This window comes from Odocoileus virginianus, chromosome 17 (genome assembly GCF_023699985.2).
Source record: "Odocoileus virginianus isolate 20LAN1187 ecotype Illinois chromosome 17, Ovbor_1.2, whole genome shotgun sequence".
Lineage (NCBI taxonomy): Eukaryota > Metazoa > Chordata > Mammalia > Artiodactyla > Cervidae > Odocoileus > Odocoileus virginianus.
Genome location: NC_069690.1, coordinates 23,235,930 through 23,805,319, shown reverse-complemented (window position 1 = coordinate 23,805,319; position 569,390 = coordinate 23,235,930). Strand labels below are relative to the sequence as shown.

The 569,390-nt window shown below is 47.7% G+C and overlaps 11 protein-coding genes, 6 long non-coding RNA genes and 3 other non-coding genes across 36 annotated transcripts in view; 11 read left to right on the top strand and 9 right to left on the bottom strand.

Moving 5' to 3' along the window:
- The window catches only part of TEKT1 (tektin 1), a 16,413-nt gene extending 4,597 nt beyond the window's left edge, over positions 1-11,816 (top strand). The window contains exons 4-8 of the mRNA XM_070478905.1: positions 1,814-1,942; positions 2,489-2,632; positions 4,901-5,123; positions 10,620-10,816; positions 11,557-11,816. Of these exons, the coding sequence (XP_070335006.1) occupies positions 1,814-1,942; positions 2,489-2,632; positions 4,901-5,123; positions 10,620-10,816; positions 11,557-11,764 (901 nt within the window). The 3' untranslated portion in view covers positions 11,765-11,816. The remainder of the gene's footprint in view (positions 1-1,813; positions 1,943-2,488; positions 2,633-4,900; positions 5,124-10,619; positions 10,817-11,556) is intronic.
- Positions 11,817-23,344: 11,528 nt separating this feature from the next.
- On the top strand, positions 23,345-26,607 carry GGT6 (gamma-glutamyltransferase 6). The gene is made up of 4 exons (XM_020882844.2): positions 23,345-23,851; positions 24,450-24,652; positions 24,746-24,859; positions 25,166-26,607. The coding sequence occupies exons 1-4, from the start codon at positions 23,718-23,720 to the stop codon at positions 26,185-26,187; spliced, it is 1,473 nt and encodes a 490-aa protein (XP_020738503.2). The 5' UTR covers positions 23,345-23,717; the 3' UTR covers positions 26,188-26,607.
- A 1,285-nt stretch (positions 26,608-27,892) lies between these two features.
- MYBBP1A (MYB binding protein 1a) lies at positions 27,893-42,614 on the top strand. The gene is made up of 26 exons (XM_020882834.2): positions 27,893-28,135; positions 28,313-28,411; positions 29,137-29,220; positions 29,311-29,385; positions 29,486-29,593; positions 30,630-30,805; positions 31,001-31,168; positions 31,282-31,399; positions 32,442-32,737; positions 32,968-33,078; positions 33,572-33,697; positions 33,908-34,075; positions 34,165-34,264; positions 36,293-36,389; positions 36,748-36,899; positions 37,239-37,325; positions 37,403-37,561; positions 37,658-37,837; positions 37,908-38,068; positions 39,016-39,268; positions 39,498-39,623; positions 39,698-39,766; positions 40,268-40,381; positions 40,584-40,685; positions 41,544-41,692; positions 41,791-42,614. The coding sequence occupies exons 1-26, from the start codon at positions 27,929-27,931 to the stop codon at positions 42,368-42,370; spliced, it is 4,065 nt and encodes a 1,354-aa protein (XP_020738493.2). The 5' UTR covers positions 27,893-27,928; the 3' UTR covers positions 42,371-42,614.
- A 245-nt stretch (positions 42,615-42,859) lies between these two features.
- SPNS2 (SPNS lysolipid transporter 2, sphingosine-1-phosphate) lies at positions 42,860-132,309 on the bottom strand. 6 transcript variants are annotated; one of them, XR_011492184.1, is made up of 23 exons: positions 131,835-132,280; positions 128,025-128,090; positions 122,910-123,046; positions 122,105-122,256; positions 121,329-121,395; positions 120,474-120,622; positions 119,375-119,527; positions 115,071-115,260; positions 96,010-96,075; positions 89,636-89,734; positions 89,365-89,536; positions 64,908-64,973; positions 54,896-55,032; positions 50,719-50,870; positions 50,439-50,505; positions 48,774-48,916; positions 48,322-48,474; positions 48,007-48,196; positions 47,625-47,690; positions 45,696-45,794; positions 45,437-45,600; positions 44,960-45,120; positions 42,860-44,417 (listed from the first exon to the last, which is right to left on the bottom strand). XR_011492184.1 is itself a non-coding variant. In XM_070478902.1 (23 exons), the coding sequence occupies exons 1-22, from the start codon at positions 132,028-132,030 to the stop codon at positions 44,964-44,966; spliced, it is 2,727 nt and encodes a 908-aa protein (XP_070335003.1). In that variant the 5' UTR covers positions 132,031-132,278; the 3' UTR covers positions 42,860-44,417; positions 44,960-44,963. The 6 variants fall into 6 exon arrangements, 3 of the variants coding, with proteins under 3 accessions (XP_070335003.1, XP_070335004.1, XP_020738494.2); XM_070478902.1 differs by having other exon boundaries at positions 44,960-45,006; positions 131,835-132,278; XR_011492185.1 differs by lacking the exon at positions 119,375-119,527 and having other exon boundaries at positions 131,835-132,278.
- Positions 59,380-64,897, bottom strand: LOC139039057 (uncharacterized). The gene is made up of 2 exons (XR_011492188.1): positions 62,171-64,897; positions 59,380-59,439 (listed from the first exon to the last, which is right to left on the bottom strand). It is a non-coding gene; the product is annotated as an uncharacterized lncRNA (long non-coding RNA).
- On the top strand, positions 88,734-95,902 carry LOC110130681 (uncharacterized). Its single transcript, XR_011492187.1, has 5 exons — positions 88,734-88,899; positions 89,405-89,497; positions 91,243-91,433; positions 91,951-92,048; positions 93,533-95,902. It is a non-coding gene; the product is annotated as an uncharacterized lncRNA (long non-coding RNA).
- An 18,727-nt stretch (positions 132,310-151,036) lies between the features above and the next one.
- Positions 151,037-152,617, bottom strand: LOC139039055 (uncharacterized). Its single transcript, XR_011492181.1, has 2 exons — positions 152,440-152,617; positions 151,037-151,219 (listed from the first exon to the last, which is right to left on the bottom strand). It is a non-coding gene; the product is annotated as an uncharacterized lncRNA (long non-coding RNA).
- A 10-nt stretch (positions 152,618-152,627) lies between these two features.
- Positions 152,628-155,778, top strand: LOC139039056 (uncharacterized). Its single transcript, XR_011492182.1, has 2 exons — positions 152,628-153,075; positions 153,951-155,778. It is a non-coding gene; the product is annotated as an uncharacterized lncRNA (long non-coding RNA).
- Positions 155,779-179,723: 23,945 nt separating this feature from the next.
- UBE2G1 (ubiquitin conjugating enzyme E2 G1) lies at positions 179,724-267,749 on the top strand. The gene is made up of 6 exons (XM_070478899.1): positions 179,724-180,109; positions 239,061-239,163; positions 247,444-247,541; positions 250,495-250,673; positions 254,032-254,154; positions 264,685-267,749. The coding sequence occupies exons 1-5, from the start codon at positions 180,064-180,066 to the stop codon at positions 254,116-254,118; spliced, it is 513 nt and encodes a 170-aa protein (XP_070335000.1). The 5' UTR covers positions 179,724-180,063; the 3' UTR covers positions 254,119-254,154; positions 264,685-267,749.
- Positions 200,655-200,761, bottom strand: LOC139039222 (U6 spliceosomal RNA). The gene has a single exon (XR_011492545.1). It is a non-coding gene; the product is annotated as a U6 spliceosomal RNA (small nuclear RNA).
- A 3,943-nt stretch (positions 267,750-271,692) lies between the features above and the next one.
- ANKFY1 (ankyrin repeat and FYVE domain containing 1) lies at positions 271,693-343,067 on the top strand. 3 transcript variants are annotated; one of them, XM_020882063.2, is made up of 25 exons: positions 271,693-271,770; positions 286,873-287,065; positions 291,139-291,257; positions 303,695-303,830; positions 308,188-308,311; positions 309,423-309,572; positions 311,073-311,238; positions 316,981-317,185; positions 318,593-318,661; positions 318,863-319,062; positions 321,281-321,378; positions 324,369-324,600; positions 325,808-325,906; positions 326,146-326,299; positions 327,750-327,918; positions 328,853-328,971; positions 329,629-329,785; positions 330,706-330,906; positions 332,363-332,539; positions 334,439-334,586; positions 335,052-335,142; positions 335,443-335,567; positions 337,219-337,365; positions 338,357-338,447; positions 338,974-343,067. In XM_020882063.2, the coding sequence occupies exons 1-25, from the start codon at positions 271,761-271,763 to the stop codon at positions 339,104-339,106; spliced, it is 3,513 nt and encodes a 1,170-aa protein (XP_020737722.2). In that variant the 5' UTR covers positions 271,693-271,760; the 3' UTR covers positions 339,107-343,067. The 3 variants fall into 3 exon arrangements, with proteins under 3 accessions (XP_020737722.2, XP_070334997.1, XP_020737727.2); XM_070478896.1 differs by lacking the exons at positions 271,693-271,770; positions 286,873-287,065; positions 303,695-303,830 and having other exon boundaries at positions 291,177-291,257; XM_020882068.2 differs by lacking the exons at positions 271,693-271,770; positions 286,873-287,065; positions 291,139-291,257; positions 303,695-303,830 and adding an exon at positions 303,837-303,922.
- Positions 343,068-343,086: 19 nt separating this feature from the next.
- On the bottom strand, positions 343,087-353,721 carry CYB5D2 (cytochrome b5 domain containing 2). 4 transcript variants are annotated; one of them, XM_070478897.1, is made up of 5 exons: positions 353,100-353,721; positions 351,847-351,912; positions 349,552-349,692; positions 348,293-348,479; positions 343,087-345,402 (listed from the first exon to the last, which is right to left on the bottom strand). In XM_070478897.1, the coding sequence occupies exons 1-5, from the start codon at positions 353,350-353,352 to the stop codon at positions 345,039-345,041; spliced, it is 1,011 nt and encodes a 336-aa protein (XP_070334998.1). In that variant the 5' UTR covers positions 353,353-353,721; the 3' UTR covers positions 343,087-345,038. The 4 variants fall into 4 exon arrangements, with proteins under 4 accessions (XP_070334998.1, XP_020737728.2, XP_070334999.1 ...); XM_070478898.1 differs by lacking the exon at positions 343,087-345,402 and adding an exon at positions 346,814-347,777 and having other exon boundaries at positions 353,100-353,695; XM_020882069.2 differs by lacking the exon at positions 351,847-351,912 and having other exon boundaries at positions 353,100-353,717.
- An 82-nt stretch (positions 353,722-353,803) lies between these two features.
- On the top strand, positions 353,804-446,269 carry ZZEF1 (zinc finger ZZ-type and EF-hand domain containing 1). Of its 2 annotated transcripts, none has more exons than XM_020882059.2 (55): positions 353,804-354,278; positions 362,052-362,196; positions 365,499-365,693; positions 367,218-367,389; positions 368,724-368,923; positions 370,319-370,529; positions 372,458-372,574; positions 373,488-373,666; positions 376,729-376,827; positions 378,034-378,125; positions 378,502-378,650; positions 382,682-382,793; positions 384,284-384,499; positions 386,537-386,637; positions 387,203-387,372; positions 388,188-388,321; positions 391,657-391,724; positions 392,678-392,792; positions 395,186-395,345; positions 396,491-396,612; positions 396,721-396,843; positions 397,724-397,890; positions 397,975-398,056; positions 398,749-398,950; positions 400,299-400,447; positions 402,141-402,381; positions 405,302-405,381; positions 407,874-407,967; positions 408,914-409,382; positions 410,001-410,165; positions 410,613-410,732; positions 411,435-411,596; positions 413,436-413,565; positions 415,219-415,357; positions 417,234-417,399; positions 417,998-418,260; positions 419,068-419,237; positions 421,190-421,340; positions 422,747-422,886; positions 423,240-423,517; positions 424,321-424,495; positions 425,216-425,348; positions 427,378-427,577; positions 429,102-429,221; positions 431,274-431,465; positions 432,463-432,563; positions 433,836-433,971; positions 434,090-434,449; positions 435,380-435,523; positions 436,995-437,163; positions 437,312-437,410; positions 437,827-437,992; positions 441,164-441,317; positions 441,839-441,910; positions 443,703-446,269. In XM_020882059.2, exons 1-55 carry the CDS (start codon positions 353,925-353,927, stop codon positions 443,781-443,783), a joined length of 8,904 nt encoding a protein of 2,967 aa, XP_020737718.2. In that variant the 5' UTR covers positions 353,804-353,924; the 3' UTR covers positions 443,784-446,269. The 2 variants fall into 2 exon arrangements, with proteins under 2 accessions (XP_020737718.2, XP_070334995.1); XM_070478894.1 differs by having other exon boundaries at positions 391,654-391,724.
- Positions 355,544-355,617, bottom strand: TRNAE-UUC (transfer RNA glutamic acid (anticodon UUC)). Its single transcript has one exon. It is a non-coding gene; the product is annotated as a tRNA-Glu (tRNA).
- LOC139039356 (U6 spliceosomal RNA) lies at positions 376,483-376,589 on the bottom strand. The gene has a single exon (XR_011492662.1). It is a non-coding gene; the product is annotated as a U6 spliceosomal RNA (small nuclear RNA).
- Positions 446,270-465,634: 19,365 nt separating the features above from the next.
- Positions 465,635-478,680, bottom strand: LOC139039053 (uncharacterized). Its single transcript, XR_011492180.1, has 3 exons — positions 478,397-478,680; positions 477,100-477,297; positions 465,635-466,509 (listed from the first exon to the last, which is right to left on the bottom strand). It is a non-coding gene; the product is annotated as an uncharacterized lncRNA (long non-coding RNA).
- ATP2A3 (ATPase sarcoplasmic/endoplasmic reticulum Ca2+ transporting 3) lies at positions 477,810-511,768 on the top strand. 4 transcript variants are annotated; one of them, XM_020903029.2, is made up of 22 exons: positions 477,811-478,075; positions 487,555-487,572; positions 487,817-487,899; positions 489,670-489,774; positions 489,958-490,096; positions 490,356-490,436; positions 490,691-490,776; positions 492,537-493,001; positions 493,833-493,921; positions 494,094-494,196; positions 495,253-495,384; positions 495,761-495,886; positions 497,331-497,549; positions 497,716-498,051; positions 499,665-499,885; positions 500,858-501,060; positions 501,656-501,741; positions 506,116-506,249; positions 506,683-506,800; positions 507,342-507,459; positions 507,709-507,799; positions 510,348-511,768. In XM_020903029.2, the coding sequence occupies exons 1-22, from the start codon at positions 477,958-477,960 to the stop codon at positions 510,409-510,411; spliced, it is 3,135 nt and encodes a 1,044-aa protein (XP_020758688.2). In that variant the 5' UTR covers positions 477,811-477,957; the 3' UTR covers positions 510,412-511,768. The 4 variants fall into 4 exon arrangements, with proteins under 4 accessions (XP_070334991.1, XP_020758688.2, XP_020758687.1 ...); XM_070478890.1 differs by lacking the exon at positions 510,348-511,768 and having other exon boundaries at positions 477,810-478,075; positions 507,709-508,211; XM_020903028.2 differs by lacking the exon at positions 507,709-507,799 and having other exon boundaries at positions 477,812-478,075; positions 510,351-511,768.
- Positions 511,769-514,099: 2,331 nt separating this feature from the next.
- On the bottom strand, positions 514,100-518,618 carry LOC110143410 (uncharacterized). 2 transcript variants are annotated; one of them, XR_011492179.1, is made up of 3 exons: positions 518,395-518,618; positions 515,949-516,027; positions 514,100-515,520 (listed from the first exon to the last, which is right to left on the bottom strand). It is a non-coding gene; the product is annotated as an uncharacterized lncRNA (long non-coding RNA). The 2 variants fall into 2 exon arrangements; XR_002315578.2 differs by lacking the exon at positions 518,395-518,618 and having other exon boundaries at positions 515,949-517,366.
- Positions 517,132-535,587, top strand: P2RX1 (purinergic receptor P2X 1). Its single transcript, XM_020903025.2, has 12 exons — positions 517,132-517,759; positions 527,973-528,120; positions 528,423-528,494; positions 528,978-529,047; positions 529,274-529,370; positions 529,683-529,763; positions 530,033-530,174; positions 532,617-532,744; positions 533,181-533,271; positions 533,685-533,750; positions 534,062-534,163; positions 534,276-535,587. Exons 1-12 carry the CDS (start codon positions 517,623-517,625, stop codon positions 534,339-534,341), a joined length of 1,200 nt encoding a protein of 399 aa, XP_020758684.1. The 5' UTR covers positions 517,132-517,622; the 3' UTR covers positions 534,342-535,587.
- A 4,539-nt stretch (positions 535,588-540,126) lies between these two features.
- On the top strand, positions 540,127-568,926 carry CAMKK1 (calcium/calmodulin dependent protein kinase kinase 1). 2 transcript variants are annotated; one of them, XM_020903022.2, is made up of 16 exons: positions 540,127-540,284; positions 548,008-548,409; positions 549,262-549,309; positions 550,067-550,120; positions 550,522-550,573; positions 550,820-550,953; positions 551,378-551,414; positions 552,246-552,267; positions 553,525-553,613; positions 557,363-557,562; positions 559,421-559,474; positions 560,188-560,261; positions 562,127-562,214; positions 562,411-562,539; positions 564,494-564,597; positions 566,868-568,926. In XM_020903022.2, exons 2-16 carry the CDS (start codon positions 548,050-548,052, stop codon positions 566,938-566,940), a joined length of 1,518 nt encoding a protein of 505 aa, XP_020758681.1. In that variant the 5' UTR covers positions 540,127-540,284; positions 548,008-548,049; the 3' UTR covers positions 566,941-568,926. The 2 variants fall into 2 exon arrangements, with proteins under 2 accessions (XP_020758681.1, XP_070334981.1); XM_070478880.1 differs by lacking the exon at positions 540,127-540,284 and adding an exon at positions 542,588-542,611.
- The last annotated feature ends 464 nt before the right edge of the window (positions 568,927-569,390 follow it).

Here is a 569,390-nt window from a genome sequence, read left to right as displayed (position 1 = left end):
ACTTGTATCTCATTGACCAGAGCTTAGTCACATGGCCACACCAATAGAAACTGGGAAATGGTGGTTTTTATTTTGGACAGACAAAGCAGATACAATTGCTGGAGGACAAGCCTGCCTGCTCCCATACACAGAGCACATGGAAGCACTTCATAATCCAGAGAACACTGTGCTAATGTACCTTTTAACTATAATTTCCCTCATGTAAGTACTATGAGCAGGATGCTCCTCTCTGCTTTGGGGTGATTCCGATTCACAGACCTGATCCCCATAAATCTTCTGGAGCACCCTAATAAGTCTTGTTGCTGCCAGCATAGCCCCCTCCAATTGAGTGCATCGTCTACACTGGCTATTATGTGAACTTACCGCAATGCAGATCTTTCCAGGTCACTCCCTGGCTTTAAAATCCCTTCATTACCACCCTATGCCCTAACACCTTCAAGTTCAAGTTCAAACTTCTTAGCTTCAAAAACAAGGTTCATCATGGTTGGGCCCCCAGTGAGCTCTCCATCCAGTTCTGCGTCTCATCCCCAACAGTGGGATGCACTTGGGGTGTTGAGCTGCTTGCACTGTGGCACTGTCCACTCTGTTCCTCCTCCTCAGAAAGCCCTGTTGCCTCAGTGAGCTTCACCAGGACCCTCTGCAGCAACCAGGCAGCAACTCGGCCAGATTTAGAGAGCTGGTAAAGCAAAGGAAAGTAGCAGGTGATCAAAGAAGCCAACATCCTGTTGGCTCAAGTCCACACCTAAGGGTGATTAGGATATAGATGTTGCTAAGGCGGTTGAGTACATGCTACCCTGTGCCAGGTCCCATGCTGCCTGCTTTCATATCTCTTTTTGGCTCCTTGCTACAACCCTAGGAAGTACTGATAGTTATACCCATTTCACAGAAGAAGAAACCAAGAAACAGATAAATTATACAATGTGCCTGAGCCCACACAGCTGGTGAGTGATGGAGCCTTCCTCATAAGCACTATCAGGGAGGTGGAAAAGAACAATCAGATAGTGACCGATCAATTTTGGGAGGAAGTGGTTAAAAGCATGTGTAATGCCCAATTCTGTGACACAGGATCTGTAACCTCTCTGAAACTCAGTTTCCTCACCTGTAATTGAAAGGTTATATGAGAATGAATTTTCACATGAAAAGCTCAGTACAGTGCATGTCTCATGGAAAGTGCTCAGTGGTGGAGTATTATTGATTTTGACATTATTATTATTACTATTATTATAAAACATCTTTTTCAATTCAACCCTTTTTAAAAAACAAGACTCAAGGAAGAAAACATATGTCTTTAAAATTCTAAGTCAAAAGACAGTCTTTCCAATAAATAGGTAAGCAGGAAAAGCCTTCTGAATTGATGGCAAAATTGAGGCAAAAATGTCCAGCTGGCATTTTTCAGACCAAGTGACCAATCACAGATTCATTTTTCTTCTTTGTGTTTTGGATATTTTGAAGTCAAATAGACACCAACTAATGTATATCCCAGTGGCTCAGATGGTAAAGAATCTGCCTGCAATGCAGGAAACCAGGTTCAATCCCTGAGTTGGGAAGATTCCCCTGGAGAAGGGAATGGCTATCCGTTCCAGTATGCTTACCTGGGAAATCCCATGAACAGAGGAGTCTGGTGGGCTACAGTCTATGGGGTCACAAACAGTTATACACGTCTAAGTGACTAACACTTTCACTTTCAATGTACATCCCCTGTCACATCATCCAGATGGATTGGGTGCAGTTGTCTTGATAGTTTTAAAAGTCAGCAAGTTTTGAGTTGTCTCCCTCCGCGCATGGGATGACCGTCCACTTTTCTCCCGGCCAGGGAGAAGCGGGTTGGCATTGACCTGGTCCATGATGAGGTGGAACAGGAGCTGATCAAGGAAGATGAGATCATCCGGGGAGTAATGACCCTCCTGACCCGCACCCTGGAGGAGACATCCGAGCAAATCAGGTACTGCCCCTGCATCTCCACTCGGTGTATCTAGGAAAAGCTGTGTCCAGCAAGACCATGCTCCCTGGAACAGGAAGAATAGAGTTTAATATCCTACAAGCACTCTCCATGCCCCCAAGGTGGCCAGGGAACACTCAGAATGAGACCTGGACCACCTCTCATGCCTAACAGTTGCTTTCTGGTGATGGGCTGGGATGCTGCAGAATTTCATCCCTGATTAGAAACTGGAGGGCCCTGGAGCCATTTCCTGCCCAGGCTCACCTCTCACAACAGGATGCCACAGTGACGTCAGAAAAGGTCACAGTTGAAAGGAGGACTTCAAAGTCCAGGCCTGGATACGTTAATTGGTCACCAGGCATGAATGGCGCGCTCGCGTGTGTGTGTGTGTGTGTGTGTGTGTGTGTGTGTTGAGTGGATGAGAGGGTGGGAGGAAGTGTTACCGTGTTGCACTAGACCAGCTTCATTTTCCAGGGTCTCCCAAGAACCTGACATAAGTGCTACTTGGGCACTCCAGAGGAAGAAACCCAATTTACCTTCTCCCTTCAGGCTGAACCGCTCTGCCAAGTACAATCTTGAAAAGGATTTGAGGGACAAGTTTACAGCCATAACCATTGATGATATCTGCTTCTCACTCAACAACAACTCACCAAACATCAAGTATTCTGAGAACGTCGTGAGGATTGAACCAAAGTGAGTGAGTCCCTGCTGGCCTGGCCACACTGTCCTTCTCCCCACTGTGTGATGTCCCAGTGCTTCTTGGAGAGGCCAGCGGGACCTAGGACATCATCCTGACCTCAGGCTGGGAGCTGGGAAGAGGCAGGTTTCAGGCAAAGGTAGGCACTGAGCAGTGACTACCCTACAGGGCCCAGGGGTGCCTCAGTCCTCCAGGCTAGGCCCCACTTTAAGAAAGTCTGATGTTAAAAAAAAATTTTTGGCTGTACTTTGTGGGGTGCAGGATTTTAGTTCCCCGACCAGGGCTGGAACTTGTGCCCCCTGCAGTGGACTACCAGGGAAGTCCCTGAAATAAAATCTTAAAACCTCTCAAATTTATTCATTTACCTATTTGCATTTTTAACAAGTAGAAGAATTTGAAAACGTATAAAGAGCAAGTTAATAGTTTCCCTGAGATAGCCAGTGTTTCCTGTATGTTCATACAAAACATACATATACACTCACGTACACAAATCGTTTTGTCACAAAAATGAGATTATACTCTTTACCTTTTCTATAACATCTGATTTACATTTTTCAAGTAATATTACATCACAGACCTAACTCATTCTAATTTTTAAAGCATTCTTTTTAAAGTAAAACATACATACAGAAAACTGCACAGGAATTCCTTTTTTAAAGTAAATCATACTTACAGAAAACTGCATACGAATTTCCTGATCCAGTGAATGGGACAGTGCTTTCACTACCCAGGCCCAGCTTCAACCTCTCTTTTGGGAACTAAGATCCCACAAGCCAAAAAAAAAAAAAAAAAAAAAAACCAGAAAAGAAAGAAAATTGCACAAATAATAATCAATGGTTTAATGAATTATCATCATTTTAGTTATCTTTTGCTGTTACCAAGTTACCCCCAAACTTAGCAGCTGTAAAACAACAAGCATGTTATCTCCCAGCTTCTGTGGGTCAGGAGCCCAGGCATCACTCAGCTGGGCGCCTCTGGCTTACCTCTCTTCAGGTTGTAGTCAACCTGTCAACTGGGGCTGCGGTCTCATCTGAAGGCTTGACATGGCAGCTGATCTAAGAGGAAGCAAAAGAGAGAAGGTATCCAAGAGAGAAGCCATAGTCTCCCTTTTTTCAACCTCATCTCAGACATGACCTCTCATCACGTCTATTCGTGAGAAATGAGTCAATGAGTTCATCACACAACTCAAGGGGAAGGCTCTGTGCAAAGGTGTGAACACCAGGAGACATAGGGGGTCATCAGGGACCATCCCAGGTGGCAAACAGTCTCCACGTAACCACCAACCAGGCCAAGAAATAAAACATTACCACCAACATCAAAACCTCCACCCCACCCCCTCTTGATCAATGCCCCCTCTTCCCTCCCCCAAAAAGAACCATATTCCCAGCTTCTAATAGGTTTGTTCTGCCTGCTTCTGCATTTATTAAATAGCATCATATACTTATATTTTTGAATGTTGTATATTTTGTCATATATGTAGTATATATATAGTATATGACAAAATATACAACATTCCATAATGTTGAATCTCCCAATCAACATTATTTTGAGACTCCTCAGTGCTATATAAGCAGTTCCTTGTCAAACTAGCAATTCTTTTTTTTATGGCATTTCAGTATACACTCATGATTATCCTATTTTTTTCAGTGTATTATAATCTGTGGGCTTCCCAGGTAGCTCAGTGGTAAAGAATCTGCCTACCAATGCAGGATAGTGGGTTCGATCCCTGGTCTGGGAAGGTCCCCTGGAGAAGGAAATGGCAAGCCACTCCAGTATTCCTGCCTGGGAAAAACCACATGGATTGAGGAGCCTGGCAGGCTACAGTCCACAGGGTCACAAAGAGTTAGACACAATTTAGCAACTGAACACATACTCACATTATAATTTGTGACTACTATAATTTATTTTGATACTTTATTGTCCCTACCTGTGTGATGTTGACCAGGTTACTCCATCTTTATGAGCCTCTGTTTTCCACATCTTTCAAATGGGGGCATGAAAGCCACCGCACTAGGCCAGTATGAGGATTAAATGAGAGTGTCTGTAAAGTGCCAGCCTGGCAGAGAGTAAGTAGATTTCCCTAGATGGCAGCTATTGCCACTGACAGACCAGTATTCACTCTGTCTAGAGATGGGAAATGTTCGGGGCTTCCATTGGTGGAGAGACGCCTAACTTCCCGCTGGTTTCCAGTCCCTTGTCCTCCTCCCCACACCCCCACGCCAAGTCCAGGTATGCTATGAATGAGTGCATGGGTCCCGTTTCAGCTCTGTGAGTCTGGAAGACTGGCTAGACTTCTCCAACACCAACGTGGAAAAGGCTGACAAGCAGAGGAACAACTCCCTGACGCTGAAGGCCCTGGTGGACCGAATCCTGTCCCAGACCGCCAATGACCTGCGCAGGCAGTGTGATGTGGTGGACACCGCCTTCAAGAATGGGCTGAAGGAGACCAAGGATGCCAGGGACAAACTGGCTCTTCATCTGGACAAGGTGAGCTTCCTGGAGGGACTATGGATGAACTCATTCAGAAGGTTTCACTCTGGAAACCTAGAATGGCCTTTAGGGCTTGTGATCCTGCATTCAGTTCAGTTCAGTTCAGTCACTCAGTCATGTCCAATTCTTTGCGACCCCATGAACTGCAGCACACCAGGCCTCCCTGTCCATCACCAACTCCAGGAGTCCACTCAAACCCATGTCCATCGAGTTGGTAATGCCATCCAACCATCTCCTCATTTGTCGTCCCCTTTTCCTCCTGCCCTCAATCTTTCCCAGCATCAGGGTATTTTCAAATGAGTCAGCTCTTCGCATCAGGTGGTCAAAGGATTGGAGTTTCAGCTTCAATATCAGTCTTTCCAATGAACACCCAGGACTGATCTCCTTTAGGATGGACTGGTTGGATCTCCTTGCAGTCCAAGGGACTCTCAAGAGTCTTCTCCAACACCACAGTTCAAAAGCATCAATTCTGTGCTCAACTTTCTTTACAGTCCAACTCTCACATCCATACATGACTACTAGAAAAACCATAGCCTTGACTAGACAGACCTTTGTTGACAAAGTAATATCTCTGCTTTTTAATATGCTCTCTAGGTTGGTCATAACTTTCCTTCCAAGGAGCAAGCGTCTTTTAATTTCATGGCTGCAGTCACCATCTGCAGTGATTTTGGAGCCCAGAAAAATAAAGTCAGCCACTGTTTCCACTGTTTCCCCATCTATTTGCCATGAAGTGATGGGACTGGATGCCATGATCTTAGTTTTCTGAATGTTGAGCTTTAAGCCAACTTTTTCACTCTCCTCTTTTACCTTCATCAAGAGGCTCTTTAGTTCTTCTTTGCTTTCTACCATAAGGGTGGTGTCATCTGCATATCTGAGGTTATTGGTATTTCTCCTGGCAATCTCGATTCCAGCTTGTGCTTCCTCCAGCCCAGCGTTTCTCATGATGTACTCTACATAGAAGTTAAATAAACAGGGTGACAATATACAGCCTTGACGTATTCCTTTTCCTATTTGGAACCAGTCTGTTGTTCCATGTCCAGTTCTAACTGTTGCTTCCTGACCTGCATACAGATTTCTCAAGAGGCAGGGCAGGTGGTCTGGTATTCCTGGATGCTAAGGAGTAAATATCATTCACCTCTCTCCGTCTCGGCAGCAGGCTTTGGACGTTGGAGGACCGGGGGGGCCTTGGCGCTGCTCTGGGCCTCCTTTGTCACTTATTGTTGCAAAGAGCAGGCTGTCTCTCTGCTTCAGGCCTGAGTTCCTCCTTTGTGGAACACGGAGATGCACTGTATGCTCTTAGACATTCTTTATGACTCTGAAGTTGCATGCGCGTATGTGTGTGTGTGCACGCGTGTTTAAGTTGCTTAGTCATGTCCGACTCTTTGCAACCCCATGGACTGTAGCCTACCAGGCTCCCCTGACCATGGGATTCTCCGGGCAAGAATACTGGAGTGGGTTGCCATGCCCTCTTCCGGGGGTCTTCCCAACCCAAGGATCGAACCCGCATCTCTAATGTCACCTGCACTGGCAGGCGGGTTCTTTACACTGCTGCGATTTCTGTCGTGGTCCAGTGGCTAAAACTCTGTGCTCCCAAAGTAGGGAATACAGGTTCAATCCCTGATCAGGGAAACCAGATCCCACATGCAACAACTAAGACCTGGTGCAGCAAATTAAATAAAAATAAATGTGTTTTTTTTTAATTGGCTGCTGCTACTAATAATAGTAACCACAACAACCATAATAGTAACAATGATAAACATAGCCAAATATAGTCAAGAGGCTTCCTGGTGTAGTAAGAACTTAGTCCAGGCCTCAAAAGATGGATCTGAGATAGGAAGGCAGAGGTTGGAAGGATCTGCTGTAATAAAAAAGGCAAGAGGCCAGTCTTTGCAGAGGCCTGTGAGAAGCCCCGTCCTACCAGAGGAGATCCTTGCAGGAGCTGGGGGCTGTAGGGCTGAGGCCTTGGAAGCCACATCTAAAGTGAGCACCTGGGACTTCCCTGGCGGTCCAGTGGCTAAGACTCTGCACTCCCAATGCAGAGGGCCCGGGTTCCATCCCTGGTCAATGAACTAGATGCTGCCTCAATTAAGAGTTCATGTGCCACAACTAAAGATCCCGCATGCCGCAACTGAGATCTGGAACAGTCCAATGAAAATGAAATCAAAATGAAAGGTAATAACTAGCTTTTTAGAAAATGGTCTGGGCAGGCCGGAATGATGGACTAAAACAAATCAGGTGAGGTTCCCTGACCCCATCTGGAGATAGGGACCCAGCTCTATGAGAGAAGTCTCCACCTGCTTTTCGTCTGGTCAGAAACCTCCGTGGTCACGAAGAAACTTGACAAACTGAGGAGACGACCTTCAAATTAAAGCGTAGGGTGGCCCCCATTTTGATTTCAGTGACATGATCATTTCCATATTGAACGAAACGTATTTTAATTCCAGCTATACTTAGAATTTAGTACAAGAATGTTTAATCTAACCCAGGGCTTCAGTTACCTTAATGAGTCAGCAACATTTTTCTATAAAGGGTCAGAGGGTAAATATTTTTGTTTCTGTAGGCCAAGACGCAAGATCAAAGATATTACATAGATATTAATATAACAAGAAAACAAATTTCCACAAATTCTTTATTGGCCAAAATTAAAAGTATAAATAATTATAACTGGGTGTTGTTTTTACAGATCTTCTGGTGAGAAAAAGGGGGTTGATTCTTTTGGGGGGAAGAAAACAATTTACTTTGCTGGGGTTCAAAGTTAGTATTTTCTACCGAAACTATCGCAGAGGTTCACCTGTTAATGCTGACCTGTAACGAAATTTTTGTATATTTCATCTTTGAAAGCATCCATTCATTCGGATAGGCGCTGCCAAGTAGACATAGCCACCATTGAGCATATGATTTTAATTGAACACGCTCACTGCTTGGAAGACCTTTATAGAATCCTGTTAAATTGTTCTCCTGGTACAGTATTTGCCTTTTAGTATTTCATTATATATCAGATTAATCACTCCCAGTCGAAGAGTAGTTAGAAGCTCTTAATTGCACAGTTAAGTGAATTTTGAAGTATGGAAATTTCCTTTGCACTTGCTTTGACGTCCAAAAAAAAAAAAAATTTCCAGAAATTGGAAAAATATTTCTTTGGCAAATGTGTAGGGGAATGGAGGTCTTACTTCATGTTTTAACTTTTGGCAGCACAAGGAGCAAATAAAGCAACTTGATTCTACTTGTGACGCAAATCATGTCAGTTGTTGAAATGACTATCGCAGCCAGTGTATGAAAGGGCTGTCTTGCCTTGCGATTTTAGGTTGACTCATTTAGAAATATTTTTAAATGTGCAGCAAAAATGAACTTCCCAAGCCACTCCATGTTTGATAACAGAGGTTGTTCTTGTTCAGAAAAATTTTAATCTTGGCCCCAAGCTAAAATAAACCACAAGAACATTTCACCACTGCTAAACCATTTTACTGCTGAGTAGCATGACAAGTGAGGATAACCAACTTCTATTTCTGACAAAAATTCACAGAAATGAAGACAATCAAGTCCATGGAAGCTAGTCCAAGTGAACTTCATGGTTCACTGTTGACGTTATTGGTTCAATAACACATGATAGATCCACATCTCTTCTGCAAAGCACTTTCTAATGAATAACCAGCCACAGTCCTTAAAACACATTTCCACGAGCTCTGTAAGTATGCTCAGCTAAGCCTTTTTGTGCTCAACATGTATCCACATCATCATCAGCTCTAACACTTAATAGATTCCACTTTAGGTTGTACTGAGTTCTTGTTTTCTTAACTTTTTGAAAATATCCTTACCTATAATTATTTCATGCAGTCATTCATAGAGGCTAACTCTTTAGTTACTTCAAACTCAACATTGGCTCCTTCAATAAACAACATTGAACAGGATCAGAACACCTGCCAACTCACGAAGAGCGGAAGAAAACCATCCAAATCCATATGCTTTGTGTGCTTTTAATTAACTATAGATGCTGTTCCTTGTGTCCGTAACTCTTCAAGCAACTATCCTTGCAGACTAACAGTCTTAAAAATAATTTATATTCCCCGGACACTCTTTCTCAGCTGCTGCAATCAAACGTGATTTAATTAGCTCACCCTCAAGTGAATGGCTTTCCTTACTTGGCTAACACATGAGCCGCTTCGAATCTTATTTTGATAGAAGCCTCATTTTCTGTTTTGTGAAGGAATTCTGCAGTGATGAGATACTGTTTCAAATTTCCAGTTTTCCTGATCACTGCTCTCCTGTGTGTTGGGAATATTGTGGTGAATGCTTAGTCTGGTTCCGTTGATGTTTAGTGTATTCTTTCAGTACAGTTGTAGTGTCCTTGCATAAGAAACACAGTGCTTTGCTCTCTAATAGATGGACAAAACCTACACTTCGCTCTGCCTTACAAGTACAACCCACAAAGCCCACTTTTCTTGTCTTAACATGATGGGCATGCACTGACAATAAAAAATAAAATAAGATGCCGCAGTATGGTGATATATGTAGCATTTGGAAAGCTGTCAAGTTATTACCATGTCTTTGGGATTCACAGTCTGGGCAGAAGCGCAAAGCAATGAGAACATAATGTACACTGTCTGTTGCAACTTCTTAACTCTGCTGCTATAGTTCAAAAGCAGCCATATATCAGTGAATGATCATCACTTAAGTTGATGAGTCTGTGAGGTTCGGTTTACTATCTATTTTCATGTATGTTTAGAAATTCCCATGATGCAAAGTTAAAAAAGAAAAAAAAAGGAAGAAATAAAATCTTAAACTAGTTAAACATTAATCTTGTAATTATCTTCAAGTATTAAATATTAATATTAATATTTAATATTAATCTTCAAGTACCTTGATGGCATCTTTTGTTGGCACAAAGCCACCATCAAAGAAACTAACAAAACTCAGATTAAACTGCTCACTCCTGCAGCAGGCAGAACTGGTCCTAAGTGGGTGGTTTGGTAAAGAAACAGGCAGAGGCAGCTTTCATGGTACAAAAGTACAGGATGTGTAAGATGTGTAAGTACAGGTTCAGTCTCTGGGTTGGGAAGATCCCCTGGCAGAGGATACAGCAACCCACTTCAGTATTCTTGCCTGGAGATTCCCATAGACAGAGGAGTCTGGCGGGCTGTAGTTCATAGGGTTGCAGAGAGTCAGACACAACTGAAGTGACTTAGCATGCACACACCAAGGTACATGGGCAGCCTCCAGCCTTTGCTGGGGTCCTTCCCCAGGAAATCCACATATTTGAGAAGGAGATGAGGCAACAATGGCCATCCATGTCCATTCCATCCTTGAGATTCTAAGGTTGGGTGAGTTACCTTACCCACCAGCAGTCACTGCTCTCGGGAAAAGAGATCAGACCGATTCAGGTGGCCTGCGTGGATAGATAATCTGGGGTCCCCTCTTCCTAAGCCACTAAGAGTGTCTGCTGTCGAGTTTTAAGGAACACAGCCTGGCCTCACCTGCTCTAACCCTTTTTGGAAGGTCATGGAAGAGATTGCCTCCCAGGAGAAAAACATTATGGTTCTTGAAAAAGCCATCCTCGACCAAGAAGGGCCTGCCAAGGTGGCTCACACGCGCCTGGAGACCAGGACACACCGGCCTAACGTGGAGCTGTGTCGAGATGTTGCACAGTACAGGCTGATCAAGGAGGTCGGTGAGATCACCCACAATGTTGCAAGGTAAGCAAAGAGCTCCTAGAGGAGGGCATGGCAACCCAATCCAGTATTCTTGCCTGGAGAATCCCATGGACAGAGGGGCCTAACAGACTACAGTCCATAGGGTCGCAGAGAGTCAGACACGACTGAAGCGGCTTAACCACTCAGGCAAAGGGCTGCTGGGGCTCCATTCAAACCTGGACTGTGGGGACTTCCCTGGTGGTCCAATGGCTAAGAATCTGCCTTCCAGTGCAGGGGACAAGGGTTTGATCCCTGCTCAGGGAGCTGAGATCCCACATGCTACAGGGCAGCTAAGCCCATGCAGCGCAACTGCTGAGCCTGAGCATTCTAGAGCCTACGCTTAGCAAGGAAGACACTAAAAAAAAAAACCTGGACTGTGAGCAGGGCTAGGCAGTATCATCATGGGTGAAGCCAGCTGGGCATAAGGACCTTTGCCCTTTGCATCTATCATGTTTAGGGGTTCCTTTCTAGAGGAACCTACTCCAACCAACTGCTGCCATGCAGGGCACGGACCCCATGTTGACGTTTTTCTAAAGTCCAAATCCAGATGTTTAGGTAAATTCTAGTTTTAAATGTCGGAAGTTCACTGGTTTGTCTGCCTTGTGAATCTGGTCCAGGACCACCGATGGGAAATTTCTGTCTTAAAGAGGAGAGAGGAAGAAGACACATCAGTTTGAGTCCAGCGCCTGAAGCAGTGACATGGAGCCATACCTTGTTCCCTCACATTCTTCCTCTCCTCCTAGATTGAAGGAAACACTAGCCCAAGCTCAAGTAGAGCTGAAAGGCCTGAACTGCAGGCAGCTGGCTCTGCAGGAGGAGATCCAGATCAAGGAGAACACCATCTACATCGACGAGGTGCTGTGTATGCCCATGAGAAAGTCCATCCCGCCTTGGGACGGGGATGACCACAGGAAGTGGGCGGGGGGCTCCCATCCCGAGGCTGTCTGCTGAATGGGGGATTCTCATTATGCTGTTTCTCATTAAACCATGTCCTGAAACAGGAGCACAGAACTCTCCTTCCAGTTTGGCAGAACTTCCACGCAGCCCACCCGAAACTCTCGGCTGGGTTCCGGGCCTGCTCAGGGCCTGAGATCTGGTTCTGCTGCGGGTGGCGGTGCTGTGGTTGTTCAAGGGTTAAATTCTGTGACTTAGGCTCTCCTTATACCATCACAGGACTTCAGGCCTGGGGGAAGGGTCCGAGGCATCTTAGATCAGATTTATTTCAGTTCAGGAGCTAGGCTGGCTCCCCTGTTCAGACCATGCCCATCTTACTTAGGAGAAGGTGAATATTTCTCCTGGCTCTCAAGATTCCTTTTCCCTGGGAAATGAGACGGTGATTGCTGACTGAGGTCCCTGGTTGGTCCACGGGATGCATGTTCAGGTCATACGGAACTGAGAGGAGAGGAGAGAGGCGCGGCCCTGGGTGAGGAGTCCCCTTAAGATTTACTGACACCTGTGGGCATCTCTCTGGGCCTCTTCCTCCCGCCCCCGCCTTCCTCCAGGTGGTTCAGTGGTTAAGAATCTGCCTTCCAATGCAGGAGACAAGGGTTCAATCCCTGGTCAGGGAACTAAGAGTCCCACATGCTGAGGGGCAACTAAGCCTGAGCTCAGTTGAAACAGATCAGCTGACAGGCTAGGACCTGGGACCCTCTAGTGGAATGCTTGCACCTGGACGAGCATCTCCCCAAGCAACAGAATACAAAGAAACTATGAGGGGCTAAAACTAACTGCATGCACAAAAAGGCCACAGACCAACCGCCATTTCTGAGGTGCTGGGAACAAAAAGCAGGGTACTGAACATGATCCTTGCACAGGGGCACCGCCAGTGGCCTGGGCAGACCCCCTGAGTCACCCCTCTGACCCAGCCCACAGACCTGCCCCTGCGGTTAGCCCAGTTAAGGAACTAGCTCCTGCAAGCCCCCGTCGGGGAGGAGCAAGGACACTGGGGCTCGTTTTCACTCCCTGCTGCTGCGGTTCGAGTCAGAGCCTGGCAAAGCCTTGCCTGAATAATCCTTATTGATTTCCATCAGTTAAAGAGTCCAAGGACCTGTGTCAGCAACCAAATAAAGAGGAAGGCTGGGATCCAAGGGGCCCTTCTGCTCTTAACAAGTTACTGGTTGAGAAGTGGGTGAGCCAGGTGGCTGCTTTCTGGGCTCATGGTCTTACCAACTCGGGTCCTTGGGCTCTTTAGTCAATGCAAATTGATGAAGATCAGATGAGAAATTCAAGCAAGGCTCTATTGGGATTTGTGCTGTGGCACTAGGCAGCAAAAACAAGTCCCAGGTGCCCTTGCCTTCCTTAAGCAAGGGCGAGCTGGTTTCAGCTAGAGGGTGCTAGGCAGGTATTCAGATCCCAGGAAACTTAGTCTCAAGATTGTCAGTCTGGGAAGGAGGGAGAGAAGTAAAGAGAGAAGCTTTTCCAGCCGGCCTTCCTGGCGCACAGTTACCTAACTGACCTAACAAGACCAGGGTTCTTGACCTTCCCCAACCAATCCCCAGTGGCTCAGCTGGTAAAGAACCCGCCTGCCAGTGCAGGAGTAGGTGCAAAGAGACGTGGGTTTGATCCCTGGAGAAGGAAATGGCAACCCACGCCAGTTTTCTTGCCTGGGAAATCCTATCGACAGAGGAGCCTAGCAGGTCACAGTCCATGGAGTCACAAGGAGTTCGATACGACTGAGCACGCATACACAGCAATCAATAGAAATTGACCCCAGGGGCCAAACAAGAAATTCTGGCAAGGCTTTATTGGGGTCTCTGCTGCAACAGGGGGAGCGAAGACAAACAAGCTCGCTTCCAAATGTGGAGGGGACAGCAAACTTATTCCTTATGTGGGGTGAGGGTAGGGGCATGCCCAGGGGTTGGGCTGGAGGGGTGGCTTAGGCGTTTTGCCAGCCCCTTAGGAGGTGATGTGTGCAGTGCATATGTTCAGTATCCTGCTTTTGCTCCAGGCTCTTCAAAGGTGGCAGTTGGGTTTGGATTTCCTTTTTTTTTTTTTTTGGTTTTCTTTTGTCCAGAATTTGTCCCAGCTGCACATGCACGCAGTTATTTTTAGTCCCAAATAGTTTCTTTGTATCTTGTTGCTCTAGGAGAGGTGTGTCCAGGTGCAAGCACTGAAGCAAAGGATCCCAGGTCCCAGACTGTCCCAGCACTACCACGTGAAAAGTGTTTCTGGCTTTTATTTTCTCTGATGAATGTGAATAGAGTGTGAGTTTGCTGTTGGTTTTCTGACTAATTAGTAATCATTTGTAGTATTTTACTGTTAATGCTCAAGTAATAGTAAAAGAAAAAAAATTACGTTCTTACCACAGATTCAAATCAATGGCTAAGGGTTTGTGTTCTGGAGCCACACAGACATCAGCTCAAGTTTTCCAAGCATACCTGCCTCCCAGGGCCCATGGGCGATGGGGTGAGATAACTCCTGAGCAGGGGCTTAATACAGAGCTTGTCCCAGGAGCAGCAGGCAGAGAAGGGACAGAGTCCGGGTAGTCTAGGAGCTCTGGGGCTTGGTGGCTGCTTGAATATACAGGACAGGGTGGGGGCAGGGGGAAGGAGCTGAGGATGGCTCCCTGGTTTCTGGTGTGAGTATCAGGGTGAATCCTGGCTACTTCTGCAGAGAGGGAATGTGGGAGGAGGAGGGTGGGTGTGGGAGAGAGAAGGTGATGAGCTCACACGTTGAGAATGAGGACCTTGTGGTCAACAGAAAAGTCCAGCTGCAGCCAGAAGCTGGGAGACACCTGGAGAAAGGCGATAGTGGTGGATGCCAAGGCATCAGAGCTCAAAGAAGTGGTCTGGGCCTGAGCCCCAGCAAACCCCAGCACTTCCCGGTTCAGTGAAGAACCAGGCCAACAAGGAGATCTCTTATAGAACATCCGAGGGGCTGAAGGAGGCCAGGAAAGCACAGCATCACGGATGCTGAAGTAGGAGAAATAGGAGGATATTTCAAGGCAGTCAGCGGGTCAAACACTCCAGGGTCAGCTAAGAAAGGAAAAGCATCATCTAGACTTGGCAGTTAGGCAGCCACCAATGACACTTTGCCAAAGGCAATTTCAATAGGATATTGGAGAAAGAAGTCAAGAAGTGTAGATGCTGAGTTTTCAAAGATGCTTATCTTATCTCAGAATGTGCTAAGGAAAGAAAATTGGGATTTCCCTGGCGATCCAGTGGTTGGGACTGCTTGCTTCCACTGCAGGGGGCATGGGTTCAATTCCTGATCAGGGAACTAAGATCCCATAGGCTGAATGGCACAAATTTAAAAGAAAAAAAAAAAGGTTTTTAAACCACTGTTAACCACTGTTCTCTGCTGGTACATATTCTGCCTCAAGGACCAAGAAGCTGAGAGGTGGGACAAAAATAAGGAAGCTCTCCACGTGAGCCTACAGTCACCATCGTAAGATGCCATGTTAATCTCTCTCGTCTTGGCCCGTGTCCTTGAAAAATCAGCGTGTCCTGGAAGTCATAAACCCTGACACTATGAATGCAGACTTTGAAAAGTACCTAGTCCAACTCAGTCATTGTACATCCAGGAAAACTGAAGCCCAGAAAGGAAGGGACAGAGTGCTAGACCCAAATAATGAGATCTCATCCATACCTACTGTTGTGTTTACCTTTACACGTAAATTAGGTAATGAAATTATCACAGAGCACCAGATACTGGCTTGGTTTGAGCCTCGGTAAACTGTGGCCTCGGCATGTTCTGAAAATCCCAGAAGAAGACAATTTCTTTATGAACTATTTATTTCTCACTGCATTCCTTAAATCATGATTGGCACTTAAGTGGACCATCTCAATTAGGTACGAAGACTCATTCATGGAGGGAGTTAGCGTCTCTCAAATTTATTGAGACAATTAAAATTAAGGAAAGCATGGCATTACATTAACAGAGGTTAACCCATCAGTTACAAGCCAAATCAAGGAGCACTTGTTTCTCAAGCAGACACATACTCTGTTCTCTCTCGGTCTCCCAATACCATAGTAAAATCCTCTGTATTTGAGGCCTTGAGGTCTATTATTTTGTGAGCAGCATAGGGTGAAACATGCTGGGTCTCTGAGAGATAAGTCCTTGGCAGTAGTAAATCACTCTGTCTGACAATTTCCTTATGTTTCTCAGAACCTTCTGGAGAAACCTCAAAGGTTTAGCTACTGGGTGGTGGTGGTAGTGGTCATCGCTAAGTCGTGTGTGACTCTTTGCGACCCCATAAACACCAGGCTTTCCTGTCCTTCGCTATCTCCAAGAGCTTGCTCAAACTCATGTCCATTGAGTCAATGATACCATCCAACCATCTCATCCTTTGTCGCCCCCTTCTCCTCCTGCCCTCAAACTTCCCCAGCGTCAGGGTCTTTTCCAGTGAGTTAGCTCTTTTCATCAGGTGGCCAAAGTATTGGAGCTTCAACATCAGCCCTTCCAAGGAATATTCTGGATTAATTTCCTTTAGAATTGACTGGTTTGATCTCCTTGCTGTCCAAGGGACTCTCAAGAGTCTCCTCTAGCACCACAATTTGAAAGCATCAATTCTTTGGCGCTCAGCCTTCTTTCTGGTCCAACTCTAACAATCCATACATGGCTGCTGGAAAAACCATGGCTTTGACTATACGGTTCAGCTGGAACCACCATGTTTACACCACCCAGCCCTGCTCCTCTCCAATCCCTGGCCCACTTGGGTGGGTCAGGAGTGAGCCCCGCTCCCCTGAGGAATTTGCACTTGGCCCTGGGAGATTTCAGTTCCATTCGGCTGCTCTCTTGAATAAAGGAGATGTAGGCTTTGGAGGGTGACTGACAGCTGCTGTCTCTCACATGGATGGGAAACAGCCAGTTTGCAACGAGAGGGAAAACAGAAGCTGCTGCACCAAGAGAAAGAAGAGAGAGCTCCCCACAGCCCTCCCACACTTGGCTCCAGGCAGTTTCAGCTGGTGCAGGGTTTTAGTTTCTCTGTCTCTCTCAACTGTTAACCCCAGAAAACATGGCGCCTTGGCTATATTACCGGCAGGGTGGGTTGAGGAAAGGTCTGCTTGCTCCCCTCCTGGAGTGAGAGAGAGAGGTGGGAGATAGTCACCTGATATTACTAGGCTGTCATATAAAAGGGCTATGGTGGTTCAGCCACTAAGTTGTGTCTGACTCTTGAGACCCCATGGACTGTAGCCCGCCAGGCTCCTCCGTCCATGGGACTTTCCAGGCAAGAATACTGGAGTGGATTGCCATTTCCTTCTCCAGGGGATCTTCCCACCCTAGGGACTGGACCCGTGCCTCCAGCATTGCAGGGAGTCTCTGCTTTGCAGGCAGATTCTTTATGCTATAGATGCCCTTGTATTGTGTAATGCCCCTGTGGTGTTGATTTCACAGCAGGTTGGGATCTGTTAGCTCGAAAGTCACTGCTCCCACCCAGCCCGGAGCCAAACTCAAATTTATACACACCCAGTTGCTTTAGATATAACCCTAATCATATTTACAGCCCCTTAGCATCTGCCTGATTTACACACTCTGTAAAACTGCACCCAACATCTACCGGCCATAGGTAAGACAAACTCCAGAGCTATGAAAGGCCCCAAGCCACTGCTCCTCTCTGGAATTCTCCGATCCAGGGACTCATCTAGACACATAAACCCCCTCTCAGAGTGCCTTCTCCCTGGGGAGGCCCCTTGCCCTCCTCCTCTCCAGGGGGTGGCCCCAGGAGGGCTCCCACAACGGGGAGCCTGCCCTGACTGCAGTCCTGTCCTGACTGCAGTCCTGTCCTGGAGTCGCTCACACAACTCGTTGTATGCTACTGCTGTCTTGTGGTCCTGGGTTTTTTTCCTTGATCAACACAAATCCACACATCATGGGGTGGGGAGGAATAATTCTCCAGCAGAAAAAATCTGGATGCTATTAGCAAGAAGTAGTAGAGAGAGGAGGCAGCCTAAAACTTGACAGACCCACTACCGGAAGTAACATCAAAGATAAATGGGGTTCTCAGCAGCAGGAGAAGACTGGCACCCACAGGCAACTGGAACACTTTTTACAGAGATGAAAGCAGTTTAATCTGGTTAATTACAGAACTAGATGCTGCCAGGAAGGGATAACAGAGTTGCTTCCTGATTCAGGCTTTCTGATTAGGAATATTCAGAAAAGACACTGACCACGTAATGACTTCTGACTGGAGCTGAAGTTCCCCAATTCTATTTCTGGCTCTCAGACGCACTCTTCCGCTGTGGAAAAGGGCACACAAGTGGGCTAGGCTCACCCATTCTAATATTGCCTCCTCTGGGTGGCCCAGTGGTAAAGAATCCACCTGACGATGCAGGAGACGTAGGACATGCAGGTTTGATCCCTGGGTCAGGAAGATCCCCTGGAGCAGGAAATGACAACCCACTCCAGTACTCTTGCCTGAAGAATCCCATGGACAGAGCAGCCTGGCGGCTATAGTCTATGGGATTGCAGAGTCAGATGTGACTGACCACATGCACACTATCTATTGAGGCTGTTCCTGACTTGCTCAAAAACCCTTTTTGGTGCTATCTGCAACTGGAATCACTTTGGCTTCTTTTTGTAATTTTTTAAATACCAATATTCTGATTATATCACAGTCATTTTGCAAGGAAAAGCCAATTCTTTCACCCCTACCACACGTCATTGCCTCCAAGTTTATAATTAGAGTCGAATCTCAGTATGTCCCAGGGTCCAATTATAAGGTCATGCATGCATGAGTATGCACAGTCACGGCAGGTCTGAGCCAGAGATGGTGAGCAGGAAAGTCAGCTAGAGGGGACTGGAAAAAAGCTGGCTGTTGGGCCCATATCCTTCTTTGCCCCTTTTGCAGGAGCAACCAGGAGTGCTGGAGGACAACCCACCTTTGGCTGTTTCCAGGCTCCTCACTGCCCTCTCTCAGCAAAAAGGCACCCAGTGAATGCCTGATAAATGCACCTATTAGTAGAAGAAGCAGTTCTCAAATCTGACCACCCACTAGCATCTACTAGGGAGTTTAAGAATCTCTTTTAAATTTTTCATTTATTTAACTAGTTTTTCGTCTGCACTGGGTCTTTGCTGCCGCATGCAGGCTTTCTTTAGTTTCAGCCACTAAAGCTGGGGCTACTCTCTGGTTGCAGTGCTTATTGAGGCGGCGGCTTTTGTTGCAGAGCATGGGCTCTAGGCTTCAGGGCTTCAATAGTTGCAGCACGCAGGCTCAGTAGTTGTGGCTCACAGGCCCAAGAGCATGCAGGCTTCAGTGGTTTTGACACTCAGGCCTAGTTGCTCCATGGCATGTGGGATCTTCCTAGACCAGGAAGGGAACCGCAGTCCCCTTCATTGCAAGGTGGACACTCAACCACTGGACCACCAGGGAAGCCCACCTGTGGAGCTTGAAAAACTATTCTGATGACTGAGTTCACTTCCAGAGATGCTGACTCCATTGATGTGGGACTGGGGACGGGAAGGGATTAGCTTGTTGGTACATATATTTTTTTAATCACTGGAAATTTTTCTAGTTGCAGAAATCCCTGAACTAGCAGGCTAGATCAGACAGAGGTTCTCAACCTTGGCTGTACATTGAAAACACCTGGAAAGCTTTTAAAAAACACCTGGAAAGCTTTTAAAAACTGGTGAATCTCCAACCTAAAGATTTTGATTTATTTAATTGGCATGCCTGGATATTATTTTTAAGCTCACAGGTGATTCTAGTGCATAGAACCATTAGGATGAAGTTGGGACCTCTTAGGATAAGAGAATGAAGTCGTCAATATAGCCATTGCAATAACTTTAAATGGAGTATGACTAAAAATATTGAATCACTGTGTAGTACACCTGAAATTGATATAATATTGTAAGTCATCTATACTTTAATTTAAAAATTTTTAAAAATAGATGAGGGCATGAGTGAATCTATAGTCCTACACGTCACACTTAGAGGCATCCGGTATATGTGTGAATGTGTGCATGTGTGTGTGTGTAGCTGACGAGGTAAAGCTTATCCATATCATTTTAGCATTATAGATCAATGGTGGCCTCAACGGTCAGGCCACTCAAGAAGACTCTTCTCTTGCTCTCTATTCATCCTCTGCTTGTCTGGTCTCTGCCTCACCTACACCCTACTCACATGACTATCCAGTCCCCTTAATCATAATGTTCTTGCCCCCTGCCCCAGCCACTTATTTCCCTGGTTAACTGATGAGCCAACCTGATGTCAGTTCCCTCTATAAATGGTAGTCACCTTCTTCCTTGAATAGTGAAGACTGTTGCTGTGTTCAGCTTCCCATCCGGTGTCCACGGTAGGGTGCAGTTCCAGGGCTTTGCTTCGGACTTGTAAGATCCCTACCCAGTAAATCACTGATGTTTTTGTTGCCATCTCTGGGCTCTTTCCTTGGTCTTGTGGCTGGTCAATTATGAGGCTTGCAGATTGGCAGACTATAGCCCAACAGAGGCCCATAGAACAGAGAGGAAGGGACTCATGTTTTTCTTTTGTTTTGTTTTAATTTTCTGGCCTCACTGCACCACATGTGGGATCTTACTTCCCCAACCAGGGATTGAACCTGTGCACCCTGCATTGAGTGGTGAAGTCTCAACCACAGGACCACCAGAGGAGTCCTAGGAACTGAAGTCTACTGGGTACCAGGCACTGGCCTAAATGCTTTAAATGTACTTCCTTGTCAAATCCTCACAACAATCCTGGGAGGACAGACCCACAGAGGATCCTATTTACAGAAGTGAAGTCAAGACACCCAGAGGTTAAATGACTTGCCTGCAGTCACATAGCAAGTCAGTGGCAGAAACAGGACCAAACCCTAGTTTCCAGAAGCTAGTTCCACTCCCAACTCCCAGTGAAATGATTGGCAACATTTGCCCATTGTCCTGACCACCATTCATCCCCAGAGCCTGTCTGGCATCTACTTGAAGCTTAGGTAATAAGCATCTCTGGGGGTGTGGGCAGTACTGTCCAGGCCCAGAGCTGTGGGAGTGATAAAGACCACCCAGGAAAGGTCCCCCAGACCCAGTCAGTGGAGGTCTTGGTCCCAAAGAGTTTTCCAGGGCATAGTTCTAAGGACAGAGGAAGATTGGCTGGACAGGCACCAAAGAATGTTGGCTGGGTTAAGGGAGCCAGTGCCAGGAGCCCAGAGGCCAGGCTGAGGACGGGACAGTAGATACACAGGGTTCCCAGCTGCCTTTCCTTAGGAATAAAGGACTGACTTTCATTCTGACCTTACAACCTTCCCACGTTGTATTTAACAGGAAGTGAAATTATTTTTATGAAATGAGCTCAGATCATAATCGTGACCTCTTCACTCAACCCTTGGCAAAATAAAAAGTTGGCCACCCTATGCTGGTATCTCCAGCTGGTTGATGGGTTATTGGTCCAAGAAATCACAAAACCTAGAGACTGAAGGTTTTTCTGGCAGGTTGGGGGTGGACACCAGCTTGCAGTGGGTGGCAGGGTGGTTGTGGTGGGCAGATAGGCAAGGAAGTGGCGACAGCGGGTGTATTTTTTTTTAGATCGGTGCTCATTTCAGGACTGGCGGCAGTAGCATCACCTGGGAGTTCAGAAGGCAAATTTCTGGTCCCTACCTCAGACCTACAAAATCAGAACTTGTGGGAATGGAGCCTGGCAATCAGGATTTAACAAACCCCTGTGCATGCGTACTAAGTCTCTTCAGTCATGTCTGACTCTTTGCGACCCCAAGGACTGTAGCCCACCAGGCTCCTCTGTCCATGGGATTCTCCAGGCAAGAATCCTTGAGTGGGCAGCCATGCCCTCCTCCAGGGGATCTTCCCAACCCAGGGATCGAACTCTCGTCTCTTACATCTCCTGCATTGGCGGACAGGTTCTTCATCTCTAGCACCACCTGGGAAGCGCTAACTCCCAACACAGCAGTTAGAGACCCACTCCACCTGCTTGTGAAGAGGCTGAGAGAAAGAGGAATGGCTGGAGAGTCAAATGAGATGAAAAGATGATTTCTGTGGCTGTGATTCTAATGGAGAAAATACTCAAGCTTTCTCAAAGCTTTTTATTGAAATGCAATATACCTCCAGAAAAGTGCACATGTCACATGTAGAGCTAGATGCACTTTCACCATCAGGAACCCATGTAACCAACCTCAGATGGAGAAACAGAATATCACCAAGCATGCTAGATGCCCTCTCTGCCTCTTCCAGCTGACTGGTAATGGCAGAGGCTGGTTTCACCTGTTGTAATTTACACATGAAAATTGCTTAGTCATGTCTGACTCTTTGCAACCCCATGGTGTATACAGTCCATGGAATTCTCCAGGCCAGAATACTGGAGTGGTTAACCGTTCCCTTCTCCAGGGGATCTTCCCAACCCAGAGATCAAACCCAGGTCTCCCGCATTGCAGGCGGATTCTTTACCAGCTGAGCTACCAGGGAAGCCCAAAAGACAAGGTGGACAGGCTACGCCCCCTCCACCCCGAGAAGGGTCTTTAAACCTCCACACCAGAAACAAATATGTGCGCTTTCTGCTTTGGTTTCTTCCAGTCCTCATGTGCCTGTAAGATCCATCTATATGATCGCATACAGTTGTAGAGCCCTCATTCTCTCCACTGCAGAGTACTCCCCTATGTGACCACACCACTCACTCTCCTGATAATGGATGTGTGAGCTTTCAAATATGGGACTGTTTCAATTCGTGCGCTTATGAACATTCTAGTACGTGACTGTTGGGCACATACCTAGCAAAGGGAGTTTCTGGAGACTGGACCCTGTTTAAATGTTGAGAAGGATCCCGTAGAGAAGATGTGAAACTACAGGAGAGAAGGGGTCAGTGAGAGAGTGAGCTCCCTGGGGAAGCAAGAGGCAGGAAGTGGGAAGGCTCGGGGCCAGAACCAGAGGCAGAGAATGGCTTTTCGACTGGAGCCGTGTGAAGGTGGGTTTGTAGCTGGGGGTTGATATGGGGGGGGGGGGGGTCTTTGTGTCGGCTTTGATTTGTTATGTGAAGGAGGAGGACAGGTAGTCTGCCGAGGGTGTATGGCAGATGGTTTGGGGCTTGAGGCCCTCATAGTAGAGCGTGGTTAGGAGAAAGATGACTGGAAAAGGAATGAGACTGCAGCACTCTTTGGAGTTAGATAACTTTGCCAGAAAACAGCTCCTTGATGTGAACTCCAGAATGAAGGAGTCTGGGAACACCTGGTTTCCAGGCTGGGGCTCCCCAAGAAGTCTATGGCGCCACCTGCTGGACAAGATGTTCATGACATGCCCAGGGAGGTACTGATACCTTCACCACCCAAGTTGCTTCCCCAAATAGGGAGGCCCAGATCCCTGGAGTGGCCTCAGGCTGAGCCTTGACCCCAGTCAGAGACCAGACACCCCCCATACCGGAACCTAGTCACATGCTGAGCCCTGATCCAAGTCTATGTACTGCTGTCCTCTCCCCTGTCCCTAAATTACAGCCTGAACAGGAGAGCTTTAGAGGCTGCACCCCCTAAAGGGGGGCTTCCCCAGTGGCTCAGCTGGTAAAGAATCCGCCTGCAATGCAGGAGACCTGGGTTTGATCCCTGGATCAGGAAGATCCCCTGGAGAAAGGAACAGCTACCCAGTCCAGTATTCTGGCCTGGAGAATTCCATGGACTGTATAGTGCATGAGGTCACAGATTCGGACATGACTGAGCGGCTTTCACTTTTCTTCCTTCTAAAGGGAGGGGCCCACGGATGTCCTGGGTCTCAGGGCCTATGGCTGTGGCCCCAGGACCAGGCTCCTCCTCCCCTGCATCCCCTAAACCAGGACCCCTGCCACGAGAGCCCCTCAGGCTCTCTGCCTTAATGGGGCAGGCTCACACACAGCCTCCCTGGCCCCGTGCCCTGCCCAGACCTGTTCTAGATTCCACACCACCCTTCCCCAGGGCTCCTCCACCTCCCACCCACCAGCCCGGGCAGCGCCTCCTGAGATTCAGCCTGGAAGACCGGCAGGCAGGAAGGCAGGCACCGTGGGACCATGGAACCCGAAGCAGGGCCTGTGCTCTACCAGAAGCTGCGGGTCTGGGAGCCGAGCTTGGAGTCCGAGGAGGAAGAGGAGGAGATTTCGGAGCAGCTGATTCCAGATGCTTCCGGGCCCCACGACTCCTCTGGGTGAGTCAGGGAGGGGTCTGGGCACTCAGTGACTCAGGCCTGAGGCTGGAGAGTCCCTCCCTCCGGAGCCTCTAAGGAGGGCCAGACGACTTTCTGCTCCGCCAGTTCCAGGAACCTTCTGGTTGAAGGTGGGGACCCCCCCATGAGCTGCAGCCCCAGGCCTGGCCAATACCAGTCAATCCAAGGTCTGTGCGACTGAAGGGACATTTGTACCAAGTCAGCCCTGCCGGCTGTTCTGCCAAAGGCTCCCAGCCCCCACCCCCTGGTGCAGGAAGCACCTGCTGGGCAGGTTGGTTCTGGCTACACCTGGCCGGGCCTGGCTCCTGGAGCCTTCCAAGTCCCGCTCAGGCATCCCTCTGGACTGGCTGGACCCTACCTGTCCAACCCCTTCTTCTCCAGAGACTTTCCCCAAGTTCCTTCCCATCTCCATGTCTCCATTCACAAGGCTGTGTCTTCTGCCAGGAGAACCTTTCTCCTTGGCAAACATTTCCTCCTCCTGCAAGCAAGACCAAACCTTTTGGGAATTAGTCCCTGGGTTCTCCAGGAGTTTGTGGGCGTCCTCCTGCCTGGCCCTGGCTCAGGACATTGCTTTCTGCAGGAACAAGGCTGGCCGTCTGCCCGGGGCCTGGGCCCAACTGGTGGCCACCCTGCTCTTGCTGACCGTCGGCTTCTCCCTGGCCGTGAGGCAACTCTGCAGCAGTGGTGCCTCTCCAGGAGCCTTAGGCGCTGGGGCCCCTCCAGCCAGCGGGCACTCCCACAGGCCTGGCGTGTACCACCACGGCGCCATCATCAGCCCAGCAGGTCAGTGCTAGGAGTAGCTCAGGGAAAGAAGGTGGGGGGGCGGATCACTGGTCCCAGCTCCCCACCTCAAGACAGTCCCCTCTCTCACTGCAGCTGAGTGCTCCCGCCTGGGTCAAGAGCTGTTTGTTGCTGGGGGCAACATCGTGGACGCTGGAGTTGGAGCAGCCTTGTGTCTGGCAGTGGTCCATCCTCACACCACAGGGCTAGGTCAGTAACCCACAACCCCAGACAGCGACCCCAACCCTGGGCCTCAGCAGTGACCTGGAACTCGGGCAGTCAGCAGCCCTGACCTCAAGGCTGGCTGGTGAGCAGGACCTAGGACTTGGGCAGTAGCCCCATCCCTAGGCTGTGACCCTTGATCCCAGATCAGTGTGATCTTGACCCCAGGCCTGGTTACTGATCCCTATCTCCAGGCCTGGTCAGTAACCACTAACCCCAGGTTAAGTCAGTGACCCTTCCCCTGGGACTACTGAGTGCCCCTGACCCCTGTGTGACCCCTTTGTCTCCTCCCAGGTGCCACGTACTGGGGCCTCTTCCACAACAGCTCCTCGGGCAACTCCACTGCCCTGACATCGGGCCCAGCCAGGACCCTGGCCCCCGGCCTGGGGCTGCCCTCAGCTCTGCCTGCCCTGCACATGCTGCACACTCACTTCGGCCGCCTGCCCTGGCCACACCTGCTGGTGGGCCCCATCTCACTGGCTCAAAAGGGCTTTCTGGTGGACACATCCCTGGCCAGTGCCCTGGCAGCCCAGGACACCAAGGGCCTCTGTCCACTACTTTGCCATGCTAACGGGACACCCCTGGGCCCCGGGACCCGAGTCACCAACACCAAGCTGGCGGCTGTGCTCCACAAGGCCTCGCTGGCCCCCACCCCAGACCTCTCCGGGGATGCCCTGCTGAGTCTGCTGGCCGAAGACCTGGGGTTGGAGGGCCCCTCAGTTGGGCCCAGGCCCACCTTGGAGCCAGCCCTGCAGCTACCTGTGCCCCAGGGCATCCTGTTCACCACCCCCAGCCCCTCAGCTGGCCCAGAACTGCTGGAGCTGCTGGAAGCATCTCTACAGTCCCCAGGGCCCAGCCCTGCGCCCTGCCCAGCACTCCCGCAAGCTGCTGTGGCCCCCAGGAGCAGTGTCCTGGCCACCGTGGACAGCGGCGGCTCTGTCCTCCTCCTCACCTCCTCCCTCAACAGCTCCTTTGGCTCTGGACACCTGTCCCCAAGCACCGGGGTTCTACTCAGCAACCTGGTGGCTGAGTCTGCAGCTGGCGCCTGGGCCTGTCCCCTCATCTTTCATGGCATCTCAGATGACACAGAGGTCAATGTGTTGGGGCTGGTGGCTTCAGGGACCCCTGCAGCTGCCAGAGTCACAACTCACGCTCTGCTCAGCCACCTGGCCAGGCCCCAAACCCCAGACCTGCAAGGACCAACAGAGAGCCCCAGAGCTTGTGGCCAGGGGACCCTGCTCCAGGTGGCGGCCCACTCAGAGCACGCCCATGTCTCCAGTGTCCCCAGTGGCTGCTGCCCCTTCCAGGGGTTTTAAGGTGGGGCAGTGTCTGGCAAGGGTGGACAGGAGTAGGGGGTCTCAAACCTGGAGGCAGGGGCAGAGAGCCCAGCAGCAATGGCGTGCATAAAGAGTGTGTGTCCATTATGTGCTCACCGCTGGCTCAGGCCCTCACTTCCGGCCTGATCTGTTGTCTGGAGTTGAGTTCCAGCTCTTTCTTTAGCTAAAGAACCTGAGGATAATGAGGAAAGAACACCAAGAACCTGGGGACAGCCTTGAGTTCAGATCCAGCTCCGGGAAGGACAGGTGGAAGAAAGCCATACCCCTGCCAAGGCTCTGGGCCCCTGGGCAGGGCAGGCAGATCCTGGGGGCATGCTGGAATCTCCATGCTTCCTCCAGGCCACACCACTGATCTCCCTCAACCAGGCTGAAAACAAAATAAAGATCAAGTCTCCTGGATGCCATGTGCCACTCTCGCTTCTTGGTTAATATCACATCAGCCTTTAAGGCGTCTGGGCTCCGACCACAGGGAACACAGGCGACTGCCACCCAGGGATGCAGAGCCAGGCTAGGGTCTTTCTGCTCCTCCCTGCTCTACTCCCCTGCCTCCTGGGGCAGCACACATACAAGGTAAACCAGTTTTCACTTTCTGAAACTGATGGAGCAAGGCAGGGGTTTGAGACGGTGACTAGGAGGTGTCCCAAGGGGGAACAAAGCAGGCTGGAGCTGGATGTGTGGTTTCAAGGCTGGGGTTGGCCCTCACCTTCCCACCTCCAAGAAGGGCTGGGTTTTCTCTGAACTTCCTCCATAAGTCAGTTCTCAAACCAAGAAACGGGTGGCCATTAGCACTCCTGCCCCACATTGTAAAATGAATATATCTCTGACTTACTAGAACTCAATCCGGCCACCTCCCTCTCATTGCTTCCCACCCCCCCCCCCCCCGCCCCCCGCTCCCAGACAAAGAATTCCTCCCCCAGCCCAAATGGTACCACAGTCTACCCACTTATGTTAGCCCCAAGCTTAGCATCCCTCCCGCTTCTGTCACCTCCCACCTGTTCCAGATTAGCTGGAATTTTCTCAGCACTTTGATTCAATCCAGCTGGTATTCCTGCTTCTACTTCTGCTTTCCTTCAATTCATCATCCACACAGCAGCAGAATAATCTATTAAATGTGTAAATAGGGGAGTTCCCTGGGGCTTTCCTGGTGGTTCAATCGGTGAAGAATCTTCCGGCGATGTTCCATCCCTGGGTCGGGAAGATCCCCTGGAGAAGGAAACGGCAACCCACTCCAGTATTCTTGCCTGGATAATCCCGTGGACAGAGGAGCCTCGCGGGCTACAGTCCATGGGGTCGCCAAGAGTCGGTACACGAGTGAACGACTAACACTTCAATTCACTAGAGGTACAGTGGTTAGGACTCGGCTCTCTCACTGCGGAGGGCCAAGGTTCCATCTCTGACCCATCCCTGGTCTGGGAAATAAAATCCCACAAGGCGGGGGGCGTCGAGGGGAGTTACACAGGACCAAGGCTTGTGCCTGCATAAAACCCTCCGGTGATTTCCTATCACAATCAGAATGAACTCCGAACTCCTGAGCTTCTAGAGAGGAAGAGCCACACCTCCCCGCCCTCGCCCCGCCCCCTGCTCCGCCCCCGCCACGCCAGCTCCGCCCCCGCCCCGCCCCCGCCCCGCCAGCTCCGCCCCCAGCCGACCCAATTCAGTGCGCGTGCGCCGCGACCTGACCTGGAAGAGGCTGTCTTCCGAGCCCACGTGTTCGACGAGCATGGCTGAGCCGGAGAGTATGGAAGTCGCTGAGCCTGTGGCTCCGGGGGAGGCCCAGAAGAGCGGAGCCCGGCCTGCCGATCGTCATGGCCTGCTCAAGCACAGCCGCGAGTTTTTGGACTTCTTCTGGGACATTGCGAAGCCGCAGCAGGAGACGCGGCTTGAGGCCACAGAGAAGCTGCTGGAGTATCTGCGCGCAAAGCCGAAGGTATGGTGGCGGGGCCTGGGGCAGGAGCAGCAGCGATCCCGGCCAGTAGCGGCGGGCTTGGGGTCACGTGGTCGCGAACCTGGACGCCCCAGGTGAGCGCGCGCCGAGGAGCGGGCATGGGCGGGTGCCAGACGACCCTTCTCACTGGTACACGTGGGCATGTGCTTGGCTCCTCAGGGATCTTCCGAGATGAAGTACGCCCTGAAGCGCCTAATCACTGGGCTCGGGGGCGGACGAGAAGCGGCCCGGCCCTGCTACAGTTTGGCCCTGGCACAGGTGAGGTGGTGGCCCCTGGAAGGGGTCCGCCTGTGCTGGTCAGAATGGTGGGGAGTGAGCAGAGTAGATGTCCCAGCTGCAAGGGAAGTGAGAGCTGAGAAGTAGGGGTAGCATCTTTGGCCAGCCGATGGGAGGTGTGCCCACGTGAATGCGGAGAAAATTGTGTGAGCAAGGCCTATGTGCAGAGAAGCCCAGGCAGGCGGAAAGAGGGAGGTTGAGGCTGCTTTTGGGTACCCGGGTTGACCAGCCTCCGAGGTACAAGTACTGGGGGTGGTAAGCTCTGGGGTGAGTTCTCTTACCTCTGCAGGGTTCAGGACCCTATTCTCCCAAGAGGCACTCAGCTAATTATAAGCAGCTAATTTTAAGCCATATCTAAGGAGTTTGGACAAATGGAAGGTCTCTAGAGACCCAGTCCTTGAAGACCAGTCTAGGGGGAGCTCAGAGCTGGCTGTGGGGACAGGGTGTTTGGGAATCACAGTCTAGTGGCCAAAGCACCCCAGCTACGCATGGGACAGGAGACAGGGTTCAGCTCCATTCACAGCTGTGTTTTATCATCAGCACTGCTCAGAGGCGAGTAGGCAACTTCAGAGGCATCCTTGGGGTGGGAGCAGGGGCCCAAGGCCTGCTCCCAAGGGCAGAAGTTGAAGGGAAAAGTAGAAAGAGATTGAGGTCTGTCGGGATGTGGCAGGCTCACTCCCCCTGAGCCCCTCTCTTCCTCCTGGCAGCTGTTACAGTCTTTCGAAGACATCCCCTTGGGCAGCATCCTGCAGCAAATACAGGAGAAACATGACCTGCAGAAGGCTAAGAAGGTGAGAGTTAGCAGCCCCAAGGATATCAGCAGTCCCCCAGGGTGGCAAATGCTTGGGTCCTTCTCACGGGTGCCTGGAATCCTTTTCTAGGGGATGATGAGACCTGCCCTCTTTGGAAACCTGTTTGGGGTGCTAGCCCTCTTTCAGTCAGGCAGGCTGGTGAAGGTAAGAGTTTTGAGGGTTCTGGGGGTATGTGAACTGGCCTGGAGTGGTGGGGCAGAGTGGCATACCATGCTCATACCCTTTCTGCCTCTGGGACCACCAGGACTCAGAAGCACTGATGAAGTCAGTGAAGCTGCTGCAGGTCCTGGGCCAGCATTATAACCACCTGCAAGAACAGCCCCAGAAGGCCCTGGTGGACATCCTCTCTCAGGTATGGGCTCACCAGCTGTGGGACCTTAGGTAACTAACGCCACCCGTTATAGAAGAGCGTGGAGAAGACACAGATTAATTCATGGAAATGCAGTACCGTCCCACAGAAGCATAAGTGTGGAACATAATGTTCTGTAATAATTTCACTTAAGAAGGAAAAGGGATGTGGTTTAGTAACATTGTTTAGTCTAACATCTAAAGTATTTTCATGTGTGGTCAGTATCAAAATATCTATAGAGGTTTTTTTACATTCTTTATCGTGGTAAGTCTCTGAAATCCAGTGTATTTTATACTCACCAGCATATCTCTATTCAGATTAGCACATTTTACAAGCTCAGTGGTAAGTCTCTGAAATCCAGTGTATTTTATACTCACCAGCATATCTCTATTCAGATTAACACATTTTACAAGCTCAGTGTCCACATGTGATCAGTGGCTTCCATACTAGACCATGCATTTGTAGAACAGTGCCTGACATGTGCCCAGTGGGTTAAACATGTTTGCCATTGCTGTTTTGGGCAGAGCTGGCCCCTCAGGGTCCCCACTGACCTGCTTGGGAAGTGGAGGTGGGCTAGTACCTAGAATCCTTGCTATTGTGCAAAAGCCAGGGACTGGCACATCCCAGGTCAAGGCTTTCTGCATAGCCCTGGCCACAGAGCTGGAAGGACCTGAATTCAAATCCCAGCTCTTCACTAGGGACTCCTTGTAAAAAAAAAAAATGAAAAAGGCTAGTTCTGAAAAACCCAAAAGAGGAATAATTAAAAGGGTGGTCCTGGGCTGGTTAGCATCAGTGGGGTGCTTATTTAAACCCAGTTTCCAAGGACTTGGGAATTTGAGCTTTTTAAGAAATCTCCTCTGGTGATTCTGTTGCCTGACAAGGTGGATTGTGACTGTCCCTTCTCAGGCTGTAGCTATGCCAGGGGCCTTGGGGGCTAGCCTGGGAGGTAGAACAGGGCCCAAAGGGCTCACCTCGCAGCAGGAGAGACAAAGGATGCCATGAGGGCGCCTCCCCCCCACAACCTGTCTCCCCTTGCCAGGTCCCGGAGACCATGCTGCAGGAGATCCTGCCCAAGGTCCTCAAGCCCGACTTGAATTCAGTGTTCGGCTCCCCTGAGCACCTCGAGCTCTTCCTCTTGGCCCAGCAGAAGGTGCCCAAGAAGCTGGAGAAGCTGATGGGACCAGTCAACCTGTTCTCAGACGAGAACATCCCCAGGTGTGAGGGAGGTGGTCAGGTGGACTGTCTGATCCTGGGGGCTGCCTCTCCATCCATAGGTTTGCACAATGACCCGGGGTCGGGGGGGGGGTGGGGGTCGGGGGGGGGGGGGGTCCATGTGGCCCCAGGCGCCTGGCCCTTGTCTGCTGGGGAATGCCCCCTGAGTCTTTTTCACTGCACCCCCCACCTTTGCAGGCTGGTGACTGTGCTAAAGACGGTGGCCAACTCTGTGAAGAAGGAACGCAAGCTGCCCACCGTGGCTCTGGACCTGCTCCACCTGGCACTCCAGGAGGACAAGTTCCCATGGTTCTGGAAGGAAGTTGTGGAGCAGGGGCTCCTGAAGAAGCAGTTCTGGCCAGTCAGGTACGTGGGTGCTTGACCTCTCTCTGCATCCCATCCCCTCTCCCCTGTTTGATAAGCAGGGGCGGGTCAGGGGGCCGAGGGCTCTGACCAGGCTCTGTCACGCACCCCCTCAGCTACCTGTGCTTCCGCCTGCTGGGCGCGGCCCTGCCCCTGCTGTCCAAGGAGCAGCTGCAGCTGGTGATGCAAGGGGACCTGGTCCGACATTACGGGGAGCACATAGTCACCGCTAAGGTGAGCGCCGCCCCCACGGCCCAACCCTGCGCAAACGGGCCAGGCAACTGGGCTGCTTCCTGCCAAGGGGAGGGAAGGGATCAGCCAGCTTCTGGAAAAGAGGGTTGTTCTTGGTGTCAGTGGTCCTGTCTGGGATAGGCACACACAGCTGCCCCTGGGAGGAAGGGCTGGGGACCTGGGTGTCCCCCACCTCTGGGTAGAGTGAGCTGCCTGAGGGCCGACCCCCACCCCTCCATTTTCCCCTATGAGCTGAGAGTGGCAGGGTCAGCCCTTCTGCCCCCAGGCCGCTCAGCCCAGGCTTGTAAAGCCAGCAATCTGTCCAGTCCCCCCTCCACCCCCAGCTGGTGTTACAGTAACACTACCATCATCACCGATGCTGTTCTGAGTACCGTCCACATGCCACACACTAAGCTAAGTGCTCGACAGAGGAATTGAGTTGTGGTTAAGAGCAGAGAACCCGGGACCAGACTGCTGGGTTCCCGTCTTGACTCCGCTGCAGCTAACTTTGTCACCTTCCAGTGGTTGCTCCCCTCCTCCGTGCCAGCCCCTGCTTGTCCATGAGCCAAGGAGCAGGACCTTCCTTAGCGTCATTGTGAGGATAATCAGGCTAATATCCACAGGCGCTTAAAGTAGTGCCTGGTGTGCAGGAAGTGCTTCTGGGTTTGCTTCTAGCTCATTCCATCTTTACTACCAGCTTTGGAGAGCTGCCATTCCCCCAAGTAAAGGACAGGCTCAGAGTACAGAGCAGGGGTTAAGAGCTCCACGGACTGGGGCCAAGTCCCAGCTGCAGCAGTTTTAGCCCTGTGACCCTCAGAAGTTGCTTCCAGGCTTTCTTATGCTTCAGTTTTCTTCATCTGCAAAACAATTAGAGGAGCCAGGACAAAGGGTTGTCCCAAAGACTAAATGTGGGGGTGCCCGGGTGACCCAGATGGGTACAAGGGAGGGGACTTCCTAGGCCCCAGGTAACCTGTTGTGAAAGAGGCTGGGGGTGTGTTGGACCCCTCTTGGCTGGTGACCCCAGCACTGTGCCCAACTCTCGCAGCTCCCGAAGCAGTTCAAGTTTGCCCCGGAGATGAACGAGTACGTGGGGGCCTTCCTGGAAGGCTGCCGGGATGACCCTGAGCGGCAGCTGGCCCTGGTGGTGGCCTTCACGTCCATCACCAACCAGGGCCTCCCTGTGGTGCCCACCTTCTGGCGGGTCGTGCAGTTCCTGAGTCCCGCTGCCCTCAAGGGCTACGTGGCCTGGCTGCGGGACATGTTCCTGCAGCCTGACCTGGACTCCTTGGTGGACTTCAGCACCAACAACCAGAAGAAAACCCAGGACGCTTCGTTCCACGGGTGAGTGGGCCTGTGGGGCCCAAAGGCCTGGATCCTGCCTCCCAGATACCGTGGTTCCTTGGGCCAGGGAGGAGCCACACCTTCACTCTTAAAGGCCTCTTTCCTCACCCGTGGCCCTGTGCTGGGGATCAGGGTGTTGGGGAGCCTTGGTTGGTTTTCCCATCTCTAGGATGGGAGACACCCATTTCTCCACCTCTAAGTGGTTTCTGGGATTTGTCTCGTACCCACAGGCCCGAGCGAGCTGTGTTCCGGCTGCGGAAGTGGATCATCCTTCGCCTGGTCAGTATCGTGGACAACCTGCACGTGGAGAAGGAGGAGGCGCTGATCGAGGAGGTGGCCAGGTCTGGTCCCAAGATGTGCCTGAACCCCAACTTCCCATGGGTGCGGCGGCCTCTTGGTCTGATCCTGCTTTGGGTCCCTCCTGGGGCCAAAAGCCTGAGGGTCAAGTCATTCTTGCCCCTTGGGCAGGAGGAGATTGGGGGAAATTCCCCAGGGAGTCTGGGTATGCTGGGGTTGGGGGGGCTTCAAGGTTCAGGCTGGCTCAGTGTTCCCCCCCCCGCTGCTACTCCCCCTCATGGCAGCCATGAGAGGGACAGGAGTGGCGATGACCTGGCCGAGGCCACACAGCCTCGCGTCTTTGGTTCCAAGGGAGGGATGCTGGTCCTCTCCCGGTTCAGGCTGGGCTCTGTTCTGCTGGGGGTCCAGGCCTGAGAAACGTCCCCTCTGACATCATCGCCTCCTGGCACCAGGCCCTCGGTGAGGCCACCCGAGAATGTGCTATTCAGGATGGTGGCACTGACCGAGGGAACACGGCTATCCTCCCACCCTCCCCAGGTTTTGTTTCTTCCACTCGTTCTTCGAGACAAAGAAGCCCACGTCGCAGATCCCTGAGTCCGAGCAGCACTTCTCCCTCCCCTTGGATGGCCGGACGCGGGAGGTGGTGTGCAGTGCCTTCTTCAGGTGGGCACCGGGCAGCCCGGGAGATGCCTGAGGGTGGGCGAGTGGGCAGGGAGGTGGCCTCGGGGTGGGGGGTGGGCACCACTCTCTCCAGCTCTTCATCTGGGGCCCAGTGAGTTCCAGTGACTCAAAGTGTGGGGATGGAGTGGGGTGGCTGTGTTTACCAGCCCAGCCCGTGACCCTGACTGCCCCCACCCACCCCATCACCGCCAGTCTGCTGCAGACCCTCAGCACGCAGTTCAGGCTGGCGCCAGAGCAGACGGCAGACGGGCGGCCCTGGACCTACCATCTGGTGCAGTTTGCAGACGTGCTGCTGAACCATAGCCGCAGCGTGGCTCCACTGACAGCCTTCACCACGCAGCAGCGCCAAGCCTGGGACCGGTGAGAGGGCGAGGTTGCCGCCCGTGGGTGGGACCCCCAGGGGTCTGACGCTGGCCATGGTGACCTGAGAACATGCCCGTCTCGCCCAGGATGCTGAAGACTCTGAAGGAACTGGACACCCTCTCTTCAGAGGCCAAGGCCACTGCCTTCCAGCACCTGCTACTCCTAGTGGGCATCCACCTCTTCAAGGTACGGCGGCCTGGAGTGGAAGGGGCTACAGACCTAGGGTCTGCGGGGGCCAGGAACAGCTCTGCGGAGCTGAAGGTGACAGGTTTCCTAGGCTGACTGCTCCTGGTTGCAAGTACAGCCCAAGGGAGAAACCACTCCATCCACTTACTGGACACCAGCTCTACCCTGGGCCTAGACAGTGAAGAATCAGTGCGGGAGACCCGGGTTCAATCCTGGGTCAGGAAGATCCCCTGGAGAAGGAAATGCCTGCTCACCCCAGTATTCTTGCCTGGAGAATTCCATGGACAGAGGAGTTTGGCAGGCTACAGTCCGTGGGGACGCAAAGAGTCAGACAACTGAGCAGCTAACACACGCGCTCTATCCTGAGCTTTCCAATCAGGGTCCCTTGTTGGTATCACCCACAGTTTGGAGGCAGGCACGTTTCTGACAGGTGGGATAATAGACTCACAGAGGTCAAGGACCTTACCCCAGGCCACACAGCTTTTGGCTGGGATTCAAACATGGGGCTCTGACTCCGCTCTCTCATAGGACTTCCCCAGACTACCTTACTGGCCAGGTGTGGTGGATGTCAAGGAGGGTGGGGCCTGGCTCTGGACAGACCCATCGACCAATGGGGACGCTTCTTCTGTCTGTCTATGGTCAGTTAGAAGTGGGGCGATGATTTTTCTACTTAACTCTTGCACATTTGGAATCTACAGTGGTGAGTTGAGGGTAGTGTGTTTTTTTCCTGGTGCCTCCCCCTCTCCAGCCCCTCCATGGGGTCCTGTGTCCTGTCAACTTTATTTCTCATGTCACGGGTACCTCTTGTCATAACCAGTTCTCTAAAACCCACTCTGTCTCCTTTCCGTTCTTTCCACAAAGAAATCTTGACCATGTGTGGAGCTTAGTGCCGACAGCTCTTTTGACCCTTGTGGTTTCCTCTGGCTGTGAACCCAGGTCTCTGGAGGTTTTCCTCTCAGTTGTACAAGGCGCTTGTGGGTTGCTTCAGGTCTTCAGTAGTCTCAGGAGACAGGACTCCCTTCTGGCTTCTCGGCTGAGGTTTTTGCTTCCAGGCCTTGGGCACTCAGCCCAGCTCGTGGACAAGTGGTATGGGGAACAGTCGGTCACCATGCCCCTTCCAGTCCTTGGCACTGGACATCTGATAGGGGCTGCCCAGACCCCGGACCTCTGAGCTTGATGTAGATGAAAGCTACCCGGCCACAGCCAGGGCGCTAGAGGCAAAGATGCCCAGGGCTTTGAGCCCCTGTTCTGGCCTTCCTTCCACCACCCCCACCCCAAACATTGAAGCTGCCCTGTGATGTTACAGAGGGAAAGTCTGCTTTTTTAGTACCAGTAGTCACAGAGGTTATTTTCAGCTGACTGGCTGGTAGCTTATCTTTCAGCAAAATAGACTGAAAGTGACTGAAAGTCGCTCAGTTGTGTTCGACTCTTTGTGACTCCAGCTACTATACAGTCCATGGAATTCTCCAGGCCAGAATACCAGAGTGGGTAGCCTTTCCCTTCTCCAGGTGATCTTTCCAACCTAGGGATTGAACCCAGGTCTCCCTCACTGCAGGCAGATTCTTTACCAGCTGAGCCACAAGAGAAGCCCAAGATAGACTTAAGTTGGTTTAAATTAAATTTGTTAAAATCGGTCATTTCTGGTTCTTTTTGTAACAATGTCGAGCCAGGTGTGGGAGGAGGAATCTGGAACTGCAGATGAGGAGGCAGGGACCTGCTGGTGCCCTGTGACCCTGATCCAGCCAGCCTGGTCAGGCTCCCCACCGCCCTGGGCACCGGTGGGGAGGTTGGGCTTCATCTTCCATGAGGCTCACAGACTGTGTGTCTGGATGTTTGGGCATCAGCTCTTGGGCTGCCCCTGGGGTCTGGCTACAGCCCTCTGCCCTAGAATGTGAGGGTGACTGGCCAGGACAGTCTGGAGTGTTTGGGGCCCTGATGCCAGCCCCTCCCCCTCGGTCACTCCCTCTCCCAGCTGAGCAAAGGCTGGGCCTGGGGCCTGGCCCCTGATTTCTGTCCTGTCCCACCTAGTCCCCTGCAGAAAGCTGTGACCTCCTGGGCGACATCCAGACCTGCATCAAGAAGAGCCTGGGGGAGAAGACCCGCCGGACCCGTTCCAAGGCCACCAGTGGGTCATCGTCCCTGGGGCAGGGGAGCGGGTGATGGGCAGACAGTAGGACCCAGCGAGGGGCGCTCAGACCTGCTCCAAGGCCACCAGTGGATCGTCGTCCCTGGGACGGGTGGTGGGTGATGGGCAGACAGTAGGACCCAGTGTGGGGCGCTCAGACCTGCTGCAAGGCCACCAGTGGATCGTCGTCCCTGAGGCGGGTGGCGGGTAATGGGCAGACAGTAGGACCCAGTGTGGGGCACTCAGGCCTGCTGCAAGGCCACCAGTGGGTCATCGTCCCTGTGGGTGGGGGGGGATGATGGGCAGACAGCATGGGTCACTTGCACCCTGCCCAGGCTCACCCCTGCCCTGTTTGCAGACCCCCAGGAGCCACCATGGGTGGAGGTGATGGTAGAGATCCTGCTATCCCTGTTGGCCCAGCCCAGCCACCTGATGCGCCAGGTGGCCCGAAGCGTGTTTGGTCACGTCTGCTCCCATCTGACCCTGCGTGCCCTGCAGCTCATCCTGGATGTAAGTGGGGGCCTCTGGGGACGTGGGTCCCAGGATGGGGCTCTCGGAGCCCAGGGCTCTACCAGGGCTGCCACGTCCTTGCTGTGACCTGCATGGTTGGAGGGCGGGGGCCTCCTTCAGAGTCTCCTGCTGTGTACCCCTGACTTGGAGTCAGGTCTGAGAGGGATACTGGAGGGAATGGCTTTCTCTCCCAGGCTCCATCTTCCTCCCTAAAATGGGGACCTTTGGCCAAGACTGGATGGGAGGGGGAGGGAAGGCAGTTGAGAAGGTCCCAGGGCCTGAGGGGTTGGTGAAGGGGCAGGGACAGCAGATGGGATGGCCAACTGGGACTCCCCGCAGGTGCTCAACCCGGAGGAGAGCCAGGACGAGGATGACAACGTGGTGGTGACGGACGATTCCGAGGAGCAGCTACTGGGGGATGCGGAGGTACTTGTCAGTAAAGGGCAAGTGGCGGGCGGACACGCATGGGCCACTGGGAGGCGTGACATACGGCCCACCCACAGGACAAGAGCTCAGATGGCGAGGACAGCAAGGGCAACAAAGGCTCGGAGAGCGAGGAGGACAGCGACGAGGAGGACAGCGATGAGGAGGACCGAGACGGGGACGTGGACCAGGGCTTCCGGGAGCAGCTGATGGCTGTGCTGCAGGCCGGGAAGGCGCTGGTGAGTGGGGGCTGGGCTTGGTGGCCCCTGCCCTCTGCACCTTCTCTTGCACGAGGTGGGGCTGTTCACCAGGCCTCTGTCCCCTGACCCCCCAAGGGTGGAGCGGACAATGAAGATGACGACGATGATGAGGAGCTAGGGGACGAGGCCATGATGGCCCTGGACAAGAGCCTGGCCAGCCTCTTTGCTGAGCAGAAGCTGCGCATCCAGGCCCGGAAGGATGAGAAGAACAAGCAGCAGAAGGAGAAGGCGCTGCGGCGGGACTTCCAGATCCGGGTGAGCCCCGGCCCTGCCCTCCCCCTGCCCTCACCCCCACGCACGGCTGAGCTTACCCTTCCCACTGCAGGTCCTAGACCTGATTGAGGTGCTGGTGACCAAGCAGCCCGAGAACCCCCTGGTCCTGGAGCTGCTTGAGCCTCTGCTGCTCGTCATCCGGCGGAGCATGCGCAGCAACAGCAGCGCCAAGCAGGAGCAGGACCTGCTGCACAAGACAGCCCGCATCTTCACGTGAGCACGGCCGGGGGGGGTGGGCCCGGACAGCCAGGCCGGGGGGCTCCCGGAGAGAAGGGGTGGGAGCCAGGGGCCTACATCACTCAGGAGCCTTCACCCATCTGTTCCTGCAGTGCTTAGCACCGCGCCCCCAGTCCCACCGATGCCCTCAGGGTCACTGTAGTTGGGAAAGCAGACTTGGTGCCCAGTTGTGACAGGCCGGGGCTGTGGCAGTGAGTGGACAGGAGACGGGACACCTAACCCAGTCTTGAGGGACCAGGGAAGGCTTCCTGGGAGAGGTGTCAGCAGTGCTGGGAGCCGTGGAGCTCGCTCATCGACCCAGAGGCCACAGGCAGAACAGGAAGGCGTGTCTGACGCAGTCAGAGCATAAGCAGCTTGTGGCCCGGCCGACCTCAGTGTTGAGGGGCCACAGTGGCCTTTGCAGCAAGTGCAGAGGTGGGGTGTGGCAGGGTGGGTGCTGCTGGAGCAGGGAGCCCAGCAACGGAGATGTAGGTAGCAGGTAGAGCCCTGCCTCCTGGGGAAGAGGGGGGAGTATGGAGACAAAGTCCTAACAAGGACTTGAGATGGGGGGTGCGCCCCTAGTGCCCCACCTCGACCGGCCCAGGTCACACTTTCTCAGCTAGTTCTCTGCCCAGACACACAGTGTCCTGAGCACACAGACCCTGGTTGTGCTTTATAAAGGGCCCAGAAGCCACTGTCCCCTGACAGACAGGTGCTCAGGGGGCTGAGAACTACATCAGGGTGTTGGCCTATGGTGGGGTGTCACCCAGGGAGCCAGTTTCCCTCCGGCTTTTCCTCGGTAGATCTGTGTGTGGCCCTGGGCCTCCCCCCGCAGCCTCGGTCAGACCTCTGTCGTTAGGGGTCTGTTTCCCGCCTGTGAAGTGGGGCTCGGGTCTGCTGGGGTAGGGGGACGTTGTGACCAGCTCTGCCCCCGCCCCCCCCAGGCATCACTTGTGCCGCTCCCGGCATTACTGCCGCACGGCAGGCGACCGCGTGGAGACCCTGTATGCCCGGCTGGAGCGGCTGGTGCAGCAGGCCAGCCAGCAGGCTGACTCCTCCGTCGCCCTCTACCACTTCAACGCCTCCCTCTACCTGCTCCGTGTCCTGAGGGGCAGCACCGTGGACAAGTCCACCCGCAAGGCCCAGAAGAAGGAGAAAGCCAGCAAAGACGCCAGCTCCCAGCCCCAGGGCCCGGAGGTGAGCAGAGCTGGCCCGGGGAGGCTCGGCCTGAATGTCCAGCTCCGCTAAAGGGGAGCACGTCCCAGGAGAAGGTGGGGCAGTCAGTCTACCCGTTTCACAGACCAGGAGGTGAGGCCGCAGCTTCCCCGGGACCCAGCCTTCAACCTTCTGAAGGCAGCCCAGGCTGGGCTCCCGTGCCAGGCCCCCGCTCCTTGGCATCACACCAGCTCTCTCTGCCATGGCGCAGGCTGCCAGCTGCCTGGACTTGAGCCTTGTGACCCCGATCTACTCGTCAGCGCTGAGCTCCTTCCTGACCAAGCGTAACAGCCCCCTCACGGTCCCCATGTTCCTCAGCCTCTTCTCCCGGCACCCAGTGAGTATCGGGCGAGGCCGCCCCCTCGGGCCCCTGCTGGGCCCTATCCTCACTGCCCACCGTTTCCTCCACAGATGCTCTGTAAGAACCTGCTCCCCATCGTGGTCGAGCACCTGACAAGCCACACGCGGCCCCGCCATCAGGTAAGGCCTTCCCAGATTCCAGCCCCAGGTTTGTGTGCATTACCCGCTTGACTACGTCTGCTCAGCTGTTGGGGAGATTCAGGAATGCTGCCCTGGGGGTCAGGGTGGGGTGAGCCTGCCCCTCCAACCTGGCCAGTCCCCCCCAACCACGCCACTGTAGGCCCAGAGTAAGTGGGGGTGGGGGGGCACTTCCCACATGGCCTGAGTCCTCCGGCTCCTCAGATCACGCCCTGGCCTGACGGGTATGCCTGGGGGCCAGGGTAGGAAGAGGGAGGGGGCTGGAGAAAGATGTCCTGAGTTAGTAGGGGGCCAGGAACCGTGTCTAGCTGACCTCCCTGCTGCCCCCCTCGGCCTCAGGTCTCCCCACTACCTGAGAAGGGCGGGCAGGAGCAGGCGGTGGTGACAGCTGAGCCTAGAGCTCCGGTGATGACAGCCCAGGCGGGCTCGCGGGGGTCACCCAGCGTGCCAAGGCTCCTGGTGACCACGTTGCCCCCACCCCAGGTCCAGGCCTGCCTGCTGCTCCAGAAGACCCTGCCCACACGGGAGCTGCGCGTGTGCTTTAAGGACCCAGAGTGGAAGCAGCTGCTGGGCCAGACCCTGGGGAAGGTCACCGAGGTAACAGCCCTGGGCTCTCCTCCCCCACCGGCTGGCTATGGTCCTCAGGAACCCAGGGGTGAGGGTTGCTGGACCCTGCGCCTCGGGGTGGGTTTGGGGTTCCCCCAGGAGACGTTTCTTCCCCGGAGACCCTAGTCTCACGTGGGAGACGAGCTTCACGCAGCTTTCCAGAGTGGCTCAGCCCGGCCACCTTTTCCCCCAGACCCTGCGGACACTGGGCGAGGCTGAGACCAAGTCGGGGCACCAGAGGGAGCTGGCGGCCTTGGAGCTGCTCAACACTCTGTTCAGGAATTTCCATCACACGGTGAGCACTGGGCCCAGTGGGAGGTCGCCAGGCGGGCAGAGCATGCAGTCTGAGCAGAGGCTGGGGGGCAGGTGGGACATCTGGGGAAGGATCTGGATGCCAGGGTGAGGAAACCAGGCTTTGTTTATTTGAGGCAGGCTACTGCTACAACCTGTGCTTGGCCAGGGTAGGGTGAGCTGGTGTGCCGTTGCCGTGCTCCAGTGAGAAAGCTGAGAAGGGGCTGGGAGGGCTGGCGACCGCGGGAGGACGTGCTGTTAGGTGGGAACCCCAGCTCCCAGACTTGCAGAGACGGAGCAGGGGTATGGCGTGTGAGATGCGTGAGGGCCACGGGGTGGCTGTGGGCAAGTCTGGTTCCCCCAGTCTGGCCCAGAGGGAAAGGTGTGGGGGTCCTTGGTGTAAACACTGATCAAAGCCCCAGTGCAGGGAACCTTCCAGGAGGGTGCCGCGGGGGCAGGTGCTAAGCAGCACCGAAAAGCCACACGCAGAGTGGTAGCAAAAAGCCAGGAGAAGGACCCATTCTGGAAGCCAGTGGCTTTCAAAAACACCCCACCCAGTACGTGACAGGGAAGGAGAGATGGGAAAAGGGCCTTTGGCAACCCCAGGGTCACTGCATGGTGCCCCCTGAGGTGGGTGGGCTTTGGGCCATGGAGGAGAGAACAGACTTGGCAGCTCGGGCCCTTGTTTTCTCCCCGGGTGAGAGAGGCCAGGGAGGCGCAGGCTGAAGGGGTGGCTGAGGGTCCACACGGGTGGGCTCGCAGAGGCAGTGACGGCGAGGGTGGGAGGAGTGGCGCCGGGAGCTGGGGAGAGGCCGTGCCTCTGCTCGCCACTGCAGCCACAGCCTTGCCCGCCTCTCCGCAGAAGCTGACCATGGACCTGACCGCCGTCCTGGGCGCGCTGCAGAGCCGGCAGCCGAGGCTGCAGCAGGGCCTGCAGCAGGGGGAGCACTCGGCCGGCTCCAGCCGCCTCCACGACCTCTATTGGCAGGCCATGAAGTTCCTCGGCGTCCAGTACGTTTCGGGGAGGGCGGGCGCTGGAGAGACCCTCATGTTGCATGCGCTCTGATATTCTCTCACCACGTTTCCTTACTCTGCTCACTTCCCCCTAGGCGCCCCAAGTCAGAGAAGGATTCCAAGGAGGCCCCTCAGGCCACACAGCAGAGCCCCGTTAGCATGAAGCGGAAGAAGAAGGGCTTCTTGCCAGAGACCAAGAAGCGCAAGAAACGTAAGCCGGAGGCCACCACGCAGGAGGAGGTGGCGGCCAAGCCTGAAGCCGCCAGTGGGGACCAGCCCCCCAGCACCGGCAAGAAGAAGAAGAAGAGGAAGAAGACGAAGAAGACCAAGTCCCCGGCCCAGCCCCAGGTGAATGGGACACCTGCCGCCAAGAGTCCGGCCCCAGAGCCCCCTGCGGTGAGCCCCAGCACCCCCGCCAAGACCCCAAAGCCACAGAAGAAAACCCAGAAGTTGTCCCAGGTGAACGAAGCCACTCCCCTGCCTCCTGAATCCCCCAAGGAGCCGGCTGCCAAAAAGCGTCAGAAGAAGCTGCCCCAGAAGGGAGTATCAGGCAAGTCGCCACAGTCCGCACTGCCTCGGAAAAAGGCCAGGTTGTCCTTGGCCAGCAGGAGCCCCAGCCTCCTCCAGAGCGGGGCCAAGAAGAAGGTGCAGCTGAGGAAGGCGAAAAAGCTCTGAGTGCCCCCTTCCACCCTGTTGTGCTCAATCCTTTCCGACTCCTTGCAACTCCATAGACCCACCAGGTTGCCTCTGTCCATGGGATTTTACAGACTAGGATACTGGAGTGGGTTGTAATCATTCCCTTCTCCAGGGGATCTTCCTGACCCAGGGATCGAACCCACAGCTCCTGCATTGCCTTTCCCACCGCATCACCCTAGAGACTTTTTTTCACCATGATTTTAATAAACCAGCTACTGTCTAAGGTTCTACCTTCCGTCCTGGGGGTAGTGGGTCTACTGCAGCAGGCATGGCCTGAGAGACCCTAGCCCTAAGCTGGGCCCCGCTGCTGCTCTCAAGCACAGAACACCCTTGGGATCTTGGCTCCCAGATGCTGTGGGCCAGGCCCAGGGCTCTGGTGTCTATGTGGGTTGAGTACAAGTGTGATCACACCTCGTGACCCCCGCCCCCACCCCTCCAGGCTGCTTTGCTGCGGGAGCCACCAGGGCATGACTTAAATAGCTTTATTTCTTCATTTACAAGAGGAATATATTTGGCTTCTCTCTTAAGACTCTTGAGATTCACAATCAGCAGCTCTAAAAAATAAAGGAGCAGTTTGGCTTCCGGAAGGAAGAGGAAGCAGCACTTGGACCTGGTTCTTGTACAACAAGAAAACATAGCTGGGGCCCCGGGCTGAGGCCGGGGTGGGAGTGGAGGCCAGGCTGGTCTTCGGGGGAGCCCCACCCCCTGGTTAAGCCCCCCTCCCAGGGTACCCCAGAGCTTGGTGGGGAGTGGGTGCTCCACCAACTTACCCACCCCTGAAGCCACGCCAACCAGCAACTTGAGCAGACAGCACTAAGCTGGCTGGCTCTTAGGATCTCCTGCCAGCCCCACGGGACCCACCAGACCAGCACCACCTTGATGTGGTGGGGAGGGAGCGTGTGGAGCAGAGGGGACAAGCGGGGGCCGGGGGGGGGGGGGGGTTCTGATGTGAAGTTGGCAGCTGTACCCTGGTGGCGGGGCGGGGGGAGTCTGGGCCACATGGAAACGTGTGAACTGAGTGGCTGACATGCGCAGGGAGGTGACTCTTTTGAGTGCTGGCCTCTCCCAATGCGCCTCAGCCTCCACCAGGCTCTCCCCAGGGACAGGAAGCTTGGAGGATGGCTGCTTCCTCTGGCAGCCAGAGCCCTGGCTACTGCCCCACGGATTCTGGGAATACTCCCCTGGGCGCTGCCCCTGGAAGGGGCCCAGCCTGGGGGCAGGAATCAGTTCCTGGCTTCTGTGGGGATGGTCAGGCAGGGGATGGACAGTGGGGGTGCTTCAGTGGATCCAAGGAGCCCTGTAGGGGCGGGGAAGCCCCAAAGGTCTCAAGCACGGGGCACAGGTGGTGCGTTGCACCACCAGGGCCTTCACTCCTGGTGACGCCAGCTCCCTGTCAGCCTGGTCCCCCACCTGGGACCAGCCCCAGTGCCCTCCAGAGTGACCAGCCGGGCTGGGAAGCGCCAGCAGCTTGGGTGCCCGGCTCTTGCCGGGTTGAGTCCAATGTCCTCAAGGTCAGAGGTCCTCATGGATCCGGCCCTTGGGGAGCCAGAAGTGCCGCCCTGAGGCCTGGACCCCCTCCTGTCCGTGTGGTCCAGGGGCTGTTGGGTCTTCAAAGCTGCAGCCAGCACCTTGCCCAGCAAGCTGTATGGGAAAGTCCAGTCCCCTGACCCCAGGGTCTGGGGAGGGCAGAGACCGCCCCAGGATCACATAAGCTGGGGACAGGCCAACCTCTCCCCACACACCCATGGGGGGCTGTCTCCTTCCGGGACCCCAGGGCCCCTGTGGCCCGGACCGGGGCCTGGGGGCGGCCTGTCCCAGGGCGTGGCTCCAGCACACACAGCCTTCCAGGTTAGTTGAGGACACAGCTTCTTGGGGCCACTGCCACCCAGCAGTCCCAGACCAGAGCTGGTGGGTGCCCCGCTGTGGGCCACAAGGAAAGCTTCGGGACAGCCCTGCAGGGCCAGGGTGCCGGGGGACGCCTCCCAGACCAGGCGGGAGGCGGGGTCCTTCATTATCCCAGCGGCACCTGGAGGGAGGGGGTCAGAGGTCAGGTGCAACGCCCAGTCCAGGACTCCCCTCCGGATCCTCCCTCTGGGCCCCACTGGCTGGGACAGCAGATCTGCCACGGCTAAGGCGTGGGGGCAGTGACCTTGGACTTTCCTCTGCTGGGAAGCTAAGGCCCCCGGAGGCCAGGCCCAGAGGAAGGTCCAAGTAGGAGTCAGGCTCTGGCACCTCCAGGAGGATTTGGGAGGATGGAACCCGGAACAGCAGGGAGTTCCTGGCCAGTCCCCACCCTGACCTGTGCCCCCCAGCCCTTCTGAGGAAGGAAGGGGGAGCTGATTTACTGGAAGAGGGAGCCTGTCCGCCCCCCATCCCGTGGGTCTACCGGTCAATCCAGGCAACATTACTGGAGGAAGAGGACCAGTCCCAGGGCTGGGATGTGCTCAGGCAGGAGGCCACTCACAGGGAGTCTAGAATTTCCCTCTGCACAACTAGCTCCCCACTCCGAGATCCCCACCCCTTCCCTCCCACAAGAAGCGCCCCACCACCCACCCAACCCACACTCACTGCCTCAGACTTTCACGGATGCGGGAGGCATCACCAGCTGGTTCACCCTGGGGGAGAGACGGGCGGGGGTCAAGGTGGCACATCAGCGGGGGCCGGGCCCGGGCACTGCTCTGGAGCATCGCATCGCGGGGGCCGGCGGGCCGGACGTGCTGGGCAGGGACCTCGTCAGCCCCAGGGGGAGGTGGGAGAGCCCAGGAGTGGGGAGAGGGGAGAGAGAGAGAGGGGAGTAAAGAGGAGAGGAGAAAGAAGTCAGACGGTGAGAGGAAAACGAAGGGGCAGAGCCCCAGCCCTGAAAACCATTCATTCCAGAGAAACACTGTCTAGACCCACCACACAAACCCCGGGGCCACCGTGGGCTCCCACTAGTGATGCAGGCCGCACCTCTTGGAGGCGGGGACCTCATCGGCCAGGTGAACCCACCCACTTCACCCTGTCACAGCCGCAGCAGGCCCACCCCCACCCACGCCACCAACTCACTGCTGCTCAGCCTTGGCACGGTCGCTGAGGAAGAAGAGCGCGGTGGCCAGGAAGAACATGCCACCCAGGACCACGACGAAGGGGCACAGCATGAGGGCATAGCCCAGGCTCAGAAACTCCCAGAGCGGGGAGTCCTTGGTGCTCTGGCGGATCAGGTCAGAGATCTGGGGGGTGGAGGAGCCAGTGGATGTCAGGATGGGGCCTCCTCCTGAAGCCCCCCGAACCACCCATCCCTGCCCCTCCAGTCCCTGGTACTCACAAAGCCAATGAGGTAGGGGCTTCCGGCGTCCCCCAGTAGGTGGGAGGTGAAGCTCTGCAGGGCCACGGCAGTAGCCCGCCTGGTGGGGATGACCACATACTGTGCAAGAGGTGGCAGGTCAGAGGCCAGGAGAGCCAGGTGCAGCCACCTGGCCTCTCCCCAGGGGGCCGACACTTCTGCAGCTCCCATGGCCTCCCACGCAGCCCTGCCCCAGGGTCCTCACACACTGCTCTCCTGGGCCCTCCTCTCTTCCCCACCCCCTCCCCCAGCTCCTGAGTCCACACTGCCTGAGCACCTGCACTTGGCCCTTGCCAGGGAGCCAAGCGCACCGGTCATGGGCAAACCGAGGCCCAGAGGCACAGAGATGGCCCACGGCCGCCCTGGGACCAGAACCCCGGCCTCAGGCTTGCCCTCACCTCCCCCGCAGGAGAAAGACCCATCCTGACTGCCCTGCCGAGGCCCAGGCCGGCTGAGATGGGCGATGCTGGTGAAGAGGACCCTGCCTGGAAGAACCTCCACTTTCACCCCCAGCACCGACTGCGAGAGCCCCTGGGCCCCCAAAATCCACCTTCCCGCCTAGACCAAGCAGGTCCTGACCCACAAGGGGGCCACAGCTCTAAAGCTGGGTGGGCCAAGGCCAGACAGAAGGGCTGGTGGCAGAGGAGCAGAGGGTGCCCTGGGCAGCCCCCTGCCCCAGAACCCCACCCTTTGTGGACAGATTATGACAGCAGCTAGTGCCCACCAGGCACCCAGTTGCTAGGGGCGGGGGGAGGGGAGACCTCGATTGCATGGCCCCGTTTCCAGGAATAATTAGTCACTTAGCTGTGACACTTAATAAAATGGAACACAATTTCCCTGGGACCCAAACCCTGTCAGCAGCTGGGGCTGCCCCTGGGGGTAGAGGCAGAGCAGGGGTCCTGCCTACCTCCAAGGGCACTTAATTCAGTCTCACTCCAACCGTCACTCCCACGCGTGCAGTGACCCCGCCCTACCCCTGCCATGGTAGGTAGGGTGCCTGGCACCATGCTGAGGTGCAGAGCTGAGTCAGACCTCCCACTCTTCTAGCCATGGGCTGGGGTTAGCCAGGGGAGACAACCCTGGGTGAAGCAGATTTGCAGGGAAGCTCGGGTGAGGCAAGGCAGGCTTCCTGGAGGAGGAGAGATGGCAGGGGCCCGACACCCAGGCAGAATCTGACCTCCTAGGCTGACCCGTACTCTGACAGCAAACCCCAAGTGCCCTGAAGGTGGCCCCGAAGGAGTCCTTCCTCCTCCCTTCCCCCCAAGGGTCCCACCCCCAGCACCTCCCAGACACTCCCCACCACCAGTCCCCCGCATATCCTCCTCCCAACCCTCTCCTGGCCCCGACTTGGAGGATCCCTGAGGTCAGGACCACTTGTCACCCCATTTCCAACCACCACCCCCAGACTGCTGCCTGTTATCAAGGCCACAGGCCCCTCCGGGTCCATCCTAGACTGCTCCTGTCCCTGCCCAAGGACACAAATCCCTGCCACCACTCAGACAGCCCTTTGTCCCTGGCTGGCTGGTCTGGAGCCCATTGTTGGCCCTGTGAAGACAGCCTCTGTCCACCCAGCCCAGCCGCAGGCATCGGGCAGGCGCGCCCGGGACCCGGAGGTCTGAGTCCACAGGAGCTCAGACCCTGGGGGCGGAGCACGGGCAGACAGCACCACGCTGGTGCCAGCCTGGCACTGCCAGCCTCCCGGCCACAAACCTAGGCCTGCAGACATTACCCTTCTGCACCCAGTCCCCACATTCCCTCCCTTCTGCCTGCTCAACCCTCTGATTCCAGGCCCTGACCCAATGCAGACCCCCCAAAATCCCCACTGTCTCCCTTCACAAGTCCTGCAAGCTCTCCCACCCCTTCACCCGCCCTACCCAGCTGCCCTGAGCGGTCAGCCATGGCCTGCCTCACCATGAGGATGTCCGCGGTGATGGCCCAGTTAGAAAACAGCAGCGTCTCCCCTACGAAGATGCAGATCTGTCCGGGGTTGGGAGAAGACCAGAACAACCATCAGGGGGCACTCTACCCACCATCGGTCCCAGGCTGCTCCCTGCACCCTGGCTGCTGGCAGGCAGCCCCCCACAAGCCTCCCCCTCAACTCCTGAAGTCAGGCTCCTGGGAAATCTGTGGATAATCTACAGGCTTCAAGCCAGGCTCACAGCCCTGAAGGGCACCCAGAGCCCTTGTCAGAGCAGGGACAGAAGACTGGAGCATCCAGTTGGCGGGGGTGGGGGGCACCTCCTACCCCCACATTTCCTGTTCCAGAGCCCCTGCACCCACCCCCAACACTCACATAGGCCCCCACGATGCTGCTCTTGGCGGCCACGAAGATGAGGCAGATGAAGATGGCAGAGCCCAGCATGCCCACAGCGCACACCAGTGGGTCAGCCCTCTGGGTCCGCAGGCGGCACCAGCGCGTGGCTCCTGCCCCCGTGACCACACCCAGAAAACCCGTGAAGCAGGTGATGGCCCCAAAGATGAGGCTGCAGAGACAGAAGACAGTGGGGCGCAGGTTAAGGGGGCAGAGCTGGGGTACGGGGGCTGACCGCATCCCTCACCACCCACCCCCCGCCTGCCCCCTGGCACCGACCCCCGGGCCTGGCCCCACCTGTCCTTGGCCCCACAGGGCGGGCTGCTGCAGGTCTCTGCCGTCTTCTGCACGACTTGGGCGCGGTGCAGGTAGAGCGGAATCCACATGCCGAGGGCCCCTGTGGCGAAGGACACGGCCGACGTGGCCAGGGAGGAGAAGACGTAGCTGCGGCTGGAGAGAGGCCAGGGCAGCGACACTGAGCAGGGGGGGCTGGCACCCCTGCAGCTGGCAGGGCCCAGGAGGCAGGCTTTCCGCCCTCACACCCTCCCCCCAAGGGCAGAAGGCCTCAGACACCTTCCCTGCAGGCTCCGGGGCTGAGGGCTCTGGCTTCAGGAATCATAAACACTAATGGTCTCAGCACTGTCAACAGTGGAGATTCCAGGGAGTCTGGCCAAGCAGGCGAGGGGGGAATGTCTTCTCATCTCGGAACCCCTCCCTCTTCCCACTGGACCCCTCCCAGCAGCACTCACTTGCGGATCAGGGCCTTCATGTCCCGGAGCCATGACGTCCGTGCCTTGAGCTGCCCCCCAAGCTGGTCGGCGTGGCCCCTCTTCGTGGCCGGGACCAGGACAAGGATGAGCGTTCCTGTGATCATGCCCAGGATGGGGGACACCTGGCGGGGCAGGGTGCACCAAGTTAGGACACCAGGGCCCCAGAGTCTTTGTCTCTCTTTGGCACTGGGAAGGGGTACCAGGCCAGCCATGACTTCTCTGGGCCCCGGGCTCCTCCTCTGGGCTCATATCTGCCCAGTCTTCCAGATCGAGCAAAGCCAGTGGGGGTGATGCCAGCACAGAGGGCTGGTGGGCTCCAAATGGGCTGTCCAGACTAGGGGTAGGATGGGAGAGGGGACTGAAAGTGAAAGGGAAGGAGGGAGGGATGGTCAGAATGGAGGAAGGAAGGAGGATAGATTGCTAAATAGAGAGACAGACAGATGGATGAATGCTCAGATGGATGGATTGCTGGGTGGATGAATTAACACATGGTAACACAGGAGGATGGATAAATGGATGGGTGATGGATGGAACAAAAGGAAGACAGGTAGGTGGGTGGATGAGAACCAGGAGAGTTCCTGGGGTCAGGGGCCAGATACCAGCTCTTACCCACCTCCCTGGGTCTGGGAAAGTTTCTCAGGCCAGTTCCTCTCCCTGGGGAGGGTGGGCACTGAGAAGGGACTGGTTGGGCATGAAACTTCCAGCTAATATATCAAGTAGGTGACCATTTGGAAGGGGCCCATGTGGGTGGCTCAGCAGTAAAGAATTTGCCTGCAATGCAGGCAACCTGAGTTTGATCCCTGGGTTGGGAAGATCCCCTGGAGGAGGCATGCCAAGCCACTCTAGTACTCTTGCCTAGAGAATCCCATGGACAGAGGTGCAGGCTGCAGTCCTCAGGGTCACACAGAGTTGGACACAACTGAAGTGACTAAGCAGCCACAGCAGCATGGGGGTCCCAGGAGAACAGAGGCTCGGGGGCCCCTCTAGGTCTTCCTTGCATCCTGCCCAGTGTCAAGAACAGAATCTCTAAGGCCCCAGGCCTCTCTCCAGATGGAAGGAGCACATCTTGGAAGCCTGGATTCCAATCCACCAGCTCCTCCACCGGCTCATGAGAACAGGGAAATCTGTACCCACCCCCACCAGGCCTGGGAGCCCGTGGGCTGGGAAGTTCCTCTCCATTTGCCGTCTCCCCCCACCCCCCCATCAAAAAATTCCACGGAGGCTGCTTCCTTCCTGCTTTTGAGGAAAAAACACTTTGTCTTAAGCTTCCTCTCCTTCGCGAGACTGGGGATCTCTGTTTCCTCTGATTGCACCGTCCTGGGGCCTTGGCACACTTGTGCTGAATCCTCCTGCAGGACAGGAAGCGGCCCCACACGGGTGTCTCAGTCCCACCCTGGCATAGTGCCCCCCCACCCCCCTGGTTGAACCAGGAAATGCCACCATGAACCTGGAATTTCCTTCGTCCTCACAGACTGCGGCCCCTGAGGGTGGCGGGGACAAGTCTGGCTCCCTGACACCTCAAAGTGGGCTCATGGAGAAGAGCTCAGGTCCGCGAGGTAGGAAGCTAGGGGGTCAGGCCTGGGCTCTGTCCCCGAATCTCTGGGTGACCCTGGGCAAGAGCTGGTCTGGGGGAGGTGTCCTTACCCGCAAGGCCCAGTGCCAGTCTCCGGCTGCCTGCTTCACGCTGGAGCCGGTGATATAGCCCAGACCGCTGCAGAGAAAACAGTGCAGTCAGGCAGGGACGGGCAGGGGTGTGGGGGTCAGGGGATGCTCACCAGTCCAGGAGGCCACCAGCCCTGCCCCACCCCAACACCCCCTCAGCCAGCCAGGGAGCTGGGCGCCCTCATGTTTGGGTCACAGAGAGCCGGACGTCAAGGAGAGCGGATGGTCAGAAATCCAAGGGGACCCTGCCCGGATCCCTCACCTGCCCAGCGGGATGGCGAAGTAGAAGACAGACAGCATGAGCGTGCGCGTGTTCTTGGTGAAGAGGTCGCCGATGATGGTGGGCGCGATGGTGGAGTAGCTGGCCTCGCCGATGCCCACCAGCCCGCGGGAGAGGACCAGCAGCCAGAAGTGCTGTGGGAGAGGGGCGCAGGCTGCCGGGGGGCCGTCCTGCTCCTCTGCCTGCTCATCCTTGGTCCCCGCTTTGCTCCCCACCCCCTGCGGGGCCCCGGAGCCAGGATGGAGCCCAACCACGGCCTGAGCAACAACTACACCCCGGGCCACTTCGTCTTAGTTTCCGCCTCTGAACAGTGGGTCGGACTGGGCCCAGGACTGGGATGGAGCTGGACCTTCATGGGCTGAGAGCTGTAGGTGTGGCAGGAGCGGCAGCCTGTGTCTCCACTGCCAGCCCCACCGATTAGGAGCCTTCCTCCCTGGGTTCTGACCCCCACTGCGGGAGCCTCAAGCCAGCCCCACTCTGAGTCCCACCCCCCGCCAGGGCCGCTGGGCTGACCTGGCGGCACTGGGGACCCAGTGTACACCGGGAGCGGGCAGGGTGAGCCCAGTGGGCTTGGCACCCCTCCCCCACCACACATCAAAGAGCAGAGCCCAGCTGAGCCGGGAAGGGTGGGGCCGTGCCAGCTGCCAGTGGTCCTACCCGCTTTGATGTGGACCCGGCCCCTCCATCCCCTCAGCTGCCCAGGGCCTGAGAACCAAGCCTGGTCATTTTCCCCCGGCCCCACCCTGCCCACCCATCCGGCCCAGCATCGCCCACATCCAGCCCTCCTCCGGGTCTCCGTTTCCTGCTCTCCATCTCCATCGCTTTCCCAGCCCTCTCTCCGCATCGCTGGTCCTGCCCACCCATCTCTGTGCCTCTCATTTCCATAGTTCCTTCACCCTTTCACTCTCCATCTTCCTTCCCCTGGCCCCCTGCCTGTGCTGCTTTCCCTGGGAATCAGCTGCCCACAGCCTTTGCCTAGTTTTCTGCTGGATTCTGTTGGATTCTTTGTCTTGCATTGGTTTCTGTTAGCTTCTTATGTATCATGGGAATCGACATTTATTAGATAGGTCACAAATATTTTCCACCATCATCTTTCTTTCCACTTTTTTACAGGGAGTTTCATCACACAGAAGCTTTGTGTTATTTAATTCAATACTGTCCCAGCTGCTGATTTTCCCTTAATGGTTTCTGAATTTCACATCTTGCTCAGGAAGGGCTAGTCCATCCCAGAACAACAACAACAACAACAAAATATATATATATATATATATATTCTTATCTTTTGTGTTTATTTTAGAAAGAGAAAGAAAATGGGAATGATGTCCTATTCTCCTCCGTTACAAGAGCAGACAGATAAGACCTCTTTGACAAAGGATCCCATTGATCTTCACTCCCCCCCTGGAACTGGATATCTTGTGCATTTGTCATGACTTCTACCTTTGCCTGTGTGTACACATACCAGGGGACAACATTCAGTGTCCCCTGTGTGCTTTCAAAAAAACATCAAATGACCATGTTTTTCTTCCTGCATCTTGTCCCACAACTTGCTTTTTTTCCCTTCATCTTTTGGAAACCCATTTCAGCTGGTAAATGTAGATGGAGTTCATTCATTTGCTGCCAAGAATCTCATAGCATGAATACACCCCATTCTATCTGGGCATCCCCCTAGTCATGATCATTTAGACTATTTGTCTTCTCTCTCCCTGTCTCTTTTTTTCTATTACAAAACTACGACAGATGTCCTTGCATGCACCCGTTACTTTGTCCATGAGGTGGAGTTTCTCTCTTCGGCATATACTTCGAAGTAGAAGGCAGGGCTCTGGGGTGTACACAGAATTTTATAAAATCCTGCCACTTTGCTCTTCAAAGAGGCACTCCCAATTTACACTCCCACCAGCAGCTTTAATAACACTTGGTATTGTCAGCCTTTTTAATTGCTGCCAATCTGACGGGTGTGAAATGGCATCTCATTGTTGTTTTAATTTGCAGTGCCCTCATTACTCTTGAAGCCAAGAACCATCTCTTCCTACATACATTGCTCTTTGGGGATCTTCCTCAGGAATTGCCTCTCACTATTCTTTGCCTGTTTTTTTTACTGAGCTATTTGTCTTTTTCCTGTTGATTTTTATAGTTTGCTTTTAACTTTACTTTCATCTATCTGGGATTTATTTTGAAGTGTGGTTAGAAATACAGACCATACTTTATCTTCCATCCAGATGGACACCCAGTCCTCCCAACACCATTTATTAGAGATGTAACTTTCATTCTCCCATGAAAAGGAGGACTCTGTTTACGCGATCTCTTAGTTTATCCCTCTGCTGTTTTAGTTAGAATAGCCATGTTGTGATAACTAATGGGGCAAGGCCCCTTTCACTGTTATTTTCACAATGCTCTTGGCTGTTCCTGGGCATTTTCTCTGCCAAATTAACTTCAGAATCACATTGCCAAGGTCCACCAAAACCCCCCATGGGACTCAGAACATGACTGCAAGTGAATTTAGAGGTGAATTGGGGATGACCCGTCTGTTTCTCCCCCCGCCTCTGTTCATCTTCTCCCCCCAGCTCTCCTTTCCTTCCACATACCCAGAACGGTGCCCAGACTTGACATCATGGTCCTAGACTCACTGGTCAATCCCAGAAGCAGCCTCGTGGGCAGGACAAGACCCGGGGGGGGGGGGGGGGCAGGAGTTTCTTCTGGTCCATTCCCCATTTTTGACTGTGGCCATTGGGCTCTACCTGATGCTCTATGTCTGGAGCTTATCTGACCTGACCCTCCTCCTTGAAGTTGTCCCATGAAGCAAAGCTGGAACCCCCAAATCTACCAGTTCTCTCTGCCCTCACCTCCAACCTCCTCTCAAAAAGTGTAAATCTAACTCACCCTTCCCTTCTTCAGACTCTCTCCCAGGGTCCCAGAAAGAAGTTCAGGCCTCCCAACTTGGCAGTCAAGGCTCTCCATGACCTGGTTCCTGCCTTCCTCTCCTGTCAAAGCACTCTCCTCCTTGATCTGTCAACACTCTACACCATTTATGCCTCCATAGGACTGCTCCCTCAGCCCGTGCCATCTTCACCAAAAGGCCAAACCTGCCTGTCTTGCCTGCCCAGCTCAAGTGCCACCTCCTCCAGGAAGTCTTCCCTGACTACACAGATGTCAAAGACTGCTCTGTCTCTTCAGTGAGGACTTTCAGCACTTTGCATATCTTGAAAGTCTGAATGTGGGAGCTCCTGTCACATCTTCCCACCCCCATCCTGGATGCCCCCAAGGCCAGCATCTCCTCTTTTGTCCCCTAGGCTGGAAACTCCCTGAGGATAAGACCTGATTTTCGCCCTTCTTCCTCTATCTCCATCCACAATAGCCATCATGTGATTGTCCTCCCTCTGTTTGAACACCCCTAGTGACGGGACACTCACTACCTATCAGAGCAAAATATCTCCTCTTTGGAAGAAAGAACAGGAATAAAAATGTGTTAAACACCTTCCATGTATGTGTCAGGGTGTGGACATCCACCAGGTCAGTTACTTCTCACAACAGCCCTTCAAGCTGAGAAGTGTTATCCCCCTATTAAAGATGAGGAAACTGAGGCTCAGAGAAGTAAAGCAAGTTTCTCCAGATCACAAAGCTGAATGGGCCACAGAACTGGGATCTTCAAACCCTGAACTGTGGGAGCCAAGTCAGAAACATCTTCCTTATGTTGAACTGATGTTTATTTCTGGAGGACTTTGATCCAGGGAGCCGGCTGGTCATTGGACAAAGAGCAAACTGTGTGAGGCCCAAAGAAAGGTAGCGATATATCTAGAGTCTCGCAGCAAGATGACAGCAGAGACAAGACTAGAACCCAAGGTCCTGACTCCTTGGCCCGACTTGCTTCCCCCTGTTCCTCACATTCTCTGCAAATCAGAAGCAGCTCAGGGAGAGTTAAGATGTCCCACCAGGCTACGAGTCCTTCAGCTCAAGGCCAGCACAGGGAAAGCCCATCAGCAAGGCCAGTGTATCGAAGTACCCAAAGACCCCCTCACCCCACTCTACTTGAACCCAACAGGCTGGAACCCCAGTCTAGACTAGGACAGGTCAGTCAGACTAGCCACCCTCTGGAGGAACCAGGACACATGGACGGGACGCACAGGAATGGGAATGTTGGGTGGGAAGCCCGGGCAGGCCTCACCTGCTGGGGGATGAAGGAGCTGGAGAACGTGACCGCCGACCAGAAGAAAATCCCGCAGCTGAGGATCACTTTCCTGTTGAAGCGGTCACCCAGGTAGCCGAAGATGGGGGCGGCCACCATGAAGCTGCAGATGAAAACTGCATGGGAGAGGAGAGTTTCAGGGGTGGGGCAGAAGGTGGGAGGGTCCCACAGCAGAGCCCACCTGCTCAGATCACCCAGCAAGAGACCAAGTGCCTTTTGAGGAAGCAGCCCCCACCCAAGAGGGGCAGCCTCGGCCAGAGCCCAGGCCCAGGGGAGCCAGAACAGCCCCATTGGGTTAGGAGACCGCGTAATTGCATCTTCTTCAGCCCAGCAGAAGGTGAGCCCTTCGGGTACTTGAATAGGGCTAAGCTCCCCACTCCAATGTTCTGGGGCGTCCCTGGTGGCTCAGCTGGTAAAGAATCTGCCTGCAATGCGGGAGACCTGGGTTCCATCCTTGGAGAAGGGAACGGCTACCCACTCCAGTATTCTGGCCTGGAGAATTCCATGGACTGTATAGTCCATGGTGTTGCAGAGGGTCAGACACAACTGAGTGACTTTCACTTTTTAAAAGAGTGAAGATTTATTCATGGAACACTTCCATGCACCAGGGTCTGTTCTGGGGGTTCATCACATCACATCTTGTGTGTCCTTCTGATCCATGCCCCATCTCACTTCTCTCTCTCACACACTCAGAAAAGTGACTTCCCCATAGCTCCAACAGCAGTAAATGTTCCAGTGGGAATTTGACCCCCCTATCTGTCTGACTCGAGCCAGTCTTCCTTATACTTTGCCACACTGCTCTCCTTATTATATTTGAAAAAGAGGTTCAGAGAGGGAAAGGGACCTGCCCAAGGCCACACAGCAAAAGAGGGCAGAACTGAACCTGGAAACCCAGGTCTTATACTGGCCTGATCACACAGCCACCCCTATTCCCAGTAAGCTACAGAGGCTTTCCTAACAATTAGAAACATTGTCATCTCTTTGTTCATTCATTCATTCAATAACTCGCTCATTCATCCATCCTTTCATCCATTCAACAAAGACAAAAATTCCTGGCCTCTTGAAGTTTTCATTGTAGTGAGAAACAGACAATAAAATTTAAAATATAGTATGTCAGGTGGTGACAAGTGCTAAGGAGGGGAAAAGGACAGAAAAAGGAGATAGGAAAAGCATGAAAGAGAAAGAATACAGGCATAAACATTTTAAATAGAAAGGTCAGAGAAGGTGACATTTCAACGAAGACCTGGAGGAGATGAGATGAATCATGCAGATAGTAGATTGAGAACAGCAAATGCAAAGGTCCTGGGGCAGAAGTGGGTTTAGCGCATTTGTGGAACGACAGAGAGACCAGAGTAGCTGACACAGAGGGACCTGGAGGAAAGGCCAGGTCGGGTAGAACCTTGTGGCCCACTGAGGTGACTGTGGCTTCTAGTGAGAGAGGAAGACACCAGAGGATGCTGAGCAGAGGCGTGAGGTGACCTGGTTTTGTTCTTCCAGAACAAGAGAGCAGCAGAGTCTTAGAGGACCCCATGGGGATGGCTCTAGCAGGATGGGAGGGGCCCTGGGGGTCCCAGGTGGGATGAAGAGGCCAGCAAGGCAGGGTAAGCACGAGGTCATGCGGAGAGGCAGCCCCCGATTCCTCCTCCTGGAAGGCAGACCCGCAGCTGATGGGCAGATGGCCAGACAAAGCCCGGGTGAGCAGAGAGGGTGGCCTCTGACCGCCAAGTTGGATGTTCACAGGGGCTGGCTGGTCTCTCACAGGCCTGCGCCCCTAGGAGGAGAGACAGAGGGAGGGAGAAGGGCAGGCTGGAGCAGCATGACTGTGTGTATGGGTGTGAGGGTACTTTTTAATCCCAACTGGGTGATGGAAGCCTGCTGCAGAATCAGCACAGCGGAGAGGTGCAAGAATCTGGGCTCCAGACACACTGCCCAGGCTCAAATTCAGCTCTGTTCCAGGCCAGCGGGGTGACCTTGGGCAGGTCACAACCTCTCTGTTCCTCATTCCGTGGTCTACTGATAAATGTTTAGCAACTGTCTCTCCAAAAGTGGGGGAGGCGGGCCCTGATGTGTAGTGTTGCCAGTTTTCATGGTGCAAATACTCCCAATGTGGCCTGATTTCAAGCTCCCAACATGATGTCACTAATCAGAATTGAGAAGAGATACACAGTCATGCAGAGCTGTATATGAGTCCAGATTCAACAGACATAAATAACCTAAAGAACGTAGATAATAGATACAAGGCAGTAAAATAATTAGGAAGTGATGAAGCTTGAGTGTTTATTACCTTTGTTTTTAATACGTTGTTTAATTGTAAGTTGATGTAATTTAGTTTTTAACAACGGTCTGTGCTTAACAACCAGCTCACACAATTCCTGAAAATTTAACAATCAACTCTCAGGAGTCTAAGCCACCTCCGGCGTGCCAACTTCCTCATCTGTGAAATGATAAAAATAGCAACTCCCGGCTTGCTCTGGGCACTACTGAGATAATGCTTGTAAAGTGCCTAATGCCACGCCCTGCCCAGAGTGGGTCAACCTTGGTCAACAATGGGCCCTTGTTTAGATCAGTCAAGGTAGAAATTATTTCCTTGTATCTAGAAAAAGAATTGTTCCTGCTGGGTTTGCCTCCCAGGATCTGCCTGAGATCAGAGCAGAATAAGGGTAGGAAAGAGACTGCAGTCTCCTGAGGACTCCACATGTTAGGGAAGAAGGAAGAATCATTCCCTCTATGCCTGTCTCTACAAGGTGGGGAGTGGGCAGAAAAAAACTCAGAGTAGGAGTCTCCCGTGCTGTCTGACCAAGGAGTAGACCTCATCTGAGGGTTGCCCAGCTTAAAGAGTTAAAATGCCAAGGAACCAGCAAGTAGGGCTAAATTCTGCCAAGACAGTGAAGGGAGGCTTCCTGGAGACAGTGACGCCAGAGTTAGGCATTGAAGGCTGCACAGGAGTTTACTCTGGTGATGATAACACTTAAAATCAAGAATACTAAAAGATCAGTTACAAATCATATGACTGTATAATGGTTAACGAGCCATAATGCTGACCATTAATAATAACTGCAGTTATCATTTATGGAGCATGTCTTCTAGGCAAGGCCCAGGGATGTACCCTGGACATAAGCACAAATCCTCTCAATCTGATTATATGATCTTCATCTTACAGAAGACACAATAGAGGCTTAAAGCAATGATATCACACAGCTAGTGTGTGGCTGAGCCAGAATTTATACTCCAACTTGACTCCAAAGTCCTTGCTCTAAATCACACTACAGACTGCCAGGCCGAGAAGGCAGAAGATCCCAGCTGATGTTCCAAAGGTCAGAGAAAGTTCAGGGTATGTTGGGGACAGCAGGAAGATGCATGAGGCTGCAGGCTGGGAAGGTGATGGAGGGAGCAGCAGGGGATGGGGATGGGGAGGGGGACCAGGCCCTAACCCTTAAGATGGGGTTTGGTGGTTAGTGAGTGGGCAGTGGGAGATCCGCAGCATTAGACAAGCCCCCACTGGATGGGTGCAGAGGGGCTGAAGGAGGTGGGTCAGTACTCAGCCAGACATCCAGCCATCCTTGTCCAACCCTACCCTCATGTCCACAGCGGAACCGGAAGGTAGCCCCTCTGGCACTTTCTCCACTGGTTTTGTGCATGCTTGTCTGGGTGGCGGGAGGCACCCAGGACTGCAGATGGACTCCTGTTGAAGCAGCCACACCCTTTCCCCACCCTCATCCTGCTGAGTCCCAACCGGAGCTCTACCTTCCGTCCCATTTTACAGCTGGGGCCACTGGGAGGTGGAGGAAATTGCCCAAGATGACACAGCAACCCTCTTGAACTTGACCTCCCTTGTTCCTCAGGGCCTTCCCCTTGGGGACAGGGGAGTCCAAGGTCAGCGGGAAGACTCAATCCATCTTGACAGCCCTCCCCTTCTGCTCAGGGGAGACAAGAGAAAGGACCTCTCCTGGCCCTCAGGGATGTCACAGGCCAGCAGAGAACCCTGAACACAACCAGGTAGGGACCAGAGGAAAACAAACTCCCAGCAGAAGAAACAGCACAGGCAATGCGTGGACAGGTGACCCATGTCCCAGAAAAGGGCCAGAGCCTTCTCCAGCCAGCAGGAAGCTCTGATGAAAATAAAGACCAGCCCAGGCTAGAAGCTTCCTGGGCCCACCACCGCCAACCCCATAGTCTTTGTTTATTCGAGGAGAGCTTTCTGGGCAGAGTGGCTGCCCCACCCCTGGTCTCGGCAGGGATGGCTTTCCCAGCACGAGGACATCCTGTGGTCAGGGTGTGGGGAAGCCCTCCGTCAGCTCACATGTGCTGAGCCCACAGGTCCCGGACAATGGGACAATGGCAGGGAGCCAGGGCAGGGGGCAGGGACAGCGGTGTGGGAGGAATCAGAGCCCCTAGCTCACCCGAAGAAGCTGGGTCTGAACCTTGCTGCTTCCTCTGCAAGATGGACGATGCCCCCTTCTCACTTTTTCTTTTTTTGCCTCCTAGCACCTGCTTCCCAAATAGCACAGTGGTAAAGAATCCACCTGCCAATGTAGGAGACACAGGTTTGACCCCTGGATTGGGAAGATGCCCTGGAGGAGGAAAGGGCAACCCACTCCAGGATTCTTGCCTGGAGAAACCCATGGACAGACGAGCCTGGCGGGCTACAGTCCACGAGGGTCACAAAGAGTTGGACACGACTGAGCATGCACACATGTGTGCTTGTGGGATCTAGGTCCCTGGGGACAGAACCTGCATCCTCTGCAGTGGAAGCGCAGAGTCTTAACCACTGGACTGCCAGGAAGCCCCACCTCCTCCTCGCAGGGCCAACAGGAAGTCATCAGGGCTTGAGAGCATCCCTGAGGTGCCCCCCACCTCTCATGGTGCTGGCTGAAAGCCTTCTCCCGGTGGGCCTACTGAGAAGGCCAGCACCCACAGCTCAGAGCAACCCCCGCTGAGAGCTCTGAGCCCTGGCAGGCAGCCCCAGGAACCCCTCCACCACCAGTCCCCACACCCCACCCCCTGGGGCTGCTGAGAAGGTAGTCCTGGAGCAGAAGTGGGTGAGGTCTGCACTGGGGGTGCCCTGGGCTCCCACACCGTGGCCTTGGAGCACATGTCCAGCCCCACCTCAGCCCGGGCTGGACCGGGGTTATTTTTACAAAATCCGGATCCGACCAAATTATTATTGGAAGGAGACTCGCCATCCTCCACATCCTGTGGGCAGGGAGGGAGCTCGGGCAGGCGTGGGGCGGCAGGGGTCAGGCTATGCCTGCCCATGGGACATGGAGGATGGAGGCCCAGGCCGGCTAAGATGACCAGGAGGACCCAGATCAGCCCCCACCCCCGATCAGTGCCTGGATACCGGCCACACTCAAGAGTTGTGGCAGGAAGGAGGGGAACTACACCTCTTTCAGACTGCTCAGGATATAGACCCTAGGCTGGCCACTGAGGCCTTGGGAAGAGAGGTTCTCCAGCATCCCTTCAGACAGGAGGGCCGTGGAGGGGACAGCCACGGGGGCTGCCCAACTTTGCCTGCAGAACCTGAGTCTTTGCCAAAGCTGGAGGATGTTGCCAGGTTGGCCGAAGTGGGGAGGGAGCAAAGTGGGGGAGGGAGAGACTCAGTCCCAAAGCAAAGGCGCCGCCGTCTGGTTTCAGTCTGAGCTGGCCCTTCCTCTGTCCCCGCACCTCCGCCCCCGAATCCTAGCCCTTCCTCCTGATGCCACAAACCCCAGCCCTGAGCTGCCTCGAAGCTTCCCCCACCATCCGCTCCCACACTCAGCCCCAGTGTGACCCTCGTGATGCACACACCTTACAGGGACCAGCCCTGCTCTGCTATCTTCTCTGGCTCCCTGCTGCCTCCAGATAAAACCCAGATGCTCCTTCCCATCAGACCCCGCCTGCTGTCCCCAGCCTCTCCCCATGACAAAACTCTCACCGGAGGCAGCGACACCACAGCCCTCACTCTCACGGCCCACTCCCCTGAGCGGCATTTATGCCAGTGTCCTTAGACCCAGCTTCTCATTCACTTATTTTCTCTTCAACTGGGTCTAGTCTACTTGTTAACTCATCTAATTATATTTTAATACTAATATTTTTCACCCCAGATTTTCGAATTTAGGGCTTTTAAACATCTCCTTACTTTTTTTTTTAATGTGCTATTCCAGTCCTATAAATTCTACTCTTCCTTTAGAGCTTTGACTGTTAAACATACCTAATGCAAAGTCCTTTCAAATGAGTCTGTTCTCTCTAATTCCTTAGGAGTGGGTTTCCCCATTTTTGGAGCTGCTGGACTCTCTCCCACAAATGTGGGTTTCCCTGTATGCTCTGTTCATTTTGAATTTGGGTTTTTCTTCAGTGGGAATTGTCACCTGTGTTCTGTGCAGGTCCTGGGTCATGACAGCTTCCCTAAGGAACAGTTTGGAATTTGTTTCTGCTGGGATTCCTGAAAACAGAAGCCTGTCTGTGGAAGGGGGTGGGATTCCCAGGCCTGTACAAAGCATGAGCTAGACTCAGCTCCCTGCTAAAACGCTGGACCAAGGAAGCGATGTCTTTTCACAGATGGAAAAACTGTCCACCGGCCTGGGTATATAGCTTATAATCAGGGAGCTTGCCCTGGGCAAAACTGAATCACCCATTTATTGGTGATCAACTAAAAACACGGGAACCCAAATCTGCTCTGCACAATCTTCAAAGTAAAGCATTCCCCCAAGTCTGGAAACTGGGCCAGACTAGTCATACTTTGATGAATCTGGGTGATAGCTCTATGGAAACCTGTTGCATTATTCTATGTTTTGTGTATATTTGAAAGTCTTTGTGATAAAAATGTTTACATTAAAAATACTGTAACAAGCTTCTAAGACATATGCTGGCCCCCGCTTGGCTTTAGGACCAGCTCCCACTCCTGTTTTTGAGTTCAACTCTTTGTTGCTATCACCTGGAAATGTTCCTGCTAGCTTTAGCTTTCAAACTCAGCTATGTCATTTAAATATATTTTCTTGACATATTTTATCCAGCTGGGAAGGGGGAAACACTGAGAAATCAACAAGCTAATTGACGTCCTCTCCCCTGTGTGTGTGTGTGTGTGTCTACTCAGTCACGTTCTATTCTTTAAAGGCCCCGTGGACTATAACCCACCAGGCTGCTCTGGAATTCTCCAGGCAAGAACACTGGAGTGGGTTGCCATCCCTCCTCCAGGGGATCTTCCTGACCCAGAGATCGAACCCAAGTCTCCTATGTCTCCTGCATTGGCAGGCAGATTCTTTACCACTGTGCCACCTGAGAAGCCCTGCTTTCCCCTGAGCAAACTAATTCATCCTTCAAAGCCCCACTCAAATGTCCCCTCCTCAGGGAACTCATGACCTGCCACCAGACACAGCTAGGTCCATACTCTCTGCTACAACCACCACCACCCCAGGCTCCCACAGTCTCCGCTGGGTGGGGACTAAATGTGTCTTCTGTTCCCATCAATACAAGGAATCTTCCTGCATGCAAGGACTGAGTCCAAGGCAGAGCCTAGCACAGGGTCTGCTGAGCAGTAGGTTTGGCAACAGCTGCCCCGTTAGGTGTAGGCTATGGGGACTCTTGACTTCCCAAGACGGCAAGACCCAAGAGCTGTACTTTGCCGTGGGCTTTCCCAGAGGCTGCGCTACGGCTGCTGCCGCCGAGGGGCTGGCTCAGAGCTGGCAGCAATACACGAGGGGGCTGCCAAAAGTAGGCTCTTCCCAAACCAGCCTTCATGCTCTGGTCCCCAGGGGAAACAGCACGGGCAGGCCCAGGCCGAACTCTCTGCCCTTGCCCCGCAACCCTGTCTCCTGGCCCAGCAGCCCCTGGTGCCCACAAATAAGCAGGCAACCCAGCCCTCAACCCTGGCCCTTTGATCTGGGCAAGCACAAACACCTGGCTGGCGCCCTCCACCTGGCTCCGACCTTATCAGTGCTTGGAGAAGAGACAGGTGCCTGGGGCCCAGGCCAATTAGATGACTTGCCTGGTAGCCCACTGAGTCACGTCCTGGTCCAGCCCACCTGGCTTCTTGACTCAGTTGGCCAGAAGGGCAAGGACACTCTGGGGAGCCCTCCCAGCAGGTGCCCAGGGTGGGTGGTAGGATGAGGACCACAGGGCAAAGACTAGAGGGTCTTGGAGAGTGCTGGAAATGCTCACCATGGCCCAGAGGCACTCACCCCAAGAATGTTGAGATGCCAGACACTCAGATGCCTGAGACAAGCCTCACGAATCCAGTGAGCGTCTGTGTCCCCTCCCAAGCCAAGAGGACCCCATACGCAGAAGTCCCAATGACAGGCCTTCTACTCTCTCACCACGAGACCTTAAGCAAGTTGCTTTCCCTCTCTTGACCTCTATGTTTCCATCCTGAAAGTGAAGCTGACCAAAGGGAGCTTGGAGGAGGACAAACCAAAGAAGATGATGCTGTGGATGGTCTGTCCACCTCCAACCAGGTGGCCAGGGATAAGTAGGGGCTGCCATGACTTCTTAACCAAGAAAGGCACAGCCCGGGACATAACTGTGGCAGGGCCCTGACCCTTGCAGCCCTCCCACCCTGTCCCTGCGTGGATGCACTGGCCCTGACCTCCATCAGTGGGGGCTGAAAGGAGGAGACGGGAAGAGGGGAAGATCAGTCAGCAACCTGGAAGGGGATGAGCTTGGGCTGGGTCCCCAGTGACTCAGGGGCTATGGAAGGAGGAGGATGTTGACCAGGTTCCCTCCTGCCCTTCCTTCACCAGCTTGGCAGCCTGCTCCCTCCCACACTCCCACTGGGCTTGACCTCGGTCTCCCCCATCTCCCAGGCTGTAAGCACTGATCAGTGCATTGCCCAGAGCCCAGGAGGCTGGAGGAACCTGTCCCAGGCCCCACGGCTGGATGACTTGCTCTGACCCAGCCAAAGGAGACCAAGCAAGGGCAGGGAGGGGGCAAGGAGCCCAGAGAGGCGCTTGGGAGGTGATGTCTGCAGCGGGGGGTGGTTACCTGGACACCCTTAGGAGGAGCTGGGCCCCACAGCCTTGCTCCAGTCTCAGCTCCGTCCATTCTCACCTATTAGGGCTGAACCCTGGAGCTATTCATCTGCCTCCTCTCTAAGCCCAGAAGATCCTACCTGGGAAGTGAGAAACGGAGCCGGGTTGTGTGGCTGTGGCTCAAGGAGGCCTGGCACTGGCCATGCTGGAATGCCACCCAGACAGGTCAGGCAGGTTTCCTGGACAGAGCCGGCTCGCTCCGCCCCTGCCTCCCCGGAGAGGCCGGGAGGGGACGGGGTTCCCAGACTGGAATGCAGACCACAGACCTTCTCCCCCACATCTAACTGGGCCTCACAGCCAGAGGAAACCAGCAGCAAGGGAACCGGCCACACAGCAAGGCCAGGGCCAGGTCAGGACCAGTCCTAGGATGTAACACTGCTCCGAGTCTCTGCCCCGGCCTGGGGGTCCTGCTGAAGGCACGGCCAGCAGGGCCACAGCCTGTGGGAGGGCAAGGAGCTCAGGTCCAACAGGGCCGCTTAGCAGGCTGGGCAGGCACAAGGTTGATATGGACCCTGGAGAGAGGGGCAGAGAGGCTGGAACAACTGCATAATCACCTGCCGGGCTGCCCTGGCCCAGGGGGCTTGGGCCCTGCCTCCCCGACAGTCCCAAGGCCAGGATCCCAGGCGAGAGGGGCCAAGAACCTCAGACCCAGGTCTAGTCTGGGACCCAGGTTTCTCAGGCTCCTGCCCTGGGTCTGCGAACGGCTCTGAGGCTGACCAGCTAGAATTTCCTGCTTTGGCATCTGAGAGGTGATTCCCAGGTGCCTGCGTTCTTGTGTATTACCCACAGCCCCGAGGGCAGGTGCTATTTGTTTTACAAGAATAGAAGCAGAGACTGGGAGAACTGGTGCCTTATGTGAGTGACAAGGTGGGATTTGGGCACGAAGCTCACGTTCTTTTCAGCAAGTCAGGGCCACGGAAGAGATGGGCAGGGAATCCCCACTGGGTAGAAAGCCAGGTGGGGGGACCAGGATGGGAGATGGGCCTCACCTGACTGCAGCAAGCCGGCGCCGCGGTCCTTGACCCCAAAGTGTTGCTGAATATCCAGAAGAACGCCTGGGAGGAGAAGACAGAGGTGATTATTGGAGACGTCTGACCCCTGGGCACCCACATCCCTCTCCCCCACCCAGGTGACCTTCAGCCTCCGCCCAGTCCTCTTTCCACCCCTCAGGGCCCAGCCTGGCCCCATATAGAAAACTCCACCCTGCCCAGTTTAGCCAGGCCACCTGGGACCGTGGAAGCCAAGCGTCCATCCTGCGGTGTTTAACCCCCACTCAGCCAGTGTGGGGTCCAAGGAGCAGAGAAGCGAGATTCCTCCATGATCACTCAGCCCACCTAGGGCAGCCAAGCCTCCTACTGCCAGCCTGGGTCTCTTGCCCACCTGCAGCCTAGCCCCAGACTAGGTGCTGGAACCCCAGAGGTGGACCCTGCCCTCAGGGGAGAATGGATGGGCAGCCTCTGAAAGCTGCAAGGAAATCCCTCTGGCCAAGGAGAGGGTGGTGACGGCACACAGGCAATTATACCTGCTCACCTGTACATGTGCACAAACACGTCCCCCCAGCTGTCCTCAGGAGTATAACAGGACCCCCAATTTTCCAATGAGGAGCCAAGATGCAGAGGGAAGCAGGTAGGGCTCCAGGCCTGCTTCCTTGGGGGGAATGGGAGCCCTTGAGGCCATGTCTGCCCTTCTCCCAACTTCCAGCCACCTCTGCACTCCCAATAGGGAGTGTCAACAGGGTTGGTAACTAGGACAATTAGAAACCATCAGCAGCTGTGGATGGACAGGGCCTTGGCTGTATGGAGGCCAGCAACGTCCTGGCCCCCCCTGACCTCACATAGCCCTTCACCAGGGCTCCCGGGTAAGCACAACCCTCTGCCCCCACAGGCCCCAGGGCCTCTGCCTCAGCTTATCTCAGGATAACAGGAGGCTGGACCACAGGCCAGAGCCCCCCTGACCACTGCACGCCTGCACTGAGAAGGAAGAGGGGAGAAAGGAGACAGGGCCTCTCTCAGGAGCTCCCCACGCAGCGGACAGAGGAAGGGACCAGACCCGGCCTTCCGGGAACTCCCAGAACAATTCAACATGATGATGCTGGTGCCAGCATCTAAAATGATGGTGGTTCATATTGTTGTTTTGCTGTTGTTTAGTCGCTCAGTTGTGTCCAACACTTTGCGACCCCATAGACTGTAGCCCACCTACAGGCTCCCCTGTCTGTGGGATTCTCCAGGCAAGAATACTGGAGTGGGTTTCCATTTCCTTCTCCAGTGTTTCATATCACTGCGCATTAAGTGCTTTATCAGTTTAGCCCTCACACAACCCTGGGTGGCTGGTACTATCATCCTACAGGATAGATGAGGAAACAGAGGCACAGAAGGTTAAGCCACAAGTTCAAAGTCACAGGGAAGTGCTTGAAAGTGGAATCTCCAAACACAGTACAAACGTCCTGTCCGATGACCGGTGCTGCAGAAGATTGCCACTGTTCCCCTACCTGAGACCCAGGGCTGGGATGCCCAGGGATTTCCTGTCCTAGCAGCCTGACAGTCAAGAGCAGCTGGTCTCCTCCTTGTTAATACCCAGAGAGGATTCACCATAATTACCCATAATGAAGAGGCTGCGTGAGACCCAGCTAACGACTTAATAACCGGGGTGGGCTGCGACTTTACCTCCAAGGCGGAAACCAGGGGCCAATCCTGGGTCTGTGGATGGCAGAGCCATCAGGTGGGACCTCCAAGGTGCCCCCAACTCAGACTCAGAGGCCTCAAGTTCCATCAGGGGCTCTGGGTGGCATGGCTGAATTTGGGGTGCCACCCACACTCACTTCCCACCTCACAGCCCATTCCCAGTCCTGAGCCAGGGCCTGTAGCTTTTTTATCTGATCACAGCCCTCTCTCACATAATCACCATCACTGGTGCCTCCCCTGCCTTCATCAGGCCATGGGGCTGTAGCTTCAGCCCTGCCAACATCACCCTCCAGCCTTACTTCTCAGGGCATCAACCCCTACCTCCATGCTCTAGCCACCCCAATCTACCTATGCCCCTTTAACTATACCTGCTGCCTCTTCTTACCCTGGTGCAATTTTGTTGACTGAATTACTTCTTGCCATTCCTTCAAAACTAGTTTAGATGCCTCCTCTTCTGGGAAGTCTTTCTTGATTTCTCCCCCTCCCACAAGGGGGAGAGCTCGTTGCCCCCACTATCCCCTGTCCATCCTTGTTTTAGCGCTTGTCACACTAGGATCAATTTGTTCTACAGAGAAGACACGGGGACAAGGATATGAGCTCCTTGGACCTCCTGTGGCCAGGAGCAAAAAGCCGCTAGTTGCTGGTTCCTGCTGAGTTCCAGGTACTGTGTGCAACTCTATAAGGGGTATTTCTAGCCCTCCTACCCATGCTGATCTAGGGTTATCACCCCCATTTTACATATGAGGAAACCGAGGCTCCAGGAAATTACATAGATTGTCAGACAGCACATAAGATGTCAGGGGCAAGATCTGAAACCAGGTCTATTACTAAAAACTCAAGCTCATTCTTTTGTCCCATAGCTTCTGCATGGTTCGCTTTTGCCCACCCCGCCTCCCCAGCCCAGGGCCAGGCACACAGCCAACCCCCAGGGACTGTTTGTGAGGGGGAAGCTCAGACAGATGGACAGGTGCCTGCCTCCTCGTGCCCCGCCTCGCCCCGGAACTGGACCATGAGCCCGTTGAGAGCTGGGACCGTAGCAAGTCATCTCTAGAACCCAGGACAGAGACTGTCACAATTTAGGCACTGGGCAAACAGAAGGATGGGTAAAGTCAAGAGACGGTAGGAGAAGAGGAAGGGGATATATATGACTGACGTACAGCAGAAACCAACACAACATTGAAAAGCAATTTTCTTCCAATTAAAAAATTTTTTAAAAGAGAGAGATTGGAGGAGGGTACCACTCCCTCAGGGTCCTGTACTGGGTCCCCACCCACAGCCCAGAGGAGGGCGTGGTTCTGCAGTAACCCCAGGCCCACTTTCTGGGAGGGAGGCCATATCAAACTGGTCACAATGAAGGTGGCATGTGTCCATAGCAAATCTAAACACTCTTGGACTTCCCTGGTGGTCCAGTGGTTAGGAGTCTGCCTGCCAATGCAGGGGACATGGGTTCGATCCCTGGTCTGGGAAAAGTCCACACACCTCAGGGCAACTAAGCCTGTGCACCACATCTATTGAGCCCATATGCCACAAGTACTGAAGTCCTTGTAACTGAGAGCCCATGCTCTGCAGCAAGAGAAGCCGCTGCAATGAGACATCTGTGCACTACAACGAGAGAGCAGGCCCCACTCATGGCAGCTAGAGAAAGCCCTCATGCAACAATGAAGACCTAGCACAGCCCTAAATAAATAACATTATTTTAAGAAACAAAACACTCTTGCTTCCTCCCCAAGGCACATCACAGCCATCTGACTGGATGCACTCCCCCACCCATGACTTTAAGGTCCAGCATTTGCCTCCACTTCCAGGAAGACTTCCTTGACTTCCTCCACTGCACAGAGTGCTTCATAAGGGGGAGGAATATTTCACCACATCCAGATGGGCATCCAGGGCCCCCGGGAACTCCTGAGCAGTCTAGACCCCAAGGCACAGGAAGTTTGAATGCCCCTGTCCCAGCAGCCCCCTGCAATCTAGCCTTGGATCCAAGGCCTGAGTTCCAGGCAGAAAGTCAGAGAAACCCTGCCAGGGAACAGGGCCTTGGGTGGGCTTTAAGACTCTAGGTCAGGCCCTGCCTAAGTCTTTCTGGGTTGTTTTCCCTCTTCCAGGCCTGCAAAGGGCCACTGCCACAGGCGGGTGAGATCCCACTGGCCGCTGGCACAGGAAGCGTGTGTCACAGCAGCCCGGACGGTCGTCTCAGATTTTCCTCTGGGCTCCAGGCTGGCTTGGACCCACACAACCCCCCTCTCTTCTTCACCACAACCTTATTTTTAGCCTCTTTCCTGGAGGCTGAGGTTTAGTGGGTCACAGGACGGGCCTCACGCCCAGGAGCAGCCTCCTACAGCTCAGACCCAGCCCATTCCACCAGCCCAGGGTGAGCAAGTTGGGGCTTCCACCCCACACGCAGCTGCCCCCACCCATGGCCATAGCTCCCAATACGGGCTTCTCCAGGCAGTCACCCCAAATCCACAGCCATGATCATCCTCTGTCCACAGGGTCCTCATCCCTGAGCCAAGAAAAAACATTCTGGAAAAGCAGGAACACCTGAATTTTCTTACCCATTGACCCTAATTACAGCCCTCTCAAGTCTCCGAGGGACTCGCCTCTTGTCCAAGGCCAACTGCACCTCCTGCCTCCCGGGGAGCTGGCCCTGGGTTAGCCGCTGGCTTGCCTTTTTCTGTCAGCACCTCTCTCGCTCCTGCCTCCTGCACGGAGTCTACAAACGCTCTCACCCCTCGCTGATCCTGGTGGTAAAAGCAGTCCTGACTCATCCCCCCTACCAGCCAGTCTTTTCCTCTCCCCACTTCCCAGGGTGCCTCAGATGATAAACAATCTATCTGCCTGCAATGCAGAAGACCCGGGTTCGATCCCTGGGTGGAGAAGATCCCCTGGAGAAAGGAACAGCTATCCACTCCAGTATTCTTGCCTGCAGAATTCTATGGACAGAGGTGTCTGGCGGGCTACAGTCCATGGGGTCGCAAAAAGTTGGACACAACAGAGCGACTAACACTTTACAGATGAAGTTCTTTTTTCTTTTTTTAGCTGCCTAACCAGGGATTGAACACAGGCCACATCAGTGAAAGCGCTGAGTCCTAACCCCTAGACTGCCAGGTAATTTTCATAGCTAAAGTTCTTTAAAGAATTTTCGTCCCTCCCAACTCAATGTCCTCATCTCCATCCTCCATTGAAGCCAACCGCCTCCTGGAGTCCCACAGGCTTTCTCATCCCTCAGCATCACAGTCACCTGGACCCTGATTCCATGACTCCACCACCTGCTCCACTCCCCAGGCCAGACACCTGGGAGTCGGCCATGACACCCCTCTCACCTCCCATGAATGGGTCCCAAGGATTCTCTCTCTTCTTCAACCAGTCTCCTCCCTGGACTCCCTGCCTCCAGCCTTCCCATCCACCCAGCACCCCTCAGGCAGCCTGATCACACAAGCACTTATCAGCTTCCTATTAAGCTGGGCTGGGGCTTCAGAGATCACAGTCTCTGGACTCAAGGAGCTAAGGCTGTGGCCCAGTGGTTGTCAGCTCTGGCCAGGGCTCAGAGTCATTTAAGTTGTTGTTGTTTGGTTGCTCAGTCATGTCCAACTCCTCACGACCCCATGGACTGCAGCACACCAGGCTTCCCTGTCCTTCACTATCTCCTGGAGACCTAGGAGTTCTTAAAAATACACGGCCCAGGACCCTTGTTCATAATACAACTGCTAATGACAACAGTAATATGGGTGGTAACATGTCCTGAGGGCTCACTACATGCCAGACACTGTTCTGAGAGTGGAACCAAATTATTAGCTCATTGAGCGTGGCTGCCCCACTAGGGTTTAGTGGCTTTGCATTACCACCCAAATTCAGCCCAGACTTCTCGCATTTGAGGCCTCCACACTCCAGATCTGCACAATCACCCTGTCTAGAAGCGAGAGCCAGGAATCTATTAACACACTGTCCAGGTAACTGGAAACCACTGGCCTGGGTGGTCTGAACCCCTGTGGCTTGCACATCACGGTCCACAGGCCTCCACAGCCTTGACACAGCCGTGCCCTCTTCCTGGGCTGTTCGTCTCCACCTGTTAATCTCCACCTCATCCAGGGCCCAGATCCAAGCTCATGTCTACCAAGGTTCTTCCACCCCCCAGCTCCTTCCTTCGGGGCTCTTGTTGAAGAGATGCCTGTAACCTTGAGGTACCCCCAGAGCTGGATGAAGTCTTGCCTGACTCGCCCATCTGGCTGGTCACAGATATTCACAGTGACTCCCCATCACTGCTGGCCCCTCAATTGCCCCCAGAGGAGCCAGGTCCAGAACCCAACCTGCTGACATCACTGAGTCCTCAAAAAGGCCATGGTGTAAGAGGAAATCCACACTGACATCGGGAGCCCCCAGTTCAGACCAGCCTCAGATGCAAGGTTGGGACACGATCCTGAGGTCTTTTTCTGCTTCCTCATCCAGTGCAGTCCACCTTGCCTCTCTCAGAGTGGCAGGCAGCATAGCTGAATTCCTAGGAGCATGGGCTCTGGGTTCAAATCCTGACTTCCCCACCTTCCCTGCTATGTGATCTCAGGCAAGTTATTTAATCTCTCTGTGCCAGTTTCCTCCTCTGTAACAAGGATTAATTTTTAAAATTAATTTTTATTACAGTATACTTGATTTACAATATTGTGTTAGTTTTAGGTGATACCAAAGTGAATCGGTTTTATATATATATATATACACACACATATATATATATCCACTCATTTTTAGATTATTTTCCCATATAGGTCATTATGGAGTATTGACTGGACTTCTCTGTGCCATACAGTAGGTTCTTTTTAGTTACCTATTTTATATATACTAGAGTGTACATGTCAATCCCAATCTCCAAATTTATCCCTCCCCTTGCCTTTCCCCCTTCATAACCAATCATAAGTTTGTTTTCTATATCTGTAACTCTATTTCTGTTTTGTAAATAAGTTCATTTGTACCATTTTTTTTAGATTCCACACATAAGTGATATCATATGATAGTTGTCTTTCTCTGTCTGATGCACTTCACTCAGCATAACAATTTTTAGGCCCATCCATGTCGCTGCAAATGGTATTGTTTTGTTCTTTTCTATGGCTGAGTAATATTCATATATACATATATATATGTATATGTATGTATATATATATGTATATCTATATACCATAACAAGAATACATTTTAACATCTGCTTTATATAGTTGTTGTGAAGTTTAAATGGGTTAATCCTGTAAAATGCTTGGAATGGTGCCTGGCACATAGTAGGTAGTCAATAAATGTTATAGACCTTATCAACCTGATCATAGATCATTAACTCATGGGGCACAAGAGCCCCGCCCTGTGATCAGTTTCCGGAGAATGGGAACCCCCACCTCAGTGTTCTTTTCTCCAAAATGGGGGCAGATGGCGGGTGCTGCTTGCCATTGGCCAGTCCCTCTCAGAGGGACCCTGGTCCCCTTTGGAGGCCTCACAGCTGGCTCAGTCTGGAAGTCTCACCCCTGCTACCATACTGGGCCATAGCTCCCGCCCCAGTAATTATAGGGGCCTGAGGGCCTGGCTCTGCTGACCTGGCTCTGGATGGCTCAGGCTAAGAAACCACAGCCTGGCCCCACCAGCACCCACCCCCTCCTTCCTGAGCCTAGAGGGACTGACCAAGCAGCTCCTCAGCCAGGGACCCAGGCTGTCAAGCGCGCTCCCTTCTACCTGCCCCAGAGTGTCCACAGGGCAAGGCCCTCCCCCGACCCCCCAGGGACAAACTGAGTGACCTCTATTCTGGCCTCTATTCTGGGGCCCAGGTTACCCATCTGAGAGTGACCCAGAATCCCTAGACATCCCTGCTGTGTCCATCCTAAATCTTAAATCGAGTTTGTTCTATATACACCTTCTCTCCTACCCACTACGTCTGCCTATAAATCTGGATCATCAATGTCAGGACAGCCTAGTGGTCATCTCTGCAGGGACCATGAGGATGGGGCCCCAGCCCCACAGTCTCAGCCCCTCCCTAGAAGACCTAGACTCCAAACTTGGCCCCTTAAAGAGCACCCACAGCACCCCTCCCTACCCAGAGCCCTGCCTGCAGACCCCGCCAGCCTGAGGAGAGCAGAGAGCCCTCCCCCAACACCCCACCCCATCCCCTACTCCCCACCAAGCCTCTCTGCCCAGAGTGGGCGGAGACAGGCAGCCGGGCCTCTGGCCTGTGGTTCTGGTCTATCATTTGGGGCCAGCTTTCCTGGAACCGGACTCAGCCTTAGCAATTTGGGGGCTTTGCAGGGCCACTCCTTTCCCATCTCAGCCTCCCTGGCCCTCTTCTGGCTCAAGGACTCCCAAGACCACCAGGGGCCGGGGACAAGGTGGTCACACCCTTATCGTAACCCATGGAGGGTGTGGCCTGTGTGGACACAGACCCAGGATAAGGCCAAGAAGGTATGGGGGGAGGGAGGGTGGGGAGAGATAAGAGACCTCGGAACAGCATGGCTCAAGCCCACGAACCCTCAGCAGTCTCCCTGTATGCTGTGCCAGTGGGCTAAGGTGACCGGCAACTCCCGCTCCCACTTCTCAAATGGAAAATTGAGATTCAGAAGATGAAGGAAACAGACCACAGAAGACCAGGCAGGAGGTAGGCTGAGCTGGCCTCCAAGCTCCCCGATCTGGCCTGTGCTCCCCATTTCACCCCAAAAAACACCAGAAAAGAGGCTGCAGCCAGCTCCCTCTCAAAATCCACACCAGCCACTCTCCCCTGGGTGCTCCAAACAGTGTGTGACTAAGTAAAAATACCCCACCCCAGGCACAGCCCTTTACAGTTTACAAAGCATAAGTCGTGCTCCTTGCGGTCAGAGATCCCATTTGGCAAGACCATGCCGGACAAGGAGGGGATCATGAAGACCCCACGACGGAGGGGTGGGGGAGAGGAGAAGACCCCAGCAATGTCACCATGGAGGCAGAGAACTGAGGGCAAGGCAGGAGACAGGGCCTGCACCCCGAACCTCCAAACTCTGGCTAGTGCATCATTCTTGCTTCTTTCTCGCTCTAAAAGAAAGGCTTCTGCCCTCAGCCACATCTTTACCTAGGGATCCTTCCACCAACCCCCCAACCACCAAGAGAGGGCCAGGACCAGAGAGGACCGGCGTCCTGCTTCACCCCCCCTCCTCCCCGGCAGTGTGACCTGGGACCAGCCCTTCACCTCCAGTAGAGACTCACCTGCAGAAGAGACCAGGCAGAACCCCCCAGTGCCCTCCTGCATGTACAGGAGCCATTCTGCCCAGCATGGGGCCAGGGAGCCCCATTGTCAGGTCTGCGGGCGGGGCAGACAGGGACCACACTGACCACTGCCCCCACTTCCTTCCTGGAGACACGAGGCTTGTAGCTCATTGTGAGCCCTGGTCAGGACAAAAGGGCAGCGCCAGGCACCACAAGAGAAGCCCCAGCCTTGACCACAGGGGCCTATCTTGGTCCAGGGTCATCAGCCCAGAAGGAAGGGCTTTGGGGTCAGGCCAGGATGGGGCAACTCAATTTTGTCACATAGTCGGCCAACAGGAGCTGAGCCTGTGCCCATCCCTCACATGCACTGGGGTCACAGAGGTGACCAGGCTCAGCAACCCTTGAGGCTGGAGGGAGACAGCCGGCCTATAACAGGGGTAGGTGCCATGATGGATGTGGGACAGAGTGGAGGGGACATAGGGAAAACTTCTAGGAAGGAGGGCAGAGGTACTACTGAGGCCCATCAGCAAAAACTAAGTTTGGCCACTGCAGCCACAGGGAAACAGACCTGGCTATCTTGGGAAAGGGAGATGTAGGCAGAGCCGAAGTCCAGCAGGCGAGAGTCCCTGAGACCAAGTCACACGGCCCCATACTACCCTTGGGAGCAAGACCCTGACCACAGAAAAAGAGGAACAAAATCTTCTATTGTGGATTCAGGGCTCAGAGAGGGTCAGGATCTGCCTCAGGTCACACAGCAATCCTGACAAGGCCAGGAGCAGCCCCGGAGATCGTCAGGGCCCATGCGGAGCCCAGCCCCATGGGCCTGGGGGTCAAGACAGTGTCTTCTTTGCCTCCTGTACACTCATCTCCCATCTGCCCTCAGGATATCAGGCTCCCACCCCCAGGGTCTCCCTGGTGGCTCAGGCGGTAAAGAGTCTGCCTGCAGTGCAGGAGACTTGTGTTCAATCCCTGGGTCAGGAAGATCCCCTGGAGAAGGAGATGGCAACCCACTCCACTACTCTTGCCTGGAATAGTCCATGGATGCAGGAGCCTGGTAGACTACAGTCCACAGGATCGCAAAGAGTTGGACACGACTGAGCAACTTCACTTCACACCCAGGCAGAAACAAAAGCCACTTCCTGTCAGGGAAGGGACACGAAACTCCTCTCTGAGCAGCTCTACCCCGCCACCTCCCTCTCGGACCAGGCTATACCCTGCAGCCTTCCTGCCCCATTCACAAAGGGGAAACAAAGGCACAGGCTGGGCCGGTCACTGGCCCTGAGTCCCAAACCAAGGTAGTGAGTTTCAAGGCACTTCTCTGACAGGTCTATGGCACAGAGGAGGTGCCAACAGATCCAACCAGAAGGGGCCTAAGGAGGAAAAAGGAGCTTGAAAGTGGGCTGCTAGTGGTTAGTCACTGGGGTGCTGGCATTCCAGGCCGGCCCAGAGGTGCACCTGGACACTGACCTGCCAGACGGGCATTCTGGAATGTGGCCCTGCACCCCGCCCTGCAGACCTTACATAGTGCTGACGTGGTGGTGACCAAGGCAGGGCCACTCAAGGGGTCAAACAAAGCCACGTGAGGGGGCAGGGCGGGAGCGGCGTTGACAGTCCTCACCCTTAGAGACAGCACCGAGCATGGGGACTGACCTGGTGTCTACACACTCAGGTGACACCGCAAAAGGCCTGGAGCCTCCGTCCCCCAAGTGTTAGCTCTGGACAGACTCAACCAAGCCGACAACAAAAAAGAAAAAGAGACAAGAGCCCATGCTTGGCGGCCCTTCCCGCACCCAGCTCAGGTGTTTGGGGGAAGCCCCCAGTCCCTGCCAGGCATGCATTCCAGGCTGGGTCCCTGTACTCCTCTCTCCTTCTGGGTTTGTGTTAGCCAGCGGTTGCCATGGATACCGGTCTCAGCTTCTTTGGCAGAAAAGACTCCCCCAGGGCAGGGCTCTGCCTCTCCTCCTCACCAGCCCCTGCTCCACCCGATTTCAAGTGCCTAGGCTGCCAAGGGGCTGGATCAAAGGGAAGGAAACTGGGTCTCAGGAAGGGAATAGGTGCCCTCAGAGAAGTTAGGGGAGAATCTCAGCTCTCAAATAGTCATGCAACAACCATGAACAGAGCCATGACAACTCCTTCTTGGTGGGCCTCATTCCAGGAAAAGAATGCTGCCTCCTACACCCTCAGCCTTGCTTCTCTTCTACAGATGGAAGAATGGAAGCCCGGGGGCACAGGCTTCTCATGCACCATGGTGCTGCGCTGGTAAGGTGAGGCTCAGGACCCTCAAGTGAGAGGCTCCACCCCTTCTCCTGACCTGGCAGCCACAAGTGGGCTCAGAATGGACAGTGAGTGGCTGCCAGGCTGGCAGGGGCCGCGGGAGTGGGAGCCGAGAACCCTGTGCCCTAGGGAAGCTCAAACTGCTGCTGTTAAACTGAGCTGAAATTCATCTGCCCAGAGGGCTTCCACCCTGGCCAGCGGAGTCTCCAGTTTTCCAGGTCAGAAGCCGGGGGGCATGCTCTGTCCTGCCCTGAAGAGAAGACCACACTGGAGGGTTCTGATCCTGCTCCGCCCTACCATGTGACCTTGAATAAATGCCAGCTGTCTCCCAGCATCCTCGTCCCCATCCACCCAGGGAGGTGGAGGGCAGGGTTAAGAGGTGGCTTCTGGGCTACTTCAGTTCCATCCAGCTGAAGCGATGCTCAGTAAGAAAAGCCAGAGTGGGAACCTGGCCCTTCTCACCTGCTTCTGAGGCCTGCTGCCCTCAGGGGGTTCTCATGGGGAGGAGGAGGAGGAGAAGCCGTAATTAGCTGGATCACCCGGTGGCGGTGGCGCTGGGAATGCTAGGAAGGAGGCAGAACCTACCGGAGTTCCCAGGATGGAGAACAGCCCTGGTGAAGAAGGGGGGGATTTGCCCAGGAATCCTAAAAGGAACTGTGAGAAAGCCTTCCTAAAAGGAAGGCACAATGACAAGGGCACAGCTTGGGCAGAGCCATGGAAAAGCAGGGAAAAGTGAAGATCTCCTAGGAGTCTGGCCTTGTCGCCAGCATAAGAGACATTCTCAGTTACACCACAACCCTGGGAGGTAGAGGAGAGGAAGTGATCACCCGGAAGGCCCAGGCGACATCCTCAAGGTCACACAGCTGGGAATTTGAAAAGCCTGGACATGAACTCTGGCATCAAAGACTCTAGACCTTCATTATCCATTGTGGTGGCCCCTAGCTACTATGACTACTGGGTAGCTGAAATACAGCTAGTCTAAATTGACATGTGCTGTAAATGCAAAATACACTGAGTTTTGAAACTAAGTATGAAAAGTAGGCAAACTATCCCATCAAGGGCTTCTATGTTGATGATGTTGGATAGAGTGAGTGGAATAAAATGTTCATTCGTTTCACCTATTCTTTTTACTTTTATAAATATGGCTCCTAGAACATGTTAAATTATATTCGTGGTTTGCGTTATATCTCTTTTGGACCAAGCTGGTCTATACCATGAAAACAGAAATGCACAGGACAAACTGAAAGGAAGAGAGTGGGAACTCTCCCCATTTTTTTTTTTTTTTTTGATGGGGGAGCCAGGGCCAGATGGTGAGGTTCTCAGGGATCAGGTGGGTGCAAATATCCAAGATGACTGGGCCATGGACTGTCAGCATCGCCTCATCTGTCCCAGCTGGACAGTCAGCAACAGGTGGACTGAAGCCTGAGATGACCATTCCCCTGCAATCCCCCCAAACCGCCCCCCGCCTCCTAAGACACATGAAGCCATAGTAGTTGCCATAGAGACAGTAAATCTTCCTGAAAACTGAACTTGGCAACAAGGGGGTGGTGGTAGGAGAATCGACAGTAAAGAGAGAGGGAGGGAGCCAGGCTTATCCGGAGAGGAAATCTGTGTGCGCTGTGTGCTGGGGGCAGGGTGGAGCAGGAGCTCCCAGCCCTGGCGGGACAGAAGGGGATGCACAGCTCAGGCAGTGTTTGCACAGAGCTTTCCGGACCGTCCTCCCTACTGCTCCACCCCCTGTTACCAATTCACCAAAAATTTCCTATCTTATTCTCCCATTCTGACTCTGGGACCCCCGTGGGGGTGGGGGCAGATAAGTACCAGCCCTCCTTGATCCCACCCTCCCACCTCAGCCACTAAGCAGAGTCGGTTTCCCTAAGAATGTCAGAGTGTGGGTCAGGTTGGGGTGGTGGTCTGGGGCCTGAAAAGACAAGTTGGTGTGACAGAGCCAGAAGCAGGCCATTCATTGCCCAGCTGAGAGAGTGGGAACCAGGAAGATGGATTTAGATGCAACACCAGCTTTGTTGTGCCCTCTCTGAGCCCTTGTGGACAAAGGCCTTGGCTTGCTCATCTGTGGACAGAAGGTGATGTTGCACTAACCACAGGTCCAACCCCTCCCGCCCGTGTTCTCTGACTTCTCCCCACTTTAGGGTGGCACCTAAGCGCCCAGGTCCCAGGCAGGATGGCACATGCATGAGATGGGCTGGTGTGCTGGGATGGTGCTGAGTATTCCAGCTCACCAGACCAAAGTAACAGTCCCCTGGGGACAGCTTGCCCCAGAAACTGGTGCCAGGGGTACCCCCTTTCAACTCCCCACAGAGAGGAACAGAGAGATAGAAGATTTGGAAAGTGGGAGTCGGGGAAGGCAGAAGTCTCTGCTCTCCCAGCAGAGTTCTCCCTTCCACTTGACACAAAACCCCATTCAACAGACAGGGAGACTGAGTCCTGGGAAAGGGGATCCAGGTGGCATGTTTTATGGTTTAGGCCAGGATTCGCCTCTTGTCATGGGCACAAAGTTCTCTGTAGAGTCTGTCCAAAATTTCTCCCTCTCTGTTTTTTTTTTTTTTTTTTCTTTTTTGTAGTTGCAGATTTTACTAAGCTGTGGTTAGGCAGGTTCTGGGGCCAGTTGGCCAGGATGTCAGGTATCCAGTCACTAGTCTCCTATGGCAGAGAGCCCCCACATGCAAGTCTGGCCCAAGTCTTTTCTCTCAAGGCTGCACTATTTCCACCCAGGAGCAGCTCAATTTAGGGAAAAGTCCCTGCTCACATCCCTGAGAACTGGGGGAGGGGAGCCAGCAGACTAGAATTCCCAGAACACTCGTTCATCCCCAGAGGGTCTGAGGATCAACCACCTCACAAACGGGGGAAGAGACCTAAACACCAGCTCAGACCGGCCCAAGGTCACACACCAAGCACAGAGGGGCAGATTCGGGGTGAGAACTCAGTTGTTCTATCGACCCCTACCCACTCCCTGAGGAGGCTGGCTCCCGGAGACGCTCACAGAGGACTAGGCAGTCCCTCTCCTGCCCCAGTGGCCTGCGCCCTACCCCAGGCCCCAAGCGACAGAGAAGAGGGGGAAGCGTCTTCAGGCCTCTAGCCAGGGCCAGCTGCAAACCGCATCCTGGGTCCCCAGGCGCCGCGGACCCGCCCCGCCCCTCCCTCCACTCCCCGCAGCCCCAAGCCTTTGTCAGCCACGCGCTCACACGCTCACACACACATCCGCGCCGCCCCCAGCACACACTTGGTCTCCTCTGGCGCACACCCGCAAGGGGTGCGCGCACTCGCGGCACGCACGCAGGGGAGTGGAGGCGGCGGAGGAAGGAAGGAACTGACCGGCTACTGACGGACAGATCGCCTGGGCTGGGGGGAGGGGAGCAGAGGCCCGGGAACCTGAGGCAGGGGCGGGAGGGGTCGCGAAGGCCAGAACGCAGAGAGACGCAAAGGAGACTCTCACCGAAGAGGACAACGGATGGGACGTCAAGGGCTGGCGAGGACGCGCGGGCTACTCCAGGGGTGGGGACTCCCCCTACCCTTGGCCCGGGGGGGTGCGGGGCGGTCCCAGGAATGGACCAGTAGGTCTTGGGGGCATCACTTGCCCAGTGGTACCTGAGGCGAAGGCCCTTAGGGACCCCACGAAAGGCTTGGATATAGGGGGCCTGCGCCGGGGTACCTCGAGGCAGAGGGTCCTGGTTCTCGGACTGGGTGGGGCACTCGCTCACCTGCTACGGTGTACCTGTCCAGGTAGTTGAGCACGTTGCCCAAGCTGAGGATGGCGGCGGCTGCCCCCCGCCCGCGGCCCAAGCTGGCTGGTTTGGGCTGCTGCGCGCCCGGGCCCTTGGCAGCCGCTGCACAGCCGGGAGTGCTGGGGGTGCTGGGGGGTCCGGAAGGGGCCCGTCTCACGCTGCCCGACAGCGTCTGCACCTCATCGTCGGCGGTCGCGACTCCCGCGGCGCCCGCTGCCCGCGCCCCGCAGCAACCGCCACCGCCGGCCCCTCGCTGCGCCCCCCGGCGCCGGCGCCGCCGCTCCGCGTCCGCCTCCTCCTCCTCCGCGCCGCCCGCCGCCGCCGAGGCGCATTCCAGGCACATCATGCCGGCCGGGATCGGGGCGGCGGGGGGCGCGGGGGGCACGGGGCCCAGCTTGGGCCCACTCAGTGCGTGTGTGCGCCGAGGAGCCGCCGCTGCACCATCCCGGCCGGGCCCCGTCGGCTCCTGCGCTCCGGCCCCGGCTGCGGCGCTGCCACCGTTTCAGCCCGATGCGCCGCGGTCGCCGCCGCCGCCGCTCTGACAGCTGCGGCCCGGCCCCGCCCACCAGGCCCTTGCCCAATCAGCCCCGGGTTCGGACCACAGCCCCGCCCCACACGTGCTGCCCCCGGGGGGCGGAGAGGGGGCAGGGCCGCAGAGCCCCTCCCGCCCGACGGGGGCGCAGTCACGCCGAAGCCGCGCGGCCGCCGAGGCTGGCGAGGACCCGGAGGGGGTTTGTGGGGAACCACGGAGCTAGGAGCCGCGTGCGGGAAATAGGACTCCTTGGCACCCACTCGGTGCCCTCCCTCTCCACCCCCTACCGCAGCGGAGAGTCTGGGCGACAGTTGGGGGGCTGGAGCTCAGGGCATGTGGACATCTTGGAGAGAGGGTCTCGGATAGTTAAGTCAGGAGCGCGGGTGGGAGAGCCCGTGACCGCTCCAGCAGCTATTCACCCGCCATGATTTAATCAGTTCAGGGAGGGCTACTCTAAGAACCAAGAAGCATGATCGGTGGGGGTTTTGGTCCACGGCTCCACCAGACACAGGAGGTTATGTCACCCACCTCCCCATGGAAACTCAGATCCAGCCCCCAGCCTCCCCCTGGACCCATTCCTGTGTGCACACCGAGACCCTACCCATGCCCCACAGAGAGGCAGCCCATGGCAGGGAGAGACAGGGCTCCAACTGGGACACCTCGGAAACAGGGCATTCAAAGGGGGTTTTGTCCCCTGAGGGCCCAGTAACCGCAAACATCAGGCTTCAGCAGCACATGACAAAGCCCTGAATGGGAGAGAGGAGGCTGGCCCCTAACTCAGTTCTGCCCTGGTGTGTGGCATGACCCTAGACAAGAACCCTAACTGGTGTCAGTTTCTCTCTCTGGGGGGTAGATAGGAGGACAGGCTTTAGATGGTCTGGAAGTCCCCCAGGTTCTCCCTTGGGGGAGCAGGGAGCCCCATCCCCTGTGGAGAGTGAAAGGGTAGCTTCTGTATTCAGGATTACACTCTCCACTGTCACCCATCTCAGAGGTGCTGTGGTTCTGGTAAGCTCCGTTCCCCGTTCACGTGTTTGCAGCTTTGATTGAAATGAAAATCCTGTACAAAGGACTGAGGACAGAATGCTAGAAGACAGAGCCTGGAGAACCAGAATTATGTCCTGTGTTCCACATACAGGTTCCACGGCCCAGAGAAGACCCCACCATGGACATGCAGCTAGCAGGTGCCAGAGTTGGCCCTGACCTGGGGTTGGTGCAATACCTGGGCTGGGAGCTCAGTTCCCACTGCAGGCTGCTCCAGATCCCACATCCACAGGCAGGTGCATCTCGTGAAGGTGTCGGCCACAGTGAGTCATGGCATAGGCAACGGGTGATGCAGCATGAGGCAGCCCTCCCCACGTCCGCCCCACTGTCTCTTGTGAGCAGAGTTAATCCCCAAGCTGGTGTTTCTTGGCGCCTTCGAGGTGTGTTTTAAATTCTGCGAAGTGACTAAAAATATGCATCGTGTTGGGTATGAATGACTGTGACGAGAGGGTTAGGAAAACATTTCATTCTGAAAGTTCTTGTGCTGCCTCTTTCCAGCTTGCTGAGTGCAGGCCTGCAAAGCTGGATGCGGGAAGTTCCACTGGGTGGCCCAGAATGGCAGGTGATCAAACAAGCAAGGACACACCTAGGAGCTCTGTGGGGTTGGGACTGAGCCGTGGCACTGACCTTCATAGTAGTGTGATGATGCCAGGCACAGGCCAGGGCCCAGCCGGAGGATGTGGCCAGCTGTGGGACGGTAGGCAGAAAGCAGAACCATGGCTCTAAGCCCAACACCGTGGTCCCCTTCCCACTCCCCCAAATTCCTCATCCTTTCAGCCACAGCCCTGCCTAGGGAGAAGTTTTAGCTCTTAACCAGAAAGAGACACCCAAGGAAGAAAAGTAATGTACCTAAGGTCACATACCTAGTAAATGATGAAGTGAAAGTGTTAAGTTGCACAGTCGCGTCTGACCCTATGAACTGTAGCCCACCAGACTCCTCTGTCCATTGGATTCTTCAGGCAAGAATACTGGAGTGGGTAGCCATTCCCCTCTCCAGGGGATCTTCCTGACCCAGGGGTGAACCTGGGTCTCCTGCATTGCAGGCAGATTCTTTACTATCTGAGCCACCAAGGAAGCCCAGTAAATGATGAGGCTCGCACTAAACCTTGAGGGTAGGGTGTATCTACCCTCTAATCCAGTGTTTCCTATACTGCCCCATGGGAAAGGGGGCAGTAGCTTCTTAGCTTCTCCAGGACAGAGCTTCCTCATCAACATAACGGGAGGCTGAAGTCAATGATGGCTAAAGGGCCTTCTAATATTCATTCATTAAATCTAGACCATAATTTCAAAGCAAATAGGGCACAGGACATTAGTGGTCCATGTCCCAAGGGTGAGTATATTTGGGAAATGGTGGCGTAAACATAGAGAACTAGGTTCCCTCACTGAGAAACTTTTCAGAGCCTTTAAACTGAGAGTGTACATTGGGAATCTCCCATGGGGAGGTATAGGCTGCCATCTCCCCATGTGTATGAGGCCACAGAACATCTTAGAAGATGACTATGGCTTTGCAGAATGCACTCAGAGAGATAATGGCTCCCCCAAGTCTGCTAGCTGGGAGCTCAGTCCACCTCCTCTCTGCCTGTCTCCCTACACTGGAGTGTGTCCAGTGCTCAGCCTCAGTCTCCTCCTTGCTCATGTGGCACACCCTCCCTCAGCAGCCTCTCACTCATGCTTGGGCTTTCAACAATTATCCACATCCCTAAGACATCCCACCCTCCATCTTTAGATGTGACCTCATCTCCAAACAGTAGGCCTATATGCAGTTTCCTGCACATTCCTCCCGAGATACCCCCAGCACCTTAAACTCAGTACATCCAAGACTGAACTCATCATCTTTCCCCTCAACCTGCTCCCACCCAGTATCATTTATCTCTGACAAATAGCAGCAGCATCCACATTGTTACCGAGCAGGAAAGTTAGAAGTCATTTGGGACTCCTCCTTCAACTCCCACTTCTAGGGCCCATCCACTTTTTTCTTAATATCTTCAAATGTCTTCATTGTTCACGGACTTAGCTCTAACCTTTCATGTCTCACTTGGACCCTTTTAAAGCTCAACAACACCTGTTCCAACATTCCCCTCCAGTCTTTTCTTCATATTTCTTGCCATAATTTTCTAAGTCACACATACAACCCTATCGTTACCCTGCATAAAACCTTTCCATGGCTCTCCACTACTATAAGACTAAAAATATCTAAGTTCCTATCTATGAAACAGAAACAGATGCACAGATATAGAGAACAGACTTGTGGTTGCCAAGGAGGTGAGGGGGTGAGAGAGGGATGGAGTGGGAGTTTGGGATTAGCAGATGCAAACTATCATATATAGAATGGGTACACAACAAGGTCCTACTGTATATCTTATGCTAAACTGTAATGGAAAAGAACATGAAAAAGAATATATATATATATATATGTTTGTATAACTGAATCACTTTTCTGTACAGCAGAAATTAACATGACAGTGTAAATCAACTATACTTCAATAAATTTCTTTTTTTAAATATTAAAGTTCCTTAACATGATCTCCAGTAACCCTTCATGACCCATGCCAATCTCCAGCCTCAGATCCTACTGCCCATCTCTCAAAATTACACTCATCCATACTGAAAATGGAGCTCCTTAGACTCACTCACAGTTATGATACTTCCTGGAGCCCAGAAGAGTGGCAGGAATTTGGAGCAATCCTCTCTAGTTGCCCCCTACCCTCAACACAAAAGTCTTGTCCTGGTGACCCAACGATGGTTCAGGACCACGGAGAGCTCCACCCAGGCAACCCCCTCCCCTGGCTTTTTAGTCTGGTTCTGCCTAGCTCACTCCTCCCACTTGTCCTTCAGAAACCTAGCACAGATGACTTCCTCCAGGAAGCCCTCCCTGACCTACTTATTGAAATTGTCATTTCCTCTAGGCTACTTGAGTACCCCGTATACCCCTCCATCGCACCAAACTCACTGTGCTGATTATGTTTGTACATCAGTCCCCTGCTCCCCTCCACCAGCCCAACAGATCGTGAACCTTGAGGGTTCAAACACTATCTGATTCATCTCCATAGTCCAGGGAAGAGGAGGTGGCTCAGAGAATGTTTGTTGAGTGAATGAGTAAATGACATTTAGCAGGTGCGACTCAGGAAGTGCGTGCTGATTTGCATCATGTATCTCTTGTTCTTCTTGATTCAGAAACCAGCCAGATTCCTCTCCTGGCCCCTCTGAGAAAGGCATTTTCTCCCTCTTTGACTCCACCCTCCATTAGCTTCCATGTGCCATTTACATCCACCCTTTGACTACCTTCTCCACAGGTCACCACCCAAGGGTAGGGAGAGGACAGCTCCTCTCTGCTCCTGCTGTTGCCAAGCGGGGGACTTGGAGCCCCTCCATCCCCCAGCTCAGAACGCTTTGTCTCTGCCTCTCCCCTGCTCAGAACAGATGGCTCTGAGTCCCCACTAACACAGAAGTTCCTGTTCTGTTATTTGAACATTTTTAACACTTTCTGAATTATAGAAGCTTCCATCTCCTTTGATCATGGACTCTCAGAAATGAAGAATCCCTTGAAGGACACTGAGTCTGGCCTCTTCCCTCTCCCATGAGAGGCTGCATCTGAGGGCCAGTGGCCTGCCCAAGATCACTGTAATGGACACAGTCATTGGTATTTGTATATATATTTTTTGGTCTCTTTTTTCTTTCATTGCTGTTTTATTTTGATGCTCTTAAGTGCATCCTGGTTTCCTGGTCTTAATGGAGCTATATATAAATCAAGGCATGGGCTAATGATCCAACTGGACTCTCCCATTCAGGGCCTTAAATCTTGAGTAGGGTGGAAAAAGGATAGGAAAAAATTGTCTGGAGCTCTGGTGAAGGTCCCCCAGTAAGATGGCCCAAGAGCCCTGGCTCCTGAATCTCCACATAGATGCTGTGAGCTCCTGATGTGCTTCAACAAATCCCCTTCTTGCTTAAATTATCAGTCTGTTTCTGTTGCATACCACCCTACAACTTTAATTGATGTAGTCCCATACCTCCCTGTACGGGATAAAGCTTAGCTCCAGTAGCCTCTCACTGCCTCCTGACAGCTCTGTTAGAGACTGTATTAAACCAACAAGCTCACAGGCTCATCTAGGCATGGAGGAGAGATAAGAGTCTTCAGAGAATGAAACTGACTGATGTCTGGTGTTGCAGGGGAACAAGCCAGGATTGGGGTGATCATCTCAATGTGTGTGCTCAACCCTCCAAGCCTGAGGTCAGGGTGGAAGAAGAGATTTATCATCCGGACCCTATCAACACCTGCTCCATGCTCCGACACAGAAATGAGCAGATACGGGCGCATGCACACTGACAGGCACAACTGCATACCTGGAATGACACCTGGGGAGCTGGAATGCGATGTGTGTCCAGGAAGCACAATTAACACAAGATGTGAGCAGGTCAGGTCTGAGGGCCTCATCCTGCTCAGCAGCGAGGTCCCCCATTGACATTCCCACCGAGTGAGTCCAGAGTATCAGAGACCAGGGTCGCCCAGCAAGTGCCCTTTTGGCCAGAAAGGTGTGTTCTACTGGCCATTCCTCCTGCCGAGCCTGAGTGGCCAGGCTCTCAAAGATCTACAGCTAGGACCTCAGCACAGCGAGGTCTGAGTGACCAACCCCACCGAGGCAGGGGCTGGGAGCTGAATACAGCTAGGCTTGGGTTGCTTACAGAACAGATACTCTCTCTCCCTCCCAGAGTCCGCCACCCCGGCGCTCCTGCCCTGCCTCAAAACACTTAGGATGATAACATCCTATAAACTCCTGGCGGGGCATTCTGCCTAGCTCAGTCCCAGAAAGCACCACCCTGCCCTGCCTGGCAACCTAAACTCCAGAAGGCGCTTGAGTCAGAAGGGACTACCCTGATTACAGGCTCCAAACCCCAGCTCCTCAACTGGCACCTGAGCCCTCTGGTCCCAGCCAGTCTCTCCTGCCCCCTCTCCCCCACTTCAAAACACACACACCCCCTCCTTTCTGACCACACCACACCTCTCCATGACTCACCACATACCTTCTGCCTCAGGCCCTGTGCCTCTGCCTATTCCCTCCATCAGGGATTCCCTTCCCCATACCTTCTCTGGCTATTTACCAGCTCCGAGGTCAACTTCTCACAACTTCTGAAGGATGGAACCCCTTCTTCTGCCTGTAAGTGGTCCTCAGTTGGCCCAGCTAAGTGTTTTCCTGTTCCTTCTGGGGCTGTGAGGTCCAAGAGCAGGGTTGGAGTCACTGCCCACAACCTAGATGGGCACTCATTGGTACCAACGTGCTTCTGGAACTGGCATAAGTGAGATTACTGATCTTTCTCCCCAGCCCCTAGACTCAAGCTGGGGAGGTGGCAGCCGATGACCCTCAGGAAGCCCTTGCCCATTTCCTGGGAGCTGAGTCTCACAGGGGTCCTCCCAGGACTGCAGGAAGAAGATTCAGAGCCTAGAGCTGGCTTCTGTGGACCCAGTCCATGAGAAATCATGAGGTATATCTCTGGGTCAGGAAGATACCCTGGAGAAGGGAATGGCTACCCACGCCAGTATCCTTGCCTGGAGAATTCCATGGACTGCATAGTCCATGGGGTCGCAAAGAGTCAGACACAACTGAGCAACTTTCACTCACTCACTGGGTAGACAGTGTCAGAGTTGAACTAAATTGCAGGACACCCAGCTGGGATTAGAGGATTGCTTGGGGCTGTGGGACTGCCCCTCTCCCTCCCACGCCCATGCTGTACTTGGGAGCAGAACCCTAAACAAGGACCCTCAGGAATCATTTTTCTTGTAACCTCAGAGCTAGCCTGTTTCACGAGCTCCAAGCATCAGATGGTGAGGGGTGGGGGGTGGGGGAGGCAGTCAGCCTATGATGGCTGCTCCAGAGGGAGGGCTGAGACTTGGGGAGGTTGGGGGTGGCAGGTGTGGGTTGAGCTGGAGAGTCCAGTCCCTGGAACTTGTCCCCTCCAACCTAAGGGGCAGGGAGGACACCCATAGAGGGTAGGGACGAAGCAAGCAAGGGTCAGGAGGGGAGCGTGAGTCTGGGTCACTGCTCTGCCCGCAGCTGCTGAGAGGCAGGCCCAGCGGCTGTGATCAGAAAGTGAACAGTGATTGCCTGGCTGGGCACCAGGGGAGAGGGTGAGACGCTTATGCTTATGGCAGAAAGAACATGCCTCCTCACTGCTACCCGCCTGGAAGCTGTTGATCTCCTGCACGGCCTGCTGCGCCCAGCTGCTCTGAACCCAGTGAGTCCCACCGAGCCAGCCCTCCCCATGGGGGAGGGGGAGGGATGCAGAGCAAGGCACTCACGCACAGCCATGCGAGCCCCCCAGCGTGGGTCTGAGGCAGTTGGGTCAGTGCAGGCAGAGGATTTCCATGGATCTTGTGGCCACACCCCGACACCAGCACCTGAGTAGAGACCTATCTTCCAGAATACTGATTCAGCCCCCACCTTGAGTTCAAAGGGTGAATGCACACAGAACGGTGTCCCATGCCCTCCCGACCCTGCAGAGTGGGGAAGCAGGGTCAGAGCAGGTGGTCCAGGGTGGGCATGCCTAGAGAACCACGCTGAGCAGCCGTGCATCCTCCGCCCAGACTGCCCACCTCCTCCTCTCCGGCTCCTGATCCCAGCAGAGACACCTTGAGGCTATAAATAACATGATTGTCTAAAGGCCTATATCCACGGGCTTTGTACCAGCCACACTTTAATCGGGCCTGCTGGCAGCCAGGCTGAGGACTCCAGACTGGAGTGAGTGGCCTCATGCTGGGTCAGGCATAGGTTCAGGACTCCCGCGGGGGCTGCTGACAGCTCAATTCCCAGCCCAGCCACAGGCGCTGCCAGCTCTTCAGCTGGGAGCAAAGAAACGGCAGGTGCAGCTCGGCCAGGGTCCTGGAGCCACAGTCAAAGGTGGGCAGAGGCACTGATCCGGTGGAGGTCACCCAGACAGGTATGGACAGGGCAGGTGGGACCTCCTCGCTGCCAGGCAGGGCCTCAGGGGCCCTCTGGGGAGGCACCCCTGCCAGAAATCAGGCGTTGGCTCTCGCTCTCAAGGATCCCTGTGGGCGGAAATCACTCAGCCAGCCCCAATGGAGGCAGAGGTGCTTGGGGACCAGGCTTGGGCACAGTCTGCCATGAAATCCTCCAGCTTCCGTTATCAAAATAAATTCCAGATCTGACCTGTTCTCCCCACGTTCAATGCCACCACCACGGTCCCAGCCCCTCTGCTCTCCTCTGATAGCTACAGAACCTCCCTTTGGCCTCCCTGCTTCAACACTGACCACCCCCACCACAGTCTGCTCTCAATACAGCAGCACCACAATGGTGCTTTTATGATGTCAATCAAACACCTTGGGGCCTGTGCCCTGGAAACCCCACAGCAGCTCCCATCTCACTCAGTGTTAAGGCCTCAGTCCCTACAAAAGCCTTCAGTCCCCCCATGCTCTGTTCCTCTGTCACCCTCGTCTCTGCCGCTGGCCCCCCTTGCTCCTGCTTCAGCCACAGCGGCCTTCTTGCAGGTCCTCAAACACAAGCAGGTACATTCCTACCCCAGGGCCTTTGCACAAGCTCTTCCCTCCACCAGGAGCACTGGTCCCCAGACAGCTGCACAACTCAGTCCCTCCTCCAAATCTTTGCTCCAAGGTCACCTGTGCAGTGAGGACATCTCTGACCACCCTTTCAAAAACTGCAACCTGCCCCCACCTGTTCCTCTCTCCCCACTTTCCTGCCTTATGCCTCTCATAGCACTTATGACCTCAAACATACTGTCATTATTGATTTTGTTTGTTTCTTGTTTGTTTCTCTTCACGTGGGCTTGAACTTTATGTTTACTCCCCAGGATCTGCAATCTTGCCTGGCACATAGCAGGGGCGTAATAATTACGTGTGGATGAATCAACAAATGAATGAATGGATAAATTAATAAATTCAGGGGGTGGCCAGTGCTCTTTGCTCCTGTAGGGTCAGCCCTGAGCCCGGCATCGGTGCAAAGGAGCCGGGTACCTGTGCCAGACTGCTGGACCTGGGCCTGGTCTCTCTCCAGGTACAGCGCAGTCAGCAGGAAGCAGCCGCCGCCCAGGGCAATGACGAAGGCGCAGCACAGGAAGCTCTGCTGAAGGCTGAGGAAGCGCTGCAGGTAAGTGTCGGGGCGCCCCGCCCGCAGGGCACTGGAGATCTGCAGAGGAGAGAGGCTGGGTCTGCCGGGCCCACCAGGAAGCCACTAGGCCTCCAAGTGCAGCCCTTCCCTGGAGCCCCACCACCCACCCGGCCTTACAAGTCCCGTGAGGTAGGGGCTGCCGGCATCTCCCAGGATGTGGCCCACTGTGATCTGAAGCGCCTCAGCTGTCCCCCGGCACCTGGGCACCACCACCGACTGCAAAACACAGGAAAACCAGGGGAGGTCCCTGAGCGAGATCTGGGAGTAGGTGGCCCCTCAGACCCTCTCCTGTCCCCCCGCTGCCAAGGACCTGCCTGGTGGGGCGACAGGATGGCCGAGAGAGTAGGGTGGCAGGGAGTTCATGACCCTAATGCCTGAAGCCCCACCACTGAGATATTAGCCTCTGAGAGTCTCAGGAAGGCTCCCCAGTCCCCCAGGATGGAACTGCCAGGCCCCTAATGAGGGCCACCTCTCGTAAGAGTTTGCTCTTGAACCAGGGGGCCCAGGCATGGCTGTGACAACAGGGAGGGGGTGGGTGTGTCCCAGCTCAGGGGCACGGAAGGCAGTGTGGGCTGTGGAGTGAAGACAGGGTGCAAGGCCAGGTGCCTACATACGTGGGCACCCAGGTGGGGAGGGTTGGAGGGCTCAGTCTCTCTCTCAGGAAGCCCGTCTGGGCAGAGACCAAAGGCAGCCTTGCTGAAAAGGCCCACCTGGAAGGGGGTGGGGAGGTTAAATATATGAATTCTGGAGTCAAACTGTTTGGTCCCAATCCCATACTCCCCACTCACTAGCTGTCTGACTCTGGGCAAGTCACTTCGCCTTCCTGTGCCTTAGCCTCCTCATCCTTATATGGGGATAATAATGGTACCTACATAAAGGGTTACTTTCATGATCATTCCTCATCCGGTACCTGAGGACATTAGGCTGAAATAAATTGAACCTGCTGGGTCTCCTGCTTGGCAAGCCTTCCCCTCTCTGGTCCAACTGGAGCATCTCCATTCATCCTTCAGGACTGACCTTCAAGAACTCTTGAAGCCTTCCCAGAGTTCAGGTGCCTGCCTTGAGCTCCCACAGCCCCACAGCCCCTGTGTGCACCCCTAACTGAAGGCACATCCCCCTCAGCTGGAAGGGTTCACTGCCCTCCTCCCCTTACCCTTACATGGTCTGGCAGCAAAGCTCCTGCCTAATTTCTCTTGGGGTCCCTGGGGGTTCAGCAAGGCACCAGGCACGGAGGGGACTAGCTGATAGCTTGCCAACTAAACAAGTCAAGTAGAATCATCTTGGAGACTGACCCCAAGAGAAACTGCTAGAACCCAGGGCTGCAGCAAGAGGATAGGAGGGAGGCAGGGAGGGAGGCAGGAGGTTCAACTAGAAGCCACGGGGTCACACGGTCCCAACAGGAGATCCACGGGGGAGCTTCCCACACCAACGCCTATTCCCAAGGCCTAGTGGCCATAATCTGAGCCCATCAGAGAATAATAACAAATATAATAATAATTATTATAATAATTACTAACATTCATTAAGTGCTTCCTGTATACATTTTACATATCTCATATATGTATTTTTTAATATATCCACTCAAGCAACCCATGAGGGAGACACGATTCCTATCCACTATTACAGAGGATGAAACCCTCCACAGAGAGGGTGAGTAACTTGCCCAGGGTCACCCAGCCAGGAAACAGTGGGGCTAAGATTTGATCCCAGGCCTTCGTCTCCAGGGTCTGATGCTTGACCATCCTGCTATTACAAGCAAAAAGGAGCCTTTCCAGAAACACTGACACGTTTGCTACAGAACGTTTGGAAAACAGTGAGAAGAACCAAGAGGACAAGCTCACCTCAAGCCCTGCAAATGGGGAATTGCAAGGAGGGCAGAGAAGGGGACTCCAGACAGGGGACAGTGTGAGCCAAGGTATGGAGGCCGGAGCCGCAGGACTGGAAAGGGGCTTGTGGGTGGGCAGGACAAAGCGGCAGGAGTCACTCTTGAGAGTGACCGGCTGGTCCTCGAGTCACTGGCACTGAGCCAGTCTGTCCAGGTGGTGAGAGAAGCTGGGCCTCCTGCCCATCACCAGGACCTGCCAACAGGCCTGAGGAGGAACTGACCACAGCTTTGCACCTTCCCCAAATGCTTCCTCCTCACCCCATAATTATGTGATTACTCACTGGTGGTTCTGGGCAGAGGGCAGGGCCTCCTAGAGACAGCAGGCCCCTACCTTTTTGGCACCAGGGACCTGTTTCATGGAAGACAATTTTTCCATGAATGGGTTGGGGGATGGTTTCGGGATGATTCAAGCACATTATATTCGCTGTGCACTTTATTACTATTTTATTACATCAGCTCCACCTCAGATCATCAGGCATTATACCCCAGAAGTTGGGGACCCCAGTCCTAGAACATGGGCTCTGAATATCCAAAAACGTCCATGCAGGGGCCAGGGCTGCTTGGAGAGAGAAAGTTCCCTTCCTCTGCTCCCAGGAACTCCAACCTGCAGGACCCAGACCGGCTCCTGCTGCCAGTGGCAGGGAGGTAGGTCTCCCCCTACCTGTTCTGGGTCCCCAGGGTCTCCATGTAGCCAGGGGCCAAGGCTGGGCCTCACCAGCAGCTGGAGAGCCTGGCAGGTAATTTTAGAAGCTTAGAGGCTTTTGGGTTCCCAAAACTCCAGGCTCACTCTATTCGGAGACAAAAACACCTCTGTTTTTGACTCGCCCTTCCTAGAAGAGCTGTTCCCTTTATAGCCCGGGGCATAACCAGCGCCAATCAAGGGCCCGCACAAAGTTGGAGTGGCAGTCACCAGGTGCAAACTTCCTGGCAGCCTGCCTCACGCGCCCCACTCAGCCCTCACACCCAGACACCCCTGGGAGGGTGAGACAGACAAGTGAGCAGACGGCTACCTAGGGGCAGAAGGCAGAGCAGGGAAGCATGGAGATGCATGGATGGAGGGAGAACTGGAGGGTGATGATCCCCCAGGGAAGGGGGATCTGCTGAAGAGGTGGGAGGTGATCCCAGTGGCAGGATTCCAGCAACCCAAAATACAGACCTGGGAGAGGGAGCCAGTCCCCCTTCTGCCCGACTCCCCACACCTGGGGATGGGTAAACTAGAGGGGGGCCCAGAGAGACAGGACGGTGGGAAGGGAGCTGGAGACCCCATCAGTGCGTTGAGGGAGATGGTGAGCTCATTTGGGGATACACAGTCTCCAGTCTTGCAGGGAACAAGGCCATCTGAGTCCCAGCCGAACTAGTGGGGAGGTCGCAGACAAGAGTCTGAAGTGGGTCTTGGCTGTGATAAGCCAAGATCCTTTTTATTAACCGAGCCACCAGGAGGCAGGGGTTTCCCAGGATGCAAGGAGTGAGCTGCCCATCAGAGGGGTATGTAAACAAGGGGGTGGACAGCACTGGTCAGAATTTTGCAGAGGGTTCATGAGCTGGAAAGCTGGCTGCACTAGAATAGCATCCTCCAGTGCATTCTGAGTAGCAGCTCCAGCAGGATCACGCAGGACAATTCAAGAGCAATGCAGATCCCTGGGCCCCAACACAGACATGACTGAATCAGACTCTGAGGACAGAGGGCCAGGAAAGTGAATTTATAATGAAAGTAAAGTGAAAGTGTTAATCACTCAGTCATATCAACTCTTTGTGACCCCATGGACTATAGCCCACCAGCCTCCTCTATCCATGGAATCCTTCAGGCAAGACTACTGGAGTGGGTAGCCACTTCCTTCTCCAGGGAATCTTCCTGACCCAGGAAATGAAATTTGTAATAAGCTCCTCTAAACCTGATTCTTATGCTCAATGAATTTAAGAACCACTGAAGAGTCCCTGAAGTCTCTGGAGAGAATCTGGATTCTTCTCCCTGCGGATAAGCAGATCAAAGAGAGCCGTGTCCCTGATGCAGGACTGCCGTGGGGCCCATGGAGCCCACATCGACCCCTCAGGGATACAGGCTTAGCTCTCTTAGCCCTTGTAGCCTGGGTGTAACTGGTACGTACTGCCTTTCTGTTAAACACCTACAGCACATTTGCACACACCAAGGCCAGCCAGAGAGAGGGGCAGAGCTGGGAGTGGAAGCAGGTGGACCATTCCAGAATCCTGGCTCCTGGGCTCCGCTGACCCCTCGCCTTCCGGGCCTCAGAAGAAAGGGCAGCCAGCAAGGACCTCCCTGTACTTCATGCCACACCAGCGTCCCCACACTTCCTGCTCCAGCCCCACTCTAACCCCTGCCAGCCCCTCTCCACCCATCTCCCCTCCAGCCTCATCTCTGGAAAAGCAGCACTCAACACCTATGACCCCCAACTCCAGGGACCTTCCTCTCTTCCCCTCTCCCCTGGGCAGCTTCTCACAGGCACCGTCTACTCGCTGGTCTGCACTCCGGCCTCGTCACCTCTCACCCTTCCCCCCCTGCTCCCGGTCTGCCCCTCCACTCCACAGCTCAGGTCCCGCAGCGGTCCCCTCACCGGCATTTGGCTTGAGACCCCTCCCTTCTGGAGCCCCTCCCCCACTCTCTGCCTGGAGACTGAGCTCCAAGATGTGGTCCAGCTCCGGCCAACAAAGTGTCACAAAGCTGTCTCTCCCGTGAGGCTTTGGGAAGGTGGGGAGGCAGGAGAAGGGGGGCTAGCAGCCTCCCTGGGTTGACAGGCCCCACTGAGCTTTGGGGGCTGGACGCCTCTAAGCCAGGGGAGGAGCAGGAGGAGCAGCAGGCGGGCTGGGTCCAGTCTGGCCCCCTGGGTGGTACCCGCCGGCTCCCCAGCACTGCCAGCTGGGTCAGACTATGGTTGACTGGCCCCCTCACCTCTCCTCTCCCCGCCACCCCCTCCCCGACCCCTGACCCCAACCCACACGTGGTGCTACAAAGAGGCCGGATCTGCCAGGTTAATCATTCCTGCAACGCAGACCACGGGTGGGCACAGTCTTCACATATCTGTGGGGCTGTCATGTGGAGCAGGAACAGGGCTGAGGGGGAGGCGGAAGAAGCTGTGGGCGGGGGCAGGTTTCAGCGGACAAGCTGTGTTGGGGGTGGGGGCAGGTCATCGCCCTGTGCCTACAAGTGGGCAGCCATACCCGGGGCAAGCTTTGCCAGCGCAATCCCATACACCGAGGGCTTTCCCTCAGGCCATCTTGCTCATCCCGCCAGGCCAGTTATGATTGCCCCTTTTTATAGGCAAGGAAACTGAGGCCCAAGGCCGTTCAGCAGTTCTGTGGCTGAGTCTGGGCTGGAGCCCAAGTCTCCTGTCTGGAGGGAGGAAAAGAGAAGAGCTGGCAGCCTTGCAGCTGATACACTCACCCGGGAGTCACAGACAGGATAGCGTTGTTGACACCCGCTAGCCTGGGTCAAAGGAAGGGCCAGAGCATCTAGACAGAGAGTGAGCCTCCAGTCCACAGCAGTATTCAAGCAGGTTTTGTTGGCTAATTACATGACTACACTTCCCCACAGCCCTTCCAAACTCAGATTCCAGGATGCAGGATTTATTTAGGAGATGGAAGATGAGAAAGTAGGAACAGCTGATTTATTACCAGAACCCCAGCCAGCATTCCCTGCCCTGGGCAAAGGGCATAAGCTTCACAGGGATCATCTTGTTTCACCCTCACCATAATCCAGGAGGTCTTTTCATCCCCATTTTCCATACAGGGAAACTGAGGCTCAGCGACACAAAGTGACTTGCCTAGGTCACGCAGAGCTGGGAAGTGGCAGAAGCAGGGCTGACACCCAGGTTCGTGCATCTGCACTGGACCACCCTCAGGACGGCTCTGCTTCCCTCGGGCCCACTGCTGGGCCATGCTGGGCTGCCAGGAGGCAGGACGAGGGCTTCGGGGTGTCGCTAGGGTGGGGACCCTGTGTAATCCACAAGGGCACAGCCCTTCAGTGTTTATCAGCTTCCCTGCAGTCTCCTAGAAGGAGGCCGGGAGGCTGGACGGAGTGAGGCTCAGGGAGGGGCGTGCTAGACTCTGGACCCAGCACCACCACATCCCGATGTGGTCAGGACAGCATCAGGACTCACTGGAGCCCGAGCCTTGCAGTCCATGATACAGGAGCTGGGGTGGCCTGGACACACCTGGGCTGGGTGCCCCCGAAGTCCAGCATCCCTGACTGCATACCCAGTGTAGAGGCCAAGGAGACCACTTGCCAAGAAGGATGGCAGTCAAGAAACAGGGGCAAAGAAAGAGGCCTGGAGTCAAAAAGCCTGGGTCCCAGCCCTGGCTCAGTGCCTCTACGGGCTGTGTGACCTTGGTCCAGGCCCCTGGCCTCTCTGAGCCTCCATGTGCTTACCCACAACACAGGAGTGATGGTCAGAGGATATGTTTGAGAGCGTCAGGGAGGCCTCCGGTCCACGGTAACTGCTTGCTGACCTCGGTCCCTGACCCCATGGTCTCTGAAGCCCCATCTGACCTCTGGGCCACTCAACAGCAGAAGTCCGGCCCTGAGCAGGACAGATGCCAGCTGCCCCCGTTCAACACCCCAGGCCCAGCCTTCTGCCCTGACCCCCACACCTACCAGCAGGATGTCGGCAACCACAGCCCAGTTGCAGGACAGGAGAAGCTCCCCAAGGGCCAGGAACACCTGTGGACATAGCGGGTCAGGATGAGGCTCCCTGGATTTCAATCACCAGCCCCTCCCCATAGTGTCCTCCCCCCTGTGCAGAGGGAGACTAGTCTGCACACAGGAAGCCCCATCGAGACTTCCTGGGGTGGGTGAGGTCTGCAACTGTTATCCCAGTGGCAGCAGCCTCCAGAGTGGGTGGTAGGAATGGTTTAGTTGCTAAGACATGTCAGACTCCTGCAACCCCACGGACTGTAGCCCACCAGGCTCCTCTGTTCATAGGATTTTCCAGGCAAGAATACTGGAGTGGGTTGCCATTCCCTTCTGCAGGGGAAGGATTCCTGACCCAGGGATCAAACCTGCAACTCCTGCATTGACAGGTGGATTCTTTATCACTGAGCCACCAGAGAAGCTCCCAGAGTGGGTAGACATTTCCATCTGGGCAGATGGCCAGCCATGACCCAGAGAGAAGTCAGGGCCTAGGCCTGGGAAGAGCACGTCCTTGAGGTCACCCAGGGTAGTAGCCAGGACTCCCAGGCCACTTTATATATTTATATATTTTTTTTATTTTTATTTTTATTTGACTACACTGGGTCTTAGCTGCAGCACGTGGATCTTTAGTTGTGGCATGCAAACTCTTAGTTGCAGCATGTGGGGTCTAGTTCCCTGACCAAGGATCAAACCCAGACCCCTGCATTGGGAACACAGAGTCTTGGCCACTGGACCACCAGGAAAGTCCCTCCCAGGCCACTTTTAAAGGTGGGGAAACAGAGAAAGGTCCAGAGACTGCTCTGGCCTTGCCCACCCCTCCCACTTTGTTCCCCTAAGGCCAGTGTACACTAAGGAGGCACCTACTGCATGCCAGCCAGACCACCCAAACCAGGCACCCCATCCACAGCCCCTCCCAGGCCTTCCCCTTCCCAGTTCCCTGGAGCATCACAGGGAGGTGAGCAAGGCTGAGACAGTAAACTGTGCCCGGATCAGGGCTTGTCTGAGGTCATCAGCTGGCCGAGGACAAAGCCAGACTGAAACATGAGGCTTCCAGCCCCTGTCCGGTGCCCACCCCCGCCCTGGGCACCTATGGGGCTCAGAAAACCTGATGTGCCCCCCACCCCCACCGCCCTGTTTGCCTATCCAGCGGGTGACTGGAGGCCGCTGTGGGCCTGTCTCTCCCAGCTCCCTGAACCCCCCACCTCGTGCCAAAGGATTAGGACAATCTTCATTCCACTCACTCAAGAAGAGTTTAATGAGGCAGGAAGGAGGAGGGGAAAGTCTCATTTCTCAGAGCTCCTGAGAGCTTATTGCTGGAGTGGAATTAGTCATTCCTAGAGTCATGGGGCTCTGCCCAGGGCAGGCCAGGCTCTGGCACCCAAAGGCCTACAAGAACCCAGGACAGAGGAACCGAAGGCTTACTGCATGCCCACCGACGACACGCCGGGCCTGTCCCCTTCTGTCACCCACCCAACTCTCAGCCACCTCCTAAGACACGCACCATGACTCCCACTTCACAGATGAGAAGGATCAGGCCCAGGTCACATACCACTTTTTGGTGAGCCCCTCACCCGAGTGACAAGATGAGAGATAGGAAGCTGTCAGGGGGCCAGGGGGGAGACTCGGAGAGGCCCCAGAACCCGCAGGACAGAGCGAGGCTGGCACAAGATGAGTCAGAGGAAAGCGCAGGATGGGGAGGGCTTCCAGATGGAGGTGGCCCTGAGCAGAGCCCTGAAGGACGGGCAGGATCGGGATGGGTCTAGAAGAGCCCCAAGGCCACACCAGGCAGAGAACCCGGTGAGTAGAGGCGGAGGCCAGAAGGCACCTGCCAGGCTGGGCGGTCAAGAGTGTGGCCAGGGCTGCAGAGAGAGGGCAGGACCCACTGGGGAGGGGGCGCAGCAGGGGTCTTCTCCCAGTCTCACCAGGCCTTGGCCCGCCACAAACTGGGGAACTCTTGAGGGCAGGGCGGGCCTCCTCTGGGCCTGGGCTGGGCACCCACAGGGCTAGGAATCAGGAAGTGGCCGGTGGGCGAGCCTTAGGTGGGGCCCAGGCAGGCCGCAGACCCGCATTCCAGCTCGGCAGGGTCTGCCAAGCCGGCCTCCTGGGGCCACATGAAAGCGGGGACCGCTCACACCCATCCTCCCCTTGACTCCCACACCTCCAGGGACAGCCAGGCCACTGTCCCCCGCCTCCCCCGCCCCGGCTCCAGCTCACAGGCCGGGGTCCTACCCTCCACACCCCCTGCACCAGCACTCCGAGCTGCCTTCTCTGCTGGGGCTGCGTTCTGCCCCCTGCCCGCCCCCCCACACCCACAGGACACGCTGAAATACACCTTTTCCTTCCTCCAGCTGGAGCAGGGTGGATCCTGTCCCAAAATAGAGCCGATCCGAGGGAGGCTGCAGCCACAATGGAGCCTTTCAGGCTGAACAAACCGCGGGAGGAGGCCAGGTTTCCTCAGACACACCTGGAAACCCACCCCAAGCCACCAAACCCTTGTCTCCACACAGCGGCTCTGAGGGGCAAAGTGGGGCCCGGCTAGGGAGAGGCCACCTCCTCATCCCACAATTACAGAGCCTCCTGAGGCGCCGCCTGGGCTCAGGGAGGGTCACTCCTTCAGAGAGGTGTGACCCCCTGACAGTACACAGCTCGGCCCCACCCTGCCACACGTGGCTGCTCCAAGGACATCACCACCCGCTGGGCCGTGATTTCCCCAGCCCCACGCCCCACCAGGTGCCTCCACGGTGCCAAGAGCTTGTGCTTCTAAAGCTGGAAGAGGGTCTTCCCTGGTGGTCCAGTGGCTGAGACTCCACACTCCTGGGTTCGATTCCTGGTCAGGGAACTAGACCCCACATGCTGCAACTAAAACCAGTACAGCCAAATAGATTTTTAAAAACAAGAATAAAAAATAACCTAGGAGGGGAACACATGTAAATCCATGGCTGATTCAGGTCAATGTATGACAAAAACCACTAAAATATTGTAAAGTAATTAGCTTCCAACTAATAAAAATAAATGGAAAAAAAAATAACCTAGGAGACAACCTCAGTGGGTGCTGTTTGTGTTCCCCACAGGCTGCGTGCAAATCAGGCCTTAAAAGTCAGCAGCTTCCATGACCAACTCAGATTTGGGTTCCACAATTTAAAAACCAACCAAACAAGAAGGGCTCTGGTTGGAAGTAAAGTCAGGGTGAAGAATGTAGTCAGTGAACTGGGCATAGCTCTTCCCACACAGGCCCCTCAGCCCTCTAGACGCCCTCTCCTGCACGGCCATAGGTCCCTTGCACTGACCAGGTCGCCAGATCTGCTCTCTCCCCCATCTGCTCCCCGCCCCACCCACATTACTGTCCTCACCCAGGGTTTGAGGCAGCCAGGACGCAGGTCCCACACAGAGCCTGGCCACCAGCAAGCTGCCCAGGCGACTTTGCTCCTAGATGACCCCGTCCCAACCCCCCATCACTCTGGTCAGACACAGACAGGGGGAGGCGGGGGGGGGGGGGGCGGGGGCTCCTCCACGCCTTGCTGGCCCTCACACCCCTCCAGACACTGATTCCTGTCCATGCTGATCCTAGATGTCCCTCCCTTCTGCCCCCTTCCTCCCATCCACTGTCTGGCCTGGGCCAGTCTCTCCTCCTCACTGGTTTCCCAGGCCCCAGCATCGCCCCCCCACAACAGCAGCCCCAGAGGGGACTTCCGAAAGGGAAATCTGACTCTGCCCTCATCCCCTTAGGACCAGCACATGCTTCCCCTGCACCCCAACTCCATCCCCTGGGCCACAGGGCCTGGGAATGCCGCTGGGAGCCTGAGAAGCATGGAGCCCCGCAGTCCTTGGCCTTTTCCATCTCAGACTCAAGAGGATTTCCCCCTTGAGTTGCGGCAGTGATGATGAATATTTCTGGCCTGAGTCACCCCCAGCCAGAGAGGCATGCACACACACACACACTCACACAAAACCACACAAGCACGCACAGACACAAGCATCCTCAAGACCTCACACACACAAACACACACACACAAGAGCTCCAATACCCACGCACACATACCTAGACCCAAAACCTGAGACACACATGCAAAACTCACACACCGCAAGGAAACACATAAGCAGGTAACAGGGATGATGTTCCAAGTATAAAAACATGTATGGCAAGAGTACCTACCAAACAGATAGTGGCTGCTTGCTGGGGTGAACCTGTCGGAAAACAGCTGAGTATGTACACACGCCTGCTTGTGGTATCATGATGTGGACAAGAAGTCACTCACACACAATCACACAGGCACACACGTATGTGCGTGCTAAGTCACTTCAGTTGTGTCTGACTCTTCGCAACCCTATGGACTGCAGCCCGTCAGGCTCCTCTGTCCATGGGATTCTCCAGGCAATAATACTGGAGTGGGTTGCCATGCCCTCCTCCAGATCTTCCCGGTCCAGTGATCAAACTTGTATCTCTAAATGTCCCCTGCATTGCCAGGCAGGTTATCTACCATTAACACCATCTGGGAAGACCACATACACATACACACAAATATACTCTTGTTTTTGCACTCAGGCACCTATATACACATGCACACACTCATCACACACAGCATCACCCCTCCTTGTGTACACCCACAGGCACATGTAGGCACGGGCAGGGAGCAGCAGGGAAGCTGGAACACCTACTCCAGAGAAGACTCAGTCCCTGTGTGGTAGAAAGGACAGTGTCTCCACTTTGGTCCATCTCACTCTTCCAACTGGGTAGTCACTGACCTCTGAACTGCAGAGAATGGGTTCTAGGCACCCCAGGAAGGGGGAAAGCAAAGGTCTCCCAAAGGCTCATGGAGACTCGGGAAGAGCTAAGGCCGATCTTCCCCTTGCATGGGTCAATTCTTCACCCAGTGTGGCTGAGCCAGTCAGGATGCAGGTCCCCAGCACAGACTGGCCATCAGTAAGCTGCTGGGCCGGCTGGCACACTTCGCCCCCGGGCCTGCCAGCCTGTAACCGCAGGAGCTGACTCAGGGCACAGAGTACCATCCGGCTCCCAGGGGCCAGCAGCCCGGGAGGCAGGCAGGTGGGGAGCAGGCTCCAATCCCCCTGGAGAACTCCGCTGACATGGCGGGCTCTGCTGCCCATCCAAGAGACACCTGCTAGCTTCCCGCAGGGACTGGGTCCTCAGAAGAAGGGTAGGTGGGCCTCTCTGAGCTCCTCTGAGGCAGCCCCTGGCAAGTCTCAGTTACTCCAGCCCAAGATGCAAGAGAAAATTATCCAAGAAGCCCCCAGGGGTCAAGTGGTAGGAGAGCCCCACCAACCTGGGGTATCTGCACAACCCACCAGTCTGTCGTGTACACTGAGGAGGTGCCTCCTGCAAGCCAGCCAGGCACCCCGGCCATAGCCCCTCCCAGGCCTTCCCCATCCCAGGCTCCTGGAGCATCACAGAGAGGTGAGCAAAGCTGAGTCAGTAAACTGTGCTCGGTTCTCAGCCAGCGGTGACAGCAGATCCCATAACCAACCCTGGAACCCTCAGCTGACCCTGACCACAGCTACAGGGGGGACACACATCCTGGCCGCTCCCTGCCAAGCACCACACAAGGTTGCCTTGTTGGCACCAGGCTGGGCAGATGTGGGGCCTTCATCCTTGGTCCTTGCTCAGGAATCTCCAAGGTGGAGGAAGGCGGCATCCCCTCCCGGATGTGAAGGCCTCAGTGACCACCAGGCTGACTCTGCTTTGTCGTGGTAGCTGCATCTCCTCTTGGGCCACTAGAGAACTCAGACTTACAACCCAGTGTGTGCTGGAAGGAGCCTAAAGGTCATCCGGAGCAACTCCTGGGTAAAAACGTGCTCAGTCGCTCAGTTGTGTCCGACTCTTTGCCATCGCACAGACTGTAGCCTGCCAGGCTCCTCTGTCCATGGAATTTTTCAGGCAAGAATACTGGAGTGGGTTGCCATTTCCCACTCTAAGGGATCTCCCCAACCCAGGGATCAAACCTGCGTCTCCAGCGTCTCCTGAATTGGCAGGCGGATTCTTTACCACTCTGCCAACTGGAAAGCCCCCACACTACATTTGATTTTAGCTAAAAGGCTGAGAAGTCTTTTGTAAAAATGGAAGGTTGCAATTGCATCATAGACCGCTCATCCCCAGAAGTAAAAAAATAAATAACGCCAGGGGAAAAAAATGTTTTTCACCAAAGAAAAGAACCAAGCCTAATGAGATAAGCATTAAATATTGGCAACCAAGGCAAAAAAAGCCAGATGATTCTAGGATAGAAAATATAGCCCTTCCTAGCTCTCTCTCCCCCAAAGCTATTCTCCAAAAACCCCATATCTGGAGGGAAATAAACTGAGCAGGGGTCCTTTGTTTTCACTCTTAACTGAGACCCAGTGGCAAAAGCTGCCGGGGAGAAATGGGTGGAAGTGGAGAAAGTGAATGAATGACACCAGTTACTGACTTCACGTGAGGCTTAAAAACAGCTCCCATCCCAGAAGAGGGGATACACCCAGTCATTAAGTAGAATGAACCCTGTGATAGAGCATTTACCTAAATTCCAGAAGAAAGAGCAGTGTCCAGGTGTTCTAACAAAGCCACTCCCACCTTACCTGAGCCCTGCAATTCCCTCCAGTAACAGAAAACTGAACACTCAGTTCTCAAGCTGCAGCCCCTTTGGGGAAGAGAAGAGTCACAGAGAAGGCAGGAAGAGGATTGAAGAATACAAAAAGTCGCCCACACTACATCACAGCAATCTGACATCAGAGCAGAGCTGCCCACACCCAGGCTGGGGAAGCACGCAGCATGTGAACTACGCAAACATACAGAAAAAGAGAAAGAGACAGGGAAGGAGGAAGGAAAGTGGGGAGGGAAGGAAGAAGAGGAAAGAAGGGAGGAAGGCACAGAAGGAGGGAGGGAGGAAAGAGAGAGAAAACAGGGAAAATAAAGAAAAAGGGAAGAGAGGATGAGAGGCAAAAGGAAGGGGAAAAGAAAGGAGGGAAGGAAAGAAAGGAGGAGGGAAGAAGGAAGGAGAGGGAGAAACAGAGGAAACAGAAAGGTGCAGAAGGGAGAAGAAAGAGAGGAAGGAAAAAGAACCCAACCTAGAAGACAAACGACAGGGAAAGGAGCAGGAGGAAATCTCTAATAATTGTTCCACACTAGTTGTGTGCTCAGTCACTTCAGTCGTGTCCAATTCTTCGACCCCATGGACTATAGCACGGCAGGCTCCTCTATGGAGTGGGTTGCCAGGCCCTCCTCCAGGGGATTTTCCCAACCCAAGGATCGAATCCGGGTCTCCCTCATTGCAGGTGGATTCTTTACCACTGAGCCACTGGGGAAGCACTTGCAAACTATATTGAATATTAATTTAATAAAGAAAGAGCTCAAAGGACTTCCCTGGGGTGGCTAAGACTCTGCGCTCCCAATGCAGAGGGCCCGGGTTTCATCGCTCCTCAGGGAACTAGACCCTACATGCCACAGCTAAAGATCTTGCACGCTGCAATGAAGACAGAAGATCCCACATGCTGCAACTAAGATCTGGTGCAGCCAAATTAATAAATAAATATATATTTTTTAAAAAGGAAAAAAAGCTGGTCAGCATTCATCAATAAGTCCAAAATTTTCAAATTAATTTGAAATTAAACAATTCCTTTGATTTCAATTCAATTTCTTCAGGTAAGTTCATACAAATGAATGAAACATTACATGATTCTATTTGTATGAAATATCCAGAATAGGAAAATCTATAAAAACAGAAAGTAGATTAGCAGTTACGTAGAGCTGGAACAGACAGTGGCTGGGTGAAATGGTGAATGATTTATATGACTATAGAGCTTCTTTTTTTAATAGAAAGTCCAAGAAATGCATCTACTCTGTTGTCCCTTAGGAAGTTTCTTTTTGAGGTGATGAAATGTTCTACAATTGATGTTGTGATGATTGCAAAACTCTGCAAATATGTTGCTGCTGCTGCTAAGTCGCTTCAGTTGTGTCTGACTCTGTGTGATCCCAGAGACGGCAGCCCACCAGGCTTCCCCGTCCCTGGGATTCTCCAGGCAAGAACACTGGAGTGGGTTGCCATTTCCTTCTCCAATGCATGAAAGTGAAAAGTGAAAGTGAAGTCGCTCAGTCGTGTCCAACTCTTAGCGACACCGTGGACTGCAGCCTACCAGGCACCTCCGTCCACGGGATTTTCCAGGCAAGAGTAGTGGAGTGGGTTGCCATTGCCTTCTCCTGCAAATATACTAAAAACTATTAAATTTTGCACTTTAAATGGGTGAACTACATGACACATGAATTTCATCTCAATAAATCTGTTTTAAAAATTACCATATAGGGACTTCCCCAGTGGTCCAGCAGTTAAAGACTCGGCACTTTCAATGTGGGAGGCAAGGGTTTGATCCCTGGTTGGGGAACTAAGATCCCACATATCACAAGGCACAGTAAAAGAATTTTTTAAAAAGAAACAAAAAAAATTTCCATATAACCCCAGTTTAATAAAAGTACTTCTAAAAATATAAGCCTATGTTTATACACCGAGAGACACATATAGAAGGATGGTCACATAAAAGTGGAAAGAAACAGGCCAAGATGTTAAGACTAGCGGATTCTGGAGGATGAGAAAATGGAAAGTTGTTATTTTCTTCTTCAGGCTTTTCTGGTTTTGCTTTTTTTTTTTTTTAATTTTCCCCCAAATAAAAATAGAAAGGTCACTGATAGAGTGTTCTGGATTGAACTGCTGGTCTTAACGTTTGAGTTTACTGTGGTAGCATGTGGCTGCCACATCCCTGACGTGTCAAGGGCCCCAGAGTATCATCCTCAGTCCTCTCCTCTTCTCTATTCAAGCTCAGGCCCGTGCTGATTTCATTCAGCCGCATGGCTTTAAATAACCAGCCTAGACCTCTCTCCTGAACTCCAGACTCATATATTTCCAATTTCCCTTAACATCTGCAGGTGAATGTCCCAAAAGGCACCTCAAATTCAAAATGTCTAAAACTGAACTCCCAATCCCACTCTTTTCAAAAGCAAAAAAACAACTCAGCACCTCCATCTCAGTAAATGGCAACTCTGTGTTTCCAACAGCTCAGGCCAAAAACCCTGGAGTCATCCTTTCTCTCATCCTTTTCTCTCACACCCCACACCCAACCCATCAGGAAATCCTGTTGATTCTACTTCCACAACACACCCCAAATCTGACCACTTCTTCACACTTCCTCCATAACCAGCCCAATTCAAGCCATAGGCATCTCTTGCCTGTATTATTGTAAAGTCTGCTAATGGGCTTTCCTATCTCTTATCTTTATCTATTTCATTTTGTTATCATCACAGTAGCCAGGAAGACCTTGTTAAGCCACATGCTAGGCAGTTACAAGTGAAAATCAAAGTGTTAGTTGCTCAGTCGTGTCCTGCTCCTTGTGACCCCATGGACTTTAGCTTACCAGGCTTCTCTGTCCGTGGAATTCTCCAGGCAAGAACACTGGGGTGAGTTGCCATTTCCTTTTCCAGGGGATATTCTCAACCCAGGGATCGAACCAGATTCTTTACTGTCTCAGCCACCAGGGAAGCCCAGGTAGTTACAAAAAGTCCCCAGTTGGGACTTCCCTGGTGGTCCAGTGGTTAGAACTCCATGCTTCCACTGCAGGGGGCATGAGTCCAATCCCTGGTCAAAAAACTCAGATCCTGCATGCCATAAATAAGTTAAAAAATTTAACAAAACAGTTCCCAATTAATCATGCTTCTTGGTATTCACATCCTTATACAGTCCTCTCCCAAGGGGAAAACTAGGCCCGCTTTACCCTTTGCTTCAACCAATGCAGTAAAGGCAGCAGTGATGCAATGCTCCTCCTGGTGGAGGCCTTAAGAGACTTCACAGCTTCCATGTCTGCTTTCTGAGAATGTGGCCCTGAGACCACAATGGAAGCAACGGGTTTGGGCCAGTGGAGGATGAGAGACCACATGGAGGAGAACGGAGGAGCCCCAGCCAACCACCAGACACGAATGAGATCAGCTTGGAGGTTCAACCCAGTCTCCCAGTTAAAGGCAGCTATGGAGTAAGCTATGGGCTGATTTCATGTGAAACCAGCCATGAAACCATCCAGCCAACTCACAGAATCATAAGAATAAATTGTTAACTTAAGCCACTAAGTGTTATGGTGATTTGTTACTCACCAAGAGCTAACTGATACAAACCATCCGTCAGAGCATCACCTCTGAGCTAGAAACCCTCCAATGGCTTCCCATTTCACTTAAACTGGAAGCCAAAGTCATTCGATGTACAGGGTTCCATGCAATCAGCACCTCCGCCTCCACCCCTATCATTCCCTCGACCTCATCTCCTCTGCTCTACCCTGGCGGGACCCATTCCAACCACGTGTCCTAGAAGAACCAGGATGCTCCCCCCGCCCAGGGCCATTGCACTTGCTGCTCCCTCTGCATGGAGGGCTCTCCCCACCTCTACCCCCGTATCCACATGGCTCCTTCCCTCACTGGCTTCAGGTTCCCACTGAAGCATCACCTTCTCAGTGAGGCCTCCCCGACCTCCTGGCATAGCCCAGACCCTCTCCTTGTCCACTCTCCATACTCTGTTCTTTTCCACAGAACTCAGCCCCATCTAACTCACCATTTATTTCACATCTTTTTTTTTTTTTTTTTTGGCTGCATGCACAGCATGTGAGATCTTAGTTCCCCAACCAGGGATTGAACTCAGGCCCCCTGCATTGGAAACATGCAGTCTTAACCACTGGACCACCAGGGAATCTCCTATTTTACATCTATTTTGGTGCATACATATTTTTGCCTGTTTTGTTCAATGATGCACCCTCAGAGCCTAGAACAGTGCCTGACACACAAGATATGCTTGGGAAATACTGGATAAGTGAGTGAGCATCATTTCCACTCACCCTGGCTGGGACCTGCCTTGCAGCCACCTCACCATGTCCCCAGCTCTGCTCCCTCTGCCTGTGAAGCCCAGCAGGGAATGAGGGTAAAGACCCCTCACTCCCAGGGTTCTCACCTGTGAGACGAGAAGAGCAGCACAGAACCAGAGACAACTTGGGCAGGGACAGGTTACACCTGTGGGGCTTCACGGCTGCGTGTGCCCAGATCTACCTCACCATGATGCTGGATAGCAACAGGACCCAGGGCTCAGTGAAGGAAGAGCCTTTGGGCCACAGAGCAGACTATTTTCCCAAAACAGCCACTGCAACATTTCCACATGCTCTTTTAAATCACTACTAGTCTCCACCAAAAAGAGTAAATCCATTCTCTCTCCTTTTGAATCTGAGCAAGAAGTTGTGGCTCCAATGAAGAACAGAATGCAGTGAAAGTGACGCTTTGTAACTTTCAAGGGTATGTCATCAAAGACTATACAGCTTCACCTGGTTCTCTCAAAACTCTAGTCCTTGGAAGCCAGCCACCATGTTGTAAGCAAGACCCAGCCACATGGGGAGGTCATAGGCAGCTTCTTAGCCAGTAGCTCCTGCTAAGGCCTAAGCCAACACCCAGCATCAACCATCAGCCCTCAACCTTTGACATCTAGCTCCCACCCCTATTCTGCCCAGTTAACCCCAAGTGGAAAACAGATATGTTTCCCTCACCTCCAACTTGTCCAAACTGCAAATTCATGAGCAAAACAAGTGTTCTTGTTTTTTAAAACCACTAAATTCCATTATATATCTATAGTAACTAGAACTAGCCCCAAAGTTCATTTAGCTCTTCAGTAAAACCAAGGAGAAAGTACTAGCACTCCCATTTTATAGCTGAGAAAATTGAGGCTCAGCAAGGTCAAGATCTTGCCCTAACTCACACAGCTAGGCAGCGAAAAAGCAGGAAGAGGTTCAGGTCTTTCAGATGCCTCAATGCATGCTTGCTGCCATCTCCCAATTCCAGCTCCTCCCTCTGGACCACAAAGCCCACCTAAGAGGGTACTGCCAGTGTTCAACCATCTCCTCCAGCTACCAGGCCAGCGATGACGGAGTTCCTACCTTGAGCTCAGTCCCTACACTGAACACAAACCGCATCTCCTCTGAAGGGCAGCGACTCTGGGAAGAAGGCCAAGGAAGAGGGTGTGAGCCAAGACCTGCTGTGCGCGTCTGGATCCCAATTAACAGCCGAGAAGTCAAGTTTCCCTGCCAAGGGGACTGGAAGGAGGGAAGAGAAGGAACCCTCAGCTCCTGCAGGTGGGCCCCAGGCCACAGGCTCCCCCACAGAAAGCACCAGACCAGACTTTAGATGCTCAGGAAACCTCATCACCATGAAACATACAGCACGACTTGGCCCTATTTCAGCAACCTGGGGATGGGCATGCTCACGCTGCTTCCCCAAACCCTTCCTTCCAACGCAATGCAGCCACAAAAGCAGTGGGAGAAAAGCTATATGCAGCCGCAGACACATGTGGACACACATCCCACACAAGTATCTGCTTGCCTGGATACACATGAATGTGCACACTCACACACAGACATGTATGCAAAACAGCACCCACAGACACACTCATACACACTGTTCATATATACATGTACATACAATATACATAGAGCATGACTGTACGGGTACACAGAAATGGACACACATAAAGTACAAATATCTGCATGCATATTCACAGACCTGCGTCACACTTAGACGCATGCACACACTAGCACACAAGCCCACATTTCTGTGGGCCTTCCCAGGAAGCCCCATCAATTTCCCCTGGAGCCTATCAATTTCCTCAGGACCAGCAGACAAAGTACAGGAAGAACTGTGGTTCCTCCAACCTGAGAAGATGAAGGATGGATGGGGTGGGGGGGGTGGATGGATGGATGGATAGATTAATGGATGGATGGATGGGTGGATGGAAGACACTCAAGTGACTTCCTATTTTGAAGCTAATTTGAACAGAAGCCAATTCCTCAGCCCTCTTTGGCCACCCTTTCTGATATTGACCCGCATATGTCTCCAAAACCTACTAACAGTCCTTCACGGTGAACTGCAGCCAGTTCCCACCCTATGAAGTTTCAGGGGTAACGTCATATCCAGGGACTTCAGACTTGTGTATCCAATTCCACTAACACCTCTACTCCATGTCAACCTCCTGCCACAAGCTCAGAAGGTACCAAACCAAGCTGCTCACCTCCCCCCAGATTCCATCGTTCCTGCCTACTTTCCCATCTCAGTTAGTGGCCTCTTCCTCCTTCCAGCTACACAGGCTAATATCCTAGAACTCACCTTTGAGTCTTCTTTCTCTCACACCCCACACTGAATCCACCAGGAAATTACAACGGCTCTACCTTCAAAGTGTATCTATAATCCAACCGCTTCTGACCACCCCTGACACGTCTGCTCTTGCACTCTCCACCCTCAAGGGAAGTCCATTCTCAGCACAGAAGTCAGTGATTTCACTGACAGAAGTCAACAACAGAAGAACAATAGAGAAAATCAATACAACCACTGTTGGCCACAAAACTGACCAACCTTTAGTTACACTGACCAAGAAAAGAGGAAAGAAGACTCAAGTTACTAAGATCACAAATGAACATTACTGCCGACCTTACAGAAATTAAAAAGATTATAAGAGAATACGATGAATGAAATTCCTAGAAAGATGCAAACTACCAAGACTGGCTTAAAAAGAAATAAAAAGCCATAATTGACCAATAACAAGTAAATATTGAGTCCGTAATCAAAAAAACTTGCCACAAACAAAAGCCCAGAACCAGATGGCTTCACTGGGGAATCTGAACAAATGTCTAAAGATGAATTAACACAAATCCTTCACAAACCCTTCCAAAAAATAGAAGAGGAAGAAACACTTGTCAACTCATTCTATGAGACCAAACAAAGACATCACAAGACCAATACAGACCAATATTTCTTTTGCATAGAGATGCAAAAATCTTCAACAAAATACTAGCAAGCCAAATCCAGCAACATATAAATATGATTTTACACCATAACCAAGAAAGGATTTATCCCAGGAATGCAAGGTTGGTTAAACATACAATCAATCAATGTAATATACCATACTAATAAAATAAAGGACAAATGACATGATCATCTCAATAGATGCAATAAACATAAGCCAGACCACCTACTCTTTAACACAAAACTTCAACTCACTCTCAGTAAAAGCCAGCTCGACCCAATGCCCACATGGCCCAACAAACCTTGTGCCCATCGCCTCTCTGTCCTCTCCTTTCTTCACTCCACACTAGCCACAGTGCCCTTTTTGTTGGTCCCTAAACCTACCAGATTGGAGAAGGCAATGGCACCCCACTCCAGTACTCTTGCCTGGAAAATTCCATGGACGGAGGAGCCTGGTATGCTGCAGTCCATGGAGTCGCTAAGAGTCAGACACGACTGAGCGACTTCACTTTCATGCATTGGAGAAGGAAATAGCAACCCACTCCAGTATTCTTGCCTGGAGAATCCCAGGGACGGGGGAGCCTGGTGGGCTGCCGTCAATGTGGTCACAGTCGGACACGACTGAAGTGACTAAGCAAACCTACCAGATAATCACAATGGTGTGATCACTCATCTAGAGCCAGATATCCTAGAATACAAAGTCAAGTGGCCTGAGGAAGCATCACTACGAACAAAACCAGTGGAGGTGATGGAATTGCAGTTGAGCTCTTTCAAATCCTGAAAGATGATGCTGTGAAAGTGCTGCACTCAAGATGCCAGCAAATTTGGAAAACTCACCAGTGGCCACAAGACTGGAAAAGGTCAGTCTTCATTCCAGTCCCTAAGAAAGGCAATGCCAAAGACTGCTCAAACTACTGCACAATTGCACTCATCTCACACACTAGTAAAGTAATGCTTAAAATTCTCCAAGCCAGGCTTCAGCAATACAAAACCATGAGCTTCCAGCTATTCAAGATGGTTTTAGAAAAGGCAGAGGAACCAGAGATCAAATTGCCAACATCCGCTGGATCATCAAAAAAGCAAGAGAGTTCCAGAAAAACATCTATTTCTGCTTTATTGACTGTGCCAAAGCCTTTGACTGTGTGGATCACAATAAACTGTGGAGAATCCTAAAAGAGATGGGAATACCAGACCACCTGATCTTCCTCTTGAGAAACCTGTATGCAGGTCAGGAAGCAACAGTTAGAACTGGACATGGAACAACAGACTGGTTCCAAATAGGAAAAGGAGTACATCAAGGCTGTATATTGTCACCCTGCTTATTTAACTTCTATGGAGAGTATATCATGAGAAATTCTGGGCTGGAGGAAGCACAAGCTGGAATCAAGATTGCTGGAAGAAATATTAATAACACTCAGATATGCAGATGACACCACCCTTATGGCAGAAAATGAAGAACTAAAGAGCCTCTTGATGAAAATGAAAGAGGAGAGTGAAAAAATTGGCTTAAGGCTCAACATTCAGAAAACTAAGATCATGGCATCTGGTCCCATCACTTCATGGCAAATAGATAAGGAAACAGTGGAAACAGTAGCTGACTATTTTTCTGGGCTCCAAAATCACTGCAGATTGTGATTGTAGCCATGAAATTAAAAGACGCTTACTCTTTGGAAGGAAAGTTATGACCAACCTAGACAGGAACTAGAAGTGACCAACCTAGACAGCATATTAAAAAGCAGAGACATTACTTTGTCAACAAAGGTCCGTCTAGTCAAGGCTATGGTTTTTCCAGTGGTCATGTACGGATGTGAGAGTTGAACTATAAAGAAAACTGAGTGCCAAAGAATTGATGCTTTTGAACTGTGGTGTTGGAGAAGACTCTTGAGATTCCCTTGGACTGCAAGGAGATCCAACCAGTCCATCCTAAAGGAGATCAGTCCTGGGTGTTCATTGGAGGGAGTAATATTGAAGCTGAAACTCCAATACTTTGGCCACCTGATGCGAAGAGCTGACTCATTTGAAAAGACCCTGATGCTGGGAAAGATTGACGGCAGGAGAAGGAGACGACAGAGGATGAGATGGTTGGATGGCATCACCAACTCGATGGACATGGGTTTGGGTGGACTCCTGGAGTTGGTGATGGACAGGGAGGCCTGGCGTGCTGCAGTTCATGGGGTTGCAAAGAGTCGGACACAACTGAGTGACTGAAGTAAACTGAAACCTACCAGATACACTCCTGCCTCAGGGCATTTACAGTTGCCATTCCCTCTGCCTGGCATACTGTTCCCCTAAATATCCCATAATTCACCATATTGTGAATTTTATTTATATATCTTGCCCATTACCTATCTCCATCAATTAGAATGTGAACTCCTTAAGAACAGAGCTATTTTTGGCTGTTTTATTCACTGATATATCCGCAGCATTTAAACCAGCATGCCACTTGGTAGGCATTCAATAAATGCTTGTTTTAAAAAAATGAATGAACAACAAGAGCTGATCACTCAACCATTCACACAGTGAGCAATGATCACCCCCACCCCGCCCCCACCTGCCTGACACCATGCTTTGAGCTAGGAGGGCTGAGAAAGATCAGAACCAACCTGGGCCCAGCTGGGAGGGGCGATCAGAGCATATGTAACCAGGGCATGAGGAAGACAGTGCTCAAGAGAGGAGCGGATGGAGAGAGAGGGCAGGACCTAGCAATGAGCGATGGCTCCATGGAGAGACGGTGCTCCAGCCAATCCGTGAGGGCCCAGAATGATTCAGGCACATGGAGAAGGGGAGGGAGGAGAGAGAGCAGATGGAGAGCCCAGATGTAGGGGGCAGGGGGCATGTCCTGGGAACCAGGCGGGGAACTGCATGGCAGGACCACGTAGGAATAAGACTACTAAGGATATCAGGGCCATCCATGAGGGGCCTGGGATGCCAGGATGAGGAGTCAGACTTAGTTTTCCCGGGGAAAACCAAGGAGCCACACGAGGCTTTTGAGCAGGAAAGGTCCGTGGTGTCACTCTGGCAGCGCGAGAAGAACAGGATGTGGTGAGCGAGCAGGAAGACAAGGAGACCAGGAAGCTGGCTGCTTGGGACAGTCCCAGAGAAAGACAGCAAGGTGTGAGCCAAGACGGGACGGAGTGGACCAAGAGAACAGGGGCGGAGGCTGCCCTGGCGGCTCAGTGGTAAAGAATCCACCTGCCAGGGCAGGAGAGACACGGATTCAGTCGCTGATCCGGGAAGATTCCACATGCTGCGGAGCAACTCAGGCCACGGGCCACAACTACTGAGTCCGCGCTCCACACCAAGAGGAGCCACCGTGATGAGCAGCCCGCACACCGCAACCAGAATAACCCTGGCTCACCACAACTACAGAAAAGCCCGCACATCAGTGAAGACCCAGCACAGTCACAGATAAACAAATAAATAGAAATTATTTTTTAAAGTCCATTAAGGAGATAAATTTACAAAAAGAAAAAAGAAAAGAGGTGGTTTGGAGGTGTTAAGGGTTTATGACTGGTGTTAGTGGGCAGGGGTGGGGCATGGGGAGGTTGGGGGGAGCTGGAGCCTGAATCTAGGGACCTCAGGAGCACAGAGCTGTGGAAGTGGCGGGGGTTGGGGGGGGGGGTCTGGTCAGGGCGTCCAGAGGGAACCACACCACTTCTGGAAGGCTGAGGAGTTCTGGGGATCCCGTCCAGCCCCTGCAGGAGCCGCAGGGAGGAGCAGGTTCCCAGCACAGGAGGGTGGACACGTCCCAGACCTGCCCACCTTCCTGCCCCTCAGCCCCTCACACCCCAGGGCAAGCCCAGAGAAGAGATTCTCCAGCTGGCTTTGTCAGCCAAGATGCAGTGTCATTTCTAGATGAGCCATCCAGCTCTGGAGATGCGCCAGGCTACGGAGGGGGGACAGCTGTGTCCCCGCAACACAGCCAAAGAGCCACTTCCCAGAGCCAAGCAAGACAGTGGCAGAAGCAGAGCTGGCAGGGGCTCCGCGGGCCCAGCCAATGCAGAGACAGGCCTTCAACAGGGCTTCCATCTGCCCGGGGCCGCCGCCTCCCTGCAAGGTCAGGCTCATTCAGTCCCCACCAGCTGGAGATGATGATCCCAGTCATGCTCTCGGCCAATAAGCACTAAGGCATTTATTAGGCTGGCCTGCTGTATGCCAGCCTCTGTTTCTCTCCCACAGGGGCGACAAGGGTCAATGTGGCATGAAGGACATAGACTTTGGAGCCTGCAGGGGCGGAATTAGAGGCTGATCTGTCTCATCCTTGGTGCTGCTGTCTCTGGGCCTCAGTTTTCCCATCTGTTGAGTGGGGATAAGAAAAACCCTTTCCAACAAGGGCATATGGTGGTGGTGGGTTAGTTGCTGAGTCATGTCCGATTCTTGCGACCCCATGGACTGTAGCCTGCCAGGCTCCTCTGTCCATGGGATTCTCCAGGGAAGAATACTGGAGTGGGTTGCCATTTCCTTCTCCAGGGACAAGGGCATGATAAGGACCAAATAAGAGCACGTACAGGAGGGAATGCTAACAGAACTTGTCTATTTCCCAGGGATTTCAGTGGAAACCCAACCAAGGCTGAGGATGCTGGTGAGAAACACTCATACCTTAAAGGAGATGCCACCCACCAAGGACAGTACAGAGCATTAGTTATATCTATCCACTTTGGTCTAGCTTATGACACTCCTCCAGGCAAATATTCTACATTTAATTTTAAATAAAGAGGATAAAAGACTGAGACTTTCCCTGCATACTTTTAGACTAAAATAATACAGTAGAAGAATCACTTTTAGAAGAAATGAGGTCCCAGTATCACCAAAGCATTAACCAGGAGGGACTTCCCTGGTGGTCCGATGGCTGAGATTCCATGCTCCCACTGCAGGGGACCGGGGTCAGTCCTTGGTCAGGGAACTAGATCCTACACGCCAAAACTGAGATCCTACGTGCTGCAATGAAAACCCAGTGCAGTGAAAAAAATTTTTTAAAGCATTAACCAACAGCTCAAAGGACACACTTTAGATTCAGAAAAGCTTAGGCCCAAATCCTAGTTCTACCCCTTCCTAGCTGAGGCTCTTGGTAAGCCTTAGTTTACTCATCTGTAAAATGGGAATATCAGAGCTTCACCTGGAAGGAGTACTAAATATAACATTTGGGAAGACCTGGCACAGTGTCAGCCTATGTGAAACAGCAGTTCCCTACCCACTGCAGCCCACTCCCACCTCTGAAGGGGCCCTCACTTACATAGGAGGCCAGGAGGGTGGTCGGGGCCAGGATGAGAGCCAGGTAGAGGCAGGGGGCTGCAGCAAGCAAGCTGGCAGCACAGATGAGGGGCTCAGCCTGAGGGTTGACTTTCTTGTACCTCCTTGAAGTCTCTGCTCCCAGGATAACCCCAATAATGCCAGTGACAACAGTCAGTGCCCCGAAAATCAGGCTGATGGAAAAGAGCAGAGAGGGCTTGGTCAGCGGTGAGATCAGGACAGGGGTCCGGCCACCTGCCCTCCAGTGCATGACCTGGTATGTGTGTATGTGTGTGTGTGTTCAGTCGTGTCCGACTCTTTATGACCCCACAGACTGTAGCCTGCCAGGCTCCTCTGTCCATGGATTTCCCCAGGCAAGAATACTAGAGTGGGTTGCCATGCCCTCCTCCAGAGGATCTTCCCAACCCAGGGACTGAACCCATGTCACCCGTCTCCTGCATTGCAGGCAGATTCTTTACAGCTGAGCCACATGATCTGGTACCTGCAGGGCATGTGGCTGTGGGCCTCTTCCCCTCCCTCCTAACCAATGCTCCTGGGTCCTTGGGACCCTGCTCAGGGGTCCATGTACTCCCCTACTCTTCCCATTCCCCTTTCTGCCTCATCCCTGGGACTCCACTGGCCGTGTGGGTTATCTTTCCAGCACCCCAGCTCCCAGCCTGTCTCATCACCAGCAACCTCCTGCACTGTCTCGCCACTGAAAACTGCCCCATTCAGAAATCTTAATTCTACAGTCCCACTCTAGCCCCAACCTTCTTGCCTTCCAGCCCCAAATACTAATGGGATGTAAGTGAACATTTACTTATAGAGCTCCTATGATACACTGGCACTTACCTGGGAATTTTACACTTCCTTGAGTCCATCCTTCCCTCTCTGTCTCTGAACATCCCTCAAGTAGCGCCTCCTAACTTCACTATCTTTCCCACCTACTCCTGGGCCCACTTCCACTCCACTTGGTCCCTCTTGCAGCTTCTTCCTGTAGAAACGTCATTCCAAGATAACCTCCATACAGCTCCCCAGAGAATGCTTTCTAGGACACCAATCTGATCATGTACCTGCCCAGCTCCTGCCTAAAATTCTCCACCAGCTCTTAAACACCCACCAGATTTGATTCCAGTTCACTGTGGTGTGATCTGACCTTCCTGATCTGATCCTTGGTGACCTCAACCCCAAAGCCCAATTCCATCCTCCTCAACCCCTAGACTTGTTGCTGTCCCCACTTCATACCTTTGTTCCTTCATCTAGAGCACCCTTCATTGATTTTTCTATTTACCAAATTCCTATACAGCCTTCAAGACCCATCACAAATGTCTCCTCTTTGGGGATGCTTTCCCCTGTCCGTTTGCTGATTCATTCACCCTTTCAGTTACTATAGCACCTTCTGCGTCTCTGTCATCAAGATCACTCACTAGACTGTGAATTCCTGGAGAACAGAACCAGGCTTGGTCTACTTTCTTGACTCTGGGCTGGGAGCACAGAGTCTGGAACAAGCGATATATGTTAAGCAAATGGCTCACAGATCTCTCCCAGAATTCCCAAGTGAAAAGGTGAGGAAGGTGAGGTTAAGAAAGGTCAAGGCCAAGATTACCCAGCTAGTAAGTGACAGACCAGGATCTGAATATATATCTTCATCCTCCTGGTCCATCCTAGCCCAAAAGATGAACCCAAGCCTCCTTTTAAAGGCAAAGGGATGCTGAGACTGACTAGCGTGAACTCTTGAAAACAACAAATGTAACTGAGACTTTTCCAACCCTTAACTGGATTCCTGTCATCCTCGAAGCAAGCTCCCGGCCGGCACTGCAGCACTGGCCCTTGTTGACCTGTGTAACCTCCCTTCTTTTCTCCCTCCCTCGCTCTGCATGAATGATTGAGAATTCTCTAAACTTACCCCACACTTTCCGGCTTCCCCGTCTTGGCCCACACTCTTCCCTCTGCCTGGAGCACCACCACCCCCCACCAACCATTCTCCGCATGGCCAGGATCCTCTCCCAGAGCCAAACCTTTCCAAAAGTGCCAGGTGCCTGCCATTACCTCCATGGCTCCCACCAAGGCGCAAGAACATGACAGATGCAAGACCATGGTTACTGACAAATTGAATGTCACCAAAAAAAAAAAAATCTCTCCAGAGAAGACAGGGACCAGCCTGAGGCCACACAGACCCACACTACAAAACCAGGGTCTCCTGGCTCTCTTCCTACTGAACAAAGTATGTGTGTCCTTAGGCAGCTTAAAGGTGCTTAACCAAACCTTCTGAGGCTTCCAAGCTGTACCAGGCTCCAGCTCAGCCCGGTCAAGTGACCCCGAATCCGGGTGAATGCTATCTGCCTCTGAGTCCTGGTCTGAGCCGAACTTAGCAGGTTCTCAAGACCTTTCTAAGACTCAGGATTGATTATTCAGACAAGTGATTTAGATGGGGGCCCCCCAGAGCCCCTGACCAGAGGGGTGGGCAGAGGACACACCTACCACGAAGTGTCCCCACCTCCACATCGCCTCCCAGAATCAGACTCTCAGAGCCAAGAGGGTCCTTAAGGCCTGCAAGTTCTGTGCTGATCCTCTGTACAGTGGCCCAGGCAAGCAGCTATCCAGCGCCTACTTACATGACCCTAGGGGTGTGAAACTCAGTAGACCCTTGCTGCCCCTTCCGTCTGGGCTCTAGATGTTTTTTTAAGTTCTCTCTCTGGCTAAGCTAGAATCCTGTGTACTGCGGCTTCCTGCTCCCATCCAAGCTTCACCTGAGGGCTTAGCCTAACCTAGGAGGGTGTATGGACAGGTAAGTTCTGGGGGCTTCCCCAGTGGTCCTGTGGCTGAGATTCCACGCTCCCAATGCAGGAGGCCCGAGTTCAATCCCTGGTCAGGGAACTAGATCCCTCATGCCACAACTAAGACCCAGCACAGACAAATAAATAATATTTAAGGGGAAAAAGAGAAAACAGCTAAGATCTATGCAGAACCAGGGCTTTCTACCCACCCTGGGGTAGGCTAAACAATGCTCCTCACCCAAGATATCTATGTCCTAACTTCTGGAACCTGTGACTGTTCCCTTGTATGGGCAAAATAATCTTTGTGGATGTGACTATATTAATATTCTTGAGCTAGAGAAATTTTCCTCCACTTTTTAGGTGGGTCTTCAGTGCAGCTACAAATGTCTTTATAAGAGGGAAGCAGAGGGAGATCTGAGACTGAAGAGGACAAGGCAATGTGACTGTGGATGCAGTGATGCGGCCTCAAGCAGAGGCCGCCCACAGGCACCAGAAGCCAGAAGCAGCACAGGAGGAGGCTTTCCGAGGGCCTCTAGCAGGAGCGTGGCCCTGCTGAACTTGGTTTTGACCCAGTGAAACCATTCTGGACTTCTGGCCTCCAGGACTATGGGAAACATTTCTGTTGCTCGAAGCTACCGAGCATGTGGACATTCGGTCCATCAGCCCTAGGACCCGAACACTAACTCCCATGTCAGTTTCTCAACCAGGTTCTGGGAAGGAGCCAAGTTAGAGGAAGAGGCTGAAACAGAGAAAGGGGAAATCACTGACCCAGGAATGCACAGCCAGTGAAGGCCTGGAGTGGGATGGAGTCCTGGTTTATTTTTCCACTTTTTCAAGCTGCTGGGGGACTTTTAGGACTCAGTGTTTACCTCTGGGAAGATAAGAATCTAGCTGTAGAGCCAGGATAAACATCATAATATCCTGGGACTTCCCAGGCGGTCCAGTGGTTAAGATTCTGCACTTCCACTGCAGAGGGCACGGGTTCAATTCCCTGGCTGAGGAACTAAATTCCCACATGCCATACAGTGCAGCCAAAAAAAAAAAAAAAATCACAATCTCCTTTGGTGCCTCAGTTTGCCATCTGTAAAATGGGACAGCCTCAGGCTACAGGTCCCTCTGAAGCAAGGCTGCCTAGAAATCCCACTATTCCTTAGGTCCCACAGAAACCTCACTTACCCCTAAGTGCCTTCCGGACCCTCACAGGGGCCCAAGAGCGAGAAGACAGGGACTGGGGCCTGGAGATGACAAGCGAGTGGCCTGTGGCCACTCAGAGCAACAAGAGCTCTGCCTGAGCTAGAACCAGGCTGGTGGGCCCCCGAGTCCTGGTGTCCACCCAGAGATTGAGTCTAGGGACTCAGAACCCCAAGAACTTCCCCATCAAGAGCCCAGCTGTTGGGGACTTCCCTGGCAGTCCCATGGTTGAGACTCCATGCTTCCATTGCAGGGGGCACAAGTTCGATCCCTGGTCAGGGAACTAAGGTCCTGCATGCCACACCATGTGGCCGAAAAAAAGAGCCAAGACATCCCTCACCTGTCCTGGCTGTTGCACGGCTCCCGAAAGCAGGGAAGGAGCAGCCCGTGCACCACACGGGCCTCGAACAGAAACTTGGGGGCCCAGAAGCCCAGAGCTCCAGTCACAAAGGCCATGGCTGTCACCCCAAGCGTCGACCACACAAAACTCCAGCTGAAAGAGAAAGTGGATGAGACAGAGGACAAGATGGTTGGATGCCATCACCAACTCAATGGACATGAGTTTGAGCAAGCTCCGGGGAGACAGTGAAGGACAGGGCAGCCTGACGCGCTGCAGGCCATGGGGTCGCAGAGTCGGACATGACTGAGCGGCTGAACAACAAGAGAAAGTGCTGTGGATGGAACTGGGAGAGGGCTGGGGCTGTCGGGGCCTGTCCGCTCCCCTCCTCCGTCTCCTGGGCACTCAGGTGGTCCCAGATCCTCCACTGACACCCGCTAAGCAGCCTGCCCTTCCCACCTCCACACTTTCACTCCTGCTCTGCATTCCTCCCTTCTCTCTGAGGACCAAGTCTCCCCCACCAGAGCGACCCAAATCCAACATCACATTCTCCAGCAATCTGTCCCTCTCCCCTGCCCTCCACTTGGCTCATGGCTCTGTAACAAAGAAGTGGCGTCCGGTCCAAGCCCCACATTTTAGTAAATTATGAGACCTGGGTAGGTGACCCCAACCTACCTCCCCAGCCATGCCAGGAACAGAGGAGGGATGCTTTCCCATGAGGTTCAGAGAGGTGAGCGATATACACTCGGGCATCTTCCCAACAACCTGAGAAGCCGGCAAAGCTACAGAACCATGTCTGCTGAATAAATGAGGGGAGCTGGGCTCCAAGTCTCAGGTCACTCAGGGATAAGGCAGTGGCAGAGCCAAGGCCGGAGCTCCCTCCCTCCCAGCCCAACTTCTGTCTCATGGCAGGCAGAGGGAGGTCTCTGAGTGGGGGAGCGACATCTCAGCTGGTGACAGAGAACTCAAAGGAAGAAGAGGGCTGTGAACGCTGCTGGGGCAGTCAGGGAGGGCTCCCTGGAGGCGCAGGGAGGGAGGGCGGTGATGCTGGGGCAGGCAGAGGGGTTTTCAATGACCCGCAGGGAGGAGCAGAGACACTCACTTTCTCCACAGGTATCTGACGTCCTCACACCAGCTGCTCCGTGGGTCCCCCATGGTTGCGACCCCCTGCTTCTCAGCAGCTCCTCGGGGTGGGTCTGGAACCAGCATGATAAGCAGGATCAAGGCCACAGCTTCCAGGCAGGGCATGATCTGGGGACAGGAGGGCCCAGGAAGCTCAGGGCCACACATCCCTGTAAGCCAGGAGATCCCAGCAGTGACTGAACTTTGTGGACCAGGTTCTTGGGTTGCTCTGCGCCCCAGGGGATAGGGGACATGGGCTCACATCGGGGGAGCTGGTTATACACAGAGCTTGCCATATCACTGCTTCTCACCCCTGAGAGGACGGGCTCTCTGGGGAGCATGGGCCCCTTGGGATTTGACTCCTGTACAGACCCTACTCTATTGGAATCAGTGAGGCTGACACGGTTGAGAACTGGAGGCTTGACTATACTGACCCTGACTGTGGAGGACTTGCTGCCCCAGTGTTTCCTTTCCTGGCCCACACCTCCATCTGCCAGGCCAGCCCTGTCCAAGCATCTTCCCCTCCCTCGCCTCACTGATCCTTAAGGTGCCATAAGGTAGCTTTACTCCCCCACTCTACCGATAGGTAAAGTGAGGCCCCGAAGAGGGAGGTGACTTCCTTGAGATCACACAGCTAGCAAACTGAACGGCTGGGATGTGAACCAGGCGTGCAAATTCCAGAGGCCACGGTCCATACGCAGCCCTGAAGCTGCCGACGTCTGAACACCCGCCATGGCGCCAGATGCTGTGCCAAGGGGCTAAGGCCACTGGAGACTGGAAAGTCCCCGCTGGCCCAGGGGGGGAAGCAGAGGGAAGAAAAGGAAGCTGGACTCACTCGGAGGGCCCAACGCCAGTTCCCAGTCAGCTCTGTCACAGCCGACCCCAGCACGTAGCCCAGACCACTGCAACAGAGAGGTGGGGGACATGGGCTGTGAGGGGAGGCAGGCGGCCCCAAGACCCCAAAGCCAGCCTGAGCCAGGGTGCCCCTACCCCAGGGAGCCAGCTCTCGGCAGCTCACAGCCTTTTCACTGGGAAAAGTGAGCCACGTGAGGCCCAGATGTCCACTGCCCTTGATAAGTCACCAATGACCTCTGGCTCCAGGCCCATCCCACCCAACCACTGTCTCCCTAAATGAGGACCACTCACCCCCCCTCTCCAAGTCACAGCCCTGCCCAAGGCAGGTGATTTCAGGAAACCTGAGTCAGGGTTCAGGGGTCCGACTGCAAAGCTCACTCTGTCCTATCCCATTGTGGGGTACGTGGCCCAACCCTAACACAGTTCCCTGCCTCTCCCAGAGTCAGCCCCTCCCTGTGTGGCCCACACTGCTGAGCTGCTCTTTCTCCTCCTCCCGGAGTGTATTAGTATGCAGGGAGCATCTCCATTACATATCTCTAACCCCCACCATAGCCTACAGGTAGGTGCTACTGGCCCCACTTACAGATGAGAAAACTGAGGCTCAGAGAGATAAAGTGACACAGAGAGGAAGGGTAGAGTCGGGTTTCAAATGCAACCCCTTCTGCTCCATGTCTCCTGCATCCAGCCCAGCCCCTGTTCTGACCCCTTTGAGTCTCAGATTACCATCCAGAGAAGTGGATCCAGGGTAATACCAACCTTCCAACAGGGATAAAGATGTAGAATACGGCCAGCACACGGGTCCGCTGGTCCCTCACGAAGAGGTCTCCCAGGACAGTGGGAGCGATGGTGGAGTAGCTGGCTGTGCCAGTCCCCACCAGCCCCCGGGACAAGAAGAAGAGCCAGGAGTACTGGGGAAACGGGCACAAGACCACAGTCAGTTCCAGAAACCATCCTCAGGGCAAAGAGGACTTAAAGATCTGTCAGAGGAACCAAGGACATCCTGTGACACGGAGGAGGGGGATCAGTGCTCTAAGTGAAAAGTGAAAGTGTTAGTTTCTCAGTCCTGTCCGACTCTTTGCAACCCCACAGACTGTAACCCACCAGGCTCCTCTGTCCGTAGGATTCTCCAAGCAAGAATACTGGAGTGGGTTGCCGTTCCCTTCTCCAGAGGATCTCCACAACCCAGGGCTCCAGACACCTCACTATTCCCCCAAGTCGCACAGGCGCCCCCTGCTGGCGCCCACAGCCACTGCCCTGAGGAGTCTTCCTGGGCATCCTGGTTGGCAAACGGGCCTTTGCTCACCAGGCCACTTCCCGCAGACAGTAGCAGTTACCCGCACTCCCACCCCTATAGCTCAGTCCGGAGGAAGATGCCAAAGAGGAAGGCCCCTGTTAAGAAAGCCCAACGGCCTGTTGAGAAGACCCTTCTCTCAGCCCTTGGAAGGCTGTCCCCCCGAGCCAGCCTGGAGCAGAAACAGCTCTACTGGAGCTGGATCACAGAGGAAGAAGATGGAGGAGGCTCCCCCCCGGGGGGGGCCTGGGAAGGAGAGAGGGCACCTACCCGGGGGGAGATGAAGGAGCTGGAGAGGCCGGCTCCAGACCAGAGCAGGATACCGAAGCTCAGCGTGGCCTTGCGGCTGTGTCGGTCGCCCAGGTAGCCAAACACGGGTGCAGACAGCAGCAGGAAGCTGATGAAGACTGGAGGAGACACACAAGGGGCGGCATGCAGCTCACTCCCGCAACAAAGATGGGGTGGTGGCGGGTGCGGAGCAGAAGGGTCCAGTAGGCCCATAAAAGGGAACTGACTCAGCTTGCTTAAAAGTGAGTAGAAACTGGTGTGAGAAAAATTGAATCCCCCAATCCCCACCACGGCCCAGAGTCACAGGGAGTGGGAGGAATGGGCGGGGGGCTGGGCCTGGGTTCAAATCTCAGCTCTGCGGTTTGCCCACCGTGCAGCCTTGGGTGCCTCAGGCGTGCTCTCTGAGCACCAGTCCAACAGTGGAGGTCAACATTTCCCCCTCCCAGGCTGTGTAAACGTGAGACAGAGGTGAGCACAGAGTCTGGCACGGAGCTGCCAGGACCCTGTCTTTAGCAGAACTCCCACCCCGGTGAGCCTGACTTGGGGCCTGGTGAAATTTTGCTCTCAGGCCCCTGCTGGAGGTAGCGGGTGAAAGGCCAGGTGGGCGGGGTGTGGGCCAGATGCCTGCTTTGAGCAGATGAGCACGGTTAAGAATGAGCACACTGATTATAAACCAGCGGCCCCTGGAGGCTGGAAGAGACTTGGTTTTCCTAAGTAAAACATTCCCCTGACGCTGCACTTGTATTTATACCATTTTCCAAAGCACCTAACACTTATGAATTGGTGACTGGATTAATGAATGCATTTACTATTCTGCGAAGACAGAGAAATTGCCACGTTTTTGCTTAACTACACCACGTGGATAGGTATACCTTCACTGCTTCTGTTCCTCAAATAAAATCGCCTCCATCCTTCTCCCTGAGTCCGCTGCCTCCGAGAGCCGGCAGGTGGCCAGGGTAAAGTCTAACCCTCCACCACCCGGTCCACCCGACCCAAGGGCCTTGGGCTCTTCGGGGCCCCGCCCAGTGTCTGCGCTTTCATTCACTAAGCACAGATGATTGACATTTTCTGAACCCAATGAATGTCCAGACTCGTCCCAACTCAGGTTCCAGCCCCTCCCGCTTTGCCCTGACCCGCTCTCGTATTGGGTTACGCCATAAGCAATTGGCGGAAATTAAGCTAGTTTTGACCTACAAAAACGGCAATTTAATGTGGTTTGACCTAATATTCCGCAGAGAATGGTCTTTGATGTCAACGGCATTTAAAAATTTAATAACTACTGCCAAAATGAAATGCCAAAATAGGCCTCCAAAAAGGCTGTATCAATTTACGCTGGAATAGAAGTATTACACATTGTTTGCTGACACTTGATAGGATCAATTGATTTATTTTCGTTCATTTAATGGTTAAAACACAAACGGTGTCTCAGCTACGTTTTAATCTGCATCATCCTTTTCCCCAGTGAGGTTGAGTATCAGCCCCTGGGTTCACATCCTCAGCCTATTTTTTTCTGTTGGTTCTGTGTTGATAATTTCTCCAGTCCCTTACATTTGTTTTAAGGATTTAAAATCAAATTCTGAGACTGAATTCCTGGGCTCGCATTCTGACCCCACCGCTTCCTAGTTGTGTGACTTTGGGCAAAATCCTTTACTCTCTGATTCCCCTTTAATCAGAGTACAAGAGTAATAGTACTTCCCCCCTAAGCTTATGAGGAAGATTAAATAAAATAAAGCACATAAAAGACAAGCTTTCTGTAAATACCCAACAGATGTTATCTATTATTATTGCTAATTGCATTTATAGTTTCAATCACCATCATACAGAAGAATTTAGCTTTGATGTAATCAGATGCATCAATCTTTCTCTGGGGAGGTTGTTTCGTGTCTTGTTAACACATGTCTTTGTCACCTAAAGCTTCTATTTCCCCAAATGTTCTAATACTTTACGAGATTAGGGGTAGGGATTCCTCACAGTATGTGTGTGTGCATGCTCAGTTGCTAAGTTGTGTTGGACTCTTTGCTACCCCATGGACTACAGCCCACCAGGCTCCACTGTCCATGGGATTTCCCAGGAAAGAATACCGGTGTGGGTTGCCATTTCCTTTTCCAGGGGATCTTCCCAATCCAGAGATCGAACACAAGTCTCCTGCATCTCCTGCATTGGCAGGCAGATTCTTTATGACTGAGCCACCTGCAGGATACAAACACTTTAAACCAGCAGATCTCCCGGAATGGAGAAGCCTGCCCCTAAGTGGAAGGCAGGCACGCCTTCACTCCCACCTCCAGATTCAAATCATTTCTGTGATAAGGCGGAAGTCTTGAAGGAGCACAAGGTTCAGAGAAGGACTCTGTAAACAACCACCTGGATTTGAATCACAGCTCTCTCACTTGCAAGCTGTGTGGCCTTCAGAAGGTCCATTGCCTTTCTGTGCCTCAGGTTTGTCATCTGTAAAATGGGCATAATAATAATAATTCCCTGCCTCGTGGGATTGTTGTGAAGATTAAATGACTACATGTTATTAAGCCCTTAGAACAGCACCTGGCACATGGTAAAGGCCACATCAGTGTTTGTTTTAAATATTGTAAATCAATTAACTAACTCCAGCAGCGTCTCTGTCCCACCCCATTCTTATAGCTACACTGAGCCCTCTAAGCCATCAGTTTCCTCCAGTCTGCACCGCTGCAGTGACACAGAAAAGTAAGAAGACTCCCCTGAAGTCTCCGGGGACAAGCCTGGTTGTCAGGCCTCCAAGCTCACTGCCCTTCCCACATACCTGTTTGGGCTACTTCTGCAGAAAAGACCCTTCCCTTCATCACATACATGTACCTGCACATCCCCACTGCACACTCACAAGCACGTCTCTGTGTTCACAGGCTTTCTCTCTCTCTCTCTCTCTCTCTCCCCCCCCTCTCTCTCCTCCTCTCTCTCACACACACAAACTTCTCCCTCCACACAACTCAGTTATCAGGGGACTTGCAGTAAAAATCCTGTTCACTATGGTAAGAACCAGGGAAGAGAAATATTGATTCAACTTCCATTATCTGTTTAATCTAGAAGGTTCTGGGTGTTGAGCCTAGAAAGCCTCCCTCTGGCTACAATATGACTGGAAGGTGAGCACCATCTGTCCACCTTAGCCCTGAGATAAGAGCAATTGGGAAAGACTGCCATCTAAAGCAATGATCTAACTCTTTTGTTCATTGCCTCCATTTGTAGAACCGTGTACCCTTTTGCATGTCTTCAGCTGACATCTAAGGCATTTTTTATCGTAAGTTCAGCTGCAAAGGATGTGATTTCCAGCCGTGATTGTACTTTTCAAACTAGATTGTCATCAGTCCTTAGGGCTGCAGATCAAGTTCATGGGAAACATGTACCATAGAGCCTTATGGGCAAAGTCAGTCCTCATTTGGCAAATCAATAGGGCAAATCAGACTGATTGTCAGTGAGAAAGATATGAAAATGTCGGCTTCGTTTTTTAATTAATTTTTATTGGGGTTTTGTTGCTTTACAATGGTGTCTTGGTTTCCACTGAACAGCTTCATTTTTTTTTTAATTGAAATAGATGTGCTGATACCCATCCATGAGACAACCATCTCACTTCTGGATCCTCAGTTGCAGATAAAGAGAACGCAATCAGGCCAGCGAGATAAGTCTTGGCACCTTGCCATCCTGGGTTTGTGGCCTGGAGCAAACATCCACCAACACTCTCTCAGTCCTGCCCCCAATGCCTCGTCAGCAGAAGCCAGCAGCCTTGAGGGGTCCCTCTGTCTGATGGGTTGTTTTTTTTAATATTCTATTTGTTTATTTGGGCGCACTAGGTCTTAGTTTCAGTACTCAGGCTCTCAGTGGCAGCATGTGGAATCTAGTTCCCCGACCAGGGACCGAACCTGGGCCCCCTGCATTGGGAGTATAGAGTCTTAGCTGCTGGAGCACCAGGGAAGTCTCCCCTGGAGGTTTTTTACACCTAGTAAAACTCAGAATGGGGAGAGCTGTATTTTCCTCCCCAAAATGGTGGACAGGTGAATATTAAAGGGGAGGTGGGAAAAAAGACCCAGATGCTTGTTCTCAGGCAGATCTATCTTAGAAAAAAAATATATGGGCTTAAGGATCTGTACAGGGATTCTCAAAACTGTAAAGAGCACACATGTGTATCCTGTGTTGTGACCGTTTGTGCACACACGTGGGTGTGTGTGTGTGCATCTGTGTGTCACCATCCAGAAACCCATAGGGGAAAAGTTAGCGCCTCGTGACCCCCAACTGCCCCCACCTTGAAATGGAAGGTGTGGCTGCTCCCCTCTGCGGGACTGTAGGCCCCAGTGGGCCCAGACCCCATCTGAGCCCCTGTGGGTATGTGTCGCTGTCTGTCAATCTACTTTTATTTTTTTATTTTTGGCTGCACTACGCAGGATCTTAGTTCCTTGACCAGGGATCGAACCTGCACCTACAGTGGAAGCCCAGATCTTAACCACTAGACCACAAGGGAAGTCCACTGTCTGTCTGTCTGGGTCCTAGTGCCCAGGATTTTCAGATTCATGAGAAGAAAGCACATGTTAGAAATTCTAACCCCAGCTACAAAGCTGAGCTTAATAGACATGAAGGATGAATGACCAACTCCCCAGCCAGGATCTAAAGCCTGGGAGCCTTTTCAAGCCCCAGCTCCCTCCCTTCTTCCCCCAGCGTGTGTGCATGCTAAGTTGCTCCAGTTGTGTCCGACTCTTCGCACAGGCAAGAATACTAGTGTGGCTGCCAAGACCTCCTCCAGGGTATCTTCCCAGCTTGGGGACAGAGCCCGTGTCTCCTGTGGCTCCTGCATTGCAGGCAGATTCTTTACCGCTGAGCCACCAAGGAAGCCCCCTTTCCCCAGCACTCACCCTCAAACCCTAAGAGGCTGTTCAGGCACCAAATCCCAGCCTCTACTGCTTCCTTCTCTGACACAGATTGTCCCTCCCACCCAACCACCACCCATCCTCTGTGCCAGGGGACTCAATGGGGCTCAGCTGACCCCCCACCAGCAGCTGGAGCTGCACAGGGAACAGGACCTGCCAAAAGACCCCCGCCCCGCGTGAGCCGACCACCCCAGGCTGGGGACTCCCTCCTTACCTGTCTGAAGCAAACCAGCGTTGCTGTCACTGATATGGAAAAACTTCTGTACGTCCAGCAGCACTCCTGTGGACAGATGGACAGTGCTCAGAAAATGGGAAGTTGCCTGCCAGGTCTCCACAGGCAGCTGCCTCTGCATTTGCGACAGGCCCACAGCTGACCAGCTCATCACAGACATGGCACCCAGGCCTACTCTTCTCGTCCCTCTCTCCCACACACACACACAACCACACACACACACACAAATACAAATACAGGGTCTAGCATATCCCAAAGGCACAGACATACCAATTCACGCACAAACCTGCATGTCTGGACTACACACACATATTCACGCATCACAGACATGCAGATCCACATAGGCACATACAAACAGGCACACCCAGAGATATATACTCCCAGGAGCAGACACACACACACACACACAGGAGCCAGCACTCACAGCCGTGTAAGTCCAGTCTCGTACACCCAGACACGTGTACACTGAGAGGTACACATAAAGACACACCCACAGGCACATGTGCATCTTCGCATATGCAGGTCTGCCATTCACATCATCGTCAGAGTGGCTGGGGTGCTCAGTCACTCAGTCGTGTCTGACTCTCTGCGACCCCATGGACTGTGGCCCACAAGGCTCCCATGTCCCTGGAATTCTCCAGGCAAGAATACTGGAGTGGGCTGCATTCCCTTATCCAGGGGATCTTCCTGACCCAGGGATCCAACCCGAGTCTCCTGAACTGACAGGCGATTCTTTACCACTGCGCCACCTGGGAAGCCCCAGGATGACTGGCAGCCATTCACTTAGACTACGGTGCAATGAAAGTCCTGAAACTGTGCGGCACCACAGCCCTACTTGTATACACACTCCAGACATTCATAGATATGCATATACATGCATGAGCATGTACATGCAAAGACGTATGTGCCCTGGCCTGGCACAGGTGCACACACAGTGCGTTCCTCCAGAGGCATGAACACACTGACATGGAGTGCCTGTGAGAGCTTCAGAGGTAGGATCCACTTAGGTCTGACCTTGGCCCCTCCTCCCTGAGGGTTGCAGGTTCTTGCTCCAAGATCTTGCTAGGCTTGATATCCTGTCAGTCCCTAGTCGTATTTCAGAACTAGTCAGGGTCCAAGGCACCTGCTTATCTGAGCTGTGAGGCTCTGGCCCTGTCATCACTTTGAATTATGAGACAGCTGAGGGCCATCAGTATCACTGTCCCCATTATACAGATGGAGAAACAGAGGCCCCAGCCACCTATGGCTGTACAGTTGGGACCATCCCAGGCAGAGGCAGCCCACCCTCCCACCCAGTGTCACAAATGGGGCTCTGCAGGAACGCCCCCACGGTGGAGAAGAAAACCTGCCATTCACACCTTGAAGACCTGCCAGTGGAAAAAGATGGAAGAAACAGAGAAGTCAAATAAGAGATTTTTGTTCTGATATTCACCTTGGACCCATTTCCCACAAAATCCAGATACTAGCTTGTAGGTCTTTCCTTCTCCCTTAATACTTTTAATTACACAAATTAGATATATTCATTGTCAAGAAAGAGACAACACAGATAAGCAAAGTCAATGGCGGGCTTCCCCGGTAGCTCAGTGGTAAAGAATCTACCTGCCAATGCAGGAGACATGGGTTCGATCCCTGGTCCAGGAAGATCCAACATGATGCAAAGCAACTAAGCCTGTGCACCACAACTACTGAGCTTGTGCTCCAGAGCCTGGGAGCTGCAACTACTGAAGCCCACGTGCCCTAGAGCCTGTGCTGCACAAGAGAAGCCACGGCAATCAGAAACCCTGCACCGCAACTAGAGAGGAGCCCCTGCTTGCCGCAACTAGAGAAAAGCAAAGACTCAGCACGGCCAAAACTAAATAAGTAAAGAAAATTATTTTAAGTCAGTGGCTAGGTAAAAAATTCTCTATAATCGCATTCATTTTGGGGACTGGGACTCAGCCCCTTGTTTTGGCCACTCCTGGGCTCCTCTGAGCCCCATGCTGCTCTGGAGGCAGCCGGAGGACCAAGTGTGGGTCCAGCCTTGTTTTCATCTTTCTGCTATCACTCTGGCCTCCCAGAGACCTGCTTCACACAAGAGAATTCTTAGTGTGTGAGAACCACCTGCCCCAACAGTCCCCAGGCACTGGGCAAGGTTTCACTTCCCTGGGCCTCCCTCAACCCAATAACCATGGCCCTGCTATTCACACAGCCAGAGGAAGTCCTTACAGTCCTAGGGGGCTGAAAGACCTCCATACCCCCAGTTGCCACTTCCCCTCCTCTTCATGCCCTCTACCCCCACTCCAGTGCAGGACTGCTCAGCTTCAGCCTAATCTATCGCAGTAGCCTCTGACTGACCTGTCTCTTTTGGCCTTCATCAGAACCTCAACCCTGATTATAGTCTCCCCACCTGAGTATTTTCCGTGGCTCCCCATTGCTTCAGCAGAAAGTGCAAGCTCCCAGCCTGGTCCCCTAGAAACCTATGATCCAGCCCCAGACACTCTTTCAGAATCACTTCCTGCTTTCTCCCCATCTCTCTACCTGTGATTGGACCATGCACTTTTGTCCCATTCCCTGCCTTACCGATTTTCTCAGCCTTCATGACCCAAACCTTCTGCCCCTCTTCTGTGAATTCTACCTGAACCCTCAGTGTTTCATCCTGGGAAAGTTATTCGCTCAGTTGTGTCCAACTCTTTGTGACCCTACAGACTGTAGCCCGCCAGGCTTCTCTGTCCGTGGGATTCTCCAGGCAAGAATACTGGAGTGGGTTGCCATGCCCTCCTCCAGGGGATCTTCCTGACTCAGGGATCAAACCTGGGTCTCCTGCATTGCAGGCAGATTTTTTACCATCTGAGCCACCAGGAAAGCCCCTTTTTTTTTCATCCCAGGGCTATCCAGCTAATGGTCACTCATCTCTGTCCTGGGTTAAAGACACTTGAACGTGTGTTCTGTGTCCCTCTGAGCTCCTCAAACACAGTCACCCACAGGGTCTGGTGCTGTCTGCAGTCCCCAAGTCACGTTCATTCTGCATCTGCAAGCTAGTAACTGATGAATCCACCTCCTGGCCTCAGGGAGCCCAGCTGCTGCAGGCACCTCCTCTGAGCTCCCCAGGTACCCTCCCCGCAACCCGTGCTTCCTCATCTGGCTGCATCTCTCTGTCTTGCAGGAGTCCTGTTAACAAGTTTCTCTCTCTGCCACATGAGATGGTCATTCCTGTGTTCAGGAGCTACAAGGATGACTCCTCCCTCCCCTGGGTCCCCAAGTCCCATAGTACTCAGTTCATCTTGAATGAGTGCATGATCAAGGCAGAAAAGAAGGTTGAACCTTGAACGAATGAACGAAAAAGTCCATGGGTGGTGACTTGCAGACAGAGCGAGTTGAGCCCTGGGGCCTACAGGAAGGAAGGCCCAATGTGCAAGGTTTCACGCCACCTGCTGCCCCAGAACAAGCAGCCAGCTCGTTCTTGCTTGGAAGCAGGGCCGGGCCACCCCGTCCTACGCCAGGACCTCACCTCAACGTTCCACCCAGAATTTCCAGAGCTTTGCCTGAGGCCCAGCCCTCCCTGGAGCCCTCACCTACCCACCGCTGTCAAGCACCCACACCTGTAGGCACACTCAGTTGGGGCACACACTGGGAACTCGTTTGGTCCTCTCCCCATTCAGGCTGGCCTGGAACCATTGCGGGGGGGAAGGAGCGGAGGTGAGAATAGCAGAGATGAGCCGCACAAGAAGAAAGTTCGCTGGATGGAGGCCCACTGTGGACACACAGCACCGGCTGCTGGCAGCTGCTGCCCAGCTTGCCCAGCCCCTGCCTCACCTGCAATGATGAACCAGTTCATGTAGTTCAGGAGGTTGATGTAGCAGAGCACGGCAGCGGCCACATAAGCTCTCCAACGGGGCAGGCTCCAGGGGGCGGGCATGGATGGAGGACCTGTGTCCGTGGCCCCCAAGTGTCCACCTGGCCCCGGGGACTGACCGTGAAGCCCCTCTGGCTGCCTGAACTCCACAGACATGTCCCCAGTCTCACCAGCCTACAGCTCTGGTCCCAGGATGGATGCCAGGATGAAAGACACATCAGCTCTGCACAGAGTCACTTCCTGTGGTCTCCCAGTCACCCAACCTCAAAGCAGCTGCCCTAACCGCTCAGGATCTTATCACAGGTCTCTGCTGAGCCCACTGCAGCCTCACCGGTGAGATTTCACCATCCACAGCCCCTGAGGCTCGAGGTGGGGGGAGAGAGCTCCTGGCCCGCCAACCAGAGTAACTGGTCCTTTTGACCCAGCCTGCGATGCGGTAGCTGCCCTGAGAAAGAGAAGTTTTGCAGGACAGGAAGTGAGAGGAGTCTCCTAGAGTCCCATGTGCTGGGGGAGGGTCTGGCTGCCACACACGAGACGGACTGTGAATGAGGGATTCGAACCTGGGTCCTAGGTGTTGGCCAGGAAAGCAACACTGGACTGGACCGTAAGTGGAGGTTAACCCCTGCTCCTATGTAAAGTCCTACCTGGAGGAACAAAGACGATGAGGGGCTGCCGACAGGAAGGCAGCCCAAGGGCAAAGCTCATCAATGGATGTGAAATTTAAGGGGAGATTTTTGATGAAGGGCAAAATATTGGCATGCTCTTAAAGTGTCTCTCTAGGGACTTCCCTGGCAGTCCGGTGGTCAAGACTCTAGGCTCCTAATGCAGGAGACCCAGGTTCAAACCCCGGTCAGGGAACTAGACCCCTACATGCTGAGACTAAAAGATCCCACATGCCACAGCTAAGACCCAGCACAGGCAAATAAATAAAATAGCATCACTAATGAGGGGCAGAATTTCCACCAGGATTGCATGGCCCCAGTCTAATCATGACAGAATCTCAGACAAACCCAAACAAGGGACACTGTTTTTTTTTTAATAGACTTTATTTCTTAAGAGCAGTCATAGGTTCACAGAAAATTGAGCAAAATGTTTAGATTTCCCATATACCCCTCTGCTCTCACACATGCTTAGCCTCCCCCATTATCTACACCCCTGCCCAGAGCAGGACATTTGCCACAGTTGATGAACTTACACTGACACGTCATTATCACTCGGAGTCCATCATTCACATTAGGGTTCACTCTTGGTGTTGTGCCTTTTATGGGTTTGGACAAATGAGTATCACCTGTACCTATCATTAGGAAATAGTGTCCATGGCGCTAGTGGTAAAGAACCTGCCTGTCACTGCAGGAGACTGAGAGGCAAGGGTTCGATCCCTGGGTCAGGAAGATCCCCTGGAGAGGGGCTTGGCAACCCACTCCAGTATTCTTGACTGGAGAATCCCCATGGACAGAGGAGCCTAGCTGGCTACCAGTCCACGGGGTTGCAAAGAGTCAGACACGACTGAGCTACTAGGCATGCATGCACATCATTATAGTGTCTTACAGAATAATTTTATTGCCCTAAAATCCTCTGTACTCTGCCTGTTCATCCCTCCCTCTCCTCATCCTCTGGCAACCACTGAAATTTTTACTGTCTCCGTAGTTTTACCTTTTCTGGAATGTCATATAGTTGCAACTGTACGGCATGGAGCCCTTGCAGATTGGCTTCTTTCTCCTAGTCATTTGCATTGAAGTTTCTTCCATGTTGCTTTATGGCTTGAGAGTTCATTTTTGCTTAGTGCTGAATAATATTCCACTGTCTGGATGGACTGCAATTTATCCATTCACCTCTGAAGGGCATCTTGGAGGCTCACAAGTTTGGACAATTATAAATAAAAACAAAAATAAACAAATGGGACCTTATGAAACAAAAAAGCTTTTGCACAGCAAAGGAAACCATAAACAAAACAAAATGACAGCCCTCAGAATGGGAGAAAATATGAGTAAACAAAGCAGTTGGCAAGGCATTCATTTCCAAAACATACAAACAGCTTGTGCAGCTCAATATCAACAACACAAGCAACCCAACCAAAAAATGGGTGGAAGATCTAAGTAGACATTTCTCCAAAGAAGATATACAGATGGCTAAAAAGTACATGAAAAGATTCTAAACATCACTAATTATTAGAGAAATGCAAATCAAAACTAATGAGTTATCACCTCACACCAATCAGAATGGCCATCATAAAAAAATCTACAAACAATAAATGCTGGAGACGGTGTGGAGAAAAGGGAATCCTCTTGCACCGTTGGTGGGAATGCAAACTGATACAACCACTATGGAGAACAGTATGCAGATTTCTTAAAAACTAGGAATAAAACCACCATATGACACAGCAATCCCACTACTAGGCATATACCCTGAGGGAACCAAAATTGAAAAAGATACATGTAACCCAATATTCATTGCAGCTCTAGTTACAATAGCTAGGACATGGAAGCAACCTTGATGTCCATTAACAGATGAGTGGATAAAGAAGCTGTGGTACATATATACAATGCAACATTACTCAGCCGTAGAAAGGAAAGTATTTGAGTCAGTCCTAATGCGGTGGATGAACCCAGAGCCTATTATACAGAGTGAAGTAAGTCCGAAAGAGAAAATCAGTTATCTTACACTAACGCATATATATGGAATGTAAAAAGAGGGTCCTGAGAAACTATTTGCAGAGCACCAGGGAAGACACAGACCCTGAGAACAGACTGTGGCCAGGACTCAGCAGGAGAAGGTGGGAGGTGTGGAGAAAGTAACACGGAGACACACATTACCATGTGTAGAATAGATGACAGCCAATGGGAACTTGCCGTATGATTCAGGGAACTTAAACTGGGGCTCCATAACAACGGAGAGGGGGGGTGGGGTGGGGTGGGGAGGGAGGGGGGAAGGATATTCAAGTGGAAGGGGACATGGGTAAACCTATGGCTGATTCAGGTTGATGTTTGGTAGAAATCAATACAATACTGTAAATCAATTATCCTTCAATTAAAAATAAATAAATAAAAATCTACAAACAATAAACACTGGAGGGGATGTACAGAAAAGGGAACCATCCTACACTGTTGGTGGGAATTTAAATTAGTACAGTGTCCATGGAGAACAGCTTGCAGGTTCCTCAAAAAGCTAAAAATAGAACTGTCATATGACCCAGCAATCCCACTCCTGGGTATATATCCAGAGAAAAACATAATTGGAAAAGACACATGCACGTCATTGTTCATTTTAGTACGGTTTACATTATCCAGGACAGGTAAATAACCTAAATTTCCATCAACAGAGGAATGGATAAAAAAGACGTCATACATATATACAATGGAATATTACTCAGCCATAAAAAAGAATAAAAATGCCCTTTGCAGCAACACGGATGGACTGAGAGACTGTCACACTGAATGAGGTAAGTCAGACACAAATACAAATATCATATGATACCAATTACACGTGGAACCTGAAAAGGGGTACAAATGAACTTATTTACAAAACAGAAGTAGAGTCACAGATGCACAGATATAGGAAACAAACTCATGGTTACTGGGGGATGGGGAGGGGAGGAATAAATTGGGAGATTGGGATTGACACACTACATATACACACTACATGTACACACTACATATACAACTAATAAGAACCTATGGCATAGCACAGGAACTTGACTCATCCTCCATAATGGCCTTAGGGGAAAAGAATCTAAAAACAAGAGTGGATGTATGTGTAAGCGATTCACTTTGCTGTACATCTGAAACTAACACAACATTGTAAATCAACTACACTTAAAAATTTAAAAAAAAAAACTTGGGCTGACTAAATAAAGAAATAAAGCTGATTAAAAAAATCCACGTGCAAGCTTTTGTGCGGACATAAGCTTTTAACTGGGCTTCCCAGGTGGTGCTAGGGGTAAAGAACGCAGCTGCCAATGCAGGAGTCGTGGGTTCAATCCTGGGTCAGGGAGATCCTCTGGAGTAGGAAATAGCGAACTACTCCAGTGTTCTTGTCTGGGAAATCCCATGAACAGAAGAGCCTGGCGGGCTATAGTCCACGGGATCGCAAAGTGTCGGACGTGACTGAGCAACTGAGCACGCACATAAGCTTTTAACTAGAGCCCTTGCTCCGCAGCAAGAGACGCCCACGCGAACACGAAGAGGCTGTGTGGTGCGATGAAGACCCAGCACAGCCAATACATAAATAAATAATTTGTAAGCGTCTTAAAGAAACCACAACGATATACTGTTCTTCATATCCACTAGTATGGACTAAAATTGTAAGCTTTATCAATTAAAAAACCAGAAAATAAGTGTTGGCAAAGATATAGAGAAATTGAAACCTTCATACATAGCTGGTAGGACTGAAGATGGTTCAGCTATTTCGGGTTGAGAGGAGGACCATAAAGAAGGCTAAGCACTGAAGAACTGATGCTTTTGAATTATGGTGCTGGAGAAAAGACTCTTGAGGGTCCCTAGGACAGCAAGGAGATCAAACCAGTCAGTCCTAACAGAAATCAACCCTGAATATTCACTGGAAGGACAGGTGCTGAAACTGAAGCTCCAGTTCTTTGCGAAGAGGCCACTCACTGGAAAAGACCCTTGCCATTCCCTTCTCCAGGGGATCTTCCTGACCCAGGAGTTGAACCCAGGTCTCCTGCACTGCAGGCACATTCTTTACTGACTGAGCTATCAGAGAAGCCCAGTGCAGGAGACCTGGGTTCAATCCCTGAGTCAGGAAGATCCCCTGGAGTAGGGAATGGCCACCCATTCCAGTATTCTTGCCTGGAGAATTCCAGGGACAGAGGAGCCTAAGGAGCTATGGTCCATGGGGGTCACAAAGAGTCGGACACGACTGAGCAACTAACACACACACACACACACACACTCTCTTACTGTATAACATCCCCACAAACGTATGGCTTTAAGCAACTATGGTTGGTAGTGGTTTAATCGCTAAGACATGACCGACTCTTTGCAACCCCATGGACTGTAGTCCACCAAGCTCCTCCGCCCATAGGATTCTCCAGGCAAGAATACTAGAGTGGGTTACCATTTCCCTCTCCAGGGGATCTTCCCAACCCAGGGATCAAACCCAGGTCTCCTGTACTGTGGGCAGATCATTTACCACTGAGCCACCAGGGAAGCCCTTAAGTAACTATAGTTCTTTATTATCCCTCATGGTTTCAGTGGGTCAGGAATTCGAGAGCAGCGTATTGGGTGTTCTGAGTCAGTCTCTTGTGTGGTGAAGAGAGACGCCACTCAGGGCTGTGCTCGTTTGAAGGCCGGACTTGGACTGGAGGGTCCATTTCCCAGGACCCCTGAGGTTCACCCACATGGCCGGCAAGTTGGTGCTAGCTGTTGGCTCCTCTCTGCAGAACTGCCTGAGTGTCCTCACAGTGGGGTATGTGCCCGTGTGTGTGTCCTCACAGAGGGGTGTGTGCCCGTGTGTGTGTCCTCACAGAGGGGTGTGTGCCCGTGTGTGTGTGTCCTCACAGAGGGGTGTGTGCCCGTGTGTGTGTCCTCACAGAGGGGTGTGTGCCCGTGTGTGTGTCCTCACAGTGGGGTGTGTGCCCGTGTGTGTCCTCACAGTGGGGTGTGTGCCCGTGTGTGTCCTCACAGTGGGGTGTGTGCCCGTGTGTGTCCTCACAGTGGGGTGTGTGCCCGTGTGTGTGTCCTCACAGTGGGGTGTGTGCCCGTGTGTGTCCTCACAGTGGGGTGTGTGCCCGTGTGTGTGTCCTCACAGTGGGGTGTGTGCCCGTGTGTGTGTCCTCACAGTGGGGTGTGTGCCCGTGTGTGTCCTCACAGTGGGGTGTGTGCCCGTGTGTGTCCTCACAGTGGGGTGTGTGCCCTTGTGTGTGTCCTCACAGTGGGGTGTGTGCCCGTGTGTGTCCTCACAGTGGGGTGTGTGCCCGTGTGTGTGTCCTCACAGTGGGGTGTGTGCCCGTGTGTGTCCTCACAGTGGGGTGTGTGCCCGTGTGTGTGTCCTCACAGAGGGGTGTGTGCCCGTGTGTGTGTCCTCACAGTGGGGTGTGTGCCCGTGTGTGTCCTCACAGTGGGGTGTGTGCCCGTGTGTGTCCTCACAGTGGGGTGTGTGCCCGTGTGTGTCCTCACAGTGGGGTGTGTGCCCGTGTGTGTGTCCTCACAGTGGGGTGTGTGCCCGTGTGTGTCCTCACAGTGGGGTGTGTGCCCGTGTGTGTGTCCTCACAGAGGGGTGTGTGCCCGTGTGTGTGTCCTCACAGTGGGGTGTGTGCCCGTGTGTGTCCTCACAGTGGGGTGTGTGCCCGTGTGTGTCCTCACAGTGGGGTGTGTGCCCTTGTGTGTGTCCTCACAGTGGGGTGTGTGCCCGTGTGTGTCCTCACAGTGGGGTGTGTGCCCGTGTGTGTGTCCTCACAGTGGGGTGTGTGCCCGTGTGTGTCCTCACAGTGGGGTGTGTGCCCTTGTGTGTGTCCTCACAGTGGGGTGTGTGCCCTTGTGTGTGTCCTTACAACGTGGTGGCTTGTTTCCTTCAGAGGGAGCAATCCGATAGGAACCGGGGCAGAAACTTCAAACCCTTTCACTTTCTAAGTCTGCATTCTGCTGCATTCTAATCTGTCACACAGGCCAGCCCTGATTCATTGTAGGACAGGACTACTCAAGGGCACAGATAACCAGGAGACAAAGCTACCTGGAGATCCTCTTGGAGGCTGGAGACCTCAGCCTTCATCTGTAGGCTTGACCTTTCACATCTAAGAAGGAAGGAAATGTCTCCTGAAAGATGGTCATGCGTATTTATCAGGGAGGGAAGTCTTCCCTAGAAATCCCCAGCCAGCAGCTCTTCAGGACCCTCAGTAAGGTCTGAGCCAATGTCGGTGACCCAGATGCATGAGAAGCTGGAAAGGTGGGCACCGGGTGAGGTTGCCTCTGTTGGTGGAGAAGAGGAAGGAAAGCAGCCGTTGGATGAGCCAACACCGTCTTTCGCAGATGGCTAACCACCTCGGTGCCCTCCAAGAGGGACTGAGCAACCACACTCCCAGGAAAAGGGGTGTCATGTAACCCTTGATGTTTGGAGGGCTTAAACAAGCCCCCGGTGTGGGCTCCCAAGGAGAAAAGGAAATACTGTCCTAACCCGGGGCTCCTGAAGCCAGTGGTCACCCTAACTAGTGGGAAAAAAGTGAAAATGTTAGTCGCTCAGTTGGGCCTGACTCTTTGCAACCCTATGAACTGTAGCCCACCAGGCTCCTCTGTCCATGGAATTCTCCAGGCAAGAATACTGGAGCGGGTAGCCGTTCCCTTTTCCAGGAAAGTGTACGGGAAAGACAGCTGCTGTACACTGAACGCCACAGTCTTGAGATGTCAAGCCTGGAGAGGGCCTAGCTGAGTTCAGCCCATTTTCAAAAAGCAAGGGCAGCCTTCACCAGCAAGTCCTAGGGACAGGTAGGGACCAGGCTCCCACAGCGACACCCTGTGGCCATAAGAAGCAACAGCACTCATGAGCTATTTCAGGCTTGTGTAAGCAGCCAAGTTAGTTCATGGAAATTTCAAGGTGGGCTCAAGATCCTGGACTGCTTGCTAATGAGACACGTGCAAGTGTGAGTGATCAGCTGGGAAAATAAGAGCGGTGATCATATTGTATCCCACATTATGGAACCGACCATAAACCCAGGGCAAAAGCATAGACGCATATATCCCAAAGGGTTAACAGTAATTAGCTCAGGCGCCTAAATTCATAGGTACTATTTTTCCTTTCTTTTCTTTTTTCCTTACTTGCTAATTGTAATAATAACAAATATTAACATAGTACTTTCCGTGTGATGGGTCCTGCCAGCTGCCTGTGAATTGGGTATGATAATTATAGTTCTCTTTTAGACACAGAATCCGCCCCCAAAAGGCTAAACAACTGCCCCCTCTGGCTCTGAACTCTGTGCTCCTCTCCTTTATGCTATAATTTTTCTTTTAGTTTTTTTGGCCAAGCTTGAAGTATCTCAATTTCCCTGAGCAGGGTTTGAATCTGAGCCCCAGCAATGAAAATGCTGAGTCCTAACCACACTGGATTGCCAGGGAAATCCTTATACTATCTTACTAGCTTATTTGTTTATACTAAATTTTCTGCAGTATCCAGCTTATGTAATAATATTAAAAAAAAAAAAAGCAGTGGCATGGATAGCTTCTATGATCACACCAAAAAATAACGCTTGAAACAAAACAAGAAAAACATGGCTGACCATGAACTGTACTTCTGGCTGGGGTGGGAGGGTGTATGTGTGGCAGGGGTCAGGGTTGCTGACATCACAAGGGTATGGCTACACCAGAAAGTCAGGACTTTGTGCCTGCACAGGCCCACATCCCCTCTTCATGTGGGCTCTCCTGATTTCTTTTTTTTTTTTTTGACCACACCACTTGGCTTGCAGGATGTTAGTTCCCTGACCAGAGATCAAACCTGGGTCCTGGCAGTGAAAGCACCAACTCCTAAGCCCCAAGTCCTAACCACTGGACCACCAGGGCTCTCTTGATTTGGGAGCAGTTTTGAAAATTCCTCCTTTCCCTTGGAATCTATGAATACCAGGACTAGCAATTAATAGGGACCCAGCCCTGGTGAGTGGTGGGCCTCCACTGGGGGTGGGGTGAGGCTGAGAGAGGCTGCCAAACTGAAAGAAAGATGGGAAAAGAGAAGGAAAAGAAGAAAGGGAAAGGGAAAGAGGAAGTGGAAGAAGACGGATAAAAAAAAAAGGAAGATAATTTTCTCAACTTCCCCTATGCCTGGCTTTCAATATCTACCCATCAGCCTCATGCTGCGATCTCCTACTGGTGTTTCCAAACTCCACTCAGAGGTCACCTCCTCCAGGAAGCCTTCAGGCTTGGCTTATCTCTATCATGAAACTTACTATTCATTATTGAGATTTTCTGTCTTCCCTCTGGGTCATCAAGCCCCTCAAAGGAAAGGCACTCTGCCTGCCTTCTCCAGAGTCTGACCCTGGCCTTGACCAGAGGAGAAAGACAAAATGGATGTTGTGAATGAGTGAATGACACTTGCTTCTCAAGCCCCCAGCTGCACCAGCCTGGGAGTAATCGTTGGCAGCAGTATTTCGGTCACTCTAGCCTTTACCAGCAAACAGCTAGAACTCTCTTCCTTTTTGAAAACATGACCCCAAACACTTCAGTGGGGATCATACAGAGGGAGACTTTCTTGTGTGTAAAATGTTTCTCCCAAATATAGAGCACTTAGGAGCTCTCTGCACACAAGGGCACCTCTCTGGGACCTGGGGAAGCCATCCCTGTAGCAGTGTTCACAGCTCCCTTGGGTGTGGACCGGGGTGAGGAGCAGAGCGCAATCCAAGTGGTGGGCAGGAGCCCTATGCAGCATCACTCTGCCCTCCAGCACTGGAGGTTTGCCCTCATCAAGCTGGAGGCCCTGGGACTTCCCTGGTGGCCCAGTGGTTAGGACTCTGCCTTTCCACTGCAAGGGGCACGGGTTCGATCCTGGGTCAGGAAACTAAGATCCCACATGCCATACTGCACAGTCAAAAAATAAAAAATAAATTAAGCTGGAGGCCCTGACTCTTTGGTTAAGGCAAATTATTTTCCGGGCATTGGGGTCTTCCCTGGTGACTCAGACAGTAAAGAATGTGCCTGCAATTCGAGAGACCTGGGTTCGATGAGGCAGGAAAATCCCCTGGAGAAGGGAATGGCCACACACTCCAGTATTTTCCAGGGACCACCTAGGCCCTCATGCAAATAAACAACATTTGTCTTCTTCATGTATTCAAGTGGAACTGAAAGCAACAGGAGGACATAGATGAAACTCAAGCTGAGTCATGACTTTCATTGAAAGAATTTGGAGAGGCAGGGACTTGTGGCTTAGGTTCTAGTTCCAGCTCTGCTTGTAGGTATCCCGTGTCCAGCTGTAACACTCATGCCACCAAAGAGAAGAGCATGTCCTTGGCTCCTGGCTCCACGTAAGACCATCCCACCACCAAGACACTGGAGAGACAAGGCCTTCACGGCTACCCAAGAGAGCAGATACTGGAGAACCTAACTGCCCCACTCTTAAGCCCAGTCACCTGGCAGCTAAGGTGGCAAGGAGCCCATGGCCCCATATTAGGCAGCTTGAACTAATTATATTTTGCTGCTTAGCAAATTACCCCCAAATTTAGTGGCTTAAAACAATAATATTTTTAATTATAAGAATTATGCACCATGATCAAGCAGGATTTATCCCAGGTTGCTTTAATATCTGAAAAATCAACTGATGTAATGCATCCCATCAATAAGCAAAACTCACATGATCATCTCAATGAATGCAAAATAAAAAGTGTTTAGCAAATCCCACACCATTTCCTGCTTAAAACACTCAAACTGAGAATAGGAACTTGCTCATTCTGAAAAAGTACGTCTATGAAAAAAAATCCACAACTGATATCACAATTAATGACAAAAGACTGGATGTTCCCTCCCACCAAGATCAGGAATAGACTAGAATGTCTGCTCTCCCCTCTTCTACTCAACATTTTAGTGGAGGTAGTAGTCAGGACAATCAAGCAATGGAGCGTCCCCTATGCAGGGGGCCCAGGTTCAATCCCTGGCCAGGGAACTAGATCCCAGAGGTAGCAACTGAAGATCCCAGGTGCAGCAACTAAGACCAAATAAATAAATAAATATGCAGCCAAATAAATAAATATAAACATTTTAAAAAATGGGATTTTTGGTTCCTGCTCCCATGTTCCTCCTCCCTCAGTCGTCTCACACCATTAAAGCACCATCATCCACCAGATGCTCAAGTAAAAAACCAAATGAGCCTTTTTCTTCCTTCATCCCCCATACTCAGTCCTTCCCCCTCTGCCTCTAAAACACATTTTGAATCTATCCTTTTTCTCCTCATCTCCACCATCCCTCACTTGGACCACCGCAGTGGGATGTGAACTGACCCCTCTTTTTTCACCACTGCCTCACTAGCCCACAGCTACACAACCCCCGAGTGATCTCTGTAAAATGGATATCAGATTAGGTAACTCCCCTGTTTGAGTAAACCACTGGGAGTGGGGGGACTACTTTCCAAAGGCTTTCTCCCACACACAGTGTAAAATCAAATCCCTTTCCCTGAATTCAGCCTCTAGTGATCTGACTCTGCTGTCTTGGCCCCACATCTCTTATCTTCCTCCCTGCTGCCCATCCTGTTACAGTCACGCTTTCTCTGTCCCTCAAACACAAGTGCTCATCCTCATTTCAGAAACTTAATCCCCTCTGCCCAGAATGCTGTTCCTTGAGATCTTTGCACAACCAGTTCATTCTTATTAAGACATCAGCTTAAATGTCACCTCCTCCAGGAAGCCCTCCCTGACTACTCAATTTTAAACAGTCACCTAAGGACTTCCCTGGTAGTCCAATGCGTAGGACTCCACACTCCCAATGCAGGGGGCCCAGGTTTGATCCCTGGTTGGGGAACTAGACACTGTATGTAGGCTGCCACGAAGATCCCACAAGCCACAACTAAGACCCAGCACAGCCAAAATAGATAAGAAATAAATTGTTGAAAAACAAAAAAGTCACTCAATGTGGAGAAGAGGGAATCCTCCTACACTATTGGTAGGAATGTAAGTTGATGCAGCCACTGTCAAAAAAAAAAAAGGTATGTAGGTTCCTCAGAAAACTAAAACTAGAATTATCATGTGTGTGTGTGTGCTCAGTCGTGTCTCTTTGTGACTCCATGGACTGTAGCCTGCCAGGCCCTTCAGTCTACGGAATTTTCCAGGCAAGAATACTGGAGTTGGTTGCCATTACCTACTGCAGGGGATCTTCCCAACCCAGGAATTGAACCCTAGTCTCCTGCATCTCCTACAATGGCAGGCTAATTCTTTACCACCACGCCACCTGGAAGCCTAGAATTACCATATGATTCAGCAAGACACAGAACCAACCTAAATGTCCATCAACAGATGAATGGATAAACATATGGCACATATATACAAAGGAATACAACTCAGCCACAAAAAAAGACAAAATAAAGCCATTTGCAGCAACATGGATGCAACTAAAGATTATCATACTAAGTAAAGTAAATCAGAAAAAGACAAATACCACATGATATCACTTACATGTAGAATATAAAATATGGCAAGGGACTTCCTTATGGTCGAGTCCAGTGGTTGAGACTCCATGCTTCCAAAGCAGAGTATGCAGGTTCTATCCCTGGTCAGGGAACTATATCCCAAGTGCTTTGCAACACACCAAAAAAATAAAATAAGACACAAATGAACCTATTTATGAAACAGAATCATGGACATAAAAAATAGACTGCAAGGGTGACAGGTTGTGGGAAGGATGCAGAGGGAGGTTGAGGTTAGCAGATGGAAGTTTTTATATATAAAATGGATAAACAACAAGGTCCTACTTTATAGCACAGAGAACTATATTTAACATCCTATGATCAACCATAATGGAAAATAAGATTTTTTAAAAGTATGTGTATATATATATGTGTGTGTGTATAACTGAAACACTTTGCTGTAACACAACAGTGTAAATCTCTATAATTCAACTTAAAAAAAAGTCATCCAGTCACTTCTGTCCCAGCTTCAGTTTAATGCTCTGCACAGTTCCTATCACTGATTGTTTCTTCTTTCTTCCCCCCTACCTTAAACAGCTGCTGTCATCACCAGCACCTGACACTCAAACCGTGCTCATTCACATTTTAATAAAGAAAGGAATGAATTGCTGTGTGACTTAAGGCAAGACAGTGCTATTCTCTGAGCTTTCTCCACCAAAAAATTTATGTGACTGAATAAGCTCTTTGTCTCTAAGGGCCAATAGCCCTTAAGGCAAATCAGAGCTATGATGGTCAGTGACCACCAGGTGTCGCTAAAGACAGCTTTGCTAAGAAGCAATTCCATGGCACAGCCGGTTCAAGGCCGCACCAGGGGGCTAAACCATCAGCTCACCATTAAGAGGGTCTCCAAGAACACTTGGGAGTCAACACACACCTACGAGAGGCCAGCCAGGCAAATGCCCTGGGGCCGGGGACTCAGTCTTCCAGTCTGTCCACTGGGTATAGACTCAGTGTTCCGGTTCTAGGTCAAACACTTCCACTGCTGCAGAAGTAGGGTGGGAGGAAACAAATTTAAAACATTTCCTCAGGGACTTCTGTGATGGTCCAGTGGCTAAGACTCGGCACTCCCAATGCAGGGGCCCAGGTTTGATCCCTGGTCAGGAACAAGATTCTACATGCCACAACTAAAGATACCACATGCCCAGTGGTATCTTTACTGGACCCAGTGCAGCCAAATATAAATAAATATCAAAAACAAAAACATTTCTTCAGAGAGTTCCCTTGTGGGCTAGTGGTTAGATTCTGGGGGCTTCGCTGCCATGGCCCAGGTTCAATCTCTGGTCAGGGAACCGAGATCTGCATGGGGTGGCCAAAAATAAATAAATAAATAACATTTTATCAGCATGAAAAGAAACCCTGTACCCATGAGTAGTCACTCTGCATTCCCCCCAACTTCCCTCTTCTACCCCTTACCCCAGCCCTGGTAACCACCAGTCTACTGTCTGTCTCTATGGATTTGCCTGTTCTGGACACTTCATACGAATGGAATCATACATGTGGCCTTTTGTATCTGGCTTTGTTCACTAAGCATAATGTTCTCAAGAGTCATCCATGTCCTCACCTGGATTGGTACTTCATTCGTTTTAACACCTGAATAATATTCCATCATAGAGATCCCCTACAACTTGTTTATCCATTCATCAGTTGGGCTGACATTCGGGTTGTTTCCAGCTTTTGGTTGTGAGTAATGCTGCTATGAGCATTCATGTACAAGTTTTTGTGTGAACCTGTTTTCAATATATTGGGTATATACCTAGAAGCAGAACTGCTGGATCAAATGGCAGTTCCATATTTAAGTTTGAGGAACTGTCAAAATGTTTCCCACAGTGACTGCAACACTCTGCATTTCCACCAGCAACATTCGAGGATTCTGATTTCCCCACATCCGTGTAAACATCTGTTATCTGCCTTTTTGATTCTAGCCACTCTAGTGGGTGTGTTGTATCTTATTTACTGGGGGTTTGATTGGTACTTCCTTCATGACTAATGATGTTGAACGTCTTTTATTGTGGTTACTGGTTATTTGCATATCTTCTTCAGAGAAACTGTCTGCTCAAATCCTTTGCCCATTTTTAAACTGGGTTGTTTTTTTATTGTTCTTTTGTTTTCTGTTTTATTTTTGGCCATGTGGCTTGTGGGGTGTTCCCCAACCAGGGATCAAACCCCCACACAAGGCAGTAAAAGTGCAGAGTCCTAACCACTACACCTCTGGTGAATTCCCTCTGCGTCTTTTTATTGTTATGTTGTAAGAGTCCTTTATAATTTCTAGATACAACTCCCTTATCAGCTACATGATTTGCAAAACTTTTTTTCCCTTTCTCCCATGGGTTGTCACATTCTTGATATCTGTTCTATATGTCTTAAGGTGACTTGTTTCATCTTAGTAGGTTACTCCTAGAATTATGATGTAGACATTCTTATTTTTCCCCATAAGTATTTATTTTAACTTTTTATTTTTTATTGGGGTATAGCCGATTAACAATGTTGTGACAGTTTCAGGTAAACAGCGAAGGGAATCAGCCCTACATATACATGTATCCATTCTCCCCCTTCATAAATATTTTTTGTCCTAAATAATAGTTTGTTTGATATCTGCAGAGATACACCAGCTTTCTTTTGGTTAATATTTTCTATTTACTTTCAACCTTCCATATCCTTGCTTTAGATGTTTCTCTTTGTAAACAGCATGAATCTGAGCTCTTTTTATAATCCAATCTGACAGCCAATCTGGCCAAGTTGGTGCATTTACAATTATCGTGACTCAGGCTAATCAGAGGTGTCTGCAATCTGCCATGGACTGGACGGGAGGAGGGGAAAGGAACAGCCATTTATCAAATGTTAGTTCTGTGCCAGCCCTGCGCCATGTGTGTCCCACAGGTGGCCTTGCTCAAAGCTCACACTGTGTTGGCATAAACATCATTACTCGTATTTTTTGGAAGGTTTTTCTTTTCTTAATGCCAAGCCATGTGGCTGGCAGGATCTTAGTTCCCCAACTGGGGACTGAACCTGCGTCCTCAGCAGTGAAAGCTCGAGTCCTAACCACTGGACTGCCAGGGAAGTACCATAAGTTTTTTGGGTTGTTTTGAAAGTTTTTTTTTTAATTGAAGTACAGTTAACTTGTTTTTTTAAGTATACGGCAACACTTTTTCAGTTATACATAAATATATATATATATATATATATATATATGTATATATATATACATGCGTGCGTGCAAGCTAAGTCACTTCTGTTGTGTCTGATTCTTTGCGACCCTATGGACTGTAGCCCACCAGGCTCCTCTGTCCATGGGATTCTCTAGGCAAGAATACTTGAGTGGGCTGCCGTGCCCTCCTCCTAGGGATCTTCCCCACTCAGGGATCAAACCTGAATCTCTTACATCTCCAGCATTGGCAGGAGGGTTCTTTACCACTAGCACCACCTGGGAAGCCTATATATATATATATATATATACATATATATATATCCTTTTTCAGATTCTTTTCCATGGTAGTTCAGACGGTAAAGAATCCACCTGCAATGCAGGAGACCCAGGTTCAATCCCTGGGTAGGGAAGATCCCCTGCAGAAGGGAATGGTTACCCACTCCAGTATTCTTGCCTGGAGAATTTCACGGACAGAAGAGTTTGCTGGGCACAGTCCATGGGGTCACAAAGAGTCAGACACAACTAAGCAACTAACACTTTCCATTACAGGTTATTACAAGATATTGAGTATAGTTCCCCGTGCCATACAGTAGGTCTTTGTTGTTTATCTATTTTATACATAGTAGAGTGTACATGTTAACCCCAAACTCCTAATTTATCTCCCCCCTCCATTACTCCTGTTTTATAGAGAAAGGGATCGAGGCTCTGCACGGTTAAGTACCCCAAAGCCGCACAGCTAGTAAGCAGCAGAGTCGGGGTCCTGGCTGGACTCCAGACACCATCCCTACGACTTGCAGGGCATCCAGGAACCATCCCAGAGCGAGCAGGATCCAGCTGCACCTTGAAGGTCAGATGTGATAAAGAAGGAAAGGGTTTCCAGACAAAGGGTATAATCACAGCTGTTTGGTACAGAGGTGCATCATGGGCTGGAGGGTGGGGCCCCTGTTCCACTTGACCCAGCCCACCCACAGGTGTAGAAATATCTGTTCTCCACATTCACCCCTCCCACTCCCCGCCCTCACCCCCCAGCACTTCTGCCCGTGATGGGCACAGGTGGTCATGCTAAGAGCTTACATGGGAAATAAGGTCACTCTGTTCCTGTTCCAGTTGTGTTCTGAGGAAATGTTTAGCAACCCACTGAGTGGGGAGGGGGACTTGGAGCATCTGCCAGTTGCCATGGTGTAAATACTCCAGTCTCAGCTAAAAACTTGCTAAAATTGCAATATCACTAAATATACAGCTCTTGTGAGCCCAGAAGAGCCAACTCCAGGCCATCACCCTACCTACTCCCTTCTGGAAAAGTCTGCCCAAAGGTGGATGAGAACTGCTACTGAAGGCTGTGCCTTCTCAATGGGGTGCAGACCCTTTATGCCCCCCCTTTTCTTTCTTCAGCTGGGCTTGGCAGTCTCTGCCCTTCAGGGAGCGGTACAGAGATAGAGATGAAAGAGCACTTGCCTAGTGAGACAACAGATGCACCTGTGAGTGTTTATGTTTACCGTTAGTGCCTGCACAATTCTACACAGGCCCACATGCGCCTGTGCACACTCACCCATGTCTGTATGTAGGTGAACATGCCTGTGTAATTGGGGGCTAGTCCTGAAGTTGAACCAGAACAGGAACCAGTAAGTGGTGCCTTTTTAAATCTGATGCTTCTAAAAAGTACCTGTGTGCTGATTTTGACCACAGTCGTGTCCTAAGCTATCAACTGCACGTGGTTTCTGTCTGCCTCAGCAATTCTGAACCCCTGTCCCCATGGGCACAGGGACACGGCCCAAGACAAACATGGAAACCAGCTTCTGGGGCTCCTAGGAGACACAGTTCATGGCATACAGCCGAATCCTCAGTTGAGTGGGAATCCTGGTCAAGGAGGACAGTGAGCAGGAAGAAGTGGGGGTGGGGGGATGCAGGCTGGCAGCAGGACGCAGGTAAGGAGGGGGTGGAGTACAAGGGACAGGGCCAGTGATTCAGGAAGCGGGTGCTCCAGATCAGTGGAAGCGCCTTCACTGATCTGCCTGCAGGCATCCCTGGCACCGCTGCAGAGGCTTGTGGGGGCAGGGGATGGACACGTGTCTAAATCAACCCAAGGGACCAGTGCCAGCCAACTACCAGCTGACTCCATCACTCAAAATGAATGGCATTTTCTTGGCTCCACACTTTGCACACTTTGCTGGTGGGCATAGCCCCAGGGAGAGGCTTGATTCTAGCTGGCCAGGGAGAGACTGAGTTCCCAGAAAGGCAACTGGGACTGCTGCACCACCTGAGGACCCCAATGCAGCCCAGCCTCTCCACCCACACGGCCCCCAGGACTCCCCTCCTCTTTCCTCCCTCCCTTCCACCCCCCTCCCCCCATCTCCCTGCCCAGCTCACTACAACCATCACTGGCCTGGTCAGGGATACCTGGAGGATTATTTGCAGCATATGTGCATGTGTGAGTGTGCCTGTGTATCCACAGGGCATGCACAACCCCATGTGTGCCTGCCCATGCCTGTGCACACTCAGGTGTGCCTGCGTGTGCACAATACCTCCACGTGTGCCTAGGCCTTGAATCTTCTCCCTTGGGGTTTATTTTGCCAGAGTTCCATGTATCATCTACAACCAATATTAACATGGCAATCATTCAAGGACTTCCCTTGTGGCCCAGAGGTTAAGACTCCAAGATCCCAATGCAGGGGGTGACGGTTCCATCCCTGATTGGGGCATAAGATCCCACAAGCCATGTAACGTGGCCAAAAAAGAAAATAACAATAGAATAAAACAGCAGTCACTCACATCTGAAGTCCCTCAGAAGTCACCAAATTCAATGCTTCTTAGACCATTGGTATATGCTATTGGTATATAAATAGAGATAATTCTCACTTTGATGGGACCAAGTGCCGCCTGCATCTTTTTTGTTGTTGTTCATTATGCATTTTTTTTTGCATCAATTTTTATTTCTTTTTTGGCCATGCCTCTGGGCATACAGGATCTTAGTTTCCCAACCAGGGATCAAACCTGTGCTCCCTGCAGTGGAAACTTGGAGTCTTAACCATGGGACCTCCAGGGAAGTCCCACATGACGCATGATTTGATGAACCTAGGTACGCCATTCTCTTGGACATGGCGATGTGCTGAGGAGCCCAGTTGTCCAGGTACAGAGTAGGCTACTATGTAGAGATCTTCGGAAATTGCCCGCAGGCTTTCCAGTGTGGCTGGAAAGGGCCACGCCCCAGCACACAGCACTGGCTGGCCTGCCGGTTGTCCCATGTCCTCCAGGGCACCTTTTACAGATGAGACCTGAGGACTGGGACCTGCCTGGACCTGAGGATGACCTCACAGTGCCTGGACCCCTTGGTCATTAGCATTCCTGGAAAAAATATTTGAGTAGATGTTATTGAGATGAAGGCCTTCTCTGGAAGTTAGATCTGTGCACCTAACTATCTTCCATCTGGGAAACAGGCTAAGGTGACTTACCCAGACTTTTAAAGTCAGCTTGCGATGATGATTCTCTAACAGTTTTTGTCATATTGGATGTTTTACCCAGAGGGAATCTTTCCACTAGATTTTTTTTCCAAAGTATCTCCCTTTGCAACAGATTTGAAATAAAATTTTAACTTGGGAGTGAACTGCTTGAGTGTTCAGTCGATTCAGTTGTGTCCAACTCTTTGCGATCCCATGGACTGTAGTCCACCAGGCTCCTCTGTCCATAGGATTCTCCAGGCAAGAACACTGGAATAGGTTGCCATGCCCTTCTCCAGGAGATCTTCCCTACCCGGGGGGTCGAACTCACATCTCCTGTGTCTCTTGCATCACAGGAGGATTCTTTACCCACTGAGCCACCTGGGAAGCCCCTTTTAACTTGGGGTGGGGGGCGTCAAATCAGTGTACCTTTTCCTGCCCTCTCAACAGCTTAACATGAGTACACTTTGAACACAGCTGCTTAGAGGAGAAAATTTTAAAAAAAAGTAAAGTTATCAAAACAGAAATTGAGGGGAAGATTGTCTATATCCACAATCACCTGTCTTCCTTCCTTCCATCCTTCCTTCTTCTCTCTGTCTCATTTTTTCTTCCTTCCTCTGTTTCTTTTCGTTCTCCCTCTGTAAGCAGATAGGTTAGGGGGTCCCTGGAGAAAGAGAACCAAGAATGACTTTCCTGACACTGTCGTTGTTTAGTTGCTAAGACGTGTCCAACTCTTTGTGACGCTGTAGACTGTAGCCCGCCAGCCTCCAGTGTCCATGGGATTATCCAGGCAAGAATACTGGAGTGGATTGCCATTCCTTCTCCTGAGGATCTTCCCGACCCAGGGACTGAACCTGGGTCTCCTGCATTGCAGGTGGATTCTTTACCATCCGAACCACCAGGGAAGCCAGAAACAAGGCAGGCTGCACTTGCTTATGCCCCATAATACATCCTTGGGGCAGGGTCCTGGTTCCTCAGGGGATACACGTAATAATATATTTTTGAGTTCTGCAGGAACCAAGGCCCCCATCCAGGTGGAAGACAGAACGATGACGTTGACCCTCCTGAGTTCAATCACCTTCAGCGTGGACTCTGTCACCCTTGGCCCCAATTCTATGCTGAATGCTCCTTTGCTCAAGCCCCCTCATGAGTATGCATGTACCTTTAGGTTAATGGTATCACCGACAAGAGTTAGAGCAAGTTCCGGAAGTTGGTGATGGACAGGGAAGCCTGGCGTGCTGCAGTCCATGGGGTCGCAGAGAGTTGGACAGGACTGAGCAACTGAACTGACCTTAGGTCAAAACGTCCCGTTTTGCTGTTGGGGAGACACTGCCTTGGAGGAGATGCCCCCTATTTTCCTTACTTGCTGCATATAATAAATCCCTCCTTCTGATCCTTGGCTTGGTTGTGACACCCACCAAGGGGCAAACCCAGTTTTCAGAACACCTTCCCCTCCATTTCTTTCCCTTCCCTCCCCTTCCTTTCCTCCTTTCTACCTTTGGGGAAAGCTTCAGGAAGGTTCCTGGCGCTCGTTAAGCCCCTAGGAGCCTAAAGCTCCCCCCTCACTTCTAACCCCACCCCACCCTAAACCCTTCCCCCATCAGCAGCACAGGGTTCATTAAAAAGAAAAAAAAAAAAAAAACAACTATTCAAAACTCAAGTATCTAGCAGCCTCTGGTAACTGCAAGTGAGAACGTGAGTAAGATCTGTAAAGATCCTGTGAGTCAAGGGGGAAAATAAGGTTTAATTTACAGAAGTCTCGTTTTGACCATATTTTCCCCAACCTCTGTCCGCCCACCCAACCCCCCACCCACCCCCATCCACCCCGCGCGGGGTTTCCAACCCTCCCAGCCAGCCTTTCCTAACCCACCGTCCGTGACCCACCTTTCAGGCCGGGCTCCCAGTCCCCTCCCATGGAAATCTGACCTGTAACCTCAGCCGCTGGCTCAGACCACAGACCGGGACACAGCCCAGCAGGAAAAGTCCAGAAGTGATCATCCCCACAGGCTCACGCCCCCTGGGGCATCGCGGGACTCTGAGCACCGCCCAGATCCGCATCCGGAGCCGGGGGGGGGCGGGGGGGGGGCGGTCCAGGTCTCTAACCCCCAAATTCCAGGAAGTCTTGCCGAGAGGCTGCACGCCCCCTCCTCCCACTTCCCGTCATCCCCCCTCTCCTCGACTTTCCCTCCGTCCCACTCCCGGATTAAATTCCGGAAGTGTCCCTGAACTTGCCGTGGGGTCGGGCAGTCGGTCCCTATCCCATCTGCTTTCTCTATTATTCTAATCGACTCTCGGGGACACCCTTTGTCAACTGCCGAGAGCTATGTATTCGACCGGGGTTGGTATTGTTATTACTAAAAGGCGCTCGGTTTCGAAATCGCTTTGAATTTTCTTGCACCAAATCTTGGCGGTTCCCGTGCCTGGAAGCCTCGGCCGCGTGGGACTTTTTTCCTCCCTGTGACTTGCGGAGTGGAAGCCCACTCTTGCTTTCCTGCTCGGGAAGAGGGTGGTTTGAGACGGGTGAGCAGAGAACTTGAACTTGGAGTTGGCGGGTGGGGGCTGGGACTCTTCCTCTCTGCCTGCCTCACCCGCTAACCTTAGACAAGTCACTTCACGTCTCCGAGCTTCAGTTTTCTCACCCAGAGTGGACTGAACCCCCCTCCTCAGAGTGTTGTCGTGTGACCATGTGCCAGGGGAATGAAAGTAAAGCCCCTGGTGGCCTCACTCTAAAGAACCTGGGTCAGTGACAGGTCAGGCATGCTGGCTCTCTCCACCAGCTGGGGGAGGGCTGGCAGGGTGGCCTGAGTTAGCATATTTTAAAAATAGGATGCCCAGTTAAAGTAGTATTTCAAATAAGAGACTTTTAAGTATAGAAGTATGTCCTGTACAATATTGGGGATAGACTGAAAAAAAGTATTCATTATCTGAAACCCAAATTTACCTGCAAACCCTAAAAGAGAGACTAAGGTACTGATAATAGATTCTCTGGCTGCTACCAGAGAGTTTTTGTCTGAGACTGAGAACTCCGGGGAAGATGGAGTGAGAGCCTTTGAAAGAAATATGGGCTGAGGTAGAAAGATCTAGAACACAGCCCTAAAAAGGGTAGTAGTGGCCTCCAGGCGTGGTTCACTTTCTGCTCTCAAACCAGCAACAAACACACCTGCAGCCTGGATGGGGGCTGGGCTTGGTGGACCCCTGTCTCTCCTCTTCTCCCCCCTGTTTCCTGTTTACCTGCTCCTCCTCCAGCTCCAGCTAGGGACTGGCCACTAGACCAGCAACCCAGTTCCCAACCCTGCATTCCCTACACCAGAGGGACAGCAGGAGATATCACAGAAGAAGCTAGACTGAGGTGGTTAATCAGGAGTAAAACTTGCTCTGTGTTAATTATCTTCCAGGAAACCAGGACTGTGTCGCTGCAGAAAGCCGGGAGCAAGACACGCCCCAGAGCTGGTTTAACCTGTTGTGACCAGACTGGCTGAATTAACCATCGCTCAACTGGACACATGACCACTCCATTCCTACGCAGGACTTTCATCCGACAAACATTTTCTCCCCTCCTTTGTCCATCCCACTGGGAAGCGTCAACTGGCTACTCCTCCTCCGTCCTGACTCCGCCCCCATCACCTGTCTGCCTCTCCCTCCTCCACCTCACCTAGTCAGTCCCTCGGGTCCTCCCCAAGCCGCACTGCTTAGCTCAGGCTCATCGGAGCTCACCTGAACTGCGGCAGCCTCCTGCCCATCCACCCATCTACCCCAGCTCCATTCCCCATAAAAGCAGGTCTCAGCTTGCCACTTCTCTGCTGCTAATCCTCTGTTTTGCATCAGAGGCCAAGGCCCAGCCCTCAGGGACAAACGAGCAGGACAAACCAGGGTGCCTGAATGAAACATGCCTCTTCCAGTCAGTCACCCAGGAGAAACTTACTCATCCCAAGAGGGCAGGCGGAGAAGAAGCTCGAGGGAGGATTCTGGCTCAGCCAACTCTCATCAACCGAGGGGAGGAAGGGGGACACAGTGGTGGCTCAGCCTGGGGTAAGGACTAGACCCCACTCCACTTACAAACTGCCTTCTGCATTTCTTAGATGCTCAACCTCATTCATAACGTGCTCAGTTGCTCTGTCGTGTCCGACTCTTTGTGACCGCACAGACTGTACCCTGTCAGGCTCCTCTGTCCGTGGGATTGTCTAGGCAGGAATACTGGAGTAGGTTGCCATTTCCTTCTCCAGGAGATCTTCTTGACCCAGGGATTGAACCCTGGTCTCCTGTATTGCAGGCAGATTCCTTACCATCTGACCACTGGAGAAACCCCCATTCATAACATAAGAAATGTAAATTAAAGCTATAAGATACCATTTTTCACCCATCAGGTGAGCAAAACCAGAAACCCAAAGAAAGGGAGCTCATGCCTGTTGAGCTCAAGGTGTCTGAAAACAGTCTGAAAGTTAGTTGGCACAGTCTCTTTAAAGGGTCAACTGGTAACACCTGTCAAAAAATTATATATACAAACTCTTGGTCCTAACAAGTCCACTTTCAGAAGTTTACCCTGCAGGTATCCAAGTGCCCTGGGGTTTCCCCAGTGGATCAATGGCAAAGAATCTGTCTGTCAAGGCAGGAGACAGTTCGGGTTCAGCCCCTGAATTGGGAAGATCCCCTGGAGGAGGAAATGGCAATTCCCTCCAATATTCTTACCTGGAAAATCCCAGAGACAGAGGAACCTGGCAGGCTACAGTCCATGAAGTCGCAAAAGAATTGGACATGACTGAGCAACTAAACAATAACCACTCCATGCAGGTGCCCTAAGATGTATATAATATGCACCAGCATATTCATTGAACTATAGCTTTCATAGTTTCCATTAGGAACCTAAATAAGAGGGTAGTTAATAAGTTCTGCTTCAGCCATACAATTAAATATTATGTTCTATTTAAAAGAATGAGGCAGCTAAGTACTAAAATTAAGCGATCCTAAGATTTATCATGTGCAAAAGCAAAGTGCAGAACAGTGAGTACAGCATTTAAAGCTTATTATTTTTTTTTTAAATGTAGATGTTTCATAAGTATAGAGTGTGTTTGGAAGGAAACAATCAACAACAGTGTCCTGGAGTGGGATACTGGGAGACCAAGAATAAAAATGGGAGGAAGACCTTTCGGTGTTTGCCCTTTGAATTTTGTGAAATATTATCAAATCCAGCAAAATATCATGAATGTATATTTCATATTTATATAATGTATGTGTGTGTATATAAAATAATTTTAAGTGTAGACGAATTTTTTAAAATATATTTACTTATTTATTTATTCTACAACCAGGGATCAAATCTCAGCAGTGGATGTGCAGAGCCCTGACCACTGGACTCCCAGGGAATTCCCTAAAACTAGGGGATTTTTCTACCCTAGTGCTCCATGAGAGATGGTGATAAGCATATTGCATGGCCCTGCCACTTCCAGACCTCAGTTTTCCATCTATACAATGGCAGTCTCAGGGACTGCAAGGAGATCAATCCAGTCAATCCTAAAAGAAATCAACCCTGAACATTCATTGAAAGGACTGATGCTGAAGCTGAAGCTGCAGTACTTTGACTATGTGATTTGATGAGCCGATTCATTGGGAAAGACCCTAATGCTGGGGAAGACCGAGGGCAGGAGGAAAAGGGGGTGACAGAGGATGAGATGGTTGGATAGCATCACCAACTCAATGGACATGAATTTGAGCAAACTCCAGGAGATAGTGGAGGCCAGAGGAACCTGGCGTGCTGCAGGTCCGTGAGGTCGCAAACAATCAAACACGACTTACCAATTGAACAACAACAGTGGAAGTTTGAGACCAGGTTCCTTTATTATTTCTTAATCTTACAGCTAACCAACCAAACCAGTACCAATGTAGTGGCCATAAGATGACCTTTGATGGGCTGGGGAAGGGATGGTATAAAATGGCATTAATGAATGAGCAAAGTCCGGGAGATAGTGGAGGACAGGGAAGCTGGGTGTGCTGCAGTCATTGGGGTTACAAAGAGTTGGACATAACCTAACAACTAGACAACAACAACAATAAAAGTAGGAGGCACTGCCATCGATTGATGAATAGGATCACTCCTGTGGCTTTGGAGCAAGTGATCATGGGAAAGCTGCATCTGCCTGCGCTGGGGACCCCTGTCTCTCCTGCAAATCAGTTCCCTAGGGCTTGGCAGCTTCTTCCCTCCCATCACCTATCTGCTTCTCCCATCACCTCTCTGCCCGGCTGCCTCTATCCCTGAGGACCTCAGGGAGGAGCTGGCCCAGGGGAGGAGCTAGAGACAGCAGTGGAACAAGTTCTATGGGGCAGAGGGAAGGCGCCTACGTCCCTATTTATTAACTGAGGTCCTGGTCTCCCTCCGGCCCTGATCTAGGCAGATCAGTCTCTGCATTGCTTAGCCTGCCTGCACGCTCCTCCCCACTTCCCTGTGCTCATTCAAAGAAGGCAGCTCTCATAGATGCTGGAGCTTGACACACCCAGCTCCTTCCCCCAGTCTAGCCTTCTCCTCTAACAGGGGATGTCTGTGCCTGAGGCTGGGAGACCTGAGATGCCTGCTATGTTGAGCCTCCCTGGGAGGTGAGAGCTGGCAATCTGAGCCTTCAGAGCACATTCAGAGCCTCAGTTAGCAGGCAGCCACCTCCCTCCAAAGCCTCCTGCTGGGCTCAGCACCGGCCTTTTCTCTCTCTCTTTACAAAAAAAAATATATATATATATTTATTTATTTGGCGGCATCAGCATATGGGATCTTCAATCTTCATTGCAGCATGCAAACTCTTCATTGTGGCATTGTCTAGTTCCCTGACCAGGGATCGAACCCAGATCTCCTGTACTGGGGGCACGGAGTCTTAAACACTGGACCAGCAGGGAGTTTCCTGGCCTTTTTCTTAATGATCTTAATGATGAGAGCCAAAGAAAAAATACATGGGCTTCAGAGGAGCCGATGCTGGATATTGTCCCCCCCACCCCCCCATTCTCTCTCTCCCATCCTCCCTGGGTTTTCTGTTCTAGATCAGCCCTGGCTCCCTGATGAAGTCACTCTCCTTCTTGGGGCCTTGTAATCCAGCTGTTAGAAGAGGGGCTTGGGCCCAGGAAGCTGTTTGTTACCAGATGCCCCCAGGTGGTTCCAAGGCAGGTAGTGGGTAGACAGGGTTAAAGAAGCAGCTGTCTTGTACATTGCAGAAAGGCTTTGTCTTATATTCCTCCTGTATGTGCCCCTGGAAGCCAAGGGTCTGAAGTGAGCAAGCAAGAGACTGGGGCTTTTGGAAACAAGGCAGTAGGACTTGACTCTGAAAGCTGCTACCATTAGTGGTTAGGATTCTGAGCTTCTACTGCCTTGGGCCCCAGTTCAATCCCTGGTCAGGGAACAAGATCCTACAAGCAACACATTGCAGCCAAATAAATTAAAAAAAAATTTTTTTAAATACCAATCATACAACCCAGCCATTGCGTCCTTCAATTCTTACCCAAGAATGAAAATATGTCCACACGAAGACTTTACACAGATGTATGTAGGAGTTTTTCTGTTAATAACCCCAAACTGGAAACAACACAAATATTGACCATTAGAATGGGTAAACAAATATGGTATATCCATACAATAGAATGTTACTCCGCAGTTAAAAGGAACAAATGATTGATTCACACAACATGGATGAACTTCAAAATAATTATGTTGAGTGAAAGAAGACCAAAAAGAGTATATTCTATTTGATTTCATTTATGTAAAATACTAGAAAGTGACAGAAAGGGAATCAGTGGTTACCTGGGGCGAAGATAGAGAGAAAGAGGGAGAGATTACAAAAGGACATGGGACTTCCCTGGCAGTCCAGTGATTAAAACTCCTTGTTCCCAATGCAGGGAGCACAAGTTTGATCCCTGTTCTTGGTCCAGGAACTAAGATCCTGCATACTCTACAACACAGCCAACATAATAGTAATAAAGGCATGAAGAAACTGTTAGGTATGATGGGTAGGTTCATTACCTTTATTAAGGTAATGTTTACATGTGTTGAAACCCAAATTATTTTATATTTTGAATATGCACAGTTTGTTGTGTGGCCATTATATTGTAATTTTAAAAATTTTATTGGAAGATATTTGCTTAGTATTGTGCTGATTTCTGCTATTTATCAACATGAACCAGCCACAGGTATACATATGTCCCCGCTCTCTTGAGCCTCCCTCCCATCTCCCACCCCATCCCCCAACTCTAGGTTATCACAGAGCACTATTTGAGCTCCCTATGTCACACAGCAAATTCCCACTGGTTGTCTGTTTTACATATGGTAAAGTGTGTTTCCATGGTACTCAATTTTTTTTCCATTTATTTTTATTAGTTGGAGGCTAATTACTTTACAACATTGCAGTGGTTTTTGTCATACATTGAAATGAATTAGCCATGGATTTACATGTATTCCCCATCCTGGGGTACTCAATTTTTTAAAAGGCGGTAATGAGTGAACATGGGTTGAGCATATCTAGGTCCAATCAAGCATTGAAGGTGCATACAGAAATCAATCTAGATACTTTTAAGCATGAAGAACAGAAAAACCAACTTAGGTAGCACAAATGCAGTAAAATGCCTGATGTCATCTACCTGGAAGGCCAGAGGCTTCAAGTAAAGTTTGACTGATCCCTTCTGAATACTAGACACCACCTTTACCAATATGATGGAATCCCCATAATTGTCAGGGGACTTAGCTACAAATAATAGAATATACTCTAACTGATTTAAGCAGCAAAGGAATGTATTTAAAGATATACGTGTAAATAGCTCACACAGTATCTGAGCAGGATATAGCACTAAGTTTGGAGGCTACAAGCCAGGAACAATATGTCAGTTTTACCCCAGGACTGTTATCAGCAAATCACATGCTTTTTGCCTCCACTGGGCATTGTTGTCCACATAAGGGAGGAAGGATCTCTACTGAGAGTATTCACATTGCCCCACAAAAGCTCTATGTCTCTGCCACTCCCTGCAGCATCCTCTTCCCCATATAGCTCTCTTCTGAATCAGAGTCAGCTGCATCTGATTGGGCAATCCTGGACCACATTTCTGTGCCCTAACTATACAGGAGGCTAGAAAGAAGAGTCTATTACCTTATATTTTCCTAGTAGGCAATCTTCTTGGCATGCATAGGAGAGATTTTCAAAAAGATACTGGGTGACCACAACATAAACAAATGGTTCACTATAAGTCCTATTTGGGAGAGACTATAATTATTACTTTTTTAATTATTTTATTTTTTCATTTTTGGCCGTGTTGGGTTTTCATTGCTGTGTGGACTCTTCTCTAGTCTTGGCGAGTGGGGACTACTCTCTAGCTGTGGTGCTTGAGTTTCTCCTTACGGAGGCTTCTCTTGGTGCAGAGCATGGGCTCTAGGGCCCCTGGGTTTCAGCAGCTGCGGCACGTGGGCTTAGGAGTTACAGCTCCCAGGCTGTTGAGCAGACTAAATAGGTGTGCTGCACAGATTTAGCTGTCCTGCAGCACATGAGAGCTTGGCCCAGGGATCAAACCCGGGTCTCCTGCATTGCAAGGCAGATTCTTAACCACTGAGCCACCAGGGAAGCCCTGGGAGAGCTTCTTATTTATCAGTTACAATTGAGGAAACTAAGGCTCTTAAGAAGTTAAGCTGCTTATCCATGGTTCATGGGGTTCTCAGTGTCATATCTTTTTGCCTTTTCATACTGTTCATGGGGACAATATGTCATGTATGGATGTGAGAGTTGGACTATAAAGAAAGTTTGGGGAAAAAAAGAAAAAGAAAAGAAAGTTGAGCACTAAAGAATAGAAGCTTTTGAACTGTGGTGTTGGAGAAAACTCTTGAGAGTTCCTTGGACTGCAAGGAGATCAAACCAGGCCATCCTAAAGGAGATCAGTCCTGAATGTTCATTGGGAGGACTGATGCTGAAGCTGAAACTCCAATACTTTGGCCACCTGATGCCAAGAACTGACTCATTGGAAAAGACCCTGATGCTGGGAAAGATTGAGGGCAGGAGGAGAAGGGAACGACAGAGGATGAGATGGTTGGATGGCATCACTGACTCGATGGACATGAGTTTAAGTAAGCTCCGGGAGTTGGTGATGGACAGGTAAGCCTGGCGTGCTGCAGTCCATGGGGTCGCAAAGAGTCAGACACTATTGAGCGACTGAATTGAACTGAACTGAACTGATCCATGGTTACCCAGCTGAGCCTTCCCAGAGGATTCAAACAAGGTCTTCCAGAGTCCATAGCTTAAGGCAGGGTAGGTAAAAGGAATGAAAAAAGCTTCTGCCCCACCCTCTCTGGCCTCCTCACAGGAAGATATTGTTCTTCCTTGGACCCCTTAGCTGTATCTCAGCATCACTGAAGGAAAATGCTGCAACTTTCAGAGACAGGCTGGTCCACACTGCAGAAGAACCTGGGGAATCACCCACATAAGTAATAAAAGTAAGTCACAGTTCTGTTTGTCCCATGATACTGTAAACATCATAGGTTTTTGTTTTGTTTTTTAAATCAAGATAGAATCTAGAAAACAAAGAAAAACCAGTTAGATGTACCTCTTGATGGAAGTCCCTAATACTACATATGTAGGAATCTTGGACCGTAAAGAAGACAGAATGCCAAAGAATTGATGTCTTCGAACTATGGTGCTGGAGAAGGCTCCTGCATGTCCCTCGGAGAGCAAGGAGATAAAACCAGTCAATCTTAAAGGAAATCAACCTTGACTATTCACTGGAAGACTGATGAAAGACTGATGATGAAGCTGAAGTTCCGGTGTTTTGGTCATCTGATGCGAACAGACGACTCATTAGAAAAGTCCCTGATGCTGGGAAAGGTTGAGGGCAGAAGGAGAGGGTGTCAGAGGATAAGAGGGCTGGACGGCATCACTGATGGAATGAACATGAACTTGGGCGAACTCCTGGAAGATGGTGAGGGACAGGGAGGCCTGGCGTGCTGCCATCCATGGGGTCGTAAAGAGTCAGACACGACTGGGGGACGGAACAGCAACAACAGGACAACAATAGAACAAATCGAACCCCCTCCTCTCAAAAGAAAAAAAAAGACTTGAGACATAGAACCAATCAAGAATAGGGACTTTTTCTTTTTTTAATGAGAACTTGGGAACAAGCTATTTTATTCATTTATTTATATTTTTGGCCATGCACATGGGATCTTAGTTCCCTTACCAGGGATCAAACCCATGCCCCCTGCATTGGAAGCACATGACTTAACCATTGGACTGCTAGGGAAGTCCCTAGTATGAACATTTCTTAAATTATAATTCAAACAAACTGTAAACTTGTAAGTAGTTTAAAGTAATAGTAGTAATAATGAAAACTGTAAATAGTAATAATAACATAATGATGAGACAGTTGGGAAAGGTTGAACAATGAATATTTGATGATATTAAGGAATATCTATTTTTTTAGGTATGACAGTGATATCATGCTTATGCTTATTTAAAAAGTCCTGTTGTATTAGAGATATTGAAAATTACATAGAGATATTGAAAATTACAAATGAAATCATATAAATGGCTTTTACTTTTTTTTTGGCTGGTAACATGGCTTTTGGGGTTCTTAGTTCCCTAACCAGTGGAGAAGGAAATGGCAACCACTGCAGTATTCTTGCTCAGAAACTCCCGTGGACAGAGGAGCCTGGCGGCTACAGTCCATAGGGTCGCAAAGAGTCGGACACGACTGAGCAACTAGACACACATAGTTTCCTAACCAGGGGTTGAACCCGGGCCCTGGGCAGTGAAAGTGAGGAGTCCTAACCACTGGACTTTCAGGGATTTCTCTCCCTATGGGTTTTATTTTAAAATAAATGGGGATAGAGTAGGGCTTCCCAGCTGGCTCAACGGTAAAGAATCTGCCTGCTAACCCAAGGAGACTTGAGTTCACTCCCTGGGTGGGGAAGATCTCCTGGAGGAGGAAATGGCAACCCACTCCAGTATTCTTGCCTGGAGAATTCCATGGCCTGAGGAGTCTGGTGGGCTATATAATCCATGGGGTGGCAGAGTTGGACATGACTCAACATGCACGTAGGGACATGTTGGCTTTGAGTAGGGAGTTGTCCAATCTGATGACAAATACACAGGGCTTCATTTTTTTGTTCTCTCTACTTTTGTATATGTTTGAGATTTTCCCTGGTAAGAAGCTATAAACCAAAAAACGATGAACGTCATGGTGTGAAGAATGGCATCACTGGCCTGCCAGGTTGTATCCACTCCTCACCACCACCACCGCTTAGGTGTCACACTCTGTCTCAGTCTAAAAAAGTTAAAACTAAGTGAAAGACGCTCTAAAGCATGTACCGAGTTTACCCTGCAGTCCCCTTTCCTCCCAGGAGGCACATGATGAGCAAGTAAAAAAAACTCTTTGAGGGAATTCCTTGTGGGTCCAACGGTTAGGATTCTGAGCTTTTCACTGCTCAGGGCCCAGGGTTCGATCCCGGGGTAGGGAACTGAGGTCCCACCGGCCCCATGGTGCGGCCAAAACCAAAACAAACCTCTTCTGAGATCGCCACGAAGCTAAATTATTTTGCGAGGTGAGTGAGGGAGTGATAATGAGTAGCAGTTGGATTTCCAAGGACCTTTGTTGATACTTGTCAACATGACCCTGCCTTAGTTTGCATTCTCCCGGAAGCAGATCCTGAGACAAAGAGTTGAATGCAGGAGGGTTTCTTTGGCAGGTGACCCCAGGAACACCTGTAGAGGAGCAGGCAGCTGAAGGGAGGAGAGGTGGAAGCTGGTCAAAAGCACTGCCCGGCAGCTGAGCTCTTGTGGGTAACAGTGCCTAGTTCTGCCAGGGACCTTCGGGGCTCAGTGTAGAACACCCCGTTCCCGCCCCCAGGGAGTGATGAGCTAGAGTAAATTTCAACTCCGATCAGATCAATTGCCCATTGAGAACAACTGGAAAGGCATGTTAGATCTCCCGCACCTTTGGCTGCCACTTGGGCAGAGACTCCAGGCAGGGAAAGAGATCCTCCCACAAAGAGATGTAAATGGCGGCACCCAAAATGCCCCACCTTGGTAGTCCCAGTGGGGTCTTGTAGCATCAGCTGCAGCTCCTTTGGAAGAATTCCTGTTAGCATTTTGATCATCTAAATATGCCAACGTACACATTGCCTAAGTATAGGGAAACAAGGTGACCAGGTGGTGTTGTGCTTTTTGGGGGAAGGGAGGCAGTGGTGGTATTTCAATACACTGAGCAAGTTTATGGGCTTTTGTCAAAGATAAATGGTGTGAACTTGCCCTTGTGCAAATCAGCATGCGCTGTCCAGAGCCATGGGGGACACAGCCATTCAAGGTCAGCCCTACTGAAGAAGCAAAGTATAATTCTATCTCAGAATGGAAGCAGAATCTTTAAAGCATCAGGATAAATGCCTTTGATTTTCCTTGTGAGTGATAAGGTTTTAAGGGCAAGGTTTATGTCTGCGTGGAGGGTAGGAATTTGACCCTGAATGAGGCAAGACCACCTTTCAGCTCCAGACTTTCTCATGTGCACACACCAGCCAAATGGATGTGTTAAAAAACAAGTGGGGTGACTGAGGGAGTGATTAAGTGCATTTTTAACTGTGTCAGGAGTATAACAGTGTCATTATCCGTCAGTCTCCTTTGATCCCCCTGAAATAAACAATTTTTTAAAAATAGACCCTGTTGACTAGAAATGTTAACTTCAGCAGTCACAGTCCTCAGACTTTGAACAACTGAGAAACAACACACAGGCTCTTCCTGGTCATCAAACTGTGTTTCCTTTGTGTGTGAGTGAGTGTGTATGTGTGTGTGTGAGCAAGAGAGAGCCACTTTTATCAACAAGCAAAAGGCCCTGAGATTCCAGAAGAGGGTGGACTCTGTCCAACTGGTGTTGAGGTATTACAGAAAGTTAATACAGAGGTAACGTTTAGTGTTAGGCCTTGAAGGACAAAGCTAGAATGGAATTTTTGAGCATCCACGGCATGCCAAGCACCCAGCTAAGCTTTTACTACATTTTCTCATATAATCTTCACAGTAATCCTGTGAAGTTGTATTCCTCTTTTATTAGATGAGAAAATTGAAAAATTGGCAGGCAGGGAGTAAGGGTGTCAATATTTCAGAGCCAGCCTTTGGTCCCAGCACTGCTCTTTGGGGAAAGGGAGACAAGGGCAATTTCAGCAGAAGTGCTGCTTTTATGGGTCAGGGCTCGGCAATCACTAAAAACTCAGAAACCCGGTAGTCCTAGGAGGGACATCCTATGCCGAGAGGATTTGGAAACCTTGGCTGTCAACACAGAAGCCAGGAAGAGCAGCATTGCTTCTTGGGCTTCTGCAGAAGTCTTCAAGAGTCAGGGTTGATTTGTAAAAATATTTATTTGGCTGTGCTGGATCTTAGTTGTGGCATGTGGGATCTAGTTCCCTGACCAGGGATTGAACCTGGGCGCCCTGCATTGGGAGCGTGGAGTCTTAGCCACTGGACCACCAGGGGAGTCCCTGAGGTGATTTTCTTAGTTCAAACAGCTATGAATGGTTACTGCTCACAGCACATCAAGTAACCTGGGGAAGTGGTATTTGATGCCACTGAGCCATGGACCCTGAAATGTCCCAGGCCAGAGGGTGCTATTCCTGCAATACGATTGCTTTATTCACGCTCACCTGCTTCAGGGTCGGAACCCAAGCCCCTTATGAGCCATTGGCTTTGGTCATTTCTCATAGGCTGTCTTTTATGGAGAAGTTATTTCTTAAACCTCTGCACCTCTTGTCCCCATGCTCCTCCTGCTTCCCCTGTGGTTTCCTGCCTCCTCCCCCCTCAAACTCACCTTCATCTACATTAATTCCTTCTCCCCTCCCTCTAGTTACAAATAGAGAAGTACTGTTTACGTCTCCACCTGTGCTGTGGGGCACACCTCCTCAATTCGTGACTCTCTTGCGCTTTTGAATCTTTATCATCCTTCTTTTTTTTTCTCTTTTGGCTGCATTACGTGGCATGTAGGATTTTATTAATAGTTCCCTGACCAGGGATCGAATCTATGCCCTGCTGCAGTGGAAGCTTGGAGTCCTAACCACTGGATGACCAAGGAAGTCCCCTATTATCCTTTTCACTGACTCCTTATTGTCAACATTCCAGCTTATTCTCAGTTCCTTCATCCTAAAAGACAACCGCACCACAAAACCAATGACAACAGCTTCTCCTTTGACTCTGCTGTTTACCAGTGCTTTCTATCTTCCGATTCCTTCCTTGATGGTCATATTTCTTGGAAAAGTCACTCTGGGTCAGTCCTCCCACACTGTCCTCTGGCTCATCTTCCCACAGCTCCATTATCAACGTGCTTGTTGAGATCAACAGCAGCTTCCTTGTTGCAGAGGCTGGCAAACACCCAGGACCGGTGAAGGGACCAGGGCTCAGAGGTGGGTGACACCTGGGACAAATGAGGACTTCCTGGAGTCCTTAATACCCAGGACAGGTGAGGAGAGGTCAGGTTTTCAGGGGAACTAGATCTTAGCAGGCTCTGTGTCTCAAGTTCACTGTTTCTGGCCACTGTGCGCCTTGTGAGAACAACAGGAAATGAGAACTGAGGTCTGGGTTCTGTCTCTGGATCGATCTCTGCCTCTCGTGGGACCTTGGGCAGGTCCCTTCCCCTCTCAGCTCTGATGGGACTCTCAGGGATGCTGTGGGGCACCCAGCAAGCCCTGAGGGTGGGTGAGCTGCTCTGGAGTCTGCAGGAAGTTTAGAATCCTGGCAATCATTTCCTCTGAGGCCAAAGGCCTCACACTCAATACCTTCAGGAGGGACATGTGTCCCATCCCATTTTTCAGGTGGCAGAACTGAGGCACCAAAGGCTGAAGAAGTTAATTATCATTTAAGGGGAGTTGTAGGCACTTATTATTACTCCACCATGATCCAAAAAGGAACAGGTTTGCTGTTCAAACCTGTGAGAACAGCTGGGAGGGTAAAGTGTGAGGAGGAAAAATTAATAAGACTTAAGACTAAGTAAGTGTGTTCTTCTGGGCTGGGCATTCATAGGGAACATTAATGTTAATAAAATTTAAGACCAAGTCATTGTCTTCTTCTGGGCTAGGCATTCATGTCCCTCCCCTGAGCTGTCCCCACTTCTTTTCTCTTTCATAATTAAACATCTCGAAGGAGGAGAGACTCCTTCAAACTCTGCAATGACTTCCCACTGCAAATAAATAAAATGCACTCCTTCCCTTGGTCCAGGAAGCCTAGGATCTCTGACATCACAGCCTGTCAACCTCTTCCTCCACACCATTCACCCTAGCCCCACAAGCCTTCCTTATGCTCTCACTCCAGACTCAGGGTCTTCTCACTTGCTCTTGCCTCAGCCTGGATCACTCTTCCCAAGTCAGTAATACATGGCTGCCTCCTTTTCACCATTCAAGCCTCAATTCAAATGTCCCCACCTCAGAGAAGCCTTCCCTGACCACCTTAGCTAAAGGAATCTTTCCCATTAGCCTCTCCTGATACCCTATTTTATTTTCTCAACAGCACTTTTCAGTATCTGCAAATATTATTTTTTTTTAAGTTTATTTATTTATATTTTGGCTGCGCCCAACAGTGCGTGGGATCTCAGTTCTCCAGCCAAGGATCAAACCTTCTTCCTCTCCATTGGAATTGTGGGGTCTTAAGCACTGGACCACCAGGGACTTCCTGTTTATTGTTTATATTCTCAATCTTGTGCTCTTGCTTTTATTATTTTCTTATTTCTTTGGGTATATGTATTATTTTTTATAACAGATTTGTTGCTGTTGTTGTTTAGTCACTAAGTCATGTCTGACTCTTTGCAACCCCATGGACTGCAGGCCGCCAGGCTCCTCTGTCCATGGGATTTCCCAGGCAAGAATACTGGAGTAGGTTGCCATTCCCTTCTCCAGGGGATCTTCCCGACCCAGGGATTGAACCAGTGTCTCCTGCATTGGCAGGCAGATTTTATACCTCTGAGCCACCTGGGAATCCCAATAACAGGTTTATTAAGATATAATTTATATGTCATGCAATTCACCTATATAAAGTGCATACACATTAATGGCTGTTAGTATATTCACAAGGTTGTACAACCATCACCACAATTAATTTTAGAATGTTTTCATCACTCCAAAAAGAATTCTGTACCCATTGTATGTTCCTTTCCATTCCCCTCTCTCCAACCCCATCCCTAGATGACAGTTAATTTACTTTCTGTTTCTACAGAGTTTTAACCACTGGACCACCAGGTAAGTCCCCCTATTCTAGGTATTTTATATAAATAGAATCATAATGCTTCCCTGATAGCTCAGTTGGTAAAGAATACGCCTGTAATGCAGGAGACCCCAGTTCGATTCCTGGGTTGGGAAGATCCCCTGGGGAAGGGACAGGCTACCCACTCCAGTATTCTTGGGTTTCCTCTGTGGCTCAGCTGGTAAAGAATCTGCCCGCAATGCGGGAGACCTGGGTTTGAGTCCTGGGTTGGGAAGATCCCCTGGGGAAGGGACAGGCTACCCACTCCAGTATTCTTGGGTTTCCTCTGTGGCTCAGCTGGTAAAGAATCTGCCCGCAATGCGGGAGACCTGGGTTTGAGTCCTGGGTTGGGAAGATCCCTTGGAGAAGGGAAGGGCTACCCACTCCAGTATTTTGGCTTGGAGAATTCCATGGATTGTATAGTCCATGGGGTCGCAAAGAGTCGGACACAACTGAGCGACTTTCACTTTTCGCTTTCAGAATCATATAATATGTGGCCTTTAGTGTCTAGCTTCTTTCAGCTGGAATAATGTTTTCAAGGTCCATCCATGTTGTAACACTATATCATCTCTTTTTATGGCTGAATACTTTTCCATTGTATGGATCTATCATATTTGATTATCTCTTCATTTGTTGATGGAGATTTGAGTTATTTCCACTGTTTTGCTTTTATGAATAAAATGCTACAAACATTTGTGTACAAGTTTTTGTGTGAACATGCTTCCAGTTCTACTGAATTGGAACTGCTGTATCATATAGTATTCTATATTTAACTTTTGGAGAAACTGTTTTCTGTAGTGACACTTTTTTCCACAGTGGTACACCATTTTACACTTCCACCAAACACTTACGAAGTTTCCAATTTCCTCATATCCTCCCCAAGCACTTTTATTATCTGTCTTTAAAAAAATTTTTTTAAAGAGGGCAATTCCCCACCCCATCCCCGCCAGCCTTCATTGCTGTGTGCTGGCTTACTCTAGTGGCACCTCGTGAGCTTCTCATTGCAGAGGACAGGCTCTAGGTGTGAAGGCTTCCATCAGTTGCAGCATGTGGGCCCAGGAGTTGAGGCTCGCAGGCTCTAGAGCTTGGGCTCAGTGGTTGTGGTACATGGGCTTAATTCCTCCAAGGCATGTGGAATCTTCCCAGACCAGGGATTGAACCCAGGGCCCCTGCATTAGCAGGTGGATTCTTATCCACTGCACCACCAAGGGAGTCCCTATTATCTATCTTTTTTATTCTATCCATTCTAGTGGTTGTAAGGTAATAACTCATTGTGGTTTTGATTGCATTTCCCTTATGTCTAATGATATTGATATCTTTTCATGTGCTTATTGGCCATTAGTATATCTACTTTGGAGAAACGTCCATTCAGATCCTGTGTTCATTTTAAAATTGAGTTGTCTTTTTATTATTGTGTTGTACAAGTTTTGTATATATTACGGATGGATATCCTATATCAGATACATGATTTGTAAAACTTTTCTCGTTTTTGGAGGGTTTTCTTTTCATTTTCTCAACAATGTCCTTTAAAGCATAAACATTTTAAATTTTGATGATGTTCAGTTTAACTATTTTTTCTTTCTTGTTGCATGTGCTTTTGGTGGCTTATCTAAGAAACTATTACTTAATCCAAGGTCACAGAGATTTACGATTATTTTTTCTTGTAAGAGTTTTATAGCTTTAGTTCTTATACTTAGAATTTGATCCATTTTGAGTTTTGCATAAGGTGTGAGGTAGGGATCCAACATCATTCCCTTGTATGTGGATATCCAGTTGGCCCAGTACCATTTTTTGCATTTAGTTTGCTATTTTATTTCTAACTTTTTACAATAAATGCTTACCTTATTATGTTCTCAGTCTTTCTTCTTTTCTAATATAAGCAGTTAAAGTTACATGTTTTCTTTTAAGTATTTTTAACTTTTAAATATCAAACAAGTCGTTGAAATTGACAGTCCAAAAGAGGCTTGTTCTGAGGCTTTGCACAACACTGTGTTACCACCCTCTGCCAGGTACACAAGCCCAAATTCAAAAACATAGGCCTACACTAGCCTTGAAAGATTATCTGATTATTAATTTAATAGAATTGACTCATTTATTCAACAGATATTTGTTGAGTGCCTACTGCAGAGCATCATTATATTAAATTCTGAGAACAGAGAAGTAAAATAGCGTCCTGCTATCCCAAAGCTTACAGACAATTGAAAAGAGAAAAAAAATTGAAATACTGCGTTGTAAATGTTAGGGTAGGATATGTAATACATACTAGAAATAGGAAACATAGGAGTAAGGCTAATTTTAAGACTGAGAAAGGTTTTCTGGAGGAAATTGCTCCCTTCAAGGACCTGAAAGATGAATTAATAGGAGCTTGCCAAGCACACAGCAGGAAAGTGTGTCCTGGGCCTTTGGAGCAGCAAGTGGAAAGACCCAGAGGTGTTAAAAAAAAAAAACAACTCTTGATGTTTTGGAGGAAGGAAAAGAAATGTACTGTGCTAGGAACAGAGAGTGTCAGGGAGAGGTACAGGATGAGAGTCAGCGTAAACGTGGAGAGGTCCCGAAGACTAGACTGTAAAGTACAATTAAATCATACTGGGGAGCTTGGGCTTCATCCTGTAATAGTTGAGAGGTCTTTCAAGAGTTTTAGGTAGGATTGGGACAATAGCAGATTTGCATTTTGAAAGTTTTGCTGTGGCTGCAAAAAATAGATGAAGGGAGGGAAGGTCAAGACCAGTGGCCAGGAGACCCTTACAGAGGTTGTAGCAGTTACCCAGGTCTGGGTTAAGGAGTGTCCAAGGGAGTGGAAAGAGGGAACTCAGATGATGGGGTACCGTCGGTTATGTCAGAACAGGTTGGGGAGAAGATGAGTTCTTTTTTTTTTAACTAGCCATTTTAAAAAATTGATTTATAATGGTGTGTTATGTTCAGGTGTACAAAAAAGTGATTCATTTATACACATAAAATATACTTTTATTTCAGATTCAATTATAAGTTTTTACAAGATAATGAATATAGTTCTCTGTGTGGTTCAGTAGGTCCTTGTTGTTTCTCTGTTTTATATATAGTAATGTGTATATGCTAATCCCTTACTCCTCATATATCTCCTCCAACCCCATCCAGAGGGTGAGTACATTCTGTACTCTGTTTGTTTTTGTCTTTTTTGGCTGTGCCAAGGCTTGTGGAATCTTAGTTTCCTGACCTGGGATTGAACCTGTGCTCTTGCAGTGAAAGTTCAGAGTCCTAACCACTGGACCACCAGGGAAGACCCAGCAATGAGCTCTGGTCTGGGTAGTTTAAGGAGCTCATAGGATGCTTCTTCACCTCCTGGCCTTATCTGAGCCCAGTGATCTTCTAAAGACTCAGGTTCCTTAGCTTTCTCAAAGGAAGGCTGTCTCCTCTCACATTTCATGGCTCTCAGGGCCAGCAGGCTTAGCATAGTTTCCTGGTTCCTCACTGCTGCTTCCTAGTCTTTCTTATCCTTTACCTTCCCAAACCCGAGCTCTCTCTCTCTTTTTTTAAAATTACTTTTATGTGGGAGAATGGATACATGTGTACGTATGGCTGAGTCCCTTCACTGTTCACCTGAAACTGTCACAACATTGTTAATCGGCTGTACCCCAATACAAAATAAAAAGCGAAAAAAAGATTTATTTTCATTCACTTATTTATTTGGCTACATTGGGTCTTAGTTCTGGCATGCAGGATCTTCCATCTCTGTTGTGGCACTGCTGCTGCTGTTGCTAAGTTGCTTCAGTCGTGTCCAACTCCGTTGGACCCCATAGATGGCAGCCCACCAGGCTCCTCCGTCCCTGGGATTCTCCAGTCAAGAATACTGGAGTGGGTTGCCATTTTCTTCTCCAACGCATGCTAAGTCACCTCAGTCGTGTCCAACTCTGTGCGACCCTAAGGACAGCAGCCCACCAGGCTCCTCCATCCACAGGATTCTCCAGGCAAGAATACTGGAGTGGGCTGCCATTTCCTTCTCCATTGTTGTGGCACTAGGGGATCTTTAGTTGTGGCATGTGAACTATTAGTTGTGACATATGGGATCTAGATCCCTTATTAGAGATTGAACCCAGGCCCCCTGCCTTGGGAACTTGGAGTCTTAGCCTCTGGACCCCAAGGGAAGTCCCCAGTCCTGAGCTCTTTGAGGTTAATGCCATCTCTGCTGGACCACTTCCTACTCTATTGCTGTTATCTGTGGACCCATTCATCAGTGACTTTGTCTCCTGGTCACAGACTTCCCTTCATCCTACTCCAACTCTTGTCCTTGGGGACTTAATTACCCACGTGGATGAACTATCCAGTACTTCTGCCTGTCTCCCCCTTGACTTCCTCCCTTCCCTTCTCCACCAGCCAGCCTCTCTCAGGTTCACAGGAGACCAACTCACCACCCATAACCATACCTCAACTGAATTCTAAATTTCAAACAACCTACTCTGACCACCATTTCCTATCCTTCCAGGCCCTTTGGTTTAGTGTCTACACCACACAACTCTTCAAATTCATCAAGACCCCATTACCTGTATCACTTTTTTCACTATCTATCAGCTCCCACCCATTTTCACTTCCTTCTCTGCTCAGCTTAGAAAAGAGTCCATTACTACAGGCACTCTCTTCATACACCCTCAACATACTTGCTGGTCTCCATCTCAACCTCGTTTACTTGACTGGCTAGCCACCAACCCTAAATGTACCCCAACTATCAGAGTTTTTCATGCCTGCACCTGAGCAACTGAACACTGCAAGAAAAAAAATTACTGAGCTGGACCTACTGGTTCCATTTTCAGTTCGTGACCACAAACCTCAAATAAGCACTCGACACTGAGATCTCTATTTTTCCATCATGCATTCAGCTTTCAACTGACTTTGCTCTGCCTGCTGTCAAAATTGCTCCATCAGAATCCTCCTATCAAGGTCAAAAATAGTTTTCCAGTTTCAAAATTCAGTGCATGGTTGGGGGAGTGGTGGTGGAGAATGTGAAAGGAATCAACTTGTTATAAAACAAGTCACAGGGATGAAGTATACATCATGGTGACCGTAGTTAGTATTGAATATTTGAAAGTTGCTAGGAGAGTACATCTTCAAAGTTCTCATTTTAAGAAAAAAATTCTTTTGTTAATTATGTATGGTGATGGATGGTAACTAGACTTACTGTGGTGATTTCAGCGTATACAAACGTGGAATCATCATGCTGTTATATCTGAAACTAATGTGTCAATTATACCTCAATAAAAAATTCTAAAAGCATAGATTATATAGAGGTTTTTCCGAATAGAGTAGTAGCAATACTGAGACCAACTGCTGGTTAATAGTGGCAATTGCTTCATTTAACATTTTTCTAAAAGATTTAGAAGGCAAAACACAAACATCCAGGTGTGAAGTGTTACTAAACTCTTTCAGGTAGTGAAATGTGAAACTGGTGGTATGGTCATGCCTGAGTGAGTTGTTAAGTGACTTAGTACATTAAGGAGACAAACTGCAGCCTCTTACACCTGCCGTTAGGGAAGGCTGTGCGCTCCAGTGGGTAATAACTCAGGTTTTGTCAACAGACAGATTGGGGTCTGAATCCCAGTTGTACCACTTACTACGGTTTAAGAGGATTTGATACTCGAGTAGTCCACTGAATCTAAGCCTCAGTTTCCTTATCTTTCGAATGGAAACAATAGGGTCAAGGTACAGAATCTGTGAGCAAATTCATCAAAGTTCTTCAGGTATTTTGTGCATAGTAAATTTCTAATAAATACCAGTTGTATACAAAAAAAAAATCAGTGCATCCTTTTCAGTCCTCATCTATCTCTGTCTCTCAGTAGCATGTGGCAATTGACCATTCCTTCCTCCTGGGAACATTTTGCTCCTGTCTTGGCTTTTGTAACAACACACACTAGTTTTTCTCCTTTGTGTGCAATTTTTCTGACCCTCCATTGCTGGCTCTTCCTCCTCAGTCTGACCTCTAAATGTCTGAGTACTTCTGGATTCATTTGTATGCTTAAAAAAAAAAATTTGAGGAGTTCCCTCATGGTTAGGCCTAGTGGTTAGGATTCTGGGCTTTCATTTTTGTGACCCAGGTTCTAGCCCTGGTTGGAGAACTAAGATCCTGCAAGCTGCATTGCACAGCCAAAAAAAAAAAAGAAAATTTCAGTTTATTCTCTCCCTAGGAAGCTTGATCTCTCCAAATTTATAGCCTTGGCCTCTCCTCTGAGCTCCAGTCTAATGCATTCATATGCTAATTTGCCGTCTCTGCTTGGATGTCTAATAGAGAGCTAAAATATAACTCATCCAAAATAGATCCCTTGATAACCCCTGCCAAACCTGTTGTTCTTTTCCCCCTATTTGAAATCAAGCCAGTTATTCCATAAACCTAGGAGTCATGTTTCCCCTTCACCGACATCCACCATCAAGCCCTTTCTATTTTACTTCCAAAATGTATCTCAACTTCATTCCCAATCTCCCCTCTCCATACCTGCTTTTCCATCCTTGCCCCCATTCTGGTTCAAGTTACCACTGTCTTTGCTTCATCTTCTGCAATAGCCTTCTGACTGACCTACTGGCAAAGTCTTCTCTTTTCTATTAGCACCAAAGGGAGCTTTAAACAATATAAATCTGATTGCCCCCGTTTCAAGACTTCCACTGTAACTAAACTAAAATCCATACTGTTTCCTGTGGTCAACAAGGCTTCCGGTATGATAACCCCTGTCTGCCTTTCCAACCTGCTCTTTTTTTTTTTTTCCATTTATTTTTATTAGTTGGAGGCTAATTACTTTACATCATTACAGTAGTTTTTGTCATACATTGAAATGAATTAGCCATGGATTTACATGTATTCCCCATCCCAGTCCCCCCTCCCACCTCCCTCTCCACCCGATCCCTCTGGGTCTTCCCAGTGCACCAGGCCCGAGCACTTGTCTCATGCACCCAACCTGGGCTGGTGATCTGTTTCACCCTAGATAATATACATGTTTCAATGCTGCCAACCTGCTCTTAACACCCTTTTCATCAGGCTCCTGTAGAGCCCCTTCACGCGTTGCTGACCTTCTTTCTAGTCTCTGTACAAGCAGAGCTCTTTCTTCCTGTAGGATAGCATTAGCTTTTCCTCAGCCTGGAATGCTCTTGCCCAGAATCCTCAAATGGAATCTCTTACTTATAATTCAGAACTCAGCTCAAGTATAATCTCTTGAGAGAGGACTCCCTGACTACCTTATCAAAAATAAACCCTTTTCCTTATCCTTTTTATTTCCATCATGTGCATGCCTGAGTGCTAAGTCGCTTCAGTTATGTCTGACTCTTTGTGAACCTATGTACCATAGCCCACCAGGCTCCTCTGTCCATGGGGTTCTCCAGGCAAGAATGCTGGAGTGGGTTGCCATGTCCTCCTCCAGGGGATCTTTCTGATCCAAGAATCAAATATATGTCTCTTATGTGTCCTGCATTGTCAGGTGGGTTCTTTACCATTAGCACCACCCAGGAAGCACTTATCATAATCCAATGATGACTTGTTTAATATGTTTACCTTTTTAAGTGACTGTCCTCTCCCACTGGATGTTCATCCATGTGGGCAGGGACTTGGTCTGTCTACTTTACTCCCATGCCCTAGGTCTTAGAATCAACTCTAGCTCACAGTAAGCGCTCAATAAAACATTTGTTAAATCAATGAACACAGAGTTAGACAGTTGGATGTGCTGAAATAAACTGGTGAAAGATCTTGGCTGAAGATACAAATTTAGGAATTATTATAAAAATAAATCTTAATAAGTAAGAACTAGAAGAGAACTTCCTTAACCTGCTAAAAGAGTCCACAAAAAATCTACAACCTGAAAAAAAATTAATGAACTATGCAACTGTGATGGAGATCCTAGCCAGCACAGTGAGGCAAAAAGAGAAATGATGCATCAAAAGGAAGAAATAGAACTGCCAATATTTGGACACATATTATTTATGTATAAAAACAAAATCACCTATACATAAATTGTTAATTTAGAGTTTAGTAAAGTTGTAGAATCAACATATAAAAATCAATTGCTTTTTTGGGATTTCCCTGGTGATCCAATGGTTAAGAATTCAGCTGCCAATGCAGGGGACACAGGGTTGATCCCTGGTCCGGGAAGATTCCACATGCTGTGGGGTAACTAAACCCATGTGCCACAACTTCTGAGCCTGTGTGCCATAGAGCCCACAGTCCACAACAAGAGAAGCCACCATGATGAGAAGCCAACATGCCATAACTAGAGAAAGTTCTGGGCAGCAAGGAAGACCCAGCTCAGCCAAAAATAAATAAATAAAAATTAAAAAATAACGCTGCACATCTGCTTTGTGGAGTAGCCACCCACTTTCTCCTAGGTAAATGGGCTCTGCAGCCTAGTGTCCCAGTTCCTGCTGTCCATGATAGTGAGGCCCATGAGGGGTTACCACTGAGGTTTCCACTAGCCTGCAAGCTAGAGCAAGGTAGCCATCCCTCTCATGACTACTACCAGCACCACCTTGGCTACTCTTCCAGTAACAGCTCCTGCAGAAGCCTCCCCCCACCACATGGTCTTCCCCCACCACCAGCGTCCCCCCAAGGCACACCCAGAACACTGGTGGGCTAGCTTCTTTTTCAGGAAGTCCACTCTCCCGTTTATGGCCACAGTGTTGGAGTCCCCAGAGCACTCAGAGTCTGCCCAGGCCTCCACCAGCATCATCACCTGTGACCTGGCTCTGTAAGCCATGGGGAAGCAGCAGCCTGGTGGCCAGCCTGGCAAAATGAACTGCAGGCCCCCATCCTGAGTGACCACCACCAGCATCATCACCTGTGACCTGGCTCTGTAAGCCATGGGGAAGCAGCAGCCTGGTGGCCAGCCTGGCAAAATGAACTGCAGGCCCCCAACCTGAGTGACCACCACCAGCTGCCAGGCTTCCTTCCAAGACACTAGGTTCATCGGAGCCCTCCCCATCCCCTCTCCTCCCTTCCCCTCCTCTCCCCAAGACTAAGCAGGTTGCAGCCAATGGAGGCAGTTCAGTTTTTAATATCAAAACAGCAAAACACAAAAAAGGAAGTTGAGAGACCTTACTCTTGACTATCCAAGTCACATGAGAGCCTTCTTCACATCCCATAACCCTATGCCTTGCACAAAGTGGACAATAAATTTCAAGCAGCCAACAAAAATAAAACAAAACATAAATTTTCCTTTATAAGCTTGATTGCTTTTAAAAATAATTTTTATATACCAGGAAAATGCAGACTATCTCATTATTCTAAGCTTATTTCTGTATGAAAACAACCATTCTATCACCACAAAGCTCACTGTGAACACAGTGAATTAAAAAAGAAAACATCCTATAGACATATGAATGCATGTTGAAATACCAAAAGTAACAACAACAGCAAAAATCCTAAGACTATCCAGAGAAGAAAAAGAAAAGGTCAGTGACAATAGAATAAGAATCAACAGCAACACTGGACGCTAAAAGACAATGGACCAACGCTTTCACATTTTTGAAGAAAATGTATTTGATTTTAGACAAAATTCTATACCCAGCTAAACTGGCACTTAATTATAGCTGTTTAAAATAACGGCATTTTCCTAACATTATTATAATGTTTGAAAATCTGCCTCATGTGTACTCATCAGAAGTTATGTGATAATATTCTCCAGCAAAAGAAGGGAGTAAACAAAAAAGAATTACACTCGATCCAGGATGCAGTAGATTCAGCACCCAAGGAGAGCAGCCATACGGAAGTCCTAAGGAGAATTCTATGTAGTAAGCACAGCCTAAAGCAACCAGCCCAGGTTAGAGGGTAATATAGAGACTTTTAGGAGGGAAATTTCTGAGAAAAAGGGCTTGGTAGGATACTTAGTGCAATAGCACTGGGATGGGAATGGGAAGGGAAGGATTATAATCAAGATACTGCCAGAAAACAATATAATTTGAAATGCTAGTCCTCCAAAAAAAAAAAAAACAACAAATCTGTATAAGGAATAAACATAATCTATTATAGTATTTGGCTCTCCTATTCAACATTTGGGCTTCCCAGGTGGCACTAGTGGTAAAGAACACACCCGCCAATGCAGGAGACATAAGAGAGACAAGTTCGACTCCTGGGTTGGGAAAATCCCCTGGAGAAGGAAATGGCAACCCATTCCACTGTTTTTGCCTGGAGAATCTCATGGATAGAGGAGCCTGGTGGGCCACAGTCCATAGGGTCACAAAGCGTTGGACATGACTGAAGTGACTTAGCATGCATGCACATTCAACATTTAAGAAGTCACAATAGTGTAAAAATCATTTATTGATATATATAAATATGATAATTAAATGATTTAGGAGAGTAAAAGATGGAAAGTAGCATGTCAGTTAAATTCTTATCAGTTACAGTAAAAATAAATATATAATGTCTAAAATGGATAAATCAAGAAAAAGCATTATTTCATTTAGAATAAATGAAGGTAACTACCAGAAGAAACTACTAAAAGAGTTAAAAAGGATTGCCTGTGGTAAGCAGGATTTAGGAATGAGGAAGGAACTATGTGAGAAAGATGTTTTTTGTTTAATACCCCTCCCCTCCATGTTTGCTTTTCACAAGAATCCTTAATACACTGATTATGAACTGTATATTTGCTTTTTTGATAAAAGTAAAAATTTACTTAAAAAGAAAGATTTTCTTGGTCCAGAAAGGAGGGTTAGTGTCAGAAATGGATTTTTTTTTTCTTTCTGGGTAAAGCTAAAGAATCTTTAGAGTCCCTGACAGGCTGGAATTTGTTCTAGGTGAGGGAAGAAACCATGTTGCAGCCAAGCAGAATTTCTGATAACCTGCCTGAAGAGATCTCAGAGAAAGGGAACAATTCTCCAAGACTACAGCTATTTGTGGTTTATCTTCTCACTCTAGACAGTCATATTCCAACCCTATTTAAAAATGTTTCCCCTTAAAGAGAGTCCTTCAAATGGGGTAAATGTTAGGCTTCACAAAATCTGGTTTAGCTTCTTGGAGTTGTCTCCCACAGGAGTCCAAACTTACTCCTTTTTATTAAATGGTTGATTTATGTTTTTATTCAGATTGTTTATTTGTTCTTTTTAATTCTTGTTCTTGCGGGGAGAGTGAGCACAGTTTTTTCAGTAATTTTTGGAATCAATAAACTGTATTAGAACCTGCTCCTTCTCTAACTACCTTACCTGGAGCTCAGAGACTGTAAGCCCTTGGAGGCGAGGAACAGAGCCTTCCAGTTCAGGTATAATGTTAATGCGGCTTTAATATATATTCGTTGAAGGAACAAATACAAATCTGAGTGCCATTAGGTATCATTTTTTCCTTCTGCTTTGTCTGTTTATTGAGACTCGGTGTTATGCAAGGCAGAGGGCTGTGGGAATAAGGGTGAGAGGAGGTAGAGTGATTTTTTTCCAAACTTTAGATCCCGCATTCGACTTTACATAATAGATGCCTTTCTGGACATTTTGTACTGCGTATATCAGATTTTACTAATCTCAGCTCACTTTACACATAGAGATTATTAACGATGTTTAAAATTTTGTACTATGAGATGTAGAGCATTTTACTTGAAGAATCTTTCTGTGTATTTTTCTGTAAAGTGAATTACCAGCATATATGAAGTCTATTTTGGGGGTGTGCTTAAAATGGGGCACACCAGTACTAAGTTCGGCTTTAACAATGACTAACTCACACACCCTGTGTGCTGTTGGGCGCTCGCCAGCAACTAGCCACCTATCACTTCTCTTGGCCCCTTCTCTCCGTGCTGACCACCTGCTTCGACTCGGAGGCGGCGTCTTGACCCTCCGCGACCTCTCCGTCATGGCGTCCGCGGGGCGTCTGCCGCCTGGGCCAGGCACTTGGCGGGCGGCGACCTTCCCAAGATGGCGGCGGCAGAGGCCACTGCGCGTAGGGGGCGGGGTTCCGCCTCCGGAGGCGGAGCAGTAGGCAGAAGGGTCGGCCTAGCGGGCGGGCTGCTTCCGAAGTAGGCAGCCCCAGCGCGCCTGCGCGGAGCGGCCCTGCGCGCTGTGAGGCTGTGGCGGGGGAAGGCACCGGTGGGGCCGACGGGCGGGTAGAAGGAGGGAAGCGGGCGAGCGAAGTCCCAGTGCGCGCCGCGGCGGCACGGGTACCCTCCCCTTCCGGGCGTGAGGCGCTGTGAGGAAAGCTGAAGCGAGCGGACTCGCACCGGCAGCGAGGCGCCGCTACCGCCGCCACAGCCCAGCCTCCCTCGGCTTCGGCGCTCCCGTCGTGGGGGCCCGGGTTCCTCAGCACACCCAGCTCCAGCAGCTCCGGAGCCAGTGCCCAGTCCTTCGGAAGCCCCGGCGCCAGCCCGGGCCCTTGGCGGGGAGGATGACGGAGCTGCAGTCGGCACTGCTGCTGCGAAGACAGCTGGCAGGTGAGCGAGCGGGCGGCGGGGCGGCGGGCCGGGCCGCGATCGCGGCAAGCAGCTGCCCGCTTCTCCCCTCCTCCCGGGCGCTCCCGGGCTGGCGGGCCGGACGGTCGAGGGGAGCGGCAGGCTCCGGCGAGATCGGGCGCGGGCCTGCGAGAGTGGGGAGCCCGGGCGCCGGTCCGGGCCGGGCCCATCACTCCTTCCCCGGCTTTCCTAGGGTGTTGGGGGCGGGGACGCGCCCCGGACGGGGCCTGGCACCCCCGGGGAGGGAGGGGAGCTTGTCCCCTCCCCCACTGTTCGGTGGGACGTTGCGGGGGAGGGGCTGTGGGTCCCCCGTCCCGGCGGACCCTCCCTGGAGGGGCGGGTCCGGGCTCAGGTGCGCCCGAGACCGCTGGACCCCCCGAGGCAGGTAGAGCATCTGGGCCCGGCCGGCTGTGCGTCGCGGGCTTGGCTGTCCGAGCCGCGGGCGGGCAGTCGGGGGCCGGGTGGGCGAGAGGAACTGGCCGCGGGGCGGATAGGTGAGGCGCGCCAAACTTCTGCCCGGGCAGCGCTGGGTCCGCGTAGTTGTGGCGGACAACAAAAGCGCCGGCCTCTGCGGCCTGGTCGCTGGCTCACGGGGTCTGAGAGCCCGGCGGGGAGCGGGACGCCGCCTCGCCTGCCTCCGCCTGGCACGGGCTCCGGCTGCGCCGCCCGGCTGGGGGAGGGTAGGAGCGGGCCGAGCAGAGAGCCGCTCGCTGGCCAGCTCGGGGCTTTGTGCTCCGAGCGATTCTGGCTCCTGTGCAGGCCTGCGGGGCCCCGGGGCTGCGGCCCGCGGGCTTTGGCTTGGGGCGGCGGCCGTGTCTGTCTCCCCTGAGGTGCCTGTGTTCCCCCTCCCCCATTGTCCCGGCCTCCGGCCGTTTGCGGCTTCCAGGTTGACTTTTTAGGGGGTTGGCTCCGAGTCTGCTAGGACTGTGTGAGCGGAGCATGCGCATTGGAGACGTACGTGTGCGGAGTGGAAGAGGGGGAGTTGAGTTGGTGGCTTCACAATGCCTCCCCACGTGCTGCCAGATTTAAAGAGAAATGAACCAGCAGTTACCTTCTGCCCAACGCCCGGCGGCTGTCCTCGATTCTGGCGGATATTCACCTCTCCGCTCTCCCGCCAGAGGCCCTGAGCCCTCGGCAGAACCTAGAGGCTGGAATGGACATCTGTTTTTGCAATAGGTGTACTAAGAGTTTGAGGTGTTGGTTAAATCACCTTTGTGACTTCTTAAGGAAAAGGTTGTCAGGGGCTGTTACAGGTTGTATAATTAGGTTTATTATTAGACCATGAGCAAGCAGGTTTGGACACATACTAAAGTTCTGGATGCTCAGGGGGAGTGATCTAGAGTGAATGGAGAAGTTCTGGTGATCTCTGTGTCCATAGCAAATAATGTATTGGACAAGCACTGAATGAATAACAACTTTATTGTATCTTGTAGTTGCAAACACAGCTTACTGTTCTGTGTATTTTTCTTTTTTTGGTTTGTTTCGGTGGAAGAAATTAAGATGTTCTTTTGTCTCCCTAAGAATTCCTTAATCAGAATAAATTTTAAATTATGTGGTGAACTGTTAATCAGTATTAAAGTATTAAAACTACTCAACTCTTACATAATGTGACAGGTGTATATATATACATATATATATATATTTAAAGGTGTAAAAGAAGTTAAGCAGTTGCTCTGAAAGTAAAGTATGACTAATAACAGTGTTAACAGTAGCAGTATTTAAAAATTCTTTCCAAACTACTTGTGAACAGACTTTAAATTTTGATAGCCCCTTGGTTCAGTTTTGCACTCTTAAAGATTAATCCTAAATATTGATAAAGACATTTTCCAAAACGCTTTCTTAATGGATGACTTTTTGTTAAGGCTTACCAAGATATGCTTTAAGTTTGGAGGACAGAATGATTTAGTTTGTAATCTTTCATGCCTTATTATAAAATTACTTGGCTGCAGATTACTTTTCTTCTCGATCAGAAAGAAGGACTGTTAATATTTTCTTAAGTTTTTGAAGGATATTAATTAACATACTCAGAATGTATAAAGTAGGCCAAGGCCAGTGCATTAAGAGAAGTGTGAAAATATCAAGTTTATTGGAAAGACTTGATAATTACATACTGAAATAAAGGCCCTATTTAGTCTTTAGTAGTACATTGAGCTTTTTGATTCTTCAGATATCATTTGAAAACAGGAAAAATATTAAACTGTAATAGCTTGAACTTTTGGAAGGCTTAATACTAAATGCTTTAAAAATCTTGTAATGTATTGAACTGAGTAGACACTCAAACCTAAGCCATTCTAGGTGGTAGAATTTTGGAAACTTACAACAGTGGCCAACAGTGGTTAGTTTACTAAGCCCCTAGTCTCCCGGTCCTTAAGGATTTTACTTCATTTCTTGAGGGGAGAATTTGTTGTATGGGTGTGTTTTGTTTTCTTGGTAATTGTAATGAAGAACCCGGTTATTTTGAGAGTGACGTGGAATGGTTCCTTGGGTTGCAGTTATTGTGGGGCAGGCCTATATACTATGTAGTGGAATGTTCAGCAGTCTTCTTGGCTGCCACCCACCAGATGCCAGTAGTATACCTCCTCAGTTGTGACAACCCGGAGTGTCTCTATTGCCAGATGTCCCCCGAGGGCAAAGTCATCCGAGGTAGTAAAACCTCTGGTTTAAGGTGTTTTAGTTAAGACCAGAAAGGCCACTGTGAAGCAAGTAAGAAATAGATTCATGAAATCAGATAGATTGTGTTTCTTTGTGGGTATTATTAGACCATGACTTACTCCTTTGTGAATTCAGCAGTCACAGTTCAGCTTTCGCAGTATATAATGATAAATACTAAGAAATCCCACAGCGAAAGAGATGATTTAAATTTTTCAAAAAGGTATTATAAGCACTGGTTAAAAATACAAAGAGTATAGAAAAGGTATCGTCTTTCCACCCTTGACTCAGACTACTTTTTTTTTTTTTTTTTGAAGCAACCATGATTGATAGTTTCTTGTGTGTTTCAGTCCAGTCACTCAGTCGAGTCCAACTCTGTGACCACATGGACTGCAGCACACCGTGGGGTCTTGTGTGTTTATATGGGCTAATGTTTACTGAGGACTAGCATGTACCTGGAATTGTGCTGAGAGCTTTATGTATATTATCTCATTTAATCCTCCTAATAAGGAAATTGAGGCTAAGAGAGTTTAAATTACTTATCTAAGGTCACACAGGTAGTAAGTGGTGCTGCTGGATTCATATTCAGGACCTTTGTATTAGAGGCTTTATTTTTAATTTGCAGTGTTGTCTTCCAGGGAGCAGCAATTTAATATAACTGTAAAATATGGTTTTATAAATTTAAATATTCAAGGTTAATTTATCCAGTAACTACCAAAATGTTTGGGGGAATATTCCCATCTTAATAAAACTTTATGCACAAAATAATGCACCCTACAATCTAAGTGATATTCTTAAGGTAATCATAAAAGGAAGTTTTAGCCATTGTTAGTTTAGGAGCAGCATTCTGCTTATGTCATTGGTTGAAAGCAGCACTAAGCTTTTTGGTGTTAGCAGTTAACCTGGAGAAAATGAATTGTACTAATTGGTCTTATTCCCTTCTCTAACTATACTAACTTTTACTTTATGACAAGCATTTATAAAGAATAAGAGAATAGAGAATTTTTTTTTAAGATCACTTGCGTTTTTTTAACATTGACAACATAGATTTTCAGTAGTTGCTTTCTCATAGGCACCTGTCATTCCAGAACTAGGAAGAAGAATCTCTATGCAGTAACAATAAATAAATTGAACTCCTTTTATCATAGAAAGTTTGGTTGTATATTTTAAAGTAGTCTGGAACATTCCCATATCTATCTCCTTGGCTACCCATGTAAGTAAGTTGTGATGAATTATATGTGTTTCTCAGACTTAATGTGCAACAAAATCACATGGGAGTATGTTAAAAATACAGATTCCTGGCCTTACCTCCACAGAATCTTAGTCTACATGTCCAGATGGGGCCCAACAAAGCCCAGTCTTTAAAGCAGTTTTTTTTGTTGACTGTGGAACTGTGTTTTGAACCCCACACTTTAACAGTTGCTCTAAGCTCATCCCCCTGGAGGGCCTTCTGCAGGTAGTACCGTTCCTGGTTTTTGTGCGGTGCTGTGTTTCATTACCCTGGTGTTCATAGGATATTGAAAGAATGCTCTTTAAAAGGAGGAATTAGATTTAATATTTCTTTTTTTTATTTAATATTTCTTACTGGCCTTTCTAGAATGTATTGGCACTGTGACATAAAATTTCACTAGTAATCTTGAACAAGAAAAAATAGAGTACTAATTATTGAAAGGGACCACCCTAGTGGTAGAAGAATCTAAGTTGATGAGCACAATATTAATATTCTTAATGGTTGTAAACGCACATATTTAGAAATGGAAGAAAAGTCTAAAAGTAAGCCTTATATTGCATCAAATTACTATTTATTTTAATAGAGTTTGGGGAATTTTTAATTCCAGAAATTATTACACTGTTCCAGATATAATGCAGCTACTATATGCTGTCAGAAAAAAAGTATAAACCAAACATTGTGGTTGAAGAAGGGGTGTTGATGACTTATAATCCCTGTAGTGGAGGGGGAGCATCAAGGAATTAAGCATCTAATGTTATGTTACAGAATTTTATTTCAAAATATATACATATACATATTTTAAATCATTTTGTGTATACCTTACATACAGTGTTATGTGTCAGTTCTATCTCAGTAAAGCTGGGGGGAAAATCTTTAATTCTTAACATTAACGAGTAAATATTTTAAGTTGTAATTTCTGTTACTCAGTGAATATTTTTGATATATAATGCAATTTAGTTTTTTACAAGTATTGGTAGTTTAAAATAAATGCTAGTTTAATTTTAAATTTAGAATGAAACATACTTTCTATATTTGTGTAACGGTTGATCTCACTTTCTCAAGTACTACTGACTATATTAAAATGTTGAGGTAGACATTTGTTTACCTATAATTTGTACATATTAGTTTATTAGTATAATCTGTACTTACTGTAAAGTAGTATTAAAGTATATGGTTTTATTATATAGTTTATATAAGTTAATATACTTTATATTTGGTGATATGTGTGTATATAATGGTGATGTTGTGTGTGTTAGTCGCTTAGTTGTGTCCGACTCTTTGCAACCCCATGGACTATAGCCTGCCAGGGTCCTCTGGAATTCTCCAGGCAAGAATACTGGAGTGGGTTGCAGTTTCCTTCTCCAGGGAATGGAATCTTCCTGACCCAGGGTTAGAACCTTGGTCTCCTGCATTGCAGGCAGATTTCTTACCATCTGAGCTATAGGGAAGTCCTAAACATTACTTAAGTATTAATAGAGTGATATCGAGTATGGAAAACCTGAAAATCCTTTCACTGCCTCAATATTATTGTTGCTTTTTGACTTTTCAGGTGAACTGTGTTTGCATGTATCAAGATTTTCGATCCTTGGGTTATTTGATCTTGTTTACTTTAGTGCAGATTTTATTGAGCAGGGAATGCTAGTTTATTGTAAATGTAGCATGGCTATGCTTTTGCTTCAAGTAAATAAAATGCTAAGCATTCTTTTGTTTTAATGGACTGACTTCAATTTAGGATGAAGAATTTTTCATTTCTAGATTATTGAGAAGTATTTTTGTTAGAATTTAAAACACTAGTTGTCCTCCAAAAATCTGTTTAACAGCACCTTTGACTACTTTGTAGGAAATAACTTTTCAGAGAAGAAAGAATAGTATTAATATATGCTTATGGAACCATTCTGGCCAAGCAAACATAATATAGTTATATTTGGTTGAAGGCATTACAGCTACAGAAAATTACAGATAAGAAAAAGCGAATATTTTGCAAATTTTGGTAATGAATGTGAATTTTTGGTATGAACAGATAAATGAGGGAATAAGAATAAAATGCATCTTTAGGAAATTAGATGTTATCTCTGTGTGTATGTATATACATATGTATATGTTAAAATATAGCATTAAAATTTTTTATGCCCTAGTTCAAGATACTGTTGACTAATTCAGGTAAATCAGATTTTGCTTTTTCAGCTGTGCTATGCTTGTAGAATCTTAGTTCCCTGACCAGGGATTGAAGCTGTGTCCTTGGCAATGAAAGTGCAGATCCTGACCACTGGACAGCCAGGGAATTTACTAAGTCAGTTTTTTTATCCATGCTGTTCCCTTGATAGAGTCTGGCCCTCAGAGAAACTGCTAGGAAAAATTCTGTAATTTATTGCTGTTGCGGTAAACATGTGTACTTCTCTTTATGATGTTAAGTCCTAGAAAATTTTTGAAAAGTTAATTTTTGTAAGTAGAAATGTTTACCTTTTATTAATGTGTTTATACTTTTAATTAATTATCAATTTTCTATTCTTATATAAGATAGATCTTAACTAAGAGTTTATGTTTCATGACAAAGTAATTCTAGGCAAGGTAGACCTGGCACCAAAAGCATGATCTATACAAGGTAGTATTGGTAAACTGGACATCATCAAAGTAAAAAAAAAAAAACTTCTGTTTGTGAAACACAAAAGAAAAGGCAGACTGTAGACTGGAAGAACAAAATTACCAACTATCTGACAGAGGGTAATTCTAGAAAATATAGACCTCTTTAAAACTCAACAGTAAAAGAAAATGAACAGTCTGTTAAGAAAATAGGCAAAAGACATGTACAGACATTTCAGCTGGTAAATAAGCAAATAAAAAGACGTTCAATATCATTAAACACTGGGGAAATGTAAATTGAAACCACTGAGGTATCACCACATACCTATTTAGAATAGCTAAATTAAACCAAGTTAACACCACATGCTGGACAGGAGAAACAGAAAAACTTCATCTCTCACGTGTTGCTGGTGGGAATGTAAAATGGTACAGCCGCTATGGAAACAGTTTGCAGTTTCTTATAAGACTAAATATACACTTATCATACAACCCATCAAATACACACTTGGGCATTTATTTTAGAGAAATGAAAACTTATATCCTTATAAAAACTTATCTGCAAATGTTCATAGTGACTTTATTAGTAATAACTGAAAACTGGAAACAACGCAGATGTCCTTCAATGGGTGAGTAAACTGTGGTGCATCCATACTATGGAATATGCTACTCAAATAATAAGAAGCATACTGTTGATACACAAAACAACTTGAATGATCTCAAGGGAATTATGCTGAATGAAAAAAAGCTAATCTCAAAAGGTTGCCTACTTTGTGATTCCATTTATATAAAATTCTTTTTTTGATGTAAAAACCAAAAATGACAGTCGACCATTTTTCAGTGTATGGTTCAGTGTTAAGTATATTCACAGTGTTGTAAAAAAAAAAAAAAACCCTCCATAACTCTTTCATTTTGAAAAAATTGAAATTCAGTAGGCAACTCTCCCTTTCCACCTTGACCCCAGCCACTGCTAACCACCATTTTACAGTTTCTCTGCATTTGATTCATATGAGTCAATTCATACAGTATTTGTCTTTCTGTGACTGGCTTGTTAGTGTAAGGTATGTTGTAGCATATGGCAGGATTTCCATCCTTTTAATGCTAAATAATACTCCCTTGTGTGTATGTGTACCACATTTTGTTAATCCATTCACCTGTAGGTGGATTTGGGTTGCTTTCATCTCCTGTGATTATTGCTGCCATGCATGTGGGTGTGTGATATCTCTTCAAAACCCTGCTTTCATTTCTTTTGAATGTATAGCTGGAAGTGGGATTGCTAGTTCATGTGGTAGTTCTATTTTTTAAAAATAAACTTTATTTTTAGAACAGTTTTATTTTTTATTTTATTTTTTAAGTTAATTTCATTTCTTGGCCTTGCTGCGAAGCTTGTGAAATCTTAATTCCCCCACCCAGGATTGAACCTGAACTCTGACAGTGAAAATGTGGAGTCCTAACTACTGGACAGCCAGGGAATTCCCTTTAGAGCAGTTTTAGATTCACAGCAATCTTTCTGTTCTATTTTTCATTGTGCTGTACAACTGTATATCAAAATAAAACGTTTAAAAAAGCCACTTGTAAAAAAAAAAAAGTGACTTGTAACCAGAGCATTTTTATCAGTCTTTTTTCATGTAAAGAACTCCTTTTTATTAATAAACTTACTGTCATACTTAGATATGCCTGCAGTGTGCCTGTAGTGCCACCTGCAATTTGGGAGACCTGGATTTGATCCTAGGGTTGGGAAGATTCCCCTGGAGAAGGGAAAGGCTTACTTGCTCCAGTATTCTGGGGTGGAGTCCATGGGGTCACAAAGAGTCCTGACAGGACTGAGAGACCTCACATCATACTTAGAAATGTAGCAACATAGTTGCCATATTAACACTTTCAAGGAATAGGAAGTTGCAATTAAGAGAAATCTATAGTTTGAGGTAGAAATTCCATCTTAATTTTAAATAATCTTTGTTTAAACTTCTTGCACTGTTTTTTGGAAAATGGGAGAAAGGATCAATATAAAAGCTCATTTATTGAGCACTTCTGTTCAGTTGCATTGAGAAACGCTGAGGGAATTCAAAAGATAGTTGACCTGGTATTCTTGCCTTGAGGTGCTACATTTAATAGACGTTGATGGACATGTACACAAAGTTAAAATGCTGTCAGTTCAGTTGCTCAGTCGTGTCCGACTGTTTGTGACCCCATGGACTGCAGCACGCCAGGCCTCCCTGTCCATCACCAACTCCAGGAGTCCACCCAAACTCATGTCCATTGAGTCAGTGATGCCATCCAACCATCTCATGCTCTGTTGTCCCTTTCTCCTCCTGCCCTTAGTCTTTCTCAGCATCAGGGTCTTTTCCAATGAGTCAGTTCTTCTCATCAGGTGGCTAATGTATTGGAGTTTCAGCTTCAGCATCAGTCCTTCCAGTAAACACCCAGGACTGATCTCCTTTAGGATGGACTGGTTGGATCTCCTTGCAGTCCAAGGGACTCTCAAGAGTCTTCTCCAACACCACAGTTCAGAAGCATCAATTCTTTGGCGCTCAGCTTTCTTTACAGTCCAACTCTCACATCCATACATGACTACTGGAAAAACCATAGCTTTGGCTAGACTGACCTTTGTTGACAAAGTAATGTCTCTGGTTTTTAATATGCTATCAAGGTTGGTCATAACTTTCCTTCCAAGGAGTAAGCGTCTTTTAATTTCATGGCTACAGTCACCATCTGCAGTGATTTTGGAGCCCAAGAAAATAAAGTCTGTCACTGTTTCCACTGTTTCCCCATCTATTTGCCATGAAGTGATGGGACCGGATGCCATGATCTTTGTTTTCTGAATGTTGAGCTTTAAGCCAACTTTTTCACTCTCCTCTTTCACTTTCATCAAGAGGCTCTTTAGTTCTTCACTTTCTGCCATAAGGGTGGTGTCATCTGCATATCTGAGGTTATTGCTATTTCTCCCAGCAATCTTGATTCCAGCTTGTGCTTCCTCCAGCCCAGTGTTTCTCATGATGTACTCTGCATATCAGTTAAATAAGCAGGATGACAATATACAGCCTTGACGTACTCCCTTTTCCTATTTGGAACCAGTCTGTTGTTCCATGTCTAACTGTTGCTTTCTGACCTGCATACAGATTTCTCAAGAGGCAGGGCAGGTGGTCTGGTATTCCCATCTCTTTCAGAATTTTCCACAGTTTATTGTGATCCACACAAAGGCTTTGGCATAGTCAATAAAGCAGAAATAGATGTTTATCTGGAACTCTCTAGCTTTTTTGATGATCCAGTGGATGTTGGCAATTTGATCACTGGCTCCTCTGCCTTTTCCAAATCAGCTTGACTATCTGGAAATTCACAGTTCACGTACCTTTGAAGCCTGGCTTGGAGAATTTTGAGCATTACTTTGCTAGCATGTGAGATGAGTGCAATTGTGTGGTAGTTTGAACTTTCTTTGGCATTGCCTTTCTTAGGGATTGGAATGAAAACTGACCTTTTCCAGTCCTGTGGCCACTGCCAAGTTTTCCAAATTTGCTGGTATATTGAGTGCAGCACTTTCACAGCATCATCTTTTAGGATTTGAAATAAGTGGAATTCCATCACCTCCACTAGCTTTGTTCATAGTGATGCTTCCTAAGGCCCACTTGACTTCACATTCCAGCATGTCTGGTTGTAGGTGAGTGATCACACCATCGTGATTATCTGGGTCATGAAGATCTTTTTCGTACAGTTCTTCTGTGTATTCTTGCCACCTCTTCTTAATATCTTCTGCTTCCGTTAGGTCCATACCATTTCTGTCCTTTATTGAGCCCATCTATGCATGAAATGTTCCCTTGGTATCTCTAATTTTCTTGAAGAGATCTCCAGTCTTTCCCATTCTATTATTTTCCTCTATTTCTTTGCACTGACCACCGAGGAAGGCTTTCTTATCTCTCCTTGCTGTTCTTTGGAACTCTGCATTCAAATGGGCGTATCTTTCCTTTTCTTCTTTGCTTTTTGCTTCTCTTTTCACAGCTATTTTTAAGGCCTCCTCAGACAGCCATTTTACTTTTTTGCATTTCTTTTTTTGGGGATGGTCTTGCTCCCTGTCTTCTGTACAATGTCACGAACCTCTGTCCATAGTTCATCAGGCAGTCTATCAAATTGAGTCCCTTAAATCTATTTCTCACTTCCACTGTATAATCATAAGGGATTTGATTTAGGTTATACCTGAAAGGTCTAGTGGTTTTCACTACTTTCTTCAATATAATGCTGTATATGTACATAAGCACAAGTGGAAGGAGCAGAAAGACTGAGGAAGGAGTATTAATTATGGGAGGGTACAGTGAAGCCTGGGAAATCATAGGGAAGGAGCTATAATTTGGATATAGCAGAATCAAGATGTCAGTTCTTTAAGAGCATTAACTTATTAAATATTTAAAAATTCTTGACATTTATCAGTGTAGAAAATTAGTAATTAGAACTACTTAACATGACACAAATCTAATGTTGAGAGACTTAAAACAAATGAGGTGTTTGGAAATGCTGGGATGGATAAAGCACAAACTGGAATCAAGATTGCGGGAGAAATATCAATAACCTCAGATACGCAGATGACACCACCCTTATGGCAGAAAGCAAAGAGGAACTAAAGAGCCTCTTGATGAAAATGAAAGAGGAGAGTGAAAAAGTTGGCTTTAAAACTCAACATTCAGAAAACAAAGATCATGGCATCCGGTCCCATCACTTCATGGCAAATAGATGGGGAAACAGTGACAGACTTTTATTTTCTTGGGCTCCAAAATCGCCACATATGGTGACTGTAGCCATGAAATTAAGAGATGCTTGCTCCTTGGAAGAAAAGCTATAACCAACCTAGACAGCATATTAAAAACCGGAGACATTCCTTTACCGAAAAGGTTGGTCTAGTCAAAGCTATGGTTTTTCCAGTAGTCATGTATGGATGTGAGAGTTGGACAGTAAAGAAAGCTGAGTGCTGAAGAATTGATGCTTCTGAACTGTGGTGTTGAAGAAGACTCTTGAGAGTCCCTTGGACTGCAAGGAGATCCAACCAGTCCATCCTAAAGGAAATCAGTCCTGAATATTCATTGGAAGGACTGATGCTGAAGTTGAAACTCCAATACTTTGGCCACCTGATGCCAAGAACCGACTTATTAGAAAAGACCCTGATGCTGGGAAAGATTGAAGGTGGGAGGAGAAGGGGACAACAGAGGATGAGATGGCTCAGTGACATCACTGACTCAATGGACATGAGTTTGGGTAAACTCCGGGAGTTGGTGATGGACAGGGAAGCCTGGCATGCTGCAGTCCGTGGTGTCGCAAAGAGTCGGACATGACTGAGCGACTGAACTGAATTGATAACCCTATTGAAGATTTCCAAGAAAATAGTCTGGACACAGCTTTTGAGGGATGGCAGTAATTTGTAATTTAAGAAATTTTGTAAAGAACCTGTCTGCTTACTTACTTCATGAGTATATAAAAGTGAGAGGAGGGCAGAAAGGAAACAAGTTACTCTTCATGATCTTAGGACTTTACATATGTGGTCAAATTCAGTTCTTATAGCAAATCTGTGGAGTAAACATTATCACCTTTCTGAGATAAGGAAATTGAGGTTTGGGGCTTCCCTGGTGGCTCAGTGGTAAAGATTCCACTTGCTATGCAGGAGATACAGGTTTGATCCCTCCGTCGGGAACATCCCCTGAAGGGGGAAAGTGGCAACCTCATTTCAGTATTCTTGCCTGGAGAATTCCATGGACAGAGGAGTCTGGCAGGCTTCAGTCCATAGAGTCACAACTGAACAACTGAGCACAATTGAGGTTTTTATTATGTCTGGTATTCCCTGGAGCTAACCCTGATGGAGCTGGCTGGCAGAAATATATCTGCTAATGAAATTGAAACCCTTATCAGTGGTTTCTTTAACATTTGGGACTTCTGAGACTCCTTTGAGAATCTAGTAAACGTTAGACCTTCCCTTAGAAAAGGCACACACAGTTTTGGGTATAACTTTAGAGGGTTTTCTGATCTCTTGAGTGAGACTTCTGCACATGTAATGTCATCTCTTACATCATTCATTCAGCGAATTTGATGACAGTTTTGTGTGTTATATAGGGATGCCAAATGAATAAATTATTCTTGTATTCCAGAAACTCATAGTCTATAGAAAATTCTATCAGAGGGTTGCTTTAGAATGCTGTGCCAGAGGGAAGTCAGGGAGTGTTTGCTTCTACCTGGAGGGCTTCGGAGGAATTGGTGGCATTTGTGCTTGACTTGAAAAGGATATATAAAATTTGATCATGTAAACTTAGCAAAGTATTTAAGGCTGAGAGAGAAGCACAAGCCAGACAGATGACCTGCGCTGAAAGCAGTTCACTGTGGTTGGAGTATGTGATGAGCCGAACCAGTGGGAAAACAGTATTTGGAAAGGTTGGTTTCATTTGTGGAAGACCATAAAGATACTGAAGCACAGAATCTTACTGAGGAGGGGAGCAGTGATGTGGTCAAGGTATGTTGGACCAGTGCTTCTCCTTATCTGTGGTAAAAGACCAGGTTTAACAAATTTTCCAATTCATTATATAATGATTCTTTGAAAAACAATAAACAAATTATTAGAAAAATGAAATATAGATTCTAGTCAATACTTTATAATATTAGATTCATCAGATAAAATGACTATCATATTGCTCTCTGAGTTTCTAAATGCTTGCTCTGACTGATGGTCATGGACCAGTAAGTTTGATACACTGGCACCAGTTAATGGACCACACTTTAGCACTGCTTTGGGCAGAGTAGAGAATAATACTAGACTACAGTCTCTCCATAAGGACAAAGAGTTTTATTTTTATTAACTGACTTATCGCAGATGCCTGGAAGAGTGAAACAGCAAGCAACCAATAAATATTTATTGGATAGATTAAAATTACTGTACTAGATCCACCCGACCCCTCACCTGCCCTATTAATTTAGCACATGTGAACTGAAGCTTTTAAGGTAAAAAGTGAGACAGTTAGAAACTTCCATAAAGTAAACATTTAGTTGCTTCTGTATGGCAGGCCCTAAGGATCCAAAGATTCATGATACAATTTCCTGGCTTCCCTGTCTAGTGGAGAGTGTTGACTTTTATAAACAAATACTGGTTGATAATTAGAATAGAGTGTAGACTTTTATAAACATACTGGTTGATAATTAGAATATATATACTTCATCACATTTGTATAGACATTCTTACCCTTCTTACATTCCTGCCTTCACTTGTTTAAAGTATAGCTTTGACCAAATGGGGCTTTCCTGGTGACTCAGGGGTAAAGGATCTGCCTGAAAGGCAGAAGACCTGGGTTCGAACCCTGGGTCAGAAAGATCCCCTGGAGGAGTGCATGGCAACCCACTCCAGTATTCTTGCCTGGGAGAGCTCATGGACAGAGGAGCCTGGCAGGGCTACAGTCCATGCGGTTGCAAAGAGCTGGATAGGACTTAAGTGACTGAAGAAAAACAACAAATGTTTTAAAATGTAACTTCTAATTAATAAAATGAACATATTTATTATAGATTTGGAAAAGATAAAACATGGTACAAACATCAACCATCCCTTTGCAGCCTCTTAACATTTGATGCTTTCTTTTCATTTCATTTTGCCTTTTTTGTAAATTGAAATTCTGAAAGAAGAACCTTTAATATTAAGGATTTTAGTGAAAATCATGCTCTTCAAAGTAGAGTTTGTTAAAGTTCCTTTTACATACTGATTCTCTTTAAGAAATCTTCAAGATCAAGAAGTTCTTTTTTTCCCAAATTTATTTAGCAAGTAAATGACAGAAATTTTAAACTCAGGTCATCTTATTACCAAGACTACTGGTTTTTATACAATAGCATATTTAAACTTTGAAAACTTTGTGACTTTTGGAAGGAGAACTAATATTGCTTGTGGCCTTACCTGATATTTTGAGATTGTCTTTCTCAACTTTTGTGCTACAGGATTCTAAGACTAAAATATCTACTTCATGGCTTATGTCAGGAGGAGTGTTACTCTGAGACTTTCCTTAATACTCTTTTACCTATTATGATAATATTTATTTTTCTAAACATGAAAAATAGTGCGTAGGATGGGTTATATTGTCATCACTAGCCATGTAGGACTTTTTGGGCTTTGCTCACTTCTTTATTCAAACTGCTGTGAACATCTGTGTTGTGGTAATTCCCCAGGGAAACACTGTATTTTTCAGTGTCTCTTCTGGTTGTTTTTACATCTCTCCCTTAGGATTATACCTTTGCTGCAGTTTCTGCCCTTAGCATTTGCTTGGTGGAAAAAGAACAAAACCGTCGTTATCCAGTTTGGTTTATATTTAACTCTTGTGGGTGCAGCCGTGGCACGGGTGAGGGTGCTTTGCTTCCTGCTGCTCTCTTCAGGGTCTGAGGCATATGGTATGGCTCTTGGGGGAAGCAGTGCCACTGTGATAGGCCCCCCCCCCCAAATAAACGTGATTTTAGAAGAGTTTTAGATTTACAGAAAAATTCTAAAGATAGAGTTCCTATACACCCTGCACCCAGATTTCCCTATTATTAACACATTACATTAGTGTGGTTCATTTGTCACAATTAATGAACCTGTATTGATAGATTATTTAACTAAACTCCATACTTCATTCAAAATTCCATAGTTATTTTGGGCCATGCCGAATGGCATATGGGAATCTTAGTTCCCTGACCAGGGATCGAACCCATGTCCCTGGCAGTGGAAGCATGGAGTCTAACCCACTGGACCACCAGGGAAGCCTCGGATTTCCATAGTTTTTACCTGATACACGTTTTTCTGTTCCAGTCTCCCATCCAAGATAACCGCATTTTGCATGTAGTTGTCCTAAGTCTGGTCTGTCCTTGGCAAGTCTCTCAGCTTCCTTGTTTTTTGTGTCTTTTACAATTTCGGGGAATACCAGTCAGGTATTTTGTAGGATGTTCTTCAAACTGGAGTTGTCTAAAGTTTTTTTCTTAATTAGACTGGTGTTTTCAAAAAGAATACCACAGAGGTAAAGTGCCCTTCTCATCACATGCCAGTCGTTAACCACACAACAGTACTGGTGATGTGAACCTGGATCCTTTGTTTAATGCCGTGTTGGTCAGGTTTCTCCACTGCAAAGTTACTGTTTCTCTCTTTTCCTATCTTATCTTTGCTGCTCAATAAAGTTCAGTCCCCACTCATGTGGGAAGGAAGGACTAGGCCTCACCTCCTGAAGGGGCCACTCTCTACTTATATTATTTAGAATTCATCTGTAAGGAAGATTTGTCACTTCTCCCACTTATTTGTTAATTCAATCATTTATTCAGCATGGGCTTATATATTTTATAATTGGGAGTTAAAATATGTGTTAAGCAGGATTCTGCAGGGAAGCGGAACCAGTAGGAGGATATACAGATATATCTGTGTCATGTGATTGTAGGAACTGGCTAGTCCAAATTCTGCAGGGCTGCCTGGAAGCCTGGAGATGAGTCTGTGTTGTAGTGCAAGTCCTGAGGCAGAGTGCTGGCAGAACTTCTCTGGGGGGAGGCCAGTCGTTTTCAGAATTACGGCCTTCAGCTGAGTGGATGAGGCCCACTCACATTATGGAGGGTAATCTGCTTCACTGAAAGTCTGCTGATTTAAATTGTAATCTCACTTAAAGAAAGAAACACCTTCACAGAAACATCTGGGGTAAGTTTGACCACATAATCTGAGTACCAGAATACTAGAGTGGGTAGCCTTTCCCTTCTCCAGGGGATCTTCCCAACCCAGGGATTGAAACCGGGGTCTCATGCATTGCAGGCGGATTCTTTACCAACTGAGCTATCAGGAAAAACAGTAACTCTGCAGTGGAGAAACCTGACCAACACAGCCTTAAATTGTAATCTCATTTAAAAAAATAAACACCTTCACAGACACATCTGGGGTAAGTTTGACCACATAATCTGAGTACCATGGCCCAGGAATGTTGACATAAGTTAGTCATCATATATTTATTTTATTCTGTATATCATTACTTTTGTCCCTAAATTGTTGCAGCTTTGGTCATTGGGAATTCTTTCAGGTTCGCTCCTATGTTCCTTTGACATGCACTCAGCCTTTTAGTTTTTAAGCACTTCCTTGTTTTCTGATGACTATAGGATGTGTCAGGCCTGTCTTATATTTTCTCTGCCCCAGCCTTCAAGTCAGCTCTTTCTCCATGGATAGTATCCAGAAACCAAGATCTGAACATTGAAAGTGCTCTTAACTACTGGACTTCATTACCTTATAGGACAGAAATATACACACATACACAGATAGGTGTATTTAACTAACTTAGGTATGTACATATCTATACTGTTTCTGCATGTCCATCTATATATGTATTAAGTTATCCCTAGGTTCATGCTGATGTTTCTGATTTTTAGTGATTGTGAATGAAGCTGCTGTGAACATTAATATACAGTATTTTTTTTGTGTGGAAGTAAATTTTCAATTACCTTGAATAAATATCTAGGGTACAATTGCTAATTGTATGGCAAGACTGTTTAACTTGATAAAAAACTGCTAAATTGTCTTCCATGGTGGCTGTATCACACATTTTGTTTTAAACATGATACCATCCTAATGTGTTGTTCTGACTCTTGATTTTTCACTTAATCTTTATGTATTGGTACGTAGAAACTTATTTTATTCTTTTCAAATACAGTCTGCTATTGTATGGCTAAAACAAAATTCAGTTTTTATTAAAATGCTTATTTAAATTGTAAAAATATTGCATACTCACGACAAAAATATAAGTTCTACCAGAGAGAATAAAATGAAAAATAAGTTTCCCATCCATTCACCTCCCTCCTTTTCCTCCCCCAAAGGGAATTTATAGTTCATGCTTCTGGTTACCACAATAGTTTATATGATACCTCTTAATCCATTACTAACTTCTCACTATGAAAGATGAAGTCTTCCCTGGTGGTCCAGTGGTTAAGACTCTGCACTTCCAATGCAGGGGTCTCTGGTTCGATTCTTAGTGGAGGAACAAAGATCCCACATGTGCTGGCCTGGCCCCAAAATAAATAATTGAGGCCCCCCCCAAGATCCTTGAATAAATAATCCATTAAAAAGAAAGATGTAGCTTTAAACTCTAATTCCCTTTCTTGATTTTTGTTTTATATATGTAGCTCTTCTAATGGTTGGCTTTATTAATGATTTATCTACCTTACATAAGGGCTTCCCCTGTGGCTCAGCTGGCAAAGAATCTGCCTGCAGTGTGGGAGACTTGGGTTCAATCCCTGGGTTGAAAGATCCCCTGAAGGAGGGGAGGGAAAGGCTACCCACTCCAGTATTCTGGCCTGGAGAATTCCATGGACTGTGTAGTCCATGGGGTCGCAAAGAGCTGGACACGGCTGAGCAACTTTCACTTTCACCTTACATAAGAGTTCTTGCTATGAAAGGTAAAGAAATTAGTTCACTTACTGTTCAATGATTTCCTCCCCCCCCCATGCAGCTTTTAACTGTTTTTATGTTGTCAAGTTTTATAGCATTTACATTCTTTTTTTATAACTGAAATAATGTTTTGTCTAGTCTTAAAGAAGAACCAGAAAATGGCATTTATATAATTTGTCAGTGTATTCATTATAATACCAAATATGTTTTTGTACCTAAGTAGGCACTGTAGTTCCAGTCACTGAAACTTTGTTAATGGAGAATCTTTAAGTATCAAAGTCTTACTTCCTTCACTTTCACTTAGTTATTCTGGCTCCTATGCAACTATTGTTTTCTCATAACCCATGTTGTCCTATTTCTCGTATTTCTTAAATTTATAGATTGTATGGGAGGTGAATTTTGAGTCCTTGCGTATTGAAAAATGCCTTTATTTTGTTCTCACATTTGATAGGTTTTCTGGGAATTGAATTCTTGAGTTGAAAATTTTTTCCCCGTGGAACTTTGATGAGGTTTCATTGTAGTATCCAACATTCCTTATGAGAAGACAGTGAAGAAGAATGGCTCATGTCAGTCTAAGTTTTGTTCTTGTGTAGATAAATTTTTGAAGTTCTAAAGGATATTCTTCATACTTGGGAGTTCTGTAATTTTACCCATATGTGTCTCTTAAGTGTAAATGTTTTCCATTCATTGTTTTAGGCTCTCGGTGGGCTCTTTTAGGTTGAAGGTTTAGGTGTGTATTTAGTTCAGAAATTTCCTTCTTGTATTATTTTGTCATCGTCTACATTTCCCTGCATTGTGTTTGGAGCTCCAAACACACTAGTCAGGTGTTTGATCACTTTTCTTTGTCTCCTTATTTCCATTGTCCATTTTCTGTTTTTGTTTACTATATCATGGAGAAGATGTCCTGCACTTTTTTCCACATTAGTGACTTGGTCTTCAACCATGCCTGGTTTGTTCAGACTGGCCATTTTAATTTTCATTTGGCAATTGTATTCTTAATTTACAAGAGCTTAGTCTCTGCTCCACCTTCCCAGTGAAAGTCTATTTTTTATGATAGATTTATTGAAGCCTAATTTGCATACCATAAAATTTACTCATTTTAAGTGTACAGTCAGTATGTTTAGAGTTGTGCAGTCATCATCACAGTGTAATTTTAGAGCGTTTCTATCACGTCAGCAGGAAACCTTATGCCCATTAGAAGACACTCCCCTTTCCCAGCCCCACACCCCGGCGACTACTAAATCTACTTTCAGTCCCCATGAACTTGCCTTTTCTAGGCATGTCATGTAAATGAGATAATAAAATGTGGATTCTTTTGTTATGGCTTTTTTCACTTGGCATAGTATATATATATTTTTTTTTTGGCATAATATTTTTAAGACTGATCTGTGTTGTAGCATATATTTCAGCATCGTTTGTTAAAAACACGAAACCTACTGAATTACCTTGGAAATTTAGTTGAAAATCTGTTGACCAACCTGTTCTAGGTCTTTGGAGACTATTTATTCAGTTGTTGTTGTTGTTGTTTAGTCTCTTAAGTTGTGTCTGACTCTTTGTGACCACATGGAGTATAGCCCTCCAGGTCTCTCTGTCCGTGGGATTTCCCAGGCAGGAATATTAGAGTGGGTTGCCATTTCTTCCCCATTGATATATATGTCTGTCCTTATGCCAGTATCACAGTTTGATTATTGCTGTGTAATAAGCCCTAAAATCATATATTGTAAGTCTTCTAACTTTCTTTTCCTTTTAAAAATTATTTAGGCTTTTAAAGGTCTTTTCAAGTCAGTTTGACACAATTTATACAGAAAAACTTACTGTGATTTTGAGTGAAATTACAGTGAATATATAGATTATTTTGAGGAGAATTGACATTTTAACAATATGGAGTCTTCCATGAACATAGTATATTTCTCCATTTAGAGTCTTAAAATTTTAGCTAGTTTGTCGTTTTTGCTATATAGATTTTGCAGCTTTGTTATGTGTATCCCTAAGTATTTCCTGTAGGAATACAATTGATATTTTTTCTTTTTCTTTTTTAAAATTTTTATCGAAGTGTAGTTGGTTTAAAATATTCTAGTTTCAGGTGTACAGCAAAGTGAATCAGTTACACACACAACTCCTTGTTTATAGATTCTTTTCCCATATAGGCCATTACAGGGTATTGAGTTGAGTACCCTGTACTATATAAGTAGGTCCTTATTGTCATCTGTTTTGTGTATAGTAGTGTTCATATGTCAGTCCCAATCTCCTAGTTTTTCCACACCCACCCATAACTATAAGTTTGTTTTCTACATGTATGACTATTTGTTTTGTAAATACGTTTATTTGTACCATTTTTTAAAAAAAAGACTCCACATAGAAGTGATACCATGATACTCGTCTCGGTCTTCCTTCACTTAGACTGACAGTCTCTAGGTTCATCATGTTGTGGCAAACGGCGCATTTCATTCTGTTTTATGGCTGAGTAACATTCCGTCACACACATGTACCACATCTTTATCCATTCCTCTGTTGATGGACGTTTAACAACTGACTTTTTTTTTGTATTTTGTCTTTGAACTGTGCAGCCTTGCTGAATTGAGTTACTAGATCTAGTAGCCTTTTTTTTTTTCATTTATTTTTATTAGTTGGAGGCTAATTACTTTACAATATTGTAGTGGTTTTTTGCCATACATTGACATGAGAAAAATATGGAACGCTTCACGAATTTGCGTGTCATCCTTGCGCAGGGGCCATGCTAATCTTCTCTGTATCGTTCCAGTTTTAGTATATGTGCTGCCGAAGCGAGCACGCTAGTAGCCTTTTTATATTTTCCTTAGGAGTTTTTACATACACAGCTGTAATCCCCACATAAACACCATTTTACTTCTTCAATTTTTATGCTTTTAAAGTACTTTTTTTCTTATGCTGGCCGTGGTTTGCAGTACAGTGTTGCATAGAAGCATTACAGTGGGTTCTCCTTGGTTCATGGTTGTGAATCTGGATCTCTGTTGCGGTTCTCTGTTCTTGAATTCTTAGCTCCAGGGCTGCTGTTAGGTCAGTTCTACATTTCCATGGTTGTCATACTGAAAGTTCTTTCTCTAACTCAGACTCTTTTAGCCATTTCAATAATTTTGTAAGCCCCGAAGTTCTCATTAAGTCCCTTCTCCTTAAAGCACCAAATATATTTTCTGTTTTCTGCACCCTGAACCTTGACTGATAATGTTTCTATTTACCATATGGTTTGTTCTTAGGGTCCTTGGAGACTATTTCTTTATGGGCCAGGTAATAATTAACACGAGTAAAAGGATGGAATGGTCTGGTCAGTCTTCTTAATGGTTCCTTCATGGTCTAATTCCACTTACGAATGAGCTGTATAGAAACTTTTTCTCTATAGAGTTTGGGAAGGCAGTATTATCTTGAAGATGATATGGTTATATTATCTAGTGAATGTTTTAAATAAATAACAGTGGCCCTGCCATTTAATTATAAGTTGCTTCTTTCAGTCCCTGGGTGCACATTTTTATAAGTAGTTTAATTTGGGGGAGTACAGCAGAAGTACTCCTCAAAACCAGGCACTCTGTGAATGCTTTGTTACTTGTTTTGAAATGTTCAAGGTGGTGTCTTGACAGCATTGTTAGCTAGTTAGCTGAGCCATACTATAAGGGATAGAAATTTACTCATTTGTGTATAAGAAAGGATATCGAAAAATTTCTAGGCCTAATTTACTTTTTATCAGAGGTAGTCTTGTTCTTCAGGTATATTTGAATGCTGACTTTAAATATTAGTGGGCTTGGGAGACACTGAAAAAATTGCTTCTTAAACAAAGTTCATTTGTTTAGCATGGAAGATAGTTAAATTTGTAATTGCCATAATATACAGGTTCATATAGCAGGAGTTGGGAAGAGCATCGCTGAGGAAGTTCAAGCTAAGACTAAAGTATTATTATAGGAACTAGCCAGATGTTTGAAAAGGCCGGGACAATTGAGTAAACCAAAAAGAGATCCAGAATGGCTAGGGGTGGTGCTGCCGTGAGTCAGTGAAGCCTGTTAAGCCATTCTAAGTATCCATTGAAATATCTTCTCTTTAGTAATAAGAGCTCATTAAGGCTCCCTCGAAGATGTGTGTTCTACTGTCGGTGTTTTTGCTCTGTTGGTCACATAGAGTATACATATCTGTACTGTTGCTACTTGGTTAGTGAGTATAGTCTCAAATTTGCTGCTACCATATTCAGTTACAATAAACAAGATTAAATTAGTTTTTGAGGATTGACTAAAGTCTCTGCAGTCAGTCTCTTTCTCTGGAGGTTCTTTTTATTTTTATTTAAAAAACCAAAAAACCCACTCCCTCTTTATAGAGGGAGTGTTTATTTTTTTTATTTTTTGTTTGTTTGCTTTTTTTTCCATTTATTTTTATTAGTTGCAGGCTAATTACTTTACAATATTGTAGTGGTTTTTGTCATACATTGTAGAGGGAGTGTTTAGAGTGATTTTTGAAAATTTTTACTTATTTATTTAATTTTACTTATTCCATTACTTACTTACCCTCCCCTGCCTACATTGGATGGGCGGAGTCTTAACCACTGGACTGCCGGGGAAGTGCAAGGGGTCCTTAAACGGATAGCCTAGTCTGGGATCCTCTGAAATTTTACATTCAGAAGTGTCCATTTAGTGGAGGAGAGGAAGATATGTCTCTTAATTTAGATTCTGAGGTTTGAAACCACTTGCCTGCTGATTTCCCTTTGTCCTCTCCTCCTGCAACGAATTAAATATCAGTGTTACGGACACCATTAGATTGTCCTCAGACTGCTGCTTCAGACACCTACCCTGCTGTGCACCTACTCTCCAAGGGGTGTCTGTCTTTACTGAACTGGGCTCGGGGAGAGACACTCCTCTGTCGCCTCCTGTGGAGATAATGCTGTCAGCAGCAACCCTGTGGGATTCATTGAGAGTTGTGAGGATGTTCTATAACACTGTCCTTTTTAAGGGGACCTTTAGGAGTAAGTGTGTTTTTTTTTGTTAGCAGTGCAGATAATTCTATTTAATCAGAAAAATAATTTTTTCAACCTTAGTGATAATTAGTTGTGTGACCATCTGATTATATTTTTTTTATATCAGTTGCTAGAAATCTTGAATTAATTGAACTAGTCACTCATCAAAAATTAAGCACCTATTAGCTTGGAGCTGAAATTGTAGGCTGTTAACCTTGTGAATGTAGAGGACTCTGATACGTATTTTTAATGTGTTTTTTATATTACTCTTATTTCTGATTTCACTTAATGTTCCTACCTTGTTTCCCTTTTTCTCATCTATTTCTTAATTTATATATATTTGTGTTCTATGTTTCTTTGTAAAGCACTTTATTCTTGAGGGCAAGACAGGATATTAAGAACAAACCCTAAACATTCTGATTGAGCAACTTCCCTTTGGAAAAATGTCTTTTCTGTACTGTACTCTTTGTTTCTCTGTATAACATACATTTTATTTGGGGGTGTTCCTATCTTTTCCCCATCTTTGCTTAGTAAAATAAACTCATCCTTTAAGGTAAAGGACCAGTTCATATGTTTTTGTTTTTTAGAAATCCCTGTCCTTTGCCAGAATAAGTTGCACTGGGTTGTTTGCATTGAGCGCATGTCTCAAGTAGGGCCTGATGTATTTTTAGTGAACTTTTACCTTCTCTACTTAGTATTTTCTTTGTCCGTAAAGCATTTATCATTTTGTACTTGACCATGATTATTGTGTACATGTTTGCTCTTGCCTCCATGTGTGATTATTAGCTGTCAGTCTGCTATTAGTATCCTATTTCTTAATCCCTATTCCTATCCTTCTCTCTTCAGTCATATATAATTCTTTGTAGTGACTCTGTTAAGCTGCCGACAGTCATGGTAACCATATGGATGACTGGATGCTTGTATAGTTGAACAGTTAGAACTGTAGTGATGTTTGACCGGTTCCCAAGAACCGTGACGGACAGTCTACTAGTTTGCGTCAGGGTTCCTGAACTTAATTGATCCAATTCCAAAAAATAATCACTTGAATGAAGACATCAGTACATTTATTAAGTTCGTAGGAATCAAAGAAATTGAATAACCATTAGGTTCATTGATAAAATCAGGACTTAGAAAGTTTTCTATAGTTGGGCGGAAATTTGCTAAAATAATACATAATTGTATTTGTCTTTAAAAAAAAAAAAAGCTTTTTCAGGGTGAAGTTAGGGAGACCTAGCTTAGCGATAAGTAGCTTGAAAGAAAAAGACTTGTATTGCTCACTCTGTGTTAGTTAATAGATTAGGTTATGCTGTGGTTAAAAAAACACACATAAACTTGAAAATCACAGTGGCTTCAAACACAACGTTTATTCCTTATTGGCTCAGGTTGACAGAGGTCTCTGCTTGTTGAGATTACTCAGTAGAAGTCCAGCCACCATCTCAAACATTGCCAGAGAGGTAGTGTTTTTCTGGAGGTTTTGTTCGATTAGCAGTTGAATGCTCTGGCCAGAAGTGAATGGAGGCACTTCAGTTAGAAGTCATTGACCAACCAAGTCTAGACACAGGGGGCCTCTCAAACTCAAGGGGGCCAAGCAATGTATGTTAATTGTGTGCCTGCATGGGAAGGAGAACCAGAAGTATTTGACAATAGTGTTAATGAATACTGCATTATACTACTAGCACATAACAGTACTTTGCTTGACATATAGTAGGCAGTCAGAAAATATACCTTGAATGGATGGCATTGTTCAAGTAGCTGCTAAGTTTAAATCTTTGGTAGGAATGTAAGGGAATTGCTAGAAGGTTACAAGAGCTAAGTAGTCCTTTTCTCAAATTTCTACAGTTGTATTTCTTCCTCTTTAGTATCTTTTTCTCAGGCATCTTTCTTCATTTTCTCTGTTCCTCCTTTCTAAATTCTTACTTAAAGTATGAGTTAAGATGAGACCACAGTATCTTACTAACTTTGAAGGACCATGAAACTTGAGTTTGTTAGCTGTCTTATCCGTATATTTAGGATTATTTCAGTTGAGGTCTGGGTGTAATGTTCATACTGTTGACTTGCATTAATATTTGATGTTCATTGGATTAGTGTAAAGAATGATTTACACCTAAAGACTTTTTAGTAGGTAGAAAATACACCTAAGATGAGAATTAAAATTGGTCTTCACAGTTAGGTAGTAAATGATACTTGTATTTTATATTCATTTTTATAAAGAGAATAAAGTGGTAAGTTATAAAGAAGTTCTGAATACTGTGTTATTGAAACCTCAGTAGCAGATATGAGCATCCTATTATAATCATAATCATAATGTGAAAATAGTTTGAAAAGTGCTGTCTTGAATTATTCAATACTTCTATTTCAAATTATGGGAAATATCTATTTTATGATTTTGAATAGAGCCATAGGTTGTTTACTTAAATAAGTATGACTGTGTTCTTCCTCCCTCTTCTCAATTTGAGGCTGTGGAATTTGTTCTATTTTTACTCGTGGATCTGCATACTGAAGCTGTCTCTGATTTCATGACCTGAAGATCAACAGATCTTCTCTTGTAAGATGAGAATTGTGTAATAGGTGACTATTAGACGAGTAAACAAGTCTTAGTAAGTTAGCAAACATTTATTGAGTTTTTTTTATGGTAAAAGCAATTCTGTACTGTATGTCTCTTGGTACTTTGAATAAAGATAATTCAATAATAAATTCAATGGCTGGCTTTATGCCTGATAAGTAATTTCTAGAAGTAATTTTTTATACTATTATTGAAGCTTTATTTTCTTTTTTAATTTTTTTATGTTTAGTTTTTAAACTTTTTAAAAGTAATCAATGAAAGTAATACATATGAAATATTTAGACTGTTGGAAATAAGCCAGTGCTATTGAATTTGAAAGAAGTCTTGCAAATCAAATTTAATCTTCATTTTCATTATAAGCTGAAAGTGAAATGGTACTGTTAAAATTCAAATTGGGCAACATTTATGTTTTCAAGACATTGAATCTGCTTGGGGCTTGGTTTGAAAAGATCTGGGGGGAGCATGCTACACAGTTTGTGGGATCCTTAGTTTCCCCATCAGGGATCGAACTCGGGCCCTGGCAGTGAAAGCTGTTTGGTTATTGATTGGGCTTCTTGTTTGGAGATTATTTGAAGTACAGATTGTCTTGTTGTGTGCTCAGTGTTAATAGCAATAACTAGGTACTCTTTGACTACTATTTATTCCTCATTAACATGCTTTACTATTGAGGATAACCTTGGCTCTGCCTTCAATAAATGAAGGACATAGTACTGTTTTAGAAACCAGCAGGAGCACCGGCATATTTGTTTGCCTCAGTTTTTTCTTTTGGCTAATAGTCATTGCTATTTTTTCCCAGAGGCATCCCTAGAGCTTTAGTCTCTAGAGTTTATATCTGTTCCAGTGAAAGAGAAATTTACCAGTCATACATGCTTTTTCCCCTTCTTGAAAAAAAGGTTGAAGAAGAGTATAGTGAAATCTCTTACTCTCTTATATAGGAAAAGAGAACTTGGCCTTGTTTTAAAGTTTTATCACTTTTAAGTGGTTGAATCGTGTGAAAGCTATCTCACATAGCACGTTCAACTCAAAGTGCTGACATATCAAATTTAATGTCTAAATTTAATTCTATAGTCATTTAGCAAATATTTGAGTGCCTGCTTTTCTAAGCATTATAGTACTTTAAAGAACAGAACATAAAAATCTTGTTGGCACAGAGTTTAACATTTAGTATGGGAAGACAGATAATCAAATGGATAACTAAGTTAAAATGTGGTGTGTTAAGTAATAAGTACCCTGAAGAGGAAGTAAAGTGGGGAAAGAAGATGGAAAGTTGAGGGTGGAGCACTGGTGTCTGGAGGCCAGGTTTCCCAGGCAGTGAGGCTCCGAGGTGGGAGGAGGGGCCTGGTTTGTCAGCCAACAGCAAGATAGGGTTGGCAGTACGGTCCTTATAGGTAAGTACTTTGGCTTTTATGCTGAGACAGAGCATTACAAGGTTTTCAGCATAAGAGTTTACATGATTGGATATACATTTTAACAGGATCACACTTGACTTGTGATGCTTACTATATAGACCACAGGGAGACAAGGACAGAAAGTCTATGAGACTTGAGCAGTAAATCAGAAGAGATAGGACATTCCCTTGGACCAGGATGGTGGCAATGGAGATGATAAATTGTTGAGTTTGGGGATGTATTTGCTAAATAGAGTGGTCAGGATTTATCATGAGCCAGATTTTAGGTGGACTGGTGTGTGTGTGTGTGAGAGAGAGAGAGAATATATCCAGGATGACTTGAGAGAGAGAGAGAGAGAGAGAGAGAGAGAGAGAATGTATCCAGAATGACTTCAGTTTTTAGCCTAGCAGCTGAAAGAATGGAGTTGTTATTAACTGCAGGGAACCTCAGCCCATCATGAAATCTGTACTAGTTTGTACCCCAGTTTTAAGCCAGGGTCACCTTTCATAGAGGTGTGAGCAGCACTTGCTTTGTTTCCCTGAATGGGTCGTGAGGGTTAAGCTGCTGGTCTGCCTGAAATGCAAAAGTAAAACTTAGGTTTAGGGGAGTAAGGTGACCTATATTGACTGAAAGTTGCTTTATTTTTGACCCAGAACATTACAAAAAAAATTACTTGCTTATTTTTTAAATCCTATTTTGCATTTAACTTTTTTAATACATCTAAAACTAATGTGACAAGCATATGTGACAATATTATTGTTACATATTAGTTTTCCTAGGAAGGGTTGAATAACTCACTTTTTGTCATATATTTTGATATTTTCATTATTATATCTTATTAAGGTGGTTTATTTCCCTGATTTTCAAAAATAGGTATTTGTTTATCTAGTAACATGTTTACTTACCTGTTTCTCCTTTCCTGTTTTAAAATTATGAATTATTTGGAGCATACCAGAAAACTGCTATGGCAAGCAGTAATGTACCCACATTCTAAAATAGCGAATAATAACTTTTGTTGTATTTGCTTCTGATATTTTTAAGTAAAATTTGTAGTAATTTACAAAAATCACTCCTCAGTTCCATTCTCTACTTTCTCTTCTCTTGAGCTAATCATTTTTTGAAGTTAATATGTATCTGTGTTTTTATAACTTTATATGCATGTATAAATAAAATTTTACTTAGTATTTTGTGAGTTTTAAGATACTACAAATATCATATATAGTTTATATATTTCAAATTATCTTTTATAAGTTGCTTTTCTAATATAACTTTTAGTCTATCTTAATACTTACAGACCTAATTTAACTACTGTAGAGTATTTCTGCATATGAATGACAACTGACATATCTATATTGATGAATATTTAAATTGTTTCCATATTTACGTACAATCTTTTGTGCCATTTTAGGCATATAACTAGAATGTAGAATGTCAAATTTTAAAATTTTAATGAGTTTGTATCTTAGAATTAAGTTTAAACCATTTAAATTTATAGTAATAACTTAATATATATGAATTTATTTTCCCACCTTTTCCTTTCTGCCCATATGATCTTCCTTGTTCCTCCCTCTCTACTCTGTGTCTCTCTTCCTCTCTTTTTTGTCTATTCTTGACTCTGCTGGATTGTTTTCTTCATTGCTTTTTATTTGTTTGTTTGTTTTCTTAGCTGATTTGGAAGGTATAAATTTCATTCGACAAGATGGGCTTCCCAGGTGGCTCAGTGGAGAAAGAATCCGTCTGTCAATGCAGGAGCCAGAGGAGACTCAGATTCCACCCCTGGGTCGGGAAGATCCCCTGGAGGAGGGCATGGCAACCCACTCCAGTTATTTTTGCCTGGAGAATCCCATGGACAGAGGAGCCTGGCAGACTACAGTCTGTGGGGTCACAAAGAGTCAGACATGACTGAGTAAGCACAAGCGCAATTAGACATTAAGTAAAGAAGTCATAGAGACAGTTTATCATATATGATCAGGAATTCAGTGAAGAGTGTGGCTCAGCTGGTAAAGAATCCTCCTGCAGTGCAGGAGACCTGGGTTCAATACCAGGATTGAGAAGATCTCCTGGAGAAGGGAAAGGTTACCGACTCTAGTATTCTGGCCTGGAGAATTCCATGGACTGTATAGTCCATGGGGTTGCAAACAGTCAGACACGACTGAGCGACTTCCACTTTGAATGAAGTGTATGGCTTAGAGACATAAACTGGGGGACCGTTAGTGTATAGATTGTATATAAACCATGAGACTGGACAGGGTCAGTAAGAGAAGGGGATTAAGGACCAAATCTTGGGGCACACCAGCGCTAAAAAGTCAGAGAAATGATCAGAAACTAGGGAAGGAGAGTGAGGGAGAGTGGTCAGGGAGGTAAGCGGAAAACCAGAATATGGTGGCCTGTAAGCCAAGTTAAGAAATTTTAGGAAGGAGGAAAGATCAGCTGTGTCAAGTAGGAGATCAGGTGAGACAAGGCTTGATAAATGCCTAGTAGAGGTGAGTGGAGACTTTGAAAAGGACAGTTTTAGTGCCAGTGGCTGGGCAATAGCCAAACTGGTGTGAACTTGAGAAGGGGAGACCATGGGAATAGAAGGGGAAACTGGAGACCAGGAATGCAGATAACACCTTAAAGCTGTGTTCCTAAACTGGGGGAGCAGAGAAATGGGACAGTAACTGGAGCGAGTGTGGGCTTTTTTTGTGTGTTTGTAAAGCTTGGAAAATGATAGCATGTGTGTTGATGGGGTTGAATTCAGTAGAGAGGGAAGAACTGATGACACAGGAGAGGTAGGAATTTCTTCAGCAATGTACAAGTCGGGGAAATTAGATGGGATCTAATTACTGCCCAGTTTGGAAGCCTTAGCTAGGAGGATGGGCAGCTAGCTCATCAGAGTAACACCAGAGACGGTGGAGTAATGAGTCTATGGGAAGATATTTGGGAAGAGGGTGGATTTGTATACAGTGTGGAAAATTTTAGTACTTATGTCGTAGGATTTTTGTGAGTATTCAGTAGGTTAATACTTCTAAAAGGATGATTATAGAACATAGCAAAGCACTCAGTAATTGTTGACTATTTTCATCACTTGCACAGGTAACTGTAAACTGGTGTATGAAATTGTTAAGGTTGTAACATTTGTTTAGAAAGTTGCAGTGTTATTTACTTGACCAGTTAACTTAAATCTCCTGTGTTTAAGAGGGTCCATGTCTACAGGGTCCATCTCTAAATATTTATTTTATATCTTAGAATATTGTTGTCCAGTGTTGAACATTCAGTTAGCAAATGATGGATGCTCAAAGCATAATTTTATGTTTTTATACTTTATAATTTTATAAATACAAAAATAATTTAGATGCAAAGGTGCTGGGGTTAGGTGCAAACCCTAACTCTAGAAGTTGGGTTAGGGGTTAGTACTTATCCTATGAGATAAGCACTAAAATTTTCCACACTGTATACAAATCTACCGTCTTCCTGAATATCTTCCTGTGGACTCATTACTCCACCTTCTCTCCTGTTACTCTGATGAGCTGGCTGCCCATGCTTTTAGATAAGGCTTCCAAACTGGGCAGCACCTTTAGGGTGCTTAGGGTTCCAAACCCTAACTTAGGGAAGTTCCAAACCCCTAACTGTTGGGGTTAGGTGCAAACCTTAAATCTGGAAATTCTGGCTTTTCATTTGAGCTAGATGGATCAGTTCAGTAATTTCTGGTTATGCTGTCGTTTGTTTGCAAAGATGCTGGCCACTAGAGGTGCTACTCACACAGAATATTAACTTAAAGCACATCCCAGAAAGATAGAATTTTCATAGTGCTAATCAGAAACATTGTAATATTACGTTATAGTTTTGAAAATGGTATGCTTTCTTTAATATGTGGCTAAAAGTCCCTTTATCAAAATTGTCGAATAGAAAAAAAAGTCCTTTTTATATTTTGGTTAGAAGTTACAGAGAAATACTATATATAAATTGTAATCACAATTTTAGGACTGATCATAAAGCTGGGGCAGTTAATATGGGAATATTAGAGGGAGAACTGGATCTTGGAGATGCTTGGGAAATCTACTCAGACTCTCACCTGGCTTTAGTTATGTTAATATTTTGAAAATGAGCATATACTTAAAATAGGCAAGTATATCAGTATCATTTTAGAGTGATATGGTGGGTGAAAGGTTAAAAAAGGAGATAAGGAAGTCTGATCAGTGAACCCAGAGCTTCTGTTAGAAGCAGGGTTTCTCTGATGGAGAAACAGATCTTGGCATATAGAACCCCAGATTCTGACCAGGTTGTTGTGTAACAAGTAATAGAACTATGATACATAGATTTGGAAAGACAAGACCTAGAATGTCAAAACTTTTAGAAGGCTTTTAACTGATCTGGCAAAGTTGGAAATTAGAGGAAGTTAGAGGAAGTTAAAGAGGAAATTAAGGATTTAAATCAAGGGCCAGTAATTGGTAAGAATTTAAAATTTACTGTTTGAAACACCTTTGCACCTAAATTATTTTTGTATTTATAAAATTATAAAGCATAAAAACATAAAATTATGCTTTGAGCACCTATCATTTGCTAACTGAATGTTCAACATTGAACAATATTCTAAGATACAAAATAAATATTTAGACATGGACCCTGTAGTCAACAAAACCGTATCAAGGAAGTAATATACCATAAGAAAAAGTTATTGTGCTGTAGGTTTTTATAAGCGGAAGAGGGTACCTTCAGCTAAAAAGGGTTCGTGGAGGAAGTAGCATTGGGTGATGCTCTTGAAAATGGAAGGTAGAAATGTTGATGAGACTATTTTAGATAACAGCACATATAATAATGATGGGAAAGAGTTGGTAGTGTGTTGGGTAGGAAAGAGTAGTGCTATAAATAGTTCAGGTTAAAATTAAATCCAAATAAATGTCCCAGAGCAGTTCCCCCCACCTTCTTTCTTTTAATCCACCATTGAATCCTTTGGAAGTTTGTGGGTGAGGTGGGTAGGAAGTGAAAAAGGGTTGAGAGGGTGAAGCAGAAAGCTATGGTAACCATTTAAAGAAGTTACTTTTTTTAATTATGAAAGAGTATGCTTGAAAAGCATAGGAATATAGAAGTGAAGAAAAAAGCTGTAAGAAAAATACTGTGGCCAATTTATGTTCTTAGTTTTTAAAATTAAAATTAGTTTTGTTAAAAATTGCAACAAGACAGATAAAGTCAAGTTTTCTTGGAATAGCATTTTCTTAGATTTCTTAAAAACAAATGAACCTCCTTCTTTGTGTTTTCTATGTTATCTCTTTCTGAAACTTATGTTAATGGGATGATAGACTCGTTGATGTTGGAAGATTAAGGTGAGCAGTCGGAAGAGAAGTAGGAGACGCGGTTAGACACTTAAAGGGGAGGATGTGGGCCATTATAAGGACGTGGGCCTCTGCTGTAAGTGAGGTGGAGGGCTGAGAAGGGTTTTCAGCAGAGGAGGGAAATGATCTGACTCTTATTGTAGTAGGCTCACTCTTTGACACAAAACTGCAGCCCTCAGCCTTTCTGAATAAGAGCTGGGATTATTCAAAATTGCAGTTAGAATAGTTTTAGCAGCTAAAAAATTTTTCTACAATTCAGATGATTCTATAGCTGTATTTTTTTAGCTCAAACTTAAAATATTTTTCTTTCTGTGTGTATTTTAAGTAAAACTTTAATGTAGTGTTTTAGTTTTCAGTAGCTTATCTTAATTGTATCAGTTAATAGTGGATTGTATATTTAACATATATTTTAATGAAAGTACATTTTCTTGGTATTTCACAGTTAACACTTTTGCATTGAGACGATTATTTTTACAAATTCTACAAACTTGTTAAAAGTTCTGAGCACTTTAAAATGCAAATATTAATGCTGGTATTTTGATATTAAGTGAAAAAACACTGGCATCTTTTTGCTCTAGAATTACATGCTCTAGAATCATTTTATCAGGTTTTACTCACCACTATCCCTCACCCTGCCCTTTAGTACTTTCAGTTTTGATTGAGTGCATTGCATTGAATTTATAGATTGATTAAGGGTGGTTGGACAAGAACAAAATCTGGCTTCCCATGTAATGGGCATTTTATTTATTTTTAAGACTAGCTTGACATTTTTCTGTTAGACTTGAGTTGCTTATGGGTACAGGATTATTTTTCCACTTTTTAAAATTAGTTTATACATGTATAAGGAAGCTGTTATTTGTTTAATTTTGTAATTGCCCTCTTTGTTTAGTTTTTCATTTGGTTTTGTTAGTTTTCCTAGCTATACAATAATCATAATCAAATCTCCTCTGTAAATATATTTTTAAACCTGAATACATTGCTTAGTTTTTCTAAAACTTTGTTAAATGTTTTACTATTATTTATTAATAATAGTTTTTTAAAACTATAAATGTTATATGTTTTCATTTTTATTTTTCTTCCCTCAAAGAAAATTAGTTTTATGATTGCTCATCTTCAGTTCCTTTCATAATAGCTGTCATGGCAAGCATCCTTGTTTTGTTACTAGACCTCAGTGAGAATACTTCTAATTTTTGCCTTACGGGCTTAATGTATTATGTGTGTATATAAAATCTTTATCATAATATACAACTTCATGTGTATTATATGGTTTGTCTTTCTTCAAAATATTGGTACTATATCCACCTCTATTTTATTGGAATTCTTAAGCCAGTTCTTTCTCTCTACTTATTCACCCTCATCAAAAGGCCCTCTAGTTCCTCTTTGCTTTCTGCCATTTGAGTAAATCATCCGCATATCTGAGGTTGTAGATGTTTCTCCCACCTATCTTGATTTCAGCTTGTAACTTACCTAGCCTGGTATTTCTCATGATGTGCTCAGCATATAGGCCAAACAGAGTGACAGCTGACAGCCCTGTTATAATCTTTTCTCAACCTTGAACCAATCAGTTGTTCCATACAGGGTTCTAACTGTTGCTTCTTGTATTTACTAGTATTTTATTTTAGAAAGGCTATATAGCATAGAGGTTAAGTGCCCTAGCCTCTCTTTTATCTAACTTCTCTGGGTCTGTTTCCTCAGCTGTAAAGTGAAGATGACAAATAATTCTCAGCTCATAGGCAGGTCATGAGAATCACTCAGTAGGCACTAGTACTAATGTGATGGATGCACAGGTATTTAAACTACTTGCTCCCTTCTGTGGCTGTTACCCTTCCTGCATGTGATCTAGCCAACTAACAGGGTCCTTTGTGGCAAAAAAGAGGGCCTTTAGGAAGATACCTACATAGCTGAGGTCTGGCATGCTTCTGGTGGGTTAGTGACTGTTCTGGACCTGCTGTTAAAGGTCTTGTCTCCAGCTCATCAGATTGCTTTGAGAGTAAATGAGTTGATTTATGTAACTGCCCGTCAGAGACCAGTGTCTAGGATATAGTAAATACTATGTTAGTGTTTGCTGTTTAGAATTTTTGTCAGAGTATCCTTTGTGCTGTCTATGCACAATTGGCTCCATGAAATGTAGAAAACTTTAGTTTCTGGATCAGTTCAGTTCAGTCACTCAGTCGTGTCTGACTCTTTGTGACCCCATGGACTGCAGCACGCCAGGCCTCCCTGTCCATCACCAACTCCCGGAGTTTCTGGATATACTTTAATAAAGGAATTACCTTTCAAATTTTTACAGTGAACATGTCCAGTACTGGTAGAATGGTTGGAGAGATAACTTAGTTCTTTGGAAGTTATTGAAGTATTTACTTTCTAACTCGACTTGATTCCAATTGACAATTTGTATTTTCCAAGAAAACCATTTATTTTATCTACATTTTAACATTTAGTAACTTAAATATTTACTGGAAGCTTATTTTGGTTTCCTCTATCGTTTTATTCCTTCTTTTTTGGTTTTAATTTTATATATATATTTTTTAGTCTAGCTAATGGTTTGTCTGTTTGGAATTTTTCTTCCCTTCAAAATGCAGCTCCTAGGTTTTAGAGTTAAACTTGCTAGCTTCTGTTTTCCAATTGAGTAACTTATAAATTTCTTTAATTACTTTATTCTGCTTTTTAAAATCGAAGTATAGTTGGTACACAGGACTTTCTGCTGTACAGCAGAGTGACTCAGTTATGCACGCACACAGATGCTTTTGTTTACATTCTTTTCCATTATGATTTACCCCATAATGGCAGTCGTATCTGACTCTTTACGAACCCATGGACTGTAGCCCACCAGGCTCCTCAGTCCATGGAGTTCTCCAGGCAAGAGTACTGGAGTGGGTTGCCATTTCCTTCTCCAGGGGATCTTCCCAACCCAGGAATTGAACCCAGGTCTCCCGCATTGCAGGTGGGCGCTTCACTGTCTCAGCCACCAGGGAAGCCGGTTGACCCCGTCGCGTTGTGTATATAGCTGCCTGTGCCATACAGTGTTACTAGCTCGGTTATGTCCCACTCTTTGCAGCCCCAGGGACTGTAACCCACTAGGCTCCATGGGATTTCCCGGGCAAGAACACTGAAGTGGGCTGCCATTCCCTTCCCCAGGGGATCTTCCCCACCCAGAGATGGAACCCAGGTCTCCTGCATTGCAAGCTGATTCTTTACCGCTGAGCCACTAGGGTTCTGTGCAGTAGGATTCTGTTATTCATCCCTTCTGTACGAAGCTGGTTTCTTCTGCTCACTGGGAGGGCGACTCCTCCCAGTATCCCTCCTCCTTTCCTTCTCTCTGTCCTTTTTTTTTAGTTCTGTTTATTTTCTAACCTTGAGTAGGATGCTTATTACTTAATTTTAATTCTTTGTCAGTTGATAGGATTTATTTAGTCTGTGGATCTTCCTCTTGAGTATAGCTTTGTGTATCAAAGGTTTTTTTTTTAATATAGGTAGTTTTTATAATTGTTGTTTGTCATTAGATTAATCTGTATTAATTTTAATATCCATCTTTGAATGGAGTAGTTTAGGGAGAGATAGTACATAAATGGTCAAGGCTCTTCCACTAAGGGGAAGAGCCTTGACCATTTGTTTCATTTTCAAATTTCATGGTCTCTATTGTTTTCTACCTTTGTAAATTTTTACATGTTATGGCCTAATTAGATGATAAACTGTTACATAGGAATTTGATCACATCACATGTTCACCCATTTTATCTGTTTGATTTTTAAGAACTGAAATGGTGATTGCCTTCTACTATATATCCATATATATGTGTATATGATATTGGGGATGAGAGAGAGGAGGTTTGGTGTATATAGTTTTATATCTTCTTTATAGATTGTGATCTTGAGCATTCTGAAAAGTGACCATTTTTGCTACCTTAATGTTCTACTTTGAATCCACTTGATGAGTGTTTATACTTGTCTGGTATACTTCTGTCTAACCTTTTTCTGTTAACCTCTCCAAGTTCTTGTTTTAGATTTGTCTCATGTAGACTTCATGTAGTTGTATAAAGAAAGGTTAGTTTTTTAAGACCCAATCTGAGATGCTTTTAATCATTGACATTAATGTTGTATGTTTGGTTTTGCTTCTTTAATACTATTCATTGCCTGTCTTTTTGTTGATTTTTCTTTTTTCTTCCTTAAACTACATGGCTTCTTTTCTTTCCCTACTCTCATTTTCTCAGTTATATACTGTATTTTATTATGTCTGAGGTACTGTTGATTGTAGGATGCCTTATTTAGACAACCATTAACATGGTTAAACTCTGTTAAAGAAACTGTGACATGACATTGATTGTAATATGCATGCTGATTTCAGATATGTTAAAATGTGGAAAAATAAAGTACATCTTAGGATAGATGAAATATGGTAATTTATAGTTCTGTGGCTATTACAAAGCTGCAGCTTTAATATACTTAAATCTATTATGTTTATCAAATAGATTTTTCTGTTTGAGGAATGGTTGTTTAAATGCTGTATTCTCAGAATTCTTGTATGTTTAAAAATGTTGGCAGCTTTCACAAATGAAGTTATATTTTGGCTGGTTATAGAATTTTTGAGCTATGTTACCTTCCCCTTAATACCCAGTAGACATTACTCCATTATCTTCTGGCATCTCGGGTTACTCTATGAGAAGTCTGGGGCCAGCCTGACTTTTTTTTTCCCTTTGTAGGTGACCTACTTCTGCCTGGGTATTGGTAGAATTCTTTCTTTATCCTTGAAGTTCAGTAACTTCATCAGGATATATCTCGGTCTTGGTGTGATTCTCTATTACATTTTCCTGTTACATGGTAAGCCATTTCAATCTGTGACTCAGGAATATTTTCTTATATATTTTGTAATATGCTTTCATTTTTATTTTTCTTTCCTCAAAGGACATCAGTTTTATGATTGTTCACCTTCATTTCCTGTCTTTTGTATTATTTTTCTAAATGCTTCCTTCATTCTATTCTGTGTTCTAGGAAATTTTCCTTGAGATTATCTTTCATTGTATAAATTTGTTTTTATCAATATCAGGTCTGCTACTTCCTTTATACGAAGGAGTTTTCATTGTGCCAGTGGCTTGTGTACTTTATTCAGATTTATTTATGTCTGTGAGCTACCCTTGCAACTTGTCTCGTTTATTTCCCTCTTTAAAAAAGCCTTTACTTCTTGTGGTAAAAGCAAATAAAACCACATTGTTTTTTGAGAAGATGGATGGGTAAAACCAGTTGCAAAGCAGCTAATATCAAAATTTATTCTCAAAGAACACAAAAACAAGTGATTAGTGAAATTGTTTGATCAAAACATGCTGTTAAATGAGCTTTATTAATGGCATGAAATATGGGAAAACCGTTATTCATTTGCAGGCTCAAAGACGTTTCTTTCTGCGGTTGGATAAGCTTTTGTACTCAGTAGAAATCTGTTTTACCATGTGTGCTTTTGTGTGTGTGAGGGAAAAGTGTTCGAGGATTTTTCTTATTAATCATTGAAAAATCTGTTGAAGATTTTTTCTTCAGTCAGTGAGTTGTAATGTAGACTAGAAAAAAATTCACTGAAAAAGAAAATCATGACTGACAGGCTCTGTCATCCGTATGTGCCGCAGTGAAGACCTGCTATGTGAATGTTGCGGGAATGCTAACTTGCTCTTTGTTTTATTCTGAAGAAATGAAGGTGATCAACAGTGTGCCCCTTGATCTCCATTTGGGGTTGAAGGAAACAGTGAAAATTGGGAATATGTGCAAATTGTGGTTACTCGAGCATGAGACTTTCACTGTGACTTATTAAGAAAAGGTACAAGACTTGTTCACTTTCAAGTGTCTTTGTTGTTTAGGGAGTAGATTCTCCCCCAACCTCTTTGTTTTAAAAAATCGTGGCTGAGATACCAGCATTTTTATTGTTACTGTTTATGTTAACAAAGGTTATTTTAATTATTTCAGTGGACTCGCACAGTCAGTATGACTCAGTATGCCAGCAACATACTCAGTATTGTGAATGACCTGAATTTACTACTTCAGAGTCTAAATCATAGCTTATCCTTATAATTGAAATTATCAGAACATCTTAAAGGTTCCAGACTGTTGTGCTTGATTGCCAGTAGTGTGGTATCTTCATAAGATGATACATATGTTTTAACTAATCTATTCATTCAAATTTACAGAGGTCCTGCTACATGTCAGGAACTGTAACAGGTGCTGGACTACAGCAGTAAACAGATAAGAATCCATGTTCTTTCAGAGCATGCATTCTTGTGGAAGTGGGGGAGATAAATTTAAGAGAAAGTTGTATGCTCTGGGAGAAATAAAATGGAATAAAGTAGGAAGTATGAAGAATAAAAGGGGATGATAATATAATAAGGAATAAGGGGATAAAATAGGGAATACAGCATAAGAGTGTGGGGGTTATAATTTAAACTAGGATGACTTTTGAGTAATTGAATTAGCTGAGGATGGGAATTGTCCAGAGGCTACAGCAAATATAAAGGCCCTGAAGTGGAGACAGACTTGAATGTCAGGAAGACGAAGGAGAGCAGTTAGCCAAATGAAGGTAGAAGGTTGGATAATTCTAAAGGACCTTTTAGGCAGTTATGCAGGCTGTTCATTAGCCTGAGCCAGAACTCAAAGCCGTTGGAGTTGTGACATGATCAGAATTCACAGTTCAACAGGACCCTTCTGGATGCTGGGTTGAGAATAGACAGCAAGAAGGAGACACCTCACAGCACCCTGGGAAACACTCTTAAGTAAACATTTATAACTGAACCAAAAGCGTCATCAATAACATCCCTATTTTATCTTCCCTTTTTATTAGGAAAAAGAAATGTTATTTTATGTCCCACTAGATCTGTTTCATGACTATATAACTTACGGTTGAAAAACACTGCTAAATGAGACGCAGCCTCTGCCTTGGTGGGAAGGAAGTAGAGGTAGGGTGCTTCATATTAAAGGAAAACGAACAAAGTATAAAGTGGAAAAGGATGAAAACTTAAAATCAATACTATATTCACACTTAGTTTAAAAAATCAAGTAATCAGATATCAGTGATACAAAAGGCCTAATAATGAAGAACCCCACTCCCCCAGAGGCAACTACTTTGAAAGAAACTTTTTTGGTTCAGATTTCCTGGGGCTTAACTCCATGTTCTAAATAATATGCTTATAGTGTTTATTTTTTGGTTTATCAACTTTAGACATTCTCTGTTGACTTCTTGCTATGACAGATGTTTTCAGTCCCACTTCTCACTACTGACCTTCCTCGTACGACGGTCACAGAACGGGCGCCTCTCTGGGGTTCTGCCCAGAAGATTAGCCTTCCTCGGCCGCCGCTCCCCCTCTGTGAGTATTCTGCTCTCTCCCTCCACCGTGCCTAATCAGTTCACGTTCCTCCATCCGTCCTCCATCTTTTCAGAACCATGGGCAATCCACCTAGGCATTTTTAAAATATCTTTAAAAAGTGTATTTTTTTTTTTTTTACTATAAAACTAAACAAAAAATTATTTTAAAATTTCTTTAGAGAAGCTTATTCAGTTAAGCGAAGGAGAAAGGATAGACGTGCTCACGCTGGCACCTTGAGCTGGAGATTAGACTAGACAGGAGGGTAGGTCAAATTCTTCGGCTTCATTTAAAAAGCATGTGGTGTATATGTTTTTAAGAGGTATATTTAACAGTATTTATCTTTCAAAACCAAATTATAAATATTTTCCTATGTCGGGAAGTACTTTTTCAAAGTATTTAAAATTGATATTTAGCATTCTTTCATATGTAAATACCATAGGATTCCCTGAATTTTTTATTTTAGGTTGCTTTTGTATTAGAAATTATTTAAATTATAGCTAATGCTGCTGTGGATTTTCTTATGAAAAAATGTTTACATATAATCTATTTATTATTTCTTTTAGGATAAATATCTAGATGTGGTCATTGCCGAATCAAAGAAGATAAACATTTTGGGGGGGTTGTTTTTTTTTCTGTTTTGTTGAGATAGGATAGATATACAGTGCTGTGTAAGTTTAAGGTATATAGCATAATAACTTAATATATTGTGAAATGCTTACTACAAACAATCATCATGTTATACAGTTACTTCAGTTTTTTTCCCTTCTGATGAGAATTTTTAGGATTTACTCTTTAGCAACTTTCAGAAGTATACCAATACAGCAGTGTTAGCTTTAGTCGTGTTGTACATTACACCCCCAGTACTTAATTTATCTTATAACTGGAAGTTTGTATCTTTTTTGAAGTTCTTAACAAATATCACCTAGAAGGTAGTAGTCCCACTATCACTGTATTAACATTCCATTTTCTATTATGTTCTTATTATTAGAGACTTCTAAAAAAGGCTTGATTCTGCTAGGTAAAAAGAATATTTTAAAAACTTCCTATAAAATCTAATGCTTCTTGACAGTTTTGAATTGTATGTGTGGAGAGGAGGAGAGGCTTGTTTTAAAGGTTTATAAGAGTAGTTGTTTGTCTTTCTTTTTTTGACCACACTGAGTGGCTTGCAGGATCTTAGTTCCCCAACCAGGGATTGAACCCAGGCCCTGGCAGTGAAAAGTGTGGAATCCTGACCATTGGACCACTGGGGAATTCCCAAAACCTCTGTAAATTTTTATGGCGCTCTTTTTCAGTTGTCCAATTAATTAGGCTTTCTTTGTGTTTTCTTTGACACTTATATACGAGATGTTATTAGTACTAGTAATTCTGTGCTTGGGTAATCTGGCTAAACTAGTCTTTCCACAAAGGGCGTAATGCTTAAGCTTTCTTTTAGTGAGTCATGGAATGTTACCAGGGAATTTGTCACTATTTGGCATAATTCCATTAGGAACTTCTGCTGGCAATAGTTTAGTACTTTTTTGGGAAAAAATTAATTTCATTTTAGACAAAAAGAACTTTATTGACTTTTTAAGCTATTTATAAGTAGCATTGTAACATTTTAGAAAACAAAATTTTTTTTAAAAAAAAAGCCCTTAAAAAGGCCTAAGTGGCAGTGGACCAGACTTCGTAGTAAAAGTTATACTAGGAAAAGAAAGATTTATTTATGAATTGACCGCAGAAGATAGATCAGTGTTACTTTTGAAGGAATCCTTATTTTCTGAGGTTATTGAAATCCTTAATCATGATAAAAATGCCTTGAATTTTCACAAATCTTTAAGCTATAGAAATTTCTATTCATGAGCAGTGGATTAATTGGAGAGAGAGAGAAAGAGAAAATGTCAGTCTCTTTTCACCCGAAAGCAATTACTTAAGGTTTTGTTGTATTTTTTTCTTCCAACCTTTTTAATATGTTTCATAGTCATGTGTTACTGTACTTAGTAATATACATATTTTTCATTTTACTACACTGGTGTCTTCACTTTCATTTTTAATGTGGCACTAGAGCCCTATGGGAGACCTGGGTTTGATCCCTGGGTTGGGGAGATCCCCTGGAGAAGGGAACTGCTACCCACTCCAGTATTCCAGCATGGAGAATTCCATGGACTGTATAGTCCATGAAGTCGTAAAGAGTTGGACATGACTGAGTGACCTTCACTTTCACTTTCACTTTCGCAGCCCACCTAGCGGCAATCACATAATTTTTTGTTTAGACTGTGTTTTGAAAAAGTTTAGTTAACTTCCAGTTTTCCATGTAGGTGCTTAGATTTCCTTTATAAATTTAAGTAAATATATTAGTGGTTTTGGAGTTGTCTCACAGATTCTTTACCTCAAGCTGATAACTGTAGCAGGAGGTGGTGGTGGGGCGAGGGGAGCCAGTGACGTAGAGGAGTGAAACTGGAAGCAAAGAAACATTCTTTTATCTTGTTTCACCCTCTTCCCCTCTCTCCAGTAGTCTGGGTGCAAGGCAGTGAATTCAGATCACAATCTTTAGCTTTACTGTACTCTTGTTAGCTAAATATTTGTTAATTCTCTGAGCATTTATTATGCCCATCAGAGCTTTTTGGTATGTGTAAGGTACTAAAGTGCTTTGCCCAAAAAACAAAAAAGCAGTATATCAGTATTTTGAAGAACATAAAATAGTTGCAACTTGTATATTTATTTAAATAATTTGTGAAAAGTATTTCTATTTTTTTTTTTTAAATTTAAATGAAGACTAGTTTATCTTCCTGTTCTAGTTCTCAATTGGGAGAACCAGACTAGCCGTTACTTTTCTAGTCTAGGCCTCAAGTTCCCACTCCATAAAAATGATGACTTGCAATTTGATATCCCTCACAAACCTATGAAGTCTGCTTGGTGATCCATTTGGATTATATGTATGTTGTTAACAGTGAGAATGAGGGTTTTGGGTTACTTGAACCCCAGGCAGACTGAAATGGCCCTTCATTTAGGAGAAGCTCCACAGAAAACAGGGAGAAAGGGGTTCACACAAAGGAAAAGAAGGGCAGATTTGTTTCCAAAGGTCACTGTTAAGACAGGGTAGCAAATGTCTTTCATCTTGTGTTTTTGTGGCTGGAGTGGCTCCTAAATACTGTATTAAGAAAATTTGGGTTCCATGACTGGTTGTTAATGGTGCCTTCCTTGAGTGTGGATCACATCCAAGGTGTGAGAGTGATTAAGAACAATGATATCCTCAATCTGTACATAGGGATCTGTCACACAAAGTGGTTAAGAGGATGACTGGTTTCTATTTGAGGCATTCCACGTTGATCTCATTTGTATATTTGGACTTTTTTGTGTTGTGGTAAAATACACATAACATAAAATTGATCATTAAAACCATTTTTAAGTGTGTAGTTCAGTGGCATTAAGTTTATGCACACTGCTTAGTTACCATCACCACTGTTTCCAAAACCTTTTCATCATCTCCAGTTGAAAAAACTGTACCCACTCAGCAGTTTAACCCATTCTTGGACTTCCACTAGCCCCTAGTAACCACCATTCTACTTTCTGTCTCTATGAGGTTGACTACTCCAGAAACCTTGTAAGAATCACAAATAATTTGTCCTTTTGTGTCTAGCTTGTCTCACCTTGATCTTTTCCAGGTTCATCTGTATTGTAGCATATTTTCAGAATTTCTTTTCTAAAGACTGATACTCCAGTATATGTATATACTATTTGTTGGTGTTCCCTTTCCTTTTGGTTTTAATATCCAAGTGATTTTGTTGCCAAATCTAATGTCATGAAGATTTCCCTCTATGTTTTCTCCTAAGAATTTTAGAGTTTTAGCTTTAGGTCTTTGATTAATTTTGAATTAATTTTTGCATCTGATGTGTGGAAAGAGTCCAGTTTTCATTTTTCTGCATGTGGATATCCAATTTTTCCCAACACCATTGGTTGGAAAGACTGTCCTTTCCACATTGAATGGTCTTGACACCCTTGGCGAAAATCATTTGACTATGTATGCAAGGGTTTTTTTTTCTGAGCTCTTATTTTATTCTGTTGATCTCTCTGTCTTTTTATGCCAGCACTGAACTGTTTTGATTATGACAGCTTTGTAATAAGTTTTGAAATTAGAAAATAGGAGTCCTCCAACTTTGTTCTTTAAGATTGAGGAAAAGATTCAGTTGTTCAAAGGTTTCTCTCTTTTTGAAATTTAAAAGTTCTCAATCTGTTTCTAATGTTTGACTTTTTTATTCTTAAACTGTAGAGTCACATCTGTAGAACAGTGTATTTTGTGTGTGATGTATGCAATATAAAATACGTGCGGTTTAAAGGGTTGTTATAAAGCAAGGTGTAGTTACTATCTCGGTGAAGAAATAGTTGTGTAAAGTCTTAAAACAATTAAACTAGAGCATGGCCAATCAAGTGATTCTGTCAGCCGAAGTCAGAAAACAGAACCGTGTTTCTCAGGGTGTGCTAGGAAGAATACTGCATTGGGAGTGTGTATGTAGGGAACTGGAGCCCTGGGGACACAGGAGGACAGGATCTCCTAGAGCCTGGTGGTGTAGGGAAAGTAGGGAATCTTTGAGTGTCTAAATCTGAAAATACTAAATTTGTAGTTTGTTTTGTCCAGGATTAAGAGGGGATGGGATTAAAAGTAATGTAGCTAGAAAGCAGTGCCTATTAAAGCTGAGTCATAATGTAATAAGAATTGAAGCTATTTTGAAACAGAGTAAGTTGATCTGGTTGGAACAGTAATCACTACTGTCAAAACACCAAGCTCTTTACATAGACAGTCAAGTGTGGTTGTGTATCCAGTTGTATAGCCTAGATTTAAATGTCTTTTTGGCAAACTGTACTGGTAAGTACTTAACAATTATTTAATATGTTTAGTATGGTTCTTACTTAAAACTTTGCAGTTTATACTCAGGGTTCATATGCTTTAGCTTTTTTTGTAGAAGTTTTTGTTTCTTCCTTCCCCCAAATAAATGGCTCCCTTTGAACCTCTTAAAATACAGTTGAGCTATAAGGACAAACAGAATTCATATCTAAAATGTGGCATATTCACTAATAGAAAAATACTAGGGAGCACAGATGAGAAGGTTAGTACATTTGGTAAGGTTTATAGGAGGATCTGGGGCTTCCTAGGTGGCACAGTGGTAAAGAATCCGCTTGCCTGTGCAGGAAGTACAAGAGACACGGGTTTGGTCCCAGGGTTGGGAAGATCCCTTGGAGTAAGAAATGGCAGCCCGCTCCAGTATTCTTGCCTGGAAAATCCCATGGACAGAGGAGCCTGGCTGGCTATAGTCCATGGGGTTGCAAAGAGCACAACTTAGGTAAAAGTTTGAGGAGGTGTTTAAGGCATGATGGTGAGATATACCAGAAAGTGAATTAATAGCAATATATCACTGCTGCTTCCACATAATCACACCTGTTATTCTCCTTTCTGGAAGAAAGCTTGGAATGAAACTGGAATAGCCTGCTGCCTAGATTTATTTTTTTCCCTATGGCAAGGGTATGGGGCCGGGGATTGGGCCGACTTAGAAGAAATAGAAGAATCAGAAATCACACTGTGTTACTATGCATTTGTGAGTTAGAACATCTTACATTTATGTTACCAATTCCAGTTTTTACTTTGTGCACTGCTGTTTTTGTGTCCGTGATATAAATCTACTTATATGTGTGCTAAAGGCAAATTAAAGCTTGGTCATATGTTAGTGATTTCCCCCTGTCATTCTAGTAGCTACATTTCTATGTAGACACAGCTGTCATTCTTATTTTTATGACTTCTTTTTTGTGGGGGCACACCATGCCACATGTGGTATCTCAGTTCACCGACCAGGGATCAAACCCACACTCTCTGCAGTGGAATTGTGGAGTTTTAACCACTGGACTGCCAGGGAAGTTGCCTTCTATTACTTCTGTGATTCATGTCTTGCTTAGTCCAACCAAAAAAAAGTTTGTTAAACTAAGTTATTTTGGTAATATTTACATTATATATAAATATGATATAAATCTTAGATTTATTCCCCTCTCCCCTTATGGACAATTCTATAAATTCCCAAAGAGCTTCCTTTTCTCTAGCATGATCTAGCAATCTGTTTATTCTGGTACATATCCCTCTTTATTTTAGTTACGCTATTGTAAAAATTGTAAAGCTTTCTGTATCATTTTGAGCCTGTGTCCAATATCAAAATCTGACAGTGCCCAGAAATACTCTGGAGCAATCCCAGTTATAGATGCCAATGTCTTCAGTGATATCTTAGAGGTTGAAATCAGCACACTAGTAAAGACTACTGCTGCTGCTAAGTCACTTCAGTCGTGTCCAACTCTGTGTGACCCCATCCCTGGGATTCTCCAGGCAAGAACACTGGAGTGGGTTGCCATTTCCTTCTCCAATGCATAAAAGTGAAAAGTGAAAGTGAAGTCACTCAGTCATGTCCGACTCTTCTAGACCCCATGGACTGCAGCCCACCAGGCTCCTCTGCCCATGGGATTTTCCAGGCAAGAGTACTTAAGTGGCATTATCAGAGAAATGCAAATCAAAACCACAATGAGGTACCATTACACGCCAGTCAGGATGGCTGCTATCCAAAAGTCTACAAGCAATAAATGCTGGAGAGGGTGTGGAGAAAAGGGAACCCTCTTACACTGTTGGTGGGAATGCAAATTAGTACAGCCACTATGGAAAACAGTGTGGAGATTTCTTAAAAGCTGGAAATAGAACTGCCATATGACCCAGCAATCCCACTTCTGGGCATACACACCAAGGAAACCAGATCTGAAAGAGACACGTGCACCCCATGTTCATCGCAGCACTGTTTATAATAGCCAGGACATGGAAGCAACCTAGATGCCCATCAGCAGATGAATGGATGAGGAAGCTGTGGTACATATACACCATGGAATATTACTCAGCCTTTAAAAAGAATTCATTTGAATCAGTTCTAATGAGATGGATGAAACTGGAGCCCATTATACAGAGTGAAGTAAGCCAGAAAGATAAAGACCATTACAGTATACTAACACATATATATGGAATTTAGAAAGATGGTAACGATAACTCTATATGCAAAACAGAAGAAGAGACTCAGATGTATAGAACAGACTTGTGGACTCTGGGAGAAGGCGAGGGTGGGATGTTTCAAGAGAACAGCATCGAAACATGTATATTATCTAGGGTGAAACAGATCACCAGCCCAGGTTGGGTGCACGAGACAAGTGCTCGGGCCTGGTGCACTAGGAAGACCCAGAGGGATCGGGTGGAGAGGGAGGTGGGAGGGGGGACCGGGATGGGGAATACATGTAAATCCATGGCTAATTCATTTCAATGTATGACAAAAACCACTGCAATGTTGTAAAGTAATTAGCCTCCAACTAATAAAAATAAATGAAAAAAAAAAAAAAAAGAGTACTGGAGTGGGGTGCCATTGCCTTCTTTGTAGTAAAGACTACTGGGATTCTATTTAGGATTGTTAAGATAATGTGTTCCTATTACTATTATATTAATTCATTAAGGAAGAAACAGTCCCATGATTGTGGATCACTAATAGTATATGTTGAAAAGCCATTTGCAAAGGTTGGGCTTCCATCCTTTACCCTTAAAAACAAACCAGGTTAGGACTGGTCCAGTGGTTAGGACTTCATACTTCCTGTGCTTACCTGTTCTTCATTTATGAGAAAGAGTATGAAAGGACTTTCTGCTTAGAGTACAAGTAAGGACAAAATGGATATGAATTTTCATAATTAAAAACTAAATTTGACTAAGCTGTCATCCATTCAGATTGATAATACACTAATATATAGATTTTCAAATTTTTAATGTGACAGAATTAAGGACACAGCAAGAGAATTTTTGACTTTTGCATGCTAGCATGTAATAAGATTTGTATAATGAATCATTGGCTTCTTACTTAAGTAAATGATGAGAGTTTGAAAGTTGTAAGTATCTGGTGCATTTGGCCCTAAATGTCACACAGTCTTGTAACTTTGTGTTTAGAGTTTATTCTGGAAATGAGATGGCACGGGGATACCACATGGTTTAATCAGTGTATTATTCTAACCTTCAGATGGTATATGTCACTGCATCTCATTTCTCTAAGAAATTGTTTTCTGTCATTCTTTTCAAGCCATTGGGATGCAGTTAAGTCAAACCATTAGTTAGCATAGGAAACATTTTCTATTCCTTAGAGGCCAGTTCTTTCCTTAGATTGCTTTAATAACTACTTAATTTCCATCTAGGTGATCAGCGGCCATCTACTTCTAGTCTTAGTGCTTCTTTCTTTTTCGTTTTCTGGGTTTAAGTCCGCTTTTTTTTTTCCTGACTAAGTCCACTTTTTCCATGTATTGTTTTAGGGATGTGTTCTTCATGCAGTTGGAAATAGTCTGTTTTACTGTCTCTCAGTCATTTCATCTGAGTTTTATTTAATTTTTGTTTTTTAAGTTTCTATCATAAGCTTGCTCAGTTGTGTCTGACTCTTTGTGACCCCATGGACTGTAGCCTGCCAGGCTCTTCTCTGTCCATGGGATTTCTCAGGCAAGAATACCAGATTGGATTGCCATTTGCTTCTCTAGGGGATCTTCCTGATCCAGGGATCAAACCTGAATCTCCTGTGTCTTCTGCCTTGCAGCCAGATTCTTTACCCCCTGCCATTCACCAACTACTGGAGACTTTGAAATACTTGTGTGAGTGTATAGGCAAAGTTAACTTTTACTAAAGAAAAGGCTCACTGCCAATAAACTCTTATTTTCTCTTTACCTAAAACAAGCTTTCCCAATCATAAAAATCAGTATTATAGAAAATTTGGAGAAATGTAGGGAGTTTAATTTTTAATATTGGGATGCTTTCTTTCTAGGTGCTCTGTAGCCAGTTTAGAAATTTATCTATGTGTATAACAAATAAAAGAATGGAACTATCAATTTGGGTGCTTGTCTTTTCTTGGTAGATTTTAAGGTGAGTCAAACACTTTATAAGGAAATGCTGTTATATGCAAATATGAAACCAAAGTCAGAATTCAGTACCACAGTGGAAAGAAGCAGTGAATTTAGATTTCAGTGACCTTAAAGCCCAGAATCTACCAATGGCTACCTTTTAACTCTTGGGGGAAAAGTGGATTATTTAATAAAATGCCTTGGAACAACTGGTTTATCATACTGGGGCTAGGTGGAGGGGAAAATGATTTATGTGTTTATGTTTACCTGAATTATAGAGGGATCGGGATAGTTACTGAGTGCTTACTCACAGCGTGCCAAGTGCACGGTTAGACTCTGTGTGCATGAATATGTTCCTCAGACAGACCTTAGGAAGTGTAGGCAGTGTTATCCTCAATTTACACATGAGGAGCCTGACCATCATCAAACAATTGGCCAAGAATTGAAATTAAAGATAAAATCATGAAGTAAAAGCTATCGAGAATATTATTTTAGTCTGGGCTTGAGGGAGGGAGGCTTTTTCCTAAGCAGGACAAACCAAAGAGCTACGAAAAAGATTGACTTTTTAAAAAACTTGCATTCCTTGAACTTCTTAAATGAGAATTTAAAGAGGTAACACAAATCAAGAACATTTTAAAACAAAAATGGCAATTATAAAGAGCCATAATACTTACAAAGTTCACCCAAATTAATAAGAAAAAGCTGAATTACTTAATGTAAAAAAAAAAAGAGGCAAAAAATACAAATAGGTAATGCATGTAGGGAGTTGTCAACAGGAAAAGGATACTATCCAAGGCTGCAGAGAAATATATACCTATAGTGTTTCTGGAAATATAAATTGAACTTTTAATGGATGATATGTATGTTCCTTTGACCCACAATTTGACTTATAGGAGCTTAGATTATAGGTAGTACTTCCACAGATGTACAGGACAGTACAGAAATGTTTTATGGCAGTATTATAAATGAATGAAGGGGGTAGAAACTGTCTAATGTTCATACCATACTTGAGTGATATAAAGGTATAAAATATGAAGGTATAAAATGATACCTCATTTTCTGTACTATGTGGCTTAAAGTTTTAATAAGTTGGTTGCATTTGACTAAAAAAAAAAAAACTAAGATACTATTATAAACATAATTGATCTATGTTACTACAAACATGTTTTTTACTGCCAGAAAAAATTCCTGAAAGGGTTCTAAAGCTGAGAGAAGAAAATTCCAAAAACCTCTAAATAGTTTTGAGTCCCTTTTAGTATAACCCATTGACTTATTGAGAAGCCAGGATGAGGGAAGAAACAATACATATATGCACATTCCATGTATTGATATATGAAGTAGAGCAGTTTACCTAGTTTTACACAAAACACATAGATAAGGTGATAGGAACTGTTAGAAACCTTAATTTAATTTGAATAGTACTTAAGGAAATCAGCACGGAGTGAAGCCGTTAATGATTCTCACCCTCAGCTGGTGGCAGAGTGAACAGATTACCCCAGTCATCTACCTCTGGGGGTGATCATACTCTACCAGCCCTGCTGAGAATGTTTGTAACCCCTGTGTAATGTGGCTTGAGAGTAGAGGAAAGCTAGGAAACTACTGCTATACAGAAAGTATTAGAGGCGAAACTGCCTAGAGACCAACTGGGATGTAAGCTTAAAAATATGACTCTCTGAATGGAGAAAAGGGTACTCTTAGCAAGAGGAATTGAACTAGGATCAGTTTAGACAATGTTTTAGACATAAAGTAAGTTTAGACATAGAGAAAGCTGAGTGCCAAAGAATTGATGCTTTTGAACTGTGGTGTTGGAGAAGAGAATCTGTTGGACTGCAAGGAGATCCAGCCATTCAATCCTAAAGGAAATCACTCCTGAATATTTATTGGAAAGACTGATGCTGAATGAAGCTCCAATACTTTGGCCACCTGATGGGAAGAACTGACTCACTGAAAAAGACCCTGATGTTAGGAAAGATTGAAGGCAGGAGGAGAAGGGGACAACAGAGGATGGGACAGTTGGATGGCATCACCCAACTCGATAGACGTGAGTTTGAGCAAGCTCTGGCAGTTGGTGATGGACAGGGAAGCCGGGTGTGCTGCAGTCCATGGGGTCGCAAAGAGTTGGACATGACTGAGTGACTGAACTGAAGTTTAGACAAAAAAGGAAATTTGATGCTTAATTTATGGAAGAGGGCAGGAGTGGTACCAGGTTTAAGGAACTAGAATTCTGTTAGGACCTGTCTCCTTGTTGCTTGCTTTTGTTCATTTTCGAGCATCTGCTTTCTCCTTGAGATCTGAGCTGTGGGCCTACCCCATGGGTTGGAGTTCGTTTTGCTTAATGCCAATTTGAAAAATTCTCAACAAGATCTTATTCTCTTGGCATGTCAGGTATTCCTTCATTCATTTGTATGTCCCAGCGGTATGGTGTACAGAATAAACTGGTACAGAACAAGCAACAGCAAAACAAGTAGTTGTGTGTGATATTAGGGGTAGGTAGTATTTCCCAAAAGAAGTATTGTTCTTGAGATTCTGAAGAACACTATATTCATGTTATAGCCTATAGTCTGATGAGCAATTTTAAAGGAGAAAAGCAGACACTCGACATTTACTGTACTCTCAGGTGGACAGTCTTGGAGTATTGCTCCTCTGTCCTGCAGCACTGCCCTGGGATTTACTACTTTACTGACAAGCAAAAGGACACGCAAAAGAGTCATGACTTGTTTAAGACGCTAAGGATAGTGAGAGAGTTGGCATTCAGTCCCAGGTGTTACTGACATAATACCATGTTCTGTGCCCAAACTGTGACCCATGTTTTCTCTTGTGAGATGAAATTCACATGCCTCTCCTCCCACCTCTGCATTGTCTTTATCAACTTATTGCTAAAAAATAAATGAGACGTTTATATGAAACAATAGACTGTAGTGTCAGGGCCTAACAGTCTATGCCTTGTGGGGAATTCCTGCCATAGTAAATCTTGGCAGGGACATATGCGACGGCTGCTGTATTTAAGCACAAGCAACACCATGTTTAGGGCCTACTGTTGAAGAGCCCTTAGATAATAAGTGTTTGAAGAGGATATAAGCAAGGTGAAACATTGCAGGTAGCAGAACTTCCCAAAGTGCTATTTTAGGAGTGTGGTCCAGAATTCTGCCCAGCAAATTCTTTCGGAAGCATATTGCCAAATATTTGCAAGATAGGATCTCTGGGCTCTTCTCTCTGTTCGTCTGCTCCGTATTCCTTATGTGCTTGAGGCACAGTAAAAGAAATTCATCTAGGCTGAAAATATTTTCAATTAGGAAATCAGCTTGCCTTATCTAGCCCTAGCCTAGGACATAGTGTAAAGAAAAAAATTCTGATTTTAAGCAAAACTTTTAAAGTTTACCAGAAATCTGCTAAGTTGATTTAATTGATGCATTTATAAAATCTTTAGAGGAAATATGAGCAAACCTTTGGTTGTTTGCTGATAACATTACTTTTTTCAGTATTGATTACTTAATGGAAGTTTGCAAGACCAGGGATATTTTCCCAGTTAATTTTGGTAACTAGCTTTCTGGCGATATGTGTGTTTTAAAGTAGCGTGTCAATTTATTCATCTGATAATGAGGTCAAAATTATTTTGACAAACCATCTTAGTACTTAGGAGTAATTAGATAGTGACTGGATAAAAGGTTCTGTCTGACACTTCAACAGTTTGAAAGGAAGCCAGTGTAAAAATAGTAACTTTACAGAAATGCACCTTACAACCAACTGTGTGTTACATAAATAACCTTGATAGGAATGCACATTCCCAGGAGCAGAAGACCACAACTATCAAGACACAAAGGAAAGTCATTGCTACTCTATAAATATGTTTGGCTCTATAGCTTAACTTAGTCAACTGTTGGTCTTAGCAAAGTGTATTTATGATTAAAGTAGGTTATTTTTCTTAATACCCAAGTATAAAATGACATATACTTGGGCATTTGAATGTTGTTATCCTGAGATACCTTGTATTTTTGCTAAAGCCCAGTGAAGGTTTATTTTTACATGGTCTACAAAATATTGTAAACCATTATTTTAGACTACATTAAAACTGTCTTTTTAGCATTTGAAAAAACTTTTATGGAGAAAAAATTTAAGAGTATAATAACACCAAAGTAGACTGACTGTACAATGAACCTGCATGTGCTCACCTAGACTCAACAGTTACTCGGTCACAACCAGTCTTGTTTTACCTGTCTCTGCCCACTCCCTTGTGATTTTGAAGCACAACCCAAACATCATCATCATTTGTCTGTAAATGTTTCAGTTACTTTAAAGATTTATGTACCTCCTAAACAAGTGGGAGTAAAAAACCATGTGGCATGACCACACTTGAAAAAATTAAAAATAGTTTAATATTGTTAGATCTAGTTAGCCTCTAAATTTGTGCATGTGTCATACATTTTTTAAAGTCTGAATTCAGTCGTCTCTGTTGTTGCTTCTTACAGGATACTTGTTGAAGATTCTAGACCTTGCCTTTTAGAATTTCCCAAAGTATAGATTTTGCTAATTGTATCTTGGGAATATTCTTTAACATATTTCTCTGTGTTTTCTATAAATTGATTATTGTGTCTGGGGTTCTGGTTTGTGAGTCAGGTGAGATCACTTCATAAGTGGTGGCTTATTTATCAGGAGGCATGTTAATGTCTGCGTGTCCTTTCTAAAATGCCTAGGTTAAAATGACAAAATGGCAAGGTTTCAATAAGTTTTCATTTTTTAACTGGACTATCTCTGTAGGGAGAGATACCTGATTTGATCAAATAGTAGTTACTGTTTGATTTCCTGACAGTGCTATTTGTATAGAAAAGGAAGAATAAATTTTGTGTGTGTGTGTGTTTTAAGGGGAAAAAAAGTGGTTTTCAAAATAACAAAATTGTTTACTAGCATCCTATAATGGGATCAGTCAATTTGTTGTTTCTTGTATCAGTTTATAAACTCATGGGTTGAAACATGTTTCAATCCTTAGTGGTTATTAACTGTTGATACTCAAATTGTCCTCTATTGGGCCAATGGAAGTCTCTTCAAGTTGCCTGAGTCCTTTTAACAAGACCATAGTATTACTTGATAGCTTCCTTTTTATCTGATATGAGTTGAGCCTGGAACACTTACTGCCCCAGACCTGAAATCAGCCATTTTTCTGAAGAGCCCTGCTCCATTTAAGTGTAGCTCATATTTGGAGACTATATTCTGGGCACTAGGGACACTCATTGCTGCAAATAGGTCATTTTTCTTGACTTTTTTAGTGGACAGAGCTCTCCTTTTTTAAAGCTTTATCGTGAGTTCATATGGATACTTCTGATTCAAATTCGGGATTGAGGTTTTTATTTTTCATGTGTTTTCCTTTTTCTCTTTTAGTCTTATTCTTGAATAATGATTACATTATAGCAAGCCTGCTCATGCTTTATTTTCCACTACTTATACTTATCTAAATCATTATTCTCAAGGACATTACCTTGTCCTTGATTTCATTTTTAATTCATGGTTTGTTCATTCATGGTTTAATTCATTTTGGCCCTCAGTGATTTCCAGATTCACAGCATGCATATATAACTCTCATTTAGCAGTCATCAGTACTTTGGGATTTACTGAGTTTTAGAAATTAGAGTATAATATACACAAAGAAAAATGCATAAATATTATGTACAGCATGCCATTACTAGCATCCCAGAATCTCTTTCTTCCTTTCTTCCATATACCACTCATTCCCCATTGAAAGAAAAAGAAGAAAAGGTGACTGTTGTCCTGATTTCTAATGTTACTGATTAGTTTTACCTGCTTTAGAACTTTAAAATTTTGTCTGAGCATTCGTGATATGAGAAAAAGAGAGCTCTTTCTAGCTGTTTCCAATTTTACTCATGTCCAGGTAGCATTCAGGAAAAAAGTATCATTATCTTTTTCACATTCAGAACTTCTCTGTAATATCTTAGGAATCTAAGTAGAAACCCAGGCATATACAGTTCTTGGTTTAAATATTTGTCTTAAGCAGGCCAGATTTTTGTGTATGTTAGCAATTTCCATTTCCCCTCATTGTATTTTTACTCTTTGCATGTTTCCCCTTTCTTTTGATTAACAGGAAATCTCTTTGTATTAGGGATATTAGACTTTTACATATTGTGCTGTAAATATTCTCTCCCAGTCTCTCATTTGTATTTGAACTTAATTGCTCTAGTGAATTTAAAATACCTTGTGTAGTATGTTCTGACTGTTGAGTTTTGTGTTCTGCTTAGGAATGCCACCTCCAACTAAAAGTATGTTAAAAAATAAATCTGCATCTTTTTTTTTTCAGCTGACTTTTATTTATTTGTACTTGTATTCAAATACAGTATGAGGTATTTCTGTTAGCATTTAAATGTAGTAGGCTATTTAAACATCTTTCTGTCGTCGGCCTTTCCCATTAAAAAGGGGATTTAAAAATGGGATTTTGCTGGAATTTCATCTACGTATGGCTACTACACTTTTCATCATAAACTTCTAGAGAAAATTTCCACCTGTATTTTTTACTTCACTTTCTTTTTGTCGATTGAGTGTTATCTGCATGGCTTTGCAATTACACCGAAATTACCTATGCCCAGGGCAGCTTTGCCATTCTTTGAACTGTACCCAGTAGACTGAATTTAGGCCTCCTCTTTCTTAAACAGTGTGCATTTATTGTTGGCAACTTTCTCCTTGGAACACATCTTCTTTGGCTTCTTTGATCTAGCTTTTTCCTGGTTTTCTTCCTACTTCTGTCATATTTGTAGCCGTTTCTTTTTTAATCCCCCTGGTACTGGTATTCTCTAGAATTCCTTCAGTTAGATTCTCCACAGTTCACACTTAGGCTCATCCTTGGGTGATACCATCAGTCTTACGGCTTCAGTTATCAGCAGTATTCTGATAACCCCCAGGTTTCTAGCTGAAATTTCTTTTGGAAACAATGTATTTATGTCCCATAGGTACATAAAGCCAAACCTATCATTTCTTTCCCTCCCTCTAAAATCAGCACATCTTTATTATAATTCCCATTTCAGAAAAAGAATAGACTCCTACCCAGTTTCTCTGCATAGAAACCTATTTGTCATTTTAAAAAATTGAGTTGAAACTCAGATAACATAAAACTAGCCATTTTAAAGTGTACAGTTCAATGGTATTCACAGTGTTGTGCAACCACTGTTACACTCTTCAGTTTCAAAACACTTTCATCACCCCACAAAAACTCCCAGACTCATTAAGTAATTGCACCCATGGCCCCCCACCCCCACTTTGCTTTTTGTCTCTGGATTTGTAGATATGAAAGGAATCATACGGTATGCAGCCTTGTGTCTGGTTTCTTTCGCTTAGCTTGATGTTCTTGAAGTTCATTGAGAACCAACATGCCACAATCGAAGTTCTAGCTTGTTGTAGCATGTACCAACAGCTAATTCCTTTTCTTATGGCTCAATTATATTCAATTGTATGTATATGTTATATTTTGTTTATTCATTTATTGATGGACATTTGGATTCTACTTTTTGACTATGCTGCAGTATAAACATTTGAGTATAAATTCCTATGTGGATGAACGTTTTCATTTCTCTTGGGGTTATACCTAGAAGTGTAATTACTGGGTTATATGGTAACTATGCTTATAAACTTTTTGAGGAGTTATGTATTGTTATTGACTTTTTAAACTCCCTATATCACCAGTCTTGGTTGATTGATTCTACCTCCTATGTATCCATGTTTTCCATCATTATTCCCACTACTATATACTGAAGATACACTTTACAGAATTACTTTAATAGCTTCCTTTCCTTTTTTGGCTTCTTTGTCATCACATGGCCTTACTCTATCACATACTTTTCACATTCTGAGAGATTGGTTTTTGAAAATGTAAATTTCATGAGATGACCTCTTTGTTTTAAAAACAAAGCAAAATAAAACGCAAACAAAAATTGTTCTCTGCGTCAAATCTAAACTAACATGGCTCATAAAGGCCCTTTGCTGTCCTCCTGACATATCTGTCTAGCTTCAGCTCCGTGGTGTGTGGTACCCCTCTGCCGCCATACTGATCTCCATATTTCAGAGTTTTGTAGTATGTGTTCTCCTGTCTAAGCCTTGCACTTACTCCACCCAAATCCTTTGTCTTATTTCAGATCTCTCTTCTCTTTTTAGAGGCCTTTTCGTCTCTTTCTGATTACATTGTGCTCTTCTTTGTGCCCCTCCAAATTCCTGCACCAATGTCGGGCCATTTAACATACATTGTAATCGCCTTTTTACTTCTGTGAGAGTCGAGAGCTAATAGTCAAGTGCCAGGGGATGCAGTACAGTCTAAAAGTATGATTAATAGGAATTTAGCAGAAGACAAGGTTACTTGGTAAGTTATTTGAGGAAGGCTTCCTGTAGGAGGAATATGGTACTTGAATTGGACCTTGAAGGAAGCGTTCATGAAAAGTATGGTAATGGTTGGCCTCTATAGGTAGATTAAATCTGTTAAATGCCCATGGATCTAGGCTCTGAGGAGCCATGCTAGGGGCAAAAACCATGACAAAACCAAGATGGATGGACATCTTTCAGCATTACTTTTGCATTACTTAATAAAACAAGCAGATTACAGTCACTCCTGTAGAAGAGAAGAATGCAAAGAACATGTAAAAGATTTTTATAGAATTCGTGTATTGATGAAATACATAATGATATATATATACTTTATGGAAATAAATATATAATAATATACTTTATGGAAAGTGTAAGGAATTTTTCAAGGGTAGTTTTGACCATATATGTTAATTTAAGAATTTACCCACCTATGTTTATAAAATTTCACTGGACTTCTAATGCAAGATTCAATAACTAGGTGGTTTCTGGATAAATTATAAAATCTTCTGCAAGACTCTTACAGCTATTGTTGGAGAAAATGGTCTGAGTAATATACTAGTGTTTGTCCAGAGAAAGGTTAGAAATGAGATAACTCAGTGTAGAAATTACCTGTCCAGATTGTGATTGTCTATACTCGCCCCTCAATTGACAGTAAAAGTGGGACTTGCAGATCTTTTCCAGAATGTCTGCAGCATATTGACACTCAGTGAATGTTTGCATTCATAAACAAAATAACCAGATTGAAATACAACTTCTTTGCATTTTCAGTATTTAAAGAATGTCTTAGAATGGCTGTTTAAAGGTAAAACTGCATTTATTATATTTTGCAACACAATACTGATTTAAAACTTTTTATAAAAGTCTGCTTTGCCAGTTAGGCAAAAATATTAGACTTAGAAATTTAAAAAAAAGAACTTCCCTCAAATTTTGAGAAAAGAAGCCATTCATGTTTAAATATAAATAAACTTTGACTTTTGGCTCTCTCTGGGTTTCACTGGCATGTTGGGGTGTTAAATCTTAGTTGTTGAAATAAACACCTCTGATTCCTCAAAAAATTAAATATTTTCTTCTCAGTTAATAACACATTTTGTTCAGTCTTCTGTAGCACTGTGAATTGCGTTGCACTTACTTATCATGGGCCCAAATGCCTTGAGGACGATGGCAGGAGTTAGGTGAGAGTCACAGACCTGCTCAGCTGCCGGGCAGCCGCGCTCAGCCACTGTCCTCTGTGCTTTGTCCCCTCTTCTCAGTCTGGGCCAAGCAGTGCCTCTTGTTGGTGATTCATGTATTTATACACAAGACACTCTCAATCATGACAGTGGTGATGACCTCACAGCCATGTACATACATCAATGTGTAAGAAATGATATAATTTAAATACCTACAATTTACTGAATGTCAATTATATCTCGTTAAAGCTTTTTTAAAAATCCTAACATGATGCCCACCGTCGACGGGTCATTAATTTATTAAGCCCCGTGTCTCCAGGAACTGCTCAGACTTTGCTCTCTTTCTCACTTGCTCCTCTTAGGGGCCCTCATGGCCTGAGTCCCCCCGCCTCACTAGTTCTTTGCCTTGGTTCTTACCCCCAGCCCCCGTCATTATCCATGCTGGAGCACTCTCTCTGGAAGAGGAACATCTCATGTTGCTAGTGTTCCTGGAGGCTCCAGCTGTTATTCTTAAGCCATTCCTGGATGCTGAAAACTGTGGCCAGCAGAAGGTTCAACATACATAGGCAGGACAGATGGAATCTGTATCTGCATCATGTATCCCCATGAATGCAGAGGACTTAGTCATGCAGATACATAGTTACTAGTATAAATTAAGATTGGTTATATAGCAAATTGCAGTGAAAAGGGACCAGGCACTCTATTGGTATTTCTCAAAGGCCAAAACTCTAAAGACCATACCATACCATAAGAATTATCAGAAACACTGGTTTGATTTTCCTCTGAACCAGAATCTGGGGGATAAGTCTGACAACTGCATTTTAATAAACTCTCTATCCCACTATACCTATATACCACCAGAGAGCTACTTAGAATGATAGGAACCTTGCTGGAAACCAGGGTAGATGTAAAAGGGAGGTAGAAGTTGATCTTCTGGATAGCTTGCTTTACCCATTGCTTCCTTGTGTTATAGAAATGGAAAGATTTTGACATCAGGTAGCAACAGTTTAAAATTGTTAATGTTCTGTAATGAATGTTGGGTGAAGATTATGTACTTAAATTTTTTTATAAAACTTTTTTTTTTCCCACAGAACTCAACAAAAATCCAGTGGAAGGCTTTTCAGCAGGTTTAATAGATGACAATGATCTCTACCGATGGGAAGTCCTTATTATTGGTCCTCCAGATACACTTTAGTAAGTATAATGGAACTGACATCCAAGTGGAACTCTTCTAATAATTGAAATATAAACTATTTTGACAAACTGAAGTTTCTCAGTTTACAAGAATGATTGTTAATCACTTTTAATTAATCACTATTAACTGATATAAAGATAGACAACAGAGTGTGGTGTTATCAAAGAACAAAGAAAAGATGGACTTTCTTATATATGTAGTACATTTTTAGATTCAGAGACCACACACAGTCTGATTTTCTGTTCCATGTGTTTGCAGGTCAACTTAAACTTGCTAATATTTAATGTTCTGTAAGATGGATCATGACTGTCTGATGTCAATGACTAGTACAAGTTGAATGCTTTTTATAGAAGTTGAGGTGTTGGGGAAAAATGCAGCAACCTTCTCAAAACCATACAACTGAGGGATAGCAGGGTCTTTCTTGGGAACTATTCTTGGTCACTCAACCTTGGTCCTTGATGGTACGAAGCAGCAAGGATTTGGATACATAAGACTTTTTTTTTGACAGTGAAATAGTTTTATTTTAGATGTTCTGAATGGTAACTCCGTTGCCCTCCCTCTGCACCTCCCCAACCTGATGGAAGAGAAAATTCAGAGCTAGTTATATACCAGAGCAAACTGGTATATGACATACACAGTTGAGCTGTAATATTGATTGGGAGGTTTTCTAAGGTCTGAAGAAAAATGATTTATGTTTTGTCACAACTATTGCTGATCAAAATTTTTGCTGATTTATTTCCCAATGGTACATTTGCATTGGTAATTGTTGCAAGCTAACTCAATCTAAGTCACTCTACAGTGATAGTTTGGTAGATAACAGTAGTCAATGAAAGCCATCCTAGAGGTCTTCCCCCACAACCTTAATATTATTTGAAAGTAAATTTCTTACCAAGTTTTGCACACAAAATCATACTTATGCCTGTCTTCTGAGCCTGATGAGGTTCTGTTTTGGGTTTCTAAATCAAAACACATTGCATGAAGGTTTATTCAAGGAAGACACAGCAACATTCCAGTGGCAGAATCTTGTTAATCTTAAAGTTGGTGTGTGCTAACAAGAGAAGTTCTTCTAAACTAATGTCTAAGTAGAAAATGAGTGAGGCATCCAGGTTTGACCTCCCATCTCTAAGGACCTCACACAATTTTTATACTTTTTTCATGAGATGGTGGCAAGCATCTCTAAATGTTACTAGCTGGTCCGTATACATGTTGTGTCCCTTCAGCTTCATCAAAGAAAGACACTTTAATACTCATTGTACTAGTTAACAGGCCATCCTTCCTACCAATGAAAACCTATTTCTGGCCTTTCATATACGTTTAAAAAGTGCTGACTGTCTATCTGAGGCGTGGATAACAGAAGCATTTGTGGCAGCTCCTCTGGAGTTGCTGACTGGCTGCCATTTCCTCACTGTCCCTTACTGATGAGAGCACTGATGGCACCCAGGCTACAGTTTAACTTGAGTGCCAAATATACTTTGAACATCCTGTGAACAGTGAAGCCTTAATGCCGTTGACAGACCTTATAATTATCATCCAAATTTACCTGGGTATGATTCCTTTCTATGAATGACCTTTTCTAAAGTCATGAGAGTACATGCTGGAAGTTGTGAAATTCTTTATAAAGCCTTCAGGAAGGGGGTTTAAGATTTGTTGAGTGTTGGCCATCCCTTTTAGCAACTTCCTATTTAGAATTGTTTCAAAAATAAAGCATTGTAGGCATTTACACTACTTACTAATTTAGTTTCCTAATGTTTTTGAGCACTCTTATGCTAGATGCTATGACCATGGCCTTAAGGCAGGTAACAGGTGCTGCTGCGAAGCGGTTAGAGTTTAGCTGGCAGAGCTGCTCATTGGTCGTTATCTGATACACTTTGGGGATAGCCATGACGGAGGGAAGCATCGGGATATGGTGAGAACTCACTGGGTGTGTGGCAGGTTTCCAGTGTGCTGGGGAATATTTCCCAGAGGAGGAGATGTCTAAAGTGAGAACTGAAGAGCTAGTCACTGTTACTAGTTAGTAGGCTTCCGGCTATAAGCAAAACAAGTCTGATTTAACTGGCTTAGAAAATAAGGAAATTTGTTTTCTTGACAGAGATAGTAAAATGGTTACAACAGTTTTGAGCATTTCAGAGTATGCTGAAAAGGAAGAAGTGAAGGTAGTTTCTGCTTGTGTTTTATGTATTTCTTATATAGAAATAAGAATAGAGCCTCCAATTAAAATAAAAAAAAATAAGAGTGAGCTAAAGTCAAAAAAGTAAAAAAAAAAAAAAAAAAGGTTATTTTTTATGTATTTCAATGTAGAAAAGCCTTTTTTCTGGAAGCTGTCCAGACTCTTGTCTCATTTGTTGGAATCAAGTTGCTTCATCATTCCTTACCTGGTAACTGGCAAGATGAATGAGATTGCCACATTTGGTTTAATTATTCTGGGATTGAAGCGATTTGGGATTGTCAATAGCTGGTAAGGATTAACTAGACAAATATTCTGGCAGTAGCAGTGGGCTTAGGAGATGGGGATAAGTGGAAGGGAAGCTGGGGATTGAGCATTTCATAGGGAGAAAGAAATGTTTGTGTACATAGGTCTGGAAAATAAGGGACAGAACAAGGGAATGGCAACTGAGCAAAACGACTATAAGGAATTTCAAAAAATGAGGTTGGCTAGAGAGTTGAGGGCTAGAAAATGTTTGTAAACACTGTTAAGGAGTTAGGATTTTTCTTTGTCCTGAGGACAAAGCATAACCATTGGAGAGTTTTACATCACGAGTTATCAGGTTTATATCTTAGAATGTGCATCAGATTCTAAGTATCGTAACTTTGGAATTATAAATTTTATCTTCCTTCAGCTTACTTGTGTTTTATTTCTGCAGTAAAATGTTTTAAACTATTGTTTAAAAAAATTGGGGGGGGGGCATCTATAGTGTAAGAAGGGGATTCCTTGATAGCTCAGCTGGTAAAGAATCACCTGCAATGCAGGAGACCCTGGTTTGATTCCTGAGTCAGGAAGATCCCCTGGAGAAGGGATAGGCTACCTACTCCAGTATTCTTGGGCTTTCCTGGTGGCTCAGACGGTAAAGAATCTGCCTGCAGTGCGGGAGACGTGGGTTTGATCCCTGGGTTGGGAAGCTCCCCTGGAGGAGGGCATGGCAACACACTCTAGTAGTCTTGCCTGGAGAATCCCCAAGGACAGAGGAGCCTGGTGGGCTGCCGTCCATGGGGTCTCAAAGAGTCAGACACAACTGAGCGACCAAGCATGCATAGTGTAAGAAATGGACTGAAGTAGGGAGATGAACAGCCTTGCCCAGGGGATGGCACACTTGTGCCTAGGACAGGGCCCTGAGAAAAGCAGAGGAAGTTAGCCAGACATCTAACAAAATGTTTTATAGAAGGAAGCTTTCTAAAATGCCACCAAGAATCAAGTATTTAATGCTGTTTGTTGATTTAACAGTAAGGAAGTTACTGGTATTCAGTGGAGTGAAGAGGGTAGAAGCCTTCTTGTGGTTGTTGGAGGAGTGTTATTTGAAATGAGACACAGATCTTAAGTGTAAGTAACTGACTACGAGGAGAAACAGAGAGGCTGGTAATGGGGGGAGGGGTTATAGTATTGAAAGTAATTAATGTGAGCTTAGATGGTATCCAAACCTAAGTGATTGATCCATCAGTTAGTAATTAATTAGGTCATTTCTGTAATAATAGAATGATTGCTGTACTAAAAAATTCTTTAAAAGCTAGTGTAGATGACCCAGCAATCCCACTGCTGGGCATACACACCAAGGAAACCAGATCTGAAAGAGACACGTGCACCCCAATGTTCATCGCAGCACTGTTTATAATAGCCAGGACATGGAAGCAACCTAGATGCCCATCAGCAGATGAATGGATGAGGAAGCTGTGGTACATATACACCATGGAATATTACTCAGCCATTAAAAAGAATTCATTTGAATCAGTTCTAATGAGATGGATGAAACTGGAGCCCATTATACAGAGCGAAGTAAGCCAGAAAGATAAAGACCATTACAGTATACTAACACATATATATGGAATTTAGAAAGATGGTAACGATAACCCTATATGCAAAACAGAAAAAGCAACTCAGATGTATAGAACAGACTTGTGGACTCTGGGAGAAGGCGAGGGTGGGATGTTTCAAGAGAACAGCATCGAAACATGTATATTATCTAGGGTGAAACAGATCACCAGCCCAGGTTGGGTGCACGAGACAAGTGCTCGGGCCTGGTGCACTAGGAAGACCCAGAGGGATCGGGTGGAGAGGGAGGTGGGAGGGGGGACCAGGATGGGAATACATGTAAATCCATGGCTAATTCATTTCAATGTATGACAAAAACCACTGCAATGATGTAAAGTAATTAGCCTCCAACTAATAAAAATAAATGGGAAAAAAAAAAAGCTAGTGTAGTTCATGGTGGTGCCATTAACCCTCATTTAGCCACTAGAGGGCACCCCACACTCCTTACTATCCATGTGTCAATAACTGGTATATTCAGGCATTACTTTATTGATAGTTGCTTTGAGTATTAATTTAGCTGTTACATTTATCTTCACACAGTATTAACTTTTTATTGCTGCTCTTGCCATTGGCTCAGACAGTAAAGAGTCTGCCTACAATATGAGAGACCTGGGTTCGATCCCTGGGTTGGGAAGATCCCCTAGTGAAGGAAACGGCAACCCACTCCAGTATTCTTGTCTGGAAAATCCCATGGATGGAGGAGCCTGGTGAGCTACAGTCCATGGGTTTACAAAGAGTTGGACACAAACTGAGCAACTAACACTTGCCATTAATTAATGTTTCTGGAGATACTAAAAATAGATTCTTGAGGCTTTCTCTCTATGAAAAATAACCTGAAACTCGTGTGACAACCTGCTATTTTCAGACTAATGATTATCACGTAGTGTGACTAGCTGCTCATTACCACGGAAAGAATAATATCAGGTAGGAGCGGCAGTAGGCTTTGAAAGAAACTTTAGGAGACATGGGTTTCACTGTGAATTATAAATTTTATAAATTTGTATTAGTAAATGGTATGTAACTTTTGCTGTATCTCTTTTTCATCACTCATGTCTGGTGTGCTCAAGTAGTATGTTTTATATTGTGTCCTACCTCTGGCAATGGTGTGAAAAATTTGTAGAATCTTGGAAGATTATATGTATCTTGTTATTGCCTTACCTTGAGTGTATATAGAAAATGAAGAGTTGACTAACCAAATTTCCAGATTAATATTCTTTTACAGTAACAAAATTCTTATACATTCTGTTTAAAACTTAGCTGCACAAACTATATATTTTGTAATGAACTTTCAGAAGGAATGAACCTGGTGCCCATGTGACTTAGAAATTGATTGATCAATGGCAGTACCCTGTCATTTATCATTTAGTGCTTAAGGATGTGAGTTTTGGAGAATATCTTTGTTTACCTCCCTGAGTCTACTACTGTTATTATCCCTGTGAAGTTTAACAGTTATTTAAACTTCATCTTGTTTCATTTCTAGCGTAAAACCTTGTGCCTGGAAAGTGTTCAGAATGTTCAGTATTTTATTGTTTGTAGTAGCAAAAACATTGGAAGCCATCAAATATTTTATGAAGGTAATAAATTGTGACAGGTAAAAATGAATAAACAAGACAGATGTGAAAAGGAATATATAAAAGAACAATGTTGATGGCAACATATGGTATATCATTTAAAGAAATGATATGGCTGAATGATAGGATCTGACAAAGTAGAATGATAGGCTCTTACCCTTGTAAGATTTTTATACATTTGATACACAGACAGTAAGGGAAGTCTAATAGAAGAAACTTGAATTGGCCTAGAACATCATGCTAGTAATCATATATGTAATATGATATATCTATAATTATATATAGCAGTTATACTCTTACACTGTTAATATCTGTGAAGAGAAAGCATCATTTAAACCATTGATGCTTTTCATAAAACTTTGGTTTTGCTCATCATAGTAGCATCTTTATGTATTTGAAAAATATGAATATGTGACATTTTAACATTTATTTAACCATGTTTTGTACACTATGTTTTGAGTTTCAGGCTTAAAAAAAAAGTAGGATTTTCACAGGTGTTAGAGAAGTTAAGGTTTCCACTGGTAGGAAAAAAACTGAAGAATTGCATGATTGATTCAGAATGGATGAGGACATTGCAGAAAAAAAAAATTGTGTACTTTAAACTTTTAAGGATAATCCAGTTAATTAAATTTGATCAAAATTTTTAATAGACTAAGGTAATCTTTCATGGTAGGGATTTCAGTCAGCTGTTGTAAAGCTTTTAAGTGGATCTGATATCAGTCAAAATTTAGGGACCCAGGAAAGCTAACTTGGTATCAGGGAATAGTCTTACCAATGGTTTAAAGTACATGGGTTTTGTGGTAGCTGTTCTGATGTTCTTTTACATAGATTCTTGCCTAGTTTTTATATTTTTGGCTTTCGAAGTATTTTTTTTAAAACCACAACCCATAATCAGAAATGTTTTACATTATGACCCTCTGTATACTTAATACACTTCATAGAAGGAAGCATGTATGTAAGCATAAAGAGAAACATGTTCCATTCAGAGCCCAGTGGCCTTTCCTAAGTATTCAGAAGTATTTGGTGTTCATGATCTACCTTTCTTGAACACTGTCCTGTCATCTTGGTTTTATGATCAGAAAAAAGCAATGAGAATACATACTTGCTTTGGTTAAAACTTCAAGTGATATCAGTATGTACAAAGCAGAAAGTAAAAAGTCTCATAATCCCGTGCTTCAGAGTTAACCACTTTTGTGTATTGGTGTCATGTTTCCAGACATTTTTCTATTTCTATACAAACATACCCTCACTTTTTCTTGTTAAAGACAAATGGGCTTATTCTGTAGATACTTTTTAAAAACTTAACAATAGATTGCTCATTTCATTCCAGTATTTATTACTGGTACTTTTCTTGATATTTTCCTCTGACCCTAGAATGGTAGGTGCTATAAATCAGCGATCTCTAATGTCTCGTTCTCTGTCATATTCGTTTGCGTACAGCAGTGCCTTCTCTAGGTAGATAATCAATATGTTTGTTTAAAGAATGAAAATCATTTAATGAGCTGAGAATTCTGTTATTTACTGATCTGAAACAAACACAGTCAGATGACCCTGCTCTATGGGGGTATATATCTTATAATAAAAGAATCAGAGGTGTGAATTCCTTTTGCAGTAAAGAAATGGAAAAGAAGTCCGTGTGATAGAGGGACACAGGGGCTAGTTAAGATTGGGTAGCCAAGTAAAATCTTTCTCAAGAGGTAACATTTTGGCTGAGTTCTGAATATAACAAAGGGAGAAGCGCCTTTGAAACAGAGGAAACGCAGTACCAAGGTCACTAGTCAGGAACTTTGTCATTTTTGCCCCATAAGGCGGCTGACTTTTTTCATTGGTTTTCTGCAACACTGACTTGTGTTATTTTGACGGTTGTTGAGGAACAGTTCCTAAGCACAGCAGTCACTAGTCACTTGTGGCTGTTAGAATTAAACAAGATTAAAAATTCAGTTCATCAGTTGTATTGGGTTGGCCAAAAAGTTCTAGCCTTATTATAAGTGGCTGGTGGCTACCATGTTGGAGAACGTAACTATAGACTGTCTCCAGTGTGCAGAGAGTTCTGTTGTGCAGCACTATTTTGAAACACACCAGAATATAAACTCCTTGAGAGATTATGCTTTGTTCACTGCTGTACTCCCAGTGTCTGGCACGTAAAGACTGAATAAATACTTGTTAAATGATAAGATGAATAAATGGATGGATGGATGGTTGGAGGTCAGCACAACTGTTCCCAGAGAGGCAATAAGAAAATGCATAAGCTCTCAGATGAGAAAAAGCTTGTTGCGTTTAAAGAACAGAAAGAAGAATGACTGGGATGAGAGAGAAGAGTGATAGGTTGAGATCAATATAGAGAAATTGACAACTTGACCCTGATAGGCGATGTTAAAGAACATTTGAGTTTTAAGTGCAGTGGGAAGCAATAAAAAGATGTGTGTAGCACAACAGTAGCGTGATCTGATCTGGATGCCTTTTTAAAGCTGCTTCTTTCATTTTACTGTATTTTGAGAGTTTAATAAGGTGGTAGGTATGACAGTTTATACTAAACTTGGTATTTGAGTAAGTAAACTGCTTGAAATCCAGATTATTTATTTCATATATAATGTTAGCACTAGTATCCTTGTTTTATGTTTGTTTTTAATAATTATCTTACTTATAAGCAGGAACTTATAGGCAAGAACTTGTTTTTGTTTTTCCAGTGAAGGTGGTGTTTTTAAAGCTCATCTCACTTTCCCAAAAGATTATCCCCTTCGGCCTCCTAAAATGAAATTCATTACAGAAATCTGGCATCCAAATGGTAAGTTTATCTAGTTTTACATTTGCAAGTATGATGGCCTGTCACCAAAGTTTTCAAGGTCAATAAGTAAGATGCTGTTCTCAGTGAAATTGTGTTGGGATTTTCATACTAGGTTCGTTGTGTTTGTTATGTACATGGTCTTGGATTAGATTCCTTCTAAAAGAAAGAGTAACGGATCAAATGGAAAAAATTTGTTTATTTACTTAGTTCTCAGCTATGATGTTCACAGCTGAGATGTTCATGAGTTCATGGGTGATACTGAGCATTAATAGAGCTCTTAAAATTGACATTATTTCCAAGGTATTATGTGATTCATTGGCTATTACAGAGAACACAGAAGTAGTTAAACTTGGATTTTTCATTTTTATTTTCTCATCTTAGTTCCTAGACTATGGATACTCTTAACTATTTTGTTTTTCATAAGAAAAAGGAATATCTTACCTACATCATAAGATGATTGATAGGGTCAAATGAGATAAAACTCTGCGTGTTTAGATCTTTGGAAAGTATCTAACAGTGCTGTGCATAAAATGGTGGCAGTGACTTTTTTTTACCCGAAGTTGTACAACCATTTAAAATTCACTTTGTGAGCCAAAGGTTAGTCTAGATAAACTATGTTTATACACAGTCTCCCTGAACTTTTGGCCTTGTTTTGTATGATTGAGCTTGCAAGAATTTCTTTCCTAAGTATTTTGACTTTAAGTATTTTGTAATCAGTGTTGTCTTTTTAGACTGTTAAACCAGTCTGCATTCTACTTCTCATAACCCAGACATTGTGTTGCAAGGAAGAGAAACTCTTCTATATTAGTTTAAGCAAAAATCAGTGAGAGTAATGGATGCGTGAATAAACCAAGGCTTGGTTACAAGGAAATGTAATAGAACTCAGTGACCTGAAAACAGTTGAGTCTTAGAAGAGAATATAACTAATGAATGGAAAACTATTGGGAATCAAGGAGGCCACCATATTTCATCACATCTTAGGTAGCAGTGATCACAGAAGACATAGTTATTTTTTGCACCAGTATGAAGGGAAAAAAAGAATTTCTTTCTGGTAGAACACGTTAGTGATAGTCCTGCACAATATATGGATGCATGAATCGACCACATCTGCCCCTTGTTGCTTGGACATATGGTTCGTTTCTTCCTAGGCTCTTGGCAGTTTCCCGTGCCTTCTCTTGAATTATTCAGTGTGTAATAGTCAATTTTTTTGCACCTGTTTGAAAGGAAAATGTAACAAAAAGTTTCTGAATGCTGTCTCTTGCATGAATTAGCCCATGTTACTGTTGGTAAAGCCTCTTGGAGCTTTAGTTTCTTTGTGAGTTACATGAGAGCATATGTGAAAGCAGTACATGGACTTGAATTATTAAGAGGAATGATAGCACTGGCCTTTTCACTCAATTATCAGCTCAATTATTTCACTCAGATATCTTGCCTTTTTAAAAAAATTACTACAGTTTTAATAGGTAATAGGTATTAAGCATAAAAGCCTCATTCTAAGAGGTTTAAAATGTTTTCTATATGTTTAAAATGAAATGACATGAGGTTAAAATTTTAAAGATGCTAAATTATAGCAATTTCTATAAAAGGAAAATGGATCTTAAATCTATTCTCTCTGATAGAATTTTGTACAAACATTTGATATTAAATGTTCTCAAACGTGACTTCCTTTTCTCAAGGAAAAATTTATATTATGTGGTGAGGAAAATATCTTAACACTATATTATCATTTTCTGTTCAACTTTATAGTGCTGTTACAAGTTTTACTGTTGTTATTCTTTCCTCTTGATCTAGTTATTTCATTTTAGTTAATAGATTATATTAGAAGGTGTAAGTGAGTTGGGATAAGGAGTGTTAATTGTAGAATAGTTCATGTACAATACACTGAAGGCATGGGTCTTAAATGTTGCATTCACTGCTAAACTCCCTGTGTCAAGTGGGTGCCTGGCATATAACATGCACTCAGAAAGCATTAGTCATAGAGCCACAATGCATACAAGCTTTGATGCTGGCTCCCCAGAGGTGAAAAATACGCTTTAACATTATACCTATCATAAATTTGTTGGACTTTAGGTAGGAAGTCAGAAATGAAAGTAAGTATTGTTATTGGTTATTTATAGGATTTGCAGATTTGTTGTGTAATGTAAAGAAGTTAGTGGAATAGGACCCCATTCCCCCTTTTGATCAACAGTTAATTTATGGCTTGGATTTTAAAATAGGTTTATAGATTAGAGACCTAATGAATGTATGCTGATGAGTTTTCACTGGCATTATAAAATGATCTTTTTGGAGGAGGAAACGGCAACCTACTCCAGTACTCTTGCTTGGAAAATCCCATGGATAGAGGAGCCTGGCAGGCTGCAGTTCATGGGGTTGCAAAGAGTTCGACACTTCACTTTGTGGATTTGTGTGTGGATTTGTGTGTGTGTTTTCCCTGAAGATATAATTTTGCCTTTATATGATTTAAAAAGTACTTTATGATGTTATTTTTTATTTTTTTCTTACGAAAGTCTTAGACCTTTGACTATCAACAATTTCAATCAGTAAGTTGTTAGGGAAACCAGGAAATCATACAGAAACTCAGTTCTGATGTTTGGACCATATACTTTGTATAAATGAACAGATTCAATAGATACAATTTATTTCATTATATTTATTACATGTAAATGCTAGGTACTATATACATATTAACTTGAAATTTTGCAGAAATGTAAAAGATAGCTTACATTTCTTTTGGGTTTGTCAGGTGGATTCTATTTGGTAGAATCTCCGGTCTTCCTAAAAGGTTAATAGGTTCCATTTTGGAAATTAACTTCTGTATATATTCAGTGGAACAGTGGTACTGAATTTTATACAGATACCATAGGAATCAGGATCATATCAAATAATATGTATTTTATGTATAGCCAATTTTTTAAAGTATTTAAAACTGGAATCTTACTCTCTAATTTTGCAGTTGATAAAAATGGTGATGTATGCATTTCTATTCTTCACGAACCTGGAGAAGATAAATATGGTTATGAAAAGCCAGAGGAACGCTGGCTGCCTATTCACACCGTGGAAACCATCATGATTAGTGTCATTTCTATGCTGGCAGACCCCAATGGAGACTCACCTGCTAATGTTGATGCTGCGGTAAGGTGGTCACATGGACACATCTGCTCTCCCCTTTAATTAAGTTTGATTAAAACTATATACTTTTATATGTATATGTATGTGTTTGTGGATATGTATTGATATGTCTGTTTATTTTATTCATTTATTTTTCTCATAAATTTTATTTTACCACCAAATAGTTGTACCTTTTAAGAATAAGGATGCTATCCTACATAATTGTAAAACTATTATTATACTTAATATCTAGTCACTATAAGGTCCATATTACTTGCAAGCATTTATTTTTAAAACTTTCAGACCTACAAAACGTTGGATTACCCTATACCCTACACATAGATTGTGGCATCTGGTCCCATCATGGGAAATAGATGGGGAAACAGTGGAAACAGTGTCAGACTTTATTTTTTTGGGCTCCAGCATCATTGCAGGTGGTGATTGGAGCCATGAAATTAAAAGACGCTTACTCCTTGGAAGGAAAGTGATGACCAACCTAGATACCATATTAAAAACCAGAGACATTACTTTGCCAACAAAGGTCCGTCTGGTCAAGGCTATGGTTTTTCCAATGGTCATGTATGTATGTGAGAGTTGGACTGTGAAGAAAGCTGAGCGCCAAAGAATTGATGCTTTTGAACTGTGGTGTTGGAGAAGACTCTTGAGAGTCCCTTGGACTGCAAGAAGATCCAGCCAGTCCATCCTAAAGATCAGTCCTGGGTGTTCATTGGAAGGACTGATGCTGAAGCTGAAACTCCAATACTTTGGCCAACTCATGTGAAGAGTTGACTCATTGGAAAAGACCCTGATGCTGGGAGGGATTGGGGGCAGGAGGAGAAGGGGACGACAGAGCATGAGATGGCTGGATGGCATCACTGACTCGATGGACATGAGTTTGAATAAACTCCAGGAGTTGGTGATGGACAGCAAGGCCTGGCATGCTGCGATTCATAGGGTCACAAAAAGTCGGACACGACTGAGCAACTGAACTGAACTGAACACATAGATTCACAATTGTGGAGATTTTGCAACATTGTTGTTATTATTAACATTATTGTCATTATTATTATTTGTTAAACTGAGTAGACTTTACAGATCTTTATATTTAAATACTTCAGCATGTATCTCCTAAGAATAAAGAGAGGGGGCAGGGGGCAAGGGAGAATCCAGAATTTAGGAACTTATTTTATTTTGTATTCATGTTTTATTTATTTTTACTCAGTTTTTTATTTTTCAATCTTCTTTCTTTTCCTTTTAAAAAAATTATTTTTGTTTCTGTTTTTTTTTTTTGCCTGCACCATGTGGCATATGGAATCTTAGTTTCCTGATCAGGGATTGAACTTGTGGCCCTGCAGTGGAAGTGTGGAGTCTTAACCACTAGGAAAGTCCTGTATTAATGTTTTATTTGTCTTTTTTTAAATCTAGAATAGTCCTAGTTCCTCAGTCATCTATCCCTCTTTAAAATTCCTTTTGCTCTAATTCTTGGAAACTTTGTTAGGATATGTGAAAGCCAGCAGGTTAAATTCACCTTTTTTTTTTCTTGTTAATTCAAATGTACATAAAAACTTGAGGGTAAAATCTTACTTGTAGAAAAACACTACATAGATAACCACCTTTCATTTGATCTTCGCCAAAAGGCCAAGAAGTGATATAACCACCTTTCAAATCTCTGGCTTTGAATTTTTTAATTTAGTAATTGAATTGAAGTAAACACTGACAGAAAATCATTCTAACTTTATACTTAGTCAAGTATCAGTCCAAACAACATAAGGAGTGTATGTGTGCAGAATTGGTTCTCCTCAGGAGTGTGTGAATGATAAGCCAGATATTAAACTCAGAGTGGAAAAAAAAAAAGTAAGAGTGAGTTGGAGGAAGAGAGGTGTCAAATGCCAAAATGAAGAACTAATTACTTTCCATACCAAATACCCATACCTGGAGCTCTAATTCTAATGGTCTTCAGATACTTTTATAAAATCTATATATCATCATTATGACTTTAGGAAGGTATTAAAATTTGGGGTGTGTGTAGAAGGAAAGGCCAAACTTTCTGTCATTCAGTTTTCAACCCCACTTTTTACTGACTTCAAGCTGCCATTTCCAAACTTTAACTTTGAGGTTCTCTTCAGTAAGTCCTTTCCCTCTTTGCTGGGGTCCCACTGAGACTTCCCTAGGCTACTACTTTCTCTGCTCTGCTGCATGTTTCATTGTTTCATCTTTCATCTATTTTTGGTCTTCCAGTCCCCATTATTAGATGACTTCACTGCCATTTTCTTTGGTAGTGAGGATTTATATCTTAAAAAAGAAATTCCAGGGACTTCCCTGATGGCCCCAATGGTTAAGATTTCATGCTCCTGATGCAGGGAGCACAGGTTCTAGAACTACAATCCCACATGCTGCATGGTGCACTCAAATAATAAATATTCCAATATAATCTCTTTAATACCTTTCTACCTGATCTCCCTTGCTCTCAGTCTTAATTGTCTCTGCTAAGTGTGCTTTTTAGGTGATTTTTCTTCTCCTTGGTATTGACCTTCCCTGTTTACTGGAATCGCTCTTTCTTCCTTAAAATGTCTTAGAAATGATGAGGTAATTACAGACAATAACATTTTATTCACAAATACTTCATCAAATATCTACAAATCTCTCTGCATTTCCACATTATAGTTTACCTCATAATTTACTGTAATGATTGGCTTACTGGGGTGCCTTGCTTTGAGGGAAAAAATTTGTTCAGATCTCTTCCTCTGCATAAGCAAGTGTTGAAGGTTTCCAGTCTTTGCTGTCCCTACATGGATGATACAGGAAAAAAAAAAAAAAAATAGGCCAGGCATTTTAGTGAGAATTTCCTGCTATTTACATACTAAATAAAAATCAGCTCTATTCTCGTGTGAAAGTATGCTGGTCCTGTTTTGTGTTCCATTTTCATGTGCCTGGCAGTAATAGTGTCATTGTTACTGTCCTGTCCTGTCCCCTCCCCCACTGGAAATACTACTCAGTATCATCTCAGTATGCTGCATTACACCCATCTACCTGATATAGGAGGCACAGTTCTGTCTACTTTATTTTATGGTTGCTTCCAGTAGAGTTGGTGATCATTCAGACAGCCTGGATATCTTATTTGTAAGTTGTAGCTTTCTTTCCAGTGTAATACAAAATTGCTAAAGTTTTTTAGGGCCCTTTCCTTTTTCAAAGAGACTGTGCCTATAGAAGTAATTTGTATGTATCCTGGCAGAGTGCCTTGCAAAAATGTTTTCTACCTTATCAACTGTTGAACATTTTATACCTGTTCACATTGCCAAAGCATTACATTAAAAAAGTAAGGTATTTGAGATTGTAAGAGGAGTCTGCATAAAATCACTTGATATTACTTTTGTATTTACAGAAAGAATGGAGGGAAGACAGAAATGGAGAATTCAAAAGGAAAGTTGCCCGCTGTGTAAGAAAAAGCCAAGAGACTGCTTTTGAGTGACATTTATTCAACAGCTGTAACTTCACTTATTTCAGGGTAAGTTCATTTAAAAAAATCATCCTACTCTTTTGCCTTTTTTATACATGACGTAAGTGTTTTTAGAAAATGTGTGATCTTGGGTATTTGAATCGCTTGTTTTCATTGGATTCATTTTTCAGTGGTAGTATCCAGTAGTCTGCTGTTTCTCAGCAGATTAGTGTCATCTGCTTGCTTTTTCCTTTAGTAAATCCAGCTGTTTTTAACTAGATATTCCATGTTAAACTGATTTAGTATGGTAGTAGTTCACTGTCGGTAAAATTTCTGATTATAAAGGGTTTTTTTTTTGTTTTTGCTATATTTTCTTTGTTTTACCTTTTGGTCTGCCATCTTTGACTAAACTAGGCATTAAAATTTCTTATATTATACTGTGCTATATATGGTAAAGATTGACTTAAGTTTTTCCTAGTTTTTTTAAAAAAGAAAGACCATAGTTTGTAATATATTGATAAGACCATTAAACATCTGCCTTTCTTGTTTTAATTGGTCTTTATCTCCTTGCTCATTACTTACAGGGCCAGTAGGAAAATTTTTCCTTTTCTTGTATACCATCTGTCCACAAATCTGCTTTAAGTCTATCAAGGAGCCAAAGATAGTAGGCACCCATCTGGCTTAGAAGAAGACAGGGTGTAGATAAATTGACCAAATGTGTGATATTTAAGTTCTCTGGTTTTTCTTTCTTTAAATTAAATATTGAGGTGATAAAACCTACTTATGAAACGTAGCATCTAAAAAAGTGAGAGTACATGCTATATCTTTGTACCAGCCACCTATTGTAAGAAAAAGAGCTGTATTATTAACTGTTACATCTCCTACATTCCCCTCCTCTACCCATACTTTTTTCATATTCCCAATTCTGTGTTTATCATTGCTTTTCTTCACAATTTCATCAATTTGTATTCCTAAACAACATATTGCATGTTTTTGAGTTGAATATATGTGGAACTATAATGTCTTTTTTTGATCATATTCTTTTGTGACTTCGTTGCTCAACATTATATTGTTGAAATTGTCCTTTGTTATATATACAGTTATATTCCATGTTCACTGTTATGTAGTATTTCATTAGATAAATTTACTCTTGATTCTCATTTCATTATTTCTCTGGAGTGGGGTTGTTTGTCTGTTTTTTGTTATTGTTGTTTTTGCTTATTCTTGTTTCTGTTTTTGTTTTCTTTTTATTTGGGGTAGGCTGTTTCTTATTTTTGGCTGTACTGCCTGATTCCTAGGATCTTAGTTCCCTAATCAGGGATTGAACCTGGGCCTAGGGCAGTGAAAGCACTGAGTCTTAACCACTGGACCACCAGGGAATTTCCTTATTTCACTTTGTTTTTGCTATTACAGAGAATGTAGCTATCCTTGCTTCTTATAGAGGTACTGCAAGAGTTTCTCTTGGGTGTATACCTAGGGGTAGAATTAAGTTAAAGGTATATATACATCACTTTGACTAGATAATGCCAAATTGTTTTAAAGAATATTGGATCTATGTATACTCTGGTTGGCAAGGACAAGAGTTCTATTTGCTCCATATCCTCTTTTAACATTTGATATTATCAGACTTCTGCAAAGTCTTGTTTGTTTTCCTAAAGTTTTTTCTTTTGGGTCTTCACTGTGGTGGATGGGCTTTCTCTAGTTGTAGTGTGCAGGCTCAGTTGTCCTGCGGCATGTGGGATCTTCCTGTAACCAGGGATCAAACCTGTGTTCCTTGAATTGGAAGGTAGATTAACCACTGGACCACCAGGGAGGTCCTTTCCCAAAGTTTTTGATCTAGTGTCAAATGAGATGTCATTATAGACTTGATGTATGTTGCCCTAGTTACCAATGCAGTTGCATACTGTAATGTGTTTGACCATTGATACTTCCTCTGTGAAGTGCTTTTTTTGGTCTTTCCTATTTTTCAGTTAGGTTGTTGGTTTCTATCCTTGTCAGTTTACTTTCTTTATAGTATCTTTGGGTGAACAGAGGTGCTTAATTTTAATGCAGTTGAATTTTAATTTTTTCCTATATGGATTTTACTTTTTGTGTCTTAGATTCTTCCCTGCCACGAGAAAGTTATTATTGTAGGATGAAGTAAGAGGACAAAGGGAGAAACAAAATCTTCCCTCTCCCATAGATCAGCTACATGGCCACATTCTATACCACCAGGCAAAAGGATTCTGTCTTTTGGTTCTGTATCAAGGGTAGAGGGACTGTATTAATTTCCTTGCTATTTTACAAATTACCTAACATTCAGTGACCTAAAACAACATCTATTATCTCATGCTTTCCACAGGCCAGGGATCCATGTTGAATCTTCTAGCTCTGGGTTCGTCATAATGCTGCAGTCAAGGTGTTGGTTGGCACTGCAGCCATCTATCTCAGGGTTCAGCTGTGGGTGGATCTGCTTCCAAGTTCAGTCATGTGGCTGTCGGCAGGTTTCTGTTCCTCACAGGCTGTTGACTGGGTTCTTCCTAAGTTTTGTCACATGGGCCTCTTCGTAGGTCAGCTCACAACATTGGTTGGCCTCACCAGGGAAAAAATAAGATGGTAAGAGAAGATAAGCTCTGGGTGTGGTGGATGTTACTGCCTCCTGTCCAGAGGGAAATAATCATATTCCAGCCTGTTGGGAATGTTGCCTGCTGATAACTCATAGCCGAGTTGCTTTCTAGGAGTTAAGAGATCACTTGCCCAAGTTAGTCCCTTTCCCCAGAAGCCACTTGCATCCATGGACTGTTTGGTTTGGAGAAAGAATGGGTTGGTACAAAGACTTGGGCTTTTTTCTCAATTTGGGAATTATCTGAAAGGCCATTCCAGTGTGGGATTGACTGAAGCCTGTATTTCAGCTGTGCTAGCCCCATCATCTTCTGCTTAGATCTGTTTCCCTCACTGTTGCTCTTCAAAGCACTTCCCAGTAAACCTTACACAAATACCTGTCTCAGAATCTATTTCCTAGGCAACCTGACCAGGACAGAAGGCATTGTGTAACCAAGACAGTAACGCTGAAGAAGCTGAACAGTTCTATGAAGACCTATAAGAACTTCTAGAACTAACACCCCCAAAAGATGTTCTTTTCGTTATGGGGGACTAGAATGCAAAACTAGGAAATCAAGAAATACCTGGAGTAACAGGCAAATTTGACCTTGGAGTACAGAATGAAGCAGAACAAAGGCTAATAGAGTTTTGTCAAGAGAACACACTGGTCATGGTAAACACCCTCTTCCAACAGCATAAGAGAACACTCTACACATGGACATCACCAGACAGATGGTTAGTACTGAAATCAGATGGATTATATTCTTTGTATACAAAGATGGTGAACTCTATACGGTCAGCAAAAACCAGACCAAGAGTTGACTGTGGCTCAAATCATGAACTCCTTATTGCCAAATTCAGACTTAAATTGAAGAAGGTAGGGAAAACCACTAGGAAACCTAGTGAAAACCTAGGAAAACCTAGGAAAACCACTAGGCCATTCAGGTATGACCTAAATCAAATCCCTTAACGATTACACAGTGGAAGTGACAAATAGACTCAAGGGATTAGATCTGATAGAGTACCTGAAGAAATATGGACGGAGGTTCATGACATTGTACAGGAGGCAGTGATCAAGACCATCTCTAAGAAAAAGAAATACAAAAAGGCAAAATGGTTGTCTGAGGAGGCCTTACAAATAGCTGGGAAAAGAAGAGAAGCAAAAGGCAAAGGAGAAAAGGAAAGATATACTCATTTGAATGGAGAGTTCTAAAGAGTAGCAAGGAGAGATAAGAATGCCTTCCTCAGTGAACAGTGCAAAGAAATAAGAGGAAAACAATAGAATGGGAAAGACTAGAGATCTCTTCAAGAAAATGAGAGAAACCAAGGGAATATTTCATGCAAAGATAGGCTCAATAAAGGACAGAAATGGCATGGCCCTAACAGAAGCAGAAGATATTAAGAGGTAGCAAGAATACACAGAAAAACTACACAAAAAAGATCTTCATGACCCAGATAACCATGATGCGATCACTCACTTAGAGCCAGACATCCTGGAATGCAAAGTCAAGTGGGCCTGAGGAAGCATTATTATGAATAAAGCTAGTGGATGTGATAGAATTCCAGTTGAGCTATTTCAAATCCTAAAAGATGATGCTATGAAAGTACTGCACTCGATATGCCAGCAAATTTGGAAAACTCAGCAGTGGCCACAGGACTGGAAAATGTCAGTTTTCATTCTAGTCCCAAAGAATGTACAAACTATTGCACAGTTGCGCTCATCTCACACGCTAGTAAAGTAATGTTCAAAATTCTCCAAGCCAGGCTTCAACAGTATGTGAACCATGAATTTTCAGATGTTCAACCTGGATTTAGAAAAGGCAGAGGAACCAGAGATCAAATTGCCAACATCCACTGGATCATCGAAAAAGCAAGAGAGTCCCAGAAAAACATTTACTTCTGCTTTATTGACTGTGCCAAAGCCTTTGACTGTGTGGCTCACAAAAAACTGTGGAAAATTCTTCAAGAGATGGGAATACCAGACCACCTGATCTGCCTCCTGAGAAATCTGTATGCAGGTCAAGAAGCAACAGTTAGAACTGGACATGGAACAACAGACTGGTTCCAAATTGGGAAAGGAGTACGTCAAGGCTGCATATTGTCATCCTGCCTATTTAACTTATATGCAGAGTACATCATGAGAAACACTGGGCTGGAGGAAGCACAAGCTGGAATCAAGATTGCTGGGAGAAATAGCAATAACCTCAGATACGCAGATGACACCACCCTTATGGCAGATAGTGAAGAACTAAAGAGCCTCTTGATGAAAGTGAAAGAGGAGAGTGAAAACGTTGGCTTAAAACTCAACATTCAGAAAACGAAGATCATGGCATCCGGTCCCATCACTTCATGGCAAATAGATAGGGAAACAGTGGAAACAGTGACAGACTTTATTTTCTTGGGCTCCAAAATCACTGCAGATGGTGACTGCAGCCATGAAATTAAAAGATGCTTGCTCCTTGGAAGAAAAGTTATTACCAACCTAGACAGCATATTAAAAACCAGAGACATTACTTTGCCAACAAAGGTCCATTTAGTCAAGGCTATGGTTTTTCCAGTAGTCATGTATGGATGTGAGAGTTGGACTAGAAAGAAAACTGAGCGCCACAGAATTGATGCTTTTGAACTGTGGTGTTGGGGAAGACTCTTGAGAGTCCCTTGGACTGCAAGGAGATCCAACTAGTCCATCCTAAAGGAAATCAGTCCTGAATATTCATTGAAAGGACTGATGCTGAAGCTGAAGCTCCAATACTTTGGCCACCTGATACAAAGAACTGACTCATTTGAAAAGATCCTGATGCTGGGAAAGATTGAAGGCGGGAGGAGAAGGGGGTGACAGAGGATGAGATGGTTGCATGGCATCACCAACTCAATGGACATGAGTTTGAGTAACCTCCAGGAGTTGGTGATGGACAGGGAGGCCTGGCGTGCTGCAGTCCATGGGGTCTCAAAGAGTCGGACACAACTGAGCAATTGAGCTGAACTGAACGATACCCAAGAGAGTAGGACAGAAGACTCAGTGACTTACCTAGTTGCATATGTGTTCATGTGAATCTAGAGTCATTGCTCACAAGTAGAAGTACATGTGGTTCTGTATATGGCTTCTGTTTGTCCTAAGCAGCAGTTTGTCTTTTCTCCCCTGCTTATTTGAGACCACATTCTAAATATGTGGTTATCTCAGTAGGACCACACCCTTGACAGGTTTCATATTCGAATCATTTAAGGATTGGCCTCCACATCTCACCCATATCTCCTTAAAACTTAAGGCTCCTGAAATGCTGAGCCTTTCTTATCTCCTTTGCTACAATAAGATGATGAAGAAAAGTGAAAACTCTCCTCAGTGGGCTTCAGGACACACCCATCTCACTGCCACTGATACAGGTGATCTGTAGTGGTCTTGCGGACTGAGAAAGGGAGGAGGCTAAGCTATCTCCAGTAAGTTTTAAAACATAAGACAGATAAGAAAAACAAAACTACTAGAACAAAATACAGGAAAATATCAAGGTAAAGAAGGAATTTTTAGGCACAATAATTTTTAGGCACAATTTTTAGGCAAATTTTAGGCACCTATAAAAGGGAAAAATGATAAATTTGGCTACATCAAAACTCAAAACTTAAATATTATGACATGACAAAAGAAATATAAGTGGCAAACTGGGAAAAGATTTCTCTAATCTAATATTTAGGATTTCTATCTACTGTCTACAACAAAATTTTGAAAATCAATGAGAATATCAGCACAAAGGAAAATGATATGAATAAATAATAGAAGCAAAAAGAAAGCTGATAGTTGTTATGCATGCCACGAGTAATTCAACTGCATTTAGAAGCAGAAATACAAAGCTGCAGGGGATGACATCAAATTCATCAGGTTGTCAAAATCAAAATGTCCAAGAAACCCAGGTGTTGGTGAGGATTTCAGGAAATGGTATATACTTGAACTCCTGGCATAAGTGAGGTTGTTCTGTCAACACTGGAGAGTGATTTGATGATAGCTAGTCAGTTTGAAAACACATATCCTGCAATTTAGGTGTATAGGTTAAGAGAAATTCTAGCACATGTATACAGAGAGACAGGCTACAAGGATATTGCTTTTAGTACTGTGTGTAATTTTCAAAAGGCCCATCAGAATTAATCAGTTGTTATTAATATCAGTTACAATATGTTAATCAATGAAAATATATAATGTAGGCTTAGTTATATGTAATCACATAGTTAACAGTCTTGAATAGGAGAAGCAATGTGGCAAAAAGAAAAAAGAATGTTACCATTTAATATTATAAAGTAAAACCCACCATTCTGTTGTAGCTGACAGAATAAAAGTATTTTAAAAAGAAAGGATTAGAAGAAATACCATAAAATTCTTAAATTTTGCAGTGGTACTTTAGGGAGGAAGAGAGGGACCTGGGAAACAAAAGGACTTTGCCTTGTTTTTTCTTAACTGTCAGTCTTCCAGCATATTTGGCTCACCTTCCTTCTCCATGGAATACTAAAGTAGTAAGGAGACCAGGGGCTGCCTGTTTGCCACATTCAAAGGCTTAATTTCAGTTTTGATGAGGTTTTTATTTGTTGTTGTTTGTTTGTTGGCTGTGGCATGAGGGGTTTAGTTCCCCAACCAAGAATTGAACCTGTGTCCCCTGCAATGGAAGCATAAAGTCTTAACCATTGGACCTCTAGGAAAGTCCCTTAGTTTTTTTTTTTAATTTCTGTAGCATTTGAACTGAATTGACTATTGATCTCCCTTCTAGAAACATCTTCTCTTACCCATAAATATCATGGCTGTCTCTCAGTTTCCTCTGAATCTGACTGCTACCTTTAGAGCTGCAGCTATATGTAAGGAAAAGTAAACCTCTTTCCCATCTCAGCCCACCAGTTCTCAGAAGTAGCCATTGTTTAATCTTTCAGAAATCTAACCCCCGCTCCCCCAGCACTCATGTACATACAAGTGTGATTTTATTTGTCTGTGTCTATAACGCAAGTGTATACATAGTGTCCACTCTGTGCTTCCCGTTTAATGTTGTCTTTTGATATTTTATTAATATCAAATGTCAGTAATGTATATCTGCTTCCCTTTTAACAGTTGCATGTTATTAAGGTTTAAGATTTAAATCTTGGAATGAGAGGTAACACCAAGAACAGCACACCCTGAGCTCATTTCATTTCTTGTTAGTGAATATTTCCAAAGGCTCTGTTCTCTTGGGAAAGAAGGGGCTCTCTAGAGTACCATAGATATCATCCAGGCCAATAAAGAACTGTTCAACTGTTCACCTGGCCAGTTAGACCAGGCACAGGAATGTTAAACCACATGGAGAGCTTTAGTGGGAGTAGTAGCAGAGCGTGACTGTAAGAAAGTCAGCACATGCCTAATACTGAATGGTTAGGACAGAGGTTAAAGTAGGGCTGTGAGTGAGCCTAGAAGTCTCCAGAGTAGAGATGTCCATTCATTTGGTATAGACAGCAGTACTACTAAGGCCAAGGACAGCATCCTTCAGACGCTGGGGACAGAAATATGTGGACTGGTTGGTCACCAGGAGAAGAGCTAGGGGAGTGAGCTATTACAGACTTCAGAAAGGAAATGTGTGTGAATGGTCCAAAGTGGATGACATAAGGAAAAGAATAAAAATAGTTCAGTTTGGGGGAGAAGGATGGACTGGTGATGGGGGAGAACTGTTTAGTGACACCACACTTAGCAGTGTAGAATGAAGTGGAACTTTTGGAATCATCTGTGTGAAAGGTAATGCCCTGATATAAAGCTATTTAACTTATGGACTGCTTTCACTTAAGAATGGTTGAGATTATTGGGACACTTACCCTTGAGTGAGAAATTACTTTCATTATTGCCTTTTAACATCAAAAAGTGTTTTTTTGTGTGTTTTTTTTTTTTTTAAGCATGCTTGTCTGCTTTTTATCTTTTAGGCCTTTTAAAAGATTAAAATGTGTAGCCACATGGAAAATTAATGATATGATTCTAGTTTTAGAAATAAATGGAATAAGACACTTTGAAGCCAAACCATCTCCAGATTTGTAGGTTAGGAATCCAGAATAGTTAAGACTTAGATTTAAGGCAAAAAAAACAGATACTTATTTCATAAAGACATAAAGTTGATATAGAAATGGTGTGATTTTTAATAATACCACACAGATTTATTTTAAACCAGAAATGGTATATGCTTATAAATGTAAAATGACTATTTTAGATTAACACCATTTATTTGAGTATTAGGTAAATTCAGCTTCTAGAATTTTTCTTTCTAGAGAAAAGAACAGCAAACTTGTTTTTGCTGTACCAAGGCTTTTTTTCTGTTTAGAATATATTTTATTCAAAGGAGGGGAAATAGATTTTTTTTTCTCTTCCTGCTGAAGAAGCTAAAGCTATTTAAAGCTGGTGCCTCACTAAAAAAAGGCTTGAATGTCTGATTTTAGGTAATTAATGACTTTCTGTAGTCAGTCTTCCCTGGAGTATGTTTCTTTAAAACCTCACCTGGAAACAGTTTTTAAATGACTATTTTGTGGCCCTGAAGTTTCTGTTCACATCATAAGAGAGTGATTACTGAATGCCTAAGCTCTGTACCCAGTTCTTTTTCAGCCCTGAGAAGTTAACTGGCCAGGGATTAATTTGAGTGTGGTATATAGTCTTTGGAAAAACATTTTAAGTAATATAACCTGGAAATTACAGTCCTATTCATTACAATTTTTCTTGAGGGTCAGTCTGTACCTTTCGATTTCCTAATAAAATATGTGCATATATGTGTATGTGTATGCAAAGGATAGAACCTGGCGCTGGTGAAAGGTTTGGTGGGTTCAGAGCTTGCTGGGGATCACTTACACTGGCTGGTACGAGCCCCCTGGGGAGGGACTGAGCAGCCACTCTACTCCTCAGGAGCTGTCTTAGGAGGCAGTCTAGACTCTAGCAACGGGCACGTGTATGGCTGTAGATATGCCCCCAGCTTTCTTCCTGCCCGCTGCAGAGCCTTCGCTATGGTTCAACTGGGTGACTGTAATACTGATAACTTCATTTGGGTATTTAGAAGACACATTGAACTTTCCACATATCTGGTGTAAGTTAAATATTTGTCATGCTGGCTCTAATAAGTACATTTGGCTTCTTTGTTAGGAGTTTAAAATTATATCCCTTGGATTTCCAGTCCTTATGTATGAGTCTTCTTTGTGACCAACAATGGCTTGGCTGGTGATCAGACTCCCAAATTTCTGAAGCGCTTGATCTGATGTAACAGTAATAGGCATTTTTCTCCCTTTCCCCTTTCTTGTGCTCCCCTTACATATTTCAAAGGACACATTCATATAATAAAATCTCTAAAAGTCTTAATCATTTCACTGGATTTTTTTTTTTTTAACTGAAACAAGTGTTTTGTTAACCTTTTGAACAGGAAACTCTGCCATTTATTAGCTCAGTGACCTTGTCTTTCTTTTCTCTGTAAAATGGGGGAAACCCCTTTATATGGTCAATATGAGCATTACATGAGATGAGTTTTTAAGGCACTTTATATACTGCCTGGCACATAATAAGCACTCCATAAGGTGACAGGTGTTTTTATTTAGCTGCGGTTCTTCTAGTCTAATTGAAGACATGAGATCAGCAGATACAAAACAATAGAAAACTCTAATTGGGAGAGATCATTTGTTGGAGGCTGGATGGATAAAGTAGGTTTGGGCTGAACTTAGAGAAGTGTCTAAGTTAAGTCTGTGTGATAGAACTTTCTTCACTGGTGGATATAATCTATATTTGCAGTATCCAGTATGGTAGTCACTAGACATACTGAGCACTTGATATGTGGGTAGTGTGACTGAGGAACTAAATTTAAAACTTTTTAAACTATCATTTGAATTTAAAATGAAATGGTTGGATGTGGCTACCATATTGGACATGGGCAAAAGTGAGCTTAACGTGAAATGAAGAATTTGTTTCCCAAGAAGTCGAATACAAATAAAAATTGCTAATCCAGTAATCCTTGTTGTAATTTAAAAATTCATTATATAATGCTGTTTGCTTTCTTGTAGGTCTCCAATTGAGAAACATGGCACTGTTTTTTCCTGCACTCTACCCACCTATTGCTGGACTTCTGTTGTAACAAGTTGGCAAACACTGGCTGGAACTGGGCTGCAATAAAACATGCCAGTATCAATGCTGACAAGAGCCTAACAAGTGCCAACTTACAGATGATTACGCATTTTGAATTCTAATGAACTGTTTTAACCTTCAGGAAGAATTGTAAAGACCTGTACATAGCACAACATGATCCGGATAATATATATACTGTTCATGTACATCCACAAATACACCTGTACCAAATAATGCTTTCTTGTAGTAGAGTAAGAATCGTGTAAATTCTAAAAAATTTTAGCAGGTTTTCTTTCCCTATTCATTGTTTCTTATCAGTTTTAAAAGACTCCTTAAAGCATGTCAGATAAAAAGCAATTAGGATTAAAAGTTTCCATTTAATTTCCTTTAAACCATTGAGGCTTCATTAAACTCTTTCCACTTACTAAACTTTTGTATCTTCTTTGTTTTGACACACTCCCCTTTACTTTTATCTCTTCTGTCTGCCAGGAAGTTTTCAAATCATTTAGTTCAAATACCGAAGTACTCAATAAGCAACTACTTGATTTTTAATGATGACTTCAGAGGAGCGGTCATCACTAGGTGCTTTGTCCCTTTTGTATTGTACCTGCACCCATCTCTCAGATTGGATACAGCAATAACATTTTTTTTTTTCTGTCGTTGAGAGCTCTTGAATTCAGTCATTATCCCTAGGAATTAAAAAGAATTAGTTCTGAATTCAATTCAGATTTAAAATGGTTGAAATTTACGCCCAACAACACAAAACTCTGATTTGGTTTTATTTTTGCCCTCAGTTACCTAATGTGAAGGTTGGATGAATAAAGCATGCACAGCTACAGGCTTTCTACTTAACTTCTGGGTTTGCTATTAAAAATGCTGTTTACCCTCGTACCCTTCCCGTTAGCCCTTCATATTTCTTTGCCTCTATTCTAATATTGCAGAATTTTCTCACCTATTGTACAAAGAAATTGCGATGTATATTTTCATGTAATTTGATTTTGGAATTCTGTCACCTTATGTAGTGAGTTCTTCCAAAATATAATTTTTTTCCAATAATTGGTCAAGTTGTTGGCTTTTATTGTATTGAATGAAGGTTATAATAATGAGTGTCAGAGAAGTGCAGTTTAGAAAAATCTCAGGTTGATTCCTTATGCAAACAAACTTAATACTTGAAAACCACACAGCCATGGCAGTATGTGTATTGGGCTCTCTATGGATTCTTATATGAATCTCAAAGCATTACAGGGCTATAAATGCTTTGCTATTTGACATACTGATTCTGTCACTGACATAGTCCACTTGGGTTTTTCTTAACTGTTTGAGCATAAGTGTATTTCATACTATAAGTTTTCTAAAACAGTTTCAGGAAGTGGTAATATAAGCATGTGCAGTGTTAAAGGTGGGCCCAGGTTTCTCTGTGTTTGGTGTGAAGTTGGGACTGGGACAGTGTTTGGCATAGAAGGGGCAAAACTTGAGACAGTACCTGATGAGACATGGTGTTTAACTGTGAGAATCAGTGAGAACTGGTGCATCTCTGCTTTGTGGGGTTTGGAGAAATGTGTTGACAGAATGAAAGGACTCCTGCCAGTAGCCAGTCCTTTACAAACTTCGCGTGTCTTTTCTAAAGTGAAATAATTGAGGATGTAGTCAGAGTAGAGAGTGATTTTTCTAAGTCTCAGCCTCTTTTTCACTCTGAAGCATTAAAAAACAAACAAAAAAGCCTGTAATGTGTGATGGCTTAATGTGAAACTGTTTTGAGTCATTGCAGCCAGTTTTCTCCAAGAACTTCACTTGTGACTTTACTTTTTCAAAGACTCTCAGCACTGTTTCCCCAAAGTACCAGTACTGCATACCTACCTGGGACTTCGAATGACATCCTTTTTATTCTTAAATTGTCTGCGTGATGGTGGTTCGTGGCAAGATGGAGTCTGAATTTTTTTTTTTTTTTTAGTCTGAATTTTGCTCTCCTGTGGCTATAATTCTCCTAGCAATCTCTTGAGTTAAAACCTGGGATTTGACTCTTCAGGGAGGAGCAAAGGACCAAGTAACTCAGGGACAACTATTCTTGAACTCTTAAGTGCCACTTTAATGCAGTTACTTTGGTGTAATCATGTGTTTTTTAGGACTAGACCTTGGGGAGTTGGAGAGCCAGAAATGAGCAAACCTCTTGATGCCCTTTACCATCTGGTGCCCTGACTGTGCTACATATGGAAACATAAACCTCGAGAGATGTTTCAGCTTCCTCTGTCAAAGGTGTCATCTGTGCCTTTCCCAGTGTTCATCTGACAGTGTGAATCTAAATGGCTCTACATTTGATATTAAACCACACTCAGGTGACACTGATTCCAGTGGCTTTTGTCCCAGCAATGCCTCCTCATTTGTGTGAGGTGAGTCCTCTGCTTTAGGGAAAGGATTTTTCTCCCTGACCACGTGCCAACTATCAACACCACCTGTATAGTCTTATGGATTGTAGAACTGTTGGCTGTTTCCTAAATTTATTCCAATTTCTCGTAAAGGCTTATCGATTTCGTCTGGGCTCATAATGAGATGGACGATTGCCGTGGCCTTCTGGCCTCTTGGTGAGCTTAAAATCCAAACGAGGTTGGTTTCCTTGTCATTACAAGGTAATATCTTTGTGAGGTTTTTCGACTAGTTCTGTGATCACTCGGGTGTCATAGTATCTTTAATAGCCTTCATTCTTGGTTGTAAAACTTTATTTTATATGCTCATTCACCCTCTATAAATCTGCCCATTTGGGATTGTCATGCCTGTGTATCTTTGCCCATCTGGTCTCCAGTTGGTGGAATTACCTTTTGTGTACTGCCACTTCTTAGCATCTTTGAAATTTGACCTAATGTTGCTTCATTCCAGTTTTTTTTTTTTTTCTGTAATTTGTTGATTGTATTTATATGAGAGTTCTGTTGTGATGTTTACTGTATTGTAAAGCACCTGGATCATGTGATGGGTGCACTATGAATCAATAAATGATGACTTAGAGGCTGTATCATGAGCTGTTTTGGTTTTAGGATGCAGGTCTCCAAAGTTATGGTATTCTTTCTATATAAACAGCACATGATACCAAAGGGTCCACTGGGGAATCCTGATAAATACTTTATAAAACTTCATTTAAAGAAGGAACCAGAGGGTAGGGAGTTCACTTGACTTCCAATCTCATATAATGGTCTTAAAATTTCCAGTATGGGGCCAGCCACCATTCTTCATCAGAATTTCATGCATGCTGATTTAGTACCTTATGTAAAATAAAATGAGCACCTATTAGAGCATTATTGGGGTTTTTGTCTGTAGCTTAAACTCTACCATGAAGGTAAGCTAAAAGGTAAAGAACCCAGACTCAGATATGAGTGAACTGGAAGAGACCCAGAGGCACCGTCTCAGTCACCGCCTTCCCTTCTCTAAACCAGATGGGCAAACTTGACCCAGATACCTGCTCAGGATCAGTAAGTTAGTGGTAAATGAGGCAAAACATGTGTACTTTTTTCCCCTATTATTCCAAATTAAAATTTTTTTCTGAAGGGTTGCAAACTCCAACAGGATTCAGGATGTGAATATTCAGCTTTTTACCCTGCATCCTTAAATATAGTTGTATGGGTTTGGAGGTGTTGAAAGTTTGTCTCTCTTGATGGAAGTTGCCAGTGGTTTTAAGGCCTCTTCTTTACAAACTCAGAAAAGAACACAGAACCAGATCTCTTAATCACAAGAAGAAAATCCTCCTGGAGGGCAGTTTGGGGAAAACGGTGGCTCATTTTTCAGTTTTAATTTTTCTGAAAAATATATTCGAAATAAAACTCTTATAGAAAGGTCTAGATGATGTTTCTAAACTTTAAATGTCAGTTTTAAGCATAACGATCTATTCAAGGTATATAGCAAAAAAGTTTTATTTGGATGCCATTTCCAATGCAAATGAACCAGTTCTTGACTGTGCCTACTGTGTGCAAGGCCCTACCTAGGCTATGTGGAAGGACCCGCTGATTTTCCACCTCTCTCTAGAGTTGGTAACACTTCACCAAATTAAACATTTTCATTTTCTGGAGGACTGCAAACCTCAACAGGATTCAGTTCTCACAGCTAAGTATTTCCAGGATAAGGAAATTTTGGTTGCTAAGTTTCAGATGGTGTCACCTGGATGCCGAGGTAGGACAAGGCTTTTTGTTCCACTGAGTCTGCACACCCCACTGGGCTGCACTGAAACGATTAAGGAGTTTGAATCCTGTTCACATAAGTGAAATAAACTGAAGGTGAAGGGAAAGGCTTTCACAAAAGGCAGCCAGATACATCTTGGACACAGGAGCTGCACGGAAGGTCACAGACAGGTACTTGGTTTTCCCTTACCAGCAGTCTCCATTAGGAACAACTATAATAGTACTGTGCGTGTGAGGAACTGTAGTAGCATGGTGCCCTCCCCTTATTCCGAACAAGCACCAGAAGTCAAGTTCCTATTCACTGAGCCTTCACTTTGTGGCAGGCTTGTGCTAGATTTTCTTTTTGTAAAGGGTCTAGTCAAATCCTTAGAAGGATCCACAGGCATAAACAGGTTCAGATTAATTTATCAAGACTGGAGTAAGTAAGTTTCATGGCCGGGATTCAGTTTCACGAACTCCCTTACTGGGTGCTTTACCTCTTAGCTCAGGAACAGTTTTTCCAAGGTCACATAGAGAATTAATGTGTTGAGGCCAGTACTTGAACCCAATTCATGGGACTACCAGCCTAGTGATTGCCTCCCTCCCGTTCTAGCATGAAATGACACTGCCTCCCCAGAAACAGTCTGTTCCCCTATGCTCTTAAGGCAGGCAGCATTTAACTATTCCTGCACTTCATGCTCCCTGTCGGAGACGACTCCACACAACGTTCCTCTATATCAGACAACAAGATGTGAATTAGGTCTAAAGTGAACCATGTTCCAGTGCTCAGAGTTCTCAAAATGTCTATATATTAGATCCCATCTAATGTAGCTCCATCCAAGCCTGTAGGGTGTAATTCAATGAGTACTCCAGATGTTTAGTTTCACAGGATGTATTAAGTCCAGAGTTTTTATGCCAGTAAGTCTACTCAGAAGACAAGGGCCCAGAGACAGGGCTGTATTAATATTACAGACATCACTAAGAGTGCTTTCACTTCTGTTAGAGGGTTTCTTGAAGTTAAACTGTGATAAGGTGATAAAGCCCTTGAGTTGATTAAATCCCTTAAGATGAGTTCTTGTTTGACTGTGGGCATCTAGTCCAAGCAAAATTTGTTTACTCCTACATGTGTACTACTCTAAAGCAGAGGATCCCTGGTTTTCATCAGATTCTAAAAGGAGGTCATGATCACTCTAGTCAAATTCCCTCTTAAAATCGATGGAGAATCTGATGAAACGGCCTAGACCTTGCAGAGATTTGCCCACGATCAACACTACAAATCAGCAGCAAAGCCAACTCTGAACCCAGTTCTCCTGACTCCTGGTATAGCTCACAGCAACAGCTCATCAAATATTCTGAGCACCCGCTATATGCCAGACACTAGGCTAGTGCTGGTGAAGGGGCAAAAATAAGTCATATGATACAAACCCAGCCATCAGCTATGGCATTACTTCCTGACCACTTTGATGTTATGACCTAGAATATATTTGGAGGGCACTCTTAGGATAACAGATGAGGCTGCCTCTGCCTCGCTACCCTAATGTCCCAAAGGGCTCACCATTCTTGACATGGAAGCACTGAGCTATGGCCCCTCTCTTGGGCCTGGCAAGTACTCCCCTGCCCTTCTTAGTCTAAGGGTTGCTTACTCAATGCAGCTCTACATACCTCCCTGTCCATTCCTCCTCCCATGTCTTCAGTGTCTTGTCACATCTTCAGTCTCTTGTCACAACGGGAACACCATTTCCCTGAGCACACCACTGTTCTTAACACATTTCAATACCCTCTCCCCTTTCATTGCCTTGGTATCCCTCATCCAGAATTCCTCCTCCTTCCTCAAAAATTTAACCCTATGACTATTGATTCCAAATTCCTTCTCCATTCCATCTCACACCCAGTAATGCTTAACCTAAGCAGCACCTAAAATTTATCTTCAAATCCTCCCCCTTCCCCCTTTATTCTCTGCTTCTGCAGACAGGTGTCTCGAGTTCTGAAAGGCCTGAAACCAGGCCTTCCAACTTCTTTTTCTTCACTCTTTTGGTTCCCTTGTGTAAGAACTTCAACCATAAAATTGATGTCATCAAGCAATCTCCTTATCTCTTCCCTCTTTCATATGTATCCGCAAGCACATTCTTGTATCCTAATGTTTTAGTAGAAAACAGTGACTTGCCTGAAATCTACAGTTCATCACTTCCCGTAAATTCCTGCAGGGCATCCTGCCTCGCCAAGGACCTTGAACTTCATTCACTAGCCTTTCCGTCTCCTTTGGTTCTTTTCTCAGCCTCTCACATCTTTTAGGGCTTCCCTAGTGGCTCAGATGGTAAAGCATCTGCCTGCAGTGCAGGAGACCTGAGTTCGATCCCTGGGTTGGGAATATCCCCTGGAGAAGGAAATGGCAACCCACTCCAGTATTCTTGACTGGAAAATGCCATGGTCAGAGAAGCCTGATAGGTTTTAGTCCATGGGGTCGCAAAGAGTTGGACACGACTAAGCGACTTCACTCTCTCACATCTTTACAAACGAACCTAAAACCAAAGAAGACCCCTTTCTCAACACTCTCACGGCTGTATTTTCCCAAAAGGTAGTAATGCTCGCTGCGCTCATCCTTTTCAGTCCCCTCCCTAGGGCGTGGAATATGATAGAGCCCAGTCAGGATGTGATAAGTCCAGAGCCTCGAAAGCACTAGGAGCAGAGAGCCAGAATTTCAGTTCCTCGGATATCCAACTACCCCCCCCTCTACTTTCATTCACTGCTCTTACCTCGTCTCGACTCCTCCCTCTGTCTGGCCTCCATGACTCTCGCGAGACTCGAGGGCCTCCGTTACGCGCCGCTCCAGTTGAGCGGTGCACATCTCGCGAGGCTGAGGCAGGGCCGGGCCCGACATGGCGGAAGGTAGGGTTTTTGTGGAGCCGCGCGGGAAGGCGCGGAGCTGTGGGGGCGCTGCTGGCTGAGCCAAGCAGCCCTGAGAAGGAACGACCGGGCATGGTCGCATGGGGCACAGCGGGTCTCGCGAGCCTTCCTGTCCAGCCTCTGCCGGGCGCCTCGGGCGGGGGTCCCGAGCACTATTCCCATGGCAACGCCCCTCCCGGCGTCCCCTACCCCAGGGGACCGATACGGGGTCGCCGGTGGCTTGGTCGCGTGCCGGGACTGAGTGCAGCTGCTGGGATCCCGAGGGCCGCCGGGGAGGCTCCTTTGATTACCAGCGGCGCTGGGACGGCGGGGGAAGTAACACTTCTCCTTAGGAAATCGAAACTGCTGTCCTGGCAGGTCCCGCATCCGGAAGGGGTACATCCCTTGCCTGCGGAAGAGCCTGGGACTCTTCCCTGGGTGAGGGTGGGGGTGAGCCAGGGCTGTCACCGGCCGACGCGCCAGAGGGGCGGTCGCTGTAGGCTCTGGGCTTCCCAGCAGCCCCGGGGGATTCGGGTCGGCTGGGGTTCTTTCCCCAGGTTTAGAGATGTGGACAGGAGGAGGGGGTTTGCTAGGTAGAGTAGTTGGCCAAGGTCACACTGCTCCTAAAAGATATGCTAAACTAGACCTCGGCTTCTTTGCCTCTCAGTCCTATCCTTACCTGCTTTCTGCTTTCTGGCGCTTTCTTTATGACACTGCAGGTAAAGGCAGTTTGGCCTCTCCCATTCTGTCTGCCTTAACGTAGCAGTATTAGAATCCTTCACTGTCAAAGCCTTGTACAGGTGGGGGGAAAGGAGACCCAGAGATGGGAATTACCTGCCAGGGACCCTAAAGTGATGCTGTCGGGCCTGGCTAGTGTGCTTCTTATGTTCACCCCATTATTGGAGGAAAATACTGCTTCTTCGACGAAATGATGATTGCGTATGGATGCAATAGGCTGGTGCTCCCGCCTCGCATATTGATTTTGAGCTAAGCTTCGTCTGAACCCATCTTTACTTGAATCTTCTCTCTGGGCAGCACCTGACAGCTTGCAGGCTTTTCTCGTTTGATTAGACTTGGCAGCAGCCTTGTGAAGGAGGCCTGACATGGGTGTCATTTGCACTTTATAGATAAAGGAATTGAGGCCAGAATTCTAGAGATACCCAGGACCGGTGTACCCACTGTTGGTCTGCTCTTTCTACCAAGCTATACCCGCTGTGGGGGAAACATCAGATAAATATTGTTTGAAAACAGAGGAGGATTAATAGGAATAGAAAGAAAGCTAAGGCATCCCCTGAAGCTAGTTTTTGAATAAATCACAGAATGTTGTTTAATATTGTTTTAACACAACAGGCAGCCAGCAAAGTGGAGCTTGTTGCCCAGAGCAGTGAGTTGGAGTGGAAAGGTTCAGGAAGGCTTTCTGTGGGGTGACGGTTATCCAGCGCCTTTACATCAGTTAGAGAAGTTGAATGTTTTGGGAGTACATTACTGAGATTGAAGTTGTAGAGAGCAGCTGGTTTTTCATTCAGCAGTTTTCCTGAGCACCTGCTGTGTCTGCCAATCTGATTCCAGCTTGAGGAGCTCCTACTAGCTGAATATGCTGATTGGTAATCCTGCAGGTGCCTTGAGATTTGTGTTAGGGTAACCTTGAGAGACATCCAGCTCCTGGAGAACACACCTTAAACAAAGCATCCTTTCAGCGTTAAATTGGCAAGGGAGTACAGATAGGTAGGCATAGTCAGGAGGTTCTGACTTGACAGTTTTTATTGTCTTTCCTGTGTTCCAGTTTCCTCCTCTCTGTTCTGATTTAAGCTTTTTGGAAACAATGTCGCAGACTTTGGGAAGATTCTGAGTGGATCATTCTGATCCAGTTACCTCATTAAACTGAGGGTGCTTGTTCAAGGAGGAAAGATTAGCTGGACAGTGTTTTGCAGGGTGTTAACTTATTTAATGCTGCTTGTGCTTTAATCAGAATTTATCCAGCTGACTCTGCTTGTTTAGAAATACTCATTTAAATATAAGCAAATAGCAAAAAATCCATGTCATGTAACAATTGGATGCTCTGTAAGCACACTCTATGGGAACCTCCCTGATAATGGTTTTCCTTTGGTGATGCAAGTGTGTGAGCCTGTGGGAAATGGCACTTAGAAATAGTAAATACAATCTGCTTAGACTGACTTATACAGTAACTTCTTAGTGGGACTCGTGTGGAAACCAAGCTTCTTTCCTTCCATCCATCCATGGATATTGCTTTGACTGTATATATTTAAGTAAAGTCCTAAAATTAATTTCATTTTCCACTCTACTTCCCTGAAGCTGTCCTGCTAATTGAAGTGTCCTTCATCGCTGAGAAAAGTCCCTCCAACTTGGTCTTGATTTTACTTTTTCTCCCTCATTTTGCTTCCCCACAGCCTATTTTTACTGTTTCCAGGGTTCTCTTTAAAACATAAATCAGATCATGTCTCTCTCATTCTTTGCAGTACACCTGCCTTCCACACGCCCTCCCCACTTCTGTGGGTCTCAGCGATCTTATTCCAAAGCCTTCCAGTGACCTTCAGGTCCCAACAGAGTCTGACTGCTGGTTAACACTGTTACCTTATTTCTTAACTTATTCACGAAGCTTTTGCCATACTAACATCCTTGCTATTCTTTGTACATTCCCAGCATGCTTCTAGTGCAGTATCTTTGTCCTGCAGTTCCCTTGGCCTCAAACAGTCTTCCTCAGTTTCTCCACATAGCCAGTCGACTTTTATTCACTCAGGTGTCTGTTCAGTTCTCACCTCTTTAGAAATAGTCCCTAGATTTGTTTGTCTTTTAATTCCCTTGCTGGAATATGAACCCCCACAAGAGCAGAGACTTTTTCTGTTTTGTTCACTGCTGTATCTCCCAACTTAGAATCATGCCTGTGATTGAAGGAATGGATAAATTATTGGGCGTCATTTGCCAGACATCAAGAAGAGTTGCTGGGAATTCCCTGGCGGTCTGGTGGTTAGGACTGCTCACTTTCATTGCTGAGGGTCAGGGTTCAGTTCCTCGTTGAGGAACTGAGATCCTACAAGCTGTGTGCCTTGGCCAAAATGAATAAATAAATAAAATCTAAAAAAATGAAAATTTGTCTGGATACATCCTTAGTCTCTTGTCCGGGAAGCTGCCTGGTCCAGGTATGAATGTGTTCTGAATAATATCAGGCTGCTGGGGGCTGCCTAACCTACTTTTCACCCAGCCCAGTTTAGTCTTAGCAGTCGCGCAGTGTTTAAGAGCTCAATCTCTGCAGGTGGACGTGGGTTTGAATCCTAGTGTTACTAAGCTGTGATCACAGGCAAGCCAATGAATGCTCTCAGTCTCAGTTAACTCAGCTTTGAAAGGGGGATCATCTCTATCTCAAAAGAAAGTGTCTCAAGAACCCTTTTACCACAGTGCCAGACATTTTGACCTGCCACACAGTTGCTCTTGTTAAATCTGAGTAGGCCTGGGACTTACGGTATTTATTGAACTCCACCTAGTAAGAAAGCCACTGTAGGGTAGAGGGTGGGATGAGTATGGAGTGGGGGTGTGGGAGAGGCACAGAAGAAGAGCCAGACCTAGAGCCTTTTCACAGGGAATGCAGCAGTCCAGAAAAGGAGGTGAAGAGTATGTGTGGTAGAAATCGCATTGTAGGATAGAAAGTGAAAAATGCTTACGATACTCAGGCTGGGAAGAGATGTTTTAGAAAAGTGGTGGGGTGAGTGTTTGGGGTGTCAGGGGAAGCCTGTACTGCAGGAGATAAGCTAGGCTTCTCTGGGCTAGGCTTTGGAAAATAGGCCTCTTTTGGACATGGGTTGGGAAGAGGTCACAATTCTCAGTGGAAGAAATAGCAGGATCTGAGGTTGGAAAAGTACATGGGTTGGGAAGAGGTCACAATTCTCAGTGGAAGAAATAGCAGGATCTGAGGTTGGAAAAGTATGTGACAGGCCTGATTATGAAGGGATTGGTTAAATAAGTATTTAGACTTTACTCTGTGGGCCTTGGGGTGAGGCTACTAAAAGGTATCAGCCAAGGTAGTGACATGACTGGAATTGTCTGAGGCGAGTGAAAAAGGCTATAATGTAAAGGATGGATTTGGGAGGGAGGGAGGTTGGAACAGAGGCTGTAGTAATTGATGACGAGTCCTTTGGTAAGGGTCATTGGGCTTGGTGAGGACTGATATGAGAGAGACTCTCTATAGAAGGCGTAAAACATAGGGCTGTTGAAACCTGTTTGCATGTTGACAAGAGGGTGAAATCAAAGATGACTCAAGGGTTCTTGGTCTGGGTGACTCAGATAATGGCTGGACTGTTGACAGGAAGAGAAGGAACAGATTTGAGAACAAATATCTTTACCTCAGTTGTGGACAGATTTCGCCATGCCCAGTATACCTTTAGAGGATTATGGCTTAGCAAGCAGTTGGAAGTATTTCCAGTCAGACTGGTGTTTGTGTGAAAATTAGCTGGTGAGCTAGTATTTGTTGAGTATTTCCTGTGCAGCCAGCTCTGCCTCTGATCAGTGCTACAGAGTGAGGTTTTGAAAAATGTGTTAAGTCACGCCACTGACTTGCAGACAAGTCTTATCAGTTGAATCACAATCAGGAAAAAAGTATTTTATGGAAAATTCCATGGACAGAGGAGCCTGGTGGTCTACAGTCCATGGAGTTACAAAGAATCAGACACAACTGAACACACAGCACACACACACAGGCAACTTTGCTGGGGATGACAGAGTGAGCAACACACAGTCTCAGCCTTAGTGGACGTGCAGCCAAGAGGGGAAGGCAAAGTTTCTCATATTGTACTTTATAGTTTACTGAGTTTTCTCCTTTGCATTGATGATGAGTGGTACCACTGTCCAGCTGAATGCTGAAGGTCAGTAACCTAGTGGTCATCCCTGTTGTTGTTGAGTCACTCAGTCATGTCCGACTCTTTGCAACTCCATGGACTGCAGCATGCCAGACTTTCCAGTCCATCACCAACTCCCGGAGCTTGCTCAAACTCATGTCCATCAAGTTGGTGATGCCATCCAACCATCTCATTCTCTGTCATCCCCTTCTCCTGCCCTTAATCTTTGCCAGTCTTTTCCAGTGAGTCAGTTCTTTGCACCAGGTGGCCAAAGTATTGGAGCTTCAGCATAAGTCCTTCCAGTGAATATTCAGTGTTGATTTCCTTTAGGATTGACTGGTTTGATCTTGCAGTCCAGGGGACTCTCGAGTCTTCTCCAATACCACAGTTCCAAAGCATCAGTTCTTCAGCGCTCAGCCTTCTTTATGGTCCAGCTCTCACATCCATACATGACTACTGGAAAAATCATTGCTTTGACTGTCTGGACCTTTGTCAGCAAAGTAATGTCTCTACTTTTGACTTCCCCCAACTCTGTGCATATGTGTGTGTGTACTAAGTCGCTACAGTTGTATCTGACTCTTTGTGACCGCTATGGACCATAGCCCGCCCAGCTCCTCTGTCCATGGGCTTCTCCAGGCAAGAATACAGGTGTAGGTTGCCATGCCCTTCAGGGGATCTTCCCAACCCAGGGATCCAACCCACGTCTCTTCATCTCCCGCATTGACAGGCAGGTTCTTTACCACTCACACCACCTGGGAAGTCCCCCTAACTCTGTAGTCAGCACCAAATCCTGTGGTTCTTCTAAAGCTCTCACGTATGTTCTTTCCTTTCTGCTGTCATTCTGGTAGTTCGGGCTAGTGGTTCTCAACCTGGAGAACCCTGCATATTAGACTCACTTGGGAAACTTCTAAAAACTCAAGATTTATGCATCAGTCAGCTTCAGTGAAAATGAGTATATCCCACAAAAAAACTTTTTTCAATCTGAATGAGTATTGAATAGAAGAGGATTTTACTAAATCATTTTTTAAAATAAATGTAACTATGTGCATGTATATAATATGTACACATATACATAAATAAAATTAGGTCATCTTTCCTAACTAAGAAGTCTCCAGTAGTAGGTGTTATTTGTAAATGAAGTAAAAGGATTTTTTTTAAAGCAACTTTTGTTAAATAATGACTTTTCGACTTTGTTAAAGCATTTGAGTTGTAACAGAATTGCTAGACTTTTTAAAGGGTGAAAAGTCAAAATATGATATACCTCTTAGCACCGCTATGTTTTTACTATGTCCAAACTTTTTGTCTGTGTGTGTGTGACCTGGGAAGGTGCAGACTGGCAGAGCTATCTTGGCTGTTCCTTTGTACTCTCCTTTAGATGCTATTGCTGTCTAACCCTTCCTCTTTTCTTCTTTTTTTTTTGCACATGCCTCGTGGCTTACGGGATCTCACTTCCCTGACCAGAGATTGAACCTGGGTACAGTAGTGAAAGGCTGGAATCCAAACCACTAGGCTGCTAGGGAACTCCCTCCCTTCCTCTTTTCATTAGGGTATTTTGTGAACTTGAATTTCAACAGTAAATACATCCACTTATTTCTTTTCTGTTAAACAGTTTTCCTAGAATTAGCACCATAGTTAGCGCTAGTAATCCTAGTGAAAGAAAAATTGCATCTGTAATTGACACGTTCAGGAAAGAAGTTGTGGTAGTAATTCATTACCTGCGAGGACTGTATGTTTTCTGATGCCAGCAAGGAAGACAGTTTTTTCTGGGAATATGATATGTGCTTTAATGAAATACTGTTACGTAGAAGACTGAAACAAAATTATTTTTGTAGTTCTCAAAATGAGATGTTACCAGTTTTACGGTCATTTTTCTTTTATCTAATGGACATAGTTAAAGCAGAGTAGGGAGAAAGTCATTTAGTAATTGCAGAATTATACAAAGAACAGTAATTCAATGTGAAAATTGGGGGCTGGAAAGAACTGTAGGATGTAGAGAAAGGAAATATCCCGGTTTTGTTCACCTAAAAGGATTTAATGAATACACTGTGGGTTAGAATTGGAGTAGGCAGGGAGTAGAAATCACATTTAAGGTAGGGAATGGGAAGAACATTTAATTCCTAAGTCAGTGAATTAATAATTAATAACTTTTTGTTTGATGTCCTGACATTGAGACTGAAAATAGGTAGCATGGTACAGTGGGATGAGCATGCGCTTTGACTTAAGATCTTAAATCATGATGTAGAACATTTTTATAATCTTAAAATAATTTCCTCGAACTTCCTTGCATTCATTCAGTCCCATTCCCCTGACCTCTGGCAACCTCTGATGTGCTGTAACTGTGAAGCCTGAAATATTTACTACCGGCCCTTCACTGAAAAAGTTTGCCAACTCACAACCTAGAAGGAAGAGTCTTATAAGAAGCCTTGTTGGTTCCTTTTCTGCCCCACGACTTGCTGATTAAATTGTGTGTGTGTGTGTGTATGTATTGCAGTTGACTTTGGTCTCTTTTTCTAGGGTATTCATAGTGAATGTAGATTTTTTTTTTTGTCCCAGGCATCTTTGGTTAGGTGAGGAGTGATGAATTACCAGAGAGCGCATCGAGATGTCTGACCTCCAACTGCATTGGTGAAGAGCAAATGGATATTATTTGGGGAAAAAAACATGATTAAATTGTGATGCAAGTACTGATATTCTTCACTGATACTTAGTATAGCTCTTCTGGTGAAACTGTAGGTTTATCTATTATTTAAATTTCTAGGCTTATTTTTCAAAGAAAGTTGGAGAAAGAGAAAAAAGAAGCCACAGCTGAAAATTAGTCACTTGATAAAGAAGTGGTCGTAAACCTTTAAACTAGACAGTGTTCTGAATAATTTAATGTATCTCAATTACTCCTTGACAGCACTCTGAGATACCATTATTATTCCTACTTTCCTCCTGTGGAAACCGAAGCACAGAACGAAGTGACTTGCCAAGGTCACACTTGTAGGAAATGCTCTGGCCTGGGTTCCAGCCCAGGCAAATGAGGCTCCAGAGCACACTGTCTTAAGGGCAATATCATGTAGCCTTTCTCAGACTTAGAACAATAGCGCACATTTACTGACCTTTTACTGCAGGGCAGGTATGCTTCTAAAGGTCCTTGTAAGTATTAGCTTATTTATGTTTACAGACTTAACCTAGGTGGAGAAGGAGGCATTTGCCTGAGGTGTGATAACTAGAAAGTGCTGGGTCTAGGATCTGACTCCAGAGCCTGTGCCCCTCACCCCTGCACTGAGCTGTAGGTTCTCCATTATTACTCAGAATGATAATTGTATACTTATTCCTGTAGAAACTTTACGGCTTGCTGGTACTTCAAGGACACATTTGCTTGCTATTTGCAAGCAGACATATTGCCCACAGAATAATATCTCAGCCATGGGGGCTTTCTTTGTTATATCAGGAAATGGTGTGGCAGTTGTAGTGCCACTGGTAGGTGCACTTGTGATCAGGGTTTTCTCCTACAAAAGATGCAAGATGGGGAGCAGCTGTGATTTCATGAATGGGATCCTATACCCTAACACCCTCCTTTTATCTCACCTCTTCTCTGATCATAACCTTTGTAGTTTATGTCTTGTATTGTTAGGGAACTGTTGACAAGTGTCAGGGTTGAGGCTCCAGGTAGAAATTCGTGTCAGTAATTCTGAGAGCTACTAGGGCTATTGCTGTAGATTTTGGATTTACCTGTGTATAACTGGTATCCAAAGAAATTTACAAAGGTTGCTCAAGAACATTTTTGAAATAAAACTTTTATGATCTTTAAGGGTTAGAGGAGTTCATAACTTTCTATTTTCTGAGGCAAATGTCCTCATAGTTCCCCACACATGAATCAGTATCCAGATTCTTTGTGACTGTTAGTTTCATTCTTGTCCCTCCTGTTTGTGAGTTCCTGTAGACACTACTTCTATATTTTATATAGATTCTATATTTGGCACCACTGCTGCTGCTAAGTTGGCTTCAGTCGTGCCCAACTCTGTGCGACTCCATCCCTGGGATTCTCCAGGCAAGAACACTGGAGTGGGTTACCATTTCCTCCAATGCATGGAAGTGAAAAGTGAAAGTGAAGTCGCTCAGTTGTGTCCAACTCTCAGCAACCCCATGGACTGCAGCCTATCAGGCTTCTCCGTCCATCGGATTTTCCAGGCAAGAGTACTGGAGTGGGGTTCCATTGCCTTCTCTGTTGGCACTACTTTGGTGCTATATTATTTGGAAAATGTACAAATTAAACTGCCCTTTTTAAAAAACTCCAAGGGGCAACTGCTGATCTTCCATAAGAATGATAGTTTAGGCCAGACCTGGTTGTGCTAAAGCTGGTGAGGACAAACGTTCTGATGCTCTAGCCGAGATAACTAAAGATTTGGAATTTAGTGGCGTGATACTATTTAAATAATCTAAACAATTATACATCAATAAAGCAGTTAAAAAAATGATAGTTTAAGTGAAATGGAAATGCAGAATATTTATGGGTGCTATAGTGTTGGTGGATTTTGGGACTCTTGAGCAAAACTTTGGCTAGAATAAGGTGTAATTGAAACCAAGGTTAATGGGTTCAGTTTGCTTCAGGGAAGAAAAATCTGCAATACATAGCCACAGGCAACTCCTGCGAAAACTTAGCAGCTGTCTCTTGGGCAAGTAAGATGTGACTAGAGCCACCTGTTTGAACTAGCAAGATAAGATGTCCTCTTGTTACCCATTAAATTGACTTAGGCAGAGGCAGGTGACTTGCAGGCCTTCTTGCTGGTGACTTATATGGAGGACAAGGGTAGGTCTTGCTTTTTAATGATTTATTTTTTTCCTGGAGCCTAGTGTTGTGCCTAGCCCACAAACCTGTTGACTGATACTTATTTAAAAGGAAAATCTGACCAAGAAGGTAAATCACTGAAGCCTTTCCCTTATATTTTCTGGACCTAGTATGCTGCAAACACTTACAGGCTTTATTTAAATCTTTTGGAGTGAAATGCCACTTGTCTGAGATGTCTTTCCTTGCACTGCCTTAAGGCCAGGTGGTCTTGCTCTGTGCTGTATTTGTATCCCTTGTCAGAGTGCTTTCAGGTTTTCAACTTGTCTTTTTTAATTGCTTGTCTTCTCCATTACCCAGCAACTTTGTGAAAAACATGTGCCAAGGTGGTTTTCTTTACTTTCACACTGGCACTTTATAAATTTTCAATGAACTGCTAGGTTATACAGCTGCCTTCTTAAGAGTTGCAAATCTCTGGATAAGCTGATGAATGAACAAAAAAAATTACAATTCTGTTGATCTTCTATCTTAACAGTAGTATTCCCAAAGCAGTCTAACTGTGTGTGACTTGGGGGCTGAGGTTTTTCTCCAAGCCAGTCATTCCCATACCTGGGGTCATCTGAAAAGCACTGTACATATCCTGTGATCCCACTCCAGATCTGCTGAATTTGGGTGCTTTCTCTTTAGTTCAGATTGCCTAAGTGATTCTTACGCAGCCAGTCTGGGAGTAATGTTCTCATGGAGCAGTCTAAGGCAAGAATTGGTTAGGGGTCATGGGCCAGTCCCCTCTGTGCTCCTCAGCTCATTGTCTGGGAATTGAGCCAGAAGAAATGATCTTTAGGTTCCTTCCTTTCCTAAAGTTTTGTGATGTGTAAAAACCCTTACCCTTGGGTATTAGAAAATTATTTATTTTCCCTCATACTTGTAATTGTTTTCGATAATCTTTAAAATTTGTATAAAATATATTTGCTTTGTAAGTGCACATCGATTTAAAGCTCAAATAATATTACAAGACTTAAAAAATAAAATTTTGCCACCCCTCAGAACCCACTTCCCAGACTACTTTCCCCTCTTTGTTGACCTCTAAGTGATAATACTGCCATTTCTAGACGGATCAATGATAGACATTGACTGACTTTTTCCTGTGGTAGGTTAGGAGTTGCCTCTTGCAGAGCTTTTTTTTTTAACATGCAGCCTAACTAACTTGCACTTCTTCCAAATTAATAATAATGAGGGTTTTTTTTTTTTTTTTGCCTTGTTGTATAGCTTGCAGGATCTTGGTTCCCTGACGAGGGATTGAACCCAGGCCATGGCAGTGAAAGTACCGAGTCCTAGCCACAGGACCACAAGGGAATTCCCTAATGACGATTTTTAAAAGCATGTTAGGCTTTACTCTTTGGTTTGGGAATTGTCAGTGCAGACTTGTTATATGAGGTGATGAAGTATTTAAAGCCTTGATAGCTCTTTCATTATTCAGCAGTGTTTTTCTATTTCTGTTTTTCCTTTTGTTCATCACCTTATCTTTCTGATAATCTCCTATTGATTTGCTGTGATTTTAATTGATCAGTCTTAATTCCTTGGTCAGTAAAAATTTGAAGCTCATTCTGTTTTTCATGATTCAAAAAAATGTTGTGTAAATAGTTACAATAGTTTAAATTATTTAACTGATAATTATGTAATTGTGGAAAGCATAAAAGGGGTGTGGAGGAAATGCTGACAATTTTGCATGCATGTGCCAGTTATAGTAATTTTATTTAATTTTCACAGCAGCACCGAGTAGAAGATCCCCCCTCTTATTTTACATATAAAGAAACTGAAGCTCAGAGAGGTGAACTGCCCATGGTCCCCATAGCTAGTTACTAAATGGATTTATATTCCCATCACTTGAAACTCCAGAAACTACTACAAGTGTGTATATCAGTTTTTTAAAACTTAATTGATGCGTAAGATACATGCAAAGAAGGGCAGAGCATGAGCCCAATGAATTACTAAAATAAAACTATTAATTATTTATAATTTGAATGTGTGTATTTAGAATGTAACCACCACTGAGTTAACAACAAAAAAATAATCTTAACACCCAGAGGGCACCCCTCTTGTGCTCTCCCAGTTACCACTCTCCTGCCGTTCCTCCCAAGAGAAGCATTATCATGACCCCATAGATTCATTTTGCTCCGAGTGACAGCAACTTTTAGACAAAATTTAATGTTACTCCTAATTCACATGTCGTTTTACATTTTCTGTTACCACATCTAGAAAATCAGTGCCAGTTTTTCTTTAAAGAGGCCATCAACTTCATCTTTCTCTGTGGGAAAAATAACTATACATTTTGTAAAATCACATGAACTTACTGCTTTGTGCATCTCTGTTTTGGGTAAATAATTGCAATTTCTTGGCTCTTTAGTCCGAGTGACTATAAAGAACTCTTCAAAACTAGTGACCTGTAAATTTGTCACACCAGAATAGAAGTGTAGATATGAGTTCTGCCAAAGGAATTTTGTGGTTATAAATGCTAAGATTTGAAAAATATTTCAATAGGATCATTGTAAGTACTGTTTTCTTTTAGCAAGTGGGTTTTTTTTTTAAGCAATATTTGGCTTAAATATTAGTAGGCTAAATAAACCGCAGTATTTTGAAAAAAAATTAGCTATAGGAATTCTCATTTGATACATAACTCATGAGCACAGTGATCAGCAGCTGTAAGCAGATTTTCATCTTGCAAGTGCCTTCTACTTTATTTGCCCAGGAATGCTGATTTACACCTGAAATAATATCTAGTTTTTTGACCCCAGGCAATATTTAATGTGGATCTTCTACATAAGGGGAAAAAAGTTCCCTCCTGTATGTATGAAGATAAGACTATTAGTATTTAAGTATTTAAACAAGTTTCTCTTTAAATACTTTTTCATAACTATGAAAGCAGAACACATTTGTTATAGAATGCATGAAATGTGCAAGAAAGTGCAAAGAAAACAAATCTGATATTTTGTGGTGTTTGTCATTCTGTTCCTCATATATTTGACTGTTTATAATAAAATTGAAATTATAAAATATATTTAGTTTCACAGTCTCATTTTTTCTGTTACCTATAATTTGAATGTGCATATTTAGTATTACATATTTCTTTGAAAACATTAATAGTTGCATAATAACTTCACTCTCATGTACCACTTATTCCTGTTTTTTAAATGGAAACATGTCTTTTTGAGCTGGCGTAGGGTTGGAGCCATATAAGTGAGTGGGAGACATCCAAGATGACTCCCACATTTCTTCTGCAGGTAACTGGGATAGATGGTGTGTCATTTATTAATACAGGGACCATACAAAGAGGAGCAATTTGCTTGAGGCTAAGAAGAGAGATCTGCATAGAGAGAAGGGTCTACTGATCACCGGCGCTAGATTTTGGTTTTAACCACAGACCAAGGATCTGATATAGCTGCCTTGGAAGATGGCATAGTTGAGAAGGCCAAAGGTAGACCTTCTGGGGAGTATCAGTGGTGGAGGGTTTGGAGGGATGTGCAGAGAAGCATGTGAAAGTAACAGAGCACCAGAATTGGAGAGAAGGTGGCACAGTGGTCGTTAAAAGAAGAAAAAAGCAGGATGAACAGCAGTGTCCCGTGCTGTCTTGTAGAGTTCTGAGAGGAGAACCACTGGCGAGTGTCTTAGACTTGGCAGTTAGTAGGTCATCAATGAGAGGGTCTTCAAGGGGGTAGTGGGGACACAGGGAGGGAATGGCAGGGTGACTGTGTGAGGAAATGTGTGTGGTAGCTAGAGATGGAAGGACAGAGCTGGGCAGATGTGTGGAAGGAGAGTTTTGTGTTCCTGTTGATAAGAGACCTAGGCTGGTGTTTGTGCTGATGAGAGGGTTCCAGCTGAAAGAGGTTGAAGTTGCTGGAGCTGGGGTGGTTGACGATAAAGCAAAGGACCTGGGGAGACTGAAGGGTTTGGAGCAGAGTGGAGTGCGTAAGCTAGCGTAGGAGGGAGCTGCAGTTTCTGAGAAGGCAGGGGGTAGATGGGAGTAGCTTTTGGTACAGTGGGGGTTGTTGGCAGTTGCTCAGTTTTCTCAAGACGTTGTCTGAGAAGGTAGGAGAGGGCCCTGAGGGCTGTGTCCAGGTTGGGAGTTTCTGCGGTGGGGAGTAGACGGGTGAATGGTCTGTGGCCCAGAGGATGATCGCAGCAGCACTGTGGTTCCACAGATAGGATTTAAGCATGGTTGCCCAAATCCCCACCAAGACTGCAGGTAAGAGAGAAGTCTCTGGACTTTGCTTCCTCAGAGAAGCCTTCCCTAATGTCCTAAGTCAAATTTCCTTTTTAAAAAAATTTCTTTATTATAGGTTCTTAAAGCTCTGTTCTTTCTAGTACTGATCTGAGTTGTAGTTTTTCATTTACTTGTTGCAGTTGTTATAATTGTAAACGTTTACTTTCCCAAGTAACGAAAAGCTTGAGGAAAAATATGTCTGATTTTGCTTAAGTACTGTACTATCAGGCCCCTCACAGATACTCAGCAAATGTTGAATGAGTCAAAAACAGTGGTTTTCAACCTTTAGAATCTGCCTCAGCACACCTGTGGGATATGACCTGCTTCCATCTGAACGGTTATTGACTGCCCTGAGCCTTCCCGAGGAAGGGTAGGTGTCAGGTAGTGTGGAATAGTGGCTGATAGACCACTGAATGCCTGGGCTGTTATCCCAGCCCCACATGTCTCACCAACTTCGTGACCTTGGGCAAATTCTTAATTTCTCTGTACCCCAGTGCCCTCCTCTGTAAAGTGGCTAGTCATAGTAGTACTGCCTCTTTGGGTCATTGTGAGAATTCACAGAAAACTTGTAGAACAGCATGTGACATGTAGAAGTTACTTATTGCTACTAGCAGTTTGAAAACTGATCTTCAGGGAAATTGAGAAGAAATCCCTGCACCGTGATGGCACTCTGAAACAACACCATTCTCGGTCTTGTTGGAGTGTCAGTAAGAAATAGTAGGAACATCATGTGACTGCAATTGACCCTTGAACAACATCAGTGGCCAGGAATGCCTTACCTTCTGGCAGAGTGGAAAATTCGCGTGTAACTTAGAGCCCTCCATGACCTTGATGCTTCCAGATCTTTGGATTCAACCAGCTGCAGATGGTATCACAGCCGTCCCCAACCTTTTTGGCACCAGGGACCAGTTTCACGGAAAACAGCTTCTCCATGGACTGAGGGATGGAGGAGGGTTTTCAGATGATTCAAACGCATTACATTTATTGTGCACTTTATTACTATTACATCAGCTCCACCTCAGATGGAGTTGCTTGGGGGCCGCTGCTGTATAGTATTTACTACTGAAAAATATCCGTGTGTGTGTAAACCCACACAATTCAAACCCGTGTTGTTCGAGCGTCAGCTGTGGTCATTTTGGTCGTCCCATCCTAGCTGTGGGATGAGGGATGAGTGAGTGCTGTCTGTTTACACCTACCGTGGTAAACTTGATTCTTTGTCTCCCTTGCAGAGGAGGTGGCCAAGTTGGAGAAGCACTTGATGCTTCTCCGACAAGAGTATGTCAAGCTGCAGAGGAAATTGGCTGAGACAGAGAAGAGATGCACTCTTTTAGCTGCACAAGCAAAGAAAGAAAGCAGCAGTGAGTCCTTCATCAGCCGCCTGTTGACGATCGTGGCCGACCTCTACGAGCAGGAGCAGTATAGGTGAGCTTCTGGCATGGGGCCGGTTTGGGGAAGGAAGCCCTTTGGCTTTCTCTTTTGTTTTCTGCTTATCTCCAGCACAGAGTATGGGTGTCCTGGTGATTGCATCCCTGGTACAGATAGGAATTAGCTTGCAAGTACAGGGATTCGGGGGAGGAGAAGTCACCTTCTCTTGGGCTGGTCAAAGAAGGCCTCTTGGGGCTACTGGTTAGTGTAGCATGATGGTTGAGGGTGGACTTTGTGGTCACACAGTTCAGCTGGTCACTTACTGGCTATGTGACCTGGAACTGTATGATGTGCCTCAGGCTCCTAATCTATAAAATGGGGATAAGAATACTATTTACCTCAGGGTTATTGAGATGAGATGGTTGAATGGCATCACCAACTCAAAGGACATGAGTAAACTCCAGGAGCTGGTGATGGTTGGGGAGGCCTGGCGTGCTGCGGTACGTGGGGTCACACAGAGTCAGACACGACTGAGCGACTGAACTGAGCTAGGGTTATTGTGTGGATTAAATTAATAAATACTGTTTGAGCACTTAGAAAAACAGTGCCTGGCATATAGTAAGTGCTCAGTTTTTAAGCTACTGTTTCTAAGTGAGTTTTGTGGTAAATGTTAAAGGCTGAGTAGGATTTAATAAAAACAGTAATATCACTAGTAGAGGGAGTGGCTGCGAGCAGATTCACAGATGGGAATGTGTGGAGGATTTAGAGGAGGGGGCCATTTTAGGGTACATACCCATGCAGAGGAGCACTGGAGTGGTGGGAAGGGTAGGGTGGGTTGCATTGGGATGCCAAGGTGAGGAAATTGGACTTGATCCTTTAGGAAGTGTGAAACAGGGTTTTTAAGTTTGCGGGATTGTCATAAAGTGGTGTTTCAGGCAGATTAGCCTGGTAACATCATGTAGGCGAAATTTAAAGAGAACAAGAGCAGAATCAGGCCAGAAGTGATGAAGGACTGAACTGGGATGATGGCTGCAGTTGTGGAAGAGAAACATGGACATGAATGTGCCTGGAAGGATGTGCCTACTAGGGAGGCAAGATTGGAATAGATGATTTAGTAAAATTTGGAAATAAATCAAGACATTTAAAATAGATCAAAACCCAGAACTGCCATCTACCATCTTAATCGTTTCTAAAAGAAAAGAAAAATTGAATACCAAAAAATGGGAGTTACACACTCAGAGTAAAGGACAGCAGCTACTTGTAAAATATAGGTCACTGTCTTTCTCTTTTTTTCCTCCTCCTCTCTTTCCCATGGATAAGTGAAAACTTTGTTCTCACTGGCTCCAGGAAGCCGACACAGCTCTCTCACTGTCCAGGGCTCTTTCCCGTTAGAATTCCCACCATTTACTTTCCCTATTACATAACTGTTGACTGCATTCTTACACTGTAGTCCTTCTAAGAGAGTGGGAATAAGACTGGGCAGTTTCCTCTTCAGGCAACTTTTTACCTGGTCAGCTGTGGTATGGTCCCAGGGTTCTGGTGGGTCTCTCTTCCGCTTCTAAAACCTGTCCTTTTATCAAAAGAAGGCTAAATACCTTTGTTATCTACAACCAGTGATCAGATGGGGAATGGAGACTTTAAAGACGACTTAGCTTTTGAAATGGAATAACTGAAAGTGGGATATCAATTTCTAAAGCAGATTCTCTTTTACCAAGATAAGGGAGGAAAAAAAAAACATGTCCCATGAACATGTGTTTTGTTGAAGAATTTAGTGTTTTTATGTGCATTTTAGTAGAGTAACTGGAGAGTTAGTGTTAAAATTTTTCTTTTTGTTTTTAGTATTTCTTTTAGTGTTAAATTTAGTTAAATTTAGTGTTAAAATTTTTAAATTGAGCAATGTGGAAGAAATTGGTGCACTTCTTAGCTAAACTTTAGGAGCCCTGGTGGCTCACAGGGTAAAGCGCCTGCCTGAAACGCAGGAGATGAGGGTTCAATCCCTGGGTCAGAAAGATCCCTTAGAGAAGGAAATGGCAACCCACTCCAGTACTCTTGCCTGGAAAATCACATGGACAGAGGAGTCTGGTAGGCTACAGTCCATGGGGTCACAAAGAGTTGGACATGACTTGAGTGGCTTCACTTTCACTTTCTTTAGCTAAAGTTCAGGAGAAGGCTTTTATCTCATAAGATACTAAAAAATGTTGGTTGAAAGTGAAAGTGCTAGTCGTTTTGTAGTTATTTACAACCAAACATAATTTTTCCTGTTTAAGTGTTTGATTAAGACACTCTAGCAAGAAGCTCTTTCTTTATGCTTCCTCTCCAGTGACAACATCCTTGTATCCATATTTTAAAAGGAAGTGCCTTTAAAAGACTAGAATGAAAAATTTTTAAAAGATTGCTAGCCTCCCAGTTGTTTCTGCATAGAGTCTTCAAAGACTTGACCTGTCCCAAGTTTCCATTTTTGAATTATATTTTTAAAAATTATTACTATTGGAGACTATTAGTGAAATTCTTATATTTATTTCTCTTTGGGATTCTTGTTTAGTGTCTGACTCTTGCGACCCCCTGGACTGTAGCCCACCAATCTCCTCTTTGACCATGAAATTTCCCAGGCAGCAGTACTGGAGTGGGTTGCCATTTCCCTCTCCATCTCTTTGGGATATTAGACTACAAAAGAGAAAAAACTTTGGATTGACATTCATGAATAATAGTAGAAATTTTATAGACACATTCATTTTTATAATTTTGTGGCTAAACTCAAGATACATGATAGAAATAGTAAGCAAAAACTGTTCATTTACGTTCTTAGAATGTAATACTTTGTAAATACATTCAGAGTTTAAAAGTTATTTGTGCTTTGTTTTCATTATATTTTTTTAAGCATATCACAGGATATGATATGAGACAGTTTTATGTTCTGCTTTAAATAGAATGTCAATTCTGTTCTTTATGAATAGTGTTCTGTGTTAACAGTATTAATAAATACCCTATTTTGATCTAAGATAATTAGTTGCAACTTGGTTAGTTCTTTAATAGAGCTAGAATTGTTGATATGCTCACATAATTATAATGTACGTTCTAGATGTTGCTTTTGTGGGGTGAAATGTGTCTGCATCAAGCATCATATAGAAACCATATTCTTGTTTGTGTCTCCTTTTAAGCACATGAGTTAATTTGTGTAAAATTTTCTTTCTTCTTCCTTTTCTCACGTAATAGTTTTTATGTATTTAGTTTCTAAAGACTTTCCAACCTAACAAGTTATTTTCAAGGGAAATATGCAAGTAGAAAGCCTTACACATACAGGCAAGGGGATGATGATGGGTGACTGTGCATTGCTGCCAACTAGCCATATGGCACCTGCTTCTGTCAGCCTAGTGGGTCATCCTCAGGTGTTTAACTGCCCCAGATGCTCTCCTACCTTGGCATCTGACATTTCAGAGTTATGTATGAATAACTGTTCGGAAAGCTCTTTTCATATAATGATATGTCATATATATGGAAGCAGGTTTGAAAAAAAGGTACGTCACCCCTTTTCTTTATACATGGTTGAGTTAAAAAATGGCCAATATTAGGTCTAAGTGTTTCTGATGAGAACAGGAGTCCAGATGTTGGGTTTCATATTTCATATTCTTGATTGTTTTATCAAAGCTAATTTATTTATAGTTTTTGGATTAACCTTACTTAAGCATTAATATGGTGTGGAGCATCATAGCACGGTAGGCTGAGAGCTCTTATCACAGTCTTCAGTCTTTCAGTCTATTTCTCCCTGATGATTTATCTTGATTTTTTTCTACATAAAATCTCTTCTACTTTTATATGAATATTAGTTATCCTTTGTAACTTGTAAGCTGCACCATCATGGGGGTGACATTAGGGAATGTCTTTGAAAGCAGAGCATCCCATGTGAGCTACAAGCTAGAAGTTAGAAATAGGAAACATGTCTAGCAATGTATTAAAAATATGACCTGTCAGTGCTAGCATAGAGATATACTTTTGCAGTGAATTTTTTTTTTCCTTTCACATATTTATGTTGGTCAGTTAGTACTCACATGCTGATTAGCTGTGAATTCCAGCTATACCTAGTTATAATGACATTTTTTCTTTTTGTACCTGTGGGTGTTTTTCTTCATCAGTGACTTGAAGATAAAGGTTGGGAGCAGGCACATCAATGCTCACAAGTTTGTCCTGGCGGCCCGCAGTGACAGCTGGAGTCTGGCCAGTTTGTCTTCCACCGAGGAGTTGGACCTGTCAGGTGAGCCTCTGACTGGCTGGGGACTCAAAACTCCCGGCACATGAGCACTTGGCAGAAGGTTATGGTGTGTCACTTTGAAATATTTGTGGCTTAGTGGAAGTAGAATACTTCTTATGAATTAGTGGTGACCATAAACTAGTTAAATAGTCATTAGGTAGTACTTTGTGGACACATCTGTTTAATATCTGGCTAAAAAATCATAAATATTTGAGGAACTACAATATTCTTATAATTTATAAAATATCTCTCCATATAGCTTTTCATATACTGGTATGTTATAAATGTGAGAGCACATGTAGGAAAAAAATTTATTTCCACTAAGAGAAAGTCCTGCTGCTGTTCAACTGGTTAAAATTTAACCCTAGCTGCCAAAATATTTTTCCTGGTCTGTAAGAACTGAATTCAGAAGTAACAGTTACTGAAAAAATTAAGAATATTCTTTCTTTAAAATCAAAGGATGACCAGCTGTCTTTAGAATTTAAGTGCATTGAACTGTTTAATGTTCCTGTTTTTGTGGCACATATATTTTGTAGAATTTGGGTAAATATGGTAGTTAAGTAAACTTAAAAAGATCATTTTCAAAAGTTCATTTCAAAATTGCATTTTCACTTAGTATTTGCCTAACTGCTGCTACAAAAGAGCAAATTTTAAATTTAATTGTGCTGTTAATAATCAAGAGAATTACAAGTCTCCTGTAAATGTGTTACACTTTCATACTAAAAAAATAATAATCAAGACTGATACCATATGGTAAGGAGCATACCCACACATTGAGATATGAGTTACTTGCAGAAGTGATTGGCTGTGTGAAAAGTCTGCTGAATTATGTCTTTGTTCAAAAAATTCATCGCCGTGGTTTGATCCCTGCTGTAAGTTTGCTTTGAGGAGTGAGCAGCTGCAAAGCCAGACTTTTTGGTGGCTTTGGTAAATCAGGCACCTCCTAAGATACCTGTGGTAGAACTTAGGGCGTCTTTACTTTCTTTTATAAAGTCTATCTTTGAAGGATTCCAGGGCTTCCCGGATAGCTCAGTTGGTAAAGAGTACGCCTGCAGTGCAGGAGACCCCGTTCTATTCCTGAGTCAGGAAGATCCCCTGGAGAAGGGAAAGGCTACCCACTCCAGTATTCATGGGCTTCCCCAGTGGCTCAGTTGGTAAAGAATCTGCCTGCAATGCAGGAGACCTGGGTTCGATCCCTGGGTTGGGAAGATCCCCTGGAGAAGGGAAAGGCTACCCACTCCAGTACTCTGGCGTGGAGAATTCCATGGACTGTATAATCCTTGGGGTCGCAAAGAGTTGGACACGGCTGAGTGACTTTCACTTCACTTGAAGGGTTGCAAGGAGATGGTGGCATCTGTGGACCTGTTCAGGTTTCTGTGTCTTGCCCAGTGTCCTGCTGAGTTGCCTGGGTGGGCATCGGTGTGATTGCCTAAATTTGGGCTCACGGCAGCTGAAACTACCTAAAAAGCCTGTGTGTTACATGACACCTGGAAGCACTACTGCCTATGGCTGCCTGCAGCTGAGGGAGGTTGGAAATAGGCTCTTGTAAACAAGTGTATAAATAGGGTAAAAGCTGTGTTTTAAATGGTTGAACCTTCTCCCCACTTGTGGGTTTGGCAAAATCATCTTATGGATCTACTGGTGTTCTGTTTCTTCAAAATTATTCCATTAATATCACAACTGCTGAGGGGCAGGCACTTTGCAAGGTACTAGGGATATAGCAGTGAATAAATTCCTGTTTGCGTAGTACTTACATTCTTAGATTGACATCCTAAGCCTCACATTTTCATTTGAAATTCTTTTGTAATTGATGTTTCTTAAAATTCAAAATAAGCACAACTTAATTTTTTTAATTAATTAATTTGTTTACCTCATTGCCCCAGGTTTTAGTTGCGGCATACAGGATCTATAGTTGTAGCATGTGGGATCTAGTTCCCTGACCAGGGATCCAAACGGTGCCCCTTGCATTGGGAGCACAGAGTCTTAGCCACTGGACGACCAAGGAAGTCCTAGCACAACTTTATTTTATTTTTTTTCTAGCACAGCTTTAATTCTGTTATTGTTTTAAGAATTTTAGCCCATGTTGAGGAATATACAATAGGCATTATATACCAAGTATTTAAAAGGTATTTGGACATAATGAAAATTTTCTTAAATCACATCTTGTTCAAAAAAGTAAAATGTGTGCTTGATCTGACCCAGTGACAAAGTCTCAGTCACTTCTGTAAGATTCTTGCCATAAATGCATGACCTCAATCTAATTGTGAGAAAGCATCAGATTAACCCAAGTTGAGGGACGTTCCGCAGAATTACTGGCAACATGAAAGACAAGATAAGACTTGGGAATTGTTATAGATTGGAGGAGATTTAGGAGATATGATAATAAAATTCAAGATGGAACCCTCAGTTGGATTCTGAACCATAAAAGGACATTATTGGGATAATTGGCAAAGTTTGTAAAGGTCTGTAATTAGTTAATAGTGTTGTATTGGTCCTAACCACCTGGTTGTAATCATTGTGCCCTGGTTATGCAAGATGCTGATAGGGGAGGATCAATGGAGGGTATATGGGAACTCTACACCTGTTTTGTGGGTCTGACATTGTTTCAGAATATAAAGATTTAAAAGGTATGAATTTGCTTTATATTTCTTGATTATTTTATATATAAAGATACTGACTGATCAGCTGGGAAGAGAAAGGATATAACCATTAGCGCGACACAGTTCAACAGATCTTGATGCACGATATTTACTTCTTTAGGAAGTAAAGCAGTCTGCTTCAGGCTCAGTGGTCTGTTTATAGCCTCTCTCCGTCACTTCAGCCTTAGCAGCTGACACTAACCAGTTCCAGTGCCATAGAATGGCTGTTGTGAAGCTAGAGTTTCTTGCATGCCTCCTCCAGCAAAAAATTTTATGGTTCCCTGGCATGAGTGTTTATGGTGAGTCATTCAGCTTTCCTGGAATGTGTTCTGGGTCCTATCAAGCCATTCCAAAAACAGAAAGCATCCTCCCTCCTTTTCAGTCTAGTCAGGAAAACTGCACTAAACACAGACCTGGGAGGTTGCACTGTGTTGTGAAAGGAGCGTAGGGTCCCCGACTCTGTGCTCAGGCAAACTCACAGGACAGTGGTAGTTTACGTTTTCAAGAGAAATTCAGCAATATCTATTAGATAGTGTGAGAACTACTGGTTCTAGGTTGTTTGGTTTTAGTATTTTGTTGATATCCATGGTAGTTTAAGATGTGTCCATAAATTACCTGATATTCCTCCCTTCCCTGGTGGATCCTGATTCCCCTCCTCTTAGGTACAGGCTGACTGAGCTTGTAAATAATAACATGTTCCTTCAGAGATGCATCTTAGAAGGCATTGTGACTTCTTCCATGCCCTGCCTTGTGGATTGCTCACTTTGGGAGAGGTTAGCTGCTGTGTCATGAGGACACTCAGACGGCCATGTGGCCTCCTGCTAACAGCTGAGGACCCCCCCACCCCCCTGCCGAGATTATCTTAGAGCTTCAAGAGATCTGTTTTATCTGTGGTCATGTCCCCTTACTCCATCCTAACATGGCTTTTGTGTTTTTCGCTCTAATCTCTGGTTATGCTAAATTTGTCTTGTGTGTTAGTTTAAAACAGTCTGTTTCGATAATAATCATAGCAAATTTTTCTATAGCAGTTACCATGTGGTGGTAGTTTACAGGTATTAACTCTTTTATCTTTAGGATAACACTTTGAGGTAACTAGTATTTATTCCCATCTTATTGGTTAACCATATATGCTTCCATCTAGTGGCTAGTGTAAATAAGTTTGCAGTGAATACTGGTGTACAGATATCTCTTCAGGATCCTGCTTTCAGTTCTTTAGAGTATACCAGAAGTGGAATTGCTGGGTCACATAGAATTTCTATTTTAAAATTTTTGAGAAGCTGTTTTCCATAGGGTCTGCACCATTTTGCATGTTCCCCAACAGTGTACTAGGGTTCCAGTTTCACCACATACTCACGCATACTGGTTGTTTACTGTGGTGTGATTTGTTTTTCTAGAGGTTTGAGGTGCTCTAATCTTGAATCTATAAAGATTTAGGTCTGTCACCATATTCAGAAAGCTGTTGACCGTCATTTCTTAAATACTTTTCTTCTTGGGTCTCTTCTTTCCTTCCGAGACTCCAGTCACACGTATACTGGACTCTTTGTTACTATCCAGCAGGTCTGTTTGAGGACTTTTTTTGTTGTTGTTTTTCCTCCTGACCTTTTTTTTTTTTGGTCTATTCTTCAGATAGGATAAATTCTATTGATCTGTCTTCAAGTTTACTGACTTTTTGCACTTGAGCCTGCTCTTGAGCCCACTGAATAAGTTTTTATTCCATATATTGTATTTTTCATTTCTATAATTTCTGTTTGCTCTTTCTTACAGTTTATATGCTGAGCATTTTTATCTTGTAATTTCAGGTGTGTTTTCCTTTACCTTCTGGAGCATAGTTATATTCAATGTTTTCAGTTCTTTGATTCAGTTCAATATCTGGGTCATCTTGAAGTTGGCACATTTTGGTTGTCCTTTCCCTTGAAAAATGGTCATATTTTCCATATTTTTTCCATAGCAAATGATTTTAAATTGTGTCCTGTACATTGCTTGCCATTATGTTGTGTCGACTCTGGTCCTCTGTGCCATCCTCTGGAAAATGCTGAATCTCCTTAGGTGCAAATCACAGGTTCTGTTTCACCTTCTGTGGATAGTGGTTCAAATACCACTTCAGTTTTCTTTTTTTTAATGCAGTTTTATTCGTTTATTTTTGGCTGGTCCTGGGTCTTCGTTGCTGTGTGGGCTTTTCTCTAGTTGTGGTGAAAGGGGGCCAGTCTCTAGTCTTCTGGTCTCTAGAAGCCATTGCAGTGGCTTCTCTTGTTGCAGAGCTCGGGCTCTAGGGCACACTGGCTTCCGTAGTTTCAGCACCTGGGCTCAGTAATTGTGGCTCCCAGGCTCTAGAGCACAGGCTCAGTTGCTCCATGGTACGTGGGACCTTCTGGGATCAGGGATTGAACCTGCGTCTCCTGCGTTGGCAGGCAGATTCTTTACCACTGAGCCACCAGGGAAGCCCCCTCACTTTGGTTTTTAAAGCTGGGCTAGGACTGTTCCATGGATTAATGGCTCAGAGGCAAGGCTGAGGCCTGTGTGGCTTTGTACACAGAATTAGGAAATGTCCTTCTCTGACTCTCTTTTCTCTGGAATTCTCCCCTTACCCTTCAGTGCCCCTTAGGCTTCATCTTCTGGTTCATCTGACCAGAAAGATGGTGTTCTTATTGGAATTTTAGGCATCCTTATGGTCAGGACAGCAGTGTTCCTCCTGGATAGATCTACCCTCAGGGCAAAGCCATAAAGAGGAAAAAAATACTTGAGAAACTGATACAGTGCAATTGCTTCTTCAAGGGGTGCCTCTCAGAACAATTCAGGTGCTTTTGTTTACTTTTGGAATCCTCTCAGTTCAGTTCAGTTGCTCAGTCGTGTCTGACTCTTTGCGACCCCATGAATCGCAGCACGCCAGGCCTCCCTGTCCCTCACCAACTCCCGAAGTTTACCTATCTCATGTCCATCAAATCAGTGATGCATCCAACCATCTCATCCTCTGTCATCCCCTTCTCCTCCTGCCCCCAATCCCTCCCAGCATCGGAGTCTTTTCCAATGAGTCAACTCTTCGCATGAGGTGGCCAAAGTATTAGAGCTTCAGCATCAGTCCTTCCAATGAACACCCAGGACTGATCTCCTTCAGGATGGAAGGAGATGGTTGGATCTCCTTGCAGTCCAAGGGACTCTCAAGAGTCTTCTCCAACACCACAGTTCAAAAGCATCAATTCTTTGGTGCTCAGCTTTCTTGACAGTCCAACTCACATCCATACATGACCACTGGAAAAACCATAGCCTTGACTAGACGAACCTTTGTTGGCAAAGTAATGTCTCTGCTTTTTAATATGCTGTCTAGGTTGGTCATCACTTTCCTTCCAAGGAGTAAGTACCTTTTAATTTCATGGCTGCAGTCACCATCTGTAGTGCTTTTGGAGCCCCCCAAAAATAAAGTCTGACACTGTTTCCCCATCTATTCCCCATGAAGTGATCAGAATCCTCTAGTAGTTGTTTTTGGCCCTCTGTTGACAGTTTTTAGCTGTAATCAGTTAAAATAGTATGGGTTGTCACACTCCCATAACAGAACTAGACCCTCTGTTCTTTTTTGACACTGGGATTATTTAGACGTACAATATGGGGTTTATTTTTATTTCTAAGAAGTTATATTTAAGGGTACATCCTTAAACTGACCAAACAGGATGTGTTCACTGATGAAAGATGCAGTCTGTGGGGATGGTCTAGTGGTTAGGCCTTGGCATGTTTCCGGCTGGGGCCCTGGTTGGAGAACAAAGACCCCACAAATCCTGAGGCACAAAACAACAACAACAAAAAGTATAGTCTACAATGATTTTGAAATTTAACAAGTGAAAAACTTATGTAAGGTAGATGAAAAATAGTTGGAAACTTAAGGACAAACCAGAGTCATAGAAGGAGATTCAAAACACCTTTCTCAGTTTTGTTTTAATATATTTATTTGCTATTTTGGATCTTAGTTGTGTGATGAAAAAGTGGCAATGGGCTTAGTTGCTCCTTGGCATATGGGGTCTTCGTTCCCCAACCAGGGACTGAACCTGTGTCCCCTACTTTGGCATGCGGATTCCTGTCCAGTGTGCCACCAGAGAAGTCCCCTTTCTCAGTTTTCACAGATTGGGGATTTAAGTAACAAAGTTAATTTCCTCAGCATGCTTCATTTAATGGTTGGTTAATTGCAGAAGGATGAGTTTATTCCCATTCTTTCCAAATGTTTTACAAAAACATTTATTTAAAGTCAGTCAAACATACAAACAAAAAAACTAGGTCACATAGAAAATTCCAAGTTCTCCAAAGCGTGACTACACTCATCTTGAACCACAGTGAAGTTGAAAGGTTGGGCATGACTTTTCATCCTTACAGTCATGGATTTTTACCAGCTTGTGTGCTGGGCCTGGTGAAGGGGTGATGGCTTCTAGCAACAGATACAGCAGGCAGGATAAATGCCAGCTGGTTTCACTTCTCAAGAGTCTACTCCTTTTAAAAGTAGTTTCTGGTTTATTGGGTCATCTGACTTTTATGGCCTCTTGCTTAATAGATGGGAGGCAGGTAGTCTGCATCATTTGCCAAAAGTTACACACAAGCACAGATGGGCACAGTAAAGGACAGGAATGGTATAGACCTAACAGAAGCAGAAGATATTAAGAAGAGGTGGCAACAGCAATCAGGGCAGAAAAAGAAGTAAAAGGAATTCAGATAGGAAAAGAAGAAGTGAAACTCTCTCTGTTTGCAGATGACATGATCCTCTACATAGAAAACCCTAAAGACTCTACCAGAAAATTACTAGAGCTAATCAACAAATACAGTAAAGTTGCAGGATATAAAATTAACACACAGAAATCTCTTGCATTCCTATACACTAACAGTGAGAAAACAGAAAGAGAAATTAAGGAAACGATACCATTCACCATTGCAACAAAAAGAATAAAATACTTAGGAGTATATCTACCTAAAGAAACAAAAGACCTATACATAGAACACTATAAAACACTGATGAAAGAAATCAAAGAGGACACAAACAGATGGAGAAATATACCATGTTCATGGATTGGAAGAATCAATATTGTCAAAATGGCTATACTACCCAAAGCAATCTATAGATTCTATGCAATCCCTGTCAAACTACCAACGGTATTTTTCACAGAACTAGAACAAACAATTTCACAATTTGTATGGAAATACAAAAAAACCTCGAATAGCCAAAGTAACCTTGAGAAAGAAGAATGGAACTGGAGGAATCAACCTGCCTGACTTCAGACTATACTACAAAGCCACAGTCATCAAGACAGTATGGTACTGGCACAAAGACAGAAATATAGATCAATGGAACAGAATAGAAAGCCTAGAGATAAATCCACGAACCTATGGTCACCTTATCTTCGACAAAGGAGGCAAGGATATACAATGGAAAAAAGACAACCTCTTTAACAAGTGGTGCTGGGAAAACTGGTCAACCACCTATAAAAGAATGAAACTAGAACACTTTCTAACACCATACACAAAAATAAACTCAAAATGGATTAAAGATCTAAATGTAAGACCAGAAACTATAAAACTCCTAGAGGAGAACATAGGCAAAACACTCTCCAACATAAATCACAGCAGGATCCTCTATGACCCACATCCCAGAATTTTAGAAACAAAAGCAAAAATAAACAAATGGGACCTAATGAAACTTAAAAGCTTTTGCACAACAAAGGAAACTATAAGCAAGGTGAAAAGACAGCCCTCAGATTGGGAGAAAATAATAGCAAATGCAGCAACAGATGGATTAATCTCAAAAATATACAAGCAACTCCTCCAGCTCAATTCCAGAAAAATAAATGACCCAATCAAAAAATGGGCCAAAGAACTCAACAGACATTTCTCCAAGGAAGACATACAGATGGCACAAAAACACATGAAAAGATGCTCAACATCACTCATTATCAGAGAAATGCAAATCAAAACCACAATGAGGTACCATTACACACCAGTCAGGATGACTGCTGTCCAAAAGTCTACAAGCAATAAATGCTGGAGAGGGTGTGGAGAAAAGGGAACCCTCTTACACTGTTGGTGGGAATGCAAGTTAGTACAGCCACTATGGAAAACAGTGTGGAGATTTCTTAAAAAGCTGAAAATAGAACTGCCATATGACCCAGCAACCCCACTTCTGGGCATACACACCGAGGAAACCAGATCTGAAAGAGACACGTGCACCCCAATGTTCATCGCAGCACTGTTTATAATAGCCAGGACATGGAAGCAACCTAGATGCCCATCAGCAGACGAATGGATGAGGAAGCTGTGGTACATATACACCATGGAATATTACTCAGCCATTAAAAAGAATTCATTTGAATCAGTTCTAATGAGATGGATGAAACTGGAGCCCATTATACAGAGCGAAGTAAGCCAGAAAGATAAAGACCATTACAGTATACTAACACATATATATGGAATTTAGAAGGATGGTAACGATAACCCTATATGCAAAACAGAAAAAGAGACTCAGATGTATAGAACAGACTTGTGGACTCTGTGGGAGAAGGCGAGGGTGGGATGTTTCAAGAGAACAGCATCAAAACATATATATTATCTATGGTGAAACATGTCACCAGCCCAGGTTGGATACATGAGACAAGTGCTCGGGCCTGGTGCACTGGGAAGACCCAGAGGGATCGGGTGGAGAGGGAGGTGGGAGGGGGGACCGGGATGGGGAATACATGTAAATCCATGGCTAATTCATGTCAATGTATGACAAAAACCACTGCAATGTTGTAAAGTAATTAGCCTCCAACTAATAAAAATAAATGGAAAAAAAAATAAAAGGGAAAAAAAAATGAAAACATTACCTAGCAACAGTACATAAGTCATAATAAAAGGCTGAATGTTAAAAAAAAAAAGAGGTGGCAAGAATACACAGAAGAACTATACAAAAAATATCCTCATGACCCACATAACCACGATGGTGTGATCACTCACCTAGAGCCAGACATCCTAGAATACAAAGTCAAGTGGGCCTGAGGAAGCATCACTACGAACAAAGCTAGTGGAGGTGATGGAATTCCAGTTGAGCTATTTCAAATCCTAAAAGATAATGCTGTGAAAGTGCTGCACTCAATATGCCAGCAAATTTGGAAAACTCAGCAGTGGCCACAAGACTGGAAAAGGTCAGTTTTCATTCCAATCCCAAAGGAAGCAATGCCAAATAGTGTTCAAACTACCGCACAATTGGACTCGTTTTACATGCTAGCAGAGTAATGCTCAAAATTCTCCAAGCCAGGCTTCAACAGTATGTGAGCCATGAATTTCCAGATGTTCAACCTGGATTTAGAAGAGGCAGAGGAACCAGAGATTAAATTGCCAACATCCATTGGATCATCGAAAAAGCAAGAGAGTTCCAGAGAAACATTTACTTTTGCTTTATTGACTATGCCAAAGCCTTTGACTGTGTGGCTCGCAACAAACTGTGGAAAATTCTTCAAGAGATGGGAATACCAGACCATCTGACCTGTCTCCTGAGAAATCTGTATGCAGATCAAGAAGCAACAGTTAGAACTGGACATGGAACAACAGACTGGTTCCAAATTGGGAAAGGAGTACGTCAAGGCTGCAAATTGTCACCCTGCTTGTTTAACTTATATGCAGAATACATCATATGAAATGCTGGGCTGGGTGAAGCACAAGCTGGAATCAAGATTGCTGGGAGGAATATCAATTACATCAGATACGCAGATGACACCACCCTTATGGCAGAAAGCGAAGAACTAAAGAGCCTCTTGATGAAAGTGAAAGAGGAGAGTGAAAAAGTTGGCTTAAATCTCAACATTCAGAAAACTAAGATCATGGCATCTGGTCCTATCACTTCATGGCAAATAGATGGGGAAACAATGAAAACAGTGACAGACTTTATTTTCTTGGGCTCCAACATCACTGCAGATGGTGACTGCAGCCATGAAATTAAAAGACACTTGCTCCTTGGAAGGAAAGCTATGATCAACCTAGACAGCATATTAAAAAGCAGAGACATTACTTTGCCAACAAAGGTTCGTCTAGTCAAGGCTATGCTTTTTCCAGTAGTCATGTGTCAATATGAGAGTTGGACTATAAAGAAAGCTGAGCACTGAAGAACTGATTCTTTTGAACTGTGGTGTTGGAGAAGACTTGAGAGTTCCTTGGACTGCAAGGAGATCCAACCAGTCCATCCTCAAGGAAATCGGTCCTGAATATTCATTGGAAGGACTGATGCTGAAGCTGAAGCTCCAATACTTTGGCCACCTGATGGGAAGAACTGACTAATTGGAAAAGACCCTGATGCTGGGGAAGATTGAAGGCAGGAGAAGAAGGGAACGACAGAGGGTGAAATGGTTGGATGGCATCACTGACTCAATGGACGTGAATTTGAGTAAGCTCTGGGAGTTGGTGATGGACAGCGAGGCCTGGCGTGCTGCAGTCCATGGGTCACACATGGGGTCACAGAGTCAGACATGACTGAGCGACTGAACTGACTGATACAGAAGCACCTAACCTCCTTCTGAGTCATTGTTCTCTGCCCACTGCTTAATATGAGACTCAGAGTGGATCACTTCTCAGTTTATTGTTTGGAGATTAAGGGATGAATCAAGGGAGGAGTGGGAAAGTTTGGTGATCACTTGAATCTTATTTGAAGATTTTTATTCAAATCTTTATTTGAAATTTTGAGGGTTCCAGGGCATCTCTGTTGATATCAATTTTTTAGAAACTGTTTTTAAAATCTATTCATATTTGGGTTTATTCATCATACAGGTTTGTTGGTTTGGACAATTTGGGTAGGGTTATTAAAGGAAACCAAGCCAAATTTTACAATAAAAGTAAAGAAACCACCACGGAGAAGATGTTCAACGGTGGTGGTTTTGTGATGCCCTCACTGTTAGGAATAAGTTATCTTCCCAAGATAAGGGCGAATGAACCGAGTCGTGGTATACAGACAGACCTCGGAGAGATTGTGGGTTCAATTCCAGTTCACAGCCACAAAGAGCAAAACTCCTAATAGTGTGTCATGTGAATTTTTTGTTTTCCCAGTACATATGAATGTTATGTTTACACTATATTGTAGCCTATTAAGTGTCTATTAGCATTATGTCTAGAGAAAACAATGTACATACCTTAATTTAAAAGTACTTAATGGCTAAAAATTTCTAACCATCATTTTGTAACACGGGGTTGCTATAACCCTTCAATTTGTGGAGAAAAAACACAATACCTGCAAAGTGCAGTGAAGTGAAAGGTTTGCCTGTACAGACATGGTACAGATGCCCAAAAAAAGAATGTAAACTTTTTGTCATATATTTAAAATATTTTCCTCCAGCTTATTTAACTTACATCTTTATTATTAGTTTTTTAATATTCATTTATTTGTCTGTGTCAGGTTTTAGTTGCAGCACTTGGACTCTCTAGTTGTGGCATGAAAGGCCCAGTAGTCGTGGCACTCAGGCTTAGTTACTCAGTGGCATGCGGGATCTTAGTTCCCCAACCAGGGATCGAACCTGCAACCCCTGCATTGCAAGGCAGATTCATAACCACTGGACCACCAGGGAAATCCCTTGACTTTAATAGGTTCATCTCCCCCATGTACTGCCCGTTGCAAAACTAGTTAACACTTTCCTGGAGTCAGCTGGTACCCAGAATGCTTAATTACCCTTTTTAATGGCTGTGTGATATTTCTTTGAGCTGGGTCTACCACAATTTTCTTTGTAGCTTTAGCTTTTAGGGGTCCTTGGGAGGGCTTGACTATGTCATCTGTGCTTTGTCTTCAAAGTTTTTATGCTTGCTTTCTTTAACCAGATGCTAACCCTGAGGTGACAATGACAATGCTTCGCTGGATCTATACGGATGAGTTGGAGTTCAGAGAAGACGATGTGTTCCTGACTGAGCTGATGAAACTAGCTAATCGGTTTCAGCTACAGCTCCTTAGGGAGAGGCAAGTCACAGCAGATACAGTCAAGCACCTCAGATGGTGGTGGCTGAGCTTTAATTATGCCAAGCTCTGGGAAAACAGCTGCTTCTGCTAATGTAAATAACTTTTGCAAGGTGTTCTTTTAAAGGCAATAGTGGAGAGAAAATTTTGTCTCCCTTGCTTTGTGTTGTCTTGTAAGCTAAATTTTACCGAAGCTTTTGGGTCTTCTCTCGTCTTTCACTGATTTGTCACCTGTAACTACATAGATGTGTGAACTGATGAACCGAGTGTGAAATAATATAATCCAGTGTCCAACCCCTCAACTTTCCCTCCTATTTCATTTCCTTTCACTTCTACTTTCTGTCTGCTTGGAAGAAGTTCTTCTGACCTTGGAAGAAGGTCACATTCTCTTGTTACAAACACATTAAGGACTAAATTAGTACATGAGAGTCTGTCTCAATAAATTTCATAGTGTTTCTGAGATCTCACTCTCTTCATTTGTTATGGCTTTTTAGGTTCCAAGGAGATAGCCTGCTATGTTTTTTATATTGCACTTTCTCTGTTGCTCTCCCAACTTGGTCTTTATAAACTACAGAACACAGTGAGAACACACTGTTTACCAGGTGATAGCAGACAAAATACTCTTATTTTTTGTTGGTGATTTAGCCCTTGCAAGTCAGCTTGTTAGAAGGAGTGCTTTTACATCACTTAGTGATCTTTTGTGATCTCTGTGTGTGAAGGAATGGCGTTTCTCCTGGGTGGGTGGAGAGAGAGCATTCCATCTGCTGTGTTGCCCTCAGCGTCAAGAGGGCTTCCCTCGTGGTTCAGTGGTAAAGAATCCGCCTGCCAAGCAGGAGACTCAGGTTTGATCCTGGGGTCTGGAAGATCCCCTGGAGAAGGAAATGACAAGCCACTCCAGTACTCTTGCCTGGGAAATCCATGAGCAGAGGAGCCTGGAGGGCTACAGTCCATGGGGTTGCATAGAGTCGGACATGACATAGCAACTAAATAGCCACAGCATCAGAGTCAAGAGAGACATGGCTACCTAGAGCCGCTTGTTCTGTTTGCATTGAGGCTGGCTATTTCCCCTGAGATGGCCCACTGTGCCCCACATGAGTCAGTACACAGCTTACTCCTGATTATCTGTGATTGATGTGGGCGTGAGGCCATATTAATACCTAAATTCAATAACCTAAAAACCAAACCAGGTCTAGGATTTGTAGGCACATATAGTATTAGGTTAGCCAGGATAGCTTTACAGTAAAGATCTTTCTTTGGGTGAGTTTTTGAATCATCTCAGAGTGAAATCAGAGCGTGATTTTAATTAGACTGAATGTGATTGATATCTACCCCTCCCCCACACACACATTTCCTGAGCTTTCTCAGATTGATTTTCTTGCTTATAAATTGAATTGCTTTAAGTGCCCTGTAGTTAAAGTAGTTTAGATAGCTGTAATCTGTGTAATGGATTCTTTAATTAAAGTGTTTATTGTTTATTAACTGATTAGGCTTCATAACTATCAACATTACCAGATGCTCAGTGTTTTATTATTGCATGTGGGTATTAAGTTTATCTGTCAAGGCTTTGTTAAGGGCTGGGATGAAAGAGACCCAGCCGTGGAGTCAAATGTCGGCTTTTGAACGATCACAGAGTGCCCACTGCTGTTTGCAGAAGGAATTACACATTTGAAATAGTAAGTGAAAGGGCTCTGACACATGGATGTGTGCAGTTAAATGTGAAGCAGGTGTTGCTGATGTTTATCATGTAGGGATCTTGGTTTGGGAATGCGGTCACCAGGTTGATGAAAAGGGAAAAGGAAGTTTTGGGTGTCAGCATTATCAGGAAAATACACTTAAAAAAAGATAATTAATAGTGTATGCTAACAACTGACAGTTTAAATAATTTTTTTTCCTGATTATTAACTACATGTTCAGTATGTGGTATTTAGGAAGTATAGAATTATACAAATAACAAAAGTAAATCATCTGTGATTTAACCACCATTAACCTTTTTTTGTTTATCTCTTCAGTAATTTTTCTGCCTTATATTCAGAGGCACAGATGACATAAAACTGGACAGGAATTTGTGGGACGCTTAAGCATACTCTTGACTTTAAAAATTAGGTGTACTGTTTTGTGCATCTGTATTTTTTTATACTCTAAAATGAAAAACATGTATTAACAGCAACAAACATCCCTTTAGAGAAAAGTCAGTGTGCCTTGCTGCTTTTCAAAGAGAAGATGTGAACTGAAAATCTGAATTTTTAAATATGATTACATGTTCTTCAGTTGTTTAAGTCATGCCAGTGACTATTTATAGGCTATCCACATTGTGAATGGCACTCTGGGGATCCCAGAGTTTAGTGAAAATGAAGTGACTGCTAGTTGAAACAAAACATCTGTCCTCATGAAGCATCGAGTGTCTTGGTGCAGTGTCTCTTGGTGGTAGTGAGGAAGAGAATGGCATTTTCACACTCAGCATTTGTCTATAAAAATGCTTTATGAAGTGCTCTGCAGATGAGTTGGTACTCCCTGAGATCACACCGTGTTTTAGGACATTAGGATATTTGTCAGTGTAAAGGCGGTAAAAGTTTCACATATCCGAAAAGAGGACATTTCTCCTGGAATGCTCTGATTTCGTAGCCAGGGTCAGAATGACTTCACCAGACATTGCAGCCAGCATGCTAGAGTTTGGGGAGACTAGTGTGTAGACAGCAAAGGCTCAGAAGTAGAGCATCCTTACTCATTATTGTAGTGACTTACTTAGATATGGTGCCAATTTGATTTAAAAGTGCCCTGGGGGAGGTGCTTCTTTACACCAAGCTATGTTGCTTAAAAACAGAGCCCATAAGCACAGGTCTTGGAATTAAATGAGTGTGTTCATTTACTGCTAGGTGAAGAAATGGCTGCAAGATTATTCTTGCTCCTGGCTGAAGTCTCATTTGTGAGGTTTAGAAAATTTGTTCCTCTTCCTTCTCAGGTCTATCTCATGACTTTCCTCCTTTCTTCCCCCGTCTCCCCCTGTCCTCTTGGTATTCACACCTCACCTGTTAAAGTTGGGAGTTATCGGTTAGCCAGTTATTCTTATTTACAGTAGGACTGAATCTCTTTTGTATTAGTTATTAAATTATGCAAATTCCTTGAGGAAGACCTCAACTAGTAAGCAAGCATACCTACTATGTACCTCAGACTGCAAATTGTACATGGTTTTCCTTTATCTTGAAAAACACTCACAGATCCTTTGGACCTCTGAAAGAGAGCATTATCCTTTTTTCACCGAGGAGGAGAGGAGGGCACAGGGAGCCCGTGTAGTTGGGCCCTTCAGCGTTGGTCTTTCTTACTGACCTGATGATTCACTTTGTGTCTGTCACTACCTTCCCTCGTGATGAGAACTTGGTTTTTGTGGGCACTGTGGGACAGAAGCAGCAGTGGGATGTCGGGGTATTCCCTGAGACCATGTGAGGCCTCTTGGATGTCCTTGGACATGAACTTGACTTGTAGGGAGATGTGCAGGCAAGGGAGGTGGGAGGACTGTGTCACCGCCTCCTTCCTCCCAGGCCTGGTGCTGTGGAGGCTCACCAAGGTTTCTGGAAATCCTAGTAGAAACTTGGGGCTTCCCTGTTCCGCATCTTGTAGTCTAGGATGTGTGCCTGCTTTGTGCTACCAGAGACCTGTGTGCAGCCCTGTCTTCCCTGACCTAGTTGGGGCTCTCTTGTTAATGATTCTCAGAATATTGTTATTGTTGCTGTTACCAGGCACTGTGGGACACCGTTGTAGCCAATTCTTCTCTATCTTGGTGTTCTGTAGTTTGTCTCTTAACTCAGTCATTTCTATACATGATAGATTTTTAAAGTGGGCTTTCTAAAGTCAGCTTTATTGAGTTTTGATTCACATACCATATAGATCACCATATGGTAAGACTTTTAAGGAGGTATTCTTTTTGAGGCATGGAGCCTTATATTTGAAGCTATTTCTAAGCCACACTTGTGGCATGATAGAGTTGTGCTAGTGGGAAGAGCAAGTGTGTCCCATACAATTAAATATTGAAGGACTGAATTTGATGCATTTCATGTTTGACATTACAATCACCTGTGTGTATGATCAGTGAGTTTCATGTGGTTACTTTGAAGGCAGTTGGGGTGTTATGCTTAACATGTTTATTTAAAGATTATTTGGATTCTGACCAGAATGAGCAATACAATAATGAAATTCTGGTACTTAGAGTAACTCAGCTGCAGTTTACTCATAGCTGTATTGCTTAAACCTTACACTTTAGTGTTATTGGACATAGCCAGCCAGTACACAGATTGTTGCTTTGGTTTGTTCATTTATGAATATATTGATCCTAACAATCCTGTTGATCACTGATACTCTCTTGTAGATGTGAGAAGGGTGTGATGTCTCTGGTGAACGTCAGGAACTGTATTCGCTTCTATCAGACTGCAGAGGAGCTGAATGCCAGCACATTGATGAACTACTGTGCAGAAATTATTGCAAGTCACTGGGTAAGTGTGAGGCTGAGGCGTGTGGGGAAAAAAGCACCTTTGCTGGAAGTCAGGAGACGAGGGTGTGGGACCTGGTTCCACAGAAAGTTACCTCTCTGGCCCCTTGTTTCCTCTTATAACAAAATTGAAGGCTAAGTAGTTGTGTTAGATGATCTGTGAGATTCTTTTTGGCTCTAAAGGCCTCCTAGTTCTGATGTCGGAGTCGAGGGGCAGAAGATAGCCTAGGCCAAGAAGCAGGCTTGGAACGAAGGGACACACACCTGCCTTGTCCTCCATCTGCAAGAGCCGTGGCCGTGCCTCACAAGCAGGTGCTTCTGTGGGGCCAGCAGGCCTGTGTGCTCAGCAGTGCCCCCTCTGGGCTTTCTCTGCCTCCTTGGTGTCTGGAGGGCATTGTTAAATTAGATCTGCTCCCTTAGGTAGCTTTCATCATAAAGAAGAGGTTTTGCAGTTCTTGGTTGTCTGTTTTGCATTTTTAAAGAAAATCATGGCTAGTGCTGTTTTATAACCTAGTTTTTGCAGATTGTTTGGTATTCAGCAACACTATAAGAAAACGTGTCTTAACTGGATTTTGAAGAATTGAAACAGGAACCTTTCTGCTAAAATAGGCAGAGGTTTAGAGATCTGCAACAGTAGAAACCGATGAATTGTTTGTGGAAGTTCTGATTAATTCTGTTGTCGTCTTTGTGGGGCTGGCGGGGGAGGAGTCTGTTCTCACGTGGAGGGCTCCTGTGGCTGTGTCCTGTGGGCTGTCAGTGTCGCTCGTGCTGCACCATCCTACCCGGAGGCTGAGCGGTGCTGTGGTGAAGAATCCACGCTCAGGAGAGGGGTAGGGACGGGGAATGGGGTGGGCTCTTGGCTCCAGATCCCCACTCAGCTGTTCACTCTCTGTGTGAACCTGGGCAAGTTAATCGGCCTCTTTTTGCTTTACTTTCATCATCTGTGAATGAGGATAATAAGAGTACCTACCTCAGGGTTTTTGTGAGAATTCAATGAGCTGGGAAATGTTTAAGTTGCGCCAGACACTTTCCAAGTGCTTCCTAAGAAACGTGCATTGTCATTATTGTTGATATGTTGAATCAGTTCTGCTTTTCACTGTCTTTTTTATCTGCAGGATGACTTACGGAAGGAGGACTTCAGCAGCATGAGTGCTCAGTTGTTATACAAAATGATCAAGTCCAAGACCGAGTACCCATTACATAAAGCTATCAAAGTAGAGAGAGAAGACGTGGTCTTTCTTTATCTGATTGAAATGGACTCACAGGTACTCTGCCTTTTTCCCAAACTGCACTTCACTTTTCTTCTCTGTAATGCTCCTCACTTCCTCTGAGCCATTCATGGTCTTTAATGTACATGTTTCTACTAGTGGTTTGTTCGAAGCCACCTGAGCTTTTCCCCTCATACTTCATAACATTCTTCCAGCCTCTGCCCGTCACCCACTTCCAAAGACACTTCCACATTTTTAGGTAGTCATTTCAGCAGTATTTAACTTTCAGGTACTAATTAATGCCTGTTTTAGTTTTTCTTTTGCCACTGTTAGAAATTACCACAAAAATAAATAAACACACACACACACACACAAAAGAAATTACTACAAGCCGGATTTCCCTGGTGGCCAAGTGATTTAAGACTCTGTGCTCCCAATGCAGGGGGCCTGGGTTCAATCTCTGCTCAGGGAAGTAGATCCCACATGCCAAATTAAGTGTCTGCGTGTCGCGACTGAAGATCCTGTGTACCACAACTAAGACACAGAGCAGCCAAATGAATAAATAAATATTTTTTGAAAATTTACCACAAACCCCGTGGCTTAAAACAATGCAAATTTATTATCTTGTGGTTTTATAGGTTGGAAGTCCGTTTGTTGGCAGGCTGTGTTCCTTCCTGGTGGCTATAGGGAAGCCTGCTTGCATGGGTGTTGGCAGAATTCAGTTTCTGGTGACTATAGGACCAGCATCCACATTTTTTTCCTGGCTGTGCGCTGAGTCAGGGCCATTCTCGGCTTCTAGCGGCCAGCACATTCCTTCACCCATGGCCCCTTTCCTCCCTCTTGAAAGCCTACGTGTCGGATACAGTCTTTCTCATGTCATGTCTGTCTGATCTACTCTTCTGCTTCCCTCTTTCTTTATTAAGGACTCACGTGAGTAGATAGATTGGGCCCTCCTTGCAGGTCCAGGGTCCTCTCCCCATTACAGGGTTGTTAACCTTAATCACATTTGCAGAGGGCCTTTCATTATGTGAGGTGACATAGTCATGGGTTCTAGGGATTAGGACATGGACATATTTGGGAACGGTCCTTCTGCTCACTGCATTGCCTTAGGGGAAATGGAGCTGCTCTAGACAGGTGGCTGTGTCGTGTGTTTTCTCCTGGGTGTCCAGAGTAGGGGGAGACCTTAAACTGCCAGGAGGAATTAGGTAGTTAAGCCACAGTCTTTCATGAAGATGTGAGCTGGGTCTCATCAGGCTGTCTGACCCTCCATCCTGGCACTTGTGTTCCCGCAGCATCGTCTGCATGTCCCTCTTGTGTCATCTTCCATGGTGTTTGCACCTGCTCTGTGATCCCTGGTAGTCCTGGGCTCCTGGAAAAGCATGCACCCTGAGGAGGCCCGAGAGAAGTTTGTGAATTCAGTTGAATTTGGAGAGTAAGCTATAGTAAGTTATAGGACTAAAATCTGATATTGTATGAGATGATATTGAAAAGTCAGGGTCTGAGAGTCAGTTGTCTCCTCTACTGACTGTGTGCTGATGTAGGAATTTCTCTCTGCAGCTCCCTGGAAAACTGAATGAGTTGGATCATAACGGAGACCTTGCATTAGATCTAGCCCTTTCCCGACGGCTGGAGAGTATCGCCACCACGCTGGTTAATCACAAAGCTGACGTGGACATGGTGGACAAGAACGGCTGGAGCTTGTTACATAAAGGAATTCAAAGAGGTAGGAAGAAATGTATTTTATATTTTTCTCTGCGGGCAGTTTTACTTTCATCCAAGTAACTTTCAAAGACGCTCTGACGCTATTCCCTAGACTCTCAAAGTCTTCTTGAGTCTGTACTTGGCAGGTAGCAGACTTAGAATTTGTGATCAGTGGGTCACAGGAGAGACTGAAGAGCTTTTGCCTCATGCCTTGTTGGTTAGGTTCTTCAGAGTGTCATCAGGACCCCCAGAAGAAAGTTAGAGAGATGGTACTTAGAGAAAAAAAAGCACCTTTTACTTGTAAGCAGTCAATGTGTTACTTGCTCATCCAGTACATTACTTTCTTCAGAAATTGTGCCAGAAAGACTTTACTGGTATCGGTTACTGCAAGAGAAGGAAGATTCCAGGAACACAAATATTAAAACCTATTTTGGGATTCAGCATTTTCACTTTTACAAACTGGATTTCTCATCTAGCATGGCAAAGTGGTAACATTTCATTTTGTTCTAGGAGAGTTATTTGAAATTGTAACTCTATTTGAGTACATGGTCATTAATAGTGGGAAGTTATTTAAGTGGCAGAATTACAATCAAAGCATTTTCATCTTATTAAATTAAAGGGGGAAAAGTACTAGTCTTTTGTTTTTCCCATGGCCTTAATTCTTAAGTCCCAAATGGATCCAGCCTGACTCTACTTTGCAGTAGTCTTTTTTTGTTGGCCCTGCTACACAGCATGTGGAATCTTAGTTCCCCAACCAGGGATCGAACTCACATCCCTTGAATTGGCAGCACAGAGTCTTAACCACTGGACTGCCAGGGAAGCCCCTGCAGTAGTCCTTTTTTTTGACAGAGTGAGAAGCCATATAGGGGTAGAGTTCAAATATGGCCTGGAAGCTTTCAGATGACCCAGAGCCTTCATTTTGTAGAGGGATGGATGACTTGACTGAAGTACTTGGCCATGGCCACATTTTGTTTACATGTGGACATCAAAAACAGGACACACTGGTTTCTCCACATCTTAATAATGTGTATTTAACTTTCCAGTTGTGCACTATTATTCTATTATTACCTCTGCTGCACTTTTGCCATTCACAAGTTGCTCCTAGCTGGTAGGGTGTAATTACTTCAAATATGGTCCTGTTGCAGCTGTGGCTTTGCCCTTTTTGGGCAAAAGTTTTAATATAAATCTCCCTCTAAGTCATGTGTTAGACTGTTAAACGTGCTGGCTGATGAAGAGGAAAATTTTGTTCATCATTGAGAAGGAAATCCTTAGAGTATGTGAGTGTCAAGAGCAGATGCCTAAAAAAAAAAAAAAGAGCAGATGCCTTTTTCTCAGGCATCCCTCCGCACTGCACAAAGCCACTGGGTGCTTAGCACTGAGTGTGTGTTTAGTGGGAAAAGTTTCCACTGCATTGGGAACTATTCTTTCCCATACTGTTCAGTGTCTGAGATGTTTATTTTGGAAACAGATACACTTGTTACTAAAAAAACAATCTCAGAATCATGTATCAGAATTTCCTCTTAGGGACTTAAATTCTTATATGTGATGAAAAAACATCTTTGATGAGTTATTAAATATTTTGATGATTGCTTGGTTACGAGAATTGCCAAGAATTGGTGATGCATTTTTGATGTTTATTTTCAGATGATTCAGTCTTCCTCTCTGAATTTATTAGTTGTTTGCAAGCATGGGGATTGCAGTTTGGGCATAATAAGCTTGACTGTTGCTCAGTTGGCAGAGCGTGGCATGGTGTGGAAGACAGAGCACTGGTGTTGGAGCCTGAGGTACCACAGTCTGAATCCTGGCTTGTCCACTTATTCTGTGGTCTTGGACAAATCACATAACCATTCCTGAGTCTCCTTTTCCTCACCTGTAAAGTGAGAATTATTTTGCTTTACTGGTTGTTGGGAGACTGCAAGACAATAACACACTCAACCCAGTGACTGCCATGGGGTAGTCTCTTCCCTTGCCCTGAGTGAAATGCCATAACCAACTTCATTTTCTGTAGGGATCTTTTTTCACTTTTCCTTCTTCAGCTTGAGCTGTCGGACTGTTGACCTGCCCATATGGTTGAATTGAGTAATATACTTAAAATTTGACTGTTAACCTTACTTTAAGTTGATTATCATATAAGTGAAGCTCTTTAACGCATGAGATTTTGGTCTGGTTGTGGGCACACATTAGAATCTCTCACCAGAAGAGTCAATGATCATCCTAATAACCAAGTGTATCGGTCAGTTTCTGTCAAGAATGTTTCTGTGAAAGAGGGAGATTGTTATAAAAAAGAAAAAATGAGTCTGTGAGTGAGCCTACAGGGGATGTTCATGTGACCAGAGAGACACTAACTCCTCTGATTAGCTGGATCTGGGCAAGAAGATGAATACTTGCCCTGTTCTCTCTTTTTTTTGACCATACCACACAGGTTGTGGGACCTTAGTTCCCAGATCAGGGTTCAAATTCGGGTCCACAGCAGTGAAAGCCCAAGTCTTAACCACTGAATCGCTGGGGAAGTCTCACATCCTTGCTCTTTAAAAGCATTCTTCTTGTGCTTATTTTCCTTGATCATTGGCATCATCAGTGGGCCTCTTAAGCAGCGTGCTCCTGTCTAATTGCTCGTATCGGTTTGTAGATGATCCTACAAATTGGAGCAGCATGAGATGCAGCTTTTAGTTTTAATTACACAGAAACAAGGGTACAGCATCACTGGTTGGATTCAGATGGGTAGCATAATAAAAATTTTTTTATATCTTAAGCCCTTTTAAAAAGAATCACGGTTTTTAGATTAGATTTACTTATGAGAGCCAATTTTTTTTTAAAGCTTATACATATATGCATACATGCAGTATATGCACCCCACCTAAAAAGTTACTTAGGAAGTTTTGGAAACTCAAAATTGACAGTGTTTTACACTAACAGAAAGTCAGCCCATGGATATAAAACCCAAAGGAAATAGACAACTGACATCAAAAAAGCAGAACAAAGGGAGGGAACAGAAAATGCCCAAAGCACTATTTATAAAGTTTTTGACAGCAGAAAAACTTTTAGATGGGGTGTGTCTATACCAGACTTTCAACCTATAAAACTGCAAGATAATAAATTTGTATTGCTTTAAGCCACTGGATTTATTTAATTTATGAAATGTAATTATTTAATTTAATGAAAGTTACTGCCTGGTTCCTGAATGGAACTTCAGTTAGCTTCATTGAAATAAAAAATTGTGTGTGGATTTTTTTAAAAACATTAACTGCATTGTTAGGAATACTTTTATATGGACAAGTCATTATAGTAATGCCTAATTTCCTTGGCAGTGTTGAGGAGTGAAGTGATGAAGTAACCAGAACTGTTAAGCACCAAGCAATTTTTTTCTTAACGATTTTCTGAAGGAAACTGTTCTAAAATCTATTAGAGGTTTTCTTACTGTCAAAAAACTTTATAAATGGTGCTTTGGGCATTTTCTGTTCCCTCCCTTTGTTCTGCTTTTTTGATGTCAGTTGTCTATTTCCTCTTGATTTTATATCCATGGGCTGACTTTCTGTTAGTGCAAAACAGTGTCAATTTTCAGTTTCCAATAATTCCTAAATAATTCTTTGTGTGGGGTGCATATATTGTATGTATGTATATATGTATAAGGGCTTCTCTGGTGGCTCAGGGTAGAGCATCTGCCAGCAATGCGGGAGACCCAGATTCGATCGCTGGGTCAGGAAGATCCCCTGGAGCAGGAAATGGAAACCCACTCCGGTACTCTTGCCTGGAAAATACCATGGATGGAGAAGCCTGGTAGGCTATAGTTCATGGGGTCGCAAAGAGCTGGACACGACTGAATGACTTCACTTTGATATATGTATAAACTTAAAAAAAAAAATTTGGCTCTTGTTAATAGAGTAAATCTAATCTAAAAACTATGATTCTTTTTAAAAGGGCTTAAGATATATAAAAAAATTTATTATGCCATCCACCTGAATCCAGCCATTGATGCTGTACCCTTGTTTCTATATGCAGTCTTGCCCCAGTTATTCTTCTGTGTGTATAGTGTGTTATAAGTGTCTCACTGACACATCTTACTTTAGCTTTACTGTCTGTTAACTGTTTAGTTTGGAATATATGCCAAGCTTAAAGGTAATGAAACCATATTTTACCTCTCCTCCAGTACATTATTTATCAGGCTTGTCATTTTAAGGCTCTCTGTCCTCATAATTCTAAATTTTCTTTCCACTTCCAGAATGTAGGTGGCTTTCTCTAAGATATCTTATTCTGTTGCTGATGTATAGTTTTTATATATTCTCTCCTAGACTGAATCTCTGTGGGCTTTGTCCATACTACAAATGAAAACCCCAATATGTCCATGTGCATATGGACAGCAAAGGGTGACCCAGCCTAGTCCCCAGATATACATGTTACCTGTTGCTTTCAGAGCTCCACCGACATTTTTTTGTAAAGAAATCTAAGATTTGGTCCTTTGCACACAATTCTGGTAAAGATTGTATTTTCCCCTGCCCTCCCCAAGAAAAGAATCAGGGACAGAAGAATGAAAATATTTCAGGATTGGCCGGTTAGAGCACTCTTCAGTTACCCGAGATCATAACTGATTGGAATTGGAGCCATTCGGTTAATGTGGAACCTTATAGCCTCAACCTGTTAATCCATTTTCCTCCCAAACATTTACCTGATGTCTGTTACGTATGAGACAGTGGATGGATACAAAAATAAATCAGGGTTTCCCTGGTGGCTCCGGGGTAAAGAATCCACCTGCTGTTGTAGGAGACACGGGTTTGATCCCAGTCCGGAGAGATCCTGTGTGCTGCAGAGCAGCTGAGCCCACACGTCATGACTTTGAGCCTGCGCTCTAGAGCCTGGGAGCCGCAGCTGCTCAGCCCTTGTGCTGAAACCGCCGGAGCCTGCATGCCCTAGAGCCCATGCTTCGCAACAAGAGACGCCACTGCAATGAGAAGCCAAGCGGTGCTCACCACAACTGGAGAAAAGCCCGCGAGTAATGAAGACCCAGCACAGCCAAAAAGTTTTTTTAAAAAACTATAAAAAAAAGAAAGGAAATCAGACCTGGTCCTACCAGAATCCGTGGGGCCTGTGGTAGCCTAGCCATCCTCACTGCCAGAGCTTACACAACTCCAGCAGCAAGGTAGTCCCTTGGAAGAAGGAATAGAGTGGGTGAGAAATTCCAATTGATTTTGAAATTCCATGTTTAAGAAGACTAGATAAAACTCATATTATTCAGATGCAAATGAGCACAGGAATCCAGATAACAGACTTGAGAGCTTGGCCACTCCTGAAATCCTAACCCCCTTCTCAAAGTTCAGAGCACAGAAGTGTGGTCGAAGAAGATGAAATGATATTGCAAGATATAAAAGAAAACTCCTCATAAATGCCTTTGTAAGAGCTATTGCAAGTATAACAGGTTAGAGGCAGGCAGGTACTGCTTAGGGACAGACTGTGGTCAGGAATGAGAGAGGGAGGTAAATTGTATTGGGGAGGAGTCTTTGGAACCCTATATGAGAGCTGATGACCAGAAGAAGAATTTGAAGGATAGAAGCCTGGTATACTTAAGATTGTAATGTGATACTGAAGCGAGGGGTTGGGATAGATGACAGCAGGTAATCGGTGGCTGAATTCGAGTATGTTTTAAGTCCATGATCTCAATGATGAGATCTTCTCTGTCTACACTTACTGACCGTTACCTTTGAGGAAGCACTGGTCAGGATAGCTCGCCCTGGCTGTTGTCATTTGTGACCATTTCTTGTTTCCTTTCAAGGAGATCTCTTTGCTGCCACTTTCCTCATTAAGAATGGGGCCTTGGTCAATGCTGCCACATTGGGTGCCCAGGAGACACCATTGCACCTCGTTGCATCGTACAATTCAAAGAAACACTCAGCAGCTGTGATGTCCGAGATGGCACAGCTCACAGAGGCCCTGCTGCAGGCTGGCGCGAACCCCAACATGCAGGACAGCAAGGGCCGGTAAGCTGGGGCGCAGGTTGGCTGCCCTGAGCACAGTTCCCAGAGTGTTATTTTCTGGTGGCACATTACTGGCAGGTGGAGACTTAGTGATTTTTAGTCCAGCATTATTCACTCTGAATTCTATTGAAGTCACAAACATTGATTGGTTTTGCAAATGAGAGACAACTAAGGCCGGAGGCACATGGGGAAGCTGTTTCCCTCTTGAGTAACTGCGGCCCTTGGGTTTTTAAGCAGTGTCCGGCATCTCCAGAGTGGTCATCCAGTCCATCTCCTCCAGGGAACTTTCTTCCCTCATTTTTTTTTAGAGCTAATAGATTACTTTGAAGAAGAGTACACTGTCGCAAAGTAATCAGTTTTATTTCTGTGAGGTTTAATTGTTGTGTTAGTCCCAGTTCCACCTTCTTGTAAATGCCACTTCAGACATCTCTACATGTTTAATTTGCTATCTTCTGCAGCACTTCCCTTTCCACACTGACAGTTGTGTCATGTTCCTTTTGTCCCTTCCCAGAAATATTCGACTGAGGATTCCTTATACATTAAAATCTGAGAAAGGGTTGCTTGTCTTTGGAACAGTAGTGTGGGAGGCATTGAAGGGGAGTTAAGCCACCTGAATCACCAACAATAGAGGACCCAATTTTTATCCTAGCAGCTCAGTATTTTATACCTTCAAAAAACCCTCTCAAAAAGTAACCGTGAGGTCGCTGGAATAGGAAAATGGATTTGTGTGATGGCTAAGGTACTTATAAGATGGTTCTCCATGGACTCAATATAAAGTCATAATTATCTCATTTCTCAAGATAATTGCATCCTTTTTTTTTTTTTTTTTGCTCCTTCTGGTGATTGTCCTTAATTTTTTTCCTCCCAGCTGCAGTAAACTGTGGTGTTCTGTAGCTCTGAGATAGATGCCAGCCTGGGAGTCTCTGTGCTCTGTGGTGGCGTCTTCCTCAGGGCACATGAGGGCTAAATAAAAGCAGTGACAAGTGAAAAATGCCGTTTTAGTCAGTTCCTGCCTGTTGCCACTCAGAATGTGTTTGAGTCTAACAGAGAAGTATGGGAAGAAAAAAAATTTCAAAATAGTGGAGGATAGGTAGGTGAAAGTAGGCGTACCTATGGCAGAAACTACTGTTTTAAAAACATGAGTATATACACATTCATTGAGTCAGTATTTTTTATATCTTTTCCTTTCATTGATTCTTGTATTTTTGGCTACTGAATAAATTGTAACATATAATCAAATCCATTTTCATCCTTTGATTCTTGGTCATGGCTTTGGAAAATTGTTTGCCAGGGTGGAAAAAGACTGTGGCAGAAATGTGGAATTTCCTGTGGATTCTAATCACCTCCTGCTGTGAATAGTCCTGAACTGGGCATGTCCAGAATTGACACCTCTTCTTCTTCATCCCACAGGACTCCCTTACACTTGTCCATCGTGGCCAGGAATGAATACGTGTTCAATCAGCTGCTGCAGTGTAAACAGTACGTAGGCAGCCGTGGAGCAATGAAAGAGCTTTTGGGAGGGTGGGATCATGAGTGAAAGATAATGCTCTCCAAACGTCTTTTAGCATTATCAATTTTAAGAAGTAAGAGTAAAAGAATGTCCTTCAGAATGAGACTGTTGACAGTACAAAGCGTCTGGAGACAGTGGTCCTTGGTGCTCACGTCGCTTCCTCGTTTCAGGTTAGATTTAGAGCTGAAAGACCACACGGGCAGCACAGCTCTGTGGCTTGCCGTGCAGTACATCACTGTGTCTTCCGACCAGTCCGTAAACCCCTTCGAAGACCTCCCTGTGGTGAACGGGACTTCATTTGATGAAAACAGCTTTGCAGCCAGGCTCATTCAGCGCGGCAGCAACACCAATGCACCTGATACAGTAACAGGTAAAGCACAGCAGACCCCTGAGAGCTGATGCTCAAGTCTGAGACTCCATGAAATACTTGTCAGTGTTTTTACCAAAACTTTAGAAACTAAGAGGAATGCTGTTATGAGAATTATTTTGTATTTAATTTTAACTGTAGTAAAAAGTCTGATCTTGGGCTTCAAAAAATTTAGCCAGACTCTAAGTTAAGTCTGTTAAGCTGAAACACTTCTGTTTGTTTAATGCAGTGAGATTCAGTCTTTCTGGACTCAGAACTCTTTTTACCCTTTACCCTCTTAAAAATTATGTCCCAAGGGGCTTTTGTTTAAGTGGATATCTTTGGTATTTACCATATTAGAAATTTAAACTGAGAAATTTTTAAAAGATGTATTAATAATAATAACAAACCATTTTATGTTAACGTATAACATTTTTTATGAAAAATAACTTTCAAAACAAAATTTATTTGGAAGAGTGATCTGGTTTCTAATATTTACAACTATATTCAGTCTTATGAGATACATTGTTTGGTTAAAAAAAATATGCCCTCACACACTTAGTAGTGGGAAAAGCAAGGCATATTTTAAGAGCCTTTTCAGATAATTGTGGATGTATTTGTTTGATACTATAGCAAACAGAATTTATCAAGGGATAATTTTTTTAAAGTTAGTTGCAGTATGGAATCTGAAGCTATATCAATGAACTTTTTGTACTCTTATATTAAAATCCATGGTCTGTATGTGCTTTGAATGGATCTTTCCTCTGTACATGATTTTGTAACATCATGCCTTAGTGGTTTGGAAAATCTTGTGTTACTGGTTTATGGAGATGTTCAAAATGATCATTTATTTAGAATCACATTTGTTAATATCACTAGCAACCTCATTAGAAAAGTCTTTCAGTATTGAGGAGCTGTTAAACTTACAGTGGCAGACAGAAGTTTTCCAAAGTTTCAGTTTTCACTTGTAAGATCATATTTTATTATTTGGTAGGGATATTGCCAGTTATTTTTCTTAAAGAGGCTCACTTTTTAAGAATATGTCTACTCGATACTCATTTTTGAATAACCATAGCTTATTAGTTGTCATTCTCTCAAGTAAAAATGGTGCTTCGTGAAAAAAAACTGTTAGTTCAGTTTGCAGTTAAAACAGTGGCTTTCCTTTATGACAGCTGTTGTAACATACTTTATGCATACTTCTTATTTGTCACATAGAATTTTATTTAATTCATTTATTTTTGGCCACACTGTGCTGCAGGCGAGATTGTTAATTTTTCTTGTCGGTTCCGTCAACTTTACATTATATACTTTGAGTTTTAATAGAAGTTCAGGAATATTATTTTTTCCTTGTTGCAGTTTTCACATACGTGTAATAACATAGCAATATTTTGTCTCATTGCTTTACCTTGTTTTTAGTACTGGTATTTAATTTGACTTTTCAAATAACATAGCTGTGGAACATGAGACTTTGTGTTTATCCAAAAAGGGCATAGATTTTAATAGAAAGAGACAGCAGTGTTCTGGGACCAAAACCACTTTCAAGAGGAAATGAAGAAAAAAAAATTGATTTTTTTTTTCTAAGATTTTTATTTAGAAAGCAGTGCTAACTAAAACATTTCTAGGCCAAGAATAAACATATTTAAAGCTATAGGAGTAAGACAAGTGTTTAAGGAGCATTTTCTGATAGAACTTCAGCTCAGTGTCTTCAGAATGGTTATCTACCCCAGAGGTTCTCAGAGATGACTTCCCAGCCCTCACTGCCCAAGCAACATTTGGCAGCACCTGTTGGCAGTTTTGATTGTCACAGTAACGTTGAGGGGGCTACTGGTACCTCGTGGGCAGAAGCCAGGGATACTTCTAAACATCACACCATGTACAGGACAGTTCCTCACAGCAAAGAATTAGCTGGCCCGAGATGTCAGTAGCACTGCTGCTGAGAAATGTTCTTACCAACCCCAGTAAGGAGATGTAACTTCCCTCTGGTCCCGGGTGGTGGCTAGTGGCAAATCCAGGGAGGGGTGCCTGTCTTCTGACTTCCAGACCAAGTGTTTGCTCCCCACTCGGGCTCATCTTAGTCTGTGTGTCCACACACAGAGAGGACCTGTGTGGACTTAAGTGGTACCCACTTCCGGTGTGAGCGTGTCAGCTGTGAAAGGTGGGGGGGAAGGCAGGGTGTGTTGCAATGTGAACTTGACTTAATTTTTATGCAAATGGAAGAATGAATATGCCCATTTTCTCCTAGGAAATTGCTTACTACAGCGGGCAGCCGAAGCAGGAAATGAGGCAGCAGCTCTTTTCCTGGCAACCAATGGTGCCCATGTCAACCACAGGAACAAGTGGGTAAGTGTGACAGGGCAGCCAGGCAAAGCAGCTTTGGTCTGTGGAGGAAATGGCAGTGGCTGATAGGTAGAAAAAAACAGATTAGAGTCTCTTCAATGTTTGTTAAAAAAAAAAAAAGAATACGTGGACATTGTTAAAAAACTAGTGTGTATCAAATGCCTTTATCCTCAAATATCGGTTGGTTGATTCATTCAGCAACCACTTCTTAAGCATTTGTGACATCAGGCCCTAAACAATACACTGTGGACTTCACGGCTACTATAGATCAGCAGATATGGACACAAACCTACCATGTTAGCATCTTAATTTTTTATAACATTTTGCATTTGCTAAGGTTTTCAGGTTTTCCTTAGCAAATGCAAAATGGATGGATGCGAGTTGGTGATGTACAGGGAAAACTGGTGTGCTGCAGTCCATGGGGTCACAAAGAGTCAGACACGACTGAGCGACTGAACTGAAGGTTTTCCTGTGTGTATGTTTATTTAGTCTGTGTCTCACACTAAGGCAGATGTCGCAGGGTTCAAGGGTGGTGAAATGAGTCGGACATTTCTGGCTTTACCAGATGTCCCACTTCCCATTCTGCTGTATGTGGTCTCAGGCAAATTGCTTAACCTTTCTGAGCTTCAGTTCTCATCTATAAAGTGAGCTTAGTATTGATTTCAGAAAATATGATTAAAGATCATACTTTAATATATGATAAAAAGAAATAAATTTATTTCTTTAATATAAGATAAAAAGAAAGAAATTTAAGGGCTTATTAGTGTAGCATCTGGGACTTTAGAAAACTACATGATAGTTATTTTTACTTTATAATTTTCAGACAGAGAGGATGTGCTCATCTTTAAGATCATGTCATTTTATAACTGCTTTGTGCCAGGATCCTTAAGGTTATTATCCCTTTCAGTTTTCACAGTGGATCTAAAAGCGTCATGTATTGAAGAGACATTAACGCCATCTGTAAATCCCTCATTTCAGAGTCAAGTGCCTTGAGACTCTCGAAGGTTAAGTGGCTTAACCATAAGTTAGGTACTTTATCAGTAACGGAGTCAGTGTTATGATGTAGGCCCTAGGACATGCAGTTGCACTTCTCTCAACAGTGCTGGGCAGGGCAGTAAATAGTAAGCTTGGTGTAGAAGACAATCCAGCGTGTCATGGAAGCACAGGGGAGAGGGCAGTGCTGTTTTTTCCTCACCATTAAACCTACTGATCTGTCTGCTCCTAAACCCACAGCTGGCCTGCTCTCCAGCTAGAATGATGGCATGGCCTGTAGGCACCAGTGACTGGTTTTTTGGTTTTGTTTCTGCCATCATGTGTCTCTGCCTCTGTCTGTCTCTCTGCTGTATCATCCCTTTTGCCCACTGTTCATTTCTAATAGCTACAGACATGCTCTGCTGCTTCTCAAACTTTAAAAATATCCTCCTGTAGGCCCGCAATGTCTCCCTTCTCACCTCTGGCTGGCAGAGTGGAGGTCCAGGCTGCAGCCAGGAGGGAATCATCTAGACAAGCAATGGCTTATCCCAACCTCTCATACTGGATTTGGACCCAACAGGATGGGTTTCAAGGGGAACTGCAGCATGATGGTCCATGGGACCTCTGTGGCTCTCAGAGGCAAGGGTTGGAGAGTTGTTGGACCTGAGAAAAGGAGGGAACTGACCAGGGGAGGAATTGTGGGGAGGGCAAATTCCATTTTGTGATTGTTGAACTCCTTTTTAAACATTCAGGTGGGAGTATTCTGTAAGCAGTGGGAAAATTTGGTGTACACACAGGACTGGAGAGCTGGGTTTGAGAATCTCCTGCTTATAGATCCTGGTAGAAGCCATGGAGGTAGCTAAGAGAATCCAGGGAGGCTGTGTGGCAGAGAAGGACTGGAGCAGAAGGCCACCCTGGGGAGGAGGCTCTATGGGGAGAGGGGAGAATGGCTTCCCGGGGCTGGTGGAGGGAAGGAGTGAAAGAGCCAAATCCTTGTCACCCAATGAGATCACAGTGGTAGGACCTACCGGAAATCCAGGACCCAGAAAATCAAGAGGCAGAAATAAAAGTCATTAGCTAGAAATGAGGAAATTACAAAGAAATTACCCAGCTCAGAGTTCAAAGTGGTTCCCTTTGGGAAAAGAAAATTTCTTTTTTAGGAAAATGAAGGTGGGTTCTTGCTATCTTTCACAGCAAGCCTAGTAGGTAAAGTTCTTGGACTCGACTTGTTTAATGAGTATGTGTAGCTTCAGTAGGAGCTGGTGCAGAGCAGGGTATTGATGGTTGTTCCTATTTATTTGGGTGAAAAATCCCACGTGTGTCTCCATGTGTACATGCATTTGTATTCACACATATATACGTGTGTTTATGTCTCCCTGTGGCTATTTTGTCATGTTTCTGATAGAAACATGAAACTGGCAATGATGCTTCCTTCAGGGGAGGATAACTGGGTAATGGGGGCTAGGCATGAGGGGAAGCTTCTTTTCACGGTATTCTCTTATACCTTTTGAACATTGAATCAGGTCCCTGTATGTGAAAATGTTCCTAATTTTTAAAAAGTGGGAGAAGAGGGTCTTTTCTTCATCAGAGTTCCAGGTGAAGTTGATACGAACTGGTTAGAGAAGCAGGGCTTAGTGTGGTGATCGACAGACAGCACCACTTTAGTGACGCTTGAAGGTCATCTGTGGTAGTTTTTTAATAACAATCATGTATTATTTTTATAATTAGCAAAATAATTATAAAAGCAAAGTGAAGGGTGGAAATGCAGAAGATGAGGATCCAGGGCGTTTGGAGGGTGCTGGGAGGACATTGGAGGAATCTAGGACGATGGCACAGCGTTGGGGAGGAAAAGGAGACCTGAGGAGCACGTGGGACAGAGGTCATGGGACTGGTGACAGGATGAGCCCGGGGTTGCATCTGGCGTTGGGGACCTGTGTCACAGCGCACAAGCTGTCTCCATCCCTTTGCAAAGGGGCTCCCAGCCTGAAGTGCTCTGACCAGGGCCACTTGCTTCCGTTCAGGGAGAAACCCCGCTTCACACAGCCTGTCGGCATGGCCTGGCCAACCTCACTGCAGAGCTGCTGCAGCAGGGGGCCAACCCAAACCTGCAGACGGAGGAGGCCCTGCCGTCCCCGAAGGAGGCTGCGTCCCTGCCCAGCTCAGCGGACAGCAGCGTCTACCTGCAGACACCCCTGCACATGGCAATCGCCTATAATCATCCAGATGTGGTGTCTGTCATCCTGGAGCAAAAAGGTAGGAATTTGGGGGTCCTAGTCCCCAAAAGATAGGGGTTACTGCCCATCACCATGACCTCCGAACAGTGGTTTAGAGTAGTTAATGACACAGTTGATGTTTCTCCTATTGGTGAGTTTCCTTAGTTGAAAAATCCTTTGAGGTCCAATCAGATAAGTGTATAGTCTGGTTCTGGCTACAGTTTTTTCCTGTGTACATTTGTAGGATGGGGCCTGCCCACTTCACCTATGTGGTTAAGGTGTTAAAGCCTTGTATTTCCCCTCTCTTATTTTGGGGGGTTTTCCCAGGACCTACTTCAGGGGCAGGTCAAGCAGAGCTTTGCCTCGTCAGCACTGTCTCCGAGAACTCTGCTACCACTGGTCTTCCACGAGTCGGTCAGCCTTCTCATCCACCTCTGAGTCTCCCTGGCAAGTGAACCATGAGAGGAGCCAGAAAGGGGGGGCCAAGGAAGCCCCTGCCATGTGGGAGGCTGATTTCCCTCAGAATGTCATTTTCCAGTTTTTTTTCCTTCCTGCCCGGAAATTTGTTTTACTCTTGCCTGCATCCTTGTTGGAGCTTCCCTGGTGGCTCAGTGGTAAAGAAGCCACCTGTCAGTGCAGGAGACAAGGGTTCAATCCCTGGGTCGAAAATATCCCCTGGAGAAGGAAATGGTAGCCCGTTCCAGTATTCTTGCCTGAGAAATCCCATGGACAGAGGAGCCCGCTGGGCTACAGTCCATGGGGTCACAAAAGCGTCAGACACAGCTTAATGACTAAATAGCAGCAGCAGCACCCTTGTTAAGGCCAGCATCCTTCAGCACTGTGCTTGTGGAAGGAAGTGGGGTGCTAGGTAGGCTTTGCCGCCGCCTTTGCCCACACGGAAGGTATAAGATGATAGGGCTTATGTGTTAAAAAAAAAATGTTGCCAGTTTATTGTTTTGATCCCTTTTTGGTAATCAAGAAATTAATGTGTTTCCATAGTGGAGCCTGTTTTCCTTTTGTGAGCATCCAGTGTTTTAACCTTTACAACCGTTCATTTTCCTCATAAGCTTTGCTCCAAATTATCAAACGTCTTGGCTTCCACTTCCCACAACAAGATCTGTCAGTTCTCTTTGTATAGAAGTGATCAGTCAGTCAGTTTGAAACTGAGCTTGCATTCTCTTGAGTACTTCCAATGTGATCCACGGGATGGTGAAATCAGGTGTTTGTTTCCTTTTAAAAAAATGTAGCTAATGCTCTACATGCCACCAACAACTTGCAAATCATTCCGGACTTCAGTCTCAAGGATTCTCGAGACCAGACAGTGCTGGGCCTGGCATTGTGGACTGGTAAGGCGGTGTCAGCAGCTGCAGACAGGCATGTGCCAGAGGGTGGGTGTGCGAGGGAGGGAGGCGGAAGTGTTGGAGCTAATTGTTTGTGTAGACTAGCCTTTCAGTTTGGGTTAAGCCTATAGTAATATGGAAAACTGCTGGCCTTGCGAAGTCAAGAGGGTGTGTTTGTTGTAGTAAGAGGCTGAGGAAGTGGGGGAAGCTGAGCCGGCATTAATTGGGGCTTGTCTCTCTTGCAGGCATGCACACGATCGCAGCACAGCTGCTGGGCTCTGGGGCTTGCATCAATGACACCATGTCGGATGGGCAGACCTTGTTGCACATGGCCATGCAGAGGCAGGACAGCAAGAGCGCCCTCTTCCTCCTGGAGCACCAGGCAGACATAAACGTCAGGTGGGCTGGAGCAGCGTCCGCCACTGCACCAGGTCACGTTTAATTGACGTGGTTCAAACGCATGGCCTCACTTGTAGGGAAGGTTTTTGTTCCTTGTTAAATAAAGGAAGAGAAACAGTAATTCTCAAAAAGTGCAGGTACAGTGTTGAGAAGGGGAACTCAAAGGGGGAATTGTGTACTTTGGTCTTATTTGAACCTTTCAAGACTGCACAGTATGGCACAAAACTCACCAAAATGGACAATACAGAAATAATTGTCCATGGAAGCAACCTAGATGCCCATCAGCAGACGAATGGATGAGGAAGCTGTGGTACATATACACCATGGAATATTACTCAGCCATTAAAAAGAATTCATTTGAATCAGTTCTAATGAGATGGATGAAACTGGAGCCCATTATACAGAGCGAAGTAAGCCAGAAAGATAAAGACCATTACAGTATACTAACACATATATATGGAATTTAGAAAGATGGTAACAATAACCCTATATGCAAAACAGAAAAAGAGACACAGATGTACAGAACAGACTTTTGGACTCTGTGGGAGAAGGCGAGGGTGGGATGTTTCAAGAGAATAGCATCGAAACATGTATATTATCTAGGGTGAAACAGATCACCAGCCCAGGTTGGATGCATGAGACAAGTGCTCGGGCCTGGTGCACTGAGAATACCCAGAGGGATCGGGTGGAGAGGGAGGTGGGAGGGGGGACCGGGATGGGGAACACATGTAAATCCACGGCTAATTCATTTCAATGTGTGACAAACACCACTGCAATATTGTAAAGTAATTAGCCTCCAACTAATAAAAATAAATGGAAAAAAAAAAGCCAACTAAAAAAAAAAAAAGAAATCAATTGTTGAAGTAGGGATTTCACTTAATAATGAAGAACTTTCCAACAAATGAGCTATCAAAAGGCTCGAGGAGGAATTTCCTTGAAGTCCAGTGGTTAGGACTCCACAGTTCCACTGAGGGGCCCTGGGTTCAGTCCCTGGTTGGGGAACTAAGATCCATACTGCAGGAAAAAAAAATAAAAAACAGAGGAGGGAAGGCTTGCAGGGCAAAAATACACAGTTAAAATTTTTTATTATTTTTGTGTTTAAACAAATTTATCTTCAGTGTCAGCTGACCTGCAGTGACTGAGTATATGAAAGTGTTTTGTCAGATGGGTGGTCAGGGTGGCACTTTATCCAGAGGCTGTGGGAGCCGCTGTAAGAGTTCAGTGTGCTGAGCAGCTGGTTGCAACGGGATAGCATGGCGATACGCTCTTTTTAAAAGGCAGGAGGGGCAGATGCTATTGACAGGTTGAATTTCTCTGAAAGCATATTGATGGATGTAAGTGAAGCATGTTTGGGGTACAGTGGACTTTGGCCTCCAGGATACCCAGAAGGGCACCCTCTGTCATTTGATCCCAGCTCCACACATTTGTTCTGGTGTCTGTGTCCAAGCAGGACTCAGGATGGGGAGACGGCCCTTCAGCTGGCCATCAGGAATCAGCTTCCCCTCGTCGTGGATGCCATATGCACCAGAGGAGCTGACATGTCTGTGCCGGATGAACAGGGGAACCCCCCGCTGTGGCTCGCACTGGCAAATAACCTGGAGGACATCGCATCCACTCTTGTGAGACAAGCTCAGCTTCCGCTCCACTTACATGTAGGGGTGATTTGTGTCAGAGATGGATTTGGCACCTCCATTGCGATCATAGCAAGCAAGAGATCTGCCAAGTAGCAAATTGGGTCAGGAATGAGCATTTTTGAAAGTTGTGTTCAGGAAACTTGGGGTTCAACATAGTCACGGCCCACATCTTTTCTCAGGCTGTCTTTATCAGTAAAACTACCAAAAAGTAGGAGAGCTGAGGCCCCTCCTCCGAGGTCTTCTCCTGAGGTGACTTAGCTGGCTGTGGGCTGCCCTAACTGTCACCAGAGTGATAACTTAGGAGTGTCCGCCTTATTCAGAAGACAGAGCCCAAAAGCGGACGTAACCCCGAAAGCTCATTCAGTTTTCTGAAGGGCTTGAAATGTGATTTTAAGACATTTTGCACCTGAGGGTTTTAGCCAGTTGTTCTTGAGATTACCAGTTCTTTGCAGAGTATATGTTACTGGGGGGTATAAGTAAGAGTGTGTGTGTGCACGTGTGTGTGTGTAGGCACTTGTCTGTTTTCTGTCCCTTCATGTGTGTGTGTGCACGTGCGTGTGTGCAGGCACTTGTCTGTTTTCTACCCCTTCATGTGTGTGTGCACGTGCGTGTGTGCAGGCACTTGTCTGTGTTTTCTGTCCCTTCAATGACACAGCTTTAGAAGGTGCTGATCAGACACATCTTTCTTTTATTTCTCAAATCCTTCCCACAGAACCTAGTGCACAAGCTTGCACCAAAGCAGATTTTAATCAGTGTTTGTAAAATGAATGAATGGTACAGATTAAAATAATTACCGGTTAACTATCAGCTGGATCTTACCTGAAAGATATACGTAATGGTAGCTTAGGGCTGAGAGACGGTAATAAGCATGTTCAGCTTTGCCGGGCAGCATTTGTGAGTGACCTGTGCTTCCCTGCAGGTCAGGCACGGTTGTGACGCCACGTGCTGGGGCCCAGGGCCGAGCGGCTGCCTCCAGACACTGCTGCACAGAGCCATCGATGAGAACAACGAGCCCATCGCCTGCTTTCTCGTTCGCAGGTCTGAGAGGCCTGGGTGTCCCTCCAGATCTTGTTTGGAGTATTGCAAACTGGCTGTCTTCTCTCTTAGTCTACCTATAATCTTGACATGTCTGTAGCTGGCTTGACCTTCATACTGAAGGCTAGAGAGGGTCATTGTTCTGTCAGGTCCAGGCAGCCAGGGACTTGACTGTCTGGTGAGGAGAGGGGTTCATGTGCCGAGATCAGAGAGTGTAAAAACTAAGCCAGTTTCCCGCTTTGAGAACCATATTGGCCCCTGTCATCAGCTCAGACCAGTTCACACGGTGAGACCAAGAGGCTGGTGTGGAGGAGACCGAATGGCCTCTGCCGGACTCCACCTCGATGCCGGAGCCATGACAGCCTCCACGGGCTCAGTGCAGGAGGTGTGGGAGAGTGCAGAGTGAGGTTGTGCAGGATAGCGTTCAAGCTACCATTCTCAATCTTTAAATGCACACGAATCCCCTGGGAAGCTTTTAAGAGTTCTGATACCCAAGTTGCCTCCAGGACCAGTTGCTGAAGAATCTGTGGGAGCAGGACACAGCAGTATTTGAGACCAAGGACTACAGTCCTTGTCGGCAGCCGACTTTCTGTGGAGTTGGATGAGGCTGCTGCTCCACGCCTGTCAGCATGCCTTCTTCTCACTTCCCCTTCCTTTCAGTGGCTGCGACGTGAATAGTCCCAGACAGCCTGGTGCTAATGGGGAAGGAGAGGAAGAGGCCAGAGATGGGCAGACCCCTCTGCATTTGGCAGCCTCCTGGGGGCTGGAAGAGACAATCCAGTGTCTTTTGGAGTTTGGTGCCAATGTAAATGCACAGGTAGGAAGGGTCTCTTTTCCGGGTAGAGGGATGGTCATCCCAGAATCAGAGAAATCTCCTCTAATGTCCGGGAACCTTGCAGTCTCTGTTCCTGGGACCCTGCTTTTCCATGAGTGGGCCAAAGGGGCAGACACAGGAAGTGGCTGTCTCCTGGGTCATACAGATGTCTTGTTGCTGTTTAGTTTCTCAGTCGTGTCTGACTCTTTGTAACCCCATGGACTGTAGCCTCCCAGGCTCTTCTGTCCATGAAATTTTCCAGTCAAGAATACTGGAGTGGGTGGCCATTTCCTTCTCCAGGGGATCTTCCCGACCTAGGGAATCCAGGGATTGCATCTGCATCTCCTGCACTACAGGCCAGTTCTTTACCAGTGAGCCACCAGGAAGCCCCCACAGCCTGTCTCATAATTGTAGTTATTCCAGGTCAAAACTTTTTTCTTCTGTGTCTTTGTCCTTTCTACAAAGTGAAGAAGATTTGTTCAATCAACTTATCTTTGCCACCTGTCCCCATTAGTTACAGATTGCCATTGAGAATTTGTTTTAGTCCCAAGCGGAGTACTGTATTTAAGAAAATGTTCAATAGCTCAATAGAACATCCCTGAGTCATGTTCCTTGATGCTTTTCAGCATTCTAGCTTGTGTGTGCTGCTCTACTCATCTGGCAGATGAGTAGTGGTTTAACTTGGAGATGAGGTTGACTGCAGCTTCTCTAAACCAAATGTGTTTGTGTCCCTGGGTTACTGGAGCATGGAGGTAGAATGGCTGTCAGTCATCCTCTGTTTGACCTCTTGAAAAGATGATTTCAAATTCAGAGTGATAGTGTTGATTCTCAGAACTGAATTTGATTTAAAACTTTTTCCGTATCATATTTTTCCTGGATTTTATCTTCACTTGGATGTTGAAATCTGTGCCTGGTCCCTAAAGGATGCAGAAGGAAGAACGCCTGTCCACGTGGCCATCAGCAACCAACACGGTGTCATCATTCAGCTGCTGATTTCTCACCCCGACATCCACCTGAACGTGCGAGACCGGCAGGGCCTGACCCCCTTTGCCTGCGCCATGACCTATAAGAACAACAAGGCGGCCGAGGCCATCCTGAAACGAGAGTCCGGGGCTGCTGAGCAGGTAAGCAAGCGACACCCAGGCTAAACACAAGTCTCGAACTAAACAGGTCTCTTCAGTATAAAGGTGTTTCTTCAGTTTTGGCCATTCAGGTGCCCAGTCACTGCTGGATGGAATGCGCCTGCTCTGCCCTGCACGTCAGCCACCCAGTGGTGCCGCGTGTACAAGGAAGGGGACCCAGTGACAGGAATTCTTGTCTTGCAGAACTGAGGGCACCCTTTGCTTTTTCTTGGTGTTTTACTTGCCCCAGTAATGAGTGTCTTAGAAGGGCTTAAACTGACCTTGAGGAACTTTTCACCATTCAGCTTAGCAGTCTCAGTTGTCCTTGTTCTGGACAGTAAGCTGTGGACCTGCAACATCAGACTGGGCGAGGAGACTGTGGCAACTGGCCTGAGGTGGGAGCTGGGCTGGGTTTGTGAGGTCGATCCTCAGATATGTGCCTCTCCACCCAGCTCTTAGAATACTGCTGAGATCTCTGAGTAGCCGTTTATGAAGGTGAAATGGAAATTTGGGACCTGAACAAAAGTCCTAACATGGATGAAGACTTTGGCTTTGTATTTCAGGCTTCGTGCATCCCTTTTCTTCAGCATTTGCCTCGGTGTGACTGATTGTAGGTGTTAACCTCACCCTTGCTCACATGGGGTAAAATGTTCTTCAGTGGAGACAGTCCTTTCACTTTTTCCTCTCCATGTAGTGTGAAACCAGTGTAGATACACTGGGTGTATGTGTGTGTCGGGGGGTGGATGGCTGGATGTGTGTGTGATGTGAAGGATGCTGGATGTATGTGTGTGTCAGGGTGATGGATGGCTGGATGTGTGTGTAGCATGTGTGTCTCCCTTACTTCTTCCTGAGCCCTCACACTGACATGACAGCCTGGTATTTGGCATACCCTCTGTGGTTGGATTTGAATGACCCGCTGTCCGTTGTACATCAGTGGAACAGTGTCTGTGACATACCGTTGGCAGCCTTCCCCAACATGAATTATTCTGTAGCTCACTGTAAGAGGAGACTTTTCTGGAAATTTCTGGAAGCTCATTTGGCTGCTCACGGGTCAGACTGGCATTTCAGCTTTGGTGTTAGAGTACTGGGTGTTTGTTTTAGCCAAAGCAGGAGACACCCACAGCCAGCATCATCTGTGCCTTTCCCCGTGCAGCCGAGTGTTCTGCTGGCCTCCTTTCCCGGTCTTTCAGGTTATCTCTTGCTTGGCCTTCCAGGTCCACTCCTGCTGCAGAAGGATGTCAGGGCAGCTGGTTTAGTTCCCTGGCTTTCTGACCACATGGATGTGGCCATGCACACACGGTCCTCTGGACAAATACACAGAGCGGGTCTGTAATTAGGGGGTTGGGATGGGGAGGACTGCAGTGCGGCCTCTCCAGGGGTCAGTGCAGCTCACAGGTGCTCGGGAGGCATTCTTGCAGGGGGCACCCACTAACATTTTGGCTCCCACTTGTTGCCTTAGGTGGATAACAAGGGCCGGAATTTTCTGCACGTGGCAGTTCAGAACTCTGATATTGAAAGCGTCCTGTTTCTGATCAGCGTCCAGGCAAACGTCAATTCCAGAGTCCAGGATGCTTCCAAGTTGACCCCTTTGCACCTTGCTGTCCAGGCAGGCTCGGAGATTATTGTCCGCAACTTGGTGAGTGTCCCTGAAACATTACTTTTGTAACCTGTGGACAAAGCATGTTGTAGGATGTGTGGAGACTCTCTTGTCACAGGTGTTTTGCCAGTTATTGGGAAAGGCCAGTGGGGATTTAGGGAGCAGCCAGGACACTCGGAAGAGTGTGTCTGTGGGCAGCATGTCCTGCGTGCCCAGTGGGCAGATGCTGAGGTGAGGCCATGAGGGAAGGTAGGCTGTGGCCTGCAGAGGCAGGCAGGGGCATCAGGAGACGAGATCATGTCTCTGTCCACCTGCTCTGTGCCAGGCTCTCAGCCGGCGCTTTCCAGGGAGTGCTCTCTCTTTGTCCTTGGTCTTTATTGCTTAACGTTTTGAGGCAGAATTGACAAACAACACATTAGCCTCAGGTGTACAACATATTGGACTTTCCTGGTGACTCAAATGGTAAAGAATCTGCCTGCAATACAGAAGACGCAGGTTCAATCTCTGGGTTGGGAAGATACCCTGGAGGAGGAAAAGGCAACCCACTCTAGTATTCTTCCCTAGAAAATCCAATGGGCAGAGGAGCCTGGTGGGCTCCACTCCATGGGGTCGCAAGAAGTCGGTCATGACTGAGCAACCAAACTCAACATACTGTGTTTTGTTGTATATTTTGTGCAACATATTGATTTGATAGTTGTATATTTTGCAAAATAATCACCGTGAATCTACTTAACATCTTTCACCATCATAGTTGTAAAAATGTTTTTTTTGTGATGAGGATTGGTTTTTTATAAAGACTTATTTATGAATTTTACTTTTTGGCTGCACTGGGTCTGTGTTGCTGCACGTGGGCTTCTCTCTGGTTGCAGTTGATCGGGGGCTGCTCTTCACTGTGGTGCGTGGGCTTCTCATGAGCAGAGGCTTCTGTTGTGGTGGAACACAGGTTCTAGGCACACAGGCTTTAGCATTTGTGGCTCTTGGACTTAGTTGCTTTGTGGCATGTGGGATTTTTCCAGACCAGGGATCAAACTGGTGACCCCTGCATTGAAAGGCAGATTCTTAACTACTGAACCACCTGGGAAGTCCGAGAATTTTTAAATCTGCTCTCTTAGCAACTTTCAAATATATAATATGGTATTTATTCACTATGTAGTCTTTTTTGTTAGCAGCTGTCTTTGAAACTTTGTTAGAAAGTGGATGATGAATGAATATATAAGGTATTATTTAAAGGGCCTTCTTGCTTTGATTCTGCACTTCTCTGTGTTGCTTTCTTTCTTTAAAAAAAATAATACAAAAATAGTATATTTTTATTGTGGAGAAACTTAAAACAGATAAGGACAGAAAGCGGTTAGTATCTCCCTTTCACTCCCAACTCTGCCTTGAATTTGGTATATATGCTTTTAAACACCTTCAAAGTGTGTGCATGTGTGTGTGTGTGTGTGTATACACATTTCTGTCTCTCTCCCTCTCTCCTGAAATGGAATCACACTATCTTACCATCCTCTAATTTACCTTTCATGATAAACCGTAAATTTTTATTATTTTAGTGGCCATCTATTTTACTATTGGTATATATGGTAGCTTTCGTAACTAAACCTTTTCTGCCATCTGGTCTTACTGTTATAAGGAGTGGACATCCTTGTGTCCACTGTGCATGAGGATGGTGAGGAAGGTATAGATCACTGCAGTCCTGTGTACTTTTATTATATTCCATAGTCTTAGACTATCTGAGTCCTAAGGAGTGGCTTTTTGGACATTTTGGTAATCGCCACTTTCCCCTTGGGACAGACTTTGTGGGCCTGAGCCTCCCCAGGAGTTCGCTCCCAGCTTAGCCAGGAGGGCAAACCCTGGAGGCCAGGAGATTGGCAGGCTTGGCTCCTTACGCCAGACCTTGGTTGATGGTGGTAGAGCGGCTGCTCATGTAATCAACTTCAACAGCTTCTTGCAGGTGCCAAAGTGAATGAATTAACCAAGCACCGCCAGACTGCCCTCCACCTCGCTGCCCAGCAGGACCTGCCCACCATCTGCTCAGTCCTCTTGGAGAATGGAGTGGACTTTGCTGCTGTGGATGAGAATGGAAATAACGGTAATTCCCAGGCGTTCCCTGTGTGTGGTGCCAAGGGCCTCAAGCAATCCCTTCCTTCTGGGGTGGCAGGACAGCACGCACCCTTGGGTCTGTTCCCTGTCCCGGAGATTGGCTCTTACAGGAGCCGGGCTGTGACAGGAAATGCCCTGAGCTGGGCATGCAGCCTGCTCCTGATGGGGACCTGGGCAGCCTCCTGATGTGACTGGTGACCCTAGAAACCTAAATGGCTTCTTGTGAAACCATTAAATCTCACTTTTGGATAACTGCAGAGGCACAAAGCAGATCTTAGGAGGTTGCATGTAGATTTATTCTTGAGGGCAGTGAAGACTGGAAAGGAGGGCTCTCTGAGCGGATGGTGGCTACTCTGACTGAATCCCGTTCAGTGGGAGGTTTGTGAGGCCGAGCAGAGTTGAGATGCTCTGTGTGTGTGTCTGGGCTCACATTGTAAGAGGATTTCCTTCCCAGCTCTGCATCTTGCTGTCATGCATGGCCGACTCAACAACATCCGGGTCCTTCTGACAGAGTGCACCGTGGATGCTGAAGCCTTTAATCTACGGTGAGTGTGTGTGATTTGCAGCAGAGGCCAGGACTCCACATCCCCTGGTGCACCCCTCCGAGCTGGGTCACGGGCATCTTATATGAGCCCCAGGTGCACAATGCAGAACTGGTCACTAGGGCCCTTGACCAGCCTATGGTACCCTGAACTTTTCTTTTTGAAAATACGTTTTAGGAAAACTTTTATGACCATTGTATCCTTTAGATTTATCCGGCATCACAGAGTTCAGACAATCCCATTTCTTTTATGCATGATGGCTATGGCAGATACACACCTAACTTTTCCAGTTTGTCTTCTTAGAGGCCAGTCGCCACTGCACATTTTGGGACAGTATGGCAAGGAGAATGCTGCAGCCATCTTTGATCTCTTCTTAGAGTGCATGCCCGAGTATCCCTTGGATAAACCGGATACAGAAGGAAACACAGGTACGTAGTGAGGCTCTTGTCGGTCCTGTCTTACTGGTGTCCCTTGCTTCCTAGAAAATCAGGAGCCCAGGCACACGTGTCATTATTGAAGGACACTCAGCCCCGTGCATTTTGGCTGGGCTCTGCGAGTATCATCACAGATCCCTGAGGTGGAAGTTGGTAGTGTCTGACTTGAGGCACAAGCACACCTAAAGTGTACCTAGTGCTCCAAAGCCATACCCATGTCCAGACAGGCCGGCCCACCTGTTTCTGTTGGCCTCATCTACCTTGTATCTAGTCACCCAGGTCCCTCCCCAAGCTTTCAGATCCCGAGAGAGAGAGAGGAAATACAGTTGCCTTACAGGTGCTTCAGAAGGAGGAAATGGGCCGTAGTACATATTCACAGAGAAGGCATGTCCTCTACAGATAAGGTCTGATGCTTGATTGAGGGGGTTGATAAACAGGCCTCTCTCATGGTAGTACTGTCACCACCCACAATCACTGTTAATTTGTGTAGCTTTCATAATACTTTTGATGTACTTTTGCATTCATTTTCTTCCTGAATACTCACAATAACCATATAAGGTAAGCAGTACATGTAGTGTGTTCCCATTTTTCAAGTAAGGAAACAAAGATGAAACCCAAGTCTCTCTCTTCCCAGCCCAGGGCTGTCTGAACTCTTTGCTGCTGCTGTATCCCTGTTCATGCCAGCCAGAGCCTCTGTGGCCTTTGACAGCAGTGCTGTCACCAAGAGGTTGCCTCAGCATGGGACCAAATGTTTGGTTGTTGCTTCTTGACCTTGGGAAGAATTCTTGGCCTTGATTCATGGACATGTTTTTAAGCCAGCAGTGGCAAGCCTGAGCTTCAGGGAGGTCAGCCCTGGGAGTGAGCTGTCGGCCCAGCACCTGCTCCAGCGAGCAGCGTGGTCCAGGAGCCGGCAAGCAGGCAGGTGCTTCATGCCCGGGCTTCTGAGTTACACAGACCTGGTTTCAGATACCCAGCTCCATCATATTCCAGCAAGGTGACCGGGTATAATTTGTAACCTCTCTATGCCTGCTTCCTCCTTTGAAATAATAAGCTAATCTTTGTGAATCATTTGCAGAATTAAAGAATTTAAATAAAGTATCTGTGAAACGTAAGCAAAAAGGAGCTGCTTGTAGCTGTAGTCGTCGGGAGGACCAGGAGGGTGGGCTGGCCAGAGCCTGGGTGTCCACTGCTGGCACAGGAGAGAGGCTCCATGGGGTTGAGGAACTTTCTGGAGCAAGCTGACCACACTGGTTTATGGTTTTCTCCATGTGTGCACACCTCACCAGTCTTTAGAATTTGTTGCACTGTGTGAAGAGTGTTCTGTTCAGGAGGAAGGCAGCTGAGACAGTGGTGCATATTTCCTGCAGCGTCTTCTCCCTCCTCGGTTCTCTTGTGGCCAAAGCTCTGAATGGGCAAGAGTGTGTCTGGAGCCCGTGCCTCATGGCTGGTTCTCGGCTGCAAGATGTTGCAGATCCTCTGCAGAGCTCTCACCAGAGCCGCAGGGCCCTCTGTGTGTCAAGGGGACTTTGCTAACGAATGTCCTGCCACGGCTGTGTCCTGCCCTTGGCCATCTTCTGCTGGCCCTTTGGCAGGGCCAGGCTGGGCCCGAGTGGGCAATAGCCCTGCGTGTGGTTTTGTTTTCCAGTGCTGCTCTTGGCGTACATGAAAGGGAACGCCAACCTGTGCCGTGCCGTCGTCCGCTCGGGGGCCCGCCTGGGGGTGAACAACAACCAAGGGATCAACATCTTCAACTACCAGGTCGCTACCAAGCAGCTGCTGTTTAGACTCTTAGGTGAGTGGCCTGCATTCAGCTCCATCAGTGCAGTCACCCTGGCAGTGTCTGTTACCCAGATGTACTGGTGGTCTTAAAATCTCAGGATGACTTGCTGCACAATCTGAGGTGGTAGTTTTCCAGGCACCACCTTGTTAAAGATTTTGTCTGTGAATGCCACAGAGTGCCTTTGAACAGGGATGGGGAGTGTCCTTGTTAGCCGTCTCTTCACAGCATGTCCTGCTTTGGGGCCCCATCAGATTCCCGCTTCCCCTGATCCTAACGGAAATCCATCGGCTCCAGGCAGGTCTCCCTCCCAGCTCTCCTGGCTACATATCTGCACACCCTTCATCCTTCAGCTGATGCCGAATCTCTCCATCCTTCAGAACGGCCTTTGGTTCAGCCCCACTGACTTTTCCCCCCCTGTGTGACCCAATTAGAATAGGCAGACCTCAGTCAGTTTCCAGCCACCACAGTAAAGTAAATACTGCAGTGAAGTAAGTCAACATGAATCTTCCTGGTTTCCCAGTGCATATAAAAGTTACATTTACATAATCCTGTAGTCTGTTGCATACGCAGCAGCACTGTCTAAAAAACAATGTATTTATATATACTTTATTGCTAAAAAATGCCAAAGCAATTACAATAGTAACATCAAAGATCACTGATCACAGATCGCCATAACAAATATAATAATAATGAAAAACTTTGAAATATTGTGAGAATTACCAAAGTGTGACACAGACCCACAAAGTAAGAAAATACTGTGGGGAAAATGGCACCAATAGATGTGCTCCATGCAGGGTCACTACAGACCTTCGACTTGTGAAAAGATTACGGTATCTGCAAAGCGCAGTGAAAAGAGGCATGCCTCTCTGTTGCTCTCTTGTCCCTCACGTCCCTCTGCGATGTGTTCCTTTGTTTCCTGGTGCAGTTCCCTTCTCCCCCTACTCCCTGGTCTGGCCGGACACAGTCAGTATCTGACAGGAACTGGTCTTGTGCTGTGTTACAGATATGCTGTCCAAGGAGCCTCCATGGTGCGATGGCTCCAACTGCTACGAGTGCACTGCCAAGTTCGGAGTCACAACACGCAAACATCACTGGTGAGACCCACCCCCAGTCACCCGCCAGAAGAATAAGGAGATTTCTGTTGATTGCTTCTGCCTTTCCCCATGATAAACCATGAACCTGTCAGGGCCTGGTACTCTCCTGGGAAAAACCTGCCCATGGGACCCTGCCCACGTCTGGAGAGTTAGGGAGGCCAGCAGACACTCAGACTGGTGGCTTTCCTGTAGAATGCTGGGGTCCATCATCGTAGGCAGCCGGTCAGGCCTTGCATCATCTTCCCCAAGTGTGAGAGTTCTCTGGCTCTTGCTGAGCCTGTCTTAAGCCTTAAAGCAAGAGGCTTTTTCTGGATAACTTTAACTTAATTACTGGCTAGAATTTTGTTATCATGGACTGTCAATTATACAGGCCTCGGTGTGAGTGAGCCGGCAAGGGGCAGAGCTGACTGCAGAGTACCAGGCATGGGCTCACGTGTCCGCTGCGGGGGCTACTGTGAGTGCTTACGTGCCCAGCTGCAATCTACTCTCAAGAACCCCCTCACACCTCTTTTCTTTGCCTCCACAGTCGTCACTGCGGACGTCTTCTTTGCCATAAATGCTCGACCAAGGAGATTCCTATTATAAAGTTTGATCTGAACAAGCCTGTGCGAGTTTGCAACATTTGCTTTGACGTCCTGACTTTGGGGGGGGTCTCTTAGTGAGCCCCCAGGAAGTTCCAGACCACATCCTCAGTCGCCTCCCCAGCAGCTGCTCTGCTCACCAGCCTGGCCCACCCAGAGCAGGCGCTGGCCGTCGTCTTCCCACAGCGAGACTGGAACAGTTACGGACCAGGGTGACAGAGCCCGTTCCAGATGATTGTTATGACTGTCAGCGTGTCAGACCACGGTCGAGCTCGCTGGACGTCTCACTGGTCGGGCCAGGCCTTTACGCCTAAGTGGTAAATGTGATAGGAAGTAGACCCCATTCTGCTGGCGATGTACAAGGACACTTGAAACCCATTTTCTCTCCCAGTAGCTTAGTGTCCATCTCAGAGCATTCATGGCGTCTCCTGCCTGGGTGGGCTTCCCAGGCCGAGCCTGGTCGTGGGAAGCCGGTGTCTGGCTGCACAACGAGAGCTGGCTTTCCTCTAGGGTGAGTGGCTCTGGACTTCTCTGCACAGTGTTTTCATAAAGGTAAATAGGATCCTCTTGGCCTGAAGTTTCTCACTCTTTTGTTTTTCGGAAAAGCTAGGCTGTATTTTTAGTGAACTACCCCTTTAAAAAAGGTGAAATCTTTCTAAACAGGGTTCAAAGATGAGAGCTGAAAAATTGTGGCCTTAACAACTGAAAACTTTACCAGTATTCATGCTGCTGGGGTGTCCAGCTGCACTCTGGCAGCTTGACACCTCCTAGCAGCCGTCTTGTTCTCTCATCTTGCCGTGTCCTGTCTGGAGTCCTTAGTTACCTGCCGCTAGGCAGTGGTGGAGAAAATGCACTTTCATTGTGCTGCACTTTTTATATAGCTGCATTACTGGTGATTCCAATTTAAAAATCCATATTCAAAAATACCCTCACATATCTGTGCATCAGTGATTCTACCAGTAAGCTTTGACTGGACCTCAGCTCACACTAAGTCTTAAATGGAAAACTCCCTCGGAGTGTCCTTTGGAGCAAGAGAGTCACATGGGGCCAAGTGAGGAGAGAGGGAATCTGCAGCCTCAGACCAGCAGGTCCCATCTCCTTGACATGAGTGTTTCTTGCTAAAACCTTCCCAGTTACTCTGTGAGCGCCCTCATGCCTGGGTCCCAGCTCTGTGTAGGTTCTTGATCTGCCCTGTGAGAGCCACCAGCCAAAGGCCCTGGCCAAGCGTGTATGACCCCGTTTTGGAAAGCTCGTGTGCTGAATGAAGCCCCTGGAACCCGTCAGGCCTTAGTCGCTGCTAGTACGTATATATTAACCCTGAGTTGTTAAACTTTTTTCTTTTGAAGGTTTTGGCCAGTTTTTTTAAAATGCACATTTAGAGAGAAACTTATACCACTGCTTAAAAAAAAAAAAAAACACTCTGAGATGAACAATATGTGTTGTACAGCTGTACTCAGAGATTAACAATCTCAATCATACATACTGTTTTTTTCAGACATTTAGTAACCACTACATTTTTTTGTTTGTTTGCATTAATGAAGTGTGCATATATGTGTAAAAGGGACTAAATATTTTTTTGCAGCAGTCTGTTTTTTTTTGTTTGGATAGTGGGTGTGTCCTCCATGTCGCTGTAGAATTTATACATCCTGTTGCCTAAATATGTGTGTAAAATGAGCTGATAAACCAGAGTGCTACTTTTTTTTTTAATATTTCTGTGATTTATAAGATATATATGCTTTCTATGTTAATATGAGCTTGTGCACAGCATTTCAAAGAAAAAATTACAAGAGTTCCCTATCCCCCAAAGTCTGTGACCTATTTCATACCGAATTTTTCTAGAAAAACAACTGGTCTTGGCAGACACTTGACCATGTGGAGCATGTGTTCAGTTTCCATTTCCTGTTGTTTGAACAGGGCCCGAGTAAGTAGGCCTTAGTCAGGTGGTTTGATTCTATCATTGGAAAGTAAGGTAATTATGCTTCAGGTATGAATCGAGGTGGTCAGTACTTTTATACCTGTTCTTTGACTGTCCGTGGTGCAGAGAGGAGGATGGGAATTCAATGAGGGATGAGGCTGGTTGTCCTGCCCCTGTCATAATATACCAATCTCAGTAACAATCTTGCCTCTAATTGCACTCTAAAAAAAGATATCTTAAAATCATGTTTGAAATTGTCAGGCTTGTTTACCTTCACAGAGTCCAGCGATAGTGATGGTACTTAGCCTCCACGAGTTGGAGGGGACGTTTTGTGAGCTCTGTGGTGTCTTCAGAGTGCATTCTTGTAGATCGAGAAGAAGCTGCTTTCCACAGTCTTAGGCTCTCCCTGACACATTCTGATGGGTGGGAGGCCACACTCTGAGTTCCTCTCGCGGTGGCTCTGGTGGGACTTGACATGCTGTTGGTCCTCTTTGTGTTTGCCAAGCTGTCGAACTTGACTCTAGAACTGCCTGGCTGTTCTTGTCACAGTTTAATCCTTGGCTTAAAACTCAGTTTTATTCATTCAGAAAGTTGCCAATTGTGAGTAAGTAGAGCAGGAAGACTAGACCTGATTGAAATATAATTTGCTGCATCAGTCAACATTGTTAATGCTGCTAGCTTTTTAACTGCCGCTTGCTCATCAGATCTGTGAGAAAGTGTATTCTTAAGTCTATTTTTTTTTTTCTTAAAGATGAAGGTACAAACCGTGTGCTACGTTGTAAACAGAGTGGCTAAAACTAACTTACTATTATCCTCGAATACAGGAAACTTCCCACAAACTTAAGTGCCTGCGTTTAGGACTTCTTAATTTCCAGTTCTCTTTTTAGTGGTGTCTCACTGAATGACATGTTAGAATGTGTGTTCTGTCTGGAGTTTATTGCTGGTGTGTTGTCAGCCCGTTAACAATTCAGTTGAGGCCAGACGAGATCACCCAGTTCACCTGCCTCTCTCTCTCCAGGAGTGGGGGTCCACGTGACCGCTAGTCCTCTACCTCAGAGCCCTGAGCTGTTCGTGACCACCCTTTTCAGCATCCTCACTGCTCCCCCCGAATGGGCTCCCTGCGTGAAGCTCAACTTGCTGTGGGTTTACTGCCACTCCTGGCTCACATCTCCCACCTGTCGTATTAAATGGTATTTTGCTCATCTCATCCATAATCATGACGTGGACGAAAAGCCTTGGGACATGGGAGAGCCTTGATCTCCATCTAGGTTTTATTTTTAACCTGGAGGAGAAAACCCTACTGAGCTATGTAATGATTAGATCTGAAAAGCAAACTCACTCTCCAGGTGACACTAAGTAGCATGAGCAAGTAAGCGGGATGCTTCCACGACAGCCCCGCCTGGAACTCGCAGGTTGAGGCTATGAGGAAGCTCATGAGACAAGCTTTCTTCTGGGACCCGGGCTTGCTCCCCTCAGGACCAGCCCCTTCTAATCTGAGGCACCAAAGGTCCCACCCCCCAGCCAGGGAGAGGAGGAAGCCGAGGGCAAACAATTTCCTAAAGGGGTTTGGAAGCCACATTCTCATTTTGTGGAAGTAATTCAGTGAAGAGCTGACTTATTTGACTAAAACACTTATAAATTTCCAGAAGTTATCATAGATGCCTTAAAGAGTTTCTTTGAAAGATCATTCCCTGTACAGTTACTTTTTTGTGTGGCATAAACAATATACTAACCTGTTAAAACAGACAATGTTGGTGTTCTGTAGCTAGGGAGTCTTGAGTTGGTAGCCTGCTCAACTTAATGACTTGACATCGTGTTTTGGGCAGATGTGTGGAGTTGGCTGTTACCATGACATACATCCCTGTGTGCTCTGCCACGGGGGAGGCCTGGGCAGAAACCGCAGGCACATGTTTAGGTTGATCACTTTGGTTTCCAAGCCATTCCAGGTGGTGGTCAGTGTGGGGCGTGGTGTGGGGTCAGTGGTGGTCAGAGGGCATCAGTAGGACCATGGCGCTTATCAGCATTGTTTCTTTGGAGTTCGTGTAATGGAATGTATTTTTCAAATATTGATATTTGCATTTTCTGTAACAAGTCCTTATAAATAAAATGAGGTAAAATTGTGCATTTAAAGTGGAAACCTTAATAACATTTGTAGTTCCTTTTAATGCAAAAAGTACCAATAAGAATTAAAAACAAACACACAAAATGTCTTTAAACTCCTGACATGTGAATACATTTCTTTAACAACTACCCTCCAGGAAAGTTAGAATTTCCAACACTTTTTTCAGAAACACATTGTTGACAGCAGTGAAAAAATAAGCTGCTGTGAACATAACCACCAGCTGCCTGGATGTACTGTGCTCTTGGCCCAGAGTTCAGCTCACGGTGACACCCATGACCACAGCTGCTCCAGCTCAGCCCCCTGACCCCACTGCAGCTCTCCCGCAGACCCTGGAAATTCCCTGACTCAGTTATTTAGGAGCGACTTGAGAAGATCCATGGTGAGGTTTCAGCTGGCTGTGGTCTGAAGGGAGGACCATTACTGTGGGTTTCAGAGAAAACTAAGGCAAGATTAGGGGTTTGCAAGTTAAAAGTCTTGTGATCCATTCCCCGCCCCCACATACAGTCACGCAAATCCAGTAGCTCACCTGGCCCTCAACGCTTTCTTGAGCTAGTGTTTTCCTTTCCTTTACCCATCCTCCATTTTGCTCACCCTTGTTCAGGCTAGATGTAATGACTGATAAATCTCCTTTTCTGGTGGCTTCTCATAATTAATAGGCACTGTTAGGGGCTTTTGTGAAATAGTCCAAAGTAATCCTAACAGCCATCCTTGAGGAGAACATTGGTCATATTAGGTCAATAAATACTAAGTGAGTACAAAACAGGCAAGTTGCATGATTTCTGTGCCTCAGTTTTCGTGTTTATAAAATAGAAGTGACCATGGTTCTTCTGGCTCACAGGGTTGCCCTGAGGAAGGTGATCCGTAGTAAGTGATGCGTCCTCCCTCCTGGGCAAGCACGAATTGCGGTGTGCACAGTGAGGTCCTCCCTGGTGCAGGCCGGTGGAGTCGTGTCTGCTGCCCGTTTGAAGGAGTCTGGGGGCCCAGGTAGTAGAAGTGCTTTCGAGGGTGGAAATCAGGTTAGTCCACACGTGGCTGGGATGACTCTCGTATGCCTCGTTTTGTTCCTTTTCTTTCTGTTTGTCTTTGGAAAGATCTAAACATCGCTGGACCTGGCCCCCATGCTGTCCCCGTGCTCCTCCCCCAGGAGTGGCCTCTGGCTGCTCTAGCCAGGGTTTCACTCCACCACACTGTGAGCTCCCCGAGGGCCGGAGCCTCACTCTCCTCCCAGCCCCAACCCCAGGGGACACGGGCGCTTGGTAAATACTGAATAACTCAGGAGAGCAGTGGCAATGACGCTAGTCCTCTGTCAACCTGGGGCTGAGTTACCAGGATGCCTCAGACACTGCGCTCAAGGGTGTGTGGGACCTGGAACAAGTCCGCCTCCTATTGTTTGTCCTGTTCCAGGAGGGCAGACACACACCAAACTGGATACAGGACCATGGCACTGAATCAAGACAAGAACCTTGAGGTCTAGGCTCAGCTTCATTGCTTTGCGCCTTTATCAAGTTCTTCAGGCTGTGCTTGCCTCATCTGCCAAACAGAGCAAATAGCACACTTCCCATGTGCCAGGTACAGTAGCCGTGGGGCTACACAGCCAAGTAATGTTCAGTCCCTGTCTCTTTTAGACAGTCTGCAGTCCAACACGAGAGGTTGGCAGGAAGTTCATAGTTACAGGGCACTGTGATGCTTGTTACTTTAGAAGTGAACACAGAATTATTTTCTTAGAGGAAAGCACGTCTAAATCCACTGGTGGGTTGACAGTTGGCGAGGCCTTCCAGTTGACTGAGTTACCATGGAACAGAGCTGGACAAACAGCCCAAGAGGTGTCATTCCGGGTAGAAGGGACGGCCTGGGTGAAGGTGCTGCACGCAGAAAGCAGCAAGATGAAGGCTGGAGGGCTCCGAGCACGTGGGAGGGGGTGGGAGAGAGAACGGACCACAGGAGGGCCTCCTGTGCTGCTGAAGAGTTAGCACCTAATCTCTACAGATCTGCGAGCCATGGAAGAGGTTCAGTTGGAGAATAATGCCCTGATCAGAGGAGATGACTTGGCAGGGGGCTGTGGGGTTGCAGCTGGAGGGAGTACAGTTAGAGCGCGTGAGAAAGGAAGGCCTCAGCCAGAGGAATGCTGGGAGCAGGTAAGGGGGTGGGATCGCCAGGACCTGGAAGCTGGTTGGGTGGAGTCCTTGGTGTGACGGGGCTGCTTTAAGATGGCGATGGTGGAACCAGCCAGGGAAACCAGAAGAATCTCGAGGAAGAAGATGAAGATTGGATGCCAGCACTGTGGAGTCTGCGGTGCCTGCAGAAATGATCAGGAAGGCTGCCCGAACTAGACGACAGCTGAAGGAAAGAAGCCAGAGGGAAGGGTTGTGTGGAGGACAGGAGGCTGAGAAGGAACGCTGGAGGGAGATAAGGGAAATGAGGAAAAAGCCAAGGGGCGCTTGCATGAAGGCCCTCAAATGTGACAGGTCCAGGTAGGTAATCACTGAACGTGGAATGGCTTTGCCAGCACAGAGTTGAGCTTGCTGCTGAGCAGAGGAGGGCAGAAGCCGGGCGACTGTGTTACACAGCAAATGGGGGCTGAGCAGCAGAGACAGCGAGCATGTGCAGCGTTTTCAAAAGCTTCGTTGGGATGGGCAGTGGGAAGGGTGGCCCTCGAGAGGAAGGGGATATATGTATGCATGTGGCTGATTCACTGTCGTCAGCAGAAACTAATATCATAAAGCAATTTTACCCCTAAAATTAATATAAAATCTTTGCTGGGACAGGAGGTAGGTAGATATGGTATTTGAGAGGAATCTGGCATGAGGGGAGGGAAGTGGGCTGTTGAATGCAGACTTGAGGGAGGGAGGCAGGAAGAGGTGAGAGGTCCTAAACGGCAGGTGAGGAAGATCCTGGGTGGCAAAGGGTGCCCGGAACAGGGTCCACGGGTCAGGAGCAGCTGCGGCCATAGGGCAGCAAGCCACTCTGGTTAAGGGGAGGCAGCCTCTGTTTTCCAATCAGGGGGCCTGGAAAGCTATTAAGTGAGGTGAATGATGAAGGAGAGGAGACAGAGAAAGGAAGAAGCATAGAGAATGTTTGGGTCAACAGCTGAGGGGATTGGGAGGTGCTGAGGTGAAGGTGCAGACAGGGATTCTGAACCTGGATTTATGCCAGGTTCATTTCCTTATCTGTAATGTAGGAACACTCCTTGCCCCCAACTGCCTAACTTGAATCCAAGAGGTAATGCATGAACTTGGCCCAGTGTGGGAGATTACAGATGACCCTGGACACACCACCCACCGTCCAGGCTGTTGGTACTGGCTTTTGCAACCTTGCCCAGGCTTGGATGTTGTGCTGCCCAGGGTCTGTGTTAGGGCTGTGAAACTGCCTCTGGCTCAAAATGCGGACTTCTCCCTTTGAAAGCACACCATCCCAAATGGCAACCAGCTCCAGTATTCTTGCCTGGAAAATTCCATGAATAAGGGAGTTTGATGGGCTACAGCCATGAGGCACGGAGTCAGTCATGACTGAGCACGTGTGTACATACAGATGCACATCCCTGATTTGAAGTGTTCCAAGAAAGGAATGATATCCTTGCTTTAGATAGTGGCTTTGCGGCTTCCCTGGTGTTCCAGCAGTTAAGAATCCACCTTTCAATGCAGGGAACACGAATTTGATCCCTGGACAGAGAACTAAGATCCCACATGCCACAGAGAACTGAGCCCGTGCACCACAACTACAGTGCCCACACACTGCAGCGAAGACCCAGCACAGCCAAATTTTTTTTTTAATTAAAAACACAAAGGACTACATAAATTGTTGCTCTGTTCAGAGACATCTGGATTTGCTGCATCTACACAGGCAAACGCTTTTCCATTTCCAGAATCAGCCTGTCTTGTTTCACCTCTATATGGGTCCAGCTCAGATTAACTCAGTGTGGCTTTTGGTTGTCAATTCATGTTTGCCTTCGGGCACAGGTCTTACATATAAGAATGGTTGTAAAAGGGCTCACAATAGCACACAGGGAACGGGAACAGGGCTGTGCTGGCACTGTTCATTCATCTGGACTTTCTGGATGTGTCTGCTTGTTTTTGGATGGTGAAGGAGTGCCAGAGCCCCTGATCCCTGACCAGGGTGGGCGTTACAAGCAGGGCCAGGCCAGCGGCTGATCTGGCAGCCCAGGAGTCCCTGGGAAAGAAGCTGTTGGAGCACAGAGTCCTTTTGTGTGTTGGTCCAGTGAGTTTTGAGTTGGTCATATTTGTGCCGATTAATGTCTGCAAACTCCAGAGGAGGAGAAGGAGACCCAAGGGACAGGGGCAGCAACAGACTGACCAGTACCAGGCAGGCTGCCACGCGCTGGCCTAAGTCACCAGACGGTGAGCCCGCGGGGGGGCATGAGTCCCGTCTGCAGAGTGTAGCCCAGTCTTTCCAGGCTCTCTTGTTCACGTAGGAGCCATCCTCCGGCTTGTTAGGGCTCTAGGCAGGGTTCCATGGGGGTTACAGACACACAGGGTACAGCTTAGAGGGGGACCGAGCATGTGATGGCGAGGGGTGGGCAGCCTGGGTACTCCCCCAAGTTGGGGTGATCCAGGTCCCCACGATTTCTGTGCATAGGGTTTTCCGGCAACTGGTCACTCGGGGGGCCAGTTGTTCTCACACACACACAGTGGGGCTTGACACCTGGCTTAAACAGCTTCCTGGGAACGCCGATCCAGTCTCTGCTCACACCTCCACTAAGGAAAGAAGGAAAGAGGGCTTCTTATAAGCACTAACTCCTGAGTGTCTCTGGAGAGGGGAGGGAGGAGGCAGTGAGCCAGGCCTTGTGAGAAGTGAAAGCCATTCCACTTCCCATCTTGGTGTCTTCCCAAGGTGATGGTCTGCAGTGTTCACCGGAACTTTCATGCTCTCCCCCCGCACCCACCCCGGCTTCCTCCAACTTCCCCTTCTGAGGGCAGAGTCCTCCTTTCTCTGCGCTTCCCCTGGCCCCAGATGTCTGCCTTCCCAGGAGGCAGCCCCACTTCCCTGCTTGGTTGACAACCCCAGTTAAAGGCTTCCCCCCTCCCTCACTGGCCTGGGAGTATCTCAGAAGCCCTGTCTGGCTTTAGAATCACTATCCCAGGGCACATGGGTCTTGAAAATTCTCCTGGGTTAACTCTCAACGTATGGCCTCAGGGAACAACTCAGACCAGATGACCTAGCAGCTGGATCTTGGGGAGAGGCGGGAAGAACAGATGGGAAGCCCGTTTACCTCTGCTGTGAACACCAGAACCGGCTACCCCTGATGAAGCTCCACTCAGCGTTGCACGGTGGGAACCTCTGCTTCTCTATCAGCTCCTGTCTGTTCGCCTCCAAGCCTTTGGTCATCATGACTTCTGCGTGGGTCAGTTCTGGGGTGGGGAGCCCATCCTCTCCATAGAACCTTCCTATCACCCTTCCTGTGGCGGCAGGAAAGCTGACGTCAGTGCGGTGGTGGGCAGGGGCAGGACAGAGGCCTCTCCTGCAGAAACCCCAGGAGAGCTTGAGTCCCCAGGAGAGCTCTGCCCCTGGGGCTCTACGGTGTCCGGCTGGCTGCTGGTTTATCAGGAGCTGGCTGGAAGGACTTGTGGCACCTCCTGCCCCAACATCTCTCAATGTCTTACACCACTCTGGATAGAAGCCTCCCTGTTCTGGGTGTAGAGACCTCCAGGACAGAAAACATAAAATCTTCCCCCCTTCCAGACATCAGTACCCGAGAGTAGAACCACCTGTCACTCGTTTTTCAGTGTTTCACAGCACTTGAGGTGAGCAGGTGTTCTATAAACGCTTGACGAATGTATCGCTTATTGCATGACATTTTTGTGGCTAAGTTCTTCCCCACATAGAATTATTTTGTCTTATGTAACATAAATAAGTCATCCATCTAAGTCATCCATCGAGCGTTCACTCAGTATCAGCAGCTTTGCTGGCACTTTACCAATGTTTTGTGATCCTCATACACCCCTATGAGAGAGATATCAGTGCCCCATAGTCCTGGGAGAGGGACCGGGAGATATAGTAGCTGGGGAGTCTCTGAAGCTAGTATGTAGGTCTTACCCCAAGCTCATGCTCTCCCCCATCCATCATTCTTTTCTGGCTCAATCCTTCAGTGGACACATTGCATGGGCTGGTTTTAGTTTAAAATCTGTCAGAATTTGTAAGGTCTAAGCAATGGCAGCAAGAGCAGCTTCAGGAGGCCAGAGCCAAGAAGGTATCAGTTCTTAGATGCAGGGACTTTTATCTCCAAGTCCTAAAGTACAAGTGGCCTTCACTAGCAGCCCCTGTCATATGGCAAGAGAAGCAGCAGAAAGCACTTCTAGAAGGTTTACCTGGGCACTTCCCCAGTGGTCTGGTAGCTAAGACTCTGAGCACCCAATGCAGGGGGCATGGGTACGATCCTCGGTCAGGGAACTAAGACCTCACATGCGGTGCAGTGTGACAAATTCAAGACAACTAAATGAAATCTATGAAAATGACCTGCGGAATACCTACCCATGAATTTGTAATTCTTCTCATAGAATGAAAGCCAGTTTTGGAGTGTCAGCATCTCAGAAAATGACAGGTCGGATACATCATCTACAAGGCCTGCTTCAGAGTAGTCCCCAGTCACAAATGCTCTGGATGCATCTCGGCCTGCAGGAGAGATGTTTCCAGTAGATTAACTTGTAAATCACCAACACTATATCAACTCAAGAATCTATTTTCTGAGAAATACCTCCCTAACCTCTCACTCCGCAACCCCAAGCAAAGCCAATCCCTCCTCCTCAGTGACAGATGCTCCTGGATCCTGGAGACACATTCTGGCACGTACCCCATTCTTTCATTGACTTTCAGCAACATTTCACATGGCGGGGTTCCTTGGCTTCCGTGACACTACAATCCTGGTTTTCCTCCTACCCCTCTAGCTCGTTTTCTACCAGTCTCAGGGATCGATTCTTGTTCACCTCTTCTGCTCCATCTACACCCTCCGCTTGATGATCTCATCCACTCTCGTGGTTTCAAGTAGCACCTCGATACCAAAGGTGTCAAATTTGTATCTTGAGCTCCAGACCTGTATATCCAGTTGTCTGCTCAACATTCCTTAGAGGACTTTCAGACATCACAAGTTCAAAATGTCCACACGGCATCCCCAGTCCCTGGAAACCTGCCTCCAATCTAATACTCCCTATCTCAGTTCATAACTAGTTGCTCAATCCAGAAGTACAGTCCTTGACACCTCCTTCATCCCTCACATCCAGTTAGTTCCCAAGTCCTATAATTTCTTCCTAAATAGTTCTTGTATCAGACTACCTGGCTCCATCTACCACTAGAGCCCGGGCTGCCGGCATCTCTCATCTAAGTGATTAGGGTAAAGCCCAGAAGGTCTCCCTGTTTATTTCTGTCCTCAACTAATCTATTTTCTGTATAACACTTAGACTGATATTTTAAACAAATTGATCATCCTCTGATCCCTGGTCTGGAAAGATACCACATGCCGCAAAGCAACTAAGCCCATGCACCACAACTGCTGAGGCTGTTCTCTAGAGCCCAGGAGCTACAACTCCTGCAGCCCGTGTGCCCTAGAGCCCATGGCCTGCAACAAGAGAAGCCTCCTCAACGAGAAGCCCGTGCACCACGATGAAGAGTTGTCCCTGCTTGCCACAACTAGAGAAAGCCTGCGTGCAGCAATGAAGATCCAGTGCAACCAAAACATATAAATTAAATTAAACATGAGTTACCATATGACTCAGCAATTCCCCTCCTAGGTATATACGCAAGAGAACTGAAAACACATGTCCACAACAAAACTGGTACATAATGTTCATAACAGCATTACTCATAATAAGCAAAAGGTGGGAAAACCCTAAATATTCAAGAAATAATGAACAGATCAACAAAATCTACACAACAGAATATTATTTGGCCATAAAAAGGGATACAGTACTGATAGATGCCAATACATCATGAATGAACCTTGAAAACATTATGCCAAGTGAATAAAGCCGGACACAAAAGGTCACAAGTATGACTCATGAACATGAAATGCCAGAAGAGGCAAATCTTTTGAGACAGCAAGTAGATACTCATTGCCAGGGGCCAAGTAGTCAGAGGGGATGGAGAATGACTCCTAACAAAAATGGGGTTTCTTTGGGGAGGTGACAAAATGCCAGTAAGACAGTGGTGATATTTACGCAGCTCCCCATGTTGTGTGGGCTTGGTTGCTCAGTCCTGTCCGACTCTTTTGTGACCCCATGGACTGTAGCCCACCAGGCTCCTCTGTCCATGGGATTCTCCAGGCAAGAATACTGGAGTGGGTTGCCATGCCCTCCTCCAGCGAATCTTCCCAACCCAGGGATCGAACCCAGGTCTCCCACATTGCAGATGGATTCTTTACTGTCTGAACCACCAGGGAAGCCCAAGAATACTGGAGTTGGTAGCCTATCCCTTCTCCAGAGATCTTGCTGACCCAGGACTCGAACTGGGGTCTCCTGCATTGCAGGCCAATTCTTTACCAGCTCAGCTACCAGGAAAGCCCAACTTCCCAAGTTAAAAACCACTAAATTCTACTGTCTAAAAGGGTGGAGTTTATACGATCTGAGTATCTTAATAAAAATACTGACTGAGCAAATGAATAAGGGAATGTATCTACTTCCCTACTAGAGTGTGTAGGGGGTTGGGGACAAGGCGAGCTAATGGTGGTGGTTAATAAATTGATGGTGAATAACATGGGACACAAAGGAACTCACTCTAGAGGAGAGCACATTGCAAAAGAAAAATCACCCCAGAAAGGGAGAGGTTTTTGCTCACATGTGCATACAGCCACGACAGCTGCATCAGGGCATGGCAGGAGAGTGTATCCAAAAGTGTCCTCACCTGGCAGGTGAATAAAACACTTGATTTCAGTTGCATCTCTGCTTCTCAGTCACTGGGCAGCCCTGGGTAAGTCCTTTCCCTCTCTTGGACTGTTTGAGGACCTCAGCATCATCAACTGCACATAATTCCTTCTCTGTCAGTGCTTCTACTTTTCAAGTTCTCCCTAGAGACAAGGACCTGCCTTGTATTTAACTGCCAGAGGCAACTTCCCAACTCCCCAGAGATAATGACAAATGGACAATGCTTATTTAATATCAGCTTAGTCAATGGCCTTAGGCTTGCTCCTCCTTTGCTTTTTCTCTTTTAATCTGGGAGGTGGTCACTCCTCTAGGCTTGTAAAGTAACATCTCTAAAAGGCATGGTCCTAGTCAGGACTTAGCTGTGAGGGCTTTAGGCAAATTACATCCTCCAATCCTCCCCAGCTGTAAAACAGGGTTAGAATAAGTCTCATTTGACAAATGTTCTTTATGGCCTAATATATGCTCAACTTTGTTCTAAGTATAAAGATGGCCAGACTCCTTCCCTGTGCTCTAACCTGATGAACTTTATACTTATCTGGCTGCACCAGATCTTACTTGCAGCACGTGGGATTGTCATCCTTCCCTGCAGGTAGCATTCAAACTTCTAGTTTCCTGACCAGGGATCCAACCTGGGTCTCACGAAAGTCCCCTGATAAACTTCTTTAAGACAGATATAAGCATTTGTACTAGAAGTAAACCAAATGTAAACCAAATGTACTATCTTTAGGGAAACCTGGGATGGGGGAAAGGAAGTCACTTCTCACTAGGACACATTGAAGTAATGATTGGAATCAGCTGGGGAACCCTGAGGGCAGCGACTCATCTCTGTGCCCTAAGAGCCACGCACTGTGGCCCAAAGCAGGTCCTGGGAGCTTCTGCAGGCCGGGAAAGAGTAACTGACAAGAGGCAAGTGATGTGTTTCTCCAACCTAGTCAGGAGGAGCGGTGGGAAAAGACAGGGAGAATAGAGGCCGGTGACAGTTGCCCATAGTCAAAACACACCAGATGGATGATGCAGCGGAGCCCGGGCCCCACGCTGGCCTGACGAAATGTGGGGAGGAAAAAAAGGAAATGAACACATGAATAAATGAATACGTGCATGAATGAAGCGCAGGCGGCTACCCGCCCGCGTCGTAGCAGGAAAAGGCGCGAACCGCCTTGCTAATACCTGCGAAGCCGCTATAGTGGGCCCCGGGCTCGTAATGCCTCCGGCCAGAGGACACATCGTAGACGCGGCCGAGCAAGGCCAAATAGAGGCCCGGGTCCCCTGGGCGACCGCGGTAGCGGGCCAGCTCCTCAGGTATGAAAAGGCGAAAGTCGGCGCGAGGACTCCACCAGCCCATCAGCCGTGCGGCCATCGCCGCCGCTGCCGCAGCCACGGCCAGGCCCAGCCAAAGCCCACGCCCGCCGAGCCCCGGCATTTACGCAGCCGTACCCCTCTTGGCTCCTCCGAAGCTGCCACCTCTCGGTCCACAGCTAAGATGGCGGAGAACCGGCCGCGACGTCACCGGCGCGACGCGCGCCTTCGCGGGTCCGCATGTTACTAAGGGGACAATGGGGCACTGGAAGGGAAAGTCTTTGGCGAAAAGCTCACTCCTTGGCTCCAACCTTCCTCGTACTTTTCCAGCATAGCTAGCGATTGCTGAGAGATACTAAGTAAGTGACTAGCGAGAGAATATTCTGGCCTGCCGGTTGTCCGCCCCCAACAAAGATGGTAGCAAATGAGGCTGCAGGTTACGTAGACGTAATGACAGAAGCGCCCTCTCGGAAATCAGGCTGTCCCCGGTTTGCTGTCTCACGACAGCTGGTGGTATCCGCTTAACGGCGCCTTTGCGACAGCAGTCCTCGCTTGTCGGCGAGGAAGCCGGAAGCCGCAGCCGCCGCCGTCGTCCCTTCCCGGTCCCCGCCCGCCGGGTGCCGTCGGAGGTTGACAGGTCGTGGCGGGGAGGCGGCGGCGGCGGCAGCAGAGCCGGGCGCCCGAGACGGAGACCTCATGGGGAACGCTCCGAGTCACAGCAGTGAAGACGAGGCGGCAGCCGCCGGGGGCGAGGGCTGGGGCCCGCACCAGGACTGGGCCGCGGACTCGAGCACGACCCCCGGCCAGGGTCCCGCGGCCCCGGCGCTGCCGCCCGCCGCGGCGCTGCTGGAGCCGGCCCGGCTGCGAGAGGCGGCGGCTGCTCTGCGGCCCACGCCGCCCTGCGAATCTCTGGTGTCCAGGCACCACGGCGCGCTGTTGCGCTGGCTGGAAGAGCGCCTGGGCCGCGGCGAAGAGTCCGTCACCCTGGAGCAGTTCGGGGAGCTGCTGGAGGCTCGTGGCGCCGGCTTCTCGGGCGAGCGGTTCGAGGAGGTCAGGACTGACTAGCGATTGTGGGGCGGGGGCAGGGCGGTCGGCCCTAAGGGCGTGAAGAGGTAGGCTGTGGCTTTGGAGTGGCTGGGCAGGAATGGTAGGGTTGGCAGCTTCTGAGAAGAAGAGCTTGGGTATGCCGACCCACAATGGGAGCTTCCAGCCTGTTCAGTCCGGGAGCCGACTGTCAATCTCTCTAACCTTTACTAGAGCTGTGGAAAGCCTCGGCTGGGCCGTTCTGGCTCAGAAGTACTGGATAAGATGTCTTTGCATGTTGCTGTAGCACAGACCTTTGTGCTGTTGCCTGACGCTGCATCAGCTGCCCTCCAGGATGGCCTAAGGGGATTGTAGTGCAGGGATCAAGGGAGTGGCCATGAAAACCATTCGGTTTTACTGGCCAGTGGGTTTTTGCAGAGGCACCTTCTGAGTCCAGTGTGGGGTCCTAACGAATGTGGGAGGAGAATAACATATATTGGAAAAATTCACATTCTGAAAGCCATTCTCATCTCGCAGAAACTAGCTTTTCCAAAACCCACATTGGTTTTTAGATCTTTGAAGGGTCATATTTTAGTCTCACTTAAACCTCCCTAGAACCTACAACTATTGACTAAATACCAGGTTTCCTGTGACTACTTGTGATTATATAGTTTGGGGCATAATCACCAATATTAGCTTTGTTAAGTGATTAACAGCAAATTGATATGGCAGCAAAGTATTATCCTTGGAACGGATCTTAGGAATTATCTGTACCAGACACTTCATTTTAGAATTAAGAAGCGGCTGATCCAACATCACCCTGTGAGTCGTTGATGAAACTGAGACTGTCACTCAGATTTCTTGACTTTTGTTTGTTTGTCTTATGTCACAGTACAAGCTTCTTAAGGCCCTTTTTCATTAAGTCCACAGTGTTGTAACAAAAAGGTACTTAATTTGTGAAAATGGGTAAACCATGTAGTATATTCATTGTCAATGAAAGATGAGTACATAAACAAACAGACAAGGTATTTTAATGCCATTAGAGACTGGTTCACACTTTAAAACCAGAGGCTTTTCAAATATTTTTTAAATATTTTCCTCTACATGCCCAGAGTTCAGACAATGTAGTTTGTGTGTGTCTTAAATTTTCTTTTAAGAATATCTGTAAGACATCTGGCTTTTGAAAATGTCAGTCATGTTACTTAGTGAAAGGTCTTCTTTTTTTTTTTTAACCTCCAGGAATTTGCTTTTTTTATTTTTTCTTTTTGGCTGCAGTGTTTGTGGGACCTTAGTTCCCTGACCAGGGATCAAACCCTGGGTCCTTCCCAGTGAAAGTGCAGAGTCCTAACCACTGGACCACCAGGGAATTCCCAGTACTTTCCACTCTAGTCCTAGACGTATAATGAGAAAGGGAAGCAGTCAGAAAGAGCTATGCAGATATCTTGAAGGATCCAAAGACAATGGAGGGAAAGTGCTTACAATTGTGAGAGTGTCTGACAGGAATAGAGTCCTGTAATGTAAGGCCAAGAAGTCCTCGAGGTGTGGTCCAGAATTCACGCAAGGGCTGTGACTTTATCTATTCTTTCACTGAGCAAATGCTTGTTGGGCATATACTGAGTGCCGAGGACTTGAATGATAGTGGACAAAGCAAGATACTTACTCTTAAAGAGTATCTACTGCTTAGGACTTCACTGGTGGTCTAGTGGCTAAGACTTCACCTTCCAGTGCAGGGGAGTATGGTTCAATCCTTGATCAGGGAACTCAGATCCCACATGACCTGGGGCCCAAAGTCCAAAACATAAGACAGAAGCTGGCTCAGTGGTAGAGAATCTGCCTGCTAATGCAGGACATTCTGGTTGGATCCCTGGGTTGGAAATATCCCCTGGAGAAGGTTATGGCTGCCCACTCCAGTATTCTTGCTTGGGGCTGCAAAGAGTCAGACTGGACTTAGTGATTGAGCAGGCGTGCGAGATAGAAGTATATTCTAACAAATTCAATGAAGACTTTAAAAAATGGTCCACATTAGAAAAAAATGTATTTAGTACTGAAAGAGATGCATATTAACCCAGCAATTTGTAGGTGTGGTGAGTTATTCAAGGGAAAGCATAATGAAAAAATAGCAAGAGTATTTGACCTCATCCAGGGTGTCAAAGAAGACATAACTGAGATAGAACTTTCCAGCTCAGTTTTGAAGACTGAAAGCAGACAAGGAGCGGAAGGTGTGAGCTCTGTTTTCAGACAGAGGGTGTCACGTGCACAAGCCCCATGACCACAGAATAGACAATTGGGAAGACTGGTATGATGTCTTTGGGCTACAAACTGCTTCAAGGGACAGATAATCCAGTGGCTCAGTGCTTTAAACAATAAAGAAGCTTTTAATGTAAGAGTCCAAGTAGGCAGTCCAGGATTGATACATGCAAGTTTCACAGTTGCCAGGGACTGTTCTGTCCATCTCGTGCTGTCACCTTCCACAGTCACCTTCCACTTAGTGACCCACACGACTCCTTTGCTGCCGCTGTCCACAGTCAGCCGGAAAGGGAAGGAGAGGGCCACAAGCCCCTTTAACTGAACCCAGTCACATGGCCACGCTTAACTGCAGGGGACGTTGGCAAAGCCCTTATTCCATGGCCATATATTCAGCTAAAAACCAGTAGTTAAATTACTGAGGAAGAGGAGAACAGATATTGGGTTACAGTTTCGCCATCTTTGACTCACATGGCTAGATCATAGAACGCAGCAGGAGAACAAGGCTAGGAAGCCGGCAGTGACCAAATTTTAGAGCAGGTTCTCGTCGGGGTATAGTATTTACTAGTGTAATGGTGAAAATTTCCACGTTGTATATGTTGATTCTTTTGGCTCCTGCTGCCATCCATGTCTGCCCAGCTGTCTTGCCTTCACATTCCTGTGACCTTGCTTGCTTGAGGTGTTGTCCTAAAGAAATTCTTGAAGTTATACCAGGACCAAAGTCTGAAACATTATCATTTTATAGTTACAACACACCTCTTCTCTTGATGGGTGTAGTCCATGGAAAAGGAGTCTTTGATTTGCTCACAAGGAGCAGTATTTAATTGACTCCTATGCAGAAGAGGAATTGGAGTTAAAATTAAATTCTTATTTAATCTTACTCAGAGATTAGATATTGTGCTCTTACTATGCTATGCTTCCAGTAGATCATGTATAGGCTCTAGAGCAGGAAAAAAGTGCTGAGCACAGGATGATAGCAGATGGCTTGAAGTTGGGCATTTAGGATGAACAGATCTTATTTGATTAATTTGCCATATTAGCTCTGGTGCCTACTTTGTGAGATTTGTAGGGTTGTAAAGTCTGAAGGAAGGACTTTTTAAATTCATTTATTTATTGTCTTAGCACAGTCCCTGCTCAGAGTCAGTGTTTGATTTGACAGTGCTCATTCTCCAGCTTCATATTTTATATTCAATCCATTACCTTTTAATAGGAAGATAATTCTTTTCTTTCTTTTTTTCCGGCTGCACCACATGGCTTCTGGGATTTTAGTTCCCCAACCAGGGATTGAACCTGGGTCCTTGGCAGTGAGAGCTCAGATTCTCACTGGACTGCCAGAGAATTCCCAAGAAGATATTTATTGACATTGAGGAAGCAGTCAAATATAGTTTTAGTGAAAACTTTAAAAGATTCTTAGTCACTGCTGGAATTTAGAGGAAATTTGGAGAAAAATACCATCTTGGCATTATCATGTCATAGTATTGATTAATTTAGAATGGCTCTGAGCCCAAGAACTATGCAAATAGAGTCATGCAGATGTAATTCTGTGCCCTTTCAAGACAGAGTATGAGACCCACATGTGTGTACCATGAAGAGGAAGTGGGCTTCCTCAGCTGAGAGCCTGTAAGGGTTCCTCACTGCCAAGGGGATCAGGTACTTCTTCCTCGGAATGAGGTGGAGGCTGCAGGCTGGCCTGTCTCCTTGTCTGACCTCACCTCCTTCTGTCCCCCATGGGACGCTTGCCTTGTCCAGTGTGTGGCCCTTTCTTCTGTGCATTCTCCAAGATTCCCCTCCTTGGCCCCATCACCTGGTCAGGACGATCGGGACCGACCCTCTCCTGTGGTGTGATTCAGATGGCTTCTGTATCATCGTATTTTCACTCCTTGCCTTGAGGCTCTTATTTCCGGTTTTGCAAAGGTCTTTTGACACTTAGAGCACACCGTGTGGTCTTGCTCTGCATGAGGCTCCGAGGGCCCCGCCACCTGCCTACACGCCTCCAGTACACAGGAAGTCTTCAGTGAGCGCTGGCCGTTGATAGTGATGAGGCAGTGCAGAGAGGAGAGTCCTGAGTGAATTGGAGGTTATTCTGGCTCTGCATGCTTTGCTGTGGGGGACACGATGGTATTGGTTTCTTTTGGAGAGCTTCATGATCCTCGAGAACTATGGAGGAAAGGCCACTGCTCTGTTTTGCCTTTCCCTGATTTCCAGACTACCACTTCATTGTGTACTGTCTTGCTTTAGGAATTTGAGTGGCTCCCCATTTTTCTGAGGGCCATTTCCCCCAAATGCCTCTACCACTCCTGGGCTTCTGGCCTCCAGAATGTCTGTTAGCTCAGGTCACAGTGGTTGACAGTGTGGGGTCCCAAATCATACCGGAATTCCCATCCAAGTTCCATCATTTACCAGTCCTAACCATGTGACCTTGAGCAAAATCCCTTACCTCTCTTTCCCTGTCTAGTTAAAGTGGTGGTACCAGCCTTAGGATTGTGGAATTTAGTGAGTATTAGCTCTTGTACTTGTTATGCTGTTACTTCTATTATTGTAACAATCACACCCATCACATTGCTGCTGCTGGTTTGTGGCTCTGTCTTCTCCTAGGCCATGGGGATTTAGGAGAGCCAGGATTCCACCCTGACATCCCAGTGTGCACAGAGCCAAGCCCGGGTCAGGCGTAAGTGGCTCCTTGTCAGCTGGTGTTAAATAAGTGCTAAGTAAATTGGCTCCTGTGAGACAAACTAGATGCTAAGTGGTAGATTTCAAAACCTCTGCATTTTTTTAAGAACGATTTCCCAAGTGTTAGGAAATTACATATTTGTTCAGTGAAGCTGTTGGCAGCACTGTTCTGATTCTTTTTTTCTCACCCAAACTGTCTTTATTTTTTGTTTGTTTGAAAATTCTTTTGAACATATCCTTTAACTATTGACAGATCAACGGTATCTGTTAAAAATAGAAAAATGTCACTTATTCGTATAGCCTTGCTCATATAGAATTTTTACCGCAAGAGTTGTGTGGGAAGTTGGGAACAGACAGCACTTGAGATGCAGGTGGCACTTGAAGTGCAGAAATTCTAGTGGGAGTAGGGCTTGAGGGCTGCTTGCGATTTAGAGAGAGTGAGTCTCAGCTTTAAGGCTGATGTTGAGTAAGCCCGGGTGCAAGGTGCCAAGAGCAAGGGCTAGAAGATGGAGGAAAGGGATGGATAAGAGAGAGGTTTTGAGCACCTGGTCTCGGACAGCAAGGAACCCCAGGGGTTATCTGGTCAAAGGAAAGAGAATGGGGTTGTGAAGAACACGAGCTCGGGAGCCTTGGAGTCAAATACTAGCTGTGTGACTTTGGGCAAGTTTTCTGACCTCTCTGTAAAACGTACAACTTTAAAATGAGGAGGTTAATAGCAATCTTGCTGTTATGTGGAATACATGGTTTGTGCACTGCTGAAAATTTAGTGAGTGCTCAAATATTAATTCAGAGCTTCCCAAACCATCTGTCACTCCGCATTGAGTGGGTTACCGCTGTGCTAATCCCCTCAGACTTTGAAGCATACAGTGTTACTGTTCCTCACTGCGCTACAACGTGAAGGAGCTGTTATTGGTGCTGTGCACTCACGTCCTGGGGCCTCAGGGCAGACAGAGGCTGTGCCTCTGCTCTGCCTCCCTCCACACCCATTGGCTCTACTCTTCACATTAGGGTGTGCTTAAATGTTGTAATGTTTATAATTTCCTCTTTATCACTATAAAAGCAACATATGTAGATTGTCATATTACCATTATTAATATCTTGATATGTACTCTTTCAGATTATCGTTGTTGCCCAGTTGTATCCAATTCTTTGCAACTCCATGGACTGCAGCACGCCAGGCTCCCCTGTCCTTCACCATCTGCCGGAGTTTGCTCAAATTCATGTCCATTGAATCAGCGATGCTGTCTGACCATCTCATCCTCTGTCGTCACCTTTTCCTTTTGCCTTCAATCTATCCCAGCATCAGAATCTTTTCCAATAAGTCGGCTCTTTACATCAGGCGGCCAAAGTATTGGACCTGCAGCTTCAGCATCAGTCCTTCCAATGAATATTCAGAGTTGATTTCCCTTAGGATTGACTGGTTTGATCTCCTTGCTGTCCAAGGGACTCTCTCCTGATAAATCTGTGTATGTTTGGAACCAATGTGGAAAGTGCATAGTTGCTTTTTGTTTAAACTAACATGAGATCATTTTCTAGTACTCTTCTATAACTTAGTTTTTTCAGTTAGTGGTCTTCACTATCCTGTTAATATCTGTTTCATTAACACCCAGTCCATATTCTAATTTATACATAGTCCCAGAAATCCATCTGCCTCCCAGCTTCCAAAATTTTGTTGCTGTTGAAATATCTCCTGTTTGCTTTGTCCTTACACTTAAAAAAAAAAAATTCCCTCTATAATATGGTCTTAGTGGAATTTCAGGGGGGAGCAGAGGTAAATGCATTTGTTTATTGTGACATCTTTGAACACTCTTGATGACTCCTTGTCCAGCTTTTGCTGACTGAAGCTTTGAGGGATGAGTTGGGCATTCTGTCTGGAGCCTCCTAATCCATCTTTACACCCCACCAACAACAGATGCATCCGTCTTTATGATGAGCTTTTCCCTCTAGCTTCCATCTGATGACCTTAATTATAACTACTCCTTCCCGTAATAGCCCATCAGATGTTTGAAATGGAGTCTGTTACTCCCAGTCATCTTTTCTCCTCACTGGAGATTCCAAACTTTTCTCACAGGGCAATTTCTAGTCTCATCTTCATCACAGTCTGTTTCTTCTGATCTCTTCTATCTTATTTACTTTGGGTGTGTGACTTCCAAAGTAAATTCAGCTTTCCTGATTGGGTCTAATCAGAAAAGAACAGGAAGAAGGACTTCCCTGGTCTAGTGGTTAAGACTCTCAATGCAGCGGGCACAGGTTTGATCCCTAATCTGGAAACTAAGGTCCTACATGCTGCACAGCACAGCCAAAAAAAAAAAAAAAAAAGGAGCTGAGGCTTATGGAGGCAAGGGAGTGTGTTGTGTGAAGTCACATGGCCAGCTAGTGACAGAGCAGGATTCAAGCCAAATCCCATGCTGTACCCAGTTCCCCAACATGAGCAGGGTGAAATTAGATTATCGTTAAAGGTTAGTGTATACAGGGCTATAAAGTAGATAAACCAAGTTAGCTCTTAGGTCCAAAGAGAGTTTAAAATAAAAAGCCCTCCTAAACCTGAGATGCTACCCTAAGCCAATGCTTTGTGTTTGGCACTTTGTAACCAGTTGAACATTTTTGCAGTGATTGCTTTCTTCTGAAATTATCTGGGGACAGGGGGCTTACTCTCTTGAAAGAGATGAGATGATGATGTTGGATGTTGTGCCTATAGGTAGCAATACTTGTGCACACACGTTCTGCAGAACCTCATGAGTTACTATCCCAAACTTATTTGTTCTTTGAATGATATATCTGAACTCTTCCCACAACAACAACAACAAAAATCACTGGTCTTAAGAAGTGTCAGTTTTTCAAAATTTGGAACCCATACCTGATTTTCTTGCCTCTCTTGTCTTGTAGGCCTTCGCCCAGTTTGATGCTGAGGGTGATGGTACGGTTGATGCTGAGAACATGTTGGAGGCCCTCAGGAATTCCAGTGGGGCTAACCTTCAGGGGGAGCTGAGCCACATCATCAGACAGTTGCAGGCCTGCTCTCTTGTTCCAGGTGAGACCCTCATCTGAGGGCTGAATGCTGAAGGATGCTCTCCTAGAGCCCAAATGAGCTTTGCTGTAATATGGGTTGTAATTAGACAAGCTTGTGGGCACCATGAAATAGTCATGATTTTCTGATAGCCTTCACTAAGCTCATGATCTGAATGTGTGTTGAGTGTAATCATTTCTTGTGTTCCCCAAAGAGCGGTGGCTGAGCAGTTCTCCCATCTTTATGAACCTTTGTCATGAGGCCACCTTCCTTACTGGATCTCTGTGTTTCACTCTCTCGAGAAGTCTTCCCTGGCCCCAGTTGTAGGCTTTTTTAGCATTGTGTATTTGTTTGTTTGTTTTTTTTTTTTTTGCAACATATCACTGTGCTAATTAATTATTACTCACTTGTTTGTAAATATCTGTCTTCACTTTTATCCTGTGAGCTCCAGAAGGGCAGGGAACCTTCTCTTTTACTTCTGCTGAGTCCTCACATTTAGTAGTTTGGCACTTGGTAGGCACCCAGTTTTTTTAATTTTTAGAAAGCCTTTGCTCTGAAATTTGTGAGAATAAAAATAGCTTAAAATGAAACAGTACCTCTGCATTGTCTCTATGAAAAAACTTTGTATTTTTTGATGGTTTTATTTAGGGAGCTCAGAAACAGAATCAAAATAATATTACCTTTTCTTGTTTTATTCTAGTGAGAAAGCAATTGAGTTTGAAAGGAAAAGATGAAACTTGGCATGTCATCCTTTTGGTTCAGTTCATTTTATCCAGGAGCTTTCCTGCTTTTGCACTTGGAGTCATAATATTTAGCACAGAAGCGGGGAGGCAAACAGACTTGTTGGATCCATAAATGTAACTCTGATTGACCTCTCTGGCTTCCTACTGAGGATGTATTGAGCTAGGGAAGGAGGGTGCTGTATATTAATGAAGAATGCCTACTTCTGCTCTTCTTCAGATTGTCTTGAATTATGTAATTTTTATAGAGCATTATAGATAGCCTGTACATGTTAATTTTTCTCTTGTTCTCATGGCAGTAAAAATTACACTTTGAATTATGCATAGCTAACTTTTGGCATTTCGTATTACCCTCATCTCTGTATTACCAGCATATGGGTAGCCTCAGGAGCTTTATTTGAACACCTTGAAGAGGTGTTTTGGGAGGAGAGGAAAGGAGTGGAAACCAGGGGACCCAGCAACACTGAGCGCGCTGTTGCTCTGGGTGGCCATAAGGGGCGGTGGGGTTAGGCTGAAAAACTAGGGGGCCAGACCTTCTCTAGCAGGGTTGTGACTTAGGGCTTTCTACTGAAATTTTTTCTCTTTTATTTTAGCTTAAAAGAGTTTTTCTTAAAAAAAAAAAAAAATCACAATCCTAGGCTGAAACTTGGCAAGCTGAGCTCATCTCTCTGGTGGAACCCCACATTCCTGGTCCCTCTGTCTAACCTAGGCTGACACTCCTTTCGTATCTCTTTGTATGAGTGCTGAATGGTTAAAAAAGAGACAGCCCATTTACCAGATTCATTGCTTGTTTCACCACGTGATAAAAGTTTTCCCATTACAAGCATCAGTCTGTTGGGAGCAGATCAGTGCCGTACCAGCAGCGTCATCGCATGAAGTCTGGGTATTACCCTGGATGTCCGTTAAGAGGAACTGAAAGAGGAGATACGAGGAATGGCGTAAACTTCTGGGGCTTGGGAAATCAAACCAGGGGCTCCTGGTTTTGTGTAGAGGCAGAATCAGATGGGCTGGTTCTAGGGCACAGTTTCTCCTCAGGCTCATGTTTAGCTTCAAAAATTAAAGCAGTTTCCTTCTGCTCTAATATAATCTTTTGTTTCACACTTAAAAGCAGTTTCTCCTGCGGACTTCTGGAATCGTGCTCTAGGTGCTGCTCACTTGGGTGTGCTCAGCTTGTGACAGTTCATCCAGTAATACAATGATAATATATGTAGTTCTGTTTTAATTAGAAAGTATAAGAGAAACAAAGAAAACCCTCCCCAAATCTATAAGCATGTCTGAGCTCCAGGAAAAGCTGCTGTGTTTATTCTCTCTTCACTTAACTGTCTGGGTCATGTGCACCTCAGTTGAAAGCTTGTTATTGAAGCTGAATCTACAATAACAAGAGCAGAATTCCAGAAGTCCGCAGGAGAAACTGCTTTTAAGTATGAAACCAAAAGATTTTATTAGAGCAGAAGGAAACTGCTTTAATTTTTGAAGCTAAACATGAGCCTGAGGAGAAATTGTGCCCTAGAACCAGCCCATCTGATTCTGCCTCTTCCCTTGTGGCTCAGCTGGTAAAGAATCCACCTGCAATGCAGCAGACCTGAGTTCGAAGCCTGGGTTGGGAAGATCTCTTGGAGAAGGGAAAGGCTACCCACTCCAGTATTCTGGCCTGGAGAATTCCATGGACTGTATAGTCCCTGGGGTTGCAGAGTCGGACACAACTGAGCGACTTTCACTTCACTTCAGACGTGGCCTGTTTTGTGTTTTTGAAAGGTTACTTAGGTTAACATCAGAGAAAATGCAGCCAGGGGAGCCACTTAGGATACCTGGGTGGGTGTGTGAATGGAGGTGTTGAGGCGAGTCTGGACCGTGAGCAGAGGGAAGGACAGATGGAGGAGCCTTCAGAGGGGCCACCGTGGAGAGAGAAGACTGGAGTGGTGAAGGGAGCGCTTGAAAGCAGTGCAGGGACTGTTTCCAGTCCTGCCCCTTGCTGCTGACCGGGTGTGTCACCTGAGCCTCGCTTCCTCAGTAAGAGGAGGGTCCCAGACCCTTCAGTGCCTTCTCCTCTCCACCCTCCACCGCCACCACTTACTCTGGGGACTGACTGAAATAATGTCTGTGGAAGGACCTCGAAAACTATAAAAGGCAGTCAAGAACTGTGGTCAGGGTAATGGTTGTATTTTCATTATCATTATCTTCTGTAGCTTAGAATAAAAGCAGTCATACCATTACACTCTAACGTGATAAACTTTATTCCTACCCTATATTCAATATGCAAAACTTTTTCAAAAATTTCTAGTTAGTATTTAAATTTATAAATTAAACTTATAAAAATTGGAAACTTGGATGGAAAGAAATAATCATTATTCTAGTCTTCTACAATTTCTGTGAAACTACAGTGAAATTAATTTTGAAATTGAGATCACTACTGGTTCATTTCTTAAAAACATCTTTAGGTTTTAAATGATTAAAGCTGAAACTACCAGAGAGGATTCTTAATGGCTGCTTTTGATTCAGATAATTCCTTTAGGCCGCCAAGCAGGGGATGTGGAACCTATTGTGGTAGTTTCCCAAAAACATAAAAAATGGACTTTTTCTGCTTAGGTTTCATAGACATATTTTCAGAGTCCAAGGAGGGCCTGGATGTCCATGCGGCGATGATCCTGCGCTTCCTGCATCGCAACCGGCTCTCCAGCACTGTCATCCCCTACCCCATGTTGGACCACTGCAATAACATGAGCACCATGAGGGCCTCTGTTCTGAAGGAGTCTCTGGATCAGCTGGTACAAAAAGAAAAGGGTATGTGCGCGGGGGTGGGGCTGTTCTTGAGGATGCCTGGTGATCATTTCTTTCAAGTGAGTATTTATTGACAGGATGAGCCAGCCCTCCTCCCTGCTTCTATTTCTGAAAATATAGTGACCAGTTTGTAGCAGAAGAATGTGAACTGCTCTCCCTTTCCTTCCTCTCCCCCTCGCCTTATTCTTAACTCAGCTGCTTTCTCATCACCCAAGTCTCCGCTCAGATGTGGCAGGCCTCTCCTCATTACTCTTGACTGATGCCCCCACTGCCACCATTTCCCCTCTTTGGTCACAATCCCCTTTGCAGGTTTAAAAGTCTAAATGGCACTTATTACCTGAAGTTGTAGCATTTTTATTTACTTGCATTTTTGTCTGTCTTATTCACTTCATTATCCTTGGGACCCAGAACTATGCTTGCCACACAGTAGGTGCTCGGTGAATAGTTGTTGAATAAATGAGGGAAGCCACTACAGACTCACTGGTGACCACAGCAAAAGTTGACAATGTGAATTGTCGGGTCCGTGGAGTCTCACAGTCTAGAAATAGACCCAGTTGCATGTGGGAACATGGTACCAGATGTAGTTAGTTAGCATTACAAGTCAGGGCAGGAAGTGAATTAGCCTACAAATTGGGTTAGGGAACTGGTTAGACGTTTGGAGAAAAAAATAAAACTAGATTCTTAACCCACTTAATCAAATAAATTTCAGATGGATTAAAAAGTTCAACCAAAAAGAAAGCTGTAAGAGTGCTAGAAGGAAGGAGTTCCACTTTATAAAAGCCCTGACATGGGAAAACCTCTCTAAGTGGGACATGAAACTACAAAAGAAAAGATCAGTAAGTTAGACTGTATGTAAATTTAAAGTTCTGTACAGCAAAAACATCGTAAGCACAGTCAAAAGACAAATAACATTTTATGGAACAAAGGTATATTTTATAACATTGTGACAGTGTTTTTTTTTTTTTAACTAATTCTGACCTTGGGCAGTTATGTAATCGCCTTAGTTTCCTCATCTCTAAAATGAATTAATACATAGAAAATGTGTAGAAAAATGCCTGGTTCACAGTAAACAGTCAATAAATATTACTTATTATGTGTGTGTATATATATATTACATAACATATACAAAATGTATAAATTGATAAGAAGACTTGTGACCCAGTAACAAGTAGATGAGGATAGGACAAAGCCATACTCAGAAACACAAGTGGCTTACAAACAAGTGGCTTAAAAAGTCTCACTCATAATTAAAGAAATGTAAGTTAAAACTGCAAGACACCATTTTCATCTCTTGGTTAGTTTTGCAAATATTATCAGTGATTTATGCTGTACTACAACCAACCCATGGTACAGTCCTTGGCCAATTTCTTCTTTATACATGTTGTCCAATTTAGAAAGAGATTTTACAGAGCATTTATTTTTCTAGGGCCAAAGTGCCAGGAATATTTCTGTTAGATATTTTCAATGACCTTTTTAAAAAATGCTATGTGAAAAAGATGTCATGATAAAATCTGGTTTTTCTCACAGAGAGCCCTGGAGATCTAACAAGAAGCCCAGAGATGGACAAACTCAAGTCTGTTGCAAAGTGCTACGCTTATATAGAGACATCCTCCAACCCTGCAGACATTGACAAGATGACAAATGGAGAAACCTCATCCTACTGGCAGTCAGATGGCAGCGCCCGCTCACACTGGATTCGGTGGGTGCCATAATACCAGATTCTTGGGTGAAGGTCCAAGGAAATTACCTGCTTTCTTTCTCTTACCCTGTCAATGTGTTAAAAAAGTCACTTTTTAAAATTTTAGACTATTTTTAACTTAAATGCCTAGTTTTTTTCTTCTTGTGATTATCTGTGAAGATGCTGTAAGAATCGAGTTAAAAGAATCATGTGAAATTATATAACCATGTTCGTATATTCATAAATACGGATAATTTCTTTACTGGTATTTTAAGGGAAAAAATTAACATTTGACTAGTATTTATGATACTAATTTCAGATATTTTTCACTAGTTTTTCAGGAAGGTTAGTGTCACAAGGAACAAGGGATACTTTTCTTATATCTGATGTGATTTTAAGATCATTTCTGCACATTTAGTGTATGCAACTAAGTTGGCCAGTTTGGTAGAGAAAGAGGGAATGGGTGGTCAAGAATCCTGAAGTGAAACTGATGACAGTCAACCGTGATATTTCTGTATGTTCTGAAGCTGCTGTCTAAAATATCACCTGTCCCGTCAGAAAATGGGCTGATTTCAGTTGGTGGAAATAGAAATAATTACTGTTTTCTCATAAAGGATAAATAAGCTCTTTAGCCATCTATACATGAGCAAATCTACTCAGTTCTTTGGATACAGTTAGAACTTGCTTCATACTGGGTAAAGGCATTTTATTAGAATGATATTATACTTTCCTGCCTGTGATGGTATCTTAAAAGGAAATAGAGGGTATCCCTGGTGGCTCAATGGTGAGGAATCTGCCTGCCAGTGCAGGAGACAATGGGTTCGATGCCTGATCCGGGAAGATCCCACATGCCTTAGAGTAGCTGAGCCTGTGCGCCAGAACTATTGAGCCTGTGCTCTAGAACTTGGGAGCCAGGACTCCTGAGCCCACGTGACACAACTCCTGACACCTGCACCCCTAAAGCCTGAGCTCCACAGCAAGAGAAGCCACTGCAGTGAGAAGTCCAGGCACACCACAGCGAGAGAGTAGTCCCCACTTGCCACAACTAGAGAAAAGCCCAAGCAGCATCAGAGACCCAGCACAGCCAAAAATAAATACATACTTAAATAAAGTTTAAGCCTTTAAAAAAATAAAGAACTAGAAGATTGATCTTGAACTGAAAGGAATTTTAGAAACTTGGGAAGGTCATAAGAGCTTTGAAACTAGTAGCCAGCTTTTCAAGTTAGTTGCTTTTAGGGGAGTCAGTCTTTGGGTATATATCACCTATAAGATCTTGGAAGTGGGACTTGTGGGCCCTGCCAGTTCTCAGCCTGTATAAACATTTGTCATTTCTGCGTTCTCTTTGTGTTTTCCAGTTTAAAAATGAAGCCAGATGTTGTACTCAGGCACCTGTCCATTGCCGTGGCGGCCACTGACCAGAGCTACATGCCGCAGCAGGTGACCGTAGCTGTGGGGAGGACGGCCAGCGATCTTCAGGAAGTCCGCGACGTGCACATTCCCAGCAATGTCACTGGCTATGTGACACTGCTGGAAAATGCCAACATCAGTCAGCTCTGTGAGTCAACCAAGAGGCATCTTGCCCTTCTAACTAAGAGGACTGGAGGGGAGGAAGGAAGTCCTGTTTTTTGGCAGGAAGACCTCTGAAGTAGAAAGGCTGTTTGTTTTTCTTTGGAGATCTGATTTGCTTCTCATCATGTACGTCAAAGTGGTCATTATTTCACCTATTCAGTGTTTTGAAAAGTTATAGAAAAGCAGTAAAGTCTTTTTAAATGAAAAAAAATTTTTTTCTTATTAGAAAATTATAAATATTTACACAAACAAAAAATTATTCAAAATCCCACTACTCAGGGATTGTAACTGTGAATTCATCGGTATGTATCCTTCCAGACCTTTTCTTATATTTGTGTATGTATATAAATATACACACAGACATACATATATATTTTTTAACTTAAAAATAGGTTTGCATATATATATTTATATCTTTACGTATCTTTTTACAAAAGTGGTGATATTTCGTTCATGCTCTTTTGGAACTTTTTAACTTGTCTTATCATATATTCATGCACACCTTTACTTAGTGTTGTTAAGATTGTGCCTTAATTTTAACAAGCTTTTTCTTCTTGGACATTTCGGTTGTTTCCATTTTTATACTATTATAACCTTGCTTCACACACAGGGTTTGGAAATAATCACAATTCTGTGATTTCTTTCCAGGCTTATTTCATTCAGGGAGCCGGAATGCTTCATGTTTTGTCTCATTTCTCCTAATGCTTTCCTGGGCCAAAAGCCGTGTTCTTACTTTGCTCAGAGGAACTGAGGCCTAGGGAGGTAGAGTCTTGTGTCTCACCCCTGGGCAAAGAAGTAGTTAAGCTGTGGAGTAGCAGCTTCCTGTCTTACTCTGCGGTGGTCTTTTCTCTAAGTTGTGTCCTTTTTAACTTCTCACCTCCTCCTCTCCAACCCAAATAAGAAATTCTGACAGCTCTTAAAAGTGAGTCATGCCTGTGTCATCTCTTGGGACTTGATTATTAAAAAGAAATTCTCACAACGGCTATGAGCCAGCTGCTGTTTTATAACTAAATCTAAATTTTGGAACTTTAGGAAAAATTCTAGACATTTTCTTACCATGTGTTTAGCCAGGATTTCAAAAATACAGTTTGTGTTGATTTTCAAGAGTCATAAATTCCTTTGAAGCGTTGTGATGTTAAGATTTAAGCCACCCTTAATTTTACACGAGATGCTTTTGACTCCTCAGATTAGTCACTGCTCTTTTGACAAATTGATTGTATATGTGCTCCATTGCACACACCATTTATTTCTGGCATCAAAATATATCTTCAGCATTTTTTTTTCGAAATGTGAATTACTCTTTTGCTTTTAGTTGGAAGCCTAGCATTTGCCGAACTGAAGAAGTTAATCCAATACTGAATTTGTTGTTTGCGCTTGACAGATGTCCAGATTAACATAAAGCGTTGTCTTAGTGATGGATGTGACACTAGAATTCACGGTCTGAGGGCTGTTGGCTTTCAGAGAGTCAAGAAGTCTGGGGTCTCAGTCTCAGATGCTTCTGCAATATGGTATTGGTCTCTACTGACGTCTCTGGTGACGGCTTCCATGGAGACAAATCCTGCGTTTGTCCAGACGGTGCTGCGCAACACTCAGTAAGTCAGTGTGCTTTCCGGGCCCGTCACGGCGTGCTCGCTCTCCAGCCGGCAGGACGCGGCACTGAGCACCCTCGACCTCTGAGACTCAGTCAGCAGCCGGGCCTCGGGTGCCCTGCTGTCCCCTGTTTGTGCCTTCAGCTTCGGGCTTGGGTGGGGGTGGGGCTGGGTCACCTATGCCATCCCTGTTCCTTATCCACTGGGGGGACTGTTGCTTGCATTTACATGTTTATATGGGATAAAACACCTTCAGATGCTATACATTTTTTACCTACTTACATTGCAATATGTATGTGTAAAAATTATCCCTATTTTACAGTCAAGTGTACTGTGACCTTTCCTGGGGTACATGACCAAGCAATGATGGATCAGCTAGAGGTCTTTGGACCTTGGCTCTAGGTTGAAGGCTCTTTTCACAAAAGAGTCAAATCTTTTCAAGGGCACCAAACTAATCTATTTTTAAATGTAAAGCACCTTTGGAAATTTTCTTTTAAAAAACTGTTAGGGTGGACTTGCCTGGCTGTCCAGTGGTTAAGACTCGGCGCTTACACTCCAAATGGTGTAAGTTCGTATTTTGTGAGGAGGTACTTGGAGACTCTGTAATATCGCATTCCTCGTTAGACTTTACTTGACATGACTCATGATTCCTATTTTACTCCTGGAGTTGTTATCCATCACAGCACTGCTTCTCAGATTGGCCCAGATTTGGCCAATAGGAACCAGGACAGTCTGGTTCATGTGTCCTTTTGACATGTCCTCATCTTGGAACTCTTCCTTGCATCAAAATATTCCGGGCTTACCTTGAATGTTCCTTGCCATAGTCCTAGAATTAGCCTTTTTTCTCAAGAGTCGTGGTCACTTTTAGTGGAGAGTTGTGTTTATGAACTGAACAAACTAAACCCATTGCTGTCGGAGTGTTGCTTCTCTCAGTGGACACAGCTGGGAAATATATGTGTATGAGTAATAGACACGTGTATACATAGACACAGTGACTCCTGTATTTATTTCTTGTCTGTAACACTGAGAACTCTTGAGTTTACACCGATACTTCTAATCCAGTACTACCATGTTCATTGTGATTTTCTCTCTTTCTGTGTTTGTAGCTCCCTGCTATGACTGTGAGAAACTTGGCTCACATCAACCCTGATATGTTTACTTATTTAAAGAGTCCCACTCCGTATAACCAGCCTCCCAGCTCCCTGGCCCTTGCCTGAACTCCCTCCTCACCCTCTTAGGGCTGGCATTCCACACCAGGCTGTCTCCTTGCTCAGTACCCTGCTCCAGTACCTCACTGGGCCACCATGTGCCCCACCCAGGCACATACGAGTGCCTGCCTTGCACAGCCCTACACTATGGACTGAATTTTCAGGAAGGAGAAGAGGATGAGTTTCCTACCTTGTTTTTGTGGTTGTGGAGTTATGCCAAGTTGTCGAAGATCAGATATATTTAAAGTTTATATGCCTGATATTGTCTTCACACCAGGTTAGGTGGATTCTCTGTGGATGCCTTCTTTATCTACAAACAGTATTTAGAATGCCGTTCTCAAGTCTAAAATTTAAAAAACATATATTTCTGAGTTAAACAACTCGAATTCCAAAATTTCAACTGAAGTGACCAACTGAATACCAGAGTCGTGTGTATTCTAAAAGAAAACTCTTAAAGAAACTGTTTAACTCTTTAACTCTTCAAGAAATTCTTAAAAGGAACTCAAAAAAAAAAGAAAACCCATTAAACGGTTTAGCACTGGGACCCCTGTAGGAAAAAGGCTGATTTATATTATGTACCAGGTTCTCTGTAGAAACACTGTTTCTTAGTAAGGGTTTAATCCAAATAAGCTTCCAACAATGTATTTTTATTTGGTCTAAAATTATATTAATAAATTTATCGTTGGCCTGGGTTTGTTCTGATTGTGCACCTTATACTTCTAGGAAGGCACTGCAGCACATGCCTCCGCTGTCCCTCTCACCAGGATCTACAGATTTCTCCACTTTCCTGTCTCCCAATGTTCTGGAAGAAGTGGACAGCTTCCTCATAAGGATTACTAGGTAAGAACTCAAGGTCGATAAGTGGGGTAGGGGGAGATGGGGGACTGGTGTTGGTGGCAGATAGAGGGCATATGTGCTTGTCAAGTTGTTGTTTTGTTTTGTTTTAATTTTTCAGTGTTTCATTTTTTAGTGACTGAAGAGAAAGTGAAATAATGGTGCCCTCCATTAACTAGCAGTGTCCCCTGACCTCAGGAATTGGGGGTGGGGGCAGAGTAGTCCTCAGATTAAGCTAGGGCAGAGGTGTCACAGTCCAGAACTCAAAAGCTTCTCTGTTCCTTCACATCTCCAGCCCAGCACCTGCTTGCCTCCATGGGCAGGCCTAACAAGCCTGGTTGCCCATAGACCTGGGAAAGGACACCCTGGTAGCTGATAGAGGAGTCGGTTAGTGTGGGGACACTCAGCTCTGTCACAGAGAGCCCTGAGGACGTTACTGTGTTAGAGAACAAACCAGGCCCTGAGACATCTAGACAGTTTTAAAAGTTTCAGGGTAATGTGATTAAGAAACTAGAAAAGCGTGACATGGAGTAGATCTAAAATAGATTACTGGTGCTTGAAGGAAAAAGCCCTTAGCTATCTGAGCAAGCCAGGTCATTACTCAAGGCTTCTTGATAGCAGGCACTTACTGCAACAGCCTATTTATTTTTGGTTTATAAAGTTGGACTTCTTGAAATTGATAACATTATTTTATACTTACAGATTAAGGTTACAGAGGTGAGGGTTTTATTTCCTATTCCTCCAGACTGATTTAGTTTTTCTTTAGGATATCTTAAGGATTTTGAAAAAGTGTTTCTGGTAAATGGATGAAGCTTATGCCTGGTTGATTTTGCTTTTGGTGATCAGTTACACGAAGTTTGAACTACCTGGATTTTCTCTCGTTTTAAGAAGTGAAATGCTTTCTGCTCTTTGCTTGAAGCTGCCGTTCTACTCCAGAGGTGGAGCTGACTCTTCTGGCCTTTGCACTAGCAAGAGGAAGTGTTGCCAAAGTGCTGAGCTCTCTGTGTACTGTCACTGATCACCTGGACACACACTATGATGCCTCATCTCTCATCTCATCCATGGCATTGGTCAGGCAGAACCTGCTCCTTAAATACGGTAAGTGACCTCGGCAAGGTGCACAGAGATGCATAAAACCATCACCAGTGGGGGACCTTCTGGCATCTTCTTATCTTGTTGGGTAGTAGTTTGTGGGCTGGGTCTGTAGTTATACCTTGGTTTCTGGAGGAACATGTCTTCTTTGACTAAGGTTGATAGGAAGGAGGGAGATGTTGGTTCATTTTTGGGTGCATTAGCAGAAAAGAAACTTGAGTGTTCACTGTACTGCACTACCAGGATTCACTGACCTAATGACTGAGGCTTGGTGGCCATTTGAATGCCAGACCCGGAGCGAAGGATCCTTGTCTTGGAATGCATCCCTCTGCATCCTCGTGATAGCTGATAGCTGGTTGGAATGACATATATGGGCAGACATATATGCCAGCCTCCACTTTCCCTCCTGGGCCCAATGGCAATCCATCTTAGCACTTTTCCACTGATCCAGGTTGGAACTTCTTTCTTAATCCTTCTGAACACACGGAGTCTGTACAACTGCTCCCAGATGACTGCACTTGACATGTGCCATCCTGGCCTCTAGGGCTAAAGCTTCTGTCCACAGAGTACAGCGTTGAATCCCATCCCGTCAGAGTACTGTGATCATTCCTTGCGGTATTTGTTGTTGTTGTTCAGTTGCTCAGTTGTGTCTGACTTTGCAACCCCACACACTGTATCCTGCCAGGCTCCTCTGTCCGTGATTTCCCAGGCAAGAATACTGGAGTGGGTTCCCATTTCCTTCTCCAAAGATGATATTTGTACCTTTGCCTTAATATTTCCTAACAGTTTACTTTTAATTTTTTAAGTCAGACAATAGATATCATGTAAATCCAGTTACCCCCTCCCCAATTTTGGGAAGATCATTTTTTTTTGAAAAGTTGAGACCCATGGCTGGATGGGAGGGATCTATCTGGAAAAATATTCTCCAGAAAAGTTTTCGATTCAGTTTAGCTGTCATTTGGGCAGAGAGCCCAAACAGAGGAGGAACGCCTAGGGGGCTGTTCATTATTGATAATGTTCTAGTTCTGGTTTGGTTTATAGGTTAATAGGGTTATAGAGTTTTCATTATATTACTAAAACAAAAGAAAATGTTTTTAGATCATTATAGTAAAAGTTGATCTGTGTAATTTTGAAAACTTCCAAAATTTGCCTGGAGATAATTTTAAGAAACAAGACCCCAAACCCCAAGACATTATTTATGTATGTTTTATTTTAATTTATTTTTAGTTGGAGGATAATTGCTTTACATTGTTGTGTGGCTTTCTGCCATACAACAACGTGAATCAGTCATAAGGAAGGATACAGCCCCTCCCTCTTAAGCCTCCCCACTCCGCCACCCCACCGCACCCCTACCATCCCACCCCTACCACCCCACCCCTACCACCACACCCCTACCATCCCACCCCTCTAGGTCGTCACAGAGCACCAGGCTGAGCCCCCGCGCTATACCGCAGGCTCCCACTAGCTATCTGCTTTACACATGGTAGTGGATATATGTCAGAGCTACTCTCCCAGTTTGACCCACCCTCTCCCCCCACTGTGTCCGCAAGTCCGTTCTCTGTGTCTGAGTCTCTGTTTCTGCGCTGCAGATAGGTTCATCAGTATTATTTTTCTAGATTCCATAAATAGGCATTAATATATGATATTTGTTTTTCCATTATTTATATATTTAAATGCAGTTACAATAAAATTCATTATTGACTCCTAAACAGTGTCTTAGGAATTCCTCTCTCCTCCTGCTCAACACACAGCTATGTTAGTCTGTGTTATTAATCTATGTCTTACAATATGCTTTGTTTCTGACTGGTTGTTATTCTAGAGTGATTCTTTTTGGAATTACTTATTCTTTTGTTTCTTTCAGGAGAGCAGAACAGGGTGGTATCACCTTTTATCTGATATTACTTCCTATGTTAGCTTTTTTTTTTTTTTTTCCCATTTATTTTTATTAGTTGGAGGCTAACTACTTTACAGCATTGCAGTGGTTTTTGTCATACACTGAATTAGCCATGGATTTACATGTATTCCCCATCCCGGTCCCCCCTCCCACCTCCCTCTCCACCCCATCCCTCTGGGTCCTCCCAGTGCACCAGGCCTGAGCACTTGTCTCATGCATCCAACCTGGGCTGGTGATCTGTTTCACCCTAGATATACATGTTTCGATGCTGTTCTCTTGAAACATCCCACCCCCTGGTTCTCCCATAGAGTCCACAAGTCTGTTCTATACATCTGTGTCTCTTTTTCTTTTTTTGCATATAGGGTTATCGTTACCATCTTTCTAAATTCCATATATATGTGTTAGTATACTGTAATGGTCTTTATCTTTCTGGCTTACTTCGCTCTGTATAATGGGCTCCAGTTTCACCCATCTCATTAGAACTGATTCAAATGAATTCTTTTTAACAGCTGAGTAATATTCCATGGTGTATATGTACCACAGCTTCCTCATCCATTCATCTGCTGATGGGCATCTAGGTTGCTTCCATGTCCTGGCAATTATAAACAGTGCTGCGATGAACATCGGGGTGCACGTGTCTCTTTCAGATCTGGTTTCCTTGGTGTATATGCCTAGAAGTGGTATTGCTGGGTCATATGGCAGTTCTATTTCCAGTTTTTTAAGAAATCTCCACACTGTTTTCTATAGCGGCTGTACTAGTTTGCATTCCCACCAACAGTGTAAGAGGGTTCCCTTTTCTCCACACCCTCTCCAGCATTTATTGCTTGTAGATTTTTGGATAGCAGCCATCCTGACTGGCGTGTAATGGTACCTCATTGTGGTTTTGATTTGCATTTCTCTGATAATGAGTGATGTTGAGCATCTTTTCAAAAATATGGAACGCTTCACGAATTTGCGTGTCATCCTTGCGCAGGGGCCATGCTAATCTTCTCTGTATCGTTCCAATTTTAGTATATGTGCTGCCGAAGCGAGCACTAGCTTTTAAATGGGTCAGTTTTTAGTTAGCAATCTGGATGGCCACAGGCTCTCTGTTTCCACTGATGAGCATTCTAGTTTTCATTTTTTCATAGTGCTAGCTTCAGGCTCTCTCGCTTTCTCTCTTTTCTTTGATCAGGGAAACCTCTCCAATTGACTCTTCAGGCCTGTGATGTCAAGGGAAAAGAAGAGAAGTCAGGACCTGAAAACCTGCTTGCTGAGCCATGGACAAGGGACGGTGAGTGGTGAACCTGTGGGGTTTTAGTGAGTGGAAACGGCCACTGGAGGCCCTGTGGAACCACACTGTGTTCTTTGAAACTTTCAGGACGTGCAGTCTTCACTGCCGGTGTGCTTCAGTTGGCGTCAGTGGTTCCTGAACCGTTTGTGTGATTTCTTTACTGCAGTGTTGCCATCTGCTAGGTATCAGTCACCTGTAACAACTTAAAAGTACTTGAATGTTCACGTTATACATTAGGGAGGGGACCACTAGGATGTTATACAGGCAGGTCAGGGGAGAACTCGTTAATACACGGAGACCAACAAGAATGTTAACATGATTCTACAGATAGCTGCAAAATTAGTCAGTCTTCATAAAGAATAATCAGGTGTGTTCCTATAGACACACTTTTTATTTCTGTGGACAAGAATCATTTGTATTACTGTCATATTGTACAATTTAGAGAATTATCAAGTAGCTCAGAGACAATGAGAGGTGGAGAGAACTCAAAAGAGTGGGCTAAATAAACACTTTGGGGAGGCTTCCCAGGTGGCTCAGTGGTAAAGGATCTGCCTCCCAATTCAGATTGAATGTGGGTTCAATCTCTGGGTCAGGAAGATCCCCTGGAGGAGGAAATGGCAATCCATTCCAGTATTCTTGCCAGGAGAATCCCATGGACAGAGGATCCTGGTGGGCTACAATTCATGGGATCATAAAGAGTCAGACATGACTAAGGACACATACAAACACACACATTCTTTTCTTGTCCATTTTGAAGACTTTCACAATCTTTCCTGACAGTATTTGAGAAACTAATTCCTCTCTCAGCCTTTAAGTCTGCTTGCCTCTAACAGCCCAGCCAAACATCAGTTGTGGTTTTAGGAATGGTTCAGAAAGATGATTAACTGTTTAGTCTTTTGTCTCTTTGAATTAAAGCCACAATCTTTATTAACTTTTTATTTATTTATTGTTGCCTCAGAGCAGGGCTGCCTGTATAGTTGAAAAGATAGTGCTCTGACAAAGTTATACCTTGCCCATTATGTTACCTGGTGGTTGATCAGTGGGGTTGCATCTGCCCAGAGAGGAATTCTTTTTCTGATTTTTATGAGAGACCAGATGGGCTAGATGCCTCTGCCTTAAAGGATATGCCTTGGTTTTGTTGGTCTTAGTTCTTAGGGTTATTACAGATGTATCAGTCATCCTAATGTTAATTTTTCTTTTTTGTAGGTTTTCTTACAGAGACTGGAAAAACCAGAGCAAGTACTATTTTTTCTACAGGAACTGAATCTGCCTTCCAAGTTACTCAGATCAGAATTATGGTAATTCTTCTGCTGCCTTCTTTCAGAAATGTTACTGCTAGTTTTAAAAATAGGGTTGCATTGCAGAAGTCCATGTCACTGACTTTTCATTGATTTTAGTGATTTTTCTGTGTCAGGCCTGTAGCAGACACAGGGGCACAAAGATGAATAGAGTTTAAGTCTGTGAATGGTGTGAGTGTAAGGATCAAAAATGGTGAGGAATTCTTTCTTGGGAAGCATCTTTTTTACTTTTCCAGGATTTAATGTGTTTGAAATCTCTCTTTGTTGGTTTCATTTTTTGCATTAAGTGCTTTGAATTTGACCACATTATTTGGGAACAGAATGGCCACAAAACTCTGGCCCCTTCAATGTTCTTTATTTAGATCTCTGTTTCCAGGTTCGACGTGGTGGCATTGGTGCCCAGTGTGGCTTGGTGTTTGCTTACAATTCATCTTCTGATAAATTTCATGCGGAAGAACACTTCAAAAGATTTGAAAAATATGACAAATGGAAGCTTCCAGAGTTCAGGCAATTTGTAAAAAGCAGGTAAGGAACAGAATAAAAATCTTTCTAGTTAATAAGATAATATACATTCTCTTACTGGTGACATATATTTTCTTTATAGAAGAAAAGTTGCTACTAACCCATCTTTAGTAGCCAGGAACATTCATTGCTTTCTGGCAGCATGTGTGAAGACATGTATTTTAGTTTGTTCATAGACTTTTACTTGGTCCCTTTCGTGACCAGGTATATAGATCTTCAAAATGGCTAGGTAATGATATCCATGTGAATTGTGGGCAGCCTGAGGTCTTTAGTCTTCTCTAGCCCCTGGGAAATGTACCCCGGCCCCAACTTCCTTCCTCCTGTTTTTGTGCTTTTATTGAAAATAATTGTTAAGTACCTGTGATGTGCTCGGCCTGCTGCTAGGCACCAAAGATACCCTAATGAGCAAGTTGGCACAGTCTCTACTCTACAGAGCCTGCTGTGGAGCTAAGGAGACAGATGGTAAAGCCTAGAGAGTCACTGTGCTGTCCAACCGAGATAGGTGGGAGGGATCAGGTGTTCTAGGAGCACAGGGCAGAGCACCTGACCTGATCAGGGAAGGCTTCCTGGAGGAAGTGTTGAATATGGAGGAGTTAAAGTTAATTAACGCCTTGAAGTGGTGGGAGAAGAATGTCCTGAGCAAAGAACAGAGTAGAGTTGAGAACTCAAAGGTGGAGTCTGACCTACTCAAGGGACTGGCAAGCCACACATTGCTGAGGTGTGTGGTGAGGCAGAGAGTGGGGTGAGGTGAAGCTGGAGAGAGAAAAGGATCAGGTCATCCTTTTATCTCTGTTTCAGAGTTGAGACTTTTATCCTGAAAGCAGTGGGGGCAGGAAAAGGGAGTTGGGGATTGTGCTATCCAGAAGCTTCTAGAAGAACAAGGAGATTGCATGTGTGGCTTGGAAGTACTACTCTGGAGCCTGCTGTGTGAGGCAGGGGCTGGAGGAGAGTGAACAGGGAGGCAGGATGCAATGGGTGAGGCTGTTGCTGTCACCTTGGAGGCGAGAGTATGGGTGATGTCACCTAGAGCTGTGACAGGAGCAGTGGAGAGATATGGACCGACTGCAGACATGCTAGAAGGTAGAACCAGCAGGACATTTTGTGTGTATGTTAGGCTCTCAGTTGTGTCTGACTCTCTGGGACCCCATGGACTGTAGCCTGCTAGGGAAACAGCAGGACCTGATGAGTGACTAAATGTAGAGCAGGAGAGGGGAGAAAGCGTAGGGATCAGTGAGTCCTGGGTTTTGACTTGGCAGGAGGGACACTGGTAGTGCCTTTTTCTGAGATAGAACATACTTCTGGAAGGACAGGTTTGTGGGAAGATGATGAGCTCAGTTTTGGCCCTGTTGGCTTTGAGGCTGTAGGAGACCTCTGAGATGTCCCACAGCTAGTTGGATAAGCAGGTCAGGAGTCTGGAAGAGACTTTGTCTTGAGGGCACAGAGAGAAGAAACATTTCAGCGATGGTTTAAAATGAATTCGAAGAGATCATTCTTGAGCATGTGCGCTGGGAAGAGCGCAGAGAGGTCAGTATGCTGAGAGGCACCAGTATTTCAGGGGCAGCAGAGAAACGGGGGCTGATAAAGGTGGCCAGAGAAGCAGCAGGAAAGCCAAGGGAAAGTCGTGGTCAGAGAGGCAGGGAGTGGGAAGCCCTCTTAGATGTTACCTAGGAATTAGTAAGATCAGTCTAGATGCAGTAAGCTAAATCTGCTGGACTTAGCTGCAGAGGGCATCAGTGACCTCCTGGTCAGTGTTGCCTCCCTTATCACTAGTAGCAAGTGAAACTCACAGAGCTGAGCCTGAGATTTGCTCTTTTTGCTCCTGTATTTCATAGGTAATGGGGTGCTGGAGATTTTCCTATCACCCAGTACTGTACTTGCCTGGAGGAGGTAGGCTAAAGTCCATGGGGTTGTAAAGAGTCAGACACGACTGAGTGACTAACACACAGTACTCTACTGGGCTTTCATGGACTTACAAACCACTGAGAATTGTGTCAAATGTGGATTCTGATTCAGTGGTTCTGCATGGGGCCTGAGACCTTCATTTCTAACAAGCTCCCAGGCAACTCTGGTGCTCCCTGTCCGTGGATCACACGTGAAATAGCAAGGTTCTAGACAAACTTCCTCTCTCCTCTGGGCTTCCTGTGGTGGCATCTCTGACAAATGCTTATTCAGCCCCCCTGGAATATCCTTAGTGATGGAGCACTCTCTGCATCTCAGTGATGAGGACTCATTCGATTGAAATCTTATAGCTGTAATCTCAACTCAGTGGTCTTAATTCCAGCCCTCCAAATGAAACATCTCTCTCCCATCATGCATACATGCTTTTTAAAAAATGCTTTCTTTTAAAATAATGATCAGAGATTACACTGTTTTTAAGTAGCTGTGTCCCACTCCTGGTACATATTAATATAGGTCTTCTTCGCTAAACCTGCTGTTAAACAGGATCTTCCACATCTTATATAGGATTTTTTTTTTAACCTAAATACAAGTTTATTCACTAGTCCCTTGCTGATTTTAGCTCCTGGTTCCAGCCTGAGCTACTCTGAAATCCTCATTTACTTGGCCTACATACTATCGGTCCCTCTCCAGTTTGGAGATCAAAATGTTAACAAGACATGTGTCTGTCTTCTTGCCCTTTTTATTTCCCTGCCCTCTTGTCAGATGTCAGTTAGTCAGTATGCTTTGGGGTTGCTATACATACTTAAGGACTGTACATATTCAGCTCTGTGTTTTCCACCCTGCTTATGACTTGATATAGTAAGCAAGGTTGCTTCTCCCCCTCTCTGACACCCTGCCAGCTCTTTATATCTCAGAGATTACCTTGATGACTCCCAAAGTGGATTAAAAAGTCCTCAAACACTCAATACTGATAAGAGTCATTGACACGATTTTGGGCTTAGCTGGAATACCGCCGATTTTAGGCTTAACTATGTCATGAATGTTTCATGCTTAGAATGACTTATGGTCAGAAGAGAATGTTTTTTCTCTGTTATAGAACTTCTTCTGGGTCCTTTGTTTTTTTCCTTGCTGTTGTTGTAAATGCCTGTGTTTGCTTATCTTAATCCATATAGAATTACGCATGTGTTGGCTAGCTTGTTAGCTGTAGCACAGACTAAATAAAGTTTTAGGAATGTTACTTGAAAAGACTGCCATTTTCTCCTTCTCATTTATTTAATTCCTAAAAAGGAAGTACCATTCATGTATCCAGTTTTTTAAAAGAAATGGCACACAGTTGTGCTTCTTCAGCTTTTGGGTTGAAATGCTTTCCTGTAAGGACTTCTTAAGGAATAAGAAAAAATCCTGAGGCCTGTGAAGGCTGAAGTTTTCCTTTTTTGGAGCGCCAGGATCTGAAAGCTCCCCAGCTTTTACCCTTCAGCTGTTGCAAGTATAAACCTCAGGCCAGTCGTGGATATTTTAGCCAGTCCTGGGGAAAGAAAACTGAACCTGCCTCTCCTTTGACTCTTTCCAGAAACACATACCAGCTGTTGCATTGGATTTTATTCCTGAGTAGCTCATCTTAGATACCTTAACTTCAGGTCTCATTCTTCAGATAATCCAGTTATCCAGAGAAGCAAACTTTCTCCTGAATTCTCAGGTCATATTTGGGCCTAATCGTTCAGATGAGGAGGCTGAGAAGTGGGGAGGAAGTTACCACCACTTCCCTTGTATACTCAGGCACCAAGTGGCGCACCCCAACCTCAGTTGTTAACAGACAGGCCATCTAAACAAGTTAAATGCCATGTAAAGTGAAAGTGAAGTGAAAGTCGCTCAGTCGTGTCCGACTCTTTGTGACCCCATGGACTGTATAATCCATGGAATTCTCCAGGCCAGAATACTGGAGTGGGTAGCCTTTCCCTTCTCCAGGGGATCTTCCCAACCCAGGGATCAAACCCAGGTCTCCTGCACTACAGGCAGATTCTTTACCAGCTGAGCCACAAGGGAAGCCCAAATGCCATGTAAGTGGTGCCTTATTTGTTAGACTCTTGAGAAGTTGAAAAATAGGAGAATGTTTTAGGAGTACCTTGTGTTTACAGAATCGGTTGCTCATCTGATATCCTTGGCGAAGATGATCCCATTGGCTGGTTTGAGCTGGAAGAAGAGTGGGATGAAGCAGATGTCAAGTTGCAGCAGTGCAGAGTTGCCAAAGTAAGCATCAGTGAGTTGTGGCCTTCACGTGTCTCCTCACTCCTCCCCTCCTTTTGTCTGTTTTTTTTTTTTTCCTTTAGATATTTATTCATTTGGCTGGGCCAGGTCTTAGTTGCAGCGTGCAGGATCTTTGAGTTGTGGCATGTAGGATCTAGTTCCCTGACTAAGGATCGAACCTGCACCCCCTGCATTGGGAGCACAGAGTCTTAGCCACTGGACTACCAGGAAGTCCCATCCCCTCCTTTTGTTTTATAAGTATTTATTGAATGGTCATTGTGTGCCAGACCTTTGCCAGCACTGGTACCCTGGAGGTGAATCAGACATGATTGTGACCCTCAAGGAATTCAGAGTCTAGTGCGAGTCGTGGATATATGAAACACTGTGATTGGGCTGATAAAGAGACATACAGGGTGTTGTAGCCCAGAGGAAAATATTTACCCAGTCTGGAATTCACCAGGGAAGGCTTCCCAGGAAAGTTGGTGTGATGCCAAGTGTTGAAAGTTGATTAAGCTGCCTTCTTTAGCCAGGCTTAGAGGTGTGGAGAAGGGCATCTCAGGCTTAGGGAACAGTTAAGTCCACAGGCATAAGTGCAAGAGAGATTTCTTACTGTAGCTGTGAAAGAAACAGTGATTATCTGACGACTTAATTTTTTGTAACCGCCATTGTAAATCTTAGTAAGAAGCTCAAATAAAAGAAATAAGAATTATCTTTAGGATATATACATAGTAGCTGCTCAGTAAATATTTATGCAACTGAGTAATGGATTCTGAAAGATCCTCAACAAAGGAGCTTTCACTGCAGAGAGTGTGCATAGACGTTGGGCTTTGAAAATGACTTTAGCTCTGCGAAGACAAGGCTGTGTCCTGGGCTCCCAGCACATAGGTTACATGTAACTGGAGGGTTTTGAGATGGTCTTCTTAGGGCAGTCATTGACTGTTTTCACTATACAGCTGTTTTCTGTTTCAAAACAACTGTGCTGGGACTTCCCTGGCGGTCCAGCGGTTAAGATTTCACCTGCCAATGCAGGGTTTGCAGGTTCAATCCCTGGTTGGGGAGCTAAGATGCTGCATGCCTCTTGGCTAAGAAAAAAACAAAAACAGAAGCAGTATTATAACAGTTCAATAAAGACTTTAAAAATGGCCCTCATTTAAAAAAGAGAAAGCTTCAAACAAGAAACCCAAGTGACTGCGCCACAGAGCAGACATCTTTCCCTTATTTATCCTGTCTTACTCTGTTTTTGCCTTGAAGAGGGGGTAATGCCATTCTCTTATTGTGATCTTTCCCAGAACCTGATTCCAGCATTTGTACTGTCTCTTTCCTGTTTGCTGTTGATTTTACACTTATACTTTGTGTCCCCCGTGCTAGGCGTTGTGGGGCCTCATTAATCATGAAAGTCACAGGGAGACCTGCCCAGAGTAACCTTCACCTCCCTTTCATCAGTACCCGGAGCTTCTGAGTCCTTCTCATCATGTCTCTCTTGTTCTTTCCAGTATTTGATGGTGAAGTTCCTCTGCACTCGCCAGGAGTCGGCAGAGCGCTTGGGAGTGCAAGGCTTGAGCATCAGTGGGTACCTCCGGCCTGCGAGAGCAGGAGCGGAACAGAGCATCGTCTGTGCTCACTGCAGAAGGGGCACGGAGGAGAGCGTCTGTGGGGCCACACTGCTCCTCAAGACCCTTCAGTTCATCCAGCAGCTTGCCCACGACCTGGTAGTGTTTCCTCAGTTGTTAAACTTTGTTCCCTTGGGAAAAGTAAATGATGAGTTTGGGGGAAGGAATACCATCCCATAAAACCTGGCCCTGCTGAGGCCATGCAGTTTGAATGAGGATGGCAGGCATCACTGCTGTGATGATGTTGGGAATTTAAGGGGAGCACAGTGTGGGGCATTGATGGCATCAGTAAGTGGAAGACGAGTGGCCTGTGATCACCATCTTGAGGTTTCCTGGAATAGACTTGCACAGAGATCTTAAAGATGCCCAGCTGGGATTGCCAGGGGTCACTGGGGAGCCAGAGCACATTTATGGGATTTATGTCTTCTCTAAGTCCTAGAGTACTCCTGAAGTGTAGGTGAGTTCTGCCTCTTTATTTTAACTCTGAAAATAATAACAGGATTTTTAAAAAGTTGAAATGTAGTTGACTTGTAGTATTAGCTTTAGGTGTACAACATAGTAATTTGATATTTTTATAGATTACACTTCATGCAAAGTTACTATAAAATATTGACTATATTCCTTGCTGTACATTATATTTTTATAACTTAAAATTGATGTTATACCTGATAGTTTGTACCTCTTAATCCCCTTCACCTATTTTTTTTTTAATTTTTTTTTTCCATTTATTTTTATTAGTTGGAGGCTAATTACTTTACATCATTGCAGTGGTTTTTGTCATACATTGAAATGAATTAGCCATGGATTTACATGTATTCCCCATCCCGGTCCCCCCTCCCACCTCCCTCTCCACCCTATCCCTCTGGGTCTTCCCAGTGCACCAGGCCCGAGCACTTGTCTCATGCACCCAACCTGGGCTGGTGATCTGTTTCACCCTAGATAATATACATGTTTCGATGCTGTTCTCTTGAAACATCCCACCCTCGCCTTCTCCCAGAGTCCACAAGTCTGTTCTATATATCTGAGTCTCTTTTTCTGTTTTGCATATAGGGTTATCGTTACCATCTTTCTAAATTCCATATATTCCCTTCACCTATTTTGCCCTTCCTCTCACTCCTCTTCTCACTGGTAACTAGTTCTGTTCTATGTATTTGTGAATCTGTTTCTGTTTTATTATTTGTTTGTTTCATTTTTTAGATTCCACGTATAAGTGAAAGTTTACAGTATTTGTCTTTCTCTGTCTTACTTCACTAGTGTAATACACTCCAGGTCCATCCATGTTGTTACAAATGGCAGAATTTCATTCTATTTATGGCTGATTAATATTCCATTGTGTGTGTGTGTGTGTGTGTGTGTGTGTGTGTATGCCATATCTTCTTGATCTGTTCATCTGTTGACGGACAGTTAGGTTGGTTCCACATCTTGGCTGTTGTCAGTAATGCTGCTGTGAACATTTTGTTTTCGATACTGACTTTTACAGTTGCTAATACAAACACAGTGACAACCCACTCAAAGATTTGTGCAGTCATCACCATAGAGAACATGGCTTATGTCTCAGGAATCACATAGAGCCCTCTCTTGTGTGGGATGCAACAGTGTCTACTCTTCACCTTCATTCTGCTTCATGGCACATTCAGAGACTGATAACTCAGTTTGTATGTGCATTGTTTGGTCTTTGGAGCTCTCCTGTCACAGCAGAAAACAGCAGATGGGAGAGAGATGCATAGATGTAGCAAGAGCGTTTACAGCAGGATTGATCTTTCAGGCTGTGTTCAGGGAAGGATCAAAACAAGCTGCAGTACGATCCTGGACAGTAGTCATCACCACGTAAAGATTCCCTCCTGTCCCAGGTGTCGTATCTGTGAAGTCAGGGAGCTTTCACAGGGATGTGTGTGTGTATGTTACATGTATATATACACTCACATGCATGTGTACACACACACACACATATTTTATAGTTTCACCCAAAAATAGTTATCCACAGATTGTCATTTAAGGGTCACTTCAGTTACGTTGGGATTTTACACATAGGAGAAGCTACCTTATCCCTTAATAATGAGAAGTAAATGAGCTGTTACAATATTTCTCCAAATGAATTTTTCAGTTTTATTTTTTCTGGTCTTTATTATTTTTTAGGTACAGCAGAAGGAAAGTGGCTTAAAATATAAATCTTTTCTGGACTTCGCGGGTCTTGACTTGCAAATCTTCTGGAATTTTTATAGTAAATTAAAGCAAAAGTAAGTCGGAATCTGTTACAAGCTGATAGTCACTTGGGGCTTCCCTGGTGGTTCAGATGGTAAAGATGATAGTCATATAAGCACAACTGAAAACTCTGAGTTTTGTTATTCTAAATGAACAGTTGGGTTCCCCGCCCCCCCCAGGATTTTTTGCTTCCTACTAGTTTATCTTGTTCTGATTTGAAATATTTGGTTATTGTTGAAAATAATATCTTACCTTTCTGTAAAATGCTTTATTTGAGCAGTGTTTTTGCAAGCATTTTGCCGTTTATATTACCTTGTAGTGATAGCCAGGTCAAGTATTATAACATCTTCATTTTTACTGCTGATGAAACGGAGTCAGAAATGCATTTCCTTGCAACAGAGTAGGCAGAGTCAGACAAGGTCTGCGTCTTCAGATGCCATACCACGTACACTGTTCTTTCCTTTCCACCTTTCTTCTGCTCAGTTGGCATTTTTACTGAGCCTGATGCCTAGTGGGGAGAGTCCTTCATAGACAGCTGTGGGACCGCAAGGGAAAAACAACTGGCCCTTTTGCTCTCTCAAGGTCTTTGTCTTTCTGTAGCCCCAGGGAAGAGTGCGTCTGTGCCCAAACTCTGCTTCTGCAGCTCCTCCAGAGCTGCTTCTCCGTGCTGCAAGGAGACGCTCCGGCCGCTGCTGAGGACACCAAGGCTCCAAGCCCGCGCCCTAGGCCGGTGGAGGCTGCCAAGGAGCTCTATGCACACCTGTGCAGTGGTAGGATTGGGGTTCCTCTTCACTGTGACCCTATTCTGGTGGTCTGCGGGGCCTCTCGCTATAGAGAACCAGGGATTCTTTGACCATGCAAACCCAGTAAAAGGTTTATGTCTTTGGAAAATGAGTTTCCTTGATCTTCTTTGAATCATTATTTGGAGTTCAGGATTTAGTCCTCCTCAATGCCTTCCTCCTGGTTTCTGACATACAGTTCTATTATACTGATAGTAATTATTATCACACTGTCCAGTCTTTTTGCCTTTTCATACTGTTCATGGGGTTCTCCAGGCAAGAATACTGGAGTTGTTGCCATTTCCTTCTCCAGTGGAGAATGAGATGGTTAGATAGTTTCATAGACTCAATGGACATGAATTTGAGCAAATTCCAGGAGATAGTGGAGGACAGAGGAGTCTGGCATGCTACAGTCCATGGGGTCATAAAGAGTCAGACATGACTTAGTGACTGAATAAAAACAACATTCAGTCTTTCCTTCGGCTTAGACACAGGGCTAAGGCTGACGGATTGAAGGGAGGAGATGGTAATGATGGATTGAGAGTAAGACACGCAATCATCTGAAGTAATTTTTAATACTTTGCCAAGTTGTGTCTCAAAAGAACAGAGAAATAATGAAAGAAAAACTGGAACATAGAGTCTTTTTTTTGTTAAATGTAAACAAACCAAAAAATAATTCCTTTACACTGCCTAGCTTGTGCAAAGGTATTTCTTTGTTCTGATAGTGCGTTTATGGATTAAAGCAAATATATATATTGTAAGTGAATAGATGAGCTATATTAAAGCTGATTGTTCATTTTTATCAGTGGTGGATAGGTTGGATGGAGACTCTGTGCCCATGGAAATACTGAAACAAGAAGTCAGGAACACCCTTCTCAATGGGGCTGCCATCTTCTTTCCTGACCGACAGACCCGGCGGAATCATCTCTTTACCATGATGGTAATTATTTATGTTAAAAGTGCAGATCCCACTCTTGACCTATCTTGGCATGAAACCTGGTAGTTTTTGTTTTCTCTGATGTCCTCTCAGTTTCCGTTTCCCAAAGGTGTATTTAATACTTGCTGTATGCAAAGTTTTGTGTGGGATACAGGTATCTAAGGACATAGTACTGTACCCAAGATGGGGATGACAGATAATCCCAACCTCCATTTCACAACCTGTTGGATCACAAGGGGAGGGTTTAGTCTCCTTCATCTTTATGACATGCCTACAACCAAGTGTTCTTTTTAACATTTTAACTTTTTATTATGGGAAAATCTAAATAGAGAACTAGACTGAATAATACACATCAGTCCTTCCAACCCCTCAAATGTACTCATCACCTAGATTCAGTAATTACAAACTCAAGCTAAACTTGTTTCACCTATTATATACCTCGCATACTTCTCCCTGTACACCATTATATCAAAGTAAATCCCTGACTTATTCGTTAGTATTTCAGTTTGTATCTATAAAGAAAATACAGCTAAGTTTTAATCCTCAGCTGCATCCTCTCACCCAAAATCATGATTGAGTTGGAGTTATCCTAGGAATGAAAGGATGGTTTAACAATAGAAAATCAGTCAATGAAATCAGAGAGGAAAAAAATCATATTGACAACTACAGAAGATACTTTAATAAGATTTAATTCTGATGATGACTAAAACAACAAAACCCTTACAAACTCCCCTAATCTGGTGGAGGGCATGTATCTAAAACCTACAAAAATCAATGTACTGGCCTTTGGATTACTGACTCATCCCTTTCAAAATGAGGTATAAACCAAGGGTGCTTACTGTCACTGCTTCTCTTGATATAGTATTAGAAGGCCTAGCCACTGCTGTAGGACAAGGAAAAGAAATTTAAAAAATAGCAAAGAATAAAACATACAATCATTATTAGTCTGTTTAAACAAGCAACTAAATAGAATTACTGAGAAGGGTTGATGAAGAAGACAAGATGCAGCATTTTAAAAAGGCATTTCTGTATGTAACAGCTACTTAGCACATGGAATAGAAGTGCCCCATCAGATGCATAAAGCCCTACAGAAACAAAAAAGGGAGTAAAAGAAACATAAAATGTGGTCCCTGTTGCCAAATGACTGCAGTACAGTTGGGGACACTGCCACAAGGAAGAACTGACCCCAAGTTGCAATAGGCATTTTAGAGGAGAAGTCTGTTAAGTGGTTGAGGAAGGTTTCAGAGAGGAGGGAGGATTTTTTGTTGTTTTCAGCTGTCTACAAAACATGCATATCAGCTTGAGGATTCAGGTTTTTTTTTTCCAGTTTTACTGAAATATAATTGACATACAGCATTGTGTAAGTCTAAGGTATACAGCATAAAGATTTGACTCACATAAGTCATGAAATAATTATCACAATAAGTTTAATTAACATCTATCATCTCATATAGATATAAGATCAAGGAAATAGAAAGAACTTTTTCTCCGTGTGATGAGAACTCCTAGGATTTATTCTCTAGTCCACTTTCATATGTAACGTACAACAGCGTCTATCACAGTGGTCATGTTGTACTCTACACCCCCAGTACTTATCTATGTCATAACTGGAAGTTCATACCATTTGACTACCTTTATTCAATTCCCCCCATCCCTGCCTCCAACCTCTTTTTCTGAGTCTCTTTGTTTTTGAAGTATAATCGACCTACAACACTATATTATTTCCTGTTATATAACATAGTGATTCAGTATCTCTATACATTTCAAAATGATCACCACGCTATGACTTGTCACCATATGAGAATATTATTTAGTTATTGACTGTATTCCCCACACTGCTTTTCATACCTGTGACTAATCTGTAGCTAGAAGTCTGTAGTCTTAGTCTCTATCATCTATTTCTTTCCTCATTCCACCCCTCTCAGCTCTGGGAACCACTGGTTTGTTTTTTGTTTCTATAACTTTGTTTCTGTTTCATTATTTTGTTCATTTGTTTTTTGTGTTTTTTTTAAGATTCCACATATAAGTGAAATTGTACAATATTTGTCTTTCTCTGTATGACTCATTTCACTTAGCATAATACCCTCTGGGTCCATCCATGTTGTCACAAATGCAAGATTTTATGGCTAATATTCATACATACATATATGTATATATATTCCACACCTTCTTTATCTGATCATTGATGGGCACTTAGGTTGCTTACATATCTCAATTTTTATGACTAATGCAGCAGTGAATATTGGGATGCATATATCTTTTCTCATTAGTGTTTCTGTTTTCTCTGGATAAATAACCAGGAGTGGAATTACTGGATCATGTGGTAGTTCTGTTTTTAATTTTTTGAAAACTTTCAAAAACTGTTACTGTTTTCCATAATGGCTGTACCAGTTATATTCCCACCAATAATGGATGAGGGTTCCCTTTGAATCAATTTTCGCTTTGTGAGTATAACCTCTGACAGCATCAGCTGACATGACCCATTGGATTGTGGGAAAGTCTCTGTCCCACTTGTTTGCTGGAAGTGTTTACCAGGCAGCTGAGCAAACTTTTTTTTTTTTTGCTAGCTTGTGTCCCACACAGAAAAATAGAAAGAGGACGTGTGACCTTTTGAATGACATTGTTGTCTGTTAGTAGAGCAGCTCATTAACTTTTCCTTTGTCCATCTATCTTGAGGGCTGTATTTTTCCCCTCTTCTCATGCAGATGAATTAAACTGCTGTCCTTTGTGACCATATCTTCTCTCTCCCACCCTCTCGTGCCAGGCAGGGCCTTGGGTCTTAAATTCTCTGGAAATCGTCCCCTGTGCCTTGCTAGCAGTAGATGTTCAATACTTTTATTGAATTAAGAAGAGAAAAAACACCTGCAAAGTAACCCATAGCCTCATCAGGGGGTTTGATTTCTGTAACTGTCACCATTGGCTGTTTGGACTTACACAGAGAAGGCTTAGATCCTGTTTTAAAAAAAATAGGAAGCTCATAAAAAATGTTCTCCATCTCTGCCCCCTCTTCTCAGGATGGCATGCCCAGTGATAAAAGTATACATCTTTTGGAAGTCACCTTCCTAAACATTTGCATCAGACTTTCTTGCAGGAAAGCTTTAATATGTCAGCTTCAGCAGTGAAGAGAAGTAAGCCTGCCTGCCCTCTTTTATTTAGGCAGGGAGTTCTGCTCCCTCTTAGCACTAGGCCAGGTCTCAGTCCAGCCCATGAGGTGGTCTGCCAACCACAGCGTTTGTCATGTTTGGGAACAGTGGGCCATGGTATTTCGTTCTGCTCAAGGGCTCTGGAACTTCCATGGAGTAGATTTCCTGAATGTGCAGTTTCTTGTTTTCTAGAAGAATGTCACCGAGCAGGAACACAAACAGTCCATGCAGCTCACTTTCCGCTCTCTCTGCACATATTTTAGGTAAGTTTATAATTCTCAATTGTCCGATACTGCCGATCGTCGCAACGTTGTTTTCCTGAGCTCTCTCTTCCTTTCAGGTGCTTCTGGATTAACCAGGTACTTCCCTCACTCAGCCAGGTTTCTAGAGTGAGTTATCACTGGCCTTCGACGTGACTAAAAATAGTGGTAGAACGATAGTCTTGTCAAAAGCTTGCTCCAAGTCCCAGTCACTGTAAGACCATTTAGAGTGGAGCTCATTGGGAGTCTCCTTGAACACTTCAGTTTCTACATAATTTTTGAAGACAAAAATAGAAGCCACAGGAGTTTGGGCTAAAAGCCCAAATATGTGAAAGCCCAACTGCAGAGGCACAGAATGGTAGTTCAGCAAAAAGTGTGCTGGGAGCAGTAATGTGGAGTGATGTAGCAGTGATGTGCTACCTGCTTTGACTACCAGAGAAGCTTATGGGCCTGTAGGTTGCCTTATTGGAGGTATAAAGTCTTGAAAAGGGAGGGGATTAAAGCCTGAGCTGTGTGCAGGTAGACTGTGCCTTGTATGGACACTAGGCTTAGAGAACTCTGTAAGATGTCTTCAGAATCAAGTATCAAGAATGATGAAAGGACCTGGGGCTCATGTGAAGAACCTTTGAAGATGCAGGAAATATTCAGCCTGGATTGTCAAGTCAGCAGTCGTGAAATTAGGTGTATTTCCTATTGGTGACCAAGGTGATTTATTAATCATATTTATTCCCTGGCATCTTTTCTAAGGACTCGAAGATTTATGGGCCTGTGCTTACATAAGGATTTGTGGATGGACAGTGGCACAGACCCCACTGGGACCCTGACCCTTTTCTGACTCAAACCCCTCACATGCCATAGAACTGACACTGAAAACTTGCTGGGTTCTCTTTTGAGATAGAAAGCATGAAAATCCTCTTCCTGACACGAGGTGTCATGACTGTTTTATGTCCTTCCAGTGATAAGGATCCTGGCGGCCTTCTGCTGTTACCTGAGAAAGGCGACCTGGCCAACATGGACATCAGCGAAGTGCTGGCGGTCATGAACACCCTGCTGTCTGTTGCCGCTCGAGAGGTAACCGATACCACTCCATTTCCTTGGAGTCATGGCTCCTTCCCCTTTAGCCCTCGTTTACGGCGTGACTGTAATTCCATGCCTGTGAGCACAGAGGTTCCCTGTCTGCCTTTGCTCCAAGTCAGGTGAGGGGGCGCTCCCCTGCCTGGCCGTGGTTGGCCTGCAGTAAGCGCCCGAATGTGCCCGTGAAGACTCCCTTTGAAGAAGAGGAGGGTATTTACCAAATTCCCCATGGTGTCAGTCAGTAAGCCCAGCACAGAGTCATGTTTCTGTGGTGTGAATTCTGTGGGAAGTCACGTGTAACTTTTTAAAAAATTTATGATTACTTTGCAGATTTGCAGACTGATCAAATCTGAAAGGAAGTTCTCTTTTCTGTGCTAATGATTTTTAAAATACTTTTTTCATTTTTTTCTTTTTTAACATGAAGGGGAAAAGCTTGAGAAAGGCTTTTTGGAGGAGGTGGTACTAGAGCTCCTCATGAGCCCACGGATAGCGTCTGACCAGGCAGAGAGAGAGGGGTATTCCCGCTAGAACAGCATGTGTAACCAGTGACAAGATGGGGAGGAGCCAGTATTTGAAGAGGAGAGTGATCATGGCTAGACTTTGAGCCTGTTGGGTTTCTGGTCAGGCAGGACTTCCCGTGACCATGTCTGGTTGAACACTCAAGCTGAGTCAGTGCTGGGAGTGGAGATTTGCCATCATTAACCACCCAGTGCTAGTTGGAGCCATGAATGTCGGTGTCCTCTCGTCACCGGTAGGCATCTATGTAGATAGGGTGGCCAGGAGAGTACAAAGGCCCGGCAGGAAGAAATTCAGGAGAGATAGAAGCAGAGCGAGGAGAGAGTTCAAGGACAGTAGTCAGCAGAGCCTTCAGGACTTAGGTCAAATGAGGAGGCTGTCTCTAGGCAGTGACCAGTGCCTTTGAGGGCCAATAAGCGAGTGGTGGGGCCCAAAAGGGAAGAATGACAGGGAGGGGAAAGGCAGGGACAGCAGGTGTGAGCAACTCTTTCAAATGGAATACATGTACAAAAAAGATGTATGTTGATGGACAATTTATAAAGAAGCGGCTACTTTAAGAACCAGAATGTTCCCAGTATTTATGAAGTCCGTTCTCACCCGCTGTTCCCTTCCATGGGTCACCTTCCTTCCTCACCAGAGGGAACCATTTTAAAGTTTATATTCATCATACCCTTGTTTTCATTTCTAGTTATCCCTACTTATTAGCAGGCTTGTTCTGCCTGGTTTGGGCTTTAATGGAATCATATGGTGTACAGTCTTCTGGGACAAGTTTTTTTTCACTCAGCATTTTTGAGATTCATCCATGTTGATGTATGTGCTACAGCTCACCCTCCTCCCCCACCCTTCACTAGTTCACAATATTCCCCTTACGCATCTGCTATAATTTATTTATCCACCTTATTTTGGAGGGATGGTTAGGTGGTTTCCAGTTTGGGACATTTACATGGAAATAACATATTTTGTGCTTTGTAGATACAAGAATTTATCTCTAGAGTTTAGGTGATTCTCTGGAGAAACTGGAGGATAAAGGTGATGGTTAGAGAGCCATACAGGGATAAAGAATTGTTTTGTAAAATGGGTGTTGTTTTTTTTTTTAATTTTTTAGTTTGGATTGGTGTATAGCTGGTTGACAATGCTGTAATAGTTTCATGTGCGCTGAGTCACTTTAGTCATGTCCGACTCTTTGTGACCCTATAGACCGGAACCCACCAGGCTCCTCTGTCCATGGGATTCTCCAGGCAAGAATACTGGAGTGGGTTGCCATTTTCTTCTCCGGGGGTTCTTCCTGACCCAGAGATTGAACCCATGTCTCATATGTGTCCTGCATTGGCAGGCGGTTTGTTTACCACTAGCACCACCTGGGAATAGTTTCACATGAACAGCAAAAGGACTCAGCCATACATATGCATGCATCCATTCTCTCCTAAACTCCCCTCTCATAACATTGAGCAAAGTTCCATATGCTATATAGTAGGTCCTTGTTGGTTATCTGTTTTAAATATAGCAATGTATCCTAAAATGCGAGAGATTTGATTGAGGGCTCAGAGGAAGGAGCCAGAGAAAAAAGGAATTTTTGAAGATGAGAGAGAGGAGGAGAGACAGAAACAGAGAGAGGTGAGATAACTGGGGCGTAGGGTCCGTAAGGGGCAGAAGCGGGGTGGCACACAGAGTCGGAATCGTCTGTAAAGGGTCTGAGAAGCCAGAGGGCAAGAGAGGAGTTTCCATGCTGCCATCTTTCTCGGTCACTTTGGGGTTGAAAGCTCTCTCATAACTATTCCCCGCTTGCCTAGAGCCTCCTCACTTCTGACAGCTGCGCTCTCAGCGCGTGCAGGCTGCGTGCTGCAGACACTCTCCGTTTGTCCCCCCCCGTGCAGTGTGAGCTGTTGATGGTCGACGGCGCTCAGAGGGAGGCGGGCTCTGTGCTCTCCTCCCTGTTCTGGTCTGTCCAGGGCAGCCTGCTCGCCTGGTGCTACCTGCAGCTGAAGAGCTCGGACTCCGGAGCCAAGGATCTGGCCGCCGACCTCACTGACAGATGTAAGTGTCAATACAGGACCCATGAAAACAGATAGGAGTTTGGGTTTGGCTCTGTGTGTGCTCTCATCTCACTATTTCATGCATGTTGTAGAGTGTATGTGCTTTTCGTTTCATTATTACAAATCAGATCTGTCTTCAGCTTGTTGTGTTGTTTTTTTTTTTCTTTTTTCCTTAAAATTGAATTCTGTAGCATGTCTTTGCTCTGAGTTTCCTTTCTGAATGTGGTAGTGTGCCGAAGTGTGTTTATTGAAGGGCTGCGTCATTTCACAGCCCAAACATCGCCTCTGCAGTCACACAGCACTCTGAGTTGGTACCATCCTCTTCAGTCAAGTGTGTCCTCCCTCTTTTAATCAAGTTATCCAAAAAAGGAAGTCTCGAACTTTCAAAATCTAAGGTACATGTGAGCACTTCTGTGATCCTTGCTGATGCTGAAAATTTTCAGATTCATGTCCCATAAATCCCCAGAAAATCATTGGAAACCCAGCAAGTTCTGAGAATTTGTATGTGGAAAAATCAGTTCCATCAAACCTGATCTTGGAGCTGTGTCAAAAATGCTTACAGTATTGCGTCCTGGCTCTTCAAGTTTGGCCTGTCGAATGGTGTACCTGGAGACAGGCCCTTTGTAAACAAAGAGAAAGGCAGATCAATAACTGGCTTAATCAGCCATGTACTTTCATTTATAAAAATCATACCTCCACCCCATTGAAAAGTAGCAAAGACAAAAAAAAAGTCCCTCACTTTTAAGAGTAAAATTCTACTGAGGTTTGCAGTGGTTTTCCCTCCCAGAGGAAAACACTTGTAGGACACTTGATGGTCTCATGGACTTCCCTTGTGGCTCAGCTGGTAAAGAATCTGCTTGCAATGCAGGAGGCTTGGGTTCAATCCCTGGGTTGGGAAGATCTCCTGGAGAAGGAAGAGGCTACTCACTGCAGTATTCTGGCCTAGAGAATTCCATGGACTATATAGTCCATGGGGTTGCAAAGAGTCAGACACGACTAAGCGACTTTCACTGATGGTCTCACAGTCTTTCTGATGAAGTCCCTCCACAGCTCCTGTGACCTTCTCCAGCTCTGTCCTTGATGGTCACCAAGCAAGTGATGTTTCTACCATAGAAACTATTAACTCTTCTCCTTATGTTTTGGCAGATGTGGGGCAGTTTCTGGCACGCATGAGAGTAATTTTGGAATCCCTTTTGTCACAATATAGCGGGAAAGCCATCGTAGAAAAATTATGTAACTCGGTGTTTTCGATGGCAGCTCGCCAGCTGGTAAGACAGAGTGGCAGCCGTTTGTAAGAGGCGGGAGGCGGGGTTGGTCATCTGCATCCCTGGCTGACTCCGAGGCGGACGCTGAGTGCTTCGTTCATCTTCCTGCAGGTGATCTTTCTGCTGGACTTTTGCACACTGGACATTTCACACTGCACACTCTTGAGAGAGTTCAGTACCCTGACAGAGCTGCTGAAGGAGCTCTGCAGTGACGCCGATGGAGGGGTGAACAAGGTACCTCGAGCTGGCCTTGAACGCGCCTTGTAGCCCCTCTCAGGAGCACCGTGCCCATGCGTCACGAGACAGATCACTCCGTACAGGTCTACACAAATAAGTTGCCTCTGGAGGAGCTCCCTCTGTCTTGTCAGTATTTTTTCAGTGTTAACTTTACCAGTGTTGGTTTTGCCAACAAGGATAAATGCCAGTCTGGGTTGATTTGACGTGGTCAGCATTAGACAGGAGACACCGAAGAAGCTGTACATAGATTAATTTCATCATTGTGTGGCACATGATGTTATATAAAAACCATATAAATGATTAACCAGATTGAAATCCAGAAGGGAAAATCTGTTGTTGAAAGGCAAATTAGAGGATTTGTTATTTAAAAGCATTTTCTCCCTTACTCCACTTGACAGGACTCAAAGTTTTTTCAGTGTCTTATTTGGATCTCACAACTCTGGGGAATTCAAAGGGCATATATTTAAAGGCCTATTTTAAAGAAAAAAAAAGCAAAGACTGAAAAAAGGAGGGAGAAGACAGGATAGGCTCAGGTTTGCCAAATAGGGGTGTCAAGTCTTAAAACCACTGGAAATTCACACTAGTACTGGTTTGTAAGAAATAGTTCTCACAGATAGTCATAATTAAAAAGTAAAAGCTAATCGGAGTTACTGTAGTGCAGTAGAAACTCCATATCTACTCTGCTGAATAAACGTATAATGAATCTTGGTCGATATGTATAGATGAGAACGTCAGGTGGAGTTTTAGCCCATGTGGTGACTTGTGTGGGGGTGTCAAAGGCTGCCATCAGGGGTGCTGATGCAGGGCACAGCTTCCTGTGTGTGGATGGATGTAGAGTGACAAAAACCCTCCTCTCTTGGCTCGTTTGTCTGCTTAGCTGGACGTTGAGACGTGGCAGCAGGAACGCCCTGTGGTGTTGCATACGTGGACCAAGGAGTCTGCCCACAACTATGAAAATAACTGCCATGAGGTGTCTGTCTTTGTCAGCCCAGGGGCAACCTATTTCGAGGTGGAATTTGATGAGAGATGTGAAACTGAAAAAAGGTACAGCTCATCTGTTCTTTTTTCCCCAAGCAATAATGGATCAAAAATGAGAGAAGGAAAGTGATAGAGGTTGTGCTTTCACAGGTATGATTATCTAGAATTTACCGACGCCAGAGGTGGGAAAACACGGTATGACACAAAAGTTGGCACTGACAAGTGGCCCAAGGTGAGTGGTGTTTCCAGAGAATCATATGTGGCCTGTTTCTGCAACGGTTCTCCTTTTATCAGCCTCAGGGGATAATAGAGATAACGGTCTTTGAAGGGAAGTACTTATGTCACGCTTTTGTAAAAGGAAGTGTTTATATCAGAGTTTAGCACCTGTTTTGTAATTAATTTTTTGGGGGGTACAACCATGCTATATCACATTGTCCTGGTCTATATCACATTGTCCAGAGTACATGGCGAATTGTTATCCTTAGTCAGAAGGGCCGATCGGTCCAGGAAGGCCCCAACCGTGGTGGTGAAAGCCAGGATTCCCTCATAGTTAGGGCCACATGGTCTCTGGGGCTGGGAAGTAAAGTGTTGCTTCACTGTCAGCAGTCTTGGTTGGGAGCAGAGGAGCAGGCAGGATGGTCTCTGGCTGAGTAAGTGGTGGGCAGATGGGCATCTGAGATTTAGGAAACTGACCAGCAGTTTTCAGCTTTGCCTCTTCATGAGGTGCAGTGGTGAATTTTCTGTTTCACCACTCCGTTGTTCATTTCTCTGTTAGTACTTTCGGAGGGGGTGATAAGACGTGATGGTGAGAATTATAGGCCAGGTTTAAATTTAAACTTTTTTGAGTCAAGAAGAACATGCTTCTTACTGAAATGCTGCTTTCTCTATGTGGTTTGACCCCATGACTTCTTTGTTTATCTCTAGAAAGTGACCTTTAAGGCTGGTCCCCGGCTGCAGTTTCTCTTCCACTCCGATAGCAGCAACAATGAGTGGGGCTACAAATTCACCGTCACTGCCTATGGCCTGCCTGATGTCGCTGTGTCTTGGGGGCTGGATTTACAGCTCCTGGTGTCCCGGCTGATGGGACGCCTCGCTTCCCAGTGCATGGCGCTCAAGTCTGTGCACCGTAAGTCCTGGAACTGTCCCTTCCCTCCTTGCCACAGCTACACTAAGAGCAAAGTGGTACCCCTGTCCTGTAAGTTGTCTCCACATGATGGCACAGCAAGGGGACTGATAAAATTCCCTCTCAGTTTCCTTGAAACCCAACCAAAGTAAAATGTCCCCTTGACACCAGTTTCATCAGGTTGCTTGACTCAGGCACTGGGGCACAGCACCAGGGCCACAGTGGTTTCCCTGTCTGTGGAGGACGAGTCAGGGAGGGGCTGGTTTTGGCAGCACTGTCAGTTTTTTTGTTAAGTTTTGATACCCTCCAACAAGAAGGCAGAAATTCAGAATAAGTTAATTGTATATTCTCTGATTATGTGACTATTTATGTGAATATGTGTGAATATGTGAACATGGATTTTACCTTAAAGTGATTTCTTCAATTTATGTGTTAAATTCATCCAAGAATGAATGAAACAAATAGAATGAAGCTATCTAGTGTAATTTTTTTCCTGTATAATTTCCTGAGTTTTTCTCCTTTTTAAAGTAAAAGATCGTAGAAAAAATTACATAATGGAAAAAGGCTAAGGGGAAAAGCCATTTTTAATCCTAATACCCAGACATGGCTATTATTAACATTTTAATCTATTTCTACCTTGTCTTTTTTTATTTGTTTATTCATAAACGCGTATATGGTGGGTATTTTTATATTACTATTATTCCTTTTCAGTTCAGTTCAGTTGCTCAGTCCTGTCCAACTCTTTGCGACCCCATGGACTATACAGTCCATGGAATTCTCCAGGCCAGAATACTAGAGTGGGGAGCCTTTACCTTCTCCCGGGGATCTTCTGAACCCAGGTCTCCTGCATTGCAGGCGGGTTCTTTACCAGCTGAGCCACAGGGGAAGCCCAAGAATACTGGAGTGGGTAGCCTATCCCTTCTCCAGTGGATCTTCCTGACCAGGAATCGAACCGGGATCTCCTGCATTGCAGGTGGATTCTTTACCAACTGAGCTATCAGGGAAGCCCTTTTACAAGCTTAAGTTTAAAAATTATGGTCTCCTGTTATACCCAAGAGATGGTTCACATTCTGTTTCCAGTTTGCTTCATGACTTAGTTATTTCAGAGGGACCTGTACCTGAACCTGTCATACAGAATGGCAGCTTTTCGGGACTGCCTAATGGTTTCGGTTCACCAGGGTATGTGTTTATGAAGGATCACAATTAGGTTCTGCTAAATGTGGATAAATTCCCTGCAAGTCTTAATGCCCAGGTTTTTTTTTTTTTTAAGCCTTTCCTTCATCAGTTCAAAGTTTCTCAGTATATTAAGAGAAAAATAGAACTCTCATAAACCTTCCTCTTCTCTTTGCAGAGTTAGGCAGTAACATGGCAGTACCTCAGGCAAAAATGGCATTAGTCCTAAACTCCCCCTTGTGGAAACCTGTCTTCAGGCACCAAATACATCCAGAGTTGGGATTAGAAGCAAGCTGGCCCACTCACCCACCCCAGGATAATAAGGAGGTATTTACTTTTCACTTATCTTTGTATTTGGAATGAGAAATGTTTACTAATGTTTATTACTTTAAATTATAAGCATTTGTGTATGTATCTTATCACCCTGCACGAAGCTGTTAGCTCCTCGAGGGCAGAAACTATCCCTTGTTCATTGGGGTCCTCACAGGGGCCAGTGTCACGGGTGTTCAGAAGTATCAGCTGCCAGACTCTGCAGCGGTCATACAGTAGGTGCTCAGTAAATCTCTCTTGATGGCCTTGTTTAAATGAGTTGAGTTTATTTCCTGTGCCTGCTGAGTCACACTTAAGAACAGATGGTGTATGCTATGCTAACTTGTTCTCCACAAGACAGTAGCACATTATTTAGGCTTATAATATTATAAACTAAACAAGTTTGCCCACTAAATCTTTTCATCTCTCTGTCCCCCTCTCTCAGTTCTACCACTTTTCTCCCTTCTTCCCACTTTCCCCCACCCCAGTTCTTCAGTCATTAGTGGCTGGATCCAGGGACTCTTCCTTAACTTCTCTGCTCCTTCAGACCCTTTCTTCTTGTATTCCGTGGCAGTCCACTGTCTTCTCTTACATGTCTCCACTCCCCCTGCCTCCTTTATTGACCTGTCTTCTTCCTTCTATAAAAAGTGGGCTTCATTCAGGCTTTCTCTGCTTTCCTGAAACCCACCAAGACATTATCCTGTCTCCTCTCTTCTGTCGTCACATCTGTGTGAAAAAAACCTAAGTAATCAGTTTCCAGCCCTGGTTCTTCTCCCAGGCTCCAGTCACATATGCCTATCTTCCTGTTAGTACTTCCATTTCAGTGTTCTGACTCCCTTTAACTCAGACGTGTAAAACCAGGATGTCTCCCCGGACTGTTTGCTCCTGTTACTGTCATTATTGTTCTCCCAGGCATAAGCCATTGTAACCTAGCATCACCTTTATCCCCACCTTGTTCTCCCCTTTCCTTCCAGTCAACTGCAAGCCCTGTGGATTCTTCCTTGAGATCTCTTTCCGTTTTCTCTGTCTCCATCTTTATCCAGGCCCTCATCTCGCACTTGCATTGTTACATTGGTACCTACCAAGTTTGTTTTTTTTCTTTTTAAATCACTGCATTATCTTGTCATTCCACTGCCAAGCACCATTAATGGCTCCCCATTGCCCACAGGGTGAAGTCTAAACTCCTCAGTGTGACAGTCAAGGCTCTCTACAGTCTCCTTTCACCTTACCTATCTGACTCTAGTTCCCACCACTCCCCAGCTGAGACTTCAGGCCAGGTCAGTCTCCCCACTGGCTCTTAACTTCTGCTAATGGTTGTGTTCCTCAGGGCCAAACCTGCCCAGTCTTCAGGGTCCAGACCAAAACCCATCCCCTCCAGAAGGCTTTTCTTAATTACTGTAACCTGCCAGGAGCTCTCTCCTGTGAATTCTCAGCATTGGTGTCCCTTCTAGGCATTTGGCACTCAATAATCTTTATGCTTTATGGTAGTGGTAGTTTAAATGCTTTTAACGTTTTATTTATGTTTACCTTTTTTTTTTTTTTTAAATAACCCATGTGTCTGTCTGATTCCCCCCCCAAATAGACTGAAACTTCCTGAGAGTATGCACTGTGTTTTATACTTCTGCTTTGGCCTAGTAGTCGTTCAGTAAACTTAATTTTTTTTAATGAATATGTTAAACAGGATGGTTTTTCTTGTTTTTGTTGTTCTCAGGTTAAGAACATCCCTGATGATCCCTGCCATCAATTTCTTCTTGACTTTGCACAGTCAGATCCTGCCCAGAACTTCTGTGGGCCATATTCAGAACTTTTCAAAGGATTCATACAGGCATGTAGAAAACAGGCCCCAAAGACAGATATAGTTGCTGGTTCCACTATTGATCAAGCTGTGAACGCCACCTTTGCTGCTCTGGTGTATCGCACTCCAGACTTATATGAGAAGCTGCAAAAATATGGTAACTTATACTACAGGGAATATTTTTGATCTGAAGGCCAATTGCTAAGTTTTAAGAAAGCTTTTTCTTAAGTGAAAATTTTAAAATAGTTTGGAACATAAACATCCTTCTACAACTATAGACTTCATCTTGTCACTCCTGCTGTGCCAATCAAGAGATTTGTGACCAATTTATAGTCAGCAGATTGCAATATATATAGCAAGTAGCCTTGGGTTTCCTCATCAACAGGTAATTGGTCTTTATCCAGAATTCTCATGGAAGACTGCTGAGAAGTTTAATGGAAAGAAAACTTAACTTGGGTTGTAGTTCCAGCTCACAAACCAGAAGTTGTGCAGCTTCAGATTAATCAGATAACCTTTGTGCACCCGAGTATCCTTATCTATAAAGTTTAGAGTTGATAATCTCTAACATGTTAAGAAATTCCAGTCAAAACCAAAGATGTTTTGATAATTGAACGTGCTACTAACCAAGAGGGAAATGCAGGTATTAACTCTTATCTTTAGACTTGCAGCTTCTTGGTAGCATAATCCCTGCTCAGCTTCCTTTGTCAGTAGCTGGCTCGTTGCCATTTCTTTTCCTCACGTCTCTTAGGGATACCATCTCTGTGTATTTACAGAACGTGCAGACTAGAGCCTTAACGGGACCCACAAAGAGGGAGGGCCTCTCCCTACTCATAGTCTTTCAGGGGAAAAACCATTTCAGACCCAGTGTAAAGACAGGGTATGGCTGTCCCAAGCACTTTGGCAGGATGTCTGTTCTTTCCATGGTGCCAATGAAATTAGCAGAAACAAATGCTTCCTTCCTTAGAGTAGATAATTGATTATTGTTCTAATTATTATTATTACTACTAAGGATTTTATTAGCACTGCTACCTTTATTGCTTAGTTCTTTGTGTCTCACATTGCAGAGTTTATTTCCTGAGGTCTAAAACATCTCAATTACTCGCTCAAGCCTTAATATTTCCTTTAAGAAGCTGCTCAAATAAATAAAATTACACCGAAGCATGAGTGACTTAAGGAAACAGCTGTCACATGGAAGAGTGTTATCTCTGCTATTGGATGGGGGTGAACTGACATCATCATGGTTTTGGGGAAAAAAAAAAATTCAGTGTATGTTTTCATAGTCAAATTGTAGCAAGAGAACTTGATAATCTTTGTTACCTGTGCAGGCTGTCAGTGGAAGGATAAAAGCCTTGTGAGTAAAAAGCTGAGATACAGAAGGTTTCTGGCTGGGGGAGAGGTCCTCCAGCTCTTTTTCCAATCATGTTCATAGCTATCTGCTGTTGAGATACACACAATCAAGTGTGGGAACAAGAACTATTTCACTGTGTACAAATTGTTTCTAGAATACCTACCACTTTTGCTTTGAAGGAGGCACAATTGGTCCCAGTCCTTTCTGTCCCTGCCTCTAAGGGGCTATTTGTGGATTCTTCAAGACTGATCTACATTGAGAGTGGTCCTTGTCTTGCTAACTTGCTTATCTTTGTCTAAAAATTTGTCACCCTTTGGGTTAGAAATTTTCAACTAGACTGTAAGCTGTTTGAGGGCAGGGGCCATCTTTGTTTTTCTCAGCATCACATTCCCAGTACCCGATACAGAGCCTGGCACATTCTAGGTATTCAGAAAATTCATTGCATCAACATTGGGTCAACAGAGAGTATCACCCTGTTCTCGTATAGTATCCTTTGCTATTTATTTGTTTTAATATTTATCTATTTGGCTGCGCCAGATCTTAGTTGCAGCAGGCAGGATCTTCAGTTACAACGTGCAAACTCTTAGTTGTGGCATGTGGAATCTAGTTCCCCGACCAGGGATTGAACCTGGGCTCCCTGCATTGGGAGCGTGGAGTCTTAGCCACTGGACCACCAGGGAAGTCCCTCCTTTGCTTTTAAGATAAAAAGAAGGGACAGGCCTCATAGGATTTATTACACAAAAGAAACCTTAAAAATGTTTTTTTTCTAATTGTAAAAATAATACCTATTCATGTAGAAACCTACAAAGTACAAAAAAAGCTTAAAGTAATTATCAACTGTAATTTCACCACTTCAAGAACATTTTTCTATGGTCATTTTTCTTTGTATCTTCCTGGCTTTTTTATTTAGTTATATACATACGTATATGTACATACCATGTTTTTACTATATATGCTTTGTATTTTTTATTTTTGAAATTATTTATTTTATTCTATTTGTCTGTGCTGGATCTTCACTGCTTCGTGCAGGCTTTCTCTAGTTGTGGCAGTCAGGGACTACTCTTAGTTGTGGTGCAAGGGTTTCTCATTGCGGTGGCTTTTCTTTTTGTGGAGTCACAGATGCTAGGGCTCACGGGCTTCAGTAGTTGCAGCACATGGGCTCAATAGTTGTGGCTTATAGGCTCTGGAGCATGGGCACAGGCTTAGTTGCTCCACACCATGTGGAATCTTTCCAGACCGGGGATCAAACCCATGTCCCCTGAGTTAGCAGACAGATTCTTATCCACTGCACCACCAGGGAAGTCCTGTATACTCTTTTTAAATAATTTAATTTTGTATATACTGTTTCATAACCAACCTTTTTCACTTAATATACACCATGAATCATGAATTTTTTTCATGTTAATAATTCTTATTTTTAATAATTTTTATTTTGCTTTTACTATTTTTTATATTTTATATTTTACCTTAATATATTTATATTTTACCCTTAATAGTATATCCATTTCAGATGCTTTTCATTTGAAAAAAAGTTAGTTTGAAGTAACAGAGAACCCATTACAGGTGTTTGTAGTTCACTGATGGTTTTCTACCCCCAGGCCTCTCTTAGCACACACGATGTGCAAGTGTCAGGGGAAGAGGTTTCCTGTGCGGAGATTGGGAAGTGACTTTGGGCTTAATGTTGCAGTAGTGAATTGTGTTAACTGAATGTAACCTCTCCTTTCCCCAGTAAACAGCGGGGGCAAGACAGCCTTGAGTGAGGAGTTTGCACAGGTGTATTCCTTGGCTGATGGGATTCGAATATGGATGGTAAGATGTTCTTTTGTGATTTTTATATATTTTGAGTTTTTCTACCATATCTTTGAATTAAGGTAAGTAGCTGTCTTCTCAAGAATATAACTTTAGGAATGCTTTTCAGAACTAAAGTTCAGTGATGCAAATGGATAAAGGATAAAAAATAATTTAGGACCCTTGAAATCATAATTTGGTGAATATTAGATTGTCAGAGTACACAGGAGTCAGTTGAGCCCCCCTTACTTGCCTTCTTCTGTAACCCAAAGGCTGCTTGGTGGAACCTAACCTGGTAGACTAGGAGAAAAAGCATTGCGTTAGATTCTGAACAACCAATGGTGGTTTTAGGCAGAGAGGAGGCCTTTCTCAAAGGAGAGGGCTTTCTGCATTTTGGAAAAGTAATTCTGCAGCATTCTTTGTGACAGCAATAAACTTGGAAGAGCAAGACATTCATTCATAGGAGATATTATATTAATATTGTACTGTATTACAGTGAAAGTAAATGAAATAGAGCTGCCTTTATTAGCATGGATGGTGCTCACAAGTGTGATGATGAGCAAAACATAGCAAGTTGTAGAAGGCATAGGTATGGTATTCCTCAAATAAAACTTAAACATAAACCAGATCTCTGTCATGTACATAAATACATAGTAAAATTACACAAATGCATGGAAATGATAAACAACAAGTAAAAGAGAATTCTTTTTATTTCTTAGGTGTGGAGATGAGTAGGTATATGTTAGTATTATTTATATATATATATATTTACAACCATCTTAAATATTGTATAGTAATTGAGAAAGCAATCTTAAAATGAGTAGAGGATGGATAATAAGATTGAAAGCTAGAGGGGACTTCCCTGGTGGTCCAGCAGGTTAGACTCTGTGCTTCCATTGCAAGGGGCATGGGTTCAATCCCTGGTTGGGGTTGGGGAACTAGGGTACCACATGCTATGAGGCCAAGAAATTAAAAAAAGAAAAGAAAAAGCTTGAATGCAGGAGACTAGTTGTGATAATTAAATGAGGATGGCTTCTGCTACTTGGGAGGTAAGATAATTAGACTGTGTGATTGACGGGTATGATGAAAAGGCAGATGGAATTTAGGACTGTTCCCGTGTTCCGTGTTCCTGGTAGGGGTGACTTGGTGAGTGGGGAAAGTATTAACCAGAGTAGGAAGAATGGTCTTGGATCTGGGAGTAGGGAGCTAAGTTCAGTTTGGGACATGTTAAATATGAGGACACCTAGGTTATCTAAGATACCTAGCTGGAGAATTTAATAAATGTCAGATAATATACATGTCAAGGCAGAGATAAGAATAACTTCAAATCACTGGTAATAGGTTTTTTTTAAAAAAATTTGCATTTTTCTAGGAACATACAGCCTTGGACAAAGTCCCCGATGATAACATAGTTGGTGCTCAATGTAGACTAGATAGATAGGTGGAGACCCTAATGAACAGGATCTCTTAAAGGAAACTTAAAAATATCATCATCAGAATGGTGGGAGGAGAATCAGTGTACTGACAGTGTATTGACAGAGAAACCAAGGCAGTTGTTTAGTCGTTCAGTCATGTCCAGCTCTGTGATCCCGTGGACTGCAGCACGCTAGGCTTCCCTGTCCTTGACTGTCTCACGGATTTTGCTCAAACTCCTGTCCATTGAGTCAGTGATAGCATCCAGCCATCTCATCCTGTGTCGCCCCCTTCTCCTCCTGCAGTTAAAGAAAGTGTGTCTGATAAAGTCAGCTCCCACAGACAGCTGAAGGGAAAACGGTTTGGCAATTGGGACAAAGCATATTGTAGACTATGCTCCTGGTTCAGCATAGGACAGACTGCAGATGACTGGACAAGATGCCAGCCTTCTCATTTAAGACCCTGGTCTCCATACATCATTGGTCTTCTGCCTGGGCTGTCAGCACCGTGGCCCACACTGTGACCATTGCCTGTGCTGGTACTAGGAGCACCATTCTCCGCCCAGCAGTCTTAGCATCACTTAGAGGCAGTCTCACCTTCAGAGCAGGATAGAGATCAAGTTTTAGTTCAACCTCTGCTGCAAACTGGATGTGTGATTTTTTTCCACACCACACAGCTTGCAGGATCTTAGTTCCCCAACCAGGGATCAAACCCATGCCACTTACAGTGGAAACACAGAGTCCTAAAGGCTAGTCCTAACCAAGACCTCACTTCTTTATTAGTAGGTCAGTTTTAGGTAAGGGCCCCTCCATCTCCAGCGTTCTAGAATTTTTTAAAGAATAGGGTCATGGTTACAAATCCCTCCCATATAACACATAGTTGAAAAGGAGGTAGTTTTGCAGATAGACCTTTAAGCAGCTTCAAATTCTGGATTATTTCTAGGACAAATGAAAACAGTTCAGTCCTGTGTCCTCACCATAGGGCTATAAAGTTCTCTGGAATCTCAACACTGTGTGCTTTTGAAGTGTTAATAGTTTGCTGTGGCTGCTCTTTCTGCCCTGTCTGGACAACGTAACCATGTGGCTCAAACCCTCCCCCAGTTAGAGATGAAGCAGAAGTCCCTGATGAACCTGGGGAGCGAGGCAGAAGAACCGCGTGGGATGGAAACTGCTGAGGTGAACCCCGAGAGCCTGGGTGAGTACCTGCTCCAGCTGTCATCTCTGATTTAGTAGGAAACCAGCGACCCATCTTTTGGGTTAGTTTAGTTGAAGCAGCGTTTACCTAGAGAAGGTAACACAGGCACTAAAGGTCTTTTCCAAGAACATGTCACAAATAGGGAAGTGCCAGTTGTTAATTGTTCATTGTGTGTGTGTGTTAGTTGCTCAGTTGTGTCCAACTCTTTGAGACCCCATGGACTGTAGCCCACCATACTCCTCTGTCCATGGAATTCTCCAGGCGAGAATACTGGAGTGGGTCACCATTCTCTTCTCCAGGGGCTCTTCCCAACCCAGGGCTCGAACCGGGGGCTCCTTCATTTGCAGGCAGGTTCCTTACCATCTGAGCCACCAGGGAAGCCCAGTTGTTCATTAACATGATCCAAATGGAGCCTTTTTAAAAAATACCTCTCCTAGGCACCAAGTGCTTTTTGAGCTACAGCTCATTATGTTTTTCAAAAAGTGTGTGTTTCTTGGTAATGTTATTACTTAAAACTCTCTTTAGTGAAATACACTGAAGATTTTGCAGAGGAAATAATGTGATGCCTGGGATCTGCATGGAAATAATCCAGGGGGTTGTGGCAGGTGGAGGGGGTGGTATTGGGAAAGACTGTCCTTGGATTGATAGCTGTTAAATCTGGGTGAGGGGTACATGGAGGACTCCTTATACTAGTCTCTCTATATTAGATTAATGTGTGTGAAAATATGCACAATAAAACTTAAAGTGTGCTTATAGTGTTAGCTTCTGATGTGTATGAGAGAAAATATGATCCCTTCTGCCGGTAGATGTGTACATCCCTGTATTATTGGAGGTATTTCCTGTCCTAAATTGTAGACTTTAAGTAGATTATTTTCAATTCCAAAGTAGGCAACAAGTTTCATTTGAACTTTTTTTTCGTTCTCCTTCTTGCTTTTTTCACATTCAGCAAAAGAATGTTATCAGAAGAGTCTTCTACTGTTGAAATTTTTGCCCACGGGTGGAGGTTCAAAAGAAAGCTGTGACAGATCGGTGGCCATGGATGACACAGATCACCTGCAGCCACTGGACAAGCGCCAGAGGACAAGCTCTGTGCTGGAAGAGCACTTCCAAGCCTCGGCATCGCCCACTGAAGCAGCGCCCCCCACTATGGGAGACCAGAGCCCCAGCCCAGACGTGCAGCCCACGCTGCCCCCCAGCGGAGGCCCGCCTGCCTTGGAAGTGTCCTCTGTCCCAGCAGAGGAGCCCTCATCACCTTCCACTCCCACCCGGCGGCCTCCCTTCACCCGGGGGCGACTCCGGCTGCTCTCCTTCCGCTCGATGGAGGAGGCCAGACCGGCACCCACGGTGAAAGAGAAGTACCCAGTGCTGAAGGACCTCATGGACTTCATCAAAGATCAGTCACTCTCCCACGAGAGGTGAGCACCTCTTTTCAGCTGCAGGTACCCAGTCTCATCAAAGACTCGAAATTCATGTTATTCATAAAAATGAGCAAATGCTACTTGAAGGACAGATCAAGATTTGTCTCAGAATCTTCAAGAAAAAAGCTTTTTTTAAAAAAAGAGGTATTTTTTTCACTTGAGATTTGTACATTATGCTATATGTAAATTTTATCTCAATAAGGTACTATTTGGATTAAAAAAAAGAAACATTTGGTAGCTGCCAAAATAAATCTGTCTTATTTTAACCCTGGGAGAAGTTTTGGATTTTATGTTTTCTGACAGCGTTACTTGTCAGTGAGTCTACACCTCTGGAAGTGTTGCATGTTTTAATTTCCTATCTGAAGTTAGTGCTGTTTACCACAGAGGCAGAGTTCCTTTTTAATTAATTAATTGTTTAACCTGAGTCATTGGGCTTCCAAACAGTGAGGTGATTTGTAATGTTGCTGAGTAATGACTAAAAGTAGCAAACATGATACCTCACAGTAGTATTTCCTTTTTACTAATATGGCCTCAGAACTCTGGGCGGGGATCTGTTTTCTTTCTGCCCCAGCTTGCGAGTTTTCTGGGTGTTCCTGACTTGAGTTCTGTCTCCAGTGTTGTAAAGGTTCTCTCCTTGAGGAAGGCCCAAGCCTGGAGCATCCTCGAGGTGCTGAGGATCATCCAGTGTTGTACCGAGTCCCTTGGGCAGCCTCACTGTTTCCACCCGCCTTACATCCTTTTCCTGTTGGAACTCCTCACCTGCCAGAAAGAGTTTACCAAGTAAGTCCAAAGTACGAGGGATCGAACCCACGTCTCCTGCTTTGGCGGGCAGATTCTTTACCACTGAGTCACCGGGAAAGCCCTGAACTGCTTCTTTCACACCCAAGTAAATAAGTCAAGAAAATGAAGATAAGAGGAGAGGATTAAATTTGTGAAGAATACTTCACATAGTACCAGGCACTCTGGTAGTGGTGGGAAGGGTGGTTTTTATATTAATAAGGAAAGATTAGTAATAGTCATCTCCATACTCCTGGTGGGTGGCCTTCTTGACACAAGCAGATGAGTCATTGCTGTTTTGTCTGCTTACTTTCTGCAGTTGTTTTATTTACTTAAGTTTCTCCACCACTTTGTTAGCTTGCTTCTTCTTCGCTCTTTTCATGTAAGGAATAATGATTATTAAGTAAATGTTTTGGCCATTAAGTGATTGGTCATGTCTTCTGTTTATAGTTATTTTGGACACCTGGAAGGCTGTGGTGCAGATCTACACAAAGAAATTAGAGACACTTACTATCAGTTTGTTCTGTTTTTGGTCAAAGCAGTCAAAGGATTCAATAGCAAAAATGACAGGTATGAGAGAGTTTAATATGATTTCTAGAGAAAAATCTTTTCCCTTTTTTTCTGACTTTTAAAGAAATGCATGTCTAATGTTAAAAATACAGAAAAGCACAAAGAGTACAATAAAAATAACCTCTAATCTTGCCATCTAGAGCTAGTTGCTAATGTTAACTTATCAGTATTATTTTCTCCCAGCCTTTTTTCTCTATGGTATATACAGTTTTTTTAAAGCAGATGGGTCTTGGTTCATCTAAGAATCTGTAACCTGTTATTTCAGTTTTAAAAACTTAAAAGCCATTCCCCAGTCTCCTCCATAGTAAGTGGTATAGACATAAACCTTAAATCAAATGGTTCTTCTCTACATCTGAGCGGCATGACCCGGGCTCATTGGGGCTGGCCCTGATCTTGCTGTTGATCAGAGCTGAGTTGTGTTATTCAGTCTTTTCCCATAAAATGTCCCCTGTGGTAGTCCTGGCAGGGTGGAAACCTTGCTACTTGATGCTTTCAGAACTCTTTTGCTTAAGATGTTCTTTGAAGAGGGTTTATATGGAGTCTGAGAAATTTGAAAAGATATCGTAGGGAACCCAAACCAGCAGTCTGGGGTTCCCTCCGCTTTCCACTGACAGACATACCAGGTCTCTGACTCGCACTGTTTCTGTCATCCTCATGGGTGACGGGCAGCTTTGGTAACTCTCACCTTCACGGCCTCTTCAGGTCCTTGCTGCCTGCCCTGTCCTGCATCCAGACGGCCCTGCTGCACCTTTTGGACATGGGCTGGGAACCCAGTGACCTCACCTTCTTTGTTGGCATTCAGTTGCCAGATCTCCTCATGAAAATGTCACAGGAAAACATAAGTGCCCATGACAGTGTGATCAGGTAAGGACTCGCTGTGTGCTCTGCGGTCCCTTCGGGAGCTCGTGAAGTTCAGGGATCGTGGCAGCAGCACAGAGGTTCAGAGCTCAGGCCTGGAGCTGGGCTGTCTGAGGAGTTTCCCGTCTCTGCCACATCCTCACTGGATGACCTCAGACAGCTTCTTAAACTCCTTTGTGCCTCAGTTTCCTCATCTTAAGAACTGGAGGTAATAACAGAATCTACCTTATAGGATTGCTGTGAGGAACAAATGAGTTCTCAGTGTTCGGCATGGTGTCTGGGGCATGGTGGTGTATAAAAGTTGGTAGCAGTGGTGCTGTGAACTTAGCATGAGCATCTTCCTTGTTTGTGGAGATCCTCATAGAACTTGTTGAATTGAAGAATCCTTTTCTGTATTTTTTTGTTCTGTGTGTGTGGTTTCCAGCCACTATAACCTCTTGTACATTGTAAGGACTTAAGGTATCAGGGGAAAAAATAGTAACAAAGGTTTTTTTTTTCTATCCACTTATTCTTTTATATTATTATTATTTTTTAAAATATTTATTTGATGTATCGGGTCTTGGTTGCCACACTCGGGATCTCTGATGAAACAGACAGGACCTGTCGTTATGGCGCACAGGCTTCTCTGGTTTCAGCTTGTGGGCTTAGTTGCCCTGTGACTTGTGGGATCTTAGTTCTGCAACCAGGGATCGAACCTGCATCCCCTGCATTGGAAGGCGAATTCTTAACCACTGGACTGCCAGGGAAATTCCTCCCTTCCACATCTAATGAACGTCTTTCCACCCTACTCAAGTCCACGTACTCATTAATCACACGTCTGTAGAAAAGAAAGAGAAGAAAGGGGAAAGAAGAGCAAGAGGAGAGAATCAGGAGGAAATGAACGATCTGCGTCAACACCTATTTTCCCTCTCTCAGAAGAGATATATTCCCTCTCTCAGAAGTAGGAAAAAGGAGATAGATTATAAGTGATCCCCTCGTTTACCAAACCTCGGCCATTGCCCTGCTGTCAGAGGGTGCTCTTGGCAGAGGGGGGGACCCACAACAGGAGGAAGGGGTTGGGGGATCAGCTTTAAGCTATCAGTCTGCTCCTTGTTTCAAGCTTCACCTGCAGCTACATGAGCCAGTCCTTGAGAGTAGGGACTGCACCTTCCCCACCAGTTCCCACTGGTGGGCCCCTGGCCCAAAGCTCAGAGTGAGTAGCCCTGAAATCAGTTAATTGGAACATGTCAACAAACAAATGTGTCTGTGTCAGTTGGTAGATGCTTTGCATTTGCTGTCGAGTAAATACTTTTGTATTTAAAATTCCAGTTGCTGAAACAAGCTATTGACTGAAATTATGGAAATCTATACTTTTGCCTCTAAGAGGAATCCCTGAGATTATTTGTTAAACTTGAGGAAACTGAGGACCAGGGCCGAGTGCCATGTCCAGGTCTTACAGCGGCCAGCGAGAGAGCCGAGGCCCTGGGGTCTCCCAACCCCCTTCTCGAGCTGCTGCCACGGGTGTGCTGAGCATGTCCAGTTCACACCCGTTTTTTGGTGGCTGGCACATGGTAGGTTCACCACAAATGGTTGTTGAATGGGCTTTTGCCATGTAGGTACAACCTTTCAAGCTCCAATTCCTCACCTACTTTAGTAGGCTCTGGAAGGGCCTCCCCCACCCCTTTTTATTGGTATGTATCTATCAAACATTTGGCAAACCCTGGGGCTTTGAAAACCAGATTGCCTTCTTGCTCTCAGAAGTCTCTAAGCGCCTCGGGTACTAGACCAGTAGGACAGTCTGCTAACCTGCACTTGCCTTGATTTCTGGCAGAGGCATGCTTTTCTCTGTTTATGTCCTTTTTTCAGCCAATGGAGTGAAGAAGATGAGCTTGCTGATGCCAAGCAGAATTCAGAATGGATGGATGAGTGTCAGGATGGCATGTTTGAGGCCTGGTATGAAAAAATAGCCCAGGAAGATCAAGAGAAGCAGAGGAAAGTAAGACCTCTCAACGAGGGTAATCTGAAGTGATTTGCTAGGAGTTTGGAGACGAAAGCCTGCATCGGGGCATGCCAGTAGGCTCTCTCCTGAGAGGGCTCCAGGGGGTAGTCAGTACCCTAGTGAGTGGCTGTCACTGAGCCTGGTCTTTTAACCCGAGGGTCCTAAATCCTGGCTTGACCACACTCAGGAGGCAGTGGCTCCCTCCCCTAGAACTAGATTCACAGGAAATTGGCTCATGAAGCTGAAGTAAAATAATTAGGTGCCAGTTTATTAATTTACAGTGAGAAACAGAATTCCTAAAGGCCCTGGACTCTGGTGTCCTTGGTACATACTTTTCCTGTAGGCAAGCAACACGGGAAGGCACATTTCAGTCAGAAGGTTGCCTGGTGAGCATGGAAGCAGCCATATGTGCACAGAATCAGTTACCTGATTCCCATATGTCATCAGGCTCAGCCAACCTAACACATCCATCTCCACATTGGGGGTTTATCTGTCACTACCACACTACACCAGGTGTCTGCTGCCTCAGATGCATTCATTTTCTTAGCTTGTGTACCTACTATGTGCCACTTACCTCACTCATGTAGCTTCTCTGCAGTGCTTGGATCGAGCACACAAACTTGGCCTTTGTGATTTCTCTCTCTTATATGTTAATACCTTATTGGGAGCCATTCTCTAGTCCTAAGGTGGCTTGGCATATTTGCTGTGTTCTACTGCTATATGCTGACTCAGTGATTTATGTCCCTTATTTCCAGGCCGTAAAGATAAACTATCCTGTAGGGACCTTTTGGTAAAACTGTTTGCTTATGACATGGGGCCCTTAGTCTTTCCCCAGAAGTTTTTTCTCCTAAAATGCCAGCAAACAATGCTTCTCTTGCAGTGTTTCCTGTATCTGAACCCAACCCTTGTCCAGCCAAGTACCCAAGCCAGAAATCTGGATGCTGTTCTTGACCCTTCACTTTCGCTGGCCCCCATAACCAGTCAGCCCCCAAGGCTCCTCACCGGTACCTCCTAATACCGCTCAGATCTGCCCAGCCCAGCCCTTGTCAGCAGTCGGGGGCTGCTCTGACAGCCGCCGTCAGGGTCAGTCTCTGTGGCTCCAGTCTTGCCCACTCTGACCCATTCCCACTCAGTCACCAGGGGAGCTGTCAGAATGCTCACATCTGATCATGCTGCTCTTCCATCCCAGCCTCTTGCAGTTTAACCTTCCTAACTGTATCCAGTCGGCCCTGCTCCATGGTGTGCTCTACATTTGGAATTATTTCCAAGTGCACAAGCCCCCGGCTTGATCCTTTTGTGGTCTCCCATAGAACTTGCTATTGCTTTTATCCCACATGCTCATCACCTGCATCTCCACCCAGCTGATGCCTGTTTGCCCCTCAGGTCTCAGCTGAGTAATTAACTCTTTTTGAGAAACCTCCATGTGCTCTCTGAGCCTCCTGAATTTGGCTGCCCATACATCATACTGTATGCTGTCATCTGTTTCTTTAAAGGAATTCCCAGCTAGACACTGAGCTCCTTAGTCTTCCAATCCTAGCACCTAGTACAATGCCTGCAGTGTTTTAAGTGGCTGATGAAGGATGGATTGATGAATGAATAGTAGCCACATTAGAAGTCCGTTGGTTGATTGTGTTTTATTTCACCTTATAGATGCACATGTTTATTGCTCGCTACTGTGACCTGTTAAATGTGGACATCTCCTGTGATGGATGTGATGAGATCGCCCCCTGGCATCGCTACCGTTGTCTGCAGTGCAGCGACATGGATCTCTGCAAGACTTGCTTCCTAGGTAAAGTTCACGGCCTGAGTGTGCCATCACCACAAGGAAGAAGCGTTTCTATCTTCTATGATCTTATTATTTTTTAACCTTCCACTGTACAGTGACAACACTGCCCAGCAGTGTTCTCTGTCTTGTCGGCAAATATGACCTCACTTCCCCAGCCGAGTGACAAACTCCAGAGCTCTGTTACCTGACAAGCTTCCGCCTTCCTCGTCACTGGGTGTAGACACTTGATAAACACTCAGCACCAGTGAATGTCCATCCAGTTGAGTTTTCAGGAAATGATTTTGCCCTCTGAATCAGGCTGTTTACAAGAAGTAAAATACACACAAGCAAACTTCAGAAATTCTTGAATCCTCTCAACTGGCAGGTGCTGAGGCAAAGCAAGTTGACAGTAGTAAGCGGCTGAGTGCTGTTAGTGTGCATATCACCTGACTGTATAATATACAACCCCTGTCCCAGAAGCATTTACAGCTGTGGCAGGAGACAGGACCTGCTCACACAAGGTGTATTCCAGGATAGGAGTGTCCCTGCTGAGTTACAGATGAGCAGTGCACATTATTCTGGGAGAGTTCAGGAGGAGGGAAGGCTGCTGTTGAAGGGAAGCTGGTGGAGGAGGTGGGATGTGAAAGTGAAAGTCACTCAGTCATGTCCGACTCTTTGCAACCCCATGGACTATACAGTTGATGGAATTCTCCAGGCCAGAATACTGGAGTGGGTAGCCTTTCCCTTCTCCAGGGGATCTTCCCAACCCAGGGATTGAACCCAGGTCTCCAATGTTGCAGGTGGATTCTTTACCAGCTGAGCTACAAGGAAGCCCAAGAGTACTGGAGTGGGTAGCCTATCACTTCTCCAGCGAATCTTCCCAACCCAGGAATCGAACCAGGGTCTCCTGTATTGCAGGCGAATTCTTTACCAACTGAGCTATGAGGGAAGCCCCTAGGGATGTGAATTGGGCTTTAAAGAAAGTTAACAGTGGAGAGTGCATCATCCTAAGACTGAGCGAACCCACAGCCGGAGGAGTGAGCTTCTGTAGTGTGTTTTGACGGACTTACCAGTGTCCACAGCTGAGTGATGGATTGAGACAGCTTGGGCCCAGGTTATGGGATCCAGAGGTGCCAGTCTCAGGAATTGAATGAGTGTACAAACAGAAGGGGAAGTTTGCCACCAGGGTATTAACATGACCAGAGCTATGCTAGAGGAAGCTGGTTCTGTCCATGTAAGAGCTTCCTGTAGGAAATCACAGTAGTGACAAGGGGTTTCCTGCCTGGCCTAGCTTTCTGGCCGTGGGAACAGAAGTGGGTCAGAGGGGAGGAACATTCAGCAGAGTATGTGATGGGGCTCGGAGGCCCACTGGACTCAGAGTGAGAAGGCGACCAGAGCTGTCAGTCTCTTTCGTGACTCACATTCTTTCTCACTCAGTGGGTTTGGGGTTATGGAGTCTCTTTTCATCTATGATTCTGGAATGAAAAAGCAAATACCTGATAACTTCTCAGTGCCTGTTAACAAGAATACACCAATAGATGCTTAGATGTGTCTGGGGAGGGTTCATGGAAGATGGCTTACAAATTGGCATGAGGACTTGTGCTGCCAAATGGAGGTCATAGTGGGACTTGGTGATCTATTTGATCGGGCTCTGCATTGCACTGAAAAAGGGAGGTCAATCCATGGTACCACTGCTAAGAAGTTTCTGTGCCAAGAGTATTGTTCATATGCTGAGAACCACTGGGCGGAATGCACCGGTTTCTGAAAGAGGCCTGTGGTCCCTGACATCCTGAGCGATCTGTTGGGAGCAACTCTGCTTCTGGGTTTGGTTTGGGTTTGGAAACCAGCCCTTCTCAGAGCCCTTTGCCCAGTCCACCTCACGCTGCTGTTCTTCCCCCAGGTGGGGTGAAGCCTGAAGGCCATGGAGATGACCACGAAATGGTCAACATGGAGTTCACATGTGACCACTGCCAGGGTTTGATCATAGGCCGGAGAATGCACTGCAATGTATGCGATGACTTTGACCTGTGCTATGGATGCTATGCAGCCAAGAAATATTCCTATGGGTATGTCTCACATGACCTCCAGCCCAGCAAACTTCTTTTCATGTACTTGTTTGCCCTTTTTTAAAAAAACCTTACATTATAAAAAATTAAAAACATACCCACAAGTAAAAAGAATAGTACAATGAATCTTCAAGTCCCTTTTACCCAGACTCAGCAATAAGGAAGATTTTGCTATGTGTGCTTCGATTCTTTTTTTTTTTCCTTCTGCTTTGTTAAGGTATTTTAAAGCAAATTCCAGACCTTCAGTCATTTCTTTCCTACATACTTCATATCCATCTCAAAAAATTATGGGCATTTCCTCACATTAGCAAAATGCTATAAGCGCACCCTGTGAAGCTTCACAAAAATAAAGTCTTACTTCACTTGGTTTCCATGGACAGTCTTCTAAGGGTTGTGAAATCCTGAAATGGATTGTGTAGTGTTTGTGTTCGTTCATTTTTCTGAAGAAAGGGCCAATACCTATCTTGAAATTTTCAGTAACAGCCTTAGAGGTTACTGATGCCCACTTGTGACCATGCATGTGGTCCCCTGAGGTCCCATTCTCCTTTTTGGACACTCACAAGGGCCTTCAGGCCTTAAAAGTATCTTGCCTTTGCAGCCACTTGCCTACCCACAGTATCACTGCCCATCCAATGGTGACCATCCGGATCAGTGACCGGCAGAGGCTCATCCAGCCCTACATCCACAACTACTCCTGGCTGCTCTTCGCCGCCCTGGCTCTCTATAGCGCCCACCTGGCCAGCGCCGAGGACATGGATGGCGAAAAGCTGGACCCACAGGTCCGCAGCAGCGCTGCCACCCTGCGGAGCCGGTGCCTGCAGCTCGTCGGGGACTGTCTGATGCAGGCTCACCAGGGAAAAGGTAAGTGTTCCTCAGGCTCAGAAACCAAACCAGCCCTAAATTGCTCATGAAGGAATAGCCTCAGCAGAAGTGAAATGCAGTGCTCAATGTGAAGGTGTCAGAAATCGAGTTTTCCACAAGAGGTGCTCACCGTGGAGTGGAACTTAATTTTATTTATTTATTTATTTAAAAAAATTATTTTTATTGTTACTCTTATTTTTATCTTTCGGCCATGGCCCACGGGATGTGGAATCTAGTTCCCTGACCAGGGATTGAGCCTTCACCCCCTTTGTTGGCAACGCAGAGTCTTAACCACTGGACCACCAAGGAGGTCCCCTGGAACTTAATTTTAAATCTCCAGATGCATTTGAGAGAAACATTGGCATTATAAATTTCCTTCAGAATAACAGACCAACTCCTCACTCTAGTAAACATTAGGGAATCAGACTTGGATGAAGTAGCGGTGGGTAACCCTGGTACTTCAGATCTGTCTTGTTAACTGTTTGCCAGGGAGAACTTAAACCCTAGCTGTGTGGGGCTCATACAAGCTTCACGTCGGATTTTCTAAACAGGCAGTCCTCCTGTCTTTTGTCCTCTGCTGTTAACAAAGCACAGGTTGTCCCCGCTGTCGAGACTCCAGTGTCTGAAGTCAGGAGCTAAGTAGATGTGTGGGATGGGGACAGGGGGTTAGATTGAGTACTCTGGTTCAGCTTGTGGAGAAGCTCAGCCGTCTCTTTCCATATAGTAGTAAGGTGATTTATGGCATTTGCAGGGAATAACTGTCTTATAAAACTTTTAACCAACCTCTTTTTTGCTTCCCACGTTTAGGTCTTAAAGCTCTAGCTCTGCTTGGTGTATTGCCAGATGGCGGCTCTCCTCCAGAAAACCAGGCCCTGCCAGTCACTGCGCCCACCCAGACGTCAGAGGAGCAGCCAGGGAAGAAAGCTGTGCAGGCTGCCGCGGAGCCGGCCCACGCAGGCCCTGCTGGGCACCGCAGTGTAAGTACAGTCTTTCCTGTGCAGTCAAGAGGTGAGCCCAGAGCTGTCACGTGAGGGAGCAGAGCAGCAGTGTGAAGGGTCCAGGTTTGTGACCCAGTTTGCCGAGGTGTGGGTCCCTGTTCTGTCTGACTTTGGGCACATCACCACGTCTCTTCAGTAAAATGAAGGGAGACTAGTAGCTATTCCTTAGGGTTGTTGTGAGGATTTACATGCATCACACACACTGAATTAATGTCTCAAGTCCTCAAGGGTGTTTCTGGTGGTCCAGTGGTTAAGAATCCACCTGCCAGTGCAGGGGACACGGATTCAATCCCTGGCTGGGTAACTAGGGTCCCACGTGCCATGGGGCAGCTAAGCCTGTGCACAACTGGAGAGAAGCCCTCACGCTGCAACTATAGAATCCATGCGCTCTGGAGCCCCGGCGCCACAACTTGAGAGAGGCCCGCATGCCAAAACAAAGACCCCGAGTACCGCAGCTAAGACCCAGCGCAGCCAAAAATAAATAAATACATAAAGTGCTTAAAACAGTGTTCATGGTAGGTTCTATCAGTGTTTAACTACTCCTGTTCCCTGCCTCCTGTGGTTTTTTTAAGGATTGAGTAAGATTACACACCTAAAGAGGTTGGTTCCTTCCTGGCCCGCGGTGAACACTATATACGTGAAACTATTTTTTATTCAGTCAACAAATAGGTGATACTAAGTGCTTAGTACTTACCAGGTAGTTTATAAGAGTTTACCTGTGCTTGTTGAAGTAGAAGAAAAGCCTTCCTGGATCCAGATGGAACCTCTGACAGTGACACTGAAGATTGTTTTGTGCAAGAGCAAGCAGAGGTTCCATGATGCTGCCTTCAGAGCCAGAGTGGGTGCTGTCAGCACCCCGGCTTTGACTCAGGAGCTGCTGCTGTTTCTGTCTCCTTTCTCTGTCATGAAGGATCCCCATTGGTGTTTATCGCTCCCTGGGATCCTGTCGTCTTTTAGAGGAGGACAAAAGCAGAGATGGCAAAAGCTTGAAGATTCCATTAGCTTCGTTCAGCCAGAAAGCCAGCACAAGGACAGGCGATGTAATAACCTTCAAGCCTGCTGTGACCACAAAACCCTTTCTCCAGGCAGCATTGTTCCCATCCACAGATTGTAGTGGGACAGGGAAAGCATTATGAGCAGAGTCGGGGTAAATCAGCAGTCTTGTCTTCACCTTTGAGCCTGAGAATAATCATATCTTCTTGTGAGACCCAGCATCATATAATGTGCCACCAGTCAGCATGGCACTCCTTGTGTATCTACTTATTTACTTATTTTTATCAAAAAGGACTTGAATTTTTTTATTTAGTAGATTAAAATCTTAGTTTTTATTATTGATTTTGATGCTCAAGTTGTCCCATGTTTGGCTAGTGGAAGCTCCTTCCAGCTGGCTTTTGTGTCCTTTGCTATGTCTTGATTATTCCTTGAGCACTTTAATTTTTGATACTAAAAGAGGTTTCAGGCTTATCTTAGGCTTTCCCTGCCTGGGGACTGGAATCAGCCTTTTTCTAAGGAACCCCCAGGGTGTTCTTTTTATTCCTGAGGGATCCATACCTTTTGGGTCCTCTTACCATCAGTAGCTGTGTGCATGAAGGGTACCCTGCCCCTGGCTCTTAGTCTTCTATGTGGCAAATTGCAGTTTCTGCATCTCCTGCCTTGGAATGCAGATTCTTTTTTTTTTTTCCTTTGGCTGTGCTGCATGGGAATGGAATCCTGCTTCTCTGACCAAGGATCAAATCCACGCCTCCTGCCCTGGGAGTGTGGGAGTGTGGAGTCTTAACCACTGCGCTGCCAGGGAAGCCCCTGGAAGGCAGATTCTTAACCACTGGACTACGAGGGAAGTCCTTGGCTAGTGATTTTTTAAATTGTCTGAATGTAAAAAAATTAAGATTTCTTTCACATAAAAGTTTACTCACTCTCCAATTTGTTTTTAGGGGAAGAGAGATGCTCCTAAGGAAGTCAGACCTTTAGATAGCAAGCAGAGAAGTAAGGCCAGTGAAGGTGTATCATTAAGGAAGGATCCTTCCTGCCCGACTCAAATTTCAGACTCACCTGCAGATGCCTGCACACCTACAGGGCTTCCAGGTAAAAACTCTTTGACAATTACCTTGATCTCTTTCATCTTAAAATGCACACATACCCATCTCTGAGTTATCTCTTGCACACAATTTATAACTGGTTAGCACCCAAGTGTGCATAGTTTCTCAGTTCTGCCTCAGATAGTACTGATACCACTTCAAAAATCATCCTTCTTTCATCTTGTTTATCTAATTTCCTATCTTGTTTATTCCCTGATTTACTGAGTGCCTTCTGTGTGCCAAGCACTGTGCTAGACTCTGGGGATGAAGCAGGGACCAAGTCAGACAAATGGACACATAGCTCCTGCCCTCAAGAGGCCTGCAGCCTGGGAGGGTTTAAGACAGGGGTGCGTGTAACTGTAATTTGAGGTGGGATGTGCTTCTGTCCAGAAGAGAGGCCTGAGTGGGTGGTAGCAGTGATGGGGATCACTGAACAGGTTGCGTCCATATAAGGCCCTTGTAAAGAAGGCCTGTAGGTGACCTCAGTATTGCCGGGATTTGTTGGGGGGAGGAACACTCAGGGCAGAAAGGACAAGAGGAGCAAAGCCCCAGAGAGGAAATCCCCAAAGGAATCCATGGAGAGGTCTGTGGGGCAGGTGTGTAGGGAGTAAGGGGAGGGAGTGGAGCCCTGAAATGGGGAAGTGGAGAGGTGCATGCACCCTGCAGTGGAGGCCCTGGGCTGCCTGCTGGGGATGGTGGTGAGGTCAGAGCTGTACTGCAGGACAATTGAAGAGCCTGGAGATGGAGGTGCCATGGACCGAGGAGACTGGCAGCAAATGTCAGCCTCCTCAGGGCAACTTGGGGAGGCAGGGTCCTTCCCTGGTGCCCGTTCTGTGACAGAGGCAGGGCTGAGCACCCAGCGTCCTGCCCTGTCCCAAAAGGGGCTGATGCTCATCTCTGCAGATCATGATTCTAAGTTCAGGAAGCAGTCTGACACTCCATGTCAGTCCAGATCATCAAAACCTGCTCTGGTCTGATCCGATCTGAGGCTCAGCATCCTGATTACATATGGTTGCTTTAGCCATCAGGGATTTATTGAGTTGCTACTGTGCTCCGGAAACATTTCTAGGTGTTTGTGATACATTACTGGGGCCGGGGGGGGATTCTAGAAGGGAAGTCAAACAATGACCAACCAGTAAAAAAATGATATGCTGTGTTAAAAGGTAATTAGATGCCATGAGCACAAAAGAGCAGGGACTGGAGAGGGCAGAGGGGTTCGGGGAGATGGGAGGGCAGGCTCGACATTAAAACGGTGATCGGGACAGGCTTCCTTGAGTAAGACGTGTTCAGTAATAGGTTTTTAAAGTCTCGACTTGATGCTGTAGTGGCACAAGGCAGTACAGTGATTTACCTGCCTATTCATACATGCATGGAACCTGGCAAAATCTGATAGCTTGCTGTTTTATAACTCAGATGCTGAAAATTCAGAAGCATCCTCTCAGAAGCCCATTGAGGAAAAGGCATTTATTCCAAGCCCTGAGCAGGTGTTTGCGGAGTGTTCCCAGAAGAGGATTTTGGGGTTACTAGCAGCCATGTTACCTCCCTTAAACTCGGTAAGAGACAAAATGGCATTTAAAAAAAAGAGAAAAAATAAATAAAAAGAGAGAAAGTGCATGAGAGGGTAGTGTTATGCACAGAAAAAATTTTTGGAAAGCCATATACTGAAATGTTAATTGCGATCATCTGTATATCCCTGGGGTAAGAATATGAATTGGAAGTAAGATTGTAAGATGATGCCTGAGAATGTTTATTTTACATTCAGTTGTACCTAAACCATTTGTGAAAGACACTGCATAATTCCCCTGGCACCAGGCCAGTTATAAATAATACATGAAGACAATGGAGTGTTTAGTTGGTGTGGTTACCTAGATGTCTTATTGAACAGATTTTTCTCCTCTCTCAACAGGATCCCACAGTCCCCCTGATAGACCTGGAGCATGTGCTCCCGCTCATGTTTCAGGTCGTGATCTCAAATGCAGGCCACCTGAACGAAACCTACCACCTCACCCTGGGTCTCCTTGGCCAGTTAATCATCCGCCTTTTACCAGCGGAGGTAGATGCTGCCGTGACCAAGGTCCTCTCAGCCAAACACAACTTGTTTGCAGCTGGGGACAGTTCAGTCGTGCCAGATGGCTGGAAGACCACCCACCTGCTCTTTAGCCTGGGGGCTGTGTGTCTGGACAGGTAGCCACCCCCACTCTATCCCACCTTGGTGTTCATTTCTTTAGGTCGTTTATCTGGCTGTTGATTAATTTCAGCGTGCTTCGGTGCTATTTTTGCCCCTATGTTGTCTAGGGATCTTTGGTGAGAATAGAATTAGTTTTATTAGCAACATTATCAACTGATATTAAAGCTGTACTTAAAACCCACATTAGAACAGCTGTTGCCACCTGGGTTCTGTCTGCTGACTCAGCCTCTCTAGTGATATATATTCTGGTTTGTTTTTTCCTGAGAGTAATAGGTACAGGCTTTGAGGTTGAAGAAAATAGATCTATTTTCATTATAAAACCAATGCCTTGCACCTTGTCAGTGTGTCTGGTGCTATTTTATTCCCCCTACCCATCCCTGCCCCTCACCACTCCTTGCAGATCTCAGTTCCCTGATCAGGGGTTGAACCCAGGCCACAGTAGTGAAAGCCCAGAATTCTAACCACTAGGCCACCAGGAAACTCCCTGGTGCTTTTATAAATATATTTCCTTCCAAGCTGCTTTTCTGTGCATGAATGTGAGTATGCATAAGTGTACATTTGTGTGTGACCATTTATAGAGATTTTTAAAACCTTAACTATAGGCTGAGTATATAAGTAACAAATCTTGATGATTCCCCCCCACTTATCATTTTTGAAAAGCATCATTCTAGTAGTTTTTAAACTACTAACCAGTGAATGACTCGTTGACATGTTTATGGGTCTGCCTTGGAGTGTGGTGAGCTGATGCGTTGAATTTGGGGCCTGTGCACCACCACCTGATGGCGCTCTTGCCTTCCAGCCGCGTGGGCTTGGACTGGGCTTGTTCTATGGCGGAGATCCTGCGGTCACTCAACAGCGCCCCTCTGTGGCGAGACGTCGTTGCCACCTTCACAGACCACTGCATCAAGCAGCTGCCTTTCCAGCTGAAGCACACCAACATCTTCACGCTGCTGGTGCTGGTCGGCTTCCCCCAGGTATACCTCTCTGAAGGCCTCGTCTCCTCTTTCTGTCTTCATCAGGCATATCAAAGTCCCTATAGCATATATCCTTGGGAGTTTTTTTTCCTTACATAATTTGCTTTTACAGTACTGGTATATTCTCAAGATTTGGGGATGGTTTGTTCAACTTACATTTTTAACAGTTTAGCCAATTGACTCATTTTATTAGCCAGTAGTTGGCTTTGAATAATAGGTAACTAGTTGACTCATTGGAAAAGACCGTGATGCTGGGAGGGATTGGGGGCAGGAGGAGAAGGGGACGACAGAGGATGAGATGGCTGGATTGCATCACCGACTCGATGGGCATGCATTTGAGTAAACTCTGGGAGTTTGTGATGGACAGGGAGGCCTGGCGTGCTGCAATTCATGGGGTCACAAAGAGTCGGACACGACTGAGCAACTGAACTGAATACCCTATTAATAAGTTACAGAGAACTTCAGTATGATTGTTCTTCACTTTGGCCTTCAGCTTGATCTCATTTCTAATTTTCAACTAGTTGGAACAATGAAGGCTGTGAAAGCATGGCTTCAATCAGCAGGCACTTAAACAAGCTCTGTGTCAGGCCTGTGCCAACCCTGGACTTACAGATGGGAAGAATCCTGACCCTGACTACCTGTTGAAGTCAGTGGCACAAGCAAAAGAGACTGTGTTCTATGCGCTGCTGAGTTGCCTTTTCTTTCTCTGTCGTTGTTTAGGTCCTCTGTGTGGGGACTCGCTGTATATATATGGATAATGCCAATGAACCACATAATGTGATCATCTTGAAGCACTTTACTGAGAAGAACAGGGCTGTGATCGTCGATGTCAAAACCCGGAAGAGGAAAACAGGTCCCAAGCATAATTATTTTATCTAAGAATCAGAGCAAATTTTCTGTATATGCTAAAATCAGTTAAAATATCATTGTTCTTGCCCCTGCATATGAATTTTTTAAAAAACAAATTGTAGCTCTCTGAATTTCTTTTTCCTGGAGGAGGACATGACAACCCACTCCAGTATTCTTACCTGGAGAAACCCATGGACAGAGGAGCCTGGTGGGCTACAGTCCATGTAGGCTTGCAGAGAGTTTTGGACACAACTGAAGTGACATGTAACTTCTTTTTCCTCATCTATGAAATGATGTGGTTGAATTGGGATCACTTTGAAGGCTCTTTCTATGTTGTTATTTTATATATATGACTCTTTGTTTTGGGATTGGCCAGATGTTTAGGTTCTAAACATCTACTTTTTCCATTTGCCAGTATCATTTGTTTTCTGGTGGATAATTTGAACATATGGTGGCGACAGGAATGTAAAGTAACTTCATATAATTTGTATTGGCATACATGTCACTTTCCACTTTGCTTCATCAATAGGACAGTGAAGGTATATCATAAAGTGCCCTTTTGATTTAAATTGCCAAATCCCAAATGTTCTGGAATGTCTTATTATTATGTGCCCACATCTGCTCTTAAAATAATCTGCTTTATAATTTAGCTTTAGTATTAGGCACTGTTTGTATACAGTTTGATGTCAATGTCAAGGTTTATTTTATTTTTTTACATGTGAATCTCACTGTTCTAGGACCATTTGTTGAGCAGACTATTCTTTCTCCATTGAATCATCTTGGTAACTTTGTGAAAATTAATTGATATGTATATCTTGGTGTTTGTTTATGGATTTTATTATGTTCCATTAATCTATATATTGTATATTTGTCCTTACTTGAATGCCACCATTGTCTTGACTGTTGTTGTTTAGTCTGATTCTTTTGTGACCCCATGGACTGTAGTCCACCAGGCTCCTTCTGTCCACAGGATTTCCCAGGCAAGAATACTAGAGTAGTTTGCCATTTCCTTCTCCAGGAGATCTTCCTGACCCAGGGATCGAATCTGAGTCTCCTGCATTGGCAGGCAGGTTCTTTACCACTGAGCCACCAGGAAAGAAAGCCCTTGAGTGTTATAGATTTCTCTTGAGTGTTGAGAGAAAAATCAGGTCCTCCAACTTTGTTATTCTTCAAAATTGTTTTGGCTAGTCTAGTTCCTTTGTCTTTTTGTTTAAATTTTGGAATCAGCTTATCAGTTTCTATTAAAGAACCTGCTAGCGTTTTGATCAACATAACATTGAATCTGTAGATTCATTTGGGGAGAAATGATGTCTTAACAATACTGAGTCTTTTGATTCAGGAGCATGGTATATCTCTCCATTCACTTATGAAACAAATTTAGATCTTATAAAATGTAGATCTTTAGTTTCTCTGAACCTCGCATGGGGTATCAGCTGCCTTCCCTCATTCCTGATTTTGGTAATTTGCATCTTTTCTTTTTCATTGCATAGACTGCCTAGCCGGAGATTTATCCATTTATTTGATATTTTCCAAGGACTGGCTTTTGGTTTCTTTGATGTTTCTCTGTTATTTGTGATTGCTGTTTCATTCATTTCTATCTTTTCATTATTAATTTACTTATTTCTTTCTGCTTTTAGTTTAATTTGCTCTTTTTTTTCTTTTTCTGGTTTCTTAAGGTGGAAGTCTAAATCAGTGATTTGACTTCATCTTTGAGAGACAATTTTGCTGGGTAAAAAATTGTGGGCTGAGAGTTTTTTCTTAGCATATTTTAAAGATATTGATCCATTTTCTTGTGGCTTTCATAGTTTCTGCTGTGAAGTCAGCCATCATTCTCTGTAACTCTTCAAAAGGTGTCTCTTGGGGAATTCCCTGGCGGTCCAGTGGTTGGGACTTGGGGCTTTCCCTACCATGGACTTGGGTTTGATCCCTGGTCAGAGAACTAGGATCCTATAAACAGTATAGCCAAAATATTAATAAACAAAATGTGTCTCTTTTCTCTGGCTACATTTAAGATTTCTCTCTTAATCCTTCAGTGAAGGACTACCAACTGGTCCAGAAAGGAGGAGGACAGGAAGGCAGTGATGCCCAGGCCCAGCTGAGCCAATACTCTCAGCACTTTGCCTTTATTGCCAGTCACCTTCTGCAAACCAGCATGGACAGCCATTGTCCCGAGGCAGTGGAAGCAACTTGGGTCCTGTCCCTGGCCCTCAAAGGATTATATAAAACCCTAAAGGTAATGTTGATTTTCTTCCATTTGCTAATCAGTCTGGCTGTGATCTAACACCTGCAGGGTATTAACTAGAAGGAAGTATCATCCTATTTCAATGAATAGTTAATCATAGGATCTTGATTATTTTTAGAAATGATTGGGGCCTTGCACAAGGATAGCATTAAGGAAGAAACAGAATTTTCCCAGTAGTTGGTTCTCTGTAATTTTTCAGTCCAGCCTCATGGAACCAGGTACTACTACCTTATGGGCACATAACCTTGGAAGATGAGAAGAAAAATTGACAACAGTTTCTCACTTCCTGCTGAACCACAATTCCTTCTGGTTCATCATAGGGAGAATAAAGGGGACTAACATCTTATGGGATCTGTAAGCAGTAGGTTTGGCATTTGGGGTGAGAGAAGGCAGACAAGTTGAAGAGCTGGGCAGTAACTGACATGGAGATGAGAAGCCTTGACTTGTGGGGAACATGATTCTTCTACTACTTGAGGGGCATCGGGAGGGAGGGAGGGATCACTTTAAGGATAACCTTCCCAACAGAACTAGCCAAGAAGAAGGATTTCCTCTAGAAGGCTTATGAGTTCCCTGAGTTGGGCAGCACTGGCAAGGAGGACATGAAAGGACTCAGGCACCACAGGAAGACTGGTCTAGGTGGCATTTCAGCTCTGACCCAGCCCTGAGAATTTATAGTTTTAGGCTTGAGACCACACATCTGCTGTTTGTTGATTTCATGGCGTTTATCACAATCTACTTTGTTTTAGTGGTTTTGCATTATAGTAGGTTTGGGAAAATAAACTCCCTGAGGGCAGAGACCGTTTATGCCTTTGGACCCTTGATTCTGTAAATATTTGTTGAGCACCAGCCGCCAGATGGAACTGATTACATAGTGTTGAACTAGAAAGAAGGTCCCTGCTGTCATGGAGCTTTCAGCCTTAACTATGAGGGAGACACCAGGGAGCCTGCAAGGAAAACCATAGGAGTCAGAAAGAGCCTTCCTGAAGAGGTGAAATCTGAGGTGGTAGAGAAGGAGTCTGGGCAGTCTTGCATGCTGGGAGAGAGCAAACCCCAGGCGCAGGGGCAGTCCTGGTTGTCAGGGAACAGAAGGAACACCTCAGGGCTTCGGGACAGTGCTAAGGAGGAGAGGAGACACAGAGGCAGGCAGGGAGCCTGCACGGGCCTTGTCAGCCACAAATAGGCACTCAGACTTCAGTCTGCAGGACAGTGGGAAACTCTGGGGAGGTAGAGAGCAGGAGAGGGACAGAAACCCCCTGTTCTTAGCATAGGACTCGGCACGTACAGTGTACGAGGCTTCAGAAATACTTGTCAAGTGAATGAAGTAGAGAGTGGACAGACAGGGTATGACTCAGGTCCAGAGTTTCATCTTTCCTACGGGCTCTGGAATCTTCACCAGAAGGTGGGCTTGGGCCAAGAGCTGAGACTGGGCTCTGATAGGGGCCTGCTTCTCCCTGAGTGACCCTTGACTTTGTTCACTCTGAGGCAACTGCAAATCATTCTTTTTCTGTTTGGCAGGTTCATGGTTTTGAAGAGACGCACGCTACCTTCCTGCAGACTGATTTGCTGAAGCTGCTGGTGAAAAAGTGCAGCAAAGGGACTGGCTTCAGTAAAACGTGGCTCCTCCGGGACCTGGAAGTAAGGGACGAGGGTGACTCCTGCTACCGCTTCCTGCTGCAGATTTACAGGCCTGGGAGTTAGAACAACCAGTCAGTCACAGCTGGTTCTGCCCTGCGCACTCTCATCCGGCGCAGTTGTTAAAACAGTGTCTTATATTTGTCTCCCCTTTTGGAAATAGAGATTATGACACCTGTCCTCCCCTGTCAGGGAAAATGAATTTGATGTTTGTCCAAAGAATATTGGAAGAGAAGTAATTTGTGGAAACACACGGTTGACCATTATATCATGGTAATAAATCTGCCCTTGAATTATTATTTCCCCTTAAAGTTCCTTTGAGCTAAAATCAGTTTCTAAATTTGTCCTCCACTTATGTTTACTTTATGTAGGATTTCAGTTGATAATATTCATTTTATTGCTTTTCTCCATAAGCCTTAGATTTTTCTTAGTGGAATTACTGTGGTTCCCTGGGGTGTTTCTGTGCCAAGTGCCAGCTTCAGGGCAGGGAAGGCTGCTGCCGTATGGGGGGTGCTTGGTCGACCATTCTGTCACACAGAGGCCTGAAGTCCAGGAAGCAGCTCTCAGTTGTCACAAGAGGATATGATTAGATTTTAGGAAAATATGCTGAAACATATTCACAGATTACCTGGTGAGCTCTTGCGCTCTTGCTGTTTAGGAAATAGAGCAAAAATAGAAAAAATTTGTAATTAAAATTTTTTACATTCAAAAATTTACATTTCTTTATGTACAGAAAATTTGAAAAGTAGAAAAGAAAGAAAAACTCCAAATTTCACCCCCTCCAGGCACATCTACTATTAGTATTTCATGTATTTCCCTTTTCTGATTTTTTTCCTTCTGTGTGTGTATTGCATACATAGATTTGGATTGTATAGTGGAGCATGTTACTGAAATAAATTGAAGTCTTGTGATAGCCATTTTTCTAAGTTGCTGGGTAGTTTTCATAACCACCATTTTTAACGGCTGCATATGATCCATAAAGTTGGACTTCAGTTTTTGCCATTAATAAATGCTTCTTTGACTGTATCCTTAGGAGTGTAACTTTTTACACATTTTACATTATTCCTAAAGGAGTGTAACTTTTTACACATTTTACATTATTCCTAAAGGAGTATAACTTTTTACACATTTTACATTATTCCTAAAAGATGAGTTGTGGAATCAAAGGTTATGAACATTTGTATAGGTCTTTGCTGCTGCTGCTGCTGCTAAGTAGCTTCAGTCATGTCTGACTCTGTGCTACCCCATAGACGGCTGCCCACCAGGCTTCCCCGTCCCTGGGATTTTCAAGGCAAGAACACTGGAGTGGGTTGCCATTTCCTTCTCCCAACATTTCCTTCTCCAGCATGAAAGTGAAAAGTGAAAGTGAAGTCGCTTAGTCGTGTCTGACTCTTAGCGACCCCATGGACTGCAGCCCACCAGGCTCCTCTGTCCATGGGATTTTCCAGGCAAGAGTACTGGAGTGGGGTGCCATTGCCTTCTCCGGTATAGGTCTTTACGTTTCACCAAAATGCGTTCTAAAAGGATGATGATACCAACTTATGCTGTCAGTGGCAAAGTTAATAAACACAAAGGTCTCTTGAAGTTTTAGTTAGCATGTCTTTGGTTATGAGTATGATTGAACATGCTTCCGTATCTACTAATTAATTACTTTTTTTGGATGTGGTGGGCCTTTGTGGCTGTGCTCAGGCTTTCTCTAGTTGTGCTAAGAGGGGGCTACTCTGTTGGGTGCACAGGCTTCTCATTTCATCGGCTTCTCTCTTTGCAGAGCACGGGCTATAGGTGCACAGGCTCTGTAGTTGTGGTACACAGGCTTAGTTGCTCCGCAGCAAGTGGGATCTTCCCGGACCAGGAATCGAACCTTTGTCCCCTGCATTGGCAGGCAGATTCCTATCCACTGTACCACCAGGAAGTCCTAATTTTACACTCTTTCTGTAAATTATTATGTCTTTTAAAGAGTCAAGTCAAATATTTTCTACCCTTTGAGGGCTAAAGATCTTCTCACACACTATAAACACTCAGGTTCCTGCCCTGCCTGATTTTTGTTCTATCTAGATTTTGTCCATCATGCTGTACTCCTCAAAAAAGGAGATCAACACTTTGGCTGAGCATGGAGAGCTGGAGCTGGATGAACGAGGGGATCAGGAGGAGGAGGTGGAACGGTCAGTCAGCAGCCCTGGTGACCAGGAGCAGAAAAAGCTAGACCCTCTTGAAAGCCTGGATGAGCCCACCAGGATATGTTTCTTGGTATGTTCCTAGGTCATGGTGTGGCGTGAAGAAGGGACTCAGGAATGGATTCTCTTTGGCTTGGACTGAGTTTTAGCCTCCACGTGGAAATGCTTCAGGCTGATGTCCTGTGAATACACTTCTGGGAAACTCGGTCTATATTGTACAGAACTGACCTGGAAGGAGGGAAAAGCCCTTTCGACAGTAGTTCTTAATGTTTGGGAGTTGTGGACCCAAAACTTTAGATTGTTTCTCCCATAAACTACGTGTGCAAATACTTATATGTAAAGTTTGGCATGTAATGTCAGGCCCATCCTCATAATTTCTCAAGTACATCCTTACTTTCCCTGGATAATCCACTCTTCCTCAAAATGATGTGAAAATGGGCAGAGGCTTAGGCTTCAAAGGCTCTAACTATGTGAAGAGTAAACAGACTATGGGGTGGATGTAAGAAAAGCAAATACAGCTTTTTAAAAACATCAAAAGAAAGTCTAGTACTTAGATTTACGTGCCAGTTGTCATACTTGAGGGCAAGGCAGCTACTGCAGGAAAGCTAGCAGTGAATAAATACCATTTGGCGAGTAATTATTGACTACTAGCATTACATTTTGTTGGTATAATTTTTTTTTCTAATTATCGTCTTTTGTTTGCTTTTTTGTTCTTCCTTTTTTAAAGTAACATGCTGTACCCCTTCATCTATATAATCTTTAACAAATGCACAATCACAGATAACTATGGCACAAATAAAAGTAAACTATCAAAAACATGGACTTCAGAACTAGGAGATTTTCCTTTGAATTTATAATAGTAATGCAGATTTTATAATCCATATTTTGGAGCTTATAATCTTTCATGCATGAAGTGTGATGTTCTTAAATTAAGTGATGTGATGTTCTTAGATTATAACTTGTAGTAACTATAGAAAATAATTCTTTTATCACTTTTGAGTTCAGGTTATCAGTAATGTGTTGAGGCACTTCAAATTTTCTCTCTTCTGTTTCTTCCTCGTGGCCTCCAGATGGCTCACGATGCCCTCAATGCCCCTCTGCACATTCTCCGGGCCATATACGAACTGCAGATGAAGAGGACTGACTCTTTCTTCCTGGAGGTTCAGAAGAGGTAAGGACGCAGCCAAAGTATAAGAAGCAAAGGAACAATTGAGGGTGGGACTCTGTCTACCTCCTGCTGACAAGATCTGAGAGGCCAGGAGCAGCTGGAGGACTGGTTTTCAGGTCTTCCTAAAGTGACGTGAAAGCTGGCTTCATAAAGTGCCACGTGGCATGGCTCGTCTTTGAGTTGTATTGTGTGTTCCTTTAGGAAGAACTTCATATTCGCAGTCTGCCTCTTAGATTAAACTAGTTATGAATGCAGAGATTGACACAGACACCAAGGTTTCTCTCCTGTATCAATCCAGGAAGCAAGCAGTGTAGAACAGGAACTTCTGGTACATTCTGGTCAAAGTAGTCTTCGTTTTTTTTTTTCACTTGTATACATTATTTTCTTGTTTTTTTCCTCAAGGGTATATTAATGAAAGGTATCTTATAACAATATACCCTTCATCTTGGCCAGGAAGTTCAGAGCTAGTTCTTGAGCCTAGCTCTTAAATTTATGGAGAATTTTTTGTTTTTGCATCTAATCTCCTCTTCCATTCCCCACATCCTGGTTTTGACTTCTTATTCTAATTTAGTTCCAATTCCGATTTAATTTTCTTTTGTTATTTCATATTTCTGCTTTCCCATATGTATTTCTTATCTACAGCCTCAAATCCTTTGTGAAATGAAGCAGGATTACCCCAGTTAGGGCACAGAAATTTGTTGTCCTGTCCCGCCACAGTCCAGAGATAGGCAGCAGCCCAGGGTGGGTGGGCAGTTTGCTTCCCAAGTGACCCGGTGTCCCCATGGCTGCTGGCCTCCTCTGTGTCATCAGGGCAGGCTCTCCCACACCCATTCTTAGTTCCACCCCAGGGGCAAGGTGGGGAATGGAGCACCTCCTTAACCCAGCTGCTTGAGGGCAGGCCCCGAATGCAGCACACATCACCTCCCTGGCCTCCCTTTGGCATGACCCCGGTTGCACTGCTGTATCCAGCTGCTGGGAGGACTGGGAACCATGTCTCCACCCGGGTGATTGTGTATCTTGCTAAAACTTTGTTTCTAAATGAAAGGGAGAATGGATCCTAAAGGACGGTTTCCATCTCCACTGCAGGCCTCCAGGCATGCCTGCTCAGGTAGATTAGCACTGTGAGTCTGGTGTTGGAAGGGTGGACCGTACTATCTAATTCCTTAGTAACAGGAAAATAACTCTGATCAGCATTTCTGCAAGTTTCACTGAAGGTTAAACTCTCACCTCTCTGGAACACAGATGCCCAGCTTTGTGCTCCTTCCTTCTCTTCAGGTTTGACGGGGACGAGCTCACCACAGACGAAAGGATCCGGACCCTGGCTCAGCGGTGGCAGCCCAGCCGGAGTCTGAGACTGGACGAGCAGAGTGCCAAGGCCGTGGATACAGACATGATCATCCTGCCCTGCCTGGTACATGGGGCCCCCCACCAACCCCTACCCCTGGGAAGGAGGGTGTCTATCCACCCCCACCCCCCACCCCAGTGGTGAGATAGCCAGGCCTCAGTGATGGTGCTCTCTGGGCTTGCAGTCCAGGCCCGTCCGCTGCGAGCAGGCCACCGTCGAGTCGAACCCTGTGACCCAGAAACTGATCTCCAGCACGGAGAGTGAGCTGCAGCAGAGCTATGCCAAGCAGCGGCGCAGCAAGAGCGCCGCCCTGCTGCACAAGGAGCTCAACTGCAAGAGCAAGAGGGCCGTCCGGGACTACCTCTTCCGCGTGAACGAGGCCACAGCCGTCCTGTACGCCCGCCACGTGCTGGCGTCCTTGCTTGCCGAGTGGCCCGGGCACGTGCCGGTGAGCGAGGACATCCTGGAGCTGAGCGGCCCAGCCCACATGACCTACATTCTGGACATGTTCATGCAGCTGGAGGACAAGCACCAGTGGGAGAAGGTAATAGGCAGCTGGGCTGGGCACACACTCCGCTTGCGACTCCTCTCTGCCCCCCGCCCCAAGTACCCTGCGGGGGTTTTGAACAGGCTTCCTCTAGGGGGTGCCTTCCTGGAGTGAGGTTCTCTGTATGGCTGTTCAGCCCCCCGATAGGTGTGAACCCAACAAAAGCCGACTCAGGTCACAGTTGAAGTCTCCCAAGTCTTGGCCTAGAGCCACGCTCACGGCCAGGCAGATGGGATGCTCGGAGAGTATTTGAAATAACGGTCCCACAAATCCCACCCTTGCAGTCTTCCTTTTTTGTTTTCAGAATTCGAAGTCCAGCTCTCCTTGCTGGCCTGTCTCTTCTCATGTCCCCCGGGGTCTCACACAGCATAAAGTCCAAGGGACTGGGTTAGTTACGAATGTGACAGCCTATTCCCATAATACAGGAAACCTTCCAGGAAGGTTTATATCTTCTGTTTTAAATGATCATTTCTAGAGTATCTGCTCCAGGTCAGACACTGCCAGCACTTACACCTGTGTTACATCATGACCCAGGGAGAATTTTATTGGTGAAGAAATCAAACCCAGGAGGTTTGCCCAGGTTCCCAGCTTCTGGGCGGCAGACATGGTATCTTACAGAGTCTATGCATTCTCTTCAGTCCAGTGCTCTAGTTTAAATTTCAGGTTTTCAGGTGGTGACCATCTTTTGTTTTTAAAATCAAATCTTCAAAAAATAATAAAATAAAATAAAAAATAAATGAAATCAAATCTTCAACTGAGCCTTTCAAAGTGGTACTGGCATAGCAGCCTTTCACATGGCTGGAAGCATCTCTTCTACCTCCTGCTGTCTAGAACTGGGGGACCCACAGGGCAGAGCTCAGGAGCCCTGGGCACAGTCTCCAGCTGAGCTCCATCATCTTGCCCTGTTCTCTGCCTGTGTCCCACCAGATCCTGCAGAAGGTGCTCCAAGGCTGCCGGGAGAGCATGCTGGGAACCATGGCCCTGGCTGCCTGCCAGTTCATGGAGGAACCAGGAATGGAGGTGCAAGTGCGAGAATCGAAACACCCGTATAACAACAACACCAACTTCGAGGTATGAGCCAGGGTCTGCCAGCCTCACCCAGCCTCGGGGCATGCGACTGGCAGGACCCAAGGAGCATGAATCTCATCACTTCCCACTGTGGTTCTTTCCCCCAACCCAACAGACCTGGCCTAGAAAGTGCTCCCTTAGTCTCAGCAGCCATCTGCCTCCCTGAAGCCAGTCCCAGGATTCTGTACAAACAAGTCCTCTCTTCTCCTGACCTTGTTGTGATAGAAAACCAGAGGGCCCCCCACCCTGGAGGAGAGATTACTTGCCCTGCAGCGAGCTCCTTGGACTGAGAGCTCTGTGTCGCTGGCAGACTTTCCATCCTCACTCTGTCCTTCTCCTAATGACCCGGCCATACCTGGGGGACTCCATCCCCTTTGTTTAGTTACCCAGAACTGAAAGGCCTCATCTCTTTTATCCTTAACCCTGCACCTGGACAGGGAGAGGTGGGGCTTTGGATGAGGCAGAAGGCGGGGGGTGGCCTTAGTGGTCCTCATAGGCTTGGTGCTGCTTGTGTCTCTTCAGCTCCTTTCAAAATGGGTGACAGACGCATCTGGAATGTGCTTGTTGACAGCTGAGAGTTTGTTTTACAGAATGTAAACCTTCTCACTCTACCTTCTTAGCCTCTTCTCCCACAGTTCCTGGACTCTGTCCCCACTCCCCACCCCGCCACCCCCTGCCCCGTAAACACACCTAGTGAGCCACTGCGTTCGACCTCAGGGGGATCACCTTACCTCTCTGCCGCCCCGACTCCTCCCCTTCTCTGGGTCCCCCTGGCTGCTCCTCTCTCCTCTCCCAGTGCTAGCCTGCCCCAGCCCCGGCCTTGCCACACCCTAGCTGGCAGTGATCCTGGTACAGCACAAACCTAATCCAGGCTTTCTCCTGCTTACCGCCTTCCCGGGACACCCCCTGCTGTCCAGACAAGTCTTGGCGCTTCATTTTAGCACACACGGCCTTCCCTTTTCCATCTGTCCCTCCCAGCCTCTGCAGGGTCATGTCACCCCATCCCCATCTCCTTAGCATGTGTGCATGCGATGCTCACCTGTTACCTCAGACACCCCAAGCTCATTGCTATCCCCTGAACTCGTTAGGCTTTCCGATGCTGTTTCCTTTGCCTGAAACACATCCCCACATGCTCATGTCTCACCTCTTTTTCCATTCCTCCCTCCCTGACAGTCCTGTCCCATCCTCCTCAGTCTTCACAGCAACCAGAGCATCCCTTCCCTGGGACTTTTTTCTGCCCCTGCCTCCCTTGCCTGCCCTCCTTCGAGCTGTGCAGGCTGCACGCTGTCCTTCCTGCCGTGTTGGCAGCCCGCGTGCATCCTCCCCACCCAGCCAGGCCGAGAGCTCCTGGAGGCAGAGGCCCTGACTCACTGCTTCTTCAGGCCCAGTTCTGACTGCAGGGCATGGCATGAGGAAGCCCCTGGGAACTGACCAGTGACCAGTGACGACGGCGTGTCCTTGTTTCCCCTCCTAGGACCGAGTTCATATCCCTGGGGCCATCTACCTCTCCATCAAATTCGACCCTCAGTGCAACACAGAGGAAGGCTGTGACGAGCTAGCCATGTCCAGCAGCAGTGACTTCCAGCAGGACCGACACAATTTCAGTGGGTCTCAACAGAAGTGGAAAGATTTTGAGCTTCCAGGTAGTAAAGAAATGCCAGATAATACAGACTCTTAATGCTAAGTACTGAGAAAGATTTGGAAGTGGGCTTTATCTGTTTAGTGGGAAGTCCGCATGGGCCTTTCCCTGTCTGCAGTGTCCTGACCTGCCTATGCTTCTTGTGTGCCCAGGAGACACTCTGTATTACCGCTTCACCTCTGACATGAGCAACACCGAGTGGGGCTACAGGTTCACTGTGACGGCCGGACACCTGGGGCGGTTCCAGACAGGTGTGTGCGCTGGGCCCTCCGTTCGCATGCTCTCCCTACCCAGGGCCCTCATGGGTGTCGGTGCCGTTAAGTCACTGGTCTTCGTTAAAACCAAAGCGGATGCCTTTCTGTGAGACTTCAACGAATTTTTCTCACAAGCCCCACACACATCACTTGTGAATGTACTAGAGTTGGGAGGTTGTGACTTGTCTACAGCTGGAGAGAGGAGCTACCTGTTAGGACCAAGGAAAGACCCTGGTTCTCTTAGAATTCACCAGGATATTTTGCAAAAAAGGAACTGAAAATGTTCCCATGTTGCTTTTCCATAAGGTGTAATTTCAGGCAATATTTAAATGATCATAGTGGTTTCATCCTATTTATTAAAACTTGAGCAGTTTATGTCTTTTTTTAAATATCTGTTTTGTGGGGGTTGCCAGGATTTGAGATTTTGAAGCAGATGCTGTCAGAAGAAAGAGTTGTGCCACACCTCCCGTTGGCCAAAATTTGGGAATGGCTAGTGGGTGTGGCCTGCCGCCAGACTGGTCATCAACGGTTGAAAGCCATCCACCTGCTCCTGAGGATTGTGCGATGCTGTACCCACAGGTAAGCTGCCTTCTGGATTCGACTCCTTGGCTGGGTATTTGTATTGCAAACATCTCCTCCACTTCAGGGCTTGCCAGTTCACTCTGTTAGTGGTGTCTTTGATGAAAAGAAGTTTCTGATTTTAGTGTCTTCCAGTTCACCTGTTTCCTTTATGACAGAGCTTTCATTGTCCTGTTTAGGAAATTTTTGCCTCACTTGACCTTAGGGTCATGAAGGTGAAGCTTAATTATTTTTTCTTCTATATTGAGATCAACAGTCCACATGGAATACATTTTAATGCATGATTTGAAGGGTAGAGTTAAGCTTCTCTGTATACACACATTTTTTTTCTCGCATGGATCTCCACTTGACTCTGTAGCCCATCTTTCCCCTCACACACTGCAGTGCCATCTTTGTCACAGAAAAGTGTCCTTGTGCACATGGATCCATCCCTGATGCTTGTGTTCCAGTGGTCTTTTTGGTTATCTTTGTGTCAGTACCACGCTGTCTTATATATTATAGTTTTATAGCAAATGTACATATCTGGCAGTATAAAGCCTTCAACCTGGTTCTTCACCTTCAAGATTATCTTGAAGATGCTACTTGACCCTGCATGTCCATGTAAATTTTATACTATTTAGTTTTTCCTCCCACCCCTCAGCTTTACTGAAGTGTAATTGACAAATGAAATCGTAGTGTATTAAAAGTGTAGAATATGATGACTTGATATTCTTTATATTAATACATTGAGAAAGGATTCCCACAATCAAATTTACTAACATCCCTCGCCTCATGTTTGCCTTCTTTGTGGTGTGTGAGAACACTTAAATTTCACCCTCTGTCTGCAATGTGCTTTTCAGCAAATTGCTCTCCTATGTTATGGTGTTACACACTATTATCAACTATAGTCACCATGTTGTATAATAGATCCTCAGACTTTATTCATCTTACAACCAGAAGTTTCTGCCCTTCTACCAGCCTTTCCCTGTTTCCCACATTTCCCAGCCCCTGGCAGCCACCACTCTAACTCTCTGTTTCTACAGGTTTGACTGTTTTCGGATGCCACATAAAAGCGATACCATGCAGTATTTGTCTTCCCTTAGCTTACTTCACTTGGCATAATGCCCTCCAGGTTCATCTATATTTTTGGAGATGACAGGATTTCCTTCTTTCTCATAGCTCAATTATATTTCATTGTGTGTGTACACACCACATTTTCTTTATCCATTCATCAGTCAGGAGACATTATTTCCAGACATGTGGCTATTAGGAATAACGCTGCAATAAACGCTGGTGTACTGATAATCTCTGAGACAGTGATTTCGTTTATTTTGGACATACTCAGAGATGGTATTGCTGGATCATCTGGCAGTCCATGAGTTTCTCGAGGGCCCTCCATACTGTTTTCAAATCGTACCAGTTTACATTCCCAACCAGTGTGCAAGTGTTCTCCTTTTGCTCCGCATCCTCGCTGGCTTTTGTTATCTCTTATCTTTTTGATGGAAGCCATCCTAACACAGGTGAGGTGAAGCCGCATTGTGGTTTTGATTTGCATTTCCCCGATGGTTAGTGGTATCGAATACCTTTTCTGTTCCTGCTGGCCATCTATATGCTTTCTTTGGAAAGACGTCTCTTTAGGTCCTTTGCCTATTTTTTTCTTTTTTTTTTTTTTTCTTTTTTGCTATTGAGTTGAATGAGTTCCTTGTGTATTTTGGATATTAACTCCTTATCAGATATATGACTTGCAAATACTTTCTCCTGGCCCATAGGATGCCTTTTCACTCTGTTGATTGTTTTCCTTGCTGTGAAGAAGCCCTTTAGTTTGATGGAGTCCCACTTGTTTATTTTTGCTTTTGATGTCAAATCCAAAAAAAAAAAAATCATTGCCAAAACCAGTGTCAGGGAGTTTACAGCCTGTGTCTTCTAGGAGTTTTACAGTTGCAGGTCTTACTCCAAGTCTTTAACCCAGTTTTGAGTAGATTTTTGAGTACAGTGTGATGTGTATGAAGCATGTGTCCCATCTCTCTTGTCATCAGACGGGAGGGCCCTTCCAGGCTGCATTGTGGGTACATTTCTGCAGTCTGCTGCCCATTGCCAACCCTCCTTCCCATAAGGACATTCCCACAGCCCCTTGGTCCCAGAGGCCAAGACTGGAGCGGGCAGAGGGAAAAGGCAACCCCCAGGGGATGGGTGGTAACAGAATAACTGCCTGAGTTCTGCCACAAGCATGAGTTTGCAGGTGCCTTTTCCTTCCCACTCCAGTGCTGTCCTGAAAACTCAACTGTGAAGCCATCTCTTTAAATCAAACCATGTTTTCCCATTGGTTTACTTTATGAAGACTTATTCCTCTGGGAGAAAGTCATTCACTCCAGGATCACACTTAAATGTATAATCAGGAGTCTTTTAAAAATCATATATTAAAAAGAAAAGGCAACACTGTAGATTATAAATGTATAAAATCGTGTAGTAAGTCCAAGAAATCATAATGTGTCTCCTCTGAAGGACTTTGAACTGGAATTAAAGTACAACCTCCCTCTGAGTAAAACACATCAGTGCAGTCTCAACAGGCGTCTATTGAGTTAGGAGGACTCTGCTTTACATAGATTTCTGTCCTGAGCAACTTTATAAGCATATTTCTTGTTTTATGAGCTTAAGATCATAACAATGGTTGCCATTATCTTTTAAATCAGATTTTTTTTTCCTTTCTGATTACTTAAAACGGTGAGCATTATAGAAAATCTAGAAAACTGACAGGGACAGCCACTGATAAGATTTTTGGTGTGTTTATTATGATTTTTTTAATATGGTCACTCGCGCATTTTTAAATTTTTTTTGCAATTTTATGTTTCGTATCTTGGTCTTTTCTACTTAACATTTATCTGGAGGTTTTTTTCTGCTGTCATTGGAAGTTCTTCTTAACAGCCATTTTTAAAGATCCATAAAGTTGATTTGTGTGAATGTGCTGGAGGGTCTCCTTGTCCCCAGAGTTCTGGTTTGGAGTTGAGATTTTGCCCCTTTTCTTATTTGCCATTGGCAACTCTTTGGGGCTGTTTAGCGGGTGAGGGGGGTGATTGGGGCTGGCCTGGCCCGACTTTACTAGAGGTCAGGGTGGCAGGGAGCCTCGGAGCTGCAGCTCTGTCTGGTGTCTGGTGGGCGTGACCCCAGGAAGCTGCCCCCCCCCCCCCCCCACAGCGACCTCTGTGACCTCACGCTGCTGCAGCCCCTGTGGCTGCTCTTCACCCGGATGGAGTACAGCCTGTCTGAGGACGTGACCCAGGCTGGCATCCTCCTGCCCCTGCATCGCGCGCTCACCGAGCTCTTCTTCGTCACCGAGAACCGCGCCCAGGTGAGGGTCTGTGCTTCTGCTCCCCGCTGCGAGCCCGGGGGTGTCGTCGGGGTCCCAGCAGAACTGCACAGGGAGACAGGCCTGGCCTGGGGCCCAGGGTTCCCCTCTCCCCCACCCCAGGGAGCCAGGTCCGCCCTGTGTGATTGTCTGTTTGCTCAGGCCTGATGCCAAAGAGGGAAACAGCCCTTGACAGCAATGAGTTTGGGAAAACAAACCAACGGCCTTTTTCTTCCTCCTTTCTTCCCCGCCTCAGCACAATAGACTCATTGACCAGGAGAGCTGAAAGGGCCTTTCAGAGCTCTCTAGCCTATCCCCTGGGTTTATAGTGAGGAGGCTGCGGGTGAGTCCGGACACATGGCTCCCCCCATCTCACTCCTTCCGAGGCTCCCAAGGAAGGTGGGCGGTGAGGTGCCCGGCGGAGCAAGCAGCCGTGTCCCACCGAGGCTTCCGTGGCCCTGGGTCGTGGGTGGGCGTCATCCCCGGGAGGGGGCCTCTGACCGCTGCGCCTGCTCTCCCCGCAGGAGCTCGGCCTGCTGCAGGACTACCTGCTGGCCTTAACCACCGATGACCACCTTCTCCGCTGCGCTGCGCAGGTACCGCCTCCGTGCCGCCCCACTCCCCGCGCCCCGGTGCAGGCTCCACCCCGGGTCTGCACGGAGCTCTGTTCCCAGTCAGCCACTTCCTGCTCATGTCACAGACAGCAGCCGAGCCCTGTTTATCAGTGACGTTCATAGTAAACCGTAGGGTCAGGAGACACCAGCAAGAATTTGTGTCTTTGAAACCAAAACAACCAGTGTCTTAAATTTATAGTTTGGCCAATCCCTAAAGTTTCCATAGAGTTAGATTTCAGATATTTTTGGATATAACTTTCTTCCCTAGAAGGAGAACTCCTCTGACAGCTGTTGGGCCCCAGGGCCCCTTTCCACTTATGAATTACTGAGGATCCGCAAAAGCTTGTGTTTATGTGCATTATAGAGATTGATATATACTGTTAGAAAGCAGATTTTAAATTTAGACATTACATTAGAAATTGAAATATTAAACACTTATTTGTCGATTTATTTTTTTAAATAATCATCTCATTATGTTTAGCAATACAGTTGTGAAAACCAGCTGTATTTTTCAAGACCAAACAGTTTTTGAGAAGGGCAGCGTCAGGTTCCATTTTTGCAGCGCCCTTTGCTGTCTGGCTTCATGGAAGACAGCTGGCTTCACAGAGCAGCTTCCTTCCGGCTGTGCTGTCAGACAGGAACCTGCGGGGTGCTCCACCGTACCCTCGCGAGAGTACGAAAGTGAGAACGGCCAGATAATGTCGTGCTGTTAATGTGAGAAGGGTTTTCTCAGTGCAGAGCCTCTGGAAGGGTCTCAGGAGCTCCCAGGCCCCAGACTCCGTTGTGAGACCCTCAGGCTCAGAGTCCTCGGGTATGGTAGAGCGTGTGGTCTGCATCCACAGTGGACGGATGGGGACACCGAGGCTCCAGGGAGAGGTGTGCCTGGGTTCTCACTCGAGGAGGCCTCCATCCAGCTGGGACTCCCGGCCAGAGCCCTGCACTCTCTTCCTGGCAGGTTTTCTCAGACCGTAGGTTGGTCCTCCTGCAAGAAAGGGTCAGGGTTCGGATTAGAGGCAGGCACCCCCCATCCACTGCAGAGGGGTTTGTGTGAACTGTCTTGAGACCTGTAGGCCGAGTAAAAACTCTCCGCGCCCCAGCTCCTGTCAGCTGCCTGCCGGCACTGCCGCTGCAACCCATAGAGTCACAGCACACGGTGCAGTCCTGACATCTGACGGTCGTGACTCCGAAAGCTTGACATCGCGTGCACTCCTCCCCGTTGCCTGTCCCAGTGTTCAGCCTCTAACCCTCATTCTCTCCTCACTTGCCTCCAGCCCATCCACTCTGCTGGACCAGTGCTCTGCTTCCTCACCCAGCCTCCACCCCTTCTTCCCCATCTGCGCCCCCTCTTCCTGCTGCCTTGGCTTGGAGACCAACCTTGGCCTGGCTCCAGGGCGGCTGCCCTCCCAACTCTGCTTCTGGGGGCCCCACCACTGGCTGTTTCTTCCTGTCCACACTTTTGTGCTGCTGCCCCACTCCCTAGAGCTTTCCCAGATCCCCCCTGCCCTCGAGGTGTCCTCTGAGCCCCCAGTGTTGCCCCTGCTCCTCTCTCGGGGCAGTGAGGATTCTGCCGACCTGTGGAGTTTCCATGTGTCTTGATCGCTGCTTCTTTCCCTCTAGACTGTGGCACCCCAGGTGAGGGGTACCACACCTGGCCTGCATCTGCCTCTCCCCTGCACGCCCCCAGTGCTCAGCTGCCGGTCTTGTTCTATCAGCACTTAATGACCCAGAAGGTGACTAGTTTCCTGACCATGGTGATGACTCTCTCCCTCCACAGGCTCTGCAGAACATCGCTGCTATCAGCCTGGCCATCAACTATCCGAACAAGGCCACCCGCCTCTGGAACGTTGAGTGTTAGCCCTTGGTGTGGCGTGCATGAAACTCGCTAATCTGTCCACGAGGATCTTAGAGCAGATGCCTGCACTCATTCGGGAAGATTCCTGTGGCATCGGTGCCCGGCTCTCCTTGAGTTCCCCCCCTTCCACCCCGACTAGAATGCCAAGCAGTCACGCCTCCGAGAATGTCCTGTGTCACAGCGAGGCACCTGCGCGTCCCATAGCATGTGAGAACAAGCAGAGCAATGCAAAATCATTCAGAAGGCGCCAGCTGCAGGCCTTTGAGAAGGTTGTTCAGAGGCTGCAGCCCCTGAAGACCCGGCCGCAGCCTCTCTGGGAAGGGCTCTGTCTCCGTTGAGCTGGAACTGCCTGCACTTGCCCTTCTGGGGACGATAGGGTCTGCCTGGACCCACGTTTCTCAGCAGGACCTTCAGCAGCCCTGGCCCGGGAGATCTTTCGCTTTTGCTTCTTGAGACTGGGTCATCTAAACCAAAAGCAGTGAGAGCCTGGCCACCACCCGGCCCCCACCATTCATTACAGGACCTGCTGCCATGCTGGCCCTCTGAGTAGCCTCGGCCATCCCAGAGAAATCCTTGGTGAGAACAAGTGCCCTTGGGAACAGCCAGCAGGCCACCACGCACGTCCACCGTGCACAGCTCCCAGCTCAGCCGCGTTGTTTTAGTTGTTGTTTTAACACATATTTCAGTTTCCACCTCATGTTTTTAGAGAGAACCACACTGACTCCCTTGAGAGGGCCTCGAGGGGGGGCACGACCAGCGGATCAGTCATTCAGGGGGACACTGGTTTGTGTGAAAGGAGCAGATCTTGAAGATCTCTTCAGTGTCTGTACCCAAGACTCAAAGTGTTATCAGAGGAGATCTTATTTTAGAAGTCAAGCAAACAAAAAAACCACATGGTTGTATTTCTGCTCCACGGTCGTGGTAATCCATCACGTCCGCCTCTGGGACTTTCCATGGTTATCTGGCCGTCACCTGTCTCTAGCAATAACTACATCAATTCTAACAAATGCTGTTTTCTGCTTTCCTTTCTGTGGTTGTCCTGCCCTGAAGTGCTGATGATTATCCTCTTTCCAAAGTCAGGCTTTGGAGTATGAGGCTGGGTTGGCAAGTGGGCTGTGGACAAAGCCTCAGTGGGACTCATCACTTGAAGAACCTTAGAGCCAGCTGCCACTTAAGGTGGGGATCTTGGCCCAAGCATGTCACCCCACACACAGGGCAAAACCCACGGAAGGCTCATCATAGCCAGGCGGGGTTGAGCAGATCCACATGCCACAGCCCTGGAAGCCCCCTCTGCAGAGCCCAAGGCTGTGGGGTCCTGGAATCCCCTTATTGCTGGAGCACTTCCGCCTTCTGGGTCAGGAAGCCGAGGTGCTGCAACCTTCTGCGGCCCCAGAATTGGATTCTCGGCCCAGCCCCAAGCTGCACGTGGAGCCCTTATGGAAGGGAGAACTCACAAGAGATGGAAACAGGGCAGGACCCGAGGCTTGGTGACCTAAAGCCCAGGACCCTGACATGGGCACAGCCCGGGCCTGGCCCGGTCTCCCATGGTGTTGGGGTGTGAGTAGACGAGCACTGCTGGCTTGGTAGACACCCCTTTCTCAGCTTTTGCTCCGCTGGCACCCCCAAAGAAGGCCCCAGGCTCTATCCCACCCAGCCCCAGGTGTTGTCTCCCAGTGAGAAGGGAGGTCACAGAGATCCCCGAGCTTGGGAGGAGAGGTGCCTGCCGTTGGCTCGGGCTCACTGGTGCAGGGATGGTGTACTCGCTGCTCCCCCTCACCCTGCACCCCCTCACCCCCCAGACTCGCAGCAGCCGCAGGGGTCACACCCCTCATGGCAGCAGACATTGGCTTTGCCCCCCAGCCTCCCACCAGGAAGACAGAACTGTAAATAAAACGCTGGGCTCTTCAGAGCTTCTCTGTACACCGCCCCTGCTAGTCTGGCCTCTCTGTATTCAGTTTGCATAGAGTAAGCCTCGGTTTTCCTTCACCCACAACTGCTGCTCTCCTGCCAGCGCCCTCCTCGGCCCAGCGCCCTGCCTCCCACCGCCTCTGCTTCCAGCCACTGGGTGGCGCTGCTGAGCCAGGCCCACTCCCCTGGTCCCCAGCCGGACCAGCAGTATCCAAAAGTGATTTCCATCCAGACGGACAGCCCTCTGATCCTTCTTAGGAGGCGGGACTGCCTGGAGTGAGGTAGGACTGGCAGGAATGAAGGTGTTGTGGAAACATGTGCCTAATCTATAAAGAAATCTGTTCCAAACCATGTATATTGTACAGACAGACGCTGTTCCTTACGGGGAGTGACTTATTTTCATCATCGTTTTTAATTTGTTTTCTTACGGGTTTACGATTTTGAATTTTTCTTATTTGGTTGAAAGAAAGAATTTTGATTATATCAGCTGAGTAAGTTCAGCCTGTAAAAAGGATGTTAAGTTGTGGGTAAAATATGCAAATGAAGAGAAATATATTGTACAAATTCTATATAAAAAGGTACACTTGTGTGTGGGCTTTTCTTTTTTTCCCTTTCTTCGCCTCCGTCTGCTTGCTTATGAAGATGATGCTTGGAGTTTCTACCGAGTCCGTACTGATGGAATTTCTAGACTCCCAAGGCCTTGGGGTGGGAACGAATCAGAAAGGTTCTTAGCTCCCATCCCCCTCCCAGTAGCTCCTCTTGCCCCTCCCCTGGGTCTGTGCTCTGGGGTCTTATCCTCAGACCCTGCTCCCTGGGTCTGTCCCTTCTATGCCCAGCCACTCAGAGGATCGCACACACACACACAGGTCTGTGCTCTGGGGTCTTATTCTCAGACCCTGCTCCCTGGGTCTGCACACACACACACACTGTCACCCCAGTCACCTCCTCTCCAGACACACCCCAACCCCATCCCGTGCATCCTTCACCTCTTAACAGCTCACAGGGCGTGCGTGCTGCCAGCCGAGGGGAGGACGGCAGAGGTGGTCTGATCACAGGGCTGCTACCTTTCCAGGGCCTGGCTTCCTCCTTGCCTGCTTCTGGACCTGCTTCTGACTCAACACCAGGCCAACGTCTGTCCATCCCGGGGCCTCGAGCTTCCTCCTTCAGGTCACTGGTCTGCCGCTTACCGCTCTGCCCCCTCCTCAGCTGCTTTCCTGGTGTTGAGGGCTGTCTTGTGAATTAGAGAAGAGAAACTGGTGGGGGCCGGACTTAACCAACCTTCAAGGCCCATCTGTTTTGGTCTGAAAGCACCTGACACGTCCCCAAAAGCCCCCAGCCTGCCTTCTGAGGGATCCGGGGACAGGACCCAAGACCCAACCTCGACCCTCATCATCCTGAGGCCAGAGAGAACTGGATCAGCATGAGGCTCAGCAGAACTGGTGCTCCCAAGGTGTTTGCAGCCCCCGAGTTCCCCCTCTAGGGCCTGTTGGTGACATGTTGGCCCTTGCACATCCTGCAGTGTTGCCTCAGTTCAGTCGCTCAGTCGTGTCCTACTCTTTGTGACCCAGTGGACTGCAGCACCCAGGCCTCCCTGTCCATCACCAACTCCCAGAGCTTGCTCAAACTCGTGTCCATTGAGCTGGTGATGCCACCCAGCCATCTCATCCTCTGTCGTCCCTTTCTCCTCCTGCCTTCAGTCTTTCCCAGCATCAGGGTCTTTTCCAAGGAGTCAGTTCTTCGCACCAGGTGGCCAAAGTATTGAAATTTCAGCTTCAGCATCAGTCCTTCCAATGAATATTCAGGCCTGATACTCAGGCAGTGTTGCCTGAGCAACATTTATTCATTGAGTCTTTAAAGTTGGCCCAGAGAGCCTGTGTTGTGCTCTATCTGTCTGAGCCCTAGCTAGGCTAGAAATGCAGAGGAGATTAACCTATGAGTAAACAACAGGGCTTCCTGGGCAGCTCAACTGGTAAAGAATCGGCCTGCAATGCATGAGACCCTGGTTCAATTCCTGGGTTGGGAAGATCCCCTGGAGAAGGGATAGGCTGCCCACTCCAGTATTCTTGGGCTTCTCTGGTGGCTCAGATGGTAAAGAATCCACCTGCAATGAGGGAGACCTGGGTTCGATCCCTGGGTTGGAAAGATCCCTGGAGGAGGGCATGGCAACCCACTCCAGTGTTCTTGCCTAGAGAATCCCATGGACAGAGGAGCCTGGCAGGCTACAGTCCGTGGGGTTGTAAAGAGTCAGACACGACTGAGTGACCAAGCACACACAATAGAAGGTCACAGAGGTCAAAAGCAATTTGAACTCAAGCCTTTCAGAACGGAAGAGAAACAGTTCAACCAGCCAAGCCTCTTCATATGAGAAATAACGAGAAGCTGTGAGAGGTCATCCTGAAATTGCACAGAAGTAGTGGCAGAGCCAGACCAGCCTAGTTCTCCTCAGGCCCAGCTGTCACCATGGCAGGCGCTGGCTCATTCATTCAATAAATAAGTTCACTCAACCAGTCAGAAGCATGCGCGGTATCAGTGCTTTAAATAAACCACTGGTTAAAAACCCAAGTTCCTGCTTTAAATTCTGTTATTTTCAAGAATTTTAAGCCCCTAGTGTTTTCATATACTAGATTCTCCAGACTATGTTTTATTTAAAACGGTAAATTTCTATTAAAAAATAAATAACCCAGCCTCCAGATTGAGGCCATACGTAAACACGGCCCTGTGCACCTCTTATGGTGATGCCCTGTCACTCACGACCTTGTCTCGCCCACTTCCCTTCCCTGCTAACAGAATCCAATTTTGTTGCAGGTGATGACTGGTGATGCTTTACTCTCAAGAAAGGTAGGACCTTCCACTCGCTCCTGAGGAAAGTCACGACTGGTTTGCGTCCCCCTCGGTAATCTCATTTCTTTCTGCTGAATGTTCACTTTCCCAGCCCTTCCTGCAGCCAGCGTAGCTGTGTGACCCAGTCAGGCTGAAGAGAATTCAGCTGAAGCCTGCAGGGAGGGGAAGGGATTTTGCCCCGGCCCCTACTTGTTCCCTTTGTGGAGAGGGGGCGCCATGCTTGGCACTCAAGAAGCAGTCTTGCTGCCATGGGCAAAAACAAGTGGCAGAAGGAGAAGCCTGACCCCTTAGTTACACTGAGCATGAGCCCTACAATCACTAGCCTCCAGACTAGTGTGTGTGTGTAAGAGAGAGAATGAGAGAAAATGTTTGTTTTGGAGCTGAAAAATTCTGACCCAAATTTAGGCAACAATTTGGCTCCAATAGTTGGAAAAAATGTTGTCGTTCTGTCTCATCACATACCATGTGAACGATATATAGAAAAGCAAATACGTAAAAATTCCTGACATAAAATCAGAGAGACCCCTGACAGCAGCCAGTCAAGCCACAGATGGCATTAAGCTGCAAACATTGACAAGTTATTCTTCTCCTTTCTAGGGATTCTTGGTACTGAACGGAGCCTTGCTCCTGCTCAGTGAGGTTCCGAACTCAGTTTGGAGGCACTGCCCTGGATTTACTGGGATTTCTTCAGTTGCAAGTTAAACCCACTCCAAACTAACTTAATTTTAAAAAGAGAATTTATTGACTTAACAAATCTGAAAAAGTCCAAGAGTTGCACCTGGCTCTGGGCAAAGCTAGATCCCAGGTCGGTCTGTCTGTCTCTCCCTCCCCCGTCCTGCTTCCCTCTTGGGCTCTCACGAAGGTGAAGATAACTAACCAAGTGATGGTTCTCGTCTCCTTTCCAGCCTGACCACTGCCTGCCCCTGACTGCCCAGTGCTGAGAGCCTGTCCCTGTCTCTTCCTGGGACTCTCCCCTGTGTTGTTAATTGATGTTTTCTAGTTGTGATCTAACTTCATGTTTACAAAGCTACCTGGGAGACCCTGAATTTGCAGGCTGTGGGCCCAGCACAGTGTCCATGACACCTGGGCAGGCGATGTGCTGGGAGAAGCCCACACAGGCGCCCCGGGGGTCGCACCAGCACACCTGCTCGACCGCTCAGCTACCCGGTCAGGCGACGTGCCCCTCATCCATTTGCGAGTGTAGACATCTCCCACGCAGAAGTGAAGAGAAACGTCCCCAAACAACCGATCTGAAAACAAAAAGGTTACCTGGAAAAGAATGAGAACAAGTATATCAAACAGATGCAAACAGCAAATCAGGGTCACTTTGTATCAGGCAATGCAACTCAAGACAAAAAAAGAAAAATTAAACTAGACCAAATGTCACTTTATGGATCAATATTTTCTGTATATAAAGTGTGTAATTTGCAATTAAAACAGGGTTCTGTACCAAATCCCACCAGAAATTACGTAAGGCAAACATGGATAGAAAGGTATGGAAAGCTGAGCAAACTCAGTTGTAATGGGAGGTGGGTGACATCTTTCTAATTTACCTGCAAGTTATTTGAAAAAATGAGTTGTAAGGAAGTTTCATGACAAAGTTCTCCCTCGCCGAGACTGGCCTTGGAGAGAGAGCCTCCTGAGAGGGTGGCCCGTTGACCTTCCCAAGCCTGTCTCCTGACCCTGAGAGCCCCCTTCCGGTGGACCCTGTCCGGCTGGCCTGGGGGCCTTGTGCTCCCTGTGCCCGGCAGGCTGGCTGCGGACACAGGCCTTCCCCTGCCTCCCCATGTCAGCCAAGGCTGGGCTGGCCGGCTCATCAAGGCTTGTCAGCCGGACACGGCAGAACAGGCAGAAGCCGGAGCACAGCCAAGCCTCCCACAGGTGACTGACCAGCTCTTGTCACCAGTCAGAGGGGTTCCCCGCTGGGAGGAAGTGCACTTTGGGATTCAGAAGGAACAGGCACTACCTTTCTCCCGTCTGAAAAACCTTACGCCAGGATGGATGGCGGTTTGGAGTTAGCAGATGCAAACGATTACACATAGAATGGATCAACAGCAAGGTCCTGCTGCATAGCATGGGAGACTATATTCCATATCCTGTTCATCGGTAAACCATGATGGAAAAATATGAAAAAGAATGTATATATGTGTGTGTATGTGTGTCTGCGTGCTCAATCACATCTGACTCTGTGACCCCATGGACGGTAGATCACCAGACTCCTCTGTTCACGAGATTTTCCAGGCAAGAATACTGGAGTGAGTTACCCTTTTCTCCTCCAGGGGATCTTCCCAACCCAGAGATTGAACCCAAGTCTCCTGCGTCCTCTGTATTGGCAGGTGGATTTTTACCACTGAGCTGCCTGGGAAGCCTATATATATGTGTGTGTGTGTGTGTGTGTGTATATATATATGTATATATGTATGTGTGTGTGTGTATATATATATGTATACACACACATATATAGGCTTATAATATATATCTGCCATATAGTAGAAATAAACACAATATTTTAAATCAACTATACTTCAATACAGTAAGTTTTAAAATAAAAAAAGCACCTTGCACCAGCCCCTGCTCCAAGTCCTCACTGTCTCTCCCAGGTCCAGTTCTTCCCACACTGATAGGCAGTGGTGATGTCCAGTTCCTACAGGGACACTGCCACCCAACCTCACTACATGGCACTTACAGGCTGGCTAGACCACAACGCAGTCACCCACCATCTCTCCACTCAGGGGGGTCTTACAGCAGTTATTAGCACAGGTCTGTTCTTCAGTAAGTGCAGCTGTGCTCCCGTGTTCACATGCAAATCATGCCCATAGAGCTCACGGATGATTCCTAAAAATGGGTCCCCTTTCCGGCCGCTGTATTAGATAGGCCGGACTTTGCATCTCTGCCCCTAGAATCTTTCTGTGTCAGTGGCCCCTTTTCTTCGGCCGCAGGGTCGTAGTTCCTCTTGCTTCTGGTGTCGCCCCCCCCCCCCCCCCCGGTTGGATTAATTTGATCCAAGGGCTTGTGTAGGCTTCCTGGTGGGAGGGACTGGTGTCTGGTGGATGAAGCTGAGTCTTCTGGGCCGCGGTTCCAGCACAGATGGTGGATCTGAAAAGCCTGTTTTTGTTTTTTAAATTTTTTGGCCATACCACATGGCCTATGGGATCCCAGTTCTCCGACCAGTGATCAAACCCATGCCACCTGCATAGTAAAGTTTGATTCCTACTTCACAACAACATAAATTCCAGAGAAAGAAATACGATTGATCAAAAAACACTTGAAAAAAGGTGCAGGCTCATTTATAATTGAAATGTAATTCAAAACAATTGTTTTATCCAGGAGGTCCACAAAATCTAGAAAATTCTACCTTATACAGATCTCTCACACATTGCTGGGAAAAAATGTGCAGGCTCATTTATAATTGAAATGTAATTCAAAACAATTGTTTTATCCAGGAGGTCCACGACATCTAGAAAATTCTACCTTATACAGATCTCTCACACATTGCTGGTGGGTGTGCAAACTGATGCAACATTTCTGCAAGATCTAAGCAAATGCTGAATACATTTACCCTTAGCCCAGCACTTTCACACCCAGGAATGTATCCTTAGAACATGTACACAAATTTCTCTCTCTTTTTTTTTTCTGCACCAAGTGGGATGCAGGATTTTAGTTCCTGGACCAAGGATCAAACCTGCATCCTTTGCAGTAGAATCACGAGTCTTAACCACTAGACCATCAAGGAAATCCCACAAATGTGTCTTTTAGTTATTCTGTTGAAAGAAATTTGGGAAACTCATAAATATATGAAAAAATACTCCTAAATAATCAATGGGTCAAAGAAGAAATCAAAAGGAAAATTAGAAAATGAATTAAATAAAAATGAAGGTAATAAAACACCAAAGAGCATACTTACAAGAAATTTTAAGCCTATATTTTTAAAAGAAGAATGATTTCAAATCCATAACCTAACTTCTCCCTTAAGACAATGGTAAAACAAGAGTAAACTAAGCCTAAAGAAAGCAGAATGAAGACTGGAGTGGAAATAAATGAAATAGATTAAAAAATCAAGGAAATCAAACCCTAGGTCTTTGAAAAGATCAACAAAATTGACAAACTTTAGCTGAACTGACCATGAAAATAAAAAAGAACCCTCTAAATTACTAGAATCAGAAATGAAAGAAGGAACATTATTACCAACTTTACAGAAATAAAATGGATTATAAAGGAAGACTGAACAATTGTACACCAATCAATTAGATAACTTGGAAGAAACAAATAAATTCCTATAAATATATAGACTACCTTTAGGAAGAAATAGAAAAAAAATTTTTTTTGGTACCACTGTGGCTTACACGATCTTAGTTCCCCAAACAAGGATTGAACCTGGGCCCATGGCAATGAGAGTGCCAAGTCTTAACCACTGGAATGCCGGGGTATTTCCAGAAATAGAAAGTCTTTAACAAAACATTGAATTAGTAATCAAAACACTACTTACAAAGAAAAGCCCAGGGCCAGATGGCTTCACTGCGGAATTCTACCAAAATTTAAAGAAGAATTAAAACCAAAGAATTCTTCACAAACTATTCCAAAAATGGAAGAGGAAGGAATATTTCCCAACTCATTCTATGAGGCTAGTACCACCAGCACCCAAATTGTGATGATAGCACCAGAGAAGGAAACTATAGGCTAAAAAAAGAGAAAACTATAGACTAATGTTGCTTATGAATATAGATTCAGAAGCCCTCAACAAAATACTAGCAGACCAAATCCATAACATATAAAAGAATTATACACTATGAGCAAGTGGAATCCATCACAGTAACACAAGGTTGTTTTAACATCTGAAAATCAGTTAATGCTATACATCATATCAATAGAATGGGGCTTCCCAGGTGGTGCGAGTGGTAAAGACCCTGCCTGCCAAGGCGGGAGACGTAAGAGATGTGGATTTGATCCCTCAGTTGGGAAGATCCGTTGGAGGAGGGCATAGCAATCCACTCCAGTATTCTTGCCTGGAGAGTCCCTTGGATAGAGGAGCCTGCTAGGCTTCAGTCCATGGGGTCACAGAGTCGGACACGACTGAAGGGACTTAGCATGGCACATATCAATAGAATAAAAACGAAAACCACAGGATCATCAAAAGACACAGAAAAAGTATTTGACAAAATCCAACACTCTTTCTTTTGAACTGTGGTGTTGGAAAAAACTCTTGAGAGTCTACTGGACTGCAAGGAGATCAAACCAGTCAAACCTAAAGGAAATCAGTCCTGAATATTCATTGGAAGGACTGATGCTGAAGCTGAAATTTCAATACTTTGACTACCTGATGTGAAGAACTGACTCCTTGGAAAAGACCCTGATGCTGGGAAAGATGGAAGGCAGGAGGAGAAGGGGACGACAGAGGATGAGATGGTTGGTTGGCATCACCCGACTTGATGGACATGAGTTTGAGTAAACTCTGGGAGTTAGTGATGGACAGGGAAGCCTGGTGTGCTGCAGTCCATGGGGTCGCAAAGAGTTGGAAACAACTGAGTGACTGAACTGAATTGAACACTCTTTCATTAAAACACTCAATATAGGAATAGAAGGAATAGGAATAGAAGAAATCTTCTAAGGGCATCTATGAAAACCCCACTAACATCATACTTACTGGTGGAAGATTGGATGGGTTCATCTCGGTGTCAGGAAGAACACAAGGAATCCACTCTTACCACTTCTACTCAACACTGGACTGGAGGTTCTAGAAAAGGCAATTAAGCCAAGAAAAAACAGGACTGCAGATTGAAAAGGAAGAAGTAAAACTATCTCTATTTGCAGATGACATGATCTTATATATGGAAAATCCTAAACTAAAAATTCACTAAAAAATTGCTAACACTAACAAATGACTTCAGGAAAGTTGCAGAATATAAGATCAATATAGATATAAATTAAATAATACTTATATGAAAATGAATCAGTTTGGGGACTATTGCTATCTTAATAGCAATGTCTTCTAGTCTATGAATATGCAATGTTTTAAAGTCTGTTTAGATCTTTAATTTCTTTCAACATTTCATGGTTTTCACATGATAAATTTTGCACTCCTTTTGTTAAATTTACTAAGTATTATATTATTCTTGATTCTGTGGACTTTTTTTCATTGGTTTCTTAATTTCATTTTCAGATTTTTCATGACAAATGTGTAGTAATATAATTGATTATATATATAATTGATTATATGTAAATAATCAATTATATTAATTATATATTGAATATGTAATTGATTATATATTGAATATAATCAATTATATATATGTTAATCACACTCTTAATTTCAAAATTTACTGCAAAGCAACAGAATTTTAAGATAATGGGATACTGGCATAAAGACAGACATATTACTAAATGAAAAAATTGAGTTATAAATAATGTCAACAATCCCATTTATATAAGAAAAATATTTTTTACCCTTAAGGAAAAGTCTCACAACATTAACATCCTGTGAGTAACAGCTCATGCAGATAAGGGTAAAATCAAATATAGAATCTTGAGGCCTGTGGCTGGGATTCAGCATCCAGCGTGGCATGGTGACCCAGGTGTAGGCACTGCTCAGAGTCACAGCTCCATGAGAAATGGGCAACTCCTGTTTATTCCAAACTCCCAGTGCCTCTCAGGCAACCTGGAAAAACACAATTCCCCAAGCAGGAAACCCGCTGCATATTCCAGCTTGGAGCCCAGAAAGCCAAACCCTGTGACAAATTTAAAAACAAAACTTGAAAAAGCAAGCTCTCACAATAGACAGGGGTTTTTTATGTTTGTTTAAAAAAAAAAAAAAAACCTTTATTTTCCTTTCTTATTAATAAGTGCTACACATTTATTGTAAAAAAATTTTTTCAAAATACAGATAAGCAAAAAGATAAAATTTCCCATAATCTCACCACCAAAGATGACCAATGTTTTTTACTGCAAATGTGAGATTTTCCCTATAGGCAAAAACATTGTTGACACTCTAATTTGTTTTCTCATTAATACGTTGTGAACGTTTTCATGTCAGTAAGTATATATGTATCGATATAATACTATGTAAAACACCTGTTCTTGCTATTTTTCCTCCTCTTGCAGTTTTTCTAAGCATTCTTTTTTTTTTTTGAATTATTTATTTAAGGCTGTGCCAGGTCTTTGCAGCTGTGTGCGGGCTTCTCATCGCGGCGGCTTCTCTTGCGGAGCACAGGCTCTAGGCGCGCAGGCTCAGTAGTGGTTGCACATGGGCCTAGTTGCCCTGTGGCATGTGGGATCTTTCCAGACCAGGGATCGAACCTGTGTCCCCTGCATTGGCGGGTGGGTTCTTTACCTCTGAACCACCAGGGAAGTCCTCGCAGAAGTTTTTCTCTCCCTAGGACTCAACCAGCAGGATGCCTGCTCCTGGCCTGGACCCAGACCTGGCCAACCAGAACCATCTGTTCCCCTGCTGCCGTGACTCACCCAGGGCTGGGTATGTGACCCACATCATTCCAGTGAGCCAGGTGCTGTGCCAGGCCCAGCGACGGTGGTGACGGATCCAGTAAGGTCCAGGCTTCCTCCTGATGGCTGACTGTATCTGTGGTATGCCCACCCAGTCTGCCCACTAAGGCCGTCCTCTGCATCCTTCCATCCACAGAGCCCTGCAGAATTTTGTGAACTCTCCTACATGAGTCCCTTCTCGGCAGGAGAGCAAGAAGCTGAATTCACATTCCCCCACACGCTTGACATCACATCCCAAATTTATTAATGTCTCCCACAGTAGCTCAAATTTTCTGTAAGTTCTGCATTCTCTACTAATATATCTTAACATTTAAAGAATGTGTTCTCCAAAAAATCTTGGAGTAAAAGTAAGATACTTCCTGCTTCTCCTGTGTCTTTTGGAAACTAGACTCTTACCAGATAAATGATTTGTAAATATTTTCTCCCTTTCAATGGGCTGTCCTTCTACTCTAATAGTTTCGTTGATGCATTAAAGTTTTTAATTTTTAAAATTGAATCTGGAGAAGGAAATGGCAACCCACTCCAGTACCCTTGCCTGGAAAATTCCATGGACGGAGGAGCCTGGTAGGCTACAGTCCATGGGGTCACAAAGAGTCGGACACGACTGAGCGACTTCACTTCACAGCTGATAAAAAGCTTGGGTTGTCTCGGTGGGGTGGATTTGCTCCTGGATGGATTTCACCTGGCGGCAGTAGCGAGGCCCCACGGGCCTCTCCTGGAAGTGGGCGTATGGGCGGAGCACACCTGGCCCGCGTCGGGGGTGGAGCGCGCCTCCTCTGAGCTCCTAGGCAGTGGGTCCCAGGTCTCAGGGGTCTCCATTGCAACTGGGAATGCCCATTTCGTGGGCTCCTGGGTCCCCATCGATCAGCATCCAGTGAGCAGAGCGGAGGGGTACGGACCACAGTTGGTAAAGAGTCTGCCTGCAATACGGGAGACCCGGGTTCAATCCCTGGGTCGGGAAGATCTCCTGGAAAAGGAAATGACAGCCCACTCCAGTATTCTTGCCTGAAGAATTCAATGGACTGAGGAGTCTTGCGGAATGGTATCTGTTATCCATTTCTAGATATGTATCCTAAATTTGAACCAAAATGAAAGCATGAAGATGTTTAGCAAAAAGTTATGTAAAATAAGGAGACTCAGCAATCCTTCTTCTGAGTATTTACCCAAGAGAAATGAAAAGTTGTGTTCACACACACACAAAAAATAAAATAAAATAAAATTGAAGTACCGTTAATTTACAGTGTGTTAGTTTCAGGTGCATAGCAAAGTGATGCATATATATATATATATTCTTTTTCAGATTCTTTTCCATTATAGGTTATTACAAGATATTGAATATAGTTCCCTGTGCTATATAGTAGGTCCTTGTTGTTTATCTGTTTTATATATAGTAGTGTGTATCTGTTAATCCCAAACTCCTAATTTATCCATCCCCTCTCCTTTCCCCTTTGGTAACTATTAATGTAAGTTTGTTTTCTATGTCTGTGAGTCTGTTTCTGTTTTATAAATAAGTTCATTTGTATAATTTTTTTAGATTTCACATGTGATTATATGTGATAAAAGTGATATCACATGTAAGTGGTGTCATTTCTCTGTCTGACTTAGTTCACTTAGTGTGATGATCTCTAGGTCCGTCCATGCTGCAGCAAATGACTTTGTGAAATTTGTTTTTATGGTTGAGTAATATTCCATTGCATATATATGTGTATCAGCCACATCTTTTTTTTTCCATTTATTTTTATTAGTTGGAGGCTAATTACTTTACAATATTGTAGTGGTTTTTGCCATACATTGACATGAATCAGCCATGGATTTACATGTGGTCCCCATCCTGAACCCCCCCTCTCACCTCCTTCCCCATCCCATCCCCTGGGTCATCCCAGTGCACCAGCCCCGAGCACTTGTCTCATGCATCCAACCTGGACTGGCGATCTGTTTCACACTTGATAATATATATGTTTCGATGCTGTTCTCTCAGATCATCCCACCCTCGCCTTCTCCCATAGAGTCCAAAAGTCTGTTCTATACATCTGTGTCTCTTTTTCTGTCTTGCATATAGGGTTATCGTCACCATCTTTCTAAATTCCATATATATGCGTTAGTATACTGTATTGGTGTTTATCTTTCTGGCTTACTTCACTCTGTATGATGGGCTCCAGTTTTATCCATCTCATTAGAACTGATTCAAATGTATTCTTTTTAAAGGCTGAGTAATATTCCATGGTGTATATGTACCACAGCTTTCTTATCCATTCGTCTGCTGATGGGCATCTAGGTTGCTTCCATGTCCTGGCTATTATAAACAGTGCTGCGATGAACACTGGGGTGCACGTGTCTCTTTCAGATCTGGTTTCCTCGGTGTGTATGCCCAGGAGTTGCCACATCTTTATCCATTCATCTGCTGATGGACACTTACGTTGTTTCTATATCTTGGCTGTTAAAAATAGTGCTTCTGTGAACATTGTGGTACATCTATCTTTTTGAATTAGACTTTTCATCTTTTCTGGAAGTGGGATTTCTGGATCATATGATAACTCTATTTTTAGTTCTTTTAAGGACACTCCATACTATTTTCCATAGTGATTGCACCAACTGGCATTCCCACCAACAGTGTGTAAGTGTTCCCTCTGTCCACATGCTCTCCAGCATTTGTTATTTATAGATTTTTTTTTAGCCTCGTCACACAGCTTGCGTTATCTTAGTTTCCCAACCAAGGACTGACCTCAGGACCTCAGCAGTGAAAGCATCAAGTCCTAACCACTGAACGACCAGGAAATTCCCATTTGTAGACTTTTTGAGGATGTCCATTCTGACTTGTATGAGATAATACCTCATTGTAATTTTGATTCTCATTTCTCTAATAGTGATGTTGAGCATTTTTTCGTGTGTCTGCTGGTCATCTGTATGTCTTTGGAGAAATGTCTGTTTAGGTCTTCTGCTTTTTTTTTTTTTTTTTTGATTGGGTTGTTTTGTTGTTTTTTTACATTAAGTTGTATGAACTTTTGAATATTTTGGAAATTAAGCCTTTGTCGGTCACGTCATTTGCAACTATTTTCTCCCATTCCATAGGTTGCCTTTTTGTTTTGTTCATGGTTTCCTTTGCTGTGCAAAGGCTGACAGGTTTGATTAGGTCCCATTTGCTTACTTGTGCTTTTATTTGTTTTGCCTGGGAGCCTGACCTGGGACCATAGCAAACATTGCTATGGTTTATGTCAGAAGATATTTTGCCTATGTTCTCTCCTAGGAGTTCTAGGTGTCAAGTCTCAAAGTCTTTAAGCCATTTTGAGTTTCCTTTTGGGCGTGGTGTGAGGGTGTGTTCTGATTTCGTTGTTTCACACGCAGCTGCCTGCTTTCCCAGCACCACTTGCTGAAGACACCGTCTTTTCTCCACTACATATTCTTGCCTCCTGTGTAAAAGCTTTTAATTTTGATGAAATAAAATCCATCTATTTGTCTTTTGTTGCTTGTGCTTTTAGTGTCACATCTAAGAAATCATTACAAACTTCAAGGTTATGAAGATTTACTCCTGCGTTTGCATTTGATCCTGGCATTGGGAAGATCCCCTGGAGTAGGATATGGCAACCCACTCCAATATACTTGCTGGGAAAATCCCATGGACAGAGGAGCCTGGCGGGCTATGGTCCATGGGGTTATAAAGATTCGGACACGACTGAGCACGAAAGCATAGTTTCTTTTAGGAATTTATACTTTTAGCTGTTTGATTCATTTTGAGTTAACTTTTGTATATGGTGTGGCATAAGGGTCCAATTTCAGTCTATTGCATGTGAATATCCAGTTGTCCCAACCACACAGACCCCTGGGCTGGGTGTCTCCCAGGCCCCCTGAGAACCTTGAAAAAAGGGCACAGTCACACTATTTCAGAAGGGACAATTCTGCTAAATGCCAGACCCTGTTCAGGCCAAGACAGTCTGAGTCTGAGAAGATGAAGAAAGACAGACTAGGAGAAACGAATATGATGAGTAAAGACAGGACAAGAAGACAAAGCAGGCGAGGAAATGAGCTGGGGGAGGTGGAAGGGCATTGAAATGGGGGGACAAGAAGCAGGCTGGCTGGAAGGATGGGGAGCCCAACAATGACCAAGAGTCTGGGGTTGGGGCGAGACTGAGGCTGAAGACAGGAGGAGACTTGGAGCCAAGGGTCCCTCACCCACCCAGCCTGGCAGGCCCTGAGGACAAGGACCCTTAGATGATGCTAGGCTAAGAGTGCCTGGCAGACTCTTCTCAGCTCCTGGGAAAATAACTGGTCCCACCCCCGCACCTCAGAACAATAGATGTCATCGTTTCCAGGCAACCACACCAGTTGGGCTCCTGAACCATCATCAGGGTTCAACTCCTGAGCCTACCATAAACAAGTATGTGCCCTTGGGCAAGTCACTTAGCCTCTGTGAGCCCAGATAAACAGTCCAAGGAGGAGAACCTCAGTGGAGATAAAGGGAGTCAAGTCAGGCAAAAAGTGCTCAGATTACACCAGCACAGGCTGCCTACCAAGTGCCACTCACTCTCTTACGCCAGGAACTCAAGATGCTTAAGGATACTTGTTTTCTGATTATTTCCATATTTAGGTTTTTTACAGTGATGGCATTTACACTTAGGAGCACCAAATCCAGTGACGCTTAGGATCTGTGTCTTGGCATTTTAACCTGGGGCTGCTCTCGGTTGGGGATAGGAGGCCGAGGGCGAGGGTCAGCCTATTGCTTTGACCCGAGCGCAGCCAGGCTGCACTTGGCTGGGAGCCAGCTGCGGCAGGAAGCCTTTGCTGCCAGGAATCCCCGCCCCTTCGTGCCTGGGGATGCCCGGCCTGGGCTGCCCCTCTGGGAGGGGCCGAGGCAGACCCTCCGCGGAGGGGTGCGAGGGGTGGGCTCATGGGGCCTCACAGAGGCTGGCACGTGACCCACACTACAGCTTGGGAGTCATCTCAGAGGGTGGGCGACCTGCCGCGGATTTCATGCAGGCTTCTGGGGATGGAGCCCCAATCTAACCGGGCTCTCTGCACCCCCCTCAGAAAGCTGAGGTCCAGGCCTGGGGGCTGTGGGAGTCTGAGAGCATCTCCCCAGTGGGGACTCACATCCGCTGCCTGGCTGCGGGCGTGGGCTCTCCGCACCTCCTTGGGGGGAAGCTGGCATTGTATTCTCAACGCCGGTTGTGGAAAAATCGCACACGCAGAGCAGAGTAAACAGAACGCTGGAGCTGCCGCCATGGGAACCGCCGGGCGGAGGCGGCAGCTGGAGGCCAGAGGAGGGAGGCTGCGGCTTGGCCCAGGCTCACCTTGGAGCCAGGAATCTGCCAGCACAGATCCAGAGGGCTTGAAGGTGGCTCGAGGAGGGTCTGACTCAAGGAGTTCCCCAAGGTCACCCGTGAGCCAGGGCAAGCGCAGCACCCAGGCTCTGGCCCTTCTGCTCCCTGCTCTCCCAACCAGAAAGGCTGGCAGAGGGACAGCAGGAATTTCTTTCTGAGCAATCAAGTTGAGGAGACTTTGGGGACAGCCCTCATCCTTGGTCTTCTAGACTCTGACCTTGACGGCTGCAGAGAAGCAGGGAGTCATCAATACCCAGGTGACACTGAGTGTCGTTCCAAGTGTTGCTTTGTGTACTTTCATTAAAGCCTTTTGCAACCCCCAGAAAGATGCTACTACCTGGAAGACATTGGCACACAGAATGTGTGAGCCCATGAGAGATAATTAGCACATGGACGTATTAGCACATGGTGGTGTTAGCATAAGGAGGTAATTAGCACATGGCAGTATTAGCCCTTGGGAGACAGTCCCACTTGGACGGTATTAGAAACAGAAGTATTCAGTGGGGTGGGTCAAACTCACAACACACCACCTGTGCTCCCTTAATAAGGGCCTGGTCAGGGATCCCTTTTTTAAGTGGATGATGAATCAGTTGGAGGCTTAGAAGTGGCTCTATTAATTAGGCTTCCTCGTGTGACTTGCAACACATGCCTTTGGAAGTGGCTGAACCCCTGAGCCATCTTGGGACCTCGGGATAAGGTTGGTTTGCTCCTAGGAAGTTATCACTTCCTGTTTCTAAAAATAAGGGTCAAACAGCACATCCCTCAAGAGTCTCACAGGAGAGAAGAGTCTCACAGGAGAGAGACTTGTCCGCCGAAGCCACCGGCCCTCCTCAGCCCTCTGTCATCCATGAGGCTTCATCTCTGGGCTGCTCGTGCTCAGCACTCACTCCGTGTCTTTATGCTTCCTCCCCAAGGAGTGTGCAGCTGCTGAGGCTCTGCAGAGCCTGGGGCCGGCCAGGAGCCCCCTCCTCTTCCCTCTGAGACCATCACAGTGGCTCCCCCGGAGCCGGCCCCTCTAGTGTCCATGGAGGATGCCCCTGACCTGGCCTGCTCCCATAGCTATGGTGGCCTTTCATGTTCCTGCCTGCTCAGCGTCTCTTCCTCCAGCTTCAGTATCTCAACTGTCCTTTGGGGACCCCCCCCTTCAGCCCTAGTGTTGACCGTGTTGCCCCTCCCACTGCCCCCATCTCCCTGATTCATAGCATATGACTCCGTATAGGCAACTGAAGCATGACAAGGATTGGTTCAGGAGTGGATACAGGATCCATGACCCGTGGGAGCACAGGATATGAGGCTCAAATCAGGGCTTTTGGTGAAACTGTTGGCAGAGAGAATCTCCTTCCTCTGGGGTGGCCACACAAGAGAGATGTGTAGAGCTCCTGGCAGCCACTTTACCACCAAGAGGAGAGAACCCCCTTGAAAATGGAGCCACCACAGAGAAAACAACCCAGAGGCAGAGACAGACAAATTCTCTGATTCATAATTTGAGAACCCTCAATGCAGCCATTTCTGAAGCCATCTCTTTTCAGAGAAACAAGCCAAAAAATTTCCCATTTGTTCTTTGGCCCATTGAAATTGGGCTGGTGTCCCTTGAAATTGAAAGGGACAGGACTTGTCCACCACATCCAATCCAGACCGCTGGACTTGTGGGGAGCTTCCCGATGCCCCTTCCTTTCCTCTGGAAGATCCCAGGCATGTGACTGGCTTCCTGGTGGCCTACATCACTCACTCTTCACTTAGACTAAGAGGGCTGGGGTGACCCAGAAGGCCGGGCCAGAGGGGTAAGAGGTGAACCAGGAGACACCCTGCTGGGCGATAGTTGGTGCAGGTGTTGGGGGCCAGGGCAGGGCAGGTGCCTGGTCCCAAGGCATGAGCAGGTCCCAGGTGCAGCTGGAGAGGTTTCTCCAGGCCATGAAGTGAGTGGTTGGTGAAGGGCTGGTGAGGGACTTCCCTGGAGATCCAGTGGTTAAGAATCCACCTTCCGGAGAAGGAAATGGCACCCCACTCCAGTAGTCTTGCCTGGGAAATCTCATGGACAGGAGCCTGGCGGGCTACGGTCCGTGGGGTCGCAAAGGGTCAGAACGACTGAGGGAGGAGCAGGCGCTTGCCAGAGGCCCCGGCGCTTTTGATGGCAGAGCCAGGACTGTGGCTGAGGACTGCCGGCTCCCAGGCCTCTCTCACCAGATGGGAGCGTGGAAAACTAGAATCTAAAATAGCCTGAGGGCTTTCCTGGCAGCTCAGTGGTAAAGAATCGCCCCCCTGCCAAAGCAGGGGACGCGAGTTCCACCCCTGGTCTGGGAAGACCCCAGATGGCAGACCAGCTGAGTCCATGCATCGCAGCCTCTGGGTCGGTGCTCTGGAGCGTGGGAGCCACAGTACTGAGGTCTGTGGGCACCAGAGCCCGTGCTCTGCAACAAGAGGAGCCACCGCGGTGAGAAGCCTACGCCCCCCCAACTGGAGAGCAGCCCCTGCTCGCCGCAGCTAGAGAAAAGCCCACACAGCATGAAGACCCTGCACAACCACAAATAAACAAACTCATTGAAAAAAGAAAAAAAGAATCCACCTTCCAATGCTGGTTCGATCTCTGGTCAGGAAACTGATTCCATATGTCACATGGCACCGCCAAAAATAAATGAATAAGTAACCAAATTTTTTTTAAAAATTAGAAAAAATCAAAAGACTGGGAAAACCATCCTGTTCAGGTCCCATTGTGCCAGCAAGGTGACTGCAGCCAGAGGGGCAGGGACTGCCCAGGACCCAGCCTCTGGGCAGGGCTCTGTCCACTCCGGGACTGTAGGGGAGCAAGTGAGGCTACACGGCCACCCGACCCCATCCCCACCCCCACCCCTATTCCTCCTACTGACTCTCTGTGCAAGGTTTCCTTTGAGCACACGTGTCTGCCCCAGACAGTGTAAAACATCACAGCCTGGAACTGAAGGGGGAGAGCCTTAGAGACCACCTGATCCCTCCTATACATCCCCACCCCCCAGCCACTGTGCAAGGGGGGGATTTGGGGTCCAGGGAGGGGCTGGGATCTGCCAGAATTTGCATGGCAGGTGTGGAGTGGAATGAGGATCTCCCGGCTCCTAGGCCAGGTGCATCCAGGCAATCTACTCTCTAAGTCTCAGGAGGGAGCAGGCAACTGGGGAAGTGAAGAGGAGGGGCCTGAGGGCAGGCCAGGGCCGCAGTCTGATCTTGTATCTGCGTTTCTGTCCCTGAGGCTGGATGGAGGTTTGAACATGATATAGCCAGTGTCCCCAGTTCCTTGGAGAAGAGAAGGCCACAAAATAGTCCAGAAGGCTGAAGACAGGCAAGATTTGCCAAAGGTCCCCCAACAAATGGGAAGCTGGCTGAGACCTGAGCCTGATGGCCTGCAGCTGTGTTCAGGGAGCCCCGGCTTCCGCTTCCGCTTCCACCCCCCTCCTTCCCCCACATCTCCTCCTCTCCTCTGGTCTCTGATGGGGGCGGGAGGGACCTTGTTTAACCTCTCCTCCCATGGGGTGCACTCTTAGAGAGGAAGCCCCAGTGGTGGATTCACGGTCATTGGCAGGCTGCACACTTTCAGCATGGGGTAAGGTCACCACTGCTTCTGTTCACAGTCACAGTAGAATTTGCTCCTGAGAAGGCCAGGTTTCTTCTCCTGCAGCTGGCAGAAGCTTCTGCAACCACTTACCTGTCGATCCAAGCCCTGCCAAGTTCTGGAGAAGCCACATAGCTTCCCGGCAGCCTGCAGGGGGCTCCCTTCCAGAGGGCAGAGCGGCCCTTCTCTCCCAGGAGGGGTGGGCAGTGCAAGTTCCCAGGTAGGGATGCTCTGTGATGGTCTAGTTCACCAAAGAGGCAGCTGAAGCACCTGGTGGTATCCCAGGCACCTGGAATCCTCCCATTCCTCAGGAACCCTGTGTCCAAGCTGGTTGGGGGATGACTGGATGTGTATGTAGTTCCTCAGGCTGGGCCCAGGGGTTGAGCTGGCTGGCAGGGTCCATGGTGTTGGGTCAGCATCTTACTGGTCAACCCTGGGGCTGACATCAGGACATCACAATGAGAATCTCCTGAGACCTGGGCTGAGCCCTGGGTCAGAGGGAAAGATCCAGAGCCAACTCAGCTCAGGAAGACAAAGGAGGGCACATAAAGCACACATGCACACACACTCACACACACAGCCTGGCACTGGGGCTGGGAAACCATTTCAATGTCCTTCTGGGCAGTGGACAGGGGACTGATGGGCAGGGGGGAGGCAGGGAGAGTTTACATTCTCAGGTTAGAAAGACAAGATCAAAGAGTACAGACCAGGCTGCATGGGGCTAGCTTGCCTTCCGGAAAGACAAGATCATGTTGTTTTTATTTTCTTTAGTTAATTTATTTATTTTACTTTTGGTAGCACTGGGTCTTTGTTGCTGCATGTGAGCTTTCTCTAGTTGCAGTGAGCAGGGGCTACTCTCTGTTGCAATGCATGGGCTTCATTGCAGTGGCTTCTCTTATGGAGCATGGGTTCTAGGGTACCCAGGCTTCGGTAGCTGCAGTGTTCAGGCTTAGCTGCCAGGCAGCACGTGGAATCTTCCCGGACCAGGGATCAAACCCACCTGCATTGGCAGGTGGATTCTTAACCACTTGGCCACCAGGGAAGTCCAAGACTCTGTTTTAAGGAGCACATCCTAGAGCCTACCAGAGCCCCTGTTTTCTCTGGTCCCTGACAGCACTGGGCTTTAGTCTTCCAATTTATGTTAGTTTAATAGGCATGTGAATTACTTTGGGCTGCATAATTTACATTTCTTTCATTGGAAGGGAGAGTCTATGCCTTCCCCAGCCACAGCCTGTAGTGTGTGCATCTGGGGGGACGGGTTTTCCCTCCATTGTGGGCACAGGTCCAGCTGGTGCCAGCTGTTAGCACTGCCATCCGTTGAGTAAGAATGTGTGGTCACTGCCGCCAGCATCGCCATCCCACGGGGTTCCTGTTCTGTGGCTGTTCTGTGGTTCCCATTCTGTGGCTGTTCTCTTGACATTTATAGTAGCAAATGTCATCACACAAACGTGTACCGTTTTCATCGGCCACCATGAATCTTCTTGCTGATAACAGGCCCTGTTTCTTCAGGACTCTGACCCCTCTTCCCTCTATGTGGCCTTGCTGTTTCTCCCTGGGATAGTCCCTGGCCTCTCTGGGCTTCAAGTCTCACCTGTATGAGGAGAGAAGATGTGAGAAGAGGACTCAGAGGCCTTTCCAAGTCAGATGTCCCGGGTTCTACAATTTTGTCCTTTTCCAGGTGAGGGACGGAGTCACAGCCTCCCTGCCCACAGCTCCCCGAGGCTGAGCACTGGGGCCATTAACACCTTCTTAGTCTGTGCTCTGAACACCGTCCTCCGCCTGCTGGTGCAGCCGCACTGCAGACTGCTTCAGGGCAGGCCCCACACTCAGTGCTGCCGCCTCCCCAATGAGGTGGGTTCTAGCATTATTCCCATTTCTCAGACAGTGACACAGAGAGCAGGTCTGCGCTCTTAACCTCTGCGCCACACTGCTTCCTGTTTAAAAAAAAAAAAATGCAGCCCCCAAAACCCAATTCAGAGTATTTACAACCCAGGAAGCTAAACGGTTGAAAGCCTTGGTGACTGAGACATGGGATTCACCTTGGTTGGGTGTCCCTTGTATCGCAAGTTCCAGACCCTTTCTGTCTTCACTGACACAATGTAAAATGGGGTCAGCTTTTGAGATGTCAAGTTGTTCACCCCAGAGCCTGGGCTAAGTCCAGGTTAGGACCTGCGTGAGGTCACAGGCAGATTGTGGTAAGGAACAGCCTTGGTTCAGGAATTCAGACTATTCAATCCCTTAGGTTCTAAATGAACTGTGTTTCTCCCTTTTCCTCTCTTTGTTCTCCCTGGGAAACCTCTAGCAGAGGGTCAGCCCCTCGTTTGCTGGCTCCACCTCAGCTGTTCCATCCAGGTGGGTACTAGGCTCCTCCAGCAGTTCTGATTCAAATGCACAGATGGCAGAGGTGCATAAGGCAAAAACTGAGGCTGAGTGAAATTACCCTTGAAACCCTCCAGGAAGGGGTGGGGAGCCAGATCCCAGTGCTAGTCCGTGGCTTCAGCCAGCTGGCTTTCCTGCCAGTGAAGCCCAAACGCAAAGCTATCTTTGCACCCTGAGGTCCTAAGAGATGCTCGGCCAAGAAGATTCACAGCTCTCTCCCACTAACCCACTGAGCGGAAAAGCAATTGGGGTGACCTACACCATTTACCATTTACATAACTCATCTCCCACTTGCTCTGAATAAAGGCTTTTAAAATCACCTCTCAGAACAAGAAATCTGGCTGTGGGCAATCTCGGGCTGTTGTGCAGCTCAGCAATGCCTCCCTATCCCAACCTCCTTTCACATGGCCAGGCTCAAAGTGGATTTCTCATCCCTAAACGGGATGCCTCACGGCCACAAAATAGCTGCTGCAGCTCCGGGCATCCAAACTCTTCAAAGGGAGGAAGCAGGGAAAGCAATGGTTTCATCATCTGCATTTTATTCAGGAAGCCCTCCGCAGGCTTCTGCTTAGATTTCTCTGGCCATAAAAGGATCATATGGCTGTCCTCAGCAGTCAGGGAACTGAGAAAGCGGTTACCTGGCAAAGAGGATTTAAGCTTGCAATTGGCTTAAATCATTAATGATTCATGCACCAGGTTGGGGCAAAATCTGTGCTACTGGGAGTGAATTATCCAGGACTCTGTTTGCAAAAAGGGAGTACCTTTGTTGGGTTAGCTAACAATGCCATATATTTTATCAGTTAAACTTACAACAGTTCACTGAAGTGGGTCTTGTTATCATTCACATTTTACAAATGATGAAATTGAGACTCATTTAGTAACTTGACTGGTAATTAGCAGCAGTTTCATCTCAGGTCCATCTCTTGTGAGCATACTCTTAACTACCACATAGGCTTCAGTACCTGCTACTTGGGAATGTACCAGCCAGGCAGTGACCCTCCTAAAGGAAGGGACCACATCTTTCCCATCTTTGTATTTTAGCAGTGTCTGAAAATTGACAGAAACCCAATTGAATTGATTTAAACACAAAATCATTTGGTTTTGATACTTGCTGCTTTGTAATATGCTTTATAACCAAGAGTGCAAACTTGCCAACACTACATTAAAAAAACAAAAACCACCTCTCTCTCTCTCTTTTTTTATTGTTTTCCTCTTGCCTATGCTGGGTTCCTGAAGTCCTGGGAGGCATTCCAATGTAAATATCACCAATGATGGAAATCCGAGGGAAGGAGAGGAGGATGAAAGACTAATTGAGGCCCCAAAGAGTGTCAGTTCCTCATTAACTGCGGAGCCATGGAAAATTCTTTGTTCCCGCCTATTGGCGTCTTGCCTCCAGGATCTGGGTGGGTATTGCCCTTGGCCAGCTTCCTGGTCAGGTCACAGACAGTTTGATCAGAGGTGGGGACTGTCCTGGGGAACAGAGGGTAGAACCAGGCTGGGTTCTTGCAAGTGGACACGAGAAAAAGATGGGCCCTGAGCATCAAGCCTGGGAGACCCATGGTGGCCACTGTACATACACCAGCTCGCGCCGCACTCAGAAAGCCTGTGGGATGAGAACTGCAATGTTACCCATTCAATAGCTGAGAAAACTGGGGCTCAGAGAGGAGAAGTCACTTGTCCCAGGTCACGCAGCAGAGCTAAGATTAAAAACTAAAGCCTATGGGCTTCTTGGGTGGGGTTCTTTCCCCAGTCAAGGGTGACTGCCATCGCAAGGACCTTGAAGAGGATGCTGACAGCATGTTGGGGGCACTGGCCCCTTCCCAGAGCTATCACCAGGCTGTATAACTCAGCGGTCATGAGCAGGGGCTTTGAGTCAGAACCAGGTTAGGAAACTATCCCTGCACTGCCCAGGGAGCCAGCACAAGCAGAATAGCACAGTGGTTAGAAGCCTGGGCTCTGAGACCAGATGGCCTGGGTTTAAAGCTCTGCTCTCCTAGGTACCAAGTATGTGGCCCTTACCTCATTGTGCAGCTCTATGAAGCTAGGAGGTAAGAACCTGCTCTAAAGTGTAAGGAAGGGGTAGAAGAAGCTGATGCTAAAGATTAAATAATACACTCAGCCCTGTGGCTGGCTTTGTTACTTTATACCCTCAGAGCAGATAGTGCTGTGAGGTGCCCAGGGAAGATCCCACACCCGGGTCCCAGGTCCCATCCTTCCCTCCACCCCAGCAGCTGATTGTGAATGACCCACCCAGGAGGGCCAGGGCTGATTTGAGTATGCAAATAAGGTGGGTGTGACTCCAGGGAATTAAAGGCAAATGGAACCCAGCTTGCAAATTGGGCGTTTTCCATGGAGTGCGGTTGTTGGAGGTGGGGGCCTGGGCTGGCTCCTCTGTAAGTCATGGCCTCAGGGAGGGAGTCCAGAGGAGTAGAGGACGTGCCAAGGTCACCCACAGGGTCTGCGGTGGTGCAGGGAGCCCCGCCTGTGTGTCTGTCCGGAGGCTGGCCACGGCCCAGGCGTCAGGTGTCTTGGGCAGCGTTCCCGGTCTGCCGCACTGAGGATCTGGGTGTCTTTGCCAACTTCCCTGAACTCCCTGGGCTCCTGGGCCCCACCTGGGGACCTGGAAGGGACCCAGACTGCGGGGGCTGACCTGGCAAGAGGCAGTGCTTGGGCTCTGGGCCATGGTGACAGGATATCCCCAGGGAGCTGGGCTGGCCGCCACGCAGGGAACACCGGGGTGGAGACCTGGCACTGCCAAGAAGAGGCCCTAGAGAGCCCTGGGGAGGGCACGCCAGGACAGCTGGGCCCTGAGAGGGTGGAGAGCAGGCCGGGGTGACCTGGGGCCTGTGGCTGTAGGCTGAGGGGCCCGGAGAGTGAGACAGGGGTTTCCTCTGCCTGCAGCCTGGGAGCCAAGCGCAGACCTGGGGCTCCTGCCACTTTGCCCTGATTTTGCTCCTGGCTGGGCCACGTGAGCGAGTTCCTATCACAGAGCCTGTGAGCTCCAGACACTGTTCTGTCCTACCCCCATTGCACAGAAACTCTGGGTCCAGAGGGGAGGGTGCTTTTTCAGACCACCGTGGCCTGGGTTGAGCCTGGAAGGACCCAGCCTTGCTTGAGGACTTGACCAGCCCCACTAGTCCAGCCTCAGGCCTGTGGGTACCCTCTGGGCCAGGCTGAACCAGTAGCCCCTGCTCTCAGCACACAGGAGGCAGGGAGGGTGGTTCTCCAGGTTGAGGGGCTGACCAAGACAAGCCTTGCCCTCAGGTACCCCCAGGCCAAAGGCCCTTTTCCATACCAGGGAGCAAGTCCCAGGTCTCAAATTCCTTTCCGAGCTGTGCCTCCGTCTTAGAAGCCTAGTCAGGTGTAACCATTTACAAGGCAAATAGGAGTTTTCTGTTTTATCGTCTTACAACCAGCTGATGCTTCATAGGCAGACTGGTCAGGCATGGCCTGGAAACTTGAATGAAACTTCCTCCCTGCCATGCAGGACTTCTCACCTCACCGGCCAAGGTGCTGATAGGCACAGCCCAAGACTAGTTGAGACAATATGTGCTTGTCCCAGACATTGCAGCAGAAAAAGTAACACAGAGCTAGGAGGGAACCCAACCCGCTGTGTGACCGCCAGCAAATTCCAGCCTCTCTCTGGGCCTTAAACCCGTTTCCATACAATGGGAGTGCTGACTCAGATGTACCCACAGGGAGAAAGTCACAGCGCCTGGATGTGATTATACTCACTCAGTCTTTCACTTTCCAGTATTTGTGCCCTATTTCCTTTTCTTCTCTTACTCCACTGGCTAAAAACTTTTTCATTCAAACAGTATCTTTTGAGAGTCTAGTAAGTGCCAGGCCAGGTGCCAGGCACTGAGATACAATGATGATGAGTACACAATGAAACTGTATAAACTGTATAAACACAGTTTCAGCCTCAGGAGATTCCCAGCCTGGAGGTCAACTTTATAATGACCTTCAAGCACTGGACCTCCCTGCAGGGACCTTGTGATGATTCAGATGCAGCTCCTTCCTGTTCTGGAGGGACGCACCACCTGGATGCTGCAGATGAAAATTCAGGCAAATAGGGAGGAGCACACAGATGCCGGACCACTCAGGAAGCAGAAGGTCACTGGCTCCTGGGAGGGGTCAAAGAGGACTTCTTGGAGAAAGCAGCATTTGAGCCTGGCTTTAAAGAGTGAGGAGGACTTAGGCAGGTAACGATTAGAAGAACTAGTTTCCTGCAATAGGTAGCAGCATGAGCAGAGGCGGGCAGGGGGAAGACAGGTCAAGGTGACTGAAGTCTACGGTGCTGAGGAGTCGATGCTAATTGGGGAGACCCTGGGGAGCCATGGGAGGTACGTGAGCAGGAGAGCCGCTGCGTGGCTCTGCAGGAAGAGGACTCTAGTAGCAGCAGCAAGAGGAGGCAGGCTGGGAAGAAGCAGGCACACTCTCACGTGATGAGGTCCCCTCCCCCTCCTGAGGTCCAGAGGGTGTCTCTGTCCACCATCTGGAGGGAGATGACAACTTCCTCTCCCCAGCCTGGCCGAGGAGATAAGGGGGCAAAGACAGGAAGTTGCCTCAAGAAGCTGAGGGGTGAGCAGCCCAAGCCAAGGCCCCAGCCCCTACGCTGTGCAGGGCAGGCCCAGAGAGGAGGATGCAGTAAGAGGAGGCCAGGCTCCTCAGGCCAAAACACAGTGGCCTGGGGGTCCAGTGTGGCAGACAAAGCCCCCCGCCCCAGGTCCCTGAAGCCCAGCTGTGGCCCCTTCCCAGGAAGAGGCTTCAGAGTTTTTCTGCCTTAACTTAGTCATTCAAACACCCTCTCTGAGCCCTGTGGGAACTGAGGTGAGTCTGCTCAAGGGGGAGCAGGGTGGACAGTGAATGCCCAGGTGCTGGGAGCCTGATGGGATCATGCAGGGCTGAGAGTCTTATTGACCTCAGGGATGCTCCGTGGCTTCCTGGCCTTAAGGTCTAATAGGAATGAGCCCCAGAGGACTGCAGGGTGTTCCCAGCAGAGGGAACAGAGTGAGCAAAAAATCCAGAGACAAGGCACTTCTTACTGGGTACAGAGAACTAGATGTGGCCCCAGGGGGACAACATGGGCGGCTAGAAGTGATGATGAGTTGGGGCTGAGGAAGCTGGACACCCCTGAGGGGCAGGGCCAAGGGGAGGGGAGAGGATGGGTTGCCTGTCCCAGGGCACAGGAGAGGCCGGAGGTGCAGGGTGGGAAGGCGGTTCCAGGTCAGGTGGGGCCCTGGGCCCAGGAGGACTCAGGGCATGGAGGGGAAGGGGTACATCTGGAAGTTGCACAGGGGTCCCCTAGCCCCAAAGACCAAAATAACAGAACTTGGGGTTAGGGAAGGGAGCCGACAAGAGGATCTCCCACTCTGTATAGCTGGGGGTCAGTCTTCCTGGCCCACCTGCAAGGGGTCTGTCCAAGTGGGTGGGATGGGGCTGAGACAGTGGACTTGAAATCCGTGCTCAGCAGCAGCATCTTAGGGAGCCTGGGACACCTGCCCACTGGACCCCGGTGACCCCGGAAGAAGTGAGGTTCCCAGGTCTCTAGGGCTGTTTGCATTCAGGTCAAACCCATTTACAAACCAAAGTGGGGCAGCTACAGGGCAACCCCAGTCCCTCTGTCTTCTCTAAAGACCACTGCCCCTGCCCTAGCCGCTCCACTGCTGGCATTAATGGGACAGACAGGAGGACTCGGGCCCTGAGATGGGCAGGCACCTCCAAGGCCTTACGGCCAAGTCAGCTTTGCATGGCATTTCCTTGGGTTCCCTGGTGGCTCAGATGGTAAAGAACCTGCCTGCAGTGCAGGAGACCTGAGTGTGATCCCCGGTCAGGAAGATCCCCTGCAGGAGGAAATGGTAGCCCATTCCACTGTTCTTGCCTGGAGAATTCCACGGACAGAGGAGCCTGGTGGGCTACAGTCCAGAGCTAGACGCTTTCACTTTTTTCTTTGGCCTGGAACACCTTTCCCTCCTCTGTTCCTTCAGATTTCAGCAGAAGCATCCCTTCCTCCCAGGAGACCTCCTCTGATCTCCCTGTCGTCCCCACCATATCCTCAAGGCATCCCTGGAACCCACGGCCTGTCTCTGTGTGTGGTCATTCGGGCTGAATGACTTGTTCCCTTCTCCAGGTGAACTTAGGGGAACAGGGACCCTCTCCCCAGGGTCTGGCACCATTTCTGGTGCATGCTGGGTCCTTGATAAATATTTGGGAAGGAAGGAAGGGAAGAAGGAAAAAAAAAGAAGGGAAGAAGGGAGGGAGGGAGAGAATGAGAGCGAGGAGGGGAAGCTGGGACAACAACAGTGTGGGAATCCAGTCCTCCTGCCTCCAACCCTCCCAAACTCTGGCCTAGCACCTGTCCCCTGAACTAGGGCTCGAGACCCTCCCCCAGCTTCAGCGTGGAGCCCCCATTGGCCAGGCTGTCTCATGCTCACTCCCGGGGGCTTGGAGGAGCTCTTCCCAGCTCAGCAGCTGAACGCAGCTGAGGAAAGCCATCCATAGAGGAGGAACAGGACTCATGGCCTGGGAGTTTCAGCCAAAGCTCCGCCTTGGCCTCCCTGGCTCATGTGCCTGTTTGAGTCCCATCCTCTGCCTGGGCCTCAGTTTCCCCTTGTGCACAATGGGGAGATAAACCTTGATCTACGGGGCCTCCTTCAGAGTCAGAGCATGCAGGGAAAAGCATAAATGCATAAGGGTGGGGCAGCCAAGGAACTGAGTTTCCAAAGCGGGGAAACACTTGAGGAAGCAGGGCTGGAGAGCACGTGAGGCCGGAGAACAGCCTGGACAAAGGGCTAAAGCTAGAAAGTGAAAGGCCGGTTTGCAGAGTTGTGGGGAGACCGGTCTGCTGGGATATGTGTGGGACCCAGATGGGAAAGAAGGGGCTGTGACGCCTGGGTTGAAGGGTCTGGGTTTTATCCTGCTGGTCTTGGGTCACGGAGAGCGAAGGAAGGTTCTTGAGCAGAGGGATGAAGTCAGGAAATCACCAGCTCAGGCAGGTAATGCTGATAAACAGAGATAAGTGTGGAGGCAGGGAGGCCAGGAAGGAGGCTGTTGCAAAGCTTGAGAGAGGTGGGGCCTGAGCAGGGGCAGAGTCGCAGGGAGAGGGAAGCTGCTGGAGAAAGCCTACTCCACTTTCACCTGCAGGCCTGCAGGGCCCTCATACTCCTGTGGCCCCGGATGCACTCCTAGCTTCGTCTCCCCCCCTCCACCCCCCCCGGCTCCTCCCCGACTTCAGGGCTAAACCTCTCACCCACCGGGAGTTAGCTGTCATTCCTTACTTTCTCTCATCCCGGAATCTAATCCACAACCAGGTCCTTTCCATCGCAGCCCACTCTGACGTTTGGGCTGAATTTTGACTTTGGAGGTGGAACGGTCAGTCGCTCAGTCTTGTCTGACTCTTTTTGACCCCATGGACTGTAGCCCGCCAGGCTCCTCTGTCCGGGCAAGAATCCTGGAGTGGGTTGCCATTTCTTTCTCCAGGAGATCTTCTGGACCCAGGGATCGAACCCGTGTCTCCTGCATGGCAGGCAGATTCTTTACCACTGAGCCACCTGGGAATTCCATACCTCCTCCTTTTTCTTCAGAATATATGTGGGGTCCATTCAGCCTCTGTGCTCCCCTTTAGTCCTGCCGTCTTAGCAGCTTCTGGGAGGGAAGCTATTCTTAAAGGCAAATGTGACCTGGAATCCTCACTGCTTAAAAAGTCAGGCCATTAAATGATCCATCAAGGTTCTCGGTGTCCTAGCCCTGCCTCTCTGATCTACTCTCCTGACCCTCCTGCTCGTGTTCCTTATGATCCCTCCAGGCAGAGGGACTGAGTCACTGTCGCTAGCACACGACTGAGGTTTCCTATCTTCTACGCAGGTTGTTTTTTCTGTCTGCAACAGCCTCTTCTTCCTGTGTCCAGATCCGGCGGCAAAGACTTACCTTTCCCCCACGCTCCACCTTCCCCTGCTTCAGGTGAGCCTGGCAGGCACACCTCCTACCACAGAGATGGTAAGCTCTGCCATCGTCTGTCCTGTGGGGGATTTAGACAGCGCTGGGACGGGGTGCCAGGCTGGGAGCTCTCAGTATCTGGCAGCTGGGAGGTGGGGAGGACAGACCAGCCCTTTGGACAGTGTACCTGTACCCACGGTCCCCCTGGCCACCAGCTGGTGGTCTAGGTGAAGACAGAGGGTATAATGGGGCACACAGCAACTGGGCAAGGAGCTGGGGTGTGAGATGGCTGTGTGAGTCTGTGGTGGATTCTGCGGAGGGGTGCCCAGAAGTTGTCATGGGGGCAGCAGAGCAGGTGGGCATGCTGACAGGTGTGTGAACCTGCCAGGTGGGGGGCCAGAGTTGCTGGCAGCTGCCGGCCCTGCCTGGGGTGGCTTCAGAGGCAGGGTGGGGTGGGGTGGGCTGGAGAAAGGGAACATGGGCCAGGCTGCCAGAGCAAACAAGCAAGCCTTCTGGCGCTTCCTTCCAGCAAACACCAGCTGAGAGCTGAGGGCGGGGTGGAGTGGGAGAGGCTTCGTGTTAAGGTCCCTGCAGTTGACAAAGGGGAGTCAGACCCTAGGATGTGTAAGTTCGGGAGGGGAGGGACTGCCAGCCGCTTTTGTGACCAGGGCTTCATGTCCCTGGGAGAGAGGTCTCTAGTGAAGAGCTGTAGGGCTCTGTCCCCATGGAGCCCTGGCTAACATTTTCCCTGACAGCTTAGAGATACAGGTAGGGCCGTCTCTATGGACCGCAGAGGTGGAGGAAGAAAGGGAGAAACACAGGGAATATTAGACTTGGGATGTAAAATGTCAAGCTGTGGGACTTTCCTGGCAGTCCAGTGGCTAAGATTCTGCGCTCCCGATGTAGGGGAGTTCGACCCCTGGTTGGGGAACTAGATCCCATATGCTGAAGCTAAGAATTCAAATGTTGCAACTAAAGATCCTATGAGCCACAAATAAGACGCAGCGCAGCCAACAAAGTAAATAAAATATTACAAATAAATAAAATGCTGCAAGGAGCCACGGCCAGAAAACTAGCATCACCCTACCTTGAAGGCAGCAGGCTGAACCCCAGCAGATGCCCCTGGAGACAGTCTGGGTGACCCGTCAAAAGCAGCCAAGGGCTGGACCTTGCTGCCAGCTAGTCCTCACTAATTGTCTCTATATTTGAGGAGGCGAGGCAAAGGGGAGACAGAGGAGGAGGACCGTGGCCCCATTCTGGGAGAAAGAGATCAGGAACAGGGGGGACACTGAGTAGGGGGCAGCAACGCGGGGGTTGGGCAGGCTGGACGCTGGGGATTGTGTGTTCGGGAAAGCGTGGACAGCTGCAGCAGCCCGGAAGGGTTTCTGGCTGCAGAGACACGAGGGGTCTGGAGTCTGAACAACCGGCCAAGTGGGCTCAGTCTGGAAATCTCTGACCTTGTACGGCCAAGGTGGATCCCGGAAATCTGGGCAGCACAGGCCAGCGTGGTGGGGGTATGTGATGGTGGTGGGGGCTGGGTCTCTCAAGCAGGACGGTGGGAGCAGATTGCTCTCTTCTGCTCCTCCTTTTGGCGCTGTGAGGGATTTCTGCCTTCCTGCATTTGCTTCCCTGACCTATAGCCCCCTCCTCCTGGTACCCCTGGACAGACTGGAGCTCAGAGAGCACTGGAATGGGGGTCCCCCAAACCCTCCCCTGCCCTGGGTCACAGTCACTCTCCCTAGGGGTCTTGGTCAGAGGCCTACACCCCACACACCGTCAGACTTCTGGAGGGAGACCTCGGGCAGTTACGTTTCCTACTGGGGTGAGGGCGTGAGTCAAAGGTAACAAGACTGGTTTACTTTACCTGTCCTGGGTCATTGTTAGAGGTTCTGGTTGTCTGAGGAATAACCTCATCGCTGGACTTTAGAACAACAATAAAGCAAGCACAAACATCAAAAGTCTGAGTAAGCTCTGGGAGTTGGTGATGGGCAGCGAAGCCGGGCGTGCATCAATCCATGGGGTCGCAAAGAGTTCCACACGATTGAGACTGAACTGAACTGAACTGCAACATCAAAAGAAGGAAACATCGTCAGCTCCGGAGGAGACCTGCTTATTCACAGGCTTTTAGGTTCCCTCTGGACCCACGGTCACACTTGGCAGAGTTCGAGAAAGGGGGTAGGAAACTCCTCTATGGACGTCTCCCATCTTGCAACCCCCCGGGACCCAAGAGGGCTCAAGAGAAGGCAGCTCAGAGACAGCTCAGCTCAGCAACCCTCCCCAGTTCCCTGCCCTGTTCCCCACCCCCACCCCGGAGCTCTGTGGCCAGTGGCCGAGGCCTTTCCGGACCTCGAGCCCTCGGCTCCCCCAAGTTCTGCGCGTTCCGCGTGGGCGGCCTCAGTTCCCCCTTCTGCAGAATGGGCGGGTGGCCCAGCCTCCGCGCCCCGGGGCGCTGCGGGGGCGGGGCGGAGGGCTCCGAGGGCGGCCGGAAGGGGTGTGAGTGCGGGGGCGGGCCCCGCGCCGCCCCGCCCCGGGGAGGGAGCCCGGGGCGCAGCATCCTGGCGGGGGGCCCGGCCGCCGCCGCCACTGCCGTCGGGGAAGGTCCCAGCGCGGTCATGGCCTCGCGCGGCGCCCGTCGGGGTCCGAACCCCCAGCGCCCCGCGCAGTAGCCCCTCAGAGAGGCGGCCCCCACTGTGCCGACGGCGCAGACGGCCGGGCGGGCGGCATGGAGGAGGCGCACCTGCTCCCGGCCGCCGACGTGCTGCGCCGCTTCTCGGTGACGGCCGAGGGCGGCCTGAGCGCGGAGCAGGTGACCTGCGCGCGGGAGCGCTACGGCCCTAACGGTGAGAGCGCGGACCAGGCGGGGGCAGCGGGGGCCTGGCGCGCCGCGGTCTCGCCCCCCCTCCCCTCCAACCCACCCCAGCACGGTGGCCGCGGAGCGGTCCTCGCCCCTCCCAGCCATCGGCCCCCGCGGGCGGGCGGGCAGGAAGCGAGGGCTCCGGAAACCTCTGCAGACGCTTTTGGGGCTCCCGGCGGGGCCGCGCTGCACCTTCGCCGGGGAAGGAGGTGCGGGTTCCGGGTTCGGAGACCTGACGCCTGGCTCCCCCACCCCGATCTCCTCCCTCGGGGCCCAGGGACCTGTGCGGCCCTTCCGGGCTTCCCACCTCCATCCCGGTCGCGGTCCACTCCCGGAGGTCCTCGCCCACCTCCATCGCCGCTCCGCGCTGCATCCCCGCGCCGCCGCAGCCCGCCGGAGTCCGGCAGGTGCGCACACCGAGGTCAGCTGGACGGGGACCAGCCGGAGACCCTGAGGTCCTGCCTCCCAGCTAACCCCGAGGGTCTCCCTCGAGGGCTCAATAAAACGCCCGGAAGGTGCAGCTTGTCAGCTGGCAGCTTGGGTGCCCCCACCCCCATCCCCAGGTCTTCCTCTTTCTGCCACCCTGGGCGGATGTGGCTGGCGGGAGTCGGTGGTGGGGGCTTTGAACTGCTGAGGCGGGAGACCCACCTCCCTGCAGGGTGGCAGGTTCGAGGCCTCGCAGTGGGAGTTGCTTGGGGAGGCCTTTTCTTCCTGGGTGACCTGGAGGCCACGCCTGCCCGGTCTCTGGTCTGGAGGGAGCCTTGGGCGCTGTTGCTGTCTGGGAGAGCAAGGTGTCATCCTTTCTCGTGTTCAGTGGCGTGTGGCATTCTCCCCCGGCCCGGAGGCGCTGGCCAGTGCCTGTACTTTCCAGACGTGGCCCTGGGAAGGTAGAAGATGCAGAGGTCCCTCCCCAAGTCACTTCCAGGCAGGATTTTACCCCCTTCGTCCACCCCTAGGGCTCGGGGTCCCTAGGGGTCCGGAGGGGAATGTCATCTCCATCCCCAGCGTGCAGATCTTTCTGATCTTGGGGACTCACCCTGGCAGGGCTCCCCTCCAGCCAGAGGGGAGGTACTCTGGCCCGTGTGTCTCACTGCCTAGGGCTGGCTTGAAAATTGCAAAGAGCTGTCAGAAAGGGAGCGTTGGGTTTTGTATTGGTTTATGACAACCACCTCTTATATAAATATTATCTTTCTGGAGCAGAAATCCTTTTTCAAAAAAATTAGCTGCTATATTTAGTTGAGCTGTGGGAGGAACTAGGGAGATAAATATTGTTTAATATCCCCCATTAGTGACTTGGCAGGCAGGGTGTCCTTGCCAGAGGAGTGCAGGGCAAGCTGGGCTGGTCCCCCAGCTCATGGGTTGAGGGGGGCGGTCCGGGCAGCAGAGCTGGGGTTCCACCGCCTCCTCTGTGTGGCCTCCCGCTTGGGGAGTCCTGATTCCCAAAGGAAACTGGAGGCCCAGCCCTTCTCCAGAACCATACAGAGGTTGCCCTGCCTTACCCTGGCCAACACCCTTCTCCTTTCTGGCCCTTTCTGGCCCCCATGTCTCCCTGAAGAGGGGAAGCTGACTGAGACGAGGGAGCCTTACTTCTCCCCCATGTTGTCTGGTTTAGGTGAGAGGATTTTAGGGTGCCCTGGCCGGTGATGGATAAGGGTGTCAGTGCAGTGTGTAGGTCCAGAGAGGTGGATGTGCATTTTGGGGAGGGCAGTAGGAAAAGTTGGGGAGCGGCTCTTCCTGGGCTCCTCCAGTTCCACTGTGCTTTGATGGTAGTAAAAATAAAAGCTAATGTTCACTGAGTATTTACTCTGTGCCAGGCACTGGTCTTAGCACTTTTCATCTCTTGTCTTCTTTCCTTCCTGAAAACAACTGCTGTCATCCCCATTTTACAGAGCGGGTAACTGAGGCACCAGGAGGTTAGACAGGTTACCTAAGGTCACCTAGTAAATGGAGCTAATCCTGGGTGCTTGCCCCTCTCTGGGTCTCGCTTTCCTTGTCAGTTCAAGGGGGTCACAGTTTCTGCAGACTCTGGGACCCTGGAGTAGGGGCCTGTGCTTGGAGCTGGGGTCAGCTAGACAGGAGCTAGTGGAACCTTCTGCTCACCTTTTCCCTGCACCAACCACCCCCCACCCCCTGCTCCTCCAAGGGCTTTTTCCTCAGGAAGCATTCCAGGGCTCTGGAAGTCCTCAGATGAGGAGTAGGGAGCTCTTCCTGCCTCAGGGTCTCCTCCCCTCCCAGCCCTGGCCTGAGGAGGAGGCCTGGGCGCCCCACGTGGCCTATGGAGTGAGGCTGACAGGGTTTCAGGCCCTAGCTCTGCCCCTTCATAGCTGTGCAATCCTGGACCAACGGCTTTGCCTCTCTGTGCCTCTATTTGCTCATTGTCAGTGAGGCTACGATAGGACCCATGCCACAGAGTTATTTGTGAGTGTTTGCGTACACCGAGCCCTCCCTTATTGTGGCAGGGGAGGAGCCTGGCGTGGCTCTGGGCCAGAAGCTGGCGGGGGCGGGGGGGTGATATGCAGGTGGAGGGGACACCCCAGGGACTAGTGTCCCCCCCACCCCAGGAGTCTATGCACCTGCAAAGTCGTTAGTGCTAGAAACCACAAGGAAGTCATTTGCCTAAGTCCTAAAGTTCGCAAGTTCTGCCGGCAGAGGAGGGCGCGGGGTCCTTCTCCCCGTCCTCTGAGCGGGGAGGGGGCCGTCTGTCAGTGAGTGTGCCTGGAGTTATTCCCCCACGCCCTCGCTGTCCCCCCATCTGTCTGCACCCCGGCATGTAGCCATGCCCTCTGAGGCCTCGACCGGGCAGTAAGTGGGAGGCTCCTGGCCTCTCACGAGCCCATCTTTCTCGGCAGGTCCCAGAGGTGCCCAGGGCGGGGTATGCAGGGGGGATTTCTACAAGCTTTCAACTGATTTTTTTGTTTTGTTTGTTTTTGACCATGGCTTGTGGGAATCTTAATTCCCTGACCAAGGATTGAACCCAGGCCTTGGGCAGTGAGAGTGTGGAGTCCTAACCACTGGACTGTCAGGGAATTCCCTCAACTTATTTTTTGAATAAAAATGGGCACACAGTGCCACATGCAAAAAGTCCCCAAGGTGTAGAGTAAATGCTCCCCAGCCCTGTCCCCACAAACCCCTCCCGGCAGCCCTAGTGTCTCCTTCCCAAGATATCCTGTGCACACACACCTCTGGGTCTGTGATCGATGGTCTTTTTTTACGTGAAAGGGAGTGGATTTTGAGGGCCTTTTGCCCCTCTTCTCCTTGTGACAATCACTCTTGTGGATGGTTCCATGTGGAGCATCCTTGGGCTTTCTAGTGGCTTCGCAGAGTTTCTTCACATGGCCGTTCCAGCATTTCTTCCCTCCGGCTTCTCATGGGTTTAGGGTTTGTGCGAAGCGTCTGTTATCACACACGTAAGGCATATCCTTGTCTTCATGTCATTTCACGCTCTGAAAATCACCAAAGGACAGATTCCTAGAAGTGGAATTGCTGGGTCCAAGGAAGTGTGTATTTTCCATGTTGACAGCTGTTGCTACACCGTTCTTCATGAAGTTGCACCAGTTGGCCTACCTGTTTCCCCACCACCCCACCAACACACTACCTTATCAGATGCCAATCTGATAGAAGGTGGCCTCTGTCAGTTTTCCTTTGCATTTTTCTGTTTGTAAATCCTATCGGGCATTTTACTGTATATATTTAGGAGCCCTTGACCCTCCTTGTGTCCATGGATGGGCTGCCTATCATTCCTGCTGCCCATGAGCCTCGGCAAGAGGAAGGACTGGGTTGGGCCATCACCCCCCAAAGCGCCCTTACCCCAGAGCCCAGGGATGTAGGGGTCAGGTGAGGTCCCTGGAGGTCTCTGCCGGGAAGGGGCAGTGTTTCGGTTTAAGGGGGCTGGTGGAGGGGCTGTGACGGGGGCAGGCGCCTGCCTTCCTGGGCCTCAGCCTGCCCATCTGTGCAGTGGGTCCTGGAGCTCCAAGGCTGCCACTTGGGAGGGGTGGTTTTGATTTAGATTCCTGCCGGTGGTGACTTGGCTGTGACCTTATCTCCTGCCCTCTGCCGAGGCACCCACTTCCTTGGCCCCACTGTTGTCTGTAGGGCAGAGACACGACCCTGAGATCCCCTATAGGGGATTCACAGGTGTGAAGAGCCTTCAGGCTTCACCCTAGTTCTCACACCTTTGTTGGGCAGCCTTGGCACACCACCCCGCCCCTCTGCACCAGCCCTGCCCCTGTAGAACCCCAAGCCCGTGTACCAGCAGCTCTCTGAGGCATGGCCAGATGTGCCCACAGCACCGTGGGTACATAGTTGCCTTGCCAACACTTCGCCTCTGGGGCTTGGTCAGCCTGGTAGGTCTGACCACTCCAGGTGGGGCCTGGAGACCAGGGACAGGCCAGGCGGGTGGGGTGGGGTCTGCCCAGGCAAGGCCTCTCCCTGACTTTGCAAATGAGAGTTTAATTGCTCTGCAAATTTACCTTTAAGGAAGACCTTGGTGAGCACTCACTTCACCCAGCTGGAACCTGGCTAGAACCAACATTTAGAAGCCGAAATACCAGTTCCCAATGGAGGAAGGAGTCGAGGGGGGATTAAGGGAGCAGGTGGTGAGTGGAGCTTGGGGGCAGTCTTGGCTTTGCACCTTCTCCTGGGCTCTGGGCTGTGCCCCCAGGGCTGAACCGCGGGGCAAGTAAATAAACAATTCTGTGAGGCTCTGGGTGGACTTAGGGATGACTCAGCCTCTGCCTGAGTACCTAGAGGTATGCCGTTGCTGGAGCAGGAGGCAACAGTGATGACCAGCGAGAGAAGGACTCTTCCAGGAAGCCCTCCTGGAAGTTCCGATGAGGAAATGGGGAGGTACCCTGCACAGAAGGGACTCTGAAAGCAAAATCTTGGAGCAGGGCAAAACCAGGGGCAGCCCTGAGGCATCTTGCTTGGCGGGTGGAGGGAGGGCCGGCCATCTAAGATATGAGAGTGATTCTGGACAGGTGAGTCCAGGAAGGTCTTGAAGGTTGGTCTTTATCTTATAGGCCCAGGAGAGCCATGGAAGATCAGTGAGCAGGGTAGGGTCATTCATTCATTCCATTTTATTGAGTGCCTACTGTGTGCCAGGTGCTGTCCCAGGTGCTAGGGATACAGGAACTTCTGTTCACTGTTGTCATGGCTAAGGTTTGCTGAGCATTCACTATGCGCTGCGCTTCATACATGTTGTGCAACTTCATGAGGTGGTTGCTGTTATTATCCTCATTTTCCAGACAGGGAAACTGAGGCACAGCCAGGCTTAAAGTGACTTGCCCATGGTCACAGAACTACGGAGATAATAGGATTTGAACTCCAGTCCTTGGACCAGATTCTCTGTTCTAAGCCGCCAAGTTTCTCTGATCACATTCCGGGACCCTACAGGCCAGCCCCGCATCGGACAGCCCCGCATCGGATATCTGTGGACGGGGACTGATTCAGTCTGGCAACAGTTCCGCAGAGTAGGGTTTGGTCAGGAGAGGCCACCATATGAATGATTCAGGCAATACTGGGGGGAGTCATATGCCCCCGGATTGGCCCAGCGGGAATCTGGGAGGGGTGGCACCTCTTGTTATGGTCCTGGCCCATGAGGCTTGGTGGATGGCATCAAGAGATGGGGCATTCTCCTTGGAAGGGCCAGCTGATGATGGCTTCCAGCCCAACAGTCAGGACATGGGAGATTATGATCCTTCCGGTGATCTTGACCGGGGGAGGCTCAGGGACCACTGGGATGGGAAGTCAGGACAGTCTAGGAGTGAGTGTAAGAGGTCCAGAGCACGGGTTCAAGAGCCAGACTGCCTAAGCTCAAAACCCTTCCCTGCCACTTCCCAGCTGTGTGACCGTGAGGTGGGCACTCAGCCGCTCTGTGCTTCTGCTCTGTAAAATGGGAATAATAATCACATCCTCTTTCCTGGCTTGTTTGAGAATCACACGAGAGCAGTGCACACGAGGAGGCGATCATCCTGTCTGTGGAGCACATCCTCACGTGTTAAGCGCACACCGTGCCGCCATTCCTCTCCGGAGATGAAGTAGGCATGTGGTATAGGAGTGCTCAGTCGCTCGGCCGTGTCCGATTCTTTGTGGCCCCATGGACTGTAGGCTGCCAGACTCCTCTGTCCATGAATTTCCCAGGCAGGAATACTGGAGTGGGGTGCCATTTCCTTCTTTAGGGGATCTTCCCGACCCAGAGATCGAACCCACCTCTCTTGCCTCTTGGGCATTAGCAAGTGGATTCTTTATCACTAGTGCCATCTGGGAGGTTCTTTGGTATATAGTAGGTGCTTAATAACTGTGACTCAGTAATGATCATAATGCTTATTCACACAGCAGCCTGCAGGGAGGGGGTAGTACTCCATCTTCCAAATGAGGCCCAGGGCGCCCCGGGGAGCCAGCTGCTCAGGCAGGATTGGAAGCCCGTGCATTTCAGGAGCAGGGACGGGCCCTCCTGCACGGATGGGTGGGGCATCTGCAGTGACCTCATGGCTTACTGAGCCTGCCGATGCCTGGCTCTGCCCTGGTAGAGGCCAGATCCGGGGAGAAGAGGGTATCGGTCAGGATCGGCCAGGTTATCCTGCATTACAATCCCCAGATTTCAGTGGCTTGAAACAATCCAGGTCATCTCTTGCTCACAGTGTGCACACACACCTCCGTGCAACTGAGTGTCTCCTGACTCTGACTCAGGTTCACGGAGCAGATACCCTCACACAGGTGCTGGTTGCTAGAGCAGAGGGTCAGAGAGCTCCAGACTGTGCGGTCCAGTGGGGCAGCCACTAGCCTTGTGTGGCTGTTTGAGTTTCAATGAATGAAAATTAATTTAAAATATACCTACTGGGACTTTCCTGGCTGTCCAGTGGCTTAAGACTCGGATGCCAACGCAGGGGGCCCAAGTTTGATCCCTTGTCAAGGAACTAGATTCCACATGCCACAGTGAAGATGGAAGATCCCACACGCTGCCACCTAGGCCTGGCACAGCCAAATGATTAAATATTTTAAAATAATAATAAAGAAATAAAATGTAGCTACTTAGTCACAGGAGCTACATTCCCAGTGCTCAATGGCCCCATGTGGCTGGTGGCTACCATGTCAGACAGCATGGCTGTAGGACCCTTCCATCACCGCAGGAAGCTCCACTGGATGGTGCCATTCTCCAACAGTTCTACATTCCAGCCCAAACTAACACACACCCTTCTTTTTGCAACTCCAACAGGAAGATGGGACGTGCAGTCCTACTGTGTGTCCACAAGGTGGGGAGAATGAGAAGCCCCGGGGGGAATAGCATGATAATGACCACCAAAGTCCAAGTGTGGACTTTGGATCGGGCTGTGGGTCAGCAGAAGGGGACAGTCAGGTGGAAGGGGAGAGGGAGGAGACCCGGTGAGACCAGCAAGTGGAGGGCAGTTTGCAGTAGGGAGTAGAGCTGGTGGCTGCTTCCCAGATGTTCAGATGGTAAACTGTCTGCCTGCAATGTGGGAGACCCAGGTTCGATCCCTGGGTCAGGAAGAACCCCTGGAGAAGGAAATGGCAACCCACTCCAACTTTTCCACTCTTGCCTGGAAAATTCCATGGATGGAGGAGCCTGGTAAGCTATAGGCCATGGGCTCGCCAAGAGTCGGACACGACTGAACAACTTCACTCGCTAGAGCTGTTATGTTCCTGAACAGGTCTCCCAACCCCAGGCCTCACCCCTATCCAGAAAAAATGCCCTGAGGAATATGGTGGCCTCGAGGCTACACACCAGCAGAGGGAGGGGCTAGGTAGACGGAGGGAGGGACTCAGGTGAGACTTACAGACAAACTCTTCCTTAGGTCAGGAATCTTAAAGACACCTGCAGAGGTTGAGGGGTTGAGGAACTCCAAGCAGACATGTGCTCTGAGGCTGGGGCATGGCTGATATGACCTCTAAAGGACCCTGCTCCATTGGAGAATTGGCCCAGAAACCAGGGCTGGCCCTCCTCCTGCCTTTCCTGTTCGCTTTAGCTAAATAGATCAGAAGGAAAAAGTCTGTTTGATTTTAATCTCAACGCAGGACACTGGAGATTACATTTTCCACGGAAAATGTCAGCTGTTGCCTAAAATAGGTCTTTGGAGAAAATGCTAGAAAGTGTATTTTTAGGTTATATGTTTTCCTCCTGGATTCCTGCGGCCCAGTGGGCTGCTCAGTACTCCCCATGGTTCAGCTGCCAGGTGCAGACCCCAGACCTTCCAAACAGGTGGTCAGGGTAGGGGCCGCCCGTGGGAAAAAGTGCTGGCTGGTGCTTAAGCTAAAAGCAGGTGGGCAGAGGCAAGGACCCATGTCAGCGAGGAGGAGGAAGAGCCAGCCTGGGGTGGGGCCTCGGGGTCTGCATTGCTAACAAGCTCCCGGGTGACCCTGAAGCTGCTGGCCCAGGGACTGTCCTGGGAATAGCACAGGACAAAAGGAGACAGGGTCAGTTAGGCTCGATCTGAGAGAGCCCTCAGACAGCCCTGGGCAGGTCCTGAGATCAGCAGAAGGAGGGAGAAACCCATCCAGGGCCCCTTCCCACAGACCCACAGACACCCTTGCTTGCTGTGTGACCTTGTTCAAGCCACGCATCCACTCTGGACCTCGGTTCTTGCACCTGCAAGACGGGATTGGCATCCCCACCCACCTCCCCTTTAGGCTGTTGGGAAGATTCCCAGGCTCAGCTACTGGGGCAGCCAGCTCCACCTGTAACATGGGTGCTTCAGGACCTGAAGGAGATGAAAGTGGAGCCTGTAAGGGGACAGTAGGTCCTTGTGGTGTTTGGAGACATGTTTCAAAATATTCTGTGGGTCTGGGCCTCGGCAGGCTGGCTGGGTCCTCTCTGAGCCTGCCCGAGCGGAGGGTCTGGGAGGGGACAAGCTGACAGTCAGCCTCCCGGGACTGAAGCCCGGGGCGCTGGCTGCTGAGGTCGTGCCCAGGAAGCCCTGGGTGGGGTGGGCAGTGCTGCGGGCCTTGTCCCCTTGGTCCTGGAGAAGCATGTGTGTCAGAGGTGGCCTGAGCCAGTTTTCTCAATTTGAACGAAGGGGCCACCCTACCGTGGGTAGGGGGACATTGAACGGGACTGGGTGGGCATCTGAGAAAGGGCAGTGCAGGGAGCCCTGAGAACTATCAACTCCCTGTGTGACCTCAGGGTTCCCATCTCCTCCAGGTCTCAATTTCCCCTCTGTGCAATGGAGGAGGAAGTGGCCTGGATGGTCTGGAGGGCCCTGGCTCGGTTCTTGCCCCAGGATGAGTCAGGTCACAGGAGGCCATCTTCAACCAGAGTCAGGTGGGGGAGGGATGTGAAAGTATCCGGGCTCAAACCACATGTTCTGTGACCTCAGAGAGCTGGGGGGAATGTGTCCTGCCCATCGTGGGGGTTCTGGTGGGCACCGCAGGGAAGGGACTGCTTAGACTCCGCTCAGTAACCCGGTCATTTCTTGTCTCCTCATGGCTCGTGTGGCTGCCTGGATCCTGCAGAACTCCCGACTGAGGAAGGTGAGGCTGGGGGCCAGAGCGGCCTGCAAGGGCACCAGATGACACCCCGGGCCAGTCACCATCAGGCGGTGTCCTCCCCTCCCAGGCGAGTGGGGCCTGGCTGAGTCCGCAGCGTTGCCCCTCTGTGCCTCTCAGGGCCTCGAGTTCTCCCCATTCAAATGGGAGGGAGGGAGTGGGCCACCGCAGCTCCGCATGGACGCGGTCGGTCAGGATCCCAGCCCTCATGCGGTGCTCCCTTTCGCAGGGAAGTCCCTGTGGGAGCTTGTGCTGGAACAGTTCGAGGACCTCCTGGTTCGAATCCTGCTGCTGGCCGCCCTGGTCTCCTTCGTAAGTAGCCCTTTCCCACGGCATCAGGCAGCCTGGGCCGGGGAGCGGGTCCAGGCAGTGCTCAGAGGCCCAGGCTCTGAGCCACAGGCTGTCCTCTCGACAGTGGGCATCCCTGGGCCCCTGTCCATCCCCTTTGTTGTTCATTTGCTCAGTTGTGTCTGATTGTTTGTGACCCCATGAACTGCAGCATGCCAGGCTTCCCTATCCTTCAATAATATCTCCCAGAGTTTGCTCAAATTTATGTCCACTGGGTTGGTGATACCATCCAACCATCTCATCCTCTGTCACCCCATTCTCCTGCCCTCAATCTTTCCAGGCATCAGGGTCTTTTCCAATGAGTTGGCTCTTCCAATCAGGTGGCCAAAGTATTGGAACTTCAGCTCCAGCATTTCCTTTAGGATTGACTGGTTTGATCTCCTTGCAGTCCAAAGGACTCTCAAGTCTTCTCTAGCACCATAGTTTGAAAGCATCAGTTCTTTGCCCAGCCACTGCCCTTGCCCAAATTCTAGCAGCCCCCACAGTGGACTCCCGGCTCTCATCTGTCCCCTCCAGCCCCTCTTCCACCCTGGCTTTCAGAGTGAGCTTGCAAAAGCACACCTGACCCCACCCCTCCCTGCCTTAGTGCAGGGTTTCTCAGCAACAACACCATCGGCTTCTTGGACCAGACAATTCTCTGTGTCAGGGACCGTCCTGTGTACTGTAGAGTGTTTAGCAGCATCCCTGGCCTCTGCCCACCAGATGCCATTATCACCCCATGATTGTGATAGTCATGTCTACGGATATTGCCGAATGTGGGGGGTGAATCCCCCGGGGTGAGAGCGTATGCAATACCTTCCATGGCTCCTCAGAGAGACTTTGGACCTCAACCTCCCGCAGCTGCCTCCTGGCTGCTGCTCCCCATTGCTGCCCCCCATGCCCCATGCCTAGGCTCCTTCTGGACCCGCAGGGCCATGGGCCCAGGGTGGAGTGGTGGGGAGGGGGACATTGGTGGCTGAGCAGCAGAGACCCAAGGGTCATGCAGGAAATGGAGTCCAGAGGGTGGTTGTGACTCCTGCTCCCAGCCCTGCCCTCCAGCCGGCAGGGGCCCAGCCCGCTAAGTCTGACCATCCTGGACACTCACTGTCCTTTGGAAATTGAGGACTCCTACTAGAAAAGTCTATCCAGGCCAGTGCCCAATACAGCCAAGCCAAAAGGGTTCTGGTACCCCCTCCTTAGAACAGATGGACACGTGGAGGCCTGGAGAAGATGACAAGTACCCACTTGGGCCAGGAGGTGGGAACAGACTGGAACCAGGTCTCCCGCCTCCAGGCCTGGGCTCTGGCTGGTCCTCCGACCATGGTCCTCTGACCAAAGGGCCATGAACCTGAATTTGCAGCAGGATCACCTGGGCTGCTTCAAACAGACTGCTGGGGTCCACCCCAGAGTTTCTGACTCAGTAGGTCTGGGGTGGACTCCAGGAATTTGCATTTCTAACACGTTCCCAGGTGATGCTGCTGCTGGTCTGGGCCCCACACTTGGAGAACCACAGTCAGGCCAACAGTGGCCCCACAACCCTGAGAGTGGGTGGGGTGGGTCATGGGCTGTGGCGGTCACTACCTGGAGGGAGTAGTGACCAAGCCAAGGCCTTCTGTGAGCAGACCTCTCCAAGTCCAGGGCTCCCCAGGGGTACTTCCTCCCAAACGAGAGCAGACAGACCCAGTGTACACAGGAAATGGCAGGCAGACCCTGGCCCATGGCATAGCTGCCACTCACCAGCTCTGATCCTGACAGGTCCTGGCCTGGTTTGAGGAGGGCGAGGAGACCACGACGGCCTTTGTGGAGCCCCTGGTCATCATGCTGATCCTTGTGGCCAATGCAATCGTGGGCGTGTGGCAGGTGGGAGACTCGGGGGTGGGGCTGCGTCCTGGGGTCTCCCAACTGCTCGGTGTCACCTTCACCTGGTCCTGGAACCCTGCAGGTCCTTCTGCTTCCAGATCCATCCCAGGCCCCAAGGGGTGTTCTTCCAAGGGGGTGGCCTGCTAGGGTCAGCAGGGATAGACAGCCTTCTTGCCTCTGCAGGAACGCAACGCAGAGAGTGCCATCGAGGCCCTCAAGGAGTATGAACCTGAGATGGGCAAGGTGATACGCGCGGACCGCAAGGGTGTGCAACGCATCCGTGCCCGGGACATCGTCCCTGGAGACATCGTGGAAGTGGCAGGTGCTTCGGGGTATTCTCCTTGCATTATGAGACGCTAATGAGCCCACCCTTCTCTTTCTGACTGTATGTTGTGGAGGAGGGCTGTTGGATCCCTCTACAGCTCTTTAGCCAGAACCCCATCAGATGGATAAGGGGACTGTAAGCCAGGGGACAGCTCATCCTGCCTCCTAACCCTGGCCTTGGCTTCCGGGAGCCCTGCTGGCTTTCCTGGGAAGGGGTGCCCAGAGCCACACTCAGCCAAGCCGCTCTGCCTCCACAGTGGGAGACAAAGTGCCTGCCGACCTCCGTCTCATAGACATCAAGTCCACCACGCTGAGAGTGGACCAGTCCATCCTGACCGGTGAGGCCCAGAGGCCAGGGGATGGGAGGACTTCACACGGGGCTTCTCATTTCTTTTTAAAAATATTTATTTATGTATGTGTATATTTGTCTACACCAGGTCTTAGTTGTGATTTTGATCTTTAGTTGCGGCACGTGGGATCTAGTACCCCGACCAGGGACTGAACCCAGGCACCCTGCAAAGGGGAGTGTGGAGTCTCAGTCACTGGACCACTAGGGAAGTCCCGGGCTTCTCATTTCTAATACCATATCCAGGTGAATCTGTATCTGTGACCAAGCACACGGATGCCATCCTGGACCCCAGAGCTGTCAACCAGGACAAGAAGAACATGCTGTTTTCTGTAAGTGCCTTATAATAAAAACAATAACATTTAGATGAATCAGTTAAAGCCCTGTGGGAAAGAACTTCACAATCATTGAGAATACATGGAAATTTCTAGTAATAATAATAGCTGTGTTTACTGGAGGCTGTGTGCCTGGCCCTGTTCTAAGACCTTTACCTGTATTAATTTATTTTATACTCACATCATCTTTGAAATGAGTACACTTGTCTGCATTTTCCAGCAAGGAAACAGGCACAGAGAGGTTAAGTAAGTTTCCCAAGGTCACACAGCCAGTGAGCGGCAGAGCTGGGATGTGGACTCAGCCATCTGACCCCAGAGTTTTTCTCCTGCCTGCTTGGCTTATCCTGCTTTAAGCTGGAGAGGGGCAGAGCTTGTGTATAGTCACTCAACGGAGTCCTCGAGAGAGAGGCGCATTGCCAAAATGGTGGAGGATGTCAGGAACCATTCGTTTCTCAGATAAGAAAACTGATCCTTAAGACAAGACACCAGGGAGAGTGTCTGCTCAGGGAGAGGGATGGGGTTCAGCTCTGGGGGAAAGGATCAGCCCCTGTGGCCCCAGAGAGACCTAACCAGTGATGCTCATGGGCTGCCTAGCAACAGCCTGAAGCCAAGCACAGAGGCCACAATGAGGGGTCCAGCCAACTGGCAGTGGCTCTGGGCGCTAAGTTATAAGATGTCCCCAGAAGTGAACAGAAAGGGAGAAAGCGATATTCACCCGCAGCTCTGCTTGAGGGGAGCGCCCTGCCAAGGTACCCAGAAGCTTTGGATAAGCTGCTTTGGGTGGGGAGGGGACACCAAGGGGCACGCTCAGGCATCAGCACCCGTCACAGGAGACTTCCTAAGGAGGGTGCTCTGGCTAACTGCAGGTCGTTTCCTTGGCAGTGCATGCGTGTTTAGTCGCTCAGTCGTGTCTGACTCTTTGTGACCCCCTGGACTGTAGCCCGCCAGGCTCCTCTGTCCAAGGGATCTCCCAGGCAAGAATACTGGAGTGGGGTGCCATTTCCTCTTCCAGGGGATCTTTCTCATCCAGGAGTCAAACCTGGGCCTTCTGCATTGCAAGCAGATTCTTTACCACTAGCTCCTGGGAAGCCCTTCCTTAGCAGAGGGGCCTGTATGTGGGGGCAGGAGCTGCATGGCTCAAAGCAGAAGAAATACTGAGGCTGCCAGCAGCCACCTCTCCAGCCTTGGCACGGGGCACCCATCTGAAGGGGATGAGTTATGAGCCTCCTCTTAATAGCTGTGTCTCTCGCCTCTGCTGGACCATTTTACAGCAAAGGACATGGAGGCTCATGCTGGCCAGTCCTTGCATCAGGGCTTGGGGACCTTACTGGGGCCTTCGGGATGGATGGACTTAAGCTCAGATTTTCTGGATTCTTCAGTAAATACTGTTTAAAACTGTTTACCTGAGATCACAGCAGCACCCCTGTGTGGCTGTTTTGGTTGTGTATGAACCTTATTTTAATGGGTTGGTGCTGTGCTGTTCTGTCAATATCAGCTGTTGCTGCCTCTGTGCCAGACCCCATGCTGGCACTGGGAATGTGGCACCAAACCAAGTCCCTGCCTTCATAGAGCTGACACTATCAAGGCGATGGCAGTCATAACTCCAGATCACATATGTTTGGGAGCACTAAGTGACATAGAGAAAGAGAAAGCCAAGGAGTGGGAAGAGAGCCCAAATCCCAGCCTGAAGGGGTCAGAGGTCCTGGGCCCCTGCTGAGGTGCCAACCAGCCCCTTTGCTCATCCCTTTCTCGGCCAGGGCACCAACATTGCATCGGGCAAGGCGGTGGGTGTGGCAGTGGCCACGGGCCTGCACACGGAGCTGGGTAAGATCCGTAGTCAGATGGCCGCCGTGGAGCCAGAGCGGACGCCCCTGCAGCAGAAGCTGGATGAGTTTGGGCGGCAGCTGTCTCGCGCCATCTCCGTGATCTGCATGGCCGTGTGGGTCATTAACATCGGTCACTTTGCCGATCCCGCCCACGGCGGCTCCTGGCTTCGAGGTGCTGTCTACTACTTCAAGATCGCTGTGGCCCTGGCTGTGGCTGCCATCCCCGAGGGCCTCCCGGCTGTCATCACTACTTGCCTAGCACTGGGCACGCGGCGCATGGCCCGTAAGAACGCCATTGTGCGGAGTCTGCCCTCTGTGGAGACCCTGGGCTGCACCTCGGTGATCTGCTCAGACAAGACGGGCACGCTCACCACCAATCAGATGTCGGTCTGCCGGGTGAGTGGCTGCAGCCAGCTTGGGTGTTGCTGTGTGATGCTTGGCAGGCTGGGCTACCTCTCTGGGCCCCTCCCCAACTCCAGAGATGGAGGAGAGAACATGTGCGCTGCCCCATGGTGGGAAGCAGATCCAGGTTTTCCTGGGGCAGAGCAGCAAAGCCTGGCTGGACATGCATCATTTGGACACATGTGTCACTCTGTAGGGTCCTGGCAGGCCTCGCAGGCCATCTGTGAACCTCAGTTTCCTCATCTGAAGTTTGAGTGTGCAAGCCCTGCCAGGTGACCATAAAGGACATAGGGAAGGGTCAAGTACAGCCTGGGCATCCGAGCCAAGCCAGGCCTGGACCCAGGTTTTATCCTGCTCCACCGTGACGCTCTGTGGTCAGTGCCTGTCACCCGATACACCAGCTCCAGTGACCTGGGAAGGACCCAGGCAGGAATTATTCATTCCCTGGCACTCGATCCCAGATCCTGGGCTACTGCCCACATGCTCCAGGGAGTCTGGCTGAGACTCCAGCAGGTCTCTGGGGGTAGAGGATTGGGTGGAGTGATGCTGAAGGCTGTGGGTTTCCCATTCTCCCAGGCCCCCTGATCACTCCTCTCCCACCCCTGCTCCCATAAAACCCTGGAAAGCCAGGCTCTGTGTCTGAGACCTTAGTCCCCCACAGAAGCGCACCAGAGGCTGCCGCAGGGGCCGGGGCACCAGCTCACTTTGCTGCCCTGCAGCTCCTGACCTGCTAGAATCCCTAGTAGGACTTCGTTTGAACAGTCCTACTAGGGATTCTGAAATAAGGGTTTGAAAAACACATGAGCACACCCTTGTGCCCCCCAGATGTTCGTGGTAGCCGAGGCCGGAGCGGGTACCTGCCGTTTGCACGAGTTCACCATCTCAGGCACCACGTATGCCCCGGAGGGCGAAGTGTGAGTGCACAGCGAAGGGGCACAGGTGGGCGGGGTTTACGGGTGGGCGGGGCTACATAGGACAACTGTTGAGAGTTGTCATTGGTGAGGCCTCCTGGGGGCGGGGCCAACATACTGGGCATCGCCCAGAGGCGGGGCCAAGAACCCAGTTCTGACCGCTCTGGCTCCACAGGCGTCAGGGAGAGCGGCGAGTGCGCTGCGGGCAGTTTGATGGGCTGGTGGAGCTGGCGACCATCTGTGCCCTGTGCAATGATTCAGCGCTGGACTACAACGAGGTGGGCCCCTACCCACTTTCAGTGACTTCCCTAGTATCCAGGCGCTCAGAACAGACCTTTCTCCCAGAGTATCCAAGCTCCCAGGACTGGAGGTCCCTGCCCCTTGGGAGTGCCACATCCCAGGAACACTGCCATCCCCGTCCACTCCACACTTCCCCCTCTCCTTCTTCCTCGGTTTGGCGTCAGAACCTTGCTCTGGGGCTCTTGGGCTGTGGGGGACTGTAATGTAAAAGGTAGAAAGGCCAGGGATGCCTGGGAGAAGAGGTTTGGGGGACAAACACTAGGAAGTGTTTAAAGCAAAAGGCACAGCCCAGAAACGGCCCACAGGCCACTATAACCTTATGTGATCTAGGCAGTGAACGCTCTTCCTTGTGGCTGGAGCAGAAGCGTGGTGCACGTGGGAGGCTCTTCGCCCCTGAGTGGGGGCACTTGGCCAGACCAAGTCAGTCTGATGCCCAGCTGAGGGGCAGCAAACAGACAGCAAAGGGTTTAGAGCAGGAGGGTGATATGGTCAGATCTACTTTCACAGATGATCACTTAGGTCTCAGTGTGGAGGACAGAACAGACTGGGCAAGACCGGGTCCAGGGAGCCCTGTGTGGTCACCCGGGCCGGAGAAATGTCAGCTGAGTCCTGGCTGGGGCTTCAGGAAGAGGGGAGAAGGCATGGGTTGGAGAGAGTTTGGAGCCAAAATCCTGGGACTTGGTGACCAGTTAGGTGAAAGAGGGAGAGGAGCTCAAGTAGCTTCTAGCTGCATTTTGGCTGGAACAGTCACTGGAGTGGCACGTATAGAGAGCCGGAGAGGTAGATTCAGGGTCCGAAGAGAACCAAGTCCAACAGGCAGCAACTGTGTGCGTGGGCGGAGCTCAAGAGGGAGGCAGCAGTGACCTGAGCGGGCCCTTGCCGCGGTGAGCCTGTGAAGAGTGGTGGAGGCCTCAAGGAGAGAAGAGGGAGGGAAGGAGCAGGGCCTGGGAGCTCCAAGGGTCAGGGAGTGAGTGGGAGGTGAGGCCAGGGGCTGCCCCAACCCTTACTCCCTCCCTATACCTGGGCCCCCCTAGACCAAGGGTGTGTATGAGAAGGTAGGAGAGGCCACGGAGACAGCCCTGACCTGCCTGGTGGAGAAGATGAATGTTTTTGACACGGACCTGCAGGCTCTCTCCCAGGTGGAGCGAGCTGGCGCCTGCAATGCGGTGAGCAGTGTGGCTGGGGCTTCTGGGGCATCGGGAGAAGGGAGAGAGGGGAAGGGAGTCCTGGGAGGGTTCTGGGAGGAGGAAGGACCTCAGATGCCTACCTAGTAAGACTGGTCTAGGGAGAAAAGAGAGGAACAGCTGAGTGTGGGCAAGGACTTGGAGTCAGAAATTACCCAGCCTGGTCAGGAAATGGCAACTCTGGGGCATTTCTGGGGCAGGAGAGGGAGATGGAGGCCTTGAATGTCAGGGTTAGAGGAGGATAGATTCACCACTGTGCAGGGAGCAAGAGGCTCTTCACGGAGCTGAGCAGCTGGTGAGGAAGCAGCCAGCATCCCTGGCCCTGCCCCTCAAGCCTTGACCCGCCCGGGCCCCGCAGGTCATCAAGCAGCTGATGCAGAAGGAGTTCACCCTGGAGTTCTCCCGAGACCGGAAGTCCATGTCAGTGTACTGCACGCCCACCCGCCCTGGCCTGGCGGCCCAGGGCAGCAAAATGTTTGTGAAGGTGGGCCTGCCTGACCGGCCTGGGGCCTCTGCACTCCTGGAGTCCCCAGGGGCCTGCTCTCCAGTCCTCTGACGAGCCAGAGCCTGCAGCCGTGGGACACTGGGGGAGGTGGGAGACCCTCGGCAAAGGGATGACTCCAGAATGAGGGTGGTCAGCCTGCCACGGGGAACTGGGAAGGGGGCCCAGGTGTGGGGCAGGTACAACCCGGGCCAGATGCTGAGGCCTGCCTGTGGTCCCAGGTCTGATCTGAGAGGCACTGCCTTGCCACATGACCTTGGGGTCACTGTGCTGCCACGTGGGCCTTGGGTCCCCGTCTGAATAGCGGGTCAGGTTGGACTGTGTCAGGAACCCTTTTGCTCCTGATGGGGACTGTTGAAGTGGTTGGTGTCCAGACTTGGTGCTTTGTGTCTTGGAAACAGTCCCAAGGAGGAAAGGAAGCAGCTCCATCCAGACTCTCGTCCATAGTCCTTCCTGTCACTGATTTTGAATCTAAAGTAGGAGTCAGATTAAAGCAAAATCTTTAAAATCTGCTGTAAAACCTGCAGTGGGGGATTTTAACCTTTTTTAAAACAGAAAGCTGCTGTATTGGGAGTTTGGGCTTCTTAAATACCTAGTGTTTGACCATATATATATGTATATATGTGTGTGATATATATATGTATATGTGTGTGTGTGTGTGTGTGTGTATGCATGTATGTATATATATATCAAGGGACTTACATGACATTCCAGTGGTTGAGACTCTGCACTTTCACTGCAGGAGGTTCAGGTTCCATCCCTGGTCGAGGAGCTAGGATCCCGCATGCCCTGTGACTTGGCCACAAAAAACAAACAAAACCCCCTAGTGTTTGGGACACCTTTTGGGGAGAGGGAGGAGGCACCGATGAAGGATTCAGAGGTTCTTTCCAGGCCTGGGACAAGGTCCAGGGTGAGACCCCAAGGCCAGTGAGAAGCCTGGCACCCCACGACCACCCTCCAGAGCCATATTCCCCACACCTTCAGCTGGGTTCTGTTTCTGGTCCCCCAGCAGGGCTCAGCCCACTTCCCGATGCAGAGCACCCTACAGAATTGGCGTCATGGGAGCACCAGCCTGGCAAGGCAACAGGGTCTGCAGGAGGGTGCCATTCCCACCCCGTCCCCCAAAATGCTGCGTCTGGCCTTCTCAGCTTCAAGCTAATTGCCGGGGTGGGGGGATGTTCTGCTGGGGGCTTCACATGGCATCACACTCTATGTGAGCGCCCCCTACCCTCTGGGCTCTCAGAGTGGGGCCCACTTGGTTCCTGCTCCAACCTTCTTAAAGATGGATTCTGTTGTGTCCCTTATTGTGTGTCTCCTTGGGTGACCTTACTTACCTGCGATCTAGGCCTCAACTCACAGTTAAGCAGGAGGGAGGGGAGGGCTCCCGACTGACCCAGTTGTCTCCTCCCCTGTCCCGCTGCTGCAGGGGGCTCCTGAGAGTGTGATTGAGCGCTGCAGCTCGGTCCGTGTGGGAAGCCACACAGTACCCCTGGACACCACCTCCAGGGAGCAGATCCTGGCCACGGTCAAGGATTGGGGCTCAGGTTTGGACACGCTGCGCTGCTTGGCACTGGCCACCCGGGACATGCCCCCGAGGAAGGAGGACATGCAACTGGATGACTGCAGCAAGTTTGTGCAGTACGAGGTGGGTGCTGGGACCCCAGGGCTGTGTGTCCACCCACAGCACGAGGTGGGTGTGCAGTAGGAGGTGGGTGTTGGGGCCCCGGGCCCGTGTGTCCGCATGTGGCACTGGGCAGGTGGCAGGTTGAGGATGGGTCCAGGCCCTGCTGGCATCTACCCCCTCCCTACAGACGGACCTGACCTTCGTGGGCTGCGTGGGCATGCTGGACCCTCCGAGGCCCGAGGTGGCTGCCTGCATTGCACGCTGCCACCAGGCAGGCATCCGTGTGGTCATGATCACAGGGGACAACAAAGCCACAGCCGTGGCCATCTGCCGCCGGCTTGGCATCTTCGAGGACACGGAGGATGTGGCGGGCAAGGCCTACACGGGCCGCGAATTTGATGACCTCAGCCCCGAGCAGCAGCGCCACGCCTGCCGCACGGCCCGCTGCTTTGCCCGGGTGGAGCCCGCCCACAAGTCCCGCATTGTGGAAAACCTGCAGTCCTTTAATGAGATCACTGCCATGGTGAGGCCACAAGCTGGGAGCCTGGGGGAGGTGACAGGCTGGGGTATAGTGGGAAGCACTGACCACAGGGCTTAGAAAGAGCAACTGGTCAACCCCTGCCTCTGTTTCATTCTTATTTTTCCCAACATCTTATTTCAAAAAATTTCAAGCCCAGAGAGAAATTGAAATGATTTTTATAGTGAATGCCTGTAAATATCTGCCATCTAGAGTCTATAAATAGTATAGGTATATCTGGCTTTATCACATACCTGTCTGTCTACCCATCTTTAATCCATCTTTTCTTAATGCATTTCAGACTCAGTTGTAGACATCAGTACACTTTGCCCTCACACAGGAGAGGGAACTTTACCATCAACCCATGAGGTTCCTTTATGCACCCTTTCCATCTGCCCCCCAGCCACAAGTCGCAATCTCTGCTCTGATTTTTTTTTTTCATCTTGGATTATTTGGCCTCTCATGGATTTTCACATGAGTGGGATCATACAGCATTTGCTGTTTGTGTCTGGCTTTTTTCCTTTGAGGTTTATCCATGTTGCTGAGGGATTCAGTACCATGATTTTTCGCTTCTTTTTCAGTGGCATTACTCTGTGTAATACCAGTCTCTTCACCCCTTCACCTCTGGATGAACACTTGGTTTAGTCTCAGTTTTTGTTCTGTCTCATTCATGATTGCTGACCTTTTCATCAACACTGATTTTATTCTTAACCTCTATTTCACTCCTCCCTGTCTTGACCTCAGTCTATAATCTTGACCTCCAGCCTATCCCAGTCCTTTATGTTGGCCTTAATCCTTATATATGGCTCAGTCTTGACCTGATAATGATCTGGGCGCCAACCTTGACTTGACTACAATTGTAAACTTGTTCTTGGCCCTTATTTTTGACCTTCACACTGACTTGCTCCCTGACCTCAACCTTAAACATCTTAAACTGATCCTTTACTCAGTTCAACTTTGATACGGGTTCCAGTCTTGACCTGGACCCTGATCTGATCCCTGACATTGACCCCCTCTCAGTCTATTACTTTATGTGGGCCTCAACTTTGATCTGGCCTTCAATCTTGACTTTGACATCAACTCTGCCTTCTACCATGACATCATTCCTGAGAGGGACCATAGCCTTGACTTATCTCTCCCTTAATCTAGTTTTTTTATCTTGAACATGAGTCCATTCTTGACCCTGTCTTTCACCTTGGCTCCAACCTTCACCTTAACTACAGCCCCTAACTGACCCTTGACCTGGGCCATGACCTTCACCTCATTCCTGACTTGACCTTAACTTTGTCCTTCACCTCAGTTTCATTTCTACCCCACATCCCACCTTGATTTCATCCTTGCCCTCAGTGTGACTCGCCTTCTTCCCGTCCTCACCTCACCATCTTCTCTGACCTTAAACTTGACCTTCTTCTCAATTTCGTCCTTGCCCACACCCCCTGCCCTGTCCTTAGCCTCAGCCCCAGATCAGTTTCTAGGCTCATGACCTCACCACTGGTTCCGTTCAGCTGTCTGCTTCCTCGGGGACAACCCCTAAACTTGGCGACAGGCTGAGTGGAGGGGAGTCAGGCGGGTGGCAGGGAAGTTTCTCAGGCGTGAACCCCCCCCAACCTGGCCCTCAGACAGGAGACGGAGTGAATGATGCCCCAGCCCTGAAGAAAGCAGAGATCGGCATTGCCATGGGCTCTGGCACGGCCGTGGCCAAGTCAGCGGCAGAGATGGTACTCTCAGACGACAACTTTGCCTCTATCGTGGCTGCGGTAGAGGAGGGCCGGGCCATCTACAGCAACATGAAGCAATTCATCCGCTACCTCATCTCCTCCAACGTTGGCGAGGTTGTCTGGTGAGGCCCTGTGTTCCGTCGTCCCAGCCCTCTGGACCAGCTGTGCATCCCCAGGACAGGGAAAATACCTGGTCTGGGATGAGGCGACAGGAAGAATGCCTGGTCCTGGGATGGGGCAGCAGGGATGACGGGACCCATGTCCTGCCCTGGAAGACTGGGGCCTTCCAGAGTCCCACCTCAGGGTGGGCAGGAACGGGGACACCCCATCATTCTCCAGAACCCCTGATGTACCTTAGTCCCCAGGGTGGTGCTGGAGAAATCCCCTGGCATCCCTCCAGCCATGACCTTCTTCCCACTTTCAGAGTCCTGCGAGATGGGAGAACTCACCTCACCTTTGGGCAGTAGTATGTCTGTGTATGTATGTGTGTGTGTGCACATAGGGTGTGTGCCTGAGTGAGAGGCGTGTGTACACGTGTGCATGTGACTTCCTGTTCATCTTTGGGCATGAGTAGAAGCACTGAGGATTTGTGCCCGCATGTAATTGTGTACGCACTTAGGTTCACATGTGAGTGATGCCTGTGGTGAATGGTGAGCGCACGTTTTCCTGGCCATGTAAGAATTATGCTTCCGTGCACGTCAGGGCAAGCGTGTCGATGTTTGCTTGTATTTTGTGGGATTGTGTGTCCTGCACTAGGTTTTTTGCACACATCTGTGAACAAATGTGTATCTGCTCAGGCACACACTGTCCACATGTGTGTGTCTGTGTGTGTGTCTTAAAGAGAACTTGTGCCCTGTCCTCAATGGGAGAGGCCTAAAGGGCGGGTCTGTCCAGGCCCCAGAGCTGGGACTAGGGGTTCAGGCCCAGCGTGAACAGAGTGTATGCACCCGCTTCTCACTCATGTGCACACATCAGAACTAGCAGAGTGAGGTGGGGCTGCTGCAGAGACAGTGGGTGGCACTCTGGGCCTGGAGTGTGAGTAGCAGCTGGACCTTCCATTTGCTGGGGGCTCAAGCCCATGACTCTGGTTCCAGCATCTTCCTCACAGCCATTCTGGGCCTACCCGAAGCCCTGATCCCTGTGCAGCTCCTCTGGGTGAACCTGGTGACCGATGGCCTACCTGCCACAGCCCTGGGCTTCAACCCACCAGACCTGGACATTATGGAGAAACGGCCCCGAAACCCTCGAGAGGCCCTCATTAGTGGCTGGCTCTTCTTCCGATATCTGGCTATTGGAGGTGAGTGGGGCCCCAGCTTTCATAGGGATTCCTGGAGTTTCCTAAGACCCTTGTATTAGTTATACTTACAAACTCCGGACCAATATGATTCAGCCTGGCTTATGTCAAGAGAAACTGTATGTGGACTCATGTAACTGAAAAGACTAGGTATGCTTCAGGCATGGCTGGATCCAGCCCTCAGACTATCATTGGCATATTTTAGCTCTGCCTGAGCTTCATTCTCAAGCAGGTGCCCCTTGGGGTGGCAGGATGGTTGCCAGAGCTCCAGCGCTCAGACTTGCCCCATTATAATCCCGAATAAAGCAGAAGAAAGAGTCTTATCCTATTACTTCTGTAGAAATAGCATAAAATTCTCAGGCCTGTTCTCTACCCATGTTGGGTCACCTGCTTATCTCCTTGCCAATCACTGTGGCCAGGGATGGAGCGGATGCTGACTGCCCATCAGGGCCACTGCTGACCCCGAGGATAGGTGCTACATACGCAAGGGAGAGAGTGGTTCCCTGACAGAGATTCAGCAAATTATTGGGAAAGGGAAACAGATGCCAGAAAACCACAGGCGTCCACTCTAGCCAGTTTCTTCCCGCCCTCCCCACAGTGTACGTCGGCCTGGCCACAGTGGCTGCTGCCACCTGGTGGTTCCTGTATGATGCCGAGGGACCGCAGGTCACCTTCTACCAGCTGGTAAGCAAGGGAGCCCCCACTGGAGTCGTCTGAGAGGTAGAACTCACAGCCCATGTTGTTGTTGGAGTTCCAGGAGAGAGGGAATCCAGAACCCTACGGGTGGCCAGTGGCTGTCCCTCCCCCCCCCTGCACACCTGTAGACACCCACACTTAAGGAAACAAGCTCCGAAGCCTCGAGACAGCAGCACAGCCCCCGAGCCAGAGAAGATGCTGCTCACTCCCCGTTTCATTCAGTTACAGGGGGCCTCAGGCTTCACTGCCTGGAAGCCTCACCTTTATTGGGAAACTTCCCAAACATCGAGGGCTCGGTGATAGGAGCACCTGAATGGTGGAACTTTTGGCAGAGGGTCAGACTGAAGTGATCAATTGTGGAGGGAAGGAATCTGCCAGGCTTTTATAGCCAACCTGTCTCTTGGGGAAAGGACCCATTGACCTCTTGAAGTCCCCTGGCTGGCAGGTGGACACCACAGGCCTGGCTTAGTTCAGCCTAGCTCTGAAAGCAAGCAAGGAGATGCCACCTCCATCCTGACCTCAACTGCTGTCTGTCCATCTGTCCCTCTGTCTGAGCAGCCAACGCATCTCCTTTGCTTGAAAGAAACTTCGCGGCAATTCTGGCCAGGCCAGTTGTGGGTTTCCAGTTTAAAGGAGAGAGCTGCCTGGATGTAGACTTTCCTTCCTCTGGTGTGGTTGCCTTTCTGTTTTCCTGTAGACAGAAGAGCTCAAGAGAGGGACCCTGACTTCCTGCCCCTGCCCTGGGTGTGTCAGGGTAATGCAGTCTTCCCCACCCCCAGGGGCAGTGTGAGGGCTCTTTCCGGGGTTCACAGCCTGGTGGAGGCAGCTGGGGGTGCTTTCTTTCTCCCACCAGCCCTCAAGCACACGGGGCTCCCCTCCTGGCAGCAGTGCAGAGCCTGGGCCCAGACCCCTATCCCAAAGGCTGGTGGCCCTCAGCCCTTGGCAGATGGATCAGACACCTGCCCCTGCAGCTCCTTTGGGGGCGGCAGGTGGAGTGTGGGGGTGTGCTGACCATCCTGCTACAGCCTTCCTCCTGTCCCATCACTATCACCATCCTTTGTGCTATGAACCCCAAATCTCCAGGGACCTCCCCCCATTTCAACCTTCTGAGCAGTCCCATACAGCCAGCTGCATACCTCCTATGGGCTATCCCACGGTCCCAGTGCACTCACCAAGTCCAAAGCCAAAATCAGTTGCCTTTTTGCAAACAGTTCCCTCTTCTGCCATCTGCATCTCAGTTCCACCTCCTCCCTGGTTACCCCAGCCAGACCCTTGGAGTCCTGCTAGACACACATCCCATACCCACCACCAGTCGGTCCTCAGACCCCCTTGGGCCACCTTCCCAACTGTCCTCAGGTCATTCCATTTCTCATTTATCCAGTTGGTCAAGAAGCAGCTGTTAGGCCTGACTGGGCCAGGCACAAATTGCTAGAGCAATGGAGGTGACTGAAATGGCAGAGTATCTGCAGAGAGTGTCCCGTCTGGTGGGGGAGAGAGCCAGGGAAATGGGCGGTCACGTTTTAGGGTGAGCAGTGCTTCCACAGAGAAAAGGCAGGAGGCTGTGGAACTCGGAGGTGGTCAAGAGTTAGACCTAAAGTAGAACTCTCAGCTGCAGGTGTTGGAATTTCAGGAGAAGTGCCCGGAGCCTTGCTAGCATTCCTGGAGGAATGCTGAATAAAGGCAAGAGAGTACATCCTGGATCCCGGTTGCCCAGGTTCACACCCTGGTTCTATGACACACGAGCTGTGTGATTTGGAATAGGCGACTTAACCTCTCTGTTCATCTCTCCACCCATATAAAATGGGTAATAGACCCTGCCTCATAGGGCTATCCAGACGATTACCCGAGTCAGTACGTATAAAGTGCCTAAACCAACACCTGGCACACGGTAAGAGCTATGAAAATGTTAACGAAACCCAGAGGGAGGCTCGCAGGTGAAGGCGAATAGGAAATAGCCAGGGAGGCCAAGGGAAGGAGTAGGGAGAACAGTAGCTTCACCCAAAGAAACAGGCCTGCCACCCCCCAGGGGAGGGGTGCTCACGATGAAACTGTGAGGCAGCAGTTCCAGCCCCTGAGCACCTTCTAATGAACAACGCAGGAGGCCACACTGCGGCCCCTGATCCAGGCGCAGTGCAGGTGCTCACCGCTGAAACCCAGAAGGTGGGAACTGGCAGGGTGTTTTTGTTTTTGCGTGGCTGTGATGGGGCTTCGTTGGTGTGTGTGGGCTTCCCCTGGTTGCGGTGAGCAGGGGTTACTCTTCATGGCAACGCATGGGCTTCTCACTGCCTTGGCTTCTCTCTTTGTGGAGCACAGGCTCTAGGGCACGTGGAATTCAGTTGTTCAGGACTTAGTTGCTCTGTGGCAGTTGGAATCTTCCAGGGATTGAACCTGTGTCCCCTTCATTGGCAGGCGGATTCTTACCCACTCTGCCAGCAGGGAAGTCCTGGGATGTTTATCTGTTGAAACACCTCCATGTGATTCTATTCTCAACTGTCTTCCCTGGGCATGGATGGGCATGGGGATGCAAGCACACATGGGCCCAAATGGGAGGTGTGTGCGTGGCATTTGTGAGTACACATTTGAGAAAAGTCCTTACCGTTAAGATCTGGAGGTGAGGCCTGATGGTGGTGACACAGCCCGAAAGAACATTTGTCCTCTTGGTCAGTTGGGTGGTTTCAAAGTTTAGGACATTTTCTCTGCCCTGTGATCAGTGCCAAATAAAACTGTGTACTTGTCCCAAATACTGGAGCTTGGTTTTTTTTTTTTTTTTTGAGAAATTCCCTCTGTTGATTTAAATAAGACTCTCCCTCTCTTTGTCAAGAGAGAAGAAGTCTAGCCAAGCCATGGTCTTTTATCATTTTGCATTGTGCATGAGAGAGGAAAGAACCAGCAGTTTCTTCGGGCTGACGGAGTCGCTCTATCCGCTTATGCCATGTGGGGAATGAGGGATGGGTTTCCTGGGCAGGAGGTCAGGCCACCGATCATTTTACATATTTCTCTTTGAGGCTTATTTTCACAGCACGTGGCCCCCATTTCTAAACTTTAATCTTAAAAGGATCACTGTTTCAGAGGAGATTCCAGGGGCCAGATGTTGGAGAACAGAGCTGTGTAATGGTTGTGAATGTTCATGCGAATTCCCATGGTGCAGAAGAGAACGAGATGGAATTCTCACAAGTGGCCTCAGTTCAGCATCTTGTTACAGCAGCTTCTGAGAGCAAGGTTCATGGGCAGGAAGAAAATTCCCCTGGGGCCGCAGGGGCAAGCGCCACCTCCCTTACCGGATCCTGGGAGCTCCTTGTTCATTGTGGAGAAGCTGTGTAGCAAGAATGCACCCTGACCATGCATGTGTTAGGCCTTGTCATGAGCGAAGGGCAGGTCTGGTAGAGCTCGATTTCAGTGGCAGAAATGAAGAGAGGTGTGAATGGAATCTTATTTAATAATCATGACTAGGGCCCCAGTAGCCTCATCTTCTGAGCTTCCGAGGTGGCACTCGTGGTCAAGAACCTGCCTGCCAATATAGGAGACATGAGACTTGCGTTTGATCCCTTGGTCAGGAAGATACCCTGGAGGAGGACATGGCAAGCCATTTCAGTATCCTTGCCTGGAAAATCCCATGGACAGAGGAGCCTGGCTCCTACAGTCCACAGGGTCGTGTACCAAAGAGTTGGACATGACTGAATCGACTTGGCACGCATGCTCCCAGCTTCATCTTCTATCAGTCAAAGGTGAATTCTATTCAAGTATAATTCTGCTGATCGATTTTCATATGCATTTACTTATTTGGCGTTAGTCACTCAGTCGTGTCCGACTCTTTGCGACCCCATGGACTGTAGCCCGCCAGGCTTCTCTGTCCGTGGGGTTTTCCAGGCAAGAATATTGGAGTAGATTGTCATCTCCTTCTCCAGGGGATCTTCCCAACCCAGGAATCGAACCCGGGTCTCTTGCACTGCAGGCAGATTCTTTACTCTCTGAGCCACTGGGGAAGCCCAACTTATTTGGTGACTTCAGTTAATCACTGCCTCCCCCAACCCCTGCACCTCTGATACTCAGGCCCTCACGCCCTGAGTCCAGGGCCCCCTGCCATCCTCCCCAGCCTGATACCAGCTGCTCTCCCCTTTTCTGACCACAACCCCACCCCAGAACATCTTGCCCTTCTCCCTGACACAGTGCAGCCTCTGTCCCCATCCTGGGTGAGCGAGCACCCCTCCCTGGGCCCTCTCCACAGCAGCACTGGCTGTACCGTGTCCCCAGATGTGAGCCGAGGGTGAGCAGGGGAAGGGAGGCTTCCCCTTCCCCTGCCCTGGTCCCGCCTCTGACCACTTTTCTTTCTGCCTGCACCCCATCTCACCTGGGTGCCCCTAGAGGAACTTCCTGAAGTGCTCCGAGGACAACCCGCTCTTTGCCGGCATTGACTGCGGGGTCTTTGAGTCGCGCTCCCCCACGACCATGGCCTTGTCTGTACTGGTGACCATCGAGATGTGCAATGCCCTGAACAGGTGGGCTGGCAGAGGGGCCTGGGGCAGGGGCTGAGGGTCGGAGGGGCCCGGGAGTGGCGTTGGAGGTGTCCATAATTACAGTTTGAGGGTCAGAAGGGGCCAGAGGAGGATTCTGAGAGCCAGTGGGGGCTAGAATTGGGATCCAGGGGATCAAGGGAGACATGGCTGAGGTCTGAGGAAATAGAAGGGCCAGGATTAGGTCTGAGGGTCAGAGAAAGGGGGTCTGAGCCCCAGGACTGGCCCCTGGGGGCTGAGCGGGCAATAGCCACACACCACTTCTGGCTGCACTCCCAGAAGCACTCCAGATTTTAAAGGACAATGCTGAAACTCAGACCAGCTTCTCTCTGCACCTCACTTGGGGGATGGGTGGGGGACCAGATCGGGGCCTGCCCACATCCCGGTCTGAGGTGAGCGCCCCGTGTGCCCTCAACAGCGTCTCGGAGAACCAGTCACTGCTGCGGATGCCGCCCTGGCTGAACCCCTGGCTGCTGGCGGCCGTGGCCATGTCCATGGCCCTGCACTTCCTCATTCTGCTTGTGCCGCCCCTGCCTGTGAGTGGCTGCCCAGCCCTTCTCCCCTCCTCCAGCTCCTGGGGTCACAGGGCCCTAATTCTCCTCTGAGGCTGGGTCTTTCCAGGGCCTCTTTGTGATGGAAACTGCCTGGGGGCTGTGATGGGGGAGAGGTCTGATGGTGCTCAGTGACCGCGGGGACCTGGACCCTGGCCAGCCAGATGTGTCCCCCACTTCAGGACATTCCCCCCGCCCCAGACTTGGGGAACAGAACAGGTGGAGGGGAAGAAAAAAATAGAAAAAAAAAAAGAGGTCCCCCAAGGCTGGGGCAGGAGGAAAGACGATGCCCTTTCCCAATGTAGAATCCCTCCCACTTCCCACCAGGACAGGACTTGGTCCTGCAGGTGAGGGCCGGGGAGGGCACCTGGGGCAGAGGAGACCAAGTGGACACAGATCTGGAGGCGGGACAGAGGGACATCTTAGACGTGCTCATGAAGAGTCCACTGTAGCCGGGGGGATGTGAAGCGGTGGATCTAGGGGGCCCTAGGCACTCCTTCCTTTAACTGAGATGCCCCCATCCCAGCTCATCTTCCAAGTGACCCCACTGAATGGGCGCCAGTGGGTGGCAGTGCTCCAGATATCGCTGCCTGTCATCCTGCTCGACGAGGCTCTCAAGTACCTGTCCCGGATGCACATGGACGGTGAGTGGAGGCCCCAGACGCCCCCACCGGCTCTCCTCCAGCCCGCCTCCCTGCCTGCCTCCACCCCCAGTCTGCAGTGGGTGTCAGGGTCTCGCGCTGCCCGGGGCCGGGCCCTGGGCTCAGCAGGCAGCCGACGGGAGCACCGCTCAGTGCTAGATCACTTCACTCTCCTCGCTTGCTGCCAGCCCTGCCCAGTCCGGCCTGCTGTGCCCTCCTCTGGGTCTTCCCCTCTGACTTCTCTGAGCTGAGCCTGTCGCAATGCAGGCACTCTCAGGACGGCCTCCCAGACACAGACTGGGCAGCCGCTGACTGCCTCCTGGGGGACCCCAGACCGCACTGGGTCGGCCTCACTGGCATCACCTTGTGGGTGGGTGAAAGGGGCATTTTCTGAGTTCCTACCTCTGGGTCTGTCTAATCTCGGTCACAGAGGGCAGAAGGGCAGAGTGGGGGGCAGTGTGTGGAGGGGCGGGCCGGAGCATGCTATCCGTCTCTGCCCGCCTCTACCAGGGGCTCAGAGAGCGGGCAGCTTTGAACCTCCTGAGGGCAGGGAGGCGGGATCGTCCTCACTCTGAACTGCCCAGAGAGGGAGGAAGCTGGGGTGAGAAACTCCCTCTTCCTGGGACTTTGAGCCAAGGCCTTGGGTCTGTGGTCAGGCTGCTGGCCCATGTTAGGCCCAGAGATGACCGAGGCCTGCGCTGGAGCAGCTGGGTGGGTCCTTAAAGGCCACCTCTGGCAAGAATGTATCCCGGGCCCACGGGGGGATGCCTGGGGTGGGGGTGGGGAAGGGCTATAAACAGATCACTGGTCTGGCATTCCACAGGGGCCAAGGCAATCAGTCAGCCCCCATCTCCCATGCTGGCCCGCCCTCCTGGGCACTGCAAATATTTTGTCTTATTGAAAAGGCCAAAACAAGTCGGCTTGCACTCTCTGAGGAAGCTGGCCCACCCCAAGTCTGTCCACAGGGTGACCAGACATGGTGGGGGAAGAGGAGGGCTCAGCCAAGGGGGACAGTGGAGCTGGTGGGAGTGGGAGCCAAAGCGAGGCTCCAGCCCACGGGTGCGGGCAGGGGAGCTGGACGCAGCATTGTGCCTGCTGCGGGGATCTTTCTGGCCCACCCTCTGGACGCCCGAGAATCCCATGGACCGAGGGGCCTGGCGGGCTACAATCCATAGGGTCGCAGAGAGTCAGACGCGACTGAGCATGCTGGACGCTCCGGGGGAGGTGAAGGGGGAACTGGCTCTGTCATCTGAAACTATCTTCGGGACCCCCAACTCTGACTGGAGCGCGGAGTTGGGGGTGGTCCGCCCAGAAGGTTTGACCTTGGCCGCACTTGGCTCACCTCCACAGTCAGGCCTCCTGGGGGTGCGGGCAGCTCAGACAGCTTCATGTCTTCAAGAGCTTTCTTTGGCCAAGAGGTTCCACACATTTTCTCGAGAAAACTCCCAAGTGAGGACCTTTCTCAGCCAAGGGGAGAAGCCTCTGTTTCCGGCACTGTTCCGGGGCTGGTTGCTGGATGGTGGAGGGGTCAGCCCAGGTCTGGGAGGGGGGCAGGCCCTTAGCAGGACGGGACAGGGGAGGGAGCAGTCCCTGCCAGGTCGGGGCTGGGGTGGTTTATAGAAGAGGTGGGGTGTGAGCAAAGGTTTGAAACGGGAGGATTGAACTTGGCAGAGAAGGAACTGGGCTCTTTAGTGGGGCTGAGGCTCAGAGTGCAGGGTACAGGGGTGAGGCCAGAGTGGGACAGGGGCCTCGGATATCAAGGTAAGGACCCTGGACATTGTCCTCAGGGAAGTGGAAGCCACAGAAGGGTGGAGGCATAGGAAGAACTGGGATCACCACGGAGGGCAGATGGGGGACGAGGCTAGAGGTAGGGAGGCTGCTGGGGCCTGTAGAGCTGGTCTGGGAGGGGAGACACTGAGGCCCAGGGTGAGCTGGTCCCAGGCAATGCCTCCACCTCCACCAGAAACCCGAGATGTTGACTGTGGTCCCGGTGAGGCTTGGCTTGTGAGTGTGATGCTTGGCTGTCAGGAGTGGCGTGGGGCCTGCAGACTGGGCATCTGTGCCCACTTCAGAGAGATGGGGTGGAGTGTGCCCGCTGGCACCCAGACAGCTCTGCCCCGTGCGGCCGCAGTCCCTTGGGTCTCCTAAAGGCAGCCAGGGCGGGGATGAGACGGGAGACCCTGTTATGTTCCCAAGCCAGCCTGGTGGCCTTTTAGGGAAGTTTTGCAGAGGACTGATGCTCATGACTTCCCCACGATTTACGAGGAGTGTGTCCCGCAGAGGACTGTTGGGGTTGCTGGGTCAGCCCCGGGAGGTTGCGGAGTGTCCTCTTGCCCCACCTCCTGGCTTTGCCCAGGTGTGGCTAAGCAGCTGTTGGGCGGAGGCCTGTGGGCCTCACTGAGGGGGCCGGGAGGCCTGGAGAGATTGAGTGTGGACCGATCTGGGAGGGTTCAAGATGCGAGGTGGGCCTAGGGTTTATTCTGATGGCAGTTAGGGAGCCATGGAAGGGGGCATGGACTGGGTCTGTAGCATGATGCCAGGGGCAAGAGAGTGTTGGTGAGAGGCCTTGAGTCAGCAGAGGACGAGAGATGGACGAGACGTCGGGGTGGCCTTGGTTCCCGGACCTCGTCCTGGTGGGTGGTGGTTCACCAAGCTGGAAACCAAGAGGAAAAGGTGCATCGGATGCTCTGGGGGTGTTGATGGAGCACCTGGGGTGAAGGAGGTCCCGGGGATGTCCAGAGGGATGTAGCAGGGCTGGGGGCTGACCGAGAGATGTTGTGGGAGAGTGGGGCTCTCCTGGGAGAAGAGGAGGCCGGAAGGGGCCCAGAGGAGCCAGCCTGGATATATGCTCCCAAACGTACATCTTCACACGCTCTCGGGTTTTCTTCTAGAAGACAAGGACCAGAAGTGAGTGCGGGGAGCAGAGTGGAGTCTTCAGCGTGTACCTCAGAGTGATGGTGCCCAAGCGTTCACCTCCACCCCCATCCCCCACACCCACCCGCCTGCACACTCGCCTGCTTGCTCACTGGGCTCACCGCCAGGCCTGGCCTGGGGTCTCCATTCCCACTCCCGCCTGCCTGGGGGCTCTGTGATTCAGGTCTCTGGGCTCTAGTCCAGGATCTGCAGCCTGCGAGGGGCCTGCCCAGAGGCCGGAGCTGGCCCGGAGCCCTCCTCCCCGGATCCACAAGCACACACACTCACACTTCGAGCACTTCCCTGCTTGGAGGCGGGGCATGCCCTTAGCGACCTGCAGGCGTGTCTACACTGATGGAGTTCTGGGAACCACTCTGATCTCACTCTTAGTGAGTGCCTGGTCTGGGGCCTGGTTGGCCCCAGGGTGAAGAGGGGACATCCGGACCCAGCCGTGCACACGAGGACAGACAGCCCCTTCCATTCCACTCTGCTTCCTCGGAACTCACGAGGGCTTGAGCCTGTTTCTGTTTATCCATGCAGGGAGCTGAAGACTCACAGAGAAGGCACAGTGGGGGAGGGGGGCAGAGCAGGGATCCCCCTTTCCTGGGAAATGGCCAGCCTGCCTTCCTCAGCTCCAGACTCAGGGTTCTCTGTTCCGAGCAAACGAAACACGCCATCTCTGCGTTGCCTGCCCTACCAAGCAGAGGATGGAGTTGCCTTCTGTGTTCCTGCCGCCTGAGACCCGAGACCTCCTTGGGATCGCTGCACACTGTGCCTTGCCACCCAGCCCAGGGCTCAGCCATCTCCACCTCTGCTTGGCCGGGTGGTCCTTGGCCTTAGTCTTTGCCCCTGCCCCCCCCCCCCCAAACACAACCATGAGCCAAAAGGGTGGCTGTCTAAGACACCTTAGATAGGTGTCATAACTAAGAATGGCTGGTTATCAAGGGCACATTCCCTCTCTCCGTCCTTGCTGGAGGGACCCATGTGCACCTGGATCACCTTCATGGAGGGATGAGAGCATTCAAGGGACACACATGTTTCTCTCCACTCATTTTTTGCCCCTCCAGCAAAGATTAGCTTGATACGGAAGAAGCAGTGAGCAATGACTGCGTCCTCGCCCCTCCTCGAGAGTGTACAGAGTGATTATTTTATATGTAAATCAAGACCCACATCCCGTCCTGGTCCCCAGAATCAAAAGCCCCCTCGGCCTGCCTTGCAGACAAATGGGCTCAACATTCAGCGGCCTCTCCTCCTAGACTTTGCCCTCCCTTCTCTTGAAAGTGAGAGAACCCAGAGTCTCCCTGTCTTTGTAGGGGAGGAGGGCGGTGAGGGGGGTCAGGGGCCTGTACCCACCTGCTGACCTGCAGTCTGCTACAGAAATAAAGGCCGGGTGTCTGGGGCCGTGAGGGTCATCACTCTGTTTCCTGGGGAGCGGGCCCCGCTCTGCCCCCTCCATACGTCCCTTGGGGGCTCCCACCGCCTGTGCCCCCTCCCCCAGGATCCGTGAGTAAGATCTGGGGCTCCCACACCCCCAGCCGGAGATCTCGTCAGACAAAGGGCAGGGGAGACCCTGATTTCTGGAGCCAAGTTTCTGGCGTGACTGCCTTCTCAGGTGCATAGCACTCGACAGTTGCGCACTTGATCAAAGGCCTTTACACATGATTCATGGGGAAACGAGGCCGGGAGGGGTCCACGGGAAGCAGGACTGGGCCTGGAGCCTGAATATTAGGGGTCCCTTGTTCCCCACAGAGGTGACCCCCAGCCCCAGCTGTTCCATGGGTCCTGCCTCTCCCCCAGGTACTGGCTATCTCTGGTCCTTACCAGCCCCACCCAAATGCATCTCCCCCAAGACTTCCTGAGGCTCACACTGTCCAGGGGCCTCATGAGGCTGCTTGCCATGAACTGACTCGCCCAGATGGCCCTGCCCTCCAGGACCGGGGGCTCTGGGAAGGAAAGAGCCAGGGTCCCCTGCCTCGCTCATTTTCTCCTTTGAAAGGAGGACTCACTGCCCTGGAACGGGGACTCGGGCCCTGCCCACAGGGTCAGAGGTGGGACCATCTCTGTAACCAGTGGGCTTCAGTGCAGAGTGAAAATGTAGAGCCTCTTATTCAAAGATTAGGAGCTTCTTTCTTTTTTTGATGTGGGCCATATCTAAAGTCTTCATTGAGTTTGCCACATATTGCTTCTGTTTTGCACTTTTTGGTTTTCTGGCCCTGAGGCATGTGGATCTTAGCTCCCCGAGCAGGGATCAAACCCACACCTCAGTCATTGGAAGGCGAAGTCTTAACCACTGGACTACCAGGAAAGTCTCCAAGAATTTCTTAGCAGTGGCCACAGAGCAAGAAACCACACATACAGGTCTCCTTTGAGTAAGAGGGCCCTGTGCAAAGCACGAATGGGGCATCCAGGAAGCTGGCCATGACCAGAGCAGGCAGTACCCAGCTTTAGGAGATGCCAGGTTTTATCCGGGGGACAGGGTTTGACATACAGCTTGCAGCAGGATCTGGGAATAAACAGGTTTCTCCCTTGTACACAGTCCATCTCAGATCACAGAGCCTTTACATACACCTCATCTCGGGCGTCCTCAACCAGCTGCATGAGGTGGGCCAGGCAGGGCTCTGTCTGGCCTGATCATCTAACTGGCCCTCATCTTGACAGACAGGCAGTGAGCGGCCCTATGATGGGCCTGGGGGTCTGCTCAGGACACAGGCGGGCTCAGGGCTCCCGGCAGCCTCTGGGGCGCGTGGCCAAGCCTGCTGTGCTCTGCCCCCGCCCCTCAGGCCTGCCCAAGTCCGGCCTTGTCCAGCACACGGCATGGAGCCTGATGGGCCAAGACGGGGCGGCCAAGGTAAACAGAGGTTTCCTACCTCACGGGCGCAGGCCCAGGAGGGAATTCCGGGGAAAGCCCCAGCATCCTTCACTCTGGATCAGGGATGGCAGCCACCAAAATACCCGTTGCTTCCCCCTGCTCCCTCCAGAGGCCAGAATTTTGTGCTTCTATGCCCCCCCCCCCCACTACACACCACATGTGGGAGGGAGGCCCACTGGGGCTGCTTTGGGAGAAGTGGAAGAGCAAACACAGAAAATGAAGACGTGTCCACACAAAGACCTGAATCCAAGGGTCCACAGCAGCTGTATTCACCGTGGCCCCAAACTAAAACAACCCAGACATCCATCTACGGGGGAAGGAAAAACAAACTGTGGTGTGTCCATGCAGTGGAACGGCAACACCCACTCCCCCCAGCAATAAAAATCAGTGCACCCATCTATGCAACAGAAGGCATGACGCTGAAAACCCTGGTGCTGAGGAAAAGAAATCAGAACCAAAAAAGAGCCCATACTGAGCAACTCCAGCTCTGTGAAATTCTAGAAAAGGCAAAACAAATCTAGTAACAGAGCCACGGAGCTGGACTGGGAGCCGGGGAAGATCGACAGCAAAGGGGCAGGAGGAAGGTACGAGAGTGATGGACTGCGGAGGGCGGTGCGTCGCAGGCACTTGTCAAAATTCATCAAACTGTGACTAAAGTGGGTATGTGTGATTGCATGTAAGGTAGCTCAGATGGTAAAGAATCCACCTGCAATGTAGGAAACCTGGGTTCCATCCCCATCGGGAAGATCCCCTGGAGGAGGGCATGGCAATCCCCTCCAGTATTCTTGCCTGGAAAATCCCATGGACAGAGGCGCGTCTGGCTGCAGCCCATGGGTCACAAAGAGCCAGACACAACCGAGCTACTGAACAACAACAACAACAAATTTATACCCTAATGGAGTTTGATTTAGAAGAAAAAGAGGTGGGGGCCAGAGTGGGTAGTGGGTACGTGGCCGCTGTGGGTGTAGCATCTTCAGCATCAGCTTGACATGGACCTCTGGGTGTGTGCCTGCGAAATGTGCAGTGCAGGGACCCAGGCCAGCCCCAAATCGCCCCACATTCCAGGGGCAGAAAGAGGCTGAAGGCCAAGGGGAAATGACCCCAAAGCATGGAGGAGAACCAGGCGGCTGTGATGCCTCAGACACAGGCAGAGGGGCTCCAGCCGGGTCATGGCCCATAGTTGGGGATAGAAGAGGCTGGAGAAGCCATGTAAGGTCCAGGTGGTGGGGAGAAGCCAGCCTGGGGTCCCCTGCTGTGGCCTCCGCATGGATGCCCGCCCTCCCCACATGTCCCCCAGACAGTCCAGTTAGACCAGCCCAGGTCCATGTTCTAGCCAGTGTCTGAGAGGCTGAGGCACCATGTGAGTCCCTGGGACACCTGAGACTGGCCCAGATGGTCTGGGGAGCTTGGGCTGAGCTCCTCTTTGGGCGGCGGTGTGGCCTCTGCAACCTTGGGACGCTGAATGGCCAAGAAGACTCTTTGGAGCCTGTGCGACCCCCTTGAGGGCCTGGGCTGGCCTCCAGGACAGGCATCAGGCCCCCTCCATGTTCACAGAGCCGCTAAATTTAGCCAGGCAGGGGAGGCCATCCTGGGGCCGAGCACTTGGCAGCAATGCCTTGTCTCCCTACAAGGCCCGGCCTAGTGCCCGAGCCGGCCATCCGGCCTTTGGGCTTATAAGGCAGGTCTGGCGGCTCTCAAGGGCTGGAGTCTTGGGGTGGGCTCTGGGCCAAGATCTCAGACTTTGGGGAACCTCCTTCCTGGCCACCAGCAGACATGGGAGCTAGTCGCTGTGTGACGGTGGGCCAGGCACTCAACTTTCAGAGCCTCTGTGGCCTTACCTGTAAAATGCTGATTCTCCAAGCAGGGCTGCTATAAAGAAAAGCCTGCAGCATTCCAGCCTTCCCTCACCCCCAAGATGTCTAGAATGAACATGGATATCTGTCCCTGGGGATGCTGAAGCTGGGGCTAAGTGTAGGAAAGCACAGCCCTCGATGGAAAGATGCATTTTAGAACCGGTGAAGGGACGTTGACTCTATCAGCTGCCTGTCTTACTCTGCAGAGTTATTCACAAGAAAAGGAATTTGGGGAAAGAAATAGAACTTCTTTTGTTTCTTTTTGTTTCTTCGAGGGTTATGATAACACCCCCAAATGAGACCGTTCTCCAGGGCGTCCTGTTTTCTGAGGGTCAGGGTCAGAACCGAGGCTGTAACAGGAGCTCATGTGTGTGCTCCAGGCAAATCTGTCTGTCCATGGGTCCATCTGTCCATCAGCAAGCCTGGCTCCTTGAGGGAGAAAGAGATGGAGGAGGAGGGGGAGAACATGGTGATGGTGTAAAAGGCACAAACACAGGTTGGAGAAGGTCTGCCTGACTTCCTTCCCTTCCTCCCTCCCTTCCTCCATCCCCCATCCTTTCCTCCTTCCTTTCTCATCTCCCTCTCTGCTCCCTTTCTTTCCCCTACCATGATCCCTCATCCAGTCCCAGCAACCCTCCTGAGATGGTTCAGACTCGGTGTCAGCATCCACCACCTCACCTCCAGTTGCAAACAATTCACGTCCAGGGCCTGCTAGTCCAAGGGCCATGAGGTCAGCTGGGAAGAGGACAGATCCTTTTGTCTAGGGGTCAAGACCAGGCCAAAGGGATGTGGCTACCACAGCTCTGCCCCCCAGCATCTCTGGATTTTCCTAGAAAAGCCCAGGAAGTGGTACTCACCAGGCCCTCTTGAAGGTAGCATCACTGGACAAGAGTTGAGCCTGAGACTGGCAGGCGCTCTGTGCAAGATGAGGCTGGTCTGTTTGATGGGGGGATTGGCCTGGCTGGGCTGGAAGGGGCTGCAGGCCTGCCCTCAGTTGGGGGGCTCCTTGCTGTCCAGAAGGCCGTTCTACCCAGACAAGAGGCTGGGATTCCCAGCCCTGGGGCCTGGCTCTGGGCCCAGAGTGATTTCCCAGTTACAGCCCCGCCAGGAAGAAGACTCCTATCAGACTTCAGGGTGGGGCAGCTTGGACAGGGTCAGGGGCGGGGCTGAGGGATCCCCTGCCTGGGCTGAGGGAGGGCCAGGGAGTCCTTCCTGCTTCCAGTGGCGGCTTCCTGCATCTTGCAGGGTGAGCTTGGGCAATTCATTTCTCCTCTCTGAGCTCCGGTTTCCTCACCTGCAGAATGAGGGGGAGCTGGGGGAGAAGCTTCCAGCTCTGGTGTTCTGAGAGCCTGCACAGGACTTGTCCCCATCCAGCCCAGCCCCCGGGGGGCGAGCGCAGGGGCCGAGGAGGAGCTGTACCCCAAGCTCAAGAGCCGCCTGTCTCTCTGTCCTCAGTGTTGTCAGGACCCACCCCCGGGATGTCGACTTATGAAGAAAGCTCACTCTCGCCTGGTTTCACAGAGAAGGACGGGAGGTGAGGCAAGGCACCAGGCCCCTCAGCAGGCAGCAGAGCTGGGAGTGGGCACCGAGACCATCTCACGTCAGGCTTTCAGAGCTGGGCTCGGGGAGCCCGACCAAGACGTGTGATAGATGTGGCCCTTATCCTGTCTGGGTACCTGCGCCCAGGTACCCAGAAATGCTGGTTTCAGGGTCGTGGAGGTGAATCCAGGACAGGATCAGTGGGGGGTCGGAGATGCCAGCCCAGCACTGAAGTTGACTGGGCACAGGCCAGGCTCAGATCCAGAGGGATGGATGGATGGATGGAAGGGGGTCTGGGAGGTCAGGGTGGGGGTCCTGCCTCGAGCTCAGCAAGTGTCAGGGAGCCGGACGGGAAGCAGCCTTCTTTCCTCTCTGCCCTCCTGACTGCAGAGCCCCAGGGCCTGCGCGCTCCACCTGGGGGCCGAGGGAGGGCAGGGAAGACGTTTGGATACAGGATGAGTTCCTGGTGTGGGGAGGGCTTCAGCCAGAGGCCACTCCACCCAAGCCCTGGCCTGAGCCCCCAGCTCTCTTCTACCAGGTTTGTGGGGGGCTGACGGCTTTATCTTTTTCTTGTGACGGGTGGCCCGTGGTTTCCTGCCAACAACTCCTGTTTCCGGAGGCCCAGCAGGGCCGCCCAGGCGGAGTCAGGAGGGGCAATGGGGCTGGGCCTGGGTGGCCCCCCTCCAGCCCCGCCCCCATCTATCTTTGGGAATTTATTTGTCCACAGGCACGGCTGGCCCACAGTCCATCGCCTGCCAGGGGCCAAGAGCAGCTCTGACCACCCAAGGACGCTCCCACCCAACTCAAGTGCTGCCAACCGACCTCTGACTCCTGACCTCTGGGCCCACCTGCCCCACCCTGCTCTTTGTGAGGGGCTGGGGAACCCCTAGAAGCTTCGCCGCTGTAGACGCTGTGAGTGTTGACGCCTGGCTCACCCCTGGGGAGCCAGGGCTTTGCAAGGGGCTCGGTTCTCAGCCCCCAGCCCGGCCACCATGGCGCAGCGGCTCCAGGATGAGCTGGCTGCCTTCTTCTTCGAGTACGACACCCCCCGGATGGTGCTCGTGCGCAACAAGAAGGTGGGCATCGTCTTCCGCCTGATCCAGCTCGTGGTCCTGGTCTATGTCGTTGGGTGAGTGTGGACCCCCCTCCCCGCCGCCCCTGCCACCAGCCCCCAGCCTGGGCTTGTCCTCCAGGCTCTGCGATACCTGCCATGACCCCCAGAGAGCCCCTCTTTTTCTCCATGGCTGTCATCCCTCCTGACAAACCATTGCGGTGCCTTTCAGAAGGAACGGGAAACTGCTAACTCGCTGCTGAGATGGGGACGCGGGGGCGAGGGGCAGCCCGGCCCCCAATCATATGGGGACAAGAGGTTAAGCCATTGGGCTCTGAGGAACTGACTCACGGCTAACGGTTCCCTCGGGTGGTGGGAGGCGCTGGAGGCCCCAGCCAGCCCCACAGAGCCCTTCTACCTCTGACCTCCCAATGCGCTGCTGAGGGATGGAGGCAGTGCTGCGCCTTATAAGCCAGGGTGGGATAGACCCTGCTCCCATCTGCCTGCCTGAACTAGAGGCATCCTGGGCTGCTTGAGACTCTGAGCAGAGACACCGGCAGGTTCAGAACACCTGGTGCCTTAAAGGTGCCATGTCCCACGAAGGTCGGAGGTCGGTTCTGGCCCTGGGGATGACAGCCCCTTTCTGGGCATCATGGGACCTATCCCACCCTCCCAGGGCTGCAGGGGCAGAAGTAGGTGGGACTGGGACTCACCTATGGGCTGCTGTTCTGGGGCCCACGCAAAGGCCACCCTCCTGGCTGCCTCAGGAGGTGCTGGTGTGATCACACATGTGGGGTGTGGAGTGTGTGTGTCATACCCAGAGCTCTGCGTGGAGTGTATGTGCCTTCACGTGTCTGGGCACCTGCTCATCGGGTGTGGCTGCTGGGTGTGTCTCTGGGACTGAGTGCCCTGGTATGTTTTGGGGGGAGCAGGTGCACTTACAGTGACCCCACAGAGGGCTCCTGGAGGCCCCAGGGCCACTGAAGGGGGTTCAGCCCCTGCTGGGGGGTCTGGGGCACCAGTAACCCTGCCCCTCTGGTCTCCACATCCCCATTTTTGCCGTGAGACCCAACCACGGCGGGCTGACCAGGAGGCCAAATGGCGACCACATAGTCCTGGTTCCCCCAGGGCCTTTATCATGCGAAGCAGCCTCCCCCTGGCTCCATCCGGCCCCCCAGATCTCAGAACCGTGCAGGTGGAACACGGCCACAGACCAGCCTCCCGAGACCTTTCGGCCTCGGCCTTCTGTCCACAAACCAATTTGATATCTGCAGTGTCACTGAGCTTGTGAGGGAAACGGACTCAGAGGGGAGCAGTGGGGTTTCCAGGTCACGCAGCAAGTCAGCAGCCAGTCCCAGTTTGAACCGGGGCCTCCTGATCCCCGGCCTCCTCCTCTCCCGCCTCACGAGGGAGAACCCTTCTAATGGGGGACCGATGTGTGTCCACCATTAGCCACACTCCTGACCCTCCAGGGAAGGGAGGGGTTGCCCAGCCTGGCCCAGTCGACCCCTCGCCACAAGAGGCCGGGAGAATGCTGTCCTCACTGCAGCCTCCTTGGTTCCGTTTCTGCTTCCGGGTCAGCACTGCGAGTAGCGCCATGTGCTGGTCACAGACTGTCAGAGGGAAAGGAGACAGTCCTCCAACCCAGCCTCGGCTGCAGCGTATGCCCCAGGGCGCCACCCGGTGCTGAACACATGTCTCCAGGGACGGGGACCTCCCCAGTCGGTACACTCGGCTTCCAAATGGACGCGGACTCCTTAGGGTTGCTAGGACTCAGACACTGACTTAGCCAGGTTCTCACAGCTACTAAGAGGCAGGATCAGGATCTGAATCCAGCCGTGTGGCTCCAAAGTCAGCCTTGATATCCTGGAATGGAAGCATGCTCAGAGAAGGGCACTGACCTGCCCAAGTCACAAAGCAGAGGAAGGCAGGGTCCCTTTGAAACACCCCCTAACCTGACCCTCAAACTCTGGCTGGGGCTTCGACTCCTGCTGTCTCTGGCGCCCTCATCTGGCCACTTCCCATCACTGCACTGACCGCTCAGCCAGGCGCCCGCAGCCAAACCCCGGCTGCACTTGGTCTCACAATCTGAGGTGTCGGTTTCTCAACTGTTCCACGGAGCAGGGGTTGGGGGACCCTCTAAAGACGTTGCCTGAAGGCTCAACAGTTTGCTCTTTCCTGAGGAGGGATGGCCTTTCTTTAATTACTCCCACCTCCCAACCTCCCCTGGTGGTTCAGACAGTAAAGAACCTATTGTAATGCAGGAGACCGGGGTTCAATCCCTGTGTTGGGAAGATCCCCTGGAGGAGAAAATGACAACCCACTCCAGTATCCTTGCCTGGAGAATTCCATGGACAGAGGAGCCTGGTGGGCTGCAAAGAGTCAGACATGACTGGGCGATTGAGCATGGTAAGACGGTTAGGACTTCTCTGATGGTCCAGTGGTTAAGAATTCACCAGCCAGTGAGGGGAAACGGGTTCAGTCCCTAGTCCGGGAAGACGCCTTGGGGCAACTAAGCTCATGTGCTGCAATTACTGAGCCTGCACTCTAGAGCCTGTGAGCTGCAACTACTGAAGTCTGCGAGCCTTAGAGGCTGTGCTTCACAACAAGAGAAGCCACAGCAATGAGAAGCCCAGCACCGCAGCTAGAGAGTAGCTCCTGCTCACTGCAACTAGAGAAAGCCTGCACGCAGCAACAAAGACCTAGTGCAGACAAAAATAAATAAATACAGGAATAATTTTTAAAAATTCAGGCAGTTAATTTACAGTTAGAGCTGTCTCCTGGGAGGTGATGAGCTCTCCATACTGGAGGTGTGCAGGCAGTGGGCTGTCATTCATGACCTCGCAGGTCCATACATGGGGTATGCTGGGACATGTCCCTGTCTAGCGTGCTCTGGTCAGGGAAGGAGAGAGGTCCGGCTGCACACACAGGTGGGTCTCAAGGGGATTTGTGAATGCCACGTGGGAAGGGAAGTCTGGGAAGGCTTCCTGGAGGAGCAGACACAGTGATAGAACCAGGCTTAAGCAAACGCCAGGAGGCTGTAGTCCAGGCAATCTTGCTCTTGGCTTTCCCATGGGCCTTCTGTGTGCCCCTATATGGAGCACTTGAAGCCACATGCTTCTGATCCCGGAGTGCACCTATCAGAGATAAGGAGAGATATGAATTATCGCTGGGAAAGAGGTATCTGAGGACACTTCTACAGGGCTGTATCTAGGGCTGTGTCAGATTCCCTGGGATAGAGGTGGGCTACAGGGTGGACAAAGGGAGAGAGAGAAAAAAAGGCCACCAGCAGCCCTGGGGCACAACTCTCATCTCCTCCTAAGAGTTCCAGTAAAGTCCCAGGTCCAACTCTTATTGGCTGGGGTTGGGTCATGTGCTCATCTCAGAACCAATCATTGTGGCCAAGGAAAGGGAGTATCCTGATTGGTGGAGCCTGGTTGAGTACCCACCTCAGTCCAGGCACTTCTGCAGGAAAGCAGAGTGTGATCAAAGGTCCTGGGGCAGGGAGGGAACAGCAAAAGCGTCACTAGGACTAGGCTGGGGGAGCATGAATGGAGCCAAGGGAGAGGGGAGGGAGGAGCAAGCAGGGCCACTGGCTCAGACCTCTCAACGCTGAGCTGAGGAGCATGAGCTTTTTTCTGTATGTGGTGGGGGGCCATGGGAGGGTCTCTAACAGGGGAAGGCCCAGGACAAGCAGGTGCTGGTGTAGAGTGGGGCAGTCAGAGGCAGGACATCTGAGAAGAAGCAGCAGTGATGACAGGAGAAGGTGAGGCCAAGGAAGAAGCAGTGAGCAAGGAAGACAGGTCACCATCCCCCGGGCCCCGCGCTGGGGACTCTTCAGCCTCTTCTGCCCACCACTGCAGCTCTGAGCAACATGGCCGGCATGGCCAGAGTTCCTGGCTTCTCAAGAGCAGTAGGAAACTGGAATTTATGGGTGAAAGGAACATCTCTTCATTTTTAGAGGCTGGCAACTTGTTCAAAACATTTAAAGACATAAATCATCAGCTTGACTTGTCTGCATGTTGATTAACTCCTGAGCCCCCAGTGTGGGCTGCAGCTCTGAACACAATCCTTCCTGGGCTTGGAGTCTGGTCTGGGCCCTCCCCAAGGATGCTCTGCCTGCTTGATAGTACGTGGCCCAAGGTTGCACCCTGTATCACCAACCGCACAACCTGTCCTCCCTGTCCCACGTCAGAGCTGCCCTGGAGTCTGATCCAGCTCATCTTGTGTCTCAGCCCCTCCCCCTACAAAAAGTTCTCTGGGTCTTTTGGTGAAAGCCAAGGGGAGACAGGAAGGATGGAGGGATGCAAAGAATATGAACATGAGGCAGAGGAGGGGGCGTGAGCGTCACCATATCCAGGCTGTGAGCCTGGAGGCTGGGGTAGGTACAGTTCTTTCCTGCAGGACGAAGGCACCAGAGAAGCAAGTTCTGTGAGGAGTTGAGGCGTTCAGTTTGGCCCAATTGAACTTTTGTTTTGAGATGGATTTCCCATGTCATAATATTCATCCTTTCAAAATATGCAAGTTGGTGGTTTTCAGTATAATCAAAGTTGTGTAACCATTGTGCTCAATCGTGTCCAACTCTTTGCGACTCCATGGACTGTAGCCCGCCAGGCTCCTCTGTCCATGGGATTTTCCAGGCAAGAATACTGGAGTGTGTTGCCATGCCCTCCTCCAGAGGATCTTCCCAACTCAGGGATTGAATCCATGTCTCCTGCGTCTCCTATATTGGCAGGCAGATTCTTTACCACTGAGCCACCATCACCACTATCTAATTCCAGAATATTTGCACTACCCCCAAATGAACTTCATTGGAAGGACTGATGTTGAAGCTGAAACTCCAATACTTTGGCCACCTGATGCGAAGAATTGACTCATTGGAAAAGACTCTGATGCTGGGAAAGATTGAAGGCAGGAAGAGAAGGGGATGACAGAGGATGAGATGGTTGGATGGCATCACCAACTCGATGGACATGGGTTTGGGTGGACTCCGGGAGTTGGAGATGGACAGGGAGGCCTGGCGTGCTGCGGTTCATGGGGTTGCAAAGAGTCGGACACTACTGAGTGACTGAACTAAACTGAAAATGAACTTTACACCGTTAGCAATCATTCCCGATGGCTCCTTACCCCTTACTTTGCCTATTCTGGATATTTCATGTAGATAAAATCATATAACATGTGGTCTTTTTGTGTCTGGCTTCTTTTGCTTAGCATCATGTTTGCAAGGTTCATCCATGTTGGTTATAACACGTTTCAGTTCTTCAGTCCTTTTCAGGGCTGGATAATATGCCATTGTATGGAAATTCACACTTTGCTGGACATCTGAGTTGTTCCACTTTCTGCTTGTGAATAATGTTGTGAACATTTGTGTATGAGTTTCTATGAGGATATGTTTTCAATTTTCTTGGGTATTCAGTTCCTGGTAATAGCTTATGGTGAACGGTGTCAGATTCTTGATCTCCAAAGAAGATTTAGCTTCGGGACCAGGGACCAGGCTTACTCACTCAAGAGTTTTTGTGTAGCAGAGTTTTATTAAAGTGTGAAAACATACAGAGAGAGCTTCTGACATAGGCATCAGAAGGGGGACGGAGAGTGTCCCCCTCGCTATTCTAAGCAAGGGAGTTATATACTTTTTAAATTAGTTATTGCAATAAATCAAAAGAATGTCTCAAGGTTGTAAAGCTCTTACTAGACCTACTCCCATATTTTACATTTTAAGATAAGAGGATTAGCCAGAAGGTTTTCAGGAAGGAGAAACTGTCCAAGCAGGATACATTGTTGTTATACAATCCTTAGTATAGAGTTTAAACTGAGTTGTTTGTTGTGTAATCATCAGTTCCAGGCTTAAAGAAAAAAAAGATGTATGTGACTAAAACTAAGGAATATAGAGAAAAAGAGATGTTTGTCCTTTCTTCTTCCTTGAGAATTCGAGGTCCCTATCTCCTCAAGAACCCCAAAGCTCTCCTTCTCAGGGACCCTGGACTTCTTGTCAACCTGCCTAGGAATTGACTCTCTCACTAGGTGTGGAGTCGCTGAGCCAATGGTAATGTCATGTTTAACTTCTTTTTTAATATTTATCTATTTATTTATAGGGCTGCCTCAGGTCTTAGTTGCCACACGTGAGATCTTCACTGTAGACTCTCTGGTTGCGGTGCCTGGACTCAGCTATTGCAGCACACAGGCATAGCTGCTCTGCGGCATGTGAGATCTTAGTCCCAGACCGGGGATTGAACCTGTGTCCCCTGCATTGCAAGGCAGATTCGTAACCACTGGTCCACCAGGGAAGTTCCTCCACGTTTAACTTTTCAAGGAACTTCCAGACTGTTTCCAAAGGGTCAAGTTAAGTTGGAGGTAACTGTGAGATGTTTGGAGGCAGGGTGGGCCCGGGGCAAGGGGAAGGAATATGTGTCACCAGACATTCACAGTTGGAGCTTCAACATTCGGATAAGCTCTTTGAGAGCAGAATTTGGGTTTATTTGGTTCTTTTCTGTATTCTTCATGCCGAGAGCAGTCCTTGGCACATAATAGGGGCCTGATAAATAGATACTTGTTGAATGACTAAATGAATGTGTGGGATTGAATCCCAGAGGAGAGCGCAGAAGCGGAGATAGAAAATCAGGGACAACATGTGCCTGCAGCAGTGCACACAGAGTTCCGCCTGGGCTGAGAATAGAAGCCAGGGGATGGGGGCAGCTCGGCATTTAAGGAGGAATTAGTGAAGGAGCACCAGAAACCGTAAATAAATAGGATTTTTTTTTTTTATGGGCTAACTGCATGCCAAGCACTGTGCTGATTTCCTTAAAGAAAACTCACGGGGACATCCTCCAGTCACCTCGACCCTTTCTCTTTTTGAGGCCCAGGCTCAATGAGGGGCTGCATTTGCTGAGTGAGCAGCATCTTTGAAGCAAGTGCCTTCACTTTCTTTTTAACTGAGAAATCCAGGGCTCAAGAGGTTTAGTCTTTAGCCTGAAGCCACACAGCTGGTGAGTGGCACTGCTGGTACTTGAACCTTGACCTCTGCGGCTCCGGAGGCTGCACTCTCAGCTGCTCCACCATGTGACCCCTCCCACAAGGGGCTGTTGGAGAAGAGAAACCAGGTCAGGGTGTTGTGGAGGGTGAGGAGGAAAGAATGGGAAAGAGAATTTCTGCAAGAGAAGGGGCTTCTGAAGATACTGGTGTCTTTGGCATCAGACTCCCTCGGTGGCCTTCCTGGGCTGGTGACTACGAGACCCAGTCAAGGTGAGCATGGCTTTGGAGGAGTGGGCCTGTTATTATCAGAACTAAGATCACCGAGGCCAGATTTGCGCCTCCTGGGACTGACAGCCTCTGGGGGCAGACACAGCGGGAATGGCAACATTGGCTCCAGGGCACAGCCTCCGTGTGGCTCCCGGTAGACACATTGATTCCAGGCTGCTCTGCAGAAAAGGGGGCAGAATCCTGGGCTGGGGCCTTCAAGCCTGGGGTCTGTCTCAGACACAGAAGGGACACTCCCTTCAGTTCAGTTCAGTTGCTCAATTGTGTCCTACTCTTTGTGACCTCATGGACTGCAGCATGTCAGGCCTCCCTGTCCATCACCAACTCCCAAAACTTGCTCAAACTCATGTCCATCAAGTCGGTAATGCCATCCAACCATCTCATCCTCTGTCGTTCCCTTTTCCTCCTGCCTTCAATTTTTTTCTCAGCATCAGGGTCTTTTCCAATGAGTTGGTTCTTCGCATCAGGTGGCCAAAGTATTGGAGTTTCAGCTTCAGCATCAGACCTTCCAATGAACTTTCAGGACTGATTTTACACTCCCTTAGGCCTCCCTTTTTCCATCTCTACATGAGGAGTTGGGTTTGGGCAAAGAGAGAAATGCTGCTAGGATGTCAGGGATGGGAGCTGCCAAGAGGTGGGCCAGTGACCTCTCCTGCAGCGGGTTCAGAATACGGGGCAGTTCCCCATCTTCCCTGACAACAGCGACTTCAGATGGTCCACCTTCCCTGGTGGGGCTGGAGACAGGGAGGCAGGCTCAGGATGCTGAGCATTAGGAGCCTCCGTTGGGCCTCACCTGTTGCCATCTGAGACCTGCAGGGGGCAGCAGTGACCATGCTTCAGTTTGGGAGGAGGGGTCTGGGGGCCAGCACCAGGCTGGGGTGGGGGAAGGGGGTGGCAGGGAAGGGTCTTCGAGGAGAGGAGTGGACTCTAGCAGGGGAGAGGAGGACATGGTGGGCTACCTTCCTGGGGCCTGGAGCAGGGAGACACCCCCAGAGAGCCAGCAGTGACTCTGAGAATAAGAGGCCGGGAGAATTCTGTCTTGGGGCCTGAGTTCTGGGGGACAGAGAGGGACTTTGAGCTCTGCTTTGGATAGGTGGGTTAAAGGTAGTGTGAGCAGTGATAGAGGCAGAAACACACCTCCCGACACTCAGTCGCAGCCACAGTTGTGCTCACAGATTTGCCCTGGAGATACACAACTACACGCTCTGATGGGTCCCATGGACACACACACACACACAGAGACACACACACACATATTCTCTTACAGGGAATCGCCAAGATTCTTTCCTGAAGGAAGGGGACCACACCCTGGAGAGGAGTATTCTCCAGAACTCTCATTTGTAAGCAGCGGAAACCAAACCCAAACTGGCTTAAATAAAGGAAAAGAATTTATGAGCTCATGTAACTGGAAAATCCAGAAGTAGATTTTTCAACATGCTTCAGGTATGGCAGGATCCAGGTGCTCAAACAGCATTGTCAGCAGTCCAGTCCTCTCCATCTCCTGGCCTGGCTTTTCCCTTAAGTTGTCTTCATTTTCAGGCTTGCTCTCTCCGTGAGATAACAAAGATGACTCACCATAGTTTTGGTCTCGTAACCACCTGGCTTAGCCACTCAGCCGAAACATTGTCTCTTTCCCAGTAATTCCCAGAAAAATTCTGGCCTCATTGCTGAAACTCCTTGGGATTCTGTGCCCATGTTTAGACCCATTGCCTTTGCAAGGGCGGTGGAACATTGCTTAGCAGGCCGTGGCCATGTGCCCCCACCATGGAGCCAGGAGGGAGGTTGGCCCCACGAAACCTCCCAGATTAAAAGTGAAGAACCTAGAGGAACAGGGGTTCTTTTTTTGAAAATATTTATTTATGTGGCTGAGTTGGGTGTTCGTTGCAGCATGCAAGATCTTTAGTTGTGGCATGAGAACTCTTAGTTGTGGCTTGTGGGATCTAGTTCCCTGACCAGGGATGGAACCTGGGCACCTAGCATTGGGAGCATGGAGTCTTAGCCACTGGACCACCAGAGAAGTCTCAAGAGCAGGGGTTCTTGATGCTGGGAGGGGAAGGCCAGAATTTCCCAGGAACGCTGGGAGGCCTCCAGCCTGAGCCACTCCCACCAGGGCCTCAACTGGGGTCAGATGCTACAAGTCCCTCAAAAGCCCCCTCTGGCTTCCCTTCCAGTCAGTCCCCCTTCCCAGAAGCTCCCAGCATTGCTGAGATAATAGTAGCTAATGTCTGTCTGTATGGCGCTTACCCCACGTCAGTTTCCATTCTAAGTGCTTTTCCGGGCATTGACTCACAGCACAAGTACTGTTGGTACTCTTGTTGTTTACATTTTACAAGGAAACTGAAACAGAGGAATTGAATAGCTTCCCCAAATCATACAGCCTGTGCGATGCAAGCCCGGACTTGGACACCAAAGGTCAGGCTTTCAGGCATCACCATGCTCTGCTGTTTCTCAGTGGGAGGGAGTCAGGAAGGAAGGAGATAGGGATGAAGACTGGGGTCCAAGAAGCTTGAAAAGTGAAAGTGTTAGTTGCTCAATTGGGTCCAGCTCTTTGCCACCCCATGGACTATGGCCTGCCAGGCACCTCTGTCCAAGGGGATTCTCCAGGCAAGAATACTGGAGTGGGTAGCCATTCCCTTCTCCAGGGAATCTTCCTGACCCAGGGATCAAAGCCAGGTCTCCTGCATTGCAGGCAGATTCTTTACCATGTAAGCCCCCAAGACACTTGGCCTCCAACAAACCCTACTCTTGGAAAAGAAGCCGAAAGAGACCTGCAGGGGCTCTTCTCCCTGGGAATTAGTATTTTCCTAGTGAAAAGAAGGATGGAGCTCCCACACGGGGAGGCAGGTGAAGATTTCTGCCTCCAGCCCCACACAAAGCTTTAGGAGTAGAGTGGCCTCAGAGATTCACTTGGGGACGGGAAGGGAAAGGACTTCCCCTTCCCAGGGGAGGGAGGAAGAGGCAGTGGTCCACAGCCTCGTGCCATCCTGAAGTGGCTCTGCCCAGCTCTGGCCCCTCTGCCCTCCTCATCCCCCTCCAGGTGGGTGTTTGTCTACGAGAAGGGTTACCAGACCTCGAGCGGCCTCATCAGCAGTGTGTCTGTTAAACTCAAAGGTCTGGCTGTGACACAGCTCCCAAGCCTGGGCCCCCAGGTCTGGGATGTGGCCGACTACGTCTTCCCAGCACAGGTGAGCTGACTGTGGGGAGGCACCTCCCACCCACAGGGTGTGCAGGCTCAGGGCTGGGTTAGGTTCTGTCCTGCCTCCCTGTGGGACCAGCCTCGCTCCTCTCTCTCCCTCTGGGCCTCGGTTTCCCCGTGAACGAGGGACAGATGCAGCCTCGTAACATCACCCCACTCTGATGTCATGAGTGTAGAGGCTGCTGGGGGTCCTGTGGGTTCTGGGGGTTGGCTGGGACTGTGCTGGCATTCTCCAGGCTCTTCTCCTAGCTCAGAACCCTGTCTTGCCCTCCCCCTGCCTCTCACTTCCAGGGGGACAGCTCCTTTGTGGTCATGACCAATTTTATCGCCACCCCCCGGCAGGCTCAAGGTCACTGTGCAGAGGTGAGGACTGTTGCCCATTCCCTGTTTCTTGAATCTTCAGGAAAAAGTAATGTGGAAGAGGAGGCGCGCTTAAGTATTGGAGGGAAATCCTGATTAAGACTCCCCGCGGGGCCATAATGATGGAATTTCAGGCACATATTCACACAGAGGGATGGCCCGCTGTTGGCAGAGCTGAGGCTTCCCTCCCAGCTGTGTGTCAAGCAGGATGCTGGGCCTCAGTGCCTGCCCAGTCCCCAACACCTTCCCCCTCAATCCCTGCCGGCTGACATCAGCCCCGGGGCAGCTGGGCACAAGCCCAGAGGGGTCTAGGCGGTGGGGGGACTGGGGAAAGGAGGCTGTGAGCGAGGGTCACAGTGAAGGGATCTCAGATCCTGCCCCACACCCTCCCTAGGGCCCTGGGGGTGGGGGTGGGGTGGGGTGTGTGTGTATCTACCCAGGACCCAACCCAGGGGGCCTGTGGCCAGCAGCTCTCTTCTCCCCCAGAACCCGGAAGGGGGCACATGCACGAATAATAGCGGCTGCACCCCGGGAAAGGCAGAAAGGAAGGCTCAAGGTAAGGCCGTTCCCCTCGGTAGCTCCAGGCTCCCTCCACCAGGAAGTCCTTCCTGCCCCCTCCCCTCCTGCCACCCTGACCTTGGCCTCCCCCATCCCAGAAGGTCTGTCCTCAGGCTTCTGCTCTTGGGTGCCCCATCACTGGGGGCTCCCAGGAGCAGGGCCTGGGGAGTCTCCTCTGCAGCGCCAGCTTGGGGTGGGTACCCAGGGCTTCCACCTCACTGCAGGCATCCGCACGGGCAAGTGCGTGGCCTTCAACGACACCATGCAGACCTGTGAGATCTTCGGCTGGTGCCCTGTGGAGGTGGACGACAACATCCCATGGTAACGCTCTGTCCTTCCCGGGAGCAGGGAGCAGGGTCCCCAGCCCAGACAGAGGGGTGTCTGGATCTGTGCTCTGGGAAGGGTCTGTCCCCACTTCTTCGAACCCCACCCACACCCCATATGTGCCGCCCAGGCCAAAGATGCCCCAGCCCCTGATCGAGGGGCCTGGGAGTCCACATTACAGCCCGCCCACCCCTCCAACGACCCAGGAAGATCCCATGGGCTCTCACAGTCCCACCCCCCGGCCCAGCTCCCGTGGGCACGTGAGGGATTCCTGGGGAGAGGGTGGTGAGTGAGTGTGGTCTCCTCCAGCCCTGCCCTTCTCCAAGAGGCCGAGAACTTCACTCTCTTCATCAAGAACAGCATCAGCTTTCCACGCTTCAAGGTCACCAGGTTCGTGGGAAAAGCAGGCAGAAACGCAGGCAGCCCTCGGAGGCCACAACCTGTCACCTCTGTCACCCTGCACTCATGCTGACTTCCTTCTGGGGGCAGAAGCTCGGCTGGGCCCCTGTGTGTGGGGGCGGGGGGAGCTGCCTTCATCTCCAAGGGCTGTGGGAGGGGCGTCTCTGGGGCCTGGGAGGGAGGGCCCCCCGACCTCCCGGCAGGGTGGGTACCCTCCCAGCTGGCATGCTGCCGCCACCAATGCCTTCTTGCCTACGCAGGCGCAACCTGGTGGAGGAGGTGGACGCCCGCTACATGAAGACCTGCCTCTATCACAAGACCTTGCACCCTCTGTGTCCCGTCTTCAAGCTCGGCTACGTGGTTCAGGAGTCAGGCCAGAATTTCAGCACCTTGGCCGAAAAGGTATGGTGCCGGGTGCGTGGGGAGGCCTGGACCCCAAATCATCGGGCCTTATTTTTTGACCTGGGTTAACAGGCCCAGTTAACCACCCTGTCCCCGCAAGTCCCTGGTTCTGGTTGACCATATATACAGACCTATCCCTTAATAGTGGGGGCCCCTGAGATGCAGGCTTATGTCTTCAGCAGGCCCTGGCATGGACCTGGCACTGAGGAGGTGTCCAGAATGAATGGCCATAGGAAGATATGACCTGAATGTCTTCTGAGGGCTCACTGTTTTTCTTTTTCATTCATTAGTTAATTTTTGGATGCGTTGAGTCTTCATTGCTGCATGGGAACTTAGGCTACTCTCTAGTTGCAGCGAGTGGTGGCTACACTCTAGTTGCAGTGAGCAGGCTTCTCGCTGCGGTGGCGTCTCTTGTTGGGGAGCACGGGCTCTAGGGCATAAAGGCTTCAGGAGTTGCAGCGCACAGGCGTAGTTGTCCGACAGCAAGTGGGATCTTCCCAGTCCGGGGATCAAACCCATGTCCCCTGCATTGGCAGGTGGATTCTTCACCACTGGACCACCAAGGGAGTCCTGCCTTTTAAATATTAGATAAAAGCAACTTAAATCCCATGGTCCATGCCCTTGAGAAGTCCTGTGCCTGCCTGGGGTTCCTGGGAATTCTGGAGGAATTCTCAGATGTGCAGTTGTGTGGGGTTCTGAGAGGAGGGGAACCTTATAAAGAGCACAGACCAGCCTGACTGGGTTCAGATCCTGGCTCTGGCCCGAATGAGCCACATGACCTCAGACAAATTCCCTACCTTCAGTGTTTCTGAGCTTGTACTCCTGTGAAGTGGGAGAAATAACAGTACATCTTGCAGGGTTGTCCTGACATCAAGTGAGTTCACACACAGGATAGCACTTCAGTGCTGCCTGGCCCGAGGCAGCCAAGGTACATGTTTCCCGGTGATTCATTTCATCAGGCTCCCGAGGGACTCAGAGATGGAAATCAGTCCCTTTCTGCGACATCACCCACCAAAACAACTCGCTCACCATTTGTTGTTGTTGAGTCGCTCAGTCTTGTCTGACTCTCCTGCAACCCCATGGACTGTAGCCCACCAGGCTCTTCTGTCCATGGGATTTCCGGGGCAATAATACTGGAGTGGGTTGCCATTTCCTTCTCCAGGGGATCTTCCTGACGCAGGGATCGAACGCACGTCTCCTGCTTGGCAGACGGATTCTTTACCACTGAGCTACCTGGCAAGCCCTCATTCACTATACCTTTATCTAGTATGGGGGTCAAAAAAGTTTTTCTTTAAAGGGCCAGAGAAAAGCATGAGCCACAGATCACATGGTCTCCATTCCAAAGAGTCAGGGCAAAGGCAACCACAGACAATAGGTAAACAAATTTGGCCCTTAAGCCTCAGCTTGCCAACCCCTGGAGGGGGTTTACTCTGTAGCAACACACAGGACCAGAAAGCTGAATGTTATAGTTTTCCCCTTTCTTAAAAATCTCCCTACCACCCCGACTGGGAACTTCTCACCCATCACCATTGTCTACAAGCATCTAGCCTCCCGCTTACCTGCCTAGTCCCCCTGCTCTGACCTGACCCCCAGCTCTCCTGGTGCTCAGGCCATCCCCACCTGTTCCTGATTCTTGTGTCGCCCAGAGGAGCCTCACTTTCTCAGGTTCTTTCTTCCCAGCCCATGTCTTTACAGACTTACTTTTAAAAATATGTATTATTCATCTGACTGCACCAGGTCTTATTGAGTCACACGGGATCTCCGATCTTCCTTGTGGCGTTCAGATTCTTCAGTTGCAGCATGAAAACTCTCATTTTAGGCATGTGGGATCTAGTTTCCTGATCAGGGATCGAACCCGGGCCCCTGCATAGGGAGCAGAGAGTCTTAGCCACCAGGGACGTCCCTACAGACTCATTCTTTAATTCAACAGTGATTTCCTTGCCTCCCATGCTAAGACTTAGGAATCAGTGCAAATGAGACAGTCCCACCCTTGTGGAGTTTATGGTCATGGGTGAATAATCAAAGAAAATAAATATATGGCTACAAAGTAGCACATGTTTTAGAAGAAAATGCTTTAGAAGGAATCATAGGGGCATATTTGAGACTGAGGGTAGTGGTTAGCGGAGGCCTCTTAGGAGAAGTGACCAAAGGATGAGAAAGAGGAAGCCTTGTGGGAATGGGGGGCAGGGGAGGGGGTGACTGCATGTGCAAAGGCCCTGCAGTAGGAAGAATTTGGTGTATTCTAGAAACTGGAGTGTGATGGGCAGGAACTGGAGCCAGAGATGGTGATAGGGCCTCAACCCTCAAGCAGCTCCTCAGAGTCTCTTCTGAAACAAACAGCTAAACAAAAATGTTCCCTCTTCAAGAGACTGCTGGCACCAGTTACCAGGCAGGAGTTCTTGATCCTATACCCTGGATCTTGAGCTCCTGTGTCCCTGGCAGGGTGGGGTGGTGGGCATCACCATCGACTGGCACTGTGACCTGGACTGGCACGTGCGGCACTGCAAACCCGTCTACGAGTTCCATGGGCTGTACCAGGAGAAAAAGCTGTCTCAAGGCTTCAACTTCAGGTGCCTGCCGGGCCCCCACCAGTTCTTCCTTCCTTGGGGCCCTGCGGGTTTTTCTACTCCCATCATCCCTTGAGATCAAGCAGGTGTCCCCAGGAGGGGAGCAGAGGAGCCTGGGAAACTCCCATCCTCTTGGGATTGGCCAAGCAGGGAGCACAAGCTTAGAGGCCTGAGCCCCACCCCTGGCTTTCCACTCCCTTGAGGCCCACCTGGCCAGGACTGGCTGGGGAAATTGCCAACGTCAGGAGTTAGGGTGATGGTTGAATACAGCATTCCTGGAATGAGGCTTGGATTCCTGCCTACAGTTCCCCTTCTATATAATACTGGGGTCATGGGACTTCCTTATGGACCTCTAAGGGCTCCTGCATCCATGATGCTCTGGGAACTCTCGACCCGAGACATTTCTCCATCATTCCTGCGACCTCTCCCCTTGCCCAAGGTTTGCCAGGCACTTCGTGGAGAATGGGACCAACTACCGGCACCTCTTCAAAGTGTTTGGGATTCGCTTTGACATCCTGGTGGACGGCAAGGTGAGTGTCTGGTGTGAAGGGCAGCCTGAGATACGTTCTTGGTTCCTGCTGGCATCTCTGGGGTGTCTATGGTTATAGGCGACAGGAAGTTGGATGGGCCTCATTCAGTACTTCTATATCTGATAACAGAGGTGCCGTTGCGGGCAGGGCTTTCCAGTCTATGACTACCCTGCCCCTCTACTCCCCATGTCCAGGGTGGCAGAGCCAAGGTCAAAACCCAGGGCTCCTGACCAGCAGCTGCGTCCCTGTGCAGAGCCAGAACCATGGGCAGTGGGCTGTGGGGCCAGCAAACGCTGCGGGGGGCGGGGGGATGTCCCCCCGCCTCTGGCCTAGTCTTAGGGCTTCTGAGGAAGGCCTTGTCCACCAGACCTTTCTGACCATTAACCCTTCTTTCCCCTGGGCCCTGCCACCAGGCTGGGAAGTTTGACATCATTCCCACAATGACCACCATCGGCTCTGGGATCGGCATCTTCGGGGTGGTAAGCGCTGAGGCCGTGCGGTCATTGTGCTGGGGTCAGTCCCTCTCCTTCCACACCTCAGCAACAAATCTCCCACCCCAAAACCTGACGGAAATTGTTCACTCTTTCTGAGCCCACCCCACCTCTCTAGACCCACAGCCTGTTTGAGGAAACCAAGGCCCAGAGCTGGGGCAGGACAGAGGTGGGAGGGGACCTGAGTCCAGACAGGACTCAGCCTGGGCCCCGAGGTCAGCAGGGGTGAAGGTGGGGTGTGCAGGGTCCTGCCCCTGTCCCCAGACCCCTGTGCTCTCCCCTCCACCTGTCCCCCTCAGGCCACGGTTCTCTGTGACCTCCTTCTGCTCCACATCCTGCCTAAGAGGCACTACTACAAGCAGAAGAAGTTCAAGTACGCGGAGGACATGGGGCCAGGGCCGGTAAGAGAACTCCCCCAGTCAGCCCTTCAGAGGCTTCAGGCCCGCATGTCTGTGCCGGGGAACCAGCTGCTTCCGGGGGGCTGACCCACCCCCCTCCCTGATGCTCACACAGGGAGAGCGTGACCCCGCAGCCACCGGCTCCACCCTGGTTCTGCAGGAGAACATGAAGACATCCTGACCTCCATCCTCAGCTCCTACTGGATGCAGCAGGAGGGGAGCCCTGCTCCCTGGGGAGCTGGTGGGGTCCCAGCCAGGGCAGAGGGGTCCCCCTGCCAGGGCGGAAGGGTCTCCCCAGGAGCTCTCCCACCCTTTCAGCCAGGCAGACACCAAGTTGCCGGAAGCTCACAATTCTGGGCTCCAGCTCCAACTCTGCAACCCTCCCAAGGAAGCCTTCCCCAGCCTCAGCCACTCCTGGCCCCAAGCTTTGTGCCTGTCCCTCTGGGCCTTCATCCATCCATCCTGCTCCCTCAGGTCTCCAGACCTCTGCTCCCCCCAGTGGCAGCCACTAGCTGTGGGTGATTATTTAAATTTAAATTAATTAAGATTGAATAAAATTAAAACTTCAGTTCCTCCAACTAGCCACATTACAACTGGTAAATACACATGTGGCTAGCAGTTGCCCTACTGAACCACAAGAAATGTTTGCAGCATCGCAGAGAGTTCTGTTGGACGGCTAACCTTGAACCCTGTTTCCTACTGGCCCCAGATCTCCCTGGGATGCTTGTCAACAGTGCTGGCGCTTGGGAATTCCCTGGTGGCCCCATGGTTAGGATTTTCACCTCCAATGGCCAGGGCACGATCCCCTGGTTAGGGAGCTAGGATCCCACAAGCCATGAGGCCAAAAACAAAAAAAGAAATCAAAAAACAGTGCCGGAATCTGGGCACACCCCAGATCTCCTGAACCAGAATTCCCCGGGCTGGTCACACGGTCTCCGAGGATAGCATAACCCTTCAGGACCTAAGTTTTAGAACTGCTTCCTTGCAGCCAGCATCACCTGGCAGGTGCAGGCCTTTAGCAGGTGGGTAGTGTGCTCACAAGCCACACAGTGTCTCATGCACACACACACACACATGCACTTACCCACATGCACACCCTCCTCCCATCCACACTGTGTGTTTGAACAGCTTGGGCCCTGCAAACACAACCATCTGAACACACCTACACCCCCAGGCACAGACTCATGGTCCACGCCTCGTCGCCTCCAGGGGGATGTGTTATCCTCAAGCGTGTGAGGCCAGGACGGCCCTTCTTAGTGATGGATCCTTACTCAGCTACCTCTGGTCAGGGTGGGAGCCTCAGCCAAACCCTGGGCTCTCTACCTGTGACCCAGCCCCGGATCCCGAGGCCTGCCCAGCTCTGTTAACACAAGGTCTGAGAAATCAAGGGGTGGAGGATAATAAAAGGAATGGTGAATGAGTTCAAACCTCTGCCTTCTGCCTTTTCTTTCCCGCCTTCTCTGAAACTCAGCATTCCCAGCTTTGAAACTCACAGCCGAGCTGAGTGACCGTTGAGGTCCTTCTGGATCTCTCCGTGGAGGTGGTGAGCTGACCCTTAAGTCCTGAGCCCCGCAGAGGCAGTGCTGGGGATCGGTTCACCTTTATCCATGGGCCACTGTCCTGGCACAGCCCCAAACATTGGCGCTCTTCCCAATCTTCCACACGCCCCACCCCCCGGTTTATAAAGGCCTAGCACTGGGACAAGCAGAGACCCCAGGCGTGGCCTCATGAAAGCTGGGCTGAAGAAGGGGCTGACTGTCCTGGCAGGGAGTTGTGCTGGAGTCCCAAAGAGGAGAGGCAGGTCTTGAATGCAGACAGTATGGAGGGGGTCTCCAGGCACCTGGGCATGACCCTCCGGCCACATGGGGCCTCTGGGCACCCCCATCACCATGTCCTGTCTAGACCAGCATTGTCCAACACCAGTGACAGAACGTTTTCTATCTGTGCTGCCCAATGTAGTATTCACATGTGGCCATTAAGTATTTAAAATGTGGCTCACGCAACCAAGGAACTGGATTTTTTATTTTATTTGCATTAATTTAAATCGCCATATGTGGCTACTGGCTACCATATTGGACAGCATAGGCTAGTCCCACCCCTTGCCCTCAGGCCCTTGGCCTTCTGCCCTCTTCCCTAGCCAAGAGCCCTGTCTCAGATTTTACAAAACAGGAACTTTCCCTCTTCTTCTCTCCCTTCCTTCTCTGGATCTACCCGGTTTTGCACCTCCTGTCTCCTTCCCTCCTGAGCGAGCAGAGGATTCCTTCTTGATTTCCAAACCTCACCCAGCCTGGAGACCTTCCACCGAAGGCTGTCTCTCCTCTCTCTCCCACTCCTGTGTCTGCTCCCCTCTTCCACCTCCTTCTTGCCCATGTTTCCCTGCTACTTGGCCCGCCCTCCCTTCACTGCCAACACCATTCCGGAAAGACCAGTCTACACATATTCTCTCTGCATCCCTCCCTCTACGATTGGCCTCCCGCCCCTACCACCTTTCTAGATGCCCTTGCCAAGGTTACCAGCAGTGCCCTTGTTGCCACATCCAAGAGGACACTTCAGCCCATATCCTGCTTGGCCTGTCAGTCTCTGACACTGTTGGCCAAGCCCTCCTTTGTTGAAAGATTTCCTTTCAGCAACTCCTAGGTCCCACCCTCCTCTGATTTTCCTAGCCAGCCTGGTATATAGGGAAAAGATAGTTTTGAATTGCAACTCTGCCACTATTTGTCCTTGGGCAAGTTGTTTAACTCTCCAAGCCTCCTCTGTGAGTCAGGGATAATAATAGCCTCTACTCAGGTTGGGCTAAGATAAGATATATAAAGTACCTAGCCTGGTACACAGCAGTGCTCTGCCCCTCCATCTATCCTCTCTGTCAATGGTGGAGTCAGCAAGCCATCCCCAGATATGTAGTCTCTACAGTGATACAGCCTTTGGTTCTTGGTTGGGTATGAGTCTGCCTAGAAGCTGCATTTCTCAGACACCTCTTGCAGCTGGCTCTGGTCATGTGACTAAGTTACAGCTAACTGGATGTTTGTAGAAGTGTCATGTGACACCTTCTGGGAACTTTCATTAAAAGAAAGCTGGTAGATCCTTTGCCCTCTTCTTTATCTTTGTCTCCATCTCACTGCCTGGAATTCGTCTGTGATGGTTGGAACTCTAGCCATCACCTTGAATCATGAGGACAAGAGTCAAATCCAGAGGTTGCTGGAGCAGTGAGTGGAAACAGTCACATCTGGGGGGGCTTCATGGAGCAAAGCTGGAGCAGAACTGTTGCCCCCAAACTAGGTTTACCTTGTAGTGGGTGTCCAGCGAAAAGACACAACCAAGCCAGAGTGGGAGAAGGAAGGATTTGTTACTTGTCGCAAGTAAGGAGAACACTGGGGACCTTTCTCTGTAACAGTGTCTCTTGGGAGCAGCAAAACTGGGGAAATTTCAGGCTTAGGGCACATGCTTATTATTCATGAAGAGGCTTGGGGAGTTTACACATCATAGAACTGGGGCAAAGGTTGACAGGAGGGTCAGAAAAGCTCAGCATCATCCCTTAGGTTCCGGTGGATCTTGTGGTTGAATGGGGTTTCAATTCTGCAAAACAACTCAAGAAAGTGCTTCAGGCTAAACTTTACCATTGAAACGGAACTGGGGGGGTCTTTACAACTGATGTATCATCTTTGCTGCTGCTACTTCTTTGCCTGACAACAGTTGTTTGATCTTGCATTCTTTTGTTCCTTTACAATCATTAATTACTGGGACCTGTTCTTTCATTACTGAGACCTGTTCAAAGACACGGAGAAGGCAATGGCACCCCACTCCAATATTCTTGCCTGGAAAATCCCATGGACGGAAGAGCCTGGTAGGCTGCAGTCCATGGGGTCGTGAAGAGTCGGACATGACTGAGAGACTTCACTTTCACTTTTATGCATTGGAGAAGGAAATGGCAACCCACTCCAGTCTTCTTGCCTGGAGAATCCCAGGGATGGGGTCGCACAGAGTCGGACACAACTGAAGTGACTTAGCAGTAGCAGCAGCAGTTCAAAGACAAGCATTGTGGCCAGGCTTGGATCACAAAAGCCGCTTAGGGCACAAACGACTTCTCTTATGCCAAAATGCTACATTTGGTTCTTTTTCTCTGGGACTCCTTACTTACAATACCAACTCAGGACTGTTTTCCCTGAGGCTCTTATGTGGAATTTCTGTTAGGTAAGTCAGAACTGATTCTGCCTACTACAGAGATTTTTGGGGCTTCCCTGATGGCTCAAATGGTAAAGAATCTGCCTGCAGTGCAGGAGACCTGGGTTTGATCCCTGGGTGGGGAAGATCCCCTCCAGAAGGAAATGGCAACCTACTCCAGTATTCTTGCCTGGAGAATTCCATGGACAGAGAAATCTGGTGGGCTACAGCCCATGGGGCCACAAAGGGTCGGACACGACTGAACGGCTAACACTATACTACTACAGAGATTTTTTTCCCCTTGAAACTGTCTGTATATTTGCTCTGAGTTGCCTCACCCTTTCCCATGGCTCTACTAGAGGTCCTTCCTGACAACTCCTCAAAACTTCTCACTGGCCCAGCTCTCTTCCCTGAACTCCAACCCCACACATCCGGTCCCCCGATTGCCATATAAAATTAATTATTCACTCAACAAACATCTTTCATGCAATGTGTCAAGCTGTGTGCTGGATGAATCAAGCACAGTCCTGCTCTCAAGGAGCTCACAGTTCAGAGAGGGGAACAGGCAAGTAAACAGATGCCGTAAACTTCCAAGGAGGTCCCTAAGGAGGGTTGCTAACCCATGCTGTGCAGTGAGGTCACAGGGAAGGGTTTCTGGTAGGAGGAGCATTGAACAATCCCTGAAAAGGGTAGAGCCGGTGGTTAGGACTGATGTCACGGAGGGCCTGATTAGATCTATTCCCAAGGTATTGGTGAGCCACGGGAGATTCCTAAGCAGGAGCTGACCGGTTGGATTTGTGTTTCTGAAATATTGCTCTGGACACCAGGTGGAGAAAAGCCACGTGGGTGAGGGTGGTGGGGGAGGACGATGAGGTTACTTGGGGCTGGGAGTCCCAAGAAGAGGTGGCTGTAGCAATTCAGGTGCAAGAAGACAGTGATCTGAGATAAGGGAGGGACAGAGAAGCAGAAACAAGTGGCTGGATTCCAGGAATATTTAAGAAGTAAATTGGGCAGGGCTTGGTGATCTACTGGTTGGAACAGGAAAGGGGTCGGCTATCAAGACTCCCAAGTTTCTGGCTCCAGATTGAGACAGGGACGCAAGAGGCTAGGTTTGCGGGTGTGCTATGGGGCTCTGTCTTGGATAAGTGGTGAAGTGAGGTGCCAGAGGGTATACAAGTGCAGAACATAATTGAACTAATAATTGATGAACTCGCCAGGGAAGAGGTGGGCTACCTCGAAGGTCAAGACCTCCCGCCCCAGCTAGGCTATTCCTGTTGCCTGCTCATAGGTCCCTTCTCCAAGTGAGAACCCGACTCTGACCCGAGCATTCTGTTAGAACCGCTTCCCGTTTCCCCTACACCCCACGCAGCAGAAGGCTAAACTCCTGAGTCTACCATTCAAGGCCTTTCTCCCTGGCCCTAGGCCTGGGCCCCATCCAGTGGCTGATCTCGCTTCGTCCCTCCCCTAATACACACTGTGCCTCATCCCCGCCCCCGGGGGCGGGGGGTGCGCTCTTGCCCCTGCCAGGCCGAGTTGGCTGGGGGACAAAGGGTAGTGACGCACTCGTACCCTCCAGGCCCCGCTAAGGGGCGCAGGCCGCGGCCTGGAAGGATTTCGGGGGACCCCAAGTAGCCTAGAGCAGGGCGATGGGGGCGTGACGAGGCCGGTCCCTCCGCAGGGGGAGGTGCCCCTTTGGAGCCACCGCCCGCCGCGGCCCCTCCCCTCCGGAGCCGGGCGAGAGTCCTGGGCTCTGATTGGGCGGCGCCGGAGGGGGGCCGCACGGCTCCACCAATGAGCGCGCGCCGGGCGCGGCAGCTGGCGGAGGAGCGAGCGCAGCCTGGAGCCGCGGCGCCGCGGGTCTGAGCTCGGTGATCTCGGCCCTGGGAAGGCGGGCGGGGCGGGGTGCGCGCCGCGGGAGCGAGCGTGGCAGCCCGCAGGGCCGCGGAGACTGTCGTTGGGTGCTGAGGTAGGGGTCGGCTGGGGGTGGGGGGGCGGTCAAGGGCGGGGGAGCGGGAGGGGACGAACGCCTGATCGTCTGCCCGGAGCCTGTAGAGGAGAGGGATGGTCTGGGAGGTTGCGTCTACGAAGACAGCCCAGACCTAGTCCATGCGGGGATCCTCCCCCTTCGGTCTGCGGGGCCCAGTCTTTGGGGTGCCTCCCGGAGCCTGCATCTGTCTGCGCCGGCACCCAGGACCGCATCTCCGAGGGCGCTCCGCCGTCTGCGTCCCTTGCCTAGCTCCGATCTGCGGGACCGCGTCCACACCCGGCGCACTACCCCCTCCCCTGCTCTTGGTGGGAGGCCGTGCCTATGCGGAGTGGGCCCAGACCCGGGCACCCACGTGTGGATCAGCGCGGAGCGCTCCGCCCACACGGCCCTCCCCCGACTCTTCCTGCAGGAGCTGGGGCTGGAGGATGAATGGGACAGATGCAACGCTCTCGTGGCTTCGGCTGCGCTGCGCAGTCCTCCTGGCTGGGGCGGGGGCGGAGGGGGGCGGCGGAGGTGGAGGCTGCGGTGGCTGCGGCCTGACAGGCGCAGAACTGGTAGCTCGGAGGGTGCACACGTGCTCGGGGACCTGTGTGTGGTGTTTGGAGGCGGGTGTGCGTGTGTCACGTGGGCATAGGAGTGTGCCTGTGTGTGTGTGAGGGGGGTGCATTTACTGGATGGAGTGGTGTGTGAGGGCGGGTCACGCGGACATGGGCGTGCGCCTGCTCCGGGAGTGATGTGTGTATGTGTGTCTTCGGGGTACAGGAGTGTGTAGAGAAGGTTATGTCCCAGGTCACAGGACTATGTCTCGGTGGGCACATATGGGGTTTATATCCGCCACGGGGCCGGGGAGTCTGCAGGAGCAAACAGCTTGTGTCCTTGAGGATGCACTGGTCGCCCCCACATCCCTCACTCTTCCCTCTAAAGCATACAGATGGAGCATCCACCGAGTGCCAGACTGTATCCTAGGCCCACAGACTGGGAACCCCTGCCTCTTCCTTGGCCTCTTTAGTCCCCACAGAGGGCAGAGGGATCTTTTTTTAAAATCGCATCCAACGCAGTCACTCCCCTACTCAGACCCTTCCTCTGGCTTTCGAGATTTCCTGGTCTCAGTCCATAAAGACCCCCAGGGCCAAGCCCTGAATCCCAGCCAGGAAGTGGCTCTCTGTCATGCACTGTGTGACCTTTCATCACCTCCTCTGAAACTCTTACTCAGCGATCAGGAGCTTAAATGCCACCTCCTCCAGGAAGCCATCCCTGAGACCAGGCACAGTGAATGACTGTGCTTTCTCTTCGAGGTTGGAACTATGCTTGCCATCAGGTACCTCTCACACATGGACACCCCACTTCAAAGACGTTGGCCTCCTTGCTGTTCCTCAGACAGCGTGATCACCGTCTTATCTGGCTGCATTGGGTCTTAGTTGTGGCACACGGAATCTTTTTTGAGTCATGTGGGATCTTTCCTTGCAGGATCTTCAGCTCATGGACTCTATTTGTGGCACGTGGTCTTAGTTGCTCAGCGGCATGTGGGATCTTGGTTCCCTGACCAGGGATGGAACCCATGTCCCCTGCATAGCCAGGTGAATCCTTAACCACTGGACCACCAGGGAAGTCCCTGGGCTTCACTCTTAATTCCTCTCAGACAACTGTAATTTTTTTCTCCACTGCATGTACCACTTGACATGCCATCTATTAATTCCCAGCTTTCTTGTTTGTTGCTTCTTGTCCCACTAGAAGTTAAACTTCACTGAAGCAGGGACTTTGTCTTTTTGGTTTGCTGCTTTGTCTCCTGTCACCTAGCACCATGCCTGGGCACATACGGCAAGTGCTCAATTGAGTTTTTTGTTGTGTGAATGAATGACTCTGGGTTCCTTGGCTACTTCCCAGCCTCTGAGCCTGTCTCCTTGCTGCTCAGAGTGTGGTCTCCTGCTCTTATGTCCTTCAGATTCCAAGATCCTGGAAGGCCAGGTCTGGAAGAACTGAGACCAAATTAACTTGCATGTTAGCAATATTCCCTCTAGGAAGTGGTATGGAGGATGGGTTGGGGTGGGATTGAGGTGTGAGCCTGGGGATGCGTGGCAGGTATGGAGCAAATAGTGGGGAAGGAAAGTGGAGGGCTGGATCTGGACTTTTTAAGGATTTAGGTTTGGTGACCTCACTCAGCTGTGGGGAGATCAGGGAGGAGATGTCTCAATTGTCCTCTAGCAGCCAAGGAGAGGGAGGTGTGTTCCTGGCAGAAGGCACAGCCTGTCCGAAGGGCTGGCAGCACAAGAGAGTCTGCAGTTTGGGACTTGCGGCCAGAATGGGGAGTAAGTGGGGTTAGGTTCGGGGGTTAAGGATGGGCACAAGGGAAACGATGGGTGATAAGGAGGGCTGCTGGGCTTCTGGCCTGGGAGAACTGGGAGGACGGTGGCACTCGTCTCTGTGATGGGGACAAGGGAGGAAGAGCAGACTCGAGGGAAATGCTGAGCTGAATTGGAACCGAGTCGCCGGGGAGCACCGAGGGGAGGAGGCAGCTGGCTGGAAGGAGTTGGGCTGGAGGCGTGGACCTGGTACGGAGGATGAGGAGGGGCCAGGGGAGGAGGGAGGGCCTGGAGGACCTCAGCAGGAGGCGCTGAGGGTGTGCCAGGGGCTGCTGGGCTGAGTTAGGCGCAGAGCCCACCTCAGTGGCTGGGGCCTCCCTGGGGATGATGGGAGGGGGCGTTGTCACAGCAGGCATCCTCCAGCATGACTTGGCACCAGACGCCTGGGCCTCCCCCGAGGGGACTGAGTCATCCCAGGCGGAGGCGGGAGCCGCGGAGGCCACCCGTTGCCAGGGCCATCCAGACACTTGTCAGGAGCATAAACACAGCTTCTGTGAGGCGGCCCAGGGATACCAAGGCCATCTTCTATGTCTGGTCCCAGGGGACCAGACCACCTCCTTACAGCTTTCCCTTCTGGCCTGTCCCCTGGCAACCAGGGCCATGGCTTGTCTTGCCTAGATGGTAGCTGGGCCCCTGCTCAACCTGGCCCTGAGATTCCCAGCGGCCTTCCAGAATTCAGGGTGAGGTCTGAAGACATTCATCCCAAGGGAGGTTGCTTGAATCAGTGTGGATGAGAGCAAGATATGCCTGCTCTGTCCTCTTCTGGGCCTCCTCTGAGGGACCCATGTGATGAGGTTCATCTTGAAGAGGAGATCTGGTCCTGTGGGGTCTGGAGCCAGGGTCTGCATCCCCTGTGTGCTGTGGGCTAAGTCCCTTCAGTTATGTCCGACTCTGCAACCCCATGGACTATAGCCCACCAGGGTCCTCTGTCATGGCATTTTCCAAGGAAGAACACTGGAGTGCATTGCCATGCCCTCCTCCAGGGGATCTTCCTGACCCAGGGATCGAACCCAAGTCTCTTATGTCTCCTTCATTGGCAGGCCTCCTGGGAAGCCCCTGCATCCCTTAGGAGCAGCCAGATACCTGGGAATGAGGTGGGGATGAGGGACATAGCCTGGAAGGAGAAGTCTGAGTTGGGTAATGTGCCAGGCCATCCTGGAGCCAGGGGTAGATATGGGGCTGTACTTTGTGGGCTTTTTGGTTTGTCTTTGTTTTTTTAAGAGTAACTTTTTTTTTTCTTTTTTGTCTGCACCGGATCATTGCTGCTACATGTGAGCTTTCTCTAGTTGCAGCGAGCAGGGGCTACTCCCTAGTTGTGTGCATGAGCTTCTCTTGTTGCAGAGCACAGGTGCGTGTGCGGGCTTCAGTAGTTGTGGTGCACAGGACTAGTTGCCTTGAGGCATGTGGCATCTTCCCCGACCAGGGATCGAACCTGTGTCCCCTGCATTGGCAGGCGGATTCTCAACCACTGGACCACCAGGGAAGTCCTTGAGGCTGCACTTTGTATGCACAACAAGGCTCTCTCTCTCGGTGGCTATGACATAAACGTATTCTAGCCCCACATCGCTCAGGCACCATCTGCTCCAGTGTCCACAGTCTCATCCACTTCCTCCCATAGCCCTGGGAGGTGACAGGATAGGGGCTATCTATCCTATTCACATGTGAGCATGCTGAGGCTCCAAAAGTTCAATGAAGTGTCCAGGGCAACATAGTCCCAGTCTGGGAGGACAGCTGGGGATCGCTCTTCTCAGTGAGGAAGGGCCTGAGCCTGGACATTCTCAGCTGCAGGACCAAGCTGGTCCCTAGGAGGCTCCCCATGCCTGTAGAAGTCCTTGCTCTGCCCTGGGCCTAGCTGTCAGCCTGTCTGTCCTTTTTTGCCCGTGTGGCTCCTAGCTAGCCGCCGAGTCAGTTTCTATACAGTGTCTATGGATGTTTCAGCTTGGGCAGGGCCCTGAGAAACGCCCTGGGTGAGCTCCCAGAGAGGGGTGGGTCCTGCCCAAGACATACAGCCCAGCCCAGCAGGCAGCCCCGGGCTGGGGGACAGGTGACTTCGTGGGAATATGGGAAGTTCCAACTTGACTTTCTGAGATCGGGTTCCCATGGCGCCCAGCGGGTGCAGGGCCCACCCCCCTCCCCCCATCCTGGGGCATGGGTACGCAAAGACCTCAAGACACACAGTGCACATGAACACGCTTAGCCACCGCATGCAGACCACAGCCACAGATTTTTGTTTCCGGGCAGATGGGCTCCTGTGTGTGGAACCCCCTCCACCCCCCACCCCCCCCAGCACACACACTGTCACCCCGAGCTGACAGCCCCGCTGGCACATATTCTCTCACTTGACACACACCCTCACACACAGGGCGCCAGGCCCTGTCGCCTGGACACAGGCAGGAACCTGGGGCCTCCCCGGGGCGCCTCCCGCATAGCTGTGCTTAGTCACCTGAATCTGATCCAGGCGGGAGGGAGTGTGGAGGGCCTGACGTCAGCTCTCACAGCTGCCTCTGCCGCCCGCGCCTCCATCTGGGCCACCGCGTGTCCCAGGCAATCACAACAACAGCAACACAACAACTCAGTTTTACGGGGCTCCGTTAGGGGCGGGCCTGGTTCTGAGCCCCGTGAAGGCGTGCCTTCCTTAACTCCTGCCAGCCACCTGGGCAGTGATACTGCTGCTAACCCCACTCTGCGGATGGGGAAAACCCAGGCACAGAGGTCGGTCACCTGCCCGTGGATGGGCACACCGCCAGCAAGGGCCGCTGGCCTGGCAGCCTGGCTTCAGAGCCTGCATCCTAAACCAGGGAACAGGGCCTCAAAGTGGAGCAGGAAGGGTCTGCCCTGACCTGAGGTGTGACCCCAGACCCACACCTGTCCCTTGCTGGGCCCTACTTTCCTCATCTGAGAAAAAAAAGGGGGAGTTGAAGGAAGATGGCCTGTGGCCAGGGTGATAGCTTCGGGGAAAATCATATGCAAATTTGATGGGCTAGGCAGCCTGTGGCCTCTGCCTGTGATGGTTCTCAGTCCCCTGGGTTCCTGCTGGGGACCAGAGGACAAGAGCTCCAGACACTGCCATCCGTTCCCTGCTGTGGGCTGGGGTCTTAAGCTTCTTGGGGTTCCCTCTCTCCTCTCTGCTTTGCCATCTGTGTAATGGGGCCAGGACTGTAATGATCACTATGGCAAATATTTATTGAACTCCTACTATGCCTCAGGGACTGCTGCAGAGGCTAGTGGTCTTATGGAGATGAGGCAGACAAGAACCCTAATCTGTGGAGTTTATGTGGGAGAAAAAGAACCTACAGAGTGAGGGGGAAGGGTGGCAGCGTGGGCCAGGCTTGGAGGGTTCCTTTTAGCCCTGGCTTCTTCCTTCTTGCAACCATCTGGTTCCTAAAGCCTTTCTGATGCTCTAATCCCATTCTATCTCCTCCAGGGAGGCCTCCATGATGCTCCAGCCCTACTTACTTCCTCACCTACTTCAGAGAAGCCTTCCCAATGTTTTAGTCCATTTGCCACTCTAACCTCCTCCAGGGAGGCCTCCCTGATGCTCACATTCCCCTCACTCCTTTAGGTCCAGTGTCCATATCTTTTCCTGTTGCCAGTCTAGATTCCCTTCCCCCTTCCTTTCTGCATGCCGACATCTGCTCCACCAGGCTACCACTCATTCAATACTTTGGGTGTCAAACACAGGGGGTCTGGACCATACCCTTACCCACAATACATTTCCAAGTCTTGTTGTGGTCTTGGGAATCTGGGAAGGTCCTGCATCTATAGTACAGATGGGAAGACTGAGGCTCAGAGTTGGGAAGGAGCTGCCCTGGGTAGGTTGGAGGCAGGACTGTAACCCAGCCCAGACTCCAGTGGACTCCAGTGAGCCCAGCCTCCTTGATATCTGTCAAAGCAAGGTGATGGGGGGATAAGGAGTGAGATAAAGACCATGTTCTCAAAACTGTTCTGTGGTAATGGTGCAAGTTACCACCAGACAGGAAGGGCAGAGGGTCAGGAGTCCACTTACTTCCTTTTCCGGAGAAGATACTGAGTCTGGTCTAGGAAGGGGGAGGGGCACTGAGTGGGGTGGAGCCTGTGCTCAGCCCTGGGCAGAGATGGAGTCCCAGCCTGAGTATCCGGGTTCAGCCTGGGGTCAGGGTTCAGCCCAGGGATGTGGTTGAAAGTGAGGGCTGGGACTGGACACTGGAGGTTGGTTTGGACCTTGCTGGGGGCTCAGACTGCAGGAGGCCAGGCCAGGCCAGGCCAGGGGAGCACCTCAACCTGAACAGATGAGGTGAACATTTTGGCCACATGAATAAACTGGAAGGAAAAACCAGGAGAAATAAGTGCAGTGAAGTCTCTCTTCACCGTCATCAGAGCAGCAGCCACCTCCTCTAAAGGAGCCTGTCCTGGGCTGCAGGCTCTGCTGGGGCAGGGAAGGGAGCGATGGGAGACTTGCCCTGTGGCCCTGGAGAAGCCTCCCTGGAGAAGGTGCCAGGGTGGGAGAGGCTGGAGCCGCAGGGAAATCTTCCTGGAAGCAGCGACAGGGGTGGAGGGGGGGACCTGAAGCATCAGGAGCTAAGCTCAGCTTCAGGCAGCACAGCGGTGGCGTTGGCAGCCTTGGAATGCCCTGCTGTCAGGGGTGGAGCTGTGAGTCACTGGGCTGTCTGCTGGATGGGGGCCCGAGCTGACCCCGGGTTCTGTTTCTGCCAGTGCCGCGAGGCCTCCAGTTCTGCCCATGTCTGTCTGTTCTGACTCCAGAATATCAAATTCTCCCTGCTTCCCTGTAAAGCCACCGCGGCTGATGTGCCTGTTTTACAGATGGGAATACTGAGGTCTAGAGGGCAGATGTGCAGCAGAGCCAGATGAGTTCCTGGAATTCCTTTTTTTAAAAAAAAAACTGTATTTTTGGCTGTGCTGGGTCTTCACTGCTGCGCGGGCTGTTGTCTAGTGGCAGTGCACAGGCTTCTCAGTGCGGTGGCTTCTGATGCAGAGCACGGGCTCTAGGGCCCTGGGCTTCAGTAGTTGCTGTTTCCAGGTTCTAGAGCGCAGGCTCAACTTCAGTAGTTGTGGCTCATGGGCTAAGTTGCTCCACAGCATGTGGGATCCTCCCAGATCAGGGATCGAACCTGTGTCTCCTGCATCGGCAGGCGGATTCTTTTCCACTGAGCCAGCAGGGAAGCCCCCTGGCATTCCTTTAGTGAGGAGGGAGACCTCAGTTTGGATGCTGGCGACCCAGGCAGAGGGAACAGCAAGGCAAAGGCATGGAAGTGGGACTCACAATTTGTGGCTACGGTGGGGGTGGGGCCTGGGAATCTGACCTTGCTCGGTGGCCAGGACTGGAGCCTTCTCTGCCCTCTTAGGTTCCCCATAAGGCTGCACTGAGGACCCCCTTGACTGTGGCAATGGAGGGGGGCCCGGCGGTCTGCTGCCAGGACCCTCGGGCTGAGCTGGTGGATCGAGTGGCAGCCATTGATGTGACCCACTTGGAGGAGACGGATGGCAGCCCTGAGCCTCCCAGGAACTGTGTGGACCCTCCGTCACGGGCCAGAGCAGCCTCCGTGATCCCCGGCGTTGCTTCAAGACACCCTGCAACCCGGCCCAGCCTCTCGACAAGGAAGTTCTCTCTGCAGGAACGGCCAGCAGGGAGCTGCCTGGAGGCCCAGGCTGGGCCTTACGCCACAGGGCCTGCCAGTCACATTTCCCCGCGGGCCTGGCGCAGGCCCACCATTGAGTCCCACCACGTGGCCATCTCGGATGCAGAGGTTGGTGGAGCAGAGCTAGGGGGTGCCCATGAGCTTTTCAGCAGTCCTCAGTGAAGACCCTTCGCTGTTCTACCCCTGCCACACTGCTGTCCAGACATTGGTTTGCATACCCACAGAGCCGAGGAACTCACTACCTCTCTATGTGGCCTCTTCCCACCCAGGGGAGCTCCATCTGAGCCAGTTGCTACCTCCTATTAGTCCCACCATTCCTACTCCCAGTCGAAGCCTAGGAAATAGGTCCCTCCCATATTCCCCAAGAAGTCCATTTAGAGATTCGAAGATAGTGTGTTCTCCTGTCCCCCAAGTCTTCCCCAGCTTGAGCCCCCCACTTCTAATCCTGCCTCATAGAGTCTGCTGTGACTCACAAACTGCCAGCCTGCTCCCAGCCTCTGGGCTCCCACTGGCTCTGTCTTTGCGTCTTAGATCTAAAGTGAACCTAAATAGTGAGCAACCAGTACTTAGAGGCTGAGCCAGGTCCCCTGTCCAAAGGTTGTCCTCATCTTTCCTGTCTATGCAGCCTCCTCATTCAGCTGCTTCTAGAAATACTTGCTCATGGATTTCTCACATCAGGGTGTCCCAGCCCCCAGTATCCAGGTGGAAATTAGTGCATTTTCCCACCACTTCTCAGGGAGCAAAACACAGGCAAATTTCACCATTCACATCTCTAAACATTATCCAAGTCTTGTAGCTTTCAGTATCACTTTTGGTGTTGGCACCACCTCATTTCCCCATCTAAACTTGAAATGTTGATGAGGCCCGGGGCCTGGGGCCAGGATTGGGCCCTGCAAGTGCACCTGGAGTGCTGCTTCTGGATCAAGCTCTACCTGATGGCCCCTCTCTTCCCCCCACCAGGACTGTGTACAGCTGAACCAGTATAAGCTGCAGAGTGAGATTGGCAAGGTAGGCCTGGGGGCAGGCCAAGAGCAGGGGGAACTAGTTTTGGGGGTTTGCGGAGCCAGCCTGTCTGGATCCTCCACAATCCCCTCTCCTCCTCCGGGAATGTGAGGCTGAGCCAAGAAGGTCCTACCCTGGATGTGAGGGAAGTTTTGTCCTTTACAGGGGATGGGAGATAATTCTTGATTCCCGACTCCCTGGAGTTTGATATGCTTATTTATTTATTGACTGTCCTGGGTCTTCCTTGCTGGGCTTTCTTTAGTCACGTTGAGCAGGGGCTAATTTTTGTTGCAGTGCATGGGCTTCTAATTGCAGTGGCTTTTCTTGATATTGAGCATGGATCTAGGCTCACGGGCTTCAGTAGTTGCGGCTCACAGGCTCCAGAGTGTGGGCCCAGTAGTTGTGGTACATGGGCTTAGTTGCCCCATGGCATGTGGAATCTTCCTAGACCAAGGATCGAACCCTTGTCCCCTGCATTGGCAGGGGGATTCTTAACCACTGAACCCCTGGGGAAGTTCTCCTCAGAGTTTTTGATGGAGGGGACTGGGGAAGGCATAGAGCTGTGCTGAGCCCAGCAGGGGCAGTGACCTGGGAATGGAGCCCTCCCTTCCTGCCTGAAATTTATGCCCACAGGTTGCCAGGGTTGAGATGGGATGTGGGAGGAGATAGGGGGAATGAGCAGCTCGGGCTCCCCTCCTCCTCTCCCCCTAGTCTTGGGGGAGGCTGCCCTATCCAGCAGGGGCTGACCTGTGCCTCTTTGCAGGGTGCCTACGGTGTGGTGAGGCTGGCCTACAATGAAAGTGAAGACAGACACTATGTAAGTCTGGGGAAAGGAGGGAGGTGTCACCTACACTGGGCCCTAGAAGATTGGAGGGTGGGCAGAAGCTGTGCCAAGACGGTGGACAAGGCTGCCTGTGAAGGGAGTAATCTCCCTGTCCTTAGTGGAATGCAAAGGGAATGAGCTTCTTGACCCTGGGAATATACAAGCCGACGCTGGATGCCTCCGAGGGGAGAGCTCCAGAAAGGGCTGTTATGGGAAACAGGGGTAAGGCCTAAGGTTCAGTCATGGCCACCTCCTAACTCAATGTAACTGCAGCCGGTCCACACGCTCAGTGCCGTGTGCCCATGAGCCTTTCTGGACCTCAGTTCACGTGTAACCAGTCTGTTCTAATCCCTGGTGAGTCCACATCAGTGACATCTCTGCCCCTCCCTCCTCAGGCCATGAAAGTTCTTTCCAAGAAGAAGTTACTGAAGCAGTACGGCTTCCCACGTGCGTATCTGTCTGATCCTGTGCGTGGGAGCTCCTGGCCTGGGGACGAGGGGGAGACCTCAGAGGCTAGCTTTCTTAGGACTAGGGGGTGGACAGGGAGAGTGAGCAAAGGCCTGCTGGTGGGACTGTGCTTGGTGGGTTGAGGCCAAGGCCAAGGTCTTGCAAGTTTCTTGCTTAAGGCTGGCTGCAGGGCTACGGTGAGGCCCAGCCTCCTGTGACAGGCTGGACTCTCGTTCCTGATCACAGGTCGGCCTCCCCCAAGAGGGTCCCAGGCTGCCCAGGGAGGCCCAGCCAAGCAGCTGCTGCCCCTGGAGCGGGTGTACCAGGAGATTGCCATCCTGAAGAAGCTGGACCACGTGAATGTGGTCAAGCTGATCGAGGTAGGTGGCGAGCAGGTGAGGCCTATGGAGTAGCCCTCGGTGCAGGGGGCACCTGGCATAGACCCAGGGATTTTTCCAAGGGAGATGTGCCAAGGGCAGGGCCAGAATTGGGATAGGGATGGCCAGGAGGCTTCTGGGGCCAGTTGAGGCTGCTCTGGGATGTTCTCAGGTTCCCATGGAGGGGGTTGAGCTGCTCCAGAGGCAAGAAGCGAGCCCCATGGTGAAGGGGAGAGGGGCAGGGTGCTGTGTGGTGGACCAAGGTCAGGGGCCAGTGGTTTCTGAGGCCTCATCAGCCTCGTGCTGGCACAGGTCCTGCTCCATCATCCGGGGTGGTTGCAAAGCACACAGTGGGCCCTGGGGCTGGCAAGCACCCCTACCCCATGCCTCCCCAAGTCCCACCGCCGTGTCTGCTCCTTCTCACCAGGTCTTGGATGACCCAGCTGAGGACAATCTCTATTTGGGTGAGTGACCCAGCTCATCCCCAAAGTAGCTTACTCGGGTGGGTCCAAAGTCTCTCCAGGGACACACTTGACCTTCAGCTGGGCCTTGTGAAATGAACTGACCTACTAGGGACAGGGAGGAAAGACATGTTCTCAAGTCCCAGATTCTCTCCTCAGCCCTGCTGAGCCAGACTCAGGATATCCAGTTAGAGTCAACCAGTGTTCCCAAACCCCCATACCACTGATTGGAGAGACAGTGGATCAGGCAGATACAAGAAGTAGGCTGTGTGATGTGGATTCCCAGGCCCTAGCTGATAACTCCGTGCCTCAGTTTCCTCACCTGTAAAATGGGGATAGTAATGGTATCTACATCATAGGGTTGATGTGAGAAGTAAATGAGTTATTACATGCAAGACACATTAGCTATTATTGTTAGTAATAGTAATACTGATGTTGTTACTAAAGTCCCTGGTGCTTGATTCAGGGTTGGGCTTAGAGGCTTTCAGGGAATGGGCCAGAAGGAACACAGGCTTAGGAGTTAGAGGCCAAGGCTTTAGCCTCCACTCCCTCTCCTGCCTGCCCCTTCTCTGAGACTCAGTTTCCCCTGTTAAAGGCGTTCATGCTGATGCTCCTCACTTGGTACCTAAGGTTCCAGTGAGGCAAGTTCATAGTAGACCCACTCTCAGCCATTTATCTCCCCTGATACCCTGGGACCCCTCTCCTGTCTCTCCCTCAAGTATGCCTGGATGCCTGCCCCCTCACCCACCCTCCAGAAGGGGCAGGGATCTTGGCATTGGCTGTGTTTTCAGCCTGGCTGCAACTTACCTACTTTTCTTTTCTCCTTTCTTTCAGTGTTTGACCTCCTGAGAAAGGGGTGAGTTCCCCATAATGTTCAGGCAGGCCAGGTCTTCCTTTCCCTCCCTGTATCCCTAGTCCTAGGGTCAGCTACTCTAGTGAAAGAAAGAGGCCCAGGCTCTGTCCTTAGGGAGCTGTGGTCTGGGTTCGGGGGTGGGGTGATGGAAATGGATGGGAAATGAGAGACCAAGAGGGTGATTCTTTGAAGGCTGATGGGGTCAGTGAGACTGGAATAGTCAGGGAGGCCTCAGGAAGAGGGGGTGGATTTCCAGCCAGGCCTTGAAGAATTGGAAGAAGATTTGATGCCGGAGCGAGAGAAGAAAGGAAAAGTAGAGAGATGAAACTCAACTCTCACCTGTATTCAAATCACAAAAGAGTTCTTTCAGTTTTACACATTTTGTGAGTTAGGTAGTTGGGACTTCATTCACTCCCTTTTTACAAGAGGGGAAGCTGAGGTTCAGAGAGGGTAAGTGGCTTGCCCAAAGGCACACAGCGAGTCGCTGATGAAATCTAGGGTTCTAACTCATGTCTGCCTTGTCTAACCTTCTCAGGGTATGTGCAGAGCAGCTGACGTGGAGTAGTGGGTGCAGGGCTGGGTGGACTGGGCTCCTTAACCGCTAAGGTCTTGAATATAGGCTGTGACTTGTCTCTCTGTCTGGGAGGCGCTAAAGACCAGTTCCAGCAAGAGGCAGGGAATGTGTCCTTTAAGACTCAGGGTAAAGAAAAAAAAGACTCAGGAGCTTTCAGCATTTTTTATCTCTGTTCCAAGTAAGAAATAAAGTTTTACATTGCTATTCATATCTGTAATTGAAACCAAAGTTTTCTAAAACAGCATATATCCTTATTACATGTGATATTCTCTAGTATATAGGACTTTATTAGAAAAGAAAAGAAAAAGCAGTAGCCACCCACTAAATGGATTTCATGACCTTCTTTGTCCTGGACCTACAGTTTGAAAAACACAGCTGTAAATGGAATCTTTGCAACTGTCTGATTGTTGATAATTAAGTACTTAGAAGAAGGCATACCAAGCCAACCAGAAGTAAGATAAAGCTAATTTGAAATTGTAACGATTGAAAAGGGATATGTGCATCTATGTGTATTTTCAAATTTTCTTTATATGAGAGAAAAAGCTACTATCTTGTGTTCCAGGGACCCATTCGAGCTTAGAGGGCTCCTGAAAGGTCCCAAAGAGTTTGTAGGGCCCAGTGAAAGGGAACCTGCCATCTGCTTTTGCTCATCCTAATTCCAGCTAAACACCCCGCCCTCCCGACAGGCCGGTCATGGAAGTACCCTGCGACAAGCCCTTCCCCGAGGAGCAAGCTCGCCTCTACCTGAGGGACATCATCCTGGGCCTTGAGTACTGTGAGTGAGGGGCTGCCTGCCTCCCTGGGCTGGGGACCCGAGAGGGGGACACAGGAGGGGCTGGAGCCCAGGGTGGGCCGGCTCTGAGCCGCTCCTGTCAGTCAGTGCTGATCTGCCAATCATCTTTAGCTGGGGGGCGGGTCAATGGGCCTGTGGGCGGGGCCGAAACCTCCTGAACAGGTAGGGTAGTGGCAGATTTCACTGGGCATGCGCCAGGTCCTTCTGGGGGCCTGCTTATTACCGCATAGGCGGATGTTCTTCCTGTATCTCAAGCTCAGTCTCTCACAGGGCATCAAGGGCTGTGGGAAGGAGTTTGTGTCCAGCTGCTCGAGGAAGAGTCAGTCCTGGCATGGAACCGGTGGGTGGTAGCTGAGTGGGTTTACTGTGAGGCACCCTAAGGTGATGGAGAGCTCAGGAGGGAAGATGTTGGCTTAGCCTCTGTCTGGAATTCATGTATTCATTCATTTATCCATTTATGAGCACCTAGTAAGTGCCAGTTGGGGGCATGTAGATGCCAAAGACCCAGAAGAGATCTCAAGGATCTCGCAGCCTAGTGGGAGAGACAGGAACCTCAGCAGTGCCTGCCAAGACTGGGGAGGCGCAGGAGCTGTCAGAGCACTAAGGGACCAAGGGAGGCTTCCTGGAGGAGACCACTGATGAGCAGGGTTCTGAGGGACGAATAGAAGTTCACTGGCCAGTTTGAGGCATGGTGGGAGGGTGTACCGCATGGCAGCGGCATAGAGGGGCGTAGGCATGTACTCTCTGAGAAGGGGGAGTTCAGTTTGGTTGAGTCCAACCAGGGAGCCAGGGATGGGGAAAGATGATGCTGGAAGCACTGTCCCGGTCACACCTCGAGGGCTGGGAATGTCAGTGCAGAGGACTTTCATGATTTTATCCTGTCAGCCCTGTGAGACCCAGAGGGCTTCGAGCAGGGAAGGGGAGTGATCGGATTTGTGTCTTAGAAAGCTCTGTCTGGCAGCTGTGTGGCGGCTGGATGGAGGGCAAGAGGTGGCCAACTGGTTAGGGAGGAGGCTGGTTTTGCAGCCCAAGTGACAGATGGTGAGTCCTGGATTAGGGCTGCGGCAGTGGGGAGCAGATGTGAAGGAGGTGGGGTGGCCGGCACCGGGTGACTCTCTGGTCAAAGGGAAAAGGGGGCCTGCAGGCACCTAGGGTCCTGGCCTGGTTTGGGGAGTGGGATACATTCCCCCTCTGAATCCTCAGCTTGGCTTATCAGAAGCATCTTCTCTCCCTTAGAGGACCAGGTGAGGGCCAGCTGACGTTTGACCTGCAGTGAATGTCTATCTCATTTGAGCCACTCCAGTGCCTTCATGTTAATGCTGTCTTTGTACATATGGAGAAACTGAGGCACAGAGAAAGAGGGCTTTGCAGAAAGTCCCTACAAGGGCCTAGAGGTGTGAGAGGAGGGCATTTCAGCCTGGTGTGGTTGCGGCAGACGCAACCCTACACCAGCTTGGCTTCCACCCACTTCCTGTCCTGGGCCTGTTATCTCTCATCCTCTCTCTGCAAAAAAAAAAAAAAAAAAAAAAAAGCCAAGCTGATCCCATCTGACTCTTGGGTAAAGCCTCATCAAGACCTAGCTAATCACAGTCGATGAAGGGCTTTCTGGAGTGGATAGGACAGCACCAGGGACTGGACAAGCAGACAATGGAGACACCGGGTGCTGAAGGCCCACCTTGTGATTCCGTGCCTGAGAAGGGGGAGTTGAGGCTCCCTGTGCTCTGGGAGACTCAGGCCTGACTCTCACAGACGGGGCCAGTGCAGCCATGCAGGTAGGAGAAGCAGTCGGGTCTGGAATATATCTGAGAGGTTCAGCTCATAGGACTTGCTGATGAATTGGATGTGAGATCTAAAGGAAAGAGGGGTTTTTGGCTGAGCAACTGGTAGTATGGCCATTAATCAAATGGGAGGGACTAGACAAGGAATAGGGTTGTTTGTTTGGTGGTGATTGCAGATAGAGAGGTCAAATTCTGCATTAAATATGTGTTTGAGGGACTTCCCTAGGTCCAGTGGTTAAGACTCCACGCTCCCAATGCAGGGGGCAGGGATTTGATCCCTGGTCCGGGAACTAAGATCCTGCATGCTGCATAGTACGGCCAAAAAACAAAAATGTGATCGAGAAATATTGGGATATATATTGAGATGTCCACAGGATGCCCATTTGGATAAACAGCTGAGAATTCAAGGGAGAGGCTAGAATTTGAGCCCACTTTCCATGGTCAAATACAGAGCCACCCGTGCTCGAATGGGTGTGTGTCAAATGATTCACGTGTACCTGACACATGGGAGGAGAGTGCTGTAGGGTCGTGGGTTCTGTTTTTATTTTTTTTTTTTAATGCTTTTTATTTATATATTTGTTTTTGGCTGTGCTGGGTCTTCGTTGCTGCCTGGGCTTTTCTCTAGTTGCCGTGAGTGGAGGCTGCTCTGTAGTTGAGGTGTGCGGGCTTCTCATTGCGGTGGCTTCTCTTGTGGATCGAGGGCCTCCAGGTGCGTGGGCTTCAGTAGCTGTGGCTCTTGGGCTTAGTTGCTCGGTGGCATGATGGATCTTCCTGGATTAGGAATCGAACCTGTGTCTCCTGCACTGGCAGTCAGATTCTTTACCGCTGAGCCACCAGGGAAGCCCCTCTGTTGTTATTATTATATGACTCTCACTCCTTTTGCCCCCCACCCCCAGCCACCCTCTCCTCCTCCTCTCCCCTCCCCTGCCCTCCTTCCTGTCCCATCTTCCCTTGTCTCCATCATACCGGGATGTGGTGGTCCAGGGGAAGGTATTTGCTGAGTGGCGAGCTCATAAGTGCAAGGCTGTGGGTGAAGTCAGTGCCTTTTCTCTGCTGGGACATCTAGGGCTATCTCAGTCTGAGCTGCTTGTCTCTTCCCAGCAATGCTGGACCCAGGAAGCAGGGTGGGAACTTAGCCTACTAGAGCAGGCTGACCATTACCCCAGCCATGTTCATCCTGGAGGTCCCAAGGACTGGCGTTCCCTCCCTCTCTAAAACCCATTGGCCCAGAGTCCCGGGGCTGAGGGTAATACCTCTGCAGGATACCCCACCCTCAGTCCAAGAAGCAGTGGCAGCTGTGACAGGCTGGGCAGGGGATGGAACTGGACGAAGGTTTGTTTGCTTAATTGATTTATTCAGCTGCGCGAGGTCTTAGTTGCGACACACAGCATCTTCAGTCTTCGTGTGGCATGCAGGACCTTTTAGTTGCAGCATACGAACACTTAATTGTGGCATGTAGGACCTAGTTCCCTGATCAGGGATCGAACCTGGGCTCCTTGCATTGGGAACACGGAGTCTTAGCCACTAGGCCACCAGGGAGTCCCAAAGTATAGAAAGATTTTGATGGGCTTTGAGCCTGCAGACAGCACTCACATGGGGGGGCAGGGAGGGCCTATGGAGACCCTCTTCCCCAGTTTCCTTTGACGTCCACTCAATGGCAGGGGCCTTGACTGCCATGGAGAGAGCACCGGGCTTGGAGTTACAAGATTCCTGAGAGTCCAGGCTTGGCTCTGTTACTAACAGCCTGAGTTAGTGTCTTCACTGCATAGCTGAGCAGGGGGCCCTGACATCCTCTTCCAAGGTCCTCATGAGACGAGTGTGTGCAGGGGCCAGGAAGTCCCAGCTGCTTCTCTCCTGGAGTTTGAGGGTGCCTCCAGGGCCAGGCAAGGGTCAAGGGGGGAAGTTTTGGGTGAAGGGGCCCCAGGCCAACGCTTGAGCTGCCTCTCTCTGCAGTGCACTACCAGAAGATCATCCACAGGGACATCAAGCCATCAAACCTGCTTCTGGGGGACGACGGGCACGTGAAGATCGCTGACTTCGGTGTCAGCAACCAGTTCGAGGGGAACGACGCTCGGCTGTCCAGCACCGCTGGGACTCCAGCGTTCATGGCCCCAGAGGCCATTTCAGACTCCGGCCAGAGCTTCAGTGGAAAGGTGGCCCCCAGGGTCTGGTCTGGGTTGGAGTTTAGGTGGAGGGGTTGGGTAGCATGTCATGCCATCCCATATCTAACCTGGGGGAGCCAAGGTCTTCGTATCTTAGGAGTGAGCACCAAACAGGGTCCTCTCCCCCTGGGTTTGCCTCTTCCTGGAGTCCAACAAGAACCCCAGCTTGGGTCTCCTCTCGTTCACCAGCCCAATGGCCCCCTGAAGAAATTTCCTACCAGTTGCTGTCTGTTGAGTTCTGGGCTGGGATGTGGGACAGTCAGAGCTCGGATGGCCCAGCTCCCTGCCCTTTGATCCTGGTGAAAGGACAGGAGGACTCCTGTCGTGGGGGATTTCGGAGGCTCCCCTGACTTCTGAGGGTGTGGCAGTATTTGAACTAGGCCTTAAAGAATAGGGAGAATTTACAGGAGGTGGGGTCCGGAGAACATACCAGAGAACTGAGGGGTGCAGTGGCATCTGGGCAGAGTTTAGAGGGTCTGGAAGTTTGGGCTTGGTCCTAAGTGACAGAGGCAGTGGCAAAGTTTTCCAAGCAGAGGCTGGGATTCTGTGTGTCCCCGGGCACGCACCCTGTTATCCCCTGTGGGGTGCTGGCTGCCCCACTGTGGTTCTGCCATGGAGGAAATGGTTGAGGAGTTTGGACATGTGTGTCGATATGAAGGTCAAGAGAGGGATGTAAATAGAGATTTTTTTTTTCTTTTTATTTTAATTAATTTTTATTGGAGTAGAGTTTATTTACAACGTTGTGTTAGTTTCAAGTGTGCAGCAAAGTGAATCAATTATACATATACACATATTAGGTTATTCCTATATAGGTCATTTTATCCCATTTGCCTTTTCACTGTTTCTCCCTGTATTTGTGGAAGTTGGAGACATTATCCCCCTTTACCGCTCAATACTGCCAGGGATATTTTCTGAGAACAAGGGCATTCTCTTACATAACCTCAGTACAGTTATGAAAGTTAGGACATTTATGATCAATAAAAGACTGTTACCTAATCGACCTTACTCAGATTTCATCGGTTGCCCCATACTGTGTCCTTTAATGCCTTTTCGCTTTCTGGCTCAGGATCCAGTCCTGGGTCAGTCACTGCATTCACTTGTCCTGTCTCTTTGGGGTCCTTTAATCTGGAAGAGTGGCTTGGCCTTGGCATTTTTGAAGTGAACAGGCCTGTTATTTTGTAGAACGACTTCAGTTTACATTTGTCTGGTGTTCCCTGATTGGATTCAGATGAGGCATCTGTGGCAGGAATGTGTAGGTAGAGATTTGAGGATCACTCACATAAGAGAGAAAGTGGATATGAGAAGAGGAAGTGGGGTTCCAGAAGCAGGAACTTGTAGAGACAGGGCACATTCGAATCCAGGGTGCAGGGGAGCCCCGAGGAGTTGTGGAGGTAGCTGAGGGCCAGAGGCTGTTCTGGTGTCAGAAAGAAGGTGGATGATGGCTTCTCCAGGGGATCATCAGCAAGAGGGATGACTTCTCAAAGCGAGAGCTGGTTTAGCAAGTATAAATTCAATATTCTGGGGTGCATCAGTGTTATGGGTACTGCAAATGTAACCTTGTAGACGAAGTGGGTTTTGCACTGTTCTGTTGGAAACACATCTGGTTTGGGCCCATTCCAAGGAAACTTGGAAACCCTGGAGGGCAGGGGCCCTGCTCTGGCCATCCCCTTGTCTGCAGTGCTCAGCACAGGGTCTGGCATAGAACAAGGGCCTGGGAGTGTTTGTTGAATGAATGCATGACTGGGGAAGGAGGTCTCCTGCTTGCCTTCTCCCATGGCCCACTGGAGCTGGGTGAGCAAGGGGTGTGTCTGTTCCTTTTGGGGGACTGATGTGAACTGTTTCTTTCTAGGCCTTGGATGTGTGGGCCACAGGGGTCACGCTGTACTGCTTTGTCTATGGGAAGGTGAGTGCTGGGTGGGCTGGCAGAGCTGGGGCCAGCCCACACCCCTGGCACCATGGGTTGGGCGAGCTGAGCCAGGATGCATGATAGATGTAGGCTGTGCCCTTGTGTCCTGAAGTAAAGTGACTTTGAAAGAGCCCACTCTGCTCAGAAATGATGGAAGGAAAAGGGGCGTTTCTATTTTTCTCATGTCCCCTTATCCTCTTGGGGGGGATGGATTCATGTGCGGGAGTCCTGGGTCAGCAGACCTCCCACAGAGGTTAGATGGTGGTCTTACCACCACTGCAGCCTGAGTGCTCCTTGTCCTTCTGTCCTTCAATGCCATTCATTCATTCACAAATTCACTCACTCCTTCATTCATTCAACAAATTGTCCTTGACACCTGCTCTGAGTCAGGCCGGACGTCTGACCTTGACATGGCCCAGTTCCCTGTCCAGAGGTGTCCCCACTCCAGGGACGGCGCTGACGGAATCTCAGGGAGCACATTCCCAAACCTTAGGCCCTGGCAGTGCAGGCCTTGCTGCAAGTGGCTGTTACACTGGCAGCTACACACCCCTGATTCCCTCCATGACACACTCATTCAGTCCACGTTTGCTGGGCATCTCCTGTGGGCCAGGCCCTGATGAGGCCCCTCCACCCCCATCTCATGAGGAGCCCAGAGCTGCCCCCAGTAGGCTGAGGCGCTGGGCCCGCATCCTTTGTCTCTCCCCCCGCAGTGCCCATTCATCGACGATTACATCCTGGCCCTGCACCGCAAGATCAAGAACGAGGCCGTCGTGTTCCCCGAGGAGTGAGTTGTCCAGTTGTCCACCACGGGCCCCGCCCACCCCCGGGGAGGCATGTCTGAGTCTTAGCAGAGCTTTTGTCCTTCCAGGGCCCTGCTCCAACCTGCAGACCTGGAGGTGGGGGTGCTGCTCCCTGGGAGCAGATGGAGAGAGATGTGAGAGGGTCCCAGACACCTGGGTTGGATGTCCTTGTACAGACGGGAACTCTGAGCCCAGGAGAGGGGCAGGGATGACCCCAGGTTACATGCTTATCTGCTCCTTCACTGAAGGCCTCCATGAGATCAGTGACATCACCCCCATGTAGACCCTGCACCCATGGGGAACTTCCACCTTCTCCACACGGGGTGGGGAGGCTTCATGATGCCAGTGCACTCCCCCGTTTCACAGATGGAAAAGTGGAGGCTCAGTGGGCCTCGGACTTGAAGCCACTCCTTCCGCCCTCCCCTTTCCTTTGCGACTGAGGTCTCTGAGCCCAGAGGGACTGTTTGGAGAGGCCCCTGTGCTCATTCATGGTTCTGATCAAAATGCTGGTTACAGCAGCCAGCCTGTGACCCCTGGTGCTTCACATTTCAAAGCCCTTTTGCCTTTTTCTGAGTGCCCCGGGCAGGTCAGAAACCAACCTGGGAGTGGTCCTCTGTGCTCCTGCTCCCTCTTGCCCACGTCCTGTTTGGCTCCTAGCCTTGTTGAGTCCGCCTCTTACATTTCTTTCTGCTCCGTTGCCAGGTGCACCTCCTACCTGTCCTCTGCCTCGTCCAACCACCACGGGCAGGCAGAGTGACCCTATAAAGCACAACAAATCTCACCCTATCTCCTGCTTCAAGAATCGGCACGCCCTAGCCCGGGCATTCAGTGACCCCTGGGTCCCACCCCTTGTTCACCCACCACAGGGCTCCCCGCCCCCCAGCTGCCACCCCCCGCAGCACTGGCTTCAGTCCCTTTCCTCTGACTGCCGTCTCCTCGCCCTTCCTCCTGCTATGCATCCTCCCCAGCCCAGGAGTTTTAAAAGGGATTAGGAATCTAGGCCGGCAGAGGGAGCCAAGGTCATAGTTCTAAGAGTAGGTTCCTTCTGCCAAGAATTTAAGTAGCAATGAAGCGTGAAGCCTGGGCAGAGCCAGCCGAAGCTGATGTGGGCTGAGCCCTGCACCCTTCCCGATGAGCCTTGGCCCTGCCCTCGCTCTTGGTGTGGGGGTCGGGGTGGGGGTGAGGTGGGGTGATGCGGGCCTTCGTTCCCTCCTCTGTCCAGTGAGTACTCTCCCTGGCAGCCTCCCCGGTGGAGAAAAGAAGATGGGGGTAGGGTGAGTGGGGCTGAAGGCCCCCTGGAGTCCCTTAAAGTGACTCTTCTCAACTTATCCTCATCATCTCTGCCCCCTGCGGGCAGGTGTCCAACACCCATGGGAGCCTCTTAGGGTCTGTGACCTCTGCCCCGTGAGGGTGACTGCTTTACGTGGTACTCAGGGGAGAAGGCTATCCGTACCCTTGTTCTGAAACTCTCTCCTTCCACCTTGGTGCCTCAGGGGCATCCCTCCCGTCCTGCTCTCTGAGACCTGAGGGTCAGCAGTGTTTCTGCCTTGTGTGTGTATGCTCAGTCATGTCTGACTCTTTGTGACCCCATGGACTATAGCCCGCCAGGCTCCTCTGTCCATGGAATCTTCCAGGAATACTGGAGTGGGTTGCCGTTTCTTACTCCCGGGGATCTTCCTGACTCAGGGATTGAACCTGCGTCTCTGGCATCTCCTGCATCGGCAGGCGGGTTCTTTACCACTACGCCATGTGTCAATTCAGGGAAGCCCAGACGAGGGTAGGGTGGAGAGTTGGGAAGGAAAGGACCATCAGCTGTCTCTCCCTTGTCTCCTTCCTTCCTTTTCTTTAGGCCAAAGGTCAGCGACGAGCTCAAAGACTTAATCCTGAAGATGCTAGACAAGAACCCCGAAACGAGAATTGGGGTGCCAGACATCAAGGTGCTGGGCTGGGCTGGGCCGCAGAATACAGGCCTTGGTTTCCCTGTTTGGGGAGCCTTACCCTGGAGGCATGTGTGTGCTGGGTGGGGGCTTGTGGCCTTGGGACCCTCAAGGGGACTGCTGGTGGAATGCCCAGGTCCTTTGCTGGCCAGCATCTGTCACCGGGCCCTGACCCTCCCCGTCCTCTCCTCCACAGTTGCACCCCTGGGTGACCAAGAATGGGGAGGAGCCCCTTCCCTCGGAGGAGGAGCACTGCAGCATGGTGGAGGTGACGGAGGAGGAGGTGAAGAACTCGGTCAGGCTCATACCCAGCTGGACCACGGTGGTAAGTGGATGGGGGCAGAAGTTGCCAACTCCTGGGAGGGCCTGGTGGCGGGCGTGGGCACCACGTGAGACTTGCTGTGTGCTGGGCCCTGTGATGGGACTGACGGCTTCCTGGTTGGCCAGCCCCGTTGCTGGGCCCGAGGCCACTGCAGACCCACAGGAGCAAGGTCACGCTATTCAGTCTCATGGTAGGGAGACCAGGAGGCGTGGTGAAGAAAGTGAATGATTTAAATATACTGGCCCTTGCTGAGTGTCAACATTCACCACGATTGGAGAAGCATTTCCTTCCTTCCTTCCTAAGGTTTATTGAACTTCTGCTATTTTCCAGACATTGGACTAGGTGCCAAGGACATGACAGGGGAAAGGCCTCGGATGCCTTTGATTTGGAGAAGTGACCCTGGGGCCCCCACACATTGGGCGGACACCACCTGTGTGCTCCCCCGCTCTCCTGTCAAGTTTTAGATTTTCTCATCCTCCTCTGGACATCTTCCATTTAACGGTTGGAAGTTATTAACATAGCCCTTGATGGCCAGCTGTTGTTTTTTTTTGAAGTGAGGGGCAGGGGACACTGAGAGTCATGGCCTGCCTTATGCTGAGGTTTCGTGGTGAGTCAGGGTGAGCACAATGCCAGGAGAGCGAGCTGGGGCCTGTGCCGGGGGTGGGGTCTGGTCTGTGCACTTCATGCCTCCCTACTGGGTCTAGGCCCAGCTAGGGCCAGCGGGCTAAAGGTCCCTGCAGTCTACAGAGCTCCGGGGCTGTATGGAGTCCCTGGAATGATCAGCTCCCATAGGGTCCATACTGCCACATCCCTCATCTTAGCTACCATTGTCTCTCTCCTGAACCACTGGAATTGCCTCCCAGCTTGTCCCCCTGATTCCACTCTTGCCCCTCACCTACAGTAAATGCTCAGCTCAGCAGCCAGGGTGGTCTGCTGACCTGGTCATGTCACCTCTCAGCTCAGACCCTGCACAGCCTTCCTGCCCCCTCTTTCCCTGCCAACCTCCTCTCTTCCCTCCATTCTCTTGGTTCCAACCATGCACCACAGAAGCTGCTGCCCCACTGCCTTTGAACGTCCTTTCCCTCTGACTGGGACTCTCCTGCCCCCGTGTCCACAGAGCCGCTTCCTCACTCTCTCCAGGTCTTCACTCCAGAGTAACCTTGTCGTGAGACGTGACCCTTCCTGGCCCCCTTATCAAAAATTCCATCCTCCTCTTTGTCTTACCTTATCCCTCTTCCTTGTTTTATTCTTTCCACCTGAGCCCTTACCACAAATGAACATATGTTCTACTCATCTGTCTTATTTACTGCCTGTCTCCACAACTAGAATATAAGCTCCATGAAGGCAAGAATATTTGACTCAGTGTGGTCCCTGTGCCTAGAATCGTGTCTGGCATATGTAGGCGGTCAATATAACACTTGTTGATGGAAAGAAGGAAGGAAGAGATGAAGGCACCCCCTTGGCACTATGCACATGTGTGAGAGTTGGTGTGCACGTGGGCAGGGGCGATGGAGCTGTCTTTATAGCGGGAGGAGGGACAAAGTCACGGAGCCGGGGGTAGGGGCCTGTCCCCTGTCGACACCCCCCCACACCACTGCCCAGCCCAGGACAGCCTCCCCTCCACTCCATCCTTCCTGCGTAGCCAGAAGGCATTTCCTCACTGCACTCCCTGTGCCCTCCGCCTGGTGTTCCAGACCCTTCCTGGTCTGCTTCTGGCCTCGGTGTCCCTCCCCCATGCACCAGGCTCCTCACCATTTCCAGAATCCACCCTCAACCACCTTCCCTCCATGCTCCCGCCCTTTCCTTTGCTTGGGATGCTCCTCCTTCTCCTGCCCCAGGAAAGGGAACCTCAGCAGGGCCACCCAGCCGCCTCCCCGTCTGGAAGTCAGGGTGGAGGCTGCCCATGTGTCTGGGAACCTGGGGGCCTGTGTTCCTCATGCTGATATGTCTTCCCTAGATCCTGGTTAAGTCCATGCTGAGAAAGCGTTCCTTTGGCAACCCATTCGAGCCCCAGGCACGGAGGGAAGAGCGATCCATGTCCGCCCCAGGAAGCTTACTGTCGTAAGTACTGGTGGGCTGGGGACTGCCAGGTGCTCCCTGGGGTGGGGTGAGGGCTCTGGCACATCCCCTCACTCTGAGCATCACCAGGCTGAGCCCCGAGCCTGGAGACTCAGTCAGGCCTCACAGCAGGCCCCGTCTGCACCTGCATTCTCAGTCCCTGGCAGCCTAGTTGAGGCTTCCGGACGGGCCTCGGGTCTGCTCTTTGTAGAAGGCTGGCTTGTCTTGGAGGCAGGGACTGCCTCCTCCTGGTCTGGGGGAGTGTTCGCTGCTTTTCTGAGTGGCCTGTGCAATCTCCGGTCATTGCTGAGGCCGTGTGCCCAGTCAGCACTTTGGAAACGCTTATCCAGCAAGTAAGGACAGGCTGACCGATGACGACGGGCCAGGAAGAAGGAACTCCCATGGCTGCAGGCTCCGTCCTGACAGCCAGGCCTGTGCATTCACCGCCTCCTGGGAGAGGGCTGGAAAGCAGTTCCCCAAACCGCCGTGAACCCTGTCCTCAGCACTTAGGCCTTCTTCCACTGAAATAGTCAGTTTGGGGTGCTGGCGAGCCCTGCTGGAGTTTATGCAGAGGCCCGCAGGGAGAAGGCAGTGAGGGGTCCTGGGCCTTGGGGAGCACGCCTTCTCTGAAGAGCATGTGAGGAGGCCCAGCCCCTCTTCCCCGCAGCCCCTTCACAGGCTGCAGGAAGCCGTGCTCCCTGGGGAGGTGAGCAGCAGCCACCATCCAGGTACCTCAGCCTCTCAGGAAGGGGCAGTTTCGCTTGTGCCATCCGGGGCACAGATGTGCGTTTTGTTCATGTAAGACCACCCTCTTGTAAGTGGGCTCTTCAGACTATTGAGTCCCATCACTGGGGACGAGCTGGTGTCTGCTCCCTGACAGAGGTTGCTCACACTCAGGGAGGTCCCCATACCAACCTGGTGCCCTCCTCTTGACAAAGGAGGGATGGGGGGGTGCCTGGGAGAGGCCTTGGCTGTCCTCAGCTTACTGCCTGTTCCCTGTGAAGTGGCCAGGCCTGGGAGATCGAGTCCTTGGCCTCCTCTGGATCTGCAGGCCACAATGCTGGCATTGGGTTTCGTGTAGGGGACCACATATCTACCATCCAAATGGAGCCACTTGTGAGAGTGAAAGAGAAAGCTATTACTAATTACGGCTGGACAGCAGGCAGAACCAAGACCAGAGGAACAAACCTCCACATCTGGTCTCTAGCTCAGTGCCTATGACTCAGCGCCCCCTGGTGGTAGAACAGGCCAGTCACAGGCTAAGGTCAATGACATCCAGCCCAGGTCAATGATGGGCACAGGGCTGAATGCCAAGGGTACAACCGAGCAAGGCAGTCATTGTTCTTTTATGGACACGTTAATGGGGAGACAGGTCGGTTCCTTCATCTGGACTGTGAGAGTATGGGGCTTAATACTTCCTAGCTATAAAATTAAATAATTCTGTGACACTGGTTTCCCCAGTGGCTCAGTGGTAAAGAATCTGCCTGCAATGCAGGAGCTGCAGGAGACACAGTTTCAATCCCTGGGCAGGGAAGATCCTCTGGAGAAGGACATGGCAACCTACTCCAGTATTCTTGCCTGGAGAAGCCCATGGACAGAGGAGCCTGGTGGGCTATGGTCCATGGGGTTGCAAAGAGTTGGACATGACTGAAACAGCTTAGCATGCACACATGTCACAGGTTTAGTTTTGAAAAGCAGGTTTTACCTCATCAGAGTCCCAACAATTATCCTTGACTGACTCTGTTCTTTACGTTTTGGGATAACTCTATAGTAGAATAAAATGGGGTGTATCCTTTTTAAAGACATCAAAACCCACTTATTAATCTTTTTTTTTTTTTTAAAGGCCCTGGCATGGGGTTGGGGAGAGGATGATAACAGGAATCTATTGAATATGGGACAGAATCCCAAGACTGATGAGTAGAATCTGTCCTGTGAACAAAGAAAAAAAAAAAAAAAAAAGCAAAACCAAAGCCTTCTACCCTGGTTCATGGGGCCTGAGCCAGGCCATATCTGGTCAGATCTGGCAAGGCTCCAGAAGTCAGGGTGGGAAGTCCAGACTTCCTTTCCAAGCAATAGGGAGCCATGGAGGGTTGTGGGCTGAGACTATGGGTGGGAACCAGCAAGGGACCACAATGCAGGGGCGGCGAGACTGAGATGAGCTTGGGGGATTTGAGAGATGTGGATAAAAATGCCTATGAGTGTATATAAGAGTGTCCTCCTGCATGCATGTTCTGACCTCTGAGGTCCCTCTGCCCCTGGTGTCCCCTGAACAGGAAAGATGGGTTTGGCGAAGGAGGCAAAAGCCCAGAGCTGCCCGGCGTCCAAGAAGACGAGGCTGCGTCCTGAGCCCCCCGCATGCGCCCAGGGCCGCCCGGCAGCACGCTCATCCCGCGCCTCCAAAGGCCCACCGCCCTCATGCCAACAGCCGCCCCTGCCGGCAGGGGGCTGAGGACTGTGGCCCCTCTCCCGGCCCTCTTACCCCGTCTGCATGACCTCTGCGCGCACGTGTCCAGGGACAGGATCGGAATGTGTGTCACTGGGGTGTAGGGGGTGGGTAGGGCCCCCACAAGGCCTTTCTCTTCGTCCTGGCTCTCCCTGGCGGGACTCATCCTTTGGGGAAGCTCGGTGCCCGTGGTGCCTTAGAAACCCCGTCGGGCCGGTCGGCAAGGCCCAGGGGCAGGAGGCAGGAAACCGAGAAGCTGAGCGGGGAGCCTGAAGAGGCCAGGTGGGCGTGGCTCCGCGGCCGCACGCGGGAGGAGGGGCTCCGGCTGCCCACCTTGGGGCGGGGCGGGGCGGGGCGCGGGGTGGGGGGCGCTGTCGGAGCCCGTGTCTGCGGAGAACACTGGCATGGAGGCTCTGAGTCCTTGGTGGGTAGTCCTGGGCCTCGCTGGGGTTGGGGCCATTGTTGGAGAATCCAGATTCCTTTCTCGTTATCTTTTGTCATTTAGTGGGGGAGGCAGGTACACAGCCCTGCTTGGGAACACCTAATGAGCTGTGGGTGGTCCCCAGCGTGCCCACCATTCCTTGGCCACCAAGTGGATTGGACTGACCGTCCTGGATCGTGTTTCAGCCCTCTCCGCAGAAGGGGCCAAGTTGAGGCTTGGAGCAGAGAGGCCTGAACCAAGAGCATCACTCTTCCCTGCCCGCCTCCCTCTCTCCCGCGGTGGCTCCCCGGAGCTGCGGCTGCAGAAAGACACCAGGGCTGACACTGACTGAGGGCCCTGGGCTCACAGGCCTGTGGCCTTGCAGATGGTGAAGTCACAGAAATCAGATCATCAGTCCCTCACCGGCCTCCCCATTTGGCCCCAGAAGCTGCCCTCACATTCCAGTGGCCGAAGGACCAACTGCCCAGCTTAAAGGCTGCGCTAGAGGCCTAACCCTGGTGGGGTGTGCACGCGGGCAGCTGCTCACGGAGAGGTGGGCGTTTCGTTACTGCCTCACCCCGACAGTCGTCATCCCGCCTGCTCAGAGCTGGAGCTGACTTCTCTCTGGGATCAGTGCCTGGCTGGCGGCTTGGCCTTGGACTGACCAAATGCTCAAGAGACTGACCCCCGGAAGGAAAGGAAAGCAGGACTTGGATGCCTGCCCCGAATACATGAGCCAAACAAGGGGTTTCAGTCGCCCGCACTGGGTCCGTGTGGCAGGAGCGCTCTGTCTAGAGGAAAGAAGGCGGGGCTGGAGGAACGGTGCCTCGCGCGTGTTCTCTGTGCCTGTGGGTGTACCTCGCTCCTCCGCACACACGCCGTGTGCGCCCATCTGCTGCACACAGCATGTCTTGCACTGGCACATGCATCTATAATATACTTTCTCTGTTTATTTAAGGCTCTGAGCAGAATGCGGCCCGTTGTCTCTGGGTCCATGTTTCTCCCTGCTCCTTTGCACTAAGTCATTGTAACCCAGGGCTTAAATGATGATTTGGTACTGTTCTTCAGAACACTTTTATGGAGTTCATGGGAGGCCATTCACAGAGCAGCATGTTTTCCTTCAGCATCTGTGTGCTGGGACCTGGAGGGCAGGGGTTTCAAGGGCACCCCACCACCACCTTGCAGGCTCACAGTGGGCTTAGCTTCACTGGGGCTCAGCTTCATTGGGGTGGGTCCAGTTTCATTGGGGTGGACCCAGCTTCATTGGGGGTGGACGCAGCTTCTTTGGGGTGGGCCCATATTCACCCCATTGCTGAGGGTTTGGGTTGGCATCATTGTTTCTGAATGTAGCACAAGGGATGGATAAACTCCATAAGAGTGTTTTAAAAATTAACTTCCCAGGAAGTGAGTTAAAATCAGTAAAAGCCCTTTCTTGAGTTAAAAAAAAAAAAAAAGACTTGTATGTACATTTTCTGCATTTGGATGTGTTCTTTCTCACCAGCTGACTTTGCTACCTTTTCTGCAGGGGTCTGAGTAGGAAAATAGGGGGAGGAACTCTGAGTGTGGAGGAGGGCTGGAGGGCTGGAGGGAGGGTTGATTGGGAAGGCAGCTGTGCTCACCAGGACACCACCAGTGCTACACCAAGAGGGTTGAATTGAAGAGTGAGGGGCTACAGTTCAGGATGTGGGTCAGTCTCCTTGGTGGGTCCTCCGGCTCCCGCTTGGAAAGAACAGGGTGTTTGGGAGCCGATCAGCAGCCCCTGAGGACATCCTGCCTGTTTCACGGGGCCCAGGGAGGCCAAAGTCTGGTCCTGGGGGCCGGTGCTCCTCCTCATGGGGCTCAAGTCCCAGGTGGGCACCCACAGGAGTCCCTGTGACACGGGCCAGTGTCCTGGTGCCCCTTAGCCTTGGGCACTGGTACCAGCTTTTTGGC

Coding starts and splice junctions, on each gene's coding strand:
- ZZEF1 (XM_070478894.1), top strand. CDS start 353,925: ATGGGGAACGCTCCGAGTCACAGCAGTGAAGACGAGGCGGCAGCCGCC. Junction 367,390..368,723: donor GCCCGCTCACACTGGATTCG/GTGGGTGCCATA, acceptor TGTGTTTTCCAG/TTTAAAAATGAAGCCAGATG. Junction 411,597..413,435: donor GCCCATGACAGTGTGATCAG/GTAAGGACTCGC, acceptor TCCTTTTTTCAG/CCAATGGAGTGAAGAAGATG.
- MYBBP1A (XM_020882834.2), top strand. CDS start 27,929: ATGGCTGAGCCGGAGAGTATGGAAGTCGCTGAGCCTGTGGCTCCGGGG. Junction 28,136..28,312: donor ATCTGCGCGCAAAGCCGAAG/GTATGGTGGCGG, acceptor TTGGCTCCTCAG/GGATCTTCCGAGATGAAGTA. Junction 38,069..39,015: donor AAGACAGCCCGCATCTTCAC/GTGAGCACGGCC, acceptor CGCCCCCCCCAG/GCATCACTTGTGCCGCTCCC.
- SPNS2 (XM_070478902.1), bottom strand. CDS start 132,030: ATGTCTGTGGAGTTCAGGCAGCCAGAGGGGCTTCACGGTCAGTCCCCG. Junction 89,537..89,635: donor GCCCCTACCTCACGGGACTT/GTAAGGCCGGGT, acceptor TCTCCTCTGCAG/ATCTCCAGTGCCCTGCGGGC. Junction 45,795..47,624: donor TCACCGCGGACATCCTCATG/GTGAGGCAGGCC, acceptor CCTCTTGCACAG/TATGTGGTCATCCCCACCAG.
- P2RX1 (XM_020903025.2), top strand. CDS start 517,623: ATGGCGCAGCGGCTCCAGGATGAGCTGGCTGCCTTCTTCTTCGAGTAC. Junction 517,760..527,972: donor GTCCTGGTCTATGTCGTTGG/GTGAGTGTGGAC, acceptor ATCCCCCTCCAG/GTGGGTGTTTGTCTACGAGA. Junction 532,745..533,180: donor TCTCAAGGCTTCAACTTCAG/GTGCCTGCCGGG, acceptor CCCTTGCCCAAG/GTTTGCCAGGCACTTCGTGG.
- UBE2G1 (XM_070478899.1), top strand. CDS start 180,064: ATGACGGAGCTGCAGTCGGCACTGCTGCTGCGAAGACAGCTGGCAG. Junction 239,164..247,443: donor GGTCCTCCAGATACACTTTA/GTAAGTATAATG, acceptor TTGTTTTTCCAG/TGAAGGTGGTGTTTTTAAAG. Junction 247,542..250,494: donor AGAAATCTGGCATCCAAATG/GTAAGTTTATCT, acceptor CTAATTTTGCAG/TTGATAAAAATGGTGATGTA.
- ANKFY1 (XM_020882063.2), top strand. Junction 321,379..324,368: donor TCAACCACAGGAACAAGTGG/GTAAGTGTGACA, acceptor GCTTCCGTTCAG/GGAGAAACCCCGCTTCACAC. Junction 329,786..330,705: donor GTGCCAATGTAAATGCACAG/GTAGGAAGGGTC, acceptor TGGTCCCTAAAG/GATGCAGAAGGAAGAACGCC.
- CAMKK1 (XM_020903022.2), top strand. CDS start 548,050: ATGGAGGGGGGCCCGGCGGTCTGCTGCCAGGACCCTCGGGCTGAGCTG. Junction 548,410..549,261: donor TGGCCATCTCGGATGCAGAG/GTTGGTGGAGCA, acceptor TCCCCCCACCAG/GACTGTGTACAGCTGAACCA. Junction 550,121..550,521: donor AAAGTGAAGACAGACACTAT/GTAAGTCTGGGG, acceptor CTCCCTCCTCAG/GCCATGAAAGTTCTTTCCAA.
- CYB5D2 (XM_070478897.1), bottom strand. CDS start 353,352: ATGCCGGGGCTCGGCGGGCGTGGGCTTTGGCTGGGCCTGGCCGTGGCT. Junction 348,480..349,551: donor GAAGAATTACAAATTCATGG/GTAGGTATTCCG, acceptor CTGCCGCCACAG/GAAGGGTGATAGGAAGGTTC. Junction 345,403..348,292: donor TTCTGGTGTTCACAGCAGAG/GTAAACGGGCTT, acceptor TCTTTCCTTCAG/CTGTCGTCTAGTTCGGGCAG.
- ATP2A3 (XM_070478890.1), top strand. CDS start 477,958: ATGGAGGAGGCGCACCTGCTCCCGGCCGCCGACGTGCTGCGCCGCTTC. Junction 495,385..495,760: donor GAGCTGGCGCCTGCAATGCG/GTGAGCAGTGTG, acceptor CGGGCCCCGCAG/GTCATCAAGCAGCTGATGCA. Junction 501,061..501,655: donor CCGATATCTGGCTATTGGAG/GTGAGTGGGGCC, acceptor CCCTCCCCACAG/TGTACGTCGGCCTGGCCACA.
- GGT6 (XM_020882844.2), top strand. CDS start 23,718: ATGGAACCCGAAGCAGGGCCTGTGCTCTACCAGAAGCTGCGGGTCTGG. Junction 24,653..24,745: donor CGCCATCATCAGCCCAGCAG/GTCAGTGCTAGG, acceptor CTCTCACTGCAG/CTGAGTGCTCCCGCCTGGGT. Junction 24,860..25,165: donor TCCTCACACCACAGGGCTAG/GTCAGTAACCCA, acceptor GTCTCCTCCCAG/GTGCCACGTACTGGGGCCTC.